The sequence below is a fragment of the Acinonyx jubatus genome, chromosome D4, assembly GCF_027475565.1.
Source record: "Acinonyx jubatus isolate Ajub_Pintada_27869175 chromosome D4, VMU_Ajub_asm_v1.0, whole genome shotgun sequence".
In the NCBI taxonomy this organism is placed as follows: Eukaryota; Metazoa; Chordata; class Mammalia; order Carnivora; family Felidae; genus Acinonyx; species Acinonyx jubatus.
The window spans coordinates 26,964,711-27,508,752 of record NC_069391.1 but is presented as its reverse complement, the minus strand read 5'-3'; the positions used below and the strand labels follow the sequence as shown (position 1 = coordinate 27,508,752).

The window sequence follows — 544,042 nt, the reverse complement described above, 5'->3', positions numbered from 1 at the left end:
ATGAGAAGTTACATAACTTGCCAAGTTCACACAGCTGGTAAATTATATACCTGGGGGAGTTTGAATGCAGGTATTCTGATTCCAGAGTCCATCTTTTAACCGCTAAATGATAATAGTAAGTTAAAAAGGCAAAGTACAGATCAGTAAGTATACTATGCTACCTGTGGGATAAAAAGGAGAAAGGAAAAAACCTTACTTATATTTGATTGCATATGCATGCAGAAATTCTGAAAGGATACATAAGAAACTAATAACAATAGTTACCTTTGGACAGCATGGGGATGGGCAGAAGAGGGATTAGGGATGATATATATGTAAATTTATTTTATAATAATACATATATATTTGAACTATATCATTTTGGAACCTGATAAATAAAAATAAAATTAATTTAATTAAATTAAATATAAAAACAGAAAGAAAATGCTCACACTCTGGGCAAGTCGTTTCTGATCCCCCTCCCAAGTAGAGAAGCCCATCCCTCTTCTCTGTTCTCACACTACCTGTGCCTACAATTTTTCTGCCACGTATGTTGCACTGCCCTCATTTATGCTCCCCTCCCCTGCTCACCTCACCCCCTGTCGCGCAGTGAGCTCTTCAAAGGCAGGGTTCTGGTTCTTCCATTCTTGTGTCCCCAGCACCTAGTGTAATCCCTGACATGTGGTGAACATCCTGTCCATGGGGAAGTGGAAGTGGGAAAAGGGAAGTGGGGCAGACCAGCCAAGTTTGTGGTATTAGCACTGTGGAAAGGAGAATCAACTGAGGCCTTCAACAATAAGAATCTGAAGAGGAAGTGAGGAAGAGAAGAAAACATAGCAACCCTTGCAGAAAAGGTGTACTCAACCCTGCTAAGGCAAAGGGGTAAAAAGGGCACTGTGGGCCAGCTAATCAGGGAGAAATGAGAAAGAACCCCCAGGCTGAAGAAGACAAGAGCTGAGACTGGCCGTGCAAGGGCAGGAATACAGCACAGGACAGAGACTCCAGTCTTGTGATCCCAGAAGCAAGACTGAAACCCTAGAAGCACGGGCTCCCAGCCACAGGCAATTCAGCTGAAGACTCCCCTCACTTCTCATGACTGAAAATGGGGCAGAGGGCACATGAAAGATTGGTATTGAAGAGATTTTCTATTTGTATATGCTGACCACACATTTGATCTGTTGCTTTCTGTTCATTTAAACTCTGTGTACACCCATCTGAAGGTGGAAAGGTGATCCACATTGGGTCACAGATGTATTTTCCCCAGCAGAATAAATCACAGATTCCATAAGCAGGGGAACTGGCCCACTCCATCACGCCTCACCCAACTCCTTCCTGACTCTTTCCTGGGATTCTGTAGATAACTGTGCATATCCTTATACTATGATCCACAGGAATATAATTCAGTATTTGATTGCGTTAATCATCAAAACCGCACAGATTCAGTCATCCTTATTTTACACATACACACTGGAGTAGGTATAACTGAAGTGAAACAGTATCTGGGATTTGCTTCAAAAGAATAATAAAATTATATGTAAAAGTAAGAAGCTTGGATTGTCCAAACAGTAGCCCTTAGGAAGAGAATGTGATTTATGTTAAGGATGCTTCACCCTAAGAGGTAAGCTACTTAAATGAAAAAAAAAAGTGAACTCCTAGATAATATAGGAAGTGTTTGCAGAAGGAATTCTTATTTCATTGCTTCAACCCTAAGTGGCATTAGCAAATACTGCAAAGCAATGAAAGAGGTCATTAGGAAGGAACTAGAAACACCTTCCGATGTTACGGAAAAAATTCTGACATCTTAATTATATTCTGCCACCTAGTGACAAAGAAAATTTAACATACTTACTGAGCCAGGCTCCGAGAACAGAGAAGGCTGCCCTCCACCACCTGGTCACCTGATCGTGGCCTGACCACTCCGGAACAAGCCTAATCCCACAAGCGTTTGGGGGCATGGCGTCCTCTCTCCGCTTCTACTCACACCTCTAGGAGACCCTGCAAATATGGTCAACAGCCAAAGAAGCTGTTCAATCTGTGGCTGACCAACTTCACATGGAGCCAGAAGGTCCACCCTCTGCCACTTATCACAGTCCACGGGCCCCTTTGCTACCTCCTGCCTGTTGCTAAGGGCTTCGCGGGGGAAATACCACAGCAAGACTGAAAAGACCTGTTTAAATTGGGCATTTTAATCCTTTAGCTCTATAAGAAAGAAGAGTAGGGGGCGCCTGGGTGGCTCGGTGGGTTAAGCGGACGACTTTGGCTCAGGTCATGAACTCACGGCTTGTGGGTTCGAGCCTCACGTCAGGCTTTATGCTTGGAGCCTGCCCCAGATTCTGTCTCTCTCTCTCTATCTCTGCACCTCCCTCTCTCCCTGCCCCTCTCCCGCTCGCACTCTTTCTCTCTCAAAAATAAATAAACATCAAAAAAAATTTTTTAAAGCGCATTCAGACCCAATTGCTCATGGCCTCCCAGAGGCTTCCGGTCCACTGAAATGAAGTGCAACCCATAATGCATTGGGAGGCAGGTAGACTGGAGCAGTGGAGGCGAGGGTGGAAGTAAGGCTGTGGCCGCTCTGGCACTGGAAGCCATAGAGTTTGTACGCAAGTAACAGAATCTCTTTGATGCCCCAGGGGTGTTCAGGTTTTCCTTTGTCGTTGGGTCAGACATTTCAGTGCGTTTGTGGGAGAACATTGGTGTTGCAGCAGTGGCATTTAATAAGGAACTTTATCCAGTGCAGAAGTCCCTCATGGTCGAGACCAGATAGTATAAATCTAAGTGATCAGCATCTTGAGGACCATTTTTTTAATGTTTATTTATTTATTTTGAGAGAGAGAGAGAAAGAGAGAGCAAGCAGGGGAGCAGCAGAGAGAGGGAGACAGAGAATCCCAAGCAGGCTTCATACTGTCAGCGTGGAGCACCCCCCCCCCCCACAGGGGGCTCGAACTCACAAACTGTGAGATCGTGACCTGAGCCAAAACCAAGAGTCAGACACTTAACCAACTGAGCCACCCAGGTGCTCTTTGAGGACCTTTTTATATTGGCCCAGAGCATCAGCAAAAGCTTAAGAGAGAGCTTCTTAAAGCTTAAACAGATGTACAGTAAAGCAGACATAAATATGTTCAACAACTTCAAATTTGAGGATCACAAATTTGAAAGCATCCAGTCTTGAAGAAATAATATAAAACTAATCTTGTTATTTGTTATGTATGGAATAAGAAGAGTACAACTAAATAGTATGAGACTACATGTGTATTTCATAATTGTAAAAAAAAGTGCATTCAAAGATATTCCTCTTAGATTTATTTCTTTTTATATATATATTTATTTTTGAGAGAGAGAGAGAGAGACAGAGTGGGAGTGGGAGAGGGGCAGAGAGAGAGCGAGACACAGAATCCAAAGCAGGCTCCAGGCTCTAAGCTGTCAGCACAGAGCCTGACATGGGTCTTGAACCCATGAACCATGAGATCATGACCTGAGCCAAAGTCGATGCCTAACCAACTGAACCAGCCAGGTGCCCCATCTTAGATTTATTTCTATTGCCCATCTCACCCCCTCCAAAAGATTTAAAAGCCTTAAACGACAACATGTATAATTAAATTTCAATTTGTAAATTAGAGCAGAAACCAAAAAAAGCAGAAAGTAAACGTAATAGTTATAAGAAAAAACATAATTGAGATGCAATTCAGTGATAAGAATCTGAGGAGAATTTGTTACCAAAATACTGACATTCTACTCAAATTGTGGTTCCAAGACAAACAGCATCAACATCACCTGCGTGCTTTTCAGAAATGCAGAATCTCAGACCTATTGGATCATAATCTGCCTTTTAACCAGATTCTCAAGTGACTTGTATGTACATAAAGTTTGAGAAGCACTGATCCAGGGCACAGACCCCCTTCACCACGAAGACAGATTCAGGAGATCTGGACGTCCAGGAGATCTGGACAGATTCAGGAGTGGACGTCAGGAGCCTATAGTTTTTAAGCACCCACAGCTGATTCTTATCATGAAAATTAGGATATGCTGTAAGTGAATATGAAATAGAGTTTTGGCTTCCCAGTGTACAAAGTAAAATCTGGAAAAAAAAGTAACATAATTAGTTCCTCAGTGGGAAGCCAAGCATTTTAAGAAATTCTTTACTGTGGAACCTTAAGAATGAAGCATATAGTGACCCAGTGGAAAATGTTCTCACTGACTTTTTTGGTGCCAAATGTTGCAGCAAATGTAATTTGGTTATTTTTTATATCTTTAATAAAAGCTGAACATTTGGCATCAAAAGAAAGTTTCAGTGAAGGCAGTTCTAAATTGGGTTGAGCTAGTGTCTAAGTCAAGGGTCAGCAAACTGTGTGGCCTGCTTTGTAAATAAAGTGTTAGTGGGACAGAGCCATGTCCATTCGTTATGTTTTGTCTGTAGACGTTTTCATGCTACAATGACAGGCAGGCATAAATAGTTGCAATAGAGACTACATAGTCTGAAAAGCCTAAAATATTTACTATCTGCCCTTTATTAAAAATAAAAAAAAAATGCCAACCCATAGTCTCTATAAATTACCCAGGGGATAAGACAGCTTTCAGATTTCATGAACATCACTTTTCCCTATGGGCTTCTGATGGGAATTAGAGACTGTACAAGATGGTGTAAGAATTCATTTTGGGGGCTAGTGGTTGATAAACTTGTGCTAAAAATAATAATAATATAGGGGCGCCTGGGTGGCTCAGTTGGTTAAGTGTCCAACTTCAGCTCAGGTCATGATCTCATGGTTCGTGGGTTCAAGCCCTGCGTCGGGCTCTGTGCTGACAGCTTGGAGCCTGCTTCAGATTCTGTGTCTCCCTCTCTCTCTGCTCCTCCTCCACTCACGCTCTGTCTCTCTCTCAAAAATAAATAAACATTAAAAAAAATTTTTTTTAATAATAATATTAATAAATAAAAATGTGGGGCGCCTGGGTGGCTCAGTCAGTTAAGTGTCCAACTTCAATTCAGGTCATGATCTCACGGTTCGTAAGTTCAAGCCGCACATGGGGCTCTCTGCTGTCAGCACAGCCTGCTTTGGATCCTCTGTCTCCCTCTCACTCTACCACTCCCCTGCCCTCCCTCTCTCTCTTTCTCTCCCTCTTTCTCAAAAATTAACACTTAAAAATTTAGATAAATAAATAAAAATAAACATATCTCTTATGTTTGCCAATTTCCATGGTATAAATCAGGGTTTCTCACCCTCACCACTGTTGACATTTTGGACTGGATAATTTGTTGGTTGGGGGTGGGTGGGGGTGCTGTCTTCTGCATTGTAGGATGTTGAACAGCATCCCTGGCTTCTACCCACTAGATGTCAGTAGCAAACCCCCAGTTGTGACAACAGAGCTTGTCTCTAGAGATTGCCAAATGTCCCCTAAGGGGCAAAAAGACCATCATTGAGAACTACTGGGGTAAATACTCCTGCTATGACCAATTTCAAGCTTCCAAGCTGACATCACTGACCATGGATGTGGGACATCCACAGTCTCTCAAACCAGAGAGAGCCATTTCTAGAATACCACTGTGTGAGAACATACTTATACAGGTAGTAATGCTCTGCCCTATTTTAAAAATTGAGGAAACTAACCAGGATCTCCACCTGAATCAGAAGTTACCCCTTCTCCACAGAGATGATCATACTGGCAAAATTGTTTTTTTCTTCAGGAAGCAGCCTGGATTTCTCCACACAAAGCTATGTTCCACAAAGCATGGTTAAGATTATTTTGAACTAGAAAATATCCAAAGCAGATGTTAACAGTCACTCCAGTGGTTATTACAAACTCTCAGTAATATATCAGTAAATCACATGGCTTCCCAGTGGATTTGGCAGGAGGAATTAGCCCCAAGCAAATGAAATCGCTGCACATGTTATATGGATTTGGGTTCTGTTTTATTTTGATTTTTGTTTTTGTTTGGTTTTGTTATTTATTTAAATCAATTGAATTTTGGGAAATATCTGCTAATGATAATGACATTAGCTTTATAATCCTTTGCATCAACAGCACTGACAATGGTTAATTACTCAGAACCAATTACTGAGGCCACTCTAAGACCAGGACATTAAAACCATATCATCAGCACCCAGGACACTAACCTCCTGTTCTGGAAGGCTAGGCATCCATTTTTGTCTTGAGTTTCAGATCATTAGGATATAGGACAATTTCTAATAATCCTGAATTCTTGAGGGCTATTAAAATGCAGATCTTGTAGAATTATCAATAACGCTGTGTCTATATTGAGCTTATGATATGGAAGACCAATGGAAGGTCAATAAAAGCTACAATTATATTATTCTTGCCAGATTTCTGCACAAGATAATTCTTTTTTTTTTTTAAGTTTGTGTGTGTGAGAGAGAGAGAGAGAGAGAGAGAGAGCGCGCGAGCTTGAGCAGGGGAAAGCAGAGAGAGAAGGAGAGAGAATCCCAAGCAGGCTCCACACTGAAGCATGGAGTACAATGCAGGTCTCAATCCGACAAACCTGAGATCATGACTTGAGCCAAAATCAAAAGTCGGATACTTAACCAACTGAGACACCCAGGCACCCCTACACAAGATAATTCTACACCAAAATCAATGTTACCACTCCTGGGATTTCCTTTCCCCTTCTTAGCTGTGGCCTCCCTGGGTCCCCCAGATAATTAAAGAAACCAAAGGCAGATTGGCTTACAAACACAGTTTGTCTCACTGATAATGTAACCCATCTCTAAATTTAAGATGCATGCATGCACGTGCACACATATACACATATGCACATGTACCCACACACACTTGAACCATCTACAAATTTGAACTTCGCTTTCAAGCTCGAGCTACTATTTTTTGAGGGTCTCCTCTGTGTTTTTTCACTGTCTTGTGGGATCTTGGCATATTGTGCCATATTGTTAACACCTGCTCACAAGCATCAAAAAGTATTCAGGGGGATCTAGTTGCTTCCAACATCTTGGCATCAAGATACTATTTAAGTATACATTTTTTCTCCTATAACAAGCAAGAATAAATAAGATGAACAGCAAAATCGATTACCAAATTTGGAAAAATTGAAGAATCCCAACTTGATTTGGATAATTGCAAAAAATATAGAAGTTTTAATTATCATAAGGTGATCTTATACAGTGATTTTACATACACAAGTAGGTATAAGAGCTATAAATGCACTGTAGATTAGGATATGATTGCAAACCTCTGCCCTTTAAGCTGGGTGAATACAACTCACCCCTAATTCATTGGAAATCACCTTATGCAGCTTACCTCCAGTAAATAATATAGTAAATTTGCCTAAAGCTCATTTGTTCTACATATAAAATTCTCTTAGAAATCCAAACAAGCAGTTCCTTAAGAATAAGGCTGGCACACAGGGCGCCTGGGTGGCTCAGTCGGTTGGGCGGCCGACTTCGGCTCAAGTCATGATCTCGCGGTCCGTGAGTTCAAGCCCTGCGTCGGGCTCTGTGCTGACAGCTCAGAGCCTGGAGCCTGTTTCAGATTCTGTGTCTCCCTCTCTCTCTGGCCCTCCCCCGTTCATGCTCTGTCTCTCCCTGTCTCAAAAATACATAAACGTTAAAAAAAAATTAAAAAAGAAAAAAAGAATAAGGCTGGCACAAAAACTGAAAGAAAATACAGCAAAACACCATAAATAAAAATGGAACCTTGAGGGCTAGAAGATTCCCTTTATAAAAAGCAAGTGCTTCTGTCTTGAGTATACCCAAATTGAATTGTACTTGAGGAGTTAATAATGAAAAATGATAAAGATCAGCGGTCACCAACAATAGCAGACTTTAGAAAAAATACAGCAAAATAAAATATTGATCTTGGGCTTTAAGGTGAATTTGAGAGGAGTAATTAACAGGCCCAACAAAAAAGTAACATAGGATCTACAAATTCCAAGGTAGCTAGAGAAAATTATTCTCCTAAACATCAGTTGAAATCTTTAGTTCTACTTTTCCCATAATTATGTTCATTATAGATTTTCAAGCACAAATTCAAAGTCTTCCAGAATTTATAATATTCAATTTTTTTAAGTGGTTGTATCAGTCAGGATAGGACAGGTTTTACAGTGGTAACAAATAACCCCAAAATTTCAGTGACTTAACAAACATTTATTTCTCATCCACATGACCAAAGGGGGCCGGCAGAGGGTCGGGCTCAGCCCATCATAATCACTCAGATAATAGAGGCTTCATCTTGCTGTGTGTTTCCACCACCTCCAGAGTAACAGGAAGAGAACATGGAAATCACACACAACTTCTTGAAGATTCTGTCTGTAAGTGGCACATGTCACTTCCTCTTGCATTCTGCTCACCGAAACAAACCACATCACAAGGAGGGTGGTGACTGAAAGGGGAACTGGAATAACGATAAGCCGACCTAATGACTACCACAGTGACACAATGCATCTTAAGATATAAATGTGTCATTTCCCATTACTTCACCCTTTAGCTCTGTAGCATTCTTTGTATACAGCCAAGCCTAGACTTTAGATCCCATAAATCCTCATAAACTTCACCAGAACAATTCAAATGTGCTGCTAACACAGATATAATTCGAGCCCCAGTTAAGTGTTCTAGGGAATCCACCACTGAAGAGGAGCATATAACTCAGCATATAAATCAGGATTGATTCTTTGGACCCCAAGAGGTAGAAATCTAACTCAAACTAGCATGGGCAAAAACATTGTGACTAAATTCAAAAAGAACCATGGCATATTGAGACTCCAAGGGAGACTGAATTTAGGGACTTAAATACTGTTAGCCCTCTTGCTCTGTTTTTCATCTCTGTTGCTCTCTGCTTTGTCGGCATCTCTCTCTTGAGCTGGCTTCTCGAAGCAGGAGGAAGAAGGAGAAATACAACTCCAGGGAGCTCGAGGCTTGCAACCAGAAAGAAACTGAGGGTTCTTCCTCACCAGCTCTACTTAGAAAGATCCTAGGGAAACCACCAAAGTTGCAACACAACCAGGTTGGTGCTTTTAAAAGATTGCTCTGGCTGTTGTTTGGAGAATAAATTGGATGGAGGCAAAAATGAAAGCACCACTTAACCCTATTGGTCAGTTCCTTAATGAAATTCTCTCTCTCCTTGCTTTCTGTGACACAGAAACATTAGGGGTCTCTGGTGGAGGCTAAGAAGCCCTTTGGGTTCATTTCTGTTGTTACCACAGGTCATTTCTTGGGTTCTTCATGAACTACCAACACAGGGGACACTAATCCAGGGTGTTACTCTTCTGATCCTGAGGATGGAACTCAAGGGAGGATTTTCACAGCCTAATCCTAGAATATATCTCCTTTCCATACCCAGACCTAAACCCTATCGTTCCCACTTACTTCTCTTCTGAGCCTGTTGATACTACTCTATTCACAAATGGGGGCGCCTGGCTGGCTCGGTCGCAGGAGCGTGTGACTCTTGATCTCGGGGTCGTGAGTTCAAGCCATAGGTTGTGTGTAGCAATTACTAAAGAGAAATGAGTAAACTTAAAAAAAAATGTTCACAGCTCCTTGCATTTACTGATTTAAACATAAACTTCTCAGGTCTCCACAATACTGCCTCAATTTATTTTGCTAAGCAGTGTTTCCATTTTTATTACCCAAACATAGGTAAACACCTTTTCATAAAAGACTTTAAAACTTCAGAAGTATATAAAGAAACCTGAGATAGGGGACATCTGGGTGGCTCAGTCGGTTAAGCATCCAACTCTTCAATTTGGCTCAGGTCACGATCTCACAGTTTGTGGGTTTGAGCCCCACATCAGGCTCCACACTGACAGTGAAGAGCCTGCTTGGGATTCTTCTCTCTTTGCCCCTCCCCCCCTCAAAATAAATAAACTTAAGGGAAAAAAAAGAACCCTGAGATAGCCCCCCTTTAGCCTTCCTCCCATCCCATCTCCAGAGGTGACCACTCTCAACAAGTTAGGTAGGTATCCTTCCAGTCTCTTTCAGTGCATTTATCATATATATATGAAAATATGAGAGTCTCTTTTCATAAATGTAACAGGAATCATGGTATGTATTGTTTGGCCAAATGCTATAACACATATGGTATTATTACCTAACAATGCGCCTTAACTTTCCATGTCAATATATATAGATCTGCCTCATTCTTTTTAAGGACAAACTAGTACAAACAAGGTGGATGCATTAGAGTACAGGTCCACAGCCCTTTATACACATTTCCAGATTCCAAACCATTCTGAAAACTGAAAGGTTTTGGAAAGTTTGCAGCAAACACATTTGGTAGTAAAACTTGACTGAAATGACATGAATCTTTTTAGTCTTTATTTATCTTACTCAGTGAATATTCATAATTGTCACTGCATAAATAATAATGTGTTTGATTAGGGGGTGTTGCTGCAGACCCCACTAGTGATGTTGAATAATAAAGAACCAAAAATTCTGAATTACAAAACACATGTGCCTCACAAGTTTCAAACATATTATTCTGACCCTATAATGCGGGGGGTGGGGGGGAGTGCTTGCAGTTTCTTAAGAAAAAATTTTGATATATGTAGATTTTACTAATATAATATTGTGTGTTTATATACCAAAAATTGTTCCAATGCCTTCCATAAGCTAATTAATGCAATCTTCACAACAATACTATAAAGTATTATTATGATCTCCATTTTATAGATGAGAAAAGCTGAGTTGAAGAGGCAAAGTAATTTGGGCAATTTCTACAGTTAGTAAGTCAGGCAGCCAAAGTTTAATGTAAACAGATCTGGCCCCAGAACCTGTGCACTGAAGCCATGGTGCTGTTTTGCCTTCATGTTCTTGGAGAAAAATACAGCAAACAATCAGATCTTAACATTTGGCCCATTTGTTTGACATCCTTTAAAAAATAAAACCTCATGGGGCACCTGATGGCTCAGTTGGTTAAGCGCCCAACCCTTGACTAAGGCTCAGGTCACTCACATACATGAGATGGAGCCCCAGGTCAGACTCCTCAGTGCAGAGCCTGTTTGGAATTCTCTCTCTCTCCCTCTCCTTCTGCCCTTGCCCCACACGTGTGTGAATGCTCACTCGCTCTCTCTCTCTCAAAAAAAAAATAAATAATGATAATAAAATAATAATAATGAAATAAAACTTTACAAATATAATTGAAACCCTTGGGTATCCCATTTTTTTTCCTTCCCAGAAGTAATCACAGTCTTCAATTTTGTGCTTATCACTTTATGCATGTTTGTTATACTTTTACATAACAATAAAGTATTATATCCCATATTTTAAACTTTACGAAGAGCAGAGAAGGGAATACAACTGAAAAAAAGGCTCATAGGCCTTCACATTAGTAGTATTCCGTTTCTTAAACTGGATAGTGAGTATATGAGTATTCATTTCATTGCCACTCTTGAAGATTTTATTTATTTTAAGCAATCTCCACACCCAATGTGGGGCTCAAACTTACAACCTCAAAATCAAGAGTCACACACTCTAGGGGAGCCTGGGTGGCTCAGTCAGTTAAGCATCCAACTTCAGCTCAGGTCATGATCAGGTCATGATCTCACTGTTCATGAGTAGGAGCTCCACATCAGGCTCTGTGCTGACAGCTCAGAGCCTGGAGCCCACTTTGGATTCTGTGTCTCCCTCTCTCTCTGCCCCTCACCTGCTCGTGCTCTTTCTGTCTGTCTGTCTCTCTCTCTGTCTCTCAAAAATGAATAAACATTAAAAAAAAAAAAAAAAAAAGAGTCACACGCTCTACCGGCTAAGCCAGCCAGGCTCCTCTTCATTGTCATTCTTTAAACTGCACATGCATTTGGCATTTTATATGTATGATGATTTTTTAAGTTTTAAATAAGATTAATATTAATATAAATAATATTAAAAATTGTACCATTGTTCAATCACACACTAATCTAGGGTTGCTGTGAAGGTATTTTTTAGATGTGACTAATATGTATAATCAGTTGACTTCACATATTGGAGATTATCCTGCATAATCTGGATGAGTTCTATCCAATCAGTTCTATCCAATCAGTTGGATAAGAACAGAGCTGAGGGGTGACTGTCTGGCTCAATCAGTAAAGCACAGGACTCTTGATCTCAGGGTTGTGAGTTTGAGCCCCAACTGGAATGTAGATTATCACTTAAATTTTTTTTTAACTAAAAAAAAAAGTTACTGAAGAAGAGAGCTTAGATTTCCCCAAGGAAAAAAGACATTTCATCTGTATACTACAGTATCAGTTCCTGCCCAAGATGTTCCAGCCTGCCCTTCCAGACAGCCCACCCTGCGGATTTCAGACTTGCCTAGCCAGCCCTCACAATCATATAAGCCAACCCCTTGCAATAAATCTTTTTACACATACACATACATATTCTACTGGACACATATCCTACTCTATACCCTACTGGTCTGTTTCTCTGGTGGAAACTTGACTGATACCAAGCAGAAAAAATATTGGAAAATAATGGTCAAAACGTTCCCCAACTTGGTGAAGAACATTAGGTCATAGATCCAAGAATCCTAACAAACCCCAAGTAGGAAAAACAAAAGGAAACCACACCTAATAGATTTCGAAGCCAAAGATAAAGAAGCACATTAACAACTCATAAATTGATGGGACACAAACAAGAGACTCAGATGTGGAGTGTATTCTGAACAATTCTGGAGGACTTGGAATGGCAAGCCCACCTGGAGAGACTTGTAGAATTCCTAAGACACTGGTCTAACTTAAATAATCTGAACTTGGAAAGGCAGATCCCAAGTCATTTTCAAGCCCTGTGGGTAAGTGGCAGGTGCTTCCCAAAACATGGGAGAAGATTTAGATACTGAGGACTTAAAGAAAGAAACATACTTTAGGATGGGATCAAGGACAGGAACCAGTATTTAAGACATTTTTTAAAGTTTATTTATTTATTTTGAGAGAGAGAGAGAGAGAGAGAGAGCGAATGAGCAGGGTAGGGGCAGAGAGAGAGAATCCCAAGCAAGACCCATGCTGTCAGCTCAGAGCTTGATGCAGGGCTTGATCTCACAAACCGTGATTCATGAGCTGAGCTGAAATCAAGAGCCACCCAGGCACCTCAGAACCAGTATTAAATGCCAAGATCCAATGCACTTCCTAATACTCTCCCCCAGAACTTAACCTACCCACCTGGTCACAGAGTGAGCTGAACAACCACAGCTTTCCCAGAACCCTGTGACACCCAAAGGCTTACTTCATGGCAAAGAATAGAGAAAGCATGCATTCCCAATGACCTACTAATTGAGGAAGAGAGAAGAAAAAAATGTCCTGAGCCACTATGCTCAGTCCCTTTGCCCAACTCACCAATCGTGTAAATTACACCTCCTTTCTTAGGAAGAATGAGAAAAGAAATGGAAATGTTCTACCCTGTTTGTGGAGTAGAAATTTCTTCTTCTCTATAGAAACATGGGTAGTAAGGAATATATCGGTCTCATCTCCAAACTAGACTGTAAATTTCCTAAAGTCAAGAAACTGACATATAAACTTCTTCATCTATCACAGTTCAGAACAGTGAGCTGGATATATATAATAGTGAGCAAATATGTATCAACTTGACCATTACATACTTAATATTTGTGTGTTATAAAGACAAAACATAATTTTAATATATTCTAATTTTACCTGATACTTAGCAGTCTACAGTTTATAAAACATTTCCATATGCATTCTCTTATTCAATCTTCTTAGCGACCAGTATTATGAATGAAGAAACTGAGGCTCAGAGGGGTTACATAACTTGTTCAAAGTCACACAGCTAATAAGAACCAGAGTTGGGATTCAGATCCACATGATCTGTCTCTATCATCGTAGCATGACTGCTTCACTATTGTTATTTATTTGTTAAGCATTTTGACCTCCTTAAAGAAGAGAAGGATGTTGCACATGAAGTTTGAGGCAACAGCTGTGTCCCCGGCTGTCTGAAATGCCTCCACCAGGTTTGGCAACAGCTGTCTCAGCTTGACATCTCACTGGGTTCCTGTCAGAGCCCCACCTTGGGGAATGACAAGTTTAATGAAGAAAAATCCAACCTTCCACCTGAACTCCTAGCTTTGCAAATGCAACTGACATCTGACAGGCTTGGAGGCCCTCGCTGCAGGGAATGGGGTGACCCCAGCTTCTCAGCTCATAGATTATATGTTTGGCAGCTTTCTCTGCAATTGGCTGACAATATTTGTGCCCTCTCCAGATCTTACTTCCTGGTCCCAGTGCTAATTTAGATGCAATTCAAACAAACACTTACAGAGTATTTCCTATATGCCAGGCATTGGGGATATATAAAAAGATGATTAACACACCATTCCTGCCTTGGGGGCACTCAAAGTCCTACAGAAGAGTCAGAAACTTTACACTGACAGCATTACTATAGAGAAATACCCATTGCCATGGCAAATGGGCCCCTATTGTAAAGAGAAACTCTAAGACTGCTCAAAAAATTAAATACCATGTTGACTATTCCCTTTGGCAGGAGCAACAAATTCAAATGCCAACAAGAATCTCAAAAGGGCTGTGGAAGGGGCACTTTGAAATTAGTGTTTGATGGGAATGCAAGCTGGTGCAGCCACTCTGGAAAACAGTATGGAGCTTCCTCAAAAAACTAAAAATATAACTACCCTATGACTAGCAATTGCACTACTAGGCATTTATCCAAGAGATACAGGTGTGCTTTCGAAGGGACACATGCACCCCAATGTTTATAGCAGCACTATCAACAATAGCCAAAGTATGGAAAGAGCCCAAATATCCATCGATGGATGAATGGACAAAGAAGATGTGGTATAGATATACAATGGAGTATTACTTGGCAATCAAAAAGAATGAAATCTTGCCATTTGCAACTATGTGGATGGAACTGGAGGGTATTATGCTAAGTGAAATTAGTCAGAGAAAGACAAAAATCATATGACTTCACTCACATGAGGACTTTAAGAGACAAAACAGATGAACATAAGGGAAGGGAAACAAAAATAACATAAAAACAGGGAGGGGGACAAAACAGAAGAGACTCATAAATATGGAGAACAAACTGAGGGTTACGGGAGGGGTTGTGGGATGGGGGATGGGCTAAATGGGTAAGGGGCACTAAGGAATCTACTCCTGAAATCATTGTTGCACTATATGCTAACTAATTTGGATGTAAATTTTAAAAAATAAAACTTAAAAACAAACAAACAAAAAAAGAAATTAGTGTTTGAGAACCAGAATTTCATTTTTTTTACCTTAAAAAAGAAAACTGTGGTGTGCCTCGTTGGCTCATTTGGTTAAGTGTCCAACTCTTGATTTTGGCTCAAATCATAATCTCACAGTTCATGAGTTTGAGCCCTGCCTGCTTGGGATTCTCTCTCTCCCCCTTTCTCTCCCCCTTTCTCTCCCTCTCTCTCTCCCTCTCTCTCTGTTCTCCTCTCTCTCTGCCCCTCCCCTGCCATCTCTCTCTCTCTCTCTCTCTCTCTCTCTCAAAATAAATAAATAAACTTTAAAAAAAAATAAAATGGTGATCAGCATGAGCAAGTCTACATGAAACTGTGTGGTGTATTATAGGGGAAACAAGCAGGGCCATATTTTTGGAGGACAGGGTATAGGGGGTGAGGTTAGAAAGAATATGGTAAAGAGGTTTCAATATCACACCAAAATGTTCAGAATACATTTAGAATGGAACCATAAAAGATTTATAAGCTGGGCTCAGATTAGCATGATTAGGTGTATAATTTAGGGAGTCGATGCCAGCACAAAGGGGAGAAACAACACTGAGAGACTAGTCACAGGGAACACTAGCATGTCCCAACTGAGAGATGATAAGGGCCTGAACCAAGGAGGTGGAGAAGGAAGCAAGAGAAGAATTGGAATGACCATTCAGAAGTGGAATAGTCAGGTCAGGGTCAAAGAGGTATAAGATACCTAGTCATGTGACTGGGCACCAGGTAACTTCTGAACTGAGATAGGAAACCAAGAAGAAGATGTGAGAAATGAGAGGGTTTGAGGAGAAGTCACTGAGTTTGGTTTAGGCTGGACATGTTCAGTGTGAAATACATACAGACACCCGAGTGAAGATACTTCATGGGCAGACAGAAAGGATAGCCCACGGATGGAGCAGGCTCACAGATTAACCCACGGGAGTACATGAAACATCTCAGGAAGAGAACATAAAGAGAGGGAAAATGTGTGAAGGACCAGGCCCTCAGAAACACTGACCTTCAAAAACAGGAAGCAGAGAGCAGTCACAGGAGGAAAAGGAGATTCAGAGACATCAAGGGCAGAGAAAGAGGGGTGAGCAGCAGTAGTAAATGGTATGGAGAGACCGCAGAAGATCAGTGCTAACAGGGGACCTCTGGATTCCCCCTGGAAATTGAAAAGTCATTAGATTTAGAGGAAAAAACAAAAACAAAAACAGGACTGGAAATAAGGTTGGCAAATGTTGATCATTGTCAAAGCTGAGCCACAGGTACAAGGGTGTTAATTATGATATCTCTGCCTGTGTATGTGTTTGAAAGAGTTTTCCAAATAAAAAGTTGAAAAATTGAAAACAAACTAATAAATAAAAAGAATAAAATAAAATGCCATTATTGGCTTTTAAGATCAGGGTTTCAGGTGAATATTGAGTAGCAAATGGGAAACAAAGAAAAGGGGGCAGCTGGTATCTAATGTCATATTTTGAGCTTTGCTGGCAATGTGATATAGTGACGGGGAAGAACGGGGCCCTGTGCCTGTGTCATTCATTCAGTGTCACTACAGGAAACAGATGACACTCAAATTAGGATGGCTCCCCAAGGGCTTACTAAAGGGAGTATTTATAGTGTTAAGAGCAGGGTATGAGGGAAGCACAAAGGATACTGCAGTAACAGTGGGGTTTTACCACCCTTTAGCACAATGCAGCTATCAGCATGTATTTCTCCTTGGGGGGGGGAGGGGGTGGCAGGGCAGGGAGGTACTGCAGGTCAGCTGGCTCAGCAGGGTCTCTGCTTTAAACTGATGTCCAGCTGGACTTGGCTTCTCTCTGCAGATCAAGACCTGGTCTCTTCCACACGGGTTCCTTCTGGGGCCCAGACTAAAGAGGGAGAAGTGGGGGGAGGCGGGAAGAAGGGAAGTTCTTCTTATGGAGAAGGCAGAGGCACAAAAAAGGCACACAGAAACACACCATGCTTCTAAAGGCCTGGGCTTGGAAATGGCAAAAATAATTGGTTTCACTCACCAACCAAAGCAAGTCATACAGCTAAGCCCAAGGGCAGGGGGCAATAGACCCCTCCTTTCATGGGAGCGACTACAAAGTCACATGTAAGCAAAGAGCATGGATACCAGGAGGGACAAGGAACTTGGGCCAATAATTGAGTCTATTGCATCACACACAAGGGAGGGAGTGCTTAGCAGAACTCCGAAAACCTCATGAGTAAAGGATCCCCTTGAGGGGGGCTCTGACCTTCCATCTGAGAGAACCCAAATAGACTCCATAGGGAGGGTCCAGGGGAATAACCATCCTAACCTAGCCCAGGTCTGCCCAGGCTGCTCACTCACAAGACCCACCAGGAAACCAGAAAGCAACAGAGCCCTCTGGTGAGCTCCAAACAGGTCAGCCTCCCAGGGCAGGTTGGCAGTGCAGGAAGAATCTGGAGGGATGAACAGAGGACATAGGTACTGGCCAGCTACCACAAGAAGACAAAGTGAGGGTGGGAAGGCAAGCTGGTAGGAGAGGCTTAGCACTTGAACAAAACCCTCATCTTTCTCCAGTACAGCCTGGGGAAACAGGGAACCTGAGGGCTCAGAAGTTGTAGGAGATCTTCTAAGTGGCCTGCACTCCTACCCAGGGCATCTGATCCAAGGGGATCCTGGGCAGACAAGCCCTCAGAGAGAGGTTTTCCTCCCACAAGGAAGAGACACAGCTGGAGGTGGAAACAGGCAATTAAGACTGATTGTCTGCCTCAGCAAGAAAATCAGCCAGAGACAGCTAATGATAGTCAAGGGGAGGCTGGTGGGAGCCCAAAGCAGGCAATCAGTGCAGAGACTGACGCCTTTGGAGGACAGAAGAAGATGCTTTGTGTCCAAGGGCTCTAGGGAGACACCTCTCCAAAGGGCTCCTTTTACTGAGGTCAACCAGCACTCCCCTGTTAGGCTAGAAGGAAGCTCTTGATGTTTGTGCTGGTTACCTTTCTGGAGACAAATTAATGTAGAATAGAATCCATGTAATAATAACAATTGACAGCAATTTTCTAAATACAATAAATGTGTTATTTTATAAGCAAAGAATCCTTATTATTGGGAGGGGAAATAAAATGAGCCCCTCAAACTAAATTCTAGATTTTGTATGTTCAGAGTCCCAAATCAGGGCTCACTTGCTTTATTACACCATAGAAGGAGGAGGAGGAGGAGGAGGAGGAGGAGGAGGAGGAGGAGGAGAAGGAGGAGAAGGGCCCCAAGAAGGCAGATGTTAGATTATAGTCTTCAAGAACATGGACTCTGGAGCAAACTGCCTGAATTCAAAGCCAGCTGAGCCATTTACTTTAACTGTGAGCCTGGGCAAGAACAAGTTACTTTACTCTGTGTCTCAGTTTCTCCACCTGTAAAATGAAAGTGACAATAAAACAGCCTAGAGTTTTTGTGAATGTGATGAGTTAATAGATATGAGCACCTAAACTGAAGACTAGCTCTCATTATTTTTAAAAATTTTTTAATGTTTATTTTTGAGAGAGAGAGAGAGAGAATGAGTGAGGGAGGGGCAGAGAAAGAGGGAGACACAGAATCCCAAACAGGATCCAGGCTCCCAGCTGTCAGCACAGAACCCAAAGCAGGCTCGAACCCATGAAGTATGAGATCATGGCCTGAGCCAAAATTGGACACTTAACTGACTGAGGCACCCAGGCACCCCTAGCTCTCGTTATTATTGGCAGACTCAGGGACAGTCTCCTGCCCCAGATCCAGACACCCCTACCTTCTACCACTTCACCCTATGTCACAGGCGGGAGCCTGGGGAATAGAGTTTTCTAGCCTCTATCTGAGCCTACCTTTCAGCTCGATTTCATCCCAGCACTGAGCATCTCTGAGTCAGGAGTGCTCTCATCATCTAAGGCTGGAACCCAGAGGGAATTTCCTTCCTCCATGACAGCTGGGAGCATCCCATCCAGCTGCAGACTCAAGGTTGATGAGAACAATTAAAATATAAAAGGGGTCCTAGCTGCTGAAAGAAATCACCATTTTAGTGGAAGGTATAACAAACCTACAAGAATGACATTAGGCCAGGGAAAAGAACAGTTTGACCAAGACAGTCATTGCCACGTGACACAATGCTTCATGAGTTGGTGTGTTTCTCTGTCTCCCTAAGAGACTTAGGGAGTCTTGACCTCAGGGTCATGAGTTCAAGCCCCACATGAGATGTAAAGATTACTTAAACATAAAATCTTAAAAACAAAATAGAAACCAGCTTCCCTAATCCAACTGCACTAGATTCTCATAAGAAGAGGAAGAGACATGGGGCACCTGGGTGGCTCAATTGGTTAAGTATCCGACTTCTGCTCAGGTCATGATCCTGTGGTTCGTGAGTTTGAGCCCCGAATTGAGCTATCTGCTGACAGCACAGAGCCTGCTTTGGATCCTCTGTCCCTCTCTCTCTCTATGCCCCTCCCCACCTTGCACTCTCTCTCTCACACAAATAAATAAACATTAATACAAGGAGGAGGAGAAGGAGGAGGAGAGAAGCAGCAAAAGGAGAAGGAGAAGGAGAAAAAGAGACACCAGGGGTATCTGTGCACAGAGGAAAGGGCAGTCAGGAAAAAAGGTCTCACCAGAAACCAACCCTGCTTTGCAACTTGTTATTAGGCTTCCAGTCTCCAGAACAGTGAGAAAATAAATTTCTGATGTTTAAGCCAAAACACAAAAACATAGAAAAGAAAAACGTGCTCTACATTGGTTTTTACATGTGTTTGGTCCTTAGTTGTGGATCCGTGGTTCTCAGTACACATAGTTTTTTTCTTCCTTTCAATGATAACACCCAGGATATATTTCAGCTCTGTCACTAACCCACTGCATGATGTGCAGCAATAATAACAGCAAGTGCATATTATGCTTAATGGGTGTCACTCACTTTTCTAAGTGCTTTATGTATAAAATTTACTGATTTAGTTGTCAGGGCAACCCATGAGGTAGGGACTTCATCTGTGGTAAATTAGATTTCTATTCACCAAATATTTTAGTTTCCCTTCCTGCAGTGCCTGTAGCAGACTTAAGCATCCCCCTCCCCATCCATCCTATTGGACTAAAGAATGACCATATATATGATTTTCTTCGGCCAATGAAATAAGGGCAGAAGTGCTATGTGTCATTTCTATGGAGAAACTTTAAAAGCCAGTGCATGCTTTGCCGTGTTCTCTTTCCACCATGTCATGATGACTGGCAACGCCCAAATAGTGGCTGCTCTGTCAGCCTGGGTCTAAAGATGTCATAGAGCAGAGCCATAGTCAACTCATGAAGGACATGGAGTATGTGTAAGAAGGAAACATTTGCTGTTGTCTGTCGTCAAGATTTGGGGGAGTCATCTGTTACTGCAGCATAACTTAACCTCCTACCCTGACAATTTCTCATTTCTCGGGAAAGGAAACTGAAGCACATTTCGAGTGTGTCCGGCAATCTTGCTCCAGAGTCTGAGGTCCTAACCACTATTCTATATTACTTCTTTGAACCTCAATTCCTGGCTTATGAGCTGGGATAATCTGCCCTAGCTGAAGGCAACGAATGATGTTTATTTATTTACGTATGTATGTATTTATTTATTTAATAATTTTTTTAAGTTTATTTATTTTGAGAGAGACAGAGAGAGCATGAGCAGGGGAGGGGCAGAGAGAGACAGACAGAGAGGATCCCAAGCAGGCTCTGCAGGGTCAGCACAGAGCCTGATGCAGGGCTCGAACTCACAAAACTGTGAGATCATGACCTGAGCAGAAATCAATAGTCATATGTTTAACCGACTGAGCCACCAGGTGCCCCTTGAATGCTGTGTTTATTTCTGTCCCATTTATCTGGTTCACACTCTTTCCATTGCCTGCTTTTCAGCTTTGAGCATGTTAGGCATATTTATTATATAGCTGATGCTGGTTAAGCTCAAGGGAACTGAAGAGTTCAAAGCTGCCTACTGATGTTCCCATCCTGTTTATAATCAGCGATCTCTACTATCCATTTTCCCAGCTCAAGACACCCTGATGTAAAGAATTTCCAAACTTCTGACTCCTCCCCACCAGGCTTCTTACTGTTGGTGTTTGAGGAGGGATGATAATAACTGTCACCATTTATCAAGTATCTGCTATGTTCCAACAACTATACAGATATAATTTCTAATTCTTCAAACCATACTACAAAGCAGGTAGTATATTCCCAGTCTTCTTGATGACGAAACAGAGACCCGATAATACTAAAAGATGTCTAAGCTCGCACATCAAATACGTTTTAGGCTCCTGATTCCACTTGAGAGACATCTGACACTAAAGTCTGTGTTCTTTCCACCAGGCTGCTCGTTGCAGCAAGCACTGCTCCAGCTGGTCTTCTGGTACATTCTCTTTCATCATTTGTGACTGTGGAGGTCTCAGAATCTTTCAGGATATTCTATGCCAAATAATATTTAAGATATTTTTGAAGACAGAAGTAAAGGGGCAGTGAGCTGAATCTAGGCAAATTCCTAAGAAAGCCTTAATGATGTAGAAAAACAGAGAGTCTTGAAAAACAAGTAAAATGGCCTAAGCACTTTGAGGTTTTTACTTAAATAATAAGGCTAAGCACAGTGCTGAGGAGTCTTTGATTCAAAGCTTTCTGAGCTCTCAACCAAACTTTAATGAAGCAAGCCTCCAAGGGAGGCATCCCAATTAGCCCTATATTCTAGATGATCAGACCAGGACTCTAAAGTCCAATTTCCTGTCCCTGGTGCTCATCTTGGAACAAAATTCTCCCTATTGTGAAGCTATGCACCAAATACCACATGTACAAATAATGGCCTGATTGTTACAACAGGCTTATGTTGAGTCATTGATCATTGCTATGTTTCAATAAATATTTTTTCCTGATAATGAGCCAATTTATAATCTAAAGCCAGATGTTGACAGGCCTGGGCTCCTTTAAAAAAAATGTATCATAATTATTATTATTTGATATTGCCATCTGGGACACATTATAAAAAATAAAAGGCTTTCTTGTGCTTTTGGAAGCTACTTCTTCCGGAATACTGTGTTCTCAAGACATCCCCTCACAGCATGGCCTCACAAATAGCAAGTCATTGGCATAGGCTTCTAAAAACACTTTCTCCTGCATAATCCCATTTTCACCGAAACCCCCAAATCATACTTATTCACACAGCTTATTCACACAGCTGCCATTTACAAAGTGCCTGCAATATGCCAGGCCTAATGCCAGATGCTGTGAAGAATGTGAAGCTATACAAATATATAGTCCTACACTCACCACTCAGTTAAAGGACATTAAATAAAAATTAGTAGTATTATGTAAGGTTAAAATTTGGAAGCCATGTAGGGTATTTCCCTTTCTAGAGAGAAATCAAGGTTATGTCCACTCTGTCAAGCCTCACTATCCCCCTAAAATCAAAGAAAGGGGTGTTGACATTCTTGGAAGGAAACCTTTTTCCTCTACCCTTCTAGGTTCTTTGGCTGGTCTAAGAATCAATTAACATAGGACATATTAACAGGAGAAAAGCAAACATACAAATGGGACCCTTAAGAATATGACACCCATAGGCAATCAGGCCATTGAGGTTTATATGCCATTCTGAGCTAAAGGAAAGCTCTAGAATGTCAACGGGGAGGAACACAACTCACAGAAAGAGGGGAAGAACAAATGTTTGGTAAACAAATGTTTGCCTTACCCTGCAGAGCCCTCCAGGCTCTGCAGAGCTTTGCACCCCCCTTCACCCAGCAGTTAACCATTCCTAGTCCATATGCTTCATAGTTATCTCTGGTGCTAGTTCTCTTCCTGGATCAGACCCTCTATCTAAATTCTTTCAGGCACTTAAGGGAGAGGTAAAAGTTTTTTTAATCTGCCAGTATTGATTGCTTTCAGCTCAATAGAGTACATATGCCAAAGTGGCACATTTTGTGGACACTTGGTCTGAATCCCTTCAATATGCATTGATCGGGCTTAACATTTCTTGGACCACAGTGCCAGGAAGTGGTGTTTTTGGTGTGAGAGGGAAGGAAACTGAAGTGCTAAGCCCCTTTGCAATGTTCAGTCTCCCTAGAGAGGCCTGGGCTACGTTCCCTCTAGAAAGGACCTTCTGTTTCCTGGAGTGGAACTAGGGTAGAGCCTAGGGGGAGGCCACGGGGCTATGTAGGCTGGCAAAATGCTTTCTTAAAGTTCCACAAGAAATGACATTGGGCTATGAGTTAAGAAAAACTATCAAAAACATGGTTAGTTCAGGAGACCACACAACGTGTCCTTTCAATATTCGTGTTAAACTGTAGATCAACAGGCCCATTCAAGAATTACATAATTTCTGGGCACCTGGGTGGTTCAGTTGGTTGAGCATCTGACTTCAGCTCAGGTCTCAATCTCACAGTTCGTGGGTTTGAGCCCCGTGTCGGGCTCTGTGCTGACAGCTCAGAGCCTAGAGCCTGCTTCAGATTCTGTGTGTGTGTTTCTCTCTCTGCCTCTCCCCCACTTGTGCTCTGTCTCTCAAAAATAAATAAACACTAAAAAAAATTTTTTTAATTAAAAAAAAAAGAATTACATAATTTCTCATGAGAAGTTACCATTCCAGGACTTTACTACTTACTAGTAATTGGGGCTGGGACTCAGTGAGGTTGCATGCTAACTTGTACATCTGTGAGTAATAGAGATGCAAATGATTTCTGACTAGTATAAGATAACCCCAAAGGTTGTGATTTTATTGCCCATAGGACAGTAAACCAATATTGTATATCTCATAATGACCTCATTCTGAAGTTCTTTTTAAAATTTCCTATAAGTGATTTCAGCTCAGGTCATGATCTCACTGTTTGTTAGTTCGAGCCTCGCTGTGGGTTCTGCACTGACAGTGAGGAGCCTGCGTTGGGTTCTCCCTCTCTCCCTCTCTCTCTGCCCCTCCCTGCTGCTGCTCTCTCTTTCTCTCACAATAAATCAATAAACTTTTTTTTAAAAAATTAAAAATTAAAAAATAAATAAAATAAAATTGCCTATAAGTAGGGCTTGCTTCAGCAGCACATATACTAAAATGGGAACAATACAGAGAAGATTAGCATGGCCCCTGTGCAAGGATGATACGCAAAATTGTCTATAAGTATCTGTTTCTCATCTTACCAGTTCCCTCAATTAACGAGTTAAATAAAATCTTTGACTTGTGTTTATTCTATATTTTTGAGAGAGTCATGTTTTCAACTTTTGAAATTTATACTTTGACAGAGGCCTCCGATCAATCCAGGGATAATGAGAATCCTTCTGCCTGGCCTTGTCCTCTGGCATTTATGTACCTTGGGAGCCTCAAAGGGAGTCTACCAGGTAGGAAAGGATTCCAGTGTATGGGACCCTGGGTCCTGTCCAAATACCACCTCCATGGTATCGAATCAAGACCACAAGCAATATATTGTTAAAAACAAAAACAAAAACAAAACAAAACAAAAAACAAAAACAAAAAACCAGAAGATTAAAATTCAATTATGTGCAACAAAATTAAGTAGTATTGGATAATAACCCAAAATATAAATATCCTTGTGTTCATTCTGATATAAATAAATGACTGAGTAAATGAATTCCAGAAGAATTCCAAATCTTTTATATCAATACTCCACCCTTAAGGAGGAAGAACCTATCTCCCCACCTCTGAAAAAGTGGACTGCACATGAGTGCTTCCAAAGAGTACAGTATGAAAAGAACAAAAAAAGAGTAACTTTACGATAAAGAAACATGGCAAAACGTTAACTCAGCAAGGTGATCTGGGTGAACATCAACAGTGATAATATTCACCCTTGATACTATGTGATGAAAGCGCCACTTAAATTCTTTGGTCTTCCAAAAACACATACCCCCTGTCTAATCATGAGAAAACATAAAACAATTCCCAACAGAGGTACATTCTGTAAAATATCTGACCAGTACTCTTCAGAACATTAAAGATCATCAAAAACAAGGGAAGTCAGAGAAACTGCCCTAGCCAAGAAGAATGAAATGAAACCTAACTACTGAATGTAACATGGTGTCCTACATGGGATCCTGGAACAAAAAAAAGGACACTAGGGGAAAACTGAGGAAATGTAAACAAAGTATGGATTTTAGTAAACAATTAAACGTATCAATATTGGTTTATTAATTGTGACAAATGTAGCGTATTAATGGATGATATTATAACAAGAGAAACTGGATGTGGGGTGTATGGGAACTCTATATTATCTTCATAACGTTTCTGTAAATCTAAAGGTGTTTTGAAATTAAAAGTTTATTTAAAAATAAATCATGGGGTGCCTGGGTGGCTCAGTCGGTTGAGCATCTGACTTTGGCTCAGGTCATGATCTCATGGTTCATGAGTTTGAGCCCTGTGTTGGGCTCTGTGCTGACAGCTCAGAGCCTGGAGCCTGCTTCGAATTCTGTGTCTCCCTCTTTCTCTGCCCTCCCCTGCTCATGCTCTTTCTCTCTCTGTCTCAAAAATAAATAAAACATTAAAAACAAAATTTTTTTTAAATCATAATTGGAGCGCCTGGGTGACTCAGAGGGTTAAGCATCTGACTTTGGCTCAGGTCATGATTTCACGGTCTGTGAGTTCAAGCCCCACGTCAGGCTCTGTGCTGACAGCTCAGAGCCTGGAGCCTGCTTCGAATTCTGTGTCTCCCTCTTTCTCTGCCCCTCCCCTGCTCATGCTCTGTCTCTCTGTCTCAAAAATAAATAAAAAGCATTAAAAAAAATAAATCATAATACCACATACAGACTTTAAAAAGATTAAATTAAATCCCAATTCCATAGTTTATTGACTGTGACCTTGGATAGGTCATTTAACCTTTCTAAGTGTCATCCATAACATAATAATGCTATTATCAATCTTGCAAGATTGTTATGAGGGTGAAATGCAAAAACACCTGATTCCCTCCACCTTGACTTGAGGGCTATCAAAATGCACTTGAATGAACCCGGGAGGAAATGCACTCTAATTTGCCTGGAAACTATATATTTTTGCACCTCTTGAAACACTCTAGCAGTGCCAGGTACAAGGCCCACCTAGCACAAGCCTGAGTAAATGTAACTTGTAACCCCAGCAGCTCTCAAAATATGTTCTAGCGCCCTCCCAGTCTCTGAGGTTCTTGGTCTACAAAGAGGGAAAGCTGGTGTCCAAAATTCAGTTGAGTTTGCTGGGCTTACAGAGAAGAACAAAGCCCGAGTGGGTGTCTGGGGAAGGAGAACGGTCCTCACTTAGAATAAGCCTGAACTGATTTGGTAGATGATTAGCTAAGGAGACAGCCACACTTCTTCCCTCAGGGGCTTCTGTTTGGACGGGGTTGTCAAACGGGCGCACAAAGGACTGGAGTCCCTGGGAGTCCCTGGGAGTCCCTGAGAGTCCCTGGGAGCAGGCTGCCAGGCAGAGCTGGGATGCCCCCTGGCATTGCCTCTGTGGACCATGGACAGTGGGAAGATGAGAGTCTGATAAGCTGCCCCTCATAAGCTGTCCCTTTTCTTATCCTATTATCATTCATGCTATGCTACTGTGTGCAATAGGTTTCTCACCGCACATTTTAGGGAACTTTGGAGGTGGTGGAACTGTTCGGTCAGATCTGACTCCTGTGCTAGGTTGGCATCAATATCTCCACAGTCTTCTTCACTAGGATTGAGACAGTAGGATTCTTAGAAACGGAGTTGTGCTTACACATGCCTGCTTTGTTGGAGATCCACACCAGAGGGCAGTATGTGTGCTCTGTTCTAGAGATGCCCTTTTTTCCTAGAGGGGAGAGCTGAGTAATGGGTCTTCTCATAGCACTTTCCTGAGAAACAAAAGAAAAATGTAGGTAGATTCATTTTCTGTTGCTGTGGGATAAATTACCACAAACTCAGTAGCTTAAAACAACATTCATTTGTTAACTCACAGCTGTGCAGGTCAGTGGTTGACTGCTTTCACAACCACAGACAGGAGGCAACAGTGGGTGTGGCTGGCCGGAGGGAGGGATCCAGGAAATGTGGCACTATCACACTGGAGCCATATACTTTGGCTAATGACCTCCATCATGCTACAGCCACTTCAGCTAAGGAAAAGAAATGGAAGATTCAGAGTCCTTGTGGAGAGCACAAGGTAGCAGCAACTCAGTGGGGATTTTGCTTGGTTTACAAACTTCTCTGGGTGTTCTGGAAATCTGACTTCAGATCAGAGTTTCATTTTCTGTGATGGGATAGTTGGGATTGTGTTCAGTTCATCAGTACACTGAAATTTTTTCTAAGTCTTAGAAAGAAAACAAACAACAACAACAAAAAACCCACCTTCTGACTCTAGAACTTTCCTTCTGTGGTCTAGACCCCCTTGAAGACTGTTCTTTAACCATTCTCTTCCCCAAGCTATCCTGAAAAAAAATGAACCTTTTCAAAATGCAAAAACAGGACTTTAAAATGCAAAACTAGGGATTCCCGGGTGGCTCAGTTGCTTAAGCGTCCAACTTTGGCTCAGGTCATGATATCGTGGTCTGTGGGTTTAAGCCCCACATTGGGCTCTGTGCTGAGAGCCTGGAGCCTGCTGTGTGTGCGCACACACGCTCTCTCCCTCTTTCTCTTTCAAAAATAAATAAAACAATTTTTTAAAATTTTAATGTAAAAATGGGTTTTACGTAGGCTTAAAAGGAGTACACCCGAAAAGGGCGGACCTACACCGGCCGACTCCATCTTGTTCTGTGTCCTCCACCTTGACCACACCTCCTCCCCTTGAGTAACCTCCCGCTCACCCTTCAAACTTCCTGATCAAAACACACCCTGCAACCTGCGTAACAGGACTCCGACCCTTCCCCAGTCACGACCCTTCCGCAGCCAGTCAGCTGAGGCCACAGCCATTACCTCACCAACTGCCCCCTAGACCCCAATAAAACCTTTGTGCTTTTGAAACTCGCTCTCTCTCTCCGGTATCTCACCGCTGCGTCGGTGCAGGTAGGAGATTGAGCTTGAGCTAGCTCGAATAAAGGCTCTTTGCTTTTGCATCTGACTCAGGTCCCTGGTGGTCTTTGGGGATCACGAATTCTGGGCATAACACTCCCAAGCGGAATTGAGTTTAGTTGTACTGTCCCAAGCTACAAGACAGAAAACATGAAGTCTGCCTTCCTCTAACTTTCTGCATTTTTAATAATAAAGAATATGGGGCACCTGGGTGGTTCAGTCGGTTAAGCCTCAGACTCTTGGTTTCCGCTCAGGTCATGATCTCAGGGTTTGTGGTTTCAAGCCCTGCACTGGGCTCAGCACTGACGGTGTGGAGCCTGCTTGGGATTCTCTGTCTTCCTCTCTCCCTGTCCCTCCTTCCTTCTGTCTCTCTCTCAAAATAAATTAATTAATTAAAAAAAAATAGAAGCAGCTGCAGGCAGGTCTGTGTTCTCTCTTGGATGAAGACCTTTTTTTACAGCCAATTTTGTTAACCAGTTAGGAAGCTTTCCTTCTCTCTTACTTGGTATTTAAATTTTATGAGGTTCTGCTGTTCAAATTTGGTAAAGAATCATATGCATTTAAGTAGTATCATTGGCCAGATATCGCTACCAACTTCTCTGTATTCAAGCAATCACAAGAGAAAGGGACTGTGAATGGGCTTTTCAAAGAAAAATTGCAAATGCTTCTCTATCTGCCTCTTTTGGTGGTAGTCCCACTTACAGGATACGGTCATTAATCTACACCAGGAAGAGGATTCTAAATTTGGTGGAGAGTGGAGAAGATATTACAATGAGGAAAAGGAATTAACCTATAAAAGCTTTGTAAGTAAAAGGCTTATTACTTTGAGTTGACCTTGAGACATTTCATTGCCTACCTCTGTGCGGCCAGCTGGCTTCGCAATGGACAATAAAGTCTCCAAAAATACTTTATGTAAGATTGTTGTATGTCTTCCTTAATTTACCCTAATGATCCTGGGTGGGACATTGCTTCATAAGGAAAAGTAGAGTCTCAGGAGAGCCATCTAGCTTAGTCGCTGGATTATCAATGGCTAAATTGTCACAAATAGCCAATTACCTGCCGCTTCCTTTTCAGGAGTCCTTCCTATGGTTGAGGCTACATCCTCCTTCCCTATCAAATCTGACTTTGTATTTCTCACTTTTATCAATGCATTTCCATTCAGCAACCAAACAGTCTTAGACTAATGGCACTGTCTGGTCAATCTGCCTGGCACATAGCGGACACTTAAAATTCATTAACTGAATCCAACACTTCCACCTTTACCTCTAAATTAACATTTTCTCTCAGCTGGATGGGACTTACTCCTTCCTTAGTTTAGATGCTGTTTTCTGTAACTGTACTGGAACTTGCCACATGAGTAAAGAAAAACTAACCCCCTTTCACACACATTGCCCCACGCGGATGTCACATGCTTGTGAAGATCCTAGGCATTCATTTTTTCAAACCCACCTTGAGAACAGCTACACATTAAGCTGTTGCTTCTCAGTTCCAAATGGACATTGGGTTTATTTAGGCTTCTTCTGACAAGTACATTGTCAACACATATGGTTATTTTCTTTATTGACCTCACAGCTCTCTCCTTCAGGTTGACACCAAAGAAAACACTTTAAACCTCTGGAAATGTGAGGGCCCCGAGAGAAAGAGGAGAAAAGAACAAAAGACCAATAGGGAGGTACTGGGTGAAAAAAAAAATAAGGTCTAGAAATAATCCCAAAGCAAAATGCCACATATAAGAAAACATTCTTGGGGCGCCTGGGTGGCTTGGTCGGTTAAGCATCCGACTTCGGCTCGGGTCATGATCTTCACGGTCCGTGAGTTCGAGCCCCGCTCTGGGCTCTGTGCTGACAGCTCAGAGCCTGGAGCCTGTTTCAGATTCTGTGTCTCCCTCTCTCTCTGCTCCTCCCCTGTTCATGCTCTGTCTCTCTGTGTCTCAAAAATAAATAAACGTTAAAAAAAAAATTAAAAAAAAAAAAGAAAACATTCTTGGCAATCTCAGCTTGCAAAATTAGAACAAACCTGGGGCGTCTGGGTGGCTCAGTCAGTTAAGCGTCTGACTTTGGCTCCAGGTCATGATCTCACGGTTCGTGACTTGGCGCCCTGCGTAGGGCTCTGTGCTGACAGCTCAGAGCCTGGAGCCTGCTTCGGATTCTGTGTCTCCCTCTCTCTCTGCCCCACCCCTGCTTGCTCTCTGTCTCTCTCTGTCTCTCAAAAATGAATCAACGTTAAAAAAAGTTTTGAAAACAAAACAAAATCTGAACAAACCTAAATGTCCAATCTTAGGGGAATGAGTGAATTACAATCTACTCAGGTAATGGAATATTGTGCATCCATTAAATGTTTCTTTTGAAGAATGTGCCACAGCAAAGAGCAAAATTTATGTAATGAAAACTTTTTAAAAAGCAAAACAAAATCCTATTGTGCTGTAAACTGCTTATCAAATGGTATGTCTGACAGAGGGAAGGGGAAGGAGTGGGAGTAGGAAGTGGGGGAGCCATGTCAAGGACAGAACCCCGAGGAACACCGATATCTGTAGAATGTCCCAGGAAGGGGTGTCTTCAAAGAAGACAGAAAAAAGTAAAGCAAAGAAGCCACACAAAGGAGGGAACCAAGAGAGCATGAGGTCACAGGATATGGGAGAAGATGGGATGTCCAAGGTGTGAGCCATTTGTATCCAATTCTATACTTAGAATTTGGGTGAGGACCCAAAGAAGGAGATCCTAGTATAGGCATTTTGCTATGAGCAAACTTGAGCAAAGTGTCAAGAGGAACTTGGCAAGTTGGACAACATCCCAGAGTAAGGGAGAGTAAGGGATTTGAGCTGAGGTCGGCCTCTAGGCAAAGCCTATGCTCTCTCTCTCTCTGCCTTACTCTAGGCTGCCTCCCTGCCAAGTTAGAAATTTCTCCTGATATGTCTGATTTAAGAAGGATCAGTCAGTTGTATTTTCTATTTAAAGGGTACATTCTGCTAGAAGGACAGAAATGGGAGAACAGGGTGAGAGAATGGACCCCAGGGCAATTGATTAGTATGGGGATTGCAAACTCCGTTGCTCACAAAGCAGGTAAAGGTAGAAGGGGAAGCGGCCCGGAAAACTGGAGCATGCTCACATCGCCTAAAGGGAGCAGGAGTGCAGCAACCTCATCCACTGTTGGATATTCCCATTTGTTTGGAGATGCCAGAAATCTGGATTTTATCTTTCTCTGTGACATTTTCAAATTTTAAATGCTAGGATCTAAATAAAAACATTTTTAAACACTATGCAGACTAAATAAATCTGTGGAGTAGATTGGGCCCAAGTCTAGACCGCTGGCTTTGTATCTCTAAGGGCAGTTTGTCTTTAGGAACTACATCCTCAGTTGTGCTGATTCTATGCAAAGCTAATCCCCAGGCTACGGGGAAATCCCATTTCCTGGAGCAGGCCTTGGGTGGGGGCACTTCTTGGTCTTTCTTTCTGAGCTTGTTTCATTGGGCCCATCACTCAACTTTCTATGATGAATGCTTTGTTGGGTTCTGTTCCATGGAGTTAAAGGAGCATGGAGTGTCTCTCATCACAGCCCTTCTTTCCTAGGAAAATAAATGGCCAGCTCCCGGGAGTTAGGGATTTTTTTATGCAATGACTTTCCTCCACGAGATTTATTGCCGCAGCTTTGTGAGAGATTTGTAGTAAGTAGTGTTCGGGCTGTAGGTCTTAAATCCTCAATGCCACAGTCATAACTCTCCAGGAAGGAAATGATAGAAGATCACAGTAGCTAATATTGCATTATGATGATACTGTCTCTGCAGAAATGATTGCCGTCTTGCTGCTGCTGTCTTACTTAGGAAACGTGAGCTCTTCAAACGTGTTTGAGATATCTATCCCGGTGGTGCTCTGCGAGATCCCGAAGAACCTACAGACGAGGGGAAGAGAGCAAACATTTACTGAGTGTCTACCACTGCCCCTTTCACATATAGGGAGACTGAGGCTCACAGAAATTTAATAATTTTCCCAAGGTCTCCTGCTGTAAAACCTCTCTGATTACAAAGCAGATCTTGTCTACCATGCCACATGGAACATCTATTTTTACATATAGGAGATTGTCTAATGAATCAAAGTCGGTAGGAGTGAATAGTGAAATATTATCCCCCTTTTAGGTTTAACCCGAATCTACTTCGCTTTTAAATTCAGTGTACAGTGTATGTACGGGAAGTCCAGAAGATAAACAATCTGAGTAACACCACGAGAAAACAAACAGTCAGACAAACCCAGACTGTAGAATAAAGACAATCATCCCAGTCATTTCAAATAGTCAATGTCACAGTGAGAAATGTCAAGATGCGCTTCTAGTTTAAAGCAGAGTGAAAAGAGAAATGAACAAATGCAAGATATAAACCTTAATTGGATCCTGGTTCTAAATGGAACTACTGGATATAACATTTTGGGAACAATTGAGAAAATTTGAATATGGACTAGATGTTAGATGATATTAGAGATTGTTATTAGTTGTCTTAACTGTGATAATGGCATTGTGGTTATGCAAGACAACAGTCGTATTCTTAGGAGATATGTATGTACTGAAGTGCTGAGGAGTAAAGTATCATGATGTCTGACCTTCCATTTCAAATGAGTGAGAAAAAATTGTAACACATAAAATATTTTATAAGTAAATAATGAATTTTAAAAAGAAACAAAATAAAAGTGTATACAGTATTGTAAATTGCTGAATCTAGGTGGTGAGTATGTAGGGAACCTGTGCACTATTCTTTCAACTTTTCTGTGCATTTAAAATTCTCCATAGTATAAAGCAAAAATGTACAAGTAAAAAACTTGATTGGACTAAGCTGCCTCAGAATGATAAAGCGGGGGCTATATTGAATAGGGTGAACGCATTTTGAAATTCCTTTAGAAGATTAAAAATATGGGGGCGCCTGGGTGGCTCAGTCATTTAAGCATCCGTCTTCGTCTCAGGTCATGATCTCACTGTTCGTGAATTTGAGCTCCACCTCGGGCTCTGTGCACAGCTCAGAGCCTGAAGCCTGCTTCGGATTCTGTGTCTCCCTGTCTCTATGCCCCTCCTCCACTCATTCTCTGTCTCTGTCTCTCTCTGTCTCTCTCTCTCTCCAAAAAAAAAAAAAAAAAAGATTAAAAATATGGACAAATTTATATAGCTTACAATTGGTGTTCATTAGAGTCAGCGAAAAAATATTTTCAAAGGATAAACATAGAAAACTATGGCCATATAAAAACATATTTGCTGGTGGGCAAGAATTAAAACGAAGAATTAAAACGAAGAATTAAAACAAGAATTAAAACTGTTTGGTTAGTGGAAATAGAGGTGATTTTTTTTCCCCAAATTACTCTTGCTATATCATCTTTTCCATGAATATTATCATCAAAAAGTATGCTCATAGACCAAGACAGGAAAAGGTCATAACTCTTGCTATGGTGTGAGGTTACAGATGACTATTTTTCTTTTTTAAGAGTCATCCTTGGAGGCACCAGACTGGCTCAGTTGGAAGGACATGTGCCTCTTGATCTCGAGGTTGTGAGTTTGAATTCCATGTTGGGTGTAGATATTACTTAAATAAGTAAGTCATTTTCTTATGTTTACTTATTTTTAAGAGAGAGAGAAAAAGAGAATGAATGGGGATGGGCAGAGAGAGAGAGGGAGAGAAAGAATCTGAAGCAGGCTCCATGCTGACAGCAGAGAGCCAGATAAGGGGATCAAACTCACAAACCACAAGATCATGACCTAAGCCAAGATCAAGAGGTGGATGTTTAACTAACTGAGCCACCCAGGCAGTCCCCCAATTTTTTTTTAAAAGAGTTATCCATGGGGCACCTGGGTGTCTCAGTTGGTTGAGAGTCCAACTCCTGATTTTGGCTCAGGTCATGATCCTTGTGGGATCAAGCCCCCTGTCACACTATGCAAATGAGTATGGAGACTGCTTAAGATTCTCTCTCTCTCTCTCTCTCTCTCTTTCTCTCTCTCTCTCTCTCTCTCAGCGCCTCTCCTCTACCTGTGCTCTCTCTCTCTCTAAAATTAAAAAAATAAATAAAAATAAAAAAAGGAATAAAAAAGTCATCCTTAAAGTCCATTATAAAAAAATATCCTGTATCTTATATTTTTATAATCAGTACATGCGTTGAATTCATTGTGCTACTAAAAACAAATCATTCTGGGAATTTCAGCTCCATAATTGTAGCATGGTTAAAAAGATCTGGGAAAAATCTAGGGAAACAACCATAAGTGAAAATTAAGTAATTAAAAATTGAAAACAGTTCCAGAAAGTTTTGTTCATGAATGGTCAAGAAAATAGTTTCATCTAAATTATAAGAATGACTCTCTAAAATAGGGTTTAGCAAACACAGGCTGGCCACCTATTTTTGTAAATAAAGTTTTATTGGAGTACAACCATGCTCATTCATTTATGTATTGTGTATGGCAGCTTTCAGGCTACAACAAGAGTTGAGTGGTTTCAACAGAGACGCTGTGGCATGCAAAGCCTAAAATACCACTAGCTGGTCTTTTATGAAAAAATCTGCAGTGGGGTGCCTAGGTGGCTCAGTCAGTTGAGCATTGACTCTTTTTAAAAAAAAAGAAAAAAATTTTTTGATGTTTATTTATTATTGAGAGACAGAGAGGGACAGAGCATGAACATGGGAGGGACAGGGAGAGGAGGAGACACAGAATCTGAAGCAGGCTCCAGGCTCTGAGCTGTCAGCAGAGAGCCCTATGCAGGGCTCGAACTCATGAACCAGGGAACTCATGAACCAGGAGATCATGACCTGAACAGAAGTCGGGCACTTAACCAACTGAGCCACCCAGGGGCCCTGAGAGTTGACTCTTGATTTTGGTCATGATCTCACAGTTGTGAGATTGATCCTGCACTGGGCATGGGATCTGCTTGGGATTCTCTCTCCCTCTCTCTCTCTGCCCCTCCCCCATGCACACTCTCCCTCTCTCAAAAATAAAAATAAACTTAAAAAGTTTGCTGAGACCTAGTCTAGAAGTATCCATGTATATGAAAAAGGATTAAATGACAATATGGAAAAATAAGGTGGATGTATTATGGTGGGCATATTGTTGTAATATTTTATTCATAACTTTTAAAATTACATTGTTGGGGCACCTGCATGGCTCAGTAGGTTAAGCGTCTGACTTCTGATTTGGGCTCAGGTCATGATCTCATGGTTCATGAGATGGACCCCCACATCAGACTCTGTGCTGACACTGCAGAGCCTGCTTAGGATTTTCTCTCCCTTTCTCTCTTCCCCTCCCCCACTCGCACTCTCTGTCTCTCAAAATAAACAAATATTTATTATAAATAAATATAATAAATAAATAAAGTTACATTGTTGTTACAATGTGGTTTGTTCATTTAATAAATATTTTTAAGAAAAAATAATCGAATGAGATGTTGTTGTTTTTGCAATGCATGAAATCGTGAGGGAGGAAGCAAATAACAAGTATGTATTATATAGCTATTAAAGTTTGACACGGAAATTGTAATTTCCGAGTGACAAAGAAAATAATCAGAAATACAGGAGGGAAATTACTAAGGTAATTCTCATAGGATTGTTCATAATAACAAAATAGTGCAAATAACATGTTAACTGTTAAATAAATAATGGTTTATATGATGGAGTATTACACAATCATTAAAAAAACAACACTTTTTAGAACATTTATTACTTTTGTAATCGGAAACAATTCTATTTTTGAAAGGCTGAGGAAACAATAGAAAATGTTCATGATAGTAATTTAAGCAAAATAAATCACAAAACATTTCAAAATAACTGTTTATAAGCATTATCTACATCTATGTAATCTTACAAATACATAGAAAAATATCTGGAAAATATAAACTATACTCATCAACAGTGGTGTAGGAGGTGAAATTTGGGAAGACTTTTTGTTTCTCAATACAATTCTAGAGTATTTAATTTTTTTTAAAGCATGTATATCAAGAAAAGAAATATATATATCCATCTTTATTTTTTTAATTTTTTAAATTTAATTTTAAGTAATCTCTACACCCAATGTGGGGCTCTAACTCACGACCCCGAGATTAAGAATTGCATATTCTACTGACTGAGCCAGCCAGGCACCCCTACATATCTGTCTTTAAAAATAATACTTATTAGGGGCATCTGAGTGGCTCAATTGGTTAAGTGTCCAACTATTGATTTTAGATTAGTTCATGATCTCACACTTTGAGATCAAGCCTCACGTCAGGCTCTGCACTGACAGTATGGAGCCTGCTTAAGATTCTTTCTCTCACTCTCTCTGCCCCTTCCCTGTGCTCTCTCACTCTCTCTCTCAAAATAAATAAATAAACACTAAAAATAATAATATTTATTAAAATGTTTTCAATGACCTAGTTAAATGTTTATAAAAAGCCGAATGCCAAATTACAGAAAAAATATGATCTCAGGTTCAGGAATAAAACGTACAAAAACAAAGACCAAGAAAATATCAAAATATGAAGTGATGTACCACCTTGCACCTGTCAGAGTGGTTAAAATTAACAACACAAGAAATAACAAGTGTTGTAGAGGATGCAGAGAAAGGGGAAACTTTTACACTATTGGTGGGAATGCAAACTGGTGCAACCACTCTGGAAAACAGTATGGAGATTCCTCAAAAAGTTAAAAATAGAACTACCCTATGATCCAGCAATTGCACGACTAAGGTATTTACCCAAAGGATACAAAATACAGATTTGAAGGGGTTCATGCACCCCAATGTTTATAGCAGCATTATCAACAATAGCCAAATTATGGAAATAGCCCAAGTGCCCATAAATTAATGAGTGGATAAAGAAGATGTGGTATGTATATACAATGGAATATTACTCAGCCATCAAAAAGAATGAAATCTTGCTATTTGCAATGACATAGGTAGAGCTGGAGTGTATTATGCTAAGCAAAATAAGTCAGGCAGAGAAAGACAAATATCACATGATTTCACTCATATGTGGAATATAAGTAACAAAACAGATGAACGTATGGGAAGGGGGAAAAAAAGAGAAAGAGGGAACAAACCATTAACGATAGAGAAAAAACTGAAGGTTGCCGGAGGGGTGGTGGGTGAGGGATGGGCTAGGTGGATGATGGGTGCTAAGGAGGGCACTTATGATGAGCACTGGGTGTTATATATAAGTCATGAATCACTCAGTTCTACTCCTGAAACCAATGTCGTCCTGTATTTTAACTAACTAGAATTTAAACAAAAATTTAAAAAATACAGGAACTATTACTTCTGAGAGACGGCATTGTGGATAATTATTACCGTATCTTTTTACACTGATGTCTATCTTCCTGATCTTCCTACAATGGACATGTATTACTTAGATAATCAGGAAAATTTTAATTCTTAAATCAGTAAGAATTTTTAAAAATAACTTCTTAGAGGAAAAGAATATTGTTGCAACTACTACCAATTGATATTACTAGACTTTTGAATCCCTTTATCTCTGTCTCTGTCTGTCTCTCTGTCTCTCTCTTTCACACACACACACACACACACACACACACACACACGGTAATTCCTCACAATAATGACATACTATTAAACTCTACCAGGTCCCCCATTTCTGTCTCACATTTCCTGGCCTTTTCTCATAACTTCCCAAAATCTTGTATGCCATTTGAACTCTACAGGTGAGAGAGAAAGGAAGAAGATGAAAACATTCAGGCATATATTTTCTGCAATTCTCCTGATATTATGGAAAGGATAAAATAGCCAAGTCCTTCTGATGGCCACAAGGTGTACTTGAACTGTATCCTTTCCATGCACCCTTACCCCCTGACACATGCACTGCCCTGATCTCACCTTACCACTCTCTCCATCATTCTTAGACTTCCTTCAGGCCCCCATGCAAATTTCGTTGTATTAGGGGACAGCTAACAGGCTTTCACCAATTCCACCAACTTGGTTTCTAAGTGTTAGCAAAATATGCTGTATTAAATCTGAATGAAATCATCATAAAAGTGAAAAATCACTCAATAGTCAGTTCCCAAGATGGCCTCCTGATATCTGGATAGTCTTCTCCCACTGACTAGGGTTGACTTGCATAACCAGTAGAATACTGCAGACATGACAAGGTAGCTTGCAAGGCGAGGCCATAAGAGACATTGAGACCTCCACCACACTCTCTTGGATTACTCACACTGGAGGAAGAGAGTCCCTACTACAGGGAGACCCATATGGGTAATGAACTGAAGTTTCCTACCAACAGTCAGCATCAACTTGCCATTAACACATGTAAGCCACCTGGGAAACAAATTGACCAGCTCTAGTCAAGCCTTCATATGGCTGTTTTTCTGGCCAATATCTCAGCTTCAATTTCATGAGTGACCTCGAGCCTGAACTACCCGGCTAAGGCACTCCCAAATTCCTGACCCACAGATACAATGAGGGATTAAAAACAATCCTTACTGTTGTTTCATCCACTAAGTTTGGGGGTTAATTTGTTATACATCAATGGAAAATTAATACACTCACTAACTTAATTCTTAAGGCCTTTTAGTCCATATAGCTCTAATTCCTTTAAGTGACCCACCCATCAACATAAGTCCACACAAACTCAGGCAAAGAAGTAGACCACTGTTTCTCGGATTGTCCAAAGTACCATTCTCCACTTCTTTTCCTACTTCCCAGGGTCTCAAGGGCCCATTTGTCTCTACATCTCAGCAAATGATACTCACTTCTCTTGCAACAGGGTTGGGGCAGATTTCAGCCTGCACCTTCTCCCATGTTTCTGTTAGTCTCCATCCAGAGCCTTGCCCAAAAGTCTAAGGGAGGAGACATTCCTCATTCTTGCTCCCACCCCAGCCTCAGAATCCAGGTAATCTAGGCTGGCCATACCTATCCAGCCCTGCCTGGGGGTGGGCAGGGGCAGGGGTTGAATGGTTTACATGGGAAGATCATCTGAATGATTCTCCCTCAACCTGCTGGCTGGGCCAGACTTTACAACCTGGACTACTGCAGTGATAGACGGCAGCCCCATCTCCACAAAGAAAGAACAGTTCTCATGTAGAGAGAGTCAGTCTTGCTCATTTGCCCTCTTTTTTTTTTTAAGTTTTGTTTATTTTTTTAGTAATCTCTACACCCAATGTGGTGTTGAACTCACAACCCCAGATCAAGAGTCACGTGCTCTTTTGACTGAACCAGCCAGGTGCCCCAGCCCTGACTCTTTCATCACCAGTGTTCTTTAGTCTCTCAACACTTCTCTGCCTCCACCAGGAAGCTTGAGTTCCATTAAGAAACATTCTCTGTAGAATGCCTCTCTGGTTCAGTCAGTTGAGCGTGCAACTCTTGATCTCGGGGTTGTGAGTTTGAGCCCCATGTTAGGTGTAGAGATTACTTAAAAATAAAATCTTTAGGGGCAGTTGGGTGGCTCAGTCAGTTAAGCATCAGACTTGGGCTCAGGTTGTAATCTTGCAGTTTGTGACTTGGAACCCCACGTTGGGCTCTGCACTGGTGGTGCAGAGCCTGCTTGGGATTCTCTCTCTGTCTCTTTCCCACTTGTGCCCTCTCTCTCAAAATAAATAAATGAACTTTAAAAAAAAAGGATTGAAAGGGGCACTTGGGGTGCTTCAGTCGGTTAAGCATCTGACTTTGGCTCAGGTCATGATCTCATGGTTTGTGAGTTCGAGTCCCACATCAGGCTCTGTGTTGACAGCTCAGAGCCTGAAGCCTGCTTTGGATTCTGTGTCTCCCTCTCCCCCTCTCTCTCTCTCTCTGCTCCTCCCCCGCTTGCACTCTGTCTCTCTCTCTTTCTTCCTGTCAAAAATAAATATTTTAAAAAATTAACAAAAAAAAAGATTAAAAAAACCCCAAAATCTTTAAAAAAAAGAAACATTCTCCATATGTAGAGAATGAGCCCCTGATTCTAACATGCATTTTGTGTGTGTGTATGTGTGTGTGTGTGTGTGTGTGTGTGTGTGTGTATGCATGGTGTGCGTTTGTATCTGCCTATATGCTGTAACTATATATCTCTGTGCATTGTACACATATATGCTTTGTGTGTCTATATGTATGTTGTGTGTGTTTGTATGCGTGTCTTGTGTGCATGGGGGTTGTGTATATCTGTATTATATTGCATGTATATCTGTGTTGTGTGTGTATATGTCTCTATGCATGATATGTGTATACATGTGTGTGTACTTATGCATGCATCCAGCTTCACCAGCCTGGAATTCATACAATCTCCCTCCATAAGGATGCTCAAAATAAAACCGATTCCTAATTTTGATAAGTGTACCATAGTTACATAAGATGTTGGCATTAAGTGAAGCTGGATAAAGGGTATACAGGAACTCTTCTGGAAATCTAAAACATTTCCAAAAAAGTTTTTTTTAAAAAAAAGCTATTACCCAGATTAGTAAGAAATTCAATCTTCTCCTCTTAGGTCTGAAGTTTCCTAGGGGTACTTAACTTTAGTTCAGAGGCACCACACTCATTGTGACTTCCTCACCGGGGGAGGTGGAGTCAGGCCTGATGCCTGAATAAGTACGGTCCAGACGGATACTCTCCAACTTGCCAAACTGACATTCCAATTTGCTAAACCTGCAGTGTGATTGCCAATGATCCAGATCCCCTTCCATACTTAGTATACTAGAACATTTTTTTTAAAGATAAAAATAAAAGAGAATTCTTAGGAAAAAAAAAAAAGAATGAAGCACAGATTGAAGGGCCAGCAGTTAATTTAAGGCATAACTGCATTTTTAAGAAACCAGAGGAGGAGATGGGTCTTATGCCTGACTTTGAATGTTCAGGTCTAAACTGGGCAAAAGGAGGCTCCGGAGACAGAGGAGCAGAAAGCTGCCCACTTAGCGGACTTAGGCCTTAGGTATTCAAACCCTTCCTAGACCTGTGTGTTGCCATGGGCCTGATAGTTTACAGATGGTTATCTTGTGTTTAAATATTCTTTCCTCCACTTCTACCCCACAAGTCAATTAAGACTTCTTTGAAGAAGAGTGGATCTGCCCTGCCTGCCAGGCTGGAAACAGAGTGCTCAGCTCCTGGGGGGAATGTGGTCTTGTCCTCCTCTCAGCTCACTAAGCAACCTGTTGACAAGCTTATAATTACCAGAACTGTGTGCTACACAATGAATGTTCTTGGGGATTTTAATGATCGAAGTGAATGAACCTGCTTCAACATTTGGAAACGTGCTTGAGGAGAATAATTGCTTTAAAGTGTTTCATAAATTGTTGCTAGGAGACCACATCAAGATGGGCCTTTTTTACTTACAACTTGAAGTTCAACTGGCAGGAAATTCTCCCATTGAAAATATAGATAAGCAAACAGAACAATTCAGAAAAGGTTGGGCGGGGGCCGGTGGGAGAATGATAGAAATCCACTAGCTACTAGAGAAAATCTGTCCCTTGAAACAAAATGGAGAACAAGAGGTGAGATGATGTTGGTGACAATTATGAACTTGCATCTCAGTTCTTACTAGGAATATGATCTTGGACAAGTTCTCAGTTTTATCTGAAAAATGGAGTTATTCTCAGTTTTATCTGAAAAATGGGGTTATCAATAGCTCACTCATAGGATTAGAGATCACGAACATGTGAATGAACTAAGCATGATACTCCCCCAAAAGCAGTCCTGACACAAGGAATTGGGTATAGGTGGTTTATTTGGGAGATAATCTCAGGAAGTTCAAAGGAGACAGTAAAGAAGATAAGATTGCAAAGGGAAAGAAGTCAATAAAAGGTACTCGTGACTAGGAAAGCCCACTATAGATCAGTCCTCTGAAGGGAAACCTCTGAAGGACCACATAGAACACATCTCAGGATTCTCCTGCTGAGGGATGGGGAAGCTGAGATATTTATCCATTGACTCTTTTCTCTCGGTGGTTGAGGGTTGTCCCTAGGAGCAACCTTAAATAACCGGCACCTCCACAATGCCCTGAACTACTAATGTCTCATGGAACAGGAGAAAACCCTCAGGAAGAGAAGCAGGAAATTATGGGCATGTGATGTAGGAACCTGCCAGTGTTACCAAGAACTATTCCACTCCATCCGCATGTGAGCCCAGAGATGAACCAAAGGGATGCAGGTAGGGACAGCAACAGAATCTGCTACACTTAGGATTCAACAAGGTAAAATTAGTTGATGATGACGAAATCAAGGTCAAATAAAAACAGTAATTCTGTAAATGTTGCTGAATCTAATAAAAGTTTACTTTGTAGCAAGGCTGGCAGTGATGACATTTTCTTCTTTTTTTCTAGACTTCCAAGCAGATACAAAATAGCCTGGAACGTAGGCAAGTTTTCCATACTAGTGTGGGCAAGAAATGGTTGACTAAATCCTTTATATATAGCAGTCTATTGTGGACCAATGTCTGGGGGATCTGGAACATTCTTAGGGAATTCAACTGGACTTCAGACTTCAAGCATTATTTTTGAATTTAAATTTAAATTGTATTTGGAAATTACATTCCTATTCTGCATGGGTCAGGAAGGAAGTTTTCAGCTACTTCCTGTCTAGCAGTCCCCCTCTGCCTAACAGCTGTTTGCCATCTGGATCATTAGCAAGTCAGGCAGGGCTCAAACTTGGCGTGCAATAGCAAAAGCAGGTCAATGTTATCCTCCAAAGTTTTGCCAGCATGTCTGTTCCCCACCCAGCCCTGAGAAGAGCTTTGGCAACATCATGATGTCCCCACAGCATGGAAATGGAAATGGAAAGCTATGTTGGCAGCATAAACAGGAAGCAAGGGGATAAGGCAGGGCACTACCGTAGGAGGGGACAAAAAAAAAAAAAAAAGGCTGATGATCCCTCCCCCCAATACTCCCAGGCTCCAGCTCCCCTGCTAGGAATCAGACAGATGAGATATGGAAAGGAAAAAAAGTCAAGAAGAAAAGAAAAATAAGCAGGAGAGAGATAATCAGACATTATATGCCTTCTGATGGAAGAACCCAGTACCACTTATGAAGTAGTCTGGCTAAAAAAAATGAACCTGAGTTTGATCAAGACTCTAGTTTTTTTGTTGTTGTTTTGTTACAGGAGGGCGGGAGAGACACTGGTCCTTGTCTCACCAAGTTGAAGAATGAGTCTCAGGGACAACAGAGAGTGAGCAAAGCTAACAGAGTTTATTGAGGGAAAGTACAAAGCTCTCAAGAGTGAGAGGGGTCCCAACTGGGTTGCCGCTGAGGATTTCTGTCCCCGACTTTTCGCTGGGACCTAATCAGAAAGTTTGTGAGACTTCATGCATGGCACCTCGGGCAGCTCAGGCAGGTGCAGAACATGTTGATCTCATCCTCTTTTTTCCCAAACGCTGCTGCCGCTTTCTCAGCCTCCCACTTGTAGCTGCAGCCGCCTCCCTGAAGGTCCCTTATGTCTCCCTGCCTAATGTTAACCCTTTCCCTATTCAGTTTTTCTTAGGTTTATTATTTTGGGGTGGAGGGGGGAGAGAGCAGGGGATGAGCAGAGACAGAGATGGAGAGAGAGAATCCCGAGTAAGCTCCATACTCTCAGCACAGAGCCTGACGTGGGGCTAGAACCCAGGAACCATGAGACCACGACCTGAGCTGATACCAAGAGCTCTGGTGCCCCAAGACTCTAGTTTTAACTGCCAATGTACAAGAAATGTAGAGGACATAGTAACATGTTAATGCCACCACAGGAATGGATGTAAAATCTACACTGTGGGAAACTACAGAGTGAATCACCAGGTTTCAACAAATAAAGGGAAACATGTAGATTAAAAGAGACTTAAAAGATATATTAACTAATTGCAACGTGTGGCTCTTACTTAAACAAGAAGGATGATTTTAATCTTTATCTAGACCATTAAAAATTATGAGTATGTGAGAAAGGAAATGTGACTACTGACTGAATATTATGATAAATATATTTTTAATTACTTGGGTCAGTGACAATAGTATTATTTACAAATAAACTCCATATCTTTTAAAAGTACATAATTAAATGCTAATGGTGAAATTATAGGATGTCTGGAATATTCTTTAGAAAGAACACGGTGGTGGGAGCGGATGTGCCGGCTTGGTTATGAGAAATGAAGAACACAGGGGGCTCTTAAGCTACTCTGTCTACTTTTGGGTGTGTTTAAGATTCTCCACAACAAAAGAGTAAATGTAAAAATGAAACAACAAAACCCAACAGGCTACCTTCAGGTCTTAACCAGGAGGCCTGTAAAGTCTGTTTCAGCAGGAGGTGGGTTTTGGATCTGAGGTCATGCTCTGCTTGGGAGGAAGCTTTGGTTTTCCAGCTCTAACAAAGCCAGGGGGTGAGGGGTGAGGTTCAGGGTGCAGGGGGCAGAATGCAACTTCTCAGATTGACCCTTGATTTTAGGGATCTAGCCCCATGCCCTGTGGCCTTCACTCCACTCCCAGGGGACCAGCCTGAGGGTTTTTTTTTTTTCTTCATTAAAACAAGCTTTCTACCCCAGACACATGAGAGTGCCAGGAGTTACTACTGCAGGTGTGGCTACATTGTTACTATGATTGAGGCAGAGCAGAATTCGGAATGTAACTTGGAGCCATGTAAGTCTTCTTACACTAAAACTACATCATGAAGCTAAAAATACCACCAAGAAATAATATAATAATAATGATGATGATGACAGCTAACGTTTATTGCGAGCTGACTTTGGGCTGGGCACTTCATCTGTGTCCCTTGTCACAACTTTGATTACTATCTCTGTTTTACAGACAAGGAAAGCCGCCTTAGACAGGTTATGTAATTACCCGAGTTTGCACAGCTGAGATGTAGCAGAGCTGGAACTCCAACGTGCTATATTAGTTTGCTGGGACTGCAAACAAAGTATCACAGGCTAGGTGACTTAAACCGTCCAAAGTCATTTTCTCACAGTGCTACAAGCTAGGTCTGAGAGCAAGCTGGACTTGGGGTTGATTCTTCTGAAGGGCCACCAGGGAAGGATCTGTACCAGGCCTCACTCTTTTCCAGGCAAAGCCATTTTGATCTCTGAGAACCTCATCTTCTGCCTCAGATCCTCTGACTCTCATGTCACTGCACAGGCTAACCTCTCTGCCTCGAAGGCCTTTCCTCATACATCTGCTAACTCCTCCTCTTATTCCTCCAAAGCTGACAGCAAGGACCACCACCACTGTTTGGAAGCCTTCCCTAACCTGCCATGGTTTCATTCCTGGAGCCTAAAGACCTCTCATCTGGAGAGACAGGGGTAGTATCTCAACCTCTATGGAATCCCCAGCTCTGGGAGCGACGTGTCACAGTAGGGAGGGAATGTTTGACCATTTGATCCCCTGCCTCACTTAAAGCTAGCAGCACCGCAGACCCCTGAGTGGCGGTTGTTTGCCTGGACCTTGAACAATCCCTGTGGCTTTGTCCTCCACCCTTTAAAAGCTGTTGATTTCCATTGTCTAGTCATCCTCTGACTCGTGGCTGACCAAGCCGTGGCCACCATGCCCATTTCTCCAAGCCCGCTGTTACCCTCAGCCTGTCATGTCACAATGTGATAGAATAATCCTCCTTTCACCTGCCTCTATCAGTGCTCCTTCTCTATCTCAATGTACAGGGCAGGACAGAAGACAGTGTGTGTGTGTGTGTGTGTGTGTGTGTGTGTGTATGAGAAAAAGACAGAGAACCAGACTGGTGTAAGCTACAACACACACACACACACACACACACACACACACACACACAAAGCATGCCATGGGCTTATGAAACTGAAAAACCCAGGGGTACTGTTTAACTTCAGTCCAGACACCAAACTCAACCTCCTCACCCATCTCCACAAGATAATTGTGCATGCCAAACATTTCATTCATTTGGTATATTTTAGCAAAGACTCCTGCATCACCATGAAGGGTTACATCCTGTGGCAGACATCCTTCTGCCTTAGCATGGTGGTTGCACACTCTCCCCCCAGCCCCTCCCACTCCCTGCCCTCCCCCTTCTCCCTGCCCCCTCTTAGGAGCAATGAATTCCTCTCCTTGCGTCATGCAAACAGTTTAACAGACATTTTTTCCTTGATGGAGAAGGCCCTTGGGACTTCACCTTCCACCCCAAATGTCATTTCAAAGTATTTCTTCTAATCAAATAGAAAGCTCTCCCTAAGGGAGCTCTGGTGACCAACATTTTCTCCACCTCATTACTTGCCAGTCCTCACGGTCTGCCATTTGGATAAAGTATGTACCTCAGGCCCCAAACCAGAAGAGCTGATGATTAATAGAGCAGAGGGCTTACTTACAGGAAAGCATCCCTTGGGTGAGAAGCCTGTCTAATTCATCCCACCGTGTCACCACAGAGCCCAGAACAGTGTCTGGCACACATAATGCATATTTGATACAGTTTATGGAATATAGAGTCGTTTGAGTGATTAACCAGCATCTCTTATGAGGCAGGGAGAAGATGATACACAACATTTGGAAAACAGCAGGGCTTGGGAGGGCCCAGGAGGGCCAGAGGCCAGGCAAGATGTGCCTGAAGGGAGTCATTTACATTTCCTCTCTTGGGTAGAAGGTGGTTTCTTATACCTAGAAAATGTGTCCATTTCCCTTCATTTGGTGCCTTCTGTAACTACATATTTTTTTTTATATCCTTGCTTTTCATTTCATTACATTTATTATAACTACATGTATCTTTGTTTTTTATTTCATTTGTTTTGGAAATATAAGCCTAGGGGAGCTATTTTAAAGAGAATTCAGATGTTCTGAACCGACCCAAGCTGATTTGACTATCCAGCAACTGCCAGTTCCTTGGGTAAATATCAGTCACCTCTGGTGCTTACAGATGGGTGGTGGCATACATCCTCTACCTTACAACCTCCACATCAGGTGAGGTTTTAAGACCAAGTCCTGCCAAAGCTACACATTTTTACTAGCCAGCAGGTATAAGAACAGTCCTACTACTGGTTCTTGAGGCTTTCCCCAAAGACTCACACATCTGATTGCATCTGTGGCACATTCCTTGTCTTAGGTACAAGTAATGTAGGCACGATCAGTTCTGTGGTAGACACAAGGTGATGATTGGACCAGCCAGTCTTTTGTAGAGTCAAGCCACAGAACTGGTGAAGAAGAGATACGCAGGACCAAGGGAACACTAGACCTCAGTTACTGTACAAAAAGTCTGACCACTGAGCTTGCTAGAGCCACAGACCCGTCCGTATTAGAGCAGTGGGGCTTCTGTCTTTCTAACCAACCATATGCCTTGGACCATTGTTCCTTTTACCCATTCAAAAATATTTCTAACATTCCTTATGCAAATTAAAAACCTTCAGGTGAGATTTTGATGAGGATATTCAAAGTGTTATATAGCCATCTTTGGATTCTTAATTCCCAAAGAGGGAATTTCAAAAGCTAACCACCTGTCCCAGGGTATATATTCGAGTTCATTTGTACACATCCATATTATGCCACGTGTAAAAAGTATTTGTAAAGTAAATGACCATGCAGACCATGTAAAAAAAAAAAAAAGCATAGAGTACTATTTTTCATCTAAATTAGAGAATAGTACCTCTTCCAAGATGGGACAGAAGTTGTAGGGCCACAAGAGGGGTAAAAGGCCCCTTTCAGTAGGGACAGTAGCAGGAACCCAAGTTGGAGAACTTCAGGGAAAAGGGAAGATGCAGAGATGGAGTCTGGCTGAAGGTCAGCTGACAATCCAGAACTTTCTCTGCTTCAACATTAAATGACTTGTGTTTGTTTTCATGTTGGAGGCTGCTCCATTCTCCCCAGACTTGAAAGAACTAATTTCAGCCCTCTTTTTATAACTCCCCTCTTTAGAGGGGGCGGTTTATTCTCCTGCTGTCAGCACAAATGTAAAAATTAGGAACACATCTGATTGCACCTGTACTTACCCACTTGCAGCCACAATTAGCCATAAGCACTCTCCAAAAATGGCAAAAGCAGTTAAGCATGCCTGCAATTAAGTAATTGTGGGCATCATTAGTTGCATCGTTAGTCACATGAGTAACTTTTATGGTCACCATGACTACCTTCTGATACCAAATTACTCACCCAACGAGGGAGCGCTTGGGCTGAAAACTGACCCCCCCTTCTCCAATTTTGTGAAAATTGTGTGCTTTTTTCCCCCTAATTATTTCACACAAGTGAATGGGGAATGTTTGCAAATACAAACTATTCATGTCAAACCAAAAAGAAATGGTCACCCTGGGTCCTGTGTTATCTGTTCATCATTTTTTTTTCATGTGACATGCAACAAAGTCAAGCTAGCTCTTTTTTTTTTTCCCCAGGAAAATAACTCACTTGCAGTATCTAGGTGACAATATAATCTTTCCTTTGTATATTTTGTCTAATAAAGAAGGTTTATTTTATACCAAAGTTATCATTTTCCAATTTGAATATCTGGTACAAATTTTCAGTTGGAGAGCTTTACTTCCTGTTTGAACTGAAATGATTAGATCTTTTTCCCACAGGGTTTTAATCTGAAAGGGAAATGGGCTCAGACCTAGGCAGATAGTTCCTGCTTGGAGAATGATGATCTGTAGAAATGTCATCGAGAAATGTATTTTTAATGAGTCACCAACCTGAGAATGAAACATGTTCTTCAAAATCCCAAGAAGTATATATTCACATACTAGATCAGAGTGGGGTAAACAGATGCCTCTTTTAATGTATATTTATTTATATAATAATTTCAACATGCTTGATATAACAACAGAGTAATCATCCCTTACTATAGCATGTTTCAGGTTTATGTATCCCAGAGATGAGTAGCTAGGACCTATCAATCCCATGTGAGTATTTAGAAAATATGGAATAGATGACCAAATAGCTTATAGGCCATCATCTGTCTATTGGCTTTGTTTGCCATTTGAAGAGAGGAAAGATTCTATCAGGCTTTCTGAGCCCAGTTACTTTGGATAAAGAAGGAAATCTGACTCTAGAGCAGTGCTGTCCATCAGAACTTTCTGTGATGATGGAAAAGTTCTGTATCTAAGCTGTCCAATATGGCAGTCACTACACACATGTAGTTATTGTGTGTTTGGGACAGGACTGGAATGACTATGGAACTGATTTTAAATTTTATTTAATTTAAATTAATTAAAAAAATTTCAAATGTTTGTTTATTTTTGAGAGAGAGGGAGACAGAGCACCAGTGGGGGAGGAGCAGAGAGAGAGGGAGACACAGAATCTGAAGCAGGCTCCAGGCTCTGAGCTGTCAGCACAGAGCCCGACACGGGACTCGAACTCACGAACCAGAGGAGCATGACCTGAGCTGAAGTTGGATGTTTAAGTGAGCCACCCAGGTGCCCCTAAAAGGTATCATTCTGATGTTAGGGTGAAGATTGGAGAGAAATCACAAATCACAGTGAACCAGCTTGTCTTCCTATTGCCTGGGTGTCCACGGTCTACACTACAGAAGACTGTTAGGAGAGAACACCTAAGGAGAGGCAAGATAGGAAATACCATTACACGAACTAGGACCCTCCTAACTACAAGTAGCAGAAAAACCCAACCTAAACCTGCTTTAAGCAAAAAAAAAAAAAGGATACCATGGGTTCATATCTTAACTCCTAGACTCAGTGCTGGTTTCGCAAGTGGATTCAGGCTTCAGCTGAAGTAGTATGGATTTAGGTTCTCTCCATTCTTTTGGTTTTGCCTTCTGTTATGCTGATTTCAACCGTGGGTTCCACGTGGTAGCAACCTGGTGGCAGCAACACACCAAGTCTCTTATTAGCTCTCAAATCTACCTTCGAGGTAAAGAGTAAGAGTCTCTGTTGCATGTGTCTTATCAAAATTCTTCATTATGGGGGTGCCTGGTTAAGTCAGTTAAGCATCCAACCTCAGCTCAGGTCATGATCTCACAGTCCGTGGGTTTGAGCCCGATGTCAGGCTCTGTGCTGACAGCTCGGAGCCTGGAGCCTGCTTTGGATTCTGTGTCTCCCTCTCTCTCTGCCTCTCCCCAACTCAAGCTCTGTCTCTTTCTCTCTCTCTCTCTCTCTCTCTCTCAAAAATAAATAAACGTTGCAAAATTTTTTTTTAATTCTTCATTATGGCTCATTAGCTCTGAAACAACTAACTAGCATGTCTGAAATCTGTAGTCCCCTCTGGAACCTGAAGTTGGATTAGCCTTGTCCAAGCCATAGAGGCTGAGAAGGGAGGAGGGGGAGTTTCCCAGAGGTAAATCAGAGTACTTCTAGAAGGAGGGTGATTTGATGCACTGCAACAAAAAACACCAGATGTTCTCTAGAGTCCTGCTTCTGGGACTTTGAAAGACTAAAGCTCTGACCCCTTGAGTAATCACAGCAGCAATGAATCCAGTTCAATTAAATTCCACTAATTTCAACAAACACACCTTAATGGTACCTGGGAGCCTTCTGTTTCTAACCAGATCCATGAGGTAGCCATGAACACTTATCTTATTTTGGAAATGTATCTGGCCTTCCACCTTCATAAGTGATATTACTTATACAACAGATCAGAGTTAGTATTTTCTACCAGCTGTGTTCTGGGATTTTGTATTCTTCAGGGATTGTGCTAAGAATGGACAGTAGTTCTTCAGAGATTCAACTTCCACTTGATTGAATGACTTGACTGGCAGAGATCCCAAAGGTCAGTCATACATGCTGGTAATACTGCTTGGAAACTCAAAACATATTATGGCAGTCTTCTTTCTTTCTTTCTTTCTTTCTTTCTTTCTTTCTTTCTTTCTTTCTTTCTTTCTTTCTTTTTTTTTTTCTCTATTTCCAGAGGAAAAAGGAAAAATTGGGCAGTAAAGTAGGTATTTTTTTTATTCATCCAGCAATAATTATGACAGTACTATATTTTAGGAATGGTAGCTGGTGCTGAAAGAGCCTTCAAGAAAGCCAGATACCGGGATGCGTGGATGGTTCAGTTGGTGAAGTGTCCAGCTCTTAATCTCAGGTCTTAGTCTTGGGGTTATGAGTTTCAGCCCTGCACTGGGTCCCATTCTGGGCTAGAAGCCTACATTTTTAAAAAGGCGGGGGCAGGGGCAGTGGTGCCTGGGTGGCTCAGTCGGTTAAGTGTCCCACTTCGGCTCAGGTCACAATCTCACAGTTCATGAGTTCAAGCCCCGTGTTGGACTCTGTGCTGATAGTGCAGAGCCTGGAGCCTTCTTCAAATTCTTGTCTTCCTCTCTCTCTTCCCCTCCCCCATTCACGCTCGTGTGTGTGTGTGTGTGTGTGTGTGTGTGTGTGTGTGTGTGTCTTAAAAATAAACATTAAAAAAAAAAGCCAGATACGATATGAGTTTAGGTTCTGACTTTGCTAGTAATTGTCACTGTGATTTGGAGACAAAAGCCTCATTTGGAAGATTTGATTCCAACTTTTCTTGATTTCAAGAAAAGTTAAATCCCATCAGCATGACTAAGTCTTGCTGCCTGACCTTTGAGAACTAAAAGTGAAACTCTCACTCACCCTCAGAATTCAGCACACATACCTCCTCTGGGATTCAGGCTGAGAGGATCAAATTAAAGTAGGAGATACAAAAGGAGCTTTTCATTAACTCTTAGAAATTGTTTTCTCCTTGGGACCAGCTTATTACAAAAGAACCCTCAGGAGCCAGGGCACACCCGTACTGCAGGGTGGGGTTCAGAGAAAGAAGGGTCTTGCAGAATGAGCAGCAATTTGCCAGCTGGAAGGGTCTGGGGAAGAACATTCCAGGCCTTTGCTAGGCTTGGAGCAAGGCAGAACTAGAGCTGGGAAGCTGACTGAGGTGATCATTTCTTCCCCTGGAGCCTCAGGCCTGGAAGTAAAGGAAAGCTGGTTCTGCCAAGCTAACCCCACTTTCCCCAGCTTGGTTTTGCACATCTGCAGTCTCGAGTTTTCGGAGTTCCAGAATCCTGAATACAATTGCTTGTTTAAAATCCCTGTGAAGAGGGGCTTGGCTGGCTTAGCCGGTAGAGCATGTGACTCTTGATTTCAGAGTTGTGAGTTCGAGCCCCACCCTGGGTGGAGAGATTACTTAAAAATAAAACCTTAAAAAAAAAAAAAAGAAGAGAAGACTGCAAGCAAGCTACAGCAAGAGTTAGCAGGTTCCCAGTGTTCTTGGCCTGCCTTGCCGTAGTTGACACGTCCACCCGTAGATAACACCTTGGTGGAGGAAGGGAGCCTCTGACCTCTGAGTCACATTCACCAGAGCTGGGAGATGAGAAGCCCAGGTGTCCTGCCCCTCCATTTTCCTTGACTGAGAGGAGAAGGAGCTCCATTTTCTTGGTGGTACCTTCCCAGATTGGAGCTTCTGTCATAAAGCCAACACGGGAAGGGGGAAAGGGAGGGTTGTGCCACAGACTCTTGCTGTTCTTATCAGGATTTAATAGATTTTCTTTCTTTTTTTTTTTTTTTAAGTTTATCTATTTACTTTGAGAGAGACAGTGCAAGTGAGGGAGGGGCAGAGAGAGAAAATCCCAAGTAGGCTCTGTGCTCTAAGCACAGAGCCCAGCTCGGGGCTTGATCCCACAAACCATGAGATCATGGCCAGAGTCAAAATAAAAAGTCAGATGCTCAAATGACTGAGCCCCCCAGGAGCCCCTGATAGATTTTCTTTAATGAAGTTTTCTTCATTTGCTATATGCCCTTAGGACAATTTCCAGATAGTTCAGTGGTTCAGTATATATATATATATATATATATATATATATATATAATGAGTCATGGTTATTTCTCTGAGGAGTGGGTCCATAGAACAGTTCACATCACTGTTCCAGAAGTGGAGCCCATGAGGGTTCTAAAGAGGGGTTTTAAGCATGACCAAAAAAGAGCCTTCTGGCTGTTGGTTGGAGAATGGATCAAAGGGAGATCAGGAAGTAAACAGATACATCAGTTAGGAGGTATATGGAGTTGCCCAAAAGAGACATAACAGTGACGCAAGTGGTGGTGTGGAGACGGTGACGTGGGCAGGCACCATATGTGTCTTTCATTCATCATTGTAATCTCAGCACCTAGCGTATTAGTAGATACTCAAGAAATATTTGCTGAATGAAAGATGGAATGACTACTGCCAACTGTCAGCTTTGAAATTAAATTTACACATTTTCAAGCTTCCCATCATTGACATCTCTTTTATTCTGATTTTGGAGTATGACAAGACTTGTTTTATGGAAAGAGATGAAAGGGTGTAGTAGGAATTCTTATATATCAAGCAGTCTTTGTGTATAGTTATATGGGTCATTTCATCTGAGGTAGGAAAGCTTCACAGAAGAGGACATTTGATCAGGGCCTTGAAAGATAATGCTGGCAATGCTATCAAGAAAAAACAAGGAAAATCTCAGATTTTGTGGACTATTTTTTTAGAGGAGAGAAACATTTTAATTAGCAGAAAGCCTCTGGAATATTGGCTGCATTTATAATCCTAATAAATTTATCTTTGTCCTTTCCTCACTGTTTAAATGAAAATGATCTGATCTGTACAGATCTAGCCAGCTCTAACATTCTAAGAGTCTATGCACCCACAAATGGAAATCTGCAAGGAATAAATTATGAAAGGAACAAAATGCTCTTCCTACCAGATGCTAACTTGAACTAGGACCAATGCATTTATTTTGGCATATATGTTTTCTCCCTCTTACCATTGAACTTCACACAAGTGGAACAATCATTTAGAAGAGAGAAGGGAAAATATGATTTTATAGAGCAAAAAATTTTTATTTTGTCATTGGCAGAGATATTTTAAAATTTAGCAACATCTAAATGAATAAACACTAGCCAAATCTGTTGTTCTCTTCCCGTACTTGTTTGATTTCTGATAACATTTTCTATTTTTGATTGCTTTTAAAACATATTTTAGAAGTCAGTAGATCCTTTGGAAATCCTGTGAAATATATGGGCACCCTCTGACATACACGTAGCAAAATGCATATATCCACAAAATAAAGCATATGACTTGAAAAGATTCCCTAAACTTAAAGGGCCCACGGTTCCAGAGTAAGTTTATAATTTGATTTACAATTTACAAAGGGCATTTTAAAATGGTAACACTTATAACTCTGTGAGCCAAGCCGTATTAGCCTCATCTTCCATATGAAGAAATTGGACCTCAGAGTTTACTTTTTCCAGGAAGGTGTGAGAAAGCACTAAAGCTGCTTTTTTCCCCAGAGTGTTGGTGGTCTCCCAAGACAAGGAGGAGGGAAATCAAAGCCCAGATCCCATCCAAGATTAATTGTCTAAGGGGAGACCCCTTCATCCCAAAGAAGATGGGGCATCAAAGAGTTACACCTTTCTCCACTTCAGGGGCTACAAGAAAATGGCCTCCCTTGTTGCTGAGCCCCAGGTTGCAAAGGAAAGACTGAAAAGTTGTAACAAGTTACACTCACATTTGCACTCAAATTTGCACCCTACCTTCACATCATTGAATTTGGTTGGTCCAAAAAAATGGCAACTTCTGAATTGATTTTAAAATAGTCCTGAATTGGCAAAGCCATTGAGCACATGACAGAATCAAATGTATATTCTCTCTAGAGGAAAGCCCCTTGATCCTAGACTGCAAAAGATCACACATATAATTTTTCAAATATATGAGCAGCACATGGTCAAAAAGAATCAAGCCCACAAGCAAGGCACCATGAGTAAGAACCTTTAAAAATAGTAGGACAGGGGTGCCTGGGTGGCTCAATTGGTTAAGCGTTGGACTTCAGCTCAGGTCATGATCTCACAGTTTGTGAGTTCAAACCCAACATCAGGCTCTGTGCTGACAGCTCAGAGCCTGGAGCCTGCTTCAGATTCTTTGACTCCCTCTCTCACTGTCCTTTCCTCACTTGCATTCTGTCTCTCTCTCAAAAATAAATAGGTATCCAAAAAAAAATTTTTTTATTAACGTTTATTTATTTTTGAGACAGAGAGAGACAGAGTGTGAACAGGGGAGGGACAGAGAGAGAGGGAGACACAGAATCTGAAACAGGCTCCAGGCTCTGAGCTGTCAGCACAGAGCCCGACGCGGGGCTTGAACTCACAGACTGTGAGATCATGACCTGAGCTGAAGTCGGATGCTTAACCGACCGAGCCACCAAGGCGCCCCCAAAAAAGTTTTTTTTAAATAAATAAAAATAAATAAAATTAATAGGACAAATATACAACATTATTAGATTTACACAGATTTCTTTTTTTTAATGCTTATTTATTTATTTTGAGAGAGAGAGTGTGTGCTCTTGTATGCGAGTGGGGAGGGGCAGAGAAGGAGGAAGAGAGAGAATCCCAAGTAGGCAGAGCCCAATGTAGGGCTTGATCCCATGACTGGCAGATGGTGACCCTGACATCAAGACCCTGAGATCAAGAGCTGTGCTGAGATCAAGAGGTGGAGGCTTAACCAGACACCCCAAGATTTTCAGATTTCTGATGTCACAATTATGAGATCCAGGGTATAAGATAATTATGCTTACTCTGTTGTTTTTGTTGTTACTTAAATAGCTGGGGAAGGTTTTTGTTTTTTGTTTTTTGTTTTTTAAGTAGGCTTCATGCCCAGCACAAAGCCCAACATGGGGCTAAACTCATGATCCTGAGATTAAACCCTGAGATCAAGACCTGAGCTGAGATCAAGAGGTGGAGGCTGGACCAACTGAACCACCCAGGTGCCCTTGGGGAAGGGCATCTTTAAACTATTTATTTATTTTTGTTTCAGTTTATTTATTTATGTTGAGAGAAAGTGCAAGAGGCAGAGAGAAAAGGAGAGAGAGCATCCCAAGTAGGCTCTGCACTATCAGATTGAAGCCTGATGCGGGACTTGAACTTACCAACTGTGAGATCATGACCTGAGGTGAAACCAAGAGTCAGACGCTTAACTGACTGAGCCACACAGGCGCCCTGGGAAGGGCATTTTTTTAAAAGTTCTGGAAAAGCCCCTGGTTAGATTTCTGATTAGAGAAAAAGGATAAGGAACAGGAAACTATAAAAAGTAGTCTAACATATTTGAAAAAGGAGGTCTATATATAAAAATTACGATAACCAATATTAAGCACCCAGTAACTGATTAAATATAATTAGAGAATAAATGAACTAAAAATAGGTCAGAAGAAATTACTCAGAATGTCACATGACAAATAAAAATACGGAAAATATGAGCATTAAGAAACATGGAGGATAGAATGAGAAGGTCTGGTGTCCATGCCATTGAAGTTTCTGACGGAGAATACTTGTTATGCCTCTTCTCTTTGTTTTCTATTATAAAAGTAAACATGTATGAAAGAAAAAACTAGAAAAATAATATTATAAATTCCATATACCCATCACCCAGATTCCATAATTATTAAGATCTGACCATATTTGTTCATTTACATTTTCTTATGTCTTTCTTTACTGATATATTTTATTTATTAGTTTTTTTAATGTTTATTTATTTTTGAGAGAGGGGGGAGGGCAAAGGGCAGGGAGACAGAGAGAGACAGAGGATCCGAATTGGGCTCTGCACCTATAACAGAGAGCTCTATGTGGGGCTCGAACCCACAAACCATGAGATCATGACATGAGCTGGAGTCAGACCCTTAACCGACTGAGCCACCCAGGGGCCCCTCTTGGTATATTTTAAAGCAGTTCCCAGAGTTCATATTGTTTTGCCCCTAGAGGCAGTATTTAAATATTGAATGGCTGAAAATTTTCCAAAATCAGTAAGAGACAGCATCCACACAGATTCGAAAATTCCCAAGCAGGATAAACAAACAGAAATCCAAATCTGGACACTTTGTACAGAAACCACAGAGTACCACGACAAAGAGAAAATCTGAAAAGTGACTTATCCAACTTGCTCAAGGCCATGCAACCAATAAAAAGACAGTCAAGCCTCCTTCTGGGGTTATTTCATTCCAAATTCAGCATCTTTCCTCAATACTACATGTAGAGCAAGGCAAAAGGGCCCACAGTGACTACTGAACTGAGTGCCAATAGGCAATGCAAACATGCTCATTAAGCAACCCACCGGGAAATAACCATAGGCCCTAACTGACCAATTACAACCAGGCACAGTTCCTAAGATTACTGGAAAAGGGAAAATTCTATACATCTCCACACTGCCTCACTTTGCCTTGTAACTGTGGCCCCTCACTACCACTTTGTCCCTGCCACTGCCCACCCCCTCCACCATCGGGTTGCTCCACGATACATTAATCCTCTATACTAGCAACGTCTTTCTCAGGTAGCATTCAGAGAGTTAATATATCTACATTGTCCTTCAGCATTGGGATCAGAAGAACTAACACCCAGTTCTTTATTGGTCTGTTTTTACCCAACGATTGGGGTGAGGCAGGGATGTTAGAGCTCAATGACTTTGTGTCTTCATTTTATAGATGAGAAAAGTGAGCCCCAAGTGAAGAGAGGCAGCTAACATTATCATTGCCTACATATTTAGGAATGTTACACTTATGATGAAAATGGCTAACTTTGTCCAAAATTTCTGGAGTGAGCTAGCTACAAGGACATTTTTATAAGATGGGAAAAAATGTTCCATCTGATTGGAGAAATTTGGACTGTGTAAATATTTCTTTCCGTAACCTTCCTTCTGAAAAAAAGGAATTGAATGTCCTTTTAAAAAAGCAATCAGGGGCACCTGGGTGGCTCAGTGGGTTAAACATCCGACTTCAGCTCATAAAGTAATCTCTACACCCAACATGGGGCTCAAACTCACAACCCTGAGATCAAAAGAGTCACAAACTCTATCAACTGAGCCAGCCAGCTGCCCCTATGCCCAACTTTGTAATCAAATGCTGTATGAAAGATTGGGATTTGGGGCTCCTGGGTGGCTCAGTGGGTTAAACATCTGACTTCAGCTCAGATCATGGTCTTACACTTCGTGAGTTTGAGCCCTGTGTCGGGCTCTGTGCTGACAGCTCAGAGCCTGGAGCCTGCTTTGGATTCTGTGACTCCCTCTCTCTCTGTCCCTCCCCTGTTCAGACTCTGTCACTCTCTCAAAAATAAACATTAAAAAAAAAAGAAGAAAGATTGGGAATCAATAAGTTGAAAATTCACCAAAAATCTACCCACATTTTTTGAAATATATTTTTTACAAATTTTTAGAAGATTTTACATTTGAAAATCTCACATCCTTATTATAGAAATTTTAGGAAATATTGAAAAATACATACAATAAAATAAAAATCATCAATAGTTCAGTAACTAAGAGTTAACCATTGATAATATACTATGGTTTTCTTCTCAGCTTTCTTCTATGAACATAAATATATGTTTTTACAGCTGTCATCGTGATAAGTATCCTCATTCATAAATCTTTGAAAACGTTTATATCCTTTGAATATATTCCCTAGGGTTATAAAGACATACAATAGCAGAGTTATTAAGAGATTGGGCTTTTAGTAAGAGCTGTCACTGAATACTACTAGCCTTGCCACTTACAAACTTATTTAACCTCTCCAGGTCTCAGTTATCTCTACTGTGAAAAAGGAAAAAAAAAATGTGAAAAATGAAAAATGTAAAAAAGTGAACCCATTCCACGGGTTGATAGTAAAGCTGAAAATAATTGAATGTATAGCTCTTGGGATACATACAGTAAGTGACCAATAAATTATTATTTCAGTCTTTGGATAACAGGACTACAGGGACTTTTACTGCATTTTGTATACTTTTTTTGTACTTAATATGTTTTCTAAATTAAACAGCCTCTATTGTGATAGGGGCATCTGGCTGACTCATTTGGTATAGCATGCAACTCCTGATCTTAGAATCCTGAGTTCGAGCTCCAAGTTGGGGATAGAGATTACTTAAAATAATAAAATAAAATGATTAAAGTGGCAAAGGTTATGTGTTCTTTACCCCAGTTTAAAAAAAAATGTTAAAGCATCCATCACTATTATTACAGAAAAATATTATTCTTTTTAAAAATGTCTTTTTTATTTATTTTGAGAGAGAATGTGTATGTGCATGCACGAGGGAGGGACAGAAAGAGAGAAGGAGAGAGAGAATCCCAAGCAGGCTCTGTGCTATCAAACTAGATCTGACAAATAGTGAGATCATGACCTGAGCTGTGAGATCATGACCTGAGCTGACACCAAGAGTGGGACACTTAACCAACTAAGCCACCCAGGTGCCCTCAGAAAAACATTACTCTTTTTAAAAGATAATGCTACTTTTTATTAGGGAATTAAGTCATGTTTCCATGTCTTTGTTTCTCTGTCTTTCTGTCTCCCTTTCTCTCTCTCTCTCTCTCTCTCTCTCTCTCTGCAACACAAAACACCCTGTTTTTAAAAACTTTTTTTAACATGTATTTATTATTGAGAGACAGAGAGAGACAGAGCATAAGCATGGGAGGGGCAGAGAGAGGAGAAGACACAGAATCTGAAGCAGGCTCCAGGCTCTGAGCTGTCAGCACAGAGCCCGACGCATGGCTCCAACTCACAAACCACGAGATCACGACCTGAGCCAAAGTCGGATGCTTAACCGACTGAGCCACCCAGGGGCCCCAAAGACCCTGTTTTTAAAAGACTCGTAGAGGGGTGCCTTGGTGGTTCAGTTGGTTAAGCCTCTGACTTGGGCTCAGGTCATGGTTTGTGAGTTCAGGCAGGCATGCTACAGGGCAGAGCCTGCTTCAGATTCTCTCTCTCCCTCTTTCTGCCCCTCCCCTGCTCATGCGCGGGTGCTCTTTCTCTCTCAAAAATAAATGAATAAACTTAAAAAAAAATAAAAGACTTGCAGAAAAATACTAATAGCTGACACTTCTGGAGTGTTTACTACAGCCAGGAAATCTACAGTAGTAGGCCAAGAGTCGGGTAGTGGGAGTGGCTAGCAACAATATAAGGTTCATTGTCTGTAGAGAATTTTAAAAAACAATCAAGTCTTGTCTGCCTGCTTTTTATTATCGCCACGTGGCTGCAATTCTGAACAATGTCAGTGATAAAATGCCTTTTCCGAAAACATCTGTGGTTGGTCTAACTTTTAAACTTCTGAGTTTTAAGAATGTGTATATATTATATTTTGGGTATATACATATATATACATTTATAGGTGTTTATTATATAATATGTATACATATTACATATATATACATATATAATACATATATTCAGTCTTTGGATAACAGGACTACAGGGACTTTTACTGCATTTTGTATACTTATACAAATACATATATATACACATATATATACATGTATATGTATATACATATATATACATATATAATACATATATAATATGTATAATATTACATATTATATAATACATATATATACATATATACATATATAATACATATATAATATGTATAATAAGAACACTTATTATATATTATATATACCTCATATATACCTCATATATATATATACCTCATATAATATATATATATATATATTACATATACCTCATATATACCTCATATTAGCAAATGTTCATTACTCATCTCTTAACAAATGCTATGTTCCAAATGAAAATTCATCCAGAGAAAACCCTAGTTACACAGTCAACTCTGACACACGTGGACACAGCTTCATGGGTTTGCTTCAAGGGTAAGTTCACAATGGTCAGGAATTATTCAAGTGTACTTAGGGCAGTGTTCGTGTTCACTGGGGCAGGACACGCCCTTCCATTTAAACAGCAAATATAAATAAACTATAATAGCACGGTCATTCCAAAGGTAAAGAAAAAAAACAAGATTAATTTAACCCAATCATTTTATGTCACAATTTGGGTTTTTAATAACAGATTAAAACTTAAAATGCTAAAACTATGAACTGCAAGATATAATACCTTGGTTAGTAAGTGTATATTTTAATTCACACAAAACATACCTTTTTGTCCTTAAAATTTGGAAATTTTAAAAATTGTTTTGAGACAAAAAAATAAATTAAGAAAGTGATTATTCCTGATAATAATTTTGTCATCTAGAGCAGTGTATTCAATAAATGATTTGTTCCAGGCATCAGATATGCCGGGAACACCAGTGTAAACTTGCAAAGTGCTCCTTCCCCCCTGCCCCCCATTTAAAAATCACAGTGCAATGCCACAGACTAGGACAAGGTCCCACAGCTAGTAATTTGCAAAGCTGGTTATCAAACCCACATTTGTCTGACTCCAGAGCTCAAGACTGCAATCAGAATGTTTGAGTTGCTAACCAGAAAGGCAAAGTAAGGAATAAAAGTTGTTGTGCCTCAGGCTTCTTTTGGAAAAAGAAAAAAAGTGCTTCAGGGAAGTTCATTACTTTTGCCAGGAACCTTGACCCCTAAGATTGTAAATTATCTCTACCAATACTCTCCTAAACAATCACCCAGGAGCCTGAAAGAGTTTATGTACCTTCCCATAGGAAATAATTTACTTTCTTTTCCCAGGAGTAAAAGCCCCATTAAGCTTCTAAATAAGACATTTTTTTCCCTATTACCTGGTTGCTTTAATAGATGTTTAATTTGTTTTTCTAAATAACATTAAAATAATATAGAGGCCCTATTTTCAGAGTTTAAAAGAGGCTACAATGATGAGGCAAATGGGCTTTCTCAATAGGTTTGAGAAACCAGAGGCATTTATGCTCACTCTATATTAATGTGCCTTGACATTTACTTCCTAGAGAGGCTCCAACATTTCCAGTGTTTTTAAATGCAAAATTGTTCTCAAGCCAGAGCTTTTAATTCCACTGTGACATTATCCTTTCCTTTTACCTGAAGTCATGAATGAGTTGCGCTTGGCAACACATGAAGAAAATTGCTGATGTCAGAAAAAGGACTGATAATAGAATCAGAACTTTTGTCCTGGAAGTGTTGGGATCAGGTTACTGATGTCTCTCCTCTGGCAGAATTTCAACTAGAACTTTCAGTGAAAGGTGTCACTGTGGAAGGATTTCCTATCGTAGGAAAGCAGTTGTGTGACAGAAGGAGGGGCGGGACAAAGCAATGATAAGAATTCAGATTTAAACATCTAGTGATGAAATGTGACATGTCAGAAGGTTCTCACACTTTCATCTTCACGGTGACCTAATGAAAAGAGCTTTCTTGATCCCTATTTTATAGACAGGAAAATTGCTGTTGGCAGAGAGGCTTAGGGACTTGCCCATGGCATCCCAACTAGTAAGTGGCAAAATGGACATACAAACCCACCTGTCTCAAGTCCAGAGATCTTTCTACTCTGCTACAGCTGCCTCCAGTGTCAAGGCCACCTCTATCCCTAAAATAGCATTATGAAGTTTTGAAAAGAAAATGCAATGATTCAGATCATGGGGTGTGGAGTCAGACAGCCTGGATCTAGATGCTAATCCCACGGACAAGTTATAACCTCACAGGGCAGTGACAGTGAGTGAGCAATGCTTACCAAATAACCCATTTCTCCTACATTTCCTCCCCCTACTCTTCTGTAAGGACATGTGACCAGTACTAACTAATGAAATACAACCAAAAGAACGGGCATTATTTCTGGGCTAAGACAGTGCAAAGCCCATGGGTAATTAATTATTTTTTTTCTTTACAGGTTGAAAGACCTCAAGTTGTACAGGGTGCAGCTAAAATACGTCCAAGCCTGGGTACCTGAATAATTGCATGGAGCAAACACTACCATCCACTCCCCAGCTGGACCAAATGCTGTGTCATAAATACTGTGAGGGAGAAGAAAAACCTTTGCTCTACTAAACTATTAGATTTGAGGGTAAATTTGTTGTAGCAACATAATCCAGTCCATCCAGACCACTTTTTTTTCCACCTCATTTTCCTAATCTCTAAAATAGTCATAATAATTTTTACTTAACTGAATAATTGTGAGGATGAAATGAGACTTTTAAAAAGCCATACCTGAATGTATTAGGAAGTTTCCATCCAAACTAGGAAGAGGCAGGAGGAAAGAGCTGAAGGAATGGCAATCTGGGTGAATCATTGTCTGCTTTTTCCAAAAGTAAAGGAAAATAAACTGTATGATGTTCAAAGATTCCTTGCCACTAATTGCAATGTTCTGCTACTTTTCTAAATTTCTCTTTGAGGGGCACCTGGGTGGCTCTGTCGGTTGAGTGTCCAACTTTGGTTCAGGTCATGAGCTCATGGTTTGTGGGTTCAAGCCCCACGTGGATTGAGAGTTGACAGCACAGAGCCTGCTTTGGATCCCCTGTCTCCCTCGCTCTCTGCCCCCTCCCTAGCTTGCACGTGCTCTCTCTCTCCCTCAAAATATAAACATTAAAAAAAAATTTCTCTTTGACCTTGAAATTCCATCATTCAGTCGTTTGACCTAACGTAACTGGTGACTATTCCACGTCAAACGCTGACCTCAAGGACAAGTCACAAGAAGGGGCAATCTGGGGACAGGGTATACATGTTCTGGGAATAGAGGGAAAATGGCCTGAAGAAACTTGGCATAGTCTCTCTTTCCTACTTTTGAAGAAACCATAAATGAAGCTCTCTAGGAAGGAGTCTAGGGAAGCTGGAGATAGTCATGAGAAGGCCCTACGGGAGGGGAACAGCATGTCATTTTTGCTTTAGTACTCTTTTCAAATGTCTTTCTATATCCCTGCAACTAGCTGAGGGGGAGTAAGAGAGCAAAGCTGTCAGACCAGCAGCATCTTAATTATGGAGATTAGAAATATTTTATGCAATTGACACAGCCTCTTCTAAATTACATAGTATTAGGGAAAATGACTCTGTCTAGTGCCAATGAGGAAGGAAGAAAGGAGCTCTGAGAAAAAGAACAGGTGGATTTTGACAGTTTGTCCAATAAAATAATAATAGTTGGGGGGGGGGACATTAAAAACCAGGCTAATGCTACAATTTTCATTGCCTAACACAAATCTCTTAATAGGACTTGAGGGAAGCTGGGGATGACTGTAGCTAAGCTTCAAAGGGCCAGTCCAGCCAAACCTTGCAGTCTCTGCCCACCCCTTTTCCTTCATTTTGTTCTGTAGCACCACACTAGGAGGCCAGCAATTGGAACAGTTGGGAAGGGAGGAAGCTGGTCAAGAGATGGCTTGCTTCCCGGGCAGTCTATGTCCTTTGCTCAGTTGGAGAAATATCACTTAGTATCCCTGAAGTGGTACCTTGGTATCTCAAAAAGTTCAATTACTTCCCATGGCCTAGTAATTTCCTGCCAGGCATAGGAGCATCTGGTTCTACAAGAATTGAGGCCCATTGAGAGCATCCTGAAGACTGAATGCTTTGGTAAGAATATGGAGGACTCCCATCAATCATACTTAGGCATCATTTTGCTGAATTGGAGCAGAGCAGTTGATGACTAGGGGCAACAGCTTTAGCACCTACTGTTTTTATTATGTAATCTCTCCTTCCTCTAGACCTCCCCACAAGGTACCACCACAGTGATCTTTTTTAAAGCAAAAAAGCTCTATTACCTCTTTGTTCCAAATCCTCAGATCCTCTTGTCTGTAAGAGGTGCAAACTCCAAGGTTAATGGATGCCAGGGGGTAGTGCAGGTGGGAGAAGCTGGCTCCTGCCAGGAGAGACTTTAGAGAGTGCTAGGAACTATGGCAAACTGGAGAGTTCATAGCAAGATCTCCCATCCCACATGCTCAATGTCACATTGATATTTCTTCAGTTGGGGGTTGGGTGGTGGTGGCATCCATCATTCCTTCCCTGGTCTGAATGGGCCTGTGACTATAGCAACAGCCATGCTCCATGCTTTCTGAGGCTAGGTCATAAAAGGTAATGTAACACAGTATTAGCCTGGTCCTCTTGGGATGCTCACGCTTGGAACCCAGCCACCATGCTGTGAGGAAGCCCAGGTCACACAGCAAGGTTCCATGTAAGTATTCTGGCTCGCAGCCAACAGCCAGCATTAGCTACCAGGCAGGTGAATGAGGAAACTTTGAGATGACCCCTGCCCCATCCATTGCATGATTGCAACCACATGAGAGCCCCCAAGTGAGAAGGTCCAGAACTGTGAGAGGTGGTAATAAGTAATTGTTGTGTTAAGTCTGTTTTGTGATGCAGCAATATAACTGGAACACCCAACAGATCTTTTTTTTTTAAGTTTATTTATTTATTTTGAGAGAGCAAACAAGAGTGGGGGAAGGGCAGAGAGCGAGAGCAGGGCTCAAACTTATGAACCCTGAGATCGTGACTTGAGCTGAAACCAAGAATCAGAAGCTTAACTGTAAAGCCCCCCTCTTCCTCCAGATCTTATTCATTCCTAAACCTGACTTTTGCTTCAGTTATTTTATGTCAAGAAATCTCTTTTTCTTTCCTATCTTCACTTACTGAAAATCTACCTGTTGTTCAAGGACCAGCTGAACGCCACTTGCCCCACTTTCTTAATCATGGCTTTCAATGGTGATCTGTTCTTTCTCTGTACTCTGGACAGTTTGCATAATTTCTCCATGATTAAAAGGTCATCTGGGAGGACCACTTGCCTCCACAGCCATTTTATAAAAATATTTTAGCATAGTTTAAAAAACAGGACCTGCTTTCTCAAAACCACAATGCAGAAGTCTATAACTCAGAAAGTGTCTCCCTCCTGTCTTACTCTACCTCATCCCAGTTTACCCCCATTTCTTCTCCTAAGGTAACTGCTCTAACAGAGTGATATGTCTTTTTTATAGCCTTTTCTACAAACACACACACACACACACACACACACACACACACACTATTTGCATAAACAGGATTCCACCATAATGCTGTTTTGTAAACCTTTCGTAGTTATCTTCCCATGTCAGCGAATACTGATCTATCTCATACTTTTTAATAGCTGTAAAGTACTTCCTATTATTTAACCAATTATTTAACTAACATTCTATTTGTAGAAATTTAGGTCTTTCCAATTTCTCCTTATTGTAAACAAGACTGTATTATTGTTGGATATGTTCCTAGACAATAAATGGCTGAGCTAAAAGGAATGCATCTTTTCAATATATGAATTCTTAAATTCCACTCCAGAAAGAGGTAACTATATCCCCATCAATAGTATATGAGAACACTATGACTTTCTCTGACACTGAATATTATCAAGCTTTTAAATCTTTGCCAGTTTGTTAGGTGAAGAATGATAGCTCCTAATTTTTTAAGTTACAGTTTTATTATTAGTGAAGTTGAGCAGCATTTCACATTTTATGAGTCCTTGTATTTCTTTCGCTGTGGATTTTGTCTGCTATGTCCTTTGCCTCTTTCTCTACTGGGTGCTTTTGGTTTTCTTGTTTTGTTTTGTTTTTTTACTTTTTTCAATAGGAGACTTTCAGGTGTTATCAATAGTAAATATGGTAGTCTGTTCAGGCTGCTATAACAAAATTCCATAGACTGGGTGTCTTATAGACAACAGAAATTAATTCCTGACAGTTCTAGAAATTGCACGTCCAAGATCAGGGTACTACCTGGAGTTCTGGTGAAGGCCCTCTTCTGGGTTGCACACTGCCAACTTCTTGCTGTGTCCTCACATGGGGGAAGGGACTGGGAGTCTCTCTGGAATCTTTATAAATCACTAATCCCATTCATGAGGGCTCTATTCTCACCACCCAAGTACCTCCCAAAGGCCCACCTTCTAAAACTATCATCTTTGGGGGTTAGGATTCCCACACATGAATTTCGGGGGACACTGACATTCGTGCCATCGCAGTAAACCTTTTATATATCCCTTTGCAAGGATCGTTTATCTGTTTGTCAGTTGGGTTCATTTACGGTAATTTTTTAACAAAATTTATTTATTTATTTTGAGAGAGAGAGAGCCTGGGAGCCAGGGAGGGGCGGAGAGAGATGGAGAGAATCCCAAGCAGGCTCCCCTGACAGCGGAGAGGGATGCGGGACTGGACCCCACAAACCGTGAGATCATGACCTGAGTGCAAATCAAGAGTCAGATGCTCAAGGACTGAGTCAACCAGGTGATCCTATTTATGTTAAATTTTGCATCTAAGAGTTTAAAAAGGTTTATGTAGTTAATCCTATCTGTGTTTTGCCAAGGTGTTAGGCTAGATATCTTCAAAGAAAAGCCATCTATACTTTCAGTATGATACAAATAAATATATTTTATTCCAGATGTTTCACAGAAAAAAAAAGCCAAACAAAAAAAAATCACATACTATTTCAGATATTTCTTTTTGAGACATTCTAGACATTTGCAAATGTAAATTTCTAGGAGCCCACTGACAAAATTCAGTTATTCACTGAAGAAATATTTGTGACATATTCCTGGATACCAAGCTCTTTTCTAGGCTTTTGGTACACGGTGGGAACTTGTCCAGTGGAGATAAGAATAAGGGTCAACAGGGGCAAAAAACATAATGCAGCATTTTTAATGAACAAAATAAATCCATTTCTGTGGGCTTCTCTGAGCTTATGTAGCATGTGGACTCATTCCTCTCGTTACATTTAATCTATACTCTAATTCTTGCTTTAAATGTCTTTTCCACCTCACTAAAATGTAAACAACTTAAGGGCAAGAAATGTACCTCATTTATCTTTGAATCCCTGGCATCTAGCTAGGTGTCTGGCTCATTATAGTGGCTCAAGAACTATGTTGTTAAATAAATGGCTTTCCCTCCTTTACAAGTTGCCCCTTTCCTTCTCACATGAATACTCATAATCCTGTCTCCCTTTCCCTCCTTCCTCACCCACCACCTCAAAATAAAAGCCAACACTAGTTGTATGTTGGCAACAGCTCAAATCCCCAAGGACTGATGTTTGCATAATGATATTTAATCAAACACACTAAGCTCATAAGAAGGACTCAATTAAAAAATTATTGAATAAATGAATAACTACAGATTTTTTAAGATGTCATCCAGAAAAGTGATGGGGAAATGCTACCCCTCCCTCCAAATGCCAGTTCACAGCAAGTGTTTTTATAGAGAACTTATAAAGTGTCTGATATCGCAACGCAAATCCAATTGAAACCGTAAATAAAAGACAGAGTTATTAACACTGGAGAGACATTAACTTACAAGTATGGGTAGAAAAAAGTTGCAGGACTAAGGATTTATAATTGTCAGAGTCTTGCTGGGAACAATGTTGTCTTTTTCTGTCACACGCCTGAGTTCAGGGAAGCTCTTTTCAGGGATTTCTAACTTCAAGGCTCAACTGGGAGGTTGAGATACGTTTCCATCTTCCCAAATAGAGACTTGCTCTTGCCTTTCTGGTAATGAATGAACAGTTACAGCCCTTGGTTACAATTAGTTTTTGCTTCTGGAGTATTTCCCAGGGGTGATATGCCCGTGCTTTCAGGAGGAGGTTGTGAGGCAGATCTGGAGGCTGGGGCTCCGCTGAAGCAAATGTGCTCTTGTGGGATATGGCTGTGAACACAGTAGGTGCTAAAATGTAAATAACACAGCCAAAAGCACCAAATGCGCCCCGCCCCTTTTTTAAATTAGAGGACGATTCTGAGCAGTTTATAGGCATACACATATATCGATGCATTTATATTTGTTACCCCCAAACCTGTAATCATGTGAACAATGAGTCAGGCATTATTAAAATCTTTGGAAAGACCATTAGTTCAGTGTTCTCCTTCTGTGAGTGACCAGCACCAAGCCCTCCATCTGAAACTGGAAACCCTGGAATTCACACGGCCAATTATGCAATACTAGACCACTGGGAAGCATTTCTGGCTGGCTCAGCTAGTGATCTGCTTTTACCCTGCAGCACCAAGATTGATAGACCTTATAATTTTATCCTGGTTAGTGCAGATGCTGTTCTTACATAAGTTGAAAAAAAAAAAAACAAAAACAACTCTGCTCTTCCCAAAAGAAAAACAAACTAACTCCTTCCCAAGTGGCTTCTTGATGACACCTCATGGCGGTGAGATCAGTACCTTGATCACTGGCAAGAAAAAAAAAGACCTTTCGCGATTTCTGAATTTTCTGTAGCTTAATTTCATTGAATGCTGAACGTGCTTGTTTATGAGAAAGTGAAAAGGAACAGCAATTTGCCCCCCTCTAAATCATTCCTTTTATGGGGCTTCTTTAGGGGTGAAGGCGATGGGAAAGAGATTCTCCTTAGAAGGTACAGAATATCAATTCAGGAGCCCTTAGTTTCTCTTATGCTAACGACGAGGTATAATTTTAAAACATCACATTCGTATGCATATATGGTGCATACATACATAATTAGTATGTTTACAAAGCACCTTGCAGAACCCTAGAACTCCTAGTTCCATTAACCCTTAAAGGGAAAACGAGTTCATATCAGTCAAGCACAATGGAATGTACTCCCTTTCAATTATATTCACCCATCATCCATATCTAGGAAAGAGACCTCCAAGAAAGTGAAATACATTTTTTTCTGAAGCACTGCCATGGTCTGTTACGTATTTATCTGTTCTGCAGCTCTAATTACAAAATAAGCACTAGCTACTACATGGAATAACTACACTAGCCAAAAAGATTTTTATAATCTGAGAGAAATGCTCCCATATTGACTCTGCTAAGAGAAACAACTCCCCATTCCTTGATTATAAAGAAGGAAGACAGATGGCTTCTTGTTTAAGACTGTAATTTTACTTTCAGCCTCCTCCCTCAGTTAAAAACAAGATGTACTCTGAGGCTTTGAGGGAAAATCTCAAGGGAAGGTTTTTTATTCCTGGCTGCATTGAATAATTCAACAAACATTTGAGAGAGCTGAGGGAAATACAAAAGAGAAAATCCTTTCCCTTGTTCTCAGGGAGTTTACAATCTAATTGCGAAGTTTATAATCAGAATTGGGACTAGTGCCTTTAAAGTTTTATTTTTTCTACTTCTATATAATGGCCTGATGGTTACTGGTAACACACTTAGGATTCACCAGCCTGGTAGTAAGATGCACCCTCTGATCAAATTGGTAGAGAACAAAGGTAGAATGTCAAGGAAGTGTTTGATGATCTCAAGCAGTACTTGTTGAGTGTGGCTCCACTTTCTAGCTGTTTCTTATCTAATCTAGATAACAACACTTCCTGGTCATCTTATCATCAACATTTCACAGAAGATTAGAGAGGTTTAGAAAGGTGATTCATCCACGGTCACAGACCTAGGAAATAGTATTGGAATACACCAACCAGAAATTCTTCTCTGGCCTTTTCTTTAGCTGTGTCCAGGTTCCTATTTTGACTTTCCGTTGCTTTCAATGCACATAAGGTCAGCTTACTTCTGTGCTGTTTCTTTCCCCTTAGACTTCAAGTAATCTCTCAAATTTGCTGTCTCTCATTCGTGCCAGGCCTTCTAGAGTCTCATTCCTGTACATCTTTGCAAATCAATTTTTTTTTTTCTTTTCTGATTCTGTCTGTGAGGATGAAATGAAACATGTAAAAGGCATCTGGTACTTGGTTTTCTTAATATTAAACCTGATCTTTACGTTTTATTCCTGCCACATTTTCACTTGCCTCTTTTCAACTTTTTTTTTTTTTAAGTGAACTCTACACACAACCTGGGACTTGAACTCAAAAGACCCCAAGATCAAGAGTTGCATGTTCTACTGACTGAGCCTGCCAGGTACCCTTATTACCACCAGCTTTTAACTGTTCGTTCTCATCTGACACTATTTCCCAAGGACTCTCAGGGTTGTAAATTTCTTAAAGGTAGTGACCACGCCTACTCTAACTTGGTGCTACCCTACAGTGTATTAATTTAGCCACAGGGACTTGTAAGAGAGCAGAAACTATCTTTATTCCCAGTGTCTGTAAGTGACTGGAACTTATTATGTCCTCAGTAAATATTTTTAATATGAATGACTTAATACGCGTTTATTGTTTTTTGTGGACTATCCTGTGTGAGAAAGTTTAGTTCAGATCCAATATGGCTATGTACTGAGAGACCTGGCGAACTTGTTGCCTTTTTCCTATTTTGGGCTCTTCATAAAAATTTCGACTCGGGGTGCATTTCATTAGGCTGTTTCCTTCAAGGTTCAGTTTCATCAGCAAAATGGGGCCAGTAGCAACAGATGCTTGTTTCTCCCGTTTTCTATCACTCACTCCTTCTCCTGGGAAGGTTTATTGTGTACACTTTCCTCTGGCTAAAAAGCAACCGTGGGGGCAGTGAGATGCCTTTACGGTCTTCGGGTGGCGAGTCCAGTGGGGACAGCGAGCAACTCCTCATGCCTCGCCCGTGCCTCCCACGTCCGGAAGCAATCCGGCCCCATTTCAGCGACGAGCCTGCTTCAGCCCCTGCGAGCCTCAACCCCGAGCGACCTCTCGTTCCGAGGCAGCGCTGTGCCTCGGTGCCACCGCTAAATAGGCTCGGCACTGCGCAGGCTCCGACTCGGGCCGAAGGGCCCCGGCCTCGTTTTGGCCGCCGCCGCCCGGCTGCCGGCTCGGCGCTGCACTGGGGGCGGGGAGTCTGATGGGAGACGCGCGCGGCGCTGAGGAGGCGGCGGCCCGGGAGAGGGAGCGGGAGAGGGACTGGGCGCGGGAGGCGGGAGGCGGGGGACAGGGGGAGGCGCCGCCGCCGCCGCCCGCCCCTTTCCACTGGGGAGCAGCTGCAGCAGCAGGAGCGGAGCAGGAGCCGCGCAGCCGCCGCCGCCGCCGTGGGATGTGGCCGGCGCCCGCCCCGAGCCGCGCCGCCTCCTGAGTACCCGCCGCCACCCGAGCCGCTGCCGCCGCCGCCGCCGCCGAGCAGTGCGGGGCCAGGCCGCGCCCTCCCCGGGCGCCCGCCGGCTCGCATGCCGAGGGGCTCCGGGGCGTAGCTGCGCGCCCGGCGCCGCCTCCGGGCTCCTCCGGCCCCGCCATGGGCTGCTGCAGCTCCGCCTCCTCCGCCGCGCAGGTGAGGGGCTCCCTCCTCCCGGCCGCCCGCCCGGATGCCTCCCCCGCGCCGCGCAGCTGGTGCCTGCTGCATCCCGCCGCCCGAGAGCCTCCCTCAGCCCACCCTGCACTCCGGAGACCCCCGCCCCCGCCTCTCCCTTGCGCCTGTCCCGCAGGTGCCCCCGCGCTGGCTCCGCGGCTGTCGTCTCGCAGCCACCTCTGCGCGGCCCCTAGTAAGCCCCCCAGCTCTCTCCCTGGCGCGTCTCCGACTTGGCCTCCTCTTCCCAGTCACACCTGAGCGGCCCGTCCCGCCCGCCTGCAGGTAGAAGCAACACAGGCGCCTCCTCTCTGCCCCAGGTGGCACCCGGTTCCCTCGTCTTCTGGGCCTTGCGCCTCTCTTCCCATCTCCTTGGAGTCTCCCCTTTGCCCATCCACTGGCTGTTTTCTGTGCTCCGTGGCGGAGTACCTCCAGCACGGGCTCTTCACCCTTCTTCACCCCTTTCCAGTTTCTGCTCCATTAGGTATTCTGTCCCTTTCTCTTGCCCGCCGCCCCCGACACCAGGTTCAACTGTTTTAAGCGAGTCCGGGAGCCCTTACGCGGCCCACGTCCCAGATCCAACCCGCTCGCCTTGCACCCCATCCCCCCTTTGTGCCTTGACCCCGGGCACCGCGGCCTCTCCGCACACCGAGGCCCCTGCGGGAGCGCTGAGACTAGGCTGGGAAGGAGATTGGGCACCTGGTGGGTGACGGGAGCGTTACGGAAACTCCCTCTTTGTTGCCAGTGTAACAGGAGGAAGAGGTGCCGAATTTAGTTTTTCTGTGGGCACTGGCTGAATGTTGTCGCTGAGGGCTGAGATGCAGAGATTTCTCCCAGCGTCTACCCTGCCCCCATCCAAATTTCGCTAACCTCCCTCTCCCTTTGCCGATCCGAGCCCTTAACCTGGATGGAAATGTTTAGACAACTGTATAAGGATCAAATGTAATAGAACTTGACTGCTGGCCACTAATAACTGAGAGGACCTGTTTGTAAATTACCTAATTTAGTGGATTAGTGAGTGTATTTACAAATACGATAAAAAGCAATCAGGAATACTGCATCAAACTGTCTGGTGGTGGTGTATGAAAAATAGGCTCTGACAATGCATGGGATGTAATCTCACAGTTTCATTAGCGTAGAATTTAACTGTGGTCTTTGATTTGTTTGTTTTGGGGGAGACAAGGGCTCTTGTTTTTAGAAATACAGGCTGGTTGGTTTTTGGTGAAGAAAAATGCTAGTTTGGAAAAAAAAAATTCCTCCAGAGATCTAGCATCTGTGGTAATGCCAGAAGTGTTTTGCTGCTGCTAAATGACTATATATAACTCAGTTTTAAATAACCTGCATACTTGTTCTGAAAATCTGAGATCTGTTAGAAAATGACTAGAATTGCAGATGAATGGAGGACATTTATGTTTTATCAAGTATCCAACCTATTTGTCCAGTTCTTTTTTGGAGTGTTTGCTTACCCGTGTTTTTTCCACCCTCACCACCCGCCCAGGATCATGGTCAGGCTGATTGGTTTAGTTAGTTAAACCTTCCCATTCATTTGGAATAACAAATAAAACTACATGTAGTGATGTTAGGAAGGAGCGGTCGATAAACCAGGGTTTTCATATTAACAGTTAAAGATGTGGGATTACACAATACCTTTCAACTGGTTAGGGAGTTTTGGGGGAGGGGGGAATCTAGTTGAGTGCTATTCATTTAACATTTACTTACATATTATTTTCGCCAAAAAAGGTGTTTTCATACTGTTTTCTTTTAAGCACTGGGTTACTTTACATCTTCTTTTGGTGGTGAAATGCCTTTAAGACAGGAAATTATTGATAGTTTATGGATGGCTTGAGCAGTTAAAATTGGGAGGGATGGATGCTGGACCAAAACTCTGCTTTAATCACAGGTCTTGAATTTGGCTAGCTCCACATCTTACTTTTCGGAGTGCTGTCTGTCACATGCATTTTCTTTGCTGTTTCCTCCTCTTGCAGCCACTGCTTCCTTCATGCCATGTTCTACAGACAAGATGTATGTCATGCACCCTGAGGGGTGCATTTTTTTTTTCCTGTAGATTCCTATAACCAATTGGCAGCTGTCACATGCCTTTAAGTTCAGCTTTAGGGACTTGTAGTGTTCAGTGGAGCATTGAGGAGCAGGTTTTGTGCCAAAGAGCTTGTCATTTTTTTTTTTTAATTTGATATTTTGGCATTGTTCTTCATTTGTGAAATGTTACCAATCTGCTGGCATTTTAACGCCCCTTTCAGGAGTATCCTCGGTTTTAGAATAATATCATGTCTGTCTATGTTGTGTTGAAACAAAACAGGGATGCAACTTCACATCACTTTGAACCTGTGTTAGAGGCCTCGATTGATTGTATTTTTAGGCAGAATGTGTTTCTTTCATCCTTTCTACTGGATTGTAAGCTTCTTGAGTATAGGAACTGCTTTTGTTTTGTTTTCTCCATCTTTGTATCCATTGCAGTGCCTCACCATACCTTGTACAGAATAGTTGCTTAGAAGTAGTCAATAAACAGAATGTATCTACACACATTTGAACATCTGGCTGGCAAGTAACATTAAATATGAGTCCAGCCCTGACCCATGTGCTGTTTGACTTCCTTGGGCTGGTTGACTGATTCCACCAAGCCATCCTCTTTGAAGCTCAAATTTAAACTGTTTAAGTTAAAATTGACCTGCCTTTCCTACATTCCTTCCTACTCTATCAATGGTACCATCAGTTTGCAAAATTGAGCAGGCTTTTCCTTTTCTCCTGGTGCTCTGCTCAGTGCCTATATTTTAGTTGGAGCAGTGGCTGTAACATCTTTAAAAAGCTTGTCTGCAAACTCTAATGATAACCTGCATAGCACATCAAAACAACGTGCTTCGGGGTACTCTGCGGTTCAGCTTAGCTTTTCTCAGTGGTATCGTCAGCAATTTTAAAGCCCTGGCAGGTTTTATCAATGTAAATATAATGCGTTTCCTTTTTGTAGTAGGGATTCGCTTTTGAAATGTAATTTATTTTTCCTCATAGTCCCTTGCTATGTTGTAGACTCTCATAAAAGAGTTTATGGTCTTCCCAACTGTTTCATCTCTTGTAATCTGTCCTGGTGTTATTTCCATTTTCTTGTCAGTGTCTGGATATCATAATTTGCCATCGAAACAATTATCCTGTTTTAGGATTTAGATCAAAGAAGTGTCACATTCTATACTAACTTACATTTCATTGCTGAAGGAACAAATTATTGGCAAAATAATTTGTGCTGTATTAGGTACGTACATCTAAGAATCTTAAGAATATGTACGGAGTCAAGGACTTATAGAACTCTTAATTACGATTTTTATTAGTGACCACTACAAGTTATTTGCAGATATTAGAAACTGCTCAAAACGAGCCAACCCCTGATAGCCTTTGCCTAAAAATCTCTTTGAAGGGAACATAAAAGTGAGATAGTCTTGAGTTTCTTTTTACAAGCACTAATCTTCCCTAAGACTCTTAAAATTTATTCCCAACTCTCCATAATTCGTTTGTTCTGTTATAACCTGACATAATTTCTATTCTTGTAATGTTAAACTTCAAAGTTCACTTGTAAATCTTCAGATTTATGAAATGTTCTTTCCCATTGACAAACCAGTTTGAATGAAGCAGGCTTTCCAAAGATTACTTAGCAAATTGCTGTAAGTCTTTGTCGTTAATGGCTAGATCATTATTTCTCACAGCAGTGCTTCGGAGGCCAGGAGATTTTGCAAGTGCTCTGAAGTGCTGTGTCCTTTGGTTCTAACCTTAGAAATTGTGAGAAGGATGGAGGAGAATCTTTCTGGTTGAACAAACCACCCCTTGTCTGACTTGAGGAGGAATTGTACTTGTCTACTGTCGTGTTCCATGGTCCTCAAATAGAGAGCTATAAATTTAACTGTCTTTCTCTAGCTCTTAAATCTTGTCTGGGGAGTGATGAAAAACAGTCAAGTGCTTCACTAACACTGGTTAACTTTTGAGTATGTTAACTGTTCCTTAACAGATTTTAATAACCCTGTAGTTTCTGTCTGCTTTGTGGAATTTAAAGTCAGATGGTAAAAATGGCATTTGAAGAGTGTAGTGGGATTTCCCAACAGAAACTAAATTGTTCCATTAAAATATGTCCAGCAAAGCAGACTTGGTCTGACCGGGATAAAAAAAAAAAAAAAGTCATGGCAGGGGGGGCACCTGGGTGGCTCAGTCGGTTAAGCGGCCAATTCTTGGTTTTGGCTCAGGTCATGATCTCACTGTTGGTGAATTGGAGCCCCGCATCAGGCTCTATGCTGACAGTGTGGAGCCTGCTTGGAATTCTCTCTCCCTCCTTCTCTTTCTGCCCCTCCCCTGCTCATGCTCTCTCTCTTGCTCTCAAAAGAAAAAAAAGTCATGGCATGAGGACAGTTTTTTCTTCTTTCTTCTTCTTCTTCTTCTTCTTTTTCTTCTTCTTTACTAACTATGCTGTTAGTATAGGAGATCCACTCCTCAAAATATGTAAACCAAAGAATGTCAAAATTGGAAAATACTGTAAAAATGGTAATGCTTTTTGTATAGCTATTTTCCACAGCCATTTTCAAGTTTTAATTTCTATGGTAACTCTGAAGTTGACTGTACTTTCATTTTATAGCTAAGGAAATTGAGACTTGGAGTTTAGGAAACCTTGGTTGAAGTCAGAGCTCCTGAGCAACAGATCCAAACTTTAACCCTGGTCTTCTGGATTGCAATCCTGTGTTTCTCAGTTTTCACATGCACACTTCCTAAATCTTAAATTGCAGTTCACTCTATCTTTAGAAAAGATCCACTCAGTAAAATTTTGAATTAAGGAATTTCCAAGTTGAATTCATGCCACCATTTTGAACTTCCTGCTGTTCCTGTCTGTGGAACAACATCATATAATATAGCAAAACTAGTCTAGCTAGAATGTTCTCAGACTTGACAAATACTATCAAATACTATTTGATGTGTTAATCCTATCATTTAGAAGTGTTATTGGCTTGGGAGGATATTTATAACAACACATTGTATATTCTACTGGTGATTGGTTAATAGCTATTTTTCTATACATCCCTCTACCCTTCCTCTCCTACCTTCCAAGAAGAAAGAAATATTTCCATTTTGTAACTTTGGCCCCGATTTTTGGGACTTTGGGGGATAGTAGAGATAAACCAGTGCTATTATCTCACTTTCCTGTTGAGCTAAACTATAATTTAGAGCTATGAAGTACTCTGAGGTCAGAGAAATCCATTATCAGGTAGTTGGGACTAGAAACTAGTCTCTTAATCTCTTGATCTTTCTGTAGTATAGTTAATTCTTAATGTTTTAAGTCCTATCTTTGCAACCTTAGCTGTACATTGGAAACGCTTAGAGAACTTTAAAAAACAGTGATGCCTGGGTCCTACTCCCCGAGATTCTGATTTCATTAGTTCAAGGTCACTGCCTGGGCACCAAAAATTTTAAAAGTTCCTCTGATAATTCTCCTGTGCTGCCAAGGTTGAAAACCACTGCGAACATACCCTTTCTTTAGGTAATTGCATCTCCTCTTATGGTTTCAGTTACAATCTGTATGCTGACAATTCCCAAACTGAATTACTCAATTGGAAGAAACTCTGTCCTGGCCTCTGATCCTAATATCCAACGGACTACTTAGCATTTCCACTAGAATATCTTACAAGCAACTCAAACTCAGCATGTCAGAAACTGAACTCAAAATCTGCACACATACACATGTCTTTTTCAGTATCTCTGGTTCACTGAATGATACCAGTATCCTGGTGTGGAAACTGGAAACCTGAGATGTGCAGGAGCCCACCTGTCATTCTTTCGTATCTTGTGACCACATTTTGCTTATTTTACCTTCTAAATTCTACCGCCACCACCACAGTCTAAGCCTCCGTCATCTCTGGCCAGAAACTCTCTCCTGGATCTCCATGTATTATTCATGCTCCCTTCAAATTTTTCTCCATATTTCAGTCTTAGTGATCTTTAAAAAATCCAAAGCTGATTGTGTCCCTGTGCTACTTGAAACCCTTTAATGGTTTCCAGTTGGTTTTAGGACAAAGGCCAGAATCTCTGACCTTAGCCAACAAAGTCTTTGTGGGCTGGTCTCCGTCTCCCCTGTGTCGTTGTGCTCTCCTGCCATGTTTCTCCTTATTCTTTGTGGTCCAATCTCACAGATTCTTCAGTAGATTGTATTCCTTCTCCTTTTAGGACTTTTTCCACCTGCTATTCACTTGTCTGGAAGACCGTTTTCTCCCTGGCCTTTGGCGGGCTGCTACTCATCCTTTAAATTTCCAGCCTTAAAGTCAGTTCAGTTCTTTGGAAAATCCTCCCTTGATGCTTCAAACCATGCCATGTCTCCTTATTAAATTCTCATAGCCTTATGTATTTTCCCTTTGAGTGCTTAAAGCAATAAATAATTATACAGTTGATATTGTCTGGTCCATTGGCAAAACTATAGCCCATGGACCAAATTGGGCCAACGACCTGTTTTTATATGGCTTGCAAGCTAAGAATGCTCAAAATAGTGTGTGTGTATGTATTTATGCATATATATGCAAATATGTATAATATATATTTAATAAAAAAGGTCAATCCATGATAAATTTATTTAGTAAAAGTTGTATGAAATTTGACTTTTAATTGTCCACAAAGCTGTTTTTTTTTTTTAAGTTTATTTACTTATTTTGAGAGATACAGAGACAGCATAGCATGAGTGGGTGGGGGTGGGGGTGGGTGCAGGGAGAGAGAGAATCCCAGGTAGGCTCTGTGCTGCCAACATTAGAGCCCAATGTGGGACTTGAACCCACAAAGCCACGAGATCATGACCTGAGCCAAAACCAAGAGTCAGAAACTTAACCAACTTGGCCACTCAGGCGCCCCTGTCCCAAAGTTTTTTTGGACCTGATCCTGTTTATTCATTTATATATTGTCTGTGGCTGCCTTCATGCTATGGCAAGCTTGAGTAGTCAGTTGTGACAGAGACTTTCTGGCCCACAAGTGTAAATATTTACCCTGTGGCCTTTTACAGAAAATGTTTGCTGACCCCTGGTCTAGACTGAGCTGACAAAGAGCGGGACCATGTCTGTTTTGTTCATTGCTGTTATTCTCTATGCTAGGCTGGTCCCTGGTACATGATAGGTGCTCAGGGAATGTTTGAACAAATTAACAAACGTTCTCTTTCCTTCCATGGATGGATGTGGATGAACTCCTACCTTAGTAATTCTGATGTTTTAAAATTCAATACAAAAAAATTTTTTAACGGGTTAAATACTTTCAAAGAAGGTTCTCAGCATCTTCAGCAACATTCTTAAGTGGCTTGTTTGTTGCAGGTGTATATCTCAGGTGTGAAGCAAGCAGACTTACAGAGGTGTGGTGCAAATTCCTAGGTCAAGGTGGATGGGAAAAGACTGGTCCACTCAAATAATGGACCAGTTGGATTTACAGTGCTGACGTTTTTATAGCAGGCACAAATGGATGGGACTTTATGTGTAGTGTTATAAAGAAAAAGTGTTTGGACTGGTGAAAACTTCAGTCATTAGAGAGGCATTGTTATTTCTACTGTGGGAATTCACTCTGGAGATGGTTGAAGTTTCTGGCACGGTAATATTTTTTCCCTTTTAGTACTTTTTGCTTTCTCATGTATTTGGAATATAGCATAGCATTATACTCCAATTTTGAATTTATGCATTGTATCAAACTTGGTACTCTTTTCAAAAGGTGATTTTTGAAAGCAATTTGCATTTTTCAGTATCTTTTAATATACTTAGTGGTGGTGGGGGGTCTTATTTTATTTATTTTTATTTTTTAATGTTTATTTATTTTTTTCAACGTTTATTTATTTTTGGGACAGAGAGAGACAGAGCATGAACGGGGGAGGGGCAGAGAGAGAGGGAGACACAGACTCTGAAGCACGCTCCAGGCTGTGAGCTGTCAGCACAAAGCCCGATGCGGGGCTCGAAGTCATGGAACTGTGAGATCATGACCTGAGCTGAAGTCGGACCCTCAACCAACTGAGCCACCCAGGCACCCCTTAGTTTTTTTTTTTTTCCTTTGGTAGACTCTTTTTGATTTCATATCAGTTGTGTAATAGGATTTACTCAAAAAACAGTTGATAAACCACTGGAATTTATTTTTTGTGTGAAAATAATATTACTCTTTTTAGCTGTTCTCTACAACATCCTACAACCAACTATTTAGACACTTATTTAGTAAGGAAATTCTTAAAAGCCATTTTTAGTCTGGGGTGCCTGGGTGGCTCAGTGGGTTTAAGTGTCCCTCTCTTGGTTTCTGTGAGATCAGGCCATGATCTCATGGTTCATGAGTCGAGCCCCACATTGGGCTCTGCACTGACAACATGGAGCCTGCTTGGATCTTTCTCTCTCTGCCGCTCCTCTGTTCATGCTCTCTTTCTATCTCTCAGAAAAAATAAAATAAAAATCTTATTAAAAAGAGCCATTTTTAGTCTAATATTTAAGGTTGCCATATATACTGAAAATTGTTAAACAGTAAGTGTTTGATTTCTGGATACATTTGTATAATGTAAAATAAAATAGCAAACAAAAATAAAAATTGAAAATAGATGGTTGTTTCTAGATGTTGAAGTAGCAGTGAAGGTATAAAAGTTTGCTTTTTTTCTGTAGCATGTGATGATAATGATCCTGTAAGATTTTTCATTATGAACTTCTTAAAGTGATTCAGCTGTAAGAAATAAAGAAACCTTAACTCTAAATAGCTAAAACATTAAAGGATTAATCTCACATAAGGTGAGAGGTACAGTGGCTTCTGGGTTGGTTACTTTAGTGGCTTGATGATGTCACCAAGGACCTGAGTTTTTTCTTTGCTTTTTTTTTTTTTTTTTAATAATTTTAAAGATGACCACTTCTCACCTATTTGCCCTCAGGATTCCAAGATGCATGTGGCTCTTTCTGCCTTCTTTTGCTGAGCTGACAACTTCCTGGGGTTTTCCTTTAGTAGAAGTTACAGAGGGCTGCATACTCATCCCTAGACAATTTCTAGTAAGGGAGAGGCAAAGAACCCTGTAATTGGCTTAGACTAACCAGGATTTCCCTGAGTCCAGTGGAGGGCGGGGCAACACCAGAACAAAATTAGACCGCCAACAGCGGTGCGGAGGGTGGGGATGGTGACTCCACAGTCCGCCAATAGTACCTGTTACATAGTTTTGCTATTTTTCTTCTGCCTATAAAGTCACACCTCTGCAGTGTCTCCTAACATTTTGCTTATAGCTCCATTATAAGACTTCTCACAGTTCAGAGCTGAAAGTCACACAATTATCTTCCTGTTCTCCCAGTAATACTGCTCCAGCCACTACGGAAGTGAAGTCCTCGTCTAGCTCTTTCCCCCACCCTACTGCCTGTTTCCTGTTCTGAGCTTCAGGATAAAGAAGACCATTTAAGGTTGGGATCATGGTTAAGTAGCTAATTAATATTCTCACAGTTAGTGATCCCCAAAAGAATCTTGTGGGTTAGTTTAACCTCTTCTCTGTAGCTCTCAATTTCTTTTCTGCCTCTTCTAACCTCTCACTTCTGTGTGTATTTATCTCTATTTGGTACTCCTGTATCTTCCCCAAAATTTTCTTTTTCCTTCCTATTCTTCTCACCCCTCCCTGATGCACTTAAGGAGTCATAATACTGAGTGGGATATGCTAGGATAGAGAAGGAAAAAAAGAGAGTATCTTTTTTTCTTTCTTTTTCCCCCTCCTGTTTAATTTCTTTCTTTTTTTTTTTGTATAAACAATAATAAAACTGAAGATTCACATCATTCTTTAGAATATCTATGATATAAAGAGCTCATAAAAAATGCAACAAATAGCTCATTTACAGAAGAGGAAATAGTAAACTAATATGTAAATGTGTTCAACTTTGCTGATAATCAAATTAACTGAAAGCACAGAGACACTCTTACACCTGCAACTTTGGTAAAAGTTAACAATATTAATTGCTCATGTGGTTTTGACTCAAGTGTACTTTATTGATTCGCTGAATAAATTGGAATGACTCTTGGGACATTGTTTGATGACATACATTAAAAGCCATAAAAAGCAGTTGACATCCCTTATTTAGCAATCTAAACGTACAGTAAATGCTATATGCAAGAATCTTTCCATTTAGCATTATTTATAATAGCAAAAGAGTTTAATTTTAAGCAAAATAGTTTTGGTGTAAAATTTCTTTTTTAGTATAAAATTCAGTTGTACTTAGACTATTGTATGTGTCTTACTTTCCATCCCACCCTTAATGATCCCGTCCTTAATGTGTAAGTGGCCTTCTACCTTCCTTGTAAGACATCCTTTCTGTTGTGTTACTCTACAGGGCTGTTAGAATCCATAGAATTGAACACCATCTTATACTGATTGTGGAGTGTGGACTGCATAGCCAGACGACATGGATTTGAATCTCAGCTCTGTCACCAGCTGGGTTATTTGGGCCACATTCTTTAACATTTGGTGCCTCACTTTTCCTAGATGTAGAATGGGAACAATAATAAAACCTATCTCATAGGCTTATAGCAAATTGCACAATCTGTGAAAATATCTCAGACATTATGATATTAATGGAAACTAAATCTGGCAGATGTCCTTGTATCCATTAAGCCTCCCCTAAAAAGAATCCTCTTTGGGTTTTGGAAAAGTGACCCTGACTTTCAGAAATTTTAAATTGTGTCAGGAAGGTGAGTGCTAAGGGTGAAATAAACAGCAGTAATAACGAGAGGCTAAATTGGGTGCTTAGGAATTTAGGGAATGAGGAAATCAAGAAAGAATGGACTAGTTGGTTGAGAGGGCTTCCTGAAATGACCCTGGATCTAGCCTTGAAGGATGGGATTTTTTAAATTAATTAATTAATTAATTAATGTTTGCTTATTTTTGAGACAGAGAAACAGCACGAGCAGGGAAAGGGCAGAGAGGGAGGCACAGAATCCAAAGCAGGCTTCAGGCTTCGAGCTGTCAGCGCAGAGCCCGATGTGGAGCTCGAACTCACAAATCACAAGATCATGACCTGAGCCAAAGTCGGACACTTAAATGACTGAGCCACCCAGGTACCCCAAACAATGGGATTTAGAAAGAGTGGGAGAGTAGATAGATTTTAGTAGAATGGTGGGGGGGGGGCATTCCAATGAAAGGAACACCTTGAACAGAAAGACAAGGAAGCCTGTAACTTACTGCATGTCCCATGTCCGCATGGAAAGGAGACCTGGCTAGAGTAGACAGAAGAGATGTTACATGTAGGGAAGGCATTAATATTTGAAGGCGAAGGAGATAGGCAGCCATGGAGGGTTTTTTAGCGTGACTTAAGGAAGATTAATCTGACAGTCTTGCCTGTGCTTGAATTGGGAGAAGGGGAAACAGATGGCACCCAGGAAGCTGTTCACTAACTTGGACCAGTGTTTCTCAAATGGGAAGCAGAAGAGATACTATAGAATTGAAATAGGATAGACTTTCCTGACTTATCTGGGTATGCCCTCATAAAACCAGTTTAGAATGCCATGTAATGGAAGAAGGGTATTATAATTGATAGGCATCCCAAGTAGAGATGGAGAGTAGTATGTGAGGGAAGGAAAGATGAATTTAATTTTGTGTGAACTGAGTTTTGATACCACCATGTAGCTAGCAATTTCCCATAGGCAATGGCAGACCCAGAACTGGATTTCAGATAATGCTTTAAGTCATGTGCATACATAGAGATGCTTTTGGGATGGGTGATCTCTGAGAGGAAGGAAAAGGCATGAAAAAGGACGGCAGACAACTAGGGAATGAGTAATGACTGCTTATTCCCTATCTGTTCTCATAATAAATTTCATTTTATTCTCACAACTCTCAGAGGGGTACTAGTGTTAGCCCCATTTTACAGATTAGAAAGCTGAAGCCACGAAAGCATAGGCAGTTTGCCCAAGTTCCCCCAAGAGTAAAGCCTGTAGGAGTTCAAAGCATGTACATTTCCTACTGCACTACTTTCCTTTTCCTCTGCTGGACTGAAGACTACTACATTAGAATACTATTTAAATGTACCTCAGACACCACTTTTCTGTCACCTAGAGTCAGAGTTTGCGTGTACTGTTTACCCTTGCTTTAAAGTTGTGTGTGTGGCAATGAGAAAGAATGAAATATGGCCCTTTGTAGCAACGTGGATGGAACTGGAGAGTGTGATGCTAAGTGAAACAAGCCATACAGAGAAAGACATACCATATGTTTTCACTCTTATGTGGATCCTGAGAAACTTAACAGAAACCCATGGGGGAGGGGAAGGAAAAAAAAAAAAAAAAAAAAAAGAGGTTAGAGTGGGAGAGAGAGCCAAAGCATAAGAGACTCTTAAAAACTGAGAACAAACTGAGGGTTGATGGGGGGTGGGAGGGAGGAGAGGGTGGGTGATGGGTATTGAGGAGGGCACCTTTTGGGATGAGCACTGGGTGTTGTATGGAAACCAATTTAACAATAAATTTCATATATTGAAAAAAAAATAAAGTGTGTGTGTGTGTGTGTGTGTGTGTGTGTGTAGGGGACGGTGTTGGTTTTAAATCAATGCACCCCAAACTAGAGGTCCGGGGTGACAGTTTGGAGCAGAGTCTGTGGTCTGTGTTAAGTGGTGGTTATAAATCTCAGGCTCTAGGGACCCTTAACTGCTGTGCATTTCCTCTTGGGCCCTTGTACAGTTTCTTCTAAAATCGTAAGTCTGAAAGGACTATCATGGCAGTAAGTTTACTAAATGTGACTATAATGGTGTCCTTTTCCCCAGAACTCAGATTCTTTTTTTTTTTTTTAAGTTTATTTATTTATTTTGAGAGAGAGTGTGAGCAGGGGAGGGGCAGAGAGAGAGCGAGAGTGAGAGAGAGAGAAAGAATCCCAAGCAAAATTTGCACTGTTAAGGCAGAGCCCAATGTGGGGTTCAAACTCACGAACATGAGCTCATGACCTGAGCCGAAGTCAAGGGTTGGACACTTAACTGACTGAGTCACCCAGACGCCCCCCCCCCCCCATCACTCAGATTCTTGAGAATGTAGTTTTAAATAAAGAATATATGTTTATTTAGTCAGTCTTTGGAGATCCATGGCCTCCAAAAGGGTTAATGTAATTGATGCAGGTATTATTTAATACTGAGTACCAACAAGGCTCTGGAGAGCACTAAGAAAGGAAAGGGTGAAGAAAATGGCCATGTTGAAGTTGACTTTGTAGCACAAATGATTAGTATGCACATTAGGATCAAATTACAAAGGTAGAGATTTTCACCACCAGGGCACAAGTTGGATTTTTTTTTAAACGAAATTGTACTTAACAACTCAGCATATTGAAGAGTTTTATTCCTTGCTTGCTAGGCTCTGATGTTTTTTCAAGTCTATTTTGCATGTGATTTTGTATTTTCATGACAAGTCCAAAAACATCAAGCATTGAATGAAAATTCTGAAGATACCAAGTTTCTAGGTCTAGCATATTAAATATATTTTGAAACTAACCATACTTGTACATCAAGAAAAAAATTTTGGGATAGACACTGGTGGTTGAAATAGATTTCAGTTATGAAAGTTTGCAAATAATACTTTAATATTTTCATTTTAAAAGTGAATGCAATTCTATTTTGTGGTGATGATTTTTTTAATTATTTTTTTTTAACATTTATTTATTTTTGAGAGACAGAGCATGAACAGGGAGGGACAGAGGTGAGAAGGAGACACAGAACCGGAAGCAGGCTCCAGGCTCTGAGCAACCTGTCAGCACAGAGCCAATGCGGCGCTTGAACCCACGAACCTTTGATCGTGACTTGAGCCAAAGTTGGACGCTCAACTGACTGAGCCACCCAGAAGCCCCTGTGGTGATAATTTTTAAAGGTTTATAGTTTAGTCTGAGAATGTGAGCCAAGAGCAAGTAGAAAGGCATGTTTCTCTTGAGGTAGTAAGGAGCAAACAGAGCAGGGAGCTCAGAGGCAGGAAGAACACTTTCCCCTGATCTGCTACTTACTGGGCTCTATGTTCCATGGCTGGTGCTATGTTCCATGGCTGGTGCTCTCTCTCTGCCCCTCCCCCGCTTGCTCTCTATCTCTCTCTCTCAAAAAAAACAAAAACAAAAAAACAAAAAAACTTGTTTTTAAATATTAGCAGAACAATGTAAATAAATTTCAAGTCACTCAAGTATATTGTGATAATATAAAAGCCTTCATGTGAATTGTTTCTCAGATTTGTATTTGAGATCTCCCAAGAAGTTAGGGAAGGGTTAGTAGTTCAAGAAAGGACCCTTTAAGTTTGTAACTTGGGAATCTGGACTACTGTGAGGCCAGCTGGGCCAACAGAGAGGGAACCAGCCATTTGTGCTTGAGGGTTTTCTTCTCCTCTCCCCTGGGTCTGCTGCTGAGACCTGAGGGACAGTTACCATTTTAACTTAACACTCCAAATGGCCATCCAGAGGTGGGACATGGTGATTGAATGCTGTCTTGTTGGAGAAAGAATTGAAAGTGGAGATGATGTTATGGGGGCTAAGCAAATAATAGATCCTCAATAAGTGCTTATTGAATATATGTGATGGGGGGATGGGGTATTCAGAGACTAACATTTTAGTGTAGGATGCTAATGATACCTGTCAAAATTACTATTAAATATAACCTATGGTGGAGGGAAATGGGAATGAACCTAAAAATTACAATACGCCATTAGTTGAATTTTTTTGTTTTGTTTTTAATGTTTATTTATTTTGGGGAGCGGGGGAGGCAGAATCGGAAACAGGCTCTAGGCTCTGAGCTGTCAGTACAGAGCCCCATGTGGGGGCTCAAACCCATGAGTAGCGAGATCATGAGCTGAACTGAAGTCAGATGGTTAACTAACTGAGCCACCCAGGTGCCCCTGAAATGTTTGTTATGAGTTAATTCTAGTGATTGTGAACCTAACCTTGTTAGCATGTATTTCTTCATTATAATGAAGTCTTGGTGAGGACATTAATATTAGTTAGTCAGGGGGAAAAAAAAGAGCACATCATAAACTAGAGACCTCCCGGCTGGTACACACCTAAGTATGCTAGGTAATCAGCACTGGTTGATAGATTTATGAGAAATGGAGGCTTCTCTTCCCTTCTGCCTCCCCCTTCCACTCCCTCCCCCCTCTCCCTTTTTTGTTTTTACTGGTTCACATTGCAGAATGCATGATGGAAGCTCTTCTAGCCCATCTTCGCAATTCTTGTCTGGGAACAGAGTGGGTAGAGCTACACATCCTATATATTTTGTTCAAAGTGTGACTGGAAGGCTGGAAATTAGCACAGTAAAAATGACCCCTGCCCGTGACTGTGGCACAGGAACAAGGAAACTCCGGGGCAGTGGGAAAGCACTGAAAAGAAAAAAGTAAAAGCATCAAGAATGTTGGTAAAATAAAGAGGAAATTCCATGCCAGTCACATTCTTGGTTTAGTTTAATGTTGACTGGCAAGGGTGCTGCTCAGGCTACTAAGTACGGCTTTAACCAAGAATGAGACTTTTCTTCTTGAAGTATGCAGTCTACAGAGGGGTGTAGGGGCTTCCACAGTGGTGGAGTATATGTGCATCTCTCTTTCTTTCTTTCTTTCTTTGTTTAAAAAAATTTTTTTAATGTTTGTTTATTTTTTGAGGCGGGGGGGGAGACAGAGCGTGAGCAGGGGAGGGTCAGAGAGAGAGGGAGACACAGAATCCGAAGCAGACTTCAGGCTCTGAGCTATTAGCACGGAGCCCAATGCGGGGCTTGAACTCACGGATTGTGAAGCCAAAGTTAGGCGCCCCACATCTCTATTTCTTAAGCCAAAAGTTACACTCGTTTGCAGTGTGTAAAGCACAGATAATTTCTTGGTAGATTCTAAACTAGTTTTTAAAAATAAGAGCTAGTAATACGAAGGGCCCCAAAGGAACATAGACATTATTTTTGAAGTATGATCTGTGTCTATTCTTAACTAGTAAGGATGGAGTTCAGTAAACTTTGGGATAAATTTATTGTGTCTGTAGGCATGATAGTATCTTATTACACAGTGAGAGGAAAAAATACTGTCCTTCACTAGAAAATAAAGCTTCCCTGAAGCCTGTAGACAAGGCACACTGACTCTTGAAGCAGATCCCATAGAAAAGATGGTACCTATGGTATGTTTAATATTTTTATTCCGGCATTGAAATGACCAGCATTTAAGCTAAGGTGTGATTTTTGTTCTTTGGTAGCGCAAGTAATTATATTTACAACAGAGCAAATCAAAGGTGTTTTTTTCTGTTGTTCACTAACCTCTGGTGGCTCTTTTGCTGCTCATTCACGTGTATTGACTGAAGTCCCAGGTCTCTGTCCTTCTGCCCTGCCAGGAAGCCCAGGTACTCTTGTCTCATACTGGAGGTGTGGTCCCACCCAGAGACTCATACCCGACTGGGTACCGTAAACTGTTTAATGTCCCATGGCCACCGAACCACAGGGCCCCCAGTGTATTCTTCTCTTGTCTCTTATCACTACGTCAGACCATCTTTTTTTCTTCCCACTTTCTCCCACTCAGATGGGCATTTTCTCTTCTACTTTGTAAGTATTTACACCTCATCTGCTTCTGAAAATATGTGATTCGTAACCAAATGTAAATATATTTAAGACTTTTGAAATGAAAAGTCAAAGCTAAAAGGCAGAGGTGGTACAGAAGGAAGAGACACCCATGTGCTAAGTGCCTATGCTTATTCACCTACCGGAGTTTCTAGCCCTACTGTAGAATGGTACTAATTCAAAGGAGATTATTACATGGAATCCTTTTACAGAATCCCACAACTGGCAGGCACTTGAGGTCTGCAGCCCATCTCACCAAGGGGTCATATCCACTAAGTGGTCGTCATTCAGGCTCTGCTTAACTACCTCCATCAGAGAACTCACTGCTTCCTGAGATAGTTAATTCTGCTTTTAGGCAGTTAGTAGAAGTGTCTTCATTTGTGCACGCCTGAGCCCTTACATGTCCATGTAACTTTACTGTTGGTTCTGATTCGGCACCTTTCAGCCAGATAGAATAACTGAACTGAAGATAGAACAAGTGAGATCAGCCTTCAATGTGTGCCAAGTTTGTGTGTGTGTATTTGAAACTTAAAAAATCCTTAATTTATAGAACCACTTCTAAAGGTCATGATTCCAGATCCTGTACTATTCTGGGCTCCACCTCTTTTCCCCTCTTATGCTTTGATTTTTAAAATTTATTTTCCATTCCTATCAAAGCTATATATGCATATATTTTTAAAGAGTCAAACAGTTCTAGCATGATTTTTTTTAAGTCTCTCCCCCATTTTCTCTTGCCCTGAGGCCATCACTTTCAAATCTTTGAACAAAATCTTTTTGCTTTTCACTCTGTATATCTAATATGCTTGTATTGCTGCCTCCTAGTTCTTCAGGTTTTGGCATGAATTTTGGCCTTTGTTATGACAGTGAAAATTGAGCTGTCTTGGCAACACCATTCTTTGCCCCATGCCATGTGCATTCTTCTTGTCCCCATTACCCTTCTGTGTAGACATACCATAATTTTGTTTGGATCAGTGTTCAGTCTTTACATTATGACTACCTAAGTGCTCTTCACAGCTGAGTCATGTAATATTTCATCAATCTTACATAAGCTTTGGTTGCTCTTGGAGATAATTGGCTTGTTTTGCTATTTATCTGGTTTTCTATGTACTTAACAACTGATCCACCTCTAAATTTTTGCCTAGTTGTGTGAATTTCTTTGAGTCAGCTCAGATACTTCAGATACTCTTTTCAATTGCAGTTTCCCCCCTAGATCTCTCTACCATAGCTCCAATCTGGGCTGGCTACTTATCAGGCCTGCTGCAAAGGTCTTAATTGGAGATTTCCCTTCATGTCATACTAGGGATTGCCTTAGTCTATTGTGTGTTGGATTCCCAGTTACCTTGATCCCATGTACTTTTAAAAAATTTATTTAAACAATTTAAAAAAATGTTTATGTGGCTTTTTTTATTTCATGAATCTGTGTAAGGGAAATGAAGGAAAGGAGAGAAGAAGGTGAAGTAGAATTGGAGGAAGAAAACATTTTTGCTTTCAGACTACAAGGTCTCCGAAGAGTTCAGAACATGTGTATGCTTGGAATGAGACCAGAGAATCTGGTCAACATGGTGGATTCAAATGCACTTACCTACCTCTGCTCCAAACTCCTTGGCATGGCATAAATACAGATCCAGATCACCAGGAATCTAAGGCGGAGGGATCACTAAGGGCATGGGTGAGAAAAGAGGCTGAAAACAAAAGAATTGGTTGACAGTGTGTGTTAGGAGTAGGTAGACCCTCTGATCTCTTCCCTAGCCAAGCAACTAGATAACATACTGCCCTACAATTTTCTATTTTTATGTGTGACCTTAAGGTCCGTGATCCATTTGAGTTCACTTTTGTGGAGGGTTTGAGGTATAGGGTGGGTTTTTTGTTTGTTTGCATTTTTGTATATGGGTATCTCATTATTCCAGTATAATTTGTTGATAATGCTATGCTTTGGGGGCATCTGGGTGGCTCAGTTGGTTAAGCATCCGACTCTCAATTTCAGGTTGGGTCATGATCTCAAGGTGGTGAGATCGAGCACTGTTCGGGCTCCATGCTAAAGGCTGAACATTCTCTCTGCCCTTCCCCCTGCCCTGCATGTGCACACATTCTCTCTCAAATTAAAAAAAGAAAGGAAAACAAAAGAAATGCTATACTTTTCCACTGAATTGCCTTTGTACCTTTCTCAGGTATCAACCATATACATGTGGTCTATTTCTGAACTTTGTATTCTGTTTCATTCATCTGTTTTATGGTAGCTTTTCACTATATATTGAAATCAGATAGTGGGATTCCATCAACCTTTTCATTCTTTTTAAAGAACTCTTTTGGCTGTTATAGTTCTTTTATCTTTCCTTATACATTTTGTTTTATTTTTATTTTTTGAGAGACAGTGCAAGTGGGAGAGGGGCAGAAGGAGAGGGAGAGAGAATCTTACGCAAGCTGCATACCCAGCCCAGCATAGGGCTCAATCTCACGACCATGAGACCATGACCTGAGCCAAAATCAAGAGTTGGATGCTTAGCCAACTGAGCCATCCAGGCACCTCCTTCCTTTATATGTTTTAGAATCAGTTTGTCAGTATCTACAAAAAATCTCTTGCTGGGATTTTGATTTAGCTTGTGTTAAAACTGTAGATCAGTTGGGGCTCCTGGGTGGCTCAGTTGGTTAAGCATCCGACTTCAGCTCAGGTCATGATCTCGTGGGTCTCTGAGTTTGAGCCCTGCATCGGCTCTGTGCTGACAGCTCAGAGCCTGGAGCCTGCTTCAGATTCTGTGTCTCCCTCTCTCTGCCCACTCATTCTCTGTCAAAAATGAATAAATGTTAAAAAAATTAATAAAAACAACTGTAGATCAATTAAGGAAGAATTGTCAATAGTGAATTTTCATATCTGTGAATATGGTATAGTTCTCTGTGTATTTAAGCCTATGGTTCTTTTCATCAGTGTTCCTGTTGTGGTCTTTTCTGGGTTGGTTTATTCCATTGATTTGGTAAAATACTCCCCTCTATAGCCTCCTGAGAAAGGATGCTTGTGGTAATTTTTTTTGATACTTTGCATATTTTTATTCTTACCTGATACCTATTTTATATTTGGTTGGATGTAGAATTCTGGATTGGAAATTATTTTCCCTCAGAATTTAAGATGTTTTGTTCTTTTGTTGTCTTTGTCTTTAGGGTGGCTGTTGACTCTGTTGCCTTTCTGATTCTTGATTTTTTAGTATTAAACTTGTTGAATTCTCTCTGGAATCTTTAAGAATCTTCCATGTTCTGACATTTTTCAGTGATGTGTCTTTTGAGGAAGGATCTGTTTTCATCCATTATGCTGAACACCACGAGGTCTTTCAGTCTGGAAATTTGTATTTTGCAGTTGGGAAAATTTTTCCTGAATTTTCTTTGATTCCTTCCCATCTGTTTCCCCGTTCCTTAATTTTCTAATTTTTTTCTTTCATTTCTGAACTCCTTGTCTTCTATACCACATTCTGGTAGATTTTCTCAATTTATCTTTCAGTATTTCCATTGCATTTTTATTTCTGCTCTGAGTTCTTAATTTCCAAGGGTATTTTACTCTTAAAAAAATTTTTTTTTAATGTTTATTTTTTGAGAGAGGGAAAGACAGACTGCAAGTGGGGGAGGAGCAGCGAGAGAGGGAGACGCTGAATCCGAAGCAGGCTCCAGGCTCTGAGCTGTCAGCACAGAGCCTGACACGGGGCTTGAACTCTCAAACTGCAAGACCAAACTGCATCTTCTGTTCGTGTATCTGTGTGCAAATACATGTGCATTTCTTTTAAATTCACTTTTCTATCTGCACCATCTCTTTCTTACAACTTACTTTGTTATGTTGGTCTCTGCATTCATGTTAAAGCTTTTCTTAAATGTCTGGTAATCTTAGCTATCTGTTCATTATTTAAGTACAGTGCTGTAAAAGATTGTTTGAAAATACTGTATTCATTTGGGAATGGTTGACTGGGCTTCACTGTAGAGTGGTCTGTTTCCTTGGGAAATGCCAAGTGTCACTATCTTTTGGACTGGTCAGGTTTTTCCAAAGAAGTCTCTTCCTGTCTTCACTTCCTGAGACAGGAAGGTGTTATTAGTCTGGCTGCCAGAGTTCTGGGACCTAATGGGGAAAAGAAGATTGGGTGGGAGTTGGTCTCAGTATTTAAATATGTGAACTTCTACTTAGGTTTTCTGTTTTCTGTGTGGTGCCCTGCCTGCAACCCTTCTGGGAAGATGAGGAGCAGTTAGCTTCTCAGTTGCACACAGAGTATATCTGCTCTTAAGCGTCCTTTCATTCAATTTTCCCATATGATCCCACTGTCCTCTCCAGTTCCAGAGATATGCCACTAATTCCTGAGGTTTGGGGGACTTTTGTGCCATAAATTGGTATGCTTCCTGGCTTTTCCCACCGTTGATTCAGAATTCAGCTTTTTGGAGACTCCTAGGTCAATTATCTCTCTCCTACCTGCTCCCAAGCTCCAGATATTTAAATCCCTTTACTGTCATTTTAGTGGTGTTTTGGAAGGGAGCAGAGTTAAATGCATGTATTCAGTAAGTCAGCGTTTACTGGAGGTACTTTACAAGTCTCTTTCATCTATATGAGTTCTAGTTTAACAGTTTCATTGAAGTGTGGTGCACAGAAAGGAGCTTGCTAAACTAGATGAAGTCAGTCCTTTTGGATTCTTCATGTTGCCTAAGGTGGAATTAGCCTTTCTAAAAACTTCACTTACATTACCTTGCAGTCTACCAAAAGCCCTAAGTCATCTTTTTTCCTGTCCTGATGTTTTTGTAATGTTGGATTTTTAAAACATAAAGACAAAACATGAATTTCCCTGGGAAATTTAGAACTGTTGATTTTTGCCCAATTTTGTAAACTTTCTTGAATTTTTGGAATTCTGACACTATTATCCAGTGTATTTGTTATTCCTTTCTTAAGTTTTTATTTTATTTTGAATTTCTATTTATTTTACTTTAAAAATTTTTATTTTAGAGAGAGAGGGTATGTGAGTGGAGGAGAGGGAGAGAGAGAGGAAGAGAGAGAGAGAGAAAGAGAGAGAGAATCCCAAACAGGCTTCATGCTCAACACAGAGCCTGATGCGGCGCTTGATCCCATGACCCTGGGATCAGACCTGAACTGAGATCAAGAATTGGGTGCTCAACCGGCTGAGCCACCCAGGCACCCCTATTTTTTTATTTATTTACTTTATTTCTTTTGTTTTTATTATGTGATGATTGGGTCAGCAAACCAATTATGTCCTTATATTGTTTTGGGGAAGGGCTTGTGGATTGTGGGGTTCACTGTACTGTGGTCTGGCTGAACTGTTTCCTTTGGAAAACCCTGTGTCATTATCTTTAGGCCTTGATATTATTTATCATTTATATATTGATAAAAATATATTTCATTTCTTTTCAGGACCTCTCTTTAGTTGGTCTGTTCTTTTCTCAAGACTATTTGAGTCATTCCAAATATACTTGATCCTTATGTGAGTCCATTTTCCCCCATCTTATCTTCAGAGATAGTATTAGAGATGGGATCAATACATTTTAGTAAAATTCAGCTATATCATGTTTCCCAGTCTCTACTCCTAATTGCACACAAGGACATGGCATTAGCTAGGGATGGCTTGCTCAGGTATGTGGGCTGCTCTTACTGTTATTTACCTCTTCTTATTCTCAGAGCCCACAAACCCTCCTTTGTTAATCTGCTCTAGAACTTTACTCAGAGTTGAAGTTATGCTCAGTTGCAAAGTTTGTAGCATTCTCTTTATTCCCCTTTCTAAAAATGAGGATGCTAACATGTTTCTTGCTGTGCTTCATTCCTCTGGTTCTCTGCCATTGTGGAGGGCATGTACCTTGTCTGGGTGACCAGGTCATGAACTCTGCCCTGGATGATAGGAGAGGAGGAGTCTTATGTGTTCTCAGCATACTGCACCTGTCTAATATAGAAGACACTGAGTAAATGGGTTTGAAACAGTTTAGGGTTCTTTTTGGACTCCCTCACTTATTCACCTATTGGGCTTCTGTGTTCACAGTTCAATGTTGAGTCTCATCCTACTAAATCTTGGTGATATCTGTGAGGGTGTACTTTCTTACTTGCATTTGAAGTCACACGATTTATTTAAAAGTCATTTTTTAAAATATGTATTTTTTTTTGACACAGAGACAGAGCATGAATAGGAGAGGGGCAGAGAGAGACAGAGACACAGAATCCTAAGCAGGCTCCAGGCTCTGAGCTGTCAGCACAGAGCTGGACGCAGGGCTCGAACTCACGGACCGTGAGATCATGACCTGAGCCGAAGTTGGACGCTTAACCGACCGAACCACCCAGACGCCCCACAGTCACAAGATTATTGAAAAAAGTCTTTGCAGAGTACCTGTTGGTGGTCCAAGCATTATGCTGGCCTTTATAGTAAACAATAAAACAGCTTTTGCTCTCATGGACCCAGCGAGGGAGGAGAGCACTGAAGAAGTGCCAACAGTCAAGTTTGTGCATGACCCATCTTGTGCACGTGTTATATTGACATTAGGGGTCATGTATGTGATACTTCCTTCCCCCTCCCAAATTCTCTCCTAGGACTGCCTCTAGTCTTTCTTTACATATGTCTGGCATGTGCTAACTTTGGTGCCACCACCCTCGTCTAAGTCAACATCGTCTTGTGCTTAGGTACCCTAGTCCTTTTTCCACACATCAGTCTGTGTTATCAAAAACTAACTCAACCCATCTCCCCTGTACCTAGAGCCCTCCAGTGACTTCCATCACACTTCAGTGGGATATCCAGACTTCCTTTCTGCCTTGATCTGGCTCTGCCTACCTCTTCACCTCCTCTCCTACCTGTTTCCATTCATTATGTTCTAGCTGAATTCACTGTGTTTTCAGACATGTCGAGATCTTTCCATGTCAGGGCTTGCTCTTCTCTCTCCCTGGCTGTACCCTCAGTTCTGTCAGGCTTGTTCCCTCGGTTCTGAAACAGCCCTTCTACCCCAACCCTGTCATGTTGGGTTTTTCCCTCCATAAGCTCCACAAGCACAGGGATTTGTCCGTTTGGTTGGTTGCTGTATCCCCAGTGTTACACCAGGCTGGGCAATTAGGAGATGGTCAATGTTTATTATTGAATGAATGAGGCATTATAGTATCAGTTGACACCATTTCTTCTACCTCTTTATAATTAGTTCAGGGCCCTTTGGATGAGATAGGCCAGTTTCTGAGCAAAAGCATTTTTCCAGACTTAATAAGGTACCCACTGGTAGAGTAGTTAAGTGTCTTAAGCTGTAAAAAACTAAATTCTGTTCTTTGATGCCATTTGTGTAACCAGTTGTAAACTTTGCATATGCTTCATAGTCTCCTCCTGGAGGAATACATTTCTCAGATTTCTGCTGCTAGACATTTTCCTGCAATCTTTTTTTTTTTTTTTTTAAGTACGGTCTCTGCCCTACGTGGAACTCAAACTCAGGACCCTGGGATCAAGAGTCACATGCTCTACTGACCGAGGCAGCCAGTTGCCCCAGTATCCCATAATCTTTTTCTTGCCTCTTGGATTCTTCCTGTTGGACTTTGATAGACTTACTGATTTTCTGTGTAGCATAGGATGATGGTTTCCTAGAAGATTCTGTAAATCCTTAGTCTAATATTTATATTATAGCTCCTCTGGTACAAATTTTTCATTCCCTTCTTCCTCTATGTTCCTTGGTATCATTTAATTTAATTTAATTTATTTAAATAAATTTTTATTTTATTTCATTTTAATTAAAATTTTTATTTTTGAGAGAGAACATGTGATTTGGGGAGAGGGGCAGCAGGAAGAGAGAAAATCTTAAGAAGCACAGAGCCTGACCTGGGGCTCAATCCCATGACTCTGGGATCATGACCTGAGCCAAAACCAAGAGGTGGATACTCAACCGACTGAGCCATCCAGGCATACCCCCCACCTCTTTTTTTTTTTTTTTTAAATCACCTCTCAGGGTGCCTGGGTGGTTCACTTGGTTAAGCATCTGCCTTTGGCTCAGGTCATGATCTCACGGTTCATGAGTTCAAGCCCCACATTGGGCTCTGTGCTGTCAGCGCAGAGCCTGCTCCAGATCCTCTGTTCCCCCTCTCTCTCTGCCCCTCCCCTGCTCACACTGTCTCTGTCTCTCTCTCTCTCTCAAAATTAAATAAATAAATTTTAAAAAATAAAATAAAATCACCTCCCTAATCTCCCTAATACCGACTGGTCAGTCATGGGAAAGGCCGTGTAAAGCAAACAGAATGGAATTTGGTCTTGAGGATGAGTAAGAACTTCAGTGGGACATAGGTAAGGGGACTCTGACCTGTAGGAATGACATTAGCAAAAGCACAAAAGGATACAAGGCACAGTGTGTTTCGCAGAAGTGGTTTCGGATCCTTGGAGTATGCGTTTATCAGTAGTGTGAGGTCTGGCTGAAAAGGTGATTGTGACCTTAAATGGAGGCTCAGGATAATGGAGGTTCTGTAGTCTCTCTCAAGATATTTTTATATTTTTAGTGTGGGAATTATTTTGTTCTTTTTACATATTAGTTGAAGGTGAGGGTCTTTTAGTACAGTAGATTGCACATAATAGGTGTTCATTGTTGAATTGAATTCTGATAAGATTTAGTCTTCCCAAGAATCTAGAAGGCCAGACTTTTTCTATTGAATTAATCTAAAAAAGGAGATACCTCGTATGCATCTGCACTGTGGACGTTCATTTTTTTATTGTCTTTGTATCTTCCACATCCCTTTTCCATTTATTATATATGTTATCACAGCAAGCAGTGCTGGCATCAGGGAGGGGCCTAGGGTATATTTAATTTTCTCAGTATCTCCATCAAGGCCCTATTCTTTTTTTTTTTTTTCAATATATGAAGTTTATTGTCAAATTGGTTTCCATACAACACCCAGTGCTCATCCCAAAAGGTGCCCTCCTCAATACCCGTCACCCACCCTCCCTTCCCTCCCACCCCCCCCATCAACCCTCAGTTTGTTCTCAGTTTTTAACAGTCGCTGATGCTTTGGCTCTCTCCCAATCTAACCTCTTTCTTTTTTCCTTCCCCTCCCCCATGGGTTTCTGTTAATTTTCTCAGGATCCACATAAGAGTGAAACCATATGGTATCTGTCTTTCTCTGTATGGCTTATTTCACTTAGCATAACACTCTCCAGTTCCATCCACGTTGCTACAAAGGGCCATATTTCATTCTTTCTCATTGTCAAGGCCCTATTCTTGATGGGACAGTTAATATTTTCATAATCTTAAGTGCAGTGCTGTACAGGGGCATCTTCATGCACCTTGCTTCTGTTTCCCTCAAAGAAGAAAATCTGGAACCACTGTGAACTATCCTGTGTTAGATATAACTGTCCTGTTTACAGATGAGAAAACCAATTGATAGAGGTCAAAGATCTAAGATTATTTAGTAAACAAATAATCTGGAATCAGAACACAGGTCTTAGGTTTTTTTTTTTTTTTTCTCCTCTATTTTTTAGGTTTCCCAAATTCCTGTTAAGGTTGATGAGTGGCCTGTTGGCCAGTTGAAAAAAATGCAATTTGTGAGCACTGGCTAGTAGCCCACATGCTGAAAGTGGCCTTCCCCATCTGCTGAGAATTATGGGCAAATTCAAAGCCTCTGGCCTTTCTTGTGACACGTAAATGAAAATGGGAAATAAAAAGAAAAAATACTTTATGCCACATTAAATATTATGTTAAAATAATTCCATTCAACATGCTTAATTTTTAATTTTCTATATTTTCACCAGTGACACTGCAATTCTCACAAGGGCTTTCTCCATTTTGTGTAAACTATAATTGATACAGATAACTTTGATCAGAATTAACCAAAGTTTATTTCTAGGACATAAAATGTTGATGAATTAGAGGTAGAGGTATTATTCATTATTGTCAGTGTAGTCAATATGGAGACGAGTGGGCTACATTTTGTTTTTATTAATGCTTGTCAACTAGCTTTTTCTTTTTTTTTCCAGTTCTGATTGAACAGGTGCACACTGACTTGAAAAATACATATGTAAACTCAGGATGCTAGGTGCTTATATCATTTCATAGTGGGTGATTGTGTAAAATTGCAACTGAGTGAATTTCATTCGAGCAATGGGAGTCTTGAAGATGTGAGTCCATTATGAAAAAGTATTATGTTCTGTGTATGTTGTCTGGTTCGTCCCCTGGAGTCACAGAGCAGTAAGAATTCAAACCATTGTGCATATCAGCATCATAGTTCATTAACTAATTTGGCATTGCTCTAACGTTATGGTTTTTGTTTTTCCCTCAACAGAATGTGCTTAATTTTGTTTGTTCTTTGTAATATTAATAATAAACTAGTTTTCTTGGCCCTGATGGTCTTTAGAATCAGATAACATTCTTCAGTTGTAAGGAAACCTCAACCCTGTGTCTTCTGTGTTTTATCGACACCCACAGTCCTGTGTGAATGAATACGGTAGTTCTCTAAGTTATTATTTCTCTGTGCATACAAAAATGTTTCCCGGTGCTGAAAGACAGGGTAGGATAGGCACACTGACACTGAAGTTAGAGGTAAAGATAGTGAATATGGTTAATAAAAACAAAGGATATATATCTGTTAGGGTTTCTTCATGTTCATTGTGGCAAACTCTTATTCATGCATTCATTGGATAAATCCCTAATTCTTATTTTATTGGATGTTTTCCTGTAAGCAATGTGAAGCCTCTCTTTGCCCATTTTTATCCTGTTGAGCAGTGTATCTTTTATACCAGCATTAGATTCCAAATTCCCTCTGGACTCTACCCTGAGTTTATTCATGTGGTCTTTGTCTACTGAGCAAGATTGTACTTGAGGCATACTGGCCTTTTCAAATAAGCATCTTTACTCCTGCCTCACTGCTTTTACTTATGATGTTCTCCCTTTGAGTTTTTCTCCCTGCTTTCCAAATCCTGTCCTGATGAGCCAGCTCACATTGCTTTCTTTAAACAAGTCTTTCTCTTTAGTCTATACAGATCATTCCCATCTCTGAACACTTGGCACATAGTGATCTCACTAGCCTGAGTATTGTTATCTGAGTGTTTCATGTCATCTACCTATAGAAATACTTTTTAAAAGTATAGAGATGAAGCCCAGAATTTAATAACATCTTTATTAGCAGTAACAGTAACACATAACTCTTTATCAAGTTATTTGGATAGTTTGCTTTAAATTTACTTTGCTGCATGTGGTGCTATGTATTTTACACATATTATTATTAGTCTCAGAATGTTACAGATGAGAGAAATTAAGAGCACATTGGTTAAGAGTGTTGCCCCAAGGTCAGATAGTAGCTTGTTTATAGTAGAGCCAGGGTTTATAAACAGGTTTGCCAGGCTTCGAAACCAGTGTTCTTTGTACTATGTGAAACTCTTTGTACCTCTCATACAAACGTGTATGTGCGTATAACTGAAGGAATTAAGTAGAAGTCTTAAGTTTGCCTGAACATGATTTTCTTCTTTAATAGACACTGAGACTACTACCTCACGGCATTATCACGGGTCCAGGTTGTGAACGATAATAATTTCGCCATTCCTGTCCTCAAAGCACTTGAATCTAATTGGGTAATATAGGCATAGGTAGTGTTACCTACACAAGGAAGGATGGAATAAGATGTATAAAAGGAAATTAAATAGTTATGTGGGTTCATGGAAGAAGAATTAGGGATGGTACCAGAAGGTAGCATTTATTCTGTGATTAATGGAAAGATAGAAATTGGAAAGAGATTGTGTTGAGTTTGGACTTTGGAACTTGTAGATTGGGCTTCAGTTTCTTACATCTTGGGAAAATTAGCCAATAGCTCTGACTTTTCCTCATTTAGTAGCACTTATCTCTCAGGGTTAATGATAAGACTGTAAGAAAAATTACATGTGAATGTCTTGGCATTGTGACTAGTACATAACGAGTGCTCAGTAAATGTTAGCTAAAGTAATTTTATTAATGAAAAGGTCATGAACAAACTCTTAGAGGAAGCTTAAAGGTGACTATTAAGTTTGTGGAAGGGTTTAGTCTCTTTGGGACTAAATATGATGGTACATCGTGGACTGATCCTTGGAGCGTAAATGGGAAATTATGGTTTCAGTGAGTCATTTCATCCTTAGAGTATTATTGCCTCTTCCTTAGACAATAGATAGAGCCATTAGAATTTTGGTTTTTGTTTTGTTTTGACAGAAATGATGTGTTGTAACCTGAATTTTAGGAAAATAACTTATAAGAATGGGAAAAATAGGTTGAAGATGAGTGGAGGGGTATGGGAAGACTGGCTGATAATGAGCAGACTCGAGGAGAACTGTTCAGAATCCAAACCAGTGGCGATTGGTGGGGAGAAAGGTAAAGCAAGAGCATGAGAGCTTGCAGAAGCAGGAATAACACCCTGTTATTTCACCCCAAGATTACATGCACTAATACAGAAATGTATGTATCTTTTTTTTTAATTAAAAAAAATTTTAAGTTTAGTTGTTTATTTTGAGACAGAGGGAGATCCAGTGTGAGCAGGGGTGGGACAGAGAGAGGGAGACAGAGAGAGAATCCCAAGCAGGTTCCTTGCTGTCAGCACAGAGCCCAACGCGGGGCTTGAACTCACAAACTGTGCAATCATGACCTGAGCTGAAATCAAGAGTTGGACTCTTAACTGAGCCCCCCAGGCACCCCTGGAAATGTATTCTTATTGTTCAGATTATAAAGTCTTTATGTGCTCATTGTAGAGAAACATTTAAAGAGTAAAACAATCATATGTAAGTCTAGCATATAGAAACAACCACTATGTGCTTTTAAGTCCCTTTAAAATTTAGAATGTCCTTCATACCCAGTATTGGTTGAATAATGGTTTATTCTTTTTTTTAAAGTTTATTTATGTATTTTGAAAGAGAGAGAGAGCACGAGCAGGGGAAAGGCAGAGAGAGAGGGGGAGAGAGTGAGTCCCAAGCAGGCTCCACACCGACAGCAGAGAGCCTCATTTGGGGCTCAAACTCACAAAATGTGAGATCATGACCTGAGCCAAAACCAAGAGTCTGATGCTTTTAACCGACTGAGCCACCCAAGTGCCCCTCTGCACATCACTTTGAGTCTGTGTAAATGTGATCACTGTTACTATGTTGAGGTGACTTCCCTTTATTCGTTTGGGGCATTTATATTTTGTTGTAATAGATCACTGGAAGATTTTTTTTGTTTCAGTGTGTCTATTTTTGACAATTTGCATATTGAGAAGGGCTGATTTCAAGATTTTTGTAACCTTTTTCAATCCTGTATTAATAGCTAAATGAAGCCAACTTCGTGGCATTTGTCTTCTTGTTTATCATCCTTAAATGGCTAAAGTTTTTGTTGTATGTCTAGAATTAGCACTCTCTTTTAAAATTTTATTTGGAAAGAATTTTAGATTTATAGAATTGCAAAGAGAACAGAATGTTCCTGTATTCCCTTCATCCATCTTCCTCTATGTTAACATTTTAACCGTGGTGCAGTTATCAAAACTAAGAAATTAACATTGGTACAATATTGTTAACTAAATTACAGCCTTTATTTGGGTTTTCCCAGTTTTTCCATTACTGTTGTTTTTTTCTATTCAAGGATCCAGTCTAGGATCCCACATTGCATTTAGCTGTCATATCTTCTTAGTCAACTCCTCCAGGCTGTGACAGTTTCTCAGTCTTTCTTTATATTTCATTACCTTGTCTTTATTGGAAAATAAGCACCTGTACTTTTATTTTATTTTTTACCATTTATTTATTAATTTTGGGGAGCAGGCAAGCGGAGGAGGGGCAGAGAGAGGGGGACAGAGGATCCAAGCCAGCTCTGCACTGACAGGCTGACAGCAGTGAACCTGATGCCGGGCTCGAACTCACAAACGATGAGATCGTGACCTGAGCCCAAGTCAGACGCTCAACCAACTGAGCTACCCTGGTGCCCCAGCACCTGTGCTTTTAAAGTTAATGAATTACAGGTTTCCCCACTATCCAAAAGTAGAGGATTCCCATGAAAATTTTTGTAAGTGGAAATCCTGAAAAGTGAAGAAACAATTACCTTTTCATAGGGTGAAAAATCCGCTTCGAATTTTCTTTCATTTGAAGACAGCAAGAACTAAGGTCGTTCTTTGATAAAAGTGAACTTTTGGATAACAGGGAAAACGTATATAATTTGAAATACACCTCTGTGTGGGCTCATGTGAAGTTTAAATTCTTTTTTAAAAAAAATTCTTGATAATGATATAAAACAGATTTATGAAATTAAGATTTCAGAATTAATTCAAAATCATTTTGAAAACTAACTTAATAAACTTGTTAATCCCCAAAGTGCAGAGTTACATGCCTGGAGCTAGCTGTATAGCGGCCTTGATGTATTGATAGGAAAGTGCATTTAAGGAACAACCATACTCTACAGCTGTGGGGTGTATAGTCAGGCATATTTTAGTTTGTCCTGATGCCAGGGTTACATCACACATGTAAAGCTCCACTGTTCATTTTGGCCTTTCATTCATGAAAATGAATATGTTTTACAGCATCAGGGATGGTAAACACATTCCAGAATTGAGCACATTGTCAGAAGTTTTCAGATAACTTAAAGCTTGTAAATTCATCTTTAGACTGTCCTAAATATTGACTTTTTGTTGGTTAAATTTTGCCCTCAGCTCTTGCACTTTGTTCATGAAAATATGAGCCATGCCAGTGGGACAAATGCTTGATAATTCAGGCCTGTCCCCGAAGGACGCACCTCAGAGGTAACCCCAGATACTCGAAGTGTGATTCCTTCTTTAGGACAAAAGTGTGAATTTCTTTTGCGATTGATTGGTAAGATTTTCTCATTTTTAAGTTCAGTGATTCCATTGAGTGTGGGGGTTGGTCAGCTGTGGAAAATGAATGCAGTTTCCATTTGCTTGGTTCACATGTCCAGTTTGAGTCACAACACTTGTATTTCGTTGGTCATATCCATAGTGCTCCAGTTTTCTCTCCCTGCAGTTTCAGTTTGGGTGTGCTCAAATGTCTTGTCACATCATGGAAGAACAATCTTGTGAGTCGCCAGGGGGTCTGACAAGTCGAGCCACTCAAAGCCCTTTAATTCCAAGTGTCCTTGATCTGAGGAAGCGGCTCAGTGAATCTCTTAAATAAGTTTTCACAGCCTAGCCATATGCCTGCATTAAAATAAAGTAAACTTAACAGAAGTCCATGAGGGAGGGGAAGAAAAAAAAAAAAGAGAGAGGTTAGAGAGGGAGACAGCCAAAGCATAAGAGACTCTTAAAAAAACTGAGAACAAACTGAGGGTTGATGGGGGGTGGGAGGGAGGGGTGGATGGGTGATGGGTATTGAGGAGGGCACCTTTTGGGATGAGCACTGGGTGTTGTATGGAAACCAATTTGACAATAAATTTCATATTAAAAAAATAATAAAAAACAAAAACAAAACAAAAAAAATAAACTTCCATGTACTGCTTCACCTTCTTCTAAGTATTCTTTGAATTTGTGATGATGAAGGCCGGAACCTGGAGTCATAATCTATCACTTCCTTCATCACTTCATGTAGTGAACCTGATTCATTCATTCAGTAAGTAGTTATTGAGCTCAGTAGCATTCCCTGTGCCAGAAGTTCTTCTAGGTACTGGGGATACAGCAGACAGCACCAGACTTCTTTTCCTAATGGACAAGACAGGCACACAAAATAGGTAAAATACACAGCTTAGCAGATGAAGACACTGCTATGGAGAAGAGTAAGGGAGGGGGAATAGGGAGTGTGTCTGTGTCTGTGTGTGTGTGTGTGTGTGTGTGTGTGTGTGTGTGTGTGTGCGCGCGTGCGCGCGCGCACAAATAGTACAGTGGTCAGGAAAAGCCTCTCTGTGATGACATTTGAGCAAAAACCTAAGGGATGTGAGGGGGCAAGTGAGCCTGATTACCCAGGAAAGGACCGTTCTAAGCAAAGGGAACAGTAAGTGCAAAAGTCAGAGGAGTTGGAAGCAAAGCCTGAGAGACCGGAGGAGCAGCAAGGCCAGAGTTGTCGGAGGGGGGTGTGGAGAGAAGTGAACAGCTCAGAGGTGGGTGGCACCATAGCACCTAGTGTGTTGTAGGCCATTATAAAAACTGGCCTGGGGCGCCTGAGTGGCTCAGTTGGTTAAGCAGTCAACTTCAGTTCAGGTCGTGATCTCACAGTTCATGATCTCACAGTTCGTGAGTTCGATCCCCACATTGGGCTCTCTGCTGTCCGTGCAGAGCCTGCTTCAGACCGTCTGTCTCTCTCCCTCTCTCTGCCCTCCCCCTGCTCACTGTCTCTCTCTCTCTTTCAAAAATAAACATTAAAAACAACAACAACTGGCTTTTGCTCTGAGTGAGGTTGGCATACACTGTGGAGTTTTGAACAGAGGAATAATGTGATCTGGCTTTCCAATAAAAAGGATTTCATTTTACTGAAACTAGTGTGGAGGAGACAAAGACAGAAGCAAATAGAAAGCTATTGCAGTAATTCGGCTAAAAGATAATGGTGGCGTGTGCCAGGGTGGTAGCAGTGGAGAAGTGAGGCGAAACGGTCAGGTGCTGTACATGTTTGGAAAAATAAGAGGCATCAGCATTTCTTTTTATTTAAAATTTATATTCACTTATTTATTTTGAGAGAGCGACAGTGGGGGAGGGGCAGAGAGAATTCTAAGCAGGCTCTGTGCTTTTAGCGCAGAGCCAGATGTGGGTCTCTATCTCACGAATCTTAAGATCTTGATCTGAGAGGAAATCAAGAGTCAGACGCTTAACAGATTGAGCCACCCAGGCGCCCCCAGGAGACATCAGCATTTTTTAACAAATGGGACATGTGGTTTGAGAAAGAGAGGCCATAAGGTTGTTAGTCTGAACACCTGAGAAGGTGGAATTACTGTTTACAGAGGTGGGGAAGGCAGTTGGTGGAGCAGGTTGTGTGGAAGAATATCAGGAGTTCTGGTGATATATGTGCGTTGATGTGCCTTGTAAATGAGACAAAGGGGCCTGGGTGTGGTCACCGTCATTGCCTGAATGTGCCTCAGGAATTTGCCTATGCCCCCTCTCTCTTCACTGCAGATACTCCTTCTACCACAAATGATTTAAACTTTTTAATATTTAAATCAAACATCTTAACTTCCTTGATGGCAGGTACTTCATGTCTATTGGCTGACTGGGTTAAAAAAGAATCACATCTCAAGTGGGCTACACTGTGATAAACAGGTTGCATTAGACCTGATGGTTGTGTGAGGAATACGGATGTTTCTGCCTGCACGCCTTATAGGTGAACCTGGAAAATACAAGCAAACAAAAACAGAACAAAACTAAAACCTCAACAATTTAAAATCACCTCATGTTGTGCAAAATCAGGCACCAAGAACAACAGAGCTGATGTGAGAAATAGAGTTGGGACAGAACACTTAGAACTAAGGAGCTTAGTAACCAAGTAGTCCTAATAGAAGTCTTTTTTTTTTTTTTTAAATGTTTATTTTTGAGAGAGACAGAGTGCAAGCATGGGAGGGGCAGAGAGAGAGGGAGACACAGAATCTGAAGCAGGCTCCAGGCTCTGAGCTGTCAGCACAGAGCCCCATACAGGGCTCAAACTCATGGACCACAAGATCATGAGTTGTGGTCTTGATCGAGCTGAGCTAAATCAATTGATTGAGCTAAAGTCAGTCGCTTAACCAACTGAACCAGGTGCCCCAAGAAGTCTTAAGAAAAAAGTAGCACAATTTACTGGTGTTGCACCTAATATGGGAGTAAGAAAATTCTTTGTAGCTTTGGATGCTGGAGCTCATGCTCTCTTCTTTGAGAAGTAGGTCTTAGAGATCTTCTAATAGAGACCTTTTCCTACAATTAAAAATCTGATCCAGGTTATGGCCTTCTTCATTAATCCATGGTTTTAATAGAGGGAGAAATGTCTTTACTGCTTCCTCATCTGCATTTACAGCTTTGCCAAATAGTTAGAGGAAGGAAAAGTGTAGTTGTATTTGAAGCCACTGCATCAACTACTCCTTAAAAGTAAGTCACTTCTGTAGGTTTTTCAGCTCTTTTCCCCCCTTTAATGTCTTCTTGCTAAGGCTTTCTCCTTACTAATCATGAGAAAACTTGTGTCTGGTAACTCGGAAACATTAACATGCTGGGGAAAAGTGCATGTGAACTAATGTGACTTCTTCATTATAGGAACATCATTCATCTGTTTGCCAGTCGTGTGTGAGATAGTGCGTGTCAAACAAACACACTGCATTAGAACAGACTGTGCTGCTGACCTGGGACCCCTTAGAGTTGGTATACTATCCAGGACCAAACTGTAGGTCTACCTCCTTATTGGATGGGCTAGAATTTTCCTGTTTAAAATAGATATTCATTATGAAAAACCCTAATGTTATCTCAATAGTACGTTTAAAAAAAAACATTTGAAAAAGTTCAGCATTTGTTCCTCTGAAAAGCTATTTAAAAAGTAGGAAATGAAACCACATCCTCCTCAAGACCACCACTGTCTTGAACTAACATTGTCATTGTGTGACAATGACACACTAGAGGATTTTCAGCTTACTTTGGGAACATATCAGCAAGACTTCTATCACCATTAACATTGTTCTAGAAGTTCTGACTGTTGCAGTAAACCATAAAGGAAAAATAAGTATAATTATTTGAAAAGAGATAAAATACAAAAACCAAGAAAATCAACTAAAAATATTAATAAGAGTATATATATAATATATATAAATAGTAATATATATATTTATTTGTTTTTAAAGTTTATTTTTGGGGGAGAGAGAGCATACAAGCTAGGGAGGGGCAGAGAGAATGAGAGACAGAATCTCAATCAGGCTCCACACCATCAGTGCAGAGCCTGATGTGGGGCTCGAACTCACAAACCGTGAGATCAGACCTGAGCCAAGATCAAGAGTTGGACACTCAACCGACTGTGCCACCCAGGCACCCCAATAGTAATATATTTATTTTTAACATAATATAATCAACATATTATTGTAAACATTAATTATAAATATTAACATAAAAATATTAATATGGTAAGTTTAAAAAATCAGTAGCCTTCCCAAGTGTTGACAATAACCAGTTAGAAACATGTAATGGGAAACACATCCCTTCACTACAGTAACAACAAATGTAAAATACCTAGAAATAACCCTAACAACAAATATGTGGTATCGAAATGAATACTATAAAACTTGAGATTTATAAAATAAAACTTGAATAAACTGAGGGGTATACCTTGTTCCTGGATGCAAAAAGTGGAATAGTGAGATGTCATTTTTTCTCCAGTTAATCTACAAATCTAACATGATCTGAGTAAAAACTACACACATTTTTAGAGGGGCTTGAGAAAATGATTCTAAGCAATAAACATAAAGGAGAAGGGTGCCTGGGTGGCTCGGTCAGTTAAGCATCTGACTTTTGATTTTGGGTCAGGTCATGATCTCAACAGTTCATGGGTTTGAGCCCCCCATCAGGCTCTGTGCTGATAGTGTGGAGCCTGCTTGGGATTCTCTCTCTCTTGCCCTCGCTTCCTGCCCTTCCCCTGCTCTCTCTCTCTCTCTGTCTCCCAATAAATAAATAAATAAATAAATAAATAAATAAATAAATACATGATGCTTCTTTAAAACAAATAAAGGAGAGACTAGTATCAGATAATAAAACTTAAAGCTGTAGCAGTCAATCATGTGTTACAGTTTAGCACGGTGGCCATGAGGTTAGGTGTTGAGACTATTTGGATTCTAGGCTTGGCACTTAACAGGCAGGTGGTCATGACCCAATGACTTAAACTCTCTATGACTGAGTTTCCTCGTCTGTGAAGTGTAAGATTAAATGAGGTAATGTCAATAAGGAGCTAAGTATATTGCTGGTACATGGGAAGTACCCAAAACACGTTAGTTGTTCTTGTTTTGTGTTGACACGAGTAAAATAGGTCAATGGAAGAGAACTGTGTAAACACAAGACCATAGTATAAATAAGAATTTATTATTTATTAAAGGAGCCATTTTGAATCAGACAATTGATATTATATTTAGTTAAGGAATTTTGGATAACTCACATTGCACATCAAAATAAATTCTATGAAACCATAAATAGAAGAAAAAATTTATCAAATAGTTGAAGAGCTTTAAAAGCAGTGAGAAAAAGACCAAAGTCAAATTGATTTGCCTCTACAAAAATTGATTTCTGTATAGAAGAAAAACTCACATGTTGGGTGACACACTGAGGCACAGTAGTGGTGTAGTGGGAAAGGTGTAACAGCCATCTCTGAGAGGGAGGGGAGAAAATGCCCAGGTTTGTCACATTTGTGGATTTTCCTGGTAGAAACTCTCCCACTGTACTGATTTTGGGCTACTGACATGAAGTCGTTGACCAGGAATTGGGAAGAGACATGCATTGTTGGCTTTGAGGAGCTGGTGCAAGCCGGCTGCAGCATACCACTTGATCAGAAATGGCAGAGCATGCTGAAAGACCACCTAGATATCGTCCCAATCCAGAACGCATTCCTACTGGAAACAGGAGGCATCAGAGATAATTGAGAATAAAAATCTACTCTGCTGTATCATGGAGAGTACCTTGACCTGGACCTGGACCTGGACCTGCACCAGCACAGGGAAGCTGAACCTGCAAAGGGTGTCTGGGCTGGAAAGAGCCCTGTGGGGTGGCTAGGGCCTATCCTGGGAGCAGCCTTTTGGGAAACAAAATCATACATTGACTGAGGACTAGGGGGCAAGGTGTTGTAAGGCAAACGTTTAGCAGAAAAAGAGCAGTAAGACCAGAGAAGAGGATGTTTCTCCCTTGGTTTCTTCTATTGAAGCCCCTGGTACTCTTGGTAGTGGTACATGTGTTTTAATATCTTATTCTGTCTCTATATTCTTTGTTTTTTATTCTCCCTTTAATACTGTTCAGTTATTGTCTATAGTAGTTTTCATAAGTGTGGTCCCCAGAAAGACCAGTCATGGCAGGAATGGTGATGTGTGAGAGCAGGAAGGCTTGTGTTTACATAGTTACGAGGTGAGGCATGTGCTTTTTTGTAGTAGACCAGGAGGCCAGAGACACGTTGCCTTATGACCAGGGAATCATGGTATTGTCAGGAAGGGAGGCTTCAAGGTATGGAGACTGGTCTCATGTTTGTTGGGTACTAGGATTCCACCAGGAGCTTGTACTTTTTATTCCACAGTGGATTAGTAGCTTGTCATTTGGTAACCCAGTCTTACATGTATCATCTTAGAGTGAATTGTTTCTTTGTGATAGTATCTGTAGTTCTCATAGATTGGAAGTAGGATTTAATTGGATTTCAGGGAAGTGGAGACTTTTTGAATATGGGAACAACATGGTTGGAAGTTGTATCGTTGTTTGAAGTGGGACTGTGACTGGGAATCGTCACATACTTTGGGCAGTACAGAAAGAACCAGTTGGTATGGAGTGGGATAGTGGTGTGGAAAGAGAAAAAAAGTAGTTGCTTTTAAGGGGTTTATGAAAATTAATCTTCTGATGTAAGAAAAGTAACTTCAGTAGACACAGAGGACTAGTTGGTGGGAAAGATGGGTTGCCAGATTTTGATACAGACTGGTCAAGGTACAAATACGGTCAGCTAGAGCTTAGAACTTGGCTTTGGAGGTGGACAAAAATTGTTTCTTATGAGTGGGATATTTTAATAACTCATTGGGCATAGAGGTTTACAGATGTTCATATTTTGGGAGCATTTATTCAAGTTTGGTCCATTAACATTCATTTTTCTTGGTTGATACATATTTTTTTAAAGAGCATGTTTAGTATCTGTCATTTATAGGGCTATTAATTTGATGATTCAGTGTTCCTTCTCACTTATTTGGGTGTATCTAGTCTTTTTTTGTATGAGTTTTCTTTTTAATCACTTCAGCTCTTCAGCTGGTTTTCATTAATTTAGCTCCTGATGTGCTCACATATTTTCCTGAAAACCTTCCTTCAGGATGGAACCATTGTATCTCAGGGTTGGAAGGGACTTAATAGTCTTCTAATCCAACTGTTAATTTGATGCTTGAATCCCCTGTATTATTCTTTTCCATTTCGGACTTACATAATCAATGTCTTGATTTTTAATAGTTAGATTTACCAAGAAGTGGGTTTTGAGGGTTTCTGGCAATATAGCATTCTCAGACCCCGCATTCACTTGGACATAAGCATCTGGTCATACTTAGGGGTGGCTGAAGGCCAGCTGGTTGCATGATGCTGACATGTTGGCACCATTCAGTGGCCCTTACTACTGGGTGCTCTGGCCTTGAATTTTAAACTCTGGGCAGGGGTGGGAATGTGGTTGGACTTAGGACCCAGATTCTAGGGCCAGGCTAAACCAGGACTCTCATGTTCCTAGGGCTTCCTCCATAGCTCCTCATCTGTTTGTAGGCAGGGAGAGGGTGTTTGAGGTTGGTGGTGGTATAGAACCAACCTCTTTGTCTCCCAGGCCTGCCAGGTAAGGCCAATCTGTAGGTCTAACAGCTGCCTGTTTGTAAATTAGGCTGAAATACTGGGAGAACTCTCCAGAAGGGTTCTAAACTATAGCTCTTTATTATTTTCTGCGTATAGAATTTGAATGCATAAAACTTGGTGTGGTTCAGGTTTTACCAAGGAAGCCCAGCTGTTGGCTATAGGTGACTTTACCGAATATCATCGGTCTTAGAATTCACCACACCCTAGAGCTTTGGAGGCTCAGAAACTTAATTTTGCTAGTGCAAATAGAGTGCATCCTTCCACTAATAGTAGAATCACATAAAACAAAGTCATAAGACACATTCGTCAGCTCAGGAGGCTAAGGTAAAACTGACATAGAGACTAGAAAATGTTAGTTGTCTCAGCTAGTGTTAAGGTAAAGCCAAATTATTATTTTTAAATTATCATATTTATTCTTAATAGGAAGTAGTACTTTTTTTTTTAATAGTGCAATCCAAATATGGAAAGTCCTTCTGATCCTGCCCCACGAAACAACAGTGGTTAACAGCTTAGTTTGCATGTATTCATCTAGACTCTTTGCACGTGCAGTAGCCTCTGTTACTCTGTTATTTTTTCCATAGCTCTCTAGTTAGGTTATGCACATGGCTTGTTAACTTGGGGGAAGAAGCTACAGAGGACAGTCAGAAGGTTGCCCAGTGACGTGGAATCGGATAAACAGAGCAAGCTGGATGACTCACGTCTCACTAGCCTGGCTTGTCTGTTCATCAATCTAGAGTCTGCTGCCCTGGCACCTCTTCCTCAAGACCGTTTGGAAGGACAGGTGTCAGCGTTTATATCTCAGACTGTTATTTCTCAGTTTAACTGGTCAAGTACAGATCCTGCCACCTAATAGGTGCTGAATAAATAGTAGTTGCGTACATACCTGCGCTTTCTGGCTCTTTTTTCCTGGCAAGTGCGTTCTAGGTGTGTTTACACCACAGTCTAGTTTTGCCTTGGTGTGTGTGTCCTTTGGTCTCTTTAAGATGACTTTTCTGTTTCTACTTTGATCTGTTTTATCTTTTATTTCAGTTCTCTGCAACCTTATTTCTCTTTTCCTCTTGTGACCCCCGCAGAAGGATTGAACTATTCTGTGAAAATCAGCACTCTATCTTGTAATGCTTATAATTTCTGATTTCTCAGAAAAATCTTTCTTTCACTAAATTCCGTCATTACCCAATTCTTCACCTGAATTAAAACTATTCAGCTTTCATCTTGTTGTATACCTAATGTAGCTATATTGAAAGTGCTAATATGAAGTGGCCAATATGGCCCCCTTTTAAGTGTTTTCTGTGATTTCTTTTATACATAAAACAGCTTTATTGAGATGTAATTCTTACACCTTATAATTCACCCATCTAAAATTTACTGTTCCATAGTTTTTAGTACATTCAGAGTTGTGCAACCATTACCACAATCAATTTTAGAACATTTTTATCATCCCCCAAAGAAACCCCATACCCATGAGTGGTCATTTCCCATTTCCCCTCAACTCCCATCCAACACTAGGCAAGCTCTAATCTTTCTGTCTTTATAGATTTGCCTTTTCTGGACATTTTATATAAATGGAATCATATAATATGTGGCCTTTTGTGTCTGCCTTTTTTCACTTTAATGTCTTCAAAGTTTATCCATGTTCATGTTGTAGTATGTATCACTTCACTCCTTTTTATTCCAAAACTTATATTCCATGTTATGGGAATATACCACATTGTACTGTTCCATTCGTCTCTAGATGGGCATTTGTGTGTGATTTCTTTTTTTCTTTTAAGTAAGCTCTCCGCCCAGTGTGGGGTGAGATCAAGTCAGATGCCCTAACCGACTGAGCCAGCCAGGCGCCCCTTCTATGTGATTTCTTATTAGCAAAGTAGTACTTTAGTATTGTTTTTCTTTTTGAAACCCGAACAAGTGTTATGCAAAACATGGATGGAAGTTATAGAGGGCTATGAGGAACCAGCAGTTGTTCCTATCTGTAGACATCACTGCAGGTGTTTTCTTCAAATATCAACAGCAATATTTGGACATTTGGAAATTATCTTTGAAATCAAAATACAAAATATGTTAATAACATGTTATTCTTCGTTATGGCCTATAATTTTCCTGTGAGGAAAATGTTAATGGTGCAAAAAAAAAAATCAATTTAGATAAAATAAGCCACAGAAGCTACTATAGTATTTTTGCTGTAATTCTTCTGCCTCTCATTATTCTGTTTTCCCTCTTCTCTTTCACGTACATTAGTCCACAGTATTTACACAGGATATGTTAACCACAGTGAACACGGAAGAACAGAGCAGTCATGAGCCCTGGAACCCAACTACCTGCTTCATATCCCTGCTGTTTTAGTACTTACTGGCTGTGTGACTCGGGCAAGTTATTTACCCCCTCTTTGCCTCAGTTTTCCCATCAGTAAAATGGGAAAGATAATAGTATCAACCTCGGAGGCTTGTTGTGAAAGTGAAATAGGTTAACATGGGTAAAGTGTCTGGCACATGGAATATGTTCAGTAATATAAGTTATTGTTTGCATTTAGTGTCACACAGTCACTAAATACTTGGAATACAACATTATTTTGGTAATCTCAATTGAGGTTGATGCATGACCTTTTCCCACTGTTGGTAGATATGTGCATTTTGTCTGTCATTTCACCAGCCCGCATATGTGAACTTAAATGAATTGTGTATTTGTGAAAGGGAGGAGAGGAAAGGTAAACCCCAGAGATGAGAAAGGTTAGCAAGAGGAGAACAGAAAGGTGGGTGTCAAGTAATCAACTCTCTTAAGTCCCAGTGTGGTTCCTGCCATGCGATAATAGCTCTATGTTGAATGGATGGAGTTTTGTATAGTTTGTTTGACTATGGGTTGTAGAATTGAAGTTTTCTTCAAATTTCTTAAAATGTTTAAGATCTAGGAAGCCATTTCATTTGCTGTTGTTGTCATTGCCTTTTGAGGGTTACTGTTAGTTTGTTTCTTACATTTACCATGATTATCTCTATACCTGTGCACTCATTAATTTCTCCTGGTTGTATTTCCTTTATAACTAATTTTCGCTTTTCAGGCACACATTTTAGAATGTATGCAATGTGGGAGCAATTTTTACATGTTTGACATGATTATTGTTAAAAGTCAATTTTTAAGATGCATCATGGGAAAGATTTTCCCCCTTTGCCAGTTGTGAAAGGGCATTAACAATGGTTTAGGGCCTGGTCCTAGTGTGGAGCTTTACTTAAAATCACTTATTCCTGCAAATCACAGCACATGGCTTGTGGATAGTTTCTTTACCTTGTAAGTGGGGGGATCAAGTCAGCTGGTCATACTTCTATTTAGAAGAGGAGCCAGGGGTGCCTGGGTGGCTCAGTTGTTAAGTATTTGACTTCGGCTCAGGTCATGATCTCACAGTTCATCAGTTCAAGCCCCGCTTTGGGTGAGCTCGAGCCTTGCTTTGGGTGAGCAGGAGCCCCGCTTTGGTTAAAACATGAGCCCTAGGTGAGCCCTGCCTCTCTCTCTCTCTCTCTCTCTCTCTCTCTCTCTCTCTCTCTCTGCCTCTTATGGGATTCTCCCTCTCATTCTCTGCCCCTGCCCCTCGCTCACTTGTGCCCTCTCTCTCTCTCTCTCAAAAAAAAAAAAAAAAAAAAAAAGAGGAGGAGGAGCCAGGATTCGAACCCAGGCCTGTGTTGCTCCTTCTCACCATACCTGTGTATTACTGCTCTAATGTTTGCTAGTATATTTATTACCTGTCTGATGTTGCCACTTCTTCCACTTTCTTCAGGAGAAAACTTGCTCCTGTCTAGGTGATTTTCAGCATACAGCTTTCTAGTGACGTTTAAAGTGTTCTGATCTCCTGTCAATAAATGTCAGATAGTGAACATTTTCTGGAGGTTTTGGTACTGTGTCTATATATAGCTGATACTACACTGAGGAAGTAGAGAAATAATAATCTGGAGAAATGGGAGCCAGGAGCACTTTTCTGTTGTTGTTTCTTCCATAATTAAATAGCATTGATGGAAGTCAAAGTGAGGAAAACACATTATAAGTCAAACTATTTAAAAATTGCACTATCCCCTTCCAAGGTGTGTACATTTTCATATACTATTGTACAAGTTGTAGAGCCAGAGCATAGATACAGTTTCATACCATATTTTTAAAAAATCTTAACAATTTTTTTAAGTTTTATTTATTTATTTTTGAGGGAGAGTGAGAGCATGCATGAGCGGGGGAGGGGCAGAGAGAGAGGAGACAGGATCTGAAGCAGGCTCTGTGTGACAGCAGAAACCCCAGTGTGGGGCTCAAACTCACAAACTGTGAGATCATGACCTGAGCTGAAGGCAGACGCTTCACCAACTGAGCCACCCAGGTGTCCCCCTACCATATTTTTTAACACTATTTTTTTTATCATTTTCATTTTAATATGCTACAAGGCAAAGTCTTCATAAGTATTTTTATGATTGCCGAGTATTCTATTCTCATATTTAACGATTTTCTGTTAATTTCTAATTCTTTTTTCATAATGGCACTGTATTGAACATCTCGTGTGTAGCTATTTTAATGTTTTAGCTTATTTCCTTGGAGTTTGAAGTGTATTGCCAAATTATTTTCCAAAAGTATCTATCCAGTTTAAATTGCTTTCAGCATTGTCTTAACTAGCAATACTTGCCTTTACTTCTGAAAGTGTTTTTCAGTGGAAGCATGAACCCTTATGCTCTGGTTTCCAGAAATGTAGCGTTAGAGAGGTTGGCACTCTCTGTATTCATGTCTCCTAATGGGTATATGACCAAATAAGTTTTAGTGACTCTCACAGAAAGGCCCCAGACAAGTTATGCTTGAAAGACTAGATTTTGTTAGTGTTTCTGAAACTTATTTAAATTTGGAATTTATTTTTCTTGTAGATCTATAATAAACATCTTTGCGGAATACCATACTATATAATATCTGTGGGAAAAGGAGCCAGCCTGTGATGCAGTAGAATGCTTTGTAGGGATGTGATCTTATGCAGGAGAGGCAGTAAGGATGTTTGCTCTAACATTATGTCACCCCAATGGTAAGAAACGTAGCCTTGTTCATTCATTCATTCATTCATTCATTCATTCATTCATTCATTTATTCAAGCAATTGACTGAGAGCCTACTATGTGCCAGACACTGTTCATCTACATAGCAGTGAATAAAACCAATACATCCTTGCCCCTAAGTAGGCAGTAAGATGGGAAGAATGGACATTATATGTTCAGTCCCTTACGGGAAGGTTCTGCACACATTGTTTCATGTGGAATAGGCTTTACAGCTTACCAATAGTAAATAGTGCTGCTGCCTGATTTAATTAAAAAATAAATAGACATATTACCCTTACCCTCATGAAATTTGTAATCTGCTGGGGAAGCAAATAATTATATGTGAAGTGATAATTACTGTAATGGTGGTATATGCACACTATGTTATAGGGACACAAAGGAAGGGAATCTGTTCCCTATTGTGAGGGTTCCAAATTTTTTTAAAAACTATTATAGGGATTTGATTTCTCAAGAGTTCTTAGGCACTGCCACAGAATTGAACATATATTTGTTTCTGTGCATGTTTGCAATGAATTAAAAACATCTTCATTGGCAAAGACAACAGCTAATTTTGATTTAAAATATAAATTTACTCAATTCCACCCACTCATTATCTGTGTTATAATCACTGTAATCTTCACATTCCTTCTCCTTAGTCAGCATGGACTTCATAAGTCAGTTCTTACCTATTCTGTCATGGAAAGGAAGCCAGATTGGAGTAAGAATCCTATACTGAGTACCTACAAATTCCTGCCTTAATAAAGGTTTCTAGTATAGCAAGGAAACTCAGTAAATCCATTCATGGTACTGTAGAAGGGAGGGGGTGCAAAGCAGATCTTTGGTCTTATTAGTCTGTCCTTGGTATCAAGTCCCTAAGAAGTTCGGACACTTGTTGGATGTAATGGGGAAAAATGAAGGCCATCAAAACTGTCTAATTAAAAAAATTAAATGGTAATTTCAAATTAAAAACATTGTTCACCACTGATTCAGAAGAAAGACAACTTAGAACTACTGTTTGAGGATTGTAGACAAGGCTCGTCTGTATAATTTTGATCATGTTTCATTGACGACGGAGGTAAGAGATGCTGTTTGCTATATTGCAAAGCAGGATGATCTTGGCTTATCTCCAGTAATTATCATGTGCTCATGTTCGAGAAAGGCGGTCACTGAGGAGTCTGATGTAAGAACATCTTTGTAGCAGGTCCCCAGGTATCTATCTATCTATCTATCTATCTATCTGTTTTTAGGGCAGTTGGAGGAAGAATGAAGACAAAAGCAAAATACCTCCCCATGATCTTTCTATCACTGTGTAATTACATAACTTGTAAGCAGCTCTAGCTGCCACTTCCCCCTTTTTTCTTAAAGGGATGAATGTTTGTGATTTAGCATAAAGTTCATGAACTAAGAAAAGCAGTTGGACACAGACGCCTGTATCTTTCCACTCAATGTATCTTATTACCTTTAACTGCCTGTTAAAATCATGCTTTTATTTTTACCTTTCAAATATAAATTGCCAACACCAGGCTTAGCAAATGAAACGGATTACTTATGGTAACTGTAAGTAGTTATGCACTCCAAATCCTTGAGAGAGCTTTCCCAAAGGGCAGGCAATGTCTTTCAAAATCCTATTACAGGATTTTATTTGCAGGTGCTGTGAACAGAAGGCTGAAAGCCTCCATGTTTTATTGCTACCCAACTTCATCAGGTCTGTTCACTCTATTGAAAATTGTGGCAAAAATGATACACATCAGCTCTTTTATTCTTTTGTTACTACTCTGCGCAAATAAAAGCATATTGGGGAATTTAATGAAGCAGTATGTCCTTGGAGGGAGCTTTGAAGATTTGGAGTGTACGACTATTTGTCTTTAATACTGGAGATTTTTGTGTAAAACAGACTGGCATGAACAAAAGAAAGTCCTCACAGATAGCCCAGTGTTTGCCACACATGTGCTTAAATCACACATATTTAGTAGCAGTCACCTTGGAGGCCTCCTGGGTGTGCCAAGGAGCACCCAGGACAATGAAAACTAGCAGACTCATTGGAACTCTGGAGCCACTTTTGGAGGTGGTCTGTTTGCCCAGAAAGTAGAGAGATCAGCATATCAAAAAACAAACAAAACACTGGAAGGGGGAATTTGATTATTCAACAAATTAGCAAGCATACCCCAAGGACACATGCTGGGAATCTGTGCTGCTTGAGAGGCTACATCTCAGCTTGCTTTGGCCTTCACATGCATGGTTGGCTTTTCATTAGGGCCTGGGAAAGGCAGCTGGGATGGAGGGGATGGATCTGTGCTGCAGAGATCTAGGCACACATGAGGGAATGGGCGTCCATAGGTTTCTCATGAGGTGTAGTCTTCAGGTTACTGCAATTACTGACCTACCAGTTTCACTCTCCTGATTGCTGGCAAGTAGGATGGTAGGGATGTGTTGATGACCTCATAAGGATAATCTTGACTCTGCTTAAGTTTCTAAGCTTCAGTGCTTAGTTATAATGCATATTTGCAGTATACCTCCTGATTGATCAAAACATAGAAGTATGGGCAACTACAGTTGTGAACTCCTGGCCCAAACGGTGTTGGAGTTGATGCTGGTTTGTCTTTTTGCAGGCTTAACATCACCAGTACACCACGTCTTTCCCTTTGGAGCAGCCTTGGGGGTTGTCAGTTATTGCTGCTTTGAATGTAGGAGAGAATACAGTCCTCTGGCTTACTCTAGGGAGATGACAAGGGAGCTTGTGGTCAATTAGTGCACCAGAAGTTCTAGGCTGAAGCAATTCTAGATGTACGTGACCAGATAGTACTTAGGAATCTCACCAGTGACATCAACATGAAAATATTGTGGCAGCTTAGTAAATACCGCACTGCACTAATTGTGTGAAAGGCTGAGAGGGCTCCTTCCTAAAGGGAACAACCATAGAACCTTTAGCATCAAGAAATCTTAATGGATACAAAGTAACGGAATGGCTGATTTTTGTATTTTTAAACCAACCTAATGTTCTGTTTGTTTACTACTAAACATTTCTGAGTGGAATAATTCTTATTTGGCAGTCAGTATTTCCCCATCATAGCAGCAAGAATTTTCAGTATGTTTTGGGCACAAAACACATTCTATTTTAGACACCAAAGAATCATTTTTCAATGTTTGCTTCAGAGTTTGTGAGGTAATTTCAACAGATCTCAAAAATGTTTACTTAATAGTTCCCATCTCTATTCCTGCAGTACTTTTTACGCATCTCTATTTTGGCATCACTTAGCCATAATCATAGTACCTAATTTGTTTCTCTTTTACTAAACTAGAGCTCAGAGAGGACAGAGGCTTTCTTACTTGACTTTGAATCTCAGGTCCATTGTAGTGGCGCTCAGTATTGAAGAATCAACAAAATGCTTGAGAGTGTTGTCTGAAAATCAAGTAACTTCTTAGTATAATTATGCTCTTTTTGTAGCACGTTTTTCATTTTCTCCAAACCATGTCTACACAAGTCTGCTGTGTCAAGGAAAGATTCATAGCATTAGGTAATGAGGTTATGAGATTATTGTAAGAATCTTTGGGAAGCTGCATACTTTTATCTTAATTAGGAGAAAGTCATACAGAGAGTAAGCATACAGTATAAAAAGGAGGCCAGAAGCATTCAGTCATTGCTGTTAGGTATTAGCTATCACCAGAGTGTCTCGTGACTCCCTCCGCTTGCCTCCGTATTTGAGACCTACTTGACTTTTTTTTTTTTTTCTTGATTCTGGATTGTTGGTATTGCCTCTCTGATCCTTTCATTTCTTCCTGATCCTTCCTGCCCTGTCTAGATTCACATCTGCCAGACCTTTTCCTACCTAACTGATCCCTGACTTGGCCCACCCAATTACTGCTGATGGCTTCCAGTGATACCTGATTTGACCTGACTGGTTATGACCTATCATTTGTCAAAACCTTTGTGTGTTACTAATATCTGCAATATATTTATTCAGCAACTATTCTTTCATTAGAAATAACATGGAAATTTAGGTCAAAACTTTTTATGGGTTTAGTTCCTAAAAAATATACATCCCTACTACAGCTTATCAAATTTACCAGAAGGCCTTGGATTTAGCTATTAGGGCTTATAGTGAATGTGGAGTCTAGGACATAGATGCTCCTGCTAAGACTTCTGTAAGAGATACTGTGGAAGCTTTTCTTTCTTGTTTCCTTGCTTGTATCTATGATGTGTACAAACTGTAGGGAGGAATGTGAAGGTATTAAACATTGTTCTTACCTAACTGCAAGGATATGAATATAATAAAAACATAAACATGAGATAGAGGTCAGTTGTGGTCTTAGAATTGCTTTTTATGTGCTTCAGATTCTCCTTCTCTCTCTGCCCCTCTCCCACTCATGCTCTGTCTCTCCAAAGTAAATAAACATTAAAAAAAAAAAAGAATTGCTTTTTATGGTCTAGTACTATTATTAAAAATTATAATTCTGCCTTCTAGATTACTAACCTTGTATAAGTCAAAAGACTATATAATGTGAATGTTGTTATACACATATACCCTTATTTTATTTTTTACTTTATTTTTTTACCTTTCATTTTTTTATTATTATTTTTTAAATATGAAATTTATTGTCTAATTGGTTTCCATACAACACCCAGTGCTCATCCCAACAGATGCCCTCCTCAATACCCATCACCCACCCTCCCCTCCCTCCCACCCCCCCATCAACCCTCAGTTTGTTCTCAGTTTTTAAGAGTCTCTTATGTTTTGCCTCCCTCCCTCTCTAACCTTTTTTTTTTTTCCTACTCCTCCCCCATGGTCTTCTGTTAAGTTTCTCAGGATCCACATAAGAGTGAAAACACATGGTATCTGTCTTTCTCTGTATGACTTATTTCACTTAGCATAACACTCTCCAGTTCCATCCACGTTGCTACAAAAGGCCATATTTCATTCTTTCTCATTGCCACGTAGTATTCCATTGTGTATATAAACCACAATTTCTTTATCCATTCATCAGTTGTTGGACATTTAGGCTCTTTACATAATTTGGCTATTGTTGAAAGTGCTGCTGTAAACATTGGGGTACAAGTGCCCCTATGCATCAGTACTCCTGTATCCTTTGGGTAAATTCCTGGCAGTGCTATTGCTGGGTCATAGGGTAGATCTATTTTAAATTTTTTGAGGAACCTCCACATTCACATATATCCTTATTTTAAAAACTTTATGGAAAATTTCAAAGCTTCATTTTTCCTATTTTTGGAAATCTTTCTTTTTATACATTCAGATTTGTCTGGTATTTTATTCTTTGAGCCTGAAGGTTTTTTTTGTTTTTTTTTGTTTTTTTTTTTTAACAGAAGGCTCAATGCCAAATGTGAGGCCTGAACTCACAACCTTGAGGTCAAGAGTCTCATGCTCTACTGACTGAGCCAGCCACAGCCTGAACAGTTTTTGTAGTTCAGGTTTACTGCTAATAAATTCTTAGAGTTTGTTTGAAAAAGTCTATTTTTGAGAACCATTTTTCTCAGAAATATATATATGATTTTCTTTTTTTTTTTTAGAGAGCGAGTATGAATGGGGGAGAGGAGCAGTGGGAGAGAGAGAGAGAGAGAGAGAGGGAATCCTAAGTGGGGCTCAATCCCACGATTCTGGGACCATGACTGGAGCTGAAATCAAGAGTCAGACCCACGGAGCCACCCAGGGTCCCCTAATAAGTGTTGACTTTTTAAAAAATTGTTTCAATAATTTAAAGATGTCATTGCATGCTTTTTGTTTTGTTTTGCATAGTTTCTGACAAGAAGGTTGCTTAATCTTTGTTTCTCTGTATGTAGTGTGCCCACCTCCTGCTGCCATCAAGATGATCTCTTTATTTTTGGTTTTCAACAGTTTGAATATGATATGTATAGCGTGTGTATGTGTGTGTATGCACACATGCGTATGTATATTGGATTTATCCTGTTTGGGATTCTCTGAACCTCTTGGATCTGTGCTTTGATTTTTTTTTTGTTATAAATTTAGTAAATATAGCTGTGCTTTCTTATAAATTTCTTTTGTTATAATTTTTGTAGGATTCTCAGTCATTATTTCTTCTAACATTTTCTCTGCCCCATTCAATCTTCTCCTTCTGGGGTTCCAATTACACATATGTTAGACCATTTGATATTGCCCTGTAGTTCTTGGATGCTCTTTTGTGGGCTTTTGATTTTTCGCTCTTTTTTTCTTTGTGTTTCATTTTCAGTAATTTCTATTGACCTATCCTTGAGTTTATTGATTCTTTCCTGGGCTGTGTTTAGTCTATTGATGAGCCTGACAAAAGCATTCTTCATCTTGTTACCATGTTTTTTTTTTTTTTATTTTTAGCATTTCCTTAAGTCTTACAGTTTCCATCTCTCTGCTTGAGTTTGAGGTCTCAGGTTTCAGATATAGATTTTCCACTTATTTTCTCTGAACCTTGGTTTTCTCTTTTACAAAGTAGAAAAATCAGGAACATATAATAATGACTAACAGACTTGTTTTGAGGATCAAATAGGATCCCTTGGGCTAGTCCCTACCTCTCCCTTCCCTCAGTCTCAATCATTGTCATTTCAGGTTTGCACAGTATGATTACGATGACCCTATTTAGTTCCTAAATTGTAAGATTGTGTGAAGGGGAAGGGACCTAACATTTACTGACAGCCTGTATTAATCTCATATAGAAGTTGAGAAGGGGATAAAAATCACATTTAAAATGTGCTTTTGTAAAACATTTTACTTCTGCCAGGTCTATGTGGATTTTAATTGGAAGAAACAGACAGCATTAAATCCAGTTGCCACTTGGTTAAATCTGTTAAAGAATCATTAAAATTTTTCAACTGTTGGGCTTCTTGACTCGCTTGAGAAATGTCATGGCTCATAAAACATCTTACTCTCTTTCTCGGTGCCTATAGGATTTTAAATAATTGGGTTGGCTCCCCAGTTTTGCGTTGTGAGGAAAAACTAGTGGAGTTTTGTTCCTTACTGACTGGTGCAAATGAACGATATTCTCATTGGATTTGGCTTTGTGGTCACAGAGTTGGATTCAGAGTCTGGTTGCACAACTATAAAATCTTGGGCTGATTATTTAACTTTTGAGTTTGGGTTGTTTTTTGTTGTTGTTGCTGTTTTTTAATCTGTGAAATAAGGATGGTAACCTGCGTCAGAGAGCTGTTTTGAAGACATAATGTATGTAAAGAAGACATAAAGTATGTAAAGCTTTGGGTATAGTACCTAGTTAATAGTGATCAGTGACTGATAACATTAAGAATAGTAGCTAAAATGCAAACATGCCACCATTAAGTCAAGTTGTAGTAAATAGAAGGGGAAAGGCAACTTTAATATTCTTTTTATTTCTTTTATTTGGAAAGGTCCATCTGGTAAAAGGATATCTTAATAGGGAGAGGGTTAACTAAAAAGTGTGGATGAATAAGAATAACTAAGAATTAGTGCTTACTGTGTGATAGATACTCACATTTAGTCCTCAGAATACCCCCAAGCCATCGTTCCTCTGAGACGCCTTTTCTTTATCTGAGTAAGAGTGACCACCCTCTCCTTGATGTTCTTCTGTTCTAGTTTGTACCTTGTCACTATTTTTTACATGTAACTCCCCCCTCTCTCCGCTTCTCCTCCCCAGTGAAAGGTTTTTTACGTATTTGGTCGCAAGTGGCCCACAGTAAGTAGAATTAAATTGTTGGGATGTCGAATCTCTGTGTGTTTCTGGTCAAGAGTGAAATCCCACTTTCTTTATATTGTAGGTGAAAATTTAAGCATTAAAAACTGAATGTTGGTCTAAGGTAACATTGCTAAGAAAATAGTTGTGGATAAAGAAACTGCTCAATCAATCCGAGGCTCCTCCCTGCCCCCCCCCCTTATAGACTGTTTTGTTTTGTTTTGTTTTTTAGACTGTTTAAGATAAACAAATATAGCATCTTAAAGTAGCTCTTGCTCTGGAAATTACCTTAGGGTAAATATGAATTTCAAAGAAGTATCCAAATTCTGTGTTTGTAAGTCATTTTACTCTAATGGGAATTATTCAAGATTGAAATTATTTAATACAAAGAAACATTCTTTATTCGTACTGTGAGTAGCTGTGTTCCAAACATAGACCACAATACTGGCATTCTTGCTTGAAAAGTACAAGGAATAATGTCAAATTATTTTTGCAGCTTTTCTTTTCTTTTTTTTTTTTGTCATAAAAATTTTCACAAAATTGTCCTGCTGATCATAGATTTTTACAGTTGGAAGGAACCTAAGAGATGCAGTCTAACTCCTTCCTGCCACCCAGAGAGGTGAAGCAATTTTTCCAAAGTCACGTAGCTAACTAATGACAGAACCAGCGAGAGAACAGAGTCCTTGATCCATTTTCCAGTGTTACATTCCTTTGGGAAAAACTGCCTACTCACTCTTGGTTTTTAATTCTAGTTAGTCTTAGGGTAAGGTTTTCCCCTGTGAGTCATTACTGCTCTTTTGTTTTCTTGTGTGGGTGTCTGGGACCAAGCTATTAAGGGGGGGTGGAGTTTTTTGTTGTTGTTGTTGAACAATTGAACAGTGTAAGGCACTAAACAAGGAAAAGGCATCTGTCTGGTTAGCATGTGAGGGGTAGGGAAGAAGGGTTGTAGCTCAGACTCTCTGCTTTCAACATTGATAAGCAGGTATTTTAAAGTTGAGTTTCCTAACTTGGGGTCTGAATTCCCTAAAGTTTTATGAAAACTATGCAAATAGATACATACCTCCCAAGAAAAGAATGTGTAGCTTTCATCAAGTTATTAAAGGGTACATAGCTAAAAACTGTTGCTTTCTTTTTTAAAGGGAGGAAAAGCCAATAAGCAAACCTGAGAACCAGTTCCCGACTCTTGTACTCTAAATACTAACTATACTAGAGGCCTCCTTATTATCTCCAGCCGCCTTCTGTTGGTATGCCCTTTCCTGAAGATAAGCCTTCCCAGATGGCTTCCTGGATCTTGTCATCGAAGCCATTGGAGGCCCCAACCTTCTCGCAAGAACTTTTCCCATAGGTTTCCCAAGGCTGCCTTCTCTCCCTTCTCTGCCTATTGTTTCCAGCATAGGGTGGGAGACCCTGGGTTTTTTGTTCATTAGAAAACTTAGGGGTGTTTTTTCTATTACATTCTGGTTAAAAGGAATTTGTAAGCTGACTTGAGAGCCTGAGAGTATTTGCTATAAGAAAAAAAAATGCAATCAGGATTCCATTCAATACTTCGCACATTTACTTTTAGAATGCTTCTGGTTCTTCAGTTAGGGAATCTCTGTTTGATCGAGAAACTCTTTCTACTTTCTAGAAACAGACTGAAAATCCGTGGATGGTGGCTTAGGAGTTACCCAGATCTGTCTATAAAAATGTTTTAATTTAGTTTTTCTCTCCTGAATTTTATTAGATCTAAAAGAAATTACCCTTGAATAGGAATTCACTTTAATGGGCTTTCTTCCTAGAAAAGAACATAATATGTAAAGCACATTCTAGATTAAAAAAATTTTTTTTAATGTTTATTTCTGAGAGAGACAGACAGACAGTGCAAGCTGGGGAATGGCAGAGAGAGAAGGAGACCCAGAATCCGAAGCAGGCTCCAGGCTCTGAGCCGTTAGCACAGAGCCCAACGTGGGGCTCGAACTCACGAACTGTGAGATCATGACCCGCGCCGAAGTCAGACGCTTAACTGAGCCACCCAGGCGCCCCTCTAAATTTTTAAGTTTAGCATCTGGACACACAAAGAGAAAGCGACCACTAAGATTAAAGTTGGAAGAATTTGTTTGTTCATTTATTCGTTAAAAAAGGCCGTATTGGGGGCGCCTGGGTGGCGCAGTCGGTTAAGCGTCCGACTTCAGCCAGGTCCTGATCTCGCGGTCCGTGAGTTTGAGCCCCGCGTCAGGCTCTGGGCTGATGGCTCGGAGCCTGGAGCCTGTTTCCGATTCTGTGTCTCCCTCTCTCTCTGCCCCTCCCCCGTTCATGCTCTGTCTCTCTCTGTCCCAAAAATAAATAAACGTTGAAAAAAAAAAAAAAAGGCCGTATTGAATACATGTCTTGAACCCTCAGGTGTCATGTTAGATGCTGGGAAATGAGAAGAGGTCTTTTCCCTTGTGAAGCTCATGTTCTTCTGGGGATACAGTTAACAATTCCAACCCAGAATGCTAACTACTCTAATAGAGGTACAAGAAAAGCATTGGAGTCAGTACTCTGCCTAACCAGGAAGAAAGGTGGGGTGTTAGGGAAAACTTCCCAGAAAGGTGACCTGTACTTGAGTTGTATCTTAGTAGGTTCAGTAGAAACTTGTCAGGCAAGAAGGAGTCTAGGTATAAGTGGTATTTTTGTGCCTTCCTCATTTTAACTACGTTTAACATTCGCCACTCTCTTATTTTGTATTTTCAATTAGAGCTCTAAACGAGAATGGAAGCCACTGGAGGACCGTAGCTGTACAGACATACCTTGGCTGCTGCTTTTTATTCTCTTCTGCATTGGAATGGTAAGGACACTCTCCTAGATGATCAGAACCTGGTGAACTCATGATCCAAGGGGATGATGGGGAATTGGTTTAAAGGGGGAGCTTGTTATTTATTTATTTATGTATTTATTTATTTATTTATTTATATTTAACCCCTCCTGAATTGCTTATAACAGGAGGTCCTAGGATATCATTGGAGCTGGTTATTTTTGTCCCATACAATTCATTGGTATTTGATACCCCTTGTGTTTTTTTTTTTTTCTTTTTTTAAGCTTACATGAGATAACATTAAGGGGATTGGAACTTTGTCTCTTTTACTAGATCATTTAAGGAAGCCAGATCGTTCCACATAAATTTCTGTGAATTGTGATCTTAATGGCATGTTGACCAGAGCACTGGGCATGGAGTCTGGAGTATTTATCCAACCGAATCACACAAACCTGATGGCTATTTTTGTACCAGTTTTCCTTTCAGGGACTTGGTGTGTTCCTTTGTATAACATTAGAAGTTGTGCCAGGGGGTATCGACGGTGTTTCCAATTCTGACATCTTTTAGTTCTTCCTGAAGAGGTGAAGCTGCTTGCTCACTGTTTCTGCCCATACTAGGCCCCTGCTGCCTGCTGTGTGTGCTGTACTGAGTGGCGTCTCTCAGTTGGAGGTCGGGGGACTTGGTGATTTTCCATTGGGTATAGACGATGGAGGAGCAGAGTCCCTCGTGCAGTGTCGGGGGTGTGCTGATTCAGACTGCATACCCATCCGGCCCTGCAGGGGTTTCTGACACAGCCTTCAGGGACTTGAGGAGTCCCTGCCAGTGTGCTGGGCTGGAAAAGAAGGTTGGAAACAGCGGTTTTAAAGCTAGCTGATGTGTAGAGCTACGGTTAGATTGGACTTGGAAATCCTCATCTGGCTCATCACCCTCATTCTACAGAGTGAGAAGCTCAAACCCAGAGATGGCAATGACCATCCCAAGGCACATTGTTAGTTATTAGCAGGGCTGAGAACAGAATCCCAGTCTCATAATTTCCAGGGCAGTGCTCTTTTCTTCCACCTTGTTTCCTCTTCCTCAAGGGGACTGTGCAGATGGTATCGCTTTCTTCTTCGTGGTCCTTACAAACCAAAACACAAATACACTACCTCTGGCAGCCTTTTTTCACAAATACGTGAGCGTTTTTAACCTCCATTTCCCCATATCTTTTATAGAGCTTCTTTAGGAAAATCTTATTCTGTGTCCTCTGCAACGGTACACCCTGCAAATGCCACTTGAAAATCACAGAACTACCCTAAGCCTAATAGGCATAATTAGCAGGTGCCAGTTCTGAACCTGAAGAAAGGATAAGAAAGCAGTAGACTTTTTAAAGAGATATAATAAATTGAGTAAAATAAGGAGTGTTAGTTTTATTTTATTTTTCAATGTTTATTCATTTTTGGGACAGAGAGAGACAGAGCATGAACGGGGGAGGGGCAGAGAGAGAGGGAGACACAGAATCGGAAACAGGCTCCAGGCTCCGAGCCATCAGCCCAGAGCCTGACGCGGGGCTCGAACTCATGGACCGCGAGATCGTGACCTGGCTGAAGTCGGACGCTTAACCGACTGCGCCACCCAGGCGCCCCGGAGTGTTAGTTTTAAAGATAATAGCTTAGTTTCAAGAAACCTGAGATACTTAGAAAACATCAAAATACCCATTTCCTCACTTAGGACTTCTAAGATGTTGTTCAAGAGTCTACTTAGTTTAATGGAGTGGCACCTGAAATGCAGTGTGCATGCAGAGTGTGGGAAAAATTTTTTTGTTAACAGAATTAGTCCACCACCTCTCCCCATACCCTGAATCATCCCTGAGACAAACAGCAGCTGACCTTTCGAAATTAGATTTATAAACACATGTACCTGCCACTCCAGGTGCTTTTGATTTTCTACTCTAAAATAGCTTGGTAAAGCATCATGAATGTTGATAGGCTGACTGGGGAGTGACCTGAGAGTAAGGAGTATTTGTTTACTGACATGTTTTAATGCAATGGTAATTAATGTTGATGTCAGTGCAGTGGTAATTAAGACCACTGTGGGTTCTTTTTATTTTTCTTTTATTAAAAAAAAATTTTTTTAATGTTTATTTTTTCAGAAAAAGACAGTGTGAGCTGGGGAGGGGCAGACAGAGAGGGAGACACAGAATCCAAAGCAGGCTTCAGGCTCTGAGCGGTCAGCACAGAGCCTGATGCGGGGCTTGAATTCATATCACAAACCACGGGATCATGACCTGAGCAGAAGTCGGACGCCTAACCGCCTGAGCCACCCAGGCGCCCCCCCCCCCCCCCGCAACCCACTCTGTGTACTTTTAAATGAAGGCATAGTGTTATGTGTCTTGGAAGGAGTTTTTTAATGGATTACCTCCATGGAGTTGAGCTAACCTCAAATTTTGCCATGTGGAAACTGGAGAAATTTTCAAGTTCTGTTGCCCACCATACTGGCACAACACAATAGTAGACCAATGTTTCTTTGTCTTCCGTGTATTCGTTTTGTATGGTTTTGAAAAGGTTTGTTTTTTTCTTTTAGGATTTCATCCTATAGTACTTCTCAGAGAAACATTCATCAAACATTTATTGATTTATTGAGCATTGCCCTATGCTTGATGCTTTTGTATGTATTTATCTTGTTAAATTTTCCCAGTTATCTTACGAAATAGGTTTTATCCCTAGCTTATGAACAAGGTGTAACAAGGTGAAATATTTGCTTGTCTAAGAATATAATAATGGCAATACACGGCAAAGATAGAATAGGAACCAGAAGTTTCTGCCTATATTCTTTTGATCTAGTGGCCTTTCTGTCAACTTGTGACCTTATTTTCAAGTCATATCTTTATTCACTGTCCCTTACTTGTAGTTCTTTGCTCATTCCTTGATGTCTGTGCTTTGAAATATGTCAAGATCTTATCTTATTTCATTCATCTTCACCATTAAATCTTATTTACACATGTTCACCTCTTCATAAATATTTGTACTTCTCTTTTATTTCCTCTCTTACATTCAAGATTTTTCCATACTTACTTGCCTTGTCTAGAACTTAGGGTATTTTTCTTTTCTTTAATTTTATTTTAGGTGGGGGGTGTGGGGGGAGTGCACATGAAAGTGTGGGAGAGAGGCCGAGGTGGGGAGAGAGAGAGAGAGAGAGAGAGAGAATGAGAATCTTAAGCAGGTTCCATGCCCAGCATGTAGCCTGATACAGGGCTCAATCCCATGACCGTGGATCACGACCTGAGCTGAAATCAAGAGTCAGATGCTTAACAAACTGAGCCACCCAGGTGCCCCAAGAACTTAGGTTATTTTCCAAAGCAAATTTCTACCAGCCTTCTTGAGAGCTATCATCTTCCCCATTTGAACTTTCATCAGTGTTTTGAAATTATTGGACATACATTTAACTCTGTTCTAAAAAATTGCACGTAGCATTGTGCTTCTAAATTTCTATTTTCCCTTAAGGTAGTAATCAAGTGGTTCTCATATTAGACAATAAAAAAAATACTTGTTCCTGGGTCCCACCTCTGATTGTGATTTAATCTCTGTGTTCGATGTTCAGCCAGGATTGAGAGACCACTGTTTTAGGCACCAATAAACTGCTGAAGAGTTTTGAGCAAGAAATGATGATGTGACCAGGTTTAGGAAGATAGCCCTAGTAGCCAATGTTAAAGATGATCTGTAAAGCCATTGTAAAGGGGAACCACTTTGAAGGCTGATGGAATAGTTCAGATAACATGTGGAAAACTGGAAATAAGGTAGTAGTAATAAAGGAGAGGAAGAGAGAGCATCAATGTTGCAGGCAAGACAGAGGCAGAGTAAGGATGACTAAGAGGTTCTTGTGTTAGGGGTTCAGGTTAGAACTTTTCAGCTCAAATCTGACTCCAGCTTGTAAGTTCCAAACCACAGTTTCTGTACACATGAAGGAACAAAAATAAGATGGATAAACAAATATTACTTTATTATTTTTTTAAATTTTTTAATGTTTTTATTTATTTTTGAGAGAGAGACACAGAGTGTGAGCAGGGGAGGGGCAGAAAGAAAGGGAGACACAGAATCCGAAGCAGACTCCAGGCTCTGAGCTGTCAGCACAGAGCCCAATGCAGGGCTCAAACCCACAAACCATGAGATTATGACCTGAGCTGAAGTCAGATGCTCAACCAACTGAGCCACCCGGGCACCCCAATACTAATTTATTAGTCACCAGACAGTCACCTGATTATATCCAATAAAGAAATCCTTGGTGAAAATGACTTGTAGAATGAAGCTTGTGCCATGTGGGCTGAAGGTCCTTCCCATCTTGGATAGTGCAAGTTCATTCTCTCTCAGGGAGAGAGAGGTATGTATGAGAAGAGGGAAGAGATCCATTGGGACCCTATCTGCCCAGATCAGCTTACCGCAGAAATCAGGAAAGAGAGGCGACTGGATGGCCCTAGTAGGAGTGCTTACCATGGACAGTGGAAGGTAGAGAGACCTTACAATTTAGCCCTCTTACTTATTGCTTCTTACTGTGGACGAGGGGCTGTTCTGTATGTGACACAGAAACATTGAAATTTCACAACTACATTCTCATTTTACAGATAGAGAGCAGAGGCACAGAGATAAGTTCAATAACTTATCTAGATAACCCAGTGGCAGCACTGAACCCGGAAGAGAAGAGGTAGAAAAGGTGAGGCCTCAAGAGATAGTCCCTCCTTTGTTGCCTGGAATTGGGAACAACAGATAGTTATTTAGAACATGGATGCGGTAACCTTGCCGGCCAGTAAAATGTTGTCTCATCAGTATTTCAGATTCTGAGCAAACAGTTTAGCATTCTTACTTCCTCTGGCACAGTTAGGAAGCAATAGTGATGGCCAGAAGTGTGGAGGGGGGTGACTGAGCAGTCCCCTCACTCCGTATCTTACATGTGCAGTCCAATAAAGAATGAAACGACAAATGCAGACAGGGTATGTGCAGGAGAGGTGAGTGGTTTGGGGAAGTGTGGAATGAGAAGATGAATTCGACAGAAGTGGGGCATGGGTAAGGATAAGCACTGGGAAATGCAGAGTTGGAGCTTTGGAGAATGGTCTGGACTAGAGCTAGGCGTAGGAGACATCATTGCATACGTTGTCCCTTCAGACTGCTTTCAAGGACCTTTTTTTTAATTTTATAGCATTAGTCTAGTTCCCAGAGCATAGTGTTTCTACCTCATTAGCTATTGTTGAGCATGCAGCACCTAGTGAAAGACTCAGAGACTCACTGCAGTATTTAGTCATCTGTGTGATGGTCTGTGCTTTGCCAGGAAGAGAAAGAAAATTACCTTAAGGTTACCTGATCCAAATATGTACCTACTTAATGTTAAATCCTTTGGTTTTTTTTCCTTTTTTTTATTATGGTAAAATATAAATAACATAAACTTTACCATGTTAACTATTTTTACATTGATTACATGGATTTGGTTTTTAATTTAATTTTTTATTTTTTTATTAATTTTATTATTTTTTTAAATTTACATCCAAATTAGGTAGCGTCTAGTGCAACAATGATTTCAGGAGTAGATTCCTTAATGCTCCTTACCCATTTAGCCCATTACCCCCTCCCATACTCCCTCCAGTAACCCTCTGTTCTCCATATCCATGAGTCTCTTATGTTTTGTCCCCCTCCCTGCCTTCATATTATTTTTGTTTCCCTTCCCTTATGTTCATCTGTTTTGTCTCTCAAAGTCCTCATATAGTGAAGTCATATGATATTTGTCTTTCTCTGACTAATTTCACTTAGCATAATACCTTCCAATTCCATCCATGTAGTTGCAAATGGCAAGATTTCATTATTTTTGATTGCCGAGTAATACTCCATTGTATATATATACACCACATCTTCTTTATCCATTCATCCATTGAGGGACATTTGGGCTCTTTCCATACTTTGGCTATTGTTGATAGTGCTGCTATAAACATTGGAGTGCATGTGTCCCTTTGAAACAGCACAACTGTATCCTTGGATAAATACCTACTAGTGCAATTGCTGGGTCATAGGGTAGTTCTATTTTGAATTTTTTGAGAAACCTCCATACTGTTTTCCAGAGTGGCTGCACCAGCTTGCATTCCCAGGATTTTCTTTCTTTTTTTTTTTTTTTAATTTTTATTTCTTTTTTTATTTTAGAGAGAGAGAGCAAAAGCAGGGGAGGGACAGAGAGAGAGAGAGAGAGAGAGAGAGAGAGAGAGAGAGAGAAAATCAGCGCAGAGCCTGATGCAGGGCTTGAAATCATGACCATGAGATCATGACCTGAGCCGAAATCAGGAGTTGGATGCTTAACTGACTGAGCCACCCATGTACCCCTAAATTGATTTGCTTTTAACCTACTCTTGTTTTTGTATTCTTGGTCACTATGCTGGACCAAATGGGCTTATACTTCTTCCTGCAAGTATACTCTGAAAAATTTTACTTTGTGTCTACTTTCCCTTAGGATCATAAATTTTGAGAAGAGGAAAGCGCTTTAGAGATTAATCTAGTTAAACCCGGGAAACTGAGGCTCAGAATTTAAAGTGACTTACCCAATATCATAGGGAGTATTTGTATCAGAGCTGGGTTCAGTGTCTAGTATTCCCTGTTTGTGTTTTTTCTTTTTTTCATTGCTCAAGCTGCCCATGAAACTGAGCCTATCTGATTTTGCTTCCTCATACCGCATGATTTTCTAACCTTTTGAGAACATTTCAGTTCTTTTTTTTTTTTTTAATGTTTATTTTTTTGAGAGACAGAGAAAGACAGAGCTCAAGCGAGGGAGGGGGAGAGAGGGAGACAAAGAATCTGAAGCAGGCTCCAGGTTCCCAGCTGGAGTCAGCTGATGCAGGGCTCGAACTCACAAACCATGAGATCATGACCTGAGCCAAAGTTGGCTGCTTAACCAGCTGAGCCTCCCAGGTGCCCCCATTTCAGTTATTTTAGGGTAAACTTCATGTATTTTAACCTTTTTGTACCCTGCATAGCATCTTGCATTTGTAAATGCTCAGTAAATACTTTTTGGGTGTATATTTTCTAGACTTCCAAACATTCTTGCTTATTGATTCTTTCTTCTTTCTTAGAGTAATACATCCTATTAATGTGTGAAGAAATCCAGAAATCTGGAAGATTGGCAAAATTAAAAAAAATTTTTTTTAGTTTGTATAAATATTAGTTATTCATCAGGTATTCTTTTTATAAAATGTATTTATTTTGAGAGAGTGTGTGTGCACATGTGAGCAGGGGAGGCACAGAGAGAGGGGGAGAGAGGATCCCAAGCAGGCTCCATGCTGTCAGCACAGAGCCCGACTTGGGGCTCAGTCCCACAAATTGTGAGATCATGACCTGAGCCGAAATTAAGAGTCAGATGCTTAACTGACTGAGCCATCCAGGTGCCCCTGCATCAGGCATTCTTGTCCTGTCTTCTAGGTCCTAATAGCCTTCCTTGTCTCCAGGTTCTCAGAAAAGGAGGAACAGAAGCCAAATGCTGCTTCAAGGTTTGACAAATTAGTGATTAGGAGATTGATTCCAAGCTTTCACTGAGTTTAGGAATAGAGGTAGAGGATTAGGTATAGAACTAAAGGAGGTAGTATTGAAGGGGGAAAAAAGAGCCTGGATATACTTTCATTTCAGAGCTATAAACATAAATCTTTTCCCTCATCTTTGTATTTTGAAACATTTTACTAGATTTGTATTTCATCCCCACCCGCCACATGCCACATGTGTTTTTGTTGACCGTTTTTTTTTCCACACCCAAAACCCAAACTAAGGCTTTCGCCTTGCTCAGTTGCATGTTAAGGCTCCAGGTTTGAAATTCATACATGCTTGTGACATAAAACGTGTCCCCTTTTTTGACTACTAGTGAATGAAGCTAAGCAAATCCTCCTTCTTAAATTGAACTAATGAGTGCAGTTCAGAAATTGTCTGTCTCCCTCTGAGGCAGTAGGTACTTCCTAGTTTGCCAGATCTGGCATGGGGTCCACCACCGCTGTATGCCTTTATCTGATTTGAGTCACCTTCTGTTTGTGATTAGATTTGTCTGCTCCTCTCTCTCTCTCAAAATAGCTGTTCTGAAAGCAATTCAGTAACTCAGTCCTTTTAAGATTTTAGCCATGGTTCTCTTCCTTACTAATAGGCTTACTTTCTCTGCAGTGATTGCTCTCTTCTATAGACATATAAAAGCTTTCCTCATCCCCCTTATCATTTGCTTCATTAATATGATTTCCTTCTCTTGAATGCCTCTTCCTCTCCCCGCTTAGAGCCATTAAATTATTGAGTGCATTCTGTAAAGTTTCTCTCATCCTATTTTAATTTCGTGCACCACATTTTTTTTCTCATCTGAAACTATATTGCTTCCTGCATTTGGATTTCAGAATTTTTTGTTTTTTAAAGGAGATTGTATTTTTAATTATATTTGGCCTAATTCCCCATTGTGGGTACGTGTACCATATGGGAAGTCCCTGGGATAACAGTCATGGTTTCTTCCTATCTTCTTAGCTTACTACTCTCCTTCCTTTCTCCCCTGAAGCTTCTCACCCTCTCTTCTCTTATGCTTTTGGAAACTACTAAGAAGTTTAAATGGCCAGTGTGAAAATATGTCAGTGTCCCCATTTTACCATATATATGTAACATTTATAATTTATACTCTGCCTACATCCCAGAGGGATGTGAGGTGGCTTATGATAAAAAAAAAAAAAAAAGAACCTCACATGTCCCACAGTACTGTTAAAAATAGTCAGAAAGGGAAATCAGAAGCCATTGAAAGGAATCTGTAACACAAAGTACGTATGAAACATAAGAAGAAAATTTCTATAAAAAGTGAAAGAAGAACATAACCTTTTAATTATGCAAGGGCCTTGCTATTTTGACTATAGTGGAAGAAGATTGTAATTGTGGTCTAAATGTTTCTGTGTAGTGACAGAGTTACAGTATTTCTCATTTTCCCCCTAGAAATTTTTGTTCTAAAAGAAGAGAACTGAAGGAGTGTTTGGTTAGTCCCCAATTACCGTTGTCAGCCTCTTTGGTCTGGCTTCGTCATTCAGATTTCCCACTACTAGCCACCATGTCTTGGTCACCAGCTGTGTGCCAGACCAGCGAGGGATTACATGTGCATGATCTCATTTACTCCTCATCACTGGGTTGTGAAATAGAGGATGGGGCTCTGTGTTAGGGATGAGGAGGACATACTCTAAGTAGGTAATTGGATCAGAGTCGCATAGATAGTACGTGGTAGAGTGAGGGTTTAAATCCAGATCTTTCTGGGTTCCCTTTCTGTCACTTGGTGATTCTTCTTGTCAAAGAACTGTGTTGGAAAATTAGCCGTTCAACCTCCTAATGTTTACCTCCACTTCCGGTTTTTGTTCAGTGTAGGATTTCCCAATGATAGGTTCAGGGATCTGCTTAATATGGAATGCTGATTTGAACATGTGTATGTGTGCAGCGGATTAAATTTTTTTATTTTCTTATGTTTTCATATTGGCTTGAAGTCCTGACATGGAACTAATTGTCTTGCATTTTTCTTGGAGGAGTCAGGAGAGAGGGAGTGGGCCACAAGGTGAGGGTGCATAGGTGAGTCCTGACCAGCCTGTGCCTGACCCTAGTGCTAGCAGTTAGCTTTGAGGCAGAAGGGTACTAACATTTTTATTGAAACAGGACACTTACATGCATTATTTCGTGTCATTCTCACAGCAGCCTTTGTGGTAAGTGGTTTTAGCCTCAATTTATAGACGGGAAAACTGAAGCACAGAGCATTAAGCAAGTTTGTTCAATGTCACACAAGTAGAAAATGGAGTTCTCAGTGAAGCTTAATCTGCCCCTGGAGCCCATGGTCTTTTCCTTTACATGTTCTCATTTCTAACAATACTAGCTAATATTTATTGAGCTCTTACTATGTGCCAAGCAGGATTCTTAGCACTTTACAGGATTATTTCATTTAATCCTTACAGCAGTCTTATGAGCTACACAGTCATTATCTCCATTTCACAGGTGAGAAAATTGAGGTGTGGAGAATTAAAGTAACCTGGCAAGGATCAGAAGGCATGGGAGTGGCAAATCTGGGATAGTCTCCACTTCTGGAGTTGACTTTCTTGTAAACCGTAGTTTCAAGCAGTTTCTAGTATTTAGAGCCACACTCCTTACTCTTTTTCCTTACCTGCAAGATAAAAATAGAGGGGTCATTCAGAAAAAAAGAATTTGTTTGCCTTTTTAGGAAAGTAATTAAGGGGGGAAATACTTTTCTTGTAGGAACTGTGTGTGAGCACAGTACTTAGCACCGTAGCCCTGAGATCTAGCATGGCTGACTGCTTCTATGAGTACTACTCGTGAGACTTGGCTATGATAAGTTAAACAGTGATAATCTCTGCCTTCATTAACCACTTCAGTAAAGATGATCAAAACTCTACCTTTTAATGACCACATTGCAAGATTTTCTAGCCCCTGCCTTTTCTCCCAATTCGGTTGATGAGTAATGATTCACCTTACTTCCTATTCTTAATGCCTACCAGCCTGCAGTGGAATATAGGCTGTTACTGCTCTTCGTGCATACTTGATTTAGCAAGCATGATGCAGTTCGGAAGCATCTACCATTTATTTGCCTTGGGCACTGTGATGAATCATATTCCCATGAAATGAAGTGACCTTTGTGGCACACAGACCCAGTGCCTCACTCTCCTTGACTCTGCAATATTAAAAGCAGAGTAGTGTTTCATGGTGTAATTTTTTGGCTTGTATACAGCTTTACTGAAGGAAGGAAACAGAAATGTTGTGGGCACCAAAGTGGTTATAATTCTAAACCCACGTACCTATTGTTCTTTGAATTTCTTTCTTTCATCGGTTGCTGTTAATTTAACAGAACTCTTTTACAACCAAAAACCGCTGAAGAATGAAACAAGCTGGGTTTGATTTTATGCTCTCATCTTTACTAGCTTCTATGGCTTTGCACAACTTATTTAACCTCTCTGGGCCTCAGTTTCCTTATTATGAGGATTAGCGATAACGTCTGGTAAGCACCTAGTACAGAGCCTGGCACAGAGCAGATGTTCCATACAGAGAAGCTGCTCTTATTATTATAAAATGCAAAGACGATCTCATGATGTAAAAGCTTGAGATTTGTTTTGTTATGGTAGTAAATAGTGTTTCCCTGTGGACTTCTTTGTGCTGCTCATGTGAAATCCAAGGAAAACAGTAGAATAGTGTTTGCAATAAGGAAAGATAGCTCTTTGTTCCCCTCAACAGACAAAAGAAGCTCATTATCGTATCAAGTAGTGACTGTTGCTATTGAAATGGTTTATTTGTATGTTTTTTCTGTTTTTTTTTTTTCTAGGGATTTATTTGTGGCTTTTCAGTAGCAACAGGTGCAGCAGCGAGACTAGTGTCAGGATACGACAGCTATGGAAATATCTGTGGGCAGAAAAATGCAAAGTTGGAAGCAATACCAAACAGTGGCATGGACCACACCCACCGGAAGTGAGTAGACTGTTGGCTGAATGAACTCCATGGAAACTTTGAACGGGGGTAGAAAGTCCTGCTCTTTTATATTTTCTAATAATCTTCAGTAATATATTATTTTCATATGACTCCTGTTGGTATTTTTAGTTTTTTAACTGTCCACTTGAATCATTCCTGGTTTTGGTCTCTAAATACATTTTCCAGGAAATAAAATGAGCTGCCAGGTTAAAATGGGTGACCTTCAGGGTTTAACGAGTAAAGGCTTGATTTGAGAGGGTTATTCCTTTACTCTGTTTTCCCATTAGCCTATAGGTTGTACACAAAGTTTTAACTCAGGAAATAACATAATATTTTTTCTTCCTAAGATTGTACTTGATGGGAGAGAGAGGGATGGTAATGGATTTTGAAACATTAAAGGTATAATGAAACATTTTGTGATGCATCATTTATAAGTACAGTACGCATAAATTTCCAATTTTATAAAAGATACATTTTCTTTGTCAGACTTTAAAATTTGTTTTGAGTTCTCAAGCTTCATCTTTTGAATGTCTTGAAATTCCTTAATTGTCTTTTTTCTTCGGAGGAGCTATGACTTCATTTTTAATGTCTGTGAGGGAAATGTATTTCATGAAACATATTTTAGGTATGATGTCAGTATATTTGTCCACACTGTATATTTATGCCCTACTTGATTAGATAGGTCTAATAAATAAAGACAGATCTTCAGAATTAACCAAACTAATTTTAAAGTAATGGGTTATCCAATTCAATTAATGAACTTTATAGGAAAAGGCTAAGCAGTAGAAACATTTTTTTTAGGCTATAGTTGTCTTAAGAAACATTTTCCAGGATGTGATAACTATTTTTATTATTAGATAAATCTGTTTGTTAATTCATGGCCACTACCAGCAAATATAAGATTAATTTGATAATTTCACAAACCTGAAGAGACCCAAATAGTTAGTAATATCTCAAAGATAGTTCCCCATTGAATGAAGGAATAATGCTATTCAAATAAATGAAATTTTAAATAATAATAATAAATATTTGTCTAGCATGCCATAGTTGGCAAGCATATGATACCATGCTGTGAGGTAGGTGTAGCAGAGGCTTAGAGAGATTGAAATGATTTTCTCAAAAGTCTGGTTGGTCAGTGGAATATCAAACGCAGACCATGAGCTTTTCCCCTGATAAAGCACCTGCATCCCTTGACAGAAGTAAAAACTGGACTCACGGAGAGTAATTTAGAGGATTTTCATTTATCCTATTTTTTGATTGCCTCATAAAATTAACACAAATTTTAAGCCTTGTATTCTCATAACAAGATAGCCTATATATATATATATATCTTTTTATTTTGAAATAATTTTAGACTCATAGAAGTTGCAAAAATAGTACAGAATTCTACATCTTTTTTTTTGTAGGTAGTGTTTTTTGCTGTCAAATCCTGTTTGACTCGTATTTTTTTTTTTTTTTAATGTTTGTTTTTGAAAGAGAGAGTGCAAGCAGGGGAGGGGTAGAGAAAGAGGGAGACACAGAATCAGAAGCAGGCTCCAGGCTCTGAGCTGTCAACACAGAGCCCAACATGGGGCTCAAACCCACAAACTGTGAGATCATGATCTGAGCTGAAGTCAGATGCTTAACTGGCTGAGCCACCTGGGTGCCCCATGTTTGACTCTTTAACACTGTTCACATGTACCAACCATAAAATATCACTATTTAGATAATTTAGGAGGTTGGAAAAGGGCTCTCTTCCCTCAGGTCTGCTGCTCATATGAGGTCATACTCATGTAAATGGCTTCTTTTGTAACTTGCTGATGGTTCCAAGCTTATTCTCACCATAAGGTTTGTGTAAATGTCACTCTTCACATTAACCTTGTGGAGGCTCATTTAGTCGATTTTTAATTTATATATACACACACACATACACACATATATGTGTGTATGTGTGTGTGTATATTTTGGCCTCTCACAAAGAAAGCCTGCTTTTTATTCCAAAAAATGATTACTTTTCCCTGAGTGCTTAACAGAGCTGGGAACCATTCATGGATAGCTGTAGGGGAAATAGTTTCCCGAGTATAGCTACGCTTTAATTCGTGTGTACATGTTTATTTATTTTTGATCTCTCCTTGTTCTTCTCTGCATATAAACATTTTAGTACCGACCCATCTAAGTATTTCTACCTATAAATGGTATATATATTATTTAATGAACACTACGTTTTGAACGTATCTTTCTCAGGTAAGTCTATACTGTTTGGGTTTGAAAGAAGACACAGTGCCTTTGTGTTTGTTACCTTTATACCATCTTCTTTTTCCTGCCACATGCATTAGTTTCCTCCTGTATCATTTCCTGATATATCTTTGTCTTCATTATGAATACTAGGCCCTACTATAGCTATACAATTTTTTAAACCTGTTTTATCTGCTACTACCTCAACTTGACCCGGATCACTATTTTCTTCGGTTTCTTATCCTTGGTCCCTAGTACCTGACACTTATTAGGACCTACCTCCATACCTATTTGTTGAATAGGTTAAAAATCTTGAATACAGGGGTGCCTGGGTGGCTCAGTCAGTTAAGCATGTGACTCTTGATTTTCACTCAGGCCATGATCCCAGGGTCATGGGATCCATCCCCATGTTGGGCTCTGTACTGGGCATGGAGACTGTTTAAAATTCTTTCTCTCCCATTCCCTCTCTACACCCCCTCTAAAAAAACAAATTAATTAATTAATTAACTAATTTTGTAAAAAAAGAAAAATCTTGAATACAACTAACTCCTTCTTGCCTTCATGAGTATTATTTCCTCTGTCAGGAAGAAAACTTTCTCCTATTCTTCACGTGGCTAAATTCTACTCACCCTTCAGCTCTCAATATAAATGTTATTTCCCAGGTGGCACCTGGGTGGTTAAGTCGGTTGAGTGTTCAGCCTTACTTAGCTCAGGTCATGATCTCACAGTTCATGAGTTTGAGCCCCACATCGGTTTTGCTGCTGTTGGCACAGAGACTGCTGTGGATCCTCTGTCACCCCCTCTCTCTGCTCCTCACCTGCTTGTGCTCTCTCCTTCAAAAATAAATAAACATTATAAAAATAAATAAATGTTATTTCCCAGAAGGGTCTTTTCTGATCTCACAAATTATTTTTTTTTAATATTTACTTTTGAGAGAGAGAAAGACAGAGACAGAGCGCAAGGGGGGAGGGGCAGAGAGAGAGGGAGACAGAATCCGAAGCAGGTTCCAGGCTCCGAGCTGTCAGCACAGAGCCTGACACAGGGATTGAACCCATGAACTGTGAGATCATGACCTGAGCTGAAGTTGGACGCTTAACTGACTGAGCCACACAGGCGCCCCTGATCTCACACTTTAAATCAAGTGTTTAAAAATGCTCTCTCTTCTGGTACCCAGTTGGCTCAGTCGGTAGAGCCTGCAACTCTTGATCTCAGGGTTGTGAGTTCAAGCCCCATGTTGGGTGTAGAGTTTGCATACGTACATAAATACATAATCTCTCATTGTATCCTATAAACTTTTGCGCTTATTTGTTAAATGTTTGCCTCTTCTAAGTTCCCTGAAAGCAGAAGTGAGGTATGTTTTGTTCATTACTATATCCTCAGTATTTGGAATGTAATAGGCACTTAATTAAATGTGTTTGAATGGGTAAAAAATATATACATTTTTTTCTTAAAATATTCTTTAAGAGTGAATTATCAAGTCTAAGGATCTGAATATTTTAAGATTATTAATAAATATTGGCGATGAATATGGCTTTCCATAAAAAGGCTATTCCATTTACATTCCCACCAACAATGTCTGAAATTGCTTTATCTTTGCTAGTATTACTAGTTTATATTTTTCACTAATTTGGTTAACCAAAAAATGGTGTTGTATAGTTTTAATTTGCAGGTCTTTGGTTATTCATCAGCATGAGCCTTTTTCCTCCACACGTTTGCTGGCCTCAGGACAACTGTTGTGCTGGCATTATCTATTCTTGGTCTTCTAATCTCTAATCTTCTCCATCCTTTATACTGTGATAGGATTAAGTTCTTTAAAACACTTTTTATGGTCATTTCCCTGCTCAAGAGCCTTTTGTTTAGTGTTGATGCCTATAGTATCGTAAATGAGCCCACTCAACACCTGCCATTCCAGGCTTCCCATGATCTAGATAGACCCTTTGTACCTATTCAGTCCTCTCCCACTGCTTCTCCGTGTGGTAGTAGTCTTGTCCAGGATATTCATTCTGTGTGCTGTCCGCTCTACCGCTCAGCTGCCAACCTAAGTTCTTGAAAGATGTAAGGGCCGGGGGGTCTCATAACTAACCTCTTCATGACATATTTCAAAACAGACTTTATCCCATAGCGATCTTTTATTACCTGAACTTTCCTGTCTCAAATTTGTTTTTCTCTTGTCTTGAAGTTCTTCTTCAATTATATTGTGTGTTTCTTCTGCCTGCATTAATTATAATTTGCTAGGTAACAATATTGCATAAACTTAGTGGCTTAAAGCAAGACACATTTAGAATCTCAGAGTTTCTGTGGGTCAGGAATCTGGGTATGGCTTAGCTGGATCTCTTGCTTCAGAGGATCTCACAGGACTGCAATCGAGGTTTTGGTCAGGGCTGGGACTCTGCTTGGGAGCTCCCTTTCCAAGCTCATGTAGTTGTTGGCAGCACTCGGTCTTTCAAGATAGTTAGACTGAGAGCCTTAGCTCTTTATGGCTGTCAGCCCGGGGCCACCCTCGGTGCATGCTATATGGGCCACTCTGCACGGCGGCTTACTTCAAAGCCAGAGAGGGAAAGCATCAATAGAGAGAGTCTGCTAGCAAGATGAAAGTTAGATTTCATGTAATATAATTATAGAAGTGATGTCCTTTTACCTTTGCCATATTCTACATGGTAGAAGCAAGTCCCAAGTCCCACCCAAACTCAAGGGGAGGGAATAATTGGAGCATCTTAGAGTCTTCCGGCACCCTGACCAACTCTGTCTCTCCCGAGTGCCATGTTTAGCTCCCAGATTTAAATACCCAAGAGTTATTCCATAGTAGCTTATTGAATTGAAATAGTAGAGGAAGGAAGAAAGTTAGAAGAGAAATGGGAAAGGGAATGCCTTTGACCTGTTCTAACCAGAAAATTTAAGATGCCAAGATGACTGTAAGAATTCCACTAGTAGTAAAGAAAAGGCAGTATTGTATTGCCTTACCATTCTTATTGTAATGTGTTCTTTTTCTCCAAATAATATTTTTGACCTGACGATGTATTTACTGCAGTAATAAGGATGTATAGGAAAATGGTAGACAGTGTTTTATGAGATACAAGAAGGCCCCAACTTCAAATGGATTATGTTCCCAAAGTTCACTTTTAAGTTGGTTGTTTGAGATGTGTCCAACTTTTCTGCGTAGAAACAGTGCTATCAATAAGGTTTTGAGCCTGGGTTAACTCAGGAAAGTTCATTTATCTTAGAACCACATAGCGTCAGAGATGAAAGACTTCTTTAAGATTATCTAGTGTGTAACCTCCTTAAAGTACCTCATCAAACATTGTTGAGTGCCAACTAAGGCTCAGAGAGGAAAATGACTTGTTTTGTAGCTGAGCTATTATTATAGCTGAGGTGCTAGAGAACGTGGGTAAGGCTTATGGTCTTTCTTTTTTTTCGGTTGTGGGGAGAGGGATAGTAATAATATATTTTGAACTCTGATCGACAATTCCAAAAACATCTCTTCCGCCACATTCTACATTGCCTACCATTTTCAAAACCATAAAGCTAGCTTTACAGTGTATGTGCCAATTTTTAGACAGAGAATTATTATTATTTTAGAAATTGTTCCCAAAGGGGAAGCCCCTTTAAATAGAGCAGGGCTGTTTCTAGTTCTAAGATACAGGATTCATGGATGTGGGAACTGTAGTAGGACAAAACCTCTAGCTCTCTTGGCCCCTGGGGAGATGATTGGATGAGGGGAGGTGTTGTGTTTCCTCCATGGATGTTACCTTGTCCTGGGTGTTTGGGACAGGAGAGGCTATGGTAAGGTGCCCGTGACTCTTAGCACGCATAGGTTATTGTAAAGCTAGGTTCACGTATGTAGGGAACTGCTTTAATCTTTTTTATATAGGTATTATATCATTATTAGAAATTTTTTCTCCATTCTGCAAACAACCCTAACAGAGTTTAGCAACTCTTTCTTTGTAACTCTTAAGTAATTTTCTCAGTCAGATAAGTGAGATATATCTCACTTATCAATATTGATTTTTCCATAGAGGTTCCAAAGATATATTTTTTTGCACATATCTAACTTTCTTCTTTATCTTTTTATCTTTCCTCTGAGGAAGCCATTTAAAGCCCCAATCACTGATAAAGGCTCTTTGACCGTAAAATGCCTCTCTGATTTCAGATAATCAGTATTAACAGGATATGCGGGAAGTAGAGGTCTGAGGAGGTTGATGGCATACATTTGTAAGTAAAATCTTTAGGGGGCATTTTATTTGAGACCTTTTTCAATTACCTTTGTAACCTGTGGCAGAGTATCTAGCGTGAGTTTTACTTCTTTCCTTTAACTGTCTCGTTCCCCAGAAATCCACAGTATAGAAGGTTTGTGCTGGAAGGGCCCTGGAGATCACAGAGCCCCTTCATTTTACAGGTGAAGAGACTGGGGTCTAGGAAACATCAGTGGCTTGATGAAACAGTAGCATTAGGACTAGCACCCCACTCTTCATGCCCTTGTGCTCTTTGTATTATATAGTGGTAAGTTCCTGTGATTCCATGACCACCCCCCCCACGCACTTTTCACTTTTGGGGCATCTCCCTCTGGATTTTTAAAGATGAAAGACCTTTAGTAGAACATGCAGAGAAGAAGGGGCAGGTTACATAAATCAGTAAAGTCATAACTAAAAAAACTTTGAAACCTGTACAATCTATGAAGGCTTTGAATAATTTGAAGGCAGTCTTTTCTGTTTTTCTCTCAGGTAAAGAACAGACATTTTAATGATTAAATACGTCGTTCTTATTTCACATTTGGGCATTTCTACCATTTGTGTGTGATTGATTGATTTTCATATTTTAGAGAGAGAGAGAGAGAACAGAGAAAAGGGGCAGAGGGAGAGAGATTGAGAATTTTAAGCAGGCTCCACGGTCAGTGCAGAACCCAACATGGGGCCCCATCCCACGACCCTGGGATCATGACCTGAGCCAAAATCAGGAGTTGGACGCTCAACTGACTGAGCCACCCAGGCCCCCCAGTTTGTGTGTTTTAAATACTTACTGGAGGGGCACCTGGGTGGCGCAGTCGGTTAAGCGTCCGACTTCAGCCAGGTCACGATTTCGCGGTCCGTGAGTTCGAGCCCCGCGTCAGGCTCTGGGCTGATGGCTCGGAGCCTGGAGCCTGTTTCTGATTCTGTGTCTCCCTCTCTCTCTGCCCCTCCCCCGTTCATGCTCTGTCTCTCTCTGTCCCAAAAATAAATAAAAACGTGGAAAAAAAATTTTAAAAATAAATACTTACTGGAAGATATGTAACTTAAACTGATAATGTTACTTTTTATTTAGTTGATTGTTTAATAGACAATAGTCTTCTTTTAAAGACACTCTCTATGTTTAAGATCTCTGTGTGGATACATCATTGGCCCCTGATTACTTTCCCTAAAGCTCAGGGCTCTATAGGTTCAGTGTCTGATTCAGTCTACTCCATGACACTTATAAAGGCTTATTTGGGGGTTGGTAGTGATACGGTAGAATTTAGAGAATGTGTTTACTCTTTAAACTACCCATAACAAGATTGCCCAGTTTCCTGGGCCTGCACCATGCTGTATACCCATCTATTTTAGGAAGAACATTTTTCTGTAATTAGTTAATATGTAAAACATGCCTTTTTTGAACACCTTTTAAGGAGTTATGAAATCTTGTTGACCATGCATACCTGTCCCTTTTTGAACAAGAAAAAGAACTGAAAAAGTAAAGTTAAAATTACTTGTCTTAAGGATCCTTTAATCAGCCAAGTACAGTTAGTTCTTCATGTTTATGGACCTAGGACTTCTGTCTCGTCTTCCTGATGACTTAAATTACTGTTTACTTAATGTCTATCATTCACCATTCTTTTTTTTTTTTTTAATTTTTTATGTTTGTTTATTTTTTTTAATTTAAAAACATTTTTTTAATGTTTATTTATTAAGAGAGAGACAGAGTGTGAGAGAGGGAGGGGCAGAGAGGGAGACACAGAATCTGTAACAGGCTGCAGGCTCCGAGCTGTCAGCACAGAGCCTGACATGTGGGGTTCAAACTCAGAGACCGTGAGATCATGACCTGAGCTGAAGTCGGATGCTCAACCAACTGAGCCACCGGGTACCCCATATGTTTGTTTATTTTTGAGAGAGAGAGAGAGAGAGAGAGAGGGAGAGTGAGGGAGAGGTGGAGAGAGAGGGAGATGCATAATGGGAAGCAGGCTCCAGGCTCTGAGCTGTCAGCACAGAGATCAATGCAGGGCTTGATCTAACGAACTGTGAGATCATGACCTGAGCCAAAGTCAGATGCTTAACCAACTGAGCCACCCAGGCACCCCTGTCCTTCACCATTCTTGAAAATTCTGTTTATTATTTTATTTAGTTCTCAGCAAACACTTATTGACAGTCTGTGTGCTAGAGACCTCTATTAGGAATAATAAAATAGGAGGCAACCTAAATGGTTGAAAAAAGAGGTTTGGTTAAACTCATCTATTCATGCATTACATTTCTTGGCCATATTCTTTGGGTTAGGCTTTGGAGAGTTAGTCTTGAGGAAAAGAGGCACGCTCTTTTATCTCATGGAAATTATAATCTAATGGAGAAAACAGAACTTAATAAACTCATCATATGATCACAAGAGTTATTACAGCTGTTGAAAGTGTTATGAAGGGAGAGGTGTGGGACATGAGAGAGGTTGTAATAGGAGGACCTGGCCTAGTCTGAGGTACTACAGAATGGAAACATTATGGTATAGAATCCTGTCCATTGACATGGAATAGCCACATAATGTTATTAAGGGAGAATATTACAGAACAGCATATATAGTATGATTTTATTTATATGTATAAAAATATGCAAGTATATAGGAAAGTATAGAATGGCATGAAAATGTTAACATGTGGTTAACTGTTAAATTGTGGATGGTTTCAGGGTGCCCGGCTGCCTCAGTCAGTAAAGGACACAACTCTTGATCTCTCGGTTTTGAGTTCAAGCCCCACATTGGGTGGAGAGATTACTTAAAAAAAATGTGGGTGGCCTTAATTTTCTTTTATACTTGGTCCCTTCATTTTTCATTAATCCATATATATCATTTGCATAATGAAAATGGAATAAAAGGCATTCATAATCTCTGTCCTTGAAGAGCTTGCATTTAGTGGGAAGACGGAATATACAGATAAGCCATGACAGTGCAATGTGGGACATCCTAGAAGTATTATGTGTTAAAAACTCAGTGACTCCAGTTTCTTAGGTTCCTAACTGCAGACTAGTGGGGACAGAAAAATAAGGCAAGTTGATGGTGGCAGTGGAACCACCACTATATTAGTTTCTACTGTTGCTGTAACAAATTGCCACAAACTTTAGTGTCTTAAAACAGCAAAGTTCTCTGTAAATCAGAAATCTGTGCACAGCATGGCTCAGCTGGTTCCCTGTTCCAGGTTTCACAAGGCTGAAATCAGTGTCAGCAGGGCTGTGTTCCCTTCTGGAGGCTCTGGGGAACGAATTTTCTTCCCAGCTCATTCAAGCTGTTGGCAGAATTTAGTTCCATGTGGTTGTCAGACTGAGGTTCCATTTGCTTGCTGGTTGTCCACAAGGGGTCATTCTCAGTTTCTAGAGGCAGCCCATATATCGTATAGCCTATATTCTGCGGCTCATGATCCATTTCCTTTAGCAACCGTGGATCAGATACTTCTCATTCCTCAGTCTCTCTAACTTTGCCTTCTTCAGGGTAGCATCTTGGTCTAGATTGTCTACGTGGGTGGAAGAATCACTCAGCCAATGACTGGGGGTTCGGGGACAGAGTCATTTTAAGTGGGGTTTTAGAGCTTTAGGTGGGTTGGAGGTTCAGAGCAGGACTTGCATTCTAGCGGGGGAAAATCATACACAGTGGTGATGAAGGCTTCTTGGACCGAGTGGTAGCTCAAGAGCCTATCACTAGTGAATTCCAATTAGAATACCAAACTTGGTTCTCATTGGCTGAAGAATATTGTGGGCTGAGTCTACAGGTTGGAGTTCTGTAGGTCAGGCTGAAGCTGGGTGAACACTGGCACCCACAGTAAAGATCTCCTAACTCTGTCTTGTGGAGATATAGAGGCTTAGGAGGGGAGAGATAGTGCATTTTATCCCTCATGCTAATGCTTGAGTTTTACAGTTTTCAGAATATTCTTGAGAGCAGCTCAGTAGATCACCTATCTCTAAGTTTGAACAAATGGAGATACTTTAAGCCTTTGATGGATTTGGCTTTGCTTTGAGGGAAAGCACTGTCCTCTTTGCCTCTTGTCAAAGTCTCTGATTCTAACATTAACCGACCACCTCACCTAGTTTGGTTCAGCATGAAAAAGAACAGCCTAGGTAGATACTTAACTTGAACTTGCATTTGAGCACTCACTTTGCCACACATTTATAAGCATTGGAAACAGTAACATTTATGATGTTCTAAACAGAAACTTATTGTATTATTTATGCAGTTTTTTCTAAACTTTATTTTTCTCTCATGGAAAATGTTAGAATTTGTAAAAATGAGGGGCACCTGGGTAGCTCAGTCGGTAAAGCATCAGACTCTTGATTTAGGCTCACCTCATGATCTCACGGTTCGTGAGTTTGAGCCCTGCGTTGGGATCTGTGCTGACAGTTGAAGCCTGCTTGGGATTCTTTCTCCCTCTCTCTCTGCCCCTCCTCCACTTGCCTGCTATCTTGCTCTCAAAATAAATAAAAATAAATTTTAAAAAAGTTGTGAAAATGATAGGTAAATTTTCTGAAGGCAAATTTATGGAGGCATCTTTGGAAAAATTTTTTTGTCCTATTTTGTGACCATACTACTCCTTAACCTGAATTGTAAAACTTTTTACAAAGGTAACATCTGTGTTTCTAGTATAATTCTACCTCTAAGGTACTACTTGCTATGGATAATACCACTAGCAATTTGAAAGAGGAGATTCAATTACATACCTTAGAAAAATGTAGGAGTTGAAAGTTGAAATGTTTTGCAGATTCTAAGTAGGGAAGTAAAAACCACTTAGGGGGTGCCTAGGTGGCTCGTCTGACTTTTGATTTCAGCTCAGGTCATGATCTCAGGGTTTGTGAGATTGAGCCCCACGTTGGGCTCTGCACTGACAGCGTGGAGCCTGCTTGGGATTCTCTCTCTCTCTCTCTCTCTCTTTCTCTTTCTCTCTCTCTGCCCCTCCACCACTCATGCTGTCTCCCTCTCTCCCCCTCTCTCTTTCTCTCTCTCGTAAAATAAATAAATAAACTTAAAAAAGCCACTTAGAATTAGATGACATGTATGCACTGAGGCAAGGATGGGATGGTTGGTTTTTGTCTGTGTTACCTTCTTGGGTGTGTGCTGCTGTCATTTAAGTTAAATAGCTGATTATACGTCCTCAACCCAGACTTTCATGACTTGGGTTGGTTCCAGGTTAACCAGGCAGCTGTAAAGATTCTGAAAAGTTTTTGTAACTGTATGTAAGCTCATAGATATGACCTTTGTAATATGCTTAGGTAATTATTAACCACTTCAACTATGAATTTTCAAGTCATTCGCTTGCCATCTATTTATTCATCTGCATGTGAGTGTTGAGGGCAACTAAGAAGTTGGGGGGGGTACACAGTCCACACATGACTACCCTTACTTCCTGACACTAATTGCAAGTGTAGGTCTCTAAGATGACCTACTAAGATCACCCTTACTTCTGACACCAGTTGCAAGTTCAAGGGTCCACAAGACCACCTTTACGAAGCCTCACAGAACTCAGTGAAATCTGTTATACTCACAGCTTTGGTTTATTTGAGGGAAGGGCTGCAGATTAAAATCAGCCAATGGAAGAAGTACAAAGGGCAGAGTGTTCGTTGTTTTCTCCCTCCTATGGAGTGAGGGCATTTACTTACCTGACACTGGTATGTGACATACACATGACACATTGCCAACTGACAAGCTCACCCACGTCTCAGTATTCAAGGTTTTCATTGGATACAGTTAACCATTTGTTTTCCCCTTTTCTTTGTCCTTGGGCAGCCAGGAGTGTCTTAGCAATATCACACATATCCCACCTTGGGGGAGGGGGTTGTGGTAGCTTGTGCTTGGCCCTTGGCTTGCCTTATGGTCCCTCACCAGTTTCTTCCCCCGTCCTTGTCCCCAAGCAACTACTGATCAGCTTTCTGACAGTATAGTTTTGTCTTTTCTAGAATTTCATATACATGGAATCATATAGTATATTGTGTTTGGGGTCTCTTTTTTTAACATAGCGTAATAATGTTATTGAGATTCATCCATGTTGTTAAATACAATAGTTTATTCCTTTTTCATTAGTGAATAGTATTCCATCGCATGGATATGCCACATTTTGTTTACTTGTTCAGTTTTGAGATATTTGGGTCATTTAATTATTTAAAGTAATGGGGGGGGCACCTGCTGGGTTGGCTAAGTGATCTCAGCTCACGCTAAGTGATTTCTAGCAGTTGGTGAGCTCGAGCTCTGTGTCAGGCTCTATACTGACAGCCCAGAGCCTGCTTGGATTCTCTCTCTCTCTCTCTCTCTCTCTCTGCCCCTCCCCCACTCCCAAAAGTAAATAAATTAAAATTAAAAAAAAAATTTCTATTGTGAATAACACTACTTTGGAAATCTGTGCACATGATACTGTATGGATATGTATTTCCTTACTCTTGGATAGGTACCTGGGATTGGGATTGCTGAGTCATGTGGCGAGGATGTGTTTAACTTTATAAGAAATTGCAGAACTGTTTTGCAAAGGGGCTGCACCATTTTATATTCCCATTATAGCTGGCACACAAGGATGCCAGAGCACCTAGTTCCGGGGGTCCCAGACAGACTGGGTTCAGATGGTCTAGTGTTCATTGTAGTTTTAATTTGTATGTTTTAGTGAGCAGTGATGGTGAGCATCTTTTTTATAAAATACTGGTTAACCATCCGTAGATCTTCTTGTGTGAAGTATTTGTTCAAATCTTTTGTTGCACATTTTTGGACACATTTGTTTGTTTTAAAATGCTTTGAGAGTTCTTTATTCTGTTTACTAGGCACACTTTGTTAAGTATATCTTTTGCAAATATTTCTCTAATTTGTGGTTTGCCTTTTTGTTTTCTTAATGGTAACTTTTGACAAGCAAGTTTTTAATTTTGATGGAGTCTAATTTATCCATTAGATACATTTAAAAAAACATGCACACGAAAATGTATCTTTTTAATGGCTCATGTTTTTTTGTATCAGAAATCACTGATACAGCCCAAAGAGTCATAAAGCTTTGTTTCTGTGTTTTTGCAGCTGGGGCACAGGGCTCCGGGGGTTCCCAAACAGACCAGTTTTGGCCACTCACCCCTGACAAAAATCCAAAGATAGAGAGACAAGCAGTGGTGAAAAAGAAAGGAATTTATTTCTGTGAGGCCAACACCCAGAAGACAGCCGACTAATGTCTCAAAGACTGTCTCCAAAGTGCTGAAAATACTTCCAGGTTTATATAAGGAAAATGTAGGACAAAGGTGGGTGGGTACACGCAGGTGGGCAGTAAAGGTTGGGTTGATCGTTGTCTTGGGGTCAATCACATGGAGTCATGCTGGCTCAGGGCTGGCTTGAGGGGGTAGTGTCAGTTCCCGTCACAGAGATGCTTTGCCTGCAGGGTCTTTTGCCTGAGTTAAGAGATAAGCTGGAAAGAAGAACTTAATCAATTAGAAAGTACAGACTGAGGTCATAATGAAGGTAGCTGAAGTCCTCTTTCATTTTCCTCTATTAGTTTTGTATTTAGCTCTTATGTTTATGCCTATGATCCGTTTTGATTTAATATTTGCATATGGTGTAAAGAGGTCAAGGTTTGTCTTTTTCCCCCCTACAAAAGTCCAGTTATTCCAGCTTCATTTATTGAAAAGATTGCCTTCCCTGTTGAATAACCTTGACACCTTTGTTAAAAAATAGATTTTAAGTCTGAGGACATGAAAGGCAACTGATGGAGTTTCTGGTAGTGGCAGATACCAGTATTATGGAAAAAATTAGTTTATTTCAAGTTAAAATCAGGATGTCACCTTTTTTTATAACACTGTTTTAAATAACTAGTTGTAACAAGTTATATGAAAGAGATCAATGGAATGTGTGTAGGTCAGTAGAGATAAAAATAATACTATTTGTCTACGACAGGTGACTAACCTGAATGTTTAGGAGACTCAACAAAAACAAATTTTGAAATGAGATGCTTAAATCCTGGGTTATGAAGTACACCCTAACTCAATTCAGTCATTTATTTTATCACTAGACAAAATATAATGAAAAACATAATACTTGTTTTATTAAAAAAAATAGAATCAAACAAGATACAGGGCCTAATACAGAGAATTATAATACTTTAATAGAATGAAAAGAAAACAAATAATAAGAATATATTCTACTCCTGGCTGAATAGTCTTAATATAATAAAGATGACAATACTAATAAAGTGAATTTATAGATTTAATACAATACCAGTTAAGATCCTGATAGGATGGTGAATTGAACTTGATTGATAGTATAAATCACAGAATAAAGGAGCAGGAAAGAACTTCAGGGGGGAACATTTTTAAAAATTATTCTTGTTCACAAAATAACTTGAGAGGATTAGAATTAGGTGCATCTGTTGTAAATTAAATGGGGATAAAAGATCGGGAGCCATACAATGGAAGTTAAGAGATTAGACCAGAAATCTAGGCTAGGTGTAGTTACTGAAGTTAAGTAGCAAATTGGTTGTGAACTTTCTGGCTTTGAAGGTAGAAAGGGAAACTTGTGGGTTTCACCAGAGTTTGCATATCTAAAGGCCGCTAAGCTGGCACTGTACATCACTTAAGTGGGCTGGGAGTAAGACTCTAGGGAATGTTGGGCACTTTGAACTTGATATGTGTGTGCCCAATAAAAGGATAGCTTCTACTTGGTTCTGTCTGATTTTTGGCATGTGGGTAGATGGCCCAGTGATGCTCATTTTTCAAAAGAAGCCAGAAATCTATTGGTGGAAGGAGAGTAGGGGAGGACACAGGACCTATCGCCGCCGTAGTCTCTTCAGGCTGTTATCACAAACTATCACAGACTGAGAGGGTTAGAAACAACAGAAACGTAATTCTCTAGTTCTGCAGATTGGAAGTCTAAGGTCCACACCAGAATGTCACATTCTCATGAGGGCCCTCTTTCTGGTTCATTGCTAGCACCTTTTCACTGTGCTCTCATATGGTGGAAGGGGATAGGGATCTCTTTGGAACCTCTTTTATAAGGGCACTAGCCCTACCCATGGAGGCTCCACCCTTATGACCTAATCACCTCTCAAAGGCTCCTAATACCATCACCTTTGGAAGTTAGGATTCAACATATGAATGTGGGGGGGGGGGGGGGGCAACATTCTGACCATAGCACCTTATTGATCTTCTGATCTTTAAATATTGGCAATTAGTGTATTGACCAAACAATACACTACTCATTGTCTAATTAATGAGGAAAGGCTACTCATTGTCTAATTAATGATTGTGTTGTTTAGAGGGGAACAAGAAGGAGTTTTACTATTCAAAAGCAACACTTACCTCCAAAGCATATTAATAAGACTACCTGGATGTGTGTTAGTAACAGTGATAGAAGAAACAAAATAGAAATATCAGAAATAAACTGATGGTAGTGTATGAGAAAATAAGTAAAATAAAAACTAATACCATCAGTGTTTAACAAAAGACATTGTTGAATGATAATATGAAGGAATTACATCGAAAACTGTTTTAATCCCATACCATGCAAAATAAATTTTAGATGAGTTAAATATCTTAAAACAAATATTATACTTTGTTATGGAGAGGAAACCATTTATACATTGTTGAAGCATTAAAGGAGCAAAGTAGTACCAAGGTGGGGATGTTTGATTGTCAAAAAATTTGAGTCTCTGATACAAAGATAAAAGCAGTGCCTTGAGAAGAGTATTTATAGTTTTTCTATAATGGGTAAGATTTTTCACGTAATTGGGGATATATCCATAAGGGTAGATTCAGTAGACAGATAACCAACTGTGGTTTACATTTTTAACCAATGATGATTTGCATTAGAGAAGGTAACATTAATATGTTTGACCTAAAGATCTTCATTTGTAAAATGAAGATAATAGCAGTACCTACGTCCTAGGGTGTTTTTCAGGAATAAATATGATAAATGGTGTCTATTCCTGAGCACATTGCCTAGAACCGTAGATGTTAACTGCTATTTATTATAATCATCTTCATGATTATTATCTTCCAAAACAAGTTTCAAAGTTACTTATCAGAGCTTCTTGCCTTTTTAACCCAGATGGGAAAAACGGCTAATTTAGCCAACTTTACATCTGTAGAGTTTACAAAGCACTTTCACATATTCTGTCTCATTGATTCTCACTCTAGCCCTGGGAACTCTTTGAATTTCTTCTCAGTGGGGGCTTTCAGGATTCAGTCTTTTGTAGTCACAGCTTGGTTTTTGGTCATCACCCTTTACTGCTCCACCTATAAAATCAATTCAGACTAATTCAAGAATTCCCCACTCTGACCGCAGCCTTCCATCTTCCCAGCTTTTGCATTCTTTGCCCACTGGAGCCGTTCGTTGACCTTTAGTCTTTTGACTCCTGTAATTTCTCTTAAGTGCTCTTTTTTCTTTACTTTCATCCTTATTTTCTCTTACAACCTTTCATACTTTTGTGATAATACCTAGTGCCTGTCCTGCCTGTTGTTCTCAAAGATTAAAAAGAAATCTATGGTGGGCAAAGGATTTGAATGGGCATTTCTCCAAAGAAGAGAGGCGAATGGCCAAGAAGTACACATGAAGATGCTAAACATCATTGCATCAAGGAGACGCAAATCAAAACCACAATGAGTTACCACTTCAAATCCACTAAAATGGGTATGGTAAAAAAGACATAGTTGCAAATGTTGGCAAGGATGTGGAAAAATTGGACCCCTCATACATTGCTGGTCTGGACGTTAAATGGAGCACTTGCTATGGAGAAGTCTGGCAGTTCCTCAAAATATTAAATACAGAATCACCATGTGACCTAGATATTCCATTCCTTTACCCAAGAGAAATAAAAACATGCATCCATAATAAGTCTTGTATACAAATATTCATAGCAGTGTTATTCATAATAGCTAAAAAGGGAAAACAATACAAATGTGTACCAACTGATGAATGGATAAACAAAATGTGTTATATCCGTACAGTATAATATTATTCAGCCATAAAGAGGAATGAAGTATTGACACATCCTGTAACATGGACTAACCTTGAAAACATGCTAAGTGAAAGAAGTCAGTCACCAAAGGCCACATAGTCTATGATACCATTTATGTAAACTGTCCAGAATAGACCAATCTATAGACATAGAGCATATATTCCTGGTTGCCTAGGGCTAGGGGTTAGAAAGTGTGGCCAAATGGAGAGTGACTGTTAATGGGCATGAGGTTCCTTTTTAGGGTAATGAAATGTTCTAAAATTAGATTGTGGTGATGGATAAACAACTGTAAAATATGCTTAAAAACATTTAATTGAGCTGAATTGTACAAAAGTTTGAACCCTACAGTTTCCAGGTAAATTTTATGGCATGTAAATTATATCTCGATAAAGCTGTTAAACTAAAAAGAAAAATAAAGTTCTGGTCATTGACCTTAGCACATACTATTTCTCAGCCTGAGTGCTGGAACATGTTGATTTTGAGAATGATCCTTGTAACAGTGTAATATTGCCAATGAACTTGGGGTTGGGGTGTTATTCCAGTTCACTAAATAGAGAACTTTTCTTTCCTATAGCTCTTGTAAATTATTATTATTATTATTATTATTATTATTATAAGATTTTATTTTTAAATGATCTCTACACACAACATGGGACTCGAATTTATTTTTTTTTAATTTTTTTTAACGTTTATTTATTTTTGAGACAGAGAAACAGAGCATGAACAGGGGAGGGGCAGAGAGAGAGAGAGGGAGACACAGAACCTGAAACGGGCTCCAGGCTCTGAGCTGTCAGCACAGAGCCCGACACGGGGCTCGAACTCACGGACCGTGAGATCATGACCTGAGCCGAAGTCGGACACTTAACCGACTGAGCCACCCAGGTGCCCCTGGGGTTTGATTTTAAAATCCTGAGATCAAGAGTGGCATGCTCTACCGATTGAGCCAGCCAGGGGCCCTGAGTTATTTTTCTAAAAGATGATTTAGGGGCACCTGGGTGGCTTAGTCCGTTAAGTGTCCGACTCTTGGTTTCAGCGCAGGTCATGATATCACTGTTTGTGAGTTCAAGCCCCACATGGGTCTCTGTGCTGACAGTGTGGAGGCTGCTTGGGATTCTCTCTCTCTTTCTCTCTCCCTCTCTCTCTCTCTGTCCCTCTTTCTGTCCCTCTCCCCCCTTATACTCTCTGTCGCTCTCTCACAAAAAAATTAACTTAAAATTTTTTTTAAAAAAGATGTTTTAATTTGCTTGTTTGTCTCAGGTTAGTATGAGGAACACAGTTTGCTGTCTGACTCTTGGTTACCATTCTGGTGATTATTTCTCCCTTATAGTTCATGTATAAGGAGAAGAAAGACAACTTAGCTAAATAGTAGAATCATTTTTTTCCCATGCCTTTTCAGTTCCATGCCTTTGTTTTGGCTCTTTGATCATCTTACTTTGTTCTTAATGTTAATCTCTTTGGGGGACTTGGACAATCTGATCAAAACTGGAAGTATGAAATCTCTCTTTAGAAAACTGCATGTGAATTTGCACACCAAATTTTGCTTATGGTTTCAACAGGGACACAGATTTCACCAAGGATCAGAATCCCAACTCTGCACACTAACTTTGGTGATCACTCCTAGGGGTGAGGTTATCATTCATATGCTGATAATTCTGCCGTCTCTATCTCCTGTCCGATTTCTCTGCCAGAACATTCCAGCCAGCTGTTTAGGCTTACTCAGACACTCCACGGACACTCCAGACTCAAACTGTCTACAGTAAGAGCATGATCTTTATCTCTTCGAACTCTATTCTTCCTCCTCAGCTGTAGGTCTTCTCAAACAGAACAGGAGTCCAAACCAGAATGCCCTGACCACCCTAGTCTAAACCAGATCATTCTTTTTGTTTTTTTTAATTATTTTATTATTTTGAGAGAATGAGAGAGAGAACGTCGGTGAGGGGCAGAGAGAGAGGGAGAGAGAATCCCAGGCAGGCTCTGCACCAATAGCACAGAGCCCGATGTGGGGCCCGAACTGTAAGATCATGACCTGAGCTGAAATCAAGAGTCAGATGTTTAACTGACTGAGCCACCCAGGCACCCCTTAATTTTTTCCTTATCATTCTTAATTTCTTCCTTTCTTAATTTTTTTCCCCATAAATAAGCATCATGCTTAATTTCTTTCTTTCCCTCCACATAGAATCAGTCATCAGGTTTTCCTAAGTGTGCCTAAATGTTTCTGAAATCTCATTTTCGTCCCCATTCTCAGCCTAGCCCAAGTCATCTTCTCTTGTAGAGATTCAGCAGCCTCCTCACCAGTCTCCTGACTTTCTCTCTTGCTTGCCTTTAAAAAATGCCCCACATGACAAATGGTGAAACTTTAATGGCTCCCCGGTGCCTTTAGGACAAACTCCAAAGTTTCTGACATCTTGGATACCACCTGTGAGGCCTGCATGATCTAGCTCCAGCTTGCCTGTCCAGCCATCTGGTTCTTCATCACCGTCCACCTCCACCATCCTGACATTCTTCATTTTCTCAATTATGCTGTGCTGTGTCTCACTTTTATGTCTTTGCATATTCTCTTCCTTCCTTGGTCCTGCCTCCTTTCCTCCACACCTTGCAAACTCTGACTCATTCTTTAGGTCCTGGCTTTAGATTTCCCTTCTTCTGGACACCTATCCATTTGGCCCTTTGGATGCATTTTCTTATTCTCTTTTCTCTGCTGTAGCATTTATGCACTTTTGCAATTACCTCCCTACTTTCTGGACTATAAATGCTGGGAAGGGAGACACTTGTTTGTGTTGGTCTCATTTATCACGGCATTGCTTGTGCTTATTTAGTCCTATACCTGGCAGAGGTATTTGATAAATTTCTGTTGAATATTTCCTTCTACCTAAAATATCGTCTTCCTTACCTTCCCTCTACTGCCTGCTCCACTTGGCAAAACCTTATACAGTTAACATCCATTTATTAACTCAACAAGTAAGTAAGGAACTCCTTCTTCATTCCAGGCACTATTTTAGGCACTGTGGATATAGTGATGAATAAGACAGCAAATATCTCTGCCTTTTGCAAGCTGATACTCTACGGGTGTAGACGGATAATTAAATAGATAAGTAAAATATACAGTGTGTTAGTGAGCATAAGTGCTAAGGAGAAACAGAAAGCAGGAAAGATGGATGATGCACATCAGAGTGGAGAGACAGCATTTTATTTATTTTGTTTTTTTATTATGAAAATTTTTTTAATGTTTTATTTTTATTTTTTTAATGTTTACTTATTTTTCTTTTTTTTTTTAATTTTTTTTAACGTTTATTTATTTTTGAGAGACAGAGCATGAACGGGGGAGGGTCAGAGAGAGAGGGAGACACAGAATCTGAAACAGGCTCCAGGCTCTGAGCTGTCAGCACAGAGCCCGACGCGGGGCTCGAATTCATGGACCGCGAGATCATGACCTGAGCCGAAGTCGGACGCTTAACCGACTGAGCCACCCAGGCGCCCCTATGTTTACTTATTTTTGAGAGAGAGCGTGAGTGAGGGAGGGGCAGAGAGAGAGGGAGACACAGAATCTGAAGTAGGCTCCAGGCTCTGAGCTTTCAGCACAGAGCCCAATGTGGGGCTCAAACCCACTAACTGTGAGATCGTGACCTGAGCCAAAGTCAGACGCTCAACCGACTGAGCCACCCAGGAGCCCCTTTAATGTTTTATTTTTGAGGGAGACAGAGTGTGATCAGGGGAGGAGCAGAGAGAGAGAGGGAGGCACAGAATCCAAAGCAGACTCCAGGCTCTGAGCTGTAACACAGAGCCCCACATGGGGCTCAAACTCACAGACCACGAGACCATGACTTGAGCCGAAGTCAGACGCTCAACCGACTGAGCCACCCAGGCACCCCTATTTAAAAAAATTGTTTTTAATGTTTATTTTTGAGAGAGACAGAGCATGAGCAAGGAAGGGGTTAGAGAGAGAGACGCACACACACAGGATCCGAAGCAGGCTGCTGGCTCTGAGCTGTCACCACAGAGCCTGAGAGATGGCATTTTAGATAGGCAGCTGGGGGAGGCTTCATTGAGAGGGTGACTTTTGAGTCAAGACTGTAAGCAAGTGAGGGGGCTACCAGTAGCTGTGCTGGTCTCTGGAGAAAGAACACTCCAGGCAGAGAGAAGGGCTGAGGCCTGTAGGAGAGAGTAAGGCGAGTAAGCCTGAGAGCAAGGAACAGAAAGAAGACCTTGGGATGTAAGGTGAGAGCGGTAAACCTCTCAGAGTGTTGCTGTCTTACTCTAATTCCTGGGCTTCCTCACAGTTGGAAGCTGTTTTCAGCTCTCAGTGCTGTGAATTTACCAGAAATGATCATGGAAGTTTCCCTTCTTAGCAGTTACCTGTGAACCTATGGAAGTGCTATAGTAGAAGGCTGCAGGCTGGTCAGTGCCCTTTGGAGGATGGTGAAGTACGTGCTGAGGCATCTCTATAACAAGTGCTACCTCTTTCTCGGGACATTTTTGCCTTTTTTTTTTTTTTAAGTTTATTTATTCATTTGGAGAGAGGGGGAACACAAGCAGGGGAGGGGGCAGAGAGAGAGGGAGAGAGTGAATCCCAAGCAGGTTCTGCACTATCAGCACGGAGCCCGATGTGGGGCTCAAACTCATGAACCATGAGATCATGACCTATGCTGAAACCAAGAGTCGGACGCTTAACCGACTGAACCATGCAGGCTCCCCTTGCCTTTTCCTCATTAGGATTGGGAGGCAGTGGGAAAGTGGGGCGTTGGTGGCCTCAACCTCAGGGGTCACGTTGCCCATAGTTCAGCTCCGCCCTTTTTTTCTGTTCCCTGGTCTGTGTTCTTGACGTCTTGGGGACATGGTGAACATTGCACAATTCTCTCAGCCACTATCTAGAGTTACAGTTTTGAAGACCAATCACTGCTTTTAGCTTGTTTCTCTCTTACCCCTTAGCTTTGTTGCAGAAAGTAGAGGGCAGGCGGGGTTTTAGTTAATTGTGTGTTGCATTAGTTGGTGTTGGGTTAGTTTGGGTTTTTTATTGGCTTTAGTGTGCAGACTATATACCTCTGTCCTTGTGTAAAGCACAGCCCGTCATGGGGCAGTTGGGCCCCACCCCGGGGTTGGGTGGGGTGGGGGGGATGACTGGACTTGCCTTGCTGGCACCCCTTGCTGGCAGGAAGTAAGAGGCCTCCTCTGGGCACAGTTCCACTGCCAGTGGAGCGGAGATCTAGGACTCTCTGAAGCCTATATTTAGCAATAGGAGAAGCCTCTGCCAGGCTGTTGTGTTGTTCCTTTTGGTGTGATTCACTAATGGCAGCATACTCTGTGGAGAGGGGCTGTAAATTGTAAATTGATATGAGGTAATAATTGGCAAAATGATCAGACTCCGTTTTTATTCTCCTCTGGGGAAAACACGTGTTAGGAATCACTAACGCAGAGGCGACGGACAGAGGGGTTTTTCAGCCAGCTTTCCAGCTTTAGTGCTGCAGTGCTTCCGTCCTGATTAGAGAGGACAGGAGCCAAATTTGGCAGGAGGTGGCCAGCAGACTGGTATCTGTTTGCCACTCTTTACTCCAAAAAGCCTTGCCGCAGAGTTGCCATGGCAGCAGGAGGCAACTGAAGGCAATGGCTCAGCTCTGAAGCAGCGCCCCCTGGTGGCCCAGCCTTCCGCTCCCTGGCCTTGAACCCAAGGGGCTAGTCACACGGCTGGGGGCTCCGGGTGCTGTGGCTGTTGAAAGCGCATTCCCTAATGTAGTGGAGCTGTAAGGTCCTTCAGCTGTAAGGATGGCTGCCTCTTCTGTCCCCTGTTTCTCCTTGGGCATAGCCCTTTGATGTCCGATCCTGTAGTCCACCTTATCAAATTATTTGCTGTTCCTTAAATATGCTCTTTCATGCTTCTATACTTTTATACATGCAGTTTTCTCTGCCTAGAACGCTCCCTTCCCCATCTGTGTGGAAAATTCCTACTCATTGCCAAAGTGTGGCTTCAATACTGCCTCCTGCTCCGTAGTGCTTCCTCTAACCCCTTATGCTGTGTGCAGAATTACACTGTTTCCTCCACCATCTCAACCTTGCCTCATAGCAGAAATGACTGTTTTTGTTTCTTCTTCTCTAGACTATAAATTATTTGTATTTAAGAACTGTTTTTTTTTTTAATGAATTTTGTATCTCCAGGAGTAGACTCATAATAACACTTAGTAGTGTTTGTTGAATGAATGAAGTGTCTTTGTGTCATCCTTTTTAATCCTTATCATGGGAGGGTTGCATACCATGTGGAGGACAGTACCGTGTTGTGTCCACATAGGGCTTCAGAATCCTTGCTCTGGGGTTCCAGAGGGTTTAATTGGTGCCTGGGTGGCTCAGTTGGTTAAGCTTCCGATTTCAGCTCAGGTCATGATCTCATGGTTCATGAGTTCGAGCCCTGCGTCAGGCTCTCTCCTGACAGCCTGGAGCCTGCTTTGGAGTCTGTGTCTCCCCCTCTCTCTGTCCTTCTCCCCCTGGTGCTCTGTCTCTCTCTCCCTCAAAAATTAATAAACATTAAAAAAGTAGTTGGATGCTCAACCGACTGAGCCACCCAAGTGCCCTTCACTTTCCATTTTAAGTTGGAAGAGCAGTGGCGGAAAGAGCAACACTTGAGAGTCGGGCGCCCCAGGGTTCAAGTCATCAAGTCAGTATGGCTTTTGGTTATTTGTCCAGCTTGTCAGTCTCAGTTCCCTTTTGTTGAATTAGGATGTGTGAGGACAGTGCCTAAGATACTTTGTGGCCCAAAGTAAATTCCCAGTAAATCTTACTTTCTCTACCGTGCCCTGTCTTCCTTGAAGAAAATGAAAGCAAAATAGAAGTGTAAAGCAGTTTTGAACCATCTCTGGCATCCTTATCTACATCAGCTCATTCTGTGTTCACTGCCTTGCTCTGAGCACAGCTTTAAACGTCACCTCTTTCTGTGCCTCTTGTCCCTTTTCCCGACCTTCCATGCTTTAGTGCCCTTCCTTTGCTTTACTGCCCTGTTTTCATCTTTGGTGCATCTGTCCCCGTGAGTTTACTGTGTATGTAGACATTTTATTTAGAACTCTCTCCTGTTCTGTCTTTTTGGGGATAACCTGTATTTCAAGAATTTCGATTTGAAATGAATTTATCTGTTTCTCTCCTTCAGTAGTTCCCAGGAGCTGTCTTGACTGTGATACATAGTTACGTGCCTTACCTGCTAGCCTCTATAATGTTCGCTTTACGGTTTAGTCTTAAGCATTTTTCGCTGTTCCTCTTAACGTTGAAGTTCCAAGCTCGCTTAGGCTGTTTTGCAGATCTCTTTGCAAATGTGTTCTTCTCAGTACCACGTGGTGATGCTGCAGGCCCCTGTCCTGTGTGCCAATGCCTGCAGGTATCTGGGCTGTTCAGTTTGTGAAGTGTTTTTCTCTTCCTTCTCTTTTAATCCCACTTTTGGTAGTTGATTCATTCCTGCTCCTCTACAGGATGTGGAACTGGAAGCTGTTTGTAAGTTATTAGTAGGTCCAGTAGAAGACTCCCTGAGAATGGCAATGAAAATTTGCTTGGGTTTCTCGGTTACCCGTGACAGTGGTTGGCTGTTTGTGAGAAGCCTTTTGGGAATGTTTTATGGCCTCCTACCTCGCATCTTGTGCTGTCAGTTTAAAAAAACCTACTTATCAGTAGATTTGTTAGTTAATCTGGTCTGCCAGTGCCATGCTTACTTGAAAGTTGGCTATTTGTCTCCTTTCCAAAAAATGGAATTGCCGCATACAGTTCATTTTTGTTTGATGTGAAAACTGAAACTAATGTAAGGATTTATTTACCTGGCTAAAGGGCATTTTTCAATCAAAAGGCAAGAAGGGTACAGTTTTAATGAATCATAAAATTTATCTGTTCGAGACATGCATTTTTCCTAATCTGTAAATATTCAGTTAAATGCCATTTAGTTAAAATTTAATTACGTAGGAACTTGTTGCCATGGATTGAATTGAACTTCAGAATGCTGGAAACAATATTGTAAGTTAATATAGAAAGGTTACAATGATTTATTATTTTGTAGGAAATATTTTGGGGATAGAGCAGGTTGTACATGGGATGAAACTCAGAAGGTCTAGGTTTGAATTCATGCACCTTCTAGCTCTCTTGGGCTACATAGTCATTCTCTGTGGAATGGTAATGGTTACAAAATACCTTTTTTTTTTTTTTTTTAAGTTTGGTGGTTTGTAGTTTATCCCTGACCTTCATGCTGGGTTCTTCGTTCCTGGTGCTTCTCCTGTGTGCAGTGTTACTCTACCTGCAAATACCTCTCAGGCCCCCATCCCCCTGATGTACACACTTCTTTTTTTATTATTTAATTTTTTTTCTGGTATCCTTTTATATATTGTCCATTCCAGCATATGTATTGACTTGATCTTTTTGCTTTTCCGTTTTCTCACCTAGTTCTTATATTTGGTTATATTTCCTGATTTGAATCCTATTTTATATAGCAATAGAACTTAACAATGTGGGAAAGGCTGTTGGCAGAGAGACAATTTCATAAAACCTTCCACGGACCCAGGCGAATGGAAACCAGCGCTGGAGGTTCTTTACCTCCTGTCTTGCATGAAAACATTCCTGCTTGTTTCCCCTCTGTTGATCCATAACGTTAGACTTTGCTTTTCTTAGTTAAGAGTATTCTTAGTTAAGAGTATTTCTTTTGGGGCAAATGATAACATCTGCAATCTTTATCATCTTTTCTACTTTTTAACATTTTTAAAAAAATGTTTATTTTTGAGAGAAAAAGTGAGAGAGAATGAGCAGGGGAAGGGCAGAGTGGGGTGGGCAGAGGATCTGAAGCAGACAGCAGGGAGCCCAACCAAAGCAGGGTTCCTGAGAATCCCACACCGAGAGATCATGACCTCAGCTGAAGTCGGACGCTTAATCCACTGAGCCACCCAGGGTCCCTACGGTTTAACATTTAAAAACAGTCTGTTTCAGGGATGCCTGCGTGGCTCAGTTCATTGAGCGTCTGACTTCAGCTCAGGTCATGATCTCGCAGTTCGTGAGTTCGAGCCCCGCGTCAGGCTCTGTGATGACAGCTGGGATCCTGGAGCCTGCTTCAGATTCTGTGTCTCGCTCTCTCTCTGCCCCTCCCCTGCTCATGCTCTGTCTCTCTCTGTCTCAAAAATAAATAAAACATTAAAAAAAAAAAAAACCAATCTGTTTCAGTGTAATTTCTGGTTAATCTTCCTTTTCCTAAAACATGCATGTACAGAACACAAAAGGGATAATTTAAGATTTGAGGATTACTTTGTTGATATGTAATCGACCTTTTTAATAAATGATATTTACTGTAGTTATCTCACCTCAAAAGTCATTTCATTTACTAGAAAATGAGAATTCTGAAAAATGAAAGAAAGAAAATTAAAATCACTTTATTCTAACATCCAGAGATGACTGCAGATAAAATGTTGGCATAATTCCCTCTAGTCTCCATTCAACATTACGTATTCAATTGTATGTAATTTTACAATTCATTTTTATAATTACATATTAATTAGCAAAAGTTTATATTTCATTTTTATAATTTTAAATTTTATATGTAATTATATATTAGCTAAAGCTTATACATAAACTATAATTCACATTATATAGCACTATTGGAATATTCTAGTAACTTTTAGGGCACAACCTTGACCAAAAAAAAAAAAAAAAGAAAACAAATTAATTATCTAAAAAACTAAAATAGATAATTTCTAATTATGAACTACATTACAAAAATGTAAATATTAGAAAAATACATCATGACAAATAGGAGTCCTGCAATTCCTCCAGTCCCCACTGTTAACAGTATGTTTTCAAACAACCTGTGATTAGATTTCTGAATTGTTTGTTCATCTTTGACAAAATTTGGGAAGGGTATGGATGTTCTTTGCTTACAGGCTTGGTCAAATTAGGCGGTGAACCAGAATGTGTTTTTGCAAAATAACATCTCAATATTTCTCTCCATGCTTTAGGTATGTGTTCTTTTTGGATCCATGCAATCTGGACTTGATAAACCGGAAGATCAAGTCCGTAGCGCTGTGTGTAACAGCATGTCCACGACAAGAACTGAAAACCCTGAGTGATGTTCAGAAGTTTGCAGAGATAAATGGTGAGGCATGAGGCAGTCCAAGTCCTCACCCCGGTCACTTACTCCCACCATGACATACTGTATGTTTGCATTCCAGTATAAATTTGTGCCGGTGTTAAATAAATCACCAAGGAACCTCAAAACGAAAAAGGGAATTGAAAGTCCTCCTGGACTTCCTTGATAAAAAAGATTATAGTCACCTGGGGAGCTTGTTAAAACTCCAGATTCCTAGGCTCCCCCCAGGGAAATTCTGACTGAGTAGGTCTTTGGGTTCTGGAAACTTGTATTTTTTTACAGATGTCTCATGTGATTTTGATGTCGCCTGTTTGAACATTTGGGAATGACTAGACTACTTTTTGTGAAATTGGTCTTTTTTTCTTTTTCTCTTCCTAAATACGAATTAAAAAATTTTTGATTAGTGTATTTTATTTTTGTCCCTGGATAACAATGTAATATATGTCTGTTACAGGAAATTTGGAAAATTCAGGGAAAAGAAAATGAATACCAAAAGTCCACCATCTTTCAATTGTGTTGGTGTGTTTTGCTTTTTTTAATTTAATATTATCTCATAACCATTTTTCTAAGAGTAAAGTTTTGAGAAACTTTGAGGTTAAACATATGGGAATTAGCTGAGAAAACAAGCATAGTCAATTTTCTAACCTAACTCCGCTCCCTTGGGTTTCTGATTTCCAGGTACTATCCTCAGTTCCCTCTGACTCGCCTCAGTTCTCTTCAGAGAATGTTATTTATAACCTCTCTTCCTGGAGGGCCACAAACTGATAGCCTGTGTTTGTGAACTTCCATGGGGTTTGATGTTTGCGCTCTGTGTGTTGGAGTCCTCAGAGCTGCCTTGGCCTCGCCTTGTTTACAGGCTGGTTCTGGTTCCTTGGAACAACAGCTGACTCAGCATCCGCCTGGTGTCACTTCTAGCTGGGCAGAGAGATAGCCTGGGAACGCAGCTACACACGCACCCCTAAGCAGCTTCAGAGTCTTCCTGAGGGGGTTGCTGGCCTTTTGAGGGCAGAAGGACTGCCGCCTTCTAGACTGGCAGTGTTCCTGTCACTACTGCTCCAGGCCTCAGTGTAAGGTAGTAGGAAGCACATGAGATTAATATGACTCTGGATTCTACTTCTGCTGCTGTCGTTAGCTGGTTCTGTAATGAGGGACAGAGAGCGTAGCCTCTCTGAACCCATATTTCCTCATCTGAAAACAGTGGATTAAAAACAACGCCCCCATCATATAGGATTGTTGTGAGGATTTGATGAGATGATGCACAAATGATTGGCACTTGGTGGGCACTAAATAAAGAGGTACCAGCGACTCTTCAAGATCTCATTTATTCCCACATGATATCCTCACACAGACTGATTGGCTGAGTCTAATACTAGAACTGTCGGCCCTATCATTATCAAGTTTCTTAGGGAGAAATGAGTTATCCCTTACGGGTTTTTCTGAAATCTTAGGCAAGGTGAGCATACATGGTGCACTTTGGGAGGTGGTGGTGTTGAGTTGGCTTGGGAGTATAGGCTCTGGAACCAGATTATCTGGGTTCAAATGTTGGTCCTACCACTTACGAGCCATGAGACCTTAGGCAAGTTATGTGATCTCTGGTTGCCTCAGTTTCCCCATTTATGAAGGAGATAATATTTGTACTAAAGCTGCCTCACAGGGTTGTTATAAGGACCTCAGACATGAAAAATGCTTAGAAGAGTGTGTGGCAAATGGTAAATTGCCAAAAAAAAAAAAATAATAAGTATTGGTTACTGCTGTTATATCATTACTATTAATGTTATTATTCCCCCAATGGAAGGTAATAATCTTTCTGCCTCTAGTCTCTCTCTGCTTCTAGCCCCTGACATACTGCTGCCATATTAACATTGATAGAGCTTTAGTCATATTAATCCCTTACTCAGAAGCCATCAGAGGTCACAAAATAAAATAAAACGTTATATATCTTACCTTGGCATTCAAAGCTATAATCTAGTGTCAAACTATCTTCTAACACGTTTTCTTGAACCCACTGGGTGTGAGTCTTGGTCCCTTGAACCTGACATGTCAGCTGGAGGGCCAGAAGAGAGTTAGTTTCTTGTCGACCGTATTGCCTGCTGTGATGATCCACTGGGGAGAAATGCCCCATGCAGCCTTGCTGGTATGTTTATTTCCAGGTCATTATCCTTCTAAGTGATTATGATACTGAATATGGCCTATTAAGGCCAGTTTATAAGACCTTTCTGGTGAGTTTTGCAGCTTTGTTTTTTTCACAGTCTTACACAAAGCAGGTGTTCAAGAATATTAATGAATAAATATTATTCCAGAAAACAGACTTCTTAAATTGGTGCCTAACTACACAGGCACCCTTAGGCTTTTCAGGCAGCTGTTTGCAAAATAAGTCAATGTGTTAGGCATAAAAAAAAAGTATTAATAATGGCAGCATCAAGAAACACAGCAGTGGAGGATAGAGAAGATAAATATTTAAAAGGGAATAGAAAACTATGAAATTATAATAGAGAAGAGAGCCTTTGGTGGAGGGATATAAGTACCTTTATTTTAATAGTAACCCTAGGTTGAAAATTTTTAATTTCTTAAAAAAATTCTGGATTATTCTTTGGATTGGTGACTTAAAACTGGGCCTGGTAAAGGGTGCCTGGGTGGCTCAGTCAGTTAAGCGTCTGACTTTGGCTCAGGTCATGATCTCATAGTTCGTGAGTTTGACCGTGCATCGGGCTCTGTGCTGACAGCTTGGACCCTAGAGCCTGCTTCGAATTCTGTATCTCCCTCCCTCTGCCTCTCTCCTGCTCACAGTTTGTTTCTCTCAAAAATAAACATTAAAAAACGTTAAAAAAACAAAACAAAAAAACAAAACTGGACCTGGTAAGATTTAATTCCAGTGTTACTGTATCTGAGAGAATTCTTTGTCTTTTGGCATTATCTTTTTTCCCCTTCTTTGTCTTTCCATCATTTGAGGTGCACATTGATTCGGAAGGAGCAGATGGTTTTTATAGTTATTTGTATCCACACGTTGTTAACAGCTACATTTCTGTTAGAAAATGCACAGGCCCTTTGACCTCACTTATACACATCAGAGAGGAATATCTTCAAGAGCTAATTTAGGTTTAAGTGGGGAATTTCCAAATCTGTAAGAGGGAATTGCTCAAAATCCATGACAGAGTCTGCATGTAAGAACAAACTCCAAAGCTCTTAGAAGAAAACATAGGGGAAACCTTCATGACGCTATACTGGCAATAATTTCTTGGATATGAACCGAAAGCTCGGTCAACAAAAGAAACAGCATAGGTAGACTGGACTACATCAAAATATAAAACTTCTGTGCATCCAAGGACACAGCAGCGTGAAAAGGTAATCCATAGAGTAGGAGAAAAGATTTGTAATTCATTTATTTGATAAAGGGTTAATACTCAAAATATATAAAGAATTCCTACATCTCAACAAGAAAGAAGGAAAGAAACAGACAAATAAACAACCCAATTAAAAAATGGCCAAAGGACTTGAATAGACATTTCTTCAAAGAAGATATATGATGGGCCAATAATAAGGACATGAAAAGATGCTCAACATGCTAATTGTATGGGAAATGCAAATGAAAACCATAGTGAAATACCACCTTACACCCATTAGGACAGCTTCTATTGAGAAAAAATCACAAACACCACAAAACAGAAAATAACAGATGTTTGTGAGAGTACAGAGGAACTGGAATCTTTGTGCATTGTTGGTAGAAATATAGAATTGTATGTCTGCGATGGAAAAGAGTTTGAAGTTTCCTTAAAAAATTAAAAATAGAATTAACACAGAGGATTTTAGGGCAGTGAAAATACTTTGTATGATACTATAATAATGGATATATGTCACTATATATTTGTCCATGTCCATAGGACATACACTAAGAGTGAACCCTTATGTAAACTGTGGACTTTGAGTGATCATGATATGTCAATGTGTAGTTTCATCAGTTATATCAAATGTACCACTCTCGTGGGGGATGTTGTAATGGAGGAGGCTGTGCATGCGTGGAGGCAGGGAGTATGTGGAAAACCATTGTACCTTCCTCTCAATTTTGCTGTGAACCTGCTTTTAAAAATAGTCGTTTAGAAAATAGATTATCATGACTCAAAAATCCCACTTTTAGGTGTATATCCAAAAGAACTGACAACAGGATTTCAGAGAGATATTTGCACACTCATATTCATTGTGGCATTATTCATAATAGCCAAGAGAGGGAAGCAACCTAAATGTCCACTGATGGATGAATCGCTAGAGAAAATGTGGTATGTACATACAATGGAATGTTAGCCTTAAAAAGTAAGGAAATCCTGTCATATGCTACAACATGGATGAACCTTGAAGTTGTTAGTCTAGGTGCAATAAGCCAGTAACAGACAGATAGGGCGATGGTTTTCTCTGGCTATAGAATTTCAGTTTTGCAAGATGAAAAAATTCTACAGATCTGTTGGATAACAGTGTATCCAGCGTATAGCTAATATGACTATACACTGAAAAAATGGTTAAGATGGTCAATGTCATATTACGTGTTTTACCACAGTTCTTTTAAAAAGGAAGGATATTCTGATACATGCTACAATATGGATGAACCTTAAGACATTGTTAAGGGAAATAAGTCAGTCACAAAAGGACAAATACAGTATGATTCCACTTATATGAAGTACTTAGAGTAGTCAGATTCATAGAGACAGAATAGAATGGTAGTTGCCAGGGGCTACAGGGTGAGAGGAATGGGGAGTTACTGTTTTTTGAGGTAAGAGTATGAATTTTGCAAGATGGAGAGTTCTGGAGATAGACAGTGGTAATGGTTGGACAACAATGTGAATCTACTTAATGCTACCGAAGTGTATACTGAAATAGTGTTAAGGTAGTAATTTTTTTTATTATTTGTATTTTACCATAATTAAAAAGATGAAAGAGAAAAATCCTGTTTGGGGTAGTAACTTTTTTTTTTCTAATTTTTTTAATGTTTATTTTTGAGAAAGAGGGACAGACAGCATGAATGGGAAGGGGCAGAGAGAGAGGGGGGAAACAGAATCTGAAGCAGGCTTCAGGCTCTGAGCTGTCAGCACAGAGCCCAATGCGGGGCTCGGACCCATGGATTGTGAGAACATGACCTGAGCTGAAGTTGGGTGCTTAACCCACCCAAGCGCCCCTGGGGTAGTAACTTTTTAAATGATAATTTTAAACCTTATTTGAAAACATAAGGTAGGGGCACCTGGGTGGCTCAGTGGGTTAAGCGCCCAACTCTTGATTTCAGCTCAGGTCACAATCTCATGCTTGTGGGTTTGAGCCCCACCTCAGGCTTCATGCTGACAGCACAGAGCCTGCTTGGGATTCTCTCTCTTCCTCTCTCTTTGCCCCTCCTCCACTTGCATGTGTGTGCACTCTCTCTCTCAATAAATAAACTTAAAAAAACTGTAAGGTAAAATAACATTTTTCTTACCAGACAGGAAGATAATACAAATCATTTTCAAAGAGTTTTAAGTTTCCATGACAACATTTGAGAGTGCTTTTTTAGTATTTATAACTATCCATTTGTATGAACTTTTATTACCTTTCCAAATTATTTAAAATCTTTTAAGGGAAAGCTAACTTAGGTTCCTAGACTAATGTTTGTAAGAAATGTATTTATTAGGAAACAAAATATTGCCTTAACTCTTTCTTGTAGACAAGAAAGAGGAGTTGTTTTCTTGGACCCTGAAGTTTGTAGAGCGCCTCTGTGGCATATGTCTGACCAGCACAGAAAATTTAGAAGAAGTAGCCAGACACTCGATTGGTTGTGTGGAGATGCTGCCATAGTACAAAGAGCTGTAAGAGGCGAGCAGAAGAATTTAGATGAACGTAAAAGTCGAAGTTCTGGTATGTGAGTTGTGTGGTAGGTGTGCAAGTGTACAATTTGTTAGTTTGGTTTGTAGTTTTTATATGATACAAATATAAATATGATGCTAGAGAATAAATTAAAAATTGCTTTTGAAAAAGTAAAATTGACAGGGTGCCTGGGTGGCTCACTTGGTTAAGTGTCCGACTTCAGCTCAGGTCATGATCTCGCAGCCTGTGGGTTTGAGCCCCGGGTCGGGCTCTGTGCTGACAGGTCAGAGCCTGGAGCCTGCTTCGGAATCTGTGTCTCCCTCTCTCCCCTTCCCCTCAAAAAGAAATAAACATGTAAAAAATTTAGAAACTAAAAAAAAAATTAAAATTGGCAAGTATCACAAGGACTCTGTACTAAGCGTCTTTGGTTCCTTATCATCTTCTGGCAGTAGTGTGCATGAGTTTCCTGTGGGGCAGGATCATGCTCTTCCTTTCTGAATATCCAGGCCCTACCTCACATAGGAGCTCTTCATGTTTTTTGAAAGAAGGATGGATTGGGCTGCTCCCTTCCTCCCTATTGACACTTACTAATTTCTCATTCTCTCAGCACACTGTATCCTTTGCTCGCTTCTGAATCTCTGTCCGTTGCCACCAGCGGGTAAATTGTTTAGCTTCATTCTAACCAGAATTGACGTGAACCTTTATCTTCTTATTCATCTCTCAATAATCCATCTTATTCATTCATTTGTCTTTCCTAACCATACTATCCACCTGAATATTCATAACCTTTTCTTTTCTTGAGCCCTCTTGTTTTTCCTCTTTCCTAACCTTGTACCCTCCAGAGAAGACTGCAAACATCTGGTGAGAGCTTATACCTGAGTTATTCTCAGCAGAGCATGAATTCCGTCTCTCATTTTACTTCCCTCCAGTTTCTGGTGAACAGGTTTCCTTCTTACTTACTTACTTACTTACTTTATTTATTTGGAAACTCAAATAATGTATACAATGCCCCTCCCTCTGAAGCCAACTTCACCTTTATATGAGATTTTCATCTGAACCCAGCCTGGCCATGTGAGGCAGTGAAGGAGGTGGGGAGAGGGAGGTCATGCCTGCTTGGACAGTCCCTTCCCTTCCTCTCTCCCCACTCTGAGTCTGGCCCATAGTTCATCCCTTGCTTTTCTCCACTGTCCCTGTTGTTCAGATCAATCAGGCTTGAGCCCTGCATTGTTTCATCATACCATTCATTGATACCCATTTTGTGCCATGCACAGAGCCAGATGCTTTGCAGGTCATTTTATTCTTTCCACTTGCAATCTAAAGTCTAAATAGCAGTTTAGAAATGAGAACAACCTGTAAGTTGTGGGCCCACTGCATGGTCTCAGTGGGTGCTAATATTTTACATGGAATAACTTATTATCTTTTACATTACTCTTATCAAACTTTTATAATCTCTAATTTGTTTTCCCTAACACAGTAGTAAAATGGCAGAAATCTTATCTTCCTTCTTTGTGTCCCTTTTATAGCATGTGAGAAATCACTCCCATTAGTGAGTGCTTCTTCAGTGTACCGTATTTTGTAGGAAGTCTGAGAGGTTTATGACCTACCGTTCACACCGTGTTAATGCTTTGAGTAGAGCCACGAAGGTGGGTGTTTTCTCAGTGATCATTGTTCTGTCTTTGAAAACCTCAAAGATTATGTGATGCATCAGATAAAATTCGTGAATATAAATAAGCCTTTGGTTATCATTATCTGGGTGTTACATTTAAAGTTAGTATCAATAGGGGTGCCTGGGTGGCTCAGTCAGTTAAGCGTCCTTCGGCTCAGGTCATGATCTCACGGTTCATGGGTTCAAGCCACGTGTTGTGTTCTGTGCTGACAGCTCAGAGCCTGGAGCCTGCTTCAGATTCTATGTCTCCCTGTCCCTCTGCCCCTTCCTCACTCACTCTCTGTCTCTCTTTCTCTCTCAAAAATAAATAAACATTAAAAAAATTTTTTTAAATAAATAAAGCTAGTATCAATAGATGATCAGTATATTACCCTCTTTCTTACCAGTCCGTAACAATACAGCTTAAACCACAGAGTTAGTATTGATTCTTTTTCTTATAGTGAATCAAAAGATTGGACTTGATATCATTTATAAATAAAGAAAATGATCAACCCTAGCAACTGATTTAATTACTTCCAAGTTCAGAAACCAGCAAGGGAAAAAAAAAATCCTTACATTTGATAGTGTAATTTTAAATAATTCCTTCATTCAACAATTAAATGGGACGCCTGGGTGGCTCAGTCGGTTAGGCGGCTGACTTCGGCTCAGGTCATCATCTCGCGGTGAGTTCGAGCCCCGCGTCGGGCTCTGTGCTGACAGCTCAGAGCCTGGAGCCTGTTTCAGATTCTGTGTCTCCCTCTCTCTGACCCTCCCCCGTTCATGCTCTGTGTCTCTCTGTCTCAAAAATAAATAAATGTTAAAAAATAAAATAAAAAAAACAACACCCATCAAGTGTGTGGCACAGAAACAAAGACAAGGTATGGTCCCCTTGTTTAGGCAGCTTGCATAATAGAAGACAAACTTTTCATTGTCCTCCACAATACCTAGAAGTCTTGCACATAGATTTCCAAAGTTAATTCACTTAGCAAATATTTATTGTGTGTGTAGTATGTGCCAATAGGAGTTGACAGATAATGTCACACCACCAGCTGGTTAATGGGGGCTTCTTGGGAATTTCAAATACGTCCATACTTTTTACTGGCTACTGAAAATTGCATTCTTCCTGCATATATATATAGATATATATCTATATATATATCTATATATATATATCTATCTATCTCTCTATATATACACACATACATGTACATATATATGCTTTCCTAGTTAGAGAGAAAGGGGTTAAATTCATTGGACCTCATATAGGTATGTAATTTGTTTTTCATAATAAAAACTGTTCTGCATTGGGAGATTTTTATTAATTACAATTTTCTAAAGTATGTTTTCTCTTAATTTAGTATATCCTACAAATAATACTGTGATAACAAGTCAAGCAAAATGTTATTTTATTTATGTTTTGTTTAACAGAATTTTTTTAATGTTTATTTATTTTGAGAGAAAGAGAAGGCCGGGGGGGGGGGGGGGGGGCAGGGAGAGGCAAAGAAAGAGGGAGAGAGAAAATCCCAAGCAGGCTCTGCACTGCCAGCCCCAAGCCTGATGTGGGGCTCAACCTCAGCAACCATGAGATCATGATCTGAGCCCCAAAGCATGAGTTGGACACTTAACTGGCTGAGCCACCCAGGTGCCCTGCAAATCAAGCAGAATTTTACAGCAAGAGTTAGCCTCCAACTTACCAACCCCATTTTGTATTTTTGTTTCAAATTGGTGTTTTAGACCAGTAGTTCCCAACTAAGGGTAATATTGCCACTGCATGCCCCCCCCAACTTTCTACTCCCCACACTTAGCAGTGTTAGGAGACATTTTTGGTTGTCACAACTGAGTGAAGGGTTGCGGGGTGGGGGGAGTGTCCTGGAATCTTGTGGATAGAGACCAAGGATACTGCTAAAAATCCTGCAATGCACAGGACAGCCCCTACAACCAAGAATTGCCCAGCTCAAAATACCAGGGTTGAGAAGTCCTGTTTTATATAGTATAATTTATAGTGAATAGTGAAAAGCAAATAAACATTATGTATAACACATAACACCAAAATAAGAGATTAAAAATAGTTATTTCATATTTTTTTTTCAATCAGGATGTGTGTTGTATGGCTCTTGACGTACTGCCTATGTACCAGGAGAGAGGGGTCCCACATATTTTGAAGACATAAGGTCCCAATTCTCAAAAGAGTGCACTTTCTAAAAGTAGAGATGATATGTAAGCTAAAAAATTGCAAAATAATATGCTAAGTTTTATAATAGAATGAAGCAGTAAGTAGATTTGGGTGCATCAGAGAAGGCTTACTGGAGGAGGTGAGGCTTGAGTAGTTTGTAGAATTCTGCTCAAACTGAACACTCAGATGGTAGTTAGGAATGGACAGCCCATGCAGAGGGAACAGCATGTGAAAAAGCCTGAGAGCTTGTTAAACAGCAAGAATTGTAGGTAGTTATGTTTTGTTTTGTTTTTAATATTTTTAATGTTTTTTTGATTTATTTTTGAGAGAAAGAGAGCACAAGTGAGGGAGGGACAGAGAGGGAGAGGGGGACAGAGCATCAGAAGCAGGGTCCATACTGACAGCAGTGGGCCCAATGCGGGGCTTGAACTCATGAACTGTGAGATCATAACCTGAGCCGAAGTTGGACACTCAACCAACTGAGCCACCCAGGTGCCCCGTAAGTAGTTTATTATGTTAAGATGAGGCTGGAGTTCTAGGTAGAGGCCTGCTTTAGGAGAGCTTTGAAGCCAAGGAGTTGGAAATTATTCTGAGGGCAGGAATATGATACAACTAATGCCCATTTTACAAAGACCCTTCTCAAGACTGTGTGCAGCATATAGAGGAGAAACCCTTTGGGAGAGTAGTTTGAACCAATAAGAGATTTTAAAGGTCTGAGATAGATAACTCATAGAAAGATCCAGTTGTCAGAACTTGGTTTCTTAAGTGTCTTGAAGGATATATGAAGACGATGAATAAAGAAGAAGATATAGGATGACTTTCCATTTCAAATTCATGGGGATTTCACGGATGGTAGAGCCATTAACAAGGATGGAAAATACATGAAAGGAGGCAGAGCAGATTTGGAGAGTGGGTGATGGAGATGTCTTTTTTTTCCCCAAACATGTTGTTTTCGAGGTATCTGTGGAATGTATGTTTTTTTTGCCCAGGAGCTTATTGAATATTTGTCTGATTATGATTATTAGGAATTGCGCGGAAGAAGCATTGTGGCCTAAGAGTAGAGAATTTTATTTCTAAATTTGTCAGTGATTGCTTATAAGGCCTTGGAAGTATTACTTATTTTGTTTCATCTGTAGTGTTTGGAGCATGGTGATGGAAACATCCCTCTTAAGGGAGTTCTTATAAGTGATGTTGAGCTAAAGAATAAATAATTGAATATTATAAGGCACTTGAAAAATTATAGTAGTTAAACATTCTGGGGACTATAGCAACTGTTTACCAAGATAAATGTTTATATACCCAAGTTGGCGTCCTAAGATCACTCATTTTGAATAACACTGGCTGAATTGCATGGATTGCCTCTGGTGTGGTTTAGATAAGCTTTTGTTTTTGGTTTTAGACTTCATTACTCAAGTATGGTTTTCCCTGCCTTTTGCATTAGAAGAAAAACTTTGTCTTACAGTTTCTGACCAAACCTCTTGTGCTAAGTATTGTTTATACCTTCACTTAAAAAAAAAAACCAAAAACACCTTAAAAGTGTTCACTGAAAATGCATTAGCTAACAAACATGAAAAGAAAAACAATTGTAATATGTTTGCCATTACTGGGTTGTTTTAATGTTCTTCATTGAGGCTTCTCTGTCCATCAACCTTTTGAGCAGGAAGCATTATAAAGTTTCTTCTGATTGTTGCTACTAACACATTGTAAAGATCTTTTTCTTTTAATCTATTTAGTACAGGATCTATTTAGTACTGGCCTGTGTCCCAGAATACCATCAGAGATAAGGCTATTATCCTTTCATTGAGCATTATCCTGGGAAAGTATTTATAAAATTGAACTCTGTTGCACCTGCTGACCTCCTTTTTTAAATGAAGAAAGGGTGGGGACGGAGATTATGTTCACTGAATTCAGCAGAAGCAGTGTGTTTGACAGCACTGACACAGTGCTTTAGTTAGGGCCTTTCATGTTGTGTAAATCGATTCCATCTTGGACTCTGAAAGAAAGAAGTTGACCATTCAGATCAGGAAGTTGATGATCACATTGGGTGCTCTGCGGTTATTGGCAAAGTGGCTGGTTTTTTTCATGAGCAATCCTATAGTAGGACTCCCGGATATTTCAGGATTAATCTAAAATGTTTGCTTTTCACCGCTGCCATGTTTTCTCTAAAACTGCTGTAAATGGAATCTAGTGGCATTATCTTCAAACATGAAAGACTAATTTTAGAAGAGTTAGATATTTAATATTCATGCTTAACTTAACAACAATAAGTCATTAAAATGGTAAAGAATGTTCAAAAACAGTTTCAGAAACTTAATTTCCTAGTGAGTCTGTCTTAAGAAGCTGAAGAAACTTAAGTGCCATGTAACTTTCAAACGTCTCTTTAAAAAGATCTTACATTGTCCAATTACTTGAATTATCTTTATATAAAATAGATGCTACATGGTTTTATGACGTATGATATATATAGCCCACATATTTTTTTTAACTTTTTTTTTTTAATGTTTGTTTGTTTTTGAGAGAGAGAGAGACAGAGTGTGAGTGAGGGAAGGGCAGAGAAAGAGGGAGACACAGGATCTGAAGTAGACTTCAGGGTCCTAGCTGTCAGCATGTCAGCAGGGAGCCCAACACGGGGCTCGAACTCACAAATCGGGAGATCATGACCTGAGTCAGATCTTAACTGATTGAGCCATCCAGGAGCCCCTACAGCTGACATATTTAAATACCTGGCAGGTTTATTGCTGGTTTGGGGGCAGCATTACTGAATTAAATGCAGGTTTGTGGCTTTTTAAAAATTCTTTTGGTTGACAGGATAAGGTATAAATGAAATAAAACCACTCTCAAGTTTGTTTGTTATCCCAGCAAATCTTTTTTCTGTAGTCTCTTCTAGCTCTTTCTTACATCCTCACATGATATTTCTATAATTAGTTCAATGTTAAGACCTGCCATTTTCACCTCACATTTTATTTTAAACTTTTTCCAGGATGGTACCATGTGAAACTTCATTGTTGCTATAATATAAACACAAAGCTATTCTATTTATATTTAATAATAAAATATTTGGCCAAATTAGTAATCTGGTAGGAACTGCAATTAATAAAATATAAACAGTTTACATGGTAGAGTGCAGTAGGTCCTTAGCAAGATTAGGACTAGAGCCTAGGTCTTCTCAGTTAATGGTATTTATCATTACAATGAACCTGACAGTATTCTCGTTGCTGTATTACAAAATCAGCAGGTCAGTAAAATAATACTTATCAAGGATTGGCTGGACTACATCCGACTTTTACATATTATTTAGATTTGTATTAGCCACGCAGTCCAAGAAATAGATGGCTGTTTGCATAACCAACCTAGGATTAAATTTGAGCTTGTTTTAAACTCTCTGAAAGCTGAGAATTCTTTGATCAATTTGTTCAGTTTATTTACAGTTACTATTTACTGCCTTTAAAATAAGGAAAAAGTAACGTATTGTCTGAAAACATATGTGCTGTATGCAGTCCTTTTACATACTTAGTAATGGGAAGCATAGGAAAGAGGGACGTCATGTGTAGCTGAGGCAGGGTTTGTAGTCAGAGACACCTAGGGTTCAATTCCAGCTCTCCTTCCTAGTAGCTGGGTCATCTTGGGCAAGTTATATATCTTATCTTTTAGCCTCTATTTCGTCCTCTGTAAAGGAGGTGTAATAGCCCCTGCTTAATCAAGTTAAAGTAAACACATAATTAACATATGTATGGGGCGAGAGGAGAGCCCCTCCACCTAGTGACTTTCTGAGTCCCCAGTGTGTTGGAAAGAGGGGTCCATCTCCAATCCTTCTGCAGGGATGATAAACTTGCATGGGTATAGAACCAGCCCTGGAAATGGGCTGCTCTTGGCCTGACCCTCAGAAATGCTGGGGTGGGCCAAGATACTTGGCTTCTTCAACAGGAGAATTTTGTCATGTTTCTGTTGTTTGGTTGTTTGGAGATGTCCCTGGACATGGTTTGGTTAGTTATAATTAAAAGTTGACTCTTTAAGAAAAAAAAAAAAATATATATATATATACATATATATATATATATATATATATATATATATATATAGCCACATCTATGGCAGACACTCAAGAAAGGTAGTTCTAGTACTTACTGTTATTATTACCCTGAGTATTATTAAACTTTGTACATAAATTGCCAGAGAGAAATTAGTTTTAAATGATTGAGGACTGATGCTAAAGACCAAGTCAGATTCTTATTAATTCTAGTGTTTAAAAGTTGTATATGTTGAGTTGATATTAACATACAAAATGAAATTACAGTGAATCCATGGGAGAATTTATTTAGGCTCTGTTCTGCCAGCTAACATACAGCTTTTCTTTCAACAGGCTCAGCACTGTGTAGCTACAACCTAAAGCCTTCTGAATATACTACATCTTCAAAAGCTTCTGTTCTTTGCCCCAAACTACCAGTTCCAGCGAGGTAACTTTCATTGTATTTTGTTAACTTGTGAATTTGTTTTTGTAGATAGATTTTAAACTGTATATATTATTCTGAGAGAAAAGTCACTTGATGATACCTGTTGCTTATGACCAGTACTTATTTTTATAACAAGACGTAAAAAGTAGTAGTAGAAATGACAACATGTGTTTCATATCTTAAAACACACACAGAGACAAACAACTTTTCTCATTCTCAGATATTTTAAATTTCTTTGGGGGGCTCACTTTTTTTTTTTTTTTATGCCATACTTTTTAAGTGTGGAGAACTGCTGACTCATTACAAAATCTGCAGTGAAATTAGAAGCCACGTCTCACAGTCTCCAAAGATTCTCTGAAGTTGATTCCAGTAATACTTAGAGGGATTATTTTTTAATTGACTTTGTAAATTTAAAAAATATGCCAGATTATTCTCCATCCTTTATTTCAGGCTACATCTTTTAGGTACATTCTCTATAATAATACGCTGTTTGCCACATCTTATCCAAGGTCTTATTCAACAAATATTTATTATTAAGTACCTACTGCATACCATGGATGCACAGAAGAGACAAGAAATATTCTTTATTTGGAAGGATCTCACAGTAGTTATAAATAAAGCCAGCTTTAAAATTACAGATTTTTTTTTTTAACAAGGAAACAAATTTGCAAGCATTGTACAATATATCCTCAGAATTAGGGGCGTAGGATTTGGAACATGTCTGATCTTGAGAACCTTAAGTGTGTATCACTAACCATGTATGACATGCGTCAACTTCACTAGGAATACTGAATTGAGACCATTTTTATTATATCTTAGTATATGACAGCAAGCTACAGGTTAACATTTTGAGACCCATCTTATGTCTGCTTTCCTTTGGCTTGCTTATGGGTGTAACTTGTGCTTTATTAACTTGAGTGAAATTTGAAATTTTCTGTTGAAAAAGTAAACAACGGAATAATATCACTTTAGTTGATTTCCAGCTCTTTTAGTCTTGTCACGTTGCTATTGAAATTAAAATGTAAAGCCTATGGAAATAAAAATAAAGGAACTGTTTTAAAAAGATAGTAAGTAGGGCCTATAAATTCTGGGCTTAGACCAATTGGTAAAGAGACTCCATTCATGAACATTGAGACTATTAGGGAGGCTGTGACAGTAAAGAAAAGGAGGTCCTTTGAATAGAGTCACTGGAGAAAATTTATCAATGTAAAAACAAGAAAGGCTCTGTCCTCTTATCGACTCAACTGCTAAAAGCCTGTTTTAAATGCATACTTTGAGTGTAGAGTCACATTTTAAGGCGTAAACATGTTATGAAAGGATTACCTGAAAGCCTTGATGTGAGGATGCCCCTGTGTAATATGGGTGGGGTCAGGTAAATCCTCCTGCACCAATGACCTCCGACTCTACCATGTTGAGGACTGCCTGTTCCTGGGTATCTATCTCAGGTGTTCCATTCTTGGCTGTATATAACTCACGTATCTCACATAAGGTGTCCTAAGGACATTCACTTTGAAGATGAAACATAGTATTAGGGGCTTGGGTTTTAGACATGGACAGACTGGGCTTCTCACAGGTCATCTACTAATGTCTCAGTAATCCAAGAAGCAATGATGACCCTATGCCATCAGAAACCTGACTGTATACTGTTTATACTTATTTATATATCCCCATGTTTCACTAATCTTAGTACCTTACAGTCTAAAAGTATCTTACCACTTTAATTTGAACTCAGCCTGTTGGAAAGTAAAAGCGAATAACAGTTGATAGAAGGAAGTCAGATTAGGACCTTGTAAATATCATCATTTAGCATATGACAAGCAAAGTATAAGGATCAAAAAACAAAGAATTTGTTCTAATAAAAAACTTGGGGCAATACCATGTTCCACACTTAGTATTAGATACCAAATCTCCAAAGATAAGTAAGATCTAGTCTCTGTCCTTAAGAAACTCTGTCCTTAAAAAAAAAATAGGGACTGTTTTGGTGACTTTTTTGTATACACTAAAAGACTAGCACTAGGCAAACCTGTGCTGAGGCAAGTGGCCTTCAGCATGGTTCCTATCTATTTTGTGGTCCTCTGAGGAGTGCCCTAGTGGGACAGAAAGAGCTAAACCTTAAGTCCAGATAGGCCTGGGGGTGAATTCTGTGTCACCAGTTTCTCTTTGCCAGCTCAAGCAAGTCTCTTAACCTCTCTGTGAACCAAGTTTTCTCTTATGTAAAATGGGAATGTTAATACCTCTGTCATGGAATTGTTGTAAGAATTAAACAGGCAATGTTTTAAGCATCCATTATTTAAAAAAAAAAAAAATTAGCGTTTATTTATTATTGAGAGACAGAGCATGAGCATAGAAGGGGCAGAAAGAGAGGGAGACACAGAATCTGAAGCAGGCTCCAGGCTCTGAACTCAGCACAGGGCCCAACTCAGGGCTGGAACCCACAAACCACGAAATCATGACCTGAACCGAAGTCAGACGCTAACGACCGAGCCACCCAGGTGCCCCTTTAAGCATCCATTATTGTGCTTGACATCTGGCTTAAGGAGTAAGTATTTCTGTCAACCTCTAGAGCCTCCCCTTTTGCCCCTAACCTTCCTGGGTTCCCAGGGACCCTCTGCAACTGAAAGCAATGCCTGTTTCTTAGATAAAAGCCATTGTAAACTAATTTGCAATAAAACACTCACACCACGTAATTGCCAAATGGTTACTATTCCTAATGAGCTTTCGAATTTTAAAAGCAAATGCCTGGAAAGGGCCATATTTTATCCAAATTCATAACTCTCTGTTGATGACATGCCAAGCATGGTAGCAGTAGGGAGCACAAGCTAGCCCTTATGCTTAAAATGCTTAAAGGTTTAGGTATAGCTAGACAAAATTGCAGTGGTAGAAACAGATTACATAAATTCAGTTTATTCACCATTTATTGGATACTTCTGGATGCCAGTAAGGATATTAGGTGTTGGAGAATTAATAGCATGATATGGAAATGAGAAACCAATAGCCAAGAAAAAAAGTGTTATCTGCACATATTTTAAAATGAAGAATTCAACATTAATTAGCATTTATAAATCATCTGCTGTGTGCTATAGCCACCATATTAAGTTTCTCATATATATTGTCTTATTTAGTCCTTACAAAAGCCTATAAGGATATTGTTCCTAATTTATAGATGAGGAAGTAGAAGATCAGTTAAATAAGTTGTGCAAAGCCACAAAACTAATCGTTGGGAATCATAATTTTAATCTAAGATCTTGTGAAGTCTATACCGCAGTTAGTTTTACCCTGATGTGAGCGTTTTCTAGTTGTATCCATAGTATAAGGTGAGCTTAGGGCCCTCCTACTCTGCTGTCTTCCCCAAGACAAAGTCCTACACCAGTTGGTTAAAAAAAAAAAAAAAAAGGTGGGGGAGCCTGGCTGGCTCAGTCAGTAGAGCATGCGATTCTTGATCTCAAGGTTATGAGTTCAAGCCCCACATTGGGCATGGAGCCTACTTAAAAAAAATTTTAAAAAATTTTAAAAAAGAGTACAAGAATGAAAGTGAGAAAATAAATAAAATGAAATGTATGAAAAACCAATGAGTATTGCCATTATAGTCTTTATTTATTTGCTGTGTTTTCTGTGCTATAGAGCTATTGCCAGAATCCTTTATGTTACTCTTTCTTAAATAAAACTTTTCCTTAGAAATCATGTGTAATTGCTTATTTATAACCTGAGATTTTAAGATAATGGAGATGCAAACTCCTGTCTTCACTTCTGAAGGCCTATGGACAAGAGATAATACATTGTTTGTCATCATATTTTGAGGGAGCTCATTAGCTATGATAGTCTGGACTTAAGGCAAATGGACAGTATGTTTGCCAAGGTAAGATACAATTTTCCTCTGAGTGGCTAATTTTTAAAAATCTTTAAAAGACTCATTATAAATTCATTTTGTTCTTGTTGACTGATGTTTCAATAATGTGAAACAGCATCAGTTCCTAACAGGACTACATTGACTTCTTAAAGATTCAATATTCTGTGGGCTTCAAGAGGCAGAGGAACTTCCTATAAATAGAATTCTTTATGCTGTCCTCTTAATTAAGAAGCACAGGGTGTGTCATTTAGGTTAGATACTAAAGTAGAAAAGATCTCATAGAAGTATTACTTTCTGAGAGGTATATGAAATCAGCTAACTCAAATTCATTGTATCACATAGGATTTAAATGGTAAAATATAAGACAAACCATTTCAATGCCATGATTACTTAGATTTTTTAACAAGAAAATCATCTGAGTATTAAAAACTCATGGCTAATTAAGTTGTTTTTGTTTGGGAAACAGTAGAGAAAATGAATGACCAGGGAGCGTAGTGCTTTCTCTTTGAAACTAAATATTTAGGGGCGCCTGGGTGGCTCAGTCGGTTGAGCGTCCGACTTCAGCTCAGGTCATGATCTCACTGTTCCTGAGTTCAAGGCCCGCGTCGGGCTCTGTGCTGACAGCTCGGAGCCTGGAGCCCGCTTTGGATTCTGTGTCTCCCTCTCTCTCTGCCCCTCCCTCGCTTGCACTCGGTCTCTATCTTTCTCAAAAATAAGTAAACACTAAAAAAAATTTTTTAACTAAGTATTTAACTTTGATTTTTTAATTGTAACCACACATTGCCTTCTCTTTTATTTGTCTTCTATTTCTGATATTCCTTACCACTTGACCATTTTGGCCATCAGCCAGACAATGTAATCTGCCTGTACTAGTTTTATACCTTCAAATGTAGAGCTGTCAGGTTTTTCTTTAAACCAACATAGATTAAATTATAAGGTAAGGGACCCGTTGTTACTTTGCTTCAATCCTTTGAAGGAGACTTGTAAAAGCACTCTTTCCAATTAGCCAAGTGTTTATGGATAGTATAAAAATGACTTGAAAGGGTAAGAGTGCAAATATTGCTCAGCATTTCCTCTTAAATAGGAATGAAAGATTCAAATTTTAAGAGTATAATCCTTCCCTTTTCAAACCATCGATCCTCATTATAAGTCTGAAAAGCAGAAAAACACAAACACTACTGGGCATCTGCTCCTATTAATTTAGAATTACTGACTTATGGCTGGGATCTATCACAGTTATCATTATCAACATCATCATCATCATCATCTTCAAAGACTCAGAGAGGTCTTACTCCTATCCTTTCAGCTAACGGATGGAGAAACTGAGAAAGAGAGATGGAGTGACCTGAAGCTATGTAATGTTAGGAGGATCACCCAGGGCTTTTGAAGTCAAGGCCAGTTTTCTTTCTGTTATAACAGGCTCTGCTCTCTTTTAGAAATGTCGTGTATGTCTCTTTGAGTATAAAACTATATTCAAATCCTGTTAGTATATGGGAGATACAGGTGGAGCTGCTTCTGGACAGAGGGTAAGGTACACTTGTGGTTATATGACAGGAAAAAAGAAACAGCAGGGCCAAGAAAATTGGTGGATGTTGAAAATGAGAAAATGACATCAGTATCCTTAAGGGAGATACATTTTATGTTCAAGGTTGGAGGCAAGTGAGTTAAACAGAGGCTATATCAGAAATGATAGGGTAATAAGTAAAGCAGATGAAGATATAGGTAACCATGGAACAGAGAGGACTTTGGTTTCAAAGGATAGAGAACGAGGCTTCAGTTAAAAATATGGTTAGAAGTCCTCAGACAGGGATATTAAAGTGTCAGGGACATTATCTAGATAGCATCAGGAAGAAAAACAGTCATAGGTCACAATGAAGCTAATGTGTCCCACATTAGCCTCCATTGACTATGAACTTATGGTTAATTCTTTTGATTCTTTCCTGTAATATTTCTGACGAAATCCATTTCACTTAAAGGTATTCTGTAATTTAATAGCTTTTTATATCATTAGCGAAACAAATTTGGTCAAAAACAATGACTTGCATGCCTGTAATTTAAGCCCTACTAAGAATGCTCTGACTTTCTGCAATTTCTGACAAAATATTGAATCTTGGACATTAACTTTCACCAACACCATTTTAGAGGTATACACAAATACACCCACAAGTCACAAGAGTCACTTCTTTTTTAAGTGAACATTTCTATCATAGTGTCACATCATTTTGGGGGGATACATTTTGCTGAAGCATAACTAAGGTAAGACTAGACCTTTATAATTATTGTTCCATGAAGTTCAACAGGATGGAAGATGTTGCCTACTCTTACTCCCAGTGATGCTCATTTACCAGCATTTAAGGAAAATCAATACATAGTACACGTTTATTTTTATTTGAAAAATATTTTTGTTGTTTTTTGAGGAAGGAAAAACGAAGATAGTGTCTTGCTTCAGGTCATACAAAATTGCTTGCTGAGATCAGAAACTTTGGAATTTGGTGCCCAATTGTAGACTCTTCTCCACTAATTTGATACAAAATACAGTGCCAACCAAAAATGAGAGCATACTTATATCATTCCAGCCAACGGTGTTATATTAGAGCTATGACTGATAGTTCCACAAATAATTCTGAAAATATGAGATTTATGTTAGTGATAGCTAAATTTTAGTGCACACAGAAGTGTGTATTTCTGTATGGATCTACATATGGACTCTCTTAGAATTCATTCAAATCACAACTGAGGGCATGTTCATAGAGCTTTTTTAGAATCTCTCATTGATCAGATGCATACCATACTTTCGAAGGCTAAAGTAGAATATGTTATAACAAACCAGACTTACTTATGTCATGGTTCACACATAACTATGTTCCTTCACAAAAAGAGTTGTGGTCAGTGTAAACCTGATAATAACGGATTACGTCTTTTTTTTTTTTGAACACAAATAATCTTATAATAAAAATTATATATAGAAAGAAAACAGCTCAGAATCCCATGACCTTAACGAATCAGAGATTTTTCATTTATTTATATTTTTTCTGTTCTCATTTTTATGTATATATCTTTTGTACAGAGATACAACCATCACTTTAGATACAAATTTTTGTTTTTTTGCCCTTGTACTATTAACCTCGTGTTTCCATACATTAGTATCCATGGTTATTGTTTTAATTAGCTGCACATTATGCTGTATGTTGATGTCTTGGCATGATTAATTTATATGAGGATTATTAAGCTTGTGCCCCAAACACCTTTTTTAATGCAAGGTTCTGTATGCTGTTCTGATAGAGGAAACATTCTATTACTGGTGGCACATTTCAAGCAAAAGCATGTGTGTTTTCTATTTTTAAATAGCTTATGGCAAAAATTCATTTTCAGCTCAATGAAGTATATGTTCCTTAAGTTTTGTCATCTGCCCCTTGACTGATAGATGTGCAGGCTGAGGAGTTTAAGTGTTTGGTTTTGCTTTTGGTAGTTCTGTATGTGCGTATGTGTGTGTATATGTGTGTGTGTTTCTTTTCAGAAGGGGAGGGTAATGTCTTCTTTGGAACATGCACTCCACCCTCTTTGATAAGGCCTGTGGCAAGATTCGCATCCCTGCCCATGACAGTCATCTTCATAGCATTAAGCTCACGGCTCTTAGCGCCCATATGATGTGTGGAGGGTGGAGTGTATTGCAGTCATAATCACCTTTCATTTGTGTGTTTGATGTGGCATTTATATTAAGTAGGAGTAATTTTTTTTCTGATTTTTTTTTTCTTGTGTCACCAGTGCACCTATTCCATTCTTCCATCGCTGTGCTCCTGTGAACATTTCCTGCTATGCCAAGTTTGCAGAGGCCCTGATCACCTTTGTCAGTGACAATAGTGTCTTACACAGGCTGATTAGTGGAGTAATGACCAGCAAAGAAATTATATTGGGACTTTGCTTGTTATCACTAGGTAATTGTTTTTCTCATTATTAGCTATTGCATAGTACTGCAGTAGAAGACTGTTCTGTCTTTTAACCAAAATATGAATACAGTGGGGATACCTGTAAAATGTTTAACTTCCCATAGCCAAAATAACTGTTTCAGATTATATATAGTTATAAATATATACATATTTATATATATATATATATTTATATATCTGAAACTAATTTCCTTTCTTTTTCTATCATTGGAGAAAACTGGTGTTTTCCCAGACTTTGGTTACTGTCTCTAATAACCTTTAATATGATAGGAGGAGGCTTCTCTTAATGAATCAACACCCCTTTGTTTTCAGTTATGATTCCAAAGGCTTATGAAAGGAGGCCACATATTCTCTTACACATTTCCATCAAAGAACATAGATTTCTGATAGATTACTTTTGAAATATGTTTTTTTTTTCATTGCTACAGTTCATGATGTCACTGTATTGCTGGAAAAATTAGGAAATCTCCACTTGTTAGCCATTGAGTTTTATTGTCAATAGATAATATAATTAGGTAAATGTTATTTCAACTCCCTACATTATCCTAGAACTATATGTAGCCATATCAGAATCTATAGATCTTTCTAGTTGGGAGGAGTAAACTGTGGTAGGAACCAAGCAACTATCTCATTATATATGTGAAATGAGTTATACCTTATACCTGTTAACAACAATTATAGTCTTTGAGAAGACTAGCTGTATTTCCGTCTTGTCATTAGAGAGTATTTTCTTTTTGCTTAGGTAGTACTTGACTCAATTGAAATAATGCTGTCCATATGAAAAGCTATTTCTGTGATATTTGAAACGCTCCCATCTGTTTTTGGTTCCTGTACATTTATTGCAAAAGTGAGTACCTTAATAATGTTACCCAGTCACAGATCCCAACCATTTATTTGGCTTTGCAAATGGCCCGAAAAATCTTGACTACTAGTCTGGCTTTATGAAAAAATTATTTGGTTTCTGAAATAGTTGAATACTTTGACCAAGGCGGGGGGGGATGGGGGGGAAACACCTTAAAACTGGTGATAATAATGTTAAGTCATTGGGATTCCAGTTTTTATTAGAATGGTTCTCTTGAGGCTTAAGATCTTTAAGAATTTATTTGTGAAATGGGCCTTTAGATGATTAAAGATGAACAAATTATGATTTCAGAAATGAATTTCCCCATGCAAAGGTCAAATCTTCCCAGTTTCTTTTTTAAGATTTTCACTCCAGATTTTAGCATGTTGGAATTTAGCTTGGGATGGGTAGAGGCATTTGGCTAAATAACTCAAACTAAGCTTTGCTTTTCTTTGAAGAGTCTCTCAACCAATCAGGACCCCTGACACCAGTTGAAAATTAAGGTCAGAGGAATTTGGGCCTCCGTAGGCTTCAGAATATTATTCTGTAGGATCAGAGCATCTCTTGGAGTTTTAGAAGAGAAATGACCAGAAAGAGATAAAATACTGTCTAGCTCATTGACCAACTGTTAGAGAAGTTGGTCTTGAAATGTGAGGATTACACATGGAAGTGTAGCTAGTTTAACTGATCTCTGTCTATGTGTGGTAATTTTTCTCATCACCAACATGACACATCCTTCTCTACACTCTGTGTGTTAGCATGTATGTTTGCATGTGAGTTCCAATGTCTTCCCGTGGTGAATCCACAACAGTTCTGTGCTGTTTTTGAGTCACCATGTGCATTTGCATGTTTTCTTTTCTGTCATTTATAAACCCACAGTTAGGTGCCTGTAGTTTCCAAGTGACACAATTCAAGTGGTGCACGTAGGCTCGAGTACCAGAAATGCAAAAGTAGCTAGTTACCCTTCTTCCCTAAACTGGGGTCTTGAACTGGTCAATAGCAACGTATTATATTCCTAGGAGAAAACAATTGAAAGAGTTTCTCTTTGTGTTTTCCAGGGTTTTAAAATAATATTCTACATGTTCTCTATCTTCCCTGCAGTTCTCTCCATGATTTTGATGGTGATAATCAGGTATATATCAAGAGTACTTGTGTGGATCTTAACAATTTTGGTCATACTGGGTTCACTTGGTAAGCTGCTTCTTCCTTTGTTTTTTAGTAATTAGAATTGAGAGTGAAGTTTGCTCTTAACAGTCCCTCAGTGCAGAACCACTTTGATTACTTTAAATAATTTTCCTTTTGTAAGCCTTGTGAATTCATTTATAAACTATAAAAAGACTGGTGAGTGGATTACACTGAAGTTAATTCACTGTGAGATCACTAAATGGAATAAAATGGCAGAGTCATTGGCATATTTGGAATAAAAGGGGGCTCACATTTTTCTGTCAGTGTCAGTTTGGGGAGAAGAGCCCAAGAGGGAAAAAAAAGCAATTGAGGCTCTGTTCTGCTTCTTGTTCTTTAATTTTCACTTGATTCTTTCAGTGTTCCCTGCCTGGCAGAGGAAGGGACCCCTTTGCTTTTATCTTGGACTTTTTAAAGGCCTGAATCTACCATTTTAAGGTGTTGAAATTCTTTCTGGTTAAAATATTTCTGGGAGGATAATTTTATGTGTGTAAAATTTCATTACTCATTTTTCTATTGGCATTCTATTTTGTTTAATGTTTTTGTTTTACTATTTTTTTAATTTTTAATGTTTATTTATTTTTGAAAGAGAGAGACAGAGCATGAGCAGGGGTGGGGCAGAGAGAGAGGGAGACACAGAATCCCAAGCAGGCTCCAGGCTCTGACCTGTCAGCACAGAGCCGGACGTGGGGCCAAAACTCATGAACCACGAGATCATGACCTGAGCTGAAGTCGGATGCCCAACCAACTGAGCCACCCAGGCACCCCTGTTTTACTATTTCTAATGAAACCTTATGGGATTTGTATGTTTATTGTCTTTTTTGAAAATAATAATTTCTCCCCCCTCCCAATGATAAATGTGACACCTACTAATGGTATCTAACTACTTCTATGGCAGAAAATAGAAATATAAAAAAAGAAAAAAGTTTTATTTTCACATACCACCTCTTTTCTTTAAAGAGAATTTACTTTTGCTTTTAAATTTTTCAGGAACCCTACTTCCCTTCTGTTGACCACTATTAGCAACTTGAAATTCAGAATACATTATATATATATATATATATAATGTATTCAGAATACATATATATAATACAGATATATATATACATGTACATATATATTTTTTTAATGCTTTTTTTTCACTGCTTTTTAAAATGAAATACTTTAACTCATTGTGAAACTTTTTTATTAGGGGAGTTTGTCCCCATTACACTTATGATCCTGTCTGCTATGTTTGGTCTTACTGATGTCATCTCTTTTATGTTTTCCTTAAGTCTGTGCTTTTTTATGTTGTTTTCCCTATCTTTACAATATGGATTGTGCTTTCTTTGGTTATTGTCACCCTTGCTTTGGATGGCATATATATATGTCGTGTGTGTGTGTGTGTGTGTGTGTGTATTTTTTAGTAATTTTTTTTTTAGTGTTTATTTATTTACTTTGAAGGGGGTTGCAAAGGGCAAAGAGAGAGGGAGAGAGAATCCCAAGCAGGCTGTGCACTACCAGAGCAGAGCCTGATGTCGGACTTGACTCATGAACCATGAGATACTGAGCCAAAGTCAATAGTCGAACGCTTAACCAACTGAGCCACCTGGGCACCCCAACATATATTTTATTTTTTACTTCTACAGTTGATAACTTACACATTTTCAGAAAATATTCTTTAATCTAGAATCCTATAATTTTTGAATGGCTCATTCTATAGAATTCTATCCTATAAAATTTTAAAATTCTATAATTTTTAGGGGTGCCTGGATGGCTCAGTCAGTTAAGTGTCTGATCTCGGCTTAGGTCATGATCTCACAGTTCGTGAGTTCTAGTGCCGCACTGGGCTCTGTGCTGGCAGCTCAGAGCCTGGAGCCTGCTTTGGATTCTGTGTTTCTCTCTCTCTCTGCCCCTCTCCCGCTCATACACTCTCTCTCAAAAATAAACATTAAAAAATTAAATAACTTCTAATTCTGTAATTTTTAAAGGCTGAAATGAAGGAGTATGTGTTGAGTTTTCCTCCACCTCGTTTAAATTCAACATAAACTTCTTTCTTTCCAACCTGTCCCACTTTATAACTGTTACCAAATAATCTGTGTTTTTGCAATCAGGTATTTTAAAATTAAAATATTATTTAATACATTGTACCCTTTTTAAAGAATTTTTGCTTTGCCTTGAAATGTTTCATAATTACATTTAAGTTTATTACATTCTTCTGTCCTAGTTTTAGTGAGAACTATTTTTGTAAAACTTCATTCTTGAGTTCTTAACTTTGGTTCATCTCTGTTTTGACGAGAATCTGAATTCGAGTAACTTATTCACGAAGCAATTGTGGGTCATATATTTTCTCAACTCTTGATTATCTAAGATTATTTTTGCCTTATATGTGAATATTGAATCTGTTGCATGTAAAATTCTTGAGGTGCAACACGTTCCCAGTGTCTGTACTTTACTTTTTGGAGACCAGTCTAATTTTATTTCTGAGCTGAAATCAAGAATCAGACACTTGACCGACTAAGCCACCCAGACACCCCTTAACTTATTCTTATAATTTAAAGTTTCTATCTAGTTCTGAATCTTTAAGTTTGCCTATGATCTCTTTTTTGGGGGGGGCAGATATTTTCCAACACAGAAGTAAGTTTTCTTATTTCTGTATTTGATTATTGTTTCTGTTCTAGTGGTTTTCTTCTTAGGACCATTGTTCATTCTTTTGCTATCATCTTCTAAATTATCATTTTAATCCTGATAACATTTTCCTTGTATTCAGGAAGTGTTCTTCAAGCGTATCTTCCATATCACTGATTTAGTTTTCCTCACTGCTGGTTCTGTACTTGACTACTTTTTTCTATTATTCCGGTTCTTCCTTCTCCCAGCCATATTTCTTTTCATTTCTACTTGTGACCTTTGTATCCAGTTCTAGTGATGGTGTCTTAGTCACTTTGGGCTGCTATTACAAAGTACCATTGACTGGATGCCTTATCAACAGGGAACATTTACTTCTTACAGTTCTGGAGGCTAGGAAGGCCAGATTCAGGCATGTGCAGGTTCGGTATCTGGCGAGGGCTGGCTTCCTGTATCCAGCCATCATCTTGCTATGTTCTCACGTGGGGCAAGCAGGGAGGAGCTCTCTGAGGTCTGCTTTATAAGGGCGCTAATCCCATTCATGAGGGCTCCACTCTCATGACCTCATCATCCTCCAAACACTCAACTCCAAATACCAACGATCACATTAAGGATTGGGATGTCAATATATGAGTTTTATGGGGACACAAACATTCAGTTTATAATATATGGAGAATTTTTTATAATAAAAGTAGATTTGAATTCCAGTGCTGCCACTTACTTGGTATGTGACATTTGGCATGTTACTTAACTTTCCTGAATTTCAATTGTATTTATTACATATAAGATGGGACTTGTATTACCTACTTAATAGTATCATAGTGATTCACTTTGGTCACATCTGTTGTACGGTTCCTGACACAAATTTATTTATTTATTTATTTTTAAGTGTATTTATTTTGAGAGAGAGAAAGAGAAAGAGAGAGGAAGAGACAGAGAGAGGGAGAGAGGGAGAGAGAGAGAGAGAGAGAGAGAGAATCGTAAGCAGGCTCTATGCTGTTAGTGCAGCTCCTGACACGGGGCTCAAACTCAAAAACCTCGAGATCATGACTTGAGTGGAAATCAAGAGTTGGGTGCTTAACCGACTGAGCCACCCAGGTGCCCCCCCGACACAGATTTACATGTTTAATAAATGATGCCTGCTGTGGCTGTTGTGGACAGTATCCTCCTTGATGTCTTCATTATTAGCTCATTCTGTTTTCTGTTTTTCTTTCTCATTTCTGTTTGCCTTTCCTCTCCTCACTTTTTATTCCTGTTTGCAGAGAACATATTTTATTCCATTTTTTTGAGGCTGCTACAATTTTCTTTAAGATTTCAAAATGGAAATATTTCCCTTTTTCAAATGTTTTTCATAGACTGGTGGTTGTTGAAGTTTGTTTACTCATCTTCAGTAGAAAATAATTCTCGCTTGCTATTTGCCACCAGGTAGAGTTGGAATTTCCCTTTGACACTATTCAGTGTTTACTTGAGCGCAGGTGGAGGTCACGTTGATTTGCACAGATCTCAGCCCTATTTGTCTTCTCCCAGACGTTTATCTTGTCTGCCCACACATACATATCTTTACTCTGAATCTTCCATTTCCTTACCGTGGCCTACAAGGCCTGACAGTATGATCTGGTGCCCGGTGCCCCCCAGCCCACCACTCTTCCTACTCTGCCCCTTGCTAGTTGCTGTAGCCACAGTGGCCCTCCTCCTTTCTCTCCTGCCAGGCATGGTCCCATATCAGCATCTTAGAATTTGCTATCACCTCTTGCCTGGAACATCCTTTCCTTAGATGTTGTTTGTTTTTGTTTTTTTTTTAATGTTTTTATTTCTTTTTGAGAGAGAGGTGGGGGTGGGGAGACAGAGGATCTGAAGCAGGCTCTGCACTGTCAGCATAGAGTCTGATGTAGGGCTCAAACTCACGAACCATGATATCATAGCCAGAGCCAAAGTCAGAGGCTCAACCGACTAATCCACCCAGGCACCCCTTTCCTTAGATACTTTTATAGATTGTTTTCTCCCTGTCTTTGATTCTTTTGCTCAGATATCATCTCACCACTGAGACCTTGCTTACTCATCTTCTCACAATGCTTTCCCAACCCCAGCACTTTCTATCCCTATTAAAAAGTGACTTTTTTTCTTAGACTTCATATTCTTTATTTTTACTTACTTCCTTATTTGTTTGTTTGTTTGTTTGTTTCCTTATTACTGTATAAGCTCCATGGAGGACAAGGGTGGGGACTGGGTTTTGTTCACAGCTCTGTCCCCAGTACCTAGATGGCTCTGGGCACTCAGAATGAAGGTGTCTGATGCAACCCTCTTCTGTGGAGGCGGGTTGCCCCCCTCTTCTGTCTAGTTCTTGGACTCTGAACCAGTGATGAGGAGAACAACTCCCATCTCTGGCACACACTTCTATTAAGCTATCAAAGATTTCCTATCTTTTTCCCACTTTTGGTGGGAACCAGTTCTTTGATCTTCATTTGCTCATTGGTACTGAATCAGCTGCATAACTGTTTCAGCACGAGGCAGGGGGGTTTCTGTGATGGCCCAATAGAAAAGATCTTTGCCTTCCTCAGCTTCATTGCTGATTTCTGTGACCCTTACTTGCTTCGTACAAACTCCCCAGCTCTCAACAGGTGCTGAGTCTCTTTATGATCAGTTCCTCTCGGGGTGCCTGTCTTTGTAGGCTCTCTCTGAGCTTCAGAGCCAATAATAGATACAGTTGAAGGATGTTTATTTGATACACTGAAAGATGTCTTAGTAACCTAGTGTGCATGATGAAAATGGAGTAAATGGAGCTCCCCTTATGCCTGCAAAAAGTTACAGCCACACACCTCCCAGCCAAATGGATTGTTGCTATGTTAGTCCCCCGGTGTTATGTAGGAAGGGTCCAGGAAAGTGAAGATTAATGTTAACACATTTTCTTGTGCTAGTTATTTCCAAAACAATTGTTTTTTGAACCCAGGTGGCACAGGTGTACTATGGTGGCTGTATGCAAAGCAAAGAAAGTCTCCCAAAGAAACAGTTATTCCTGAACAGCTTCAGATAGCTGAAGACAATCTTCGGGCTCTCCTCATCTATGCCATTTCAGCCACAGTGTTCACAGTGAGTATGGGCTTGGGCCAGCTATCTTCTAGGTTTGTGTTTTTATTCACAGGGATCATTAATGAAGCAGAAACTCACCTCTGGCTATTGCATGCCTAACCCCGATCTCCCTTAGATAAAAACTGCCCCATGGTATGGAACACTAAAGAGTCTTCAGAAGGCTTTCCTAATGGAACGTTTTATTCTGTACTGCCCGCTTGTTGAGAGAGGATTTTCACTTAGAATATTCACATTATCATTTGTTAGGAAGAACATATTATTTTCATAATACAATTCCTTTTTAAAAAAATGGGTTTCTTTACTAAAGTATGTTAAGAAATATACATATCGTTTCATTTACCTGTTTGCTAATTATCTTCCCACGTTTTCCCTTTAAACTTTTTTTTTTCCTGTTTAAACTTTTAACAACATTATTCCAAATAAAAGTGATCTTTGCTGCCTGGGCACTATACAGTAAATTACTAATGAACATGTGGTTAAATAATATGTATTTATATCTTTGGTCTGTCTCCTTCTCCTCTCTGAAAAAAAAAAAAAAAAAGGAACACAATCTCAGACCACTTCTTGGACCAATCCCAAGCTTTTAGTTGAGCTTTAGAAGTAAAAAATGAAGCCACCATAAAACCATTGGTGCCAAAAGGTATTTGTTTGTTATTATTATATAAATATTTACTAATCATTTTTAAGTACAGTTTTTTTTAATGTTTATTTTTGAGAGAGAGAGAGAAAAAGAGAGAGACAGAGCGTGAGCAGGGGAGGAGCAAAGAGAGAGGAAGACACAGCATCTGAAGCAGGCTCCAGGCTCTGAGCTGTCAGCACAGAGCCTGATGCGCGGCTCGAACTCATGAGCCGTGAGATCATGACCTGAGCCGAAGTCGGGTGCTTAACTGACTGAGCCACCCAGGCGTCCCACAGTACAATTTTGTTTTTTTTTAAGTACAGTTCACCTGCTGTCACTCAGACCATGATGAGGGTGGGCAGGAGGTAAATGTGACATGGACTGTGCTCTGTAGGTGCTCTTTTTTTTCTTATGTTTATTTATTTTTTTTTTTAATTTTTATTTTAGAGAGAGAGAGAGAGACAGTGCAATTTTTATTTGTTTTTGAGAGAGAGAGAGGAGAGAGAGTATGAGCAGGGAAGGGGCAGAGAGATGGGGAGACACAGAATCCAAAACAGGCTCCAAGCTCTGAGCTGTCAGCACAGAGCCAGACATGGAGCTCGAACTCATGAACCATGAGATCATGACCTGAGCCGAAGTCGGACACAACCAACTGAGCCACCCAGGCACCCCTCTTATGTTTATTTTTGAGAGATAGCACGTGCGTGCATGAGTTTGGGAGGGTCAGAGAGCGGGGGGACAGAGGATCCCAAGCCGGGTCCGTTTGCTGATAGCAGATAGCCTGATGCGAAGCTCAAACCCACGAAGTGTGGGATCATGACCTGAGCCAAGTCAGATGCTTAACCGACTGAGCCACTCAGGTGCCCCTAGGAGCTCTTGGTCTGATAAAGGAAATGAGGTACAAATACCTCCTGTGCTTTTGTAGTCATGGCATATGGTCTTCTCCCCTATTTTCATAGTGACAAGCATGTATGTATTCAAATAAATTAAAAGCCTCATCTTGATGGACAAACAACACATTTTGATTCATAATGAGTAGAAAAGGAAAGGTAGAAGAACTCGAAAGACTTATTAATACATTGAGAAATCCTTTTGTGTGCTGCTTTAAGAACATTTTCAATATTCAGTTGAGGATGCTAAGTGCTGCAAGACGGATAAAGTATTATTGGGATTCAGAGAATAATCCTTCCCTGATTTGAAATGAAGGAATTTCCACCCTGTTTCAGTTTCTGTTTTTACTGCTTATAGCGATAACTGGGACCTTTCTCTGCATTCTCTCCGTACAGGTTCTCTTGTTCCTGATAATGCTGGTTATGCGCAAACGTGTCGCTCTCACCATCGCCTTGTTCCACGTGGCTGGCAAGGTCTTCATTCACTTGCCGCTACTAGTCTTCCAACCCTTTTGGACTTTCTTTGCTCTTGTCTTATTTTGGGCATACTGGATCATGACACTTCTTTTTCTTGGCACCGCTGGTAAGAAGTTATGTTGCTTCTTTCTCATAGTGATGAATTTGATTTGCATTAAAATATTTTAAAACATCAGCTATAATTCTTAAGACATTTATTGACCCAGGTCTAACAGCCATCAGAACCAGTGTGGTTATGGCTCTTCAACAACCCATCCCTAATTCATGATTTTTAGATCATCCTAGCAAAGTAGATCTAAACCAGTTCATGGCTTTGAAGTAAACTCCAGTACTGATTCAGACTTTTGGATTGATTCTAAGATGAACAAATGAATGCAGAGCTCTCTGGAACTGCCTTAAACTCCCATTACGGTCCAAATCAACTTACTTCCTTGGGATTCTCTAGTTTGGAAAAGATCTGAACCTAGGTAGAATTCCTGGTGATGATACTGTTCAGAGTTAGACTCTCAGACTTGTTGGAGCCACTCTTAATATGAGAGAAAGACAGATACCATATGTTTTCACTCTTATGTGGATCCTGAGAAACATAACAGAAGATCATGGGGGAGGGGGAGGGGGGGAAAAGTTACAGAGAGGGAAGGAGGCAAACCATAAGAGACTCTTAAATACTGAGAACAAACTGAGGGTTGATGGGGGGTGGGAGGGAGGGGAAAGTGAGTGATGGGCATTGATGGGATGAGCACTGGGTGTTGTATGGAAACCAATTTGACAATAAATTTCATATAAAAAATATATCAAAGTTTACACTTAAATGGAATTAATTGTGAGGAGTGGTGTAAGGGTAGTAAGTTTGTATGTAACTTCTCTGGCCATTCAGCATGCATTTACCAATTGAATATAATATTAATTTCTGTATTTTGCAAATAACTTAGGTCTATAATTATTGGAAGAGTAATAAAATAGCTCCAAAAAAATTGAAGTTTGAAAATTCATGCCTAAATTAACTGATGTGATGGAACTATATTCAAATAGAACACCTTTTAAAAGCTATATGATGCCTTTGGAGAAAACAAAATGCTTAATTGTACAATGTCTGGCTTCACAACTTTTCAAGTGATAAGTAATTTTGTCTGTTAATTAAAGAGCACTGTGGTCATAAAGTTGTGGTTTGGGGGAAGGGGCCTATTTTTGGAAATTAGTTTCATCTCTTATATTTAATAGCCATATTTCTTGGTTTGTACTTTATGTGCTTCTTCTTTCCTTCCTGGATATTTTCCTAGGCAGCGCTGTTCAGAATGACCAAGGCTTTGTGGAGTTCAGAGTTTCTGGGCCTCTGCAGTATATGTGGTGGTACCATGTGGTGGGCCTGATTTGGATCAGTGAATTTATTCTAGCGTGTCAGCAGATGACTGTGGCAGGAGCTGTGGTAACCTACTATTTTACCAGGTGAGAATTGATACTTGTCGGAAAACTTAAGATCATCTGAGTGATTGTGCTTGAAGGAAATGGAACGGAAGCTGGTAAACAGTTTCATTTCTTTAAAAAATAATTGGAAGCGAATATTGGGAATGCAAGCTGGTGCAGCCACTCTGGAAAACAGTATGGAGCTTCCTCAAAAAACTAAAAATAGAACTACCCTACGACCCAGCAATTGCACTACTAGGCATTTATCCACGGGATACAGGTGTGCTGTTTCCAAGGGACACATGCACCCCCATGTTTATAGCAGCACTATCAACAATAGCCAAAGTATGGAAAGAGCCCAAATGTCCATCGATGGATGAATAGATAAAGAAGATGTGGGGTGTATATGTATACATACACACACACACACACACACACACACACACACACACACACACACACAATGGAGTATTACTCAGCAATCAAAAAGAATGAAATCTTGCCATTTGCAACTACATGGATGGAACTGGAGGGTATTAGGCTAAGTAAAATTAGTCAGAGAAAGACAAAAATCATATGACTTCACTCATATGAGGACTTTAAGCGACAAAACAGATGAACATAAGGGAAGGGAAACAAAAATAATATAAAAACAGGGAGGGGGACAAAACATAAGAGACTCATAAATATGGAGAACAAACTGAGGGTTACGGGAGGGGTTGTGGGAGGGGGGATGGGCTAAATGGGTAAGGGGCACTAAGGAATCTACTCCTGAAATCATTGTTGCATTATATGCTAACTAATTTGGATGTAAATTTAAAGAAATAAAAAATAAAACAAGTTAAAATTAAAAAAAAAATGAAATAAAAAGTAATTGGAAGCAAATATGACAAAATGTTAGAGCTGATGATTCTGGTGGGTAGTAAAATGGGAGGCAGTGATTTTAATCTTTATACTGCTCTGTAAGTTTCTCCAAAAATTAATCAGAACAGCAGGTCATGATAGAACTTCAATTCTATTTAGCTGGAGAATAAATCTTACAGTGTCTTATGTACTTTGGCATTATATAAAGGTCCATCAAAGGACAATAAGCCTTTTTAATTTGTTTGGATCAGAACAAGTATTGTGACTCTCTTTCCTAACTTGAGAGCTGAATATAAGCTTGTAGGCCTTACAATTTTCTATTATAATGAGGTACCAGGTCTCGATTGTACATCTTTTTTAAGTTTCATTTTTTGATTCTACATTTAACTCCATAAATATTTACCAGTAAAAGCTTTCAAAGCACAGTATCATTTTATTTAAAGTCTTAGAGCATAAGAACCCCATGAAACTATCATAGGAAATCAAACATTAATTTTATCTGGTACATCTATAGCATTTGTATTAGTTACATGTTACTTTGCCATTTTGTCATAAACCTAGACTTTTCTTAAACGAACTGTTTTCACTGCATTGGGCTCTAAACCATTCCTGCACTTAGCCTTTGTTTTAATTGTCTTTTTGGTTATCTTTCAAAAAGGGATAAAAGGAATCTGCCATTTACACCTATTTTAGCATCAGTGAATCGCCTTATTCGTTATCACCTTGGTACTGTGGCAAAAGGATCTTTCATTATCACATTAGTCAAAATTCCACGAATGATCCTTATGTACATTCACAGTCAGCTCAAAGGAAAGGTAAGGAGAAAATTCTTTTCTGGACTTAACTGTGGTCACATTCTAGACCTCAGCTCTGCCTGTAGTAAAGCTCCCAACCATGTTCAGTTCATAGTTGTGAATGTTTTCTTCATAATCCTTGCAAAGTAGAATCCAGTCCTTCTGCCTTGTCCCACACTCTTGCTTACGTTGTGCTCTGGCAAAATCCATCATATCCCTGGTTTCCCAAAATGTCCTGTGCTTCTCGCCCTCTGTGTTGATTCACACCTTCCTCCCTGGAACCTCTTCCCTATCCCTGGCTGTGGAGATAACATGCATTTCAACATGGGTTAGATGATATGCCACCTCTTCCTAGAAACCTTCCTTGATTCTTCCTTCTCCCAGATGATGTCATCTCTCTCTGTTCTCCACTCTCATAGTATCAATCGCATATTCTGATTCTGACCTTTTTTTATGTTTAGCTTTTTTTTCTTCAACTATAGTATAAGTTCCTTGCCGATCTCATGTATCATACTCTATCTTACATGCAATAGGTACTAAATATGTGTCAAATTAAATTGATTAAAAATAATTTAACCATTACATTTTGAGGGAAAAGAGGGTAGGTGGGTATGGAGGTCTTGAAACATAGATTGTGATTTTTTTTTACTTTATTTATTTTTCTAACATTTAGAATATTCTGTATGTTGGTTTTTAATTATTTCAATTTTTTGTCCTTTCCAGGAGAATGCTTGTGCTCGATGTGTGCTGAAATCTTGCATTTGTTGCCTTTGGTGTCTTGAAAAGTGCCTAAATTATTTAAATCAGGTAAACTATTTTAAAAATAAATTGAACATTCACTTTCAAAGATAGGTTGATCATTTCCTCTTCCAAGATAAAATAATTGAGCTTAACTGAAAGATGTTATATATTTCTCATGGTGTGGTACATTGTTCCTTGATCAGGTATATCTATTTCTATCATATTCTTTTATTTATTGATTGGTAGATTGATTGATTTGAGAGAGCGTGCACACATGCATGTAAGCAGGGGAGGGGCAGAGGGAGAGAGAATCTTAAGTAGGCTCCACACTCGGTAGAGAGCCTGGGATTATGACCTGAGCCAAAAATCAAGAGTCGGATGCTTAACTGACTAAGCCACCCAGGCACCCCATATTCCTGTTTTTAAAAGTAACATATGTTCTTAGCAGGGCTCGTTATTAATTAATTGTAACATGAGGATAAAATATTATTAGGGTTCATCTTTCTGGAAGAACATTTATCTCTTATACCTTAATTTACATCCTTTCATCTTTGATTTTCCCTAAGAATCTGTCTACTCTAGCCATGTTTCTTTAATTCTTTTAAATGTTGTTGGAGAGGCGCCCGGCTGGCTCGGTCAATAGAGTGTGTGACTCTCAGCCTCGGAATTGTGAGTTCAAGTTCCACATTGGGCATGGAGCCTACTTTTAAAAAATGAATGAATGAATGAATGAGTGAATGAATGAATGCTGTTGAATGCTTTAGTTTAGTGGAAAGACATTATGACACTTAAACTCATTTTTTGCTGCTGTCTACTATTGTTCAAAGCTAGTGTCCTCCCTATCCTGGTACTTTTTTGGGAGTCCAACTGCTTGAGGACTATGATCCTGGCCTAGGAGATATTATCAGAGGAAGAGCTATCATTTCTCAAGTTAAGTGAAGGAATTGGTATTATGGGTTAACATTTCTTAGGGAGCAGGTTGGTCCTCTGTCGTTCTGTGTCTGGGCACCTGGGACTTGCTATGAAGCACTCTACCCATGTTTCCTTCATCTTCCTTTTTTTTTTTTAACCACTTCTCTCCATTCCTTAAAAATCAGTTGTGATGTACCAGTGCCCTCATCTAATAGAGCAAGGATACAAATGGACTTCTTACCATTTACCCCTCAGTGATTGAAGAGTAGCATTGCACTTTCCATTGACTCAAGGACAGTCAAAAGATGGTAGTCCTGTTGGCCATGGTGTTGAGCTTGCCTAGAGTTTGCTTTATTGCAGCTCTATGGTTAATATGAAAAAACTGGCATGACATTTCATTAGTAAAAGAAGTTCTTGTAGATAATAATACTGTATGGATGGAAAGTGTTTGGAAAGTCATTATTAAAATAATCAGTAACAGCCATAGAAATCTGAAAAATTAACGTTCTTTAAAATTTGGTTTGGGACCAAGTCACCCTTATCAAAAAGTTGATGGATGAATAAAAATAATCATCGCTACATTGTGTACCCATCACTAAATAGCTTATCCACAGAGAGAGATGCTGAACCCAGCTCTCTATTATCAGTTTCTACCAGCTTTCCACAGGCAACTTTTGCTCTCCCAATTTCCTAAACCTGCCTGGAGTGACTTCCTTCCAACACTTGAATAACTCCTACTGATCCTTAATGATTCTGCCTGAGCATTACCTCCACGAAGTCTCCCCCAGTACCCCATCCCCTCTGCTGAACTTTCGTAGTGCTGGTTCATACCTCTGCAAAAACACTAAGACCATCAACATGGAAATTGTCTGTTTACCTCTTTATCTCCACCTTCAGACCTTTAGCTCCTTAAAGGCAGAGATCCTATTTTTGTCTCTCCAGAAACTATCACAGTGCCTGGTACACAATAGGTGGTCTTTAAATGTTTTCTGAATGAATTGTTAATCAGTGAATAAATATTCAGATTTTAAAAGACTAATTGGTTGATATAAAGCCAGAAGAAAGCATCTCAAAAAAGAGGTGTGCAGTTATGTTGAAGGAAGAGAACACATCACATGATGTTAAGATGTTCAGTAACCAGGTGAAAAATTCCAAAGTTTTCAGCTAATCCCAAGCTAAACGTTAGTTAGCAATTTAGTACCTACAGTCCTGAAACATATCCGAACTTCAAGTTGTTCTTTCTTGCACAGGTTTTTGTGATTTATTTATTTATTTACTTATTTATTTATATTTTTGAGAGAGAGTGTGTGTGTGTATGTGTGTGTGTGTGTGAGAGAGAGAGAGAGAGCAGGGGAGGGGCAGAGAGAGAGAGGGAGATAGAATCTGAAGCAAGCTCCAGGTTCTGAGCTGTCAGCCCAGAGCCCAGTGCAGGGCTCGAAGTCGTGAACCACGAGATCATGACCTGAGGCGAAGTCAGATGCCTAACCAACTGAGCCACCCAGGCATCCCGGTTTTTGTGCATTTTTAATCTTCTTTAGGTAGGTCTGATGTTTGAAGATTCAAGAGAAGCACTAAAAGAGGAATAAATAAATGAGTGAAGGTTTAGGGAGAGTGATTCTGAACTAATACTTAGTTCTGTTTGGGAATATGAAATGCTCTGATATGAGGACTGATTACCCAGGGTGCTTCATGTCTCCTGTTTTCACAGGAATTTCACTCTAAATGAGGTCAACATATTGAAGACATTAGAACACTTCCTCCCATGACAGGTTAAGCATAGGTATTGGTTGCCAGTGGAATTTTTTTAAACCCTTGTTGCTGTGGAATGTTTCAGAGCTGGGTGGGCACCCATCTGTTTGAAGTATTCAAGATGATAGGAATCATGGCAGTGCTGAATAGATGAGATCTAGGGACGTTTCTGAAATTTGAAAAACCAGCAGGGTCTAAGAGTCTGATCTGCTGGTGTTTGAAGGGGCATTCTTCTCAGTGCTGCCCTGTACATTTGGCAGTTATGAGATTAGTGCTTTGCTAGAGATCAAGCCAGAGCTGGCACTGAGATATCAGGCGGTTCACACCATCCCTTTTGTCTCTGCTACTTATCACTGCTTTCAGAAAATGAAGTTCCATACACATAGGATTGAGTCCACACTATATAGCCTTGTTGGAGAAGGCACAGTGGATAATTAGGAGGATATTCAGTGGAGAGAGCCCAGATATTAAAGGTGTGTTTCAATCCTAACAATGTAACTGTTTGGCAAGCTCAGTGAAACCTTGGAGTCTCGGCTTCTTTCTTCAGTGAGTGGAGAAAAATACACCTATCCTCATAGGCTTTAAGTAAGGATGAAATATAATGCAGATAAATCAACTCTTACAGTGCCTGGCTCTTGGTCCTCACTTAGTGTTATCGCTCTCCCCCGCTCCCCTCATTTTATTGTTTTATAAAGAACTCCCAGGGTTTTACTCTAAGATAAGAGAGCTCTGGCCAAGATAAAACAAGAGGTTGTTCTAAAGATGTATCTATTTTCTCTAAAAATAAATGTAATGTAAAACACTGAGGAGCTTGTAAAACCAAGACAAAACAAAACATCACCCATGATCTCACCATGCTAACATAACAGTTACTTTTACTGAAATGTTTACTATTAGCTTTCAGAAAAAGTTTCTAATTTTTCACTGCAGCATGGTAATGGCTTATCAGACTTTACTTGTAGACTGTTTTATCAGTGGATAAACCTCAATTGTAAAATGGTGGTAATAATAGTATCTGTAGTGCCCATTACCATGAGGATACAGAAAGATGGTATCTCCCATACTCTGAGTACGCACCTGACACAGCAAGTCCTCTGTAATGCCAACTGTTCTGTAGTATAGAATAGTTCTAAATAGTATAGAATAAGTTCTAGATGTTCAGGGTTGGTTTCTTTTACATTTTTTAATATGCACTGGTTTTTATTTTTCTCTTGTCGGGTCTTTCAAACTTTTTTTTATGGTTTTGCACTTGACTTTGATGCTTAGAAAGATTTTCCCCACCTCAAGATCAAATAATTATTCTAGTGCTCTTCTCTATAGTTTTTTAGAAGTTTACTCTTTTTTTTTTTTTTTTGATAAGGAGGCTCCATGTCCAACGTGGGTTTTGAACTCATGATGCTGCAACCCCAATATCAAGAGTCACACATGCTCTACCAACTGAGCCAGCCAGGTGCCCTACTTTTTTAGTTTTGGGATTTAATCAGTTATCCCAGAACCAGTTAATGATTAACCTGTTCTTCCTTCTGCTGTGAAATGTCAATCTGATCATGTATTAAATTCTTACCTATCATGCTTGAGTATGTCTCAGGACTTTCTTTTCTGTACCATTGATCTGCCTATGCTTTTATCAGTATGCCAATATTTAGTTACTATAGCTTCATTATATACCCCAGGTGTCTTATAATACAAATCCCTCTCATTCTAATTTTTCAAAAATTTCTTGTCTAATCACCTGTTTATCTTCTGAAATTATCTTTTACTGTTCAATAAGATACAGTGAAACAATAATACTAATTATAATGCCAGCCAGTATTTACTGAGCACTTACAGGCACTGTGGCTCACACTTTATTGGCAGTGGCTCCCATTTAGAGATCTGTTTTGTCTAACCATTTGGCAAGGGTTAACAATTAGTTAATGCCCGTTTGCATTGTTTTCCTCCTATCCTCTCTTTTGCTGTCGCTCCTGAGATCAGGATACAGCTTGAAGTCAAAAGCCTTCAGCAGAGCTGGACAACACAAACTGTCTGGGCCAGTTGAGGCGTATCACGTGACTCATGGAAATGAGTGCAGCAGACAGGGTCTAAGGCAATAGAGAGTGGCAGAGACTGGTAAAATGGGGAGTTCATATTCTATCCAAAGAGGGCTGTCCCTTCTTAGCTCTTGTACACTTGCCAACGTGAAGATTTATAGACAGTTTCTAACTCTTCCAATTTTTCAAGAGAAGCCAGAATTCTGGATGTTTGCATTTTATGTCCTGCTATTAAAAAAAAAAAAAAAAAATATATATATATATATATATATATATATATATATATATATATATACACATATATATATATATATATATACACACACACATTAAAAAAAGATAAGTGAGTGGGCCAGGGCAAATAAGGTCTTTGGGCCACACAGTGTCATTTGTCCATGGGCCGCCAGTTTGTCGCAGTGCTTTAGAGAATTGGGAGGATAGCAGTAGAAAAGAGTGTTGATATGGAGGCAGAGTAGGCCACAGTCATTTTGCAGCACAGTATGAAATCCTGTAATCCAAAGCCATGCTCCACTGCCAAACTGCATGGAAAATACAGCTGGCTTCAAAAAAGAGCTTTAGATTTTCAAAATAAGCCATTAATTATTTATAGCATAGGTGCTGGAGCTTTGCACATCAACAGAGTGAACTGTGAACTGTTCTTTGTTTCTGCAGGTGCTTGTGTTAATGTGACAGTGAAGGTGATTGCATATCTCATCTAACAGAATTTACTTTAGGTAGAGAGACTGTTACAACTAGAGTCTGTTTCTTGTGGGCATTGGATTACTCAGGCCTTGCTTTACTTCGACACCACTTGGAGATAGAGCATTTAATACTGGAAAGTATCTGCTCTCTGGCCACCAAGCTTGTAAGATTATAAAGCTCTTCTCTATGTAGTATGAGTGGGAGTTGCAAAGAATATTTTTTGAGCACCTACCACCTGATACTTTACTAAGCACTTGATATATATTATTGCTTTCTCCCCACTATAAGGAAGGCTCATTTCCTCTGTCTTATAGATGAGAAAGTTGAGACTAGCATCTTGTGGCAGAGCATATGGCCTAGAGGTGGATGAAGGTTTCAAATCTAAATTTGCCTCATTCTTGCCATGATATCCCCGTTTCCCATATAAATACATACCTGTTTTATGTACATAAGGAAGACTAAAGTATAGATTATTACAGAGAATATGCAAACATCTCAAACTTTTATGTTTCCTGCTATAAACTAACACAAGTGATAGTTTTAAAGGCAATCAATGTAAGATTTGCATATTTTAACTCTTATTTCCCTTAAAAACTCTTAAGAATTTAGAACCAAACTAAATGAAATCTATGGTATAGATTGGACTTTGTGCCCCTTCCATTCCTTGTTCAGAATAACAAAGGGATCATTTTAATTACTTTTTCCCTTATTTAATTTATAATCCACACATAGAGTTTCACATACCTGCTCCCTTTTTCCTACCATTGTTATCTAGCTTGCCACTATTAAGTGAGTTATTATATAAAGACTTTAAATTTAAAGAGAATCTCAAGGTCCACATGTTAAGAAAGGAAAGGTGTGACAATGTAGAAGCTATGGTCTGGGACATGTGGCCAAGCAGGCCTGGGTTACCCACACAGTGACCTTCAACCCTAACATTTTCTTCCACAGGACTTTTTCACCTCATCCTGTCACACAAAAATCTTACCAGGGACCACTTGTGCTAACTGTCATCCTTTTAAAAATCTTCCTGGGTGGTGATCACCTTTTATGTTGTTTCTGGGAATTAAATAGTCTTAAGCCTATATCCTGCCTGAGCAGATGTTGGGCACTGGCTAAATGTTAATCATTGATGGTTCTCTGTGGGCAGTTTAGCTCAAGATCAGGAGGGCTGTCAGAGAAGAGGTAGGTGGGCTTAAAAAATCCCAAGTAGTTGAGCAGAAAGTTCAGAGAACACTAATAGGGAAAGCCACAAAGAGCTCAGAATTTCTTGAGAACCTTCGTGTGAATCCTTTCAGACTAGGATATAAAGAAGTGGAAGAAGATTTCATTGCCCTGCTGTGATCTGTAGCACAATTTTCTCCTTGAAGAGGTCACCTTGACCTTTGCATGTCACATGCAGCTCATCTTCCTGCCCCGGGAGTGGAAGAAAGAGCTTATAAAATATCCACTTAACTTTTTTTGGTTAGGTTGAATACAAAGGAGTTGCACAGATCTGTAGGAATGTTGCCAAGAAGGCTAAATTTCTGTGAGCATATCCAACGCTGGAACGCAGGAGTAGAGAAAAGAAATTACTGCTGCCTCCTTCTATGTCCACAAAAAAATAAACTGCTCTCAACGTAGATGGGACATGTGAGGCCAGGTGGGGAGAGAAGAAGTGAGAAAGGAGAAATAATAATTTCTTCTGAAAATGAATGAGGGCAGCAAAACAGCTTTTATGGTTGGGTTTGGAGGTGTTAGGCCCTCTCTGAGTCAGCTGGTCTGATGATAACAAAGGACAGATTGGAAGTATGTGGATCCTCTCTTGCTTCTGTCCCTTTAAAGAAGGTCATGTTCAAACTGGGAAGGGTAAAATAACATAATTAAGAGTGAGTTGTCGGTCCTCATTGAGGAGGTAAGTTTTAAGACAGTACCTACATGATTTAAATGGGTTTTCCAATATCCCTGATTCTAGACATTATATGCCTTCTTTTTTTTTTTTTTTTTTTTTTTTATTTCACGAAGCATCTCATAATCAATATATAATTAATATGGCAGGGTATTTTCCCCTGAAAACTTGTTATTAAGTAACTGGTTCATTAGTCTCTTAATCATGTCTCAGAATAAGGGAAAATAAGGTATTTTCCTTATGGGATGTTGTGTCTCAGATCACTATAGACATTTGTCAGTCATTGAACTGAAGAATTATAGTGAAAGGTTGTATGTAGAGAAAGGTACTAAAAGACTAGAAATGAGAAACTGAGGTTCGTATTTCAAAAGGGATAAGAGATGGGTTCCATAGACCGTGAACAAGGTTGATATTGATCCTGGGCAATACTCTAGAACAAGGGACGGCAAAGCTTTCTTATAAAGGACCAGGTAGTAAATATTTTTGGCTTTGTGGCCATACAGACTCTGTCACAATTGCTCAGTTCTGCCATTACAGCGTGAAAACATCTGTGCTAAACAACACGTAAACAAATGAACATTGCTGTATTCCATTAACACTGCTTTTTACAAAAGTAGGCAGCAGGTCAGATTTGCCAACCTCTACTTTAGAATACATTTGAATGGTTTTGTGTGTGTGTGTGTGTGTGAGTATGTAGAGAAGTGGTCAGTCTTGGTTCTTTGAGAATAAATCGGGCCTGGGAAGTTCTCCATCATTTTTCAACAGAGTTATTGTTATATAAGATCAAAAGTATAGTTTATTTTGAGGTCATTGAGGCATTTGGCAGAGTGTTTCAAAAGAAGCTTTACAGAAGATGGAGAAATGTGGACCACTGCAGTTACATAGTTAACTCTTTGGTGCCTGCTGTCTTTTAACTGATAAGATGACCATGTATGAGCGCAAGGCAGAAACGAATGCTACCAGAATAATTTAACAGTATCATTTCTTTAAAATACTCTCTATATTAGCTTTTGAGATAAAAAGAACTGCAAACATAATGTACTATATTCTGATAATAAATTACCCCAATTTGTTTGATGGAATTATGTATATTAAAATCATAATTGTGTTTTTAAAAGAGCGTCCTTATTTCCTGCTGCTCCATTGCTGAAAATGTAGTGTGTCCCACTCAGTACAGTCTTCATTCCTTGGCCCTGAAATAGTCTGCATTTTTAATCAACAGATTTAATGGTACAATGGCAAATTAAACTTTTGTGACTCAAACTTCATCTTCATACCAGGTTCCTATTAACTAACAAGCATACAGTAGGAACATTCAGAAATTAAAGGCTGTCTCTCCCAAGTTCAGTGTTTAAAGTGGGGTGGCTTCCAGTTATGGAATGAGTAAGTCCTGGAGATGACAGTCACAGCATAGGGAAAATAGTCAATGGTATTGTAATAGTATATGGTGACAAAAGGTAGCTAACTGGTGGTGAGTAGAGCATGAATTATAGAGTTATGGAATCACTATATTGTATAGCTGAAACATCACGTGTCGACTATATTTAAGCTAAAAAAAACCAGCTTTATAGACAACACAGCGTAAAGCAAGCCCTTTGTGTGCAGTTTTCCAACAATTTAAGTTGGCACCAGACCAGAACTTCCTCAGGGCTATAAGTTTTAGCCACAAAGTCTATAAACTTTCTCTTCCTAAGATTCAGATGTATTTGATGTTACAGTACTTATTCACATTTCCCAGAAAATGCCAGCCGTCTTCTAGAATGCAGTGTAAAAAGGGGGGAAAAATCAGAGTCTGTGACTGCGGGTCAGAGAGGACACAGAGCAGAAGCAGGTATAATGGAATAAAAGTGTGTCAGCTGGGACTCAGTACTACAAGGGACAGAAAGGTAGCTAGCTCAGTCTGGCCTAAAAGGAGAGACAAAGAAAAGGGGGGAGAGAGAGTGGGAGGAGAGGGGAGAGATATTGAGCAATGTATTCGCTTCTCTGGCTGAAAAGTCCAGCAATCTGGCTAGTTCCTAATCATGCAGACATCATGTGACAGCTGTCACCAAGTACTAGTAATGGGTTTCTCTCTGCTCTGACCTCCATGATGTTAGCCTCACCCTCTGTTACACATTGTGACCCCCAGCAGTTTTGGGTTCTTCCCATCGTGTTGGCAAAACAGCCCTCGCAGCCCTCACATCTCGCTATCCAGGAAAATCAGAGAGCTGCTTTGTCAGGAGTTCCATGGAAGAGAAAGGAAACTTCTTTTTCCCAGAAGCCCCAGGGAACATCTTTTACTTTCATTGGCTCTATGAGTTTATGTACCAGTTCCTGAACCAACCGTTGAGAAGGTGGGTAGAACATGCTGATTGGCTCACATGGATCAAGGCCTGCCCCCAGAGCTACAGGTAGTGTCCCTGACTCAGACTCTAAGAGAATGGGGAAGGACTGTTTTCTCAAAGGGGATTCAGGGTCCTGCTCCCAGGAAGGAGGGAGCAACAAACGGCTGTCTACCACAAGAGCTATGAGAAGTGACAGCATGAAAGGAAACACCAAAGAGGAGACGGCAGATGTTCCGGATAAAACAGCACAGCATCCTTATGCCTTTACATATTTGTGTAGCTTTTAAAGCATCACTAAAATGGTAATAATGCATCACTGATATTCATAGTGATGAACCTGAGACATCCAGGAAAGGTTAAATCATGTTTGATTTACTAAGACAGGGAAGAAGTTAATGGATGTTAGAAAAATCTGTGTGTGTGTTAATAAATGTCAGTGTTTTAAAAAGGACTAAAACTAAGCCAACCAAAAGCTCTTTTTACCATATCAGGCTTTTTTTTTTTTTAATGTCTTGTATTTCCTTGCACTTAATCTTAACCTGTACCTCACCAAAGCCATGGGTTTAACTGTGGACTATTTGAATAAGCCGTGTGTTCACTGTATTTGGTTTATATCTTAACGAGGTAAAATCACATTTATTAATGAAAATATTGTCTTTTGCCTTGTCCAGAATGCATACACAGCCACAGCTATCAACAGCACCAACTTCTGCACCTCCGCCAAGGACGCCTTTGTCATTCTTGTGGAGAATGCTTTACGAGTGGCTGCGATCAACACGGTGGGGGATTTCATGTTATTCCTAGGCAAGGTAAGACCAAATATGTTATCTGGGACATACAGTGAAGTTATATATATATATATTCTTTCATTTGAAAAATGTCTAGCTCATCAAAAAACTATTAAGTAAAATATGTAATATAAAGGAAGCACTTACAAAGCCCTTAATATGCATCAGGCACTGTTCTAAATTCTTTACATGTATGGTATTCATTTAATCCTAACAATAAATTTGTAAAGGAAGTTATATTATCCTCACTTTACAGATGGGGAAACTGAGGTACAACAGTTCAGTAATTTGCACATGTTTCTCCTTACATAATTCGGTCTGTAAAGAATTCAGAAACATCCTGCTTAGTGGTTAGGGGTACTATATCTGGAGCCTGACTGCCTGGATTTAAATCCTAGCTCTGTCACTTACTAGCTGTGTGACCTGAGGCAGGCTACATAGCCATTCTGTGCCTCAGTTTGTTCATCTATGAAACTGGGATAATAATAGAGCCACACTCTTAGGGTTGTAAGGATTAAACTGGTTAATACATGTAGTGTACCTAACATGGTGCTTGGTACATTGTAAATTCTCAGTGAATGTTAGCTGTCATTGTTACTACGTATAAACTCCTTTAAAATAGCTGTGAGGCGCCAGTCAGAGTGGCCAAAATGAACAAATCAGGAGACTATAGATGCTGGAAAGGATGTGGAGAAACGGGAATCCTCTTGCACTGTTGGTGAGAATGCAAATTGGTGCAGCCACTCTGGAAAACAGTGTGGAGGTTCCTCAGAAAATTAAAAATAGACTTACCTTATGACCCAGCAATAGCACTGCTAGGAATTTACCCAAGGGATACAGGAGTACTGATGCATAGGGGCACTTGTACCTCAATGTTTATAGCAGCACTCTCAACAATAGCCAAAGTATGGAAAGAGCCTAAATGTCCATCAACTGATGAATGGATAAAGAAATTGTGGTTTATGTACACAATGGAGTACTACATGGCAATGAGAAAGAATGAAATATGGCCCTTTGTAGCAACATGGATGGAACTGGAGAGTGTGATGCTAAGTGAAATAAGCCATACAGAGAAAGACAGATACCATATGGTTTCACTCTTATGTGGATCCTGAGAAACTTAACAGAAACCCATGGGGGAGGGGAAGAAAAAAAAAAAAAAAGGTTAGAGTGGAAGAGAGCCAAAGCATAAGAGACTGTTAAAAACTGAGAACAAACTGAGGGTTGATGGGGGGTGGGAGGGAGGGGAGGGTGGGTGATGGGTATTGAGGAGGGCACCTTTTGGGATGAGCACTGGGTGTTGTATGGAAACCAATTTGACAATAAACTTCATATATTGAAAATAAATAAATAAATAAATAAATAAATAAATAAATAAATAAATAAAAAAAACAGATGTGAGGGAATGAGACTTACCTATCCTTAAAGCATCTGAAAAAAGTATTTTTTCTATACTATTAAAATCTGCAGAATAATAAATAGCAATATAATTGGATTTCTTTGTATCTGTATTTCAAACCATAAAATGCTCAGAAAATTTGAAATATTGAGCTGAGCTGACATCACTATAATCTAATAATATCATTTTTATATATGCCCTCCCAGTGTTTTTCTTAATAGGTTTATATTTCTATGGTATAATAATTATAGCCTACATACCAGTTTGTTCTGTCCTTCTCACTTCACATTATATCATATACATTTTTCATATTGCTTTGATAATCTTCATAATTATTCATTATCATTATTGTCAGTATTTCATCAAATGCTATTTTTTTGTTATTGTTATGTATGTATGTATGTATGTATTTTGAGAGAAGGAGAAAGAGAGCGAGCAGGGGGGAGGGGCAGAGAGAGAGAGAGAGAGAGAAAGAGAGAGAATCCCAAGCAGACTCCACACTCAGTGCAGAGCCTGGCATGGAGCTTGATCTCATGACCATGAGATCATGACCTGAGCCGAAATCAAGGGGCAGATGTTTAACTGACTGAGCCACCCAGGCACCCCCATCAGATGCTATTCCTAAACATTCTGTTACTACCAAACACTTAGGTTACTCCAGCCACTGTGTGTTGAAAATGTTTTTGAAAAGGAAAAAATATTTGGTGTAGAGAGGCATGGAAAGCACAGTGTGGTGTTAAGTTCTCAGGCAACTGTCATCTAAAAAGAATGATAAAACTGTACACATAGTTCTTTTGGAAATTTGTAATTAAACTTACATTATGACTGTTGGATTTATTATTGTCATGTTTTTACAATAAGAGGAAATGTTTTATAGTAAGGATTTAATAAGTTAATCTGTGTCAAGGAGTATAGTGTTGATAACAGTGTTACTGTTATCAACTATTGCTATTATTTATATGCTATATGACTGATTTAGGAAGGCTTCAGATTTTTTGTCTATTGTCTATTTTATGTTTTACATACTTGTATTTATCCCTGCTACTAAGAAGGATGTGAAGCAACTTAAAATAAAAGCATATGTACACAGAACAATTGAAATAAAAGAGGGCGCCTGGCTGGCTCAGTCGGTTAAGCATCTGACTTTGGCTCAGGTCATGATCTCACAGTTTGTGAGTTAGAGCCCCACATTGGGTGAGTCAAGCCCTGCTTTGGGTAAAACATGAGCCCTGGGTGAGCCCCACTTCTCTCTCTCTCTCTCTCTCTCTCTCTCTCTGCACCTCATTCGCTTGTGCTCTCTCTCTCAAAAATAAATAAATAAATAAATACATAAATACATAAAAAATAAAAGAGAAGCCATATATCGGAATAACAGAAAACAATGTGGTAAAAAGGGCAATTTTTATATCTCTTTTCTTTTTTTTTTTTTTTTAACTTTTGTTATTTTTAATTAAGTAGTCTCCATACCCAACATGGGACTTGAACTCATGACCCTAAGATCAATAGTCACATGCTCTGTCGGCTAAGCCAGCCAGGTTCCTCTATCTCTCTTTCACTTCATATTATGTCATGAGTATTTACTATTTTATTAAAAATGTTTTAAACATCGTTATACAATTGTATCATCATTTCTTTAACCAAACCTCTAATTTTCTTTTTATAGTTAAACTGTTCTCATTCTACTAATATAAAGTGTGATACAGTGAAGCCATTGTAAGCAAACCCTTGCCTGTGTCAATCCTTATTTCCTGAGGACAGAATCCTGGCAGTGGAATCAATGAGTCGGAGTACCTAATAGGTTTCTGGATGTGCATTACCAAATTGCTACCAGAAACATGAAAGTTTGAATAATACAAAACTTATAACACTGTAAGAAAATTACTTTTAAAACATAGAGAGATAGACTTTTTTTATTTGATTGATTTATTTTTTAAAGTTTATTTATTTATTTTGAGAGAAAGAGAGAGAGAGAGACAATGTGAGTTGGGGAGGGGCAGAGAGAGAATCCCAAACAGTCTCCGTGCTCTCAGCGCAGAGCCTGATGCAGGGCTTGAACTCACGAACAAAGAGATCATGACCCAAGCCGAAATCAAGAGTCAGACACTTAAGCCAACTGAGCCACCTGGGTACCCCAAGATAACTTTTTTTAAATTGAGATATCCAAAAAAGAGAAAAAAAATAAGAGGGGAAAAAAGTATTTTAGTTTTCCAACATACTAAGATAAACATTCTTCAGTTTTCTTTTTTAAGACTGTAGTTCTGATCACAGAATACAGTAAATCTTTTAAAAAGAATTTTTCACTGCAATTAAAAGTAGCTGCTAGTATGCAGAAATGGTCCCTGATCAGATAGTTCACATAGGTAGATCAGAATAAGCATTATAAAAGATGGTGTCAGGAACAAACTATGGATAACACACAGCAACTTGGATAAATCATGAGGGAATATTGCTGAGTGAAAAACATTAATCCCAGAAAATTAAATACTGTATGATTCCATTTATATAACATTCTTATACTTTTTTTTTTCAATGAAGTAAGCTCTACACCCAACGTGAGGCTTGAACTCATGGCCCTGAGGTTAAGAGTCATATGGTCTAAGTGAGCCAGGAGGTACCCCAAATTATTTTCTCTTACATACCTTTTCTTTTTTTTAATTAAGTAAGCTCTACTTCCAAAATGGGGCTTGAACCATTTATAAACATTCTTAAAATGATAACATAATGGAAATTGGGAACAGATTTACGGTCACCCAGTTAGGGCTGGGGTTGCAGGGAGGCATAGGGGAAGTTATAAAAGGCTAAAGTGAGAGATCCTTGTTATGATGGAGATGTTCTGTACCTTGTCTGTATCAGTGTCAGTACTGGGGTTGTGATATTGTACTCTAGTTTGACAAGGTGTTACTGTTGAAGGGAACTGGGTAAAAGGTACATGAAATCATTCTGTGTTATTTCTTACAATGAAATGTGAATTCAAAATTGTCTCAAAATATAAAATTTAATTTTAAAAACCCTGAATTTAAAAGAAAACAGAAGACAATTCCATGGATTCCATTTCTGTGGAACCCCAGTGGTTTCATGGAATGGTAAATTAGATTTAGGAGGGATCTTATCTCCCCTAGTTTAGTGGCTTGTGATCTGTGACCACTGGCCTATTGGGTCTTCACAGGTAAGAACAGAGATTTACAAACTATTTCAACATTTTCAGGTCTCATAGATATTGCATATTTGCCCAATAAAACTATCCAAAAAAACCCACAAAATCTGAAGCTCTTCACTTCTGTGTGAAATTATTTTATCTCATTTGCTAATACTTTTTCTAACATTAATTATTGGTAGTTTATTTGGTGTTGATTAATAAAAATTATAATATGAATTATTACTTGTAGGTGCTATTTTACTGACAAAATCTTTTAAAACATGAGCTCCATGTGGAAAGGGCATCGCAAATGCAAGATTTATGGTGGAAATGAAAGAAACAAACAAACAAAGATTGCTAAGCACTGTGTTAAATGCTTTCAGAATGCTTATTTTAACAATGAGATGTATGTATTTTTATGTCTCTTTTAAAGGTGGAAAAACAGATTCAGAAAGGTTACATGAACTTGCTTCGAGTCACAAAACTAAGAAGTATTAACTCTGTGATTCAAATCTACATCTTTCTGATTCTAAAACTAGCACCCTTTACTTTCTGCTTCTCCCATCCTACCCTGTGTATGAATCTCTTCTATGGTGTCACCAAAAATGTGTCCTGTAGAACAGGAGTGTTGAAATGTTTAAAATCATGCATCCTATTAGAAAAAATTTTTGAGCACACTTCCTAATATATTTACATTTATTAATAATATATGTACAGCTTTTACTAATATATACATGGTAAAGCATAGTATAAAAGGAAATTAAGATAAATGAGAAATATAATTTGAAGTCCCAGGTGCTCTTAAATTCTCCCTTGGGTATGTGTACCCCACCACGGAGATCACTGATCTGAGCCAGTACTTCTTGTAGACTTTATCAGAATCACCTGAAGCAAATTTTATTTTATTTTATTTTATTTTATTTTATTTTATTTTATTTTATTTTATTTTATTTTATCTTATTTTATTTTTTAAAGTTTATTTATTTTGAGAGAGAGTTATATCTGTACATGTACACACACATGAACAGGGGAGGGGCAGAGAGAGAGGGGAAGAGAGAGAATACCAAGCAGGCTCCCCACTGTCAGCTCAGAGCCCAGTTTGGGGCTCCATCTCACAAACTCACAAGCTGTGATCATGACCTGAGCTGAAATCAGAGAGTTGGATGCTTAACCAACAGAGCCACCCAGCTGCCCCCACCCGAAGAACCTTTTAAATGAATATTGCTGGGCTTCATCTTAGCTCTAACCAATTGGACTCTGGGGGTAGGGCCCTGGAATCTGTATTATTCACAAACTCCCCAAGTGATACCTAGCCCTTCTGCAGTTTGAGAACCATTAATGTATCCTCTGCTTGACACCCTTTCGTTATATTTGGGAGTAATTATTACATTATTACATTCCCTTGGCTTTTGGGCTAAATATCATTAATTCTTGAAGTTGTTTCTTACTTGTTTATTTGTTTGTTTTGAGAGTGCAAGTGGGGGAGGGGCAGAGTAAGTTCGGGTGGGGGGCACAGAGGAACCGATGAAGCCTGTGATGACAGCAGAGAGCCCGATGCAGGACTCAGACTTTCAAACCATGAGATCATGACCTAAGCCAAGTCAGCCGCTTAACCAACTGAGTCACCCAGGTGGCCCTTAAAGTTGTTTCTAATGTGACAGTATCCAACCTTCCACTTCAACAGATTTTGTCTCAACATTTAGTTTGTCGGAGCCGCACCTTTTCCCTGTAATTGACTTTAACATTTCAAATGTGGCTTAACTTTTAGTGGTTTAGAGTGAGCATAAAGAACCTCAGTCCTTCTGTAGGACGAATGTCAAAAATTTGAAGAAGATATAAGAAACAACTCATTCTAAAAACCAAAAAGAGTGAAAGAAAATGGATATAATTAGCTATCTATAGAAGTCACCCCAGAAAGTAAATGACTGTAAGAGAGAATTCCTGAGTGTTTGCCACGAAAAATGGTGGAGGGTCATCTAAATTTTGGGCAGACCCAGATTTGCTCCCTAAAATCATCTGAGAATTTACAGGTCAATTTATAGTCTGCTCCTTCTCAGCACTGGACCAGAAAAGGCTGCTGTGGTTCTAGAAGACTCTTTCTTTTCCTTTGTTATTTCATGTTGTATGTTAGGCCAGGTGTAGGGCTGAGCACGAGTGTATTTAGGATTCAGTATAACCCATTACTGCTTTATATCAATATCCAAGTATTTGCTGAGTTCTTACCTTGAAAGAGGGCTGGATTTGGCATCATAAGAGCATTATTTGGGTGATATCTGCCCTTATATTCTGTGACCTTGGGCAAGTTGGCTAGCATCTCTGAATATGTTTCCCAGTCTATAACATGAAGGTGATAATGTTTGCCATAAACCATTCCTAGGGATTGAAAAGCTGAACTAAATGTATTAAAAGAACCACAAGAAATTTCAAGTGCTGCACGGGAGGGACCAGAGTAGGTGGTTCTTGACAATAAGCAATTTCACTGTTTCTTATATTCTTCTATGATGGATATTTGTGGCAACCTCTTTCTTCACAGGTAATCCAAATCTAAACTACATGGCGACTCATATTAAATTTACCACATGTTCTCTGTGAAAAAATACAAAACAAAAAACTCTTAGAGATGTTTGTTGCAGCATTATTTATATCAGAAAACAATACAAGTCTCCAACTGTAGGAGAATGGTCAAATTTTAAGTCACCCATAAGATGAAATTATGCGGCTAAGTATTGATGAAACATTTATAATGCTACTATAAATATTAATGAATAGCTTTTAATGATTTATTTATATAATACTATTTCATATATATAAAAGTACAATACCCTGGACTGTCAATAATTTTATTCTGAGTGTAATAGTGCAATTTTCTAAAATATGCATGCATAGGGGCGCCTGGGTGGCTCAGTCAGTTGAGCGTCCGACTTCGCCTCAGGTCATGATCTCTCACGGTCCTTGAGTTCGAGCCCTGCGTAGGGCTCTGTGCTGATAACTCAGAGCCTGGAGCCTGCTTCAGATTCTGTATCTCCCTCTCTCTCTGCCCCTCCCTCATTCTCTCTCTCTCTCTGTCTCTCTCAAAAACTAAATAAGCATTAAACTTTTTTTAAAAATAAAATATGCATGCATACATTTGTCTTAAAAATTGCCACAGGTGCTTAAATACGTGAAGTTTTAAGGAACAAGCATAACATTTGGAAACATGACTATTTTTCATGTAAACCAGAAGTGTTTAAAAGATTATTTTTTATTTATGTGATATACATGTATATGTGTGTGTATGGGTATATATGAATTATCCTTTGTTGCTTGCAGTGGAATGAATGTATGCAGCCAGCATTTATAAATATTAAACGGAATTTGAAGTCTGCAAATGATGAAGAAATAGTGGTTTTCTATGGTAGGGTATTAAATGTGTTCTTTGTTCTCTCTGCTTCAGGTGCTGATAGTCTGCAGCACGGGTTTGGCTGGGATTATGCTGCTCAACTACCAGCAAGATTACACAGTATGGGTGCTGCCTCTGATCATCGTCTGCCTCTTTGCTTTCCTAGTCGCTCATTGCTTCCTGTCCATTTACGAAATGGTAGTGGATGTATTATTCTTGTGTTTTGCCATTGATACAAAATACAATGATGGGAGCCCTGGCAGAGAATTCTATATGGATAAAGTGCTGATGGTAAGTGTTTCAAACGCCCTCTATTGCTTTAGAGGTAAACATACTAGTAAAAATATTTTGCAAAACGTTCTCCATGTTTAATTCCTGTTATATGCAACTGAGTAATTTAGAATTAAACCTGTAGGGCTCACGAATGAGGTTAGTCTTGGGGAAATCAGGGAAGAAGGAAGGTCCTCTTGGCATGGATGAGACCATATATATACACCTAGCTAGAGCAATACCCATTAATAGTCCTGAGTTCACATTATTTCATACTGCTCCCTCCCTCTCTGCAATTAGATGGATTAGAATTGACTTTTTACAACCTGAATTTTAGTTCTTGAATTGAAACATTGGACCACGGATGTTCTAAGTGCCCTTTCTTGAAGTGGAGCTCAAAGACAAAAAGTCTTTATTTCCCCGGTGGTAGCACCTGACTATATTTTTCCGTCTACCACCTTTCCAAATAGTATTGCTGTCAGCCCCATTAGAAGTCATTATCCTAAGTATGCCAGGCCAAACTGAAAGTGTTTTGTAATGAATACAGATTAACAGACTCAGGACTGATAGATTATATACTGTTTTCCATTAGTCAAGATCTGAACTTTTACACAGATATTATATTCCGATTCTTTAGTTATCTAGCCTCTGCAGCCTCCCTGTATTAGAATCTCAATTAAAAATTTTAAAACTTTAGAAACTATTTAAATGTTTCAAATATTATTATCAATGTCAAATGCTCCCAAAATAAGGATGCTTCTTAATAATAGTACTTTGCCATTAAGCTGTGAAATATTCCTATCTGAAGAGTAGGTAATATTGAAGGGTAAACATTAGACCTTGAGATAACAAGTCCTCTTCCAGGAGCCTGGTTTATCTAGTTAAATATAAAATAAATGTGTTAATAAATAAGATAGATTTTTTTTTTCAATTGCAGAAATTTCAAATGATTTAATGGACGTATTGGGTACTGATTATCTCTTTCACTGAAAACACCATCAACTAAATTTTGGAAATTTTCATAATGTCTAAATTATATTTCTAACTGGTTGTTTTCATAATGGAATTTGACTTGTGAGCATTCCATCTCCCTTCTGATTAAGACATTTAGAAGAAGAATTTGGCGACACCTGTCTGGCCCAGTTGATAGAGCAGGCGACTCTTGATTTTGGGGTTGTAAGTTTGAGACCCATGTTGGGTGTAGAGATTACCTAAATGAACGAATGAATGAATGAATGAATAAGTAAATAAATAAATTTTAAAAACCTTAAAAAAAAGAAGAGGGAGAATTTGTTTTTTGTGTCTTAAACCCTTGATCCAGAGCAGAGTAACAAAAAATACTTTTTTCTTCTTTTGGTTTTTTCAGTAAGAATGATGAGGATATTTAATGGAGAAGTGTTCCATAAACTTGGACGTGATAGAAACATTTCTTTGGGGCATAATCCCATTTTAACTACTTTTGACCACAGGTTCTGGTTGTTACTTCCTGTCTTCCTGCTTTATGGAGTAATTTCAAAGCCAGATAGACATTTTTTTTAAGTAGCTTATTTATGGTTGGGTAAAAACAGTATTCTGCGCTTAGTAGAATCAATGCTTTCTTTTACCTGCTAGGGCTAGTTTAAAGAGAGGGCTTATGGAATAAAACGCTCTTGTTTTTCTGTTTAACCTTGGTATGCAAAAAGTCAGACAACAAATAGGACAATAATCTAAGTATGAGAAAACAGTCTTTTAAGAAAGCATTAGGGATTTTCTCTTCCAGATAGAAGTAACATTCTCTCTTTGAGCTTAAGTGAGATTGTCACAATAAATGGATGGAAAAAAGATGTCCTAAAGATATCACAAGTTGCAGCCCATGTGCACAGATTTAGCAGCTGTTGTGTAGTGATACTAAATATTATTCACTGCTCTGGTTTTAGGCCATCCGTGTACTGATACTGAATTAAAAATGTCAGTGTTCCTTAGAATTCATCTGCCAACCAAAATCTGAAAGGACCTAAGAATTTATGCAATTTGGTCCATATTTTGCAGGAGTTTGTGGAAAACAGTAGAAAAGCAATGAAAGAAGCTGGTAAGGGAGGCGTTGCCGATGCCAGAGAGCTAAAGCCGATGGTAGGTGGAGATGAGGAGGTGACCGCCCTCCAAGAATTTCACTTTCACTTCCTCTCTCTCTCTGTTTTCACTGACTGCACTTCTTCAGGAGAAGCTTTTGTTGTCTGTATCACACAGGATGTGCTGCTCTTTCTGTTTGTGTGTTTACCCATCACTTGGATGGCAGAATTCTTGTCACAACTGAGACCGCCTTCTGTAAAAGTAAGCTGAAAGGAACAACATCTGTCTCAAGGCTTATCACGAAGCAGGGGCTAATTTTTGTCCCTAAAGTAAAATGGCCATTTCTGGTTTTGGGGGTTTTTTTTCTTTTAATTTTTAGCTGTACGTGTTTGGTTTTCAATGGAATGAACATTTGGTTGTACACTTGAACTGACAGTTTGATTTTTATCATTTTGGAAGATGATACTAGCAATTCCTTTCAACTTGCTAAAATTCACATTCCCCACTTTTTTAATATTGGTTTGTTTCTGTTGCTGTCTTTTACCCTTTGCTGACTTTTTCTTCCGTTGCCCGGATTGTACTTTCTTTGTTTCTTAAGCTGTTTTTCAGTAGCAAACAAGATTACTCCATCAACACTCACATTCCCACTCAGTAAAACAACCTGGTCTTCTCTAACCTCAGCTTAATTGTGAGAAAGGTCAATGATCTCTGATCAGTGATATGTATGTATATTCTAAGTACTCTACTTTCATTTGGGAAAAAAAGGCAACTTAATCAATGTAAGAGAATCCTGAGTTGCTTTTGCCACAGATACTCTCACCTCTGCATAATGACAGATAACCCTCGCATATCTTTGTGTAATTACTGCTTATTTTGCAAATGTATTGTTATTAAACAGCATGTTATTTAAAAATATTATATAACTGCCTACGTCCTGAAACAGCTAATTTTAAATAATGTGCCTTCTGATTGCACGTGATGTCCCAAAGTGTGAGATGAAGACTCCTCTTTCTTACTAAACTATAAAGTTTAATAAGTGGTTGATTTCATAGGTTTCCAACTTGCATAAAACAAGCACGTTTAAGTATATAAGAGTAAAGGAAATGGGTTTGTTTGAGGTTGGGTGCTGGGGAGGCCATATTTATATGCAAAATAATTGCATATTCAACCTAAATTAAAACCTCAGCAGAATGTTTAGATATAAATTCCTCCGTAACCCCCTCCAGGGCCTATTTTGGTGTTGCTGTTAATAGCATTAATGATTGTCGGAGTCAAAACTTCAATGTTTATTTCCCAAGGTACAGATCACTCTAATCTTAAGTCAAAGGATGTAGAACTCTTAGTTTTAAGTGTGCACCAGCCAGAACTCCGTTGAGTGGGCAAGGGGCACCATCAGCAATCCCCCTGGTCTGGCTTCTTGCCTTCTCTACCCCCCCTCTTTCTGTATACCTCCTACTTGACCCTGGCCAAGGGGGACGGTAGTGAAGATTCTGCCGACCCTCTGGTGGCATGGTTAAATGAGGAAGGCTTCCTTCTTGCCACTGTTTGTTTGTCATACGTGTTCAGTAACTGGCTCCCAGTATAAACCTTAAAAAGGTAAAATATAAAATCTTTAAAATGTAAACTACCTTTGCCCCCCTTTTTTGTCAGTCATAATCATTTTTAAAAAGGGAGAAATATTTGGAGGTCTTGACTGGCTTGGTTTGACCACGAATTGGCACATATTTCTACATTATCCTTTAGTGAAGGATACAGTGTGGAAGACGAGAATACAAGTATGCTGACTCTTACCTAAACCTCTAATTCGTAGGTAATGATACAAGGAGAAATCCCCAGGTTATGTGGCATTCTACCAGAAGCCAAAAATTTAGGAAGATTTTTTCCCCCTAATATTGCTTTCAGTTTTAAATTAATGCCCCTTAACTGAAACACTGCTTTAAAATCTTCATTCATTTTTCGCTTTTGTTTTATGTTGCTCATCAGCTCATTGCTTGCAGATTAATGGCAAAACCCTCCACTATGTTTCCAAATATATCTTCTATGTGCATTGTGCTTCTGGTGTTTTGGACATTATAGCATTTGGTCCCTAAGAATGGTATTTTTTTATGCAGTTTAAAAACTTCCCGGGAGAGAAGTTGAGATGTTGCTTACAGAGTAGTTAAATATTTTAAGTACATCAGTACCTCTGATTCTGATCTCTCTTTTGCATTAGCATGGTAAGAGTTGACCCTGCTACCACTATGCATCTTGGATGTGTCCCTAAATAATTCTCTGAGAGATTCCTTGTTAAAACTTGGGGTTTGGTAGAAATCAGGATTGCTAACTTGTCTTTGCCTGATTTAATTCACATGGTATTCCCTTAGATAAAAGTTCTGTAAAAGCGCCATACTATTTAGCCGTATCTATACAATCTGCTGTTCAGTTCACTTGTTTATCTTCTTTCTTAATGGGATATTTTAATTTAGGGTTTACTTTTAGCCTAGAGAATTAATGTTCAGGAAAATGAGGTTTTAAATTTCCCTTTTGACGAGGGATCATTGAATTAAATATAAGTACTTCCGGTTTTCCTCTTGGACTTTTTTTTTTTTTTTTTTTTTTTTTTTTTTTTTTGAGAAAGAGCCTCACTAGTTCAGGATACTCTGAAGGTCTGTGAGGTCGTCCTATAAATCTTTGAAAATGATTTTAGAAAGATTTACCAAATGTGATGTTATTAGAAGTTTAAGAAAGAGAACTTCCGGCCATCTGCTTCAACAGGAAAGAATTTATAGAGGAAAAGGAAAAAAAAGAAAAAACCTGAACACTGTAACAACATAGGCCAGAGATGTATTCTCTGCGTATCTCAGAGATTATCCAGAAGGAAATGTGACTGTCTTTAAATTTTTGTTTTTTTAATGTTTACTTACTTTTGAGACAGAGTGTGAGCAGGGAAAGGGCAGAGGGAGAGAAAGACACAGAATCCAAAGTAGGCTCCAGGCTCCTAGCTGTCAGCACAGAGCCTAACAGGAGCTGGAACTCAAAGCTGTGAGATCATGAGCTGTAGTCGCTTAACCGACTGAGCCACCCAGGTGCCCCTGACTTTCAACATTCATAGGAATTGCGGCCCCTGGAATATAGGTTCGCGCAAAGGGCTCTCAGTCCATTTTGCTTTGTTGCCGCTTGTGACCATCTGTGTACTTGTAACATCATTCATGACCTCCTTTTAATGGTAATTGTCTAAGATTATACTCTGTATGACTTTGTTTTCTAGGCTTCGGGAGCAAGTTCTGCTTGAACCTAGCCGACCGTTATGGAACCCATTGACATTCCAAAACAATATATACACATAACTATGTATTTGTGTGTGTGGGTGTGTGTATATATGTATATGTATGTGTGTATATATATGTATATGTATATACACACACACACATAATCAGCCAAAATCAGAGAAAAGGAACAGGGATTTAATACCTTTTTTATGCTTATTTTTGTCAAACATGTACTCCTTTCATACGGGTGGCTTTTACAAGGCAACTGCCGTCATTTAATGTTTTCAATTGTAATTGTCTTAATGGAAATGTTAAGATTCATATCTGATTAACATTTTTAATAACTTAGAGGAGATTTTAACTTTAGTTATTTAAATGAGATAAAATTATTGTACCGAATTCTCTGTCTAAAGTTTATTCAGGGGTGATTTCCCTGATGTGTGCATAAAATCAAGATCTTATTTTACTGATGCATAAGTCCTAGTGGGACGAGACTAGGCATATGCTTTCAGATAAATAAGGAGTTACTCCAATCAGTTTTCCCCAATCAAAGAAGCCATGTCATTTTACTTTTAGAAACATACAAGTGGACTCAATATGGGAATTTTCATAATCGCTCATGCATTTGTCAGCCAACATTAAAAAGTAACCAACTCCTCAGGTATTTGTAGTTTACCCTAAGCTTCTATAAGAGAGTAGGTTAAAAAGAAAAGGGTAGATAATCTTTCTTATGCAAACTTTGTTCTTATAGTTTGTCTTTTCTTTCATTTTTTACTTTAGTAGCATCCTCCACACATTTGTGTGCCTGATTTGAAGGGAAGCTGGGGCACCCAGCGAGTTTAGCCATTAAGTTTCTGTGTATTGATTTGCAGATTAAGTAATGCTGGGAGGAATAAAGAAGGAAGGGAAACTTGGAACACAAAAGCCTTGCAGATTCCAGTGCTTGGGCTTCTGCTTCTAAGGAACTTCAGTGGCTTAGGGCTAAATGGCCATTTTATTCAAATGCTATGAAATCTGAAAACATACTGGCAGGTGCTCCTCTCCTTGGCAATTCATTCAGTATCCAGATTCTACAATGTTTAACTGAAGAATTGGTTATGTTTTGATCCTAAGAGTCGAACATTCTTTTTGTTTGGGGATGGGTTTGGGGTTTTTTTGTTTCTTTGTTGTTTTTCTTTTTTTTTAATTCCTAAAGCTTACCAGATATGAATGGCTAATATTCCATTGTTCTGCTTATTGTAATGGTGAATGCTTTAAGAAAAAAAAAAGTGTAATTTGCTAAGAATAATTCATGATCTGTTTATGCGATAACTCCTTTTTGTTACAATTTTTTTAAAAAAGGCTATTTTTGTTAATGTAAAGTAAATATTTCAGAGCAAATTTTTTAAACTTATTGCACTAAATACAGGCTCTGTACAAAAAAAAAAAAAAGCCTCAGCATTTTATCATTCCATGGAAGAAGAATCTTTTGAAAGAAAGCATTGCCTCCTACCAGAATTAGACAGTGAATTGACGGTATGATGGAAATGCATACAATTAATGTCACTAGGGCTTAATAAGCAGCTGTTTGCTAATGTGCTTCCTTTCAAAGGGTTAGACCTTTAAATTGCTGCAAAAGGTAAATTGTATTTTTTTTTTTTAAGTATCCGTGTTCTTTACTCTAGCTAGGCTAAAATTTGCTAAATGCCTTGGTTTCTTTTCAAAGCTCATGTAATATTTCTGATTTTTCAGAATATTTGCAATAAGAGTCTGGATTTAAAAAAAAAAACAAACAAACAAAAAACCACACACACACACACAGTTAAGAGCTCATATCTTGGCAAGACCTGGGAAACCAACATTGTGAGACTAGCTATTTTGAAACAATAATTCTCCAGAAGTTAACATCTAACATCGCCAAACGGTATCATTGTACTCTTTTATATCATTTGAAATGGAATAAATATAATTATGTAACTAACAATTTTCCAAATAGATGAGAGAGCAAATCATGTAAGGAAATTCAGAATACCTTCTGTTTCATAGCCACACAGATTTTGGACATTAAGAAACATTGGGAACTAAATTTAGGATTGGAAAAAGTTTGGAAGATGAGTATCAAAACAGAAGACATTCTAGGAGCTAGCTATTCTAGGAGATGTCCCTCCAAAGTGACCTGATGGAAGTCTTGAATTTGGAAATTAGGTTCTACTCACTTGGACATCCCAGCATCATGGACTCTTGCTGCTCCCTGTTCCATTTGCTCGCAATCTCAGCTATTTGGAAGCCACCAGGAATGCTTTCTAATTATCATTTGCAACTAGAACTGTAATCAGAAAGAAATTTTGTATTTTTGTATAACTTGATTGTGTGCCATTTTATATAACAGGTCCTGTTTTACAAATAAATTTTGTTTTACTAACATTGTGTTTAGAAATTATGATCTATGTGTAACCATGTCATTTGAGTTCCAAATTAATTGCCAGGCTGTTTTCCCTGAGTGAATCTGTGTGCTGTCTAAGTAGATATATGCATAGGTGCATATATATTACCACAGGCACACACAGAGAGATGTTTAATATATAGAATATCACTCTCATATGAGCTTCATTCCTTGATACATTTTATAAAGCCTCACAGAGGCTTTTTAGCAATATTTAAATGTTTTGAGGTTATGTTTGGATATTCCTGCTGCCTCTTTCATTCATTGTGAGTCATTCTTCAGCTAGCTATGGGCCGCCTTATTGCTACTCGCTCACTGCCTCCATCTTCTGCCCAAGTGAGAAGAATAGATGAAGAACAAAAATTATCTGTGATATGTGGTTACCTGAATAATTTTATAAGCCATCGACTCTGTGTTGTGGTTTTTGTCTTTTTCTGTGATGGATCTTCAAAATTGTGTTCAGTACTTACATCTCCAGAGTTCTAGTTAGGGTCCTCTATTGTAAATGGTGATCGTGGTGGCTGGAGTATCACTGTGGGCTCTGCCATCAGAAAAAGCCTCTGGTACATGATTTAGACTTTCTAGGCTCCCGCCTCCATAGTAAATGCTGCTATAATGTAGTATGGAAGGGAGAAGGTTACATTTCGGTGTAAGTCCAAGAGACCTATGTTCCACTGGAGGCTTAACCAGTGCGTTAGGTAAACATTAGGAATTTAGCTAGGGCGTTGAGATTACATAATCCTTGCATGGATGAGCAGAGCTCAGAGCAGGTTGTTCCTTTAAACCATTTAATGCAGTGCTTAATGTTTAGGATTAGAGCTTTTATCCTATCCTATAGCACGATTAAGTCCTACGTTACTGCAGTTTAAGTAGCTTAACTGTGTGTTGGTACCCAAACTTTTTCCATATTGGTTGGGGAGGAGGCACTCATTGAATCTTATTTTTAAATTATGGTGGAAATAAGTTCCTTTGTAGAGATGCTCCCTTACTCTTAGATATTTTTTCTTTTTTCTTTTTTTTTTTTTTTTTTTTTTTTAGCAAAGAACATTAAGTTGCTGATTCCCAATACCATTGATCTTGGTATCTGCCAAGGCTCCTTGTCTTTCCAGGGCAGTTTCAGGATTTCATCCCAGTAGGGGTAGTGAGGAGATGACCCCTTCCTTTATCCTGGTCCTGAGCTGTTGCTTTACATGAGAGTAGTGCTTCTCCCACCAGAACTGCAGGCACCAAATATCAGGCCATATCAGTGTCTCCAAAGCTTCAACCATTTGCACCATGCACCAGCACTAGCTAATAAAGGCCATTTCAAGGGGGTCCCCCAGGCCACCCCACCTGCAAAATAGAAATAATGGGGTCTATTCCAAAAATGGAGCTGCCAATTATGGTGACTTGAACATTTTAGCTTATCTTTGGTCAGTAACCTCATTTGAATTTCTGGAGTTTCCAGTAGCCTTAAGGTAGCCTATGAGAAGTTTCCTTCAGAAAATAAGCTTTCACCTTTCGATAAGTTCTCTATTGCTTTTTTTATTGCTACTTAAAAAAAAAATCCTCAGAGTCTGGAGGCTTATCAATGCACCTGCCACAGTTAATTTCTGTATTCTTTTCACACATTTCATCTGACAGATAGGAGTGCACTATAACAGCTTGCCTAGAGTTAAGATGTGGTCCGTGAATATATATTAGAAAATTGCAAGTTCAAAAGTAAATGTACATAAGGCAGAGATTTGCATATTATAAATTCACAGCATAGAATTCCTTTTGCTTTAAATGCATATTCATGCATCTTTGTGTACTAAGGATACATATTAGCCCTTTTGAAGGGTAGGTACTGTTCACATACAGTGGCCGCTTTTGAAATTAGCTCATCTTTGATTAGTGGCACATAGCCCAAATTTTGAAACCAGGACCCTTGAGTGTGCCAAGAGAAAAATCTAGAGCTAACAAACTTAACAAACAAAAAACTAAACGTGTTGCATACACTTGTCAATTTAAAATAGCACACTTTCCCCCATTCAAACTTCATAAATGTGAGCCAAATTCTTACTCTACAAGTTTTAAGAGGAAAATTTTAATCCAAGATTCAAATCTTTTAAAGTGTCTTTCTTATAGAAAGCTTCAATGCAGAGTTTTTAAATTTGAGAATTTCTGTGGAAAACCTTTCTAGGGAGATACTGCAGTAGCTTTTTGTCCTTCCCATCTTCATGATTTTTATATGGATAAAAAAAAGTCAAACTTATGTTTCAGTTTCAATATTGCATGAACAATTATCACTTTTGTAAATTACATGGGCAACATTTAAGTTTGATGTTTTCTAAAGGAGTTCATTAGTAAATTTGTGGAAAAGATATGAAATTACTAGGAACCAAAATATTAGGCTATTTTATTCCATTTTGATACTCAGTTTTACAACTAAAATGATTTCCTGAGGAAAAAAATACTCCAGGCCAGGGCACTGAGAATAATAAGGCTTTTAGGTTACTCAAGGTCTAGTCAAGACCTAGCTGAATATGAAAGCATTGTAATTCCCAAATGTTTCAGGAAATTTTGACTTGTATTTGCTAAGACCTGAATTTAATATTTGATATTCATAAGCAGGTTCTTAATCTTGTGAGAGGACTGTGGGCCCCTTTGAGAAACTTATGAAAGCAATGGACTGTCTTTCTCTCAAAGGCACATAGCACATTTATGAACATTTAAAATGGTAATCGAATTTCAGGGCCCTCAAACTGCCAGCCTCCACCCCACCGTCCCCTTAGGGCCTCATGCACACAAATCAAAGGCTGCTCTAAAGTTGGTTTGATATCATGTTTTGAAATAAAGTAGTGATTAGGACTCCACTAAAAATACTTTTAAGATGGCACCTACCAACTTCTGACCTGGAATCATTTGTGTAACTTAAGACTTTTCATTTAGTACCAGTTTTGGAAATAGAAACCGCACTGATGTGAAAAGTAACAAAATGGTCGACACTGAATCTTCAAGACAGTGAGATTTCTTTCCTTGGAGGTGTGATGGTGTGTGTGTTGGGGATGGATTTTGGCAAACTACCACATTATTTGCCATGGATGAGAAAATCCAGACAGTGAAGAAGGAAGGAACCCTTATAATTAGCCATCTACAAATTATTGATTCTTTTTATTGTTGCTCAGATACGACAAGTGTTATCACTAGATCACTGTCTAAAAATATATCAGTCATCATGACCAAGAACAGTTGAAGAGGACGATAAATTAGCAAACTCATTTTAGCTCATAGTTGACAAAGTTTTAGTGGAAAGTTGGAGAAGCAGATGCTGGGGATGGGGAGGAGGGAATTCAGAAGTTGTTTTCCTCCCCACTTAAATCGGGGAAGTGTTTCTTGCTTTGAGTGTTTTCCAGTCGCCCACTAGAGCAGCTTTTGACCACTCTTCCAATGAGACTGTGCCTTCACTCCCCACACCCACCCTGTCTTGCTTCTTTAGGGAAGCACGTGGATTTCTTCACATCTGCTCCATACTATTAGGTAGGGGTGCTGCGTCTACATGGAGGGCCCTCAGGGCCCTTAAAAAAGCACGCAGAAATCCTTAAAGGAGTTTGAAGTTCTTTTAAGGTTTGATTCCAGTGAGTCATGATTTATAGTCAGACATCAAACCATTACCTACCTTTTCAAGCTGAAGAAAGCAGTGGAAATCTCATAACTGGCTGGAGAAGAAAGGAGAAAAGTCAGCTCCCTACCCCACCCCACACATCCAGAAGAGCTTTAATGAACCTTCTACAGTAGCAAATGGAGAGACCATGGGTGGAAATTCCCATATCGGGTGAAAAAGGGCCTGAGTCCAGTGTAAGTATCTACATTTGATATTCCTTTTGTTGTAGATGTGTATGACTTAGAATGTTCTGATCTTCACCTCTGAATCTGATTCACCCATCCTGTCAGATAGAAATATAGTTTGAGTTAGTTATTTTTTTCAGGAATTTGTGTTAAATCATTCCGTGTGAGTAAAAAGTAGGCATGGAACAGAAGACTTGACTAAATGGGCACAGAACTGAGATGAAGCTACAGCCAACAGCCCACGGACCATGCCACCTGCCACTAGAAAATGTGAGCACTCTCTTTATTTACCATGTTGATCATCAGGCCAGGATCCCTAAATGGTATTAGATACCTCACAGGAATGAGACAGTAACAGGACAGCTTTTGGGGGCTGATGATCTGAGACAGAGACTAGTCAGTTGTCCCCGTCCTCTGGGCTCCAGTAGTCTGTACTTGGAAGTTCTTTTTGGCTCCTCTTGGTTTTTGCTAGATTTGATTTTCAGAGACTTGGCATGGGGAAATTTACCTTTCTTCTGTGTTGACTTAGTGCTTACTACAAGGTTATGTGGTGGTGTTGAGGTTTTCTGACTTCTTCCCTTTTACAAAAGGGTACCGGGAGCTCCGTAATAGAAAGAAGTTTCAATTATACTGTCTCAGAATATTCTTGACCACTGAATGCACTTTAAATAGGTCTTGTAACCCCATGAGGTAAGTTCAGTGGGTTGTTAGCTGATTTGATTATAAGAGGAAAAACTTAACAACTAACAAACCAGAAAGGTGGGGAGAAAAGTGTGGAAGGCTCCTAACAAAATGGCAGGGGCTCTGGAAAAACAACCAAAGACAAATGCATATCTTCTGAAGACCAAAGGCCCAACTCTAAGTACTTGCTGGCACAACCTGTCCAAACTTCTGGAGTTTAGAATAGAGCCCCTAGAACAGGCAGCCAAGCTTTAAGACAAGTCAGTGCAATAGGGACCTGCTATAGACCTCTCAGGCTTTGAGCCTTCACATCGTGTCAGGCCCAGCCCAACGTATGGGGTGATAGGAATACAAAACACGCATCAGTGTGTCCCTATTTCTCACTGCTGTGTGATACAGCATGAGAAGTATGTTGTGGTGCCGCATATTTCTCAACTTGATGCCTTTTTTGTCTTTGTCTTTTTCTTTTGCCATTGCATCCTATTCCATAGTGTCAGAATGAATTTTTGTACCATGTCCTGTCTGTCCATTATGAACTGGAGGATCACAGTTCAGCCTTCCATGAATTCCGTAGTTCAGGATCCTTTACCTTACTGTTATTTTGAGCTTTTTCTTATCACAGTGTCATTACACTGTATTCAGGTGGGGAAACAAACATGTAGGTGCTTGAACATGCCCCACAGACAAGGTGGTAGCCCAACTATTTGTGGCTGTCATTATTGACACAGTGCAGACTTTACAGACAGAGCATGATGCTCTCAGAGGACTTTAAAAATATGTATATTAAGCAATTAACTTTCTGGAGTTATCAAATCTTGCTGGGAAATTAACTTCCAAGAGCTCTGAATTGGATGAAATTCCAGCTGGCTTCAGAGTACAATGAGCCGATATGAAATGGAGCTTTGAAATGTTTTTCTTGTGCAGAAATATGAAATAGAAAAAAGTGCTGATCTAATGCTAAGTTTTCTCTGTGTACTGACTCAGTTGCCAGAATTATAATGAAAACTGTATTTTAGTCTAACAAATGTATAGAATTTTTTATGTAATAAATAAAATTTTATAGGAAAGAATGTCATTGTGTACTGTGTTGGAAAACTTTCCCATGACCAGGATGATGATTAATAGTAGTGTAAGGGAGGAAAATAATTTCCCCCCCCCTTCTGAGTTCTTAGCTGAGACCTCCTTAATAGAAGACAGATTAATGAGAAAAACACGCAGAAATTTATTAACATGCGTACCTCATGTATACATGGGAGATACCCAGGGAAAATTGAGTAACTCCCTGAGGTGGCTTAGAATTCAAGCTTAAATACCATCTTACCAGAGAAAGACAAGGGGTGAGGTAAGCCTCCTGGGGAATAGGAGATGATTTTTAGGAAAGATGCGTGGGCCGTTAGAAGAATAGAGGGGGAGGTGAGATAGTTTGTGAGAAAGTTTGCCTGGGTGTGGTGTCGACTTTTTGTCTCCTGTGAGAAGAGTCAGTTCTCCCTGGTTAATGAACCTCCCAAGAAGGGACTTGACGACAGTCCTTTGGAGGATCTGTCTTTAGGCAGATAAGGAGAGTTCAGAGAAAGCCTCTCCCTGCATCTACTCTTTTTCGGGTACCTACATGTACCTCAAAATGATCAATATACCAAAGTGGCATTTGGGGGTAGCATGTTTTGAAATCCTACCGTCCTATTTTGGGGTGGCATATTCTACTCTTCAATAGAAAGTGATCATGGGCAACATCTTGGCGTCAGATTAGGTCCTTATGCTGCAGGGGTGCCCCAGAATTTCCAAGCTCTTCCTTTCTAGCAACTTGCCGCATGTCCTAGGATCCTTGAAGTACAAAATGTAAATGTACTACAAACTAAAGAAGTACAAAGTTCATCCACTGCCCGGTGGGGCTTGAGTCTGGGCTGCCATTGCAGCTGAATTAAGTCATTAGGTAGAGTAGAAAAAAGCCTGTTGGATAACATTTACCAGAGAAAACACACGCACCTGGTACGGTGCCCTGCCCACGAATTGAAACCTGGATCTGTGCTAAGTTAGTGGGTTTGCGAAACTCTGGTGTGCTGTAATTTATGCTGCGCCCCATGAAAGTTTGGAAAAAGTCAAGTTCATTTAAAACTAATATTTTATTTTATTTATTTATTTTTAACAAGGCTTTAAGCCCAGCACAGAGGCCAGTGCTGAGCTTGAATTCACGACCCGGAGATCAAGAGCTGGGCTAAGATCAAGAATCGGACGCTTAACCGACTGAGCTACACAGGCAACCCATTAACATGTTTTGATTGATACTGGGGACTAAGGAAGGGATGTTCATAAGTGGAAGAAGACCGTTTTCAACAGCAATAAACCTCTCCTAATTTGTTTCACAATGTTGGCCTTTTGTTGAGAGGCTTCTGTACAGACTGCTTTTCATGAGCAAATGCGAATAATGCCCAGATCATAGCCCAGCTGTTGATCTATACCGTCTTGCCAAAAGTTGTTGCTCTAGAACATTTATGAGGCATCCTCAAACAACGGAGGTACTTGAGATACTGAAGAATATTGATGAGTCTGGACTGTTCATTCATATTTTGGGTCGTTCTGATGTAAGTTTACATAATTTCTTGTTCTATAGACCACCTAAAGATTAAAGAGATGCAAAAAAGCCTCACGTCTCCTAAAAGGTACCCAGAAATTTTTTCTGTTTGACTATGGAAATATACTTTGTATTCAACCTCAAATTTTAGAAAATTAAAAAAAAAAAACACCTACAGGATTTCTTTCAGGAAGCATACTACTTACACACTTCAGATGTAAGTTATGTAAGTTATTACATTAATATGTAAGTTATGATTAAAATTTGATCTTCAAATAGCTGTATAGCTCAAAGCTCTTACAAGTGTTGAAAAATTGAAAAAGAAGCCAGTGTCCTGTAAGGCTCTTTGGCCTTAGATCTCCTATCAAGTGCTGTGAAACTAATCAGTGCCTCTTTACACATTATTTTTTTAGGTGGGGCAAGTAGCAGTGAAAGTAAGTGCTTTGTGCCTTTTGTTTCATAGTATGCATTTACTATTCACATCCTGAGAAAAATAACTTTAGAAGATGCACCTAGGTGAAATTTAGGATTTCAGAAAATGCAAAGCTAAGCTATTAGACCATTTCATGGGCTTATCAGCATTTTCAATGATAGTCTTAAAGCTTTCTAGGTAGTTATAACTCCCTGGCCAGGTATGTCAGACTAGACAGGCCACAGTAAGTAATTGCCTTCAAGGCAAAACAAAAGGGCTTTTAGTCATCCATACTCATCATATAACCTTACGTTTGGAGGCAGGATATTAGGGGTTTGTGTTTGATCTACTCACCACCTGCCAGGAAGGATTATCACAGCTTACAACAAAATAAAACAATTTAACGCCAAAATTAAAAATGTGAATGAAAATTGAGAAAAAGAGATTCGCTGTTTAAGAAACCCAAGGATGAACATAAGATTGACCTCCAAGTGTTCTGTCAGTCCTGCAAAGAGGAAATCAAGAAAGGTACATGGTTTTACATGTCTAAAAAAAAAGGAAGAGTTGAATAGAACTTTAATAGGAGGGACTAGGCAGGTATTAAAAATGAGTAATATTTAATGACTTGGAATAACGTCTACAGTATAGCCAATGAAAGGGGGGATAAAGCAGTATTTACAGCCTGATCTCATTTATATAAAATCCATATTCTTATATATTTTTAAATGACTGAAGGTATGGTAGGTGCTCTCTGAAGCAATTCCATAAGCACTGGTAGTTAATCAGTTAATTGAAAAATGTGGTCAAGGAGAATCATTATTAAAGAAAAAAATGTTTAAATTCAAGTAAACATTCATTGGCCAATCTTTTGACATAGGTATAGTTCTTTTTTATGACTGACTCCTCTGAAGTTGTCTGTTGTCCTTTTTTTGCATTTAACCGCACCAATAATATAACCACCCAAAACTTTAATAAAGTGAAATCATGGATTTTCAAAAGTGGATTAGGAATTTAGACATACTTATGAAGTCAGCTGAGTATGCACTCCCAGAGTTTTATAATTTCTATTCTTTATAATTTTCACACAGTTGAGAGTAATAATTTTAGTATCTTTATAGTCTTTCCAAGGCATTCAACTTAGTTTTCATAGAAATTACTCTCTTCATACTCATTTTTTTTTAATTTTTAAAAGTTTTATTTATTTTGAGAGAGAGGGAGAGGCGGGGAGGGGCAGAGAGAGAGGGAAAGAGAGAATCCCAAGCAGGGCCTACACTGTCAGCGCAAAGCTGGACGCAGGGCTCAAATCCACAAACTCTGAGATCGTGACCTGAGCCGAAACCAAGAGTTGGATGCTTAACCGACTGAGCGACCCAGAGGCCCCCATAGTTTTTATCAATATATATTACATAAGTAAGCATACCATTAAAATAACCCATTGCACCTGGCATAACATGTTGGAATAAACACGCCTGACTCTTACCATGAATAGTTCACTGATGTTGAGAACAGAGTACGCAAGCCCCTGGGAACATTCAGCCAGCTATGATATCAACCAGTACATTCTAGGGTATCGGAGAATGTCATGGTGAAGAGGAAGGCAGCTAGGAAAACCACCCTTTTTACATCAAAATCATAATTATGGTTATCTCTTTGTTATGGGATTATGAATAATTTAATTTTTTCTTTGCTTATCTCTATGTTTAAAATATTCCTCTAGAGTTTCTTAATATGAAAAAATGTAGTCACATTCAAAAGCAAATAGCTAGGTAAGTAAAATAAAATGACAGTAACTAAACCCATATGGTAATAGATCTAATGGAGTAGAAGAATAGTCCCCAAAACATATTATTTATAAGAACTTAATAAAAGCTAAGGATATACCTCAAATGAATAAGGAAAGAAAGAATTCACTCAATAAATGGTGTTTAGAACAATTGGCTTTCAGAATGACAGCGAATCTAAGTCAAATACAAATGGATTAAGGATTTTTTTTTAATTGAGGGAAAGATCAGGGGAAGGAGTGAGAAGGACCTAATAAATTTAGAAGGATTAGGTTAAAAAAAAAGGAAGAAAAGAAAACACAGTCTGATGAGAGTTGGTGAGGAAAATTTTTGTGGAAAATGTAATAAGTGAGGCCCATTTCAGATGCATTTACTCAGCATGTCTACAGCAATGCGCTAAGTGTGTCCACTTTAATTCAGCAAGCATTTCCTGAGACCTCCTCTGGTCAGCAAGATTTATAATGCGGGAACTTGGTGGTAAATATTCACTCACTCCCTACCTTAAGTAGCTAACAGCCTAATGAGGGAGATAGACAGCAGTGAGGGTTAAGATGAGAACAGGGTGCTCTGGGAGCACATAGGGAAGTATGGGGTCATTAGGAGAAGCTACCTGAACCGAGCCTTAAAGGATGAGCAGGAATTAGCCAGATGATGGGAGGGGAGGTGGAGGGAATGAAGATTCTAGTCAGAGGAATAACATCAGTAATCGTACAGCAACATGAGAAAATGCCAGTTGTCCAGCATGTTCTGAACCAAGAATATGTGGATATGCAGCAAGAGGTGACCCTGGAGAGGATACAGGAGTCTTGCATGTGCATTCAGACCTGAACCAAGATTTATCAGGAGCCTGGGACAGGAGGAGGGAGACCTGGGAGAGAGTAAGAGGGGAAGAGGAATATTCCAGGGAGAAATCTAACAGGCCTGGTGACCAACTAGATCTGGGGGGGAGGAAAAAGAAATCATGGAAGCCTATACTCAGGGTGGTGCAGGTCGCCTCTGCATTTAAAGATAGGGGCTTGCACCTGATGGTCAAGTTCATCCATTAGAGCCAATTAGAGGCTCTGACTCTGATTAATTGAATTCAGAAATATTTACCTTTTCTTCTCAATGCTATCTGATGCAAAATGTCTGTACTGTTAAGAAGGGGTCAGTTGGAAAAGAGTTTGAGGGCCTGAAAATACTTCTCTTTGCCAACAAAAATATTTATTTTTTTCACTCCCTGATGAATGAAATCTACCTAATTGCTGGTTAAGAGACCCCGACCTAACAATGACTGTGCTTCAGTAACTGCAGGCAAACTTTGTCTTAATGGCTGTAACTCTGTTCTACTAATTGTCACCTTAATCATCCGTGCACTTCTATGCTAATAAGAAATAATGCAGTATTTTTGATGTATTTGTATATTTACATATTTATTCTCTACTTTTGCCAAAAATGCATATATACAATAAGATTATTAAAAACAGAAAAACAAAGGCATAAGCAAGAAGAAACAAATATGCTAGACTCTAGGACTAATTGTCACAACATAGCAAGGTAGTAAATATTTTGAGCTTCCTGGCAACCTGAAAAGAAAGGAAAACACCAAAATTAGTAGAATTTTGTTATTTGATGGAAGTTAGTGTACACATTCTTCAAGTTACTATGAAAGCAAAATAATCTGCATATGGCTCTCAAATTGGGATTTGAGGTGTTGAGCTGATAAAGTCCCAGTTTATAACTTCCTGATTCTTTAACTGAATGTATTACTTCATCCTTACCCAGATCTTCCTCTATTAGGACTTACAAGACACATTCTTACGTATTAAAAAAAACCGGAAAGGAGTCTTCGTTTATCCCAAAGACATTTATCAAGTCCTATATTAGCCAAGGATGCAGAAATGAGAGATCCAGTCTTTGCCTTCCAAAGTCTCACAGTCTGTTTAAGAAGACAAGGGGTAAGCAGATGATTGTAATACAGTGTGCCAGACACTCTAATGGAGTTAGCTCAGGAGCAGCACGGAGACTCCCTGAAGGTGGGAGGAGCAGGGAGATAGGATGTGATAAGGTAAAGAAGCGAGGGAACAACACGTATGAAGAAATGACGTGCCTGTGAATCTGTACAGAGAATGGGTATGGAGACATGAAACTGGAGAACTCAACCGAGGTCAGACCTTGAGGGTCCTGTGGGCCATGCTAAAGGATTTGATTTTATGCTGAGGAAAATGGTGACTCACTGAATGATTTTAAGCTAGAATACTTGATGATTTGTGCATTTGGGGGGGAAATCACTGTGGTAGTAGCGGGGGAACTTATTTATGAAAACCACACAGCTAATGTCATATTCAGTGGTGAAAGACTCGAAGTTTCCCCCCTAAGATCAATAACAAGACAAGCATGCTTATTCTTGCCATTTCTATTCAACATTGTACCGAAGGTTCTACCCAGGGTAACTCAGGAAGGAAAAGAAATAAAAGGAATACAAGGCACCCAGATTAGAAAGTAGGAAGTAAAATTATCTCTCTTTTCAGAGGACATGAACTTATGTAGAGAAAATTATAATGACTTCACACACACACACACACACACACACACACAATTAGATTTAAACAAATTAAACGTTGTGGGTTACAAGATCACATAAAAATCAGTTTTATTTCTGTGTAGTAGCAATGAACAATATAAAAAGGAAATGAAGAAAATAATCCCATTCCCATTAGCATCAAAAAGAAGAAAGTAAAATAAATTTAACTAAGGTGGTGGAAGATGTTTACATTAAAAGCTACAAAATACCATTGAAAGAAATGAAAAGAAGACATAAGTAAATGGGAAGACATCTATATTCACAGATTGGAAGAGTTAATTTTTTTTTAAGTAAGCTCAATGCCCAATGTGGGTCTTGAACTCACAACCCTGAGATCAAGAGTTGCATGCTCTGCTGACTGAGCCAACCAGGGACCCCTGGAAGAGTTAATATTGTTAGGATGATAGTACTACCCAAAGTGGTTGGCAGATTCAATGCAATATTTATCAAAATCCCAATGGTCTTTTTTTGTAGAAATAGAAATGGTGATTCAAAAATTCATATGGAGTTTTACAAGGGACTTCATATTGCCAAAACAATCTTGAAAAAGAATAAAGTTGGAGAACTACAACTTCCTGATTTCAAAATTTACTGCAAAGTTATGGTAACCAAAACAATGTGGTACTGACACATGGATAGAAATAGAAATCAATGGAAAAGGGTTAAAAATATAAAAATAAAAGCATGTGTGTATTTCAACTGTTTTTTTTTTCAGTAAAATTGCCAAGAGTACTCAATGAGGAAATTTGTCATTTCCTTATCATTTTTCAAATGATGCTTACACAATTCAGTATCTCCATGTGGAAAAGAAAAAGAAATTGGACACTTACCTCACATCATATATAAAAATTTAACTCAGTCAGTCAAAGACTCAATATAAAAGCTAAGACTGTAGGGGTGGCTCAGTCAGTTGAGCATCCAACTATTGATTTAGGCTCAGGTCATGATCTCAGGGTTGTGAAATCAAGCCCTGTGTTAGGCTCCATGCTCAGCATGGATTCTCTCTCTCTCTCTCTTTCTCTGTCCCTGTCCCCAGCTCACATACATCCTCTCTCTCTCTCTCTCTCTCCCTCTCTCTCAAATTAAGCATTTTTTTAAAAAAGCTAAAACTATAGGGGCGCCTGGGTGGCTTGGTCGGTTAAGCGTCTGACTTCGGCTCAGGTCATGATCTCACGGTCCGTGAGTTCGAGCCCCGTGTCGGGCTCTGTGCTGACAGCTCAGAGCCTGGAGCCTGTTTCAGATTCTGTGTCTCTGTCTCTCTCTCTGCCCCTCAAAAAATAAATAAACGTTAAAAAAAAAAAAGTTAAAAAAAAAAAAGCTAAAACTATAAATCCCTTATAAGAAAGCATAGGGATAAATTGTCATGCCCTTGGATCTGGCAATGTTTTTTTGGATATGACACCAAAACACAAGCAACAGAGGAAAAATAGATAAACTGGACTGCATCAAAATTAAAAACTTTTGGCATGAATGGACTCTATTTTTAAAAGTATGCAAAGGCAACCCACATAATTGGAGAAAATATTTCCAAATCATATACCTGATGTGGATCTAGTATCCAGAATATGTAAAGAGCTCTTACTACTCAACAATAAAAAGATAACCCAATTTAAAAATGAGCAATGCACCTGAATAGACATTTCTCTAAATAAGATTTTTTTTAATGGCCATAAAGCACATGAAAAGATGCTCAGCATTTAAATATTTTGGAGAAGTGCAAATAAAAACCACAATGAGATACCGCTTCACATCCACTAGGATGACAATATTAAACAGATAATAACAAGCATGAATTAGAATATGCAGAAATTGGAACCCTCATATGTTGCTGGTGGGAATGCAAAATGATGCAGACACTATGGAAAACAATTTGGCAGTTTCTCAGTACATTCTCAAGCATACAATAACCATATGACCCAGCAACTCCACTCCTAAATATATGCCCAAAATAATTAAAAACAGAAATTGGAGCAAAAATTTGTACACAAATGTTCATAATAGCACTATTCACAATAACCGAAAGGTGGAGACAATCCAATAGCCATCAATTGATGAATGGATAAATAAAATGCAGTATACCCATACAATAGAACATCATCTAGCCATAAAAAGGAGTTAGGTACTGATGCATGCTACATCACAGATGAACACTGAAAACATTATGCTAAGGGAAAGAAGCCAAACACCAAAGACCATAAAGTGTATTATTACGTCTGTCTAAAATATCTAGAATAGGCAAATTCATGGAGACAGGGAGTAGATTAGTGTTTTTCAAGGACTAGGAGAAGGGAGAAAAGAGGGGTTGCTGCTTAGTGGGTATGAAGTTTCCTTTTAGGATGATGAAAATGTTCTGGAGTATATTATATAGTGGTGATGACTGCACAACTTTCTGAATGTACAAATGCTATTGAACTGTGCACTTTAAAATTATTAAAATGGGGGCTCCTGGGTGGCTCAGTCGGTTAAGCATTCGACTTAGGCTCAGGTCATGATTTCACAGTTTGTGGGTTTGAGCCCTGTGTCGGGCTCTGTGCTGACAGCTCAAAGCCTGGAGCCTGCTTCAGATTCTGTGTCTCCCTCTCTCTGACCTTCCCTCCCTTTCTCTCTCTGTCTGTCTCAAAAAAAATTTAAAATTATTAAAATGGTACATTTTTCTGTTAAGTGTATTTTACCACAATAGAGAGAAAAAAAGCTAATGACACTGGTAGATATTATTTTTTAACTTTATTTTGAAATAATTTTAGGCATACAGAAAAGTTGGAAGAGTAGTACAAAGAATTCTTACATACCTCACACTCAGAATTCTAAAACGTTAGCATTTTATCATATTTGTTTTATCATTTTTTGTCCCTCTTGCTCTCTGTGTTTCTATTTGTCTGTCTCTATGTCTCTGACTGTGTGTGTGTGTGTTCTACAGACTTTATTTAAATTTTACAGTTGTCCTATGAATGTCCTCTATGGAAAAAAAAAACATTCTGGTCAAGAATTCAGTCTAGGATCACACATTGCATTTGGTTTCACATGTCTTTAATGTCCTTTAATTCAGAACAATTCCTCAGTCTTTCTTTGTCACTTATGACCTTGACATTTTTTAAGAGTCGGGCCATTTACTTTATAGAATGTCCTTCAGTTTGGGTTTAAGTTTCTTCATGATTAGGTTATGCACTTTTGGCATGTATATCACAGAAATCATACTGTGTTCTTCTCAGTGCCTCATATCAGGAGGCACATGATTATCTGTTTGTCTATTATTGGTGATGTTAGCTTTGGTCATTTGGTTAACGTGATCTTCCTGGTCCCTTCACTGTAAGTTTTCTATTTCTCCCTTTGTAATTAGTAAGTATCTTGTGGGGAGATATATTGAGACTATGTAAAGATTATGTTTGTCATCAACTTTTTACCCAGCTGGCTTTAGCATCTATTCATGATTCTTCTCGGAAACAACTACTACTGTGGTTTTTGCCTAATGGTGATTTTCCAATACCCTCATTCCTTCTACATTTATTAGTTGGTATTCTACTATGAGGAAGAACTTTATTTTCTCTCCCACTTATTTATTCACTGAATTATGGATATTTTTTTCTACATCACTATCTTTATGCCCAAATTATCTCACATTTGGCCAATAAGAGCACATATACTGGCTCCTATACACTTTTGACTGGTCTCTATGAGCCTTTTGAGTATTTCCTTGTTTACTGACACAACCCAGCTATTCCAGGCTTATGTTGTGCTTGCCCTATCTCAGCTCTGTAATCAATAATGTCTTAAAGGCATCCTGGTTCCTTTTAATGGAAATTGGTATTTAGAAACCAAGACCTGGGCATTAGAAGTACTCATTGTGCTAGCTTTTATTGAAATTACAGAAAACTGACTTTCCACCTGATGGCACTATGGAATGCTTTTTTTGTTGTTTTATTGAAAATACAATACTAAAACACTGAAAATATTCCACCCCTTTGCCCACATCCTTGTGGCAGTTCTATTTTTATTTTAGACACATTCTTCCTAGTTCTACACAAGAATGAACATGTGCATATACATATAGTTATAGTTATATATACAAGGTTGCAACCATATGTACTATGGTTGTCTTCCTTTTTTCACTTATAATAAATCCTGATCCTAAATGTGTTGTCATGCTGCCACAAGGGCTCAGTCCTGTCCTTTCAAATGCCTACCCACAGTTCCACTGAGCAGCTGTGCCCAGTACGCTAAGTTCTTCCTTCCCCAACACAGGCATGTAGTGGCTTTTAGGTTTTAGCTGTTCAGAGACAGTTCTGAAAATCTAGCATCTATGTTTTTCCTTCAGTTGTATTTGTTCCTTTGGATAAATTCCCAGAAGTCAAAAAAGAGTTTTTTCTAAAAAAAGTGTAACAATTTATTTTCCTCACTATCTTTTCAACCTTTAATCGTTCACATTTCTTTCTCCTTCAAGGATGCCTGCAGCTCCAACCGTGCGTTGGAGTTTCGCTGGTTTTCATCAAAGTCCTAAAGCAAGGGAGTACCTGCCAGGTACCAGACTCTGTGCTGTATGGTTTGGAGACGTGTCCTTGTGCATGCATGTGTATGTGCAAGGTGGATCTTATCTGAGGAAATCGGGAGGCAAAGAGATTAAGGAGTTTTTCTGATGGCAAATGGCAGATCCAGGATTCAACCTGAGGTTTTTCTTACTCCAAAGCCATGAAAGCACTCTGTACTGCCATGATGTGTTGCTGGACTGCCACGCCTGCTCCCTGCATTTGGGTCATATCTCCCATTTGTCTTCAGGGTAAGCCTGGTTCTGGGAGCCTGTCCTGTTTATCCAAATTACAAAGGACAAGGCTGTTAGGAGCTAAGCTGACCTAAGAAGAAATACGGGTGGAATAGTCATTAATTGAAAGACCAAGCCTAAGGCTTGCTAATTAATTTCAACCCAAGGGAGGGCTCCAGTAGAGGAGGAAGATGCCAGATGTGAGTAACAAAAACCCCAAAAATAACAGTTGCTGAAATAAGATAGAAGTTTATATTTTTCACACATTGCCCTAAGGCAATGCATTGCAGTGATTAATTAGAAGCAAGAGCTCCAATTCAAGCACACCTGTATGTTTTATAAGCTATATGAACTTGGGTTTCAGCCTCTCTAGGCCTCTGTTGTTGTTGTTTTTGTTGTTGTTGTCATTGTTGTTTTCTACCTATGTAGTAGAGTAATAATGCCCAACGTAAAGTTTTTGTCATTAGATTATTACATGTAAAATGCATAGAGAAGTTCCTGGCACATAGTGAATGTTCAGTGAATAGTAACTCTTATTGTTGGTCTTTTGCCTTAGACTTGGACAGTTTAATATATTTCCTACTGATATGGATGAAGAAATGGAAAGAGGGGTACCTAGCTCGCTCACTTGGTAGAGCCTGTGACTCTTGATCTTGGGATTGTGAGTTCGAGCCCCAGGTTGGGCATGTTACTCTGTTACTTAAACAAAGAAACAAATGTGAGGAGTGGTCAAGACTCTAAGTTGTCTCCTCATATTCTTTTTTGTCAGTCTTTGATGGTGACATTTACTTGATTTTTAGATGGACGTATAGCCATCCTGAACAGAACTACATTTCCCAGCCCCCCTTGCAGCTAAGTTATGACTATGTGACTTGGTCCTGGCCAATGGGATATAAGCGGAAGTGACATGTAACTACCAGGAGATGTCTAAAAGGAAGGGCTATTGCCCCTTCCTTGATTTCCTCTTACCTGCTGGCTGGAATTCAGACATGATGGCTGGAAGTTCGGCAGCCCTCCTGGATGATTCAGTAACCTTGAAACTGGTAGAACTTCATGATGGGGTAAGAAGGTAAAAGGTGCCTGCATCCTGATACTTTGGCATACTGTGTCGATTCTGGCCTGATGACCTCCAGACTTCTGGAATAAACTTGTCTTACGTCAGCAATTGTTATTTGGTGGTGGTTGTTGTTTTCCATTACAGCCGAACATAATCCTAATTAATACTAAAGATAGACAAAATTTTAAGGTGAGTTAGAGCTAAAAATGCTAGCTGTATAGTTCCTCAGGTAACAACCAGAGCTCAGGAGCAATAGACTAAATCTGGCAGCATGGAGTTTAACAATGATAATGTAAAGTGCTTCCTGGAGTCCATAAAACCAGCCTTGCAATGGCCTGAATGAGATTGATATGGCCTTGGGGTCTTCTGAATGGAATGCCTTATAAAGAAGACGGCAGAGTGCCTTTCACAGGGTATGTATTCAGTGATGTGTGTCCCCATTGCCCCCCCCTCTTCCCCACAAGCCTTGGAGTTCAAGGCAGGCTCTGTATAAATTGACAGTGGGATGTTTTAGTTCAAGGGATTTGGGGCTCTGTTAATAGCATGGTGTACAGCAGGAAGAAGGCAAGACTCTGCATTAATTTTTATAGGCCAATCCACACCTGGAATATGAACAAATGGGAATGTTTTTAAAGACAACCTGGAAAAGACAGCTACTTGGAAAAGAGACATCTTGGGGGTGGGGAAAGTGAAAAGAAATGATCACAGTGTTCAATTATCTGAAGGGATGTTACAGTGAAAGAAGAGTTTCTATAATCTCGTCCCAAGCCCCTGAAGGGTTCTAATGGTTAGAAAGACAGATTTTTATCAGCCAGTTAATATGTTAATCGCCATTTAACTATCAGGCTCTGGCAGTGACTGCTAATTGTCCTACCCAATATCTATTCTGCCCTTCTTCTTCATGAGTTTAACCCAGATGTTGTTCTGGTCAACAAAGTGCCCAACTAAAATACCCACCTTCCCATACTGAAGTTTGAGGTGGTCATGTGACATAGTTCTTGCCAATGAGATGTAAGGTAAGATAAAAGGGGGAGTTCCAAGAAAGTTTTGCCCTTTCAATATAAGTGCCGTTCATCCTCCTGGTTTTCCCCTTCTTCTGCCTGTCTGGAATGCAGATGTAATGCCTGCAGAAGCAGCAGTAACCTTACAAGCCTGAGCTAGCACCACGTGGGAAAGAGGGTAGAGCAGAAAGATACAAAGAGCCTACTTCCTGGAGGACATCATTGCACAGCTTTTCACTTGGGCTTGTTGTCTTCTGGGCTTCCTGTTACATATGAAAAATGAATGCTTTCCTTGTTTAGGCCACAGTAATAGGTTTCTTTCCCATGCAGTCCTACCCCAGGCACCACGCTAACTTTGAGGGGTCAGGGAAGGCTTTCTTGTGGACTCACTGGCTTTTCCTGCCTATCAGTCAGCATGTGAGGAAGACATTCCTAAAAACTGGAACAGTCACAGGATGGACTGAGCTCCAAGGAAGGAAGCGATCCCTCAGAGGAATGCATGCGGAGGCTGGGAGGCACTTTTGCAGCTGCAATGTGGTAAAGCAGTATTGAGGGTGGAGTGAAAAGTTGGGTGCAATGACCTTTAAAGTCCATTCTAGAACAAAAACTTTTCTAAAGTCAGAAAGTTAGTTAAAAAAAAAATAGTAAGTGTTGGTCACTGAACAGATTGTGTGTTTCAGCTGTAGACTGCTTTGGAATACACAATTTTCATTAGTTTCTAAGAACGCACTCTCCTTCAACCCTCCTGGGCAACCATATCATGCCAATGTTAAGTTTTTAATGGAATTTAGTTTATGGTTTATTTGTAGTAATGCAATTTATCCTACTCTTTTACTACCGGGTTTTTATTTATCTTGGATTTGCAAAGTGAATAGGACAGTGAAACATATACTCAACAGCATTTGGATTTTCAGATACTAATGGATTTATTATTTTTGTCTTTGTTTTAAAATCATGAATGTGTTATTGTTGTCAGTGTTTTAAAAAATGGATCTTGGTAACAAGATTCCTTTTTTGACTATATGTTTATGTCCTGTAAACTAACCATTAGGGATCTATTTATTGGCAGAATTTCTGTAAACATGGGAGTGTTCTTTATGGGAAACGAGGACCTTTTTCCTCTCATGATGTCAACCAGGTTCTTTGATAGGGTGAATATAAGAAAGGGTAGTTTGAATCTTTGCTGGATTCTCTAAGTGATCCCTCAGTGGTGACCTCAGGCCTGAGCATGAGCAGCCTGGCTTTGTGAAGGTAGCCGGCAGTGACTGGCAAGCTGTATGGGCTCAGTGGATGTCTGGTAAATGAATGAACAAATGAATCTATTTCTAGCCTGACTGTCTCTGAGTCAAGGCTATGAAATGATGTCGTACAGTCTCTGTGGGCGCAAATTAGTATTTCTCAAAATGCATCCCAGTGGAGGGTTTGGGGAGGATAATAAGGTTGTGCTTATTTTTGAAAGAGAGAGCACAATTGGGGGAGGAGCAGAGAGAGAGGGAGACAGAGGATCTGATGTGCAGATCCCAATGCGGGGCTCGAACTCATAAACCAGGATATCATAACCTGAGCCGAAGTTGGACACCTAACCAACTAAGCCACCCAGGTACTCAAACTGGAAATTTTTTATCCAAGGCCCTATTCCATACATACTGAATCAGAATCTCTGCAACTCAGGCTCAGAAATCTGCATTTTAACAATCCCTGCTCTCCACGTGACTTTCCTGTGAAATAAACTTTGGAACCGCGTGGATATTGGCTTACAGTTGAAGCTTCTACAGAAGGATGGGACCTTAGAAAGCAGCAAGAATTCCAGCTGCAGCAGGATTTTGGGTGGTCATCTCTGAGAAGGCAGCCGCAGTAGATGTTCTTGTCTCTGACGACACCTGCTGGTTGACAGTAAAATTAGCAAACACACAACCCCCTCAAACTATACAAGTGTTTTCTCATATAGGGCCTGCAATACTGTGGGTGCTGTGTTTTAGTGTTTGAATTCTAACAGCAACGAACAATATACCCAAAGCCCCAGTTATCAGGGAGGAGGGACACAGGCTTTTACATGTCTATCCCCTTTTCACTAGCTTGAGGTAGAATCAATAGATTCTTGAAGAATATTATCCTTCATTTATCTTACATGTATCTTAGAACTGATATTCTTATCTCATGTTCATCTCAAATGTTGACAACTTTTGGATTTCCTCTGGAAGGATTTACTGAGACTTTGACTAAGGAACTTATTCCTTGTTGTTGCTTTAGAGAAATAATGAGAAGCCAGCTTTGATCTCTCATTGAAGACTCCAAGCAAGATAAAGAAAAAGTGTTTCAAGAGATCTTAGAGAAACTGTTTCCTTTCCTTACTGAGCACTTACTCTGTGCCAGCCCTCTTCTCAGGGAGCTCATCGTTGAGGCATGGAGAGGGGGTAGGTGTGGTCAGTGCCATGGAAGTGTGCATAATGCATACAATCAACGAGGGGATAGAGGTGGAATCAAGATGAAGATAAAGCCTGGGAAAAATTCATTCTCCCAAATCCTACACAGATATTACCAGGTCAGAAAGTTCCCAGAATAGAGACTGGTATGTACTAAAACACAGAGGTGTGAAACGGCATTTGGGGTGTCTTCACTGGGAGGGGATAACCTCCAAATACTTTGCTCTTGTGGAGTGTGAGGATGCACGTGATGGGAGATGGGGCCAAGGGCAGGCCCACCTGCAAGAAGGTTAGATTTCATCCTATAGGTGTGAGTGACCACTGAAAAGTTTAAATTTAAGATTTACTTTTCATCAGGTTGTTTATTCCATTGGAATATCAGTACCCTAAGTACAGGACCTCCTTTTTATCTAACGGTGGTCAAATCTGAGTCCGAATTCCTGATTAAGATTGTACGTAGTAGTTGAGCATTTTGAACAGGTTCAGCACAAAGAGTCCCAGTGCGTTTGGAGAGTCTCTTCTGGTAACTAGATTTGGCTTGTGTGCTGTCCCAGGAGGTTCTTTTTACGTGGCTACGTGGCAGAGCTGGATTTCTGTGCAGAGCTTCTGCACTGACTCCTCTTCCTGTCCTAACAGGGCCTTCCATGCAGTATTGCCTGTCACACAAAACCCAGGAGAATCCCACAGGTGTCCTTAGGACCAAAATCTAGCACTGCTTCATCTTCAGAACCAGTGGCGTGAAATAAACCAATTCATTATTTTGTGCATTTTTCCCACCTCTTAAAAATAGTAAGTGAGGGTGGCTCAGTCGGTTAAGTGTCTGACTTCAGCTCATGTCATGATCTCACAGTCCATGAGTTCGAGCCCCGCGTCGGGCTCTGTGCTGACAGCTCAGAGCCTGGAGCCTGCTTCAGATTCTGTGTCTCCCTCTCTCTCTGACCCTCCCCTGTTCATGCTCTGTCTCTCTCTGTCTCAAAAATAAATAAACATTAAAAAAAATAGTAAGTGAGAATGGATATATTTCCTCATGAGAGATGGACAAACGCAATCTCTTTGTTCTCCCCTCCTCTCTTCTCTTCAGCTACACGATGCATATCCTTACACATTTGGCCTGACCTAGCAGAAAAAGCATCAGATGTGGAAATCGATGGACTTGAATTTGAATCTTGCCTCCTCCCTGCCATTATGTTGGGAAGTCACTTAACTTTTCCTCTTTTTTTCTGTGCAAAAGGAGCTAATAATACCCTCTCTCGAGGATTCGGTGAGAAAAATATGTATAAAATGACGGAGACCAGTGCCCAATACACAGCAGGTCCTTAATAAATGTTAGCTCCTTTCCCTTTTTTCTTCTCTTCCCTTGATACCAATGAATCATCAAAAGACCAGGAAGCACACGGCCTTCAGACTGCAGCAGTGGTAAGTGGCTATTAGTTCATGCTGTTCTGTGCTGTTCTATGGGGTTTACCTCTGAAATAGGTTAATTAAATAAGAGACCTTTTCTTAGCTTACAGATTTTCTGTCCCAATCTCTCTGTAAAGAGTTTGAGCTCTTTCAAGTATGGAGTCTGACGGTCATTAACTAGCTGTTCTGAGAGGAATCCAGTTCTGTCAATATTTGTTCATGACTGGACATGCGCCATAACTCTGATGTGATACCCAAAGCCAGGCTCTCCTGACCCATGGGTGGGGCTGCTCTATCTGCACAGATAAGCAGCTCGTGCCTGACTGGCCCGACCCCAAATCAGGAGAGGGTCTCTTAGCCACTCGTGCTGAAGTGTGACTTTCTTATTAACAGGTATTACTTAACAGACTGAGGGTTCTTACTTATTAGCCAAGTCAACAGCCTAAAGGACATTACTCTCAAAGATTTGGTCCAAAGTTAATCTTTGACTTAAAGGGATAACATTTGCGGGGGACAGTTCCCCAAAATTGCATGTTATTCTGTTCTGTTGTTGTACTCATCTACTCCCAATGCCCTGGAAATGCAGAGATATTGGAAAATTGTGATCAAACAAAGTTTGGCAGTAAACATGACAATCAAAAAAGCCAAGTGACAAAAGATCGTAAAGCCACAAAAGAAAAGGACTTAGAAGCCGAAGAACCCTTATGTTAGCAGAAAAACAGACGTATGGTAAAATGTGCTAGTTGGCACAGCTTCAGGACTTCGGAGTAGGACTAATGTAAACTGTCCAAACACCTGCCCGAGGATGGCTGCAGACAAAGCTGGTGACTGACATGGGGAGATAATGATGATACTCAAACATTACTCTGCTTTATTTTAGGATTTTAAAGTATGTTCAAAGCAATTTTTATTTTAGAGTTTAATAAGCTCAAGGGCTGGAAAGGAGATTGTACCTTCCTTGTAGTTTTACAAAGGGAGTATCTTTCAGGAAAGACCCAAGTCAGGAGAAAAAGCCTTGGAACAGACCATAGGTCCCAATCTGGAATTTAAAAGGTTTGAATACACTATACTCCAGGAAGCGTCTTGTTTGCTCTGGAACTCCTAACTTACAGGTACACTCAACTGCTGATTATTAATAGAAATTAATTTGGTGATCCCTACCTTCTGACCAGTTCAGGAGTCCTTGTAAAAGGTGGCATGTTTCCACGCTGTCTGCTCTGACAGTTGGGGAGCAGAATCTGGTGCCATGTGCCTTCCACAGTATACTCTGCTGTGTTGTTTGGAACAGCTGGTGCCTGTGCTGTTCAAAGCCCATCAATCATTCGCTCAGAGGTCTCTGTTGTCTGCCATTATTCAGACCAAATGCCATGGTCCCCAGAGCCCCTTCCAATCCAGGATCCCTTGGTCTAGATGGAAAGCATCCCACTGCCTACAGCACCCCAGTGTTGTGACAGGAAGAGAGGGGAGGCACCAAATGTCCTGTTTAACCTCTTGTTAAATTCCGAGGAAGAAGGAGGCAGTCATAGAAACTTAATTAAATAAAAGTCATGGTTATCTATAACTTCTATTATTTATGAAGTGTTGGCCTCCTATTGGGAATGGAAAATTAAAATTATCACAGCATTCTTAATTTGTCCTGGAGACAGAAATGTGTGCATGGAGGTGTAAGAGTGGAGTTACAAAGACTCTTTCACTGGGGATCATACATCCCATTTTTATACATCTGTTTCTTTTCTTCCAAAATAAGGAAGACTAAGTGTCAGAAAGCTGAGCTAATTATAGTCAACGTAATATGTATTTAAATAGTATGGTCCAGATAGATCTGCAGTTCAGTTCCTTTGATATCCCACTAAGCAAAGAACTGTAAAAGCCCATTCAAGGACACAGATAGATAGCATAGTCCTGGTGTATAAAAAGTGTTCAAGGACGTCTGGGTGGCTCAGTCGGCTGAGCGTCTGACTCTTGATTTCAGCGCAGGTCAGTGATCTCAGGGTTGTGAGATCAAGCCCCTTGTAGGGCTCTGTGCTGAACATGGAGCCTGCTTGGGATTCTCTCTCTCCCTCTCTCTCTTTCCCCCACTCTGCCCCTCTCCCACCTCATGCACATGTGCTGTCTCTCTCTCTCTAAAATTAAAAAAAAATGTGCAGCAGATGTTGAATAAACTAACAAATATCTAGAGTTCCAGAGGTTGAACCATATCATACATTTTAAGAAGACAGATGTTAAGTCTTTAACAAATAATTTTACGTTAATTTATTCTCATTGTAAAACAATACCTGGGAATGGTTCCTCTGGTTTTCAAAAACATGGTCTGATAAATAAGACGCATTAATATTTTACGAACCAGATGTGCTAGTATGGTATACTTGGTTCCAGGAACAGCCACCACTTACTGAACACTTCCTAAGTGAAAGCTACTGCACTATGGGCTTTATATGCATTATTTCTTTAAATACGTAAAAGAATCATGAGACATTGCATTGTTCCCCATTTTAAAAATGAGAACACAATGACTCAGGTCAGAGAGGCTCTAGCATGTTCCCTAAGTGTTAGAGCTACAGTCATTAACAGAGCTCTGAATTATGGAGGTTTATATAATAGCCTATGTTCAGAGAAGAGAGCAACAACACTCATAATCCAGTTTTGGGTTAGGTTCACAACCTCCTTGTAATTCATTTGGTGCATGGGCATGTTCTTATTATTTTCCAGCTCTGTATAGGTCCTGAGCATCAACTACAGTGTCGTGCATGCTGAAATCTTTTACTAGGTGCCAGCTAAGAGAAGAAAAGATAGCGTTGTTGTGTTGGGCTCTCCTATCTAGGTTACAACAATAAGGATGCCCACTGGCACCTTTTTTAACTCAAGGTCAAAGTCAAATCTAGCCATTTAGGCGCTCAAGCCAAGTAGTATGAAATGTACTTCAAGTCAAGAAGGTGAGGGCTGGCCCTAGCGTGCACAGAGGGGGCCTCATGCCCTGACCCAGGGGCTCTTGCTCCATCCTTCTCTATCAGCTGCCGTGAGACAGACTCCTGGCTGGGACAATCTCACCACAAGGCCTGGTGAGGTGATGTGGCCATCGGCTAAGAGTAAAATTTGCATCATATTTTAAAAGCTTGCTGTAAAATAATGCCTCCCAAATTATAGTTCCTTGGGGTAAAACCTGCTCTCCCTGTCCTATTTGTGGTCAGCACAGAGTTACACATTTTTTCCACCAAATTCTAAGAGTAGCATCACCCATCTAAAAGAAGAAGGGATTTTATCTTATCTAGATTGCTACCCAGAGCTAAAGAAGAAGTTTGGGGCAGGACATCCGAGTCACCCAATTCAAAACTGTATAGAGTCTTCCATAGCTTTTCCTTCTCCCCAGCCATCTCCCAGCCCCCAACAAGGAACAAAGCTAGATTTATCTCAGGCTCTGTGTGAGACATAGTAGGTATTCGACAAAATGTTCCTTACTGAATGGACAAAGGAGAAGTGAGAGGGAGAGCAAGAAAGAGGGAGGGAGACTTAGAACTTCAGCGTTCAAAATCTGCCCTAATGTTAATGGTATGAGGAAACAGCTCTTTTAAAAGTTATTTGACAATGTGCACTAAAGGTCTAAAGAATGTGCACATCCCTTAATCAGGTAATTCTGTATTTAGAATTAAGGATGTTTGAAAAGATTTTGCCACAATCGGAGTGTTGTTCCTAGTTATAAAATACCACAACCAACCTAAAAGTCCAACAAGAGGGAATCAGATCAGTGAATTACATCTATACCTGTCCTTCCCCTGGTCTTTCCCATCTCAGTAAACAGCACCACTGTTAAACCAGTTGCTCAGGCTGGAAACCTAGAATCATTCTTAAATTTCCCTCCATTTCAACCTGTCATTCCAAGTCCTATCATTTTCCAAAATATACAGGGAGTCATCTTATAGCTGTATTAACTTAAGCAGGCAATAGATGCCATCAAGCCTAAAAGCCCATGCATAAAATAGTTATGAATGTTTTCAAGGGTTTACTTGTCATGATACATGGGAAATACATTGTTCCAATAGCTAGGTAAGTGGGTGTTGATGACTCCATTAATGTCATGTGGGATGAAATTAATTTGAGAGACCTAGAGGAACATGGACAAGGACAAATTAGAAAATAATGATATAGGGTCATACATGTAAAAGAGATATACAGTATTGTACTTCATGGATGATTTATGAGATTTTTCAAAGTTAATTTTGACTAGATGCAATCAGTACTGCCATGAGTACCACTGAGCATCAGGTCCTCGCTCTTGCCCTCCTTGCCCTGGACCCCTTCATAGGGCAAAAAGGCCACAGAGCTGAAGGGACATGAACACCCAAAGCCCACTTCCTTCCCCTGAGAGCACACTGAAGAAACTCGGGCCCCTAGAACTCCCTCCTCCAACAAGGCCTGAATGATCTCTTCTCCAGGAACCTCCTCCTGAGGGTGGATCCTGGCTGTAGCAGGTGGTGTGGATGGAGCTCGGACCAGTGGGTTCGGGAGTCTACCAAGGAGCATCAGACGCCTCTTGCAGCGTGGGCTGGAGCAAGGGATGGGGAAAGAATGGGAGCAGGATCTTCTAGTTGGCCTCTCGCCTCAGATCTCACAAACGCCAATAGCCATCCTGGATGCAATGTTTACTGCCACGCCTTCCTCCGTTATATCTCATATCCACCTGTTAACTAACTCCACACTATGCTAAGCTCTGTCACCTCTTATTTGAATTGTTGCCGTACTTCTCTCAATAGTCTCCCTGTCTTACACTCTTGTCCCCCAATCCATTCTCCTGCACAGGATAGGGAGAGCGAGCTTTCTAAAATATGAATCTGTAAGGGGTGCCTGGGTGGCTCAGTCAGTTGAGCGTCCGACTTCAATTCAGGTCATGATCTCACGTTTTGTGGGTTTGAGCCCCGCATCAGGCTCTGTACTGACAGCTCGGAGCCTGGAGCCTGCTTCAGATTTTGTATCTCCTTCTCTCTCTCCGCCCCTCCCTCACTCACACTCTGTCTGTCTCTCTCAAAAATAAATAAATATTTAGGAAAAAAAATTTTTAAATAAAATATGAATCAGTGCCAGCCACGCACACCATCTTTCAGTTTCCAACACTTAAGAATGTTTCCACCTCAAGGCCTTCAAATATACTGCCTCCTCAGCCTGGAATGTACTTCCTCATCTCCCACATGCCATCTGCCTCCTTCAGGCCCAGGCTTACTCCCTCATTACTCCCTTATTCCCTCAGATGGACCTTCTGCAACGCTTGGTGTATCCCTACTATTTTCTCTTAGTGTCCTCTTTTCCTTGATGGCGTTTTATCACGATTCAGACATCTACATTTATTTCTCCTGTTTGTTTAACATCTATTACCTCCATCAAATTGTAATCATCATGTTCAATAATATATATACCAGAGCTTAGTACTATATACTACGTGTGCAATTAATTAATCTGTAAATGAAGCACCATCTAGTCATAAAAATAATGCTTACTGGCTTAGATGGCTGCACATGATGTAAATTTAAATGAAAAAAGCAGGGTAGGGATGCCTGGCTGACTCTGACTCTTGACCTCCAGGTTGTGAGCTAGAGCCCCACATTGGATGTAGAGATTACTTAAAAATAAAATTTTTTTCAGGGAACCTGCATGGCTCAGTCGGTTGAGCGTCTGGCTCTTGATTTGGGCTCATAATCTCAACGTTCGTGAGTTTGAGCCCCACATCGAACTCAGCACTGACAGCGCAGGACCTGCTTGAGATTCTCTCTTTCCCTCTCTCTCTCTCTCTCTCCCCCTTCCCTGTGTGCACTCTCTCTCAAAATAAATAAATAAACTTTAGGAGTGGCTGAGTGGCTCAGTCAGTTAAGCAACCAACTCTTGGTTTTGGCTCAGGTCATGATCTCATGGTTTGTGAGTTTGAACCCCATGTTGGGCTCTGTGCTGACAGTGCAGAGCCTGCTTGGGATTCTCTCTCTACTCTTTCTGTCCCTCCCCTGCTTGGACTCTCTCTCTCTCAAAATATTTAAAAATAAATGAATAAATACACTTTAAAATAAATAAAATCTTATTTTTCACTTTACGGACAAAAAGAGAGAGAGCACAAGCAGTGGAGAGAGGCAGAGGAAGAGAGAGAAAGAGAGAGAGAGAGAGAGACAGAGAATCCTAAGTGAACTCCACACTTAGAGCAGAACCCAATGCAGGGCTCGATCCCACAACCCTAGGATCATGACCTGAGCTGAAATTAAGAGTCAGATGCTTAACTGACTGAGCCACTCAGGCACCCCAAAAATAAAATCTTTAAAAAAAAAAAGCAGGTTGGAGCATCTGAGTGGCTCAATTAAGCGTCTGACTCTTGGTGTCAGCTCAGGTCATGATCTCATGGTTTGTGGGTTCAAGCCCGAGACGGACTCTGCCCTGGCAGTTCGGAGCCTGCTTGGGATTCTCTCTGCCCCTCCCCTGCTAGTGCACCTTCTCTCTCTCTTTCACAGTAAAGAAATCAACTTTTAGAAAAGCAGGTTATATAATAATATAATCCTATTTTTGTTTTAAAAATTTTGAATATATGCTACATATATGTTTATGTATATATTACACATATATGTGTATGTTAAAAAGTCTGCAAGGCATTACGGTGGTTTTCTGGGTTGCAAGTGTCATTTATTTCATTTTTGCTTATCTTTAAAATACTGAGTGTGTATTATCTTCATTATAAGAGTATATTTTAATTTTTATAACTAAATAAATACAGTAATATTCACCTGTACAGAAACTATCCCAGTAAATTGACATTTTACTTGGAAGTCGATTACATGTCCAGCATTATGAGAATGTTGAGCCAAGGTATGGCACATAGATTCAATAAAATGGCAGGCAGCCATTAAAAACTCATCGTGAAAAATGCCACAGCATGGAAAATGCTAATGATAAGATGTTAGCTTAGAAATGTAAAAAGTGGGGGGTGTCTGGGTGGCACAGTTGATTAAGTGTCTGACTTCAGCTCAGGTCATGATCTCGCAGTTTGTGAGTTCAAGCCCCACATTGGGCTCTGGGCACACAGCTCAGAGCCTGGAGCCTGCTTTGGATTCTATGTCTCCCCCCCCTCTCTCTCTCTGCCCCTCCTCTCTCTCTCTCTCTCTAAAAAATAAATAAACATTAAAAAAAAGAAAAGTAAAAAGCAGGATGGAATTATAAAAATAATTTTAAAATGATATTATCACTTTGCAGGGTTGGAATTATGGTGTTTTTTTTGTTCACTAAACTCTCTGTAATATCACTTTCTACATTTCTACATGCTTGAACAATTTATGTCTGACCTCATCTTGTGACCTGTCAATTTTTTTGGTAAGAGAATTTGAGGAATTTAGCTTTTCTATATAAATAATTTCAAAATCAAATCTCAAATTCCCTGGGATGTGAAATGCATACTAATTCCACAAGGTGGCAATATCATAGTTATTAAGCCACATGAGAGACTGCTGGGGTTACTCCCTGCACTGCATCATTCCTAACATTATTTCTTCTTATTGTTTGGTCTTTGATTTACATTGACATTTACATTCCTTTTAAGTCCTAGAAATGTAATGTCTTTTATGGTTTTTATTTTTAAATTAGGAGGTAAAGAATTCCCCTGACTGGGAGAATGTGAAGGTCTCTGCCCACACATTTTTGGTTCCTCGCTACTTCTTTGCTTCCTGAATCTTTTTCATTTGTTAAAACAATTAAATAATATCAATTGATATTTTTTGAAAACTTCTTATGAGTAAGTCATTGTGCTGGGTCTTTATATACATTACCTCGTTTACTCTTGCACGATGGGTGGGAAGCTAAGGGCCGACTGGGAATTTGCCCCAAGTCACAGTTATTTTTTGCCAGAGCCTGGATTCAAGCCCAGTCTCTATAAAAAAAAAAAAAAAAAAAAAAATATATATATATATATATAGTTAAATGGATACATTGAAAAATAAGCAAATAAACAAATAAATAAATGACTATCCATAAATAGAGAGAGAGTGTGTGTGTTTGTATCTATCTACTATCTATCTAATTCAGGTCATAAAAATAAAAGGTTACAGTAAATAAGATACATATTAGATAGTTTCTTCTGTTTTTCCTTAGCGTAATATATGAGAATTTCCTTGTGTTATTAAAAATCCCTTGCATCCATTCGTCAGTTGATGGACATTTAGGCTCTTTCCATAATTTGGCTATTGTTGAAAGTGCTGCTATAAACATTGGGGTACAAGTGCCCCTATGCATCAGCACTCCTGTATCCCTTGGGTAAATTCCTAGCAGTGCTATTGCTGGGTCATAGGGTAGGTCTATTTTTAATTTTTTGAGGAAACTCCACACTGTTTTCCAGAGCGGCTGCACCAGTTTGCATTCCCATCAACAGTGCAAGAGGGTTCCTGTTTCTCCACATCCCCTCCAGCATCTATAGTCTCCTTATTTGTTCATTTTAGCCACTCTGGCATGAGGTGGTATCTCAGAGTGGTTTTGATTTGTATTTCCCTGATGAGGAGCGACGTAGAGCATCTTTCATGTGCCTGTTGGCCATCTGGATGTCTTCTTTAGAGAAGTGTCTATCCATGGGGGAGGGGAAGAAAAAAAAAAGAGGTTAGAGAGGGAGAGAGCCAAAGCGTAAGAGAGTCTTAAAAACTGAGAACTGAGGGTTGATGGGGGGTAGGAGGGAGGGGAGGGTGGCTGATGGGTATTGAGGAGGGCACCTTTTGGGATGAGCACTGGGTGTTGTATGGAAACCAATTTGACAATAAATTTCATATTAAAAATAATAATAATAATAATAATAATAATAATAATAAATCCCTTGCAAATAGGACTAATAGATTGATAATGTTCTTTCATTTTTTGGTACTGTATTTTATTCAGTCTTCTATAATTGAAATTAGCAGTTCCCTCTCAAAATTAAAAGGTCATTAATAATGTTAAAATGGGGCACCTGGGTGGCTCAGTCTGTTAAGCATCCGACTTCGGCTCAGGTCATGATCTCCCGGTTTGTGAGTTTGAGCCCCTCGTCGGGCTCTGTGCTGACAGTTCAGAGCCTGGAGCCTGCTTCGGATTCTGTGTCTCCCTCTCTCTCTGCCCCTCACCTGTTCACGCAGTCTCTCTGTCTCAAAAATAAATAAAACATCAAAAAATTTTTAAAGAATACATCTATAAAAAAATAATAATGTTAAAATCATCACCTTTGTATAGAAATCTTTATCTTCATCTCTGACCATTATTAAGGATACATTCCTGGAACTTGAATGACTTACTAGATGAAATGAGCTTTTAAAAGGCTCCTGTTAAAAGTTTTAACCTGATGATCAAAATAACATATTTTCCTTTTATTTTTTTATTTCTTTAATAGTTTTTTTAAAGTTTTTATTCATTTATTTTGAGAGAGAGAGAGTACAAGCAGGGGAAAGGCAGAGAGAGAGGGAGAGAGAGAGAGAGAGAGAGAGAATCCCAAGCAGGTTCCACAAGGTCAGGTTCCACAGAGCCAGATGTGGGGCTCAAAATCATCAACTATGAGATCATGACCTAGCAGAAATCAAGAGTTGGATGCTTAATCGACTGAGCCACCCAGGTGCACCACACATTTTCCTTTTAATATATGTAGCAAATATTTCCAGAAAAGAGAAAAACTATGCTGTACCCCCTGACCAGAATAACTACATTTATGATTTTTGTATTTCCTGCTATATTTATATATTTATGTCTCTATAATATTTATCCACATATGTATCTCATTTTCAGAGTTGATAATAAAACATATACACATAGAAGCTTTCAAATTTAATACTATATAACATTATATATATATATACACAAACACATTTCAGATCATTATTCTTCAGCAACATGATTTATAATAGTTGATTTATATTTCCTTATATTAATGTTTTATTATTAAACTTTTAGATTACTTATAATCTTTTTATTGTAGAGATATATTTTGCATACTGCTGATTAGTTCTTTAAGAGAGACTTCTAGAAATGGTATTACTAGATCAAAAGATAAAGGTACTTCCTTATGAATGTTGATACATATTGCCAAATTGCTCTCTAGAAAGTTTCTATCAATTTACTAAAGTAAATATTTGCTAAGGTCTATGAATGTCCCCATTTTCCCACACCTGGCAGGTATCACCTCTGATAACCCTAAAGGCAGAAGATGAATGAGAGTGTCTTGTTTTTACTTGCATTTCTTTATTAGTGAGTTAAGTATTTTGCATTCATTTATCAGCCCTTTATATTTCCTCTTCTGTAAGTTCTCTATTCATGTGCTTTGCCCACTTTGCTATTGAGATATCACTGCTTTTCTTACTGTTGGATAAAAGATTTTTTATATTAAGAATATTAGCACTTTTTCGGTCATATATTCATTGCAGATATTTTTCTTTCTTTATAATTTGTCTTTAATTTTGTTAGTGATGTTTCATCTATAAATGATTTAAATTTTTGTGATAGACAAATTGATTTATTTTGTGTTATTTTCCCAATTTTTTGTTTGAGTCTTTCCTTAACCCCCCAGTAAATCAGTAAAATACTTACATATATGTTCTTCTATTTTTTCATTTTTTTTAAATTAAGGTATAATTTATGCTCTGTTTTTAATGGCTTTATCTCTTTCATTTTTCATATTTATTAGTAGCTACAAATAATTTTGTTGTATAATGTGAAACGAGGCCCATGTTGAATATTTAACAAATCTCCACCAAATCATTTATTGAATACTTCATCCCTTCCCCTACTGGTTTGTAAAGATGTTTTATCATATGTAGTAGAACGCTTAACGTTCCAAGAAGTATAGTAGCTAAGAGTTTGGACTTTGTGATCAATCACATCTGGGGTCAGATCCTGGCTCTGCTATTTTTTTGGTTTGGAGGAAGTTACTTAGCCCATCCAATCCTAAGTTTCCCCATCTATGAAAGAGGAAATGTAGAGAGGACTCTATCATATGGTGCATGTAGAGCATTAAGCATGAAGTGTGTCACCTGGAAAACATACCATAGAGTACATATTAGCTACTACTGACTATGATATTGGTAAAGTTATTCCATATTTTAATACATCTCGATGCTCTTGAATGGGGTAGACGTAGAAAGCTTTAATGAGTTACTGGGAATCTGAAAAGTGAAACAAAGCTACATTTGTTTTAACCTGTAATGAGTTACTGGGAATTTGATTAAAAAATAAAACAAAGCCGCATTCATAGCTCCACATTGGACATTAGCTAGGCTCACGCACAATTAAGTGATACACTTCCACATCCACAGGGCACACAAGTCATATTGCCTTAGGAGAAAGACCCGAAGGGAAAAAAAACAAAAACAGACTACCTCAAAAGCTAGAGGGACTTGAGGGTACCGTTTTCTGTATTACTTAAATTTTTTGACAATAATTAACATACATAGAGGCAAGAATAATAAAGTTTCCATTGGAAAAACTGCATGCCTGAACAAAGTTAGATTAATCATCCCCCAAGATTTAGAGCTCACTGGAAATAGTAAAAACATCAATGCCTAAATCTGTAGATGCAGAGAAGCCTTGTAGGAACTGTTTTCAAGGTATATTTCTTGTTTCATCGATCTCTCTGACTTCCTGTGCCGGTTTTGTTTATTGTGGTTTTAGATTGCACTTTCATATCTGTGAAGCCAATTCCCCACCTTAATCTTTATTTTGAAATTTTATTTAGCAACTCTTGCCCATTATTCTTCCAGATGAAATGTAGATTCATTTTTAAGCCTTTCCAATTGCCTATCTGCCTTCTCCACTTGGATTTCTAATCAGCACGTCAAAAGTAACATTCCCAGACCAAACTCTCCTCAGCAAATGGCAACTCTGCCCTTGCATTTGCTGAGAACAAATGCTGTGAATCATCCTTGACCATGCTTTTTCTCTCATGCCATACACCCAGTCCATCAGCAAATCCTGTCGACTCTCTTTTTCCATAGAGAGCCATAACATAATCATTCTCACCTTCTCCATTGCTGCCACCCCTTATCTCTTGCCTGGAAAATTGCAGCAGGTTCCTCACTCATCTTCCTGCTGTCTTGCTGTCCTGCTTCCAGCCTTGTCTCGCTACATATTATTCTCAACACAGGAGCCTGAGTGATTCTTTTAACATGTAAGTCAGATCCCATCAGTCCCCTGCTCACAACTCTCCAAAGGCTTGCCATAGCGCTCAGAATACATTTCAAAGTCCCTACATGATTCACCCCCCACCCACTCACCCACCTGCTGCTGCTCTCAAATCATTTCCTACCATTCTCCTTTCATTCACTCTGCTCTAGCCACAAGACCTCCTCCTGCACCTTGCTGTTCTTTGTACAACCAGGTATAGCTCAGGCCTTTGTACTTACTTCCACGTGTCTCATGCCCTCACTCGCTTCAGGTCTCCATACAAATGCTACCTTATCAGTAAGGCCTTCCTTGAACTACTTACAGAAAATAGTAACCCCACTACCACATTCCCTGTCTGGTTAATATCCTTTATTTTTCTATATGGCACTTATTATCCTTTGATATATAAAATCACTTAAGAACGATTTACTATCTGTCAAAAAAGTCTCTACAATTTTTTAAAAAGCCTCTGCAATTTTAATTAGAAGACTACTAGATTTATAAATTACTTTGGGGGTGCCTGGGTGGCTCAGTCGGTTAAGCGTCCGACTTTGACTCAGGTCATGATCTCACTGCTTGTGGGTTCGAGCCCCGTGTCAGGCTCTGTGCTGACAGCTCAGAGTCTGGAGCCTGCTCTGGATTCTGTGTATCCCGCTCTCTCTGTCCCTCTCCTGCTTGCACTCTGTCTCTCAAAGATAAATAAACATTAAAAAAATTCTTTTATAAATTACTTTGGAAAATATTATTTTTAAAATATTATTCTTCCCATTCAAAACTGTACCTGAAAAGAGAGTATATGTACCTCTGACCATTTCCAAGAGCCTCCTAGAGACAAATGAGCAAATGAGACCCAAATTCCAGTCCATACAATATGGCTAAAAGAATTGGAAACCTAGTCAGTTTTAAGCAGGCATATCATATGTGTATCCTAGTACCCTCAAATTCGTCTGATAAGTACTTACTGAGCTCCTATTCTGTACTATGCACCATAAACCAGGTTTGATTGTGGACTTCTATTTCTGGCATATTTCCAATATTTTGCAAGGTTACCAAAAACAGTGAGTTGACTATATTAAATTATTATTTTTCATAGGTTAAAAATAGTTAAATGGTGACTCGGGTTTTTGAACGGTTGCTTTAAAGACCTTCTCTTTGGCAATAATTATCTCGTAAGCCAACTATCTGTTCAGACCACTCCTTGTTAAAAGTAATAAAACCTTATCACTTGGTATAATAGAATGCTTGGCTTTCTGTTTCACTCTGTGGAAGGCACCTGCAGGATTGAAGAAAACTTATTCAAGGTGACATCATGTTATTAATAAGCAAGGTATAAAGAGTGACAATGATTCTCTGGGCCTGGAATTTTGTCTTCCCTTTAGGGACCAAAGCTTTGTTGTAATGTGGTGTTCCAGAATAACCATAGGTGGATCTCTCTCTTCCTCTTTACTGGTGCCAGAGATCCTACAGTATCACAATATACAGTTTATGTCTGATAATATTCAATCATGAGGACAGCTGAAAAAAGGGTCATAACCCTGAACTTTGGAACAAAGATGGCTTTCTGCTCAGCACAAGTTTTATTACACTGCATTACAGTGAACGCAGAAAGACAGCCCTGAGTTTTTGAATAAAATTTTTCCCTTTGAACTTGCTTAAAATTGAGCCCTACATTTGCCAAAATAAAATTAAGAGCTTCTCTTCATCAAAAGACACCATTAAAGAAGGGGCACCTGGGTGGCTCAGTCAGTTAAGCATCCAACTCTTGATTTCAGTTCAGGTCATGATCTCACAGTTCATGAGTTTGAGCCTCACGTTGGGCTCTGTGCTGACAGTGCAGAGCCTGCTAGGGATTGTCTCTCTCTCTGACCCTACCCCAATCGCACAAGAGGTCTCTCTCTCTCAAAATAAATACATAAACTTAAAAAAAGCAGATAGAGAAAAGACAAACCATAGACTAGAAAAATTATATTTTCAAAACACATTTGATAAAGGGTTCCTATCCAAAATTTATAAAGAACTTCTGCAAATGAATAAGAAAAAGACAACCCAAATGGATAAAAGGCTTGAACAGGCACTTTCCAAAAGAGGACACTTAATGCCCAGTGAGCACATAAAATGGTGCTTAACTTCTTCAGTTATCTGGGCATGCAAATTAAAATCACAGTGTGAAACTAGAACCCACCCACCAAAATGGCTACAATTTAAAGTGTTGGCTAGGTTGTGGAGCAACTGGAACTCTCATTCACAGCTAATGAGAAAATAAATTGGTGCAAGCACATTGGAAGCTTATTTGGTGATATTATTAAAAGCAAAATACAATGTCCTAAGATCCAGCAAGTTCACACCTGTGTATGTACCCAATGGAAGTGCATGCATACGATATGTTTAAATCTTCATGGATGGATTATTTGTAAGAGCCAAAACTGGAAAAAACTCTTTGTCAACTATACTTCAATTTAAAAAAAATAATAAAAGCTAGAAATAATTCAAGTGTCCACAATAGTCGAATGGATTAGTAAATTGTGGTATATTTAAACAATAGCATACTACACAAAAATGAAAAAGAGTGAGCTGCAGCTAACTTGAAACAACATGAACAAATCACACAGATACAATGTTGAGTAGAAAGCTATACACAAAAGAGTACGTACCATGTGATTTCATTGAAATCAAGCTTAAGAACAGGCAAAAGTCAGGGTGCCTGAATGGCTCAGTCAGTTAAGTGTCCAGCTTTGGTTCAGGTCATGAACACGTGGTTTGTGGGTTCAAGCCCTGCATCAGACTCTGTGCTGACAGCTTAGAGCCTGGAGCCTGCTTTGGATTCTGTGTCTCCCTCTTTCTTTGCCCCTCCCCTGCTCACACTCTGTCTCTCTCTGTGTCTCAAAAATGAACAAACATTAATATATATATATATATATATATATATATATATATATATATATATATAAAAGAACAAGCAAAAGTCATCTATGGTAAAAAAGAACAGAATAATGGTTACTTGGAGAGTGCTCTGACTGGGAGGGTGCATGAGGGAGTCTTCTTGGGTGCTGGAAATATTCTATATGTCAGTCTGGATGATGTTCCACGGATACAGACACACATAAAAATGTCATTATGCTGAAGATTTTTATATTAAAAAAACACTTGTGTACTTTACTATATTATGTTATAATTACAAAATTTTAATGTATATTGAAAGGGGCACCTGGGTGGTTAAGCACCTGACTCTTGATTTTGGCTCAGGTCATGATCTCAGGGTTGTAGGTTTGGGCTCTGCGCTGGGCTCTGCACTGACATGGCAGAGCCTGCTTGGGATTCTCTCTCTCCATCTCTCTCTGCCCCTTCCTCTCTCTCTCTCTCTCAAAGTAAATAAACTTCAAAAATGTATATTAAAAAATAAAGTTTTCCAGGCGCTATTCTCTATTATGTGAAGTTAGACAACTGCCCCTTCTTGTTCCTAGCAGACAGCTAGAAGGGTATTCTCTAAAGAGGGTAAAATAGAATTTAGGGGGATATCACAAGTAGAGCTACCATACTTAAATCAGGGGGATTAAATGGAAGTCTGAATACTGAAAGAGAGGACCTGGGGCTTTCTCCCCCCTCATAGCTCCCAAAATTCAAGCAAATGGGCCTTCACCGACTAAGCAGGAAATTAGAAAATCATTCTCTGGGGAATCTGACTAGGCCAAGGGAAAATACCTAAATAAGCTAACATGACTTCTCCAACTCAAGGATTCCACCTGTGGCGCCTGCGTGGCTCAGTCAGGTAAGCATCTGACATCGGATTTCTGCTCAGGCCATGATCTCATGGTTTGTGAGTTCAAGCACTGACAGTACAGAGCCTGCTTGGGATTCTGTCTCTCCCTCTCTCTCTGCTCTTCCCCTGGTCATGTGCCCATGCTCTTTTTCTCTCTCTCTCTTTCAAAATGAATAAATAACCTAAATAAAATAAAATAAAATAAAATAAAATAAAATAAAATAAAATAAAATAAAATAAAATAAAGTAAAATAAAATAAAATAAAATAAAATAAAATAAAATAAAAGACTCAGCCAGATCACCGTTAGTGAAGCACTTCAGTGACAAAATCTTTCCACAAATGAAAAACTGCAACTAGTTTTCATGTTTCTTAAATATGAATTACCAGACCCTTGAGGCAAGTCTCTATGGTAAGAGAGAGACCAAGAACAAGACAGAACAGCAAAATGATTTGCAGGAAACAGACTGTAAAGTAGAAGAATACATCTTAAAAAGTGCTAAACTCAGATAGAAATGGAAAAGAGTATACAGTGAAAATAGCTTGTGATTTAAAAGAGGAAGATTCAGGGGAAAAACAGCTCTTGAAAATTAACAGAACAAAAATGTAAAATTCAGTAGAAGAGTTAGAAGATGAATTTGAGGACATCTCTCAGAAAGTAGGGCAAAAACAAGGTGGAAAAGATAAAATTAGACATTCATTCCAGGGGATTCAACATTCAAATTATAGGCACTCCAGAGAGGTTAGAGGGCAGGGGTCAGTGGGAGGGAGAGAAAGGGAGAAGGGGGAGGGGAGAAATGTTACACATAAAAAAAAAGATCAAGAATCAGAATGGCAATGGCTTTCTCAACACAGCGCTGGGAACTACAAAAAAATGGAAGGATACTTTCACAGTTCTGAAGGAGAATGGTTTCCATTGTAGAATTCTCTACCTATACAAACTGAAATAAATGTGAGGGTAGAATAAAGACATTTCAGATATGCAAGGGATTTACGTGGAATCATACCAATCATACCAGATCATAATCAAAGACTGTTAACCACTCTAAATGTTTTCTACATAAAAAGAGATAATAATCATGATCAACTGTTTTTATTTCAAGGAGATAGAGTGAGAAAAAACTAAGTCAGAAGAAAGTAGGATGATAAACATGAAAATGAGAGTAAAATTTGAAACCATCTAAATTCACTTTTTTTCAACAAGTATGTACCTAGTGCCTCCTTTTTGCCAGCACTGTTTTGAATGCTGAGGGTACAGTGTTGAAAACAGACAAAAGCCTTTGCCCTCATAAAGCACATTAGGGAAATGTTTATACACTATTATGTAACCTTTAAAAATATACATGAATATCAGGGACATAGGAAATGTTTATAATATAATGTGAGGTGAAAAGAACACAGGGTTGGCCGAAGACAAAAGGGAAGTCATAAACCTGAAATAGGTATGCTACAATGGGGAAATTATGAGCGAATTTTTCTTTTTTAAAAATTCACTTTACTTTTATATTGGGTTTTCAAACAGATAAGGAAACATCAAAAATTTTTAAAAATAGAACTGGTAAAAATCCTATGTTGGCTGTTTAAAATTCTGTGCCAAGCATTTCATTTGGAAAGAGTTGCTGGTAAATATGTTTATTTTCTGAAGTCTTTGTAACTATTAACCCTTTGCTAGTAGGATACTATTTGATAGTAGGATTCTAAAGGATACTGTATGTAAGTTCAGTTGCCATCTAAGAAACTCTTCTACAAAGGGGTATTATTTCTCTTCCCTAAGAGAGAGAAATTCCCCACTCCTGGTGGGGAAAATATGAGTCAGAAGTCAAGCGTCAGATGCTTTAGCGACTGAGCCACCCAGGCACCCCAACCTGAAACTATTCTAAAATTAAAAAGTAAATTTAAATTTAAAAAATAGGAAGAAAGAACTCAATCTCAGACAAATTACGACTGGCCTGAGCCAAGTATTCAGACCACAAGACCTTAACTAAACATCAACCACTATCAAATGTCAGACTAATAGGCTCTGTTATTTTCAATCACAAGAAAAAAAAATCATGAAAGTTGAAACTGAAAATGAAAATATGTAAAATCATAAAACATGGAACTGATGAGACAGCAAAGTTTAGAAAAGGTGTTGTGGAAAATAGGAAAGCATTGTAATTTCTTGAGTGAGGAACTTGAGGTAGTGAGAGGATTGACTTAAGGATTTATTCAGCCAACAGTGCAAAATGGGCTGCAGACGAGGAGGAATCTGCGACAGGGTATAAGCAAAAAGCAGTAACTGGCGTGTGAGACAAAAGTCTCAAGACCAAAGCTCTAAAACGAAACTCAGGGCAAGGAGGGCAAGGGTTTCAAGCAATGGTATTCTTCCCCACCCTCCCCCCCCCCACACTTTATTTTACTTTATTTATTTATTTATTTATTTATTTAATATAATTTATTGTCAAGTTAGTTAACATACAGTGTATGCAGTGTGATCTTGGTTTTGGGGGGTAGATTCCCCCGACTCATCACTTACATACAACACCCAGTGCTCATCCCAACAAGTGCCCTCCTCAGTGCCCATCTCCCATTCTCCCTTCTCCCCCGCCCTCCCTCTCTCTCTTTTGAAAACTATTTTTTCCCCTTCCCTTCCCCCATGGTCTTTTGTTAAGTTTCTCAAGTTCCATATATGAGTGAAAACATGGTTTCTGTCTTTTTCTGAATGACTTATTTCACTTAGCATAATACCCTCCAGTTCCATCTACATTGTTGCAAATGGCAGGATTTCATTCTTTCTCATTGACAAGTAGTATTTCATTGTATATTTAAACCACATCTTCTTTATCCATTCATCAGTTGATGGACATTTGGGCTCTTTCCAGAATTTGGCTATTGTTGAAAGCACTGCTATAAACATTGGGGTACATGTGCCCCTATGAATCAACACCCCTGTATCCTTTGGATAAATTCCTAGTAGTGCTACTGCTGGGTCATAGGGCAATTCTATTTTTAATATTTTGAGGAACCTCCACACTGTTTTCCAGAGTGGCTGCACCAATTTGCATTCCCACCAACAGTGCAAGAGGGTTCCCGTTTCTCCAAATCCTCTCCAGCATCTGTTGTTTCCTGAGTTGTTAATTTTAGCCACTCTGACCAGTGTGAGGTGGTATCTCATTGTGGTTTTGATTTGTATTTCCCTGATGATGAGTGATGTTGAGCATCTTTTCATGTGTCTGTTGGCCATCAATGGTATTCTTAGTGCCACATACAACCTGTTTTAGGCACCTGGGGACAAGCAGAGCTTATGGGGAGACATGTATCAGGGGGGTCCTAGCCTGACTTTCCTGAACATTTGAATCTTAGAACTACTTCATGTCCCCTTATTCAAGTCCAAGCTCTCCTGGTGTCTTGTCAGGACTGTATCTTATCACCTCTGCTTGTCCTTTCGGCAGACCTGTGCTTGTTTGATAGTAGAGCTGGAGTTAACATTTCTTTTCTATTTTTAACCCATCCTAATGGGTTTTAAAAAGCTTTTTATTTGGAAAACATTTCAAGCTTATAGAAAAGCTGCAAGGATAAGAATAGTACATAGGACACTATAGACTCTTGTTACACCTATTGTTATACATCTCTCTCTATGTATGTGTGTGTGTGTGTGTGTGTGTGTGTACCTATCTATCTATCTATCTATAGATATACCCAATATTTTTGAGCCATGTGAGAATTATTCACATATATCATGGCCCCTTAGTCCTAATGACTTCCTTGTGTATTTCCTAAGAATAAGGATATCCTTTTATAAAACCACGGTATAGTTGTCAAGTTTGGTACATTTACTCAGTCATTGTTTCCTGAATTGAACTGAACTATGGGAACACCCATTATCCTGGTTTGACCTGTCCTACTGCTGAGTCATGGGAGTGAAAAATCTAAAGCCTCATTTGAATTTCAGGTTTGAGTCATTGAGAAAACCACAGATTCAGATTTTTCAGATTACTTTTGAATTTGATTCATTATGTGGTTTGTTTGGGTTTTTTTTTTTGATTCTGTGGTTCAGCTATTCTGAAAACATCCTTCTCAAAGAAAAATGCTGATACCAGCATTGGTGGATACTAACCGGACGTTCATTATTAGGTCAGGCACTGTTCTGAGCACTTTGTATTTATTAATGCATTTAATCCTCACAACAGCCGTAAAGGAACATACCGTGACTGTCTTCATTTTGTACGTGGGGAAGTGTAGGCATGGGAATCAAATAGCTTGATCATAAATATATAGCTGATAAGGGTATAAAATCAAGATTTGAACCCAGGCTCTCAGACACCTTTCTTATTTGTTAATCTACATGCTTGTGCGTGTGTGTGTGTGTGTGCGTGTGTGTGTATTTAGCCTTCTTACATTTCACAGTGTCTTCTCTACAGATGATCCCATGCTATTTCTTGTTATTGATTGATTCTCATTGTGTCCTGTTCCCCTAGGAGAGAAGCATTCATTTTCTTGATGTGTTTATTTTGCAGCTGAAGCGAAGGTGAGTGGTCCCATGAGCCCGGAAGAATGAACTCAGAAGAGGCTGTTTACATGAGGATCTCCCACTCACCAGCTGTTGAGACTCTGTGGATGAAGAGCAGGATCTTATTACCTCAATGGAAGTGTGCGACCATGTTCCCGAACCAACAGCAAAGGGGATTTGGTACAGTGGGGCTGCGTAATAAATGATTCATCAGAAGTATTTGATACAAATCTGTCTTGAAGCAATGTCTTCAAATTTAGTGTTGCCTTCTTATCTGGCCTCATGTATGTTTGTGTGACCTCTGCTGCTTCTCTCTCCAGTGCCACTGCTGGCCTGAAGGCTGGATCCACAATGGAATTCTCTTCATTCAGGCTATTTATAGAGCCAGCGTGGGTTCCTAACTATTTATTGAATGCCTGTTTCATGCCAATCATTAAGCTGGATGCTTTAAAACATTTAGTCTTCACAAAAATCCTATAAGGTTGCACCTACTATCTCCGTTTTGCCCACGAGGAAGAAGAGGCTCAGAGAGGTTGTGCACTATGTGTAAGATCACACAGTTGGCAGAATCGGGGCTCAAATCTAGATCTAGATACAAAGGCTCTTCACTTTAACACATTGCTTTGCCTATCACTGCTGCAGGGATGATTAGTCCATCATATCATCACTGGTATTCCTCTTATAAATAGAGGTGGTGGGGGTGGGGACAATACCTGGGGGGTTCAGTAGTTTAAGCGTCCGACTCTTGATTTCGGCTCAGGTCATGTCACAGTTGGTGACTTCGAGCTCTGCGTGGAGCTCTGTGCTGATAGCTTGGAGCCTGCTTGAGATTCTCTCCCTCTCTCTCTCTGCCTCTCTCTCTCTGCCCCTACACTGCTTTCTCTCTCTCTCTCTCTCTCTTTCTCAAAATAAATAAATAAACTTAAAAAAAATAGACATGAGGATGGTAGCGTATGTGTATGGGAAGTGTCTGAGAGGGAGGGTCAGGGAGGCTTTAGGGACACTAAAAGAACACCATGGTCTTTTAGATTAAAGGTTGATAAACTGTGGCCTGTGTGTCAGATCCAGCTCCCAGCCTGTTTTTGTAAATAAAGTTTTATGGGAACACAGCCATCTCCAATCCTGTATGTATTGTCTATGACTGCTCTCTCTACGATGGCATAGTTGCATAGTTGTGGCAGAGATCGTATGGCCTGAAAAGCCTAAAATATTGATCCCTGTTTTAGGTGATTTAGGAAGAAAGCCAACAGTTTTCATTAAGGCCAATTTATTATTTTTCCCATTGGACTGAAAAACGACTTAAAGGTTTGTAATGCTGAGATAATCACTATATTCTAATGGTGGTGGTGGTGGTGGTGGTGGTGGTGGCAGAGTGGGGGATGGGAGCAGGGGTGGGGGTGGGGGTTTGGGGGAATCTAACCTGGGAAGGTTAAGGGGCAGGGAGTAGAAGGCAGAGGTCTGGCCTGCGGGTCCCCAGTCAACTCCTCACCCCAGACACATCCCACTCATGTCCTTCCTATTCCTCCTGCCAAATCAAGTTTCCTAAAATAACCCTTTGCTCATAAACTTGTAAGTGGCTTCCCACTTGCAACATGCTCAAATCCCAACACCCCAGCCTGGAATTTAGAGACCATAACAATCTGACCCCTACTAATCTCTCTTTCCACTCTCCTCTTTTGTTTTTTTTTTAATCATGAGGAAGTCATGCCAAATGTGAGTTTATATTTCAAAGCCAATTTATTTGCCTTTGATTCACCTTTTTTTAGTTTTTAATGTTAATTCCAGTATAATTAACATACAGTGTTATATTAGTTTTAGGTATACAATATAGTGTTTCAACAATTCTATACATCATTCAGTGCTCATCATAAGTGTACTCTTTAATCCCCATCACCTATTTCACCCATCCCCCACCCTTTAATGTACTTTTATGTAAGCAGAACAGTAAACATGTGAAAGTATTTGATAACAGGGAACCAGGCTGAGCTTTCCTATATGATGGCACTGCACCTAAGCTAAAACTTATAAACAAAAGGAAAATTTATAAAGGTGTCTACTTTCTAACAGTAGACATTACCCATTTATATTTTGAAAAAATACTCCAGCTAAAACTTCTGTTTTGTTTTTAAGTTGTAATATAAGCTTTTCCCCAGGAGTGCCTGGGTGGCTCCATCAGTTGAGTGTCCGACTCTTGATTTCGACTCAGGTCATGATCTCATGGTTTGTGAGTTCAAGCCTGATGTCCTACTCCACACTGACAGTGTGGGGCCTGCCTGGGATCCTCTCTCTCTGACCCTTCCCCCATCAAAAATAGATAAACAAGCCTTAAAAATAAAAAAAGCTTTCTCCCATATTGCTGTGTATTTTTAATAAAGATAATTTTTCATGCTGCAGAATATTCCATGTCTTTAAAAAATTTTTTTAATGTTTATTTATTTTTGAGAGACAGAGAGAAACAGAGTGCAAGCCGGGGAGGGGCAGAGAGAGAAGGAGACACAGAATATGAAGCAGGCTCCAGGCTGTGAGCTGTCAGCACAGAGCCCGACATGGGGCTTGAACTCACAAACCTCGAGATCATGACCTGAGCCAAATTTGGACCCTTAATTGACTGAGCCACCTAGGCGCCCCAAGTGGAATATTCCATCTCTCATATGCTGCAATGTTTTCCTAATACTTGGCTGGTATTAAGGCATTGGGGGTTCCTATTTCCATTCATTTCATATCTTATCTCCTGGAGTTGTTCTCTTCATTTCCCACCTTCGCTTAGGCTGTTTCCTTGGCTTGGAAAGGGTCCTATCTTCCTTTCATGACTTGTCTTAAGTTCCTCATTCCAGCTTCAGTTGTGTCTCCTTCCCTTTTCAAACTCTGATTGCTAGGGAAAAGTTCGGATTGCCCTTCAGACCGAGAGATGGATTGGGGTGCCTGGGTGGCTCAGTCGGTTGAGCGTCTGACTTCAGCTCAGGTCATGATCTCACAGTTCGTGAGCTCAAGCCCCGCATCGGGCTCTGTGCTGATGGCTCAGAGCCTGGAGTCTGCTTCGGATTCGGTGTCTCCCTCTCGCTCTGCCCCTCCCCCACTTGTGCTCTGTCTCTGTCTCTCAAAAATAAATAAATGTAAAAAAAAATTTAAAAAAAAGAATGAGAGTTGGATTCAAAAGACTTATTTCCTAGGAAGTGCTGATGTAGTACCATCTGATCTGGACAACGACAGCACCACAGTATCAAAGGACTCACAGACACCATTATTTCCCGGTGCTGTGGTCAGGAGAATGGTTTATTATGGAAAATAATAAATTGATAAATACCATATATTTTGTACTTCCCAGTAATTAGGCATTATTCTAAGTAAGCACTTTACACACATTGTCATTTATCTTCATGACAACACTTTCAAGTGGGTATTGTTAATACTCTCATTTTACAAATAAGAACGTTGAGGTAGAGAGAGGTTACCAAATCACCCAAGGCAACACAACTGGTAAGTGGTAGACTTGGCCTTTGAATTCAGACAGTCTGGTATCAGCATCTGGGTGCTTGGTCGATGAAACAGAAGTGTGGTCAATTCACTGTGGGCCCTTTATCTCCCTAGTCTCATTCACTCAGTCTCAAACTGCCCCACATCCTTCTCAGAGTATATGCAGAGGAAGAAGGGCTGCTGAGTAATGTTCTCACTAGGAACAGGGAGCCCGTTACTCTGTGTTGGAGAGACCTGGGGGTGGAGGGTGTGGTGGGCAGCATCCTTTTACAATGAAGAGATCAACAGACAGATAAATTTGCTTTGTCCTTGGTCATTCTCTGATCTAGATGAGTCCAGAGGCATTTTGAGAGCTAAGGCAGGAGGTGATGGAAACACCCGTGTCTTCCAGTCCTCACTCATTTCAGTGTCTCCAGGGCCTAGTATAAAGCAAGCCATCATGCATAGAGAAGGTATTGTGACATAGAAACATCAAAATGGCTACAGTTTAGTTAACTGCTCCTGGCATGCCCTATCCCGGGAAGGAGAGGGGCCTCTTGCAATGGAGCTTATGAGAGTGGGGGTGGGGAGAAGAGATTCAGAGCGCATTCCAGAGGTGAGTACAATTGCAAAGCTGAGTCAGAGAGAGAATGAATAGTTATTGGCCTCTAGTTTGCAGAATGACATAGCCTCAGGGTTCAGAAAGATGTTAAAAGTTATCTCTGCCATCTACCCTTTCACTGCCTGATCCCCCTAGGCAAATGCCTAGCCCCTGCTTGGATACTTCCACTGATGGGGACCTCACCACCAAAGTCCATTCCAGCTCTGTATGGCTGTTAGAAAGTTGGACTCTTTGTTGATTGGAAATCTATCTTCCTGTAGCTTACACTAACTGGGTCTAATTCTATCTGTGGGATGCTAGAGAATAAGTCAGCCCCCTCTTCCATACAACAGCTCTAGAGAGTTTTGAGGTAAAAGATCATGTCCCCTCTGACATGAGAAATTTTCCTTTCCAGACGAAATCCTTGATTGTGTCCCTTCTCACGTGGTTTCCAGGCCCTTTCTCATGTTTGTGTCTACTGATTGCTTCCCACTTTGCTTAGAGCTCTCCAAATATGGAGCTAGACCACTTCATACAGTGCCAGCTCACATCAGAACGGAATCATCCTTTCGCTCCTATGAGAACGTAAATGTCTATAGTGAGTTCCTAGGATCAGAAATTTGCACTCTGGAGTTCAAGGGGGTCCAGGACTTTGGGTTGAGTTTGTTTTTAGTCAGAAGGAGGCAGAGGAAAAAAGAATTAGGTTTCTATGATCGGGAAGAGATGATGGCTAATATTTTTTGAATACTTACTACATGACAGATGCCGCTAAACATTGAACACGAATTATCTCAGTGAAATCAACTCAAAAACCCTTGTAGGTGGTACTGTTATGATTCCTCTTTCATAATTGAAGAAACTGAGGCTTAGAGCAAACTCAGGGTTTTCCTGGGTTTGGTGGTGTATGCTAAGACGTAGGCCAGATGTGAACAGGGAGAGAGACATGGTTAGAGATTTGGTACTTCAACAAAGAGCAGCATGTGGACTGTGATTATGCTTCAGAGAAGCTAGGATAACAATGAAAATGAGAGTTAGGGGTGAAAATAGGGCTTCTAAGGCCCCAAAGACCAAGGGGGAAAAAGCCATCCAAGGGTGGCACAGAAGGATATGATGTACAAGGGAGTAATAATAGTAACAGCCACACATTTGTTAAATGTAGACTAAACCAGGCACTTTGCATATGTAATCTCCTTTGATTCCCCACAACAACCGTAACTGGGAATTACTACTATTATGATCATGATGTTACAGATGAGGAAATTGAGGCTTATCTTGGTTTAAAAGACTCACTGAAGGCTACACAGCTGGTAGGCGGCAGTGTCAGGATTTAAATTCAGATTTGCTGAGTCCAGGCCGGGCCCTATACTGACTCCCAAAGGGGAACACTGTTGGTACCACTTAAGGGAAGTAGCTTTCTCTCCCAAGAGATGGGGGAATCCCAGAACTCATGAGGGTACTCAGGGCTACAGGGGTAACGCCTGGCAAGAGGGGGTAGAGAACCTGTTCTGGAAGAGACAAGTTTGCCAGACACTTCACATCAGTAGGGCCAGTCCTGAGGTTATTCTAATTCGATGTTTCCTCAGAAAGGCATTCCTGGAGGCCCAGGGACCTCAGTAAATACCTACAACTAGATATGCTATCTCAGAATTGAAACATAAGGGTTAAAAAACGTCATCTGTTTTATCCCTCTGTAGTTTTTCCTTTTTTTTTTTTTAACAATATGCTTTCTCTTAGTTCAATGGTTCTCAAGCGTTAGTATGCATCAATCACCTGGAGGACTTGTTAAAACACAGATCTCTGGACCCTCATGCCAGAGTTTCTCATTAAGTTAGTCTGAGGATGAAGGCTGAGAATTTGCCCTTCTGACAAGCTACCAGGTGGTGCTGATACAGCTGGTCTGGGGATTACACTTGAGAACAGCAGCTTTACTTTACTAGTAAAGCTACTTTTGAAAATTTCCCAGCTGACTTGGCTGTGAAAAGGTAAGTTCAGAAAAGGCAGAGGACTTGCCCATAGGCCAGAAGCAGTGGGGGTGCAGACTTAGTGCCCCGCCAGGTAAGTACTGCTGCCAGAGAGCCTGCATAGGTTGGGGAAGATAGAAGTCACAGCCAGAAGGGACAGGAACAAGGGCAGGCAGAAGGCCCCGGTGAGCTGGGCAGGGAAGCCAGACTGCCTAAAGGAAACGAGATCTGGCAAGGGCAGGAGTCAAGTGGGGCAGAACTCTTGACAAAAGCTGCAGGCTCCTCGCTGGGCTGCAGGGAAAGAACTTGGGGACTGAGGAGGCAAGGAGCCAGGAGTGAGCTCCTGGGATATGACCTGTGACAGAATTCTGGCGATCACATTTCAGCTGTGACTTGCTGTCTCCAAAGCCTCTTTCTGTCTCCTTCTGTGGTTATACCCATCAGTCATAAAGTGCCCAGGAGTTGCTCTCTGAAGTTAAGTCCTTACAGCAAGAGAACTGGGGACAGCGCTAAATGCTGTGTTTTTTTTTTCCCCCTTAATGATGCGTCCCACAGTAGAAGGCAGGGTCACGGCTAGGGAGCTCACAGTGGGGCGGTTTGACCACTAATGTCCGATCCCTAGGCTGCATTTCTCCCTCATGGGAAACTGACTCACTACACTGAGTCCGCAGTGCGGAGAATAGCCTTCATGCACTAGACGCTGGGTGCTTGGCTGCTCTCACTGCTCCTCATGGAATTGGGGCAACTTGGATAGGAGGCATCTTTCCCTTGATACCAAGAGAGGGAGCATCTATCTCGGGGCGCCTGGGTCGCTCAGTCGGTTGAGTGTCCGACTTCGGCTCAGGTCATGATCTCGCGGTCTGTGAGTACGAGCCCTGCATCAGGCTCTGGGCTGACAGCTCAGAGCCTGGAGCCTGTTTTGAATTCTGTCTCCTTCTCTCTCTGCCCCTCCCCCTGCTCATGCTCCGTCTCCATCTCTCTCAGTCAAAAATAAATAAACATTAAAAAAAAAAAAAAAAAGAGAGGGAGTATCTCTCTGCAAGTTTGCACACCATTTGTCCTTTTAGCTGTAGGAGCAAAATTGTTCATACAGGCCCTCCCTGGACCCTGGCGTTTAAGCACTACCCACCTAGCTTGAGCCAAGTCCTTGTTTTCCCTTTTGGGCCCTTCATCCCATTTCTTATACATGTCTGTCCAGTTTAAAAAAAAAAAAAGGATTTATTGAGTGCATACTAGATGGCAAGACCTGCGCTGGGGATACAGATACGAGTAAAAGAAATTTCGACCTTCATGGAAGTCATAGTACAGAGTATAATTGTATACAGGCAATTATAGCCTTGTAGGATAAAGACTGTGTCTTATATAGAGCTCATGCCCTCTCAGGGCCTTTGTATTCGCTGTTCCTTCTATCTATAATGCTTTTTCCCAGACCTTTGTATGACTCATTCTCTTACTTTACACAGATCACTTCTAAGAGAGCCCTTCCCTGAACTTCTTATGGAAAATGGAGCCCTCACAATTCTGAGTGCATATAAACATATATAATTACATATATATGTTAATAAACATATATTAATAGTGCTTCTAAACACTGTGTGTGTATATATATGTACACACACACATATATATATATATACACATTTATTTACTATATATACACGTTGATTTTTTTTTGGCCTCCCTCCCATACTAGATTGTAAGCTCTGCAAGTGAGAACAGGGCCTTGTCACTGCTGAATTCTCAGTTCAGAGAAATGGTACCTGATAGATACTCAGTATGTATTTCCCTTCTATTCATTCTTCATGAGTGATTGCCTAGTTGGAACTTTTCTGAGCCTCTCCAGAGTCATCAAAATGGAAGCTGAGGCCTTTCTGCTTGGAGAAGAACATTTTCAGGCCTACTTCCCCAAGCTTTCTACAGTCTGCACGGTCCTTTTCAGACCAGACTGAGCAGGTTCTAGCACCCCACGGACAACTGTAATTTACTGGCCATTAACTATGTCCTGGGCACTTCAAATACATTACTTAATCCTCACAATGCTCTACAAAGTAAGCATTATTGCTCTTATTTTATGGAACATGAAATAGGCTCAGGGAGAGTGACTTGCTCAAAACACAGCAAGATGCCCAGGAGGGCTCTCTGGGAAAGGTCTACCAGGCCCCACCCTCTACCCATGTTTCTACCACGTTCCTTCAGGCCTTCTCCATGTTTCCACGATATCCCTTACCCCAGCCCTTTCCTTCTCACTGGACAGTGGGTTTGGTCTAGCCTGGCTGCTCCTTGGCGGCGGTCAATGTCAGGGGTGCTTAGATGCGTGCAGGATGGAGCGGGGCTGATCTCAAGGACCAGAGCTTTCCTTCCCCAGCCTTTCCCACGGGCCCGGCTGCTGGATGCCCAGTGGCCCATTCCAAGGCCTGCAGCGATCGGGAGCCCTGGAAGAAAAAGGATGCGGTAAGGAAGGAAAGGCTTGGTCACTGGACCCGCAGCACCACTAGTTTTTGCCCCTCCCACCCAGCATCGGACACCTTCCACTCCATCCAGTCCCGCGGCAGCGCGCATGCGCGGGGCACTCCGGTCTCTCTCCCTCCCTCCCTCCTGCGGGCCGCCCTTTCACCCTGGCAACCGCGGCGCGACGACGGCGCGCGCGCGGGCTGGGCGCGGACCGGGCGGGGTCGGTTCTGTCTGAGGCTGAGGCTGAGGCGGCGGCGGAGGAGAGGGGGCGGCCGCGGGTAGCAGTGTTGGCTTGCCCGACTTCCCTCCGCCTCGCCGCAAGGTTCTTCGACGCGGTTTCGGGCCCAGTAGACATAGCCCCTGGCCATGGACTCACAGAAAGTAAGTGGGAGAACGAGGCGCGGGGCGGCGGAGGTTGGGGAGAGGGTGGGCGGGGCGCCCAGGGCCGGGTGGGCGGTGGGCGCGCTGGGCCAGGCAGGGCTGCGGCCGCGGAGGGCTAGGCAGCTGCCCTCCCTCCCTCCCTCGTTCCCCGGTGGGAGCAAAGCGGCGCCCGCCAGGCTGCGGGGACCGCGCCCGGTGACCCGAGCTGGCCTTTGGCCCTGGGCCCTGGCTCCTGCGGGGAAGAAGGGAGCTGTCCCCATTCCACAATCATTTTCTGCAGCGCTCTAGGCCCCCTTTGATTCTGGAGCCTCCCCGCGTGCGAGCGCGGGTTTATCCCGCCTTAGCACCAATCGAGGTGCACGGGGTCTACCTGCTGACGGGGACCGTACACGCTGCTTTAGGTCAGGAACCAAATCTGCTTAGTACCGCGCCCTCCACTCCCTCCTTCCTCGTGACCAGTTCAGAAGCAGGTCTTGGTGTTTAGTATTAGTTGAACTGGGAGAAGAGACTTACAGTTGGCAGCGGTCCCACCCTCTTCGACCAGTTTGTTGCTCGTCACGGTTATCTATGGCTGTTGTGGCCTGTTGTATATACACTTTGCGCACAAGTTAAGGAGCTAGTAATTTCGATTAAGAAAAAAAAATGTTTTGAGAACATAGCCAATGTTTTGAATACATTTAGAGTTATTAATATGCAGTCATAATTCCTGTATAGATTAGTAACCACCCTTTTCTCTTTGTTAGATGATAGTAATTGAAGTATAGTACAGTAGAGGAGGGAACACAAGTGTTATTAATAATGTAGCAGGGAAAAAGAAGGGCATATCCAAGAGGCCATTCTTTTCTATTATTAGATAGAAAGCACTGGAAAGACTTATTAGAACAATGGTTTCTCTAATTTTGCCTGGATTTCACCTTTTCAAGGGAAAGAAGCACAGGGGACACGGGAGAATAGTGTAGTGATGTGTTAAGCATTGACTATTCTAGTGTTTTACTAAAGTGCACACGATTTGATTGCAGGCATCTTGAAACTCAATTGGGTAAACTCAATTTTATTTCCGTGACTATTAGTAAGACATCTGTAAAAAATTACATTTCGTGTGTTTTGAATATGTATGTTTAAAACATCTCTGCCTAAATTCGTAAAACATGTCACGCCTTATTTAACTTTTTAGGTAAAAGTCACATGATAGCTGAATGGATGTTGGTTCAGGGCAAACGGAAGAGCAGAGACTTAGAGTCCTTGAGTTCCATGTTGCTATTTACTAGCTCTGTGCTCTGGAGCAAATTACTTACCTGTGATTAATCTAGTTCTTCATTTATGCAGTGGATGTAAGAATATTTTATAGAGCTACTGTAAAAATCAGATAAAGTAATTCATTATGAAAAAGTGTTAAAAGTGTTTTAATGTTTACAAAGTACTAAGATACTCTGTGTGTTATAAAACAGAATTTGAGAAAGTATTTTAATATGGATCAAGGACTCAAGAGTTGGCAGTTGTGGCTTCTGCAAGGTCATACCACTAGCTAGAAGGCTAAAATTTGAACTTATTTGGTCTCATTCCATATGGTGTTTTTGAGCACCTACGAGTACCATGTGCACTTTCCCCAGAGGTGGCAGAGAATTAGGTGTTCCTTGTGGTAACTTTGAAAATCAATTTCTTAATTTTAGAAAATGTGTTGATTTTCATTTCATTTATTGGTATCAAATAATATTCTTATAAAACTCTTTGTTTTATAGCTTATAACAAGTATCTGGTATTAATGCTTATAACCACTTTAGTGCTATGAATTTGAGCTTTTTTCCCTCATGAACTATTGCAGAATCACTTACATACCTCAACTAATAATGAACTAAACTGTATATTTCTTTTTAAGTAAGTAGTACATCCCTGGCATGATTTTTCTTCCCCATTATAAAATGTTACAATGAAAATAGTAACAGGGATGGTACTTCAGTCATTGTAAGGAAAATGGTGAGGATGTCTTGAATATATACCTGTTAGTAAGGCATTGGGATTTGAGCTTCAAACTATTGGAGGATGTCTTTGGAGCCAGGTCTCCAGTCCTACTACTATCTCTGAGCTGAATGAGCTTGGGAAATTTGCTGTGTGTCTCTATTTCCTCCTCTATAAAATAGAGATAACAATTGTACTTACCTCAAAGGGTTATTGTGAGGATCATGTTAATTTTTAAAAATCCTTGGTGCCTAGCATATGTAAGTACTGCTGGCTATTGTTATGAAATTCATAATCCCAACTTCGAAATAACTTTCTTCTTTTGTTGATAATTTGTACAACTTTTTCTAATCCAATCTACCATTTTTAACCTTTGTCCTTAAGTTTTAAAATATGTTTTCTGTTTTTATGTCTAATAAGTGATTTCAAATGGTGGTGTCAAAGAAGAGTTGTTAAATCCTAATTGAAAGAGGACTGGGAGTTCTGACTCATGCAGTCTGACAATAGAGGTTAAGTTAACTGGACAGTCTTACAGAAGCTTGATGGTGGCTAGTCAGCAGATGGATTAGCTTGACCAGCTGCTTTTTTGTCTGTGAAAATAACTTGGACTTCAGTGTTGTGTTAGCAACAGATGCTCTGTTTGAGTAGAGGAAGAAAACATAATTGCCTTGGGTATGTAAGGCATACTGTTGGATACAGAAAACCACAGTATTATCTCCTAGAAATAAACAGAAGGATTTTGTTTACATTGAGTTTCTGGGACACTTTTGCGAACAGGATGTGTTATGGATAGGTGGCTTTGTTTGATACTCAAACCTTTTGATTATATCCTTAAGTGGTTTTAAGATAAAATCCCAAAGGTTTCTATACTTGATTAAATGTGTATGTTCAAAGAAACCATTGAAACAAAAAGACATTTACACCTTTCTAGAATCTGGGTGCTTAGAATTTGATAGTTAAATTTTTGCACAAGAGATCTGTTTATATTCATAGGGATTGCTGTTTCTAGGAAAGGTACATGCTGTAGGAATAATAAAGGTGGAGAGGAAGGGGATCCCAGAGGAAGGATGTTGCCAAGAGTATACATTGTAAATTGTTTGGTTTTCCCCAGTTTTTCCTGCATATTCTTTACTTTCCACTTGGAAAGCGGTAGTGACAGGTGAGGGGTTGAGTGTGCAAGATTGGACAAACCTAGATTGGGGAGATTGAGTAGGGGGAGTTTTAAAGCATGACATCTGGTAGCAAGTAGTATGTCTGTATATATGCTTCCTTATCCCAGTTTCCTCCTCTACCCTGGTATTTGCTATTTTTTTTCTTCATATTGTACCTTAGTGATTCAGAGACCTCCACCATATCCAGATAACCAACCATCTCATGTTCCAAAATTACTTCTTCTTGGTCAAAAAATAATATTTCCTGAAGAAAGGAAAGAGAAATGAAATTTGAATATTGTTCTGCATCCAGTATTGTGTTAGATGCTTTAAATTCTCTCAATACCTCTTATTCCTGTTGCGCAGATAATGGAAAACCAAACTCAGAGGCTAAATGAGTTGTTCAGAGTCACGCAGCTAGCAAGTGATAGTCTGAATTCAAACTTGGTCTTTCTTCACAGCCCAAGCTTTGTTCATTACCACCCTTCTTGCCTGAATTTTTTGCCTTTAAATAGTGATATGATTAATTAAAATTCAAGATGTTATTAGGAATGAATCCGTATAGTTTTTTTTTTTTTAAAGAAGCTAATTAAATCTAGTGAAAACAGTTGACAGAAAGTATAGAACACAATTTATATAAAAACCTGGAACTTGGTCTCACTCAATGCCCCATATAAAATCATTATTTTTCTGTAGAGAGTGTGTGTGTGTGAATGTGTATAAAATCCCCTCTCTGCAGTTCTTTTTCTTTTTTGATGGAGGGTCTTAGCTTTCTAAAGTAGAGCTGTGAACAGGAAAGTATAAGTGGAGTTTTATACACCTAGCCAAACAATCTCATTCATTTCCATGGAATGGATCAAAGTAATCTGGGATATATAAGGCATGAGGTACCCTCTTCAAAGGACCGTATTGACATACTCATGATCACTATATTTAAAAATATATATTCAGGGGCACCTGGTGGCTCAGTTGGTTGAGCATCCGACTTTGACTCAGGTCATGGTCTCACAGCTTGTGAGTTTTGAGCCCCGCGTGGGGCTCTGTGCTGACAGCTCAGAGCCTACTTTGGATTCTGTCTGTCTGTCTCTCTCTCTGTCTCTCTGCCTCTCCCCGGTTCATGCTCTGTCTTTTTCAAAAAAAATAAACATTAAAAAAAATTAAGGTATATATTCATTTTTTATTGAACTTGACAGTTCTAAAAAATTGGAAATACTGTAGATCCTTGAATAACACAGGAGTTAGGGGTACCAACATGCCCCCACAACAGTTGAAAATATGCATATAACTTTTGATTCCCTCAAAACATAACTACTAATAGCCTGCTGTTGATAGAAATAGTAAACCGGAAGCCTTATGGATAACATAAGCAATTGTTTGGCACCTATTTTGTATATGTATCATATACTGTATTCTTACAATAAAGTAAGCTAGAGAAAAGAAAATGATAAGAAAATTGTAAGAAAGGGAAAATATATTTACAGTACTGAGCTGTAAAAACTCTGTTTATAAGTGGACCTGTGCATTCCAACCCAGGCAGTTCAAGGGTCAATAGTGAAGCAGATTTTTTCTTTTTTCTTTTTTTTTTAAATTTCCATACAATGTTTCTTTGCAATGCCTGGCTGAATGTAAGCAGGATTATTCATGCAGTAAGCACATATTGAATGTTTACCATGGTGATAGATAATCCACTCCAACCTAGGGTGGGCAACATTTTCAAGTTGGTAGATTTTGTCTCCATCTTTCTTGTATGTATTATATCCTCAGTTGGCACTCTTCCCAGCCACAATGTTCTAACAGAATCTGGTCTTAGTTATTGACATGTGTTGATTGGTAGCTAATTTTGTACTAATTTATAATAAAGTGTTGGCACAGCCAATCTGTGCACTTTTATAAATATAAGTAACACAAGCTTATTGTAGGGAAATAGGAAATATAGATAAATGAAAATCACCCATAATCCTGCCACCCAGACATAACCTCTTTTAACATTTGTACATATTATGTTCCAGTTTTTTTTAAACATATATAGAACCTTAAAAAGACTGCGTATCATGATGTGGTAATACTGCTTTGTAGTTTGCCTGTCCCTTAATATATTATGAATCTTTTACCATGTTAATATCATTCTACAACACTTAACAATTCAGAATTCTTTTGTATGGCTGTATTATTTGATTTTTAATCAGTGCTCTTTGTTGTATATTTATGTTAGTCCCAAACTTCTAGTGTTATAAGTAACGCTGAAATGAACATCCTTGTAGCCAAGTCTCTGCTTATACCTTTAATTATTTATTTAGAATAAATTTTTTAGAAATGGAAAAAAAATTTTGTAGAAATAGAATTATTGAGTCAATGTGTGTATACTTTTAAAAATCTTTGATATGTATTGCCAAATTGTTCTTTTTCAGAAGGGTTGTTAGTTTATACCACTACCAGCAGTACCCAGGTGTGCTCCTATCTTCATTCCCATTGCACCTCCCCTCAGTTAGGTGATGGAACCTCTGGTTTCCTTGGCTGAATATGAGCTTTGTAGACTTCATTGAATGGAACAGCCAATTCAGAGGTCACTGCACATGGATAAGGCTTCTTTAGCTTCTGACTCCACTATATTTCTTCAAATCCTTTGTAGGGGGGGTACCTCTTCTGTCCTAGTCGGGCTTAGGGCAGAAAGACAGCATTCTCCACCAGGTCTTTTATTAGATTTTTTCCCCCTTTGGATTACCTCAGTTGCCTCTGTAAGCAGGTAGTGTTCCTAACTGTTTTGCTGTTAAGAGAGGACATGGCTTTCTATCAGTTAGCTATTTGTGATGATTGATTCCTGAATTTCTCAACAATATATAATCTCCTTTTTCACCTCTTCACATCACCTCTGAGCACAATACTCTTGTTTGTGTTGGCAGAGCTATGGTCAGCTGATAAGATTCTGATTGTCTAGCTACCAGTTGGATAGAACTTTCTGGATTTCAACTCTTATTACCTAATTCAAAGGAGAAGTCTATGGTGTGGCATGATACAAGTGCCATCATTCTTGGTGGCATCAGGATATGTTCCAGAAATGCTGTATCCTGACTTCATTGATCCCTTTTCTCTGATTGCAGGAATGCTATACTTGTTTTGCATCGTCCCCGGCAGTGTAAGCAGCCTAGGGTAGTGTAAAAGTATAGGATCTGGAGGCAGCTTCTAGGTTTGAATTGTGACTACCACTTGATAGCTATGTGATCTAAGAAAATTTCTTAACTCCTTTAACCTTCCTTCAACTATAAAATGCAAACACTGATACTTTTTAAAAATCTATTGTGATGATTAGAAAGATATGCCATGTTAACAGTTTAGCACAGGGCCTGGCACATAGAAAGTGCTTAGTAAATACTACTGAAATGGCCATAATACTAGTTTGACCCTCTTAAATTGTAGATCAACTAGTGATATTTGCAGTGGTTCTAGGTTTGTGTATCTCAATGGTCTAGAAAACTAATGTAGAATTTGAATCAGAAATCTTCTCTTGGTGTGAGTAGATGCTGATAGAAAACTCTTACATCAAATTGTTCTCATGACTACTTGGTTATTGAGGTCCTCAGATTCAGACTAGCATATAAACCTGGGTGTAATGATTTTCTGCCACTGGTTCTAAGAACAGGAAGGTTCTGAATCATAATTTCAGGAGCTTGTTACACTGAATAGTTTCCAAGCAAGTAGCCCAAGTTGGTAGTTTTTTTTTTGGATGCAGCAAAATTAAGATTCAACATTTGAATTTGTCATCTTCACATATATTAGGCTAAAACCAGTGGAACCTTGCCACTTCAAATGTTGAAAGTCATCATGTTCTCAGACTTACAAGATGATATGTCTGTGTGTAAGAATAACTGTTTTTGTTGCCCTTATATGTGGCAGGGTGGGACATGTTACAAGCTTTTGATCAGCTTCAGTTTTTTTCAGTGTTGAAGTAAAATCGTAGTGTGTTTGGTGCCCTTAGGTATTCTTTTCATGTCCCTCTGATCTTTACTTTCAGGCAGTACAGTGTGATAATTAAGAGTACCGACTCAAGAGTGAGACCGCCTTAATTTGAATCTGGGTTCTGCCACATATTAGCTCTGAGATCCTGGGCAAGCTATTACTTAACCTCTATACCTCAGCTTCTGAATTGGAAAATGGTGATAGTAATAGTGTCCTACTTCTTAGGATTCTTGAGAGGATTAAATGAATTAATATATGTAAAGAGCTTAAAATGGTGCTAGGCACTTAAGAGTATAGAAGTGTTATTTATTATTTTGCTCAGAGACTATTGATTGTGCTTTTGCTTCACATAATTTTTTTTTATTCTCACTAAAATATATTGTGTGTATGTATATATATATTTTTTTCCATTGGAAGATTTATTTTATTTTTTTCAGTTTTCTTTTTTTTTCAATATATGAAATTTATTGTCAAATTGGTTTCCATACAACACCCAGTGCTCATCCCAAAAGGTGCCCTCCTCAATACCCATCACCCACCCTCCCCTCCCTCCCACCCCCCATCAACCTTCAGTTTGTTCTCAGTTTTTAAGAGTCTCTTATGCTTTGGCTCTCTCCCACTCTAACCTCTTTTTTTTTTTTTCCTTCCCCTCCCCCATGGGTTTCTGTTAAGTTTCTCAGGATCCACATAAGAGGCTTCACATGATTTATAGTGATGATAAGCATAACTTTAAGTTATGCTCCTTTGAAGAGGGTACCTCATGCCTTGTACATCCCAGAGTTTTGATTCATTCCATGGAAATGATTGCAGTTGTACTTGGCTGGGTTGTATAAAACCCCCTTTTTTGTTGTTGTTAGCATAGCACTTACCTTAGTCTATTTCCCTAATCAAGTAATTGACAGGCTTAATCCTGATACAGTAGTTTTGGTGTCTGGTAATTGTGGTTCTTGACCAAAGGATAATGGCTAAGATTGCCTGTGCATACTTCCTTTGGAAATATACCTCCTATATATATATACTTTTTTAACATTCTTTTTTTTTTAGGTTTATTTATGTATTTTGAGAGAGAGAACGAGCATGAATGGGGAAGGACAGAGAGAAAGAAAGAGAGAGAGAGAGAGAGGGAGACAGTGCAGAGCCCGATGTGGGGCTTGATCTCATGACTGTGATATCTTCAGATCTATATCACCTAGAACTCTTAGTCATGGCCACCTGAAGTCTTGCAAAATGTAATTATTTTGGAAAGTAATGAGAGACTGGATAAGATCTGGGGTAAAATCTGAGACCCCTGTAGGCATCCTTTCAGATTGATAGAGTCCCACAGAGCAGATGAAAGATGTCTTTGCTCTCCATCATCAGGGTGTGATAATAAAAGAAATGAGGCAATATATATCACAATGAGCTCATTCTATACCTTTTTGAAACTTGTTTTAACATAGAGATCACGTGTATGTTTTAGAACAGTGTTTATAGGCAGAGGGACTGATCGGTGTGAGGGCTCCCAGGTGGGAAAAAAGGCATGTTAGAGAAACTCATAGCAGGCTACCGCAGCTGGTATATAGCAAGGAAGAGGAAGTCTGGTGTGAGTTGAAGCAGGAGAGGTGGGCAATGGGAAGATCGTGCAGGGTTTTACAGATGATGTAAGGTGGTCTTAATAGGTCATATTAAAAGATTTTCAGTTTTATCCAAGGACCGGTGGGAAGCCATTGAAATCTGGGAAGAGTGATGCTATCATATTATTCTACCTACAGTATATAGAACTGATTACTGGGGAGAAAGAATGGATCAGAAGCCAGTTAAGTTTTGTAAAAGTATAAGTTGGGGTATGATATTGACTTGTCCTAAGATAGTAGTGGTGATTACAGAACTATTTAGGAGGTAAAAATCCACATAACTTACTGACTACATGTAGAACACAAATGAGAGGAGAGGATGTTATGTTGGCCTAGGTTTCTGATTTTGTAGCTAGTACCACCATTTGCAAAGATAGAACACTAGAGAGGGCTCAGGTTTGTGGGGGACTTTATGACATATTGAGTGTTTTTTTAATGTTTACTTTGAGAGAGAAGGAGCATGCGCGTGTGTGTGGGAGGGCCAGAGAAAGAATCCCAAACTGGCTCTGCGCTCAGCCCAGGAGCCTGTTGTGGGTCTCGATCTCACAATCTTGAGATCATGACCTGAGCTGAAATCAAGAGTCCGACAGATGCTTAACTGACCAAGCCACCCAAGCACCCCATATATTGAATCTTGAAGTGCTTGGGTGACAGCCAAGTAGGGATTCTGAGTAAGCAGTTGGATGAAAATAGTCTGGAGCTCAGAGGGGAGGTTCTGTATCTAATGGTGCTCTGTGCACAATTCATTGAAGTTTGGAGCTTTGTGCTTCCTCCTCAACTTCTTTATCAATTGCTGTGTCTCCATTATAAAAGCTATTGATTAATTGTGGAGGCCCTAGAGGGATAAAGTGGGGTAGAAAATTCAAAGCATTATGGTATCTTTTAATTCTTTTCTCTTTCTGTTTTTGAATACAAAACACATAGATATTCTGCCCTAGCATGTTGCCTGCCAAATTTAGAAAACACTTAAAATTTTTTTTACTGGATTTGGTACCTATTTAGCCAGGCTCCTATTGCATACCTCTTATATTAGGCACACACTAACCCTGTATATAACCCCTCTTCTCTGATGCCTGCTACCTAGAGAAAACTTTAGCCTCATGTCAAATACACAAGCTAGGGTTAAGTTTCAGAACTCAGTTCATGTAATCCTATTCCTTTCATTTTTGTAAGTGTTGGTATTTGTGGTAGTACTTATCTTAAATAGTTTGGTTGCTTGTCATTTGTTTTCCAGTTCTCCTGAGCTCCAAGTTCCTTAGTTCTTTCTGTCTTCATGCCATCTTCACCCTTAGTCTAGCTAGTCATTGTTATTGTGGTGACCAGAATGGTCGAAGCCCTGGTCCCCTTGATAATTCATTTTTCAGCCCTTCCTGATGAACTTCCGCTATAGGAGAATACTAAATGTGAGTTCTTGATTATAGTGTTTTGCATTTGCTCATCCTTTCCACATTAAAGGAAAGGTAGCTTTAGAGCTTCTGGAGCCCTTTAGCAGCCTATCCTTGAAGAAATTTCAGGTTACTGCTCTTTTTTTCTTCTAAGCTTAGGGTAGAGGCAGCACTTTATCTGTATTAGATTATTACCAAGGTCACATTGGTTGCTTTGGGTTATCTTATTCATCTGGATGATTGCTTCTTCTGCAGCCATGTTTACTAATGCATTTGGTAGTGTTTAAAGTACAGGTTACCTTAAATGCTGAGGCTCCAAAGCCTTCTACAGATGGCTTGTCTACTCTTATAGCATTTCGGTGGTGTATATTACAGCAAAGGCTCCAAAGCTCTCCCTATCTAGAGATTGGAGTTGCACCCCGCCCCCGAGAATCTCAGACTTCAGTCTTTGCTACTTTGGCAGTAAGGTAAGATGTCTTTCTCCGGATGTAGGCCCTTTTTTAGGAGTTCTGTGATAGACTCTCATTCTGTACTAGAACTCCCAGTGAAGTGCAAAATGTGAGCCATAAAGCATTCTCTCTTCAAAGAATGAGATGATGTTTCCCTGAAGTACTTTATCAGCCCTTTTTAAAAATAATTTTTTAATGTTTATTTTTGAGAGAGAGAGAGAGAGAGAGAGAGAGTACAAGCAGGGGGAGGGGAAGAGAGAGGGGGAGACACTGAATCTGAAGCAGGCTCCAGGCACAGAGACTGATGTGGGGCTCGAACTCATGAACCGTGAGATCATGACCTGAGCCAAAGCCCGACACTTAACCCACTGAGCCACCCAGGCGCCCCTATATCAGCCTTTAAAGACTCTCCCTTCCCAACCACTTTCTGGGAGAATATTTCTAAAGCCTTAGGTAATTAATATATAATACCACTAATTAATATAGAATAGCTTTAACACACAGATCATAGGATTTCTTTCCAGAAATATTGCTATTAACACTTCATGGGCCAATACAGATTTAGAAAGGTCATTTTTCATTTTCTGGTATTAGCTGAATTTTTAATAAATTAAAAGGGAATAGTCTTTACCATTAGATTTTTTTTGGTCTTTACCATAAGATTAACTGGGTATTATCCTGGAGGTATGGAGCAGTACCATACACAAAAAACCCGGCATTATCCTGATGATTCTTTGAGTTTGTATAACTTACATGTCAGGCATCTTCAGGTGCAGCTTTGTTTTTGTCAGATGCCAATATTGCCATGGATGTTTTTCTCCAGCCAACACCAATGAACAGTTTAAGTATTACAGAAGAGAAGAGTGATTACTCTTGTTATGGTATTAGAAGGATCCCCAAAAAAGAGCTGCTTATGCCCCATTTTTTTTTGAGTGGTAATAGTATAATATTACTTTTCCATTTCTAAAGGTAATATTTACATAAATAAAAACTGAGAAATAGTGAAATTCTGGTACAGGTTGTAACATTTTAGCTTATATTCACATATGGGTATTATATAATTCAAGAATTTGGCGTATGGTAAGCATATATAGAAATTGTAGTATTCCAAGAAAAAAACTCAGAAAGCTTTTAAGTTTTTTTATTATTGATTGCAAATTAGGCAGATCTGCCCTATCCCCACTCTTAGAAATATATGGGCTATTTGGATGGGTTAGGCCTCTAAAGCTGTGTTGTCTAGTGTGGTAGCTTCTACCTCCATATGGTTGTCGAACACTGGAAATGTGACTAATTTGAATTGAGATGTGCTGTAACTATAAAGTACACGTCGCATTTTGAAGATCTAGTACCGAAAAGGAAGGAAAAAAGGAATTCGGTAATTATTAAATTTTGATTACATGTTGAAATAATATTTTGGAAAATGTTTGGTTAAGTAAAATTTTAAAATTAATTTCACCTGTTTTACTTTTTTTTGATGTGGCTACTATTTGGCCCTCAGTATATTTCTAGTGAATATTACAGTTGGTAAAGGCTGTATTCTTCCTTCTAACATCACTGTGACAACAGAGTCTATTAACTTTTAGTAGTTGCTTAACTCTTAAAAGTATAAAGGATTTAGCTTGAAAACTTAACAAAAATTAGAACAATTTAGATGGCTTTGACTATATTCAGTAAGTAGCAGGGAGCTTTAGAAAGGTAGGGAGGCTTCTCATTAAAATCCTTGGAGCTTAGAGGTTACCTACCTGGGGGCATTATGCTTCAGCTATCTCCCAAGAATTTTTCCTTCAAAATTCCCTAAATACAGACTTTACTACTATACTTAGACAAAAAATAAAAGTTGAAAAGCTGTTTTGTACTAGGGAGATTTCTTTTTTGGCTCTGAACTAGGTCTGCCTTTATATATACCAGTGTTTCACAGTTTTTTTGTGTGAAATTTCCTTCAGTTTTTATTGAACTCACATATATCCTGGTGATGAAAATTTGTTGTTGGGTTGAATTCATTGATCCTCGCTCCTCCCTTTCATGGGATAAGATCTCTTCTGGAAGACTCTTAATCTTTACCTCGAAGTTCATGAGTATGCTTAGCAGAGGGCAGAGCTATAAACCTCAAACAGCGATACTCTACTATGGAAATTCTAGCAGTTTTATATGTCATTGAAGAGTTTTAGCAAACCAAAATTTTAAAAGAATATATAATTTATTGTGTGGCTATTTCATATGATGGGCAAATTTGTTAGACTGAGAGACGGTGTTCTAGAGTGGTAAACAGCGTGGACTTTGGAGACAGACTGAGCATAATATTTACCTTACTAACAGTTACTTCCATTTTGTCATCTGTACAGTATGGATTTAGCCCTGCCATTAGGGGTGATAAAAGGGGAGGCAGGTACAGTCCATTTACCAGAAAGAGACCAGTCTTAATTGAAGCTTACTCTACACAGTCCAGTGATTGTGCAGAACCATTTTTACTCTTCCATTGTGTTGTTTTTAAATATATATGGAACCTATCTGGGATGAATAACTGGAACCCTTAAGTCCTCTGCACTCCTTTTCTACATCTCTGTATTACCATTCTCACTCCTACACCTGTCCCCACCCCTCCTCCAAGTCCTGGCTTCATTCTGCCTCTCTGCTGATTGTCTTTGTATTCAAATCTTGGTGTATGTACCCATTTCTGGGAGGAACACCAACAGGATAAAAAGCTAACTCTTGGTGTTGATCTTCTTTCATAGCATAACTTCATTGTGTTATTATACTAAAATAACACCATCCGTGAGGATGGGAAGTAATAGTATAGGTAAGTGAATACAGCAGGGAGCCTTAGGCAGCCTCAGGGATGATTATAATACCTCCTTATTTCAGGGATTCTTGTGAGAATTAAGTGATAACTGTTGTGATTATTTTTAATTTTTCACTGTTATGCTTTATGAACATTTATATAAAATATCCCTTTATCAGTTTATTTCTTGAGCTCTTTATATATAGCCCTTTATCAATATCTGATTATATTTTGAGGAGAACCTTTATTACAAAGTTTCATAGGGCATTATTAAAATATTTACACTTGTAGGTGCTTACAGAAACAAGGCTTGTGCTTCTGGAAAGATTATGAAGTAAAAGTACTTGCATTTTATTTTTACTGAGAATACAAGTACCTTGTTTGGGTTTGCTGTTACTACCCATGAAGAGTTACTGAACACCTAGACCTGTGCTGTCCAGTGTGACAGTACTTGTCACATGCAGCTATAAAAAGTGAAAATAATTAAAGTTAAAAAAGATAAACTTAGTTCCTCAGTTCTGTCTACATTTCAAGAGCTCATTAGCTTCATATGGCTATTGAGTACTATATGGGACAGCACATGTATAGGACATATTCATCATAGCATAAGATTTTATTGTACAGCCCTGATCTAGAGAGTATGAAAGATTAAATAACCAAATGTTTTATTTAAGTAGGAAGCATTATCAAAAAGTCTGAGGTATTTGTTACTAAAATTACTTATTTATTATGGTTTTATGACATCTATAAACACTGCAATGAATGTTGCAATTTTAGCTGCAAATTTATTATCGCTTTCATATTTCTAAAATATGTTTTTTATTTTTATAAATTAAATGTCAAATTTTACTGCCTCTTTGCTTTTATTCCTCATATCCTAATATTGTATTAAAAAGTTCCATTTGTTTTTGCAGCATTTAAGGATTTGGTTCTATTCCTTGGCCATGGCCCTATGACCTAAAATAATATCATTGATATTAAATAATATTGATCATTTTTAGTATGAAAGGTGTGGTAGTGATTAAGTTGTACACTAGAAATAAGAGGTTTTAAAACAGTATAAATACATATCTTATCTTTTGTAATTACAGGCCTTTGGAAATTTAACAATTTGAAGTTTTACATTGCTCCTCTTATATATGGTTTGTTTAGAGAATTGTTATGATTTATAATTCTTTCATTAAAATATCATGTTATGTGTTTTTGTTTGTTTATCTTAATCGTAGGAAGCTCTACAAAGGATCATTTCAACTCTGGCAAATAAAAATGATGAAATTCAGAACTTTATTGATACACTAAATCAAACACTAAAAGGAGTTCAGGTATGACTCTTTAAAAAATGTTTTGTTATATGTCACAATGAATGATTGTTGGGCCAAATCAATATAAATAAATATACTCCATGAACTCTAGATTATAAACTAAAGGAGGTGAGAGCAGGGTTTTTAAATGGCATATAAATAAAAAAATGCTTTCCTTACTATTCCTACATTCTCCATGGAAAAGTCAAATAGTAAGGAAAAAAGAAAACTCTGGAATTGTAGCTGCTAAGGAATAGTATAGTGCTTACTTTTGACCCTTTCCATTGTAGATTTGTCTTTTCTAATTCCAGTTAAGAGCAAATTATATTTCTTCAGAGTACTGGGATGCTAAACATTTCTTTTATGATAAATAGTAGAAGGAAAATGTAGGTGGTAAGAGGTCTGCTTATAGAACTGGAAGAAAGTAAAACATAAAACTAAAAAGTAAAGTGCCTAATGAAAAAAATGAATACTTAAGGAAACAGTCCCAGGTTTGGGCAGATAATCCATACTGTACATACTCAAATATTGATTACTGAGTGGTTAATGTGGGATTAGATTTAGGTCTTTTGCCTACCAGACTGCACATTTCTTTTTCCACAACTTGTTCTTGTCACTGTAAATCAATTAGTAAAGTGATTAACGCCACTTTTGATAAGACTCTAGTGAGATGATAACTTATTTTTATAAAAATTATAAGCAAAAGTTTGGTTTATGATATTGCAGTGGATTGTTACATATTAGGTCTCTTAACTGGTGCCAATTCTCTTAATGGAATGATTCATCTAAGTTGAAAAATGCCTAAGATAATTTCTTCTGTCTCATAATTACTGCAAGTGTGGATATTGCTTATGTAGAGATTTCACAGATATTTTAAGTTATTGTTGAAATAGCGTCTTGCTTAATGAGAAGAGGAGGAACTCTGGGAAGTTAATAGGCTTGAAATGCTTTATTGATTCTGCCACTGGTAACTACTTGTGTGGCTTTGGGCAAATCACTTTTCTGTATTTTAATTCCTAAAATTTAGGAGTTTGACTACAAATTCTAGTCAGAAGATGACTTCTGAGGTTGCTTCAAGCCCTAAAATTTAATGTTTGATAAATCTCTTAGGATCCAATAAGGAATTGCTTGGTCTTTTAAGTTCTGTATATCTTAATGTAAATGCACTGTTTTAGACAACCTGAAAGATTTTCAGATTTACACAAAATTAGTCCCATCCCTGTATGCTCAAACTTCTCCTCAGTTACGGAATCAAAATCTCTGGAATATTTCATTAAAATGCTTCATTGATGATTCTGATGCACGACAAAGAACCACTGGCTTACGGTCTGCCTTGGAACCTGACAAAGGTCTGGACAAAGGTGGCAATCTTAAAACAAACTTTCACATTGTCCTCTGGAAACATTGCTTTAAAAGATGAAGAGGGTATAGGCTAGTTCATAAAAAGTTGCTTCACTCATAGCGTAAGTGAGATAGTGCTCTCCGCGTTAGCAACCATCTTCTAGGATTTACCTGTTTTTAAAGCCTATGTCAAGTATTAGATTTTGTTGTTTATATGATGTCAGGCTGAGATGGTTTATAATGTGAATCTCTTCTCTGATAAGTATTTTCAAATGTTTGACAGCTCTTCAGTAAAATCATTGTTTTGTTTATTAAACAGGAAAATTCTTCTAACATACTTTCAGAGTTAGATGAAGAATTTGATAGTTTATATTCTATTTTGGACGAGGTGAAAGAAAGTATGATTAACAGTATCAAGCAGGAACAAGCTCGTAAATCACAAGAGTTACAGGTGAGATCATACAGCTTATTTAAATATGAATAATTTAAGTCTATTTAGTACTTGATTTCTTGACAGCAAAAATCAGTGAATTTCTGTGAATAACTACTTTTATGTTAGAGCCCACTTCTCTGAATCCTCTGTCTCTCTCTCTCTCTGCCCCTCCCCTGCTCACTGTCTTTCTCTCAAAAACAAAAAATGAACATTAAAAAAAAAGTCACTTAATTTTGAGAGAGAGAGAGCAAGTGGGGGAGAGGAAGAGAGAGAGGGAGACACAGAATCTGAAGCAGTCTCTGTGAGGTCAGCGCAGAGCCCCGATGTGGGGCTTGAACTCACAAACTGAGATCATGACCTGAGTGTAATTAAGAATCGGATGCTTAATCAACTGAGCCACCCAGGCAGGCGTCCCTCTTGTTTTTTCTTAATTGTGGTTAAAAACCTAAGATTTACCTTCTTAACTGCTTTTATTTATTTTTGAAAGAGAGAGAGAAAAAGTAGGAGGGTGAGTGGGGGAGGGGCAGAGAGAGAGAATCCCAGGTAGGCTTTGCTGTCAGAATGGAGCCCAATGCAGGACAAGATCCCATGAACTGTGAGATCATGACCATGACCTGAAATCAAGAGTCAGATGTTTAACTGACTGAACCACCCAGGCGCCCCTCTATTTTATTGTTATTATTATTACTATCATTATTATTTAAATTGAGATGTGCGACCTATAACATTTTATTAGTTTTATGTGTACAATATAATAATTTGCTATTTATACATATTGCAAAATGACCACCACAGTAAGTCTAGCTGACAGCCATCACCACACATAGTTACAGACTTTTTTTTTCTTGTGATAAGAACTTATAAGATCTACTCTCTTAGCAGTGTTTAGATATACAGTACAGTAGGGGTACCTGGCTGGCTCAGTTGGTAGAACCTGCAGCTCTTGATCTTGGGGTCGTGAATTTGAGGCCTATGTTGCAAAATGTGCAATATGATATTAATTGTATTCACCGTGCTGTACATTACATTCCCAGGACTTATTTTATAACTGGAAATTAGTACCTTTTGACCACCATCACCTGTTCATCCATATTTTAAATATTGTTTGGTAGTAGCCATCTTTATTTTTTTTTAATGTTTATTTTATTTTTTTTGAGAGAGACAGAGTGCAAGCAGGGGAGGGGTAGAGAAAGGGGGAAAACACAGACTCTGAAGCAAGGTCCAGGCTGTGAGCTGTCAGAACAGAGCCTTTTGCAGGGCTTAAACTCATGAACCGCGAGATCATGACCTAAGCCGATGTTGGGTAATTAGCCGTCTGAGTCACCCAGGCACTCCATAGTAACCATCTTAATGTATGTGAGATGATATCTCATCGTAGCTTTGATTTGCATCTCTAATGATTAATGATGTTGAGCATCTTTTCATATACTTGTTGCCCATTTGTATGTCTTCTTTGGAGAAATGTTTATTCAGGCCTCCTGCTCATTTTTTAATTGGGTTGTTTTTTGTTGTTGAATTGTAGGAGTTCTTTATATATTCTGGATATTAACCCTTTGTCAGATGTAGGATTTGTAATTATTTTCTACCATCCCGTAGGTTGTCTTTTCACTGTGTTATTTCCTTTAATATGGAGAAATTTTTAAATTTGGTATAGTCCCATTTGTCTCTTTTTGCTTTTGGTGTCATAGTCAAGAATTCATTGCAGACCCAGTGTCATGAAGTTTTCCTCTGTGTTTTCTCTTACAGTTTTATAATTTTGGGGCTTGTATTAATTAAGGTCTTTAATCCATTTCGAGTTAATTTTTGTATGTAGTGTTAGGTAAGGGTCTCAGTTCATTCTTTTGCATGTGAGTATCCAGTTTTTCCAGCACCATTTGTCTAAAAAGATTCTGTGGTTTTCTCATTGTGTGGTTTGACACTCCTATCAAAGATCATTTAACTGCGTATGTGTGGGATCCTTTCTGGGCTCTGTATGGGCTCTGGTCTATATGTCTGTCTCTATGCCAGTACCACACTGTCCTGATTACTGTAGCTTTGTAATAAATTTTAAAATCAGAAAGTGTGAGTGAGGTCTCCAGCTTGGTTCTTCTTTTTCAGGATTGTTTGGCACTTTGGAGTCCCTTGGGATTCCTTGTGAATTTTAACATGTTTTTTTTTTCTATTTCTGCAAAAAAGATGCTATGAAATTTTGATAGGGATTGAATTAAATTTGTAGATTGACTTGGGTGGTATAGACACTTTAATAATATTAAGTCTTCCAATTGAGATCATGGGATATCTTTCCATTTATTTGTATCAGCTTTAATTTCTTTCAGCAGTAGTTTTATAGCATTAAACGTATAGGTCTTTTGCCTCCTTAGTTAAGTTTACTTCAGAGTACAGTATTTCATTTTTGGGGTGCCTGGGTGGCTCGGTCAGTTAAGCATTTGACTCCCATTTCAACTCAGGTCATGGTCTCATGGTTCCTGAGATTCTCCCTTCCTCTCTCTGCCCTTCCCCTGCTCACGCTGTCTCTCAAAATAAATAAATCAACTTAAAAAAGAAAAGAAACTGATTTGAAGTGCTTTGAGGGGGGAAAAGCTTAATTAATAAAGGTAAGAGGGGGTATTTCAGTTAAGAGGTTGGTCAGTTGTTAAGATCATCAAAGTTCAAAAGTTTGGAAGAGTCTTCGAATCGTCTTGAAGCCAAGTCAGTGCCGATTTGGAGGATAGATCTGTATCATTTATGTCATGCCATGTGGGTTTTGATTTTTAGAAGTGTTATTCTTTGGGGTGCCTGGGTGGCTCAGTCGGTTAAGTGTCCAAGTCTTGATTTTGGTTCTGGTCATGATCTCATGGTTTCGTGAGTTTGAACTCCACATCAGACTCTGTGCTGACAGTGTGGAGCCTGCTTGGGATTCTCTCTCCCTCTCTCCCTCTCTCCCTCTCTGCCCCTCCCCCACTTGCTCTTTTTTCTCTCTCTCTAAACATAAATAAATAAACTTAAAAAAAAAAAAAGAAGAGTTTTTTATTAACTCAAGATGTTTGAGATTTTCAGAATGGGGTAATTTCTATCCATTGTGGAGTTTGATTTAAAGTATGTCTTTAAGACTTCCAAAAGAAGTGTGATATTTTAATTTCAGAACTTATTTTCTGACAGCTGTATACAGAGCTGGATATATGTGTGTACACGTAAAATCTACAGTGCTGTTCTTAGAACGAGCTGCATCTATTGCTCTTATAAACTATTAAGTTTCTGTTTCTAGTTGTTGACCAAATTGCCATTAATAGAAAATTGGGTTACATAAATTTATTTAAACTCTTTTTCTTATAGTCTCAGATGAACTTTGTTTACTTTGGATTTTGTGAATCTTAATTACATGATAATTTTTTTTTTTTTTTGCAACTGAGCTGATGATTCATGGAAGTCTTCCATTAAATTTACATTTGGGCTCTTTTTAAAAGGGATGATTTTACTCTGATTTTTTTGTCAAGTATTCTATCAGATTCATCACTGGCTGTTGAATAACGATGGAGAATTCAGAACATTGCAGAAAATAGAAGCAGAATTCCAAGTACTGTTTCAAAGTGGTCACTACAAGGATGTTAGACGATTTTTCTCTTCCTGTATCATCACTTGAGATCTTCATTTTTTCCAGAGATTCCATTGTTTTCTTTTTTCTTTTTTTTTTAATCTTACACTTGATTATCCTTTGTAACTCTTAATACTTGCTGTTCCTCAATGCCACAAAAATTTTGGCAATTTTTTTTTCATAGGAATAATGATCTAGGGGAGATCAAGAGATATTGAGGGGACAATACGCTATAAATAAGACTGTGAGTTGTTTAAATATAAGCTTTGTGGACAGAAGTTCATTCTTGAGGATGTTTTTGTATTATGATTCAAAGGAAAAGTTATGGTGATATCAGCCTAATGGTAATTCAAATATTAAAGGTTTATTGGGATAGTTTAAAAAACAAACATTAAAAAGAATCACAACTTGGCTACTGATGCCATTTTCTTCTTTAGTTGGAGACAGTAGAATATCTCTGTTTTTCCTTTGGGTTCACAAACTCAATAGTATGTTGTTTTCATTAAGATTTTATTAATTCCTCTAAATAACTGACAAGTTATTATTGCTCTTTAAATTGAATTCCTTTGTACTCTTTTTAACTTTCCCTCTTGACTTGAAAGCAAATTTATAGCATTTTCTTAGAATAAGATATTTTATCTTAAACTTTGACCTCAGATTTGATTCTTTTAATGGTTCCTTGAGATATATTCCTTATTCTTTTTGTTATTTCTTACTTTAAAGCTATGTTAACTTAGTTTGCCCTAGTGATCCTGTGTAGACCATTTATAGCTACCATTTTGTTCTGTGATTTTGCTTAAACCTTTCATAAAGCTCTCCAACAATTGAGATATTTCAAATGGTGGTTTGTTAATTATTCTTTGGAACTCATAAGAGTTTTACTCCTAGAAGGAGTAGTATTTTTAGTAGATTGTGGTTGGGTTCTTAGAATAATACATGAAAACCTATTTTAACCCAAAATATGGTAAAACTATTCTACTTTTCCACAGTTAAAATATAACATATCCAGAAACTAAGAAAATTAGCCATAGTTTATCTTTAGTGCTGATCTTAAGGGAAACCTAAGTAGATTTGAATATGGAATAGATAGTAATAGATATTAATATTCTGAAGAAAAATCTTGAGTACGTTAAAAACTTAGAAATATATCTGTTTCTTTGTTTAAAGGTATCACTAACAATAGTTTTTCATGACTGGGCTTAGTTTTAGACCACAAATGATAGAATGGAAGAGAACTAAGAAAGACTGGTACTTGAAATTAATACATCACCATAACAGAGCACATCACTGTAACAGTTACCATCTTTTGTTCCTCTTTATTCTTTTTGAAATCTTGGCAATTCCATTTGTGATTCCTGTGTTACCCAATTTTGGAAACTATAAATTATCATTTATGGTAGTATGTATTATTTGAGTAATGTGATAAATGGAATATTAAAATTATGCTCAACTGAATGTACCTTTAACTTGATTAATAAACTTTAGCTTAAATTGTTAAATATTATCAAGAAATTTAGTCTTCATTTATAGAGGATGTTGTCTGCAGATGAATTATTTTGATATTTTAATTTAAATTGTTGATAGTTAACTAAGTTGTTGATAGTTTTCTGATTACCTTGATTGAGAAGAATCTTTAAGTGAATTTGACCCCAACTTTTTATAACTGCTTTATTTTCTTTTGTGTTTTTAAATGATGGGTATATCTATATCTGTATGCAATTAAGCTATTTTGAATAAATTATGGAAAGATGTTAAGTACAATGTATTAAAATAATTAAAATTTATTACATATATGACTAGTGATTATGTTGCTTTAACACCTCTCTAAAATATTTTTGTTCAATTTTTGCTATTCAAATTGTAAGTTCATTATAACAATATACAGTTAAGATCCTCATGGAAATAGGAAATTTGTTTTAAAGATTTATTTTTATTATTTTTTAGAGTCAGCTCAGTCAATGTAATAATGCCTTGGAGAACTCAGAAGAACTACTAGAATTTGCAACACGGTCATTAGATCTAAAGGAACCTGAAGAATTTTCAAAGGTACCAAAAAACCAGCCAAAAAACTAAACCACTAAATAGGAAAGTTTTGTTTAAAAAAAAATGGTGCTTTCCCTTTCAATTTTGGATTTATTCAGCTATTTCTAATTCTAAAAAAGTCTTTGTGGAGGGTGCCTGGGTGGCTCAATCAGTTGAACATCCAGCTCTTGATTTCAGCTCAGGTCATGATCCCAGAGTCATGGGACTGATCCCCACGTTGGGCTCTCTGCTGATCGTGGAGCCTGCTTGGGATTCTCTCTCTCCCTCTGCCCCTCTCTTCCACTCACATGTTCTCTCTTGCTCAAAAATTAAAAATAAATAAATAAGTAAATAAATAGGCTTGGAATTTCTTAAGTAAATTGCTGTATATTTATGTTTTCCAAAGCAGACACCCAGATGTGTCTTTGGAGTCAAGAACAAATTATTTAATTTCTCTTTAATGCTCTATTCAGATGAATCAAGTTATTTTCTTTTTCTTTTTTTTTTAAATTTTTTTTAATGTTTTTATTTATCTTTGAAGGAGAGAGACAAAGCATGAGCGGGGGAGGAGCAGAGAGAGAGGGAGACACAGAATTTGAAGCAGGCTCCAGGATCTAAGCTGTCAGCACAGAGCCCAATGCGGGGCTCGAACTCATGAACTGTGAGATCATTACCTGAGCTGAAGTCGGATGCTTAACCGACTGAGCCACCCAGGCGCCCCTATTTTCTTTTTCAATTACATCCCTACTGGTTATTTATTTTAAGGGTACTTGTGTTTTTTACCTTTGTTATAAGTATTTTTTGACTTAGGAAAGAAGATTAATATTGCTATTAACATTGTTCAAAATCTAGTTTTGTATTCCTTCTATGAGCTGATTGGGAAAACATCACTTGATGCAGATGAGCACTGTAACCTAGTGAAATTTGTTATTAAATCTGTTATTAAATGTCCCACTGTTTAGTGTAACTGCTTGAATGTTTTGTTAAAATATGATGATGTAGGTTCTTTTTTTTAAGTTTATTTATTTATTTAGAGAGAGAGCATGCACACAAGAGCAAGGGAGGGGCAGAGAGAGATGGAGAGAGAGAATCCCAAGCAGGCTCTGCACTGTCAGTGTGGAGCTTGATGTGGGGCTAGAACTCACGAACCTGTGAAATCATGGCCTGAGCTGAAATCAAGAGTAGGACGCTTAACTGACTGAGCCAGCCAGGTGCCCCCAAAATGTAGGATCTTACTTGAAGGGTATGTTTGGTATGAAATATAAGCAGTAGAATAATAAGACTGTTAATGTTTTAACCTAGATCCTGGTATTTAGGAGATTCTGATTTCTAGATTTTAATTTTTATTTTAAGTTGGGTCATTTTTAAATGATTACCAAGTTATCAAATCAAATACACTCTATTTGATGTAGAATAAGGATGTAGAATATTTAAAAAAAGGTGTGAGAAAAGTGGGAACTTGAGCTATGTAATTAGTAAAATATATACTATGTAGGAATTTTATCAAGATAAGATATTTGAATTTGATATTTTCTTGGTCTTTGTGGAGTATGTAGTGAAAACTGCATTAGCACGGTTTTATAATCCATTTTTGTTCATCTAATATTTTAATTTCATGATTTTTCTCTGAACTTGAAGGTAGAAAAAACTTCTTTGAGAAGATAACATTTTAGTGGTTTACATCCCTTGCATTTTGAAAATGAATTTTAAAAATGGATTACTTGTAATGAAATGAATAAAAACATTCTTTTGCTGTAAATCTGTGACTTACTTAATTCTTGAATTTGGAGGTAGATTGTAAGTAGGTTCATCTTTGCATTTGGTAGGACTTGCTATATAAAGGAATTATGAGGGAAATGTATCATACTTTAAAGTACTTTAAAGATATATATACATCACCTTTGCAGAGGATGTTTATGGGATAACCTCAAATATCTGGAACATAGCCAAAAAATTTACAGAAAGCAAAAAGTATCTGAGTCATCAAAATTAGTGTCATAGAGTTCATGGGCAGGAATTAATATTCTTTTTTCATGATAGTTTCTTAGAATCTGGTGACTATTATATACATGGCGCTAGTAAATTTTTAGTTTTTTCTTCAGTTTCCTAGTTGTTAACAGAGTCCCCTTCTAGTGGAGTGAGGTAGTTATAAATGACAAACATAATCATGGCAGCAAGAACTAACAGCCTGAGAGTGAGGAAGAAGATAGGAAAACAGTAAAATATAGACAAAAGTACTCAAAAACAACTTGAACCCAGTTGCATTTAAGTAGGGACGGACGCTTGGGAAAACTGTGATCAAGTTTGTTTCTTCCAAGTTTCTCTTTCCACTATTTTCTGAGTCCTTTCCCCTTGCTCTCAAAGGCTGCTGTTTTCTCCTTTTTTTCCTTTGTCATAACTTTGTTAAAACTTATTCCCAGATGATTGTAAATTGGGAAGGTTCTGATAAATCCAATTGTGGTTTAAACATATTTTTTTAATGTTCCATGTTGCTTCTTATTTTATTATTTTGGTTTTTCAGCATTGTGCAGTATTGCTTAATTGTTTAACCCAATTGGAAATGTGATGAAATAAATTATTTGTCATTGTTTTGTACCTAAAAATCTGAGTTTATTGTTCAAGAAAAATGCTTAACTGAGAGTTGTTTGTGATTATTTTCTTAGTACATCCAAATAGTATCCAAATAATAGTTTGATTCCAAGTCACAGACCAAGTTCACTTTTCTAGTCAGCTGCGTGGACTATAGATAAGCTTGCCTCAAACACCTAATTGCTGACAGAATAGGGAAGATGACTTAAAATATTAAGTATTGGGCTAGCAGTACATTGTTAGATATTTGGGAAAATAAATTCTTTTAAGGTATACTGTTTATGAATATCCCATATTAAAGTGATCAAATCAGATTAATTTGATGACTAGCTCGTGGGCACAAAAAAATCATAGGCTGAAATCCAGCCCCTGAGTCTTTTTAGACTTTATTATTTTCGAAAAGAGTACTTTAAGTACTAACATTTAAATGATCATGTTGCAGTACCTCAGAGTACCTGAATATGAAGCTATGCTATTTACCAGCATTAGGCAATCTGAAAATGAATGAGTAAAAATGGCACAAATGGAAAAGGATATTGGAACATACTTTCATTAATTTTTTAAAATTTGGCATTACAAATTTGTTTTATTTTCATTAACTTTTTTTAACTGTTAGAGGTTTGCTTGATATGAATATATGAAGAAGGCTCACAAGCAAATGAAATTTGGATCATTTCCTTTATTTCTGGATGGACAAGTAGCCAAAATCCCACCAAACCTGGCTTCTCTGCTAATAGCTGGTCTGCAGAGCATTGCTTGGATCCTTTGGCAAAATTAATATTTCTGTTCCCCCATCCCTAAATTTGGAACTTGAATTCTACTTATGAAAAGAGCTGAGTCTGTGGGGCAGTTTCCAAGTCACTAACCACACAGTTCATTATCTTGCCACACATAACCCAATTTGTTAGACTAGAAGGGAGGGAATGGGTACCTGTACATGGAATCTTCAGTGGAATAAAAAGTACAGGGTGGGGTGAAAGGGGAACAGTGTCTTCTGCATTTGATCTTAGATGAAAAGGGAGAATGGATTTTGTGTATTTCCCTCTTCAGACTCATAGTAACTCGCCATTGGCATATTGTTCAGTCGGTGTCAGCCTCTGACCACTGGGCGGAACAAATAAGGAGAAGGGTAGAAGCTGAGTGTGTTTTCAAGGGAACAGGAGTATTAGCAGAAGTGCTTTCTGTGGGTTGAAGTCAGGAATGCTGAGAGAGGAAAGAATCTTTACCAAAAGCGTGAATGTTTCAGTTACGAAGGCAATTTAAAAACAAATATAAATATTTGTTAAGAATGGCCAAACTGTGGGTGCCTGGATGGCTCAGTCAGTCAAGCATCTGACTCTTGATCTCAGCTCAGGCCTTGGTCTGAGGGGTTGTGAGTTCAAGCCCTGCATTGGGCTTCACACTGGGTGTGAAGCCTACTTTAAAAAATTTTTCGAATAGAATAGCCCAAACTGTAATTTTTCACCTTATTTCATTTCTGGGCATTTATGTCTTATGTGTTTAGTCATAGAACAGATGTATGCAGTACTGTATTCAAAATTTATTTCAAGTTATTTACTGTAGCTTTGTGAAGAAGGCTTAAATGATCATATTTTAGTTCTTTTTATAAACAGATAAGGATATGTATCGAAAATATAAAACTTTTAATATATGGTTTCAACTGGTGTGCAGTAGTTTTGTTTTTTATTTTTTTTAAAGCTAGTATTTTTACTTAAAGGAAAATAGCATCTCTTTTCATTTTCTCTTTCATTCTTTGGAGCCATCTCTTTTTCATTTTCTTGGAGTCCCTTTCATTTCCCAGGTTATTCCTTAACATGGTATTTTTGGGGTGAGGGCACGAGTCTCAATTATATATAATAAACAGTATTGGGAAAGTATTAAATGTTTGCCCCTTAGTCATTTTCAGATTGTCTCGAGAAAACATTACAAAATTATGTTTCCCAAATCTAATGGGAAAATCTGTTTTATACTAAAACAATGTGAATGAACATATAGACAAGACTTGAAAAGTTTCTTAGTGTTGTGTGGCATTCAGAGTGTTACCAGGAACTCTATTGGACTCTACTGCAAATCAAAATAAAGATAAATCCTGTCAGGCAAATGCTAGTTTTGAAATCTAGCTTTTGCTAGATTCATCATTTTGACAGCATGAGTGTATTTTTCTCTATTGTTATTCAGAAACAGATATACAGTTGGCCCTTAAACAAGATAGGAGCTATGAGCACCAACCTCCACATAGTTTAAAATCCATGTATGACTTTTTTTTTTTAATGTTTTATTTATTTTTGAGACAGAGAGAGACCGAGCATGAACGGGGGAGGGTCAGAGAGAGAGGGAGACACAGAATCTGAAGCAGGCTCCAGGCTCTGAGCTGTCAGCACAGAGCCCGATGCAGGGCTCGAACTCACGGACTGTGAGATCATGACCTGAGCCGAAGTCGCACACTTAAGTGACTGAGCCACCCAGGCGCCCCTCCATGTGTGACTTTTGACTCACCCAAAACTTAACTACTCATAGCCTACTGTCGACCAGAACCCATACCTATAGCATAGTTGATTAATGTATATTTTGTGTGTTATGTGTATTATATGCTGAATTGTTCAAGTAAGCTAGAGAAAAGAAAATGTTACTAAGAAAATCATAAGGAAAAGAAAACACATTTACAGCACTATGCTGTAAACCACCTATATATAAGTGGGCCATGTAGTTCAAAGCCTGTGTTGTTCAAGGGTCAACCGTATTCTTATTTTTGTTGCTTTTTATTAATGTTCTGATTTTAACTAACTTTTCCCTAGTGGCCTCTTCATTTTAGTCTGTATTTCAGAGAATTCGATTGTTGAAGTGTTTAATTTGGATAATTTTTTAAAAGTTATGTGAAAATAAGATGGCTTAGGATGAACTTTTGGGGTTTGAAGATACTTTAGTGCTCATCACCTTATAGATGAGGTAACTGAATCCTAAACGAGTTAAGTAACTTGTTGGTTCATGTGGTGTGAAACTCAGATATCTTAAACCTTGGTCTCAGACTGCATATTTTTTGCTGATGAATTTCAAAACTTTTGCTGAGTGGAAGAAATTTGAAAATCTCAAATTTTGTTCTTTTTGGGTAAATGATTCATTGAGTACAGTAAGCAAGAGCTAAAATTTTTATTATTATTTCCATTTTAACTGTTTAGAAAATACTATTCAATTAGCTGCCCCACAGTTGGATTATTTTAGGGTACTTTGTATCTAACATCTTCCTATAAAAATAGAAAAATGAGGATATTAAAAAGAAATACAGAAACAATAAGATCTTAACTTTCAGAGTGCTTGATAAATTCGTGGAAGAAAATAGTTTCTGTATCTACTTATAGCAGATTAAAACCAAGAGAGATTGGGAAAGATCTGGTTTAACTTCTTTATATCTAATTGGTAATTATGAAGAACCATTTGCAATTACTCCTATTTATACTCTTATTACAGTTCTATTTAAAGAAGTTTGGTCTCAGGTGATAGATTCCTATAACTGATCAGGATTGTAAGATTTATTTTGAAAACAATTAATTGAGAGGTGGAGGAAGAGATTGGGAGAGAAAGGAGCCATATCTGAAGGCAATAAAGTTAAGTGTTGGCAAGGATTTCAATAAAAGATTGAAATAGAAATAGTTATTGAAATTGAAAACAGTGGTATTGAGCAAGGTAATATGGCTAATACTTCTTGAAGACTTTCTAAAAATATACAGTGCCATTACCCAAAAATCTGAAGATTCACTGAGGCCTGTTCATAATTCACTAAGTGGAATTCTGTAGATGCAAATAAATGTGTTAGAGATAGAGCAATGGTAAATTCTGAAATCGTTTGGTAATTGGTAAGCAGAGATGTTTAATTGACAGAATGCATCACTCTTGAAAGAGGAATCAGGCAGCATAGTAATGTGTGTCTTTTGGATAGATTTCTGCTTTGGGAGAAGAAATTCCAGAAAAAAATTAAACAATTTTCCAATTTAAGATGTTTCTTGAAATTGGGCCCTTTTAGAGAAGTATCTTCAGAATTTGAGACTTTCTCCCCTTTTTTATCACACAGAGTAACTTTTTCAACCCCTTCTGCATTTACACAGTGTATGTACTGTTAAATTCGAACCTAAATGAAAGAGGAAATGCTGAGTCTTCAGTTTGATGACCTGGGTATGTTTATGTGTAAATACACAAGACAATTTTTCCAACATTATTTGGCTTTTCATATATTCCTTTTCTGGTTTGCCACAAGTAATCTAATACATTAAATGTAACAAGAAAGCTTTACACGCGTGTGCACATGCATGCACTTGCACAGACACACTAAAAAAACGGCACCGTTACTAAATTAAGTAACTCTATACACAAAATTGAATCACTATGGTCAGTTTAAAAGACACAGTATTGAGGGCGCCTGGCTGGCTCCATCAGTAGAGCATGCGAATCTTAATCTCAGGCTCGTGAGTTTGAGCCCCACTTTGGGTATAGAGATTACTTTAAAGAAAATTGTTGTAGGGAAATTAAACATATATATTGTATAGTGTTCTTGAAAGATGAAATAAAATCTTAGTTTATTTTTTAAAAAAAGATAGTAATGGTCTTCAGATTGTTGGGTTCTTTGAGAGTGACAGGTAAGTAACATTTCTCTAACCAAGTTCTAAACCAGTTGGGAAATAAGAGAAGACAGTAAAGCTGATAAGCCAAATACCAACAAAACGATACTGGAGAATTTGGCTTATAGCAACGGGTAAGCTTTCTAATACTGAATCCTAGAGTTAGTCAGACTTGCCCACCTAGGTATAGTCAATACAAGGCTATCTCAGTTCTGTGTGTGTGTGAGAGAGAGCCTGTTTCTGTCAAGCTTCCTGCATAGAGGCAAAGAACAGAATATATGTTCTCAGTAGGCAAGCAAGTTGCCAGAAAGAGGAAAAGTAACTGAGCTACTTATTTCTAGTTTCTCCTTTCAAACCCATCTCAGATTAAGTCCTTTCACCTCACCTGGAGGAAGAAATAAAGGGAGTCTAGGGGGTAATGGTAGTGGCACTTATCCATATTTAAAGAAACAAGAGGATTCTCCTCTTTCTCTCCTCTGACATTTATATTAAAATCTTTGGTTTGTAATTCTAGCTGTAATGACAGTGGTTTTTAAAAATCATTGTAATTGACTTTCTTAACATTTCTTGTTCCTAATACCAAGGTAGTATCATGACTTGAGACACGTATCAGTGCCACCTAATTGGGTTGTTTCCTGCAGAATGCGGGACTTGGAAAGTCTCTTTAGAAACTTATTAAGGACTAAAATGTCTTTTTGGTTTTAAATTTTTTAAATGTTTATTAATTTTTGAAAGAGAGACAGAACACAAGCAGGGGAGGGACAGAGAGGGAGGGAGACAGAATCCAAAGCAGGCTCCAGGCTCCGGGCTGTCAGCACAGAGCCCGACGCAGGGCTCAAATCCATGATCTATGAGATCATGACCTGAGCCCAAGTTGGATGTTTAACTGAATAAGCCACCCAGGCACCCCAGGACTAAAATTTCTTGATAGAGGGAAGAGAATGATTAGTATACAGGTCTCACAGTTGATTCTGGTAGTGCTGGTAATGTGTCATATGCTGATGTCCTAAATGTCAGTTCTGGTTTTTTGTGTAGAAAGATATTCAGACCAGGATATTTTGGATGGGTATAAAAATGACCAATACCAAATAAGAACAGTATTAGAACTGAAGAGGAGAGGCAGCAGAAGCATTGCTATATACATCAAATTAGTGTTCAACTAAATTGAATAACTATTAGTATTACCATGTGCCAGGCGTTATGCAAGGCCTAGGATTAGAGTGTAGAGCAAAACAGCTATAGTTTACATTGGATGTATTATTGTTAATTATGGTGGTCAGTGTGGGGGAAAAAAACTTTTGTTAAATATATTACATTCTATGTAAATGTGAAGGGGACAGCAGTTTTTGTGTGTATTTTTCATTGTTTTTCTGTATACTCTATAGCACCAAGTGATAGCTCTTTCTTTCCTAAACTTGTGTTAGCATTCTCAAAAAAAAAAAAAAACTAAAAAATACCCAAACATATCTCATGCATAGTAGGCTGAAGTTAGCAGCTTCTGTATCATCTCAGGGAAAGACCCTATTGCTACAAGTATTTCTCTGGTTTCTCCTTGTCTGAATTTTTGTCATTACAACTGTACTCTTTTGGATAAAGGATTGTAGAACTGCAGCCCAGTTTTATATGTTAGCAGGCAAGCTCTCAAAATACAAAGTCTTTGCCCAGGGAAGGCATATAGAGAAAACTTGGAACAACCATGATGAAATGGTGAAAGATCACTGAAGAAAAATTGGAGAACAGATTTGACATGTATAAGAAAACCATTAGATTGCATAGAAATGTGTGCCCCATGAAGGAGATTGATTGTTCTAGTTGAAGAGTGTCAGACTGAATGCAAGTGGAGGTGTGCTTTGATAATCTTAAGGTAAGGAAAAACATTTATAGTCATCTGGAATTAGTTTGAAGTGTTAAATTTTCCTCCTTTTAAGGTGACTTATATGGGGTCTGGATATCTTTTTTTTTTTTACTATAATTCTAACATCACGTTGTGCAAGCTGATATGAACTGTACAGATTTCCTGTAATACATGTTTTGATGACTGTGAAACTAATCTATTCCAGGGTTTATATCCTAACTTTTCTTGCATGTCACTGCCATTGAAACTTGCATGAAAAACACTAACTGCCTTCTTTCTCTTCTCCCTGATTTGCTTCAAGGCTGCCAGACAGATCAAGGATAGGTATGGTATACAACCTACATTTTTATATGTGTCAATATTGAAGTCAGAAATGAAATTCAAGAACAGTTTCTTACTAGACTTTCGTTGGTTAAAATAAAAATACCTAATATCCAAGTATAAAAAAAGAAAATGTCTTCTGCATATCTTCTGGAATAAACAATATATCAGCAAGATTAAAAAAAATTAGTTGTGGGCAATTATGTACTTCCAAAAGAATTTCATTTCTGGTATAATATAGTTAGTTTTAGTACAGTTCTTTAATTAGCTATGAATGGTTGGGAACCCATTTTGGATAATTAAAAAATACATATTTCCTGGAATGTATTTTTTTGTTGTTCATAAATTTTATAATTATGTCTTATTTTCTGAGAAGTCATAGCATTTTTAATAGTCCTCAAGAGCTAAAGCTCTCCTACTTCACTGCTCTCCTGTTTAACACCTTTGTATTCTCATTCCATCCTGTTCCTGGTGCCATCTCTTTCTGTTTCTCATGCCACTCCTATTTAGTGTGTGGGAAGAGAAAATTAAAACGATGACTTTGTTTTAAGAGGTCTTTCTCATTGATAGAGACAGGATTAAGAAAGGTAATGTAGTACTGGCTGTAATGAATACACCAAAGGGCTAAAAGAGCTGCTAGCAGTTTTGGATTGGGTTACCACAGAAGGGATGGTTTTGCTCTTCCTGGCTAATCACTACACATTGAATAGTGAGATTATCACTTAAGGTTTACTCCTTTGAGGATTATGAAATTTGCTGAAAGGGGTAGCTCTTCAAAGCACCACTCTGAATCCTAGATTAAATTATTTATTCTTCATCAGATAATTCACAAAATTATTCATCATGGGTTGTGTGAAAACCAGTGTGTCTATTGTTAATCTTGGCTGAAGTCTTCAATTCTGTTTTTCTGATGGCCTATTATTTGACTAGAGGCAAGAGTCACATGCCAGTCTTTAGCACTCTTAGCACAGATGTTAGTTTTTATATATTTTTGGTATATTTTATATCAGGGAGTGATTAAAGACGTGGGTCATTCTTATCAATCCTGCTTGTGGAAAGGTGATTATGAGAATTTGAAGGTGAGAAGTATTGAATGTACAAAGGAATGGGTGCTAGATAGGTCAGTTTTTTGGATAAGGTAGAATTGGGTTGTATCTGCTGGAATTCGGTACGAGTAATCCATCTTTCAGTGTGGCTAGATCATTCTCTTTAGCCACCTACTCCACTCTCCACTCTGTCGTTCCCTGGTCTCTGATTTTCTGGATTAGACGTCATTTCCTAATCAGGCTTTTGGCTATCCAAAGACTTTTTATGAGAGCCCTTGCAAGATCTTCTTTTGTTCCTCTCCTAGGAATCTATATGGTTCTGTGCTTCCAAGAATCCTTTTCTTACCCCTTACCTCTTTCTCTGTCCAGATATGTTTGTCAGAATTTAATGCTCATTTTTTCATGGCTGAATGCAAAGCTTTAGTGAAGCTTAACTTCTTTGCCCCTCGAAGCCTACTTCTTGGCTTGATTTCATCAGTTTCTGAGTGATATCAGCAGTCAGGGTTCCTTTTCTCTGTCAAAGCACATTTTTTTTTTTTTTTGATCAAAGTCTATACATTATTTATTTTGGCTACCTACAAAATTTTTACTCAGTGCCTGAGAACTTCTGGGTCTTGGGCTTAATGTTTTAAAACTTCATAATGTCCAGGTTTCTCTGATATAGATATTAGGTGCTCTCTCAGGAAACAAGCTTCTAGAATTCCATCATTGCCATTTATGATATAAAAATAATTTAAATATATAGTCAAAATAAAACAGTTTCTATTGAGGGAAGAAGTGGCATTTTAAGGAAAAGTGTGTACCATACCTGACCAGGGAATCAAGTATATACAATTGAAAGGGAATCAAGTATATACAATTGAAATTGAATATTTATCATTTGTTGTGATAGAGGTTATGCAGGAGAAACAGTGAGAGTGACAGTTAAAACTAGCAACTGAAAGGAAAAGATAATACACATCAGATCTCTGTAACTTTACAGATCACTAGTATGTACTTCTGGGTGCTTTTAGTAATGTTGTAAGATGATTAGTTGAGGTTTGTTGTGGATTTCTGGTTCTTGAAAGAAAGGGATCTTGAAAGGGTAGGTCAAGTTAATTAGGTAGATACTTTGAGGAAATGAAAGTGCTCATGCATATGTTTTGCAGTTATTTTGTCTTTGTAAAAATAAAACTAAGGGGAAAGGATCCTTATATTCAGCTTGTATTATAGGAAGTAAACCAAGAAAATCAAGGTGAATTAAAACAGTCCTGATCACAAGGATCTTGTAATGTAGAGAATTATCTAGGATTGTAGATTGTTGGTTTGGGCTTTCAGACACAATGGTCTAAATTTATTCAGTTTAAAAGTAAAAAATTTGTTCAGTCTTTTGAAAGATTATAGCATTGTTGTACATCTGTGTTGATTTAAGGAGACTGAAATCTTCATTGACCAGAAAATAAAGGTTATTCTTGTTTTTTAGGTTTTGATAGACCTTTCTAATGTACTTTTGGGGGACATTCTTTTTCTTTGAGGCCTTAGTGATTAAAATCAAGTTTTGTAGATAAAGTTTCAGATTTAAATTCCCTAAAATACTTTCGGATATTTTTTTTGAATAGTTCTCAAAAAACATTTAAATAGGTTTAGAAGCATCCAAGTAGGTTCAAACCCATTTATTGATTCAGTAGACATTTACTAAGTACCTATCTGAATATAGCTCTTTCAGAAGTCTTCAAATCACAAGATACTTGGGCAGTAAAGAACAAACTAAGTGGGGCACCTGGGTGGCTCAGTCGATTAAGCATCCAATTCTTGATTTGGCTCATGTCATGATCTCACAGTCACGAGATTGAGCCCCTCTCAGGCTCTTTGCTGGGCATGGATCCCACTTCAGATTCTCTCTCTCTCTCCCTCTGCCCTTCCCACTCACATGCACACTCTCTACAAAAATAAATAAATAAAAGAACAAAGTAAGACTGAGCCTTTGTTTCTAACTTTTTATTGATATCACCTGAAATTTAAGTATTGAGAACCAATAACTTAAAGTAATGTGTGTGAAATATTCAGCATTGTGCTTGGTATTCAGTGAGTTCCCTTTCCCATAAATTGTATTTCACTATAGCACATTCTTCTTGATCAATAGATCAGCTGTCATTGTTATTAATAAAATACTTTCCTAGTTAAAAAAAAATTTTTTTAACGTTTATTTATTTTTGAGACAGAGAGAGACAGAGCATGAATGGGGGGAGGGTCAGAGAGAGAGGGAGACACAGAATCGGAAGCAGGCTCCAGGCTCTGAGCTGTCAGCACAGAGCCTGACGCGGAGCTCGAACTCACAGACCGCGAGATCACGACCTGAGCCGAAGTCGGACGCTTAACCGACTGAGCCACCCAGGCGCCCCTACTTTCCTAGTTTTAAAATGAAGTAAACTAACTGAATACAGCATCCGTTTGACATTTTTTATCCCAAAATAACTGAAGATAGCAAGTTTGATATCTTCCCATACCACGTATCTCTGGGTAGATTTGGCAGATTTGGCAGATTTGAATGACTAGGCCTAGTATTCCCTTTGTTCCTCAGCTCTATTTACTTCTCCCAAATTGTGTACTAGCAGGACATCATCCGTAAATAGTACTTTTGTATCATTCTTTGACCAAAGATGATAAGGGGTGTTACTTTGTTATACTTGTGGAAACTTATTGTAATATAAAAAATTGAAATTTGAGATAAAATGGCAAATTAATAGAATATAAGAATTTCTTTTAATCTCCAGTTTTAATTGACAGAACAGTTCCCCCATACTTTGTGTAAAATGAGGTCTGGTATGGCTTCTTTCTTTTTTTGTTTTGTTTTTAATACCATATTCATCTAATAATGTGTATTGGACTGTTATTTCCATGGCATATGGTTTCACAAGGCTGTTTCTCCTTATATCCTTCCGTTTAGCTGATTTTGATGCATCACAGCGACACCTACTAACATGGTTTTCAAAATTGTGATTTCACTTCTCTCCTTTCTCATCCGTGGCCCATCTTTGGCAGCTGCCAGGTGCACAATATTTGGTCAGTGTACTTTTACTCTTATTTGAGGATACATGGAGTAGTTGTGACTACTAAAGAGAGCATGCAGTTCATGATCTGGCACGTGAGAAGGGGTGAGGTTGGCATCAGGAAGTCAGTGAGATTGAGCGTACAGAGGCTCAGATCCCTGTTGAGTCTGCTAATGATGATTTTATATGGGATATTTTCTCTTGAGATATTTTCATTTGTGTACAATTTTATAAAACTGGCTGGAGGAAAGTTGCTTTAAGTTATATTTGAATGTCTAAAATTAAAAACATTTTACAGTTTTTTATTTAGTTAATTTTCGAGAGACTCTGAGAACAAATTTATTTTTAGCTTTGTTACCTTTGTTATAGTTTCTGATATTACTAAAGTGAAATAACTTCTGTCTTTTCATTTATAAATTAAATATGGTATACTCCCCATTCTTTTATTTTTAAAAGTATATTTTTGTTTACCATAGAGTAACAATGGCTTCAGCCTTTCGCCTTTCTTTGAAACCAAAGGTCAGTGACAACATGACTCATTTAATGGTGGATTTTTCTCAGGAAAGACAGATGCTGCAAACTTTGAAGTTTTTGCCAGGTAAGTATATATATATATATAAAATGTAAGGTGGTTTTTTTGGTAATGAACTTTGAAATGTATATATTAAAGAAGTGTAATGTGGAAATTTTTTTCTTTAATCAGCGAAGGAATAATTAAATTTCCTAGTCTTTACTTTTAGAGAATTACTTCCCTGGTAGTAAAAATTCTGTTTTAAGAATCCGTCAAAGGGATGTCTTTTATTGCTAGTTTGGCAGAGAGAAGCAATGATAGTTAACAGTGAGTTTTAGGGCCAGACTTAGATTTGAATCCTGGCTGCCATTTACTTGCTGTGAACCTTGAACAAATTATTTAACTTTGCTTCATTTTTTTCATCTATAAAATGTGATGGTATTCTTCTAGGGTTTGTGTAAGGATTAAATGAATTGAAATCTCTAAATCTCTTGAAAGGAGTACCTGGCACATAGTAAACACTCAGTGCATATTAGCTGTTGTAATTACCAGTATAGTTGTGGTTATTGGCTCAGATGACATTTTATTTCCAGTAATAACATGTTAACATTGGTTTATTAGAATATTAGTATGAGGATATTTCAGTAGCCAAAACCATTTGAAATTGAGTCTCAAATTATTTTCCACATATGTGAGAGAGCCAACTAGGGACCTTTTGGCTAGTATTCTCTTTTTAGCTCACATCAAGTGATGGTGTTAGGCTGGTAGCTAAAACAGTTTGGACATGGTGGATTGAAGGAGCAAGTGCTTTTTTACTTACTTACAGGTGCTTTTTACTTACAGGTTCTAGTTAGAACTGACCTTTAGTTTTTGGAGGTTAGCTGAAAAGACAGATTAGTAGTCATGAAACTATAATGGAACTAATAAAGGTAGCATAAGTGAAGTACAGTAAAACCTTGGATTGTGAGTAGCTTGTTCTGCTAGTGTTCTGCAAATGAGCAATGATTTCTAATAAATTTTAACTCGATAAATGAGTGATGTCTTGCAATACGAATAGTGTGTGACCCCAAATGTCACATGATCACAACTGAGCCAATAATTCTTGAAATTCGCCTTGATCTACAGGTGCTATAGATTACAAGCATGTTCCTGGAACAAATTATGCTCACAAGCCAAGGTTTTACCGTATTAACTTGTGTGGGCCAGGTCAGAAGTTGTAAGTAAGTTTATAGAAGGAAAAGATGAGAGAAGGAGCCATAGATGTAGAAAAAGAAATGATACTTCAGGATACTACAGGATATCTACCTGTAAATTGGCCTTTCAGAATTACTATTGTCATTCATACTACTTTTTTTAATTAAAAAAAATTTTTTTTAGTGTTTATTTTTGAGAGAGAGAGAGACAGAGTGTGAGTTGGGGAGGGTCAGAGAGAGAGAGAGGGAGACACAGAATCCGAAGCAGGCTCCAGGCTCTGAGCTGTCAGCACAGAGCCCGATGAGGGGCTCAGACCGATGAACCATGAGATCGTGACCTGAACTGAAGTCAGATGCTTAACTGACTGAGCCACCCAGGTGCCCCTACAATTCTTTTATAAACAAGATTTTAAAAATACATAGAAAATATCTTAAATTATTATAATCATTGGATTCAAAGCAAGTTATTCTATTTTGTCAGTAGTGATTTCATCTATATTCTATAGCTGTTTGAAGTAACAGATTAAAAAATATGTGTTGAGAAGTAACAAGTCATTGTTGGTTCTTTATCCTTAGCATGTTTGAATTGCTTTTTGCCAAATAAGATTTTAATAAATCTTGAATACGTCTGTGAAAGAACTTTGAAACGAATTTTTAAATGGAACTTGGAAAAATAGTTACTTTGCATTTATAGGGTATCCTTTCTTGTAGCCTGATTCAATGGAACCATTCAAAAGCAACTTGAAGAAAGCAGTTTGAATGACAAACATGAATATTGGATTAGTACTGTAGTAAATGAGAAATGAGCCTGTATTTTTCTTTCAGTTCCTAAAGCTCCAGAGATAGATCCAGTAGAGTGTTTGGTGGCTGACAATTCTGTAACAGTGGCTTGGAGAATGCCAGAAGAAGATAATAAAATTGACCATTTTATACTGGAATATCGGAAAACTAATTTTGACGGACTTCCACGTGTAAAGGATGAGCGATGCTGGGAGATAATTGATAATATTAAGGGTACTGAATATACACTATCAGGTAAAATGACTGCATTTTATGAATTTCTCAGAAAGTAAATGTAATTGTGAAGAATATTTTGAGTTACTTTAGATATTTTTTTTAAGTTTTATTTCTCTTTTTCAAAGAGAGCAAGAGAGCACGCATGAGCTCATGGGAGGGGTGGAGAGGGAATCCCAAGCAGGCCTGTGCTGTTAGCATGGAGTGTGATGCGATGCTCAAACCCACAAACCCGAGCTGGAATCGAGTCAGAGGCTTAACCAACTGAGCTACCCAGGCTCCCGTTGAGTTACTTTAGAAGATGAAATTAAGTTTCTTTAGCCAGGTTTTTTCTATATTTGTTATAGAAGTGAATTTCTCTTATAATATCAGGAAAACTTTCATTTTAACTCCTTCCTGATATTTTCAGTTTGTTAAAACAATGTATGTAAAACAAACATGAAGGAGTGTTTTGGAAACAATATTTCAGAATAACATCACTTTTAACCTTGGTTTTTTTTTTTCTTTTGTTTTTTATTTTTTTAAATGTTTTTATTTATTTTTGAGACAGAGACAGAGCATGAGCAGGGGAGGGGCAGAGACAGAGGGAGACACAGAATCATCCAGAGCAGGCTCCAGGCTCCGAACTGTCAGCACAGAGCCCGACGCGGGGCTCAGACTCACAGACTGTGAGATCATGACCTGAGCCGAAGTCAGACACTCAACCGACTGAGCCACCCAGGCACCCCTAACCTTGGTTTTTTAACAATAAAAAAGCTGTCAACTTTTTAGGTGTACGTACTACCCCTGCATTTCAGTGGTTCTATAAATACTGTTGCTTTTACCTTTTTATGATTATCTTCACAGTAATACTTACAGAGCTATGACTTGGTATTAGAAATTTGTGTGTTAGCCTTTTCTTTCAAAAGGTGTCTCTATGTATAGGGGACTTTGGCTATTTTAAGTAGCCATATATTTCCGGAGTAGTTCAACACTTGTTATGCATGAGCAGTAACATTACCATTGTTGAGCACTTACCACTTGTCAGCTGGGCTGAAGTGTATTACATAATACGTCTCATTTAATCAGTATAGTATATCTCATTTAATCTTTATAATTATGAGGTTGGTTTTATCATTTTTATTTTACAGATACAAAAACTCGTTCTGTCAAGTTGTTGATGGTCCCTTAGCTAGTAGTTTTTGGACTGAAGTTTTAAAGATTTTATTATTTTTCCAAAGTAATCTCTACAACCAGTGTGGGACTCGAAGTTATAACTCCGAGAACCAGAGTCGCATGCTCCACTGATTGAGCCAGCCAGGCACCCCACGGACTAAGATTTTAATCTAGACGTGACTAACTTCAGAGTTTTACTGTTAATCCCTATGCTTTACTTTCTCTTTAAATTCATTTTCCACATAAAAATACAGTGTTTCATAAATATTAAAATTCTTTAGGGTGTCTTCTTTCCAGAAATTGAGTATGTTACTTTAAATTGTAGGGGCGCCTGGTGGCTCAGTCGGTTAAGCGGCCGACTTCGTCTCAGGTCATGATCTCATGGTTCATGAGTTCGAGCTCCATGTCTGGCTCTGTGCTGACAGCTCAGAGCCTGGAGCCTGCTTCTGATTCTTTGTCTCCATCTCTCTTTGCCCCTCCCCCGCTTATGCTCTGTCTCTCTCAAAAATAAATAAAACATTAAAAAAAATTTTTTTTTAAATATGTCATTTCTCCTTGAATGAGACATTACTTTTAACTTGGGAATACCTTTTTATCACTAGGTTAAAAAAGAAAAAAACATTGATTAAACTCTATTATTTATATTTATTTTGAAGAAAGTAAGAAATCATGATTTCTCTTATTTTTGGCATTACCACTGTTTTAACATAAATTCATACTCTTGTGGAGTAAAGAGAGAGTTCTCAAGAGGGAATATGTCTGTTTGAAGGTTCATACTCCTACTTTGGGAGTAGATCCCTTTAATTTTCATATCTGAAAACCATTTTCATTTTTTCAGGCTTAAAGTTTGATTCAAAGTATATGAATTTCAGAGTTCGAGCTTGTAACAAAGCTGTAGCTGGAGAGTATTCTGATCCAGTGACTCTAGAGACCAAAGGTAAGATTGTAGATATTTATACAGCGTAAAACAGAACTTAACATCCGAAGTTATTCAAGACTGGGACAGGAAGCATTTCATGTATGGTAGCATTTCTTCCCTATGGTGTGTGCATGCACATACATACTTGGAATTCTCAGTAGTAGGAATTTTAAGATGGGGAAATTAGGACTATACTATTGGTTTTCATTAGTTCTTCTTTTATGATGGTATTCAAATAGGTAAAATAGACTGAGGTGATGGCATTGGATCCTGTGGTGTGGGTGCTTTACAAATTGCAGTCTAGTATGAATACATAGGCATCAGTGAGATTTGCCCACAGATTTCTCGGGAATGGATTATGGCTCAATAATGGGGAAGTACCATTTCAGTTTAGTTCACGTACTCTCTGTTTTCTTAAACCTTATTGTAGAAATTAACATTTGTATATTTTATTAATGTTTACAAAGCACTCTCACACTTTTCCATTTGATCATTAAAACCATCTTGAGGGGTCGGTAGTTTAAATATTATTGATACCCATTTTGCAGATGAAGAAAGTTTACATATGTTAAATGACTTGCCCACAATCCCTAGAACTAACTTGAAAAGGTGTAAAGAATCTGTTTCCAAATTCTGTGCCAACCCTTACTGTGGGCCTAGAACCAATTCAGATTTAGTTAAAACTCTCTAGAATAACATATTTCAACATGGAACATTTTTGAGGTATTTACCATTTGGAGGGCCATAATGCTAGAGATCTTGTCATTTGTGAGATGGTAATTGACTGGATTTACCGCAAGAATCAGATTCTACACACTGTTGAAGTACTTCGGCCTTTAGGGGTTCCACTGACCTTCAGTTCACATAGCATTTGAATAGGTTTGTGTGCCAGAGTTTGATATGATTTGGAAGTGATATAAAAATATTATATCAGAATAGGTGCACCTGGGTGGCTCCGTTGGTCAAGTGCTGACTTCGGCTCAGGTCATGATCTCGCGGTTCGTGAGTTCAAGCCCCGCATCGGGCTCTGTGCTGACATCTCAGAGCTTGGAGCCTGCTTCAGATTCTGTGTCTCCCTCTCTCTCTGCTCCTAACCCACTCGTGCTCTGTCTTTCTCTGTCTCTCAAAAATAAATGAACATTAAAAAAAATTTTGTTTAAAAATACTATATCAGAATAAAGCAAAATGTGAAGGCTGTAAATTATTGACAAGACAAATTCAAAAGAAAATGTTTGCATCATAAAGGTAAAAAAACTAAATTGAGTAATTTTTTTGGATTAGCTAATGTTTTTATTGGAGAACTATAGATAACTTAGCCAAGAAATGGTTACTCTGACTTACTTGTTATTAAACTGATACATGACTGATTTCTTGAGAGATTTTAACCATTTCAAGGTATAGTTATAGATAATCTTTACACAACTTGAACTGTTTTGAGCCCTGTCAGGTAAAACTGCATTGTTACTATTATTCTTCCTCAGAAGTATTGTATCTTTTTATTTCTTTTGTTTCTTCTCCTTTACCCTTTATATTTAGTCACCAAACTTGGACCTGTACATTTCTATGCAAATTCTACAGATTCAGGAGAATGAATAGCTGGCTTTAAGTTTCCTTGGAGCTGGGCTGGCTGGTCCTGTTGGCAGGGTCTGGATCTTAGTAGTCAAATTCTTGATCTTGGTGTTCGTAGAGTTGCTTTTAGTCTTTTTAAGAGTTCTCACTGGGTAAACCCCCTGGGGTGGGGATAGACTGAAACTCAACCCTGAGGCCCACTAAACATTTAATTCTGACCTTCAGGGAGACCCAGAATAAAATTTGTCTCTTAAATAGCTATAGACCACAGCTTCTCTAAGGGTTATTCCATATCACTGGACTGGTAACTAATGAGGGCAAGAGCTCCAGAGGAAAAGTGTAGATGTTAAAAAAATGACATGTTGAACAATTGCTTGCTAGTTTTTTTGGCTTGCTGTAGTGCTTTTTGACCAACCATTGAAATACAGGTATGGAGCAGAGAATTGGAGGAAAAGGGAGAGAGCTGGAAGTTAAATAGTTGAAGCCTACCAGAATTTGATATCCTGTCTTTTAATGGTGCTTGATGTGGGAAATAGTGAACATTATTAATTTCTGTCTCCAATGTATGTAGCACTGTTCTTGTCATTGGGATTGTCACATATGATGACTATTGAAGTTCTAATTAACGGAATTTTTCTGTGGTTTATCCCTTCCTTTTAATGGTAAATGATATGATACTAATCACAAATTACTCTCTAGTTTCAAATGATAGTGGCTATGGTGTAATTTTAGAGTACCAAGAAAGCAGCTACCAATACAAATACATGAAACATAATGGTACTTTGATATTTTGGTACTTTGTTTTCACAGACTTCTAAAGATATGGAAACTAATTCCTAGTTCTATTACAGAGATGATATGAGAGGCAGGACTGATGTTTGAGACCTCACTTTTGAGGACTGATGTGTTTTTTTCTTTTAAACAACACAGTATCCCTGTTAGCTTAGAGAGGCTCCATGACTTCATTGAGGTCCCAGAAAGGGGATAGTGTCCAAAAAAAAGGGGGGGGGGCAAGGAGATAGATTAAAGATTATACCCCTGGGATGGAAGCCCATGCCTTTCTGTCTGCATGTTGTGGTATTTAGTAAGTCTAGTCTCAGGTAGCTTGGAAGGGGCACCTTTTCTTGCCACTCATGACCCCATCCTTCTTCATCACATTAAACATTAGGGAACAGTCTTAGGATTTTTTTCTTACCTATTTTTTTTAAACAGCCTTAGGATTGTAACAAGTGGCTGAGAATTGATAGCACCTTAGAGTTATAATTTACTTTTTCTTTCTGTCCAGAGTAGGTACCCTCACATGTATCACCTAATAGCTAATATAGAGGTTAATTAACGCTGTTTTTAAAATTTATTTATTTTTAATTTTTTTTTAATGTTTATTTATTTTTGAGAGAGACAGAGACAGAATGCGAGTGGGTTAGGGGCAGAGAGAGAGGGAGACACAGAATCGGAATCTGAGCTGTCAGCACATAGCCCGATGCAGGGCTCGAACTCATGAGCTGTGAGATCATGACCGGAGCCGAAGTTGGATGCTCAACTGACTGAGCTACCCAGGCGCCTTAACCCTGTTTTTTTAATTAATTAATTTTTTTTTTTTTTTTAGTATTCTCTACACCCAACATGGGGTTCAAACTCATGACCCCAAGATTGAGTCTCATGCTCTTCTCACTGAACCAGCCAGGTGCCCCAACCTGTTTTTTGTTTTTTTTTTTTTAGTTTATTTATTTATTTTGAGAGAGTGCATAAGCACACATAGGGGAGGGGCAGAGAGAGAGAGAGAGAGAGAGAGAGAGAGAGAGAATTCCAAGCAGGCTCAGCACTTTCAGCGTGGAGCCCAATGTGGGGCTCAAACTCATGAACCATGAGATCATGACCTGAGCTGAAATCAGGAGTCAGACGCTTAACTGACTGAGGCACCCAGACGCCACAGCCCAACCCTGTTTTCTTAAGGCATTTCGTTCTTGGTAGTATAGGATCTCAAGTTTGCTTAATCCTAACTTTTTAGTCACCTACCTATGAGGTAATTATTAAGTGCCTATTTAGTAACCTGCTTATTAAGGAGTTTTGTTTACATTTTTACTGAAAGACTGTATTTTTTTCTGTAAGTTCATTTTTGTTTACATGCAAATTTTGAAAAGCTAGTAATTTATATAGTATATTTATTAGAAGCAGTATGGTCAGTAGATTTGTATTTACAATGTTATTTTATAATTAAAGACAATGAACAATGGGTCAGATGCATAGTTGAAATTAAAGTGTACTTTACAGAACAGTGAAGGAAAAAATTTTTAATCTACTAGGTAAACATTAGGCTTTTTATATGAATATTTTATTGTTTGATGATGCATACTTCATAGACAGAAACATTGAAGCTTTGGCTAAATCAAGTAATATCCTTAAGTGAAATGGGGTTGTAAAGGAAGTACCACTTCAATGAGTAATTACCAGAAATTTGAACTTTTGAAGGAAAGTAGAACTAAGAGAAGCAGATTAGTTGGTAACTATGTAGTATATGATACCTTGCTTAAGGCAGAGATTCTAGGCATTGTATTTTAGAATATGAGGAGTCTGCATTACTCAGCTTAATCAATATATTTTAATGATTTACCTTCAATTTCCAAAGAGAGAAGATAATACCTTGTTACACTGATTTCCTAAAGTAGGAATTCTGAGTAAGTTTTCTGAGTAGGATAGATCCCCCAAATACCAAATAATTTAAAAAACATAGTTTTGTTTCATTTTTTTAAATTATTTTTAAAATTTGAGTACAGTTGGCACAATGTTACATTAGTTTTAGGGGTACAACATAGTGATTCAACTTCTCTGTAGTTCCCCCCAAATGTAGCTACTATCTGTCACCATATAATGCTATTCCAGTCCCAGTTACTGTATTCCTTATGCTGTGCCTTTTTCCCCCATGACTTTGTTTTCGTGTATTTTGATTTGTTTTCATTTAAGTAGTCTTTTCCCCATCTCTTTGCCATGTAAGTCACCTCTAGCTCTATCAGCTGGCTCGGTTTCCTTGTTCCTGTGCCTATTTCTGTGTGCTTTTTTTTTTTTTTAATGTTTATTTTCAAGAGACAGAGAGAGAGAGAGAGACAGAGTGTGAATGAGGGAGGGGCAGAGAGAGAGGGAGACACAGAATCTGAAGCAGGCTCCAGGCTCTGAGCTGTTAGCACAGAGCCCGATGCTCTGTGAACTCACAGACTGCGAGATCATGACCTAAGCTGAAGTTGGATGCTTAACTGACTGAGCCACTCAGGCACCCTCTCTGTGCTTTTTAATTCAAAACTACTGAGAGTTTAACTATGAAACTATTAAGTATTAGAGCATCAGAGAAAATGTGTATGTGCCAGGCTGTGTAATTTTTTATACCACATCACTTTTTCTCCATCCTCAATTCCACCGGCTCCTCTTCCTATTTAGTTATAACAGTCAACTGATAATCAACTGATATTCTAATAGCAGAAAGTTGAGATTATTATGTGCTGATGGAGATTCCAGCAGAAGGAATAGCAGAAACACCAGAGGCCATGCAAGTACATTGTATTTGGTTGGAGCTACAGGATATGTAGAGAACAATAATGGGAAATAAAATAGGAGTTAGTAAATTACAGCCTTAACTTTGGGGACTTTAAATGCCAGCTAGCATTAGGAGTTTGAACTTTATTCTCTTATCTATGGTATTGAATAAACTAAGTAGGAAAATAATGTGGTGATAGTTGTGCTTCAGAATGTGGAGATGTTCTATATTTTTTAAAAATTGAAATCTTATTTTGGATAGCACTAAACTTCAATTTGGATAGCTCATCATCCCATTTGAACCTGAGAGTTGAAGATACCTGTGTAGAGTGGGATCCTACAGGAGGAAAAGGTCAAGAAAGTAAAATGAAAGGAAAAGAGAATAAGGGCAGGTAAGCTAGTTTATTAAATGTTAATCTGGACACGTACTTGTACATTGATCCTTATTTGACAATAACTTATGATGAAATTCTTATTCTATATATCAGTATAATTTGTGATGTGTTAGTAACATTGAAGTGAAGAATATAATACTGTTTATGAGTACTTGAATTTGTTATAACATTTTCATTACTCTTTTCCCTGATCTTCTTTTTACACATTTTATTTCAGTATTCCATTTCCTTAAAGTTGTATCTACGTAACTTGAACTGCTTAAGAGAGAAGTTCCTGAATTTTAGACTTCTAGATCTCCTGTCTTACCTGAAGGTCTGCATGAAATGACAACTTTTAGCAATACAACCCCATTGTCTTGCCCCTGATTAGCAACCTTATGAACCAAAGAGGAAGGCTTTCGACCTTTTGCTGTCAGTCTTACTTAGACAGTCTCAAAGTATGCCTTTTTTAACAGAGGAAAATTTTGCTCAAACTGGAATAAAGTAATAATCACCGTGAGTTACAACAGTGAATCAAAAAAAAATTCTCAGCAGGCTTTTGATCTAATTTAATTATAAGCTGTTACATTTAAGTTGTAAAGCATTCTCTTAACAGTTGCCTATTTTTATCTAACAGTGTCCATGTTACTTCACTGAAGAAACATACAAGGTGATGATCTATGTGTGTCTGGTTCTAGGACTTAGTGTATCTAGCTTGGCTGAATAACTTTAATTTTTCTTTTAACCAATAAGCAGAAGCCATAGCATCAGCCTTCGTAGGCTAAAATATTGCTCTGTGTAGACTGTCTGTATTGGTAGCTTATGTTTTGAATTTACAGCACTGTAGTACGCTGCATACTATTTGGATTATATTGTATATGGTAACAAAACAATGAGCCCTGCTTTTGAAGTCTCTTGAGTTTTTTTCCCTCATCTGATTTTTTTCTGCATTTACTTATACCTGGCATCTTTCTTGTGCTATAGTCAGTATATCTAACATTACAGCTTTGCTTTTATTTGTATTTGACATGAGGGAGGTTTGACGTGTTCTATATTGTATAATAATTATACAGTTTCAAAAGCATTTAAGAAATAAAGTTACTCAAGTTAAGACAGTGCCCAGAAAGATGAATCGGTTCGAATTGCATCGTTAATAATGTGCTGATTTGAAGATACCACATATCTTTACCAGAAACCAGAATGTGTTACTTTTTCAAAATTACCTTCTTTTATTTTTTCTAGCTTATTTGCTCATTATTAGTGAAAGTGACTTCAGAGTTGGAATATTATAAATTGTAAAATGTTGCTGAATTTAATCGAGTGTATGAAGTTTCATTTGGTTCCTTGGAGATTTTTAGAGTGTTTGTATTTAGCAGTTCAGCTCATATTACTTCTCTTTCTCCTCTCCTTTTTTTTCTCCTCTCCTTTAAAGGGTATTTTATGTATGGAGTACTTCTGGAATGATATGCACATTTATTCTTTCCATTAATATTTATTCACTGTAGATGTTAGCTGGATGTGGTAGAGTTTGTAGGAATAAACACTCTTCTTGTCTTTAAGAAATTTGCCCTAACTTACATGTATGAGATATATATCTATATATAAGTAACAACACAAGGTAGAGATTATGGGTAATGGTAAGTGTGACAAAAGGAGTTGAAGAAGAAAGATAGCCTGAGCTGCCAGATATTAAAGTGGCCAGTTAGACAGTGCCAGGTATTAAAGTGGTTCACTGTCTAACTTTCTACCTGATTTCTAACTTTCTACTTGATTGAAAGTAACAATCAAGCCTTTATTCACTTACTATGATAGTTTAAGCAAGAGGCCACAAAGGAAAGAGTGCTAGCTCTCCTCAGTGTTCCGTTTTTCCCAGCAGAATAGCACGGGTGAGGGTCAGGTAAATCAAAGCAGATTGCAGATGGTGGTTATCTGGAGGATCATCTCACTGCCAAGAGAGCCCCAAACAGAATGCTCTTCCTGTTGTTTTATGGACCTGTGGCCAAGAAGGAGGGAGAAGAGGCAAGGTTAGAGATGGAAAACTATTGAGATTGAATGGAGAGAAGTATCTTCAGACCACATCAACTCACACCGCTTCTTTAAGGAGGTCTACTCAGAAGCAGCTGAAAAAGTCTTAGCTGAAGACCCCCTCTCCCATAAGGGGATCTCTGAATAGAGGTGCCTAAGCTAGGAATGCAGATATGCATAGGATCTCTGGGTTGGGGTGGGGGAGGATTACATCTTCCTTAAGAAATTGTGGTGAACTAACTATATACCAAGTCTGGTATGGGAAAGGCAGCCCTCTCAGGCCTGTCACTAAAAGCGTTTTATAATCATTTATGGTTCAGCCTGAAAGATTACACATAGGATTTTGGCCTGGAGGTGGATTCCTCAGCAGAGTTATTTAGCCTGGTAAGATCTGGAAGATCTTCATTAAAGGAATGGCATTTAGGCTGGTTCTCAAGGAAATGGAAAAACACGTGCCATTTGGCCTTACATAAACTAGAGGAAAAGCACTGAAGCAGGTTGCCTGAGTTTAAGGAACACTGCTGCATTTAGCTGAATAGTGCTCTCTAGGGTGAGAAGGCTAGAAAAGCAGACTAGGACCAAATCAAGAAGTACCTTAAATCCAAAGCAAAGTTGTTTGTAGGCAGTAAGGAAGTGCTTGAAGATTTTAAGGTAGCAGTATCAAACTTAGGTTTATGTGGTAACAGTGAATAAGATGAATTAGGTGGCAAAGAGATCATTTCAGAAGCTAGTAAAACAATCTAGAGGGCAGGTAAACAAAGAGCCTTAATTTACACAGTAGAGCTGCAAAGGTGTCTTAAAGGGGTGAGGTGGGAGGGGATTGTGTTTGACATCAGACAGTAACAGCTGTTGTACTTCTTGCAAAAATGGACTTTGGGTTGGAAGTCTAGAATGCTGCAATGGAAGAGTTCCCCTTATTTAACTTTTCTCTGAAATGTAAACTGCCACTCTTAATAGTTATGCCTGTTTGTCTTTTCTCCATGCTTTTCCCTTTATTTCTTTACTACTGGTAAGTTACAATTTTTTACTGTTTTTTAAATACAGGGATTCAATATAATTGAAATGTTATTTTTAAACATCTTTGGGTCTTGATTTGTTTTGAGTTTTTGAGATTTAGTGAAAGGCCTAGTACTGTCCCATTTATCCTATCATATAATTCGACATAAGGGGAGATCAGGTTGAATCTTGTAGGAGAAATGCTTTATAATATTTGATATTATCCTATGCATGGATTTGGGCATTGACTATTTCTCTTTTTTACGAAGAAAAGATTCAGAACAAAAATACTTACTGCTTATGAAAAGGTTATTTAGTTTTTATCATAATAAGATTATTTCTGCCATTTTAAAATTTAAATTTAACTGCAAGAAATGTAAGCTCTATAATCCATTATCTTTTTTGAATTCTTTTTTCCCTTCAGTTCTTTTGTTTTCCTTTTTAACTTGTCTCATTTTGGCATTGTTTCTTATTTCAACTGTGTGTTCTTTGTATAAGCTTTGTTCAGTCTGCATGATATTAGTGTTCAGCCTGCTTTGTGTTGATGACTTCTTACATTTCAGTGTTTTTAATTGACAACTCTGATAATAATTCAGATGAAATTAAATGGTGCTATTTGTGCAACGTAATTAAAACTTTTCAAAGTTGCCTTTCATGACTTGTAGTTTTAGTTTGTGAGGCATCTACAGCATAGAGTATTTGTTTCTCTTTTCTTCCTGTTTGTATAGAAGTGGCACGCCGTCCCCCAAACGGACATCCATAGGCTCCAGGCCACCAGCAGGAAGAGGCAGCAGAGATCGTTTTACTGGGGAATCATACACAGTGCTGGGTACGATAAACATAGTCTTCATTGTGTCAGGTTAAAGGGATCACAGTCACACCGCTGGGCTTTCTGCCCACTTAGAGCTGGAGTGGCCTGTTTCTAATGAATATTTGCCAAGGTTTCTCCCTCCTGAAGCCTAATTACTTTTGGCGGGTTTCAAATTGTCTAATTATTTATTTGTTTAAAACTTTATTTCATTTTATATAGTGCTCTACGTGTATGCATATCTTTTGAGGAGATAGGAAGAAAAGTTCTAAAGCTTTTTATATATCAGAAAAAATAATAGTAAATATACAAGTAAAGTTATAACAGATACTCTGCTTATAGTGTCTGTGTGTTAATATGGTTATTTTCCTGAATCAGATTTTTTGTGCCATTTTGTGGGATGAGAGGTAACAATCTATGTGACGTATAAGGAAGATCTTAGAGTCAAATTTACCTTTCTGATCTTTTGTAGGAGACACTGCTATTGAAAGTGGACAACATTATTGGGAGGTCAAGGCCCAGAAGGATTGTAAATCTTACAGTGTGGGAGTAGCATACAAGACTTTGGGGAAATTTGACCAATTAGGAAAGACAAACACTAGTTGGTGTATCCATGTCAACAACTGGCTGCAAAACACATTTGCAGCAAAGCATAATAATAAAGTCAAAGCCTTGGATGTTACTGTTCCTGAGAGAATAGGTGTATTTTGTGATTTTGATGGGGGTAAGTTTACTGATTTTCTCATAAGTCATTTTGTCATAGTTGCTTACATTTCAGTACTTTTCATTGGTAATCATCTACACAGAATTTTTTAATATTGTGGTAAGGGTGTTTTGACCTACTAGGATTTGATCACAAACATAACTTCAGCTCTGGAATTGACTGGGAGGGTGTGTGATGTTTGCCTGAAGCCTTACAAAAGCACTCATGTATAATATGCTTAATAGGTCTGAAAGAATGATTTTGTTAATTTTAGTGTTAAGCATTAAAATTTTTTCTATCCATTTTTATTCCTTCCTGACCTGATTTTATTATCTGTGAAGAGTGGTGGAGTCAGATTTTTCAAGTTGGAGTGGACTTAGAAATTACCCAAATCTACACAGTATAAAATCCTTACTACAGTTATCTCTGCAGGTAGCTGTCACTCCTGTGCTTGAAGAACTTTTTAATGTGAAGTTTATTGTTGTAGAAGGTAGCTTACTTCATTGTTGGAGAGCATTTGGTAATGCAGAGTTTTTCTTAAATTGACTTGTTTTGTTTCCTGATACCTTATGAGACTGCTATCCTTAAATTTTGTCATCTGAAGAAACAGAATTATGTTCCCTAATTCACATTTACATGATAATCCTTATTTGCTTAAAACCTAACATTGCTTCTTGTGCTGGTTTTCCAGACTATACATTTTCTGTATCACTGGCTGTTCCTCTTACAGTTTAATTTTTCCAAAATTAAAGTATGTGGTTGTACACTATGTCAACATTATTTCTTAAAGATGGGTTCTCAAAGTAGAACATGAAACTGAGGACCATCATAGGACATGTGATTTGGCAGCACGGTTTCTAGTACTATGACTTATTATCATTGTTGGTGTATATTGAGCTTGTAGCCACCCAGTCCACTAGATCTTTTTTCATGGAGTTCTATTAAACTGTCTTTTTTTTTTTTTTTCATATATTAGGCAGTTTAGGGTTGTTTTTGTTGCTTAAACTCAAGAATATTACATTTGTCCTTAAGTTTCTTTTGTTGTTGTTGTTTCAAATTTTTATTTAAATAGTAGTTAACATGTAGTGTACTGTTGGTTTCGGGAGTAGAATTTAGTGATTCCTCACTGACATACAACACCTAGTGCTCATCCCAGCAAGTGCCCTCCTGAATGTCCATCACCCATTTAGCCCGTCTCCCGCCCACCTCCCTCCGTCAACCCTAAATGTGTTCTCTATAGTTAAGAGTCTCTAATGGTTTCATCTTAATTGATTTGACCAAGCTTTTTGAACACTTCTGTTAAAATCATCTAAAAAGTAACTTGATATTTATCTTTTGCAAAATTTGCTTGAACTTTTTGAATTAGGTATTTGATAAGTATCTTCTCACTGTCATCAAAATATTTATAAAAATTTTAAAGATGACCCTATTGAACTAGGGAACAAAAGTAATTCCCTAGGTACTTCTCTTTAAATTGACACTGTAAACAAATAAAACTCTATTTTACCATTTTAAGTAACATGTTTCCAGATAATTTACTGAGCCTTCAACCTAGTTACTCAAAAGGAAAAAGTTAATTTTGGCTTGATTGAATTTTAGTGACAACACGTTAGTCTTGCTGCATTCTTTTTACTTACTCACTTTGACTCAGATAAATAATTTCCTCAGGATACATGTTAAATTTATTGGCGCACATTTTTTTTTTTCTTTTTCAACTCTCAAGGTAGCTTTTGCTTATCTTCCATTTTCTCATGCTTTGTTCAGTTCCTCAAAGATGGTAGTGAGAAGTGTGTTGTTTAGCCTAGAGCATAGGGTAGGAAGGAGTTGTAATGTAAGATGGGATCAGATTCCGAGAGCCTTGAAAAATAATAATAGGCTTCTCTTTTTTGTTATTTGAGGGAAGGGGATTTCTCTGCATTTTAGGAAACTGTAGTCATATGATAATATAGTTTTAGAAATATTGGAGAGTAAGTGGCTAAATGTGGAAGAGATTGCAAACATATTGTTAAGACTCTTCAGGAGTCAGTCTTTAAGCAGTGTGGCAGGGCCATGTTTATCTTGTTAAGTATTGTTTCCTTATTCCTGGCAAGGGCTTTTTACATTGTAAGCCCTTAATAAGTGTTTGTTGAGCAATTATTAGTAACAAGGGCCTGAGCACTGGGGAATCAAGAGGAATGGATTTGATGGTATGAAAGTAGAATTCATAGGACTCAATAACTAAATGTGGATTGGAAAGTGAACAAACAAGAGTTGAAGATGACTGAGATTCCAGCCACTGTGGTCAAGAGGATGGCATGTCATCAGTAGCATGGGGAACATAGTCCTGGGTCAAGATGAGATGCCAGCAGGACAATCATGTGGCATAGCTGGCTAATATTGAGAAAATTTCAGGGCTAGAACTCAGAAAAGATGTAGAGCTGGAGCTAAATACTAGACGCACCATCACAGAGTGGCTACTGAAGATTGCATAGAAGAATTAAATGTTACTGCTGTGTTGTTTACTAACTTTGTGACCATTCATAGGTTGCTTAATGTTTTGAGGTAATATGTATAAAGAGCCCAGTGCTTTGATGGTAGACATAAATGCTAGTTTCTCTTCTCTGTTTGGTGGCAGCTGAGTCATTAAGGAAACATTGTAGAGAGAAAAGAGAGCCTGGGCAAACATCTACATTCAGAATAGGAGAAAAGGAGATAGAAGATATCGTCAGAGTTAGATACAAACCAAGAGAAGTTATGGGACAAGAATTTCAAGAAGTGATAACAGATGTAAGGAGGCCATCAAGTTGTACAGTTAGGTGGTCAGAAAAACAATCATTTTAGTTGCAATGATAACATTGAAAGACAGACCAGGACGGTATTTTAAAAATTAGCAAAACTGAAGCAGTGATAACTATGATTTCAGAGACTAAAATGAGTATTGCTTCAAGTATTTAGAAGACAAGGTTTAATAGAGTAAACCTTAAATGGTGATGGGAGTTGGGTAGAGAGGCTAGGTATAGTAAAAACGAAGAAGAAATAGCCTTGGTTTTTACTGAGTTAAGGAAGCCATTTGTTAAATAATGATAAAATAGTCTATAGTTGAATTAGATTATGGAAGCACTATAGAGATCTTGAAAATCAGGAAAGAAAACTAGATTTGGGCCTTTTCTTAAGCATGTATACTACTGATTTTCAAGTGAGAATTTCTAAGTCCAGTCCTTATAGTTTGTAACCAAAAAGAGTCCCAAATATGTAGTCAGTTATTACTTTACCCATGATTATATGTTAGATTTAATTAAATGTGTATAATAAATTAGCCCCCCCCCCTTTTTTTTTCTTTTAGGTCAACTTTCTTTCTATGATGCAAGCTCAAAACAGTTGTTGTATTCCTTTAAGACAAAATTTACTCAGCCAGTACTACCTGGTTTCATGGTTAGTACCAAATTTATATTTTATTTGGTTTGACAAATTTATTGAGAACAATCTATTCTATATATTTGGGGAAGTCAAATATCTTATTTTTCCTTCATATTCTTTCCTCTTTCCCTAATCTACCTCTTCCAAATCTGTGATTGTGGGTATATTTTTGGTGTGTTTTATTGAAGTAAATATTATTACATGAAAGTATGCAAACCATAAGAATGCAGTTTGATGAATCTTCATATACTGCACACATTTTTGTAATCAGTATCTAGATCAAGAAGTGGAACCTTAATGGGGCGCCTGGGTGGCTCAGTCAATTAAGTGTCCAACTTTGGCTCAGGTCACGATCTCACGGCTTGTGAGTTCGAGCCCCGTGTCGAGCTCTGTGCTGATGGCTCAGAGCCTGGAGCCTGCTTCAGATTCTGTGTCATCTTCTCTCTCGGCCCCTCACACTGCTCATGCTGTCTCTCTCTGTTAAAAAAAAAAATAAACATTTAAAAAAAAGGAAAAGAAGTGGAACATTAACAGAGCCTCCTGTGCCTTCTTGTGCCCATTTCTAGCCTCTACTGGCCTACCTGCAAAGTGGTTACCATCTTGAGTTTTAATACCATAAATTAATTTTGCCTCCTTTTCACCTTTGTATACAATATCTTTTTGGTTTAGCATTATGTTTGTGAGATTTATCCATGTTGTTCTATGTGGTGGTAGTTTACTCATCTCATATAGTTTTACTTTATATTTGTGTGTATAGTTTCCCATTATATGACTATTTCATCATTTATATATCCATTCTAATTTAGTTGGATTCTTGTGTGGTTTCTCCTTGGGGACATTTACAGATGGAATAGTTATGAATATTCTTGTTCATGCCTTTTGGTAAATGTATGTTTCTGTTGGGTATATAACTAAGATTGGAGTTGCTAGATAGTATAATGTGTGTGTAATCAACCCTAGCAGGGTTTTTCAAAGTTGATGGTTATACTAATTTATTGCTAGCAATATATCTTTATCAACACTTGGTAGTATCTTTTTTAAGTTTTAGTTCTTCTAATGGGTAAGATATATTGAATTGTGGTTTTTCATTTGCACTACCTTGATGACTAGTGCTGTCGAACACTTTTTTTAATCTTTATTATTTAGATACACTCTTTTGTGAAATGGTTGCTCAAGTCTTTTGCCTGTATTTCTATTGAGTCCTCTTCCTATGTCTTATTGATCAATTTGGAGTTCTTTAAATAACCTGAGTCTTTTATTTTTTTTTATTATATGAAATTTATTGTCAAATTAGTTTCCATACAACACCCAGTGGTCATCCCAAAAGATGCCCTCTTCAATGCCCATCACCTACCCTCCCCTCCCTCCCACCCCCCATCAACCCTCAGTTTGTTCTCAGTTTTTAAGAGTCTCTTATGCTTTGGCTCTCTCTCCCACTCTAACCTATTTTTTTTCTTTTTTTTTCCTTCCCCTCCCCCATGGATTTCTGTTAGGTTTCTAGCCTGAGTCTTTTGCCAGATATATGTATTGCAAATTTCTTTTCCACTCTGGCCTTCCTTTTCCCTCTCTTGGTATCTTTTCATGAAAAAGGTTGTTAATTTTAATTTTGCTCTATTTATCAATTTAAAAATGTATGGTTAGCACTTTTTTCTTTAAGAAATCTTTTTGCACCTCCAAGGTCATGAAAATATTCTTGTTTTCTTTTAAAAGCTTTTCCTTGTACCTTTAGATACAGACTGCATTTACAATGCAAGTACAATGTAGAATTGCTATGTTTGGTATGAGGTTGGGGTCAACTTAAATGTAAGGAATTCCTAAATTCCTTATGGCTATCTACTTATTCCATGACCATTTATTGAGAAGACCATCTTTTTTTCTGTTGTAGTGGAGTGTCATCTTTGTAAAATATTAGATTAACAGTCTATGTGTGGTAGGCAGAATATATGTGTCTGTACACACATAGATGATACCAGGACTACTCAATTTCAGGTTGATTTATTTTATTTTTTTACTTTTACTTAAATCCCTCTTAACATAACAAACAATAATGGTTTCAGGAGTAGAATTTAATGATCCAACACTTACATGTAACACCCAGTGCTCATCCTAACATGTGCCCTCCTTGATGCCCATCACCCATTTAGTCCATCCCCCCACCCAACACCCCTCCAGCAACCCTCAGTTTGTTCTTTGTAGTTAAGAGTCTCTTATGGTTTACCTCCCACTCTCTTTTTCATCTTATTTTTCTGTCCCTTCCCCTATGTTCATCTGGTTTATTTCTTAATTCCACATATGAGTGATGAAATAATGTATTTGTCTTTCTCTGACTGACTTATTTTGCTTAGCATAATACATTCTAGTTCAATCTATGTTGTTGCAAATGGCAAATTTCATTCTTTTTGATCGTCAAGTAATATATCATTGTATATGTAAATATCACATCTTCTTTTTTTTTTAATATATGAATTTATTGTCAAATTGGTTTCCATACAACACCCACTGCTCATCCCAAAAGATGCCTTCTTCAATGCCCATCACTTACCCTCCCCTCCCTCCCACCCCCCGTCAAACCTCAGTTTGTTCTCAGTTTTTAAGAGTCTCTTATGCTTTGGCTCTCTCCCACTCTAACCTCTTTTTTTTTTTTCCTTCCCCTCCCCCATGGGTTTCTGTTAAGTTTCTCAGGATCCACATAAGAGTGAAAACATATGGTATCTGTCTTTCTCTGTATGGCTTATTTCACTTAGCATCACACTCTCCAATTCCATCCACCTTGCTACAAAGGGCCATATTTCATTCTTATTGCCACATAGTACTCCATTGTGTATATAAACCACATCTTCTTTATCCATTAGTCAGTTGATGGACATTTGGGCTCTTTCCATAATTTGGCTGTTGTCAATAGTGCTGCTATAAACATTGGGGAGCATGTGCCCCTTTGAATCATCATTTTTGTATCCTTTGGGTAAATACCTAGTAGTGCAATTGCTGTGTCATAGGGTGGTTCTATTTTTAATTTTTGAGGAACCTCCATACTGTTTTCCAGAGTGGCTGCCCCAGTTTGCATTCCCACCAGCAGTGCAAAAGTGTTCCACCTTTCTCTGCATCCTCACCAACATTGTGTTGTTTCTTGAATTGCTAATGTTAGCCATTCTGACAGGTGTGAGGTCATATCTCATTGTGGTTTTGATTTGTATTTCCCTCATGATGAGTAATGTTGAGCATTTTTTCATGTGTCGGTTGGCCATCTGGATGTCTTCTTTGGAGAAGTGTCTATTCATGTCTTTGTCCATTTCTTCACTGGGTTATTTGTTTTTTTGGTGTTGAGTTTGAGAAGTTTTTTAGAGATTTTGGATACTAACCCTTTATCTGATATGTCATTTGTATATATCTTTTCTCATTCTGTCAGTTGCCGTTTAGTTTTGCTGATTGTTTCTTTCACTGTGCAGAGGCTTTTTATCTTGATGAGGTCCCAGTAGTTCATTTTTGAACTGAGTCTTTTGCCAGATATATGCATTGCAAATGTCTTTTCCACTCTGGCTTTCCTTTTCCTTCTCTTGGTAGTTCATTTTTGCTTTTGTGTCCCTTGCCTCCGGAGATGTATCAAGTAAGAAGTTGCCGCGGCCAAGGTCAAAAAGGTTGTTGCCGGTTTTCTGCTCTAGGATTTTAACGGTTTCCTGTCTTACGTTTAGGTCTTTCATCCATTTTGAGTTTATTTTTGTGTATGGTGTAAGAAAGTGGTCCAGGTTCATTCTTCTGTACGTTGCTGTCCAGTTTTCCAACACCTTTTGTTGAAGAGACTGTCTTTATTCCATTGGATATTCTTTCCTGCTTTGTCAAAGATTAGTTGGCCATACATTTATGGATCCATTTCTGGGTTCTCTCTTCTGTTCCATTGATCTATGTGTCTGTTTTTGTGCCAGTACCATACTATCTTGATGATTACAGCTTTGGAATATAGCTTGAAATCCAGAATTGTGATGCCTCCCACTTTGGTTTTCTTTTTCAGGATTGCTTTGGCTATTCGGGGTCCTTTCTGGTTCCACACAAATTTTAGGGTTGTTTGTTCTAGCTCTGTGAAGAATGCTGGTGTTATTTTGATAGGGATTGTATTGAATGTGTAATATTGGTGTTTTAACAATATTTGTTCTTCCAGTCCACAAGCATGAAATACTTTTCCATTTCTTTGTGTTTTCTTCAGTTTCTTTTATAAGCTTTCTATAGTTTCTAGTGTACAGATCTTTTACATCTTTGGTTAGGTTTATTCCTAGGTATTTTACGGTTTTCAGTGCATTTGTAAATGGAATCGATTCCTTGATTTCTCCTGCTGCTGCTTCATTATTGGTGTAAAGAAATGTATGGTGATATTATATTCTGCGGCTTTGCTGAATTCATGTATCATTTCTAGCAGTTTTTTGGTGAATCTTTTGGGTTTTCCACATAGAGTATCATGTCAGTGAAGAATGAAAGTTTGACTTTTTCTTTCCCAATTTGGGTGCCTTTTATTTCTCTTTGTTTGATCGCTGAGGCTAGAACTTCCAACACTGTTGAAAAACAGTGGTGACAGTGGACATCCCTGTTGTGTTCCTGACCTTCGGAGGAAGGCTCTCAGTTTTTCCTCATTGAGGATCATGTTAGCTGTGGGTCTTTCATATATATGGCCTTTATGATCTTGAGGTATGTTCCTTCTATCCCTACTTTCTCGAGGGTTTTTATCAAGAAAGGATGCTGTATTTTGTCAAATGCCTTTTCTGTATCTATTGAGGATCATGTGGTTCTTATCCTTTCTTTTATTAATGTGATGTGTCACATTAATTGATTTGCAGATATTGAACCAGCTCTGCATCTCAGGGAGAGGAATGAATCCCACTTGATCGTGGTGCATAATTCTTTTAATGTATTGTTGGATTTGGTTTGCTAGTATCTTCTTCAGAATTTTTGCATCCATGCTCATCAGTGAGATTGGTCGATAGTTCTCTTTTTTAGTGGTGTTTTTGTTTGCATTTGGAATCACAGTAATGCTAGTCTCATAGAATGAGTTTGGAAGTTTTCTTTCCATTTCTATTTTTTGGTACATCTTCAAAGGAATAGGTATTAACTCTTCTTTATTTTTTTTATGTTTATTTATTTTTGAGGAGGGAGGAGAGGGAATGAGGGAAGGAAGGAGGGAGGGAGGAGGTGCAGAGAGAGAGCGAGACACACAATCTAAAACAGACTCCAGGCTCTGAACTGTCAGCACAGAGCCAACACGGGACTCAAACTCACAAACTGCGAGATCATGACCTGAGCTGAAGTGGGACACTTAACTGACTGAGCCACCCAAGCACCCCATCTCTTCTTTAAATGTTTGGTAGAATTCCTCTAGGAAGGCGTCCATCCCTGGACTCTTGTTTATTGGGAGATCTTTGATTACTGATCCAATTTCTTTGCTGGTTGTGGGTCTGTTCAAATTTTCTACTTTTTCCTTTTCAGTTAGTTTCTAGGAATTTGTCCATTTCTTCCAGATTGCCCAATTTGTTTGCATATAATTGGTCGTAATAGTCTCTTATAATTGTTTATATTTCTGTGATGTTGGTTGTGATCTCTCTCATCTGATTTTATTCATTTGGGTCCTTTCCTTTTTCCTTTTTGATCAATCTGGGTAGGGGTTTATCAATTTTGTTAATTCTTTCAAAGAACTAGCAAGCTCCTGGTTTTGTTTATCTATTCTACTGTTGTTGTTTTTTTTTAATTTCAATATCATTGACTTCTGCCCTAATCTTTATTATTTCCCTTCTTCTGCTGATTTTGGGCTTTACTTGCTGTTCTGTTTCCAGCGCATTTAGGTGTAAGGTTAGGTTGTGTATTTTAGACATTTCTTCCCTCTTTAGGAAGGCCTGCATTGCTACATACTTCCTTCTTATGACCACCTTTGCTGCATCCCAGAGGTTTTGGACTGTCATGTTTTCATTTTCATTGGCTTCCATGTACTTTTTAATTTCCTCTTTATTTCTTGATTAGTGCATTCATTCTTTAGTAGAATGTTCTTTAATCTCCAGTTATTTGTGGTCTTTCCACATTTTTTCTTGTGATTGATTTCAAGTTTCATGGCATTGTGGTCTGAAAATATGCATGGTATGATATCAATCTTTTTGTACTTGTTGAGGGCTGATTTGTGACCCAGTGTATGATCTGTTCTGGAGAATGTTCCATGTGCACTCAAGAAGAATGCGTATTCTGCTGCTTTAGGATGAAATGTTCTGAATATATCTGTTAAGTCCATCCGGTCCAGGGTCTCATTCAGAGCCATTGTTTCCATTGTTGAAAGTGGGGTGTTAAAATCTCCTACTATTATGGTATTATTATCAATGCGTTTCTTTGTGCTTGTGATTAATTGATTTATATATTTGGGTGCTTTCAAATTGGAAGCATAAATATTTACAGTTGTTAGATCTTCTTGGTAGATCCCTTAATTATGATAGAACGCCCTTCTTCATCTCTTGTTATAGTCTTTGTTTTAAAATCTAGTTTGTCTGATATAAATACAGCTACTCTGGCTTTCTTTTGACGTCCATTAGCATGATAGATGGTTCTCCATCCCCTTATTTCAATCTGCTGTGTCTTTAGGTCTAAAATGAGTCTCTGGTAGGCAGCATATAGATGGGTCTTGTTTTCTTATCCATTCTAATCCCCTGTGTGTTTTGATTGGAGCATTTAGTCCATTTACATTCAGAGTGACTACCGAAAGACATGAATTTAGTGCCATTGTGTTTCCTATTGAGTTGATGTTTCTGATGATGTTCTCTGGTCCTTTCTAGTCTTTATTGCTTTTGGTCGGTTTTGTTTTGTTTTTTTTCTTCACTCAAAGAGTCCCCCTTAAAATTTCTTGCAAGGCTGGTTTAGTGGTCACAGTTTATATTAGAAAAAGTCATTATTCTCCATACAAAATGCAACTTGGTTTGAATTTATTTTTTTATTAAGCTGATGTTACTGCTTCTTCCAACTCCTTTATCCTTTGGATTTTTCTGTAAGTTTGGGCTACTCTGGGGAGTTCTGCAGTACAATTAAGACATTATTCTGGCTAGACCTTTTCTTAATTTGGGGGTTACTTCTACAATCAAAGGGGTTATTTCCATTGCAGAGTTGGCAGAATGTTTTGTATGTGTGTTCTTCCATCATTACCCTGACTGTAGCTTCTCAAACTGTGAGGAGAAAGTATTCAGGGTATATGTGGGTTTAAAATATAGTACTTTTAACTCTCAAAATTGATAATGATCATTCACTTTGGATACTCCAAAATCTTAAATTTAAAACAATGCTAATAACTAAGACTCTTGGTTTTTCATTAAAAATTAAAAGTAATCAGTGAATGAAGTTATTGTTCATAGAAAAACACTTAAGGATTTAGAAGGGTTGTTGTTGTTGTTATTATTATTATTATTATTATTATTATTATTATTACTTTGCCACAAACCTCTGCTGTATTATGTGTTTTTTGGCTGTTTTTCCAAATAGGTCATTCAGGGACAAATTTGTTTACCATATGAAACTCAAAAGTTATTTTTTTCCTTGTGTCTCAAAGGGTTGGATTTCATGTTTAATTTGAGTTTATCTCAAGTAGATATGTAGTGAGTTTATTGCTTTTCATTCCAAATAATTAAACACTAACTACATTAGTAAGTGTTGTTAAGATGCTTTAGGAAAAGTATTTTCAAACTGGTTGAAATTATTTTTTTCCTTTCATTGAAGGGTTTATTAACTAGGTCAGTGATTATTAAACTTTCTGTGTACAAGATTAGTTTTCTTTTTAAAAAATTTTTTTATGTTTATTTTTGAGAGGGAGAGAGAGAGGGAGGGGGGAGAGAGAGAGAGAGAGAGAGCGCGCGAGAACGTGAGTGGGGGAGGGGCAGAGAAAGAGAGAGAGGGAGGAGGACACAGAATTCGATGCAGGCTCCAGGCTCTGAGCTGTCAGCACAGAGCCCAACGTGGGGCTTGAACTCATGAACAATGAAATCATGATCTGTGCTGCAGTTGGACGCTTAACTGACTGAGCCACCCAGGCACCCCTAGTTTTCTTTTTAAAAGCAGGTTTATTAAGGATAATTCATAGTAGTGTACAGTTCTGTGGGATTTGACAAATGCTTACAGTTGTGTAACATTACCATAATCAAGACATTGAACATTTCTATCACCCTACAAAAGTTCATCTTCCTTTGTAACGGACCTTTCTGATCACACCCAGCCCTGGTAGTCACTAACAAGGTTTTAGTCTCCGTAGTTTTGCTTTTTCCAGAATATTAGAGAAAAGGAATTGTATGGTATGTAGACTTTTGATTCTATAGCATAATGTATTTGAAATTCATCAATGTTGTGTTTATCAGTCATAGTGTCTTTTTTTTTTGCTGACGATTGTCTGTTTTATTGCTGACTGTGTATGTAGCACACGTTATTCATCCACTCACCAGTTGAAGGACTTTGGGGTTCTTTCTAGTTTTTGGCAATTATAAGTAAAGGCACTGTAAATATTTGCAAATAGATTTTTTCGTATTTGTTTTCATTTCTCTTGGGTTAATACCTAGAAGTGAGGGTATTAGATCACACTGAAAGTGTATGTTTAGGGTATCTGTGTGTCCCAGTAGGTTATGCATTTGCTTTCGGCTCAGGTCATGATCTTACAGTTCATAGGTTTGGGCCCTGCACTGGGCTGTGCTGACAGCTCAGAGCCTGGAGCCTGCTTTGAATACTGTGTCTCCCTCTCTGTCTGGGCATCCCCACTGACACTGTTTCTCTCTCAAAAATAAACATTAAAAAAAAATTAAAGAAAAAAAAAGAAAGTGTATGTTTAACTTTATAAGAAGCTACCAAAATGTTTTCCAAAGTGGCTGTGTGACTTTTGTATTCCTTTTAATTTTTTTAAATTTTTATTTAAATTTTAGTTAACATACAGTGCAATATTGGTTTCAGGAGTAGAATTCAGTGATTCATCACTTAAAAACAATGCCCAGTGCTCAACACAATAAGCACTCATCACCCATCTAGCTCATCTCCTACCCATCTCCCTCCATCAACCCTCAGTTGATTCTCTGTCATTGAGTCTTTTGTGGTTTGTTTCCCTCTCTCCTCTTTTTCCCCCCTTCCTATGTGTTCATCTGTTTTGTTTCTTAATTCCACATATGAGTGGAGCACCTGGATGGCTTAGTCAGTTAAGCGCTGACTCTTGATTTCTGCTCAGGTCATGATCTCATTGTCATGGGGTCATGAGATCGAGTCCTGCGTTGGACTCCACACTGAGCATGGAACCTGCTTAAGACTCTGTCTCTCCCTCTTCCTCTGCTCAGCCCCTGCTCCTGCTTTCTGTCTCAAAATAAATAAATAAATAAATAAATAGATAAATAGATAGATAAATAAATAAATAAATTCCACATATGAGAGAAATCATATGATATTTGTCTTTCTCCAACTTATTTCGCTTAGTGTAATACATTCTATCTCCTCCATGTCATTGTAAGTGGCAAGATTTCATTCTTTTTCTTTTTTTAAAAAAGGTTTATTTTGAGAGTGTGAGTGGGGGAGGGGCAGAGAGAGAAGGAGAGAGAGAATTCCAGTCTCTGTGCTAGTGCGGAGCCTGATGTGTGAGATTTCACCTGAGGTGAAATCAAGAGTTAGATGCTTAACTGACTGAGCCACCCAGGCCCAAGATTTCATTCTTTTTGTTTAATATCCCCTGTGTGTGTGTGTGCGTGTGTGTGTGTTACATACACACACACACCACATCTTTACCCATTCATCAGTAGATGGACATTTGGGCTCTTTCCATAGTGTGGCTATTGTTGATAATTCTCCTGTAAACATTGGGGTGCATGTAACCCTTTGAATCTGTATTTTTGTATCCTTTGTGTAAATACTTAGTAGTGCAATTGCTGGATGGTAGGGTAGTTATATTTTTAGTTTTTTGAGGAACTTCCATACCATTCTCCAGAGTGGCTGCACCAGTTTGCATTCCCACCAACAGTGCAAGGGGGGATAGATACCCTTTTCTCTACATCTGCACCAACACCTGTTGTTTCTTGTATTGTGACTTTTGCATTCCTACTAGCAATATATGAGAGTTTACCACATCCTTGACATTAATATTGTCAGATTTTTTTGTTCAGCAGTTTTAATAGGTATGTAATGGTATTTCATTATGGTTTTAACTTGCATTTTCCTAAGGACAAATGATGTTGAGGATCTTTTCATGTGCTTATTTTTCATTTTTATAATGTCTTTGATGCAGTATCTATTATTCATTTTTTATTGGGGTACTTGTTTTCTCATTAATGAGTTTTAAGATTTCTTTATGTATGCTGGATATGGGTCCTTATCAAATAACTCTTCTGCAAATATTTTTTCCTAGTTTGTGGCTTTTCTCATTTTGTAAACATTTTGAGGAGAAGTTTTTCATTTTAATGAAGTCCGTTTATCCATTTTTTTTTCTTTTATGGATCTTGCTTTGCCTACCTCAAGGATACAAAGATAATCTCTTTTGTATTCTTCTTAAAGTTTTATGGTTTTAGGTTTTACATTTAGGTCTGTGATCCATTTTGAGTTATTTTTTATATATTGTACCAGGTATGGTTTGAGATCTGTTTTTTGTATATGAATTCCAAGTGTTCAAAAAAGACTAACCTTTGTCTGTTGATTTGCCCTTGTACCTCTGTGCTAGATATTTTGAGTAAATATGTTTGTAAATCACTTAAATAATTTCAAAAAAAAAGTAATATAGTAGTTTTATAATCACAGAGCTTTTGTATTTGGGGAGTTATCATTACTGAACCTACTAGTTTTAAAAATTTGGAATGTTCGTCATACAGCTATAAATTTCACAGGTCAGTGGATTCTTTGGTATAGTATGTAATCACTCAGTAAATTTTAAACACTTTTGGATATAATTGAAGGTGGGAATACTCCAACATTTTCTAAGTGTCCCTTGTCTCAAGCTATGTCTTCTACAAACCAGGCATCAATGATAATTAAAAGATCCATACTTTCATATTTTAATTCACTTGAGTCTGTTCTAAATAAGTTATTCACTTTATTCAATTAAAGCTGCTCTGTTTACAAGCAAAGCAATTTCATCTTTCATAAACTTACATTTATAATTAATAGAATATGGCAATATGGTATATCTGGATATTATTACCATTTGCATTTTTCTCAGAAGTTCTTTTAAATTTTTTTTTTAATTTTTTTTTTAACGTTTATTTATTTTTGAGACAGAAAGAGACAGAGCATGAATGGGGGAGGGGCAGAGAGAGAGGGAGGCACAGAATCGGAAGCAGGCTCCAGGCTCTGAGCCATCAGCCCAGAGCCCGACGTGGGGCTCGAACTCGCGGACCATGAGATCGTGACCTGAGCTGAAGTCGGACACTTAACCGACTGAGCCACCCAGGCGCCCCACAGAAGTTCTTAAAGAATTAATAAAAGAGTTCTTATTGTTAACAAGTTAGGGAAAAAAATAATGGATTTTACTCTGTTGACACTGGGGTGTTGGATTCCTATAGTCTCAGGCCACACCTCATCACAATGTAAAGCAATAATAGGGGTAAGGAAATTGGCTCTCTGTGCACTTCTCTTGGTTGTGAAGGTTAGCATCAGTAGAAATAGCCAATATTTTTGGCCTATTAACCCTAAAAATTTAATATCTAAATTTTTGCAGCCCTTAGTTCCTTCTCTTGTGTGCAGTTCCAGTGGGTTCTGCTACCACAAAGACTTCCTCTGGCCTCTCTGGTTCTCAAAAACTCTTGAGTTAGCCTTCCTTTTCACTTCTCGGTTCAAATATAAAGGTTATCAGTTTGGAACTTGTTGACATTCACATACGTGGCATTTTGCCTTTCAAATGGAACTTTAAGAATCACCTCAGTTCTAGTTTGATTTGAAATCTGACTAAAGCTTTGGTTTTGTCTTTTTTTAGGTTTGGTGTGGTGGACTTTCTTTGAATACTGGGATGCAGGTTCCAAGTGCTGTGAGAACGCTTCAGAAAAGTGAAAATGGAATGACGGGTTCAGCTAGCAGCCTAAACAATATTACTCAGTAATGCTTACTCAGAATATGTTTCACCCCCTTTGGGTGGCCTTTTCTGTGCAGTTACTAATCACAGAAATTTACAAGTGGTGGAAATCAGGTTTGCTACCTTTTGCTTTAAGGCCTGGGATGTGTTAGCATTAAGCATCTAGTACCAAGTACTCACGGGAACCTACTGTGCAGTAGCATCAAGCAAGCAGATTCTGAGCAAGAAACTGATGTTTCGAAGAGCAAATGGGAAGAAAGGCAGTGTTTAAATAGTTACATAGAAACTCATTTTTGTGTTTCTTGGATTACTTTGGCTCTCCTAAAATGTTTAGTTAGTATGTAGTCCTAGGACCTGAGAGGAAAGCATTTAAATCTTGTCTTCTTTCCCCTGTACTTTCTCTTTATCTCGTCACTACCTATTATTAGGTTCTTACACTGAAGCTTTAAAAAAAAATATAGTCTTTTAAGTTTGTCTAAAAATTGAAATCATTGGTTGGGGATGCTAGAAATGTTTTCTTAATTGTTGTCCTTTCGTAAAGAAGTTGAGTTTTGCTAAATTATCCTCTTTTGTTTACTGACTAGATTGTTTATCATTTTCTCTTTTCCAAATATTGTGACATTTCTCTTATTTGAGTTAAAACTCAAAATAGAGTGGATAGGAAGAGTTTAGCTTAAAATCACCCATACATTAGTTGTCGTCGTTGTTGTTTTTAACCTGCTGCACTAACAGTGGCAAAGGGATATTCTTTATATGTTGCCTTGTTTAATTAGACTTCTTTTCATTCCATCATTTTGGATGATGGATAAGATTTTTTAAAGCTTTCTATTTTCTGATTTTGTTGTCACATTTAGTACTACCTTTAATAGTTGTCTTGGTAAAATTCTCACTTGAATTTGGTAGTAATTGATAATTATACTGATTTTTAATATTTCTAGTAGGAATGAAATTTTATTAAAGTTTAAAAAAAGGTAGAAAAACCTACATCATTTAAGTTTTATCTAAGAAGATAGGTTATAAAGGGAGGTGCCTAAAACTACTGAGGTCATTTATGTCTGCTTTTTAGTAAGGTATGGAATGGTTTAAACAAGTGTTTTGAAAAATGTCTACATATCTCTGACTTATTTACCATGTAAGTTTTTCAAACGTAACTATTCAGAGGTTATTTTTCACATTTGCCTTCCAAAGGGGTATAATTCTTCCAAAAATCATCATAGAATAATCCTTCCCAACCTTAGGGAAAATATGTTAAACCATGAATAAAACCCATGGTTATTGAGCAGAACGTACCTATTTTTTAAAAGTTGGTTAAAATTTTTAATACAAGTTCTTTGAGCCAAACTGAAAGTTGCGATTTCAGTATTTAAGAAGTCCTTGAACGTTTTTGGTGGTCTCTGGAATTTACTTTCTCCTGTTGACCTTTTTTCATTCTTATTTTAAGGGTATTATGCTCTGACAACCTTCTCCCAAGAAGGGACTATTGCTGCTTACATCTGAGCTGCCTTTTACAGAAAAACCTGTGAAATAGGAATAGCTCATTCTCTCCTAAAGTTTACTGTTTACTGATATAGGGTGTTTTGTTTTTTGGTAAAACAGACCTAAATGAGGAATTTTGTTTGAATTAGGTATTATTTTTCCAGAGGGCATTTATATCTGCACCATTGTCTCATGACATATTGGTAGTTTTTAAAGACTATAAGGCAGTTGAGAGAATGAAGTATGTCAATAGATATCCTTTTGATTCTCCAAACAATTATAATATTGGGTTTTGTTCTTCCTAAAGATTTTGAAAAAAAATTTTTGGATATTCTGTTCCCTACAGTGGTGTTATTCCAGGACCTAAGAAACAGGAAGTTACAATTCTCTTTCATAGAGTCAAATCTGAAAGCAGTAATTTAGTGGTGGAGCTGCTTTATGTGAACAATTACACATGTATAGTTTAGCAAAATTGACACAGAAAAAGCCAGAAGTTCTTGTATAAAATTTTTTACTATTACGTCTTATGTAATTGTGTCTTCTCTTTAATTCAGTGCCTTCTTCCTCTAAGTGTGCTCTTACTTCATGCCCCCTGCAGCGTCAACTGATAATTTAAGCCAGAGACCATTATGTTATACTGGTGAGGGCCTTCTATTGCAGGTGTATGGAGCAGAGGATTAATCGGGCTGGAGGAGTGCATATGCTTCTATTCTGGGCTCATGCCATCATTTGAAACCCTTCATTTAAATTTTCTAATGTTCATTTGGAAAATTCATTTGAAGTAATAACAAGTATTACTTCAAAATAAAAATCTGAGGTTTTCCTGTTACTATGTATGCTTCTTAAATGTCTCTATAAAAAACAAAAGTTTTAAGTTTATATGTGTTAAGTTAAACTGGAAAAGTCTGCCACCCTCCTTTTCAAACTAGAAAATAATCAACTGTAGTGCCTATTTAAATAGTATCAAATTAAGGTAACTCTTAACTTGACCATAATATATAACATTCTCATTGTCATTTGAATTAAAAACTATTGAGCCTTTTTGCTCAAATTTAATGCATTGTGGGAAGATGGTATACCCTTTCAGACTTTATTAGTTTGTTTACTCTTTGTTTTGATAGGTCAAACATGATTGCTTTCTGTAAAAGAAATGCATGAGAGGTTGACGGTAATAGATGTATTACAGGTATAAAAATTGTTTTATAAAAATGTGCATTTGATATTGCATTTCTCTTTTAGCAGTTGAATCCCAAACCAGTTTTAGTAAACTGGGTTAAAGAAATGAAGGAATTGCCTTAAGCACTTTAGAAACAAAATTTTTTTTACAATTCATTTTGACTCTTTGGGCTTACTCTGCCACCTATGTGTTTAACTTTTGGTAAATATGTATATATGAAGCATTTAATAACTGAGTGCACATAGAAATTTAATATACAGTGATTCTTTGAATGTCCCGTATAGGTAAACAAATTGAAAGTATTAGAGGCGTGCCTGTCTGTACATGGGTTTTATTGATGGCATCTGTACCGTGTTGACAAACCGTTAACTGCCACTGTACAGCTAGACTTGGCCTACTTTGTTCTGCAAACAGTAACTTTTTCCTGTGTTACCATTTAAAGAAGCATATTGGCTTAGTTTTATTTACTCACTTATTAAATTAAAGTATGAACAGTGTCATGTATAATTGGAATTTTTGGTGACTGATCCTTGGTGGTACAAATAATAAAAGTAAATAATTTGTAATGCAATATTATAATTAGGCTCACATACTCCATTTCATGACTTACCCAGAATGATTATTTTTTCTCAATACTTGTAAAATTATAGTTATTTTGTTTCTTTTGAAATCATGAAAAAATTGACAAAGGATATATATATATGTATATATATATATGTCTGTATATATATATGTATATGTATATATATATAATATGATTTCAAAGAGTATTAATTCTGGAAGAGGACACTGTTGACTTCTTACTATAAAATATTATGATTCCAGGCTAAAAATACTAAGGACTATACTTTCAAATCATTGTAATTCTTTTAAAAACCCCATATTTATTAGATCAGTGTCCATTCATTGGCTAATTCATACAACAGATAAATTTAAGTGTCTGTGATACGGCAGCCGTACTTTGTATCTGGATTTCCACAATTAGTGAAGTTTGATTTACTGTACATATAGTTTTGCTACTTTTGAGTAATGTGACAAAGTTTGCATCTTAAAAACAATGTTTCTGCTAGTAAGTCAAATTTTAAAAAATAAATTATTAGAGTTTATAAAAAATTCAAATTAACTGCATTAATATGGTTCAGTTTTACATAGTCACATAAAATGGATCTAGAACAGTTTCTTCTTTGATTTTATTTTAAACTGGATATATTCTTTTAGGGAAGTATATGGTCGGCATAAATTTACTGAACACCCAAGTAACCATAAAGTTATTTGCTATTTTTAAACAAAACATACATTTCATAATGTCAGTACTAGAACATTATAATAGATCATGAATATTTCCTTAATCATTACAGAACGATTACCTCATGTTCAGTATGGTTTTCAAAACCTTTTATGTGTATCTTACAGTATTCACATTATACAAATATTTGTGACCTGACATGCTTTGTTACCTGGAATATTTGATTAATGTAAATACTTAAGCTTTTGGAGTAATTTGGAGTTTAAATGGATTGCGTTTCCTATATGTTGTTTTTATTGAAAAGATATTGTTGGACTTGCCATATAAAGGTTAGTACTGGCTTATAAATAACAGAGATTGCCATAGTACTTTTCTCCTCAGACTATCCAGTTATTAAATTAAAACAGTATTTGTTATTTCTGGGTCAATATAAGGTACTCACTTTTGATTCATAATCATTTGAGCTTTGTTAGTTTAAACTGATACATATTCTTAATGATACCCATTCACCCTAAGTTGGTCCTTGGGAATGGGCATTTAGAGGATTTCACAGTATGTAGGGCAGAAGGTGGGTGAATGTGTTTGCTTTGGCTTGGAGCTTTGTAAGTTTGGACCAGTTTTAAAATAAGTCACATTTTAAGTAATTGGTAAAAGGCATTTCTGTTAGCATTGGAAATTTTTTGAGAGCCTAAGGGCTATAAGAATGCATATATATATATATTTTAACATTTTCAATATCTCTAAGGTACCAAAGCACGGAGTCTGATTTACCATTTAAGGGAGACTCTTTAAAATAAAATTTATAACTAATTCATACTATAAGATATATAACAATTAAAGTTTTGGAACAACTTACATTAAAAACCACTAGTCTTTAAGATTTCTGGATATAAAAAGTATTTTGGTTTCACTTCTTTTAAAGTAATTAAATTCAAAATTAATCGCTTTCTACCATATACTGAGTAGATCTATGACCTCAGCATAGTAAATCATTTCTCATCTTTGGGCCTCCACTGCCTTACATAAAATAATTATAACTTGTTCAGCTTACCTCCCAGGGCTGTTGCGAGAAATAAAATGAAATGGAGTATGTGAAGTTGCTTCAACAACAGTAAAATGCTATGTAAATGTAAGGCGTTATTTTCAGTGAATAATGGATTTAAGTGTTGGGTACTTCTAGATGTTCTTTCTTTTAATAAAGCATGTGCTTAAAGTGGTATCACTAGGACTTCAAAGTGATTATTTAAAAAAAAAAAAAAAGGAAAGAAAACACCACCTGATTATAATGCCCTTTAACATTCTTTTGTTTGTGCAATGCTTGTGGCCTTTTTGTATTTTCTCATCAAACTTGTTACTCTCTATCTAGACTTGGTACAACTGTAAACGTCTCTCACAGCATTCATGTGTCAGTGTAGAATAGCATAAATAAACATTTTAAGCTATGTTTCCATTCAGGCATTTGCACTTTCAATTTATGACTGCTTAGTACCACATGCAGAGTGAACTTAGCCCAAATATTTTCCAAACAACCAAATGATTCAGCAGTTTGTTGACATGGGATAAATGATATCAGGTTTATGTGCCCACTTACCATTTGACAACTTTTTTTGCATTAAAAGATATGATGAAACATTTCAAAACTTTGCTAACCTGAATATCATTTAGTATCTCTCCTAACATTTGTTTTGCTTTAAATTGGATTTGTTAAATGGCTTACAGGTTATCTTAATCTGTAGATTATTTGGTATGTCTATCATTTGGACATGGTTTTGCTATGCAGTTCTGATAATAAAAATTCTAATTCCTCAGGTTTAACCTTTAAGTTACGGATGAAGAACATTAATGGACACTTTTAATATACTCAGTTCTGCAAACTAGTCTTTTAATAAGCATATTGCCTCATTATCCTTGGAAACAAGACAAAGCCTTTTAAACTTTAAACTTTTTAACTTCAAAATAAAGTATTCAAAGTGGAGTAACTTGAATGTTGAAATGATTGTATGCTCTGTGTAGAATGACCGAGCCTAAGTTCTTACAAAAGCACCTGGAATATCTCCTCTAAAAATTAAACTTTTTCTGCTTTCCTTTGCTTCAGTGCTTGCATTTTTATCAATTTTCATTAAATATCTACAGTGTACTGTTGGGGATGAGAAGATTTAAAAAAAAAGCCATAGTCCCTCTGCCCAAAAAGTTTATATTTTAGAGCAGTGCTGTTCAACAGAATTTTCTGCAGTGATGGGAAGTTCTATATTTGTGCTGTCCAACACAGTGGCCACTAGATCCAGGCAGCTGTTGAGCAATGTAAATATGGTGAGTTACATGAAGAAACTAAAATTTTTATTGTGATTAATTTAAATGTAAAGAGCCACATCTTACTAGTAGCTGTTTTACACAGTGCAGCTATAAATGGAAGGTGAAACATGCTAGAACTATAAATCAAGCACTTAGTTTTTCTGTCTTTGGAGCTTGTCACATTGTGGGTTACATTTTGGCAGATTGTAGCCAAAAAGAGACCAGAATCTAAATCTTTTTAAAAGTATTTCCTAACTTGAAATAAGTTTAGGAGAAAAAAGAAAACCAATCAATGACTAGATGAGACTGGAGCTCCTGTAACTAAGCTTTTTCACCAAAAGAATGAAGGGACACTGGATAGTCTTGAGTCCTAGGGAGAGGAGTGTGATGTAGATAGTAAGAAAACAGTACCTCATATAGAAGATGGTGTGGAGAACAGTTCAGCAATATCAAGATTTTAAATACACATACCTTTGAAAAGTTAATTCCATTTCTAGGTATTTCTCTTACATACCCACAAATAAGCCAGTACTCTTTGCAGCATTACAAGAGCAAAATACAAGCAACCTGACTGTTAATTGAAGAAAAGGATGGGCTACCACAATTCTGAAGTCTCCCTTTTTAACTTGCTGCACTGGCAAGCTACCATTGTTACATACTTGTCTACATATATTCTGCATGCCCTTTCCCCAGTAAATGCTATGAATATGTAGACCATTGTGGGAGTTGGTTTCCTCAATTAGAGTCCTTTCCATGGAATATCAGTCCTTCTGTGACTGTCCGAATCTCTGTGGGATGAGAACTTGGGAAATTGCACTCTACTTTTCTGTCCCAAGTATTTCCCTTACTAAATCCTATTTTACATTTACGCTGCATGGTACTAGTAGTATGCCCCTTTTGCACAAGGTCACCAGAATGATTAGATTATGGTGCTAAAGTAACCCTATATACCTGTTACAGAATATGCTATCAGTGGAAGGGTATTCATGATATTATGAAATAGAAAAAACAAGTCCAGCAGTGTATATAGTATGAGACCATGAGGGCGTGTGTGCACTTAGCCTTCGGAAAGAGGGGTCCCTGCACGGATCCTCACACTTGCTGTGCCTCTTCATGGAATGGAAAATTGAAGGAACCAAGGAACTGCACCCACTTGGATGGGTGCATGTTCTCTACCCATTATGTACCAGATAGCCAGAGCCCTAGAATTCCCTGCCTGACCAGCCCAAAGCTTGATTACAGAACAGATGCAGGCCTCTTCCCCAAATCATCCTGAAGACAGACTGTGCTACAGGTTGTGTGTGTGTGTGTGTGTGTGTGTGTGTGTGTATACCTTTATATAAAGTATATGCCTTTATACTTAAGGAGTGGCAGTTTTACGAGTAGTGTGGATGGACCTTGGATGTGCAAACAGGTGTGTACATGATGCATATCAGGACTCTTGTGGCAAGCTGAAGCTAGAAGTAAAAGAGGAAAGACCCAGGACCTTGTGGGAAGAACAGGCAGACCTAGTTCTCATGCTGACTCTACAGTATATGTCTGAGAATTCCAAATTTGATCCTAGATTACTGTTCCTTGAGAAGGAATATTTGCCAGGGTGGAAGGATATAATATGGTTAATTCTTTACTCAGACATTTAAAATATGTCAAACTCCATTTGTACTCTTGCCCCAGGACCCACAATATTAGGATGGGCCACGATGTGTGTGTGTAATCCCCCATCTGAGTGATTTTTAAAAGATGGATCTTTGCCTATAATAGAGGCTGTTTTACCCATTCTTGTAACCTTTGTCCAACTGGATTGGCTGACCAAGTTAAAAGCATACTGACAGCTGAAGGCTTACAGCTGGGCTCCACTCTAGTACTGCTGGGGGAAGTACTGCTCCCACCAGTTTACCTGCAGTTAGCTATTTGTTCCCAAACCTGTTTGTACTGCTGGCAGCCATTGTAGTTATATAAATATGACATAAACCAAAATGAAATACGAGTATGAAACATTGTAAAGAATGTAGAGGGAAACTTATAAAGAGCTTTAAAAAAGTCACAAGACAGTTGTGTCCAAGAAAATTGTAAATGATAGGGGAGTATTGCAAAAACAAAACAAAACAAAAAAAACCAACCTAGGACTGTTAAAGTTAAGATTCCTTTACTTGTTTAAGTTCCTGGTCTACTTTAAAATAATAAAGTAGAAATAGTAGGTGATACAGTATGTCTGTGGCTTTTATAGGAGAAACAGTGAGAAACTACAATTGGTTGATCCATATTTTAAAAGATATTAGCTGGGGTGCCTGGGTGGCTCAGTGGGTTAAGCGGCTGAGTTCGGCTCAGGTCATGATCTGGTGGTCCGTGAGTTCGAGCCCTGCGTCGGGCTCTGTGCTGCCAGCTCAGAGCCTGGAGCCTGTTTCAGATTCTGTGTCTCCCTCTCTCTCTGCCCCTCCTCTGTTCATGCTCTCTCTCTCTCTGTCTCAAAAATAAATAAACGTTAAAAAAAAATTTAAAAGATCTTAGCTGAAATCAAAAGATTGGCCAGTGAAATTACTTTGCTTTAACTGCCTTCCCCCCCCCCCCCAGGTTTACATGAAACAAGATTAGTTTTGCATTTGAAAAGTATTTATTTCTCAGAACCTGATGAAAAATTTTCCCTTTTTTTTGTTAATTTTTATTATGACTTTTAAAATATACAGAGAAGTAGGGTCTATTAATAATGAACACTTTTAGGGGTGCCTGAGTGGCTCAGTTGCTTAAGCGTCTGACTTGGCTCAGGTCATGATCTCAAGGCTTGTGAGTTCCAGTCCTGCGTCAGGCTCTGTGCAGACAGCTCAGAGCCTGGAGCCTCCTTCGTATTCTGTGTCTCCCTCTCTCTCTGCCCCTTCTCCCCCCCCTCAAAAATAAACATTTAAAAAATAATGAACACCTTTATGCTCATCACAGATTTACCAGTTATTAATACTTTGCCATGTTTGTATCATCTTTTTTGGAGTTTTAAAACATTTCACCTTATAAGCACTGCAATATGCATCAATGATGACTTACTCTTTTAAACACAGCCACATTCCACTAACATTCTTAGCAAAATTAACAGCACTTCCTTAATATCATCTAATGGCTCAGTCCGTATTAAAATTTCAGTTGCTTCAAAAATGTCTTTTTATGGTTGCTTTCTTCATATCAGGATCCAGACAAGGTCTACACACTGCATTTGCTTATAGGTCTCTTAAGTCTCTGATGTTGTAGTAGTTCCTTCCCTCCCCCCTCTTTAAATACCATATACCATTAATGAAGAGACTGGGGTATTTATCTTGTAGAATACGGCACATTCTGAATTTAGCTGATTGCTTCTCTACACACTTTGTTAAATCTAGAGTTTTATTAAATGCGGGTTCGGTTTTTAGGCAAGAATCCCTCACAGGTGGTGCTGTGTGTTGTCTGTTCCATCCTGTCATGAAATACACGATTTCTGGTTGTCCCAGACTCAATCATAAGATTGATCACTGGGGTGGGTTCAGGTGGTACCAGCCTAAACCACCTATTAATAAGTTCCCCATCAGAAAAATAATTCTAAAACGTCCCCAGCAACATTTCACCTTAGTTTTAACATCTATTGATGAATATTAGTTGTATTATTTCATTAGGAATAGCAAAATGGTGATTGTTCTATCATTCATTTATTAGCTAGAATTCTCATTAGGATTTTGGTTACACTGACATACAGTTCATGCAAGAAAGGATAAATACTTTTTTTTTAATGTTTATTTGTTCTTGAGAGAGAGACTGAGCATGAGTGGGGGCGGGGACAGAGAGAGAGAGAAAGAGACAGAATCTGAAGCAGGCTCCAGGCTCCAGCCTGTCAGCAAAGAGGGGACGTGCGGCTCGAACTCTCGAACCATGAGATCACAACGTGGGCCGAAGTCGGATGCTTAACCGGCTCAGCCACCCAGGCGCCCCAAAAGGGTAAATACTTGATGTTTTTCCCTTTCTCAAGTTTTGCAATAGTGATTGGCAACCAATCACCCTGGAAACCTTCAATTACAACTAATGCGTTTCATTTTTAAAGACTTACAAAGTGAAGAATTTTTACATATTTGCAGTGTTTCAATCGATAGCTCAATTCATTAGCTCAATCGATAGTTATTCATTTTGATGCTCAAAATTTCCCGTATTAGGTCCATTAAATTAACACTTGTGTCCAGTAATCCCTTTAATCCTCAATAACTTCCTTCCTTTGGGTGTTATCTACTTTTCCGAGTAATTTACCAACTACTAGTTCTAAGTCTATATACTAGTTTTAAGTAATAAGAGGACTTTTACAGAATAAGCTTGTATATACACAGAAAAGTTCTAGAAGGAAAAACCAGAAACTTATAACTGGAAATGAGAAATTAAAACTTTTCAGGGCATTTGGGTGGCTCAGTGGGTTAAGCCTGGGACTCCTGACTTTGGCCATGATCTCACAGTTGGTGAGATTGAGCCCTGCACGTTGACGGCGCAGAGCCTGCTTAGGCTTCTCTCTCTCCCTCTCTCGTTCTGCCCCTTCCCTGCTTGCTCACACACGGTCTCTCTTTCCAAATAAATAAACATTAAAAAAAAACAAACTTTACATGCTGTTTCAAACAACAAAGTTTAGAAAACTCAAATATACAAAAGGAGTATTTTCAGTTTTTAGTATGGACTGATAATTTTGTATAAAGAACCTAAAATTACAGTAATTTATTTAGTGCTGTATAGTTTTTAAAATTCATGTCAAAATTGACATTTCTGGCCCTTAACAATTCATTGTATTACACTGTGAAGTTAAGAACTAGGCCGGAACTGTATGCGTGTATATTTCCAGACCTAAACCCGAGTGTAATAGTCCTATGGAGATGGGATGCCGTGCACCTCAACCTCACGAGCAATATTAATCACAGCTGCTATTTCCCACTACATCCCCATCTCATCTAATGGTACCCAAACCAGAATTCAGGGAGTTATTCTGAATCCCTCTGTTTAGCCCACACGCAGTAAAAAACAAACAAACAAACAAACACAATTTGTTGTTTATCTGAAATTCACATCTAACTGGCATTCTATATTTTATCTGCCAAACTCACACGCTTCAAGAAGCACAGCTCAGCTGGTGCCTCCAATTCTTGCTCCACTTCCTAAATTTTATGTCGCCTCGTTGCGCTACTGTAGTTGTTAGGAAGGCAAGCGCCGAAAGGGCTTTGGCTAAGTGGCCTGATATCAAAAGCTAAGAATCGTCAGGGATCAGTAAACCTCGGGCGGTGAAGTCGCTGGCGCCGCGGATACGCTGAGGTCCAGGACAGTACTGCAGGAGCGTCTCCCACAGCAACCAGAGAGCCACGGCTTTGCACTTGACGGCACCTTTTGCAGCGGTTGCTGTGAATGCCGTAAAGCGGAGTTGCCGCTGCTGTTGGGTAAGGTAAGGTACCGGAGACGCCGCTTGGTCGCGGTGGGGATGGGTGTGCGCCTTCGGGCTGGTATCGCCGGTGGCTCGGGTGCCGCCACCGGGCATTCCTCAGCATTCTGGGCACCTGTGTCCCCCGCCCCCCAGTGGTCGGGGCCGGCCACGGGCTGAGCGTGCTCCGGGTGGAGGGTGGAGGGCGGAGGGCGGGGGATGGGGGATGATACCCAGTTCACAGCCAGGGCGGTCCTTCCCACGTTCCTAGGCTTGTCAGCAAGTAGAAATCCGCATCTGGGGACAGGTTCAGTTTTGGAGGCCGATCGAAACCTTCGTAGACTCCGGTCGGGGTAGTGACGTTTGAGCAGGGTGGTGAGAGCCATCTCAGGATTTGGGAGACGATAGGCATTGGGGGTGAGGGGTAGGGCGGAGCATTGCAGGTTGTGGGACCGATGTGTGCAAGGGTGCAGAAGCATGAAGGAAACTGCCAGGTTTTGGCAGTACCGCATGCTTACTGGGGTAGTGGCCAGAGCAATGGGTACAGGAAAGGAAAGGCCAGGAATGTGGCAGCAGCTAACGTTGGGTCTCAGAGGGGAAGTACTTTGATGCTCTGTGAGTGTGGTGTTCTCCCATGGGCAGTGGAGAACTACAACAGCCTTACAGAGAGGGATGATTTAATTAACCAACTCTCTTTTGATGCCTTCCCCGTGGGTTCAACTTTTAGTTCATTTGGAGAAATATTTACCGAAGCGCCCCGGTTTTGTGCTTCATGAGGGAGCGCAGCTAGCCATGCCCAATAAAGTTTCATTTGGCTTTGATGTCTGCCTTTTGTTTGCACAGTTGGGGGATGTCGGGAAAGACCGGATATATATAGAAGGGGCTGTTACAAGCTTTGAATTGGAATGAGGAAAACTGAGTTTAGATTTCATCATCATCACCAGTTTCTCAAATAACATGAGGCAAGTCACTTCTCTCAGGGCCTTGGTTTTCTCAAGCATAAAGAGAGGACCTACATGATGTCAGGTTCTATTTTTGAAGATAGGTTTCCATAGAATAAACGTCAGCCTATGAACAGATACCAAAATGAGCGATGGAGCAGCACATTAGGAATTGAGAAAGAGAAAAGCCCAATAGAAAAGGCTGGTATACTCTGAGGATAGGTACGGTTTGACCCTACCAGGAACCACCTCTGTTAAGCACCATGGATAAAGATAGAAAAGGCAGGAAGAGGCATTCCTATTTTAGAGTCTCTTAGGTTTCCAGGGCATAGAGGACTTGGGAAGGATGGCACTGGGTACTGAAGGAACCCCAAGTGGAAGGAAAGTGCAGTGTGCTCTGAAAAGGAAGAAAAAGGAATGAGAGCAATGTCAGCAATATATAGGACTTGGTTTCTTGGATTTAGGCAATCGATAATTTAGAACCTGGGTTTCTAAAAAGTGTATTTAAATGCGATTGACAAGACTGAAGAGTTCTGTCAGAATTCCAGCATGCAATAATGTATTGGAAGTAAGGTGGTTCAGATTGTAGCTCTGGTGTTGCCAGTAATTAGCCTCTTGGGCTGTCATTTAATTCTTGAACCTGTCCTCTGTAAAATATTGTTGGATGAGGTGGTCTCTTTCCTCTAAAACCTACAAAACATGAGTCTAAGCATGAAGAACTACCTTCTTCTGAAATGGGGGTGGGAGATAGTTGATGGCAAATAAAATTGTTAATTTTGAACATAACTAAATTTGAGGTGCAGGAAATAGACTTTAAAATGTAGGCAGATGGAGTTCATAGATTGGAACTTAAATAGTAAGTTTTCTCTCAGAGGTGGTAGTTAAAATCTTAAAATAAATTTGCTTTGAGGAATGTAATAGAGTAGAGGATGTGCCCATGAATAGGAGGCTAGAAAAATGATTGAAGGAGACGTGTGGCTCTCAGAGCAATGAGCAAGGAGTTCTTTTATAAAAGATTACATGTAGTAATGGTAGATCATTGGGGCCGACATTATTGTTGAAGTAATTTAACAGCATTTGCAGCAAATATTAAGCACCCATTTCTGGGGACTCTGGCAGAAAACAAGTAACTCAAATAAATATAATCTCCACTGTCTTTCTAATGGTCCACTCAGAAGTAATATCACTAACGTATTTATTCAACAAATAGCGTTTCAGCTACTGTTGGGTGCTAAGGATATACTAATGAACAAGGCAGATGTTGTTCCTCTTATTCCCGCATGTAAAGGCCTTAGCTTTGTAGGTCACTGTTTTTCAAATTTTAATGGACATATGAGTCACCTGAGGATCTTGTTAAAATGTAGATTCTAAGTCTGTGGTAGGGCCTCTCTTTCTGTATTTTTGACCAACTCCAACATGGTGTTGATGTTGCAGGTCAGAGGACCAAGCTTTTAAGTAGCAAAGATCTAGATCCTGTCTAGCAAATATGGCAATTATTAAACCACTACTACTCCTGCTCCTCATCTGTTTTTGTTAGTTCATTGCTTTTATGAAAATAACGTATGATCATTATAACAACATTGGGACAGTATAGAAAAGCATAAGGAACAATGTAAAAATCACCCAATTCCCCCCACCCCATTATTGATTTTCGGCGAATGTCCACTCAGATTAATATGTGTGCATATGTTTACACTTTATATGTTATCCCAAGTACTTGATACATTCTGAGCCCTGTGTTTGATTCTATTAGCTCTATAGTTTTACTAAGCTCAGTACCCAAATGTCCTCAACCAAGCAATTAAGTACGTGCATTTCTGAGGGGAAGACTTTGCTCAGTTAAAAATAACTGGGTTTAACACCATTCTGTCACTCAAAAAATGGGTAGATATTAATATAATTGAAGCTTATAATGTGTGAGCTGTAGTAAATGAGTACTTGTTAATTGACTCATAGAATGAAAGACTTTAATTTTTTTTTAAACTTACTCTTTTTTTTTTTTTTTTGTATTTGAAAATCAATTGATACTCCCATAGGATAAATAGAAAAACAAAATACCTACACTCCACCCAACCCAAAAACAACCACTGTTCTTAACTCTGATGTGTACGCTAACTAAGGGAGGTCTTAAATGAACCCACAGAATGGCTTATGTAAGTGTTTGGGTCAGAAGACATCCTTGGTTCTTCCACGTTTCCACGCCTTTGTGAAGTAACCATAATCTTTTGTTTATACTCTGTAGTCTTGTAGCAGAGAACAGCTAGCAGCTTGCCCTGTGTCCAGTACCTAGGGCTCAGCAATTTTTGTGAAGTTAGTGGAAGAATGAATGAATGAGGTAGCAAACCAAACGAACCTGTGTGACATAAACTCTGGCTGTTACTCTTCATGTGCCGCAGCTTGCATTCGTCACTCATCTCAAATGCCTTTGTCCTCTTCCAGCCGCACACAACTCTTCTGGGGCAACAGAGGTCCATCATATGTATAAAGTTGCTTTTTAACTCTAAATTTGTGCTTAAATTCTACTGTGGAAAAATTTGGAATGTGGAATACTGGGGGATACAGAAACATGAATGATAGCCTCCTGTCTCTGGGAACTATAATTTAAGACTGACTGCAGAAATAGTACAAATATACAGTGCTGTGGGAACATAAGGGAGGGGGACTTTAATTGTCCGAGAGCAGAGGGAATTATTAATAGACCTTTAAGATGACTTATTAATGCTTGCTAGCATTACTGTGTACTCTGTGATGTTCTTAGATGCTATTCAGTGCTTTACATGTATTAATTTGTTGAATCCTCAGAACAACCTTGTGAGTTAAGTACAATTTATAGATCCTTTTTAAAGATGGGGACATAGAGACATAAAGTAACTTGCCCAAAGCCATACGGGCTGCAAGTGGCAGAGCTGGATTTGAAGAGTCTATACTCTTAACTACTCAGTAGGCAGTGAGAGGGACCGGGAGGTAGGGGGAGAAAGCATTATAGATAGAAGGAGTAGCATAGGTGAAGGCACGTAGATGAGATGGTACTGTACCAGTGGATTCATATAAAAGAATAGTACGAAATGAGCCATAGAAGGTCTTAAAGCAAAGGAAGTGACACCAAGAGGTATGTTAGAAGTAATTTGACGTTTACCCCTAAGATGGATATTTTGAGGAAAGCCTGGTAGTAGGACATTCATTCATGTAGGCAGAGGTAATAAGGCCATTAAATTAGGCTAACTATACTGCAGATGGAAAATGGAAAAGAAATGATAGCTTTTAGAAGCACTGAGAAGGATATACAGTTTGTTGACTCATTAGATAGAACCACAGAAACTGTTTTGAACATAAATCATTGAGAAATAGGGATACTATTAACAAGAATAGATGGTCAAGTCATGGAAGAGATCTGGTGTGAAGGTGGACAGTTACTTGTTTTAGGTGCTAGTGGAATGTTCAAGAAGACCTGGCAGCAGTCAGCTGGAATATTTATAAGTAATCCAGCATATTATGGGAAGTATAACTAATAAAATGATTAAGAGCAGGGTTGCCTGGGTGGCTCAGTCAGCTGAGCATCTGACTCTTGATTTTGGCTGTCATGATTCCAGGGTCATGGGGTTGAGTCCCATGTCGGACTCTATGCTGAGCAGGGAGCCTGCTTAAGATTCTCTCTCTTTTTACCTCTGCCCTTCTCCCTTGCTCACTCACTCACTCTCTCACTCTCTAAAAAAATGATTGGTGCACCTGGGTGGCTCAGTTGGTTGAGCAGCTGACTTCAGCTCAGGTCATGATTTCACGGTTCATGAGTTCGAGCCCCACGTCAGGCTTGCTGCTGTCAGCGCCGAGCCCACTTCGGATCCTTTGTCCCCTTCTTTCTCTGCCCCTCCCTCTCATTCTCTGTCTCAAAAAAATGATTAAGAGCAAGAGAATGTAAATGGAACTAACATCTGGATTTTATATCCAGCAGAGAATCATAGGCATCTGAGACAACACCACTTCCTTCACCCTCTTCCTTTGCCCTTGTAATATCAGGCCCCTCCTATCTTTACTTTCTTTCTTGGCTAGCCTTTCTTATCTAGGTTACCAGACACTCTTTCCCAAAACCTCATCACTCCATAGTCATTCTGTAAGGAGTCACTCACTATATATTTGCAACTTTCTGGAGCATCAATGGAGAAAAAAACTTTTATATCAGGTGTCAACATGTTGAGGTAGAGGTTATATTGCAAAGGGTTAAGAAGTGAATGAGTGATAACAGATAAAGAAAATTCATAACACCTTGCAGTCTAATTTTAACTTCCAGGCTACTGATAACTCTCCAGAAGTTAGCTGTAAAAGGAAAGGAAATGAACAACATGAAGGATGGGCAATATTTAGGGAAGATGGATAGCATCTACCAGGCCTTTTTTTTGCTTCTAGCAGCTGGATGTTGATTTTTTCATGCCTTCGTCTTGAATACATTTACAGAAGCATTTTCTCTTTATGCTTTCTAAAATGCTGCCTCATCTCTCTAATCATGCCTTTGCCTAATTACACTACCCTCTTCTCTGTCGGTTAGCCTCCTGTTTTATTTTGCAGTGCAAGCCACATTTGAATCTCAGTTCTGTCTAATTCATACCACCCATGCCTCTCTCTTTCTCTCCAATGTCCCTGAATAAGTTGGGACCTAGCAGCATTGAGGGGCTACATCTTATGAACCTAAATTAGTTATCAGGGCTGGTCATTTCTTGTTGGAGGGCCTCTGATGTCAAGAGAGGTGATCCAGAAGGCAGGAGTAGGGGAAAGTGGAATAAAAAAGTTAGGCGGTTAGACATCCTTTCAAACATCCCTAACCCAGATGATTCTCAAAAAGAGTGGTGGTGTTGTCATGGGATGTCAGGTAAGCCCAGGTGCCAAAGTCTTTCATTGCCATTACCTTCAAAGAACGAATGATGTGAAAGGGGCAAATGGGAAGCCAAAAGAGTATGAAATACTGCTCTTGGCTTGTAGAGAGAGCCTTAGAACTGTCTTGAACTTCCCATTTTTCTGTCACCTTTGTGTATGGCTTTGATCTACCACCAGTTTTTTCCAACCTTTTTCATATCTTGACACATAGTGGAATTGATAATAAAGGATACAAATGTGTTTATTGTTGGCTGGAGGTGACCAGTCTTGGGCTCTGGCTATCCCAGACCCAAAGACCGAGAGGATTGATGGCTCTGACACCCATAAGCCATTAAAGGCTCATTTGGGAAGCAGATCTACCCAATCCTTTCTTCTTCGTTGCCAAATCTTAGTTTATGGCGCTAGTTACGGCAGGCTTCCATGTCATCTGAGACAAATTCTGTGCTGCAATATACCACACTTATATTAACTTCATGTTTTCATTAGAACTTAAAGATACTTGGTTTACTGAAACCTCATAACTCCCTTAGTGTCTGCATTATGTATTTTTCTGAAAACATTTGCTGTCTTTTTTTCCTTTATTCCCCCTGTCCCATTTTATTTATTATTTATTTATTTATTTATTTATTTATTTATTTATTTATTTTAATGTAAGTAAACACCACCAACATGGGGCTTGAACTCACAACTCTGAGATCAAGACCCTCAGCTCTACCAACTAAGCCAGCCAGGCACCCCTCCCCTTATTTTAACTTATTATCTGTGAAATACTCCTTCTCTTTTCCATTAGAAATGATATACTGCCTTCTTTAGAAAGCTTTACCTAAGTAAGAAAATACATTACCTATCCACCCCAGAACTTTTATTATGATAGCTAAAATGTCCCATGTAAAAAGAAATGTATACACAAAAAATATTTTTATTTTGGTTCTATGCCATATTTCTCTCTATGTTATTTTTAAATGTTTATTGTTCAGGAGGTGGAAAAAGTATGAGTTTTCAATTCTGAAAAAAAAAATCACTTTTTCATATTTCAGATTTTGCTTTATCATAAAAGTTCCTGCAGGACAGAGAACTTTTTAAAATAAAAACTTTAAAAAATGATTTGTGTGCTCTTGAGCACTGTGCCATGTATTTGAGTATACTTAGCACACATGTTACTTCTTGATATTAATTCAGTCAGTTTTAGGCTGCTAGGGAAGTGAATCGTACATACTAATAGGTATAATTCAAAATGCAAAGTAGTAAAAGTGTTAGTGTTACTTGCCTCTCCTTGTGTTCTCATAGTCATTTGTGCTTATTCCTTCATGGCAGTTACACTATATACATTTCCTCCATGTTTGTCTCTGAGAAAGTCTATCACAAACTGGAGCAGTGGGTTTTTTTGTTTTTTTATTTTTTTATTTATTTTTGAGAGAGAGAGAGACAGAGTGTGAGCAGGGGAGGGGCAGAGAGAGATGGAGACACAGAATCCAAAGCAGGCTCCAGGCTCTGAGCCGGCGGCACAGACCCTGATGCGGGGCTCGAACTCACAAACCATGAGATCATGACCTGAGCCGAAGTCAGACGCTTAACCAACTGAGCCACCCAGGTGCCCCTTGAGCGGTGGTTTTTAATTGATGTGGGGGTGGTAAGGAATGGGGCCTGTGCATTTTGGAAAACATTCCCCATGCTGTTCTTTAGGCATATCACACCTTCCATCCCCATCAACCCCACCATTCTTCTTTGGGAAACTTATACTCATCTCTAAAGTCCTAGAAAATAGGAAACTGTACCTTATTTATCACTGTATCCCAGTGCTTAGCATTTTTGCAGCATCTATGCTGTTAAGATAGGCAATAAATGTTCCTTGCAGGAAGGTAAAACTAGGAGTTTGGAGGTAGGAGAAATTAATTGTGACTCAGAAGAGCATGATAGACTTTGTATGATGGTTACTTGAGAGGAGTTATGAAAAGAGGTGTAGGGTTGGTTTTATAGAAATGGGGGAAAACATTTCACACGAGGGAATGAGCAAAAGCAGACACAGGAAAGTGTGGTATGTATTCCAGGAATTCTTGGGGAAAAATCATAGTGTGTGTGAAGTGGAAGAAGCCTATGGAATTTGCCTCTAGAAGGCCATTGCATGGAATTTGAACTTTGTTTGTAGGTGGTGGGGAACCATTGAAGAAATTTTATCATGGCATAACTTGAATCATATCTCAGCAACTTGATATATCTGTCACTGTAAAGGTGAGATTATGGCTAGGTAGAAAGTAGAGATGGGGGCTCCAGGTAAAATGAGGACAATTAGAGTCTAAATTAGATTGATGGTGAAGAAAGAAGAGGGAGTTGATGCCAGACATATTTGAGAGGTAAAAATCAGTAAGCCACTCTTTTTTTAAGTACCACATTTTTCATTTTAAAGTCTTTTTTTTTTTTTTTAAGAGAGAATGTGCATGCACATGTGCAGGAGCCAAGGAGGGGCAGAGAGGGAGGAAGAGAGAGAATCCCAAGCAGGCTCCATGCTGAGCCATGAACCATGAGGTCATGACCTGAGCTGAAATCAAGAGTTGGATGCTCAACCGACTGAGCCATGCAGGCCGCTCCTGCATTTTTCATTTTAAAGATCGTGCTAGCAAAGAAGAATGTTTTGACAGGCTAACACTCCTCCTTTGCAATTGAATTGCCTCGGCATTTATAGAAAATAATGAAATAGAGTTAATTAGATGTCATCCTGATAATAACAGTAGAGTTAAGTGATTGATGATATGTTGTGGAGGTTTATTTCATGTAAAAATTAATTGTAGATTATAGACATGTCCAAAGAGAGAACAAGATATTAATTTGGTCTTTATGTTTCTGTCGTGGTTTACATAGGCCTTTTATGCTTTCTTTCTCTTTATGAATTCAGGCACAGAAGAGGCTAAGTGATGGTGCACTCTCAGTGCCACTTCAGAAAATTACATAGGAATCAGTAGACAATATGCTGATGTACTATTTACTAGAACCACAAGAAACTGAGCTGAAATATTGAAAACGAAGGACATTCTTCTTATTATCTTGTTAGCTGCCCTTATCAGAGTATTTGTTTTAGCAGCTTTTAGCTGACAGCAAAAACTAATACCATCATCAATGTTATTTTATGTATGTTGCTAGTTTTCATTGTTTTAAGAGACAACATGATTATGACTTATTCAGTTATTTTTGCTGTATACATCATCTGTAAATCAAGTGAATTATTCATATTACTGTTAGTATCATTTCTCTTAAGTAGTTTGTTGACTTTATATAATATAGTGCATGCTTCATGTAGTCTTCAGCTCTGTAAGCTCATTTGTGTTTTAAAACTCGAAACCAAGACTTTTAGTTTTTAAGATAGGAGAGTATAGGCATTTGTACCCCCTTCTGTCTGAAATTACTCTGAAACAACAAGGAGATTGAGAGACAGAGATTACATCTTTGGTGAGACCAGGAATCCTATAACCCAAATCAAAATATTTGAGAAAGGTTCCCGTAAGCAGGAAGAGATTGAGAGAGGATACTGTCGGGAAGAGATCTCAGATAGAGCTGGCAGTGCAGTCAGGGAGAGATCTTCTGTTTCCAGTAGCAACAGGATGCATAGGAAGGCAGTAAGAGCTTTCTTTGATTGTTTGGGAGCATGAACTAGCAGGAAAGGAAGAGGACATAAGAAAACATACAGAGAGACCCCATCTTTGCAGGAATCACTTTCTTGGTGAGGCAAGGAGTAACGGCTAAACGACTTTCTCTCACTTGTTCTTGGATACATTGTCTTTGTCTTTCTCTCTCACACACACATGCACAAAACACTGTGTCATAAGATGCTTTCTTGTATATTAGAGACTACCTTCTAGTCCAGAACACAGCTTGTTTCTTCCTTCCACAGGCCTCTTGCAAATAACTGATCTGAGTAGAGTTCACATCATTCACAGGTAAATAAGAAAAAGGAAATGAGCACAGTTATCTCCCCAAAAATGCTACCAGAGAAAAGGAAAAAAGAAACAGGGAAAAACAAGTGACAAAGAACCCATGAGAAAACTGTATTGGCCTAACAAATTTAATGAAACAGTCACTTCTTTAAATTTTTTTTTTAATGTTTATTTATTTTTGAGAGAGAGTACGAGTCGGGGAGGGGCAGAGAGAGAGAGAGAGAGAGAGAGAGAGAGAGAGAGAGAATCTGAAGCAGGCTCCAGGGTCTGAGCTGTTAGCACAGTGCCTGATGCGGGGCTCGAACTCATGAACAGTGAGATGATGACCTGAGCTGAAGTCAGATGCTTAACTGACTGAGCCACCCATGTGCCCCGAAATAATCACTTATTTAAAATAATAGACAAAGTTAATTAGCTAGGAAGAAATAATAAGACAACAGTATATGATAAACCATATACTGGCAGAGCTCAAGAAAGAAAGAAAAATAAAATCAGAGAAATAAAAGGCCATATGGGAAGCAAAAAGGAGAATTAACATTGTTGAAAAGTCAGTAAAGGGCATGACAACAAGCTTTTGGAAGTTGAACGAAGTGAAATGGGAATGAGAGATGAAACATGCTCAGGTGTGTGTTCTGGAAATAAGAGAATTCAACATTAGAACAGAAGAATATTCAAACATATAACTTAAACTTCCCACTAAAAAAAGAAGTCTTGGTTCTACAGATTGGAAGGACACATGATGAAGAAAAGCTAGTATACATTAACCCTTGAACAGTGTGGGGATTAGGGACACCAGCCTCCTCATGCAGTTGAAAATCAGTATGTGATAGACGCCTCAGAAACTTAACTACAAATAGCCTACTGTTGACCTTACTGATAACATAAACAGTCAATTAACACATACTTTGTATATTATATGTATTATATACTATATTTTTACAATAAGGTAACCTAGAGAAAAGAAAATATTAAGAAAATTGTACGAAAAAAATCCTAAGGAAGAGAAAATACATTTACAGCACATACTGTAAAGAATCCACGTATAAGTGGACCCAGGCAATTCAAACCCATGTTCACAGGTCAGCTGTACATTCATCAACATCATTACATAACCTAGTTTTGAAAAAAATTGGCTTTCATAGGTAAGGAATGCATTCTCTGCTCATCACATTAAAAGGGTCAACTTAAAAAAAAAATTTTTTTTTAATGTTTATTTATTTTTGAGAGAGAGAGACAGAGACCGAGCACGAGCTGGAGAGGGCAGAGAGAAAGGGAGACACAGAATCCAAAGCAGGCTCCAGGCTCTGAGATGTCAGCACAGATCCCGATGCGGGGCTCGAACCCATGGACTGCAAGATCATGACCTGAGGTGAAGTCGGACACTCAACCGACTGAGCCACCCAGGGGCCCCAAAAAGGGTCAGCTTTTTAACTGAAAAAATTTAAAGGGGAGTGCTAGGGGAAGGATCAGATATTGTCAGGGGATATTTAGTGTTATAGAATTATTGTATAAAATCTACAAGTTGTCAGGGGGGAAGAAATTGTGACCTCAGCACAACTATGAGTTGACAAGTGTTTTTGAACAATGCGAGAACTCAAGGTAAATAGTGTTTATAAGTTCTTTTTGATAAACTGTAACAAGATGAATATCAGCTATCCAGTAGATGAATAGAGAAAGCAGTTATTAAAGGTGAAAAAGTAAAAATAAGTTTTTGTCTCTTTAGAAATATCTTTTTTGTTTACAGAAAACAAGATTATCTTCTTATCCAAAAAAGATGACGCCAACTGGGTTACTCTCAAAGGACAACCAAGTGAGCACCACAGACTAATGAGTAGAATCAACAAGAACGTGATTTTGGCGCTTTTAACTTTGACAAGTTCTGCATTTCTGCTGTTTCAATTATACTACTACAAGCACTATATATCAGCAAAGGTAATTTTTTTTGTGTTCCTATCTACATATTTTTCTGATGGTGTTGTCTTTAGATGCTGTGCATAGTTTTAAGGATGTTACACCTTTATCATATATATTTCAAATATTTTTCCTGGTTTATTAATTTGTCTTTTAACTTTATATTCATAGTATAACCCCCCACCCCCCACCCCCAGTACATTTGTATTTAATTTCTAGGTACAAAAGATTTTTAAGTAGAAAACCTGTCAAGATCTTTCTTCCTTAGGGCATCTAGTTTTGTGTCATAAGTAGCCAAAGATTGTGGAAGTATTCACCTGTATTTTCATCAAGTACTATTTATGTTTAATTTTTTTTAACTAAATAGAATTTATTTTAGTATGAGGTATGAATTAGATCTCTAACTTTAAAGTTTTTCCCAAATGGTTGACCATTTGTCCCAGTATCACTTATTGAATTCCTCCATTAACTTAAAATCCCATCTTAATTATATGTGACGTTTCTACAAATAACTACTATTTTGACCCTTTCCCCTGGAATGCATTGTAGCTCTTTGTATGTTTTTAAGTAGGCTCCACACACAGAGTGGAGCCCAGTGCTGGGCTTGAACTCATGACCCTGGGATCAAGACCTGAGCTGAGATCACGAGCTAGACACTTAACCACCTGAGCCACTCAGATGCCCCAAATGCCGTGTAGCTTTAGTTGTAAAAAGCAGAAACACTACTTTAGGATTAAACCTCATTTATGCTGCTTATTAACTGTGGGATCTTGGGTAAATTACTTCTAAATGCTCTGTTTTCTCATCTACAAAATAGGGACGATAAAGATACCAGCTCGTAGACTTGTGAGGCTTAAATGAATTAATACACATAAAGCATTTGGAACAGTGCATGTCATAAAGAGATCAGTAAATATGAGCTATTATTATTATCTTCATATAGTGTGATCCTGGTTTCAGGAGTAGAATTTAGTGATTGATCACTTACATATAATACCCAGTACTCATTCAAAAAATTTATTTAAAAGTCACTGTTTGCTAAGCATTTTGACAAGGTGACAGAAACAATGAGAAATGTTTTTTTTCTTCCATATTTTTATAATTTGTTGGGGACAGATGCTAGTGGAAGTATAGATGCTTCCGGTATGTTATTAGTGTGAAGATAAAATGCTGTCTATAAGGAATACAATTAGTTTCTCTATCCCAGCCAGAAAAAAAATGCTTTATTTAAAAATAGTAAGTATAGTTAGAATAATAGACGTTATTATTTAAAAGCTCCCAACTTTTAAAATTTTTTCGATTTTGTTGAGGAAAATGTTTAAACTTTCAGCTTTTTATTAAACTTCAAGATCTCACTTAAACTTCAGGGAAATATGGATGGATCTCGAGTATTCTAGTATAGTTTCTTATAACATAGGAAGAGAATTCAGAATTCTGTAAACTTTGCTTACTGATTATATCTGAATTGCATTTCTCATTTGTTCAATGTTCTCAATTGTGGGATATCCTTAGACAGAAAATTCACACAAAATGATTTCTAGTTCAATTAAAGTTGTTTGATTTATTAGCAGAAGAATGGAGAATGGTAACCTTGATCAGCACTAACTTACACATCAGCAGCATCAGCATAAAAACCATGATTTTAAGGACGCCTGGGGGGCTCAGTAGGTTAAGCATCCGACTTCAGCTCAGGTCATGATCTGACAGTTTGTGGGTTCAAGCCCAGCATCAGGCTGTCTGCTGTCAGTGCAGAGCCTGCTTCGGATCCTCTGTCTCCCCCTCTCTCTGCCCCTTCCTGCATGTGTGGGATAAATAAAATAAATAAAACATTAAAAAAAACAAACATGATTTAGGTCATGTTTGAACTTTCAGGCAATTCAGAAAGACCCTGAGATTGTGTGTTAAAGCTAGGGCAAGAATGAAAAGTTGGTTTTATCTGTGATCACAGCCTACTTCTAGTAGTAAATGTCTGCAGTAGTAAATGTTGAGGACTACAAATCTTTTCAGGCTCTTAAGGAGAGTACTCTAATATTTATCATAGGTTAGGGAAGAAAGGTTATTGATATCTTGGAGTTAAGGAGGCATATTTTTTTCCTAGTTATAGTATAGTATTGGTTTTAGGAGTAGAATTTAGTGATTCATCAGTTACATAGAATGCCTAGAGTTCATCCCATCCCAAGTGCCCTCTTTTTTTTTTTTAATTAAAAAAAAAATTTTTTTTTTTAACGTTTATTGATTTTTGAGGCAGAGAGAGACAAAGCATGAGCAGGGGAGGGTCAGAGAGAGAGAGGGAGACACAGAATCTGAAACAGGCTCCAGGCCCTGAGCTGTCAGCACAGAGCCTGATGCGGGGCTCGAACCCATGAACCGTGAGATCATGACCTGAGCCGAAGTCCGATGCTTAACCGACTGAGCCACCCAGGTGCCTCCCAAGTGCCCTCCTTAATGCCCATCACCCATTTAGCCCATCCCTCTTCCCACCTCCCCTCCAGAAGCTCTCAGTTTGTTCTCTATAGTTAAGAGTTTCTTATGGTTTGCATCCCTCTCTGTTTTTATCTTATTTTATTTTTCCTTCCTTTCCCCATGTTCATCTGTTTTGTTTCTTAAATTCCACATATGAGTGAAATCATATGGTATTTGTCTTTCTCTGATGGGCTTATTTCATTTAGCATAGTTCCATCTACATTGTTGCAAATGGCAAGATTTCATTCTTTTTGATATTATATTCCATTGTGTATATGTGTGTGTGTGTGTGTGTGTGTATGTATATATATGTATATATATATATACATACACACATACCACATCTTCATTCATCAGTCAGTGGGTATTTGGGCTCTTTCCATAATTTGGCTGTTGTTGATAGTGCTGCTATAAACATTGGGGTGCATGTGCCCCTTGGAATCAGTATTTTTGTATCCTTTGGATAAATACCTAGTAGTGTAATTGCTGGGTTATAGGGTAGCTCTATATTTAACTTTTTGAGAAACCTCCACACTGTTTTCCAGAGTGGCTATACCAGTTTTCATTCCCACCCACAGTGAAGGAGGCCTACTTTTGACCATTTCTAGGGCCTCGACACAGAATTCCTTTTGGCCCTAGCTGGTTAGACAAGTTTAGCCTTTCTATGATCTCCCAAATGGGGTCTGAATAAACCAGTTATTTGATAGCATTGAAGGTAAGGAATTTGTATATCTATTGGGTCAGCTAAAACTCCATTGATGGGTGGAGCTGACTCTTCAGATTCTAGAACAACCCTCTAGATCTTTGAAATACAAACTCTTACAGGCCTTTGAAATACAAACTCTTGTGTGATGACCTTGTGAGCAATTTCTGTGAGCTCCACCTTTCAAGCAATTGGCTGGCAGTTTACATCACAAAGGTTATCTCTAGGACCCCCTATAGAATGTCAGTTGTTCATTGTTTTTTGTTTTTGTTTTTGTTTTTTTTTTTTTACTGCACCAACCTAGACAATCTGATTATAATTATGGGTGCTCATTCAGTCTGTATTTATTGACTACGTGTTATATACAGGGCACTTTGCAAGAATACAGAGATAAATGGAACACAGGTCCTACTCTCAAGGAACTCATAATTTGGTAGAAGTGGCAACAGCATTAATTCTTAAGTTTGGGGCCTACATAATCCTGAGTTTGACTCCTTATTTGGTTGTTTGTCTTAACAGCAAGTCACTTAACTTCTTTAAGCCTCAGTTTCTTTAAATGGGGCTACTGGCAGCTTTACTGGTTGAGATAATGTATGTAACGCATCTCACTTAGTGTTTGCTATATGGTAGGTGCTCAGCAGATGGTAGCTATGAATAGTGCACACATTCTAGTCCTTTCAAGGTTTACGTTGCTGCCTGATAAATAAAATTGGATTTAATTATTACAGGTTTCTCATTGATCATTTTTTTCATAAATGAGTTATCTGGAGCCCAGATATGTTAAGCTTCTTGCTGAAGATTGCCAAATTCAGGTCCCAAAACTTGTGTCCTCACTCATAGAGCTAGTCGCACATGTAAATACAAGTATGTTCAAACAAAATACTGTAACATTGATAAGATACGAGATAGATAAGATGGCTCATTTTGAATCACAATAGAAAATTATAAAATATTGCTGCCTCAGTGGAAGGAAGACAAAGCCCATGAACTGTGTTTGTATAAAGCACTGGGTGAACCAAACCTTAATAATGTCCTTGACTTAGAACCATAAGCAGCACTCAGTGCCTGCAGTATTCAGCTACTCTTACTACCTAGAAAGCCACTTACAGGGTTCTGTGCTAGGATATCTTACTTTGCATTGTATGTACTTTTTTGCCCCTTATGACTATATTTATGTGTACACACATGCACAAACACACTCGGCACTGAATGGGGAAGGAGTCAAAACAGAAAAGACAAGAAGCCTCCAAGTGGCACTGGCACAGAGGAGGAGGAGGGACAAAGGAGCATTTGTCCCTACTCTGGCTCCCACCAGCAACCTCCTAATAGGAGGTGAACCTGAAGTTGGAAGAACAGGAAGTGCTTACTCTTTTAAAGGAAAGTGTCAAAAGACAGTCATTTCTCTTTAAAAAAGCCTCTTCCCTCTACTCTCTGCCCACTGCTAAAAGCCTGATCCCCTGAGCTGGCTGTCCTTAAGGCTGGGGCAGGACAAGATGGTGGGGAGTGGCCTAAGACCAAAGATCTGAAGTACCCAGGCCCAGAAGGGCTTATACGAAGTGGCTGCCGGGCTCAGGGGGTGATCCCCTCTGTGGTCCAACTGGTCCTGCCCGCGGGCAAACTTGGCCAGCTTGTTGAGCTCCTGGAACTGTCTGTCTTATGGCTGAGCAGTGAGCTGCAAAGTGTGTTTGGTTAGAAGGTCAAGAGGGAGTTGGAAGGGGAGTTTGGATTTCAAGTGTGGCAATAGTTATTCACAGTGAACAATTTCATATGCCATTATTAGAAATGGAAATTAATCTTGCAGCCATTTAGATCATGGCAACAAAGGTTTTTGAAATTTTTGAGTTGGTCATTTGCTTGCTAAAATCATCTAAGAATCATGATTTTTAAAAACTCTCCTTTGACTACTGGCTAGTTCCCTTATATTCTGAATGATAATATGCGGATCATTGCTGGAGCAAGAATATTCTATCTGATAATCTGATCTAGTGTGGTAAACTTTGATAAATGCTATTGTTCCCCTCTTCTGATCCTTTCCCCCACATCCCCCGCCCCCATGACCACCATTGTTCAGGAGAATATGAAAGAATTTCTTCCATTAGAATTGAGGGATATTTAAAAAATACTTCTATTTATCCCCAGACTTTACACTCTATAGGTTTTCTGGCCAAGCAGTTTGGCTAATTAATAAGCAAAGTTTTCCCACTGTGTCAGATCATATTTATGAGTCCTATGCACTAAGAACTTCAGTGACTTGGTAAAAAGTTAGAGAGCAGTGCATCTACTATAAGGAAAGGCACTGAGATGCAAAAGGGGAATCTGCCTGGAGTGTTGGTGAATTTATCATGGTTAGTGTTTCTGATCCTTAGGATTACAAATTTATAAACACTTGAAAAAGATCAATTATTGAAAACTCAAACAGTTTTTGTATTACTGTTTGATTCTCTGTAGGCATGATTAATGATCATGCTGGATTAAGAATTCTGTTTTTGGGGGCACCTGGGTGGCTCAGCCAGTTAGGTGTCCAACTTCGGCTCAGGTCATGGTCTTATGTTTCGTGATTTTGAGCCCCACATCAGGCTCCATGCTGACAGTGCAGAGCCTGCTTGGGATTCTCTCTCTCTGTCTCTCTCTGCCCCTCTCCCACTCACTCTTTCTGTCACTTTCAAAATGAATAAACTTAAAAAAAAATAAAGAATTGTTTTTTGGTTTCTGTAAGAAATGGATTGTTGGATGTTCTTTCAAAAAATGAAAGGATTTTTCCTTAAATCTTCACCTCCTATATGCTAAATACTTTCTCTTTAATGACATATCCCTTATTTTAACTCATTTATCAGTGGTGTTCAATAGCCACCAGACCTTTTCTACCCCTCCTTTTTGGCATCTGATTCCATCTTTCCATTTATTTATTCATTTCATTTACATTTTTACTCAATCCTATAGGAATATCTTTAGCCTTTAAAAAGAAAAACCACTTGATTTGATGTAGCATTTCTTTTAGAACATTTGGTCATCTATTTGTCAAATGTTTGTCGAGTACTTACTATGTGTCCAAGTACAGTACTAGGCTATGAGATGAAATGAGAGTCAAGTGTAATCCTTGCTGTCTAGGAAGTCAGAAACTGGGGAAATTTGGGGTTGAAGAGGAGAGAAGTTAAGAAACATATAAAGAGACATATAAGCAAATGACAATATGTTACTTCTTTAAAGCACATCTCATAAACCTTGTTCTGCCTACTTTACTAGTTATAGTTTAAGAACTCTTCTTTAGTCTCTAGCTTTTGTAATCCTCTCTGTACAGCTGTCCCAGTTATGTTTTTTAAATATCTGATCAAGTTATTCTCTGCATAGCATACCTATGGAGTAAGATCCAGATTTCTTACCATGGTATGGTAGATAGTCTCTGTTTGCCCTTCCAGATCTTGTCTTTAATAGTCTGCGTCTCGGGGAGCTGACCTCAATGGACTGCATTAGGTGAGCTCCCTTCCCTTTTCTAGTTGGAGGTCAGCCAAGGGGAAACATCATCTGGAGATTGAAGACCTGGAGGAAAGAGAGGTCATGTTATTTATTCTTTGGGTTCTCTATTTGTAGGATCATTGCTTGATAGGGACTACATTCCTCCTTTACAGCTATGGTTGTAGCCACTGGTTGCCAGTAAGTGTACCTCACCAGAGGTTGATTAACCATTAAGATAAATGAAATTTATTTGTTTATTTTTTTTAATGTTTTCTTTCTTTATTTTTGAGAGAGAGAGTGAGTGTGCACGTGAGAGGAGGGTGAGGGGCAGAGAGAGAGGGGGAGAGAGAATCCTGAGCACGGAGCCTGATGCAGGGCTTGATTTCATGAAGGGTGAGATAGATCATGACCTGAGCTGAAATCAAGAGTCAGATGCTTAACTGACTGAGCCACCCAGGTACCCCAGATAGATGAGATTTAAACCACAGGGCCCCTCACTTCCAAAGGCCCTTGAAGGAGGCTTAGGAATATGTTATACAGCTATATATTTTGGTAAAGTTTGCAAAATATATTTTTGCATTCTGTTTATTAAAAAGGACCAACAAAATTGTATAATTGTCAGCCCCTATAAAACTGTATCCTCCTATGTCCTTATCCTTGACCCTTCAAGCTTAGGTAAGTGCAAAGTTTGTAGGGAATGAAAATCTGCTGAATAACCCACTTAGGAAGGTTATGATTGAATATTTAATGAATGAAATAATATTTTGAGTTGGTTTTATAAAATGAGTGTAAATCCTCCAGGTATAGAAAGATGGGAAGGCCATTATAATAGAGAAAACAGGAGTGCCTGGGTTGCTCAGTTGGTTAAGCGTCTGACCCTTGATTTTGGCTCAGGTCATGATCTCACAGTTTCATGTATTAGAGCCCTACATCGGGCTCTGCGCTGATCCTGCAGAGCCTGCTTGGGACTTCCTCCCTCCCTCTCTCTTGCTCTCTGTCTACCCCTCCCCTACTTGTGCTCTCTCTCAAAATAAATAAACTTTAAAAATTATTTAAAAAATAGAGGAAACAGCATATATGAAAAGAATGAGCTCTGTGGATATCTACAAGAGGAGCATACTACCTAGAGACCAAAGGAAGCACGAAAGTCCCAAGTCCCAAGGAAGGAACATGTCTGGAAGTTTTAAGAACAGCAAAAAGATCAATGTGGCTATAGAGGAGTGAGAGTGGGGAAGAATAGTAAGTAAGAATAGTAAGAGAGTTTATATTGTTTAGGGCCTTGTAAACCATAAGGACTTTTGCTTTTGTTCTGAGTGAGATTGTGAACCATCGGAAAGTTTGAGCTGATATGTGACATGATCTGATTTTCTTAAAAAGGTAGTAGAATGGATGCTCTGTTGAGAATAGATTGTAGGGTCAAGGGCTAAAACAGACTAGGTAGAAGTCTATTCTAATAATTTATACAGGATGGTGATGGCTTGGACAAGGGAACTAATGGTAGAAAGTAGAGCTACCAGATTTTGTTCATGGGCTAGACGTGGGGTATAAGAGACATAAAAGAGTCAGGGATAACTTTAGTATTTGGGGCCTAGATAATTGGAAAGGGGAAGTTGCTGTTTACTGAGATGAGAAGCAAGCTTGAGGGATGGTTAGAGATCTGATGCTTTTTCCAGACATGTTAAGTTTCAGATGACTATTTGACATCCAAATGAAGAAGGTGAGTAGATAGTTGAATCTATGTTTGGAGTTCAAAGGACTGGTGTGGTTGAGAATATAAATTGAGAGTGGTAAGCATACAGATGGTATTTAAAGCCATTAGAATAGATGAGGTACCAAGAAAGTGAATGTAGAGTAAAAAGAGGGAGAAAAGTCTCATGATCTGAGTTTTGGGGGTCCCTCATACATCAGGGAGGTGGAAGAACTAGCAAAGAAAAGAAGGAGCAGCCAGAGAGAAATAGGAAAACCAGAAGTATGGGATTCGGAGAGCCATGCAACTAAAGTGTTTGAGACACAAGTGGTCAACAATTCTTGATCAAATAAGACAAGGAGTAAAAATAATTGACCATTGGATTTAGCAACATAGAGGTCATTGGTGATCTTGATGAATAGTTGGCAGAGTGAATTTAAGCTCAAGAGCTTATAAGAGGAGAGGAATCGGATCCAATAAGAACAGACAGCCCATTAGGGGTTTTGCTTAAGGGGGGAAAATTGTTAGTTGGGAAAATTGTTAATTGTTAGTTAGGGGGGAAAATTGTTAGTTGCATACAGTGGGTATGCAAGAGAGTTATTGCTTGTTTGTTTTAAGATAGAAATAATATCGTGTTTGTATACTGATGGGAATGATCCAGCAGAGAAAACAAACAGCTCAGAAATTCAGTCTAATTAACTCATGGAGGGCTATAAGTAACAAGGGCTATGTTATAGAGTTTGCAGTCTCTTTTCAAGGATGAAGATTACAGAGCTGTCTCTTTGTAGTTTGTTCTCAAATATCTCTTGCTATTAAAATGTTATTGTCTAAGTTGCAGAGTTTATGAGGAGAGACCACTTCTGGCTTTACCTTGATTACTCAGTATCTCTCTTCCTCTTTTCTGTTCTCCTTCCCTCCATTTAGCAAACCACAATTAAGTATTTAGTCATTACCAAGCACTGTGCTAGGCACTGGCAATATAAAGAAGGATTGGACTTGGTCCCTGCCCTTGAGTTTGCAGTTTAGTGGGGAGATGAGTCTCCTTTTAATTTTTTTGAGTGTGATGAGTTTTGTTTTTTGTGTTTTGTTTTGTTTTGTTTTGTTTTTGAGAGAGTGTGTGTGTGTTGCGGGGGTGGGGAGGGGTAGAGAGAGAGGGAGACAGAGAATCCCAAGTGGTCTCTGTGCTGACAGCATCGAGCCCGATGCAGGGCTCAAACTCATGCACCATGAGATCATGACCTGAGCTGAAGTTGGACACTCAACCCACTGAGCCCCCAGTGCCCCAAGTCTCCTTTTTTAGAAACTTGGGGCATATTTCATTTGTTGGGTAAGGCTATTCTTCTTGTTCTTTAGTATCCTCCCATCTGTCTTCTATGTAAAGAACACATTCAAGGCATAAGAAACTTCTTTGGATCTTCTTTGAGCTTGACACATTCTTCCCATTGTCTCTAGACCATCAGACATTCTTTTTTCCTGTTACTTTCAAAGTATTTGGGGGCTTATCAGATGAAAACTGATAATGCTTTCTTCCTTCTGATTCTCTAGACCTGACTTTTTTTTTTAATTGGAGTATAGTTCACACACAATGTTACATTAGTTTCAGATATACAACATAGTGATTCAACAGTTATGCTGTGGTTACCACAAGTGTAGCTACCACCTCTCATACAACAGTATTACAATACCATTGACTGTATTCTCTATGTATATTTTATCCCCATGGCTTACCCATTCCATAGCTAGGAGCCTATATCTCCCACTCCCTTTAACTCATCTTGCCCATCCCCCTCACTCTCTCCCCTCTGGCAACCACCAGTTTGTTCCCTGTATGCCAAGTAAAATAAGACAGAGAAAGATAGCTTTGAATTTATTAAAATTTTTTTTGTTATCTTCTTAGAATGGAGCTGGTGTATCAAAATCTAAGGGAAACCGAATTGGATTTGATAGCACACAGTGGGTATGTAAGATAAGTATGAAATTCCTCATTTACAATGTTCTTTTAGTTCATTTGTGTATGTGCTCAATAAGGATTTGTTGAATGATGACAATGATAATAACTACCTTGGTGGACAGTAGGAGTAGGTGTTGGAGGGGAAGAGGTAGGCCCTGTGTCAAGTACTTTACATGCAGTATCTCATGTAGTCCTTATGGAAACTCTATGAAGTCAGTACATATTGTTATCCTCAGTTCACTTAGAGGGTTTAAGGTTAGTTAGCTAATAAGTGGCTGGCTGAGTGCAGATTCTGTTTGCCTTCAAAATCCTCACTCACTGAACTATGGTGCATCCCCAAATGAAAAAATATATGAATCAGAATTGAACTATGAATAAGGGAAGACAATGATTAGGAATTAAAATCTGTTCAACATGTTTCCTTTTCTTTTTTTTTTTTAATATGAAATTTATTGTGAAATTGGTTTCCATACAGTACCCAGTGCTCATCCCAACAGGTGCCCTCCTCAATGCCCATCACACACTTTCCCCTCCCTCCCACCCCCCATCAATCCTCAGTTTATTCTCACTTTTTAAGAGTCTCTTATGGTTTGGCTTCCTCCCTCTTTAACTTTTTTTTTTTCCTTCCCCTCCCCCATGGTCTTAAGTTTCTCAGGATCCACATAAGAGTGAAAACATATGATATCTGTCTTTCTCTGTATGACTTACTTCACTTAGCATAACACTCTCCAGTTCCATCCACATTGCTCTAAAAGGCCATATTTCATTCTTTCTCATTGCCAAGTAGTATTCCATTGTGTATATAAACCACAATTTCTTTATCCATTCATCAGTTGATGGACATTTAGGCTTTTTCCATAATTTGGCTATTGTTGAAAGTGCTGCTGTAAACATTGGGGTGCAAGTGCCCTTATGCATCAGCCCTCCTGTATCCCTTGGGTAAATTCCTGGCAGTGCTATTGCTGGGTCAGAGGGTAGTTGTATTTTTAAGTTTTTGAGGAACCTACACACTGTGTTCCAGAGTGGCTGCACCAATTTGCATTCCTACCAACAGTGCAAGAGGGTTCCCATTTCTCCACATCCTCGCCAGCATCTATAGTCTCCTGATTTGTTCATTTTAGCCATTCTGACTGGCATGAGGTGATATCTCCATGTGGTTTTAATTTGTATTTCCCTGATGAAGAGTGACATTGAGCATCTTCTCATGTGCCTGTTGGCCATCCGGATGTCTTCTTTGGAGAACTGTCTATTCATGTTTAACATGTTTTCTCTTGAAGATAAGGAAAACTAGCAATATGTACAGTATGTCCCTGTTTGGGTTTATAAATTTCAGAGCCAAACATTTACAAAATATGTTTTCTTACCTTTTTGTTAACCAAATTTAGAATGAAAAACAACGTTAGGTTACTTGTTACTAATAAAAAATTACATTTATCCTATTAGTATACATTTTGGATATGACCAGTTATTTCTTGTGGATGCACTTCAGTCTTTGGTTTCTCCTTTTTTTTTCTTTAGAAGTATGCATTTCTCTTCTTGCCACATTTTAAGTTTATTTATTTTTGAGAGAGAAAGAGAGAGTGTGGGGCATGGGGCCAGAGAGAGGAGACAGAGAATCCCAAGCAGACTCTGCGTCATCAGCACAGAGCCTGATGTGGGGCTCAAACCCACAAACTATGACATCATGACCTGAGCCGAAGTCAAGAGTCAGACGCTTAACCAACTAAGCCACCCAGGCTCGGCACCCTTAGTCTTTGGCTTCTCTTTAACCAGAGACATGAAGCTTCAGATTGGAAGTGGGTTTTCAAAATTATGAAGCACCAATAAAGGTGATAATTTTAGGTCATTGCTGGCACCAGTTGGCTTTGAACTACTGTGTAACAGGTAAGTCTGGGATATCCTATACCAGGCTCCTCAACTGTGAAGTATTAGGGTGAACTTTTAATTTATATGAAATAGCAGATGTTTTGCTCTATGAACTTAGGGTAGTCTGAAGGCAATGGAAAGACCCAACTTTTTCATTCAGGGAAGGATCTTTGAGGTGGGAGAAAAGAATGGATTTTTTTTTAAAGGGTTTACTTTCAGGGTGCCTGGGTGGCTCAGTTGGTTAAGTGTCTGACTCTTGATTTTGGCTCAAGTCATGGTCTCATGATTGTGTGATCGAGCCTCCATGTCAGGCTCAGCAGTGGGGATTCTCTCTCTCCCTCACTCTCTGCTCCTTCCCCATCCACACTCTCTGTCTCTCAAAATAAATAAATGAACTTAAAAAAAAATAAATGGGTTTACTTTCAAGATCAATGAGCAAAAATTAAAGAGCAGCTCACTACATCCAATGGGTTGTCTGTTAATTACATTGCATGGTACTAAGAATCACTCTTAGACATTTGCAGCATCACGTTAAAGGGGAGAAATAATAAAATACTTTCGTTCTAGTATTTTAGAAGGAAGGTGTAATGCCCCTGATTTCAAATCCGAGAGACCACCAAGGAGCAGGGAGGAATCCTCCCTGCAATTGGCACGCAAGTTGGGCAGGCAAAAGACAGGGTTTACATTCTTTGGCGGTTAGGGGTTCCACATTCCTATGTGAGCCGGTTTCCAGTAAGGGTGTGCTCACCGGCTTGACTAGGGTGGGGGTTATACTTGAGATGGTGGGTGTAGCATAAAATGGAGTTAGTCTTGCTCTGCTTGTCCAGGGGTAGGGGATTTTTGTTAAATTCCTTGGGTCCCACAGAAGGAAAGGCAAAATCTGATCAATAATGTGATACCGAACCCTGACAAAATTTTAGAATGAGTTATTAAACAGATGCCTTGAGAGCACTTAGGAAATGAAATGATGATTATAAGGAGCGAGCCTTTCACTAAGAACGGGTCCCACCAAGCCCTTCTAGATGAACAGGCTATTAGAGTGTCAGTGTACCCTGTTTTCAACAAGACATTTTTCTTTCTTGTAAACAAAATGAATTACTGAAGGCCAGATGATAATAGTCATGTTGATTTAAAATTAATTGGCTTTAGAGTCAGTTGGACATCTGTTTCCAGGGATTACATTGATAACAATCTGGAAGGCATATTTAGAAGGTGAATTACAGAATTTCCCCTAGACCCTGCCCTAATCTATATTTACATCAATAATTATAATGAAGCTATTAACGTGTTCATCATGTTTGCATTTAACACTAAGCTGAATGAGATTTATTCAACAAACATTTAATAAGCACCTTATGTGTGCCAGTGTTGGTCATTTCATCATCTTTCTTCCAGAATCACTTCTTTTATTCTCCTGGTATAAAGCACAGAAAGCAACAACCATAAAAGAAAAATAAATTGATAAGTTAGCATATCAAAATTTAAGACTTCTACTCCTCAAAAGACACATTAAGAAAATGAATAGAAATGCCACAGAGTAGGAAATATTTGCAAAACATGTATCTGACACAAGATGGGTATCAAGAATTAATGAAGAACTCCTAAACTCAAAAACAGATACTTTTGTTCATACTCTTTATCAAATTGAGAAAGTGTCCTAGTCCCTAGTTCACTGACAGGTTTTAATCACTGATTAAAATAGGTATTGAATTTTGTTAAATACTTTTTCTGTATTGAAATTCTCATAGGGTTTTCCCCCTTTGTTGTGTTGATGTAGTAAATTTCATTGATTGATTTTCAAATGCTAAACTGAGTTTCTGGGATAAACTCTACTTGGTCAGGATATTTACTCTTTTTTTTTTTGGCCTTTTTTTTATAAAACTACTGGAATTGATTTTGTAGTATGTTGTTAAGTATAATTGCATCTATGTTCATGTGGAATGGTGGTCTGTAATTTTTTTTGTAATGTTTTTGTCAGGTTTTGTTATCAGGATTACACTGGCCTCATACAATGAGTTAGGAAGGATTCCTCCCTGCTTAGTTTTCTGAACGAGTTTTTGTAGAATTGGTATTATTCCTTAAATCTTTGAGAGAATTCACCTGTGAACCATCTGAGTCTGGAGTTTTTACTTCTTGGTGCTATTGTTTGATGGCAGTGTAAATAAATAAATAAATAAATAAATAAATAAATAAATAAATAAATAAAATATATACGAATATATAACAAATATATGTCAATACGTAACAAATATATATAAAAATTCAATTTTGTTCAAAGGTATAGGGCAATTCAGATTTCCTGTTTCATCTTGTGGTAATTTGTTAATTGTGGTTTTAAAGACATTTGTTAATTTCATCTAAGTTATTGAATCTTCTGGCATAAAGTTGTTTTTCTAACTAGCTTTTTACTTATAGATGTTTCTCCCACTAAGAGATAATAAACTCTAGAGCAAAGATTATTGTAGTCTTGGTATTTGCATACTCTGCCTTAAAAACAAATGGTAAGAGACTTATTCCTAGCTTTATCTCATTTTTTTCCTATCCTTAAAAGTCTTAATATCCTTATTTATTTATTATCTTATTTATGTTTTTACATATTTCTTCAGATTTGGGGAATAAGAGTTTACCCTTAATTCTATGAGGCACCTTTCTGATGGGCATACATCCCTTTGAAATCCTTGTTACTTCCATTAAAGTATGCTTTTAAGCAATGCTGTTATTCTATCGATCTTTGCTGCCCTTGGTGCTACTTACTCTTGAGTGTGATTATTGTGTTTCCCTTGTAATTTTGAAATTTGTTTTTTCAGTAGGGGACTCTACTCATTGCCTAAAAGAATTCTATTTTAAAATATTACAATATTGGGGCACCTGGGTGGCTCAGTTGGTTAAGCGTCCGACTTTGGCTCAGGTCATGATCTCATGATTTGTGAGTTCAAGCCCCACTTTGGGCTCTGTGCTGACAGCTCAGAGCCTGGAGTCTGCTTTGGATTCTGTGTCTCATTCTCTCTCTGCCCCTCCCTACTTGTGCCCTCTCTCTCTCTCTGTCTCCCAAAAATAAATAAATGTAAATTTAAAAAAATTTTAAAAATAAAAAAATATTATTAGAAAATCAAACTATATATGGGAATAGTCAAGCAGGCAAGATATTTTAGTTTGAATCTTTTGCTTATAAGCATTATTAAACAGTGTAACAAATATGAAGAAAAATGGTACATACGATTGATTTTGAATTTGAAAAGGTTGACATGACTGATTTTTTAAATCTGACAGATCTGGTATTTCCTCTTCCACTTTGGCTCAAAAAGTTGTAGCTAATACCAAGGGAATAATTTGTAAGCCCAAAGTTTCCATCTGAGATAGACTTCCTCTAATGAAGATTTTGTTATTCTTTTGATGTACAGTTACTTAGTAGCTGTTGCATGTATTTTTATTAGAGAGTATTTTACCTTGCATTATACATATTTGTTCATGTTCCTCAGTCAATTGTGTATACCTTAAGAGCAGGGACCATGTATTATTTATTTGCTTATTTGTTGAATACAGTAATAAGCATGGTATCTATTGAGTAAGCCTTCTATATATTCTTATAAAATTAATGAATAAAAATTTAATAAGGTAAATTGTTGTATTGGTTGAGAAGAATAAAGGGTATTCTTTTCTTCTCAAACAGCGTGCAGTTAAAAAATTTGTTATGCTAACATCCAGCCAAAATGTACCAGTGTTCCTTATCGATCCTTTGATTCTGGAATTGATTAATAAAGACTTTGAACAAGTCAAAAATATTTCTCATGGCTCCACTTCAGAATGCAAGTTTTTCTGTGTTCCAAGAGACTTTACTGCATTTGCACTGCGGTATCACCTATGGAAGAATGAGGTAAGATGATTTCCTTTCAGATAACAGACTGTGTCTTTTACAAAATAGTATGGGATTAAACCAGTTAAAATGTAAAACATTTCAAAAAAATCTTTAAAACTTTTCATAAATTGTATTGGGAGTATTTTCAGCTATAAGTAACAGGAGACAATAATGTCCTAAGCAAATAGGGGGCTTATTTTTCTTGTGTAACAAGACTTTGAAAGATTGGTGCTGTTGACATTAGTTCAGCTGCCCACTATGTCAGGGCTGGCATTATTAAAGTTCTTTCTTCATTTTTCTCATCATTGCAAGACAGCTGTCCTGGTTCTGAGGCATCATATCCATGCTCAAGGCAGTAAGATGAGAGGAAAGGATGGTGATGCAATGCGTCCTTTCAAGCAAAAATTTTCTCAGAAGCATCTGGTAAACAGCTTCCAGCTCATTGTTCAGAACTAGACTCATATGTCTTCTTGTTGTGAAGGAGGCTAAAAAGAGCTATTTAGCACTTCCATCAGTGTAGGCAGGCAAGTAGAAAGGGATTTGGTGAAGAACTTTCAGTATCTGCTAAATAAGGTATACATGAAGGCGATATCACTAGTCTACAGCACTGTTCTTTCCTCTTTGTAAGTGTGCAGTATGGTTTGATACTCAAATGGAGTGTGCTTCTTAAGCGTATCCAAAAAATTCAAGCGTCTGTCTTCATCCTGCTTAGTGGTTACAAGGCAAAAGTCAACCAAACATGCCAAAAATCTGCTTCCTTCTTTATCTGCAATACCTCTAACCACCCAAGTTCACTATTTTTCATTCTGAGGAATTATCAAAGTAAGAGTAAGAAAATTAGCACCAGATTAAATGAACTTAACTAGCTAGTCAGCCACCCATGGTAAGTGTGCACTAACTCTGCCATGGGATCTGTTTAGTCGCCTTCAACCCGGATAGGTAGGCTTATGTCCCAGGACGATGGTGGGAAAGCAGTGTAAGCTGCACGGTCTCTTGATTGCCCTGGGCTTTCCCACAGGGCCGCCGAGACTGAGCTCCGACTTTTTTCTGACCTGTGATTCTTTCCAGGCAGTGATGCCAGTGATGAGACAGATGAAGTGTCCACATAAGTACCTGATTTTTGCTGGCATGTTTTTTTTTTTTCTTTCTTCCCAGTTTTATAGTTTGAAAATACTTAAACTTATGGAAAAGTTAGGATGTGGTATTTTCAATTTAATATTTATTTTTAATTAGACTACTGTGTTAAAAGTCAGATGGTGATGCAGAACTCATAAGGAAGAAGAGCAGTCTGCTCTTCTCTCTTCACCCCTTACTTCCCCTTGTAGAGTCAACCACTTTCACCTCTTTCTACCTGCTTTATCTTCTCATTTACAGATGAAATTTTCTGCTTCTGCCTTTTTAAATATTTCCTACTTACGTTATGAATAACAAGAACTTAACTGATCATCTCTTCTGCCTCCATTTACACGCACATACACACTCTCTTCTCCCATCGTCATTAATCACATTTTGTAGTTAAATTAGTAGTCAGTGTTGACCTTATGAATGTATAATCACATGGATGCTACCTAGTTTAATCTCATCATGTTCCTTATACAACTTTCTTCTCCTGTTTTGTTTGCTGGTTTTCTGTGTGTCAATAACCTGTGTATAAACTCTGTAACAGAAACATAAAACTGTTTTATAATCCAACACATCAGGTAATCTCTCAGTTCCATTTCTTTTCCCTTAGAGACATCCCTTCCAGAGCTTTTGCTCATTTTGCCTTACTACAGACTGATGTGCTGCGCATATATTGTTCCGTAAACCCCTTCACAACATTTTAGGAATTCCTTTCTGAGAACAGATGAATGGGAGGCTGAAACCTTGCATATCTGAAAATGTTTCTTTTTTACTTGCACGTTTGATTTCTAATTTGACTTATACAGCAGTTAGCTTCTGCTGTGTAACCAATCACACACTAAAATTACTGGCTTAAACAACAATCATTTGTGTCGTTTCATGATTCTGTGACAGTGATTTGGGTAGCATTTAGCTGGGCAGCTCTTCTGGTCTCAGCTAAGCTCAACTTCCAGTCAGCTAGGCAGCTCTGCTTCTTCAGGACGGCTGGCTGGCAGATGGGGCAGTGGAGTCCCTGGACCGTGTGTCTCTTTCATCATCCAGGCTAGTCTGAGAAAGCAAAAGCATGAAAGGTTTCTAGATATTGTTAAAATATTAAGATTTCTTATCCATGAACATAAATATACCTCCTTTAATTCAAGTGTCCTTTGATGAGCTTTGTTAGAATATTGTAATTTTTCTTACAGATTTTGCACATTAAAAAAATTTTTTTTAATGTTTATTTGTTTTTGAGAGAGAGACAGAGACAGAGGCTGAGTGGGTAGGGGCAGAGAGAGAGGGAGATACAGAATCTGAAGCAGGTTCCAGGCTCTGAGCTGTCAGCACAGAGCCTGGCCCGGGGCTCAAACTCACGAACCAGGAGATCATGACCTGAGTCGAAGTCAGATGCTTAACTGACTGAGCCATCCAGGCGCCCCAGATTTTGCACATTTCTGATAAGATTTACTCCTTTCTATCTCATAGTTTTGTGTGGGGTGGGGACGGCATGTGGGTAATGTGGATATTTTTCCTCTTCCTTTTCCAATTCATTACTATAGGTAGATGGAAATGCTGCATCCTGTTTCCCAGCTACTGTTCTGAACTCTGCACTCTACAGATAAAGTCCAAAGTCTCTTCCTCCCATTCTCCCTTTCTCATCCCCTTTCCCACCTTCTCTTTCCTTTTCTCTCTTTGAATGCGATTGGTTGCATTTTCTGCATAAAAAGGCAATTTAGTCTCTTCCTTTGTAACCCTTACACCTAATTTCTTTTTCTTGTGTTATTGATTTAGGTAGTTATTGATTTAGATAGGAACCCCTCCAGGATAGTATTGAATAAAAGTGTTCTTTCTTTCTGAAAGAAAGAATTTTTTATTTCTTGGCTGTTGGACCTCTAGAATTGACTCTCTCATTTTCTTATCTTTGCTGTGTGATTTTTCATCTTTTTCTAACTGTTCTACTTTTAAACAAAATCTTTAACAATGCCATTGATTTTTATCATATTCTTGCTCAAAATTTTTATATTTTTAAAAAAGTTTTGTGTATTCTTGTTTCTTATAATAGCGTTCTTGTTTCGTGGGTGCAGTTTTGTCTTTTTCGCTCTGTAGATTGTCATGTTTTTTGTTTTCTATTTAGTTTTTTTGCCCCCTGCTACATTTTGTTTTTCTAAATCCCTTGTGGGTGTTTATTTTTTGTTATGGTTATTTGTTTTATTTGGTTTTCATGACACAGGCTTTCTGCAAGGTTAATTGCTCTTTGTTCAGTTCCAACTGAAAACCAGTTGGAAGCTTTTTGTTGTGGCGATGTTTCATAAACTGGTGACTTTCAGCATAAGGTTGGTAAGGCTATGCCAACCTTCTCACTGACTGATTCCTAAACATCAGTATTTGTTAGCCATTCCTACTGGACTAGGAATTGACATAGAAAAAGACTACAAAGCTTATCAACCTTTTCTACAAAGAGTATTTTATAGTGTTCCTTTATTTTCCCCAAATGAGGTTTATAGAAATTATACCCTGCCTATATACATAATCCCCTAAATCAATATGATGTCTTAACTATAATATAAATTAGAAATAAAAGGAAAATGTGTATTTCAGCATATAAATGCTCAGTCATGACTACACTGGAAAACATAATGAAGTAATTCAGATGGTTGCACTTTTCGGTTAGATCATTGAATGCAAGTAGCTTCAAATATACAGTCATATTATGAATGATATTGTTAGTAATGTGGTTTTTTAAAATAGTGAGCAAGTTTCCAACAACAAAAAAGTAAAATTGTCTCCCCTTTAACATGGCTATTGTATTCCTGGGAAGTAGAGGTCTCAGATGATTACGAATAAGGTTTTCACTACGGGACTATCTGATAGAACATTTGAAATTACTCAGGACACAAGGCAGATTTTCATATTTTGGATTTTAGGGTGTCTAGTATTCTTGGCCTATGCCTCTAAATGCCAGTTGTGTCTTCCTCAATCATTATGGTAGTCAAAAATATGCCCACAATTTTTTTAAATGACTCTTGGATACAGTAACACTGGCTTTGAGGACCAGTACTTTAGAAGAAAGGAAATAAGCTACAATTGGCAACACTAATATGACCACAGTCAGTGGAAGAAGCAGGTCAGCAGTACCCAGCACACAGGTTCACGTTTGTCCTTTTATACATATGACATCACATAGAGCCTTCCCAAACCCTAAGCCTCCCTCAACCTTCTCCCTGTCCTCCTTAAACCTTCTCCTTGTAGACATAAGTTGCATGTAATTATTCCTTATTATTACCATGACAATAAAGTGAACAAACGACTGCCAAAGGCAACTGGAAGTAGATTTGTGCAGTACAGCCTTGACCTAGGCCTTTGCTCTGTTTGATCAGAGCAACTACTTTGTTCTGACTTTTCTCTCATGATTATAAGATAAGCCGTTTCAGAGTTCCTCCTATTTTGTCTGTCAGTCTTTCTTCCCACAACCCAGGGTCTGATTCCCCTTCAAGGTCTGGCTGGCCTTTTAAATTTTTCCTGGATTTACCAACTTATCATGCATTTCTTTCATCCTGCACCGTGGATTCCGTCTCTGACTTGGCTACTCTCACTCTCAGTCAGTACTTTCCACCTCTTAGCAGACCAAATGAGAAAAGGAAAAAGAGGAGTGCTATAGTTGATCAATCTAATATAGGGAGAATTAAGGTGAAATTGCATTAACGAGGGTAAGTTGCATTAGATGCTATTAAAAAACATCTCTAAAATCTCATTGATTTAGCACAAGAAAGGAGTAATTGTCTTTACCTAAGTACAGTGTGGATATTCTTGGTCAGAGATATTTCTGGATGACTTTTCTCTAGAGATTTAGGGATATAGGCTGTTTCATTTGTGTAAATGGTTTTTCCACCTTGGAGTTCTTTGCTTCCCTAGATGCAGACATTAAGAGGGAATGCATGAAAGATTTTATGAAGATTGTAAAGCCAGGCCTGGAACTGTTATAGGATATTTCCTATATTTATATTCCTAAATATAGGATTTATATTTATTTATATTGCTAAATATAGGATTCCTATATCCTATATTTTCTATAGGATATTTCCTAGTCAAATTCCTTTGACTAGGGCACAGTTTAGTTCTTTATCCATAAAGGAGAGGACAGTTGTCATTGCTGTTAGCATTCTCTACCGAATTAACACTTCCTCTCATATAAGAGTATAAACACTAGTAACAACAAATATCTATTGAGCACCTGCTGGGTACTAGTCACTCTGTTGATTCCTATGGTTGAGGAACTTGCAGTTTATTGATGGAGTTTAAACAATTAAAAAGCAGTATAATCAATACTACGATAGGGGTCTATGTCTGCTATAAGAGCATGGGTGAGGATACAGCTAATCCAGATAACATTCAACAGTAGTAAGTGATGTGAATAAAGTACTCTTGAAGAATGTTTATGAATGCTGTGGCTTTTAAGACAAACTTACAGACACAGCTCCTTAATTTAATAATGTTAAAATCTGATATTACCACCTAGAAGTTTGTTTTCCTTAACTGTAGACTAGGTATAATAATATCTTCCTTGACGACCTCAAGTAGATTCTGGGGGCATCAGATGAGATAATGAATGGGAATGAGCTTCATACACATTATATAAATAGAGACTAGAGAGGTAGTATTAAGAATGGACAGAACCTTGGATTTGGTTGCATAAGACCTAAGTACTGGCAGTGGCTCTGCCTGTTATTGTTTTTTTTTAAGGCTTCTATGAGTCTGTTTTTTAATCTATCATACCTATGCTACTTATTTTATATGATAGATGTCATGTAAATGCAATAATGTTTATTAAAGTTCCTTGGAAATTACAAAGCCTACTATTAAAATCTCAGGTGTTCTCAATAATTTATGCTGCTTAATCATCCATAGCACTGGTTGTTGGTCTTAGGACTAAAAATCTACCATATAGATTAATTTTACTACATGAGATTTATACTATAACTAATGATATTGGAAAATGCCTTCGTCTGTTTTCTGATGGTTTGCATCCTGATGGACTTCTATTATAGTAGCAGTTTAAGGCGTTGGGAAACAAAGTATGAGAGGAAAGTACCACCCTCTTGAAGCACATTTGAAGATAGAAATTAATAGAAGTTAAATTGAAAATTACAAGTTTTATTTTAAGTGCTAGCCTTACATTAACATTTGCCTTATAGATGCTAACCACAGAACACTAAGATGAGCATTCTCTCCAAGGAAGAAATTGATATGCATGTTCATAAAGGGTGTCTTTGAACATGTGTGCTGAGCTACGTAGTTTCCCTTTTTGATATTCTCCTTATGCTCCCACCACCACCTTCCCCACTTGCCACCCTTAGTTTGAAATCTTTGGGCAAAGAGGAGATTAGCAAAATATGTGTATGGCTTGACTCAATGTAAGAATCCATTTAGTTTTGCTACCAGTGTTTGGTTTTAAATATTTAAGCTTGACGTTTCTTTGGTTTTAGGAGGGCTGGTTTCGGATGGCTGAAAATATGGGCTTTCAGTGCCTAAAGGTTGAGAGCAAAGACCCCCGGCTGGATGGAATAGACTCACTTTCTGGAACCGAAATTCCCCTGCACTACATCTGCAGATTGGCTAATCATGCCATCCACTTGGTGGTCTTTCATGAGAGGAGTGGCAACTACCTCTGGCACGGCCATTTACGACTCAAAGGACGCATGGACCGGAAATTTGTTCCTTTTCGAAAGTTACAGTTTGGCCGTTATCCTGGAGCTTTTGACAGGTAAATTCAGGATGTAAAGGGGAGTTCTGAAACCTGTATTGTCCAGTCATGAATTCTTACTCTTTTCCTACATTTTGTAATTAAATCTAACATGTAATTCACACAAATCAGTTTTGAAATGTAAATACCCAACAGCAAGAAACTCATGCACATGCGTGCTAGGAAATACGCATATGAAATACTAGAAACATTGTTTTTAATGCCCCCAGACTTTGTGTATTCATACCATGAAGTATTGTAGAGCAGGGACATGAATGGATTAGTGCTCTGTGTAACAACGTAGATGAATCCCACAATGTTGAGTGACAGAAGCAATGCGTAAAATAATACAACTCTTGATTATATTCATAAAATGTGCAAACACAGGAGAAAGTATGTTCATGGATATATGCTTACATAGTAAAAATTGTCAAAAGGTACAAACTTCCAGTTATAAGATAAGTAAGTTCTAGGGATGTAATGGACATTGTGGTGACTATAGCTAACAGTGCTGCATTGTATATTTGACAGGTGCTGAGAGAGTAGATCTTAAAAAGTGGTAACTGACGAAAATATGCTTGACGTTTAGCTTTTTTGCTTATATCGTGTGTTTTGAAGAGGCTGCCAGCTTTCTGGGTTAAGTCCTAATAAGAAATCCTCACTTTTGTTTTCAGGCCAGAGTTACAACAAATTACTGTTGATGGACTCGAAGTTCTCATCCCGAAAGATCCAGTGCAGTTTCTAGAAGAAATACCACACTCTCGGTTTATTGAGTGTAGGTATAAGGAAGCTCGAGCATTTTTTCAGGTTAGAAGTAATCAAATATTGTACTTTTTAAATTAGAAGAGGTGTGTTTATTTTTAATGTTTCCAGGGAGGGGTAGGAAATGAAGGGACCTATAGTAAATAGGTAAGAAAACATCTTTTTTGATTCATTGTTTTTCTTCTAGATTGCTTTATTTGAATCTTTTTTTTTTTTTTTAAGGAGAGTAAACATTAACCTTAAGAAACGATTTCTCTCCTAGTTGAATGGTGTGATGTTTATGGAGGCCTTGTTTTATTGGGGTAGGCTCTGGTAGGTTTAGCATTGGCCTCTGCTTTCAGTTAGGATACCCCATAAACACTATCAAAGGTGGCGCATTCTTAAAGCGCCCCCCCCCCCCCCCCAGGATGAAGCTACTGTAGAAGATGGACCATGTAGATTTGGGAAAGGTTTCACGGAAAATGCAGTTTTTCTCAGAGGGCTGGCAATGCATATGAATGTTCTGTGTTTATGAGGGTTTTGAAGGTAAATGCTATGCAGAGACCAGTGCTTTTTGAACTTTATTCTGCTGCTCTCGCTTTCAATTCAATAAACACTTATTGAAAGCCGTTTTCCCAGGAACTCTGCTGACCCTGGGGATGTAAAGATGATTTTGAGAGGCATGAAGTTTCAGCTCTGAGAGATGACTTAAAACAGAAATACAGTGAAACCAGTCAGAATTTATGGTGGGGTTTTGGTACCCCGATCCTTCCATTTGGCCTTTATTTTCTGGGGTTCCCTTCTAAGAAAGGTGTAGACACATGGACAGGAATAGAATGAGAAGACAAAGTACCAGCTATATAATCGCTGGCTAAGTGCCCCGCACCCGCAAATGCAAGATTTTTCTGGTAGGCGGTGCTGGTCCCTGGGACCAAGGCCTGACAGCCTTCCTGGTGGGTCTTCCCAGCCCAGTCTCCTTAGATCTGTAATTGTGAGCTGTGAAACATACCTAGTCAGCCTCATGGATGACAAGCTGGAAAACTATGTGGACGAATCTACTGTAGTCGACAAGTGCTGAGCATCATACCCCTACCACGAAGGAAGTAACAGGAAGCAGAGGAGATGCAGTCTGCTGCCTGAGCTTGACCACTCGCTCTTCTTGCCTTAAGGGAGTTTGCTCTGGTTGCCACCTCTGTCAGAGCACTTCCCACAGTGAATTGCGAGTGTATGTCTTGTCCCCCTACTAGATTATGTGAACTTATTGATGGCAGGCTTGTTGTTCACTTCTGTAGCCCCAATATCTAGAGCAGCATCTGGCACAAAGAAAAGATCCTATAATTTGGAAAAATGTTTGGAGAATAAGGTGCTCATCTGAATCAAATGAATTTTCTAAGGACACTTATTAGGACTTCTCCATTCCCTAGCAAGCATTTGTCCAGGCTGATTTTGACGATCTTTGTGAGAAGGCAATGTAAAATGTAAAATGCTTCAAAATATTGGTACATCATTAGGATGGTATCAGGTTTTTTAATTGCGTGTTTTCATTCTTGCTTTTGAAATTTTCAGCGCAAGCCCTCAATCAGCTTTTGAGTAAAGAATATGGATGGCAGATGCTCAGAAGGCTTATCAGCTTATCATATATAGCCTCGTAGTTTTGGTGTTTAAAGCACCATCACATAGCAAGACTACCATCCCGTCGGTTTATATTTATAGTAAAATCAGGTGGAACTTTGTATTCATTCTTAATTACATTATTTGTGTCCCTTCACTTGCAGCAAGGTATACTTGTGATTTCTAATCTGCTTTTCTCTTTTGTTATTGTATTGGTATTACTGATTTAGGGTGCCTAATTAAGTTGATAACTCTTTTATTCTTATTCTCTTAAATGTTTCATTCTTCATTATTTCTTACTATTAGAACCAAGGTCCCGTTTTCAAATTAAAGTGAACATATATAACTTTGAACACTTGATGGCGCCAAACAATCTTAAATACAATGCCTGGTGTAAAGTAAGCAGTGAACTAATCTCACAGAACTCATAAAACAACCTTCTAACTTTCTATTTTTAATTTTTTTTTTTTCTGGAAACATACTTAAACTTTCAGAAAAGTGGTAAATAAATACAAATAAATGTTTTTCCTGAACCATTTGGGAGTAAGTTGTCGACCATATACCCCACAACCGCAAATAATTTAGTATTTTCCCCAAACAAAAACATTGTCCTACATTGTCTTAATACAGAAATAAGGATGTTAGATCACCATTTTAATCCCCATTCAAGTATTGCTAATTGCCCCAGAAATAGCTTTTGTGATAAAAGAATTCAGTTCAGAATAAATTATAATAAAAGGATTCAGAATCACATGTTGTATTTAATTTTTTCATCTCTTCAGTCTCCTTCAGTCTGAAATGGTTTGATAGTCCTTTTTAAAGTTTTATGATTGATGCTTTTGAAGATTACAGGCAGATGTTTTGTAAATTGTCCCTCATCTAGAGGTTTGTCTGTTTTTCCTCATGTTAGATTCAGGTTATACACCTGTAGTAGGAACACCACAAGTGATTCTGTGCTCTTCTCATTACATCCTATCAGGTGCTGTGTGGTTGTGATTTGTCCCATTACTGCTATGTTACATTGATCACTTGACTAAAGTGCTGTCTGCTAGCTTCAACCCTGTGAAGTTTCTGTTTTTCCCTTTGTCATTAATAGAAATTTGGCATGAAGGTACTTTAAAACTATGAAAATATTGTCAGTGTCATCATCAATCTTTTTTTTCAATTTTATTTTAGAGAGAGAGCGTGCAAGTGGGGAAGAGGGAAAGAGGTAGAGAGACAGAATCTTAAGCAGGCTCCATGCTCAGCGTGGAGACCAAGGCAGGGCCCTGATCGCATGACACTGGGATCATGACCTGAGCCAAAATCAAGAGTCAAACGCTCAACTGACTTAACCATCCAGGTGCCCCTCATCATCAATCTTTTAATTTGTCTATATCAGTATGAACTCATGGTTTCCTATTTTATTTACTGCATTGTATTTTATTCACTACATTCATTATTTTCATTATCTTCAAATTGATTCATATTTGGCCAGTGGGAACCCCTCCATGATGACTTCTGTCATTTTGACATGTCTTCATCAGTTTTTGAGCACTTGTTTGCTCTTTGCCACAGGTGCTCTAGGTTCATCTTGTAATTTCCCTGCCACACACATGGAATCAGCCATTTCTTTAAGTCCTGGTTCCTTTTAGAAGTGAAGGTTTGGGGGCACCTGGGTGGCTCAGTTGATTAAGTGTCCATCTCTTAATCTCAGCCCAGGCCATGATCTCAGCATTCATGTGATCAAACCCCACGTAGGGCTCTGCACTGACAGTGCGGAGCCTGCTTGGAATTCTATCTCTCCCTCTCTCTGCCCCTCCCCTGCTCACGTTCTTCCTCTCTAAATAAATAAATAATTAAATAAATAAATAAGTGAAGGTTTGGATGCCAGGTGTGCTCATTGCTACTTGGGTTTTGTTGCACACAGACCCTCTGAGTGATTGTGTGTGTGTGTGTGTGTGTGTGTGTGTGTGTGTGTGTATTTATTTCTATTTATTTCTATATCCATCTATCAAGATCCATGAATTCACACTGATACCACCAGCAAACTACTTTATGTTTCAGTTAAACATCATAGGGTTTGTTTTCTTATTTGTGACTCCCTTCTCAAATAGTAAGAAACATAACTCCTGTTATTCTTAATATATTTACTTACTTGTTTAGTCTCCTGTCATTGCTTCTGTCCTGTCTCCCACATGGATGCTGTCCTCACCCTGCTTGAGTGTTAATAATCTCCTACTGGGCTGCCCCCATCTATAGACATACTTCTCAAACTGCTCAGGCTCTGACTCCCAGCACTGGACACCTCCCTCCATGTGGTTCTCTTATCACTTGCTCAGGCTCTGACACCAGCCACTCATATGCATTTTCTTGCTCTGCCTTACCTAATGGTTCTAATAGTGAATAGTTCAGGATGGGAGGGGGAAGAGAATGGGAAGTGTTCTCTTGACTTACTTACTTTTAATTATTTTCTCAAATCTACCAAGAAGTTTAGAAATAGGATAATTTACATTTTCCTCAACTTGATTTGTTTCAGCAGTAACCATCAAAAGTAATTAATGAGTTCCAATCTAGTCTGTTGAATTCCAGTGAAAAACCAGAAGGAAACATGGAAATATCTGGACATCTGGCCTATAAATATCTACAAAGCTATATTATCCTTCTCCAACTACTAATTTTTTTTATGAGACTTTGGGCAAATTTCTGAGCCTTAATTTCCTCATCTATAAAACGAGTGGATAGCTTCTGTCATGTTACTTTCAGTCTATACTTGGGGGGAAGGTTTGTGGAAAGGTTGCCTGAATGGCAAAGATCAAATGGACATGATATTTAAATTGGGATTTTGTCTTTTTCCAGAGGCATGGTAAGCCCAAGATTGATATAAGATATTTTTTAAGCAGAAAAGATTATGCATACTCTAATTTTTAAAATCCATAACAGATGTAAAAGGTTGATAAGTGTATACACTTTAATACATATGAGAGTCAATTCTAAGAAATGGAGTTTCTGGGAATGTCATGTTAGGAAAGGTATGTCAGAGGTGGGAGTATGTCCATGCAGGAGGCAGCCTCAGTAGGACATAACTATCAGGGTAACGTTTTTTTATCAATCACAGACTTTTCATGTCTGTTATTTAGTTTGACCCTTACAGTCACTCTGTGAAATAAGGCAAGTATTTGCCTTTAACAGATTAAAAAAAAAAATGAGGTTTCAGTTTTGTGTCATTACTTTGTGTCAGTTTTCCGTCATTACTGGCTGAGCATTCACTAAAACCTGGGTCTCCAGTCTTTCCCACCACACCAAGGGTAAGAACATGTGCCCCTCATTCCAGTCATTTTTAAAAAATTTTTTAAATGTTTATTTCTTTTTGAGAGAGAGAGAACATGTGTGAGCAGGGGAGGGGCAGAGAGAGAAGGAGACACAGAAGCAGGTTCCAGGCTCTGAGCTGTCAGCACAGAGTCCAACACAGGGCTCGAACTCATGAGCCATGAGATCATGACCTGAGCCGAAGTCGGATGCCCAAAACTGAGCTACCCAGGTACTCCTCCAGTTATATGTTCTAAGGGAAGCTATGACTCTGAAGATATTTTCATCTTGAAGGGATCCTGTATAATTTGTATGTTCTGGAGAAGGCAATTTATCTTCTGGGAGCCCACTTTCTTCCTAGGGACACTTTTTTCTTAAGATCCCTAGAGTCCCAGGGTGCCTGGGTGGCTCAGTCGGTTTAGCAGCCAACTCTTGATACCGGCTCGGGCCATGATCTCATGATGGTGAGATCAAGCCCTGTGTCAGGCTCCCTACAGAGCATGAAGCCTGCTTAAGATCCTCTCTCTGTCTCTCTCTCTCTCCCTCCCTCCCTCTCTCCCTCTCTGTCACTCTCTCCTTTTCCTCCACCTCTCCCCACTCTCGCTGTCTCTCAAAATAAATAAATAAAGTTTAAAAAAAAAAATCCCAAGAGTCCCTCCAGGAACCATATTTTCTCCTGTTATATTATGAAAGAATGACAGGATATTACAGGATATTATAGGCAGGGTTAGTGTAGGAGGGTCATATTCATTTATTCATCACTTACCCATTTTCCACCATGTGATGTTCACATATTATGTGCCAGGCACGATTCTAAATTTGTATCTACAGTGGTGGGGAGATTTAGTATGTGCCCTCCAGGAACCATCTTTATAGCCTAGCGGAGGAAACATAAATAAAATAAAAACTGTGAATTAAATATGATAAGAATTATAGTCAAAGTGTTTATACATGGTAACTATTATAACTCATTGAACAGATTCATTTGTCTTTGTATCTAGGACAAATACATTTTTTTCCCTTCAAATGTTGAACAAAAGGGCAGTACTGGTAGAATAAATACATACATCTTCCTGGGAAAATTAGGGAATGTTTCTCAAAGGGTGGAACACAGACCTAAAAGATTTTGTTGGTCAGGAGCATTTCAGATAAAAGAATTAGTATGTGTAAAGACACGGAGGCTCAAAAAGTTGTGGTATATTGGGGGAGTTAGAAGTTACTGCTGTATCATGAAGTATGAGGAGGGTAGAGATGAGGCTGGACCAGTAGACAGGAACCAGAACACAAATGTCCTTTTCTGCTATGCCAAGAAGTTTCCATTTTGACCCATAGGTAGTGAAGCATCAGTGAAGAATTTATAGTGTTTTCCTCAGTCTAGAATAGTCTAAAAATGAAGAAACTTAGAAAAGCATGGCCAAGTAAATAATCATGATGATATTTGTATAGAACTTCATAGTTTATGAGACTTTTTCTGTCATCCATTGTCTTATCAAATCTTCACAGCAGTCCTGCGAAGTATAATTATTATCCTTCAAGTTACTGGTGAGGAAACTATATGTAAGAGAGGTTTGTTCTCTCATTCCCTTGCTCATCAGGCACTGGAGATAAAGTGATGAAATGAAGTCACTTTCCACATAGAGCTTGTGTTCTCTTCTGAGGTGAGATGCCCAGCATCACAGCTGAGAAGAAGAGGGGCTAGACCTAAACACAGATAATCTGATTCAAAATCCCAGGCTCTTTCTACTACACTCTGCAGTCTCAAAAGACCAATTGAATCCGTGAATCATGAAAACGTCACTGAATGCATTTTGTTCAGATATGCTTTTAGCTCTCAGAATTAGTCTTCTTTTCTCCTAACTGCCTAGTCTGCTAAATTGTGATGTGGAGGAGGGAGTGGATGAAGGTTTAAGTCTCATCCTTTGGGAATCCTGGTTATACTTCTTCCCCTTTTACTTGTCTTTCGAAGAATCTGCTCCTGTGGTCTTATAAATTAAATGTGCAAGTAACAAGGAACTCTGAGACTGGATTTTTTATAACAGAAAATTTATAATATGGGGTTAATTTTCAAATTTAATTTAGATGTCACCGAAATATTTCTAGCAATTTAGAAATGGCTGTAATAGTTGACTGTTCTATCTGTAGCAGTACCTTGATGATAACACTGTGGAAGCCATGGCCTTTCGGAAGAGTGCAAAGGAATTGTTGCAGCTAGCAGCCAGAACGTTAAAGAAATTGGGAGTCCGGTTCTGGCTGAGCAGTGGAACTTGTCTAGGTAAAATTCTTTGTTGCTTTACATTTGTCTTTTTGTCATTTCATCCTCTTTGCCTTTAGGGATGATTGCTTGAGATGACACAACATCAGTGATATTTGAAGTGTCATATTTATAGACAGAATAAGCGTAGTGCATGGAACAGGAATTTATTGATTTCTTTAAAGACATTAATTTCAGAAACATAAAAGAGTTAGGAAGGCCATGTTGTGTTTACCAAAAACTGTAAGCCATGTATAAAATTTATATCAGAATGGGTAGACTGTGTTTGATCTCCAGGTAATCCTTAGGTTAGCATTTTATTATTTCTATCCTAAAGATTGTTCTGCCTTTTTAAAAAAAAAAACCCTCTATTCTGTTTCTTTAAAAAAAAAAAAATCCAACTTTTTTTAATGTTTATTTATTTTTGAGAGAGAAAGAGCATGAGCAGGGGAGGGATAGAGAGAGAGAGGGAGACACAGAATCTGAAGCAGGCTTCAGGCTCTGAGCTGTCAGCACAGAGCCCGACGCAGGGCTCGAACTCATGAACTGTGAGATTATGACCTGAGCTGAAGTTGGACGCTTAACTGTTCTGTTTCTTTACCTACACCACACAAATGAGAGGAGGGCTAAAGGACATAGCATAAGGTATTCCCACAAATCTTTTTCAAGTCACTGATAGTATTACTGGTTGGGCATCACTGCCTTACCACATTCTGTTCGTTCTCAGATGGGAAATGTAGACTTTTCTAGAGTCCTCAGGCAAGTTGCTGTTAGAACCTAAGAAACATTTATGGGTCTCTTTCCACGATACATTGGATCAAACTCCTTTGGAATTTAGAATTATTTAAAACCTTAAGTTTTAATTGTTTTTATTCACTTGTTTATAACTGTAGTTGGTTGTAACTGTATTCTTTGATTATAACTTTATTTGTACAGAAATTAATTCTGCTCCTGTTTTTAATTATTTAAAAAAAATTTTTTTTAATGTTTATTTTTGAGAGAGAGACAGAGCATGAGTGGGGGAGGGTCAGAGAGAGAGGGAGATACAGAATCTGAAGCAAGCTTCAGGCTCCGAGCTGTCAGCACAGAGCCTGATGTGGGCTTGAACTCATGAGCTGTCAGATCATGACCTGAGCCGAAGTCGGACACTTAGCTAACTGAGCTGCCCAGGTGCCCCAATTCTGCTCCCGTTTTTATAGTGTTACTATATAATTTATTGTCCAAGAGACTCTTGAGAGTGAAAAGGAGTGCCATTAGTAGTCATGTTGGTATGATAGACAGAAACCGGGATATATGATTAGGCTATCTGTTAGGCTCTGTGGAAATTCACATGGTTCTTTCTGTCAAGGAGCTTGCACTAAGAGTAGCCAAGAAAAAGAGAGTACATCTCACACATTTATGTGATATATGCTTTAAGGTTTAACTTTTTGAAGCAAGATTGTGTTATAGATGATGTCATCAGAAATACCTCTTAATCACTTGTCATGATTTGTTTTGCATTTTTAGCCCCATGATTTTCTTCATTTAGGAGCAAAATGAGGGAGTTGGATTAGATGATATTTAAGGAGCCTTCCATTTTTAAGAGTTTATGTTTCTTTGCTAGATGTGGAGTATAGATTTTTCTCAACCTAGAGATAGACCCCATCCGAGATATTTAGATCTATGGTACAATGAAATTAAAGTTTAGAATTCCAAATAGTATTGCCCAATAGCAGTGCCTGTAAAGACAGTTGTAAACATTTATTTACTTTCTGAATAATTTGGATGAAAGAATTAGAAAGATACTAGGGGAGATCCAAGAGCACTTAGTAGTAGTAAGGTTTTGGTTTTTTAGAACAGTATTATAGCACCTAATTAAGAAGTAGATACATAGTAAATATACCTAGAAATATATTTATTTATTTATTTATTTATTTATTTTTCAATATGTGAAATTTATTGTCAAATTGGTTTCCATACAACACTCAGTGCTCATCCCAAAAGTTGCCCTCCTCAATACCCATCACCCACCCTCCCCTCCCTCCCACCCCCTATCAACCCTCAGTTTGTTCTTAGTTTTTAAGAGTCTCTTATGCTTTGACTCTCTCCCACTCTAACCTTTTTTTTTTTTTCCTTCCCCTCCCCCATGGATTTCTGTTAAGTTTCTCAGGATCCACATAAGAGTGAAAACATATGGTATCTGTCTTTCTCTGTATGGCTTATTTCACTTAGCATCACACTCTGGAACTCCAGTTCCATCCACGTTGCTACAAAGGGCCATATTTCATTCTTTCTCATTGCCACGTAGTACTCCATTGTGTATATGAACCACAATTTCTTTATCCATTCATCAGTTGATGGATATTTAGGCTGTTTCCATAATTTGGCTATTGTTGAGAGTGCTGCTATAAACATTGGGGTACAAGTGCCCCTATGCATCAGTACTCCTGTATCCCTTGGGTAAATTCGTGGCAGTGCTATTGCTGGGTCATAGGGTAGGTCTATTTTTAATTATCTGAGGAACCTCCATACTGTTTTCCAGAGCGGCTGCACCAATTTGCATTCCCACCAACAGTGCAAGAGGGTTCCCGTTTCTCCACATCCTCTCCAGCATCTATAGTCTCCTGATTGGTTCATTTTGGCCACTCTGACTGGCGTGAGGTGATATCTGAGTGTGGTTTTGATTTGTATTTCCCTGATAAGGAGCGACGTTGAGCATCTTTTCATGTGCCTGTTGGCCATCCGGATGTCTTCTTTAGAGAAGTGTCTATTCATGTTTTCTGCCCATTTCTTCACTGGGTTATTTGTTTTTCAGGTGTGGAGTTTGGTGAGTTCTTTATAGATTTTGGATACTAGCCCTTTGTCTGATATGTCATTTGCAAATATCTTTTCCCATTCCGTTGGTTGCCTTTTAGTTTTGTTGGTTGTTTCCTTTGCTGTGCAGAAGCTTTTTATCTTCATAAGGTCCCAGTAGTTCATTTTTGCTTTTAATTCCCTTGCCTTTGGGGATGTGTCAAGTAAGAGATTGCTACGGCTGAGGTCAGAGAGGTCTTTTCCTGCTTTCTCCTCTAGGGTTTTGATGGTTTCCTGTCTCACATTCAGGTCCTTTATCCACTTTGAGTTTATTTTTGTGAATGGTGTGAGAAAGTGGTCTAGGTTCAACCTTCTGCATGTTGCTGTCCAGTTCTCCCAGCACCATTTGTTAAAGAGACTGTCTTTTTTCCATTGGATGTTCTTTCCTGCTTTGTCAAAGATGAGTTGGCCATATGTTTGTGGGTCTAGTTCTGGGGTTTCTATTCTATTCCATTGGTCTATGTGTCTGTTTTTATGCCAATACCATGCTGTCTTGATGATTACAGCTTTGTAGTAGAGGCTAAAGTCTGGGATTGTGATGCCTCCTGCTTTGGTCTTCTTCTTCAAAATTACTTGGCTATTCAGGGCCTTTTGTGGTTCCATATGAATTTTAGGATTGTTTGTTCTAGTTTCGAGAAGAATGCTGGTGCAATTTTGATTGGGATTGCATTGAATGTGTAGATAGCTTTGGGTAGTATTGACATTTTGACAATATTTATTCTTCCAATGAATGAGCAGGGAATGTCTTTCCATTTCTTTATATCTTCTTCAATTACCTTCATAAGCTTTCTATAGTTTTCAGCATACAGATCTTTTACATCTTTGGTTAGATTTATTCCTAGGTATTTTATGCTTCTTGGTGCAATTGTCAATGGGATCAGTTTCTTTATTTGTCTTTCTGTTGCTTCATTGTTAGTGTATAAGAATGCAACTGATTTCTGTACATTGATTTTGTATCCTGCAACTTTGCTGAATTCATGTAGCAGTTCTAGCAGACTTTTGGTGGAGTCTATCGGATTTTCCATGTATAGTATCATGTCATCTGCAAAAAGTGGAAGCCTGACTTCATCTTTGCCAATTTTGATGCCTTTGATTTCCTTTTGTTGTCTGATTGCTGATGCTAGAACTTCCAACACTATGTTAAACAACAGCGGTGAGAGTGGGCATCCCTGTCGTGTTCCTAATCTTAGGGAAAAAGCTCTCAGTTTTTACCTAGAAATATTTTTGATATTGTCAGTGTGCTGAAAATTGAGGATGATGCTGTTCTGTTTTTTTTTTTTTTAGTTGATTTCTTTATTTTGAGAGACAGAGACAGTGTGAGTCAGGGAGGGGCGGAGAGACAGAGAGAATCGCAAGCAGGCTGTGTACCATCAGTGCCCATGAAACCCATGAAACTGCGAGATCATGACTTGAGCCGAAACCAAGAGTTGGATGCTCAACTGACTGAGCCGCCCAGGCGCCCCTGATACTGCTGTTTTTTATATGACCCATCAAACACAAGCTGTTCAGAGCTGTTAAGTTCTACAAATTACAGCTCAGAGAAGGGATACTGGTTAAGCAAAAGAATTAAATTATATTTTTTAGCATACCTTAAAGGCAGCCTTCATCATTAGGGGTTTCTGATAAAAATTCTCAAAACTTAATTTTTTTTAATGGATGGCCCAGGTAACATTATTAAAGCCAATAGCTTATTTAGAAATTAAAATACATCATGAAAGTTTCTGAGGATGATGAGTGCTCAGGCCAGTAAAAGTGAATGAAGAAGGAAGGAAGGAAGGAAGGAAGGAAGGAAGGAAGGAAGGAAGGAAAGAAGGGAGGGAGGGAGGAAGGAAGGAAGGAAAGAAGGAAAGAAAGAAGGAAGGAAAGAAAGAAGGAAGGAAGGAAAGAGAAGGAAGGAAGGAAAGAAAGAAGGAAGGAAGAAAGGAAAGAAAAACGTTCTTCAACAAGTGGCTTCTATAACCACAGATTTAATTTTTTAAAATAATTTTGGTAAAGCACTCTAAGTCTAATCTTATGAAATAAAATCCATTCTTAAAAACATCATACAGTTGTGACTAATTTTTTCTTAATTTAAGTTTTTAAAAAATGTTCTTGTTTCTCTTCTTTTTTATTTTTAGGATGGTATCGGCAATGCAACATTATTCCTTATAGTAAAGATGTTGACCTAGGAATTTTTATACAAGATTATAAATCTGATATTATTTCAGCATTTCAGGATGTAGGACTTCCACTCAAACACAAATTTGGGAAGGTCAGTAATAAAAATCTTCTTTACTTCATAAGTAATATGTCTTTTCAAAAGTAGAATTTATATTAAACAGCTCAGAGACAACCAGTTAAGAATGTTGCATATATCATTTGATCATTCAGTATTAGCCAGGATGACTTCAGCAGAAGCTTGTTATGTGAGTTTCCACACTATTTAAGGAAAACTAAAAAATCTGTCTTTCTACTGACATTGAGAAGGAGAAAAGGATCTTGAACTCTTGCAGATGATTTTATTGCCATTATATTAGTTAACAATATATAATTAATGTACCAGATAATATAAAATTAATACAATAATTAAGAATCCCACCTACCTTACCTGATGTTATGTTGTTTCTCATGAATCCTTTAATTTCATGTTCCCTTAGGCATTCTATTATTATCAACATGAAATGGTCCTTTGGTGGCTAAGGGTTAGAAATACAGAATCATTTCAAATAGTACTTGAATTTCATATTTACTTCATAGGTTCTGGGTCATAGCAATTTTCTCAGAGTTCAACTAGGAATAGGTCATCATGACTTACATGAAATCTCCTTTTAGACAATTTGATTTCTGTGCTCTAAGCCCATGATTCCTTGCAAATGTCTTACTTCTTTTTTTTTTTTCTTCAAACATCTTACTCTTAATTTGCTTGTTCCCAGGGAGGTGTTGTCCTGGGAAGCAAGTAGAAGTATGGTTAGTCACTGAAAAATTACTTTTTCCATCATAATTATTCTAGTTTATTAAAAAATTTATTTATTAAAAAAATATAAAAATATTTTCCAGAGGTCACAGTCAAAGCAGGAGAACTCTAGGCGTACAGAGAATGTTTACTCAACACTCACTTTATGCCTGGCCCTGCGCTCTGCACCTGGGACCCAAAGATGCATACGTTATGGTACTTACCTTCAGGAGTTCACTGTCTAATTGGGGGAAAAACACATAATAATTATGTGATTAGTGCCATAACGGACAGATGCACCAAGTCTAATGGGAACATAATTATTTGTAGATTAAGTTTCTTTAGGGAAATGCTCCCAGAATTCTTTGTATCTTTAACTTTTATTTCTTCCTCTTTTCATGTACATAGTGTAATGATTTATGGGCTGTATATGAATTTCTATGATGTCATGTTTACTTAAGTACTCATTATTGATTCTGATGAGAGATTTATTTCCTAATAGTTTTACTTGGTTATTAAAGGGAATCATTTTTCTTTGGTTCCTTTCCTTCTTTAGTCAGAAAAGGGCTCAGGAACAGGATGTTATGCAGAGTGGTAATTGGCTACTGTAAGTCATTTACTTTGAGTTGTCTTTAATTGTAAGAAGCAACATTATTTTGTATGCATTTAAGAAAGAAATCAAATGATGGTACGCTACCAATAAATCCCAATTTCAGAGGTGTTTGGCTTGAAGAAACATGTTCTCTTACAATCAATATTCTCCCTCTATAAAACACAATCTTTTTTTTTTTTTTAAAGAAAATATATTTCCTTCATTACAGTCTATGAAGGTTTTCATCTTCCCCTTAGGTAGAGGACAGCTTGGAACTATCTTTCCAGGGAAAAGATGATGTAAAACTCGACATTTTTTTCTTCTATGAAGAGACTGACCATATGTGGAATGGAGGCACTCAGGCCAAAACGGGAAAAAAATTTAAGTATGAACCAGATAAGTACTTATAAAAGGGGTTCTTAGAGATAACTTCAGAAGGTAGAAATAAGGAAGTAACTGAAAATGAAAAACAAGAGAATGTCAAGGCTTCGCTATTAGCAAATACTTTCTCAGTTTACCCATAAAGCCCAGTTATGTTTGGAAAAGTATGAACTAGTTATAAGGACAGTGTAAGAGGAGGAAGTGCCCATGGGATGGGACCTCAGTCCAAATAGTCATTATGATTAGAACAGAAGTCCTTGAGTCATCAGAAAGGGAAAACCAAAACAAGGAACACAAAAACTAAGCCCAGAGCCTTAGCCAAAACACTGATTGGCTTTTAGAGTTATAGGAGCTTGTTAATTTGATGGAAATTGGTTAACAATCAGTAAGAAGGAGATTGTCACGGTGAAGTTTAAGTGAGAAAATTGGGACTGAGCTGCACTGAGGCCACCATGCTGGGCAAGCTCTGGAATGTGCCTTCAGTATAAACTGAGGGCTCATCCTTCAAGGATACTCCTTGAGCTTAACAGCTGCCATATTTTGTCAAACGTAAGATGATATAGATTGTAAGATGCACTATTATTTTATGCGCTACTAAGAAAGGAAAAATACTGCCAATTATAATTCTAAAACACATGACTCACAGATGGAAAAATTTGGTTGGGGGGAAATGTCTCAGAATTGATGGAGTACAGTATGTTAGATTGACATTTTTAACATTTTTTTTTAATGCTGCCATAGTAAAACTTTGATGAGAAAAGACAAAAATGAAAGTAGAGTAACTATGCTCTCCTTTGTGATGCAATCGACCTATTCTCAATTCTGAAAGAGAGAAAGAGAAGTGCAAATGAAGGGGAACAGCTCCCAAAGAGTTGGTCTTTGGAGTCAGGCCGACCTGGGAGACCTTAGCTGCACCCTAACCCATGTGTGGCCTTTAGCTTTTCTGAACATTAATCTCCTAGTCTCTTAAGTTTGGGTAGTACTCCTGTGTGTTTGACTGTTACGAACATTGCACATGTGTTAACACATCTAATCATCAAAATAATCTTAGGAGTTAGGTATTCTGTGAGGCGCTGAAAATGTGAGTTCTTTGTTCAAGACCACACGGTCCATCCATCTCTTTAACCACTACTCCCCACTGTCTCCCTAATACACCTGACATATGAGGCACTTGGCATAATGCTTAGCATTTACTAAGTTATCAGCAAATGGTGGTTATGACTGCTACTGTGTATTAGTAATATTATGATTACTAATGTGATTATTATCATTGCAGTCATTACTATGGTAGTTATATGAGCAGAAGCATAAATTTGCCTCACTTACCACTCAGATTGGAGCTTCTAACTTGGAATAAATTTGATCCATTGGGCAGAGTGGGGAATGTTCTGTAGCACAGAAGAGAAATGCCGTATTCAGACTGCTTTCTCCTAGGTGTGTTGACACACCCTCTCGGGAGTGCTGAATCTTTATTTGCAGGCCAGGAGTCTTCACATAAGCTTAAATTCTGGAGGTTTGAGAGTAATCCAAACCTTTTTCTCAAAGTTGTAAAGTCTCCCCAAATTGACATTGATCCTGGTGCATATTCTTGAAACTTGTACTTAATATAAAAAATTATTTTGCTTTATGATAACAACACATTCATTCTGGGTTAAAGCTCTGATTATAAGACAAATTAATAAGTTAACATATAACTGACATTCTCACTTGTGGTTAGGTGAATGGGGGTGTTTATGACATTCAGCTATAGTTTGTTTATTCAAAATATGATGAAGCTGAATTTAATGTATAATTTAGAGCCTTCTTTAAAAACTGTAAAATAGTATAGCCTAGAAATTGAGGAGATGGAGCCAGTCTGGTTGCTTTTGAATCCCAGCTTTATACTTGACCAGCTTTATGACCTTGGGCAAGTTAGTTAACCTCTCTGTGCGTAAGTTTCCTCAAGTGTAAAATGGGAATAATAACAGAAATTGCTACATAGAATGGCGTTAAGGATTAGCTGAGTTAATACACAAAAAAGGGGGGTTCGAAGAGAATTAAGGATGTCCCGAGTGCCAAGTAATTATTATTGCTATTATTAATAGCTATTATTAATTATTATTAATTACTACTATTATTAATACTACTAGGAGTAGCAGTTGTAGTGGTGGTAAAGAAAACTATTTCTCTTCTTAGTCTTATGAGAAATTGACAGATTAGAAGAAACCTATATAATTAAGTCAATATTAAACTGCCAAATCTATTCATAGAGAACTCATATGAGAATGTCACCTTTTTTCAAAGAAAGGTAATTTCTAGAGCCAGTAGTATAATTCTGTTATTCTTAGATTTCCTTCAGGGGCATAAACTTCTTTCTTCTCACTAACATGGTCTGAAACCCACAAACTTCAAAAGAACTCTTCATTTCTAACCGCTACATTTCTGCATAGAAAGAGCTTCTTTCATTCTGCTTTAGCTGCTCTTTATGGTAGCAGTGTTTGGGAAGTGTGAAATGTTCTGATTATTTAACAAGAGAAATGAGCAGTGATGGAACTGTCTGGACAGATGGTGTGAGTCCCAGATTTTCTATCCTGTTACTGTGACCTTAAAAGGCAGAGAAAAGAACAGGGATGGCTGTGTAGAGTAGTTTCTTTGGAAGATTCCCCCAGCCATATGCCATTTTCATTCTTTTCAGCACTATTTACTTGAAGGAACTATAGTATTTTCACCAGCACTATTCCTAGAGGAAAAAAACTCTTAAAGCGAATCTAAAGGTCTTTTTATCTGTATATTTCACTTTGTACTCATGTTATCATTCATTCTGAGGAAAACTTAATATCATAGAATGCTTACGATTTTTTTAAATGTTTATTTATTTTTGAGAGAGAGAGAGCATGAGCAGGGTAGGGGCAGAGAGAGAGGAAGACACAGAATGTGAAGCAGGCTCCAGGCTCTGAGCTGTCAGCACAGAGCCTGACACGGGGTTCGAACCCACAAACCCCGAGGTCATGACCTGAGCTGAAGTCAGGTGCTTAATTGACTGAGTCACCCAGGCGCCCTGAATGCTTACAATTTTAAAAAAGGCTAAAGAGGAACTCAGGAAGGAAGAAAAAAGTTCCCCTTTTGAAACTTTACTCTGCATGCCTGCAGAATGATGTTTTTGGTCCTCAGATGTAATAATATTAACAGCAATGATAAAGGTATAGCTCCTAGGGCATCTTCTGGTTATCTGGCACATGATAGGTACTTTATGTTTATAATCTCAGACAGTCCTCACATTATCCCTGTGGGTTAGGTGTTCTCACTCCCAGGTAGATATGAGGAAACGGCCAGTTAGAGAAGTGAAGTAACTTGCTCATTAATGGCTGGGCCAAGATTTAACCCCAGTGCTGTTGGACTCTTAATCCTAAATGCTTATTTCTAAGACTTAATAGGTTAAATGAACTAATACACGTAATGCATTTGAAATAGTACCTGGCACACAGTAAGTGCTATATAAATATCAGCTACTGCTGCTACTATTGTTACTATATTATTATTTCCACTATTGCTATTGTGTTGCTCAGGCACAAAGCATAGTATCTTCAGCACAGTGGTAACTTGGATTAGTTACTCCAGTGGGTCTGGATTGTTTTATACTTATTTTTCTTCGTCAGAGTCTCAATCACTAGCAATAAAAGGTGATGCATATAATAACTATGCCGCCAGGATGTGAAGTTTTTATTCTGTAACTTCACAGTCCTGTAGATGCTGCCTGGGTTTCTTGGGGTTGTTTTTTTTCCTTCCCATCTGAATCAGCTGTTAGTAGAGGCCAGAAGTTTGAGAGGTAATAATCATGGTAATAATAAAAATTAACTTTTATGGAATATTTACTACATGCCAGGCACTATGCCAAACTTTGATATGCATCATCTCATTTAATCCTCACAAGTTTATAAGGGAGATTTTTTAAATTGTCACCTTCATTTTATAGACGTGGAAATACGGCAGAGCTGAGACTCAGATGTGGGACCATATCACTTCAGAACCTGTATTCTTATATATACATGATGCTAGTGTCAGCATGATCTATTATACTGTTAATACTCCCTCCATGAAAATAGCCCTTCTCCTCAATGTTATATTGTCAGGGTAATACAGCTACCTCTCTAACCTCTACTAGGAAATCTACCCAGTGGGCAAGTGGTGGCATCCTTATACCTTCTGATATTTGCAGTTGCTGCTTACTGTACAGATCTTCAGAAAATTTGGATTTGTTCTCTGTGGGACTAGACTCCCATCCGGGTGTGGCTCCTATATAACATTTCATTTCTTCAGACTTTATTTACTAACTGTTATGTGCAATGGATTCTAATGTAAACATACTTAGTTTCCTCTATCAGGGATCTCATAATCTGGACCATGAGATGAATTATTAAAGTACTTGATCAGCAGAACAGTAATTGAAGTCTGTGTCATATATAGTTCAGATACCAAATCAGAGTCTGTCTAGAAGCAACAGCAAGGAAGCATGGCTTAAAAATAGAGAAGTTTGTTAGGTAGACTTGGTAGGAATGTAGAGAAAGGCCTAATAGGTTTGCTTAACTATTTTTCTATTTAGACTATTCCTATTTTTTCTTCTTTTTATTTATTTATTTTTAATTTTTTAATTTAAATCCAAGTTAGCTGACATATAGTGTAATAATGGTTTCAGGAGTAGAATTTAGTGATTCATCACTTACATATAACACCCAGCTTATTTTTTCTTCTTATTAAAAAAATCCTATGTGCATATTTTTACATAAAGTAAAAGCTTTATTAGAGATCGTTCCCTTGACTAGATTCCCAGAATTGAATCATTATTATTGTTTTGTGCCGTTTGAGAAATATAAAGGGTAAGTGAGCAATGTTCTGATACGGTAAAGTACAAGATTTTATTCTTCAGTCTCTTGTTTTTCCTTTGACTCTTTAGGACTCTTAGAAGTTATATGGACTTCCTTGTCAGCATGCTTTATCCTATCTTCCTTTTTCCCCCCTATTTTTAAAATTAACTTTTTATTTTATGATAATTTTATTTTTTATTTATTTTTAGAAAATTTTTTAATGTTTAATTTTGAGAGAGAGAGAGAGAGATCACAAATGGGGGAGGAGCAGAGAGAGGGAGACACAGAATCCAAAGCAGGCTCCAGGCTCCGTGCTGTCAGCACAGAGCCCGACATGGGACTCGAACTCACGAACCACGAGATCATAACCTGAACCAAAGTTGGTCACTTAACCAACTGAGCCACCCAGGCTCCCCTATGATAATTTTAGATTTATGGGAAAGTTGCAAAGATAATACAGAGAGTTCCTGTATACCAATTACCCAGTTTCCCCTAATTTTAACATTGTTACCATAGTACCTGGCTCAAAGCTAAGAAACTAATGTTGGTGCATTATAATGAACTACATTCCAGATGTTATCTAGATTTCACCAGTTTTTCTACTAATGTCCTTTTTCTATTTTAGGATCTAACCTAAGATACCACATTGTATTTAGATACCCAGCCTTTTGCAACCTGATTTTAGACCAAGATTTAAGCATGACACTGAGTTGTACCAGCTACGTCATCGCATGTCCCAGTTCTGCCCATTCAAGGGCATTGAGTTGCCTGTTTTTTTGATGTTGCTCCTCACTACCTCTAAGGCATGCTTTCTCATGCCTTATTTGGGAACTTCTGCTGATTTGTCTGTCCTTTCTGAGTTCTAGATAGAATCAGGCCTGGTAAATCTGTTGGCCTGAAACCTGAGCCCCTCTTGAAACTAAAATCAGTTCTTAAGTGCATTTGTTTTGTTAAGATGATAGGGTGATGATGCCACATTGATGTCTTGATCAAGATACCTTTGGAGAATCAGAGCCGTAAGGTCAAGTCACCCAGTTTTTAGTCACTCCATTTTACCAGAAGTTAAAGACCAGAGTTAGTTGTTGGATCAGAGGTTCTCTCAGCTTCATAGACTGAAGACTGAAAACCAGGTTCCCATGGTTTTAGCTCTCAAAAAATATATTTGCCTTTTTAGTACTTATAGCTGTGAAGCTAAAAAAAGCAAATTTGAATAATTTCTTTAAATTAGTGTATTTAAGACATTGGCTTTTTAAAAAATGATCTCATATTTCCTATTCTGTTTATACCTTCATATTTTACAACAGGTAGATTGTCTTAGGGTTCCTTAATTGTACTTCCAGACCTCTAGTGAGTAGCAGGCACTAATTGAATCATTGAGGGAAGAACTTTGAATGCATTTTATATGGTAATTATATACATATACAGTATACAGAAGTGGGAGTTGTTTATGTAGTTAGCTTTGTTTGTTTGTGTGTTTTGAGAGAATATTACCTCAGGGGTGCCTGGCTGGTGCCATCAGTACAGCGTGCAACTCTTGATGCCCCATGATGGATGTAGAGGTTACTAAAATAAAAATAAAATCTTTGGAAAGAAGATGATTACCTCAGAATGAGTAAATGGCGGACCTTTCATTTATGTGAAGTAAATTACATTTCTTAAGACTGCCATGTGTCTTCTTGTTTGAATGTAATTCTTTGAAGTATTGTATAAGGTAGTAGTCCAAGAGATATAAAAACACTTTCACTAAACGAGTTGACATGAATGTGCATAGCATTCTTTTTTTTTTTTTTAAGCTTATTTATTTTGAGAGAGACAGAGACAGCAAGAGTAGAGGAGGGGAAGAGAGAGAGAATCCCAAGGGGTCTCCAGGGCAGCGCAGAGCCTAGTGCAGGGCTCAAACCCATGAAGCCGTGAGATCATGACCTGAGCTGAGACCGAGAGTTGGACGCTTAACTGAGTGAGCCATCCCACTGCCCCTGCATGGCATTATTTGTGGTAGCCAAAAACAAAAAACAAAAAACAAAAAACCCAACACAGAAACAACCCAACTGCATCTTCTGGTGACCAGATAAACAAGTTATAGTATGTTCAGACAATGGAATACTCAGCAATAAAGAGAAATGAGGTACTGATACATGCAATAACATAAATGAATCTCCAAAATATGCTCAGTGGAAGAAGTCAGATAGGAAGAGTTATACTATGTAACTGCACGTATGTGAAGTTATAGAACACCAAAACCAGTCAAGGAAGTAGTAAGATCAGTGATTGCCGGGGGCCAGGCTGGATCGACGGCCTGACTGCCCAAGAGCACAGGGAACTTTAGGAAGCAGGGAGGACAAAGCGTTCTGTGTCCTGCTTGTTGTGGTGGTTACCCAGGTATATGTGTTCGTCAAAACTTAAAGTGGCTGCATTTCATAATGTGTAAATTACTTCCCAGGAAAGTTTATTTAAGAAAAAAAAAGTTTATTTACAAGGTTAAAAGAAAAATGACAACTTAGAAAACTGATGTGAAGAGAAAAGAGCTCAAGATTACAAATGTTGAAATAGAGAACTGGGACCAGAAGCGATGAATTTGATCAAGGCAGGCCCAATTGCCATGATAAACTCTGAGCTTTTTGCACCTGATTGGACAGACTAGGTAATCTGAGTTCAAAATAAAAGAAGACTTTTTTATTTAGTATAAAAGTTGAAATTACAGTGTAATCTCTTTTTTAAAATTACCTGTTCTATCCAAAGAGAAATACTATTAAAATTGAGAGAAAGCAAGCACAGCTGAATCTAATTGGTTGTTGATGAGCTATAGATCAAATTTTGGGAAGTTATGCAGTAGAAATAAACGTGTCCTGAGGCTCTGTTTCTGGCATTAAAGAAAAGTTCTGTGCATGCTTTACACGGATGGTTTTTGATATAGTCATTATGCAGGTGCATTCAGGTGTTAAATGATAACAACTACCCATATAAGCTTTAATTTGTCTACTCACTGATGATATAAATTTGTTCTTGTTTCTCCTGTAGTACAGATAATCACTAGTTATGTCCTCTGGAGATTGCATAGCAGAGTTTAATAGTTGGTAGGATAGGTGAAATCACTCAATTTATACTGGAAGTCAGTGGGAAAATGAGGTTCAGTGGGTAGAATTTTATTTTATACAACATGTGTATGCTGCATATATTGATTATATGTTAGAAGTTTGGGATAGCAGTGGAGTGTTGGATCAATAAAGACCTCAGAGATTATATTCTCGTTTAGGCTCTGAAAAGTATATTACCATTCCACTATTACCCTTTTTACTTCTGTATTATCTATAGTGGGATTGTGAGAAGTTTAGTGGAAGAGATAGTTTTAAAAAATGCTAGTAACCATACTGTAACCTTGGCTTCTTTCTTTCTTTCCTTCTTTTTTCTTTTCTTTCTCTTTCTCTTTCTTTCCTTGTTTCTTTCTTTCTTTCTTTCTTTCTTTCTTTCTTTCTTTCTTTCGAGAGGGCACAAGTGACTACGAGGCGGAGAGAGAGAGAGAGAGAGAGAGAGAGAGAGAGAGAGAATCTCACAAGGGGCATAGAGAGAGAGAGAGAGAAGCTGGGCTCACCCGAACCAGGGCTCACGTTTTACCCGAAGCGGGGCTGGAGCTCTCCTGATTGGGGCTTGACCTCACCCGATATGGGACTTGAACTCAAAAACAGTGAGATCATGACCTGAGCCGAAGTCAGACGCTTAAAGACTGAGCCACCCAGGCGCCCTGTAACCTTGGTTTTCAAGAATAGAGTGTATTTCTTAGAAAATTGGGCAAAATTGGTGGTGATAACTTAATGTGGCACAGTAATTCCTCACTTTGCCACATTCCCTTTGGTCCAAACACAAATCACTGATGAATATGTCTACAAGACATCGCTGGGGGCATCTGAGTGACTCAGTCAGTTAAGCAATCTCAATTCAGGTCATGATCTTGCAGTTCCTGGGATCGAGCCCCACATCAGGCTCTGTGTTGACAGTATGGAGCCTGCTTGGGATTCTCTCTCTCCTTCTCTCTCTGCCCCTCCTTTGCTGACTTGCTCTCTCTCTCCCGAAATAAGTAAATAGACACTAAAAAAAAAAAATTAAAGACATCAACATCACTCATCATCAGAGAAATGCAAATCAAAACCACAATGAGCTATCACCTTAAACCTGTCAGAATGGCTAAAATAAAAAAACACAAGAAATAACAAGTGTTGGCAAGGATGTGGGGGAAGAAAGAACCCTCCTACACTGTTGGTGGGAATGTAAATTGGTATAGCCACCGTTGAAAGCAGTATGGAGGTTCCTTAAAAAGTTAAAAATCAAAATATCATATAATCCAATAATTCCACTATTGGGTACTTACCCAAAGAAAACAAAAACACTAATTTGAAAAGATATTTTTGCACCCCTGTTTATTACAACATTATTTACAATAGCCAAGGGGTGTCTGGGTGGCTCAGTCTGTTGGGCATCTGACTTCAGCTCAGGTCATGGTCTCACAGTCCGTGAGTTCGAGCCCCACATCGGGCTCAGTGCTGACAGCTCAGAGCTTGGAGCCTGCTTCGAATTCTCTGTCTCCCTGTTTCTCTGCCCCTCCCCGACTCACGTTCTGTTTGTCTCTCTCTCTCTCCCTCTCTCTCAAAAATGAATAAACATTAAAAAAAAAAACCAATTACAATAGCCAAGATATGGAAACAACCCAAGTGTGTCCATCAATAAACAAGTGCATAAGGAAGATGTAATGTGTACACACACACACACACATATACACACACAGGAATATTACACAGCCATAAAAAAGGATGAAATCATGCCATTTGAAAAAAACATAGATGGACCTAGAGAGTATTCTACTAAGTGAAATAAGTCAGACTGAGAAAGACAAATACCATATGATTTCATGAATAAATGGAATCTAAAACAATCAAAACCAAATGAATGAACAAGCAGAAAGCAGAATCAGACCCATAAATATAGGGAACAAACTGATGGTTGCCAGAGAGGAGGGGGTAGGGAGTTCGGTAAAATGAGTGAAGGACAATGGGAGATATAAGCTTCCAGTAATGGAATAAATAAGTCATGGGAATAAAAGGCACAGTATAAAGAATATAGTCATTGACAATGTAGTAGCAGTGTATGGTGATAGACGGCAACTACACTTAGGATGAATATAGCATGATGTATAAACTTGTCAGATCACTATGTTGTACACCTGAAACTTATGTAACATAGTGTGTCACCTGTACTCAAATATAAAAAAAAAAAAAGAATGAAAATAAAAATAAATAAAAAAATAAAAGACCTAGTGGAACTGAAACAGAATTGAATAAGTGATGAAAAGCAGTATTTAAACAAAATTCCCAAATTAAAGACAGACAGGTGGGATAAATAATAAACCTACATCTAGATACTTCTTAAGGAAACTGTAATGTCAAAAACAAAAAAATTTGCAGGCTACCAGACAAAATAGATTGCTTACAAAGGAACAGCAAATATACCTCTGAAACAGTAGAGGGCAGAAGATAATGGAGGTTATAGCATCTTTCAAAAGCTGAGGAGAAATAACTAAGAAAGTTATATGTAGTTAAAACTAACATTCAAGGGGCGCCTGGGTGGCTCAGTCGGTTGAGCGTCCGACTTCAGTTCAGGTCACAATCTCACGGTTTGTGAGTTCGAGCCCCGCATCGGGCTCTGGGCTGATGGCTCAGAGCCTGGAGCCTGCTTCCGATCCTGTGTCTCCCTCTCTCTCTGCCCCTGCCCCATTCATGCTCTGTCTCTCTCTGTCTCAAAAATAAATAAACATTAAAAAAAATTTAAAAAAAAAACTAACATTCAAGAGGGAAGTCAAAATAAAGACATTTACACATATAAAAAGACTAAGAAAGTTTATGTCTCAGAGACCCATGCTTAAAGATCTATTAAAGGACCCAGAAGGAAGACATAATATATATGAAATAATGGTGAACACAGAAATGGGTAAAATATGTCAGTAAATTTATGAGCCATTGCCTGTAAAAAATAAAATGACAATGTGTTAAAAAGAAAAGTCAAAAAAGGAGAACTGTTGGGGCACCTGAGTGGCATAGTCAGTTGAGCAACCGACTCTTGATTTCAGCTCAGATCATAATGTTACGAGTTCATGAGATCAAGCCCTGCTTCAGCCTCAGCGCGGGCAGCATGGAGCCTGCTTGGGATTTTCTCTTCCTCTCTCTCTGCCCCTCCCATGCTTGTGCTCTCTTGCTCTGTCTCTGTCTCAAAAATAAATAAATAAACATTAAAAAAAAAAAAGGAAAACTTTTTTTTGTTTTTTATTTTTTTCTTTTTTTTTTTTTAATATATGAAATTTATCATCAAATTGGTTTCCATACAACACCCAGTGCTCATCCCAAAAGGTGCCCTCCTCAATACCCATCACCCACCCTCCCCTCCCTCCCACCCCCCATCAACCCTCAGTTTGTTCTCAGTTTTTAACAGTCTCTGACGCTTTGGCTCTCTCCCACTCTAACCTCTTTTTGTTTTTTTTTCCTTCCCCTCCCCCATGGATTTCTGTTAAGTTTCTCAGGATCCACATAAGAGTGAAACCATATGGTATCTGTCTTTCTCTGTATGGCTTATTTCACTTAGCATCACACTCTCTAGTTCCATGCACGTTGCTACAAAAGGCCATATTTCATTTTTTCTCATTGCCACGTAGTATTCCATTGTGTAGATGAACCACAATTTCTTTATCCATTCATCAGTTGATGGACATTTAGGCTCTTTCCATAATTTGGCTAGTGTTGAGAGTGCTGCTATAAACACTGGGGTACAGGTGCCCCTATGCATCAGTACTCCTGTATCCCTTGGAGAAATTCCTAGCAGTGCTATTGCTGGGTCATAGGGTAGGTCTATTTTTAATTATCTGAGGAACCTCCACACTGCTTTCCAGAGCGGCTGCACCAATTTGCATTCCCACCAACGGTGCAAGAGGGTTCCCGTTTCTCCACATCCTCTCCAGCACCTATAGTCTCCTGATTTGTTCATTTTGGCCACTCTGACTGGCGTGAGGTGATACCTGAGTGTGGTTTTGATTTGTATTTCCCTGATAAGGAGCGACGCTGAACATCTTTTCATGTGCCTGTTGGCCATCCGGATGTCTTCTTTAGAGAAGTGTCTATTCATGTTTTCTGCCCATTTCTTCACTGGGTTATTTGTTTCTCGGGTGTGGAGTTTGGTGAGCTCTTTATAGATTTTGGATACTAGCCCTTTGTCTGATATGTCATTTGCAAATATCTTTTCCCATTCCGTTGGTTGCCTTTTAGTTTTGTTGGTTGTTTCCTTTGCTGTGCAGAAGCTTTTTATCTTCATAAGGTCCCAGTAATTCACTTTTGCTTTTAATTCCCTTGCCTTTGGGGATGTGTCGAGTAACAGATTGCTACGGCTGAGGTCAGAGAGGTCTTTTCCTGCTTTCTCCTCTAAGGTTGTGATGGTTTCCTGTCTCACATTCAGGTCCTTTATCCATTTTGAGTTTATTTTTGTGAATTGTGAAGTTTATTGTCAAATTGGTTTCCATACAACACCCCAGTGCTCATCCCAAAAGATGCCCTCTTCAATACCCGTCACCCACCCTCCCCTCCCTCCCACTCCCCATCAACCCTCAGAAAGGAAAACTGTTGATGATAAGTTGAGGAGGAGTTGATTTGTCAGTGTTCAAGGAGTAAAGTATATTTAAGTTCTGTGTGTAAGAAAAGGGTAGAGATTCTGCATGCAATCTGTTTTTATTAGCAAATCTTATAGTGGCGTATATATGTTAAAAGTAAACAGTAACTATTACAAACAGTATCTACTGCTAGTTAGAAATAGTATTTAAAACTTCCAGATAGGGGCATCTGGCTGGCTCAGTTGGTAGAGTATGGGACTCTCGATCTTGGGGTTGTAAGTTTGAGCCCCACATTGGGTGTAGAGATTACTTTTAAAAATATTTTAAAAAAACTTCCAAATAAACAGAACAAAAGGGAATTTATAAACATTTATCAATTAAAGGAAATTAGGAAAGGTGGGTCAAAGAAAAGGTATGGTAAGCTGAAAACGTGAAGATAATCATAATAACATTATAATAGCCCTTACTGTGTATGTGCTAGATACTGTTCTAAGTGAGTACTTTACATTTATTTATTCATTGTATGCTGACATCTCTGTTAGGTACTGTTAGTACCCACATTTTATAAATGAGGAAGTTAAGGTACAAAGAAATTGACCAAGGTATTACAACTGATAAGAGACAGAGCCAGGATTTGAGCCCAGGCAGCCTGGCTCTAGAATTCAAAAAATGTCCAAATATATAATTAACCACAGGAAATAATAGCAGATTAAGCTAATTCATATAAAGATTAAAATGCGATAGAAAAAAAAAACAAAACATACCTATATAATGCTTAGTAAAAGGCATACCTAAAGCAAAATCATACAGAAAGGTTGAAAAAATTATAGAGATAGAAAAAAGATATTCCCCAATACTATTAACCAAAGGAAACTGGTGCTAAATTAAAAGGCCCACAACACAATTTTACAGAGAGATGGTGCACCAAGAAGTGTTAGAGGACTTTAATAATGTGGTCTTTAAGTATATAAATCAAAAGCCGATGAAATTCTAATGAATATTGACATGTCCACAATTATGGTGGGAGATTCCGAAATACTTTTATTTTAAAAACTGCTGATTCAAGCAAAAAAGGAATTAATAAAACTATTGAAAATATGAGCAAAATCAAGCTTGATTTATCATATATATATGTAAATATATATGTAAATATATATGTAAATATATATGTAAATATATATTTACATATATATATGTGTGTATATATATATATATGTAAAAGTCTTTACCCAACAAATGGTGGATATACTTTCTTCTCGGCTATAAATGGGACATTTACAAAAGTTGGTCATGTACTATATCATAAAGACAATCTTAATAAATTTCACATCATTAATAAAAATCTTCCTCTGTGTGTGTGTGTGTGTGTGTGTGTGTGTGTGTGTGTGTGTGAGAGAGAGAGAGAGAGAGAGAGAAAGAGAGAGAGAAATTCTGTTAACAGGTTAAAGGGAGAAAATATACATGTTTATTTCAATAGGTGGCATTGTTTGACCACAATGGAATTATAAATAAACAATTAAAGACCTCTTTAAGATATATGGAAACTTTAAAATGCCCTCATTAATAACTAATGAGTTTAAAATGGAGGGTTGATGGGGGTTGGGGGAGAGGGGAAAGTGGGTGATGGGCATTGAGGAGGGCACCTGTTGGGATGAACACTGGGTCTTGTGTGGAAAGAAAATAAAAAATAAAAGCCAAAAAAAAAAAAGAAATAATAGTGGCAATTATAAAATGTTTAGGACTCAAAGATAATGTACTATACATATCAAAACTTGTAGGATGCAGTTAAAAGGATAGCGGTAAACCTGTAGCCTTAAAAACATTTAAATATTAAAAAATAGATTAAAAAAGCAAATTAAGGGGCACCTGGGTGGCTCAGTCGGTTAAGGGTCCAACTTCAGCTCAGGTCATGATTTCAGGGCTCGTGGGTTCAAGCCCTGTGTCAAGCTCTGTGCTGACAACTTACAGCCTGGTTCTGTGTCTCCCTCTCTCTCTGCTGCTCCCCTGCTCACATTCTGTCTCTCTTTCTCTCAGATGTAAACAAACATTAAAAAAATTATTTAAAAAGCAAATTAAGCATTTAATTGAAGAAAGTAAAAGAATAATGCTGTCAGCCTAAGCACAGTGAAGGAAGAAAGCCAAGAGAAAAAAAAATAATAATGAAATAGAAAACAGTATCAAAGATCAACAAATCCAAATGCTCGTTCTTAAAAAAAAATAAAAACTAGCAAATTAAACTAGACATCTAACAAGATTGATCAAGAAAAAAGAAAAAGGGCGCTTGGATGGCTCAGTCTGTTAAGCATCTGACTTTGGCTCAGGTTGTGATCTCACAGTTCATGGGTTCAAGTCCCATTGTCGGGCTCTGTGCTGACAGCTCAGAGCCTCGAGCTGGCTTCAGATTCTTTGTCTCTCTGTGTCTCTCCCCTGCTCACGCTTTGTCTCTCTCTCTCAAAAATAAACATTTAAAAATTTTTTAAAAAAGAGTAAAATTAAATATTGACTACTCTAACCCAAGAGCTTTAGAGTTTATGCTCTTAACTATGTTACACTGACTCCAAAGGAAAATGTTAGGGACGTTAAATCATTAAATTTGATAATAAGGTGTAATACGAAAATGATAAGATTTTCTGGGCAAAAATAAATGTCAAAACTCAAGAAGATCTAGGAAACTTATACTCATGAAAGAAATTGAATTAATAATCAGAAATTCTTCTTTCCAGGGTGCCCAGGTGGCTCAGTCGGCTAGGCGTCCAGCTTTGTCTCAGGTCATGATCTCACGGTTCATGGGTTCGAGCCCCGCATCAGGCTCTGTGCTGACAGCTCAGAGCCTGGAGCCTGCTTCAGATTCTGTGTCTTCTTCTCTCTCTACCCCTCCCCTGCTCACGTTCTGTCTCTCTTCTCTCTCAAAAATAAATAAACATTTAAAAAAAGAAAAAGAAAAATTCTCCTTTCCCCCTCTTGTCCCAAATGAAAGGCCAAGAAAGTTTACAGGAAAGTTTTACCATGCCTTCACAAAGTAGATTATTCCCTATATTATATCTCCTATTTCAGAAAATTTAAAAAGGAAAAATATGAAAAATATGCTTTAAGCAACTCATTGTCTGAGATTGATAGCAAAATTAGACTTGGACAATGCCAACAAAATTTTTAAAGGGAAATTACAATATTGTCGAACAGATGAAAATATCTTAAATGAAATACAACAAATCAAATTTTATAGTATCTATATATTTGTGTAATTCTCAACATTAAAGGATTAAAAGATTAAAGGAGAAAAACCTTTGATGATTGTTTCAATAGATGACATTAAAAACTTTTGATAAATTTCATAATTAACCAGAAGGGAGGGGAAAGATCTTTTAGCAAGTTTGAAATAAAAGGGATCTGGAATTTCCTTAACCAGATAAAGGGAATATACCAAAAACCTAGAGTGAGCAATCATATTTGATGGTAAACTTTTTAGAAGCTTTTCTATTAAAATCAGAAACAAACAAAAACTATGTGCTATCCTTGCTTCCATTAAGCCAAATGCTAGAGGGCTTAGGCATTGTAATAACACAAGAAAAAGAAATTAAGAATTAAAGAAGAGACCAAACTGATAATGAGAATAAACCATTTGTGGTGTTTTACAGGAAATTCTTGTTTAAGACCATGGCTCTGCTGTTTTAACTTAAGAGTCTAATGCAAATTATGTTTAAAAAGGTCAGATTCAGTTACAATTGATGGTGTCTCTGTCTCACTTAGCCTAGCTACCTAGGAATAATAACAGCAATGTTTTTCACTTAGCAATAATGTCTATAGGTTGTACAATTAAACTGGTGAGATTACTTTATCCCACCACCAGTAAGTGGTTTTACAGATTATAAGGATGTCTGTGAGGAGAAAAAAATGGAAACGGTCTACTCCAACTAACTCTCTCTCTCTGTCTTTTTTTTTTTTTAACTCCCAACTAACTCTTAATTCTAATTACTATTTTATGCAAAGATAAAATGAACGTGGCATGAAATAGAAATGTGAATGGAAGGATTTTTGTTTATGTGAAAAGATCCCTTGAACTTACTAGGTTCCAATTGAAATCTGTTCCCATTTTAGATCCTGTCTCAGAGCTTTCAAGTACAAACTGCTTAGCCAAACAGAATCTTAGCTTTCAAAGCTAAGGTAAGGTCGCAGACCCATGGTGTGGTCCAGTCGTAGTGTTTACTGGTAACCTGGACAGAGCACATGGCATGTGCTGTTCTCTGTCACCCACCCCCCTCTTCCTCTCCGCAATCCCATTTCACAATCTGTTTTCACATTTTATGGTTTGTTTACCTTTCCTCTTCTCCTAGGAAGCTGGAATTTTCTTTTTGCTGATCGAATTGAAAATTATTTAAGTGAAAAGAAAACCACAAAGATTTAGGGGTATTTCCATTCAGGAACAAAAATGAACGTTTCAGTTAAATTGTCTTTGAATTACTTTTAACATTGCATATGTAGTTTTAATGTTTTGGTTTTGTTCATTCGAACATTTCATTGTTTAAAATATTGCTGTTGTAAAATTTGTGGTATTCTCATCCCAGACCTGTGATTTTTCTTATGTTCATTTCTTTGATAGACTGTAGAGGCTAATATTTACGAGAGGAATTTCCTGGACTAGGTTACAAAATAGACCGTAATTTCTGCCTCATTTCAACTTCAGTGTGTCAACTTGATAGGAGAGGACAGGTGGACATTCTGGTGACCAGAATCTGATAGGGGAGGGTGGAGGCCAGTGATGGATGGCTGTGTCTGATGACAAAATAAGCATTTCCATGAATATGAGTGTGCAGAATAAAATTGGGACCAGCAGATGGTAGAGCTATGCTGTATCTTATTTCTTCCTCAGCTCTGAGATTTTCTGTGGCCGTTTTTTCACAGAAGCCAGCTGGGATTGTCTATTAACTGCCAGCACCCATTGGTTTGGGTAGAAGGAACTTGTTGCTTTCTTTAGAATTTGTTCAGCCTCTCCTTTTCATGTATGGCTTTACGTTCATCTGGTGGTAAAACATGATATTTAACCGCAGAATACGTGAGAACTGACCTTTCCTTGGAGAACATCCCAGCTAGATCCCATTTCTACAAAATGATTATGCTTTGACATCTGGCTTTTTTCCTGTTCCTTTTTTCTTTAATCCTCTGATATTTTAAATTTCTGTGATCTCTGCGATTGCCACTTCAGATCTCATTACTGAAAGTTCTTTTCATGTTGTGAAGAGAAGAAACATTCCTCAGAAAACATCAACACAGAATATAGGGCTGTAATATAAACTTAAACCTAATGAACCTGCTCATTTTAGCTTTCCTTTGTAATATATTGAATTTAATTTACTGATCCAGAGTTCATTTAAGAAACATGTTTTGGTTTGATTTCTCAAACTTACCTGCTAGTTAAAATAGTTCTGCTATAGACAGAGTAAGATTCATTATAAGTAACATTGCCTGGGCTGGTGTCGAGATGTTCTTTAGCATTTGAGATGAAAGAAAGGCAGAAACTACAGATAGGTTTAAGGGACAGAAGCCTGGGAATGCATCTTGGAGTCATGCTTGCTGTATATCCTCGGGAAATCCAGGCTCTAAGAGAAAAGAAGATTCACCTCACACATGTGTTGCTTATTTTAGTGTTGTGTAGTCAGCTTCTTTCAGTAGTAGTTTGAATTGGATGGGGATTTAATGATGTGTGAACTATTAAAAATAAGAAAGTAAGTTTGTGGCTGAGAACAGAGATTTAAAAAAAAAAGGAGGGGGGCAAGTGGTAAAATAAAAGCAGGGCAGGAAGAATGGGTCTGTATAGCTGTCGTTAAGAGAGATATTGTTGAAGTGCAGACAGCCAAGCATTAGACCTCGATTCCTGCGTTTGAGGAGGGGGCTGGTGCGTGAAGCTTTTACTCAGAAAGCTGTCTTAAGTGTGGCTTGATTCAGGTTGTCTGGCTGACTAGAAAGGTTTTGTTTCCATTCTCACTTCTGTACATGCCTCCCCTCCATGTATGAAGAATTGCAAGTATTGGGGTGCCTGGTGGCTCAGTCGGTTAAGTGTCCAACTCTTGATTTCAGCTCAGGTCATGATCGCACAGTTTGTGGGATCAAGCCCCTTCTCGGCCTCTGCTCTGACAGCACAGAGCCTACTTGGGATTCTCTCTCTCCCTCTCTCTGCCCCTCCCCACTGATATACACTCTTTCTCTCAAATAAATAAATAAACTTTAAGAAAAAATGAAGAAGTCAAGTATTAGAAATGTTGTAAAAAAAAAGGAATAGTTAACTAGAATTTAAATAAAACTTTGAGGAAACAAAGAATATCTATATATTCATGGATTTATTTAGGAATAAATGTTTAAGGAATGGCCACAGCTAAATCCAAGTCCTTCCCTGGGGTTTTCTGAGCTCTATCATTTTTCCTCCACTTTTTGGCAGCTTTTTGCTTTGACTTCATTCTCAGACAGGCTCTTTCTGCTAATAGATAACAAAGATGCTCAGCTTCCATCTCACCAGCTTAGAAACCTCAGCAAAAAAGAATGCCTCTTTCCCCCAGTAGTCCCAACGGAAATCCCAGAGTTGACTTTTATTTGCCTAATTTGTGTATATTCCCATCCCTGATCCAGTCACTATAATGTACTGGTTACGCCTGGGTCTTTGTACCTCAGGGGCCTGGGGGTTGGGTTAGTCCCTCCTAAACCATAGAGAATAAGGAGAGGCAAATGGAGGTGCTGTCAACATTAGAAGAGGAATGGGAAGGGCGCCTGGGTGGCTCAGTCGGTTAAGCATCTGACTCAATATCGGCTCAGGTCATGATTTCACGAGTCGATTCGTGAGTTCCAGCCCCTCATCTGACTCTGTGCTGACAGTATAAAGCCTGCTTGGGTTCTCTCTCTCTCTCTGCCCTTCCCCTGCCCATGCACAGGTGCTCTCTCTCCCTCTCTCTCTCTCTAAATAAATAAACTTAAAAAAAAAAAATAGAAGAGGAAGGGGATGCTGGACAGTCAGAAACAACAAAATACCCACCATGTCTGTCCCCAAAGCTATTGAGTGGGAGAGGCCTTTCCTTCAGCCCAAAGTTCACTAGCAACTGGGTTCCTGAGGTAAACTTTTACTCTTGAGCCTAACCCCTCTCTACATTGCCTCTGTTTTGCTGCAGGTACCTATTTCCCAAGTTTACACTGTGCTGGACTGAGTTTGTAGACATGAAGATTCATGTGCCCTGTGAAACCATTGACTACATTGAAGCCAACTATGGTAAGACCTGGAAGATTCCCGTGAAGACATGGGACTGGAAGCGCTCTCCCCCCAATGTACGGCCCAATGGAGTCTGGCCTATTTCTGAGTGGGATGAGGTTATCCAGTTATACTGAGACAGTAACTTGAAATGGTAGAATTCCTCGTCTGAAACAAAGGTGGATAACTGTTTAAGAAGATACATCTCTATGTGTCAAACGTAAGTAGGAGCCAAAGATATATGTCAAGTTTGAAGACGCAGAGAGTCTTAACCTCTGAGCCATCTGATTTAATCCTCTCATTTTACATTTGTTAAGGAGCCCCCATGTGCCAAGTGCAGTGCTAGGTTACAGTGGAGGAGCAGAAGTGAGTGAGGCACGTGCCTGTCTCTCTTTCCCTTCCCTTTGGTAAGCACCTCAATTTTCCTTGGAGGGAAACACCCTCACCCTTTGAAGAGCTCATACAGAATATGATGTTCTTTAAAGATTTTAGATAATGCCTGGACTGGAACACAGGTTTATCGGGCAAAGCTAAGGAGGGATATACTCGTAGAAAAGAATAGCCCGTTGCTGTTATCAGCAGTGAAGCTTGTATGTTAGTGCTGCTTTTAAGGTTGTAGAGTCTGAGTTAATATTTAAGTGATCACACTTTAGATGGCCTCAAGAAAAGATGCTAGCAGATTCATTTTACAAGCAACCTGATATGGAGTTCATCTAGAGCACAGGGCATCATTCTATAAGAGAACAAGAGCTTCTTTTTAACTTTGTCAAAGATATGCAAATTTCCATACATTTTCTATTTTTATGTTTGAAATGAAAAGAAAGCTTATGCTTGTGTGAAGCTTAAATTTCCAGCCATTGTGAGAATATTTTCACTGACCTCTATAGCACTTGTTAACAAATCATTCAAGTGAGATCATGCTACCAGACAGGATTTTGAAAGGGTTGTCATTTCATGAAACTTACTTTCCTTATTTCTTTCCTAACCATCTGTTAGGTGGAAATATGAGCTATTCATGGACTTTAATATTTTCTGAACTTAGAATCCTTGTACTCCCAATTTTAATGTTAACACTAAAATATTAATAGAAATACCTCTAATTTTTCTAATTGTACTCTTCATTGTACTCATTGATCAGTTACAGTTCCATATCTTTCATTCATGGCCTATAAACAAATTTAAATGATATGTAAACCTACCTGTTCCTTTTCCTCTTCCAGTACTCTCTCACATCTCCAAAAGGAAGATAAATGGCAAACCTGAGAAATGCTTTCTCCCCTGCCCCACCCCCACATCATAGTGTCTGTAAAGTCTGTGTCCATTCTAATTCTATCTCAGTGTTCTATCTGTTGCTTATTGATGGGACAAGAACGCAGACTTCCCTGCTTTATCAAGTACCACCCATTCTGAGACCCTTCAGGTTCCTTTTGCGCCCTCAGGACATGTTTCAGAGTGGGCTAGGATGACTCAGTCTCCCTCATCTCTTCATGGGTCACTTTAATTACATATTCCAAGTGAGAGGTAAAGTCACAATAAGCACTGCTCGCTTTTTCTTTGTCCAAGAAGGCAGCTGAGTCTTACATTTTGTCTAGGCTGCTTAGGACAACTTTCTGGGCAAGATCACAGATTTTCCTCTAAAACCAGAGAATAATAGGAGTGTCAGAAATGGAAACCAGAGGTCTGAGGGAATGGGCTTGACTGAGTTTTCCTAAAACAAAGTTGGGAAAAGTGACCAGCAACCACCCCACTCTATACTTTCAAAACATCAAAACCTTTTTTAAATAAATGGTAACCACTGACCTTCCTCTCTTGGGATGAGATTTCCATGCATCATCATTGGATCTTTTCATAACTAACATCATTAGGTTTTCAGGGACACGTATAGATTACCAGTAAACTTGTCCCCAGATGACAGGCCATTGTAATCAACTTTCCCTTTGCTAGAAAACCAGTCCATAGAAATCATACCCAAATTCTAAATAGCTGAACCTAATTTAATTTTTCATGGTTGAAAAAATATCAGATAATAATAATAACGTTCCTGGCCAGAATCCACCCTGCTTAGTGAGGACCATTTGCTTGTGCTTAGCATCTAGAAGTGCATACAAAAGTTCATACTCATTTCTGCCCATTTCAAATTGGGGCTTCCACTGTTTGCCAAGGGCTCTTACCCACTCCTATTTAGGTTATTTTTCTTTTATCTGTCCCTGGAGTCCATGGTCTTAAAGTATCCAAAATCTAAGATGTCTTGGCCTCATTGACAGAGGTTCTATATCCTTTCCTTCATAGGTCACTGGCAGCTAACGTACCTTTCTTGGCTACCTTCTGGTTTCACAGGCTTCAGCTCTTGGGTCCTACCCTAGTTTGAGGGAATGAGAGCTTTTCCCCATACTCTGAACGCCAGGCTTGCTTCTGATACAGATTCAGCCATACTTCATCCTGTGTTTCTTGACAGTTCTTAACTGTGCTGAGTGTCCAGAGACCTTGGTTTGGGTGAATCTACCATCACACCTCATCAAATCACTTTTTTTCCTTCACCTTAGTATTCCAACAATAGTTCTCCTAATATGACCACTTTGAGGTTCACTTTGGCTTACCAGGAGAAAACCTCTTATAGTAACTTGGAGGTTAGGCACCCATGGATGTCTCCAGAGAGATCCTGAGAGGCAAGATTGATAACCTCCCACTTGACAACAGGTGGCCACTCTTCCTTCTCAAGGCAAGGAGTACTTGGCCTTCTCCCCTCTGCTGCAGCTACTGATAACCTGGCCCCTGGAATAAAACTGCAGTTCTCAAAATCAGGCATCCCTAAGAAGCTGGGCAGTGGGATGGCCGGTTTCTTTGATTCCCTAGCTACAAACCCTGAAATATGACCACTAGCTGGCAGAATGTCTACCATCCTCCCCAAACAAGTTAACTCTTGAGGGAAAATCATCTTGCTCTTGAGTCTTAAAGACTAGAGGGTCACATTCATTTTCTCCTTATTTTATAGCTAAATCAGTAAGCTATAGGAGTGATTTGATAAACAACAGAGGCTAAAACTCAGGAGTGCCATGACTTTGGGCCCTGTCCCTGTTTCAGTGCATCATGGCACAGCATCTTAACTCTGATTGAGATATTTGGCAGAGAAGTCATCCTGTGCCTAGGGACTCAGTTTCAGGGTGTTTCTGCCATTCCTCGCTTAGTATCTTTCTGCCCAGATTGAGAACCCGAAGTGACAAAGAGATCAAGAAGGAGTGTTTCTTTCTTGTCCAAAATACTTACACTGCTTTCATACCTTTATCTGCAAAATGCCATATCTCCAAAAGGTAAAATAGTTCATGTTTGGAGACATCAGCCTTTGGTCCTGATATTCTTAACATCCAGGAGTACCTGATTCTCTTAAGTTCAAGATGCATCCCATTGCTGCTTCACCCCATCCACCTCCCCAGGAAACAACACCAATCTGCTAAGCACCCACTTCCCAAGAGTCCTTCCTCCTTCCCTTATTGATACCCTCTTATGGATACAAGTAGTTGAGAATAATTCGACTGTGCTCATTCCTCTCCTTCTTTGTGACCCCAAACCATTGTATCCAGTCTTACCATGGCTGCAAAGCTTCTGATGGCACATGGGACAGCAGGGTGTTCCATAGAAAAGTGGGGGTTTGTAGATTGGGGACCAGAGCTGCATCTGAGAAGCACACTTGGAACGAATTTCCACACTCCAGCCTAACACCTCACCCAGTATCACAAGCCTAAGAAAGTCTCCCCCAAATTTCACCTCCTGGAAAATGAACGATTCTTTCATCCTCAGTATTATAAATCGCCATGGGAAATGTTCCCTCAAAATCTAGTCAGAGAAAGTGCCACATTCCCAACTCCTGATACTTAATTATCATGGGAAAACTCCACTTCCTGACCAGACAAAAGGATATCTTTGAAAAAATGTCCCAGCAGGGGTTTCTCTTTCCTCCTCTTCTTCCTCTGTCATTAAGACCTGGGCTAGGACACCTCTAACATTTCACTTAGGGGAGTCAGCATGTTGGTTTAAAAAGACCACAAACTTCTGAATTAGGCCCAAGTTTGAATCCTAGCTTCATCATGTGGGATTTCTGGCAGAGAACCTCTCAGCCTCATTTTCCACAAAGTGAACTGGGGAGATGAGGTGTATTTCTTAGGATTTTCACTTAGGATAAAATGAAATAAAGTGCTTAGCACTGGGCCTAGTATTACTCAGGAGATGTTCAATTTCCTACTTCCAAGTCTCCTTTCTAATTATTTTTCAAATGGGATTGAAGTAACTATGGTTCAGAACATGAACCTTACTCAGGAGGTTGGGTGACTGAATTTGCTTAGGAAAAAAAATTGTTTCATTGTATCAAGGCATTAAAGGACAAATTATATGGTTCATGAATTCAGAGACATTACCGAGTTGTCTCCTCTAAATAGAACTTGTATTTTCATTTTATTGCTCAAACTGTTGTCTCCTAAAGACTCCTTATATGATCCCTTCTGTTATCTAGTTCCTTCGTCCCAAGCAATTTACTCTCTCTACCTCTGTACGTTTGGTACTTGCTCTGCCCCGGGCTTCTTCTTTAATATTCTAGTATATTCTAGAGATAAATTCTCATCTCCTTGTTAGTAAATCTCTACCCAGCCAAAATCAGATGTAAGTCATGATTTACAGAGGGAAAGAATTTGGAATACTTAGTTTCATATAACTATCAGTGCTGATGAATGTCTCTATCGGTGTTTTAATAAAGGAGAGATGAAAAATACTCATTTCCACCTTTTTCCATCAAATTTGTATTTCTGTCCCAGGCAAGAATCAACAGGGTATGTGATGCTTTTGTAAGCTTCTCTGCACAGGCTAAAATCTAATGATAGTTTATAAGTCATACAGGCCAGTTCAATAGTGATACCTCTTCACAGGACCAGTACTAAAGTAGGCAAGTCTACATTTTCCTAATGACAAATCTCTGCTTCTGTATTTACAGAACTTCTAGGTTAGGATACCCCCCCCCCTTGGCCTCCCCCAACCCAACCCAATGTAGAGATTATGTGGAAACCCATTAGCCAACCGAGCTGTTGTATACTTACAAGCAGCTCTCACAGTGGGTTTGAAAGGGAGCATGAGGAGAATTAGAAGTACTGTATTTTGTTACATAAAACAATGTACTGTCTCCCGCACCATTAAGAAGAATTACAAGATTTTGTCGTCTTTTGATGACTCATTGAGAGCATGGGGAATAGTTCATGTGTTTGTTAAATGAAAATCGTATGTAGCTATTTGTGTGTCCGTTCCACTTTATAACCAGAAAAACATGATTGTGAATTTTTTAAACAAAGTGATATTTTAAACATGGGTAAATTTCAGTGTATGCTTACCAGTTTACTATTTGGTTTTATCTTCAGGTACAGGTAGTTTGTGGTACTACTGAAAATACCTTTAATATTATTATTTTGATCAGAATTTGTAATATATAATCGGTATGGGATGATGAATAAAGTCTTTTTAATCACATGAGATATTTGTGTTTATTCTTGAAGTTTGCAGTAGATATTGTTACAGCCACTAACATTCATAAGCAACCTGGCAAAATAGTCCATCTTGCCACCGGTATAGTATTTCTAAAATTAAGGTAAAATGAAGTCATTTGGGTGGACCCTAATCGAATATGACCAAGTCCCATAAGAAGAGATTGGAATACAGACAGGCACAGTGGGAACACTATGTGAAGATTAGAGAGAAGGTGGCCATCTACAAGTCAAGGAGAGAGGCCCGCAGAAGAAACCAACCCTACCAACACCTTGATCTTGGACTTCTAGCCTACAGAACTGTGAGAAAATAAATGTCTGTTTTAAGCCACCCAGTCTTCATTAGGCAGCCCTTGATTAATGCAGTGATCAAGACAGTGTGGTATTGGTAAAGAGATAGACACATAGATCACCTGAAGAGAATAAAGAACCCAGAAATTGATACACAAATGTGCTCACCAGGATTGTTGATCAAAGAGCAAAAGCAATTCAGTGGAGGCAAGGATAGCCATCTCAACAACAATAACAAAAATAACCTCAACTTGAAATTCATACTTTATACAAAAATGAACTCAGGTATAATGTACTAAAATGTAAAACTACGAAACTTTCAGGAAAAAAAATAAAATCTTAATGACCTAGGACTAGGCAGAGCTCTTTCTTAAGACTTGATACCAAAAGCACAATTCATAAAAGGAAAAATTGATAAGGTGGACTTCATCAAAATTAAAATTTGCAGCTCTGCAAAAGCCTACCAGAAAAGGATGGAAAGTCAAGCTGCAGACTAGGAGAAAACATTTGCAAACAACATGTCTGACAAAAGACTAGCATCTAGAATATATAAAGAACCTGAACCCTCAACAGCTTAGAAAAATCCAATTAGAAAATGGGCAAAAGACATGAATAGACATTTCCCTGGAAAAGACCTACAGGTGACACGCACGCTAAAAAGATGTTCAGCATCATTAACCAAGCAGTCAAAAGCAGTAGCCAAAGCAATCCTGAGAAAGAAGAACAAAGCTGGAGGCATTACACTTGCTGGTTTTACACTAAATTATAGTGCTATACTAATCAATACAGTACTAGCATAAAAACAGACACATAGACCAATGGAACAGAATTGAAAGCCTAGAAATAAACCCCTGCATAAACAGTCAACTAATATTTGACAAAAGAGCCAAGAATACTGAACAGAGGAAATACAGTCTCTTTAATGGGCTGGATGGAGTGCCTGGGTGACTCAGTTAAGCGTCCGACTTCTGCTCAGGTCATGATCTCCCAGTCCGTGAGTTTGAGCCCTGTGTGGAGCTCTGTGCTGATAGCTCAGAGCCTGAAGCCTGCTTCAGATTCTGTGTCTGCCTCTCTCTGCCCCTTCCCTGCTCACACTCTGTCTCCCTCTCTCAAAAATAAACATTAAAAAAATTAAAAAATAAAAATAAATAAGTGGGGCTGGGAAATTTTGGATATTCACATGCAAAAGAATGAAACTAGACTTCTATCTTACACCACTCACAAAAATTAACTCAAAATGTATTTGCATAAATGTGAGGCTTGAAACCATAAAACACCTAGAAGAAAGTGGGAAAAAAACTTCCTTGACATTGCTCTTGTCAATGATTTTTTGGATATGTCACGAGAAGCACCAAATGCAACAAAAGTGAAAGTAAACAAGTGGGACTACCTCAAGGTTAGAAGCCTCCACAAAGGAAAGGAAACTACAATGAAAAATAACCTATAGAGTGGGAATAAATATTTGCAAACAATATATCTGATAAGAGGTTAATAGGCAAAATACATAAGGAACTCCTACAACTCAATAGCAAAAAGTAGCATAATCCAGTTAAAAGTAGGCGAGGAAACCGAATAGACATTTTTCCAAAAGAGATACTCAAGTGGCCAAAAGGTACATGAAAAGGTGGTCAACATCACTAATCATCAGGAAAATGCAAATCAAAACCTCACATCTGTTAGAATGGCTGTTACCAAAAAGAAAAGAGCCAAAAAGTGCTGATGAGAATGTGCAGAAAAGGGAACACATACGCACTGCTGGTGGGAATGTAAATTGGTGCAGCCACTAGGAAAATGGGATGAAGCTTCCTCAGAATATTAGAAATAGAGCTACCATACAATCCAGCAGTTCCACTTCTGGATGTTTATCTGAAGGAAATGAAATCATTATGGCAAAAAGATTTCTGCATCCTCTGTACATTGTAGCTTTACTTACAATAGCCAAGATATGGAAACAACCTAAGTATCCATCAAGGTATGAATGGATAAGAGGATGTGGTATATATAGAGAGACAATGGAATATTATTTAGCCACAAGAAAGAAGGAAATCCTGCCATTTGTGGCAACATAAGTGAACCTTGAAGGCATTATGTTAAGCGAAGTATCATAGAAAGACAACTACTGTATGATCTTGTTTGTATGTGGAATCTAGAAAAACAAAACTTATAAACAGAGAAGAGATTGGTGGTTGCCAGAGAAAGAGGGTAGGGACAGGGATAATTGGGTGAAGGTGGACAAAAGGTACAAACTCCTAGTTATGAGATAAGTTCTTGGGATATAATGTACAGCATAATGAGTCCAGTTAACAATACTATATTGTATATTTGAAAGTTGCTAAGAGAACCGATGTTAAAAGTTCTCATCACGAGAAAACAAAACCTTGAGCCACGTGAGGTGATGGATGTTAACTAAACTTGTCATCATTTCACAATACATATCATCTATCATATATTATGTTGTACACCTTAAACTCAAACAGTGTTATAGGTCAATTACATCTCAATAAACCTGGGGCAGATGTTGCCATTTCTGTTTGTCATAATTTCTTCCATGAACACCTCATGAGCTATTACTGAGGCAAATATTAACAAACCAGTCCTTGCTTTGCTGATAATTAGAAACCATCTTCTGTGTTGTCACTGGTATGAGAAGTGACTTCGGTCAGAGCTTGCAGGTGTTTCAGCCTGTGCCCCAGCTCTGCTTCATCACACTTTGTGTCTGGGGCTCTTATCTTTTTCTTTCTACACAAAAATGCAAAGTCTGCTGAATTTCAACGTTTTCCTCTTCCGAAATGTATACTTTTCCAGAAATCTTGTGGAAATGCCCATCTTTACTAAAAGTTACTACTGCTTCTATTTCTAACCTAAATTTACACCTTTGCTGATTAAGAAAGTTTCCCTATGACTGTTCTTCTCCCCTCCATGTAACATACCCAACCTTCATATAAACTGCTGACCCAAGGTGCTAAGTGTACCAGCATTTTCTGAAGGGAGTAAAAGTTATCATTGTTAATAGAGGAGTAAAGACAGAGAGCTATAATACTGATTATTAATATAACTTTTTAAAAAGATGTTCAGCATCATTAACCATCAGGGGAATGCAAATTACAACCACAATGAGGTATCCACTGCACACCTGTTAGAATGGCTAAAATTTTAAATCATGGTAACACCGAATCCTATAGTTGTCTCTAATATGGTTTTCTTTTTGGATGTGTACTGTACCTCATTGTTTGTACTATGATTTTCCTAGAGAATGTCCTTCCACGTTTTACAAAAATTAATATATAAATAACATTCTTTGTTAAAGATTTAAAGGAATAATCTTGTCACAGTTTTTAGAAGACAGATTTTTAGATTTTTTGCTTTTTCTCCTTCCTTTCCTCCAATTCTTCTTTGATTTGCTCTGTAAATTTAGTAATCCTCTTTAAAACTTATTTTCTCACTTATTACTCATTTGTATCCTTTATAGTTGACCATTCCCAAATTTGATTTAGCAGCAAGAGCCCTTTAGCAGCTGGTATCATTATTCTTAGGCTTCTGTAAGTTTAATTAATTTCATATTTATCACCAGTTTTTTTTTCCTCATCTAAAACTCCTAGATTCAATCTTTCCCTCTAGTTTCAAAAATTTGGAGAAAATTTTCTAGTGAATGAATATTGCAGGAAGGGTAATTGGGTGACTAATTTTCTGAACCTATATTACCACCATAGTCTGTCAGCTCTCTTAGAAGAATGATAGTTGGAGGGTGTACAAGTTTGTTTTGGAGCTTAAACTGTGCAAACCTCTAATCCAACCACATCCTGTTTAACAGAAAAACCAAAGGGTGACTTCACAGACCAAGGAAAAGCCTTTGCTTTTAGGAAGCTGTCCTCGCCTCGTGTCATGCCAGTTATCATTCACCATGAGCTGTCTTTCCTCCATATCCTGTTGGAAGACGAGAACATGTGTAGCAGTACTGTCCAAATAGAGCATCCGGTGATGCTGGGAATGATCGCTGTCTGCACTGTCCAGTGCAGTAGCCACTAGCCACATGTGAGTATTGAGCACTTGAAATGTGGCAAATATAACCAAGAAATGGAATGTTTAATTTTAATTAAATTAAATAGCATCATGTAGCCAGTAGCTAGCAATATTGGATAATGCACATTGAGAGCATTTGATGAGACCAACAAGGGCTTAGGAGTTGTACAAATTGAGACTCAAATCCAGAAGCACCACTTTCTAGTTTTGTGATCGTGGGCTAGTTATTTAACTTCTGAGTTCCAATTTTTTTCCAACTAATGGGGCTGAAGTTAATACCTAACCTCTAAGGGTTATTGTAAGAAATACAGGGGGGCACCTGGGTGGTTCAGACTTCGGTACAGTTCTGCTGTCAGCACAAAGCCCACTTCAGATCCTCTGTCCCCCCTCTCTCTGCCCTCTCCCCTACTTGGCGCTCTCTCTCTGTCTCTTTCAAAATAAATAAATAAGTAAATGTAAAAAAAAAAAAAAGAAAAGAAATATAGGAAATCTACAGCTTCTGGTAGATGTTCAATAATGATAGATATTGGTAATATTATTATCTTGCTTTTATTTCTACTTTTGCAATAAATCCTATGAACATATTTTCCTAATAAACCCAAGGAATAATTTTTCTGTGAGATTAGATATTTAAGAGTTCTCCTGGTAGAGGGCCCTCTCCTGAGATCTGGTGATAACAAATGACCCTGATCTCAAAGGCACAGGTACATGCTTTGTCTTCTAGGGAGACAGGACATGGGATTAAAACAATACTTAACAGAATTGAGTCTGAAAGACCAAGCTTAGAAAAAGGGACCAAAGGTCCCAGACTTTGTGGAAGGCAGCCTGAGCATCCAAAGCTAGAAAAAGCTCTAGGAAGGAGGGCAGGGGAGGGACAGTGAGGTGCAGCTGGATCTTAAGACTTAATGAACAGAAAATTTGCATGAAGAAAGGGAAGAAAGCATTTCTGAAGAAAGGAAGTCAATAAAATCACAGAATGGGCTTTATAGGACACTACATAACACTGCCTGGCTGTAGTCTATGGCCATACTACCCTGAAAGCTCCCAGTCTCATCTGGTCTCAGAAGACCACCTGGCTGTGTATGGATAAATAGTTTAAAGAAATACAACTAGAAGAGTGGGCAAGGAGCAGACTGGGGTGGGAGGGGGCCCTGAATATCCTGCTGTGAAGTTTGGATAAGAGAAAGTGTAGAAACGATATTTGAATAAGAACATGATGTCTTTAATAAACACTCCTGGCTAAATTACTACTCACAGGTACTGTGCTGAGAACTGAGGTTCATTTGTTGTCTCAACAAATATTCATGAAGCACCTCCAAGGCCAGGTGGGGATTGGGGAGAATTTAGGTTCACTGAGACTGATCCCAGAAACCCTGGGATTCCTACAGTTGCAGGGACAGAGGACAGAGGCTTACCCAGGTGGACATAAGATGCCAAGTGTCTCAGGTAAGGTCACTACTAGAATTCCCAGCCATTGCCAGACACAGACACAGGGCATCCAGGGACAGGAAGTGTTTGAGGCTGAGGGGCACTTGGTATGGTCTGGGAAATGGGGCTGCAGGCCACAGAGAAGAAGTATTATGGGACCAATGTAGGGTCTTATCCAGAGGGTTCAGGGAATTAGAGAGCCAAGACAAAAGTGTAGATAAATTGGGGCAGGAGAGTTGGTCGTGAGGTCCTGGGTTCTGGAGAAGATTTGAAAGCAATTTCTGGAAAGGGGTAAAAGGAGCGAGGACACACTGGTCAGTGTTAGACCTGAGGCAGCACAATCCAGCAATGTGAGAGAAGTGGGGAAGAGGCCGGAGCCATTTCTACACCTGTTGCTTCAGCTGGAAACCAGGACCAGTTGCACTCTCCATGTGGAGACAAGTCTTAGCTATGGGAACTGGGGAAAGCAGAAGTTAGGAAAGGAGATGTGCCCAGGAGAGATGTTAAATTCTAGGTCTTAACTTGGTCCTCATTTCCCTGTTGTCTGTCTGCCTCTGGAGACTCTGGTCTCCAAAGTGGAAAGAGGAACTGTTCTAGTTGTATGACAGGGCAACTTGTGCTAACAACTGACTTTACTCTCCTTAGTTCAGGCAACTTGTAAGGAAGCCAGATCTCCACCAGCTAGGGAAGATAGATGTGCTCTTGGGTAGTGCAGAAGTATGTGTGTGGCAAGAAATCAAGGTTTCCTCTGTAGGTTTTTTATTGGTTACATTTAAAATAACATCCTCTAATTGTCCTAAGAAGCCCCAGTGGAACCTCCTGAATACATCTGCTCAATTTGAGGTTGAGGGGTACATCCCTCATCCCCTCGATGTATGTGTTTGGTTCGGGATTTGTCAGCCTGGGAAGCTGAGGACTCTGGGCAGCTCAGGCCTGGCAGATTTCCCCCACCTGCCTAAAATATGACCCAGGGGGGCAGAGGCCCCTTCCCAGCCCAGTCCTGTGCCTCCACTCTCCAGCCCCTGGAGCTGTGGCCTTTATTTCAAGTCTGGTCCCCAGGGGGCTGAGTGAGGAATGAGGACAGCTGATAAGCCTGGCATTATTGACTTTGTGGGGAGTATTCAATGAATTTACTTTCTGCGAGAAGGCTGCACTCTTATCTGCTGCCCACAGAGCATCCAAATCCTCATCTAGGGGACCCATTTGATGAGTCATGTTTTTTATACAAAGACCAGAGAATATAAAGAGGAGAAGGAGAGTCCCACCCCACCTCTTTCTTTTCTCCAGTACTTGGTTCTGCTCCCCCCACCCCCACCCCCACCCTTGCTTTCCCACTGCCCTTGGGGTTATTGGCCGGAATTAGCACTCTCCGCTCCAGCCCTCAGAGTGAAGGCCAAGCCAGCCTGATCTTGAGAGTGTCAGCAGCTGGGCACACCCAGGGCTGCGCGTCCCTCTAATTGTCACTATGGGAAGAAAAGCCCACTTGCCTGAGGCAGTTATGTGCCCTGCTTTCTGCTGCAATGGTCAACATTTGCTCTGGACAGGCCTCAACACCAGGTGTCCTGATGGAGATATGTGTGTGCATGTGTGTACTGGGTGTTACTAAGAGGTCCTCGGTCTGGGGAACTGGAGAGTGGAAATTAATTCTAAGAGGGATCCTGACACTGAAGAGAGACTCTTCTTTCCCCTCCTTGATATCTCCTTCATCCAGCTCTGGGCTCTGTTTGATTCAAATAGTGGAAGGAAATGAATGCTTCTTAGCAGCACAGGACCCAAAGCAATTGGAAGGAGGGAGGTGGGAGCCAGGATGGCTGGGTTAGGCAAATGAAAGAAAAACAGGAAAATGCCCCGTGGAGGATATTAGAGGCATGTGTTCAGACTCTCAATCTAGTTTTAGAATAGAGTTTTTCCTGGTAATAAAAATGAAAACAATTATTTATTGAGCAACTATGATTTTATTAGTTGCCTGTTATCACCGTTTTTAAGAAGCATTTACTCCAAATCACTCACTGAATTTTCACAGTAAGCCATGAAGCCTCGGCTTCATGAGAATGTTTCCAATTTGTAGCTGAGAAAATTGAAGCTGGGAGACTTTGAGTAACTTGCTCAGGATGGCAACGAGTGTCAGAGCAAGGATTCAAACACCAGTCAGTCTGCCTCTGCAGCTGATCAAAGGCCTTCTCTTAGCTATTACCCACTTGGTATTTCTTAGTACTATATCCCACTTAATTCCCAGCAAATCGGTGAGTATTTGTGATTCCTATTTGTTTAGAAAACAGCCTCAGAAGGGTGAAAAAAAATTATTTTGCAATTATTTCAGGTTTTTGTTTCTTCAATAAGTAGCCAGTTTGAGAAAGTGACACAGCAGTATGGGCCTCTAAAGCAATTAATAAATTCCTCTACTTGCAATCCGGACCAGTAATCTTATCGTTGTACTTACCCCAGACAAGACACAGGATTAGACAGCAAACAGAGAAAACAGAGGAAATGAGAAGAGGCATCCAAAAGATAGTGTTACAAGAGTGCAGGAAACTTTGCAAATCTGATTGTGGGTGGATCATTCAACACCCCCCCCCCCTTCTCTATTCAAACAGGGCTTCACATTTGGATCCAGTTGAGGACCATCCCTGAGATTCAATGTTTGATGCTTCTTCAATGCAGATGTCTGCTAACTCAACGAGGCAGGCTGTGGCCACCTTCCAAGTAAGGATAACTTTGTTTACAGAGTAATATTGTTTCTCTTCCTTGGTCAGCTAAAGTCGCTGTATGCTGCAGGGGAAAAAAACCCAATGTAAGAGGGTTTTTTCCCTCCTAAATCAATTTTTTCCTTTATTGTTCCTGTCTGTGAGTATGTCCAGGGCACAAAGCCAGTATACATCCGAGACTCTGGTCTGCAGATTCTAGCATCTTTCCTTTTCTGTCCTGACTAGGGAATGACTCAGGAGAGTCCAGAAATGACGATAAAGCAGCCAGATCTCTCTTTCCTTGTGAGAGAAGACCAAAGCTCTCACCCATCCAGCACCCTTCCCAGTGCTCCAGTAGAGATGTGGGCCGTGTCAGCTTATTTCTCCTTCCAGATGCCGTGGCTTTCTCTGCAGCCACTTGCTTTATTCCTTTTTCATTTGGAGGAGGTTAGAGGAGAGGAGGCAGAAAAAGCCTCAGAGGAGGTAAGCTAACCTCTAAGTGACTCTATGGGTCCTGTGAATGCAGTGACATTAACGTCCATGAGAATTTACAGCCTCCGCTGGCTCTGGAATGACGTTTGTCTGAGAACCACTAGTAAAACAGCTGCATGGGAAGTCTTGCTTCTTTGGGCATACTTTTTCATATTTAACTTCTTTGGGAGCAATATTTTGTTTTGTCAAGGATGATAACTCATTATGTAACTTTATAATCAAAATATATAATTTCTCACAATACATGAAAAAAATTGGGTGTAATACCTTGCATGACACCTAGTACTTCGTGCTAAATAATGGGGTAGACGATTTGGCGTCTGGCTCCCCTAACTGGTGCTCAGTATTACCCCCAGGTCAACCCAGCACCCTCTCTCTTGTCACAGCCTGCTAGGTAGTCTCCCCACATCTCTTCTCACCCTCTGCATACAGCAGCCAGAATACTCTTCTCTTCTTAAAAAATAAACAATCACCAAAACCTCTCCCGTGGCCTGGGAAGCATTCATTTCACAGCAACAAGCTATGTGTCTTCTGACAGAAAGCAGGGGAGGCTGGAGGCAGCCATTTGGAGAAATGAGTCCGAATGAATGCTGTCTTGCATTCATTCAACAAATGTCTTATCAAGCAGCTTTCATGGGCAGTGAACACAGCTTGTGGGGTTTAGCGAGTGACAAAGTTAAGTCCTTGCCCTCTTGACACTTAGTGTACAGCAGGCAAGCCAATAAGCAAGTAAACTAGAATGAGATTTGCTGTGGAGAATTCATCATGGCGATGGTGCCCCTTTAACAAACCAGGGTGGCAAAGGAATTTCAATTTGCCAAATAAAGTTTCACAGAAAGATAAAACCTGTGGCCGAGAGTCACACCCACACAATGACAAATTCACTGTAAAAGAATGGACACTGTTTTCTTTTGAGAATGCAGGGCAGGATGTAATAATATAAAATTCATGACGAAAAGCAAGGCAAAGAGGGCCGTTTCACATCGATATGGGGTACAGTTCTCTAAATCAATAAAACCTTCATGAGTCTTCATGTGTCAAATGCACCATATCTTAAAATATAAAGATCTAAAGCAAATACTCCTGGACAAACCGAAAGGGAGGAACAAACATGAAATAGTAGAGGGAGATTTTCATATAACCCTGTCAAATAGATTAAAATAGACCAAAACTCCTCAGAAGAATGCAAAGGATTGATTTAGTGGATGTGTATAAAGACATTTTATTTTTCAAACAGAGCTATACCTTTACAGCTTATGGATTATTTGTAACAGTTGATCATCTAGTTTACCAAAGAGAAGCTCTCAATAAATATCCCAAAGCAAAAAAATGTATGGAGCATATCTTTGACTACACCACAATAACATTTGAAATTAATAGCAAATGGCTAACCAAAAGTACAACAACAAAGAAAATTTTAAAGATTTTCTTTAAAAAAGAAAAATTAAAATAAACAACAGATGTTAGAAACTAATGACAGCGATAGCATAAATGGAAACACAGGATGACACAAAAGGTATATCAGAAGAAAAGTCATAGCCTGAAAATTAATAAAATAAGCACTCAATCTAAGAATGGGAGGTGGAGAGAGAACAAAATAAATGTAAGCAAATGAGAAAAGCAGATTTAATAAAGATAGAGTAGACATTAATTGTATCACAGAGGTAGTTATCAAAAAGAACAATAAAATGTATAAGCTTCTGCAAAGCTAATCAAGTAGAGAAAGAAGTCATGAGCACATAACATGAGGAACGAGAAAGGCAACACAAATACAGATATTTTTTTAAATCATTAAATATAATGTATATATATATACATATATATGTGTATATATATATATAATATATAACACTTTATTAATGATTTTGAAAATGTCAAAGTTTATATGTCAAAGTACCAAAATTGATTTAAGAGATACAACACTTGAAGGAACAAAACCCACCTAAAGGGATTTACTAGTGAATTCTATTAACTTCATTCTATTAACTTCATTAACTATGAAGAACCAGCTAATTCATGTGATGAGTAAATTGATGGGTGCATACATAATAGGTGGATGGAAGAAGGGATGGATGGATGGATGGATGGATGGATGGATGCATGGATGGGTGGATGGGTGGGTGGATAGGTGGATGGATCAATGGAGAGATGGATGGTTGGATTGGGGCCTAGATATACAGAATTGGGGATTGGGAAGGGAGCTAAGAATGAGGAGAGAGGAAAGGAGGTTTAAGACTGGATAAAGCTGATGCTTGACCTCCAGCCAAAATGACCTTGGCCCCCCAACAACCTGGGCTGACAGAAATCCCTTCTGAACACCCCAGGTTTGGTTTTTCCTGAAGCTGACACCCCCTGCACATAGGACTAGAGGTCCAGTATTCACAGGCTAATCCAGACAGATCAATTAAGCCAGCAGAAGCAGAGAGCCTGACAATGCCCAGGCTCTCCTAGCGACCTGCCCTTCCCTCGCCAGGAGCCTGCAGGTGCAGTCTCTCCAGGGGGCAGTGAGAGCCATGAATAGTAAGGGTTTTAGCTTGAGCACACAGAGGCATTTAGCTGCCCAAACTTAATCCTTCAATAATAGGATTATGCAAATTTCTCCTCCAACCCCTTCCCCTGGGGGACCGGGACCTAGCCCCTAACTTTCCACATTGGGAGACTGGAATGGGAGAGGGCCCGTCATCTGAAGAATCACCGCTAAGTGGAACGGTGCACCAAAATTGTTTCCCAGTTTTAAAAATGATAAAAGCAACAATAACATGTAAGACATTTTTGAGAAGAGAACAGATGTCAACCCTGGTCCCCATGTGCCAGCACAGCTATGCCCCTTTCTCTGTAATCTTCGCCTTTCTGTCAGCCCTTGTCCAGTTGTACACAGATCCCACTCTATAGCTGATTGTTTCATTTTGCATCACACATTTCTGATCATGCTACCCAGTTGCCACAATTCTTTTTTTTACAACCACAGAACACGCCATTAAGCAAATACATTACCTCACAGGTTTTTGGCTAAGAGGAAAGGTAATGTAGGTTCATGCTTTAAAATACAACATGTGGTCTATGAGAATTGTGACCTAACAAGGCGTGGCAGAAAAGCACGGGCCCTGGGAGGCCTCAGTTCCCCTTCCACGTACATAAGACAGAAGGTCAGAAAGAAGACAAATTGGGAATGTTTGTTGGAAATATTAGGGTGTGTTTTTAGAGGTGCTTTTTGTGCACAAATTGACCAATTAATTCTCCCCAACTCACCCTCCAATGCACCCTTTGTGCTGCCACCAGAATGAGCTTTGTAACCTGTAAATCTAAAGATATCGCTCCCAGTTGGCATCACAGGGACTGTCCTGTCCACCACTCCTACTGTGTAATTCCTACAGCTTTTCCCAACTTTCCAGCCAAGCAACTGGGACCCCTGCCTTGGGTCTGTGCTTTAGATGGCCCTCTACTGGCCCTCCAGTCCCCATCTGGTGCCCATTTCCCACATTCTGTGAGACTGATGCACTGCCTGCTGTGCTAAGGAGGCACCTCCATTTCCCACATTCTAGATCACACTCTGGGTATTCAGGACCCCTGGATTTCTGCTCAAATGGCCCTGAGCCCATTTCAGAGCCTGCACAGGGCTCTTTCTTGGGTCTGTGTACACTGGGAATCCACATCATATACACAAGGCCCTTCACATAGCAGGACAGAGCTGGGCAGTGGGAAAAAAAATGAGTCAGGAGTCTCCATCTGTACCCTTGTCCTGGATCCCACAAATGTCAGAGGCAGCCTATGCCTCAGGGCTGGTTTAGATGCCATCCCTCCCACAAGCTGTCTCTGATCCTCCAGCTAGAATCTTTTGCCTCCCCAGCTCCAAGTTCGCACCCTCTGGCACTCAGGAATGTCTTGTATTTAGTCATTTTTGTCATGCCTCTCCCTCCCAAGGGCTGCGAACCCCTTGAAGCCAGATGTAGAGTTTTCTTTACCTTGTTGCCTCCTGAGAAACTAGCAATTCATGCAACAGATTTTTAAATTTATAATAATAACTGATTTTTTTTTAAGGAGGGGGACAAACAACCACAAATTCTCAGTGGCTTACAACAGCAAAGATTTACTCTTCACTCATGTTACATGGGGGCTGTTGTGGTTGGTTATGGGTTTGCTCCATGGCTTCCAGGCTGAAAGAGCAACCCCCAACATAACCTTCTCATGACTGATCCCAACCAGGAATGGCTCTTAAAGCTCCCATTCCACAAACTGAGGGTAGATGGGGAGTGGGAGGGAGGGGTGGGTGGGTGATAGGTATTGAGGAGGGCACCTTTTGGGATGAGCACTGGGTGTCGTATGGAAACCAATTTGACAAAAAATTTCAAAAAAAAAAAAAAAAAGCTCCCATTCCATCACCGTGGCTGTCAGGTCTGCTCACATTCCATTGGCCCATGCAAATCACGTGGCCAAGCCTGGACATGCAGTCCTCTCCCACCACCTACAGGGAAGCACTGCCAGTCATATGGCAGTGGGTGGGGCTATATAATTCTCTCCTAGGAAAGGGAGCCAGTAGTTGCCCTCACAATCCTATCACTGACCATATTTCACAGATAAGGAAACTGAGGCAGGGAGAAATAATATAATTTGCCAAGGTCACGTAAGTGGGGTGGACCAGGGATTTCAATCTGAGTAATACAACTCCAAAGTCATTTACTCTTATCCACTAAGCTGAATTGCACTGTGAATTTATTGTACCAAATCCTATGCTGGGTCCTTCAGAGAATGTGATGTGTATAAATTCATTACTTACCCATTCATTAATCAACCGATGTTTGGTGAAAGCCTACTCACTGGGGTTGGGAGGAGACAGAATAAATAAGTAAAGCATTACTAAATGGAGATGAGCACTAAAGAGGAGAATAAATGGGGCAGGAGGGTGAAGAGTCCCTGTGTGTGAGAAGGTGCAATTTTAGATATTGTGCCCAGAGGATCTTCAGGAGAAGGTGACATGTGACCAAAGACCTGAAGAATGTCAGTTCCCTGAGGACAGGGATTTGTGTCTGTTTTGTTTGAGGTTGTCTCCCTGCACCTGAACAGGTGCTGGACCTTAGTAGGTGCTCAGTGACGACTGTCGAGTGAATGAAAGGAGGTATGTGTGAGGGGGAACTGTGTGGATAACTTGGAGGCAGAGTGTTTCTGGCAGAGAAAACTGCAAAGGTCCTGAGGCAGGAGGGTGTTTGGTGTGTTCCTGAAACAACAAAGGTCAGAGGGACTACAGTTGACTAAGCCACAGGGAGAGAAGGGACAGACAGGTCAGGTAAAGGGTATCCTAGGGGCCATTATGAAGACTTCAGGTTAGTTCTGAGTGAAATGGAGAGCCACCTAAGGGTTTTCATAGGATCATTCTGAGTGATGTTGGATAGTAGATGGAAAGAGAAAGCGTAGAAACAGAAGACCGGTTAGAAGGCCACTGAAATAGCGGAGCTCTGTGCTGGGCACCGTGGAACCGGAGATGCATAAATCCAGGCGTCTGCCCAGTGCAGTGACTGCTGTACTTCGCAGTGCGTCCTCATCTCCTGGAATACTTAGTTAAAACGCGGGTTTCGGACCCCCACCCCCAGAAAACCCGATCTAGCGGGTCTGGATCGTGGGCCTGGGAAGCGGGAGCGCGGGGACCCGGGAGGGACGGGCGGGAAACCCGGGCAGGAAGCGGCCCCGTGGGGCCTGGAGACAAAGGCCCGGGTTCTATAAAGGCAGCAGCGGAGGCGCGGCGTCCAGGCGAGGGCGCACACGGCCAGCGACCGCGACAACGACGGCGCGGTCTCCCGGCTCTTGGCTCTTGGAGAGCAGGTGCGTCGATCCTTGCGGTACGTAGGTGCCGCCGGGGCCGGACTCATGGGTCAGCGGGTCTCCCGCGCAGCGCCGGGTCTGAGCCGTGGTCGCCCTGGAGGACAGGGATGAGGAGACGACTTGGCCGCGGCTACCAAGTCGACTCAGTGAGACCTGGGGGCTTTCCGAGCGGTAGGGGTGGTGGCGGGGCTCCGGGGGAGCAAAGCGGTCCCCTAGTGCGTGTTGGCCCGGCCGCTTCACCTTGATACGGATGCTGGAGACATCCCGGAGCACCTCCTGGGGCCCTTTGGGTAGCTTCTGCGTACCGGTGAGCTTACTCCCCCGAACCTGGCAGGTGTGAAACTTGAGCACCAGATGCTTTCCGGGACGCCTTGTTCACAGGGCCGGGCTCCGCAGGCCAGAGGGAGCGAAGGTTAAGAAGAGAAAAAGGGGGAAAGCCGGGAAGTGAAGTGGGCGAGGGCAGCAGGTCGGGCGGGGTGGGCAGGGGACGCAGGTGCATGGGGCTGTGAGGCGCGGGTGGAACTCTCCCAGAGCGCGGGGTGCCCACCCAAAGACTGTGATTCATGGTAAATGTATGTATTTAGGACATCAACATGCGGGGTTATCTAATGAGAAAAGTAACTTGCATAATAGTGTGTGTTCTGATTTTTAAACGACATATGCATGGTATATAAAGGATATATATCATTTATACACACACCAAACTGGCTACTGCTGGGAGAAAAAATTCAATAGATAGATAGAGAGCCTTGTATTTGTTTACCATATGCACTTGTGTACCGCTTCGTTTTCGTTTTTGTTTTTGTTTTTTTTTTCTTGGATGAGCATGTGTTACTTCTATAATAATTTCAAAAGGCAAAACCATATCCAGTGTTGGAGGTTAGGTACCTTACCCTAACCCAACTCTATAAACTACCTCTCATCTCTCTCTTTCTGGAGACTATTTTCACTTGTTTTCAAGAAAAAGATGAAAGAAGAAACCAAATGACAGGAAGAGAAATTTAAAGTCTTATGAACAAAGAGCCATATGAGTCTGAATGTCTGGGACAGGCCACCGCAGGAATGTTAGCTGTGACCCTTTGCTGCACCCTTTCCTGTGGCAGGGGTGCTCTGTGTCCAGACACCATTGGCACACAAAAAAAGCAGCAACCCCTATTGGGGGCATAGGTCACTTTCTGTGGGGGCATAATTATCATTCTTTTCTCTGGTAACCTGTGACCTTCAGTGGTGGCACCATAATAGAAGTTTGTGCCCACCTATGTTCCTGTTATATTTACCATCACACTTCTCCTGCCCGGGCATTTTTAACCCCAGGTTCGTGACACCCACTCACCCAGAGATATATGAATAGAAATCAGGGTTCTATATATCTGGACGGGGAAAAAAATTACATCTTTATTTCCAGTCACCTTTAATCTAAATTTTGCATTTCCTTTACTTATGGGTGATAAAAATTAGTACTGGTGACAACGTCACCAACAAAAATCATAAATCCCTTCATCTCACAGATGTTGCAGATCTTTTGAAAAAATCGTTTACATATCACCGTGTAGAAATTATGGTAGTAAATCATTTAATGTGTTTAAAAAAAGAAAGTGCATTATTACTGCGTTGCATTTTTAAATTATTTTAGTAAGTATTAATTATAATTGGTCATTTTTATGTGTCCATGTATTTCAATTCATGCATTTAAAATAATTATTTTGAGAAGGGAACCAAAAGCTTTTTATCTTATGTATTTAAAATTATTGCTCTGGGGTAGAGTCCTTCCCTAAACTTCCCCAGACTGCCAAAAGAGTCCATGGCACAAAAAAGGTTATGGACCCTGACCCATCAGGAGTCAGTGGTGACAAGATGCATAAATACAGAGGCATGGGACACAGGCTGTGCCACTGATTCCCTGCGTGACCTTGGGACAACATGCTTTACCTCTGTTTTGACATCTATCAGATGTCTTCTGCTTCTGTGGCATCTGGTGTATTTTTCAAGCTCTTAAATTATTCTGAAATCAAGCTTAGCAGTAATCAGTCCTTACAACTGGGAAAACACTAAATGCAATTTTCCTTTGATTTAATAAGTACTTTAGTAATTTTCCAGTGACCGCTGCTTTGAATTTTCCAGCTTGTTAAATCGCTGATTTCAATTTCCCCCTGTGGAGAAGAGCAACACCCTTGAGGATAAATCAACAAGGAATTATTAAGCGCCTTCCAGGAGGGCAGGCTACATTTCTGAAGCCTATCTTTTCCTCTCCTTATTTCCTCTGTCTGCTTCTAGCACAATAGGATTGAGCCCTCTTAGAAGAGAACACCAGTTAGTTTATCCTGCCTAATCTTTTTCTTCCCAGCTTGAAAAAGTTGGCCCCTGTCCCCCACCCCTGCCCCCGCTCCCCCAAGGGACTAGAGTTGACTTAGTGAGTGAGCTAACCCCTCTTTTGACAAGAGAAGCTTGAAAGTAACTTTGCTGCCACAGTCCTGGCTGCAGAGCAGCCGGCCTCGGTGTGAGCAAAACTGGATAGTTTTCTATCTTAAAATCCCGTGATTTAAGCTCAGACTGTCATATTTCAGTTTTAGTTGGTTACAGTTCTGACAACACTCCTATTTTCATTGTAGGTGAAAGACTAGGTTATTTAGAAATGAGGTAAGTTAGATAATAAAAAGCAATAGGCAGGTCATTGTGGCATTTCAGAGCAGAAAGAGGCCTTCGGTATCACCTTGTGCACCCCCTTGGTCGGTCGGGAATCCCCCTGGAATGCCTGGGGTAGGTGCTGTTTCTCTGCCCCTACAGCCCCTGTGCTTCTCTCTCCATTCACAAGGCATTGGTTTCCTCGGTATCCAGCAGCCAGCACAGCGTCTGGCACATGGGGTCAGTAAGTGTTGATACCTAAGCTTGGAGCGCATATGATTGTAATTGGATCATGGGTCCTACTAAGAGTGTCTCCACAGAGAAAGGAAGTAGACCTGAGTGGCTGCTGGAGGGAGCCTGAAGCCAGCCAGTCAGCGTGGGCCACCATGCTTCCCCTTACCACTGGTTCTCAGCACAGCAATCTGTCTCCAACCAGGCAGAAACAGGAAAGGCAACAAAAACAGGGATGGGGAAATGTCCTGGGAGCATGCAGGTAATTGAAAAATGCTATTCTTTGGAGTAATGACACTTCCCATCTGCATAGGGAAGAGAATACTTGTATTTATTAGTCACCTATGTAGCAGGCACATACTGTCTCATTTATGCATTCGTATGCATCACATAATGTATTATTTAATCCTCACAAGAACCCTGATGATGGCTTTATTTCCATTTTCCAGAGAAGAAATCAGTTAAAGAAGTTAACTGATATTCACAGACTCATATATCTAAGAAATGGAGAGCTGAGATTTAAAGCCAGGTCTTTCTACATTAAAGCCCATAAGCTTTCTTAGTTTTTTCCTATTATGAAGCAAATAATATATGAATCTTTTCTTATTATAAAAATGTAAAATGTTACCCAACTGTATCAAATAACACACACCCATCTCCTTTTTCTATCTTTTTTTTTTTTAAAGTTTATTTATTTATTTTGAGATGGGGAAGGGGGTAGCGGGGGAGGGAGGGAAGTGCAGAGGGAGGGGGAGAGAGACTCCCAAGCAGGCTCCACGCTCAGTGCAGAGCCAGACTCGGGGCTCTACGCAGGGCTGGATATGGGGATTGAACTCAACAACTGTGAGATCATGACCTGAGCTGAAATTAAGAGTTGGACACTTAACCAACTGAGCTACTCATGCGCCCCACTCATCTCCTTTTTCTGTCTTCCCCCAACTCCCTGCCCTCCCCCAAGGAACCATGTCAACAGTTTGGCCTGAATCCTTCTAAGTATTATGTTCTACATCCACACACACACCTGTATGTCCATATACTCTTACAGAGCACAACAAACAAATACGTAAATCAGGCTCAGACCTTTTCTATTACACTGTAGCTTCTTTATTAGGAAAAAAAAATCGCTAAATTACAATGAACATTTACCTTCCCCTGTTTTATTTGTCGAGATAATAACTGTAATCACTTAACATTTATTGAGCACTTCCTGTGTGCCATTTTGCTAAAGTGGTTTACGTGGATCATTTTATTTGTCCTCACAGGTAGTACCTGGAGTCACCCTTTACTTATGAGGCATTTGATGGACAGAGAGTTGAAGTAGATTGCTCAGGGTCACACAGCTAGGAGGAGCAGAACCTAAAGCCAAACCAGGGTTCTGGCTCCAAAGCCTATGTTTCTAACCACCATGCAGATGCTTCCATTGGCGACTGACCCCTATAGAGTCAGGGCTCGATGGTAACAGCGTGGCTTGTTCTAATGAACTGAGACCATCATTTGGTCCCTACAGAAGGGCAGACGTGCCAGCACACGTGTAGTGAAATGACACCTGGGACATGTTGGCCTCCCTCAGCCAATCCCAGCAGTGTCTATAGTACTGTCACTACAACCAACACTGCTTGCGTATGTATGTAGCGTGAGTGCCTGGCACAAAACAAATGCTCTGTTTGCTCTTGTTTCCCTTAGTTTATAGTTCACAGAATGCTTTCACATGCAACATTCCCCTCAATCCTTACAGCAAGCTATGAGGAGAGGATGGTATAATTACACCCATTGTAGATAGCTAAGGAACTGAGGCTCAGGTTGGTGAAGTGACTTAGGCAGTGCCTCACAGCTGGTTGGTGTTTGGTGCTGTGATGAGAACACACGCGCTCTGAAGGGAAGGGTGGCTCTTCCCCTGTGCTAAACTCCTGCTCTACCTTCCCCCAGGATTGCAGGGATCTGGGGAGCGTTCTGCTTCTTTATCATACAGAGTTTAGATAGGGATGAGGGTGTTCCTACTTGGAGAGTAGAGCAGTGGTGTTCAAAGTCCGCCACATGCCAAGTTCACGGAGAGGTTTGTTCGTTGATGCACCATCCGTGTTCCCATTCACACATGTTAATCCAAGCTGTCTGCAAAAAGGGGACCATGCCTCTAAGAGTTAAAAATGGCAAAGTAAGATTTGGCAGTAGATGGTGATAATCAACTGTCCTGGAGTTGGAAAGGTCACCTGAGTGCCGGCTCGTGGAGGCCCGAACATCTTCTACGGCATCCATGGTAAATCGTCACCCTCACTTTCTCTTGGTCCTTTCTTCTTGTCATGCTGAATATCCCCACTGTGTTTTTCATAAAAGAGGGTCTGAAGACTCTTCACCACTCTGTTCATACTCCCCTAAATGTGGTCCAGTCTGGATATTTTAGCTTTTGCACAGTGAGGTCCAACCCTCCAGGTGAGGTCTGCCAGCTAAGAGGAGAGCTGTGCTATCATCTCCATTCCCACAATTATCTTATTAGTGGAATCTAGAATCACGGCTTTTACTTTTTGAGAATCCATATTCGACTCCCTGTTGGCTAAATATAGATTTTATTTGCACAAGTACTTAAACCTATACTGTGCCTGGTTCTGGACAATTAGGAAGAGTTGGTTATAAAAGCAGTAGTGAGGGTTCTGGGGTAAAACGACCTTGTAACAGGGGGCTTTGAAACAGCTAGGGAGAAAAAGGCTGAAAGGTATTGTTCTTACCCTGTCCTTTCTTCTGCCACATTTTCTTCCCTTACCCAAAGGAAGACTCAGAAAAACCTAAAAATGAGGAAGTGAATTTCCTAAAACCCGGGTCAAGAAGAACTGACATCCCAAATTCTTGGCAGCACATGTGATGCCCAATAGCCCTCTTATCAGGTATTGGCCCTTAGGGCCCTTTCTCTTTCCTGTCTCAGGAACTCGAACATGACCAGGAAGATCTTCACAAATAGCAGGGAGCGGTGGAGACAGCAGAATGTCAACAGCGCCTTTGCCAAGCTGAGGAAGCTCATTCCCACTCACCCTCCGGACAAAAAGCTGAGCAAAAATGAAACCCTTCGCCTGGCAATGAGGTATATCAACTTCTTGGTCAAGGTCTTGGGGGAGCAAACCCTGCAGCAAACGGGAGTGACCGCTCAGGGAAACATTCTGGGACTCTTTCCCCAAGGATCCCACCTGCCGGACAGGACTCTGCTCGGTGACTACCAGGTTCCTTCACTTGACCCAAGCCACCACATTGCATAGTGGGGCTCTGGCTGTCATCACCCAGCGGGGCACTTGCTCAGAAGCCACTGGCTGAGTGACTGCCTTTTGCATGTTCCAGAGTCAACTTGATGAATAAATTTGGGAGGCATGAATTTAAGCCTCATAGGAGGTAGCTTGGGGCCAGCTGCAGGGAGCCAAAAAGAGGCCATGAGGGATGTGGCTTTGGAGTCTGTCACCCCCAGGGCGGGGGCGGGGGGGGGGTGGTGGGACACTTCAGGCGAAGCAGCCTGCCTCTATTTCATTTATCCAGGATCTGCATAATGTTTGGAAAAGAAAAGCATCGGTTAAAAACAGGTTGGAAAATCACTGTTTTACTCAATATGTTTTCAATTACAAGGAAGAAGTTTTTCCATAACAGATCTCAGGCCGATGAATAAAAAATGCTTCCCTCAGAACATATTTTAAAGTTAGTTTTGAGAAATGAAGTCTGTTTGATGGAGGGTGAACAAAATAAGGTTGATGAATGTGAAGACCGCCCTCACAGAAACGAACTTGGAGACTTGTGGGAAACTCTGGAGAAGAGATCCTCCTGACATGTGAGGCTTACAGGAACACAGCAGATACATGTGGAAGAGCTCTGCATCCTTTATCTCTATGGAAATGTGAGGTGTTGCTCGCATTGAGCCATTTATATATGTGTTATCTCTAAAGCCAAATGGTGGATTATATCTGTGAGTGGAAAGGACTGGATAATTTGTGATTTAGAGTTCATAGTTTTCTTATGAAAAATAGTTAGCTAAAATAGGTTACCTGCCCCCTTAGTTTCGCATGTCAGGCGTTAAAACTTTTAATGCAGCCTGAGTTCCTGCTGATTTAAGACCTGTGAAATTCAAACATAATTATGAAAAATCCAAACATTGCCATTTAACAACTCATTTAACAGAGAGCTTAGTTTAAACAAAAGATCTAGGGTAGACAATAGGAATGTAATACCAGATTTTAGTGAATTAGTGAATTTGTAATTTGTCTTCCTTGCTGTGGAGCGTTAGCTCAATCTTATGCTGGGAGGGGTGGGACCCCCTAGTCAATGAAACGGCATGGATCTGACAGAACTACTCATAAGCATGTGCCACCCTGATGATTGGATTCAAAGGCGGATTCAAAAATGAATCCCATAGCTGAGCCCAGAATACAAATAATGTCATTTGATTGTCTCTAGGACATTTTATTCCCCTAAAGTTCTTGACGGTGCGTTGGTTTTAAAACATTCTGAACCACAGGTAGGAAATTGCTGGATTTGCGATTACAGATTTCCAGTGTACACACAATAGGGGGATTTAAATTTCCTCTTACTCTAGAAAGAAGATATTTGATTTATGGGAAGTTGAAAAGGTTTAGTTTGGTGATCAGAAGAAAGCTAGATGAGGCTCCCCCCAAATCTCATTCCCCACAAATAGCAAGGTCATAATATCATTAACCTCTACCCAGCACTCACGCTCATAGTCCAGTGCATTTATCAGAAGCAATATGTTTTCCTTCTAGGTTCTTTCTTTCAACTGCATTCCATAAACTTCCCTATGGATCCAGAATAGTACAGGGAAACACATCTGCACAGAGACTAGGCTATTTCCCCTGAATGTGCATTTCTCTCTCATGAGGTTATGTGGGCTTAAATGTATCAAATTACCAACTGATAGTATATCTCAAAGCTGCGATGACAGTTGTCAACTGAACAACATTACTTATTCTCTCATCTGGCATTAAATCAAAATAACAATTTTGACAATATTTTTTTATTAGCTTCATTGTGACATGTTGCCAAGGAAAGTACAGAAGACTTCTTTGCCTGAATGCAGGATTTTATTGCTCTTCTCAGAATGAGTGCACTTTTCTGCTGTTGGGGCCATGTCTGTGTGTACAGAAGGCCTTCTCACTGAAATGTAAGAGAGTGCTCCTGAAAAGCCATGAGGAGATTGAGTTATCATTAAACTATATGAGGGGGGTAATGATTTAAAGAAACTCTGCAGGAAATTCCATTGAAAAATGAATAAACACTTAAAATATTACTTGGTGTAATTCACCTCTTAAATTATGTTGCAAGCTTAGATTTTGGTCTATCAGGTTATGCTGGATTAAAGTGACTGTCAAAAGGAATTGTAGGTACACATGGATCAAAATGTTTGGCAAGGTATCCATGAGGCCAGATGCTAATTGAAAAACTACTCTGTGGTCTTCCTTGCTGTCTTAGGCTCAAGCCTTGGTGATTGCAGTAGTAAGAATTTATGGTTAAAACACATTACAGTTCACTGATGGTACATCTCTTTATGGATCATTTGAACGCAACAGAAAAAGTTTAGACAGATTATATCATCTATGCTACTCTGTTACTTGGAAAAAATGTTTGGTCTGCTATGGATACCACTGGAAACTTTTGGAAACCAGGCATAAACGGGGCCATTGATTTATAGAGATTGTTAGATTGGCTAGTTTTACTCCTCATTTTACAGGGGACAAAACAGGTCCAGAGACTTGTGAAGTGACTTTCCAGAGATCCCATGGACAATTAGTGGAAAGCTGGGACACAGTGCCTGATTTCCTGGCCCTGTGTACGACCTTTCTACAGCCCTGTTCAGCCACTACGTTTTTTAGAATTGAAAATGGATAAGCACCTTATTGTTATGCTCATCTCTTTTCAACAGTGTTCAGTAATCTTCTTCATATGCCTTTTTATTCAAATTAAATTATTATGCTTTATAGAATGTGATTAGATGTATTAACCAAAGATTTTTTTGTTGATGTGTTTTATGAGTTTTTAACCATTGAATTTGCTATTTAACTATTAATTTATTGCAAATAAATTATTTAAGAAAAACTGTTCTTTAAAAAAAAGAATTTAATAAATTTACTAAGCACATCCACCTGTTCTCTCCATCCTCACAGCCACTGTTCTGGCTTTGACACCCCCCACCCCCCGCACCATTGTTTTCAGTCTAGAAAAAATCTAGCATCCCCTGCTTAGTCTCTCTCTCTCTCTCTCTCTCTCTCTCTCTCTCTCTCTCTCTCTCTTTTTCTCTCTCTCCCTCTGGCTCTCTTTACTTCACCTTTCACACAGCTCCCCCATTGTCCTTCTCAAATCACAGCTGTGGTCAGATCACTCCCCAGCTATCAAACCTTCAGTGTCTTGTCCACCAGACTGAGACATATGCCTTACCCCAGTAAACCAGGCACTCTGCAACCTGGTCCTTCCTTGTACTTTCCACAGTCTCCTAAGTATATTGTACATGCCAATGAAACTACTTCACTTGATGGTCCCCAAACATGTCCCACTTCTTAATACCTCTGACTTTTCTCTTGTGACTCCACTTGCACACATGAATGTTCCCATTCTCTCTTGTTCTTTTTTCTTAAGTTTATTTATTTTTTTGAGAGAGATAGAGACAGCATGAGTGGGGGAGGGGAAGAGAGACAGGGAGAGAGAGAACCCCAAACAGACTCTGCAGTGCAGACCCCGATGTGGGGCTCGAACTCACGAAACCATGAGATCATGACCTGAGCTGAAACCAAGAGTTGGACGCTTAACCGGCTGAGCCACCCTGGCACCCCCCATTCTCTCTTGTTCTACTTGTCCCTCCACCCGCACCAAATTCCACTCACTAAAATCCTTCATGACTGATCTTAAACACCACTCCTTCACAAAGCCTGCCTCCTTGTAAACACCATCTCTTACATGAAGTCCTCCTAGATTTCCACCATTTAATCTGATCTCTCCTTTCTTAGAATCCCCTTTTGTGCTTCATGACCCTTATTTCCTCTAGTCAATGTTACAGACATCTGTGTATATGCTGTCCCCCTTCCCAAGTAAGCTAAGATCTTGAGGAGAAGGATAGTTTCTAATATTTACTCCTCATAACAGCCCTGCAAGAGACTTCACTTTCAAAATGAGAAAACTGTAATCAGGACTGCCTCTGTTAAGAATATTCCCCTAGCCTCTCCTAAAAGACAACATTGAAATGAAACTTGATCAGACTGAATTTTCCTGAGAAACCCAAAGTCTAATGCCCTTCTTAAATGTTTGTTTCTCATCATTTCTATTCAATATACCCCTTGTAGCACCTGCCTGAGGAAGTTTCACCACCTAAGAATGGCTTGAGATGGCCAAAATATGTATAAGTTATGCACAGCCGGCTTTGTCCTTAAGAAGGCAAAAGATAAAAAGGGTCCGGGAGAATGGACAGCTTAACTGCTGACCCACAGGTCAAAGGTTGGTTAAAAGTCACATCCTTAAATAAAAAGGTCAGAGATAAGGAGGGAATCTAAAAGTCCAATGGCAATGCAAAGCAAGGGATTTAAAATGGCAGGTGTTAGAAAGGAACACCAAGGAATGAATGCACTCAAGGGATTGCAGGAGGCCAGGAGCACAGTCTCCTAAAACAGTCACTTCTGTGGCCATTACGTTTCTCATAAAGAGGGAAACTTTGCCTTTTATCTTCTCTTTCTTGCCAAAGACCTATCACAAAGAGATCTTAAAGAGCACTAGATTTTAACAAAATAGACATAAATTTATTTAGGTTTGTAATCTACCAAATAAATTTACTCTAAGAATTTAATTTCCAGAGCTCACGAATTGCTGGTAGTCAAGTAAAGCAAGCTGTTGAATTGTGTTATCTGGAAAAATCTGAAAACCAGGATTATTATTCAATATGTTCATACACTTGGACCTAAGTAATTATCCTTCTGGGAACCTGTCACAAAGAATTAATCAGAATCATGGCCAAAGAAGTAGGTACATGGATCTCTATGTCAGAATTTTACGAAGTACATAAAATGATAATAATAAGAGTAAGAGCTAAGTCTTGCTGAGTGCTTACTATATTCCAGGCACTGTGCCAAGAGCTTCCAATGTATCAGCTCACCTGTCTTCATAGCGATGTTGTATTCTTAACATTATATTAATTACATGTGTCATTCTCACTTCCCAGCTGAGGAAACTGAAGTTTAGGAAATTACTTATCTTGTTCCAGTTTTCTCTGCAGAGTTAGAATTTGACCCTCAGTCATTTTTACTCAGAATTACTGCTTTTCATGGACAGACTTTTTTTTTTTTTTTTTTTTTGCGTCAGAATTCTTCCTTCATTTTTATTTTTAAATTTTAAAAATGTATAGGGACACCTGGGTGCCTCAGTCAGTTAAGCGTCTGACTTCAGCTCAGGTCTTGATCTTGTGGTTCATGAGTTCCAGCCCGGCATCGGGCTGTATGGTGACAGCTCAGAGCCTGGAGCCTAGTTCGGATTCTGTCTCCCTCTGTCTCTGCCCCTCCCCCACTCACGCTCTGTGTCTCTCTCTCTCTCTCTCAAAAAGAAATAAACATTAACAATTTTTTAATTTATTATTCTTTTATTGAAGTATAGTTGACACACAATGCTACATTAGTTTCAGGTGTAGGAATTCCTAAATTTTTAAAATCCTGACCACCATAATGGAACATCGTGGACCAGGAATATTACCCAATAACACTACTGGGTAATCAAACACAACCCCAAAAAAAGAAGGGTCCTGTTTAGAAGCACCAAGCTGGGGATAATATTATGATAAGACTCCACGAGGACACTGTCCTGCAGAAGCAGGCTGGGGTGTTCACCTGCAGGAGAAACTATTTGTTCCTCTGTTTGGATTTGCTTCCCACCTCTTCCTCCGCCCGGGCTTAAGCATGCCGATGGTTCAGGGCATTGGTACTTGTGTGTGTGTGTGTGTGTGTGTGTGTGTGTGTGTGTGTGTGTGTATTTGCTCATGCACAAGGTAGGAAATCTGCTCCTCCACATCTCCTACCTGTCCTCCGTCTGGTTTTAGCTCCTCTGGAATTGAGGAAGAAGGAGGGTCTAAGGAAATGAACAGTGTTTTTCTTCACTGGTTTGGGTTGCATTCTTTTCCTATATTCCATTTAGACTGTTTGTATCAATTCTTCTTAACTGGTGATAGAAGCCCCAGGTTTAGAAACACTGTGGAACAGCAGAGAATTAAATCTCTCGGATTCATCAAGACTCTATCTTGCACGTAATCTTATGGCCACCGTGGCCCTTTTCCCCCAGTCTGGGAGAAGTGGAGTGCTGTGCTGAATATTTTGCATTGGCTCCAGTAGCCAAATCACTTCAGTGTATTTTTTGTATCTTTCACTAAATAAACCAAGATTTAATTTTACCTTATGGTGTGTGTATGTGTGCGTGTGCACGTAAGGATATGTGTACACGTTCCTCTTCCCTCCAACCAGCAGAACACATGAGAGCGTACAATTATGTCAACAGTTGGGAAGCATCAATCCAATTGCACCCCATACAGGCAGTGCACAAAGAATGGATTTTGAAGGATTTAAAAAATGCAACAGCAGTGACTGGCAAATATGTGGAAGGGGATGAGCTAATCAGTTACATGAGACTATTGGGTCTCTAAGAGAAGTTTCATATTAGTGACGTCTTTCAGTCTTCCCTTCAACGCCTTTCAGTTTGGACCAATGGGTAACCAGATAAAGCTAAAGGTGAGGATCTGAGGTGCCTGGGTGGCTCAGTTGGCTAAGCATCTGACTCTAGATTTTGACTCAGGTCATGATCTCATGGTTTGTGAATTCGAGCCCCACAATGGGTTCTTCACTGATAGAGTAAAGTCTGCTTGGGATTCTCTCTCTCCCTCTATCTCTGTCCCTTTCCCACTCATGCTCTCTCTCTCTCTCTCTCTTTCTCAAAATAAATAAATAAAATTAAAGAAAAAGGTGAGGATCTGTTGGCCTGAGATCCAATTTCTTGGTGTCTCTTTAACACTCTACCCAAGGAAGTAGAGGTCATTGATCACAAGATCTATGTGATCAAAGAGATCACAAAATGAGCCAAATCCCATAAGGAGAAGCCTGGGGTTAAGAACTGTAACCAGGTGTCCTGGGAGGTCCTCAGGCTTCTCACATGGTATTGTACTATTCTGGATGGGGCAGGCCCCAGAGATGCCCCTCCTCCATGCCTGCTAGACATTCTGGGCAAAAACTGGATACCCGTTTAGCTTCCAAACAGTATGTGAGAGGAGAGCCCTAGATGTTCTCTGAGCTCGATCTCCCTGCATGACTAGATTTATGCAATCAAGTAAAAAAACATGAAAATGTAGCATTTGCCAAATTGGTATCTGAATCTTCTAAAAAGCTTTTACCTTGGAGCCCTAATTTGGGCAAACATCGTAAAATATTTTGGAGTAAAAATGAGTTTTCAGAAGGTAGTCACGTACATAGTTGAAAAGAAAACTTTCTAAGCAAAACTTTAAAAATACAAAATTCTCAAGGCATAAACATCTTTTTATTAAGTACTTCTGTTTAAAGAATAAATGTGTGTTATCTGGTCAGATAAAATGTTAGGCTAAAGTATAAAAAAGTGAAAAAGCTTTACACTTTTTCATTTGTGGCTACAGTATCCATATTTTTATAAATTGACAAAGTGTCTTAAAATTTATAGTTTTTGTATTTTAGAAGTAATGTTTCTAAAGATAGGGTTGAGATAATGGGGGGGAGATAATAATACACCTAGAAAACAGTTATCAAAATGTCACTTTCCAAGGCTATTTTTTAAACTAGGTTCCATGCCTAATGTGGAGCTTGAACTCACCACTCTGAGATTAAGAGTCGCATGCTCTATCAACGGAGCAAACCAGGTGCCCCACCAAGGCTATGTTTTAAAGAAAAAAAAAATGTGAGTGGGGTTAGTAAGAGCAGTATTTTTTCTTTTAAAAATATTAAGCTCTGTGAAAGACAATGTCAAGAGAATGAGAAGACAAGCCACAGATTGGAGAAAAAATATTTCCAAAAGGATTGTTATCCAAAATACACAAAGAACTCAATAAGAACAAAATGAAAAACCCAATTAAAAAATGGGCCAAAGACCTGAACAGCCACCTCACCAAAGAAGATATACAGATGGCAATTAAGCATATGGAAAAATGCCCCACGTCTTATGTCATCAGGGACACGTGAATTCAAACAATGGTAGTCAAACAATACCTTTACACACTGATTAGAACAGCTGAAATCCTGAACACTGACAACACCAAATGGTGGAGGGCATAGGGAGTAACACACTGCTGGTGGAAATGCAAAACAGTACAGCCGCTTTGGATGAAGGTTTGGCAGTTTCTTTCTTTCTTTCTTCTTTCTTTCTTTCTTTCTTTTTTCTTTTTAAATTTTTTTTGTTTTTGTTTCTATTTTTGTTTTTATTTTTGTTTTTGAGAGGGAGAGAGAGAGAGAGAGAGAGAGAGTGTGTGTGTGTGTGTGTGTGTGTGTGAGAAAGAGAGAGAGGGAAAGAGAGAATCCCAGGCAGGCCCTGTGTGACAGCACAGAACAAGATGTGGGGCTTGATCCCATGAACCGTGAGATTATGACCTGAGCCGAAATCAAGAGTCAGATGACTCAGCCACTGAGTCAACTGACTGAGCCACTCAGGTGCCTCTGGCAGTTTCTTATAAAACTAAACATGTCCTCCCATACAATCCAACAATTGCTCCCCTCAGTATTTACCCAAAGGAGTTGAAAACTTATGTCCACACACATACCGTCACATGGATGTTGATAGCAGCTTTATCCATAATTGCCAAAACTTGGAAGCAACCAAGATATCCTTCAGTAGATGAATGGATAAATAAGCTGTGGTACATATAAACAATGTAATATTATTCAACACTAAAAGGAGATGAGCTATCGAGCCATGAAAAGACATAGAGGAATCTTAAATGCATTTCACGAAGTGGAATAAGCCAATCTAAAAAGGCTGCCTACTGTATGATTCCAACTACATGACATTCCGGAAAAGGCAAAACTATGGAGACAGTGAAAAGATCAGTGGTTGCCAGAGTGGGAGGGGGAAGAATGAATAGGGAGAGTACAAGAGGATTTTTAGGACAGTGAAATTATTCTGTATGATATTATAATGATGGATACATGTTGTCATACGTTTTTTTCCCTCCAGCAATCCAACATGTAACATTAACAAAAACTAGATTTTTAAAATCAGTCACATTTATTTGTATGGGTTTAACTATGTAATATCTCGTGATAATCAATGACAACAAAGAAGCTGTTTTAGTGAATCTAAAATTAGAATTTTTTAAAATTCCAGCATAGTTAACATATGGTGTTAAATTTCAGGTGGATAATATAGTGAAACAACAATTCTGCACATTACTCAGTGTTCATCATAAGCATACTCTCAATCCCTTTCACCTAAGCAAGTATCCTCCTATTCTTCCATCCTCCATATGGCATTATAGATTTATCAAAACCCTTAGAATGTACAACACCAAGAGCGAACCACTATCTTTTAACTAATGTATCTGTATCTTTGTGCAAACGCAACTATATATTCTCATTTCCTTCTTTTTTTTTTTTCTCATTTCCTTCTTATACCACCTTGCTTTCCTTCTTAACACTATATCCTGGAGATCCTCTAAAACCATAGAGAACTTTTTATTCTTGTTAACATCTGCATGTATTGTGTCATATGGATGTACCTTAGTTACTGTGGGACACTTGGGTTTTTTCCAGTCTTTTGCTGATACTAACAATGCTGCGATGAATAGCCTTCACCACACAAGATTTCCCAAGTTTGTAGATAAACCTGTAGGATAAGAGCACTCTTAGTAGCACTGTGTGGGCATTGTTGTTTACACAAAGAGTCACCTACAGAGCATGTTGACAATTGTTGGGATACATGCCAATCTGATAGGTGCAAATGTTATCTGGATGCAGATGTAATTTACATTTTTATTTTCATGAGGGAGGCTGACATCATATGCTTATGAGTCATTTGTGTTTCTGTGGACCGTCTATAGGTATTTTTAGCCCTTTTTTCTGTTGGGTTGTTGGGCTTTTTCTTTCCAATTTCTAAAAGCTCTTTATATATGAAGGAGATCAACACTTTTTCTGGGATGTGAGTAACAAATATTACCCCCCAATTTTTTCATTTGTCTTATGACCTTCTTTATGATGTTCATTTGCCATGTATAGGAATTTGATTTTTATGCCATACAGTTTATCTGTTTTATGCTTCTAGATTTTGAGTCAGAGTTAGACTTCCTCCGCTCTGAGGTTTTTGTCCTTTTGAATTCACTTTAAAATCTTGCTGTGAGGCCCCATCTTTGAGGTTCTGGAGGCAAGAAATGGTGGGGTACAGGGGTTGCTGAATATTTCCTCCCCTTTAATAAAAAAGACTTACTAAGACATTGAAAATTACATATTTGAAATAAATTGAAATAGACAAAATTTCTCCCTCACCAAATTCTAAATTTGGCTCTAATAAAGAGAAGTTTCAAAAACTTGCTCCCTGGAACTCTGACACAAGAAAGTGGGGGGACCTAGGGCCCACTAGGTCTGAGATAGATCAGCACACTCTATCCTAACCTGGCAGAGCTAAGAGGACACACGCTCCTGGGCAGGAGGAGAAAGAAACATCCAAAAGGCAAAACAAAAAGAAAAGGAAGGAAAAAAAACAAAACAAGAAATTAAAGTTCAGAAGAACAATTTTCTCAAATACTGGATTTCTGGAAAGGGATAGCTGGGCAAAGGCAGGATTGAAGTCTCCCACTACCGTCCAGTATCTTCAGTGTTACTGGCCGCCAGCAAAGCTGTGATCATGAAGAAGGGCTGATAGGAGCTGTGGTTGTGGAGGAAAGGGCAGGGTGGTGGGTGGGGATCAGTACCTTGACCTCTTTTTCTCCTGCTCCCCTCTGTTCTGCTCCTGCCTTCCATTTGTGAACCCAACCAGAAGCCCAAGAAGAGGAAGGAGGCCGGAGTGATGGAAGCAGAGGTCATACAGATCTATCTCTCAGGGCATAGAGGAAGACAGTTTTCACTGCCCCGCAAATAAGGACCAGGTAACCCATTGTAATAAAAGATTTTTTGATATCTATTGAAATTGATATGGGGTATATAATATTAATATATTTCCTTGCACTGTTTGGATAAATCTTTGCTTGATCATGATGTAATTAGCATGATATAATTGTATATACAGTAAAACCTTGGATTGCACGTAACTTGTTCTGTGGGTGTTCTGCAAGACAAGCCAACATTTCTAATATACTTTAACTTGACAAATGAGCTATGTCTTGCAATATGACTAGTGCATGATGCTGAATGTCCCATGATCACAACTGAGCCAATGGTTTCTTTCTCTCTCTCTCTTTCTTTCTGTCTCTCGCTGTAGGATTGTGGGTGATATTCAATGCAATATCACATTTCTGTGAAATCCTCAAAAGGGTCATTGGATAGGTTCCTTCTTAAAGTTGCATGAAAAGAAAAAGATTCCACTGAGTCAATGGATAGCAGTGATTCCATTAATGATAGTGAAAGTCATCTTACACGATAGCCCTCCACTCTCTTGTCTCCCTCACACCAGCCACAAAGGTTTTCAAAGGTAAATGCACATTAATTTGTTTAGTTTTCTTTATATTTTGTATTTTCTTTATTATTTTGTGTTATATTACAGTATTGTAATCATTTTTATACGGATATTTTTGGGTTGTAGAAACAATGATCTGCGTTTCCATTATTTCCTATGGGGAAATTCACTTTGATATACAAGTGCTTTGGATTACAAGCATGTTTCTAGAACGAATTATGCTCACAAACGAAGGTTTTACTGTAATTTCATATACTGTCAAATTATGTTCCCAATCTATCTCTTGACCATGATGTAAAATATCCCTGAAAAAGTCAGACTTACAAAAGGTACCTTTACTAAAATCTACCTGGGAAGGCAGAGCGTCTTGTCTGACTAAGGACACCTTGTGCCACTCACCACTTCCTTTTAATGCACCCGACCACTCTATGTAAGAGATGTATGAAATGCAGTTTCAACCCACAGCCTAAGGGAGAAATGGGCTGTCAGAGTTAATGAGCTTCTCAGGCCTTCCCCTGATCACCTTTTCACCCTCCTCTCTACATATCAGGCCTCCAGACACTCATCTCACACGCAGGGTGTTGTGCAATCTCACGTTGCCATCTAGCAGATAGAAATTATTTTCCTACCTGCCCCCCAGACTAAAACTTCCCCCCAGGCTCCAGAGCTTCTGAAAACAACCTTCCAGTGTCTCCTTCATCCTCTCTGAGAGACTGAATGGCTCTAGGCTCCAAGAGGAAAGATGTTCCATCTCAGAAAATTGAAAAGAAAAGATGTACTGGCCAAAAGATAGGGGGGGAGACAAAGCAGAGAAAAGTCAGCACTTGGGACTAGTCGGCTCTTTGCACCGTGTTTGAATATCCTGATACACCTACTTAGGCATACAGCCTAAACACACCCAATTATGGCAAGGTGGGGTTGGGGAAGGAAAGTATAAACACCTCAAGGAAGGGTCATTAAAATCCATCAGAGCCTATTTTGTGCCAGGCGTTTTATAAATGCCATCTTTGATGCTTTTAATAACCATCTAATGGCAGTATTTGCTCCAGTTTACAGTTGGACGAATTGGGGCTTAAAAGAGTCTAAGAGACAAACTTGAGATCACACAGCAAGTTCCTGCACACATGGAGTCCCTTTCTTAGTTGTCAAAATAATTAAAATTTCAACTCTACCCATAAACCACCTATATAGCAGAGAAAGGTGCGCTCATTCAAAAGTTTTCTGACTTCACTTGTTATAACAAGTTGATGGTTGAGTTTTTCTTTTGTGGCTTCTAAGCACATACTACCCCAAAGCCTAAAACAACTACCACCACCTAGCTTTTCCCCCCCTTCTTTCCCAGAAATAAAGGAAAGATGCAGAAGTCCAATTCAGAAGGTACTGAAATCAAGCATCCAATGAACTTTGTTCCCTACAAGTAAACCCCTTATCAGTCTCTTGCAGAGATTCAAAAACGCTTATCTCGATAGAGCAGATTATGGGGCTGACCCACTCTCAATTCTGAGTAGGAATCAAATAGGCATTCTCTTCTGTCAGCAACTCCCGCTTTGCCAATCCAGATAAATCAATTAATGGGATGCAGAGCAGCCGTCTTGCCTTTCTCTCCCCGGATGCTTGCCTCTCCGAGCTCCCCCGCACTCCTCAGTGCCCGGTTTAATACCATCTGAGAGTCCTTATTTACAAGAGGGCTTGCGCAGGTGCGAGCTTTCAGGCCGGCAGCACAGGAGCAATTGTCGCCCCTCCCCGTGCGAGCTCCAGGCTCCCCTCTTTGTGAGATACTTTTGTTTTCTCTGCTTTTCAGACCAAAAACGTCCCTCAGCAGCTCATCTAATCGGATTATGCTAATTTGTACTTCATGAACCTAAACAGCATAACTAGATCTGCAGAGGGCTCAGGCCAGGAAGAGAGGGACGACGACTTTGTTGGTAAACCTACCCCCAAAAAAGTGCAGAGAGAAAGCACATCCTGTGTTTAGCCGCACAAAGCTGCTACTCTGGAAAGCCCACAGAGCTCTTGACAATTTAGAGTGCCCAGAAGCCTTCTGTGTTCAGAATAGAAAAGGCGGGGGTGGGGGGGGGGAGGGGGGGCACAGTGAAGGCACAGAAAGGACCACAATGACAGGCTGTTTTCCCTCTTACAGAGTAAGGTTCCTCTTCTTCCTTTTACAAGATTTACTCACATTTACCCTCTTAGCTAATCGATATATAAATTCAGAAGCTGAAGCTGGGTGGTACAATTCAACAAACATCTATCAGATCATACTACTCATTTAGGATGACGCTTCATGTTATGGTCTGCATGAAAGTATGTAAGACTTAGTACTTGCCTCTCAGAATTTATACTCTGGTAGGGAAAGACATCCAGGCACAGAAATCAGAAAACATCTCACTGAGAGGATTGCAATTCCACGATTTGTTTTCTCTGCCTCATGCTTGATGACCCTGCTAGTAATCTTCCACAGATGATTTTAGAAATAACTTATGTTCAGGGGTGCCTGGGTGGCTTAGTTGGTTGAGCATCTGATTCTTGATTATGGGTCAGATCATGATCCCAGGGTTGTGGGATTGAGCTCTGAGTCGGGCTCCATGCGGAGTGTGGAGCCTGCTTGGGATTCTCTCTCCTCTCTCTCTCTCTCTCTCTCTCTGTCTCTCTCTGCCCCTTTCCCCCCACTCGCACTCTCTCTTTCTAAAACGTTCATGTAATGCTTTGTGTTTATTCAAAATACATAAGTATATAACTTGATCTTCATAACAGACTGTGAGACAAGTAAAACTGATACTTCCAATTCCATTTTCAAGTGTGGAACTGAGAATTGGAAATATTAATGGCTGATCCAAGATGAGCCCTCCAGTTAATAATTGGGCTTCTGGTTCCCCGTCAAATGCTTTCTGCCCCCATCCCCAGCATGCTGCCTCATGTAAGTAAGGCCAGAGGGGACCTGAGAGGCCAAGTACTCCATTCTATTGTGCATGATGAGTAGGACTGCACACAAAATGTTAACATGTTACACTAATAACTTTAAAAAACAACAACGATCTTTATGCATTGGCAATTGGCAAAACCAATTTGAATTTTCAAATGCATAAGTGAAATTGTTCACCTGGAATAATCTAGACAAGCATTTTTTATAAACTTCAGCTCATTTTTAGCCCTTACCTATGCTGTCTCTGTTCTTGTGTAATTATACCATTCCGTTTCTTCCTTTCTTGGTCTAGACATCAGTCTGGTCTCTTCCATCCGTTTTGAAGTGAGATCCTTTCACACATCAGGCTCTTGCTTCCCCAGATGGTTAGCACTCAGCACTTTTGCTAATTAGTTTCTAAGGTGAGTGTACCCTTGGGTGAGGAAGCCCCAGCAGCTGCAGGTATCTTCCCTGGAGATTGCCCCCTACCTATCTCTGTTACAACTCACAGAGGAGTATCTTCTTCTTATTCCAAAGTCCCCACCCCCTCTGGGATCTGACACTGAATTCCTGCATCTGATCTGAGAGACTCTTGTAATTCACAGTTCACTTACAAAGCTGAAATGTTGACTATGCTAAAAATGAGTGGAGGAGGCCTTCTCAGTTCACACGCTCACTTCACCACCTCCCCCACTCCATCGCCTCCAAAGCAGCCTAAATATGCAGCAATAACCAGATTCCATCAGAAGAGCAGGAATGCGTGTTTCATCTCTGCTGTCTGCCCCCCCAAAATGATTCTTATAATTTCATAGTTTCAGATCCTGGTTAGAGTGGGAAGTGGAAAGGCAGAGGGTTAGAAATGGAAGATTTCAGGTGTGATTAAATAAACCATTTCCACTCAACAGTTTGTCTAAGATAGTTTTTTGTCTGAAGAGTTTCCACCAGTACTTTTAATTTGCTTGTACAGTTGAACATCATAAGCCAATCTCAGACTTTTGCTGAGTTGAATATTCAGCAATCCAAACAATAATGAATATTTAAACATCTTAATCTTGGTATAGTTTTGCTGCAAATGGCCTTCTTCTGCCACTGTAATGATAACCTACTGGATTTTTAGTGCTCATTTAGTGCACACTCTCGTGTCAAATTCTAACAATGAAACAAGGCCTGAGGGCTAGGGTGGATGTGGGCTGAAGTCTTGGGACTTTCCCAAACTAACTGTCTTGACCTCATTCAAATCAAGTATGTGAAAAGGATGACTTCTTTACAAAAACTGTAGTAATATAGATTTTTTTAAACTAGAATTAGAAAAAAAAATTGCTAGTGTTAGAAAAGCCTGAATGCATAAGAATTGCTTATATTTTTTAAAGTTTATTTATTTATTTTGAGAGAGAGATAGAGAGAGAATCCCAAGCAGGTTCTACATTGGTTAGCCCCGGTGTGGGGCTCGATCTCACGAACCATGGGATCATGACCTGAGACGAAATTAAGAGTCGGATGCCGAATCGACTGAGCCACTCAGACACCCCGAGAATTGCTTGTATTGTATAAAATTAGATATTTCATAAAATACAATAATATACATTATTGTTATGCTAGAAAATGTATGATAGAATTCATCCTGGCAATTTTTTCCACATGTGTGGTATAGCCCCCAGGATATTCCAAAGCCAGAACCCAGCAAATCCTTGAGTGTAGGATGCCATGTGAATGATCTCTCACTCCATGATACACTAGAAGGCAGTGTCTAAGAGATGCTGCTATTGAGGCAAGCATACTAAAGACAAAACTAAGAACAGGAAAGGAGTCCAAACTCCTTTGGGTATTTTGCCTAGGATCAGTTTCTATGGTAGCATAATGTAAATTGGTAAATGCACATGCAACATAAGAATCAAAATCCATTGTCACACCTGGGGTCAGAGTCAGAGAAAGTTAACAACTAGAAAAGCTCAGAGGAATAGGATCAGCAAGATAGCAAAAATAGGAAGTTCCAGCCATCATTTCTTGCACGGAAACACTGATTTAACAACCATCCCTGGGTGAGAATATTGTCAGAGCTCTGGAATCCAGGTGAGAGGTTATAGCACCCCGGTGGAGCACAGAAATGAGAAAAGGTGCAATGAAAAGGTAAGAACAGTTTCACTTTATATGTGTAACCCATCCCCAAGCCAGCACAGTGCAATGCTGAAAAAGGTCCCTTTGACTTGTGAGTCCTCCATGGGGGAAAGAGAGCAAAGTGAGCATTCAACTTCCTCTGCCTTTCAGGGTGCTACTTGTGAGCTCTCCTGTCATGCTTCACCCAGAACACTGAGAGAATCAGCAAAGCTAGATCCCTGGGGAGCAGTTAAGAACAAAGAAAAGAGGTGGGGGCTTTTTGACCAACAAGGGCACAGATCTCAACAGCTGGCCTGCAAACTGCAGTAGCAGACTGCCCTTGACCCCCTGGGATCAGGCCCACCTGCCAGTACACCTTGGTAGCAGGCACACATACCTTGTGGACTCTGTCACCTGGCACACCTGGGAACCCCACCAATGAGCCCATACAGAATCTCTGGCTGAGCTGACTGGTGGAAGGCTTTCCTTGACAAAGCCAGTGTGTAAAGACTGGAAAAGGTAACTACTTTTTCAACTGTACAGGCACCAATGCAAGACTACAAAGATCATGAAGATAGCAAAACAAATACTACAGAGAAACAAAATAAAGTGCCAGTAACTGACTCCAAAGAAATGGAGATCTATGGATTGCTTGACAAAGAATTCAAAATAATCATCTTAAAGAATCCTAGTGAGCACAAGAGAACACAGATAGACAATAAATAAAATCTAGAAAACAATACAGGAACAAAATGAGTAGTTCAACAAAGAGATAGAAATCATTAAAAAGAACCAAACAGAAATTCTAGAGCTGAAGAAGAATACAAAGACTGAACTGAAAATTTCAATACAGAGCTTCATTGGCAGACTCAAGCAGAAGAAAGAATCAGCACACTTAAAGACATGTCATTTGAAATTTTCCAAAAAAAGATTGCAAAAGAATGAAGAAATCCTGTGGCATATCTTTAGAACATGAATATATGCATTGTGGAAGTTTCAGAAGGAAAATAGAGGGAAAAGGGCAGAAAGATTATTTAAAGAAATATGGCCGAGGGGCGCCTGGGTGGCGCAGTCGGTTAAGCGTCTGACTTCAGCCAGGTCACGATCTTGCGGTCCGTGAGTTCGAGCCCTGCGTCGGGCTCTGGGCTGATGGCTCGGAGCCTGGAGCCTGTTTCCGATTCTGTGTCTCCCTCTCTCTCTGCCCCTCCCCAGTTCATGTGCTGTCTCTCTCTGTCCCAAAAATAAATAAAAAACGTTGAAAAAAAATTAAAAAAAAAAAGAAATATGGCCGAAAACTTCCCATTCATCAATGGATAAATGGATAACAAAAATATGGTATATGTGTTCAATGGAATATTATTCAGCCTTAAAAAAGAAAAAAATCTTGCCATTTGCAGCAGCATGGATGAAACTTGAGGACATTATGCTAACTGAAATAAACCAGGTACAGAAGACAGATACCACATGATATTGCTAACATAAGGAATCTATAATTAGTTAAAATCATAGAAGCAGAGAGTAGAATAAGTGTTGCCAGGGGCTGGAGGGAGGGGGATATAGGGAGGTGTTAGTTAAGGAAGACAAAATTCCACTTAGACAAGATGAATAAGTCCTAGAGACCTACTGAACAGCTTAGAGCCAATAGTTAACAATATAGTATTGCATACTTAAAAATTTGCTAAGAGAGTGGATCTTATCTTACTACACATAAACACAAAATAATAATAAATAAAGAGAATGGGAGGAAGCTTTTGGAGATGATGGATATGTCTATAGTATAGCTTATAGTAATCATTTCATGGGTGTATGCTTATCACCAAACTCATCAAGTTGTATATGTTAAACATGTATAGCTTTTTGCATGTCAATCATGCCTGAGTAAGGTGTTTTTTGTTTTTTGTGCTTTTTTTAAATATGAAAGATCAAATGGTTATTAGATCTAGTGGTTTGGTGTACTGGAGCTTCTTTTAAAAATACAGAGTCCTATCCCTGCTTTCATTATTCATAAAGATTCAATTCTCTGGAATGGTATGTGATACTAGTTTCCTCTCATTGTTCTTTCCTGCAACTCTGCACCAGTTCTCCAGTCCAAATAGTGGCTAGTCTTTGGACTTTGTGGGGAGGTGGTAGTGGAAGGATGTCATATGTTTGAGGTATTGCAGAATTTGGCAGCAAGTTTTCAGTTTCACTCTTTGGCTATTTTCCCAGTTTCCAAGCCCCATCCAGTAAATGCTGCAATTTCCCTGAGAGTAGTGGGAATCCTTGATCTCTCTGCCCTTCTGAAAGATACAAAAAATTATCTGCTTTCGGAGCTTAGTCTTTGGTAGATGAATATGTCATGGAGCAGGGGTCACATGTGGTACCAATAGACATAGCAGTGGGCCTTTGAGAATATGATGCTCGTGTGTGTGTGTGTGTGTGTGTGTGTGTGTGTGTGTGGAGTGCTTGGCCCATGCTTCTGTGGATGGATATATAAACAGGAGCAAGAGAAATAGATTGCTATATAAAATAGTCTATTGAATAGTGGCTGATTTGCCTGCAGGACAACTGCTTTTCTACTTTAAACAAATTGTTTCATCAGTTCATGGACTTGTACTTGAACCTCTATGAGACAGCTGTTACAAATCCCGGACTTGTCAACCAGACTCCTGGTCAAGTTCCAAGTCTGTTCTTTTAGTTGGAAGCAGAACACACTGTGAATTAAGATCTGGGAGAATATCTCCTATTCAGTGGCCTAATTTGCTGCAATGTGATTGGCTAACAGCCTCCTGAGTGAAATCCCCTGCTTCATAGCCAGAGATAGCAGGTAAACACTGTGATGTCCAAAATGGAGTTATGACTCAAGTGCATTAACTAAACAGCTATTTCCCAGACTTTCTTAACCTCTTGAGTTTGGGTTAGGAGTTGATCTTCCAAGAGCTCTCATAGTACCTTGTGTTTCCTGCTGTTATAGTAGTCATCATGCTATACAGTCTTTGTTCATTTGTCTGTGCACCATCTACAGCAAGGCTCCCAAGAGCCTGGAAGTATTCTTCATCTACACACAAAGTTGAATAGATGCATGAACCAGCCTATTGGAATTTTCTCACAAATATCTCACAAGAGTCTAACGTAGGCAAAGATGGTGGTGGTCATTTTATAGGATTATTGAACCATTCACTATTCTTCTGAATGGCAGTCTTTAGGGGAGTTGATGTATTCTCATCCCCACTCTCACTGGTTCTCATGATCTAGCAGCCTGGTGGAGAATAGATGTTTAATGAATTTGAGCCTGACTTCAGGTACCCTTTCCACTCAGCTCTAAGTTCTAAGTGCCCACTAAAATTGTTACATATGGAGCCCAAAGTATATGTTTGTTCAAGCAACACCATAAGAATCTTACCCCTACTTAGCTGAAAATACTTCCCTTTCAGGAAGGAAAAGAGACCTCTTGTAGCATCCAGAGGCATACAATTGAAGGGCCCCACAGTGGACTTGGTATCTGACCCTTCCCCCTACTTTTTAAGTATCTCTGCTCCTGAATATATATTTAAAAAGTAGATGTTATAAAGAATGAACCATTCTTAAGGCCCAAGATTTTTGGCACCTGAAGATTAACTCCAAGATGATTATTAACTTCATCTTCTCTGGAGGGAATTCTTTAGGAAACAGACTTCAGGAGAGTATGAATTAAGAAAATTGCATGCAACTTAGCTATTTTTTTGTCAGGGTTCCAGAAGAAACCTCTGACTCAGCTGGTAACATAATAGTGCCCTTGACTGAATTCGGATAGACTTATATCTTGGCTCATCATGCTACTCCCACAGAGATTGGGCTTCTTCTGGAGAATAGAAAACACAGTCAGGGCCAGCCTGTGGCCCCAAGGTGCCTTGTAAGTTTGTTAGAAAATATCATTCTTCCTCTTTAATTGAAAAAAATTTTGGGGGTGTAAAATACACATTGAAAGTGCACGAATCTTAAAAGTGTAACTGTATTTTCAGTAAAGTGAACATACCGATATCATAATAAAAAATTAGAACTCCAGAACGCTCCTTCTCCTGCCTCCAGGAGAAACTACTCATCCTGACTTTTAACTCCACAGATTAGTTTTGCCTGTTTTTGATCTCCATTAATTTTATTATTTTTTAATTAAAAAAATTTTTTAATTTATTTATATTTTGAGAGAGAGTTAGAGAGAGCATGTGCAGAGGAGGGGCAGAGAGAGAATCCAAAGCAAGCTCTGCACTGTCAGTGCAGAGCCCCATGTGGGGCTTGAACTCACGAACCATGAGGTCATGACCTGAGCTGAAACCAAGAGTCAGATGCTTAACAGACTGAACCTCTCAGGTGCCCCTGAACTCCATTTAAATGGAACCATGCAGAATGTACAATTTTTTAAACCTTTGGCTTCTTTCTCTCAACATTATGTTTGAGATTCATGATCCACTGATGTTAATGCAAGTAGTAGTATTCCATTCATTTTCCTTGCTGTACAGAATGTTGTGTGTGTGTGTGTGTATGTGTGTGTGTGTGTGTGTGTATGTATGTATATATACATATATATATATATGTGGCAAGTGTGTATCTGAATTTGTTCATCCATATTTTCTTTAAAAAATATTTTTAATGTTTATTTATTTTTCAGAGACAGAAACAGAGCACAAGTCAGGGAGGGGCAGAGAGAGAGGAGACACAGAATCCCATGCAGGATCCAGGCTCTGAGCTGTCAGCACAGAGCCCAACATGGGGCTCGAACTCAAGAACCATGAGATCCCTGATGGTGATTAACCAACTGAGCCACCCAGGTGCCCCATCCATATTACTTTTGATACACATTTGTGTTGTTTTCAGTTTTATGCTATTTTAAATAATGCTGCTATGAATATTTGTGAATGGAATTTGTAGGTTTGAGGATGTCAGTTTTCCAAGGTGGTTGTGTCATGTTAGATTCTTACCAACAGTGTATGTGAGTCCAAGTGGCTTTATATTCTCACCAGCGCTTGGTGTTGTCTGTCTTTTAAATTTTGGCAATTTTAATAAGCAGTTTTAATTTGATTTTCCATGATGACTGTTGAAGTTGAGCACCTCTTCATATATTTATTATTTGGTTAGCCTCCTTTTTAAATTATCTGTTCAAGTTTTTCCTTGGTTTTGTCCTGAACTTTAGAAAAAAAACTAATTGACTTCTATTAATTTATATGAATTCTTTATATTTTGAGAGTAAGACTTTTCTGTTGGAGATAAATATATATAGTAAGCATCTTCTGTCACTTTGTGTTTGCCTTTTTATTCTCTTAATGGTATCTTTTGATAATTGGAAGTTCTTAATTTTAATATAATCCAGTTTATCAAATTTTTCTTTCGTGGTTCGAGCTTTTATTGAGGAGGTGTGTTTAAGAAAGGAAATTCTTTTTGGTCCAACTCTTCACCCATGTGGGAGAAATCCTTGTGTGGCTCCTGCCAAGTGTTAGCATCGGTAGGGTTACAATGGCTGGTCATCTATACTTTGTCCCTGAGGTGTTTCTTGCTTCATTGGCTTAATGTTTTTCACCTGACATTTCTGTTCTGGTAATGTTTGACTTTGTTCCTGCTTATGTCAGCTGACTAATCCTCACCTGGCCCTCAGGTTGGATTTCTTAGTCTCAGCTATGATCTGACTGACCACACTTGCCAATTATCCACTCTATTACCTAGTCTCAATGTCCCTAAATCTAATTTTATCCCCAGCCTCTCTCCCGGTTATGGATATGCAGCAACTGTTGGCCTAGTTGTTCTACCTCTGTCTGGTAGGGAATGTTCCCAGCCCTTCTTTAGAATATGCCCTGGTTAACCCCAACTTTTTTCTCTTTTCTTTTTCTTTTCTTACTTTGGCACCTCAAAGTTAGGTGAGTTTATAGGATTGGAAGCCCTGTTAAAGACTTTTCTGTCTTGAACTGGTAGACTCCAATGTAGATAGCTTCTAGCTGAGAAAATGTGATAAGAGAACGCAAGAAAACCTCAAAAACATGACTTTAGTCAAAGCAATAGCATTGCCTTCATATATTCAGAAAAACGTTATTGTTATTACTATTTGGGCACACATTATTATTACTAGGTACAATGCTAAAGAGAAGGAAATAAGGATAAAAAACAAAGCACAAAACCAAAAGGAAGCAAATAAAGGAGGAATGCCTATTTTTTTTGTCGTTGTTGGAATGCTAGAGAGAACTTCACTGAAATTTCTAAGTCTGTTACCTAAGCATACTTTTTTATTGCACACAGATGATTTTGTTCATTATTTAGGTTAATATACTAGATCACAAATTTGAGAGTGTTTTTATGTGGTAGGTATTTTTCAAATAAATTAGGTCCCAACTGAATTATATACATGATAAGAGAAAGTTATTAAAGTCCTCATAATGCTGGTTAAGTAAATTCTGAATAATAACTGACATTTATTGAGGGCTTTCTATGCGCTAGGCACTGTTCTTTGCATGTATTAATATATTTAATTCTCACAAAACCCCATGAGGTCCACAGTATTATTTTGACCATATTAGAAATGAGAAAACCAACGCACAGAGAAACTTGCCTAAGGTCATTGAGCTAACAAGGGTCAGAGCCAGGATTTGACTCAGGATATCTGGTTTCAGCACCTACAATTTTAACCACTATGCCTCTGCCTTTGCCTCTGCCTCTAAACTTAGTAGAATCTATATAACTTCAGTAGTAAAGAAAGCAGTAGGAAAGAATGTCTAAGTTCCTTCCAAGAGATCTGAATATCATAAAAGAAGACTAATAGCTAAGATTTATCAAGTAGGTACCCATGTGTTGGGTACTACACTAAGCAAATTATATGCATGTTTTCATAGTTTTGAAAACAACACTGTGAAGTAAGTACTGCTAATCCTAAATTATAGATGAAGGCACAGGATTAGAGAGATTTAGCATGCTTTCTATAAGGTTACACAATAAGCAGTCAGATTTGGGAGACTGTGTGTTTTACGTTACCACTATGCTATACTGTCTCCCAAGATGAAAAAGTTTCCTAGGTGAACTCCTTGGTACAAAACCAAAAGTGCAATTTGATATGCTGCTACTATCTGGCTAAGCTTGATAGAGAAGTAGCTAAAGAGGTGGAGGGAAAGACTTTGCTATTATGATTTGATAGGCCCCATTTGAAAGAGGAGATACATATTGAGTGAATGAACATTATAAATAATCTGATAATCCAACTGAGTGTAGTAGAGACAGGAAGAGATTTATATTGGATTTTCCATGCTGGATTTATAGTTTCATGAACTGCTTGCAGGGTAAAAAAAAATACATTTCCATGTTTAAATCACTTTGGGACATTATTCCCTTCTTAGATCATCATAATGCCTATATTAAGTTGTGCTGTTATTAAAAATATTCTCTTACCTTTTCTTTTTTTTTTTCAGACTAAGGAAACTTGTTACTAATTTTTCCATGCAAAACTGCATAGAGTATGGATAATATATACTAATAGATCTTCACATTTTACAGATTTTACATCTAACATGACTTACACAGATTTACAGATATTTAAAGAACATTCAGTGATTAAAGCAGTACCTGGAATACATATTCTGTCCACAGAAACATATAAAATTTCACTAATTGACATGGACTTTAAAAATAGACCTGGGAGATATGTAATGTAGATATATGCTGTATGAAAGCTAGACATCTTTGGGCTCAAGCAATGGAATATGGATTTATTGTCAATTGACATATAAGGGCAGCATTACATTGGATTGATTTGCCTCAGTGATTGTTACTGGACAGAGACCACCTGCAACTGCCTTTACCCTCTCCATTTGTACTTATGGACCCTCCTCATCATTTATTCCCTGTTTGGACACACTCATTCCCTGTTAGAACACATTTCGGAATCTCTAGGTAGGGTTCCTTTGGTTTGCTCAAATGTCAGGTGCCCATTATGTTCTCATTGCTAATGTTTTGGTTTAATCAACCCATCTACACAGATCACTTACAGTTTGTGATTTCCTAGCTTTAGCTACATGAATTTTCTTTCAAACCTCACTCATTGACCTCATTTTCTAATCTCTCTTTTGCCTGTCTTCTGGTATAACAAGATGTTAATTGGGACTTTTCATCTTGGAATTCCAACTAACACCCCTAAGACAAAAGATGTTACTTTCATATTCTAAAAAGAGGAGGTAGACAATGTAGCCAGGACTTAATTAAAGATAATAACTGGTCCAGAGACTTTCACTCCCAACACGCCAAGATGTCAACAATTTGAAAGGAAATTCATAGAAGGGAATTCAGAGGATTAGAGTGCTTGCTTTACTACTCTTCTATGAGAAAGGAGATGCATTGCTCTCCTGCAAGCCAATTCAGTCTCTATTTAAACAGATAAAGGATTACTTTTTCTCACATAACAGTAAGTCTGAGATAGCTGATATCTTCAGTTATCTGCTATTTTCTTGACCTTTCTCCCATGGTCACAAGATGGCTGCTCTAGCTCAAGGCAGAAAGAAAGAAGGCCCACCTAAAGGGCATAGGTCACACTTGTATAAGAAGCCACATTGTTTTCATTGATCTGTTTGTTCTTTTACCAGTACTACACTGTCTTGATTACTGTGGTTGTATAGTTAGGTCTTAAGGACAAGCAGTGTCAATCTGCTAACTCTGTTCTTCTTCACTTTGTTTTTAGAAGCACTCCAACAGACTCCCTCTTCAGTTTCATTTGCCAAAATTCTAATATATGGCCACCCGTTGCCTAGAGGCTGTAAAAGCTATATTTAATGGTTTAACTCAATGTGCAGCGTTGGATATACCTGTTGGGTTAGTCATCTGATGGTGTCTGCTGTAACTGTAGATGTTGGGAAACCTTGCTATACAGAGGTCCATGGCATCATTGTGGAGTACCCAAACATACCCCATGAATGAGTCAGCACTGGGAGCCTACCTTAAAAAAATAGCAATAGCCAAAACAAAACCCAAAAGTATAATGAACACTTGTTAACTAGAAGGCCTTTGTTTCTTTTCTATAATTTCCCTACCTTCTGCCTTGACCTTGACGGGCACAGAAAATGGAAGGGGCAGAAGATGAGGAAAGGTAAAAGACCATACCATACCCTTTTCCGCCAGTGCAAGTTTCTGGGCTAGGCAGACCTGAGCTGATAGAATGGGAAAAGCTCTGAATTAGATGCAAGATTGACAATTCAACTGCAGCAGGCTTTAATTTTTCATTTAATTTTATTTTTTAGTATCTTTAATGATAAGGAAGCAATGGGATCTGCTGAGATAAAGTTAAAGGATGGGAAGGGAAGATCTGACATAGGATCATAGTTGGGGGAGGTCTTGTATGAAGGAAGGTAAATCCACTTCCTGATTGTGTTCCACCGAGTTCAGCCCCTTCAACAAACTGGTTTTGCTAGAAACGACAAACTCCTTTAATCCTGGCTGTTGACCCTGTGCCCTGACTCCTAGTAAGTCTTCCTGACTCTTATCTGGTGGCCTTTTCATCACTGTAGAGATGTTGGGTCTGTTAGCAAAAGTCAACTTTAAGAGAAGTATCTCCTGTGGGACAGGAGAAAGCCTAGGAGGAATACTTAGGAGAGATTGTAACAAATCCTGGTCTGTCACTGTCTTTGTGATCTCTCTGTAGCCCTGAGTTTCCTACTCTGTAATAAATGGGCTAAAGAAAATGATTGTAGTAGACACCTCTTGTGATGGTTGCCTAGCTCCCTTTGTTCTCAGGACATTGCCTCTGATACCTAGGGATGCTGTAGGTCCATGTGACCCAGTGTTTCTCCAGAGCTGATTAAGCAGGAGGAGACCTCTGTACCAGCCTGGACAGGCTCTCTCTCCTGCAGTATTGATAGGGGGACACAGAGATGGAACAATGTTGACATTGACTATCACTAGTAACTGAGAGAAACCCACCCCCACCTGCTGCTGCTGGCCCCAGAAATGCCAGCTTCTTGCTCTTCTTGGGGTTTAATGGCTCAACTCTTCCTTGGCTTACATGAGATTCCTGGTAGTTTTTCAGTAAATCCCCCACTTTGTTTAAGCTACCCAAAACTGTTTTCTATGACTTACAGTCTAAGGTAATTTTTTTAAAAGTTTATTTATTTATTTTGAAAGAGAGAGGGGCGGGGAGGGGCAGAGAGAGAGGGAGAGAGAATCCCAAGCAGGTTCTGGGCCGTCAGTGCAGAGCCCGATGCGGGGTTCAGATTCATGAACCATGAGAGCATGACCTGAGCCAAAATCAAGAGTCAGACGCTTAACCAACTAAGCCACCCAGGTGCCCCTCTAAGGTATTTTTTTTTTAATTTTTTAATGTTTATTTTATTTTTGAGAGAGAGAGAGAGAGAAACAGAGCATGAGCAGGGGAGGGGCAGAGAGAGACAGAGACACAGAATCCAAAGCAATTTCCAGGCTCTGAGGTGTCAGCACAGAGCCTGATGCAGGGCTTGAAATCATGTACCATGAGATCATGACCTGAGCTGAAGTCGGCACTTAACCTACTGAGCCACCCAAGCGGCCCTCAATGTATTTTTTTAAGGGTCCATTCAATTTCTACAATGTTATTATTCCTTGATTTAATGGTACCTGTTAATCCTTCTTTTTTTTTTTTTTTTTTTTTTTTTTTTGAGAGAGAGAGAGAGAAGGGAGGGGAGGGGCAGAGGGAGATGGAGAGAGAGAATCTTAAGCAGGCCTCTCTGCCAGCAGGGAGCCTCACCAGGCTCAATCCCATGCCTTGAGGTCACACTCTGAGCCAAAATCAAGAGTTGGACGGTTAGCCTACTGAGCCACCCAGGAGCCCTGGTACCTGTTCATCTTTTTCTTTTTATTTATTTATTTTGAGAGAAATAGAGTGTGCATGGGAGGGGCAGAGAAAGAGAGAGAGAAAGAGAGAGAGAGAGAGAGAGAAAATCCCAAGCAGGATACCCGCTGTCAGCATAGAGCCCAACTCAGGGCTTCGATTCCACGAACCGTGAGATCATGATCTGAGCCAAAGTCAAGAGTCAAACACTTAACTGACTGAGCCACCTAGATGCCCTGGTAGCTGTTAATCTTGAACAGAGATGAGTTGTAACCTTGGGCATTGGTAACCACAGATACCTGATAGCTGTGCACTGGTGAGTAACTCCCTTTTTGGCATTCCTTACACTGATGGATACTAGAGATATTCCTTTTAACAACATCAGACTTTTAATTAGGTAAATTTGCATTTGTTACACATGAAGAACATTTTTAGTTTGACAGTTTATATTAAAGGGATAAGTGATATTTACAGAAGAGAATTCAGTGTAAGAAATAGGTGAAGCAAATCATATTTTACAAGTCACCATATCAAAGGTACTATTATTAGATACACACTGAGTCTAAAAATTGAGTGTATACTTGAATTGGTTTAGCACTTAAATCTCATGCACCAGCATCTTGCTGAACTGACTGAATTGAATCTAGGGTATTTTGAGGACAATTGATGCTTTGTCGTTAATTCTCCAAGGTAATACTGGATATTAAAAAAGTTGAATTCAAATTAAACATATTTTGTAGTAAATGTCATACATTAATACACTATAATTTGATATGGCATAGTTATCCAATACCTATCAAATAACTTTAAATTTTTTTAATGTTTATTTATTTTTGAGAGAGAGACAGAGCATGAGCAGGCAAGGAGCAGAGAGAGGGAGACAAAGAATCTGAAGCAGGCTCCAGGCTCTGAGCTGTCCTCACAAAGCCCAACAAAGGCCTTGAACTCATGACTTGAGCAGAAGCTGAACGCTTAAGCGACTGGGCCACCCAGGTGCCCCAATTATCAAATAACTTTAGAATGACAATATGTAACTGGAGTACCAAAGTTTAGAATTGTAATTAGCCCCTGAAACCTCCTAAGTATGGACTCTATGGTTCTTTAAAAAGTTATTGTTACTGATTTCCCAAAGTGAAAGGCATGCCACTCAGTGGATAGAAAGCAGTACTGCAGAGAAGGAATAGCTAGGATTACATTTGGGATTTTGCCAATTTGACCTGAGGGGGGATGAGTGAGCAAGCCGAGACTAAGAAGGTTTATGTGAGTTGTTCTAGAATTAAACTTGATGATTAATATTAGTGGCATGACCATCATGTTTGTACAAATAGAGACACAGACTGCAAAAAAAATATTTATTTATAACAGTCATTCTGAATGAGGGGCATTTTGACCCCAGCCTTGTACTGAGACAACTTGGCAATGTCTGGAAACATTTTTGGTTATCACACACAATTGTGTGTGTGTGTGTGTGTGTGTGTGTGTGTGTGTGTGTGTGTGTATTACTGACATCTAGTAGGTAGAGGCCAGGATTGCTGTTCAACATCCTATAAGGCATAAATAAGACAGTCCCCACAACAAAGAATTGTTCAGCCCCAAATGTCAATAGTATTGCTGCTGAGAAACATGCTTTTTAAAAATTAGTTTCACATGTTTTTTAACTCAAACGTTTCAAATGGGTTTAGTCAAAACTCTTCCAGATGTTCACACAATTAGACTAGCCTTACTTTCTAATAGATAAGCAACACTTTATAACACAGATTCATTTTATCTGCAATGATTATATAACTTTGTAAACTGCTTCCAAAAATCAGTAAAAGTTTTAATTTTCACATATAATTTCCCCCAATCTTGCCTTTCCCTGTTACCAACTCAAAGCCTTTTCTCCTTTCATTGCCCATTTCCTTCTATTCTGTATTATTTCATTAGACTAAGTAACTGAAGCACTGACCACAAGCAAATACAGTGAGAATATTTAAAATTTGGATAGAACTTATCTTTTGATAAGATTATAATTTCATTTCCCTTAGATTAATTTTTTTTTCTTTACAGTCTAGGCAGATGGAGACCCAGCTTATTCTTACAGTTTTGAAATGAAACAAGTTTCAGATTACTGGTAGAGTGTGAGATGATTTCTTTCTTTCTGCTGGAATTAGTCTGTTTAGGGTAAGTAAAATGTTTGATTTATCTTCTTTAAAAAAATCTCTGATGCTTTTTTTTTTTTTTTAACATTTATTTATTGTTGAGATGGTGCGAGCAGGGGAGGGGCAGAGAGAGAGGGAGACACAGAATGTGAAGCAGGCTCCAGGCACTGAGCTGTCAGCACAGAGCCCAATGCTGGGCTTGAACCCACAGACTGAGATCATGACCTGAGCCGAAGTTGGACGCTTAACCAACTAAGCCACCCAGGTGCCCGAAATCTCTGATGCTTTTTATGTTGTTCTATTGGTATTAATAATTGATTTAATTATACCTCAGAATGATAGTGGCATACACTATGGAGATGTTATAAAGATTACTTCATATGTACTATTTTTTTAAGCCCACGGACAAAACACGTATTTTGTGAAATTTAAGACTGTTGAAATGTAAAAACTTTTGGGAAATAATATCCAGGTTCTTCCCCTAAATTCTTAACACTATAATTCCAAATATAAAGGAATATATAAAAAGTATGGGAAGAATCAGCTGAAACATGAAAGTATAAATAATCACAGGTATTGCTTGTTTTTCTTTAGTTTTGCTAGAGATCTAAAAAAACCTTTCTCTATAGAAAGTACTTACTTCGAAAACTAGATATGAAAAGTATTTTAGCAAGTCTGTTCTTTCTTGATAAGTAATGAAATGTAGAGATTTACTATAGTTTTCCCGCCTTTTGAACACTTAATGTTTAGGAAGGGGCTTCTAACATCCAGCAAAATGCCTGGTACATAGCAGATACCCAAAAAACATTTGTTAAATGAATGAAAATGAGCAGGTAAATATTCAGATTTTTAAAAAATCAATATAAGGCTCCCTTGGTAGTGCACACTCCCATGAGGCTCTCATCTATCTAGCAGCTCATTATGTATTTCTAATTTTCTGGTGCCAGCATGATCTGTTGGACACGTCAAATAAAAAATGTGCCAAACTAAACTTGTGTTTTTCTTACCCAAACCTGCTCCTCCTTCTTGTTTCCTATTTCTGTGAATGTAACCATAATCCTCCTACTCACCCACTCCCCATATCCTTCTTTGAACAGGTGAGTTGACATCCAGGTTATTCTGCTTCTATTGCATCTTTCCCATCTAGGTCCCTTCTCCTCTTGTCCTCAGCCTCTACTACCTTTTACTTGGACGAAACTACCTTTGGTGTTCCCTGTCCCTAGTCTTTTCTCACCAATCTATTCCTAAACGTGTTGGCTGATTGCACATTACCCCTCACCTCCATCAAAAAGGGAAAAATCCGTTTAGTGTAACAGTTAAGAGACTGGATTCTGGCTCTGATTTGTCTGAGCATAATGTGGTGATCTAGAGCTTAGACTCTGAAGCCAAACCGCATAGTTTATGGTATGCTGTTCAAGGAGTTCTTTTCCAACCTCATTTCTCACTTTGTAGTCTCGCCAAAATACCTCCGTCCGTCTTTCCTCTAGCCTTTAAAGGTCAGTACACCTTATCACTTCCCTGAAATAGTCGTCCTCTTCTCAGAACTGCCCTAGCGTGGCACCGATAGTTCTACCTAGCAGCTTTGTACAAATTGTGTCCTTAAAAAATGTTTTTTAAATCTCTCTTGAGAAAACACAAGCTTACTGAGGGCAGGATATTATTGTATTCTTTTTTGTATCTCCACTAAATCACGTTGTGACTTGCACATTATAGTCGCTTGAGAAATGTTAGGTGAATACCAATTTAGATAAATTAATCTGATTCTCAACGTCTCCCCTTCCGACTGCACATATTTCTAAAAAATAAGAGAACTTTGTATTAAAAAGGGTGAATAAATGTATGTAACTTAAACCCTTAAAAAATTGAACTTAAAAAAATGTCTTGAGGACCCAAGAGTCAAAACTTTACATGAGTCACATTTACCAAAATTATAAAATTTTTAAATAGTTCTTTACGTTTTCGCTTTAAAAGAATAAATGTGCTAAATGTTAACATGAGTCATGTATTTTTTAATTCATTATGTATGTTACATTCATCTGCCTATTCTGCTGGATCTGGCACACCCCCCAGCACGACGGAGCCAGACCCTTCCCTACCCGGAGAACCAGGCCCTGCCCCGCAGGAACAGCCGGGAAGCTGCTCGCCCCGCCCCGCCCGCCCCGCTCGCCCCGCCCGCCCGCCCGCTCGCCCCGCCCGCTCGCTCCCAGGACACGCGGCTCCGCCCCAAAGCGCGTCGGCGCCGGGTCCCAGGGCGCACGCGCAGGCTCCTTCTGGTCGCGCGGGAGGGCGCGCGTCTGCGGCGGCCCCCTGCCCCCACCCCTCGCCGCGCCAGGCAGGAACCCGTCGCCGGGTTTGCTTAGGCTGCCGGGGTCCGTCGTCGTCATGGACTCTCCGTGGGATGAGCTGACCCTTGCCTTTTCTCGCACGTCTATGTTCCCCTTTTTTGACATCGCTCACTACCTGGTGTCTGTGATGGCGCTGAAGCGTCAGCCGGGTGAGTGCGGGGAGTAGCAGACCGGCCCCCTCAGGGGACCTCTCGCGAAGAGGACGGCTGAACGGCCGAGCTGCCGCTGTCCCAGAGTCCTATAGCCGAGCTGGAGGGGAGGCGAGAGCCGATCCGCCTGACCCCTCGAGCGCAGATGGGGAAACTGAGGCCGGGAAGGGTGGTGACCCCGGTACTCGTCAAAGGAGGCGCGACGTAGGGTCCGCAACGCCGCGCCGGGGGCGGGTGACAGGGCAGCCGCTGCCGCATTTGGGAGCCCGGGTACGACTTGCGTCCGCCCAGGATGTGCGCGGTCTCTCGGCGGTGCCGCCATCTCCTTGGAAAGTACGGTATTTAAAAGTCACCTGGGGACGGAGCTCCCTGAAACAGCGTGTGGCACTTGGTCGCTTGGGATAATGAGTAGTTAATGGACTGTTCCGCAGTCATGAAAGTTGTATCGACACTTAAAGAGCCTCGGGCAGGCACACCAGTATTCCCCTTAACGCAGCGCTCTGTCATCTTGCTGGACAAAGTGATTGCTGGAAGAGAGTGGATTCCCATTTTCCGTCGTGTGAGTGACCTCGTACCAGAGTCATTTCGCATAGTTTCACTCTCTGTAGCCTGGGGGTATTGTCTTAATACAGGATTTTGAGTCTTTTTTGAAGTCTATACGATCAAGGAGCAGTATTTCCTTTCTTGTATTTTACATTCAGGAGATGTTTGCTCCTATATTGCTTTACTCTTGCAGCCATTCTACCGGCCTTTTCGTTTTATGGATCTCTTCTTTCTTTGTGGTCAGGCATTTATCTTCTTTTTCTCCTTTCTGCCCGCTCATGCTGCCTGGTCCTGTAGAGTTCATGAGGGAGGGCTTGAGGTGATGCTGTACCTTCTACTGTTGTCTGTGTGTGGTTTTTAAAACTGTTTGGTCTCAGAAATATTCCTCATTTGCCTTGATGTCTGTAGCTCAGTCAGAATCATTGTTCGTTAGAGGTTTTGACCTGGATAAGGTGAATATTGCATTAAATCAGGACAGATAGCCTGCATAAGAAACGGTTTCCTTGATTTGAAAAGAATTATATTATTATGTCACATCCACGAGTTGAAATTTTCTCGTGTAGGCTAAATCACCTTCTCAAAGTGTGGTCCAGGAACCCTGGGGTTCCTCACACTTCCAGATCAAAATCGTTTTCATAACAACACGCAGATGTTCTTTGTCTTTGTTATACTATTTTTCTCACAAGTGTACAGTGGGGTTTTCCAGAGGCTACATACATGACCAGCGATACTCTAGCAGATTGAATTCAGAAGCAGATATGAGAGTCCAGCTGTTTTCTATTTGAGGCCAGACATTAAAAGGGATTTGCTAACATATAAAACAGTGTGACTTTTCTCACTAAATGTTTTTTGCTTTGGAAAACAGTTATTTTTCATAAAGAGTACATAATTTATGTTAACATGTACATTTATTATTTTTAAAATGAGTACATAAGTACTGTAGAATTTTCTCAGTTAACAATCCTGTAACTCACATAAATAAAAGCTCTTTGAGGTCTTGAAGAATTTTTTTCAAGTCTTACTTAAAAAGTTTTTTTATTTATTTTTGAAAGAGAGAGAGAGTGTGTTGTGTGTGTCTGCATGCGCCCGCGTGGGGGAGGGGGTGGGGGGAGGGGCAGAGAGAGAGACACACACAGAATCTGAAGCAGGCTTCAGGCTCTGAGCTGTCAGCACAGAGCCTGACATGGGGCTCGAACTCACCAACGGTAAGATCATGACTTGAGCCGAAGTTGGATGCTTAACTGACTGAGCCACCCAGACACCCCATTAAAATTTTTTTTTAGTGTTTGTTTATTTTTGAGAGAGACAGTGCAAGCGGGGGAGGGGCAGAGACAGGGAGACACAGAATCCGAAATAGGCTCCAGGCTCTGAAGTGTCAGCACAGAGCCCAATGCAGGGCTTGAACCCACAAACCATGAGGTCATGACCTGAGCCAAAGTCAGCCGCTTCACTGACTGAGCCAACCAGGCGCCCCTCAAGTCTGACTTTTTAAAGGTTTAAATTATGTATATTATACTTACGCTTTTAAATATAAAATTCTATGATTTTGGATAAGCACAGATATGTACCTACCACCATTGTCAAGATACAGTTTGATCACCCACCCCAGATTCCTTCTTGCTTGTTTGTGGTCAGCTCTCCCTCAGCCATTCACCTGCTCCAAAGTTTATTTTTATTTTTGAGAGAGAGACAGAGCGAATAGGGGAGGGGCAGAGAGAGGGAGAGGGAGGATCCCAAACAGGCTCCGCACTGTCAGCACAGAGCCCGACACAGGGCTCTAACTCACAAACCGGTGAGACCATGACCTGAGCTGAAATCAAGAGTTGGACCACCCAGGCACCCCCAAAATATTTTATATTCCAGTACCAGTACTTGTAAACAGGTAAAAATGATAGAATTCATACAAAGGAGTGCTTCTATTTAAGCATTTACCAGAAGTGTGTTAGACTGCCTGTATCTTCCGCATTATTCACTATTACCATTTTTTAAAATATGTTGTCATTCTGATGATCAGGAAAATAGTTTTCATTTGCATCTCTCATGGTTACTGAGTTTGTGCTTCTCAAGTTTATTGACAATTTGTATTTCCACTTATTGAGCTGATCATTTTTTTTTTCTGATTTGAATTGTAATACATTTTTTTAAATGATGAATTGGGGTGCCTGGCTGGTTGACTTAGAAGAGTGTGCGACTTGATCTCAGGGTTGTGAGTTCAAGCCCCATTTGGGTGTAGAGATTACTAAAAATAAATAAATAAAAATAAAAACTTAAAAAAATGAATCATCCTTACATTCTTGGAATAAACTGTACTTGTTTGAGGTATTATTTTAACTCATTAGGGATTTTGATTTGCCAATACTTCATATAAATTTTTACTTAATTGGAAACTTTTTTTATCCCTTATTGCCTGATTCTCTAGAACTCAGACCTATGGTACAATAAAACTGCAATTCACCTATGTAGTACCAGGATTCTTCTTATCTTTATTTTCTCGAGCATGTTACTCCTTCAGACTCTTGACTTTTTGGGATGTACTCTACCACTGCTAATACCTCACTCCTCACTTTCCTACCATTTACATCTTTTATGTCTCTACCTAGATCTTTTAAAATGCTAGTGGAGACAAGAGGGTAAAGGGGATTAACTTTTTCTTTCTGTGGTGTGGATAAGGATAGCATCCCTTTTTTGTTTGGTTCAGGTTGTAGGTCTTCAAACCCAAGGAAGGTTGATGGTTTTCCTCTCCTTTTCCATGTGACTTGTGCTTCAAGCAAAGACATCAGGGTATTTAGTAAATTGGATTTTTAAAATTTCTTAATATACCTCCATTTGTCAAATAATTAAATTTTAGTTCTTCCTAAACCCTGGTGTCTGATTATCTATAGTTTTAAGTTTTGCTAGTAGGATAGATTTTGTTTGTTTTCCACTTTCCTGGGTATTTTATTAGAAGTTTGAAAACGGTGCTGTGAGGGCTCTTAGAAACCATTTAGCAGAAATTTTATTTCTCTTATCTTACGTTAAAAAAATTTTTTTTTAGCGTTTATATATTTTTGAGAGAGACAGAGTGTGAGTGGGGGAGGAACAGAGAGAATGGGAGATCCAGAATCCAAAGCAGGCTTCAGGCTCTGAGCTGTCATCACAGACCCGGAGGCAGGGCTCGAACTCACAAGCCTTGAGATCATGACCTGAGCCACAGTTGGACACTCAACCGACTGAGCCACCCAGGTGCCCTTCTTCTCTTACATTTTTAATCTGCCTTCTCGGTCTCTTTTCTTATTTAAATCTTCATTAAAATAAACACATTTCTTCAATCATACATTCATACCCAGTTACTCTTTTCTGTAAGACTTCGTGAAAATTTAATCTACAATTATTTGTACTTGATTTTTACACACAAAATCTTTTATTTTACTCTTAATTCTCCTACTGCTGTTTTGCTCATCTCTCTCAAATCACAGGGAGTTCAGTTAAGTAAATATTCACTGAAACTCCACTGCATATCAGGCAGTATTTTAGATGTTGAGGATACCAAGATGAAAGATGCTCTTGTAGCCCTAAAGGAACTCAGCTGTGCTGTTGTCGTCGTCGTCTTTTTTTTTTTTTGATAGTGTCACATAAGGTTGCACTACCTTCCTATACGATCATAATATTCATTTCAGATACATGCAAAAGCATTTTAGTATCTTGATTGTAATCCTCAAACATCCTTTTAAGGTAGGTATTATTGAACTCATTTTACAGATGAGGAATACACTTACAGGAATAAAATAACTTTATTTAAATCACATAGGTTAATAAATTATGGAGCTAGTTCTTCAGCTAATTCCAAAGTTCTCAAATATTCTGTGCTCTCTTTTTGCAGGTCCATTTAATGTTTCTGGTTTCTCAATATTTAGCAATTTCTTAATAAGCTTTCATTTGACATGGTTATTTTCTCCCATGATTTCTGTCATTTCCTTATCACCAATGAGGTTTTCCTTTGCTTTCAGGAATTAAATCCAGGAATAAAGCTTATTAGTGTTCCTTCTTCTAATTTGTGGGAGATGAAAGGATTCATGTATCAAGAATTTGTCAGTTCTAAGGATTCTGTAAAGGTGGCAACATTGTTTTGCTATCTTTATGAATCCACACATAAAAACATACAGAAAAGTACAAAAATCATAAATGTACAGCTCAATGAATTTCCAAAATGAACACATCTATTTAATCAGCATCCAGATAAAAATAGAACATTCATGATACTCCAAAAGCCCTTTTTGTTATGTTATGCTGTACAAAGCCAAAATATGTTCTGCCCAGTGTGGGATGGAAAAAGCATGTTTCAGAAATGACAGTTTATAATTTACTTCTATTAGTTTAAAGAGTCTTACTTAAATATTTTTAATAATTTTTAAGTGAAAGAATATTTGATTGACCTAACATAAATTATAGGCCAGAGTGTGGTGTGGTAGAAAGAGCTCATAAAATCAGGAGACCTGTGTTAAAACTCTGTCCGTAGCTTGGGATAAGAACTTAAAACCCAGTATTTTATCTGTGCAGTGAGTAGGCTGGACTAGAAGACCAGCTGAGCGGTGTTCCCTTCTTAGGAGTCTCAGTTTTAGCTCTAAAGAGATCTTTGTTCAAGCTTCTATGTTTTAATAATTTTAATCCTTTGTTTCCCCAGCAGCAGTAAACTACTTTTTCTAGTTGATACCTCTGTGATACTATAGTATTTACTTTTTACATTTTCAACAATCTAGTTAACAATTTTATAATTATGTCTTTATAGTAAATTCTCTCTGTTAAAATAACTGTGTATTTTCTCTTTCCTGACTGGACTCTGACTAGTACAGAATCCTAGCAATGGAGTTTAACTTCCTACCTTCTGTTTTGCATATGTTATATTAAAATATTTAAACTATTGGCTATTTCCTGCCCATAGATCCAGTCATCAGTGTAGTGGGCCAGTGTGATGTTATGTGGATTCTCAACATGATCAAAATTTCTGGACTTTGTTGGAGAGCAGGAGAGTTGACATAGACCTAAGGCAAGACTGTGATAATATACTGTTTACCTAGCCAGATAAAAGCAAAATGTTTCTGGAATTCTTTGCAAATTAATATGGAGAAAAAGGACTTGCTTACCAGGTTATAGGGATTATGTTGATTTGTTCCAGTAAAAATACTGCATCTTGAATACCAGTTGCAACTGGAGTCACTACCTGTCTACATTTATGATAATCCACAGTCATTCTCCAAGATCCATCTGCTTATGTATAGACCAAATAGACAAGTTAAATGGGATGTGATAGCTGTCACCACGTTTTCATCTTTGATGTTTTTGATTATGGCAACCATGTTTGTGGTATTGCCTTTTTTTTTAAGTTTATTTATTTATTTTGAGAGAGAGAGAGCAGAAGCAGGGGAGGGGCAGAGAAAGAGAGAGAGAGAGTGAGAGAGAATCCCACTGACTCTGTGGAGCCCGATGTGGGGCTTGAACTCATAAACCATGAGATCATGACCTGAGCAGAAACCAAGAGTCGGGACTCTTAACTGACTGAGCCACCCAGGCGCCCCTCTGTAGTACTGCTTTTTAAAAATATGGGCTGCCTGGGTGGCTCAGTTGGTTAAGCGTCTGACTTCCACTCAGGTCATGATCTTGCAGTCCATGAGTTCGAGCCCCGAGTTGGGCTCTGTGCTGACAGCTCAGAGCCTGGAGCCTGCTTCAGATTCTGTGTCTCCTCCTCTCTGCCCCTCCCATGCTCATGCTCTGTCTCTCTCGGTCTCTCAATAATAAATGTTAAAAAAAATTTTTTTAAATACCTTGACGAAGGGAAGAAACTCTGGGGGCTTCTACTTGAATGTTCCTACCATAATGATCCTTACTCCTGGATCAGAGGATTAATATGGGGATTGTGTCAGTTGCCAGCTCTGTCATAGTTATACATTAAAGAACTACAAGGTGAGTCTATGGATTTACTTGGCCCACTATGATTCAAACTTGATCCAAAACTGAAAGTAGAACATGACTTTATTTTCTAGCTTTTTTTAAAAAAAATTTTTAATGTTTATTTATTTTTGATAGAGCACAAGAGGGGAGGGGCAGAGAGAGAGGGAGACACAGAATCAGAAGTAGGCTCCAGGCTCCAAGCTGTCAGCACAGAGCCCTACGCGGGGCTCAAACTCACAGACTGCGAGATCATGACCTGGGCTGAATTTGGACACTCAACCGACTGAGCTACCCAGGCACCTTTATTTTCTAGCTTTCATTTCATGATGAAAAGTATTTTGATTTTAAAGCCCGTAAGTGATTATGAGTGCTTCAAAACTGATATACTTTGAATTAGAGTCAGGTCTCAATGTGACAAATTTTGCTAAGTTTTGGGGAAAATAATTCTATTGATAGCATATCACAAACATCTTAAGGTAGGACAGAAAATGTTTTTGTCCTTTCAGTGTCAACATGTTAAAAATAAAATAACATATCCTAGTTAACACAGCTTGTTTCTTAGCTAAAAGAATACATCTTCGTTTTAAAACTGAGAAGAAACTGGGGCACCTGGGTGGCTTGGTCATTTGGTGTCCAACTTCGGCTCAGGTCATAATCTCCCTGTTTGTGGGTTTGAGCCCTGCATCGGGCTCTGTGCTGACAGCTCAGGGCCTGGAACCTGCTTCAGATTCTGTGTCTCCTCTTCTCTCTGCCCCTCTCATGCTTGTGCTCTGTCTCTCTCTGTCTCTCAATAATAAACATTAAAAAAATTTTTTAACTGAGAAGAAATTAAAGATATCCTATTATTTTTCTCCTACTGAAAATTACTTATATGTTCTAAAGATACACAAGCTGTTTCTGGTTAACTTCTGGATTTTCACAGTTTAACTTTACAATAAACTAATTCTGGTACTGAAATAACATATACAAAGGAACATAACACCTAAAGAAATTTGTCATAAGAGGGGCGCCTGGGCGGCTCAGTCGGTCAAGCATCCGACTTTGGCTCAGGTCAAGATCTCATGGCTGGTGGATTTGAGCCCCACATTGGGCTCTGTGCTGACAGCTCAGAGCCTGGAGCCTGCTTCAGATTCTGTGTCTCTCTCTCTCTGTTCCTCCCCTGTTAATGCTCTGTCTTTCCTTCTCAAAAATAAAAACATTTAAAAATTAAAAAAAAAAAAAAGAAATTTGTTGTAAGATTGTCTCATACTTAAAATGTGTGTCCATAGTGTGTGTATGCAAGAGAACTTTATAGAAACGGCTATTTGAGAGGTGCCTGGGTGGCTCAGTTGGTTGAATGTCCGACTTTGGCTCAGGTCATGATCTCGCTGTCTGTGAGTTCAAGTCCCTTGTTGGGCTCTGCTGACAGCTCAGAGCCTGGAGCCTGTTTCGGATTCAGTATCTCCCTCTCTCTCTGTCCCTCCCCCATTCGTGCTCGCTTGCTCTCTCTCTCTCTCTCTCTCTCTCTCTTCTCTCTCTGTCAAAAATAAATAAACATTTAAAAAAATTAAAGAAAGGGCTATTTGAATTAGAGAAATTTTTCTAATTGACATAATTTTAATTTTTTTTTCAACGTTTATTTATTTTTGGGACAGAGAGAGACAGAGCATGAACGGGGGAGGGGCAGAGAGAGAGGGAGACACAGAGTCGGAAACAGGCTCCAGGCTCTGAGCCATCAGCCCAGAGCCCGACGCGGGGCTGGAACTCCCGGACCGCGAGATCGTGACCTGGCTGAAGTCGGACGCTTAACCGACTGCACCACCCAGGCGCCCCTCTAATTGACATAATTTTGAAAATTAGGCAAAAAAGACTGATCTGAGGGAGACCCTTCAATTCTGTTCTTCTCCTTTCTGTTTTGCTCTAATGAAATCTTAGTTTTCCTGATTTAAGTCTCTTAGGGATATAAGTACTTTTTTAAGGGCTGTGGTATGTCATTTTCTTTTCAGCCTTTCAATAAGAACTCAAAAAATTATACCTTGGGCTCAGAGAATAAAAGCAGCCCAAAGGCTGCATTTTGCTTACTTTCTCTGCTGGTAGTGATCAGTCCATTCAGCAGATAAATCAGCAAGTGTCTGCCAATGTACTAGGTAGTAAATATGTGTTTTGATCTATATTTTCTTATTTTAAATCCTTATAAGTTATGAATTATTCTCATTTAATGGAAGTTGAAACTTAAGCCAAGAGGGTTTAGTGTTCCTACCAAGAGGTCATGAAACTGGTCAAAACTGGTGTTTCAGCTGCTTCTTTGACTTATGACAATACAAAGGGAAATTAATGGTAGTAAAATCATAATACTTGAACTGTTGAAATGTTTCACATACATTTTTCTGTCATACAGTAAACATTTATAGGGTACCTACTCTGCATTAAAGTCTCTTAGAATTTTAACAGGTAAGAACTTTATAATGGAGCTAACAGAAACAATCTAGAATGTGATATGTCTTAAGAGGAAAGAATAAAATGTGACAGTTGAGGAAACAGGAAAGTTATTTTGACAGACTTAATCAGAAATGAATATTACATGAATGAATCATTTGTGTGAAAGCATTTAGTACATTTGATTCGGATTGTTGTAATGGTCAAAGGAAAACCTGAATATATTTGAATTTGGCTAAGCCAGTGAGTGGTATCAGATGGATGTAGGTAATGCTAAGTCTTCATTAGAATAATATAAGGAAAACAGAGGACAGATAGCAGTGAGTATTCCTTATTGTATGTTTATCAGAAGTAATTAATTACCTTGGAATGTGATCTTCATAGTGACTGTGCTATGATCGGCTTGTTTAGCTTTGTTACAGCTTTCTTGCAGTTAGAACTCCCATTTCCAGAATGTGTTGCTAGAGCTCACAGGGTATGCCTGTGAGAGAAATAGGGACACACACACACACACACACACACACACACAGTAGGGTTGGGAGAGAGTTAAGAGTAAGGGGGAAAGTGGTGTGTATGTGTAAATTAGCATAGAAAAAAAGAAGTCTTGAAGTTGTCACCTCTCAAGATAGTAATATGATGGAATGGGAAAAGTAGAAAGGAAAGGGTAATTTGGCTTTTACTTTTACTTATGTGGTAATAGCGATAAGCTAATACTTATTGCTTACTATGTGCCAGACCCCCGTTCTAAGTGATTTAAAAGTACTCACTTGTAGTTGATCCTTAGTGGATCCTTATAGCAACCCTGTGATGTAGATTACTTTATTTCTTTTCCTCTTTCGTGTGTGTGTGTGTGTGTGTGTGTATTTTTTTTCAAGATGTAGGAAAACAACTTGTTGAGTTCACACAAAGATTAAGTGCTGGTGCCAGGATTTATACCTGAGCAATTACACTCTAGAGTCCATACTCTTAAGCAGTCTATATTGCTTTTTAATGTGAAGATGATGCAGTATGGAAGCTAGTGACCACTGACCAAATGATAAGATTATACCCATTTATTAGGCTGACTGACCAATGTTGTAATCACTTACCACTGTGTGGGGCACTAGTGCCGATACACATATCCAGGAAGATTATATATACATATTAGAGACAGTAGTATTACATCTGACATAGGGTTTGGCTGTAAAGATAGCATGATCATGCATTAAAATAATTCTTGAAAATTCTTAGGTTTAGAGGAAATTGCTACACTGAAGATTGATGTCCTGCCTTTTAGTACATTTCTCATAACTGATTTTTCTTCCAGATTGGAACAGGTCACCATTTCTTGAGTTATCACCAGTTGCATATCATAAAACCTTGGCATCACTTCACTTGACAGGATGTGTACAGCACAGAAAATGCCCATCTGCCAACTCATTTGCACTCCTGGGCACATTTTGTTATGTGGAATGGTGGGTTGCACTAATTGACTTTTATTTCCTCCTTTTATTTTTCCTGAGCACATATGGGTGATTTCCATGTTAATTCAAGTATGATGATGTTACCCTACTGAACTCAACATATACATTTGTGTAGTTTTGTTTTTGTTGTTTGTTTTTGCATAAATGGGCCTTTTCCTAAGAGATAACAACAGTGAGTATTTTGGTTATATGTTCTTGCAGACCTTACTTTATGTATTAGTTGCATGTATATGTACTAATAGAAATATATGGTTTTCTGTTTCCCCCCGTAAATTATTTTTTATTGTACGTATTGTTTATATACATATGATTTTCTTTTTGACATATAAGTGCATGTAAAGCACTTTACCCAGATTCACCAACCACTTACATTTTGCCCCATTTATTTAATTTTTGCCAGCTTTATTGAGGTACAGTTGACAAAATTGTATATATTTAAAGTGTACAGTTTTATGGTTTGATGTGCATATGAATTGTTAAATGATTTTCACAGTCAAGTTAATTAGTACATCCATCATCTCACAATATTTAAATAACTTAAATTTTTTTTTTTTTAGTTGTGACTTAAGGTCTACTGTCTTAGCAAGTTTCAAGTGTACAATGCAGTATTAACTATAGTTGCTGTGGTATACATCAGATCCCTAGAACTTATTCATCTTACAACTAGAAGTTTGTACTTTAGCATCTCTCTCTCTGAATGTTTTTATTTATATGTATTATTTTCTCAAAACCACTTGAATGTAAATTGGAAGCACTTGCCCAGTTACTTCAAATTACTTAAGTGTGTTGATATTAAAAACTGCAGTTTAGTTATGAAAGTCAGAAAGTTTAACAGTGCTGGATCACCTGGGTGGCTCAGTCGGTTAAGCATCGACTGCGGCTCAGGTCATGATCTCACTGTTTATTGGTTTGAGCCCCATGTTGGACTCTGTGCTGACAGCTCAAAGCCTGGAGTCTGCTACAGATACAATGTCTCCCTCTCTCTCTCTGCCCCTCCTCTCTCTCTCTCCCTCTTTCTCTCTCTCTCTCAAAAATAAATGAACATTAAAAAAAAACTTTCAGAAAGTTTAACAGTGCTATGACACTATTATTTATGTAAGCCACAGCCCATATTTAGATTTCATTAGTTATCCCAAAGTTCATTTATAAATATTCTTTCCCATTCCAGGATGTGATCTAGAATACACATGCATTTAGTTGTTGTCTCTTTAATGTTATTTAATCTGGAGCATTTCATCAGCCTTATTTTTGGTATTTCTTGACTTCAACATTGTTAAAATATAGGCCAGTTTTTTGTTTTGTTTTGTTTTATTTTTTCCAGAAGAGCCCTCAATTTGGGTGTGTCTGATTGCATTAGTTCAGGTTATATATTTTTGTAGAAATACTGTAGAAGCAAAGATGTGTTCTTAGTGCATCATCTTGGGAGTCACCTTATACTGTTTGTTTACAGTGATGTCTGCAAGGTTTCTCCACTCTAAAGTTATTATTTCCTTCTGTAATTAATAAGTTATTTGTTAGGAGACATTTTAAGATGATGTGTATACCTGTTCCTCATCAGCCTTTCACCTCTAGGTTTATTTTATTCTGTTTCTAGCCAGTCATGTTAAAAGCTTAGATTATTTATTTCAGCTTTTATTTGCTAAAGTGCTTAAGATATAAATTTTTCTTAATATATTGCTTTGATATAGAACTGGAAGTACCTACAGTAGGGCTGGGAATGAAAGGAAAGAGTAGATAGGGAGATTGTTTATAATAATGTGTGATTAGGAAACTGGTAGTAGGAGCTGGACAGAGTATTTTAAAGGTGCTTCAGATTACCTCTGTCATAACAAAATGCTTAGAGTTTATGATGATCGTGATTGTCATACCCATGAGTAATAGTTTTTGAAAGTTATGAAATTAAGAAGTTTATTTCTTTAGTGACACCAGTACCTCAGGATTTGTTTAATATACAACTATCTCAGACCGCATTTTTACTTTACCATTTCAGGAGCCGTGGCAGTGGCATGGAAGAATCCTCTTTCAAGCTGGTTCACTGCTATGCTCCATTGCTTTGGTGGAGGAATTTTATCCTGTGTATTGCTTGCGGAGCCTCCGTTGAGGTTTCTTGCAAACAACACTAATATATTACTGGCATCTTCGATCTGGTAAGCTGCCATTATGGTGAACTATGAGACATTGTTAACTTTGTTCTGTAAATTATTAGTAAGTGAAAGTTTTTTCTTTAAAAAATATTTTATGTTCTTGAAAAGTTAATGCATGTACAAAGGAAGGAACTCAAATAAAGCCAGTTGTTTTAAGTACAAAGTTTGTCTCTCACCCTTCTCTTTTATCCTCTCCCAGAGGCAAGTATTGTTACCATTGTCTTATGTGTCTTTAGGGGAAGCTTTTCAGATATGAAAGGGCATCAGATATTTGGCCCCAAACAGTTTGTCTAACTAACTCAAACACATAGATGTCCAATAGGATAAAATCAAGAATGTGACCAACTACGCAAGAAGTTCCAAGTGATTATGATTCATATATAATCATTGTTCTTGTCTTATTCCTGTTGAATTTTTCAGAGTCTTAAGAGATTTAACACTAACTTTGTTTTTAATTTAGTTCTGAAGAAAAAAATGTTAGCAGGATTTGCTTTGGATTCTTGCAAATCCAAATTCAGTTATCCTTAAGAAGATTGATTCATCAAGCTAAAAAGAAGTATAATACAAAGCAGAGTGCTTTGATATATCTGAAGCAAAAACTATACTTTTAACTAAAAGCCATATCAAATATATAATATTAGGAACACTTAAAAGTTCACTTTTATTTTGATAAATTTCAAATGAATATGTAATCAGTGATAAAAGGGAACATTATAAATAGTAGTGAGGTGCCTGGGTGACTCAGTCTTTAAGCATCTGCTTTTGACTCAGGTCATGATGTGACAGTTCGTGGGTTCAAGCCTTGCATCGGGCTCTGTGCTGACTGCTCAGAGCCTGGAGCCTACTTCAGACTGTGTCTCCCTCTCTCTCTGCCTCTCCCCTTCATGTGCGCGCGCGCTCTCTCTCTCTCTCTCTCTCTCTCTCTCTCAAAAATAAACATTAAAAAAAATTAAAAAATAAAATAAAACAGTAGTAGCAATGGGAAGAAGTAATAATGGGAACCTGTGGCAGTGGAAACAAGTAGGAGTAGAATGATAAATGTGATAGCTAATATTTACTGATGTTCACTATATGTCAGCTAAATTCTTTATATTCATATTTAATCATAAGGGTCCTATAAGGTAGCCATTATTTTTTGCATTTGACAAGTGAGAAAACTAGTGCATAGAGAAACTTTGCTAAAATTTACATACTTAGTAAGTGATTGAGCTAGGATCAAAACCAGGAAATTTGATTTTAGAGGCTTGACATTTAACAGCCACTGGTTCTCATAGATTTGGGTTTTTTTGTTGTTGTTGTTTTTTTAACTAAACTCTACCACCAACATGGGGCTCGAACTCATGACCCTGACATCAGGAGTTGCATGCTTTACCAACTGAGCCAGCCAGGTGCCCCTATCTCAGAGATTTTGTTTAACCATCTCTTAAAGTATAGTCTTTCACTTCTATGGGTTTTTTTTTCTTTTTTTTTTTAAATTGAAGTATGGTGAACATACAGTGTTATATTAATTTTAGGGGCACAATGTAATGTTTCAACAATTCTATACATTACTCATTGCTCATTAAGTTAAGTGTACTCTTAATCCCATTCACCTATTTCACCCATCTCCCTACCCACCTGCCATTTGGCAATCAGCAGTTTGTTCTCTGTATTAAAGAGTGTTTTTGTTCTCCTTTTTTTTTTTTTTTTTTTTTGAGAGAGTGCAAGTGAGCGAGGGACAGAGAGAGAGCCCCACAAGGGGTGGGGGGGGCGGGGGAGGGAGAGAGAGGGAAAGAAGTGGGGCTCACCCAAAGTAGGGCTTGTACTCACCTGAAGCAGGGCTCAAGCTCACCTGATGTGGGACTCAGACTCACAAATTGTGAGATCATGACCTGAACCGAAGTCAGATGCTTAACGGACTGAGCCACCCAGGTACCCTGTTTATCTCTCTTTTTTCCCCCCCTTTGTTTTGTTTCTTATATTCTACATATAAGTGAAACCGTGATGTATTTGTCTTTCTTTGGCTGACTTATTTATTTAGCTTTATACCATCTAGGTCCATGTTTAACATCACTAATTATCAGGGAAATGCAAATCAAAACTATAATGAGATATCACTTTGTGCTGTCAGAATGTCTAAAATGAAAAACACAAGAAACAAGTGCTGGCAAGGATGTGAAGAAAAAGGAACCCTCATGCACTTTTGGTAGGAATGCAAATTGGTGCAGCCACTGTGGAAAACAGTGTGGAGGTTCTTCAAAAATTAAAAATAGAATTACCATATGATCTAGCAATTCCACTATCAGGTATATTTACCCAAAGAAAACAAAAAGATACATCCATTTTTATGTTTATTGCAGCATTATTTATAATAGCCAAGATATGGAAGCAACTGAAGTGTCCATCCATAGATGGGTGGATAAAGAAGATATGCCATATATATATAGTGGAATATTAGCTGTAAAAAAGAATGAGATATTGTCATTTACAACAACATGGATGGACCTAGAGGATATTGCTATATGTTTTAAAAGGCTTTCTCAAGGACTTTTCTTTCTATAACAATATTTTAAAAAGATATTGGAATAGCATTTATTACAATTTTTTAATGTGTGAAGATGTTAAAGCTATATAAAAAGTAGGATATCCGGAATCTGACTCTTACTGTCACTTCCACTTCTGCTCCTGTGTACTAACCACCATTCTTTCTTGCATGGACAAAATGATTATTTAAAAATAAGTTAGAACATATTACTCTTATGCTCAGTAGTTTCTTATCCGATTAAGAACAAAATCTAGGGGGGGCGCCTGGGTGGCGCAGTCGGTTAAGCGTCCGGCTTCAGCCAGGTCACGATCTCGCGGTCCGTGAGTTCGAGCCCCGCGTCAGGCTCTGGGCTGATGGCTCAGAGCCTGGAGCCTGTTTCCCATTCTATGTCTCCCTCTCTCTGCCCCTCCCCTGTTCATGCTCTGTCTCTCTCTGTCCCAAAAATAAATAAACGTTGAAAAAAAAAATTAAAAAAAAAAAAAAAAAAAAGAACAAAATCTAGGGGACCTGGGTGGCTCAGTTTGTTGAGCGTTCCACTTTTGATTTTGGCTCAGGTCATGATCCCAGGGTCATGGGATGGAGCCCTGTGTTAAGCACTACACTAAACATGGAATCTGCTTAAAATTCTCTCTCTTTCTCTCCCTTTCCCTCCCTTTCCCTCTCCCTCTGCCCCTTTTCCCTGCTTGCACACCCTCCCTTTCTCTCTACTAAAGGAAAAAAAAAAGAACAAAATCTAAAACTACCATGGCCCATAAAACTCTATAATCTTCTCTTTCATTCTTTCTGATGTAATCTTTCCACAGTCCTCCTGTTCAGTCTGTTCTAGCCACATTGGTTATGCCATTTCTTGAACATAAGGTGTTTTTCTACCTCAGTGCCTTTGTGCTTGCAGTCTTCTCTTTGTAATGCTATTTCCCTGGAAGGCTCATATTTTCTTTTTCAGAGAGGCTTCCCTGACTGAAATAACACCTCCTCTCTCTTGACTATCACATCTTCCTTCCTTCCTTCCTTCCTTCCTTCCTTCCTTCCTTCCTTCCTTCCTTCCTTCCTTCCTTCCTAAATTATTTATTTATTTTGAGGGGGAGAGAGAATCCCAAGCACACTCTGCACTCACAGTGCAGAGCCCAATGTAAGGCTCGAATCCACGAACTATGAGGTTATGACCTGAGCAGAAGTCAGATGCTTAACTAACTAAACCACATCATCCTTCTTTATTTTTCTCCTTAGACTAATTATTATCTGACATATTATCTGTTTATTTCTTTTTATGTTGGTCTGTCTCATTCCACTAAAATAATAGCTTCTCAGAGCAGAGACTTTGTTTTGTAAACTATATGATAATTACTTTTCTTGGTTCAGTAAATATATTGCTAAAGAAATGGACTACTGTGTATTGTTATATTATAAGGCATTTCTGTAATTGAGTAGCAAGGAAGTACAGATCTTGATTTTTTGATCCCTTAAATGAAATAAACTTACTTGTCTGGGGTGCCTGGGTGGCTCAGTTGGTTGAGCGTCCAACTTCAGCTCAGGTCATGATCTCACAGTTTGTGAGTTCAAGCCCCACATCGGACTCTGTTGACAGCTCAGAGCCTGGAGCCTGCTTTTGAGTCTGTCTATGTCTGTTTCTGCTCCTCCCCTGCTCGTGCTGTCTCAAAAATAAATAAACCTTGACATTTGTGGGGAGTCTGATTACAGTTGTAGGAGAGTATTGATCCCGGTGATGCCGGGCTCGCCACTCCTGGATTTACACCTTCTGATAGCTCTTGCAGGGAGTAACCGCTAACCTGGCAACAGATTTTGAAGTCACGAGTCTTGAAATCCTTCTCTCTCCATGGGCCATCTGGCTTCGGTCTTTATGCTGTGAAGCCCCCCCGCCTTTTAGATGCTTTTCCTTTAATATTCTATCATTAAAAATATATATATGTCCCATGGGCACCTGGGTGGCTCACTTGGTTAAGTATCTGAGTTTGGCTCAGGTCATGATCTCACGGTTTGTGAGTTCAAGTCCCTCGTCCCAGCTCTGTGCTGACAGCTCGGAGCCTGGAGCCTGCTTCAGATTCTATGTCTCCCTGTCTCTGCCCCTCCCCTGCTCTCTCTCCATCTCTCTCAAAAATATATAAAACATTTAAAAAATTTTAAAAATATAAAAATAAATACAAACCTTTAAAAAATTACTTGCCTATAAATGTACTCTTTCTTGGATTAAATGAAAAGGTGTGTTAGAAATGGAAAGTAAGAAATGCATTTTTATATAGTGAATTAGTAGAATAATATTTAATTATTTGTTAACCTCGAATCTTTTATTATCCCAATTTTATATTGGAAGAAATTGAGGCTTAGAGAATTGGTGAATGGCAGGGTCTGACTTCAACACCACAAAAAACAAATATTTAACCTAATGAATTATTATAAAGTATAACCTTGAAACCACTAGCCAAGTCAAGAAATAAAGCTTTGCTATCCGTCCATTCTAGAAGTCTCTTATGTGTGTCCCATGTTCTAATCACAATGATTTTCCCACCTTATATAACCATTACAGTAGAACACCATTGTCCTGAGTTTAAGGTAATCACTTCCTTGTATATTTTTATAATTTTGTCATCCAAATCTTCATCCATAGACACTATAATTTAGTCTTGCCTATTAAAATATTTGAGGTCTCTTAAGTCACTTTTGTTTTATAGGTTCCCTCTCCATTCCTTTTTTTTTCCTTATAATTTGTTTCTTGAAGAACCATGCCATTTGGCATGCAGAGTTTTCTAAAGTCTGGAATGTGCTGATTGCATACTGATGGTACAGATCATTATATTCCTGTATTCTCTGTGTTTCCTGAAAATTGGTAGATTGATCCAGAATACAAATCTGATTTAGGTTAGATCTCTTTGGCAAGATCATAAGAGGCCCAAAATACTTGATTTGCTTTCTCTTTTGTTGACATTAGACCTCTTACACTTAATGACTATTTTAAGTAATTGGGAAATGCAGAATGGTAATAGTCTAATTCTATCCTCTTGTGTATTAGATGGAATAGTATTATAAATAGATATTTCCCACTAATCTATTATTTAGTTACTCAGTTGTAGTATTCATGACAAATCCTTGATTCTTTATCTGTCAGTTTTCATGATAGTTGGTCCCCTGTCATCCTCCAAAGGTAACTAGTTTTTTTTGCTTTTTGTTTTTTGGGTAATTATGAACTCATGGATTTAAGCGTATTTCATAGGTTTCAATAAATTGTAGTTGTCATTATTGAGGCTTAGATTATTTCATCTTTGGCTGGTGGGAGCTTCTTCACATTGGCTCATCAGACTGATTAGCTCCTTGCTACTTAATATTAGGTTGATTGATCTACTTTTCTTTTGGAATCACTTATTTCTCTAAGGAGCTCTAGTGTCTCTTAGTGAGAAATGTCATTTCAAGACCACAATTTGAGGTAGAAATAGTCATTGTTATTGGATTGATTACTGTTTCTAAGCTTTCTCAGTGGACAGAGCTAAGAAAAATAAGGATAAAATTACTCGAGTTCATATTGATATTTCTAATTTAAATTCAAGAGCCTTTATTAAACTTTTCTCTGTTACATATATATCTCCTTTCTTCCACACTAAGAATTTTGTTTCTTGAGGGCACAAGACATAATAGAATTAGAAAACTCCAATGTTACTCATTGATTTTACTCTGTATTATATTATACACATAATACACAATAACTTTGGTGTAACAGTACTAATACTACCAGTGATGTGATTACTGAAAATATATATATTTTTGCATATATACTTCTCTATTCCCATTTTTAAAATAGATGTACTATTCTATATTGTCATAGTTACAATTATTACATGCTATAACTCTTCCCTTCTTACTCTTCATTCAGTCTTAGTTTTACAGCTAATTGTATGTTTAATGCTTTTTACCAGTCCTTATGTCTGTGTCTCTCTAGTAATTTTGGTTGTTTGAAGTTGATTCTCTAGGAGATTCATCACTGAATTTCGTATGTTGGTGTCTGTCTCTTTTGTACTTGAAAGTGGGTATTACTGGATATAAAATAATTGGATCATACTATGTATCTTTGAGGATTTTAAAGTATTACTCTATTTTCTTGTGTCATAAAGCATTGATGTGATAAAATCTGATAATCATTTAATTTTCTTTCCCTTATAAGTCATGTATGCTTTTTTTCTAGATGCCCAAAAGATTTTTTTCCATTAAAGCCTAATAATTTAAATAAAATAAGTCTTGGTGTGGGTCATTCTGAGTCAGTATTTTTAGGTGTGTGGTATGTTCTTTATAGTAAGTACACATTTTTTTTAATTGGCAAACTTCGTATTTGTACTCTTCTTCAGGAACTCCGATGATTGGTATATACTCTTTGTCTTTCTAAATCAGTGGACTTTTTAAATCTTTTTTTAAATTTAAAATGTTTTTCCCTTTCCCTTTCTGTTTCTTTGAAGGTAGTGTTATATTTATTTCTCTTTGTTTTCATTCTGGTTTGGTTTTCATTAATGAGGTGATTTCTTTTCCTTAAAAAAATTTTTTTTAATGTTTATTTATTTTTGAGAGGGAGAGAGACAGAGTGTGAGCAGGGGAGGGGCAGAGAGAGAGGGACACACACAGAATCTGAAGCAGGCTCCAGGCTCTGAGCTGTTAGCACAGAGCCCAACACGGGGTTCAAACTTGCAAACTATGAGATCATGACCCTGAGCCAAAGTTGGACGCCTGACTGAACCACCCAGGCGCCCCTTCTTTTCCTTTAAAAAATTTTTTTTTCCCGAAGGATTATATCTTCAGTTCTCACTTTTTCTAAATCTGATGTTTTTCTTTTATGTGTTGTATCAGTTTTCTTCATGTCTTTAGCTTGTTTTGAAATAGTGGGTTACAGTTTTGATCTGTTTGGTGGACACATTTTCCTGAGTGCTTTCATTGTCTATAGGGATTTATTCTGCTTTTCTTTCTTATAATAAACTTGTGTGTGATTTGACCTTGATACTTTTCCATTGGGCATTTTATGTTGAATTAGGTTTCTTAAACTTTTAGGATAAGGTGGAATTCAGGAAACATTTTCTGACTTCATAGATCTCCTGCTTCTGTTGTTTTTATAGTGTTCAAAAGATGAAGACCTGCTTTCTGAGATTTTCTGTCTTTTCCCCTTCCCCAGTTTGGTCTTAACCTTCTCTTTCTTCTTTTGCTCTGTATTGCTCAGTTTTGATTCCACACCAGTGTTTTCTTCACATGGGGCTTATTCTGGGGGAAAGCTTGGGTGGATCAGTTTTGCAAGTTCATGGGGACTAAATTGCTTCATCCCCTTCAGACCTTCTTACTATGGATCCTTTGTGTCACCTGGTTTTGGAGAATGCCAGAATATCTCCCAGTTTCAGCTGTTGTTGTTTCCAGATGGGCCTGTTGTGCTTTCTAGTGAATACTCATGAACTATTTTAGAGTTGTTTTGTTCTTGGGTCCATTAGTTGCCACCTACTGCATTCTTCTTTCTGCCAAACAATATAGGTCTTGTGGGTGTTGGTGAATTGTCTCTGCCCGTTTGCATTTTGGGATTTGAAGGGATACCTTGTCACATAGTTTTATTTTAAGTGTTGAAGATGGGATTTTGGTTTTGCCTTCTAGTTGCCCCGTTTTTATGTTGGGTGTTGAAGAGTTCTAAATCTGTGCAGACACTGGTGCCACCATCTTCCCCAAACCCTTGCTGTTAGTTTTAATGTCCCTTGTATGCAACCCCCCAACACCTGCCTGATCCCGTTTCCTTTCTTCCTTTCTCAGAGGTAACCATTAGCCTTAATTTTGTGCTTATCATTCCTTTACTTTTTTGTGTACTTTTAGCATATGTGTATATCCCTAAACTATAGTTTTTGAAAGTATTATATATGGAATAATACGTTTGTATTCTTTTTAATATATTTATTTTTGACAGAGAGAGAGAGACAGCATACAAACAGGTGAGGTGTAGAGAGAGAGGAGTATAGAGGATCCAAAGCAGGCTCTGTGCTGACAGCAGAGAGCTCCGCATGGGACTTGAACTCACGAACCGTGAGATCATGACCTGAGCTGAAGACGGGTGCTTAACCGACTGAGCCACCCAGGTGCCCCCATATGTGTGTATTTTTTAGTGACTTGCTGTTTTTGGTCAGCCTCTGTTCCTGAGATCCGATCTTATTGTATATGGTTGTAATTTATTAATTTTCACTGTATAGCATACTAGAATTAACTGTCATAGTTTATTCATCTATTCCTCTGTTGACAGAGACTTGTTTCCAGTCTTTTCCCCCCCCATTACAGTGTTGTCAAGAACATTCTTGTATGTACTTACTGGCACATGAGCAAGGTTTTCTCTTGGTATTTGCTTAAGAGTAGATTTATTGAGTTACAGGGAAAGTGATTCTTAAACTCTGCTAGATAATGGCAAATCATTTCTCATGGTAGTTAATTATTTTACATTTCTGTTGTATCGCACCCAACCTAAGAACTGGACTTTACCAATAATTTACGTATGTTTCTTTTCCCCTATCCCATTTCTCTGCACTTTTCCTACATATAACCTCTATGTTTGTGTTTATCTTACTTTTCTAAAAAGCGTATCATACATATGATTATCTACACAGTAAGTTTTTAGTTTTACTTGTTTTGGGCCCTATTTTAAAATGGGGTATTGCACTGTATATAGTTCTCTGGGACTTGTTTTTTTGTTTTCACTCAACATTATGTTACTAAGATTTACATGTGTTTACTCATGTGGTCGTTCATTCCTTCTCATGCTGTATAATTTATTATATGAATATTTATATTTTATTCTGCTAATGAGCATTGTTATTGGCTGTAAAACAATAACAGCTGCTGATGTAGTATTCACTATGTCCTAGACACTTTTCTTATTGCTTTGTATATATTACTCCTTTAAACCTTACAAGAACCTTGTGAGATAGGTACAATTTTATTCTCATTTTTCAGATGATGTAACTGAGGCAAGATGGGTTAAGTCACTTGCCCAAGGTGTCATAGATATCTAGTAGTTTGGGCCAGGATTCAAATCTAGGCTGTCTTTTGTTGGCTCTTATTGTTTTGGATTCTGGAAATACAGGCAATATCTCTGTCTTTTCAGACTCTTAAATATAAAAAATGATACTTGTTTAAAGACAGTATTTTTTACTGTTTTCTTTTTTAAGGTTTTAATAGTGAGAAAAAATGTTATAATCTTTGCTTTATTTTATTTTAATTTGAGAGATGAAATGATGTTTGGAATGTACTTCAAACTCTAGCAAGCTAAACTATGGGATTCTGTGAATGCCCTTATTGGAAAGGCCATCTTTATTTAGCACAATAGCTCACAGTGCTCACATGTGGATATTAGCACCATCTACTGGCAACGGGAAACAATAACTTGTTATGTCATAGTACAGTATTGTTTGGAAGAGATGTATATACCTTTATAGGATTTTTCTTTTTGAAAACTGTTTCTGGGGATATTAATATTTTGTAATTTTTCTGTGTATTGGGTTTTGTGCCCCAGTTTGATTTCCTTCAGCTTCCAAGTATCAACTATTAAATATTGCATATTTGCATAACTGAGACTGCATTATTTTGAGGAAAAATATAAGAAAAGGTATGGCTTTATAGGTCTGTAATTCTTTGTCTTTTTCAAAGCATACACAAAATGCATAAACTTATTAATTTGTTGGAATAATAAGAGCAAGAGCAAAGCTGTCATACTGGACTAATATGAACTTTATTTAGTTTGTCATTCTGTTTTGGCTTAGTTAAGTAAAACTGTCTTTTGTAGTCAGAGGAGTGGAATTAGTAGTAGAATGAAAACAATTCTCTTACTAACTGTGGGAAGCTTCTCTCTGCTAAGCTCTTGGTATTAACCTAAATTCTACTTTTCATCTTTCAATTGTTTATGGCTTGGCATCTTATTATATCCTATTTAGACTAACTTCTATTATTTTAAACTTCTGTTGTTTACTATTTTTCTCTCTCTTTTAACTTATGTGACTTAAAAATGTTTGAGAAATCAGTTGCCTTCTCATTCTATTTCTTGTCTGATATGTTCCATTTATTCCTCTTTTCCAATATGTTTTCTTTAGATACTTTACAAGTAAAGTATAAAGGAAGAATGGCTGTTTAGGGAGCCATTGGTCTGATACGTTTACTTGTGAATCTACTGAGAACAGCAATCAGTTGTTTTTTTACCCTGTGGCTATTTAACACTGTAAATGAGAACTGTTTTTTGTTTAAGCTGTTAGATTATTGTAGGTATACTTTAGAAATATCTGAATAAATAGGATAAAGACTTGTTTATTTGAAAACAGCAGTAATTACAGATTTTAGACCATATACCATAATGTCACATAGTTGGATATAAAAGTCCAAGGTTGCTAGTAGTTGAGGTTTTTTAACTCATCGTAAAGATAGTCTTGGTGTAGAGAATGAAAATGGGGTCATTTGTATTCTCTTTTAGCTTTTGTTGTTTCTTTGAGTTGTTTACTTTGGAACATTCATTCCTGCTAAAGTGAAATCTAATATCCCTTTCTTAATTTGATCTGCGGTGGATACCAAAGTATTTTTATTATATTTTAAATGTTTTTAAAAATTACTTAAGTGTAATTTTTCCCTCCAATACGTAACTGACTTCCTTATTTTATATTTAAAAAAGTTTTTTTCAACGTTTATTTATTTTTGAGAGACAGAGACAAAGCATGGGGGGGAGGGAGGGGCAGAGAGAGAGAGGGAGACACAGAATCTGAAGCAGGTTCCAGGCTCTGAGCTGTTAGCACAGAGCCCGATGCGGGGCTTGAACCCACAAACTGTGAGATCATGACCCAGGCCGAAGTCAGACACTTAAGTGACTGAGCTAACGAGGCACCCCCCCCCCCTTATTCTATATTTAATGAGAGAAGTGTATAGAGGCTCTCAAAATACATGAACATGTAAAATTTTTAAATTGAGTTGTTTCAAAATGATTTTTATTACCCTCAGATAATTTATTCCTTTCTCTCAAATTCTTTAATTATCAACTAATTCTTTGACTTGATATATTTTGTATTTTGTCTCCAGATTAACTGCTAATAAATGGTTTAATTTAGAGCTGTTTTTCATCGTGCTGAGTTTTAGGTGAGGGGGTAACAAAATGAATGATTACTGCCATCTAAGGACTATTGTAACTTATTATGTTATAGAGAAAAATGTATAAAGAGATACGTTGAGGCATAAGAACTGATTTGTTTTAGTTGTACAGAGCCAGCAGAATTTAGTCTGAACTGAGAATATTAAAATGAAACTCCCAAAGTCAATGTACATGGTAGTATTTGACTGGGATTTTGGAGAATAGGAAGGAATTGGTAAGTGGAGATGAAGAGAGAGTGCTTCAGCCTGAACAAACCATTGCATCCTGCATTGGATCTCTGAAGTAGTATTTATAAAATTTCACATTCCATGAATACTTTTGGGAATTCTGACTTTATGAATCATGAATTGTGGTAAGGCTAACAACTTCTTTTGAAAGAGATAATACTTCATTCACGTGGTGTCTTCTGTATCACTCTGCTAGAAAGAAGATTATGTTCTGCTTTAAGCACACAATTGTCTGCCAGAGAGTATTGTAGGAATGGGAGGAAAAAACTAGTGTGTTTCCCAATTGACACTATTGGTAAACTGTTTGAATGGATGCTTAGAATAAATGAGGCTTCAAAAAGTAATTTACCTGAGGAGTTATTCTTAAATTAGTATCACAATTTAATTGAAGAACAGTTTCATATACCTTCACCTGTATGAAAAAAAATTTTCCTCAACACAAATCTGTCTCCTTGAGAGCTATGACTTTTCTTTGCATAGGTCTTAGTTTATGTAGAACACAAAAGGACACAGGTGAAGATGTTAATAGGGTTGAAATGCAGGGCTCTTCTGTAATTCCTTTTCCCAGAAAATGACACTCTAGCTAGAAAAGTCCCTATCCTAAAAGCGATTGTACATTTCCTTCATTTTGTTAGTGGATTTAGCACTTACCTTCTAGAAGAGTATAGGCACAAATGAGGCACTCCGTAAATACTTTCTGCATATATACAGTATTCAGAAGTCTAAATAAGATGAAATTCCCCTTTGATCATATATTTTGGGCAGATTATTACATATGCCTCCTATGATTAGAAAAATTGACTCTACTCAATCTGTGGTCTTCTTAGGTCAAATTCCTTGTTTATGTGGATAATTCAGTTTGTTGCATATGCCACATTGTTATTGCATATATTCTGGGTTCTTCTGATTTAATTGTTTAAAATCCAAGCTTACTCAACTAAATTGAGTATATATTTAAATATTTGTTAAATAATTTGTACTTACATTTATGTATCAAAACATTTATATATTAACATTTATTTAAAATTTATAAAATGTGTCTTAAAATATTTTTATTATAAATATTTGTATTTTATTTATATATTAAATCATTTAAATTTTCATTTCAGGTATATTACATTTTTTTGCCCATGTGACCTAGTTTCCCAGGGCTATTCTTTCCTACCTGTTCAACTCTTGGCTGCGGGAATGAAGGAAGTGACCAGAACTTGGAAAATAGTAGGTGGAGTTACACATGCAAATACCTATTACAAAAATGGCTGGATAGTCATGATAGCTGTTGGATGGGCCCGAGGTAATATTAACAATGTGTGTTTTTAAATAATCTGTTATTGATATACTACTGCTACTGAACAATTCTGTATTTACATTAATGAGGACAACATACTTTAGTAACTGTAGTTTTGGAAGTAGGAAGTCTTTTTTTCTGTTGGCTAGTAAAGTAAATTCATAACTGGCATTTTCACTAGTACTAGTCATCAGCCATTATTTTGAGCCTATCTTACTATATAAAATTTTTACTATTGGTTTGATTAGTAGTCCAGAACCAGAGGGATTCATAGTTAATTAATGTATAGTATAGTGCCAGTATAAATAAATTTACTTCAGAGATTATGTAAAGAAATTATATAAGAAATTTCTTTTTTGTGTTTTTTTCCATCCTGAATAACTAAAAATAGTAAATATGCTTGGTTATGGGTTCCTCTTCACTTTACATCACTTACCTTCATTGTTGAGTTCTTTTGTATGTAGAAATTGAATAAATTTCTCTAATCTCTTGTTATATTGTACTGCACCTAAAACTGATATCAGGGAAGGAAATAATAAAGCAGAAAATTTTATTTTTCAGGCAAAGAACATCTTTGTGCTTGAGGCCCCATTTTTTAACCTTAATTATGGTGCAGTAGACAGTTGCCACGCTGATGAACAGGAAGAATTGCAATTGTCTCAGTACCATAAATGTACAAGGAAACTTTTTCTCCCTCCTCAAAATTATATTTTGAGGATCTTCTTGGAACTTTACATCAGGAGATAGAATTACAGCTTTGTTTCAAATGTTTTCTCCATAAAATTTGACTAAATATTCTTGTTTTATTTTATTTTTAGGTGCAGGTGGTAGCATTATCACAAATTTTGAGCAGTTGGTAAAAGGAAGTTGGAAACCAGAAGCTAATGAATGGCTGAAGATGTCCTAGTGAGTTGGTATAAACTAGACTGAGACCAGCTTTTTATCTTTAGATCTTACCAGATTTCTTAATGTGGAGGCAATGGAGCTGAAAAAAATTAACAGTCATAATAATGGAAGACAGTCAGGAAACTTGTTCTTTCAAGAAGTCTGCTCTCTCAGATGTAGTTTTTAAAATAAATATTGATTCTTTTTTCTGGGGATTCTTCCCCTTAGAAAATAAAACTAAACAAAAACTTTTGGATTGTTACAGGGTTGTGGGAATGGTATGTATTTATGAAGAGAGAACTACATAGGAACCCACTTCTGTGGATGGAAATGAATCCGTTGCAGGCTCTTGTCATTTTCATTAATGACTACAATATCACTCAGATTTCAAATTACATGTTCTGGTAGTAAAATGTCAAGCTTATGGGAACAAATCAATCCATTATCAATCCAAATCAATCCCCTGTTGCTTTAAAAATGAGAGTTGAGCTTAATTACACATAAGGAAAGATTAGAGGAAATAAACTATAATTGTTATAAATGGAGCAAACAAGGCTTTGATTGATAAGTTATAAGTAAGGCATTAATGATATTCAAGGGAAATTTTTCTCCTTTTGAGTATATGTCTCAAAATGTCTTCCATAAAACATTTCTTGGTGTTTTATAACCAAAATCAAATTGTTTCTCCTTTGTTCAGAAGTTTGGAATGACTCCCCAGATGGCCTGTAAAACCCTCCAAGATCTGCCTTTCTCTCATACCATATTTGCTTTGACTTCATTTCTTACTATTCTCTCCTTCTCCTTTGCTTATATCCTTGAACAGGCCAGGTAACCTGCACGTATTCTTCAACAAATCAATGAGTAGACAATATATATTAGATAAATGAATGAATGATCAGTTGGTCAAGTGAGATTGATCATTAGTTCATTATGCTATTTTGTGTATGTGTGTGAATATATCTATTATCTATTACCAAATACTTTGGCATAGTAGAGAAAGCCTATATGATGTTAGAGAATACATATATTGTCATAAACAGAACATTGGTAGAATTATGAACATTAAAGGTGCTGGCTCAAGGAAATGAGCATGATATTGGAAAGTGGAGGAGATGTGATACAGTTATATAGTGGCAGAAAAATTACTTGAATTGTGTGCTACAGTTGTATGGAAAGTGTAATTTGTAAGCAGTGAACTTGTCTATTTGGCTGAGGAGATTTTGAAGCTGTGTTAAAGGTCTGACTGGTTTCTTCTTGATGCTTATAGTAAAGTGAGAGATGAAAGAGTTGAACTGCTGAACAAAGAAACCAAGACTGTAATAATTTGGAAAATTCTCAGCCTATCCAGATTGCAAAAGATGATAAAATTAAGAGATTGACTTTTAGGACAGTCTGTGGTGGAGAGAACGTAAAGGGTCTGTCTGGAAAACTTTTGCTAGTGTTAAAGAAATTAGGTGTGTGACTCATGGATCCATTCAGCCAACACAACACAAGCCAGGAATAGACATGAGATTATCCAGGAAAGGTATGTGGAGGACCATCTTAACTAATGGCATGGATCCCTGTGTCATATGCTGGAGACCCACAAGGTTTTTGAAAACATTGTATAGTAGAAACACTGTCAGCTTGCACTGAGAAGGACAGAGATAAGATGAAATAAAAGAAGGCTGTCAGCTCCGAAAATTCTATAGGCAGGAAACAGGCTTGATAAAACTGTTCAGCTGCAAACATGAGTTAGCCTTCAAGGAAAAGGAAGAATGGATTTCAGCTGGGAGCCATGGGCCTATTTTAGTATATGTGCTGCAGAAGCAAGCACTGAGAGCCGTGAGCCTAGAGCCCTGAGGTCAGACCCGTAGGCTGGAGTCCAGGTGCAAAATCCAGAGCCATAGGTGCAAAATCCAGAGCCATAAGTGCAGAAGTTCGAGTTGCAGACTCAGATGGTGGAGCCTGATGTCACAGAGGATTATTCCCAGGCTTTGAAACCTTGAAACCTAATTGAATTGGCTCTGCTGGGTTTTGAAATTGCATAGGACCAGTGACTTCTTTCTTCCTTTCCTTTCATTTTCTCCCTTTTGGAGTTGGAATGTCTCTAATTATTACCCTATACCTATCCCACTATTGTATTTTGGATGCAGATAAGCTCATTTTCTAGTTTCATAGGAAACTAATACAAGAATACTTTTTATTTATTTATTTTTTTTAATTCTTTTTTTTCAACGTTTATTTTTGGGACAGAGAGAGACAGAGCATGAACGGGGGAGGGGCAGAGAGAGAGGGAGACACAGAATCGGAAACAGGCTCCAGGCTCTGAGCCATCAGCCCAGAGCCTGACGCGGGGCTCGAACTCACGGACCGCGAGATCGTGACCTGGCTGAAGTCAGACGCTTAACCGACTGCGCCACCCAGGCGCTCCAAGAATACTTTTTAAATGCATCCTGATCTTCCAAACCAGTCTCATTGACATTTTCCTAAATCTCAGCCCTACTCCAATCCCCTGCCCCATTTTATTGTCTACAACATCATTGCTTTTCAAATTCAGTGCTTCTGAATTTATGCTCTAAGGGAATGCAATCCAAAATGGAATGTGAGTGTGCTCAGAGGATACCCATGATGAGGCACTGTGGTACAGAATCTAAACTATTAGAAACAAAGATTAGTAAAATGACACTAAGATAAAAGTAATTCCTTTTACCTCATCCTTTAAAAATGTCCATTTGATAAATAAATAGTTTGGTGTACATTTTTAATACATTATATGTATATTTAATTTATAAATTAATTGATAAACATGTATTAGGGAGTGTCATAAAACCCCCTTTTTTTAACCAGTAGGGATGTGCAGTTAATAAGTTTTAGAGACCAGGTGGCCTGGTGGTTTCAGTCAGTTAAGTGTCCAACTTTGGCTCAGGTCATGATCTTGTGGTCCATGAGTTCGAGCCCCATGTTGGGCTCTGTGCTGACAGCTGGGAGCCTGGAGCCTGCTTCAGATTCTGTGTCTTCCTCTCTCTATGCCCCTCCCTCACTTGCTCGCTCGCTCTCTCTCAAAAATAAATAAATATTAAAACAAAATTTAAAAAAAGTTTGAGAGACCATTGTTCCAGAACATTAATGCTGCCCAGTCAATTGTTAAGCAAGGTCTAAAGCCCTGTTGCCCAAACCTAACCCTATTTTGAACTCAGTCCTTAGCTTGTAATAAATAAATAGGTAATTTTTCATAAAATGGCTTATAGTGACTTTTAAATTTGCCATACTTTGCAGTATGGCATTCTAAGAGTTTATCATTTATATTTCTCTAGTTGTAAACATAAGCTAAATAATGATCTGTTACTGAGATATACTTTAAATGTGTGGCAAATATATAATATGAAAGTAATGCTTTGTGCTGAAGTTACCCAAGTAATTGTGCTGGATGTGGCTTATACTGTTGTATGAGAGCTGGTTGTGGGTGTCTATCTCTTCTCCATTCTGCACAGCAGCCTGAGATTGACTGCGATGGGAGTATCTACACCATGGAAATGGGAAGATACTATGTAAATCAGGGCTTGCTTTTTTCCTTCTCCCACCTGACTGAAGGAGCTTTTTAGCACTATAAGGACTAATCTGCTTTTTTATAAGTCATACTGTGGAACATGGGACTTTCATATCTTCGTAAAAAAGTAGTATATGGTCAAATGTGTTTCAGAAGTACTGTAAATAGAAATGAACTCTTTTTATCAGAGTCACAATATGTGTGAACATTCTAAGATCTCTGATACTTTATCAGAGTGAAATTATACTTTATATAATGTAGCACTTGTAAAACTTGAGAAGTATATTCATAGAACTCTTTTTCATCTATTACTAACTCATGGGTATATTAAATGAATATTTTTCAGAGTACTCTTTGAGAAATCTAGAGATGGATCATGTATGTTTATTACTTACTGACTTAAAATGCATTTTATTTTCAGCCCTGCCAAGGTAACCCTACTGGGGTCAGTTATCTTCACATTCCAGCACACCAAACATCTGGCAGTATCAAGGCATAATCTTATGTTCCTTTATACCATGTTTCTTGTGGCCACAAAGGTAAGAATTCAAAGTAGCTATAAATCCATATTACAGATGCTTTATAACCAGAATTCTGCATATTAGGCAAGTAACAGGAACATTTACTTTTTACTGTTGTTACAGTCTAAAAAGGTAAATTTTGGGTTGTTTATTCAGCGTGTCCATGACTTTTTGAAACATAGCTCCTGGATGATTCCACATTTGATTTATGCTGAGGCTATCATGAAAGATTTGCAGATAGTCTAATAAATGTTGGAGGCCAGAATAGTGGAAATAGCTATAGCTGATCAGAGTGCAGACAGCAATGTCTCATTTGTAAAATGGGATACTTAGATGTTCTCTGAGGTTCCTTAAAGCTTTAACATTTCAAAATTTTATAGTGGGGCATATTTGTGTGTAGTCTCTTGTATTATTATTGCCTTGTTGGAAGCTTTATTCTGTCTTGAAGATAGGAGGTAGTGTGGTGTAAGATCACAGGTTTTGGAGACAGGCAATCTTAAGTTCAAATCCTAGCTTTGCTATCTAATTCCTGAATAGGCAAGTCACTTAATGTCTCTGAATCCTGATTTCCTCATCTTCATTATACGATTGTTGAGAGGATTGGAGATGGTGCATGTCTTTCTATTACTGGGACGTATCTTGTGAATTTTATTGGCAGCTGTATCATGAGTCTAATTCTGATTATTGTTACTCTTACCATTATTAAATATTGTTCCCTATTCAAAAGTAGACAGTTGGTTTAAAAATACGAGTATTATTTAAATGTAGAGGAATTTTATAGCTAACTCTCAGCCTAGGTATTTTTGGGTAAAAACTTACCTATTGGATTCTTAAAAGGAAGACAGTATATATTAAATAAATTTATATCTTAGAAAGAACTAAGTCATTATAGGGATAGTTTATTGTTGTTTCAGTAGTCCTACTATGGAGGTGATCTGTGGCTGTAATTCAAGTACTTCAAATATCTGAGGCAAAATCTCTTCATATGTGTCCTCTTCCAGTCCTCAACATTTTGAGCTGTATGTATTTTTTGTAACAGCTTATTGAGATATATGTTACATACTGTAAAATTCCTCCATTTAAGTGTACATTTCAGTGTTTTTTTTATATATTCACAGAATTGTGCAGCTGTCACCACAATCAGTATTAAAACATTTTCATCACTCCAAAAAAGAAACATCATGCACATTACCAGTTACTTCACATTTTCCCTCAGTCCCTCCAAATGTAGGCAACCACTGATCTACCCTCTGTCTCTGTAAATTTGCCTATTTGACATTTCATGTGATTGCTATCATACAATGTATCCTTGTGACTTATTTCTTTCACTTACCATGTTTTTGAGGTTCATCCATGTTGTAGTATGCATTAGTATGTTATTCCTTTTTATTGCCAAATAATAGTCCATTGTATGGATATGCCACATTCTGTTTATCCATTGGTTGATGAATATTTGGGTTTTATTTTTTTGGCTAATAGGAATAATGAGCTGTGAGCATTCATGTAGTTTTTTGTGTGGATATGTGTTTCATTTCTTTTGGGTGTAATATAGAAATGGACTAGATAATATAGTAATGCTGTGTTTATCCTTTGAGGAGCTAACAGACAGTTTTCCATGGTGGCTTCATCATTTTACATTCCCACCAGCAAAGTATGAAAATTCTGATTTCACATACCATCATCAATGCTTGTCTTTTTTATTAGAGCCATTCTAGTGGTTGTGATGACTGATGACTAATGGTATTGAACATCTTTTCATGTGTTTGTTTGTATATCTTTGGAAAAATGTCTATTCAGATCATTTGCCCATTTTTTAATGTGTCATTTGTCTTTTTAATGTTGAGTTGTAGGAATTCCTCATATATTTTGAACCCTAGACCCTTACTAGATTTCTGATTTATAGATATTTTCTCCCATTCTGTGGGTTGTCCTTTCACTTTCTTGTTTTGGGAAGTGCAAATTTCTAAAATTTGATGAAGTCAAATTTACATATTTTCTCCTTTGTTGTATATTTCTTGATGTCATATCTAAGACACTGTTGCCAAATCCAAGGTCAAAAAGATTATCTCTATGTTTTCTTCTACAAGTTATATAGTTTTAGCTCTAATTTAGCTCTGTGATGTATTGAAATAATTCTTGGGTATGGTATGAGAAAGGATTCAATTAAACTTCATACTTTTACATTCTGTGGCTACATAGCTTTACATTCTTGAAGATTCTGTGGGTATCTATTCATCCTAGTATTATGTATTGAAAAGACTGTTCTTTCCCTCATTGAATTGTCTTGGTACCCTTGCTGAAAATCAATTGTAAATGTGGGGTATTTTTCTGGATTCTCACTTTTGTTCCCTTCATCTATTTACTTATCCTTCTGCTAGTACCACATTATGTTAATTATTTTAGCATTGTAGTTAGTTTTGATATTGAGAAGTGTGAATCCTCTGAGTTTGTTCTTTCTAAGGATTGTTTTGACCATACTAGGTCATTTGCATTTCCATATAAATTTTAGGTTTAACTTCATAATTTCTGCAAAGAAGGCCAGATCATATTTTCATAGAGATTGCTTTGAATCTGCAAATAAGTTTGGGAGTATTGTTGTCTTAACACTTTTAAGGCTTTCAAACAATCAACACAGATGTCTTTACATTTATTAGGTCTTTTAAAGTATTTTTTTCATGATGTTTTCAGTGTATGAGTCATACATATCCTTTTGTTAAATTTATTCATAAGTGTTTTATTCTATTTGATGCTATAGTAAGTGGAATTGTACATTGCAAACATGTAGAAATAAAATTGATTTTTGATCTTTCATTCTATAACCTTGCTAATAAACTTGTTTGTTAGCTCCAGTAGGTTTTATGGGGGTTTTTTTTGGTGTGGATTCCTTAGGGTTTTGTATATTCAAGATCCTGTCATCTGCAAATAGAGGATAGTTTTACTTCTTTTTTTTTTTTTTTTTCAGTCTGCATGTCTTCTATCTAATTTTCTTGTGCAGTTGCCCTGGATAAAACCTCTAGTACAATGTTTAATTGAAATAGAATGAACATCCTTTTCTTTTTCCTGATTTTAAGAAGAAGCCAGTTAGTCTTTCACTATCTTAAGTCTTTCTTTATCATATTAAGTATGATATTAACTATGAATCTTTTATTGGTGCCTGCTATTAGATTGAGGAAGTTAGTTCCCTTCTATTCCTAGTTTGTTGAGTGTTTTTATCATGAAGGAGTATGGGGAGCTGTATAATTTCTGAAATTTTCTAACTTTAATCTTTAGAGAAAATGAACTTGTACTGTGGATTTATTAGAATAAGTACTACTGGTGTCTGTTGAATTTTTTAAATTACAAACATCAGTTTTTGTTGAAGTCCTAATTTGTGGAGTAAAAAGGAATTTTTCTTACAATTATTGCTGGATATATAGTTCTTTATTATAATATTTAAACACCGTATTGCAGTATGATAATAACGTACAGTATTAAACTTGTCTCATAATATTTCCCAGCATTTTCCTATTATCCACCAACTTACTATTTTTAGAAATTTGTTTATGTTTATTTATTTTTGAGAGAAAGGCAGAGCAGGAGCAGGAGAGGGGCAGAGGAAGAGGGAGACACAGAATCCGAAGGAGGCTCCGGGCTCTAAGCTATCAGCATAGAGCCTGATGCAGGGTTTGAACTCATGGACTGTGACATCACGACGTGAGCCAAAGTCAGATGCTTAATCCACTGAGCCACCCGGGTGCCCTTGTTATCCACCTACTTGTAAATAGAATGTGCATTTTTAACGCATACTTTGCCTAAGTTCCGTTTAGATTTATACTGATTTTTTAAAATGTTTATTTATTTTTGAGAGAGAGAAAGAGAGTGCACTACTGAGCTGGGGAGGGGCAGAGAGAGAGAGGGACAGAGGATCCGAGGTGGGCTCCCCGCTGATAGCAGTGAGCCTAATGCGGGGCTCAAACTCATGAACTGTGAGATTAGGACCTGCTGAGCCACCTAGACATTCCTTACACTGATTTTTGAATGGCTTGTCATTTGTTTCTGAGTAGCTACTATAGTTTTTCTTTTCTTAGATATAAAAAAATGAATTGACAGAATATTCAGGGAAAATTTGGCAGTAATTATTTTTTCCTTACTTTACTCTTTTCCTGTAGTATTTATATAGTCAGGAGATTTGCATTGGCTGTTTTGGATAATCAGTGCTTTGGCCTATACAAAGATACTAATAAATATGATTTCTCTTTTCAAAGAGAATAGCTCCCCAAAAGTAAAATAAGCACACAGAAAACTATGATGTAAGTATAAAAATAGTGAGTTCTGTAAGAGAAACAGAACGTAAATGCCCCCAGCATTGCTCACCCTGTGGTATCTCTGATGGTATCGCAGTCCACCAAAAGCCACTCTGTGCTAAGTCACAGTAGTCTGTCTCCCTCTTGACATGTGCAGGCTAGCCCTAAGCCAAGGACTTGTGGTACCATATAGATATCTGGAGTCTCCTCCTGGACCCCCAGAACATGCCCAGTTTCCTCCTCTTTGATACCTTACCCTGGTCAAGTCTATTTAGATTCACCAATACCAGTCTCTGCTACCTCAGTTTCAGTTCTAGCTCCCTGCTTGAGAAGTTGTCCTGAGACAGAAGTGAGGGTAAATGTTTGAGTCACTTTATCAGTTTGTCTCTTCTCATGATCAGTCTTACATTCTCTGTCGGCCAGTGCCCGAAAGTGTTTGCCTCATGTATTTTGTCAGGTTTATGGCTTTTATGCCTGGAAGGCTAGTCTAGAATCAGTTCTTATGTCATAGTCAAGGAGAAAGTTCCTCTCTTCTTTTTTGATCAGTCTTGTCAGAGGTTTTTGTATGTTATCCTTTTCTGAGGACCAACTTTTTGGTTTTGTTGTTCCTCACAACACCTTGTTTTACATTGCTGTGTCTCATATCACATGTTTTCATGTATATTATTGTCATCCAATTTACATTCCTCTTAACTTACACTACAGTTTCTTATTTGACAAGCGTGTTTTAAAATTTCAAACGTTAAAAAAATCTTAAAAAATTTTTTCTTTAACAGCATTTTAGACAGTGTGTGTGGTATTCTATGGTGTTTGTTGAGACTTCATTTCTCTACTAGTATTGATGAGATTGTATAATTATTTGTATGTATGAAAAGTAAATATATTCTTTATTTTGGAGGTGTAAGGAGTCTACATATATCTACACATATGCTTATGATGTTTCTTAAATTTTTTTTTTAATGTTTGTTTATTTTTGAGACAGAGAGAGACAGAGCATGAATGGGGGAGGGTCAGAGAGAGAGGGAGACACAGAATCTGAAGCAGGCTCCAGGCTCTGAGCTGTCAGCACAGAGCCCGACGCGAGGCTCGAACTCACGGACCGTGAGATCATGACCTGAGCCGAAGTCAGACGCTTAACCGGCTGAGCCGCCCAGGTGCCCCTATGATGTTTCAAATATAGTATATAGTTACTAATTTTTCCATGTCTGGTCTATTAATTTTTTTCTTTTTTGAGAGCATTATGTTAAATTTCTTCCTCTTTCTCTTGTCTCTTTCCCCCGCTCTTTTAAAAAAATGTTTATGTATTTTTGATAGAGAAAGCATGAGAGTGCATGTGAACAGTGGAGGGACAGAGAGAGAGAATCCAAAGCAGGCTCCAGACTGTCGGCAGAGAGCCTGATGCGGGGCTTGATCTCAGAGTGTGAGATCGTGACATGAGCAGAAATCACAAGTCAGTTGGTTGCTTAATCTACTGAGCCACCAAGGCACCCCATGTTTCCCTCCCTCTTATCTTTGTTTTCTTTCTTCCTGTTTCCAGAATGCAAGCAAGCTGAACATTCAGTGATGCTCAGTTCTTGTATGATCCCAGTTTCATTCAAGAAGGACTCTGTTCTCCTTTTCCAGCTCTCACAAGTCCTTTGTGATTGTTAAAATCCAAGTCTCAGAGGAAAGAAATATGTGCCAACTAAGACTGTTAGGAAAGGGCAAAGCACATGGACTTTGGAGTAAGAATTTGAAATCTAGGCTTCACAGTTTTAAGCACATCATTTATCTTTCTTTAACTAGAGTTAAATATCTTAAGGGATATATGGCTTTTGTTTGGCACTAGCGTACAAAGTCACATTATAAATGTGAAGCATAATGTACCAGTAGTTGATTTCAGTGTTAATGATTATAAACATTTTAAAGTTAAGCAGGAATATATTATGGAATACAATTCAAAATACACTTTTTTTAAAAGATAAAATATGACATTTTATATTTGGCATGTCTTCATTTGAGGTTCTGCTAAGTTCACTTTCTTCCATCAGAGATGATTTGAGAAAAGTTTGAGAAGCATGGATTATCTTTTGGCTCCTCAGGATAAGGAGTTATCATGAAATAGTGTTATTGTGAAATGAAGCACAGGGAGACTTGAGTGGTTAAGAGGGATTAAAACTGAAAGGAGTTTGTTGGATTTTGAAATGGAGAGGTATTTGGTGACCTTGGTAAAAGCAGTTTCAGTGGACTGGAAGAGAATAGAAAAATGATTGTAATAGACTGAGGTGAATAAGAGAAATTGAAGACAAAGCATATAAACTATTTTAAAGGGCTTTAGAGGGAGTATAAATAGAAACAGCCCAGGAGAGCAGTTTGGCAGTATCTGACAAAGTTGAAGAATCATATATCTTGTGACTTGTTAATTCCATTTCTAGGTATAACCTCTATCAGTCTCCCAATATGTGGTACAGAGACCAACTTCATCAGTATCTCTTTTAAAAAATGTTTTAGTGAAGTAGCATTTTTTTTTTTTTTTAAGATCCCTCCAATACCCAGGCCACCAGCTTACTTTTTCATGTAAATACTCTGATTTCTCATCTTTATTATATGTGGTCTTTTATTCAGGGCCTCAGATCTGAAAAAATTGGGCTAAAGGATCTTATACAGAAAGTTAATCTGACAGTACATTTTCCAGAAATACAAAGAATAACTTCAAAGGGCTATGAAGTTTGCAAAACACTTAAGAACAAGCTCTTTAAAAATTTTTAAAAAGTTTTTCATATAATAAAATATACTCATTCTAACATTATGTTTTGATGAGTTTTGACAAACTTATGTACCTGCATAATTATCACAATCAAGATATGGAACATTTCCATTACTTCAAAAAGGTCCTTGTGCACTACTCCAGTAAATCCCAACTACTGATTATAGCTACAGGGTACCACTTACCTACTTTCAATCACTATAGATTAATCTTTTTTCAAGTTTCATATAAATGGAATGATATAGTATGTATATTTTGTGCCTAGCTTCTTTTGTTCAGCGTAATGTTTTTGAGATTTACCTATGCTGTTGCATATTCCTTTTTATTGCTAAGTAGCATTATACACCCAGTTGGTTTATCCAGTTATCTGTTGATGGATTTCGGATTGTTTCTAGTTTTTGATTATTTGAGTAAGGTTTTTATGAATAAAGTTGCTATGAAACATGTACTTCATGTGAACATGTATTTTCATTTTTCTTGGATAAATAACTGGGAGTGGAATTGCTGGGTTATATGGAAAGCATATGTTTAACTTTAAAAAAAAAAAACAACTGGCACACTGTTTTCCAAAATGTTTGTACCCATCATCATTACTACCCAGCAGTGTATGAGAGTTCCACTTGTCCTACATCCTTGCTAATATATGTTATTGTCAGTCTTTAGCCATTTTATATGCATATGGTGGTATCTCATTGTAGGGTTTTTTGTTGTTGGTTTTTTTTTTTTGTATTTCTCTGATAGCTAGAGATTTGAGCATCTTTTCATGTGCTTACTGGTCATTTTTTTTTTTCCCGTGATTTTATGTTACTTTATTTTTTAATTTACATCTAAATTAGTTAGCATATAGTGCAACAATGATTTCAGGAGTAGATTCCTTAGTGCCCCTTACCCATTTAGCCCATCTCCCCTCCCATGACCCCTCCCATAACCCTCAGTTTGTTCTCCATATTTATGAGTCTATTCTGTTTTGTCCCCCTCCTTGTTTTTATATTATTTTTGTTTCCCTTCCCTTATATTCATCTGTTTTGTCTCTTAAAGTCCTCATATGAGTAGAGTCATATGATTTTTATCTTTCTCTAATTTCACTTATCATAATACCCTCCAGTTCCATTCACGTAGTTGCAAATGGCAAGATCTCATTCTTTTTGATTGCTGAGTAATACTCCATTGTATATATATACCACATCTTTATCTGTTCATCCATTGGTGGACATTTGGGCTTTTTCCATACTCTGGCTATTGTTGATGCTTACTGGTCATTTCTATTATCAGTGTTCAAATCTTTGCCCATTTGTGAAAATTGTTTTTCTTATTATTGACTTGTAACAGTTCTCAGTATGTTCAGATACCAATTCTTTGTGAGATATCTGAATTGCAAATATTTTTCTCCTAGTTTGTGGCTTTCTTTTTTTTCCTTAATATTGTCTTTAGAAGAGTTGAAGTTTTTAGTTTTGATGAAATTCAGTTATCACGTTGTCCTTTTATGGTGTTGCTTTTAGCATCCTATGTAAGCAGTTCTTCCATACACCAGGGTTGTGAAGATTTTTTTACCTGTATTTTCTTCTTATAGTTTTTGCCTTTATATTTAGGTATCTGATCCATTTCAAATTGAGTTTATGATTGATACAAGGTAAGGGTCAGTTTTATTTTTTCCACATGAAGATGAATTTGTTCTAATACTATTTGCTGACAAGACTGTCCTTTCCCTTGTTGAATTATATTGGCATCTTTATTGACTATCAGTTGCTATTATATTTGTGGGTCTATTTCTGGACTATATTCTGTTCCATTGATTGTTTGTTCTGGCTCTGTGAAGAATGCTCATGATATTTTCATAGGGATTGGATTAAATGTGTTGATTGCTTTGGGTAATACAGACTTCTTTTTTTAATGTTTATTTATTTTTGAGAGAGTGAGAGAGACAGAGTGTGAGCTAGGGACGAGACAGAGAGAGGGAGACACAGAATCCAAAGCAGGTTCCAGGCTCTGAGCTGTCAGCACAGAGCCCAATGTGGAGCTTGAACTCACAGCTGCGAGATCATGACCTGAGTCAAAGTCAGACGCTTAACTGACTGAGCCACCCAGGCGCCCCTGGGTAATATAGACATTTTTAATAATGTTTGTTCTTCTGATCCATGAGCATGGAATGCTTTTCCATTTCTTTGTGTCCTCTTCAGTATCTTGGTTTTCAGAGTATAGATCTTTTACCAATTTAGCTAAATTTATTCCTAGATATCTTCTTGTTTTCGGTACAATTGCAAATGGGATTGATTCCTTGATTTCTTTTTCTGCTGCTTCATTATTCGTATATAGAAATGCAACAGATTTCTGCATGTTGATTTTATATTCTGCGGCTTTGCTGAATTCATATATTGGTTCTACATTTAAATTTTTTTTTAATGTTTTAATTTATTTTGAGAGAGAGAGCAAGCGAGAGTGTGATCAGGAGAGGGGCAGAGAGAGAGATAATCCCAAGCAGACTCTGTGTGTCAGCGCAGAGTCCAGTGTGGGGCTCAAACCCACAATCTGTGAGATCATGGCCTGAGCTGAAATCAACAGTCATATGCCCAACTAACTACCCAGTTCCCCAGTTCTAATAATTTTTTGGTGGAGTCTTTTGGGTTTTCTACATAGAGTATCATGTCACCTGCAAATAATGAAAGTTTGGCTTCTTCCTTGCTGATTTGTATGCTCTTTCTTTCTTTTTCTTGTCTGATTACTGGGGCTAAGACTTCCAGTACTATGTTTAATAGAAATGGTGGGAGTGGACATCTTTGTCTTGTTCCTGAGCATAGGGGAAAGGCTCTCTATTTTTCCCCATTGAGGATGATATTAGCTATGGGTCTTTTGTATATGGCTTTTATGATGTTGAGGTTTGTTCTTTCTGTACCTACTTTGTTGAGAGTTTCTATCAAGAATGGATGCTGTATTTTATCAAATGCTCTTTTGCATCTATTGAAGAGATCATTTGGTTCTTATCCTTTCTTTTATATTAATGTGGTGTATCATGTTGATTGATTTGTGAATATTGAACCAGCCCTGCAGTCCAGGAATAAATCCCACTTGGTTAGTGTGAATAATTCTTTTCAGGTACTGTTGAATTCGATTTGCTAGTATCTTGTGGAGATGTTTGTATCCAGGTTCATCCAGGATATATATTGGCCTGTAATTCTCCTTTTTAGTGGGGTTTTTGTCTGATTTTGGAATCAAGGTAATGCTGACTTTGTAGAATGAGTTTGGAAGTTTTCCTTCCATTTCTATTTTTTGGAACAGTTTGAGAAAAATAAGGATTAACTCTTCTTTAAATGTCTGGTAGAATTCCCCTGCGAAGTCATCTGGCCCAGGACTAGTGTTTGTTGGGAAATTTTTAGTTATTGATTCAATTTCTTTTTTGTTTATGGGTCTGTTCAAATTTTTTATTTCTTCCTGTTTAAATTTTGGTAGTTTGTGAGTTCCTAGGAATTTGTCCACTTCTTCCAGATTGCCCAATTGGCTGGCACTTAAATTTTCATAGTATTCTCTTATAATTTATATTTCTGTGGTGTTGGTTGTGATCTATCCTCTTTCATTCATGATTTTATCTATTTGGGTCCTTTCTCTTTTCTAAGTCTTGCTAGGGGTTTATCAATGGTGTTTAGTCTTTCAAAGAACCAGCTCTTAGTTTCGTTGATTTGTTCTACTGTTTTTTGTTTGTTTTTACATCATTTATTTCTGCTGTAATCTTTACTGTTTCCTTTTATTCTGATAGTTTTAGGCTTTATTTGTTGTTCCTTTTCTAACTCCTTTAGGTATAAGATTAGGTTGTGTATTTGGGACCTTTCTTGCTTCTTGAGAGAGGCCTGAATTGCAATATACTTTCCTCTTAGGACTGCCTTTGCTGTATCCCAAAGGGTTTGGACTGTCATGTGTTCATTTTCATTGGCTTCCATGTATTTTTTTGTTTCTACTTTAATTTCCTGGTTAATCCATTTATTCTTTAGTAGGATGTTCTTTAACCTCGATGTATTTGTAGGCTTTCCACATTTTTCTTGTGGTTGATTTCAAGTTCCATAGCGATCTTTGTGGTATGGTGTGATCACGATCTTTATGTACTTGTTGAAGGCTGATTTGTGACCCATTATGTGATCTACTCTGGAGAATGTTCCATGTGCACTTGAGAAGAATGTGTATTCTGCTGCTTTAGGATGAAATGTTCTGATTATATCTGTTAAGTCCATCTGGTCCAGTGTGTCATTCAAAGCCATTGTTTCCTTGTTGATTTTCTGCTTAGGTGATCTGTCCATTGTTGTAAGTGGGGTGTTAAAGTCCCTTACTATTATGGTATTATTATCAATGAGTTTCTTTGTTTGTGATGAATTGATTTTTATATTTTGGTGCCTTCAAGTTGGGGCCATAAATATTCACAATTGATAGATCTTCTTGATGGATAGACCCCTTAATTATGATCGAATGCCCTTCTTCATCTCTTGTTACAGTCTTTGTTTTAAAGTGTAGTGTGTCTGATATAAGTATGGCTACTCCAGCTTTCTTTTGACATCCATTAGCGTAATAGATTGTTCTCCATCCCCTGACTTTCAATCTGCAGGTTTCTTTAGGTGTAAAATGAGTCTCTTGTAGGCAGCATATAATTGGAACTTGTTCTTGTTGTTTTTTTATCCATCCTGATACCCTATGTCTTTTAGTCCATTTACATTCAGAATAATTATTAAGAGATACGAATTTAGTGCCATTGTGTTGCCTGTAGAATTGATGTTTCTGGTGATATTCTCTGGTCCTTTCTAGTCTTTGTCGCTTTTGGTCTTTTTGTTTTGTTTTGTTTTTTTCCACTCAAAGAGTCCCCTGTAAAATTTCTTGCTGGACTGGTTTAGTGGTCACGAACTCCTTTAGTTTTTGTTTATCTGGAAACTCTTTATGTCTCCTCCTATCCTGAATGACAGCCTTGCTGGATAAAGAATTCTTGGCTGCATGTTTTTCATATTCAGCATGTTGAAAATATCCTGCTACTCCTTTCTGGCCTGCCAAGTTTCTGTGGACAGATCTGCTGTGAACCTGATCTGCCTTCCCTCGTAGGTTAAGGACTTTTTTTCTCCTTTGCTGCTTTCAGGATTCTTTCTTTGTCTGAGTATTTTGTGAATTTGACTATGATATGCCTTGGTGATGGTCAGCTTTTGTTGAATTTAATGGGAGTTCTCTGTGCTGCTTGGATTTTGATACCTGTGTCCTTCCCCAGGTTAGGGCAGTTTTCAGCTCTAATTTGCTCACAACCTTCTGCCCCTTTTTCTGTCTCTTTATCTTCTGGGATGCCTATGATTTGAATGTTATTCCTCTTTAATAAGTTGCTGAGTTCTTTAAGTCTTGTATTGTGATCTTTGGCCTTTGTATCTTTTTTCAGCTTCATTATTTTCCATAACTTTATCTTCTGTGTCACTGATTTGCTGCTCTGCTTCGTCCATTCTCGCTGTCATTGGATCCGTTTGAGATCGCATCTTGGTTATAGCATTTTTAATTTTGGCCTGACTAGATTTTGGTTCCTTTATCCCTGCAGAAAGGGATTCTCTGTTGTCTCCTATACTTTTTTCAAACCCAGCTAGCATTCTTGTATTCGTGGTTTTAAATTCTAGTTTAGACATCTTACTTATATCTGTGTTGATTAAATCACTGGCTGTGATCTCTTGCCTGTTTTTTCTTTTGGGTGAGTTTCTCCATCTTGTAATTTGTCCAGAAAACAAAAGAAATACACACAAAGAAACAAACAAAAAAGCTAGATCCTGAGTGTGTTTTGGTCTGTTTGTTAAAAGGACGTAGATCCCAAAATAAAATAATACAAAAATAGGTATATATAAAAATAGTAAAAAGTAAAACAAACAAAAAAAGGAATTAAAAAAATTAGAAAACAAGTGAAAAAAAAAGAAAGTAAAACAGAAGTTGGATCTAATCTCCCCTAGAGTTGACACTTTTCAATACTATGGTAGTAGACTTGGTGCAAAAGAGTTATTTGTGCTGGTCTTCTGCGGGGAGGAGCCTGCCCCACTGATTCTCAGGCTCACTCCTTTTAGTGGAAAAGAGCCTCAGGGGTTCAGGGGTGCAGGTCTTGATGTAAGTGTCTCCGGCCTCCTCTGGGTGGCACTGTTTTGCTCCCTGAAGGCTTTCAGCTATGAAGGACGGAATGAATGTGGCCAGCTTCCCCTCCCACTCTTGAATCTGGAACTAAATGTTGACACGCTTCAGGGAAGCCTCACAGAAGAGCAATTAATCACCCCTCTTGTGTCCAAGATTTTTTTAAATTTCAGGTGCATGACTGAGTTTCAAAACTCCAAATTTTAGGGATTCCCTGGGCCAGACCTGTGCTGCTCCTCTGGGGAAGGGTCTCGCCAGGCTTTTGTCTGCCTGGTGAAAAAAGCAGTGGCATGACTGTGCTGCTGTTCAGAGTTCATGTCAAAACAACAGAAAGCAGGCACCCCAGCTTGCAGCCCTCAGCCTGACTAAGCCCCTTCTCTTATGCCTGGAAACAGCACAACTTTTTGGTGCGACCACTCTTTCTTGTGACACAAGCGATCCTCAGACCATGCTGTCACTCGTGGGATTCTACCTGCTTCACCACTTGAGCACCCTTAAGCCGGGCACTGCTCCCACCATATGTTCTCTGCTGCTTATAATACTTCCGATAGCCTCCTTAGGCTATTTCCCTCCCCGGCTGGACCCAGAGCAGTATCTCACCCTATAAACTCTCTGTACTTCCTACCTTCCAAACAGTGTTCCCCTTTCTACATGTAGTCTTGCAGTTTTTTTCATTCAGACCTCCAGCTGATTTCTTTGGTGTTTAGAATGATTAAATATCTAGCGGAGTTCAAGGGATGAGACAGGCTTAGGGTCTCCCTACTTTTCTGCCATCTTAACTCCACCCCTTCGTCTCTTTCTAAGTCAGCCCTACTAGATGTTTATAAGTTCCATTGATTTGTTTGAAAGACCCAGCCTTTGGGGCGCCTGGCTCAGTCGGTTGAGCGTCCAACTTGGGCTCAAGTCCTGATCTCACAGTTCGTGAATTTGAACCCCACATTGGCTCTGTGCTGACAGCTCAGAGCCTTCTTCAGATTCTGTCTCTCTCTCTCTGCCCCTCCCCTGCTCATGCTCTCTCTCTCTCAAAAATAATAAACATTAAAAAAAAAAGATGCAGCTTTTTGTGTCATTGTTTTCTGTTTTGTATTTCACTGATTTCAGGTCTATATTGTGTCCTTCCTTGTACTTGCTTTGGGCTTACTTTTTTCTTTTTCTGTAAAGAAAAGGTTGACAAGTTTGACTGTAACATTTTTCAAAAAGTTGCGTGGATGGAAGCACCATGGACAAAATAAAAATACAGTTGTCAAACTGTGATAAAAGTACTTGCAACATATATTATTGATGGTTTATATTTGTAATACATAACAACCTCTTAAAATTAAAGGTTATAGGGTCAAAAACCTGATGGAAAAATTAAAAGGAAGCTGTCAACAGGCGATTCACATGGAAAAGATAGGAAGATGTCTTTCAAACATATGAAAAAATCGAAGCATTCATAATTTGAGAAATGTTAATTAAAATAATCCTCAGATGCCATTTCTCATGTATGTTCTGTTTATAAGGCTATGGAGAATCAGGCATTCTTTGAATTTTTCATTTTTAGTGTTTTCTGAATATTCCTGCGTGTTTGTTTTTCTCCTCAAAATTTTCCCAGCTATTTTTGTGTATGGATATGAACTTTAATAGCAATTTGTCTAATTCCATAAAAAAAAAACTTGTTAGTATTTTTTTTAATTGAGATTGTATTAAATTTGTAAATCAACTTAAGGAAGCAGTTATATTATACAGAGAAACAGAGAGAGGAGTGAAGACAGAGCCAGGAGATTCTTTAATATTTAGAGAAGGAAGATTCAGAACGGGAAACTGTAAAGAAGTTGTGAATGAAGCAAGGGGAAAACTGAGATACAGATTTAGGAAGGATGGACTGGGGAGTTGTGCTGAATGCTCTTGAGAGGTATATTCAGGTGGTATATTATTGAAAACATGAATGTGGGACAATATTATTAGGCCCTTTGAGGGATACACATGAGCATATAAACTTTAAATAAGACCCAGACTTTGTCCTTAAGATGTTATGAAGAAACATATGAGACATGTACACTATGCTTTTAAACTTTATGAAGATAGGCACTAAGTTTGTTTTATTTATTGCTGTATCCCTATCAGTGTGTCTAGTGTATGTGGTAGATTTTAAATTTATATTTGTTGACTGATAAATGATCAAGATAAATACAGAGGTCTCTCTGTATTTAATTCCCTCATACTTAATTATCTGAGATTGTACTACCAGAAATAATTAATTTACCCAGTTTATTGAAAATGACATTTATAAAATGAAAATCTTGGGGCACCTGGGTGGCTCAGTCAATTAAGTGTCTGACTCTTGATCTCAGCTCAGGTCTTGATCTTCAGGGTCATGGGTTCAAGTCCCACATTGGGCTCTGCACTGGGTGTGAAGCTTACTTAAAGAATTGGAAATCCTAAGATTTTAATTTATTTGGTAGCCTCAGGTTAATGCTGACGAATGAATGAGTGGTATCACCGATGAAGAAAGTATAGATTAACGGAAAACATGGTTGAATATGCCACTTGCCATTGGGAGTTCATTCAGGGGCAAGGAGACTTTCACTGGAAGGTGTCCAAAAGGTTTTGGAGTTGACACATGAGTTGCACTACAAAGGATTGTTTGATCTAGGCAGGTAGAGACAGAAAGAAGTATATTCTAGGTGGAGAGAGATTAATAATGTAGATATTATTTTGCCAGTGTAGATATATTGTATGATAGGTTTTTTTGCCTATGTAGATACATTGTATAATAGTTTTTCAGTTGCTCATGTGAGATAGAAGTTACGTTTATTGGTTGTACTCTCCATTCTAGACACTGTGAAGGATCTAAAGAACATTAAGTGCTGTTTGTGCCCTTAAAGACCTCAGATTGTATGTCACATTTGGGCATCTTTGAAATGATATGACATGAGATATTACATAAAGAATATGGTGGAGCTTTAAACAGTTTCTTTACTTGAATTAGTTTATATCTTAGGATATGTTTTAAATATCAGATTGTTGTTAAGGTTTCTACTTTCTTTTCTTTATTTCCCTTTTTAAGCAAGAGACCAGGAAGTCAAATGCTATTTAAATTATGTAATACACTTTTTCTGTTAATAGTTTACTAAATAAGGAGACAGTTTTGTATTTTATTTGTAAAAGAATAAAGATTCGTTCCATTTGTCACCATTATATTTGTGTCACCTTGCTGAATCAAGACCTGATAAGAGGCTGAATTCACAGAAGTTTGTCCTTGAACCTCCTAAGTCTGTCTCAGCAGTAATTTCTGATGCCAGCAATACTTCTCAGCTGAGTGATGAGTCTACTGGGAGTAGAGATTCTATTAAAGCACTCGACTTTGAAAAATACTATATAGTTCATGTTCTCAGGAAATACTTTAGATCCTGACAGTCTTTTCTTTAAGATTTTGTAAAAAGACATTGCTGTTTTCCTGACAGTGGACCATTGGTTTTATCTCAATTCTTTTATCTTTTATTGGCAGTCCACGAAGTCAAGTTATGACCAAGATAATTTTGCATTATAACTATTTATGCTAAAGAATAATTTAATATAAGGAAGTTCTTCTTATATCTTGTACAATAATGGCATAAACTTGTAGATTAACATTATATTTAGACTCTCCTTTCTGTATGTTTTCTCTCCAGGTGATCACATTCATATTCATGCCTTTACCTTTTACTTGTATGGTAATGACTTCCAAATCTATATCTCTTACCTAAAAATTTGTGGCCACACCTCCATCACTGCATTTACTCTTTACTGTTCTGTAATTACTGATTTACTCTGTCTCTGACTAGCTTATCTTTGACTAATCTGTAAGGACTTTAAGGGCAGGGACTATATTCTGACATTTTTCTGGCAACCAGGTTTAATGCACAAGCAGATTATTATAATCCTGTTGATAGTTTTAGGTTTTGTTAATGCTGTTCTCTTTGGGGTTTGCCCTTCTAGAATGTGACCCTTTTGGAGTCTTAATTTAAGCCTGAGATGTATCCCTAGGCAGTTCCACTTTGGCTGGCTTTGTACTCTAACCTTCAGCTGGCTGCTGAAGTGTCTGCTCAGCTTTTGGCCTTCCAACTGTTGCTCTCCACTAGGTTTTTGAAATCTCTTCCTGTGTTTGCACAGTTTAGGGTAGACTTCTCCAGAGTAAGTTATGTGTGGATCTTTGGGCTTAATGTTTTTCTGGTTCTCTCCTTTTTGAGCTTTCTTTCTCTCAAGTCCTAGGTGCTTTGGCCTTCTCAGACTGCAGGCTCTGTCTTCTTAGCCCATTTGGGACTTCTGTTTGCTATTCTCCTATGCTGTGAATTGACACATTTCATTAAAAGAAAAATGCCAGATTGAATGTGGAGCTCACCTTGTTCAGTTAACTTTCTCTTAGGGATAGCCCCATTAGGTTCTGCCTGATTTGTTGTTCTCCAGGGCCTTTGTATGGTTGTTTTGTGTATTTCTGTTTTTAATACTGATTTTGGTGAGAGACTGAGTCTGATATAAGGCATTTATTTAGTCATGGCTAGCTTGAAGCCTGTGTGCATGCATTATTTAAAAAGTTTGTTATTTTTTTTGTTTCTTTTTATTGAGGTCAAAGTCACATAACAAAATTAGCTATTTCTTAGTATACAATTCTGTGACATTTTGTACATTCACAGTGTTGTGTGTGCATGCATTTTTAATTTATCTAAATGAAAGCCCACTATAGCTCTTGTTCTTGCTTTCACCTAACAGTTTTTTTAAGAATTTCCCATATTACTTTTCTATTTATTACTTCTAACAATTGCACAGTATGGGTTTCACTTATCCATTCTCCTTGATGGAACCTATTCTGTCTTCTCACTACCTAGACCGTATTGCAGTTAATAAGAATTTTTTTCTTGATTCAATTTTCTTCAAATAAGTGGATTAAGTAGGGGCCTCTTGTGGAGATTTGATTCCATAAATTTCTTATTTGATTCATTATCTTAGATTTGCTGGAAGAATTGTCTCTTGGAAATTCTTGGGCTTTTTGGGATCATTCTAGTCCTTAAAACTCTGTCCCCAGATCCTTTTGTACCAGTCTAATTTTTTGAACAAATCTGAACATCTCTGAACTGCATTTTGCCAAATAAAGAATTGGTAGCACTTTGTATTCTACCTCCTAATGTCTTAGTGCTTTGTGTATAAATATATGCATATACATATACATATAGAAAGCATTGGATGATTAGAGACTTTCTACAGTCTTTCCTAAGGGTAGTATTCTGCATTTACTAAAAAATCTGTGACTTTAGATAATGATAGAATACAGTGTATTTAGTGATTGAACTCAAAATCTGGGTGTTCCAAACTGCTTTACTGCTTATTAGTTCTGTGACTTCAAGCAAGTTACTGAACCTGTCAGCCATGGTTCACATCTCTGTGCTGAGAGTAATAATGGAGTAATTGTTGGATTACACTTAAAGAGGATAAGATGGGAATACCTGGGTGGTTCAGTTGGTTAAGCATGACTTGGGCTCAGGTCATGATCTTGTGGTTTGTGAGTTCAAGCCCCACTTTGGGTTTGCTGGTGTCAGCTCAGAGCCCACTTCAGATCCTCCATCATCTTCTCTCTGCCCCTCCCCTGCTTGTGCATGTGCTGTCTCTCTCTCTTTCAAAAATAAACATTAAAAAAAATAAAGAAGATGAGATAATATAGAACACTTATTAAAGTTCTGGCACATGTTAAGGGCATAGTAATTACAGCTGTTATTGATTGTTTGGTGTTGACTGTAGATGATATTTTTTCTTCCTATTTCCTTTGAATACTAGATATATTTTTATGGTTGTACTGCTCATTTCCACCCCAAAATATGGTACCTTGTGTTATTGTTAACGAGTTATGTTCTTTTCCTTTGCTTAAGTATAAACTTACAGAGAACAGAGATTTTCTAGAACCTAGCTTAGGTTTTCTTCTCCTAAAGATTAAACAATACATTTTAGCTCAGAAATAAACCCATGCGCATGCGGTCAATTTATTTACTACAAAGGAACCAAGAATATACGATGGGGGAAGGATGGTCTCTTCAATAAATGGTGTTGGGAAAACTGGAGAGCCACATGGAAAAGAATGAAACTGAAATACTGTCTTATACCATACATAAAAATTAACTCAAAATGGATTAAAGACCTGAAACCATAAAACTCCGGGAAGATGAAAACATACTGGTAAGGTCCTTGACATCAGTCTTGGTGATTTTTTTTTGGATCTGACACCAAAAGCAAAGACAAAAAAGGCAAAAATAAATAAATGGAACTACATTAAATTGAAAAAGTGTACAGCAAAGAAAACTGTCAGCAAAATGAAAAGGCAACCTACTGAATAGGAGAAAATATTTGCAAATCATGTATCTGATAAGTGGTTAATATCCAAAATACAAAAAGAACTCATACAACTCAATAGCAAAAAGCCAAACAATACAATTTAAAAATGGACAGTTCTGAATAGACAGACATTTTTCCAGAGAAGACATACAGATGGCCAGCAGGTACATGAAAAGATGCTCAGCATCACTCATCCTCAGGCAATGTAAATCAAAACCACAAGGAGATACCAGAATGTCAGAATGGCTGTTATCCAAAAGACAAGAAATAACAAGTGTTTATGAGGATCTGGAGGACGGGGAACCCTTGTGCACTCTGGGTGGGAATGGAAGTTGGTGCAGCCACTGTGCAAAACAGTTGGAGGTTCCTCAAAAAATTAAAAATAGAACTACCTTATGAGCTAGTAATTCCACTCTGGAAACTTATCTGAAGAAATTGAAATAATTCAAAAAGATATATGCATCCCCATGTTCACTGCAACATTATTTACAATAGCCTGGATAACAGAAACAATGTGTCAGTTGGTGGATGAATAAAGAAGATGTAAAACACACACACATACATACTGGAATATTGCTCAGCCGTAAAAAGAATGAAATCTTGCCATTTGCAACAACATGGTCGCATCCTGAGGGCATTATGCTAAGTGAAAGAAGTTAGAAACAAATAGTACATGATTTTACTTACATGTGAAATGTAAAAAAACAAATGAACAAACAAAACAAAACTCAAATATAAGGAATAGATTGGTGGTTGCCAGGGGCTGGGGGTGGGGGGAGTGAGGGATGAAGGAACTCAAAAACTACAACCTTCTAGTTACAAAATAAGTCATGGGGATGCAATGTGAAGCATGGTGACTATAGTTAATCATGGTGTATTGCATATTCAAAAGCTGTTAAGAGAATAAATCTTAAAAGTTTTCATCGCACAAAAGCTTTGTAACCATGTATGGTGACCTGTTGTGGTGATCGTTTTGCAATATATAAAAATATTGAAACATGTTTTACACCTGAAACTAATATGTCCATTATACCTCAATAAAAAAATTTTTTAAACAGTAAATAAGAATGTGTTTTTAATCTTTCTCTCTTTTAAAATTTACTTTCTCCTCTCAGTTTTGAGAAACAGAAGACATTTGTGTTTAAATTCAAAATTGAACTTTCTTTTTCCAGATAACCATGATGATTACAGAGACTGCTACTGTGCCTTTTGCTCTCTTTGAGGACGCACTGAGCCGGATGCTGTTTGGTTGGCAGCAGCAGTTCACACCATGTGAAAAGAAAAGTGAAACAAAATCATCTTTTAATGGTACTGGTTCATCGACCTCAAAACCCATAGCTGTTGCTTCAGATACTGTTAAAAAGAAACATACCAAGAAGACTTAGTAAATTTACTGTACGAGCTCTAAAGGCAGAATTTTTTTTTCTTACCTACCTGACAGATGGTGATAAATATTTGTATGTAAATGATGTGAAATAAAGTTTATATAAGGAATGGAGGTGACAAAAAGAAAGAACTTCTTTCTATTTCAGGGAGATTGTCTCTTTCTGGATTGTAATTTCTGAGTGTTATGAGTGTATCATGTGAAATTGTTTTTCTAAGTTATATATAAAAGATTCTTTTGTGATTATTTTAAAAGTTTTATATTGATAAAGGGGGCTTGATTTTTTTTCCCTAATGTTAGAAAAAGTAAACTTGCTATGATTGCAAACTAATAAAAATTAAAGCCTTTGTTTTATTTAGGTATTTTCAAACACATTTTTTATTTGAATCTATCTGAGCTTTAGTTCCGCAAAATTACACTTTTACTTTACGTGATCAGTATAATTCCTAGATATGGAAAACAATTCTTATTTAATTTTGAGCACTGGGAAAAGTAAACCTTCCCTAAATCACTTTATATTATGAATGAAAATAAATGACTAATTTATATTTCAGGTATAAATACTGTATTTTTTAATGTACATTAAATGGAAAATATTTGAAATTTTATTTAATTTTTTAAAATAGTACTATTTTTCATTAAGAACAGAGTATTGGTATGAGTCTCAATCTGAAGTCTATTTCATGCCCTTGTTTATAATGTTCCTTTTTTTCAAAAGAAAATTAGGGGTGAAATTTTTAATAAATTACTAAACCCAAGTTTTGTTTTGTAAGTTTCATTTTAGAAAGTTATTTTTTCTCTTTAAAACATTCATTTTAATTGTAGAATAAATCATTCTTGTCAGCATTTTGCATATTCTTAACTTCTTTCTGATCTTAGTTGATCTATGTTGATGGTAGTAGCTTAATGATTCAGCAAAAAGTATTATTTCAGTTTAAAATTTTTCCCTATGTCTCCTTTCTAGTGGATACTTTTCAGTTTTCTAGGTGAATGTCTCTTACTAGTTTGCATATGTTTATGTTGTATTTTAATCTACATGTACATACATATATTATTAACTTTATTTTAAATTAAATCTAATTACCCTTATGTGGAAATGTTCAGCTCTAATGAGAATTGTCCTTGGGCATTTGATATCAACCAGCTAACTAAGAAGAACCATAAACTAAAACCTTGTATGATAGTCCATTTGAATGAAGAATGATGTTAAATCAGTCCTTTTTGCCCCCCCTCCCCAAATAAAAGAGAGAGAGGAGAAAAGGTACTAACTAAATAATGTTAAACTTTCTTGTTTTATTTTATAGTTTAAAAGTCTAGTTAGAATTTTAAAACACTGTAACTAACATGATTTTTTCTACCAAGACCATGAACCTCCTACCTGCAAAGAGTTAGTATGTATATAAGGCATTTGGGGATGGCATAGAAGTATTCAAATCACACTGAAGTTAGACATTAAAATTTGTTTTTGATAAATAGAAGCATGAACAGGGTACTATGCTTTTACTTATTATTAAATAAATAAATATTTGGGGGGAGGAGGACCTTTGATAGCCTTGGGATGCTAAGAAGTTTATTTTTAATACTGTGTCAGAAAGCATTAAAATATTTGAGTTTTGTATTATATTTGATACTGTTGTAGTTAAAAACTTTTCAGAATTAACGTGTTACTAATTATTGACTTAGTTTTGAAGTCTGGGTTTAACTGTAGTTGAAATGATAGGAATATTGTTTTATACTTGTGTTAAAGACAATTTATTAAAGTAAGTTATTTAGCACCAATGGAGTATTATATTATTTTTATGTTTTTTGTTTTATATTTTTCTTGAGTTAGTAGTTCAGAACTTCTCTGGCATTTTGACTGATTTCAGTATATATTGAATGATTACTGTCCAAATGGGATATTGTTGCAAGCTTTATTAATCTAGTCATGCATCCTGTAACCTTCATTTCAAGTTTCTTAGGAAAAAGCTGTACTGGAGAACATGGCTTAGGCTTGAAACCTCCCACTCTGAATCTACTCATGCTGCCTAGAGACTTGCCTAGATTTGCAAAGCAGATTGTTTAAACTTCTTTCCTAACGTGTAGCATGAAAGAGGCCTGTGGGCCTGTTTCACACAGCCAGTCATAGGGAGTTAGTGAGAAAGTCAAGACCTAGTAGGTCTTCTTAAGTAAGAGGAGACAAGATGCTGGCAAGAATATGGGCTGACTTAGCTCCGTGGTTTCATCCTTTAGCAAAATGTGGCCAAATTAATATCCAATTCTGATTTATCACATCAGTCACTCTTTGCTGAGGGAGTAAGGGCTGGAGAGGGACCAGGTGTATGGAGTAGATGGATTTCAGTAGAAATTCCAGCTTCCCTCTAGGCAGAGACCAAAAGGTGGAGATGAGAGAAGAGGGGAGAGAGTCCCTCTTTACTGTGTTTATCTGTTCCTTTGAGACCAGACACTATTCCATTAAAATCTCCCTCAAAGCACAAGTGGATTGCAGTTGAGTGATATATTGGAAATGGAATAATGTGTTCACTAATGCTCTCTTCCTCTCTACTGCTTTCTTGGAGTTTACATTCCACTGGTGGAGAGACATGAACAAACGAATGTGTTCTTGTGGTACTACAGGTTATGAATAAATACTAAGCAGGATAGAAAGTGAGGGACTTGGGGGTGTTTGTTGAAATAGTATTGCTAGAGAAGACTTCTCTGTTAAAATTGTGTTGTAGCAGAGACCTGAAGAACACATCAGGTGGAATGTGGGCCAGGAAGACATCCAGGTACGTACCAGGGTCTTTCAGTTTCTGTATATACTTGCGTTAGATTATGTACTTTTTTTCCTGAAGATTATCAAGTTTATTTTTCTTAGTACAATTTCACTCTTGTTTGTAACATATATATTTCTTTAATTTGTTTTTGTTTTTACATTTTTTCCTCTTGAGGTAAAATTTGCGCACAATGAAATACATGAATTGTAAGTGTACATTTAAATAGTTTTGACAAATGCATACAACTAGATATCCTATACTATCAAGATACAGAACATTACCAGCACCTTGGGAAGTTCCTTTCCAGTTAGTCTGCACTGCACCCCCCCACACACCCTAAACTGAATAGAATAAATAGAATCAGGTAATATATTCTCTTTTACATAAGACTTCTTTCATACTCAGCATAATGTTTTTGAAATTCATTCATCTTATGTTGCATTTATCAGTAGTTCATTCCTTCTTAATTGCTTAGTAGCAGGCATTCTACTGTATGAATATGCCACATTTTGGTTATCCTTTTGTTATCCTTTTGAATAAGCTGCTATGACCATTTTTGTATGATTCTTGCATTAAGCATGTTTTTATTTCTTTTGGGCAAATACATGGGAATAGAATTATGTTTAGTTTAGTTTTTGTTTTTTTTTTTTAACATTTATTCCATTTTTGAGAGACAGAGACAGTATGAGTGGGGGAAGGCCAGAGAGAAAGGGAGACACAGAATCCGAAGCAGACTCCAGGATCTGGGTGCTGACAGCTCAGAGCCCAACACAGGGCTTGAACTCACAGTGAGATCATGACCTGAGCCAACTGAGCCACCCAGGTACCCCGAATTACGTTTAGTTTTATTAAAAAAACTGCTAGACCTTTTTTCCAAAGTGGTTGTACCATTTTACACGCCATAACAGTGTATGAGAGTTCTAGTGCTCTACATCCTTACCAAGGATTAGAGTAGTTAAATATTTTAATTTTGTCCACTTTCGATGGGTAGTTTGTGGCTTTTATGTTTTTAATTTGTATTTCCCTGGTGATTAATGATATAGAGCACTTTTTTGTGTGTGCTTATTGGCCATTTGTTTATTTCCTGTGAAGCATCTCTTCAGATCTTCTGTCCATATTTTATTGGGTTTACCTTTATATTATTAAATTATAGGGGTTCTTATATATTGTGGATATTGATCCTTTGTCAGATATGAATTTTGCACATATTTTCTTTTTGGTCTGTGGCTTACCTACTCATTGTTATAATGATGTCTTTTAATGAGCAGTGGTTTTTAATATTGAAGAAATCTAATTTCCAAGTATTTATTTTATAGTTACTGTTTTCTGTGTCTTAAATTTTTGCCTACCTCTAAGTTATGAAGGTATTTGCCTGAAGAACTCCAAATAAAGTAGTGCCTAGCTTTTATTGTGAGAAATACTTAAAGGAGAAACACTTTATGTTGTCATGTAAAGTAATAATTTTGTCATTCAGCAAGGCACTTGGGCCTAATTTTTGGTTCTGCTTGTTGAAAATTATTGGACACCTTCTGTGTGTGGTCACTTTTTCTGTGCTTCTACTAGTTGATATATTAGAGGAGTTCAGTATTTTTCTCTTTGTGTCTGTTTAGGGACTTGCTGCAGGCAGGCTTGACCTTGTTTCATCACAATCCTGATATATAGAAGAGATGGTGAATAAGAATGTGATAATAGAAAATATTTTAAGAATGAAATAAATCTCTAAGCTCAGTGTAGGTATGGGATTGGAATATATAATCTAAGTGTATATTTGTGATGACTTTCACATGGCAGTGATCTGGTATGCAAACTTTACATTAATTTACATGGCAGACTGTCTGGTGACCCATGACAGTAGTTCTGTGGCATGTTTAAAGATAAAAAGTATTACTTTCTTCTGTGTGTAATAAAGATATTTAAGGTTTAATTGGGATCAAGAAAAAGTCAATTCATATGGCAGGATTATTAGCAGCAGCAGTAGTTCAGTTGGGGAGACAGGATTGGAAGGACTTCTGCCTGACAAATATAGTAACTTCGTATGTATTTTTACCCCTGTAGAATTATAGTATTGGTAAAGAGAATAAAGTTGGTAACGGGCATTTGTATTTCTATAAACATTTTGTGTGATCATACAAAGTTTGACTTAGAAATCATTCTAATCAATAAAAATAGACTGTAAACTGAGACTTTCCTTGAGAATAATACAAAATGAAAGGCTTCTGTTACAGTGGCTTTTAAATAACGTTTTTATATTTGACATCTTAGCTGTGAGAGGAAGTACAGTGTATCTTAATTAAATTTGCAGAGGACATTAGGTATTATGAAAGCCCATAATGACAGGAAAAATTCAAAGGACTGATAGTCCTGTTTGGTAAATGATTTGGCTTAAAAAAATACAAGTATATAACAGGCGAGAATTATATCAGAACCAAATCTAAGGAAATATATATGCATTTTGTAAGAAACTTTGAATGACAACAATTAATAAAACATTAACTTGGTATAGCCTTTGTTTTGAGTAGCCTGACACTTTGAGGGGTACCTTACTGAGGAAGAGCAAGAAATTCATTTTAGAGGACAAACAGCAGTCTGCCATGATTGCTTACCTTAAAAGATGGTCTTGAAAATAGTGTATGTGAAACTGTTTTTAAAACATTATTTCACAAGAGAAGAGTCTAGTTAATTTATAGGTGAAACTGGAGCTCTGCACCTTTTCAAGAGCAAATAATGTGCCTCAGTCATTTCAATGTGTAATATTTGAATCCCACAAGTCAGAGTAAAGTTCAGAAGTCTATTCTCATTACCCTGTTCCTATGTTTTATTATTATTATGATGCTGGGGTGATGTAATGGTATTATTATGAAGAAGCTGAATCACTCTGCATGGCATTCTGACTCATGCGTTTCAATCCATCATGTTTATCACTGTTCTACTATGTCAGTTACCACATTCACATTCTTTGTCTGATCTTTCAATATTCTCAGTTGGATACATGTCCTCCCGGCTTCTGTTATTCTTCCCTATGACTGCAGATTATGTATTATGACAAGTTTTGTGGTAATTAAATCCACTTGAATACAGTATTTGAAAAAAGTCCCTTCTCTCTCTCTCCCTCCAATCTTTTCCTCTATGTGGTAGTGTGTTCAAGGGGCTTCAGGTTTGGTCCGGACTCCTTATCTTGAGCAGTGTTATAATGTTACTCTTAGTAAAGGAGACTTCAAGCTGAACTGTCCAGAATTGTTACAGTACTTTCCAGTCCCTCTCTGAACTCAATCCATAGGATGCTACGCCACCCAAGGACAGTGGGAATGGCACAAATTGAGTTGATGGTCACTAATTTGAGTCAATAGGCGGTGGGTGAAGCAGTTGAGAAATGCGTAGAAGGTGTGGGCAGCAGGAACAAGGTTGAGAATTTTCTAGGAAGATGTGAGACTCGTTAGAAAGGGCAAGTGATTTCTGTGCTGGCACAGTTACCCCCAAATATTAGGTCTGAAATAAGGTGGCAGAGAGGCTAAATTCTGCTCTACCTGTTACTAAGGCTGCCAAGGTAAAGTTCTTTCACAGCAGCTATTTAAAGGACAATCATCCTGCGGTCTTAATATCCTAATAGATGTCTTAGAAATGAACTCTGTTTCGTTTAATACTACCTTCCAGTACCCAAACCTAGAACCCTTATTTCCACTTCCTTCTCAGTGACTACCTCCACAAGAGATCATACTTAAAGCCATTCAAAAACTGTTAGTTTTGTTAATACGTAGTTTGCTAAGCCTCTCTCTGAGTACAGGAACCCACTGAAGAGATTCTTTGCAGGAAAGTGAAGATCTGCTTCAAGGTGACTTTTAATCCTTGACTGTATCAAAATGCAGTTGACACCTCACCATGGAAGAAAAATTAAACACACATTTCACCTGTGACAGAGCACTCCCCTCAGAAAGCACCCTACTACCTAAAGGAGGCAGATGAGTTCAATTCAGGTGAGGATGAGAGGAAACTGGCAAGGCAAGTAATCTATTAGAAACAGGAACATTTCCTCAAAAGGACATCTATCAGATTTGCATTTAAACATTTTAATTGATGTAGAACATTCAGAAAAGTGTAAAGATTGTGTTTGTCTTTTTAAATTATCACAGAGACCATAGCCATGTAGCCAAAATGAAATGAAGCATTATTAATATCCCCTTGTTTTCTTTTCTAATCACTCCTCTTCCCTTCTCCTCACAGGTAACCAGTATTCTGACTTCTAAGATCAGATGTTTGTTTTGACTATCTCTGAATTTTATATGAATGGAATTACACCATATTTGTCCTAGTGTGTCTGATTTGTGCATATGTTTGTGACTCATCTGTGTTACTTTGTGTAGCTTGTAGTTCACGTTATCTTCATTGCCAGTGCTGCACTGTATGGCTACACCTCAGTTTGTGTACCCAGTCTATTGTGTTGATGGGAATTTAGATTTTTAGTTTTTAACTATTGCAAATATTGCTGCTACAAAAATATTCTTTGGCTTATCTTTTGATGCACATGTGTATACATTTTTGTTCCGTATGTTTTTAGGAGTGGGTCATAGAGTGTGATGAACATAGCTTTTACAGATGGATCCAAAAAGGTTTACCAAATAGTTGGCTTAGTTTGCACTCCTACCAGCAGTGTTTTGAGAGTTCCAATTTCCCTGCTGCCTTGCCAATACTAGGTATTCTCCATCTTTTACGTTTAATAATTCTGGTGAGGTTACAGTAGTATCTCATGTTTTTAAATTTGTGTTTCTCTGCTAACTAGTGAAGTTGAACATGTTTCAAAGTAAGTTTATTGGCCTTTTGGATATCCTCTTTGGTGAAGTATCTGTTCTGGTTTCTTGCCCATTTTTTTCTGTTGGGTTGTCCTTTTGTCTATGTATAGGGTACTGTGTGTGTGCGTGCGCGCGCGCGCGCGTGTGTGTGTGTATGTGTTACATACACTGTGGTTATGAGCTGTTGGGCAGTTTTATGAATAGCAAATAGTATATTCTTTCACTCTGTCAGCTTGCATTTTCACTCTTAATAATTAAGTACCATGAACAGATGTTACTAATTTTAATGTCCAATTTAATAATATTGCCATTATGAATGATTAATACCTTTTGGTCTTACTTAAGAAATCTTTCCCTGTCCCATGATCATGAAGATATTCTCCTATATTATCTTCTGGAAGCTTTATTATTGTATCTTTTATTCTGAAAGCTTCTAAAATTCTACCTGGAGATTTATTATTTTTGTATGGTGCGAGCATGGGGTCGTTTTTCCTTCTTTTATTTTTCTATATAACTATCCAGTTCATTCACGATCATTTGTTGAAAAGTGCCACTTCATCCCTAGAAGAAATATGGATTGAGGCACAATTGATAGACATTCTGCCTTTCCTCTGACAATATTTGTCTCTTTAAAGTGACAGACTGTGAGAAAAATTTTTGGCTAATTGAGACACAGAGAACAGCTTGCTTTTACCCAATATACCAGAGGCCCTTTTTGGTCGGGAGGGGTATGTTTGTTTCAATATTCAATAAATCGTAAATCACCAGGAAAACAAACAAACAAACAAAAAAAGGCGCCACTTTGTCATAAATTGGACAGATGTGCATTAAAATATTCTGGACCCTGTTTGTTATATTGTTCTATTTGTCTGTCCTTATCCCGTATTACATATATGCTATATATGTATTATGTTAACTACAGTAGCTGGATTAAGTCTTCATATCCAGTAGAATACATCCTCCCACTTTGATTTTTTTCATCTTCAAAGTTTTCTTGTCTATCCTTCCCCCATCCTTTTCTTCTATATCAATTTAGAGTTATCTTGTCAGGTTCCACAAAAATAACTTGGAGTCATTATTGAGATTTTTTAAATTGGGATTAAAAAATTTGTTGGGATTTTTATTTATGCCTTCTTGAATGCTCTTCCTTTCTTTATGTAGAGCTGAGTTTCTGACCTATTTTCTTCCTCCCTAAAGAAGTCCTTTTAACATTTCTTGCAAGGCAAATCTATCTACTGGCAACAAATTCCCTCCATATTTACTTACCTGAGAAATTATTTATTTCTCTTTCATGTTTGAAGAATAATTTTTCAGGGTACAGAAGTCCAGGTTGGTGGGTTTTTTCTCTCAACATTTAATTATTTCATTCCATTCTCTTGTTGCTTGCATAGTTGCTGAGAAATTAGATGTAATTCTTATCTTTGTTCCTCTATAGGTAAGGTGTTTCCCACCACCCCCTACCCCTCATTTCTTTAAGGATCCTTTGATTTTCTGTAATTTGAAAATGATATGCTTACTTGTAGTTTTTTTGGTATTTATCTGGCATGGTGTTTTCTGACCTTCCTGGATCTCTGGTTTGGTGCCTGACTTTAATTTGGGGGGAAGTCTCAGTCATTATCATTTCAAATATTTCTTCTGTTACTTTTCCCTTTCTCTTCTCCTTCTGGTTATTTGCATACATGTATGTTATACTTTTTGTGGGAGCAGTACTTGAATAACCTTCCTTTTTTTTCAGACTTTATTCTCTTTGTTCTTGGTTTCTAGGGATTTATTGATAATATCCTCTAGCTCAGAGATTCTTTCCTCAGTCATGTCCAGTCTACTAAAAAAGCTCATCAAAGGCATTCTTCATTTCTGTTACAGTGTTTTTGATCTGTAGTATTTCTTTTGGTTCCTTTTTACAATTTCCATCTCTCTGATTGCATTGCTTGCCCATCTGTTCTTGCATGCTGTCTACTTTATCCATTATGGCCCTTAGCATATTAATCATAGTTATTTTAAATTCCTGGTCTAGAATTCCAACATCCTTGCCATGTCTGGTTCTGATGCTTGTTCTGTCTCTTCGAACTATGTTTTGACTTTTGGTATGCCTTCTAATTTTTTCTTTTTTTCTATTTTTTTAAATGTTTAATTATTTGAGAGAGAGAGAGAGAGAGAGAGAGATACAGAGTGTGAGTGGGGAAGGGGCAGAGAGAGAGGGAGACACAGTATCTGAAGCAGGCTCCAGGCTCTGAGCAGTCAGCACAGAGCCTGACGGGCTCGAACTCACGAACTGTGAGATCATGACCTGAGCTGAAGTTGGAGGCTTAACCAACTAAGCCACCCAGGCACCCCTCTAATTTTTTCTTGATAACCAGATGTGATGTATTAGGAAGAAGAAACTGCTGGAAATAGGCCTTTAGTAATAGAGTGGTGAGGTGCAGGGAGAGGGGAGGCTTTTTATAGTCTTGTGATTAGGTCTCAGTCTTTCAGTGAGCCTGTGCCTCTGGACTGTGAACATCACTCAAGTGTTTCTCAGTTTTTTTCTCCCCCTTTAAATAGGACAGAATGGCTAGCATGGGCTTACATTAGGTATTTCCCTTCTCCAGGTCAGTTAGGATCTGATTAATACTCCAGCAGTTTAGGCTCTGGTTAACTAGATACTCCTTAGGGCAGGCCTCATTAAGAACAAAGTCCTCTGACTTATATCAAAATGATTCCCCTCTCTCTGCTGGAAGCGCAAGGAGATTTTTCCCCCGTATTTACTGTGGGAATCTAGTTGAGCGTCT

The 544,042-nt window shown here is 38.7% G+C and overlaps 5 protein-coding genes and 1 non-coding gene across 18 annotated transcripts; all 6 read left to right on the top strand.

Moving 5' to 3' along the window:
- Positions 1–24,094: 24,094 nt before the first annotated feature.
- On the top strand, positions 24,095–24,197 carry LOC113592916 (U6 spliceosomal RNA). Its single transcript, XR_003412919.1, has one exon. It is a non-coding gene; the product is annotated as a U6 spliceosomal RNA (small nuclear RNA).
- A 46,969-nt stretch (positions 24,198–71,166) lies between these two features.
- Positions 71,167–270,389, top strand: SLC44A1 (solute carrier family 44 member 1). Of its 3 annotated transcripts, none has more exons than XM_027034754.2 (16): positions 71,171–71,491; positions 125,815–125,904; positions 137,185–137,327; positions 164,655–164,791; positions 178,781–178,874; positions 186,484–186,653; positions 188,608–188,697; positions 194,240–194,379; positions 196,285–196,471; positions 197,646–197,811; positions 199,292–199,448; positions 200,151–200,234; positions 210,445–210,582; positions 218,530–218,766; positions 220,774–220,854; positions 269,288–270,389. In XM_027034754.2, exons 1-16 carry the CDS (start codon positions 71,456–71,458, stop codon positions 269,300–269,302), a joined length of 1,965 nt encoding a protein of 654 aa, XP_026890555.1. In that variant the 5' UTR covers positions 71,171–71,455; the 3' UTR covers positions 269,303–270,389. The 3 variants fall into 3 exon arrangements, with proteins under 3 accessions (XP_026890556.1, XP_026890555.1, XP_026890554.1); XM_027034753.2 differs by lacking the exon at positions 269,288–270,389 and adding an exon at positions 224,042–226,445 and having other exon boundaries at positions 71,172–71,491; XM_027034755.2 differs by lacking the exon at positions 269,288–270,389 and having other exon boundaries at positions 71,167–71,491; positions 220,774–221,064.
- A 2,849-nt stretch (positions 270,390–273,238) lies between these two features.
- FSD1L (fibronectin type III and SPRY domain containing 1 like) lies at positions 273,239–346,050 on the top strand. 7 transcript variants are annotated; one of them, XM_015077222.3, is made up of 15 exons: positions 273,239–273,349; positions 273,750–273,919; positions 292,641–292,736; positions 294,376–294,507; positions 300,005–300,106; positions 309,438–309,460; positions 314,009–314,130; positions 316,062–316,271; positions 318,244–318,342; positions 323,681–323,810; positions 324,430–324,462; positions 327,542–327,642; positions 328,094–328,345; positions 331,647–331,735; positions 343,650–346,050. In XM_015077222.3, the coding sequence occupies exons 2-15, from the start codon at positions 273,800–273,802 to the stop codon at positions 343,770–343,772; spliced, it is 1,632 nt and encodes a 543-aa protein (XP_014932708.1). In that variant the 5' UTR covers positions 273,239–273,349; positions 273,750–273,799; the 3' UTR covers positions 343,773–346,050. The 7 variants fall into 7 exon arrangements, with proteins under 7 accessions (XP_014932708.1, XP_014932709.1, XP_053060820.1 ...); XM_015077223.3 differs by lacking the exon at positions 324,430–324,462; XM_053204845.1 differs by lacking the exon at positions 273,750–273,919 and having other exon boundaries at positions 273,281–273,349.
- Positions 346,051–347,137: 1,087 nt separating this feature from the next.
- Positions 347,138–438,092, top strand: FKTN (fukutin). Of its 3 annotated transcripts, none has more exons than XM_053204844.1 (12): positions 347,138–349,954; positions 366,812–366,999; positions 377,182–377,241; positions 382,772–382,975; positions 389,539–389,816; positions 390,470–390,602; positions 397,578–397,707; positions 402,636–402,769; positions 404,300–404,427; positions 424,055–424,152; positions 433,753–433,973; positions 437,984–438,092. In XM_053204844.1, the coding sequence occupies exons 2-11, from the start codon at positions 366,895–366,897 to the stop codon at positions 433,965–433,967; spliced, it is 1,485 nt and encodes a 494-aa protein (XP_053060819.1). In that variant the 5' UTR covers positions 347,138–349,954; positions 366,812–366,894; the 3' UTR covers positions 433,968–433,973; positions 437,984–438,092. The 3 variants fall into 3 exon arrangements, 2 of the variants coding, with proteins under 2 accessions (XP_053060819.1, XP_014932706.1); XM_015077220.3 differs by lacking the exon at positions 347,138–349,954 and adding an exon at positions 354,991–355,358; XR_008291056.1 differs by lacking the exons at positions 347,138–349,954; positions 437,984–438,092 and adding an exon at positions 354,997–355,358 and having other exon boundaries at positions 424,055–424,351; positions 433,753–433,887.
- Positions 437,990–450,680, top strand: TAL2 (TAL bHLH transcription factor 2). Its single transcript, XM_027034763.2, has 2 exons — positions 437,990–438,092; positions 450,123–450,680. The coding sequence occupies exons 1-2, from the start codon at positions 438,034–438,036 to the stop codon at positions 450,472–450,474; spliced, it is 411 nt and encodes a 136-aa protein (XP_026890564.2). The 5' UTR covers positions 437,990–438,033; the 3' UTR covers positions 450,475–450,680.
- Positions 450,681–482,008: 31,328 nt separating this feature from the next.
- TMEM38B (transmembrane protein 38B) lies at positions 482,009–535,244 on the top strand. 3 transcript variants are annotated; one of them, XR_008291055.1, is made up of 7 exons: positions 482,009–482,262; positions 494,599–494,755; positions 507,749–507,933; positions 508,746–508,833; positions 512,763–512,880; positions 532,017–532,194; positions 533,523–533,659. XR_008291055.1 is itself a non-coding variant. In XM_015077225.3 (7 exons), exons 2-7 carry the CDS (start codon positions 492,590–492,592, stop codon positions 533,733–533,735), a joined length of 771 nt encoding a protein of 256 aa, XP_014932711.1. In that variant the 5' UTR covers positions 482,122–482,262; positions 492,452–492,589; the 3' UTR covers positions 533,736–535,244. The 3 variants fall into 3 exon arrangements, 2 of the variants coding, with proteins under 2 accessions (XP_014932710.1, XP_014932711.1); XM_015077225.3 differs by lacking the exon at positions 532,017–532,194 and adding an exon at positions 492,452–492,599 and having other exon boundaries at positions 482,122–482,262; positions 533,523–535,244; XM_015077224.3 differs by lacking the exon at positions 532,017–532,194 and having other exon boundaries at positions 482,011–482,262; positions 533,523–535,244.
- Positions 535,245–544,042: the final 8,798 nt, after the last annotated feature.

What these genes read in the sequence shown, in the direction of transcription:
- SLC44A1 (XM_027034755.2), top strand. Translation starts at nt 71,456, where the DNA reads ATGGGCTGCTGCAGCTCCGCCTCCTCCGCCGCGCAG. An exon ending in AAACTACCAGTTCCAGCGAG is followed by an intron (nt 178,875 to 186,483) that starts GTAACTTTCATT and finishes TTGTGTCACCAG; the next exon opens with TGCACCTATTCCATTCTTCC. An exon ending in TCTTTTTCTTGGCACCGCTG is followed by an intron (nt 196,472 to 197,645) that starts GTAAGAAGTTAT and finishes ATATTTTCCTAG; the next exon opens with GCAGCGCTGTTCAGAATGAC.
- FSD1L (XM_015077222.3), top strand. Translation starts at nt 273,800, where the DNA reads ATGTTTGTGTCTACTGATTGCTTCCCACTTTGCTTAGAGCTCTCCAAA. An exon ending in AGTGACTCTAGAGACCAAAG is followed by an intron (nt 318,343 to 323,680) that starts GTAAGATTGTAG and finishes TATTTTGGATAG; the next exon opens with CACTAAACTTCAATTTGGAT. An exon ending in GGAATCATACACAGTGCTGG is followed by an intron (nt 327,643 to 328,093) that starts GTACGATAAACA and finishes GATCTTTTGTAG; the next exon opens with GAGACACTGCTATTGAAAGT.
- FKTN (XM_053204844.1), top strand. Translation starts at nt 366,895, where the DNA reads ATGAGTAGAATCAACAAGAACGTGATTTTGGCGCTTTTAACTTTGACA. An exon ending in AAGCTCGAGCATTTTTTCAG is followed by an intron (nt 390,603 to 397,577) that starts GTTAGAAGTAAT and finishes TTCTATCTGTAG; the next exon opens with CAGTACCTTGATGATAACAC. An exon ending in GAGCAGTGGAACTTGTCTAG is followed by an intron (nt 397,708 to 402,635) that starts GTAAAATTCTTT and finishes TTTTATTTTTAG; the next exon opens with GATGGTATCGGCAATGCAAC.
- TAL2 (XM_027034763.2), top strand. Translation starts at nt 438,034, where the DNA reads ATGCTTCTTCAATGCAGATGTCTGCTAACTCAACGAGGCAGGCTGTGG. An exon ending in AGGCTGTGGCCACCTTCCAA is followed by an intron (nt 438,093 to 450,122) that starts GTAAGGATAACT and finishes ATTGGCCCTTAG; the next exon opens with GGCCCTTTCTCTTTCCTGTC.
- TMEM38B (XM_015077224.3), top strand. Translation starts at nt 482,151, where the DNA reads ATGGACTCTCCGTGGGATGAGCTGACCCTTGCCTTTTCTCGCACGTCT. An exon ending in GGCGCTGAAGCGTCAGCCGG is followed by an intron (nt 482,263 to 494,598) that starts GTGAGTGCGGGG and finishes TTACCATTTCAG; the next exon opens with GAGCCGTGGCAGTGGCATGG. An exon ending in TGTTTCTTGTGGCCACAAAG is followed by an intron (nt 512,881 to 533,522) that starts GTAAGAATTCAA and finishes TTCTTTTTCCAG; the next exon opens with ATAACCATGATGATTACAGA.